This window comes from Pristiophorus japonicus, chromosome 3 (assembly GCF_044704955.1).
Source record: "Pristiophorus japonicus isolate sPriJap1 chromosome 3, sPriJap1.hap1, whole genome shotgun sequence".
Lineage (NCBI taxonomy): Eukaryota > Metazoa > Chordata > Chondrichthyes > Pristiophoridae > Pristiophorus > Pristiophorus japonicus.
In genome coordinates this window covers 271564666-272141381 of record NC_091979.1, presented here as the reverse complement: position 1 = coordinate 272141381, position 576716 = coordinate 271564666, and the positions used below count along the sequence as shown (strand labels likewise).

Below are 576716 nucleotides of genomic sequence, written 5' to 3'. Positions count from 1 at the left end.
AATTGCACACCACCCAAAACGAGTCACACCTACTGCTCTTGATGTGTTCCGGCTGCCCCAATGCGGCCAAATCGGAGAAATTCAGCATTTGTTGCTTTTTTTTGAAGTGGGGCAGAAGAGGCCTCATCATCGGGGTAGAAGTGTGGGCAGGGCGGAGAGGCCATCACTAGCGGAGCAGAAGTGGGGTAGGGGCGGAGTGGTCCATCCCTCCTGATTGAAGGGAAGATTGGGAGGGGGGGACAAAGAACATAAGAACATAAGAAATAGGAGCAGGGGTAGACCATAAGGCCCCTCGAGCCTGCTCTGCCATTTAATACGATCATGGCTGATCCGATCCTGGACTCAGGTCCTATTCCCTGCCCACTTCCCATAACCCCTTATTCCCTTATTGGTTAAGAAACTGTCTATCTCTGTCTGAAATGTGTTCAATGACCGAGCTTCCACAGCTCTCTGAGGCAGCGAATTCCACAGATTTACAACCCACAGAGAAGAAATTCCTCCTCATCTCAGTTTTAAATGGGCGGCCCCTTATTCTAAGATCATGCCCCCTAGTTCTAATCTCTCCCATCAGTGGAAACATCCTCTTTGCATCCAACTTGTCAAGCCCCCTCATAATATTATACGTTTCGATAAGATCACCTCTCATTCTTCTGAATTCCAATGAGTAGAGGCCCAACCTACTCAACCATTCCTCATAAGTCAACCCCCTCATCTCCGGAATCAACCTAGTGAACCTTCTCTGAACTGCCTTCAAAGCAATTATATCCATTCTTAAATATGGAAACCAAAACTGTATGCAATATTCCAGGTGTGGCCTTGCCAATACCCTATATAACTGTAGCAAGACTTCCCTGCTTTTATACTCCATCCCCTTTGCAATAAAGACCAAGATTCCATTGGCCTTCCTGATCACTTGCTGTACCTGCATTCTAACCTTTTGTGTTTCATGCACCAGGACCACCAGGTCCCGCTGTACTACAGCACTTGGCAATTTTTCACCCTTTAAATAATAACTTGCTCTTTGATTTAATTCTGCCAAAGTGCATAACCTCACACTTTGCAACATTATACGCCATCTGCCAAATTTTTGCCCACTCACTTAGCGTGTCTATGTCCTTTGCAGATTTTTTGTGTCCTCACACATTGTTTTTCCTCCCATCTTTGCATTGTCAGCAAACTTGGCTACGTTACACTCGGTCCCTTCATCCAAGTCGTGAACACAGATTGTAAATAATTGGGGTCCCAGCACTGATCTCTGCGGCACACCACTAGTTACTGATTGCCAACCCAAGAATGAATCATTTATCTCGACTCTCTGTTTTACACAATAACAGAAGAACACAAGAATTAGGAACAGGAGGAGGCCATCTAGCCTATCGAGCCTGCTCCGCCATTCAATAAGATCATGGCTGATCTGGCCGTGGACTCAGCTCCACTTACCGACCCACTCCCCATAATCCGTAATTCCCTTATTGGTTAAAAATCTATCTATCTGTGATTTGAATACATTCAATGAGCTAGCCTCAACTGCTTCCTTGGGCAGAGAATTCCACAGATTCACAACCCTCTGGGAGAAGAAATTCCTTCTCAACTCGGTTTTAAATTGGCTCCCCCATATTTTGAGGTTGTGCCCCATAGTTCTAGTCTCTCCAACCACTGGAAACAACCTCTCTGCCTCTATCTTGTCTATCCCTTTCATTATTTTAAATGTTTCTATAAGGTCACCCCTCATCCTTCTGAACTCCAACAAGTAAAGACCCAGTCTACTCAATCTATCATCATAAGTTAACCCCCTCATCTCCGGAATCAGCCTAGTGAAGCGTCTCTGTACCCCCTCCAAAGCTAGTATATCCTTCCTTAAGTAAGGTGACCAAAACTGCACTCAGTACTCCAGGTGCGGGCTCACCAATACCCTGTACAGTTTCAGCAGGACCTCCCTGCTTTTGTACTCCATCCCTCGCGCCATGAGGACCAACATTCCATTCGCCTTCCTGATTACCTGCTGCACCTGCAAACTAACTTTTTTTTGGGATTCATGCACAAGGGCATGATCCACCCCGACCAGTCCTACACGGTCCCGGGCCGGACAATCCACGATAACATCCATCTGGTCCGGGACCTCATCCATTGTTCCCAGGAGGCTGGTCTGTCGGTCGCCTTCCTATCCCTCGACCAAGAGAAGGCGTTCGACAGGGTGGATCACGACTATCTGCTCGGAACTCTGCGCGCTTTCGGGTTCGGGACGCATTTCGTCGCCCGGATCCGACTTTTGTACGCCGCCGCGGAGTGTCTGATTAAGGTTAACGGGTCCTTGACGGCGCCCCTTCGCTTTAGGAGAGGGGTGCGCCAGGGATGCCCCATGTCCGGCCAGTTATACGCCGTTTGTGTGGAGCCTTTCCTGCGCCTCTTGCGGACGAGGTTGACGGGACTGGCTCTGCAAGGGCCGGGCGTGGAGGTCGTCCTCTCGGCTTACGCCGATGACGTGCTCCTCGCGGTAGAGGATCCCGCTGACCTGCGGAGGATGCGTGAGTGCCAGGAGATTTACTCGGCCGCGTCCTCCGCCAGGATCAACTGGGAGAAATGTTCCGGACTCCTGGTGGGTCAGTGGCGGGTGGACTCCCTGCCAGAGGAGCTCAGGCCTTTTGCCTGGAGCACGACCCATCTCCTCTATCTGGGAGTCTACCTTAGCCCTGACGAGGGAGCCTGGCCGGCGAACTGGCAGGAGCTGGAGGCCAAGGTCGCCGCTCGCCTAGGGCGCTGGACAGGACTGCTCCGAGTGCTGTCCTACAGGGGTTGAGCGCTAGTCATAAACCAGCTGGTGGCCGCAATGTTGTGGTACCGGCTGGTCACTTTGACCCCTCCCCCTGCGTTTGTCGCCAAGATACAGAAGAAGCTGGTGGACTTCTTCTGGAACAACAGGAAGCACTGGGTCTCTGCTGCGGTCTTGAATCTCCCGCTTGAGGAGGGCGGTCAGTCGTTGGTGTGCATCAGCGCCCAGCTCGCGACTTTCCGTCTTCAGACCCTGCAGAGATACCTTTACGTCGAGCCTCCTCCTAGGTGGTGTGCTCTGGCGACGTATTTCTGCCGCCAGCAGCGCGACCTCAATTACGACACGCAGCTCCTGTTTGTGAACTCGGGAGCTGCCTGTCTTTTACAAGGAACTCATCAGGGTCTGGAACAAAGTCTCCACCAAGCGCAGCTCTCCGCCGGCTGGAGTGGCGGCCGTCCTGCAGGAGCCACTGCTCGGGAATCCGTACCTCCACGACCGAGGTTTTATGTGGCGGTCGGAAGAGAGGGCTGTGGCTGGTGAGGTGACCAGGGTCAGGGACCTGCTCGATGGCGGAGGAGCGGGCTGGATGGCGCCAGACACGCTGGCGCGGCGCCTAAATTCTGCCAACGTCCGCCACGCGGCCGATGCCATCGAGTCGCTAAAAACAGCTCTGGGCCCTGACTCCGTTAGGTGCATCGAGGAGGCTCAAGCACGTGGGGAGATCCCGTCCGAACTGACCCCCGTCCGGACGGAATTCCTCATCGGCGCCAAACCCCGGAACCTCCCTCGGGGGCCGGCGCCTCACAACTTGAGCCGCCTCGGGGAAATCCCCTCCGTGCCTTTCAGTTCCGCGCGGAGGGGTTTCCTGTACGGGCTGCTCCTGCACACTCTCAACTTTGCCATCCTCGCCGGCCGTCCGGACACGCCATGGCGTACCATCTTGCCGTCCGGAGGAGGCGGGGGTCCCCGATGGATGGCACTCTACGCAGGGGTCCTCCCACTATTCATCGGGGACTTGGCCTGGAGGGTGGTGCACGGAGCAGTGCCGTGCAACAAATTGTTAAGCCGGTTCACGGACTCCCAGGCCACGTGCAATTTCTGCGGTCTGGAAGAGTCCGTGTTCCATGTTTTTATGGAATGCACAAGGTTGCAGCCCCTGTTTTATTATTTGAAGGGGCTGCTCCTGAAATTCTGGCTGCACTTCAGTCCCACTCTCCTGATATTTGGGCACTCTGTGCGGAGGGGAGCGGGTAGGTCCGAAGGCCTCCTCGTAGGACTGCTCCTGGGCACGGCCAAGGGTGCCATCAGCCGGTCCAGGCAGCGGGCGGGCGAGGGGGTCGTTCAACCTGACTGCCTGCCTCTCTTCCGCTCTTACATCCGGTCCAGGGTGTCCTTGGAGATGGAGCACACGGTGTCCACCGGTACGCTCGCGGCCTTCCGCGAGAGGTGGGCACCGGAGGGACTGGAGTGCATCATCACGCCCGGCAACCAAATTTTAATTTGATGTTACGTTTTAAAGTTTAATTTGTTTTAATTGCCGGTGCTTTTAGTGTCCCCCTTCCCTTTATAGGGGGCACTGGGGAAAAATTGTGATTTTAGTGCCCAAAAAAAAACCAAAAAAAAGAAAAACACAAAATAAAACAAAAAAAGGAAAAAAAGGGCCTTGTAAATGTCTGGTGTGTCACCCAGTTCGGGTGGCACGGTTTAATGTTTTGTTTTACAGATAAACTCTAAAAGAGTTTCATGCACAAGGGCCAATTGTGGAGCAGTGGAGGCGTGTCCTGCTCAGTTGGAGCTGAGCTGCAGTGAGGAGAGCAGCTATCAACTTTTGCTCTTGCCTGGAAGGAGCCCTGAGACCAGCCCAGGAAGAGGAGGAAAGGGCTAGCTTGCTACCCATTCAACATCCGGAGGGAGAGGAGCAGCACAGAAACAATTTTAACATTTATTACAACTACAGAGAGTTGGAGAGAGGGGGAAAAAACAACAACCTGTGTGGAAGGAGGGAGAGTCTACAACATTCTACAGGTGGGTGTTGGTGCATTTCCCCGTAAAGACTTTGCTGTATCGGTGGGGGGAGGAAAGAAGACCACTGAGGGCCGGAACATCACGGGGGGTGTGTGTGTGTGGAAGTGTGTGTGGGGGCCTTGCTTACAACTAGGCCCCACACACAATTGAACCCCCCCCCCCAATTGCCTAGCCTGGGATAGCTGGAGCTACCAGGCCGAAGATTTTATTTACCACCTCTTTAAACATCGTTAGGAGTGTGTGCCTGGTGGCTCTAGCTGCCCCAGGTGAAGACATCTTCTCCCCTCACCCGAAGACCACCCCAAAGACTATTGTGTGTTTTGCCATCTGGGGATTGCACCCACCCACAGCTGCGAGGGGAGACCTGCCCTCGCAGTTCCCACCCCCCTCCCCACCCCCTCCCCACTTCCCACCCCCCTCCCCCCTTCCCACCCCCCTCTCTCTTTCTCTGTTACTCTCTGTTTCTCCCCTCTCTCTCTGAGAGCCCTTTTTCTCCCAAATTAATTGAGAAAAAACAATTGAGACAACTGAGCAGAGGGAGCAAGGCCCCTCCCCAATTGCCAACTAGGGGAGAGGTGTGCCTCGTTAAGAGCTCCTCTGCTCAGTCTTACTATAAGAGGCCAATTAACACCATTAAGGCCTGTGACTTTGGGGTGGGTGTAGCCCTTAAAGGGACCCCGTGATGGCGACCCCATCCACGCCGGTGGCAGGACCAGCGAAGACATATGCGCAGGTGGCAACCGCTTCCACGGCACCTCCTGCGCCACCCGCTGCCCTGCCACCTTTCAGACTTATTACAAAAAAACACGGGGTCAAGAGCTACACTCACCCCACAATGAGCATCGAGGAGTGCGTGCGGGCGATGGCTGGGGTAGTCGGCCCCTCGGCCATTGTCGCAGCCTCCAAGATGTCTGGGAAGGCCGTGTTCTTCCTGGGGTCGGAGCGGGCGGTGTCCCTGGCCCTTGAAAAGGGGCTCACGGTGGGCGGGACGTTCCTGCCGGTGGACCCTCTCGAGGCCACTGCGCAGAGGGTCATCATTTCAAACGTCCCGCCCTTTGTTCCCGCTGAGCTCCTCCTCCCTCACCTACACCAACTGGGGGAGGTAAGGTCGGGGATCAACCCCATACCGCTCGGCCTCAGGGAGAACAGCCTGCGCCACGTGTTCTCCTTCCGCCGCCAGCTCTTTGTCCGGCTGGCGCGGGAGGAGACGACGGAGGGAAGTTTCAATGTGGTGCACGAGGGGACTGCCTACCGCATCTTCTGGACGTCGGACGGCGTGCGGTGCCATGCCTGTAGGGAGGTGGGGCATGTTCGTAAGAACTGCCCCGCCTCCAAGGCCGCCAAACCACCGAGGGCGGCCAAGGCTGGCGCCGCCGCCACCCCTCCCCCTAGTTGCGTCCGCGTGCCAGGAGCCGTAGGTGCGCGGGCACCGTCGGGGGCCTTTGTTTTCACGGCCTCCGGCGGGGGGGAGGGAGAGCGTCCGATCGAAAAGAAGGCGCAGAAGAAGACGAGACATCTAGAGGCGGGTCCCCTCAGTGCGCCGGAAAGTTTGACCACCGCGCTCAGCCCAACCCAGTCACCGGCGAGCGCGGGGTGCCCTGAGCCCGTGCCTGAGCCCTTGACCAATACCGCATAGGGGCTCGGGCGAGGGCAAGATAAGGAAAAGGGGGGCGGCGGAGCGGGAGGCCTCGGCAGACATGGAGGTCTCCCTGCCTCAGCGCACCTCCAGCAACAAAAGGAGGCGCCGCTCCGTTGAGGCGGAGGGGGAACAACATCCCTCCGCGGAGGAGTCGGTGCCCACCGCGTGTCCCGCGTCCCCCACCAGCGCCCCCAAGCAGCGCCGTAGGCGGGAGGAGTCTGTCCCCGGGGAGGGTGAGACAGTCGAGGCTGCCCAGCCTCTGCCTCCCGGGGAGGGCGTGGAGGATCTGCCTGTCGTGGGGGGCGTGGGGATCGCGGAGGAAAGCATTGCTGCCGGGCCGGGCGTCCCGGGGACTGAGGCGGGCGGGGCCGAAAAGGCCGAACCTGAGCCCGCCCAGCCAATACCCAACTTCCCCCGGGAGTCGCTCGACCCGGCAGAAAATGAAATGAATGATTTTTATGACACTGTAGATGCTGGGCCGGGGGGTGGCAGCGGGGAGGGGGAGGAACACCCACCCTCGCCCCCTACTTTGGAGCTGGAGCACTTGGGGAGCCTGGGGATTTCCTATGGCCGGGTCTCTCCTTGTTCCCCGGTTCCTGGGGCGGAGGGGGAACCCCTTCCGCTGTCATTTCCCGACCCAGCACCATTTTTAAAAGAGCCCAGTGGGGACTCCTCTGCCGACGATCCTGGGGGTGGGATCGGGGCAGAGCCAGGGCCGGTTGGAGCGGCCGGTTCATTTGCCGTACCTTGTGCGGTCGATGGGCCGGCTGCTGGCGGCCACCTCCCGGAGGAGGACGGGGACTCGGTGGGGGACGCGGGTGAAAATCTAGAGACCACCGCCAGCGAGGCGGTGGATCTGCTCGCGGCCGCCGCCGAGACCATCCTCATTCCTGCAAAGGAACTCCGGGACTTTTTGGCCCAGAGCCGGGGTCGCTGCAACCAAGCCCGACTGGCCCTGGAAAAATGGTCCGAGCCAGAGCTGATCAAGGGGTCCGTCCGCGCCGCCGTTAAAACCTTGGCCGCGGGCGGGCCCTTGACAAAGGCGCAACACCTTGAGCTGCGCGAGCTCGAGGGACTCCTCGCTGGGCTGCGGAGGGAGTGGAGTTCAACAAAAGACTCCGCTTCCCCCCCCCACAATAGGTTAAGGTAGAGGTTGCACTATGCTTTTGCCATGAAGATAACCATAGCCAGCCTCAACATCAACGGCGGCAGAGGGGCACGCCGTAGATTTGACAATTTTTCGCTCCTGCGGGAGGGGAAATATGCGGTGTGCTTCCTGCAAGAAACCCACACCGTTCCGGGAGACGAAGCCACGTGGCTCCTGGAATGGCAAGGAGAGGTCCGCATGAGCCACCTCACCGCCATTTCTAGTGGGGTGGCCATCTTGCTGGGCCCGCATTTTCAGCCGGAGATCTTGGGGGTTGAGGAGCCCGTGCCAGGCCGCTTGCTGCACGTAACGGTTCGCCTGGGGGACGTGCCGCTCCATCTCGTGAACGTGTACGCCCCTCAGCCCGGCCCGCAGCAAACGCGCTTCTTTGAAGAGGTGTCCGCTCTTCTTGGCTCCGTCGACGTCGGCGACTGCATTGTCCTCGGGGGGGATTTTAACTGCACCCTCGAGGCGAGGGACCGCTCCGGTGCCCCGCAGTGCATGACGGCGATGGAGAAGTTGAGGGACCTGGTCGGGTCCTTCGACTTGGTGGACGTCTGGCGAAATCTCCACCCCGACTCCAGCGCCTTTACTTGGGTGAGGCCTGGAGTAGGATGGTCCAGAGTCGACCGCCTTTACGTGTCTCGGGCGTACATTTCCTGCGTCCCGGCGGCCTCCATGCGGCCGGTGCTGTGTTCGGACCACCACCTGGTGTGGGCGGAGCTCGCTTCGCTCCGCGCGAGGACGGGGTCCGCGTACTGGCACTTTAACAACCGGCTGCTGGAGGACGTGCGGTTCCAGGACTCGTTCCGTCGATTCTGGTCCGACTGGAGAAGGAAGCAGGGGGGCTTCCCCTCCTTGAGGCTATGGTGGGACGTGGGCAAGGCTCACGTCCGCGTCTTCTGTCAAGAGTACGCGAGGGGGTCGACCAAGAGGCGGGCGGCCAGAGTCGGGCGCCTAGAAAAAGAGGTGCTCGACCTGGAAGCCCGTCTCGGTCAAGTCGTCCAGGACCCGGCCCTGCAGACGGTCTACGAAGCGAAGAAGGCCGCGCTGAAGGACCTGCAGCTCGTCGGGTCCCGAGGCGCGTTCGTGAGGTCGCGGATCCGGTTCCTGCGGGATCTGGACCGCGGCTCCCCCTTCTTCTACTCGCTGGAAAAAAGGCAGAGTGTCCGTAAGCAGCTCTTGACGCTGCTGGCCGACGACGGCTCTCTCGTCTCGGATCCGGAGGGCGTCAACAACAGGGCCCGTGAATATTACGGGGCTCTGTTCTCTCCGGATCCGTCCAGCGAGGAAGCGCGTAGAGTTTTGTGGGAGGACTTGCCGAAGGTCAGCCCGGAGGGCGCCGAAAATCTGGAAGCTCCACTAAGCCTGGCGGAGCTGACCGGTGCCCTCGACCGGCTCTCGAGGGGAAAATCCCCGAGGCTGGACGGGCTGACCGTGGAGTTCCACAGGGCGTTCTGGGACGTCCTGGGGAGCGACTACGCGCGGGTCCTGGGGGAAAGTCTGGCGACCGGGGAGATGCCCCTCTCTTGGCGCAGGGCAGACATCGTCCTGCTGCCTAAGAAGGGCGATCTCCGCCTCCTTAAGAACTGGCGCCCGGTCTCCCTCCTCAGCACGAACTACAAAATCTTCGCCAGGGCGATGTCTGCTCGCCTTGGTGCCGTGCTGGACCACATGATCCACCCCGACCAGTCCTACACGGTCCCGGGCCGGACAATCCACGATAACATCCATCTGGTCCGGGACCTCATCCATTGTTCCCAGGAGGCCTTCCTATCCCTCGACCAAGAGAAGGCGTTCGACAGGGTGGATCACGACTATCTGCTCGGAACTCTGCGCGCTTTCGGGTTCGGGACGCATTTCGTCGCCCGGATCCGACTTTTGTACGCCGCCGCGGAGTGTCTGATTAAGGTTAACGGGTCCTTGACGGCGCCCCTTCGCTTTAGGAGAGGGGTGCGCCAGGGATGCCCCATGTCCGGCCAGTTATACGCCGTTTGCGTGGAGCCTTTCCTGCGTCTCTTGCGGACGAGGTTGACGGGACTGGCTCTGCAAGGGCCGGGCGTGGGGGTCGTCCTCTTGGCTTACGCCGATGACATGCTCCTTGCGGTAGAGGATCCCGCTGACCTGCGGAGGATGCGTAAGTGCCAGGAGATTTACTCGGCCGCGTCCTCCGCCAGGATCAACTGGGAGAAATGTTCCGGACTCCTGGTGGGTCAGTGGCGGGTGGAATCCCTGCCGGAGGAGCTCAGGCCTTTTGCCTGGAGCACGACCCATCTCCTCTATCTGGGAGTCTACCTTAGCCCCGACGAGGGAGCCTGGCCGGCGAACTGGAAGGAGCTGGAGGCCAAGGTCGCTGCTCGCCTAGGGCGCTGGACAGGACTGCTCCGAGTGCTGTCCTACAGGGGTCGAGCGCTAGTCATAAACCAGCTGGTGGCCGCAATGTTGTGGTACCGGCTGGTCACTTTGACCCCTCCCCCTGCGTTTGTCGCCAAGATACAGAAGAAGCTGGTGGACTTCTTCTGGAACAACAGGAAGCACTGGGTCTCTGCTGCGGTCTTGAGTCTCCCGCTTGAGGAGGGCAGTCAGTCGTTGGTGTGCGTCAGCGCCCAGCTCGCGACTTTCCGTCTTCAGACCCTGCAGAGATACCTTTACGTCGAGCCCCCTCCTAGGTGGTGTGCTCTGGCGACGTATTTCTTCCGCCAGCAGCGCGACCTCAATTACGACACGCAGCTCCTGTTTGTGAACTCGGGAGCTGCCTGTCTTTTACAAGGAACTCATCAGGGTCTGGAACAAAGTCTCCACCAAGCGCAGCTCTCCGCCGGCTGGAGTGGCGGCCGTCCTGCAAGAGCCGCTGCTCGGGAATCCGTACCTCCACGACCGAGGTTTTATGTGGTGGTCGGAAGAGAGGGCTGTGGCTGGTGAGGTGACCAGGGTCAGGGACCTGCTCGATGGCGGAGGAGCGGGCTGGATGGCGCCAGATACGCTGGCGCGGCGCCTAAATTCTGCCAACGTCCGCCACGCGGCCGATGCCAGCGAGTCGCTAAAAACAGCTCTGGGCCCTGACTCCGTTAGGTGCATCGAGGAGGCTCAAGCACGTGGGGAGATCCCGTCCGAACTGACCCCCGTCCGGACGGAATTCCTCATCGGCGCCAAACCCCGGAACCTCCCTCGGGGGCCGGCGCCTCACAACTTGAGCCGCCTCGGGGAAATCCCCTCCGTGCCTTTCAGTTCCGCGCGGAGGGGTTTCCTGTACAGGCTGCTCCTGCACACTCTCAACTTTGCCATCCTCGCCGGCCGTCCGGACACGCCATGGCGTACCATCTTGCCGTCCGGAGGAGGCGGGGGTCCCCGATGGAGGGCACTCTACGCAGGGGTCCTCCCACTATTCATCGGGGACTTGGCCTGGAGGGTGGTGCACGGAGCAGTGCCGTGCAACAAATTGTTAAGCCGGTTCACGGACTCCCAGGCCGCCTGCAATTTCTGCGGTCTGGAAGAGTCCGTGTTCCATGTTTTTATGGAATGCACAAGGTTGCAGCCCCTGTTTTATTATTTGAAGGGGCTGCTCCTGAAATTCTGGCTGCACTTCAGTCCCACTCTCCTGATCTTTGGGCACTCTGTGCGGAGGGGAGCGGGTAGGTCCGAAGGCCTCCTCGTAGGACTGCTCCTGGGCACGGCCAAGGGTGCCATCAGCCGGTCCAGGCAGCGGGCGGGCGAGGGGGTCGTTCAACCTGACTGCCTGCCTCTCTTCCGCTCTTACATCCGGTCCAGGGTGTCCTTGGAGATGGAGCACTCGGTGTCCACCGGTACGCTCGCGGCCTTCCGCGAGAGGTGGGCACCGGAGGGACTGGAGTGCATCATCACGCCCGGCAACCAAATTTTAATTTGATTTTACGTTTTAAAGTTTAATTTGTTTTAATTGCCGGTGCTTTTAGTGTCCCCCTTCCCTTTTATAGGGGGCACTGGGGAAAAATTGTGATTTTAGTGCCCAAAAAAAAACCAAAAAAAAGAAAAACACAAAAAAAAAAGAAAAACACAAAAAAAAAAGGAAAAAAAAGGGCCTTGTAAATGTCTGGTGTGTCACCCAGTTCGGGTGGCACGGTTTAATGTTTTGTTTTGCAGATAAACTCTAAAAGAGTTTCATGCACAAGGACCCCCAGGTCCCTCTGCACCGCAGCATGTTGTAATTTCTCCCCATTCAAATAATATTCCCTTTTACTGTTTTTTTTTCCAAGTTGGATGACCTCACATTTTCCGACATTGTATTTCATCTGCCAAACCTTAGCCCATTCGCTTAACCTATCTAAATCTCTTTGCAGCCTCTCTGTGTCCTCTACACAACCCGCTTTCCCACTAATCTTTGTGTCATCTGCAAATTTTGTTACACTACACTCTGTCCCCTCTTTTAGGTCATCTATGTATATTGTAAACAGTTGTGGTTCCAGCACCGATCCCTGTGGCACACCACTAACCACCGATTGCCAACCTGAAAAGGACCCATTTATCCCGACTCTCTGCTTTCTGTTAGTTAGCTAATTCTCTATCCATGCTAATATATTACCCCCAACCCCGTGAACTTTTATCTTGTGCAGTAACCTTTAACATGGCACCTTGTCAAATGCCTTCTGGAAGTCCAAATACACCACATCCACTGGTTCCCCTTTATCCATCCTGTTCGTTAAATCCTCAAAGAATTCCAGCAAATTTGTCAAACATGACTTCCCCTTCATAAACCCATGCTGACTCTGCCTGACCGAATTTTGCTTTTCCAAATATCCTGCTACTGCTTCTTTAACAATGGACTCCAACATTTTCCCAACCACAGATGTTAGGCTAACTGGCCTATTGTTTCCTGATTTTTGTTTGCCTACTTTTTGAAATAGGTGCATTACATTTGCAGTTTTCCAATCTGCTGGGACCTCCCCAGAATCCAAGGAATTTTGGTAAATTACATTCAATGCATCCACAATCCCTGCTGTTACTTCTCTTAAGACCCTAGGATGTAAGCCATCAGGTCCAGGGGATTTATCTGCCTTTAGTCCCATTATCTTACTGAGTACCGCCTCCTTAGTGATTGTGATTGTGGTAAGTTCCTCCCCGCCTATAGCCCCTTGACTATCCACTGTTGGAATACTTTTAGTGTCCTCTACCATAAAGACTGATACAAAATATTTGTTCAGATTTTCTGCCATCTCCATGTTCCCCATCACTAATTCCCCAGTTTCGTCCTCCAAGGCACCAACAATTACTTTAGCCACTCTTTTCCTTTTTATATACCTGTAGAAACTCTTGCTATAGAAACATAGAAACATAGAAAATAGGTGCAGGAGTAGGCCATTCAATAAGTTCATGGCTGAACATGCAACTTCAGTACCCCATTCCTGCTTTCTCGCCATACCCCTTGATCCCCCTAGTAGTAAGAACTTCATCTATAGAAACATCTTTTTATATTTCGTGCTAGTTTACTTTCATAGTCTATCTTCCCTTTCTTAATCATTTTTTTAGTCATTCTTTGCCACCATCTGATCACCTTCCCTTTTAAAGAACTTACCTGAGGGTCACTGCTGAAATTCGAAGCTTCTTCACCAGTATGATGCCTGGGGGCACCCGGCAGGTGTCCATAAATCGCCTGACTCTTTTAAATGAGGCCCAAGGCCCAATATTAGGTGCACCTTGCGCCTACCCATTCAGGTGCAGTGATGAGGCAAAAACATTTCTTGACCATTATTTGGTACCCAAAATTTGGAGAGATAGACAGATTTTTGATCGATAAGGGAATAAAGGGTTATGGGGAGCGGGCAGGGAAGTGGAGCTGAGTCCATGATCAGGTCAGCCACGATTGTATTAAATGACGGAGCAGACTCAAGGGTCCAAGTGGCCTGCTCCTGCTCCTTATGTTCTTATCAATGTAGAAGAGCCAAACAGATTAGTTGTGTGATTAGGTTACAAGATAATGCAAGCACCAAAACTGATTACCTATAGTCTGAAATGCCTTTAATGAACATCGTTCAGCTGCAACAGGGCGTATTCTCAAGAGTGTGCAATTCATGTGCTATGTATTACATGCACACCTATATATATAAAAAGCTTATGAACAAACGGAATTTGTTTGAATTGAAGCCAGGTGGGGGTTATACTCTACCCACAGATAGTGTTAATGCCACAATGCCATGAAGCTAATGTCTATCTATGCGTAAAAGTGCATTCATGTCATAATAATGTTGGTGCACATTTTATGGCAATGGTTTAACTGGACAGTAAAATTTTAGCACCAATAGTTTAACAAATTAATTGGACCAATTATTAGAGGGGTGGATCCAATTAATTTTAGCCAAGCAGCAAATTTTCAATTGTGACATGAGGAACTACCTTCATCTTTGTTTAATCACACACAATCCAGGTGTTAATCTAAAACTAGTCACTATGATGGACAACAATTTTTGTTATCATGCACAATTCCAGCAAGAAAACAGCTAACCCTGATGTATTGGTGCAGTAGGAGGTATCATGCACAAATCATCATCATCATAGGCAGTCCCTCGGAATCGAGGAAGACTTGCTTCCACTTTAAAAATGAGTCCTTAGGTAGCTGAACAGTCCAATATGAGTCCCTGTTACAGGTGGGACAGATAGTCGTTGAGGGAAAGGGTGGGTGGGACAGGTTTGCCGTACGTTCTTTCCACTGCCTACGCTTGGTTTCTGCATGCTCTCGGCGATGAGACTCGAGGTGCTCAGCGCCCTCCCGAATGCGCTTCCTCCACTTAGGGCGGTCTTTGGCCAGGGACTCACAGGTGTTAGTGGGAATGTTGCACTTTATCAGGGAGGCTTTGAGGGTGTCCTTGTAACATTTCCTCTGTCCACCTTTGGCTCGTTTGCTGTGAAGGAGTTCCGAGTGCTTGCTTTGGGACTCTCTTGTCTGGCATGCGAACAATGCCCAGCGGAGCTGATCAAGTGTGATCAGTGCTTCAATGCTGGGGATGTTGGCCTGTTCGAGGACGCTAACGTTGGTGCATCTGTCCTACCAGGGGATTTGTCGGATCTTGCGGAGACATCATTGGTGGTATTTCTCCAGCGACTTGAGGTGTCTACTGTGCATTGTCCATGTCTCTGAGCCATACAGGAGGGCGGGTATTACTACAGCCCCGTAGACCATGAGCTTGGTGGCAGATTTGAGGGCGGGTCTTCAAACATTCTTTTCCTCAGGTGGCCGAAGGCTGCACCGGCGCACTGGAGGTGGCGAAGGTTGAACAGGTTCTCACTGGTTCTGTAATTTAGTTCCACTCCAGCAGGGAGCTTGTTGACTGTGAGGTGGAGCATGGTAGCGAGAAAGATTGAGAAGAGGGATGGGGCAATGACACAGCCCTGTTTGACCACGGTCCGGATGGAAAAATGCAAGGAACAGCACCAGCCCTTACACATGGCCTTCTTTGACCTTACATAGGCCTTTGACACTGTCAACCATGGGGGTCTTTGTAGCATCCTCCTCCGTTTCGGATGCCCCAGAAGTTCGTCACCATCCTCCGCCTGCTCCACGACGACATGCAGGCCTTGATCCTTACCAACGGATCCATTACAGACCCATGCACAAATGCAGAAGAATAGCAAACACATTATGGAACAGTAGTCTGTATACTACAAACCTATGCTACATAGTATTACAACTCATTTGTGGAGAGTGAGAGGGAAAATATAAAAACTACTGGTTACGGAATTGAAGACAGCTGTAGATGCCATTTTGGATGAGACTTATAAATGCAGGTATAATATGATTATTGACTATTGAATAAGCATTTTTGCATTTATATTAGAGATCTTCAGACTTATTGAAATGATGTTTAATTTACATGGATAGTGCTTTTGCAGGTACTTTTTAGTGTACTCAATGCTTGCATGGAAAGAGGGACTGTAATGTAAACCTAACGGACATTTGGAACTCCAGGGTAAATATTTCAACTTCAAGTGCAACCTTGAAAATCTTTATGAATTTGTTATCCTCTGGCTATGCTAGACTTTTCTTCAAAGGCAGATCACTATAGCAATGTTCCTTTGATCTTCAAACATTTTGCTCAACTTTTTTCAAGCCATTGATTCTTTGCTGACAATCTTATATGGTGTCACAAGCTTGGATGCTTTGTTCACATTTTTTTGTTATCATAGTCCCGACATATGCCCTTTGTTGTTTCATTGACAGTGATATGGCTGTTCCTAGGAAACTATCCTGATGTTTGGCAAATTGACAAAAAGTAAAAGCTGGGAGAAGCTTAGGTATCATTGACACCTCACAACTCCATTTTGTGGCTCTAACTCCAGCAACAATTGGTGTCATATTCATCTGTATTCATTAACATTCATTACCAGCTATGTATTTATATAAAACTATTGAAAGCATCCTTCACGCTCCAGTTGTCACTTTCCAGATGTTACACTTCGTGTGAAACAAATCACAACTGAACAATAAGAAAGAAAGAACTTGTCATTCATGAATTCTGCACATCCCAAAGCATTACACAGCCAATGTATTTTGGAAGTATCATCACTGTTGTAATGTAGGAAAACATGACAGTTAATCTGTGCATAGCAAGGTCCCGCAACAAGCAATGGGATAAATACCAGTGAATGGGGCCAAAATTGGTCGACATACCACGCCCTACCGCCCGCGTACTGCCAACAACCGCCCAAAAATGCGATTTTGGTCAAAAATCTACATACCGCTAACATACCGCTCGGTGGAATATTCATCATTGACATACCGCCGAGTGGAATGCACACCGTTCGCCATGCGGGACCACCTGCATACTGTCCAAAAAGTCTGATTTTCATCACATACCAGCGACATACCACCAGAACTGCATACTGTCCTGGAAAAGGTGGTTTTACATGATGGTAAGTGGGCAGAAATGGGCGGACTGCACGGATCCGCCATTTTGGAAATCGGGAACTGTCAGCTAAAGCAGCATCTCTGTATCTCTGAGGCGAACAGTGATTTTACAGTGCGATTTTGATTGGAAAAGGTATATTTACTATTACTGAGTAATGTATTAAGATAGAAAGGCATTTTAGTTATTTTTTGTCATTGAAAAATATTGTGGAGATTTAAAAAGAATGGGGCCTGTATTATCTCAGCCTGTATTGCTGACAACCTGTCTAATGGAGGAACCAGAAGTGAGGAAGTTTATTGAGCAGAGTTTTAAGGGTAAATGAAACATAGAAACATAGAAAATAGGTGTAGGAGTAGGCCATTCGACCCTTCGAGCCTGCACCACCATTCAATAAGATCATGGCTGATCATTCCCTCAGTACCCCTTTCCTGCTTTCTCTCCATACCCCTTGATCCCCTTAGCCATAAGGGCCATATCTAACTCCCTCCTGAATATATCCAATGAACTGGTATCAACAACTCTCTGCGGCAGGGAATTCCATAGGTTAACAACTCTCTGAGTGAAGAAGTTTCTTCTCATCTCAGTCCTAAATGGCCTACCCCTTATCCTAAAACTATGTCCCCTGGTTCTGGACTTCCCCAACATCGGGAACATTCTTCCCGCATCTAACCTGTCCAGTCCCGTCAGAAGCTTATAGGTTTCTATGAGATCGCCTCTCATCCTTGTAAACTCCAGTCTCTCCTCATATGACAGCCCAGCCACCTCTGGAATCAGTCTGCTGAACCTTCGCTGAACTCCCTCAATCGCAAGAACGTCCTTCCTCAGATTAGGAGAGCAAAACAGAACACAATATTCCAGGTGAGGCCTCTCTAAGACCCTGTACAACTGCAGTAAGACCTCCCTGCTCCTATACTCAAATCCCCTAGCTATGAAGGCCAACATACCATTTGCCTTCTTCACCGCCTGCTGTGCCTGTATGCCAACTTTCAATGACTGTTGAACCATGACACCCAGGTCTCATTGCACCTCCCCTTTTCCTAATCTGCCGCCATCCAGATAATATTCTGCCTTCGTGTTTTTACCCCCAAAATAGATAACCTCACATTTATCCACATTATACAGCATCTGCCATGCATTTGCCCACTCACTTAACCTGTCCAAGTCACCCTGCAGCCTCTTAGCATCCTCCTCACAACTCACACCACCAACTAGTTTAGTGTCATCCGCAAACTTGGAGATATTACACTCAATTCCTTCATCTAAATCGTTAATGTATATTGTAAAGAGCTGAGATCCCAGCACTGAGCCCTGCAGCACTCCACTAGTCACTGCCTGACATTCTGAAAAGGACCCGTTTATCCCGACTCTCTGCTTCCTGTCTGCCAACCAGTTCTCTATCCACGTCACTACATTACCTCCAATACCATGTGCTTTGATTTTGCACTCCAATCTCTTGTGCGGGACCTTGTCAAAAGCCTTTTGAAAGTCCAAATACACCACATCCACTTGTTCTCCCTTGTCCACTCTGCTAGTTACATCCTCAAAAAATTCCAGAAGATTCGTCAAGCATGATTTCCCTTTCATAAATCCATGCTGACTTAGTCCAATCCTGTCACTGCTTTCCAAATGCGCTGCTATTTCATCCTTAATGATTGATTCAAACATTTTCCCCACTACTGATGTCAGGCTAACCGGTCTATAATTAGCCGTTTTCTCTCTCCCTCTTTTTTTATAAAGTGGTGTTACATTAGCTACCCTCCAGTCCATAGGAACTGATCCAGACTGATAGACTGTTGGAATGGAACAAACTGTTGAGTTTGTTTGTCATTGTCTTCCTTTCTATATTGGGCATACTTGACCTCAGCATGCATCTCCCATATATGTCACATCCCCATATCAATCCATACACCAAACTACCTATCCGCTGTGAGGTTCTTGACTGTTATAAGGATTCTATGATGAGTCGGAATTGCATGAACCTTCTCACAGTGTCATAATGGAGTCCAAAGCTCGATCTCCACGTTATATCGCTACTCGATTGATTCATAGGGCTCAGTGACAACATGGTGATAAAGATGTGTGACAGTTTGTATTTTTTTTAACGCTCTACTTAATTTCCTGAATCCCATCAGTCTGACCAAACTCACCCATATGACCAGAGAACATTCTGGCCGCATAAGCCTCCAGAAGCTGAGCAAAACTGCCTTCAGGTTCTGAGAATGGTTCAGGAAAGGACTAGAGATAGCATATTTCAGGCTAGGGTGGATTGTAGCCTGATAAGATGCAATGGCACGCAAATGAGCTTATCTGTGTTCAGCTGAGATTTAGCTTTGCCTTGGCTCCTATTTGCTCCTACTTGATTGCCCAACTATTTGCTACGGTCCCAATTTGAATTTTAAAGCAACGTGCATATTGTTGTTTATTAGCAAATATACAATCTCTCCTCTTCACTTCAGAAAACAATGTTGAAGCGATTATGGGAATCAGGGTGTCATCATACTGTGTCATGTGAAATATGAGTCTGCGATGCTAAGCTTATAAAGAAGACAGATCACACGGTCATAACTGAATGTTATTATTTACATAGAAGAGGTCCAGAATGATGAGGAGAAGAGGAACCAGTGGAAGTGGTGTATTTGGACTTCCGCAAGGCATTTGACAAGGTACCACATAAAAGGTTACTGCACAAGATAAAAGTTCATGGGGTTGGGGGTAATATATTGGCATGGATAGAGGATTGGCTAACTAACAGGAAACAGAGAGTCGGGATAAATGGTTCATTCTCGGGTTGGCAATCAGTAACTAGTGGTGTGCCGCAGGGATCAGTGCTGGGACCCCAACTATTTACAATCTATATTAACGACTTGGAAGAAGGGACCGAGTGTAATGTAGCCAAGTTTGCTGACGATACAAAGATGGGAGAAAAAGTAATATGTGAGGAGGACACAAAAAATCTGCAAAAGGACATAGACAGGCTAAGTGAGTGGGCAAAAATTGGGCAGATGGCGTATAATGTTGGAAAATGTGAGGTCACGCACTTTGGCAGAAAAAAAATCAAAGAGCAAGTTATTATTTAAATGGAGAGAGATTGCAAAATGCTGCAGTATGGCGGGACCTGGGGGTACTTGTGCAAGAAACACAAAAGGTTAGTGTGCAGCTACAGCAAGTGATCAGGAAGGCCAATGGTATCTTGGCCTTTATTACAAAGGGGATGGAGTATAAAAGCAGGGAAGTCTTGCTGCAGTTGTACAGGGTATTGGTGAGGCCACACCTGGAATACTGCGTGCAGTTTTGGTTTCCATATTTATGAAAGGATATACATGCTTTGGAGGCAGTTCAGAGAAGGCTCACAAGGTTGATTCCGGAGATGAGGGGGTTGTCTTATGAGGAAAGGTTGAGAAGGTTGAGCCTCTACTCATTGGAATTCAGAAGAATGAGAAGTGATCTTATCAAAACGTATAAGATTATGAGGGGGTTTGACAAGGTGGATGCAGAGAGGATGTTTCCACTGATAGGAGACTAGAACTAGAGGGCAAAATCTTAGAATAAGGGGCTGCCCATTTAAATCTGAGATGAGGAGAAATTTCTTCTCTCAGAGGGTTGTGGATCTGTGGAACTCACTGCTTCAGAGAGCTGTGGAAGCTGGGACATTGAATAAATTTAAGACAGAAATAAACAGTTTCTTAAACGATAAGGGGTTATGGGGAGCGGGCAGGGAGGTGGACCTGAGTCCATGATCGGATCAGCCATGATCGTGTTGAATGACGGAGCAGGCTCGAGGGGCTGTATGGCCTACTCCTGTTCCTATTTCTTATGTTCTTATGTTACCCACAAAGGATCTTCAGGGAAAAGTTTGCACTGTACAAGAGTGCTGAAATTCAATTCAAACATTTATGTAAAAATGTTAAAAATGTACAACAATTTTAAAACTTGGTAAAACTTATAACTATAAAACAACTGTAACAACTTTAATAACTTTAACAAAACTTTTACAACTTAAATAAACTTTTACAAATAAAACTTCAATTACAACAAAAAGACCTTTTACTTTCCCCACCCATGCCCTCTGCCCCTTCCACACCCGCCCCCAGCCCCCCACCCCCGCAATGACAGCAACGACACTGCACCCCAAGTGCTGTTGCTGTCATTTGGGGGGGGTGTGGGGGGGCGGTCAGGCAGTGCAGGCGCAATAATTGGGGCCTCGAGAGAAGCTCGCAATGTGGAAGACGAGGCTTCAGGGCTGGGAAATAATGTCAGCTTCCCACCCTCAGGTACTGTCGACCTGACTACTACAGCACAAGGATTTCCGCGCCATGTCCCGATCCCGTCGATTGCTGCATGGCTTCAACGGCATCGGTGGTTCGCTCCATCGCGGTGATCATACGCAACCTTTCCTCCGACTGCCGCTCTGATAGAGCCACGATATTTGTGGCTATTGTAGTCATGGCCTTGAGCAGCTCTCGACGTATGTCGACGCTGGCCTGTGACAGACAGTCCTGGTACAAGCCGACAGCAACCGACCTTTCCTGCACCAACCTCCGTCGCTGCAGCAAAGGCGCTGCAACATTGGGGGTGCCTTGCTGTGCATGGCTTGGTCCAGCAGAATCAGAGGAGCCATGGGAGAATTCCTTGAATACAGACTCCGTGGTGAAGGATGTTCCAGCTGTCAACATTACAGTGCAATAAACTTACATTACACTACATCAGGCCAACATTACAGTTACAGTTACATTACATGACATGAGAGGACCGCAACACAGACTGCATTCTATTCAACTTACCATCTTCTTGTGTGAGTGGGTCAGCTCCAATGCCAGTGGTGGCACAGTTGCTATCCCCAACCAGGGACAGGGCATGGATCCCACTATCAGTAAGAGGCTCCTGGGTTGTGGGTCCTCCCCCATGCGATGCTGATCGGCTGCTATTGCAGATGTCTTCTTCTGCAGAAAGTAAAGTAAATCAAAGTAAAAATCTTCAATCCATTTAACATCGCACACACACACACACACACACACACACATAAAAAAAGTACTGCGTCGATTCTCTTGTCATTGCTTGAAAAGCACGAATACATCTTAAGATAAATAACATCACCCGTGTGATACTGAACCTACATTTACAGAGCACATGGGCGGGATGGGGGGTGCATAACTAAAATAATTGCTTACTCTTGCTACCCTCACCAGGTCGTTCCACCTCTTACGGCACCTTTCCCTGGTGCGTACCCTCGTACTTTTAGAGGACACAGCCTCCCCGATCTCGTTCCATATTCGGTTGTATTCCTTTGAGGGGGTGGGGGCTTTCCATGACCACCCTTGGTTAGCTCGGAGCACCTCTCTGTTATGTGCCCCAGAAAGAGAGGTAACTCCGTCTCATCGAAGACAGGTGTCCTCAACCTCCCCTCGTTATCGATGTTCCTGTGCGTTGATGTCTTTTTTAACATTGCCATAATCTTTTTACTGGTATGAATTTTGGTTTGTTAAATATCTCTTTTTGTCTTCAAAGTGAAGAATTATTAGTTGTTAGCAATATATTTCCACTGCACTATATATTTTTAAACTTACTGCCCATCAACTACCTTGTTGCTCCTTCTCACTCTCTCACCTCTTCAACTCACTGTGCATGTGCGGGTGACCCCTGACTCCCGAAATCACGGGTAAAACACGTGTGTAAAAAAAACGGGGAAAAAAAACATTTGTGCATGCACAGTTCCGTGCCACACTGTCCATCAAATAAAAAGTCGATCTGGATCGACTACTAGGATACATACCATCCGATGCAGACTGCTGACATACCGCCGAAAAAATGTTGACCAATTTTGTCCTCTTCGGTCTCCGGCGGTATGCCGGCAGTGTGAAACAACATACCACCGAGAAATGGGCGGACCTTACATATCGATCAATTTTGGGCCCAATCTGTTTTTTGGTGGTGTTGATTGAATGATAAATGTTGTTTAGGGCACTAGGGGAACTCCCCTGTTCTTCTTCGAATAGCTCCATAGATCTTTTACATACACCTGAAAGGGCAGACGGGTCCCTCAGTTTAACATCTCGTTCAAAGACAACACCTCCAACAGCGCAGCACTAGAGTGTCAATGACATTTGCTCAAGTCTCTGGAGTCAGGCTTGAAACCATGACCTTCTGAGTCAGATGCAAGAATGCTATATCTGGGCCAAGATTGACAAGTGTAAAGTGTACAAAAAGAGAAAGGAATACAGTAAATTCCTGTTGTATTTGTCTGACCTTGAGATAATCTGGCGAGCTTGTTGAGATAATGATACGAGCCAAGCAGCTGCCAGTCTAGAGAAATTTCTAACAAAAATAATAAGCTTCTAATTGACCTCAGAACTTACTAAAACTACTTCCCCACAAGAATTACCTTAGCAGGCTAGCAGGTAAACATTGCAGCCATGCTGCAGATCTCAGACTCTCTCTGAGCCACAAGAGCCTAGTTAGTCTAAATATTGTGTACATTAAGTTTTGAGTGCATCATTTGGGGGAATGGAGCAGGAGGGCGTATTCTCCTCTTTAGGGTGGAGTTTTCAGGCAGGATTCCGGCCATACAGAGGGAGCCTGTCAGTGAAAAGGCAGAGAATCCTTGCAGTGCTGCAGTGGGAATGCCAAAGTTGAGAGCTGTCCCATTATGGCCGAGACCAAGGCGTTCAACAGGGAAGTATTGGTAACGAATGGAGAGAGAGGAGACCGTGGCAAGGACTCTTCCCTCCTTTGGGGCCACCTCACAACCATTAAAGCTGCTTCCCAGGGCCTACCATCATCTTCCCCATGTTAGCCCTAGAGGAAACCCATGACAGACAGATGAAAGGAAAATTACCTGGGGCCTGAGCCTTGCTCCCGGCCACCACTTGCAGGATGAAGTGTCCAGCAACAGTTCCGATGGGAGCATGGAGTGGGGGGGCCCAATCAGGGTGGTGAGATAGCATTAGGCCTCACTTCCTACTTTTCCCCTTTTTCTGCCATGATCCCACCTGGGCTTTGTGCAGCATCGTGGAGGAATAACCCATCCCAGCAGCCATTTTGTTACACATGCAAATTTCTGTATCATACTTCAAAAAGTACAAACAAATGAAAGAAAACATTTCCTGGAAAGAAAATACGAGTTTCAGACAAATGTCTTTGTCAACAGAATATACCTCCTAGTTAACCTCAGGATATATCTAAGAGTAATTGACTTTCAATTAGCCTCACAAAATGCTTATTTACAGTGCTAAGACTTTGAGACCCCCCTCCTTAGGAGGGGAATAATGCATTGTGCATAACAGTATAATGCAATCCTTATAAAACAATGTATCTTCTGACTTACAGTGATCAATGTCATATAAAATCTACTAGAACATTGGGCCGTGTAAATTGACTCTTTAGGACGTTTGAACTGAATAGTAACAGTTAGCTTCTGATTAAGTCAATTTTGGTTTTACTCTATTTTTAAGGGAATCTTTGAACAGCTCTCTCTTCCCTTTGTTTATCACCTTTATTTGCCTGGATTGATACCTGCAGCTATAAGGACAAATGCACAGCCTCCAGACTTTCACAGATGTTCCTCGTAGCTGGCTGCCAGGAAGCACTTCTCAAGGAGACAGAGTGACGCTGAATAGCTCTTTTAAGCAATGGAGTGGATAAGGAGCTCAGAAATTGTTAAAGAAAAAAATCCAAAGGATTTGTATTGGAGCAAAGCAGACAGAAGAAATACTTCTGGGAATGTAATGTTCAATTTATATATTACTGTTAAATGCTCCTTATTGAAAAAAAAAACTGGGACAAACTTTCTTTCAGTAATCATCAGTGAAAGAATTAACCCTATAGCAAAATGTTTTCAGAAATAAGCCATATTTTCAATCAAATTTGGCATGAAGAATAAAAATTGCATTAAGGATGGAAGTTTTCACAACACATTTACGACTGAACAAAAGCTATGACAGATGCATTGAATTCTCTGAAGGGTATTTTAGAAGTCAAATTCAATGAGATAATTATTATTGCTTCTCTTGAATAAACCATGTCTTCTGATTTAAAGCTCTTAACCAATAGAGGCAAATTATAAAATAGCTCATACAAGTGACATTCTGTATCCTGTCTACCAGTAAACCAGCATAAAATGCATTGTAATCCACACAGTCTTTATTAATTAAAATTACATATATAAAACTGACAGTTTACCTTGGCAGATACCACAATTTGTAATAAAATTCAGGTCATGATACCAAGCACTTTTACTGTGCAAAGTAACTATGAGGATAATGCATTTTTTTCAGATGGCAGACTTCCCCAAATTCCAGGAACTAATTGATGGAACCCGTACAGCTATCCCGGTCTCTAGACACAATGCTATGATGTTCATGAATCCCAAGGGCTTCTCTCCATTAATGTCCAGGTTGTCAGTGACCAGCAGTAACCATGCAGGTTCATGCCAGCTTCTCAGCCAGCAGTCACATTTATTTTATTTTGAGGCAACCCTCTCAATCTGGCTCATTGGAAGGGGAAACTAGATTTCAACAATGGCTCACAGGAGATCACAGCAACCTTCTGCAGCCCTTGTTATTGACACCCTTGCGAGAGCATGGACAGAGTAGATACAATTAAGCTCCATACATCTATGAGAGTGTTAACAGAACAAACCATTGACATCTGGAGCTGGAAAATTCAAATTGGAGTTGGGTTAAGTCACATTAGCTTGGATTTTCTGATCATGTCTTCCCAATTTATTGATGTAAAGTAGGTGTCCCAATCTAAGAATTGGGCAGTATTCCATTGTGTCAGATTTCCATCCATGTTTTTCATTCGCCACAGTATTCAATATTATTTCTAGCGTTTGTCCATTTTTGGGTTTTCGTGTGCCTGAAGTGCAAAATGATATCGTGTCAGACATATTATGCATCATTTCTGATTCATTTACGCTGGTTCCTCTTCTCATCCACATGAAACAGGCATCTTTTTGGGAGTGGTGTTTTTCTCTTCCCAACTACTTTCCCATTTGCGTTTATACAATTTATTGTGGGTCTGCCTTTTCCACCCTATCATTTCAGACAGGATATAATGGGTTTTGCATTGGGGATCCCCCTTGCCTTTGCTTTTTGGAAGAAGAGAAGCAATAGAGGGATGCCAGGCTGGTCAGGCAGTACATGAGATGCACGATGCCCTCCCATCAGCACCCCACATCAGAATATACAGGCAGACGGTCACTGACCTGCATTTTTCAGAGTAACATTCCCTGCAGAGACTCTCCTTTAAAAAGGAATCCATCACTCAGTTACACCCTGATATATCCTTACTATACAGTATAAATGCACACGAGGCCCAATACTTGAGAGAAGGTCACTCTGTGACCAGTTACCTTTATTACCAAGACCTCAAGTGATGAAGGTGGGTGAAGCTTCCCCTTTTATACCTGAAAGTCCAGGTTAGGAGTGTCTCCCACAAGTTCACCCTCTTGTGCTCAATGTTCTCAAGGCGTATAACTTAGGTCAGCTTATACATGGGTTACAATGACAGTTGAATACATGACATCACCTCCCCCCCAAAGTTTTATTGGGATCACAGGTTAAGTCTCTCTGGTGGTTTACGCTCCCTTGTAGAGCGCCTGAGTTGGGGCTCCGGTTGTTGGGCGCTGCCCTGAGTGTCTGCTGTTTGCGGTGCCTCAGGCCTGTCCAGACTGCCTACAGTGACTGGGCTCTCCTCCACTTGCTTCCGGTGTTCGGTCACCTGTGGTGGAGTAAACTCTACATCGTGTTCTTCCTCAGCTTCTTCTATGGGGTTGCTGAACCTCCTTTTAGTTTGATCCACGTGTTTGCAGCAGATTTGCCCATTGGTAAATTTAACGACCAAAACCCTATTCCCCTCTTTGGCAATCACAGTGCCTGGAAGCCATTTGGGCCCTGCAGCGTAATTAAGGACAAAAACAGGGTCATTGACATCAATACATCACGCCCTCGCATTCCTGTCATGGTAGTCACATTGTGACTGACGCCTGCTCTCAAAAATTTCTTTCATAGTGGGGTGTATAAGGGAAAACCTGGTTTTGAGTGTCCTTTTCATTAGCAGCTCTGCGGGTGGAACCCCTGTGAGCAAGTGTGGTTGGGATCTATTGGCCAACAGGAGGCGTGATAAGCGGCTTTGTAGGGAACCCCCTTGGATTCTGAGCATCCCCTGTTTGATTATCTGCACTGCTCGTTCCGCCTGGCCGTTTGAGGCCGGCTTGAACGGTGCCGTTCTGATGGTTGATTCTATTGCCTGCCATGAATTCCTAGAATTCAGTGCTTGTGAAGCACGGGCCATTATCGCTGACCAAGACATCCGGTAGACCATGGGCGGCAAACATTGCCCGTAGACTTTCTACCGTGGCAGAGGATGTGCTTGAATTTAAAATGTCACACTCAATCCATTTGGAGTAGGCGTCTACTACAACCAACAACATTTTTCCCATCAAAGGATGCGTGACCATGGCTTGGCGGGCCAGGACCAGGGGCTAAAGGGGGCTTCCCTGGGTGCGTTGCCCACATGTGTTGCACCTGCGAACACAAAGTTCCAGGTCTGCATCTATCCCTGGCCACCAAACGTGTGACCTGGCAATTGCCTTCATCATGACAATGCCTGGTGCTCATTTTGAAGTTCTCTCTACACCTCTCTGCCCATCTGGGGCATTGCTACTCGGTTTCCCCACAGTAGGCAATCGGCCTGAATCGAGAGTTCATCCTTGCGCCTATGAAACAGTTTAAATTCCTCAGGGCATGCCCCGTACGTGGCTGCCCAGTCCCCTATCAGGACACATTTCTTAACTAAAGACAGTAGCGGGTCTTTATTTGTCCAGACTTTACTCTGACAGGCTGTCACATGTGAGCCTTCGCTTTCGAAAGCTTCAACAGCCATGACCATCTCAGCATCATGCTCAGTTGCCCCCTCAGTGGTGGCTAGTGGGAGCCTGCTGAGTGCATCAGCGCAGTTTTCAGTGCCCGGTCTGTGCCGAATTGTGTAGTCATAGACGGCTAACTTAAGTGCCCACCTCTGTATGCGGGCCGATGAATTCACATTTATGGTCTTGTTGTCGGCCAAAAGGGACGTTAGGGGTTTGTGATCTGTCTCCAGCTCAAATTTCCTGCCAAACAGGTACTGGTGCATTTTTTTTTACTGCATATACACATGCTAGCACTTCCTTTTCTACCATCCCGTAGCCCCTTTCAGCCTGGGACAGACTTCTGAAGACATAAGCTACCGGCTGTAACTGACCATTGGCATTCACAGGCAGCAACGCACACCTGACCCCATAGGACGACGCATCGCACGTTAAAACTAGTTTCTTCCACGGGTCATATAAACGTTAACAGTTTGTTGGAGCATAACAAATTGCGTGCTCTATCAAAAGCCCTTTCCTGGCTGTCCCCCCATTGACTGCGACCTTTGCGTAGGAGCACGTGTAGCGGGTCTAACAGCGTGCTCAATTTGGGAAGAAAGTTACCAAAATAGTTCAGGAGCCCTAGGAACGAACGCAATTCCGTCATGTTACGGGGTCTGGGTGCTTTCTGGATCACTTCCGTTTTGGACGCAGTAGATCTGATCCCGTCTGCTGCTACCCTCCTCCCCAGGAATTCTGCCTCTGGAGCTAAGAAGACGTACTTCGCCTTTTTCAGTCGCAGCCCTACCGGTCCAGTCTGCATAGCACCTCCTCCAGGTTGTGGAGGTGTTCCTAAGTATTGCGACCCGTGATGAGGATGTTGTCTTGAAAAACCATCGTCCTTGGAATCGACTTGAGGAGGCTTTCCATATTTCGCTGAAAGATAGCGGCGGCCGAACGAATCCCGAATGCACATCTATTATACTCAAACAACCCCTTGTGTGTCGTGATGGTGGTCAGCTTCTTTGACTCACTTGCCAGCTCCTGGGTCATGTAAGCTGAGGTCAGGTCTAATTTTGAAAAAAGTTTGCCACCGGATAGCGTCGCAAAGAGATCCTCCGCTCTCGGTAGCGGGTATTGGTCTTAGAGTGACACTCGATTGATGGTGGCCTTGTAATCGCCACATATCCTGACTGACCTTGAGCACCGGCACAATCGGGCTTGCCCAGTCACTGAATTCAACTGGCGAGATGATGCCTTCCCTCAGCAGGCAGTCCAATTCGCATTCTATCTTTTCTGCATCACGTACGGCACCGCTCTGTCCTTGTGGTGTACTGGCCTGGCGTCCGGGTTTATGTGAATCACTACCTTGGCCCCCATGAAAGTGCCGATGCTGGGATGAAATAATGAGTCAAATTTGTCCAGGACCTGTGAGCATGATACTCGCTCCACAGAAGAAATTGCATTGACATCGCCCCATTTCCAGTTCATGACAGCAAGCCAACTCCTCCCCAGTAGTGCGGGACCATCCCCCAGGACAATCCAGAGTGGCAGCCTGTTCTCCGAATCTTTGTGCGTCACGACTACCGTGGCGCTGCCTAGCACCAGAATGATCTCCTTTGTATATGTCCGTAGCTGTGCGTCAATCGGCAATAATTTTGGCCTCCTGGCCTTGGACACCCACAACCTTTCGAACTGTTTGATACTCATCAGGGACTGGCTGGCCCCTGTGTCTAGCTCCATTAGTATTGGGATGCCATTGAGAAGCACTTTCATTATTATCGGTGGCGTCCTGGTATATGAACTGTATATGTGCTCCACATGAACTCGCTGAACTTCAGCTTCCAGCGATTTCCCCCAGCATTCATTTGGCCTTGTAGGGCTTACATCAGGCCCGTCCTCCTCGTACATCAACCTAGCTGCAGGCTTCCTGCACATACGCGCCAAGTGACCACTGACGTTGCAGTTTCTGCAAGTATATTGTTGATACCTGCAAGCTCTGGCTGGGTGTTTGCCTCCACACCTCCAGCATGAGCTGGAGGCCCCGTTGTTGGAAACAAAAGGTCCCTTACCAATCGATCGTCTCTGACTGTCTCTGTAACTGTCCTTAATCGCACCATTAACAGATGTTGATGGCCCCATTACTGGCTGCATTGTCCATTGGCATGAATTGCCATTCAGCTAGTCCTTGTCTCTGTTGAATTCCTCCTTTGGGTTCGACGACATGCTGGGCCTTGTCTGATTGCCCTTGTCTGCCTAGAGAACTGTGTGCCGTGTTAACAATGTTGACTGCCTGGTCGTTTGCCGCATTTGAGCCAAGATTTTTGTCATACATCATTCTGGTCTCTTCCTCCCCTGAAATAAATGTCTGAGCTATCAGAGCCGCCGCTTCCAAGGTCAAGTCTTTGTTTCCTGAAAACCCCCTCATGCCCGATGCCCTCAATAAAAAAGTCTCGCAGCATCTCCGTTCTGCATGCATCTGGGAACTTACATAGGCTCGGCAGACGCCGGAAATCTGCCACGAAGTCTGGAATGCTTTGCCCTTCTCACCGCCGGTGCGTGTAAAACCTGTGTCTCGCCATGTGCATGCTGCTCGCCGGTTTAAGGTGTTCCCCGATCAACTTACTGAGCTCTTCGAACGTCTTGTCTGCCGGCTTCTCTGGCACTAGAAGGTACCTTCATCAGGGAGTACGTTCTGGATCCACAAACTGTCAGGAGATGAGCCCTGCGTTTGTCGGCCGAATCCTGTCCCAACCATTCCTTAGTGACAAAACTTTGCTGTAGTCTCTCAATAAAGTCGTCCCAATCATCACTAACACAGTACCTCTCTTCTGTGCTGCTAATGGCCATGCTCGCGTGGTTTAAATCCCAATTTCTCGTCGCCAATGATATGTCCTTACTGTACAGTATAAATGCACACAAGGCCCATACTTGAGAGAAGGTCACTCTGTAACCAGTTACCTTTATTACCAAGACCTCAAGCGATGAAGGCGGGCGGAGCTTCCCCTTTTATACCTGAAAGTCAAGGTTAGGAGTGTCTCCCACAAGTTCACCCCCTTGTGGTCAATATTCTCAAGGTGTACAACTTAGGTCAGCTTATACATGGGTTACAATGATAGTTGAATACATGACACACCCCATACTGCAAGTAGACCTATAACCCACCTGCACCACAGGTACTGCACTGCCAGTTACTGTTAAGCAGATAACTGTCTTTAACTTTTCTGCTATGGTGTCGCTCCAGGAAACCACTGGGGAATCACTAACATTTGCCAATCAGCAGTGCACAAATGTATAAAGAATGTCACAGATGTACTGTTTGTTAATTTTATCTCCTCCTTTGTGTAATCAACATGGGCTCAATTTTCCCCGGTCATTTGCGGCGTTTTTTGGCGCGTGCCATTTTTTTTGCCGTATTTATTTTTCTCAAAGTTTCCCCCCTGCGATCTGCGCCGGCGTAACTGACTTAGTTATGAAATTTCTAGGCCAGTTTTTTTTTTACTTCATAGGTGGCGTTCCCTCATGTCTGCGCCGGTTTTTTCAATTGTTCAGAGTTTGGCCAACATTTTTTTCTCTTAGATTGGCGTATCTGGCCACTCCCGAAAAACCTTCTGGTGAGTTAAAAAAAAACAGCACACATTCACAAATCAGCGCTGAAAGACGCCATTGTTTTTAACTCGAAGATTTTGGAGAGAGTCAAGAACACTGTCAAAATCAATAATAAATTTCAACTTTTTTTTACCTGTCAACGTAGAAGTGTAAATTTGTTGGATTTCAGAGGTTCTCTCATTTTTTAACGCACTCACATGCCACCAGCGAATGACTTGAAGCAGTGCTGGAGGGTCATAGGTTTGGCCGGCAGAATTGGCCCCGTGCCCGGACACAGGGACTTGGGGCTCGGCTACAAAACAAGCCGTGGGGGGGGGAGGGGAACGAGGAAAGAGAGTGAGGTGCCGATCAGAAGACTTAGAGCCTGGGGAGGGGGAGGGAGAGAGAGAAGTCACAAGACCTTTGGCTGTGGTCCATCCATACAGACCTGGAGAGATACAACTGCGAACCTGTGCTACCTGCTTTCCTGCTATTTTGAGCTTCTTTCAAAGGTTAAATTTAAGTATTGGGCCATATCTTGTGCGAGCCTTCTGCATCATGGTGCTACATAGGAGACAATTGATTTGACTTCATCATATCAGGAACATCAGAGCCCATAGGGTGCTGGGCAGGAGGCCTTACCCATCTCGGGTATATTGAGACAGACATTCGTACCTCCACCTGAGTGATGCAGACTGTGTCAGAGGCTGTGTTTCCGCAAAGAAGTTGTAACTGAGATCTGTGAGTTGGTCAAAGCAGACCTGCAACCTAGAAGCATCAGGATGACTGCTTTGTCAGTGGAAATGAAGGATATAGCTGCACTTCTCTATGCCTCTGGATCGTTTCAAGCTACAACTGGGGATGTGTATGCCATCTTTCAACATGCAATACATGTCTCCATTCGCCTGGTCATGGCTGCACTGTATGCGAGGAGGAATGACTTCATAAAGTTCCCCATGACCGCCCAAGCAATCCATGACAGGGCTGTGGGCTTCTCCAGGATTGCTGGCTTCCCAAAGGTACAGGGCTGCATTGGTTGTACATACATCACCTTGCGAGCACCTTTGAAGGATTCCGAGATGTACAGGAACAGAAAAGGCTTCCACTCCATTAACGTGCAGCTCGTGTGTGATGACATATATCGTAACATGTCAGTTGATGCAAGATACCCTGACAGCACCCATGATGTGTTCATCCTACGCGACAGCGTCAAATCTGCCATTTTTCAGCAGCAGCAGCCAGAAGGACTACTGGGAGACAAAGGATAAGGCCACGCCACTTGGCTCATGACGTCCCTACGCGTAACCTGGATGGAAGCTGACCGTCAATACAATATGTGGCACATTGCGACGCGTAGCATCATTGAGAGGACCATTGGCATATTGAAACAGCATTTCCAATGCCTGGACCATTCCGGAGGCTACTCGCTGTACTCCCCTGAGACTGTCGGTCAGTTCACTGTTGTGTGCTGCATGCTGCATAACTTAGCCATCATGAGGCAGCAGCACCTGGTAGTAGAAGACCCACCTGCGGTGAGAGTGGCTGATGATAATGATGTGGAAGATACAGACGACGAGCGGGGGGAGGTGGAGGAGGAGGAGGACGACGAGGATGAGGAAGCCATGCAAGCGCCTGAGGCCGGAGCACGACGGAGGAGGAGGGCGGGTCATCGTGCCCCTTTAACAATTGCTCGAGCCTTGCACCAGCAGCTCATCCATGAACACTTTACTGATGCCCAAGGGCTCAGTGACAACTATTCCACATGGACATGTTTACTATTTGGAGCTGTTCCGTAATGTTGTGTTGTGTTAATGGAACATGATTCAGTTTTAATGTAAAATATATTTTATTCAAATGTTTACAATGTACTTAACTTAACTTTAATAAAATTATTCTTGTATCAAACTTTACTTTAAGATCACTTAAAAATTTTAAGATCCCTTATAAACTTGTAAATTTACATAACTTACAAAAAACTTTTAATTTTGAGAACACTTCCAACAGTAACAATAGTAATAACAACTACAACAACAGCAGCAAAGAAATGCTGCACCCACCCATCTCTCTTCTCCCGTATTCTAAGACCGCCCGCTACGCTTTGTCTTGAACACGCCACCACCCCTGCCTGCAGGCGGTGACGCAGTGTTTCTGGGCTTGGTACCAAGCTTATTCTTTCTAACATCTCGGGTACTGCACACCTCTTGAGGGTGGGGGGCATCGGCATAAAGTGGCAAGTTGGAGGGCCCAGGCAGCAAGTTGGAGGGCCCGGCTTTGGGCTCTTCAAAGGCTGGTGTGGGGATTGGAGTGGGAGTGACAGTTGATTCTGTCAATGGGTGCGGGGTCTGGGCCTGTTCCGTTATTGCAGCAGCTAACTCCAACATGCCATCCCTCATGCGCCCTGAGAGTGTCTCAACAACCTGCAACATTCCCTCCCTCATGTTGAGCAAAACTGTCTGAACTACCTGCAACATTCCCTCCCCCGTGGTCAGTGACGTGGTTTGCACTACATCTGACATTCTCTCCCTCATGCCACTATTCCCTCACTGATGGTCCCGGATATCATTCCCATTTCTCGTGTCATTGCTGTTACTTCTCCCGACAGTCCCGATACCTCATCACTCACCCCACTGATGGTGCCCAGGAGTGATCGGGTAAGGTCAAAGCTCTCCGTACTCAATGACATCATCTGAACCACATCTGTTAGATCCAGCACCTCAGGAGAGCGCAGTTGAGCTCTCCTTCCCCTCCTCCCCACGGGTGTGGCTCACACCCCACCACTGGGACCCGCAGCCTGGGACGAAGGGCCCTTGTTGTGCCTCGCTGCATCACACCACTGGGACCCGCAACCTCGGAAGGTGGGGCCCTGGATGTGCCTCACTGCACCCCACTACTGGGCCCCGCAACCTCAGAAAATGTGAAACCATGGACTGTCCCACCAACACTCAAACCTCTAGTCACAGAAGGGGCTGTCACCTCCATAAGCAGCACCTCCTCCAAAGTCAGTACAACAGTGGGAGCTTCATCCAGTTCCATCCCCTCCCCCTCAAGCCCATGTTCTTGGTCTGGAGGTTTGGATTGGAAGATGTTCTCCTCTTCAGGCTCATCCTCTTCGGAATTTTCTTTTGCATTGTCAGGGCTGGCCTCAGGTTCTGCAAAAGATAACAGAACAGTCAAATGGTTAGCAGCAGAGGAGGGGGCAGGATGGGTGGCATGAGTAGGCTCACACATCGCAGGCCAGGCAGCAGGCTGATTTGAAGGATTATGATGAATTTGCAGGATTTACCCTCTCCCTTGTGTGTGGGCCCAGCTTGTGCAGTACTGATTGCTTTTCTCCAGGCAGGACCCATCAAAGCAGCGACCCTCTCTTCCAAGGGTGTCAGTGGGTGCAGATTTGCTGGGCCTCCTCCTGTTCGAGTTCTTTCCCTTTTATTATGTGCCATCTTCTTCTGCAAAGATGAAAATGTAACTTTTTAGAGTGTGTGTCTTTCTACTGAGTGGGACATACAGCTGGTCACATTTCCATTGAATAAATAAAAATATTACTTACACTAATTACTTGACCAAGGTCCTGCCATTTCTTCTTACACTGGCCTCCAGATCTTGTGGTGGTCACCATTGCGCAGTAATCTTCTACAACTTGGAACCAATATTTCTTCATTTTTTTGGGTGGAACTTTTATGTGACCTCTGCTGGTGTCCAACTCCTGCCATCTGTTCTCAATCACAGTAACTAGTCCTGTAAGAAATTCTTAGTCCTTGCACTGCGTTGCATCGTATATTGCGCCAGCTGCGATTTTCCCAATGCTCTCACACAGCACTCCTTCTCACACACACAACTGCCTCTATAAAGATGGGCGATTGCCAAATCCAAGCTGTACTGAGCATGCGCGTCCATTGGATGTACAGAAGGTGCGACTTCGTTTTTTGGAACAGATAGCAGACTCCACCCCCCGAGGTGACTGGACACGCTGCACGGCGCCAAATTCGAATGATACATCGGGGAAACTTTGGCAAAATATTTCTGCCGCATTTCTGGCCTAGAAAAACAGACGTAAGTCTGGCAATACGCCAGAAAACGGGCTTGGGGAAAATTGAGCCCCAATAAGGGCATTCTTGAAAGATGTGGCTGGTTCCTTTTAGCTTGCCCATCCTGGTGATGTCTTTGAACTTTTTCTTGTGTAGGCTAGTTGAGTTCACATTTGCTGCCCTGGCCACCTCCTTCCATTGTCCTGGAACAGTTCTTCTTGAAGGCCTGCATTACTTACTGCCAAACAAGGCCTCGCTCCTCTGCCTGACTTGCTCCAGCAGAAGTTCCATACCTACACCACAGAACCTGAGGAGTCTTCTCTGCAGCAAACCCGACAGACACTTTGAAACAAGAATTATTTTTGTTGTGTATGGAGAAAGAGTCAGACTGAATACTGTGAGCTCAAAGTAATGTGTGACTTTAGTCTTTTACTGCAGGTCTCCAGAGTGCCTCTCCAACCTGTGAACTCTTCTTAAATACCTGTGCTCCCAAGGGATTATGGGGTCTCTTGGGACTCCGGGGAATGAGCCCCCTGGTGGCTGTACAGAGTAAATACATGTCCACATATATAACATCCCCCCCAAAGTCAATAGTGTAACTATTTACAATGTGAGTCGACCCTTCTTGCCCTGGTTGATTGTCTCCGTGTGAAAGCTGGTGTGTTGAATCATTTGTTGGGCCCTCGCTGGGCTGCTGTGCAGCTGGCCTTGCTGGTCTGCCTGGTGTGTTTGGCCCTGCAGAGCTGCTGTGGATGATGGGTTCTGCTTCATAGTCAACTGTGGTGTCGGTTGCCACTGGTGTGTGTGTTGGGGGATCAAAAAAGACAGGGTCCAAGGTGGGTTGCTCAGGGTAGTCCGTGAATCTGAGTTTGATTTGGTCCAACTGTTTTCCGTGAATGAGTCTATTTGAAAGTTTGACCCGAAACACCCTGCTCCCCTGTTTGGCCACGACAATGCCGGGAAGCCGCTTGGGACCTTGTCCATAATTTAAAACAAATACAGGATCATTGATTTCAATCTCACATGACACTTTTGAGCTATCATGGTATGCACGTTGTTGAAGCCACCTGCTCTCTACCTCTTCATGTAGATCAGGGTGAACTAACAAGAGCCTTGTCTTAAGTGCTCTTTTTGTGAGCAGTTCAGCAGGTGGAATCCCAGTGAGTGAGTGTGGTCTCGTGCGGTAGCTAAGCAGGACTCGGGATAGGCGAGTCTGCAGTGAGCCTTCAGTTACCCTCTTCAAACCTTGCTTGATGGTTTGCACGGCTCTCTCTGCCTGACCATTGGACGCTGGTTTAAACGGGGCAGATGTGACATGTTTGATCCCATTACGGGTCATGAATTCTTTGAACTCAGCACTGGTAAGACATGGCCGTTGTCACTCACCGGGACATCGGGTAAGCCGTGTATGGCAAACATGGCCCGCAGGCTTTCAGTAGTGGCAGCGGACGTGCTAGCTGACATTATCTCACATTCAATCCACTTGGAGTACGCGTCTACAACCACAAGGAACATTTTACCCAAGAACAGGCCTGCATAGTCGACGTGTACCATAGACCACGGTTTGGAGGGCCAAGACCATAAACTTAGCGGCGCCTCCCTGGGTTGGCAGACAGGAAGCATGGTTGGCAGACAGGAAGCAAAGAGTAGGAGTAAATGGGTACTTTTCAGAATGGCAGGCAGTGACTAGTGGGGTACCGCAAGGTTCTGTGCTGGGGCCCCAGCTGTTTACATTGTACATCAATGATTTAGACGAGGGGATTAAATGTAGTATCTCCAAATTTGCGGAAGACACTAAGTTGGGTGGCAGTGTGAGCTGCGAGGAGGATGCTATGAGGCTACAGAGTGAATTGGATAGGTTAGGTGAGTGGGCATATGCATGGCAGATGAAGTATAATGTGGATAAATGTGAGGTTATCCACTTTGGTGGTAAAAACAGAGACACAGACTATTATCTGAATGGTGACAGATTAGGAAAAGGGGAGGTGCAATGAGACCTGGGTGTCATGGTACAATCATTGAAGGTTGGCATGCAGGTACAGCAGGCGATTAAGAAGCAAATGGCATGTTGGCCTTCATAGCGAGGGGATTTGAGTACAGGGGCAGGGAGATGTTACTACAGTTGTACAGGGCCTTGGTGAGGCCACACCTGGAGTATTGTGTACAGTTTTGGTCTCCTAACTTGAGGAAGGACATTCTTGCTATTGAGGGAGTGCAGCGAAGGTTCACCAGACTGATTCCCGGGATGGTGGGACTGACATATCAAGAAAGACTGGATCAACTGGGCTTGTATTCACTGGAGTTCAGAAGAATGAGAGGGGATCTCATAGAAATGCTTAAAATTCTGACGGGTTTAGACAGGTTAGATGCAGGAAGAATGTTTCCAATGTTGGGGATGTCCAGAACCAGGGGTCACAGTCTAAGGATAAGGGGTAAGCCATTTAGGACCGAGATGAGGAGAAACTTCTTCACCCAGAGCGTGGTGAACCTGTGGAATTCTCTACCACAGAAAGTTGTTGAGGCTAATTCACTAAATATACTGAAAAAGGAGTTAGATGTAATCCTTACTACTAGAGGGATCAAGAGGTATGGCGAGAAAGCAGGAATGGGGTACTGAAGTTGCATGTTCAGCCATGAACTTATTGAATGGTGGTGCAGGCTTGAAGGGCCGAATGGCCTACTCCTGCAACTATTTTCTATGTCTCTATGTTTCTACATTGCTTAACTGCAAGCATGTATTACATCTGTGAACGCAGGACTCTAAGTCCGCATCGATACCGGGCCACCACACATGGGATCTGGCTAAGGCTTTCATCATTACGATGCCTGGGTGGGTACTGTGGAGGTCATTGATGAAGGTATCTCTGCCCTTCTTGGGGACCACTACTCGATTTCCCCACAGAAGGCAGTCTGCCTGTGTAGACATTTCATCTTTGCGCCGTTGGAACGATTTTATCTCTTCCAGCATTTCCACTGGGACACTGGACCAGCTCCCGTGAAGCACACAGCTCTTGACTAGAGATAATAAAGGGTCCTGGCTTGTCCAGGTTTTAATCTGCCGGGCAGTGACGGGTGATTGCTCACTCTCAAATGCTTCCATAACCATGGCTAGATCTGCAGTCTGCGCCATTTTCACCCCCGTGGTGGGCAATGGCAGCCTACTGAGAGCATCGGCACAGTTTTCTGTGCCTGGCCTGTGGCGTAGTTGTATGCGGACAACGTGAGCGCACATCTCTGGATGTGGGCCGATGCGTTGGTATTTATCCCTTTACTCTCGGAAAACAGGGATATAAGTGGCTTATGGTCAATTTCCAATTCGAATTTTAGCCCAAACAGGTATTGATGCATTTTCTTTACCCCATCGACACACGCTAACGTTTCTTTTTCAATCATGCTGTAGGCTCTCTCAGCCTTAGAGAGACTCCTGAATGCATAAGCAACTGGTTGCAGTTTCCCGAAATCATTAGCTTGTTGCAATACACAATCGACGCCATATGACGACGCATCACATGCTAGTACCAAACGCTTACATGGATCATACAACAAAAGCAATTTGTTTGAGCATAACAATATTTTCACTTTTACAAAGGCATTTTCTTGGCTTTTGCCCTAAACCCATTCGCCCCCTTTTTGTAGTAAGACATGTATTTGTTCTAGCAGGGTGCTGAGACCAGGTAAGAAGTTACCAAAGTAATTCAAGAGTCCCAGAAATGACCACAGCTCCATTACGTTCTGTGGCTTTGGTGCATTCTCGATTGCCTCCGTCTTCGCATTGGTGGGCCTGATGTCGTCCGCTCAATCCTCCTTCCCAGGAACTCCACTTCAGGCGAAAAGAAAATGCATTTCGAGCGTTTTAACCTGAGCCCCACATGGTTGAGTCGACTGAGAACCTCCTCCAGGTTCTGCAGATGCTCGACTGTGTTCCGGCCTGTGACCAAAATGTCGTCCTGGAAGACCACGGTGTGCGGGACCGACTTCAGTAAACTCTCCATGTTTCTCTGGAATATCGCCACCGCTGATCGGATTCCAAGCGGGCACCTGTTATAAACAAAAAGACCTTTGTGCGTGTTGATACAGGTGAGGGCCTTCGATGATTCCTCCAGTTCCTGCGTCATGTAGGCTGAAGTCAGATCCAGCTTCGTGAATGTCTTTCCTCCCACCAGCGTTGCAAAAAGGTCATCGGCTTTTGGTAGTGGGTATTGGTCCTGCAGGGAGAAACTATTGATAGTTACTTTGTAATCGCCACAGATTCTGACGGTGCCGTCTCCCTTGAGGACTGGGACAATAGGACTGGTCCACTCGCTGAACTCGATCGGTAAAATGATGCCCTCTCGTTGCAGCCGGTCTAGCTCGATCTCTACTCTTTCTCTCATCATCTATGATACTGCTCTCGCCTTGCGGTGGATGGGTCGCGCCCCCGGAATTAGGTGGATCTGCACTTTTGCTCCTTGGAATTTCCCGATGCCTGGTTCAAACAACGAAGGAAATTTGTTTAAGACCTGGGACACGAAGTGTTATCAGTGGGCGATAGCACTCGAACGTCGTCCCAGTCCCAGCGTATCTTTCCCAGCAAGCTCCTGCCAAGCAGCGTGGGATCATCGCCTGGTACCACCCAGAGTGGTAGCTTGGGCACCGCTCCATCATAGGAGACTTTTACAGTAGCATTGCCGAACACAGGAATCAGTTCTTTAGTGTAAGTTCTTAGTTTCGTGTGAATTAGAGTTAAGACTGGCCTTGAGGCCTTGTTGCACCACAACCTGTTAAAAGTCTTTTTGCCCATGATGGACTGGCTTGCACCCGTGTCCAGCTCCATTGACATCAGGAGTCCATTTATTTCAACATTCAGCAATAGCGGGGGATAATTCGTGGTGAATGTGTGTACCCCATGTCCCTCTGCCTCCTCTATCTGAGGCTCTGTTTCATCGTGATCCTCCTCTGCAACATGGTGGTTTGCAGGTTTAACAGGCTTTGCAGCTCGCCTGCACACTTATTGGAGGTGTCCCACTGTTCCACAGCCCTTGCAAATGTATCCTTTGAATCGGCATGAATAGAAATTATGATCACCCCCACAGCGCCAACAAGGTGTTAATGGCCTTGCATTCATCACCGTTGATGGTGGACTTAGACATCTGCAGATGTGTAACTGCAGGTATGCGTGACCTGCCCTGTACGTTACGATTCGAAATAACATCACTTTGTTCACAGTATTTGTAGCAGCACTTGTGTGCTGAGAGATTTGCTTCATATTGCCACTGGTGGCAATGAACGCCTGGGCTATCGCTATGGCCTTACTTAAGATTGGGGTCTCTACAGTCAAAAGTTTGCGAAGTATGGTTTTGTGGCCAATGCCAAGTACGAAAAAGTTTCTGAGCATGTGCTCCAAATGTCCTTCAAATTCGCAATGTCCTGCGAGGCGTCTTAGCTCGGCGACATAACTCGCCACTTCCTGGCGTTCAGACCTTTTGTAGGTGTAGAACCGGTACCTCGCCATCAGAACGGTTTTCTTCGGGTTCAAATGCTCTCAGACCAGTGTGCACAAATCGTCGTACGATTTCTCTGTGGGTTTCACTGGAGAGAGCAGATTCATCATGAGGCCATACGTTGGTGCCCCACAGACGGTGAGGAGGATCGCCCTTCGTTTGGCAGCACTCTCTTCCCCATCTAGCTCGTTGGCCACAAAGTATTGGTCGAGTTGCTCTACAAAGGTTTCCCAATCATCTCCCTCTGAAAATTTCTCCAGGATGCGTACTGTTCTCTGCATCTTTGGGTTCGCTATCCGTATCTCATTGCCAGTTGTTGTGTATGGAAAAAGAGTCAGACTGAATACTGTGAGTTCAAAGTAAGGTGTGACCTTAGTCTTTTATTGCAGGTATTTAAGAGTGCCTCTCCAACCTGTGAAGCCTTCTTAAATACCTGTGCTCCCAAGGGATTATGGGATCCCTTGGAACTCCAGGGAATGAGCCCTCTGGTGACTGTACAGAGTAAATACAAGTCTACATATATAACACTTTTATGTGCACCAAAACTAATTGTGCTGATGCCAGCACCTTCGAGCTACTGCAAACCTTTAATTCCAGCAGCACATTATTTCCTTTCTCCCAAGTAAGCTGGCTATCAAAAATATTTTAATAAGGTTGACCTCAGAAATTTTGGCGGGGTCAACATTCATGAGGCTGGGCTTTAATATACATTGCAAACTGAATTTGAATTAGATTACCCTGCAATACTACCCATTAGCCATTGTTGCTTCAATACTAATTTATTTAAAGAAGTCCATCGTACAGATAAATTTGAAAAAGTCTAGCCATTGCAGTCAGTTATGGACCAGTTCAGATGTTTACAACCGAAGCTTCATGATTTTCTTTTGTAATCATTTAGACATCAGTAAACATAGAAACATAGAAACATAGAAAATAGGTGCAGGTGCAGAAAATAGGCCCTTCGAGCCTGCACCACCATTCAATATGATCATGGCTGATCATGTAACTTTAATACCCCATTCCTGCTTTCTCTCCATACCCCTTGATCCCTTTAGCCGTAAGGGCCACATCTAACTCCCTTTTGAATATATCTAATGAACTGGCCTCAACAATTTTCTGTGGTAGAGAATTCCACAGGTGCACTATACTCTGAGTGAAGAAGTTTCTCCTCATCTCAGTCCTAAATGGCATACCCCTTATTCTTAGACTGTGACACCTGGTTCTGGACTTCCCCAATATCGGGAACATTCTTCCTGCATCTAACCTGTCCAATCCTGTCAGAATTTTATATGTTTCTATGAGATCCCCTCTCATTCTTCTAAATTCCAGTGAATATAAGCCGAGTCGACCCAGTCTTTCTTCATATGTCAGTCCTGCCATCCTGGGAATCAGTCTGGTGAACCTCCACTGCACTCCATCAATAGCAAGAATGTCCTTCCTCAGATTAGGAGACCAAAACTGTACACAATATTCAAGATGTGGCCTCACCAAAGTCCTGTACAACTGCATTAAGATCTCCCTGCTCCTATACTCAAATCCTCTCACTATGAAGGCCAACATGACATTTGCCTTCTTCACCACCTGCTGTACCTGTATGCCAACTTTCAATGTCTGATGCACCATGACACCCAGGTCTCGTTGCACCTCCCCCTTTCCTAATCTGGCACCATTCAGATAATATTCTGCCTTCCTGTTTTTGTCACCAAAGTGGATAACCTCACATTTATCTACATTATCCTACATCTGCCATGCATTTACCCACTCACCTAACCTGTCCAAGTCAGTCTGCAACCTCTTAGCATCTTCCTCACAGCTCACACTGCCACCGAGCTTAGTGTCATCTGCAAATTTGGGGATATTACATTCAATTCCTTTGTCTAAATCATTAATGTATATTGTAAAGAGCTGAGGTCCCAGCACAGAACCTTGCGGTACCCACTGGGCACTGCCTGCCATTCTGAAAAGGACCCGTTTATTCCTATTCCTTGCTTCCTGCCTGCCAACCAGTTCTCTATCCACGTCAGTACATTACCTCCAATACCATGTGCTTTAATTTTGCACACTAATTTCTAGTGTGGGACCTTGTCAAAAGCCTTTTGAAAGTCCAAATACACCACATCCACTGGTTCTCCCTTGTCCACTCTACTTGTTACATCCTCAAAAAATTCTAGATTTGTCAAGCATGCTTCATAAATCCATGCTGACTTGGATCGATCCTGTCAATGAAAAAGTAGGACCTCAAAAGTAGTAATCTCGGGATTGCTACCAGTGCCACGTGATAGTCAGAGTAGGAATCGCAGGATAGCGCAGATAAATACGTGGCTTGAGCAGTGGTGCAGCAGGGAGGGATTCAAATTCCTGGGGCATTGGAACCGGTTCTGGGGGAGGTGGGACCAGTACAAACCGGACGGTCTGCACCTGGGCAGGACTGGAACCAATGTCCTAGGGGGAGTGTTTGCTAGTGCTGTTGGGGAGGATTTAAACTAATATGGCAGGGAGATGGGAACCAATGCAGGGAGACCGAGGGAAACAAAAAGGAGGCAAAAGCAAAAGACAGAAAGGAGATGAGGAAAAGTGGAGGGCAGAGAAACCCAAGGCAAAGAACAAAAAGGGCCACTGTACAGCAAAATTCTAAAAGGACAAAGGGTGTTAAAAAACACAAGCCTGAAGGCTTTGTGTCTTAATGCAAGGAGTATCCGCAATAAGGTGGATGAATTAACTGTGCAAATAGATGTTAACAAATATGATGTGATTGGGATTATGGAGACGTGGCTCCAGGATGATCAGGGCTGGGAACTCAACATCCAGGGGTATTCAACATTCAGGAAAGATAGAATGAAAGGAAAAGGAGGTGGGGTAGCATTGCTGGTTAAGGAGCAAATTAAGGCAATAGTTCGGAAGGACATTAGCTTGGATGATGTGGAATCTATATGGGTAGAGCTGCAGAACACCAAAGGGCAAAAAACGTTAGTGGGAGTTGTGTACAGACCTCCAAACAGTAGTAGTGATGTTGGGGAGGTCATCAAACATGAAATTAGGGGTGCGTGCAATAAAGGTGCAGCAGTTATAATGGGTGACTTTAATATGCACATAGATTGGGTTAACCAAACTGGAAGCAATACGGTAGAGGAGGATTTCCTGGAGTGCATAAGGGATGGTTTTTTAGACCAATATGTCAAGGAACCAACTAGGGGGGAGGCCATCTTAGACTGGGTGTTGTGTAATGAGAGAGGATTAATTAGCAATCTCATTGTGCGAGGCCCCTTGGGGAAGAGTGACCATAATATGGTGGAATTCTGCATTAGGATGGAGAAAGAAACAGTTAATTCAGAGACCATGGTCCAGAACTTAAAGAAGGGTAACTTTGAAGGTATGAGGCGTGAATTGACTAGGATAGATTGGCGAATGATACTGAAGGGGTTGACTGTGGATGGGCAATGGCAGACATTTAGAGACCGCATGGATGAACTACAACAATTGTACATTCCTGTCTGTCGTAAAAATAAAAAAGGGAAGGTGGCTCAACCGTGGCTATCAAGGGAAATCAGGGATAGCATTAAAGCCAAGGAAGTGGCATACAAATTGGCCAGAAATAGCAGCGAACCCGGGGACTGGGAGAAATTTAGAACTCAGCAGAGGAGGACAAAGGGTTTGATTAGGGCAGGGAAAATGGAGTACGAGAAGAAACTTGCAGGGAACATTAAGACGGATTGCAAAAGTTTCTATAGATATGTAAAGAGAAAAAGGTTAGTAAAGACAAATGTAGGTCCCCTGCAGTCAGAATCAGGGGAAGTCATAACGGGGAACAAAGAAATGGCGGACCAATTGAACAAGTACTTTGGTTCGGTATTCACTGAGGAGGACACAAACAACCTTCCGGATATAAAAGGGGTCGGAGGGTCTAGTAAGGAGGAGGAACTGAGGGAAATCCTTATTAGTCGGGATATTGTGTTGGGGAAATTGATGGGATTGAAGGCCGATAGATCCCCAGGGCCTGATAGACTGCATTCCAGAGTACTTAAGGAGGTGGCCTTGGAAATAGTGGATGCATTGACAGTCATTTTCCAACATTCCATTGACTCTGGATCAGTTCCTATGGAGTGGAGGGTAGCCAATGTAACCCCACTTTTTAAAAAAGGAGGGAGAGAGAAAACAGGGAATTATAGATCGGTCAGCCTGACATCGGTAGTGGGTAAAATGATGGAATCAATTATTAAGGATGTCATAGCAGTGCATTTGGAAAGAGGTAATATGATAGGTCCAAGTCAGCATGGATTTGTGAAAGGGAAATCATGCTTGACAAATCTTCTGGAATTTTTTGAGGATGTTTCCAGTAGAGTGGACAAGGGAGAACCAGTTGATGTGGTATATTTGGACTTTCAGAAGGCTTTCGACAAGGTCCCACACAAGAGATTAATGTGCAAAGTTAAAGCACATGGGATTGGGGGTAGTGTGCTGACATGGATTGAGAACTGGTTGTCAGACAGGAAGCAAAGAGTAGGAGTAAATGGGGACTTTTCAGAATGGCAGGCAGTGACTAGTGGGGTACCGCAAGGTTCTGTGCTGGGGCCCCAGCTGTTTACACTGTACATTAATGATTTAGACGAGGGGATTAAATGTAGTATCTCCAAATTTGCGGATGACACTAAGTTGGGTGGCAGTGTGAGCTGCACGGAGGATTCTATGAGGCTGCAGAGCGACTTGGATAGGTTAGGTGAGTGGGCAAATGCATGGCAGATGAAGTATAATGTGGATAAATGTAAGGTTATCCACTTTGGTGGTAAAAACAGAGAGACAGACTATTATCTGAATGGTGACAGATTAGGAAAAGGGGAGGTGCAAAGAGACCTGGGTGTCATGGTACATCAGTCATTGAAGGTTGGCATGCAGGTACAGCAGGCGGTTAAGAAAGCAAATGGCATGTTGGCCTTCGTAGCGAGGGGATTTGAGTACAGGGGCAGGGAGGTGTTGCTACAATTGTACAGGGCCTTGGTGAGGCCACACCTGGAGTATTGTGTACAGTTTTGGTCTCCTAACCTGAGGAAGGACATTCTTGCTATTGAGGGAGTGCAGCGAAGGTTCACCAGACTGATTCCCGGGATGGCGGGACTGACCTATCAAGAAAGACTGGATCAACTGGGCTTGTATTCACTGGAGTTCAGAAGAATGAGAGGGGACCTCATAGAAACGTTTAAAATTCTGACGGGGTTAGACAGGTTAGATGCAGGAAGAATGTTCCCAATGTTGGGGAAGTCCAGAACCAGGGGACACAGTCTAAGGATAAGGGGGAAACCATTTATGACCGAGATTAGGAGGAATTTCTTCACGCAGAGAGTGGTGAACCTGTGGAATTCTCTACCACAGAAAGTTGTTGAGGCCAATTCACTAAATATATTCAAAAGGGAGTTAGATGAAGTCCTTACTACTCGGGGGATCAAGGGGTATGGTGAGAAAGCAGGAATGGGGTACTGAAGTTGTATGTTCAGCCATGAACTCATTGAATGGCGGTGCAGGCTAGAAGGGCCGAATGGCCTACTCCTGCACCTATTTTCTATGTTTCTATGTTTCTATGTCACTGCTTTCCAAATGCGCTGCTATTATATCTTTAATAATTGATTCCAGCATTTTCCCCACTCCCGATGTCAAGCTAACCGGTCTATAATTCCGTTTTCTCTCCCTCCTTTTTTAAAAAGTGGGGTTACATTAGCTACCCTCCAATCCATAGGAACTGATCCAGAGTCAATGGAATATTGGAAAACGACCACCAATGCATCCACTATTTCTAGGGCCACTTCCTTAAGTACTCTGGGATGCAGACTATCAGGCCCTGGACAATGAAGATATGTGTTTAATTTCATTTTTAGAAGAACAGTTATTCTTGTCTGGTTGATGAAAAGCAATTGAGCATATGACAGTGGTGGACCAGTGAATTCTATTTCCAAATGCAGAATTGAACATGCTATCTAAGTTCTCCTAATCTATTTGTAAGAACAAGCTCATATATAATTATTCAATCATTCATTCACAGTCAAGTTGTTCACTATCAGAATTGATCCAGACTAAGTCATGCAATCACATTGCAATCAATGGTGGCTAAAGTGGATCTCAGTGTAGCTTAGAGCAATCTTGGATCAGAACTTTCATATTTATTATGAAGAATATTTTTCTGAAATCAATAAATTCATATTGTTATATGAATCTTTATTCTTGTCTCAGTCTGTTTGAGGAAAAGAAAAACTGCCGGTCTGTCTGATTACTACTTCTGGAACATTCATTCTACACACCCTGTGAGATCTATTTTGTTCAGCAATCTTACAGAGATTTGAGAAATAAGATCATAAGAAAAATAATGGAAACATATTGCTCCTGTTTTAGAAAGTGAATTACAGAGACAGCATTATTTTACTTGTTCAACATGAGCCTGAATTTGGATTCCAATTCACAAAGAATGCTGAAATAGCTCAAGTCATGATTTTTGGCTTTTAAAATTATTTACTCTGAAATGCTTTTATCAGGGTTTGCTTTTTTCACTGAATAAAGTAGGTGTATTTCAGACAATGACATTTAAACATAGAATTGTGTTCAAAGAAAAATTCCTCGTATGAATTCTCTAGAAAAGAGAAGACTGAGGGGTGACCTGATAGAGGTCTTTAAGATTATGAAAGGGTTTGATAGGATAGACATAAAGAGATTTTTCCTCTTGATGGGGAGGCTAGAACTAGAAGCCATGAATATAAGATAGTCACTAATAAATCCCATAGGGAATTCAAGGGAAATTTCTTTATATAGGGAGTGGTTAGAATGTGGAACTCATTACCACAACGAGTAATTGAGGAAACTAGCATAGATACATTTAAGGAGATGCTAGATAAACACATGAGGGAGAAAGGAATAGAAAGATATGTTAATGAGGTTAGATGAAGAAGGTTGGGAGGAGGCTTGCGTGCAGTATAAACACCGGTGTGGACCTGTTGTTCAGAATGGCCTATTTCTGTGCTGTAAATACTATGAATTACCACAACTTGGTGCGGTTTGTTGAAATGTTTGGTCCAGTACTACCATTGTGAAGAGATGATCCAGAGCACTACTAATCAGACCTGAACTCATTTTTACTATATGTCCTTTAGAAAGAAAAGCTTTCTTCATCAAAATAATGTAATTGTGCGTGGAACTACATCATACATACATAATTGAAACACTGAACTACATCATATATATTCAACTATATTACTGAACTACATCACACATAGTCAACATCACTGAACTATATATTACACATCAACTGAATTGCTGAACACATAGCCCTTAGACAGCAACTGAAGCTGGCTAGAAATTGAACATCAGGTCTCACCTAAATAATCTGGGTGAGCTGCTGGCACCTGTCGCTCATCCACAGGCAGCTCGCCATTTTGCTGGGTTGAATTTTGTGAACCTGCTTCGCCAGCAACGGCTCCAGATAAATGCCGGGGCGGGGGGGAGGGATGGGGGGTGCGGGTTGGGGTGGGTGGGGGTGGTGGGCAGGAGAACGAGAGGGGAGCCAATCACAGAATGGCAGAGGCCCTGCTCCTCCTGGCCCCACAAGAACATATTATTTTTATTAAAGTCACCTTTCGTTGGTTGCCACTGCTTAGTTCGCAGCGGCCGCTGAAGAATCCTGAGTGGGCCAGGTCCACCTCCTGCCCCACTCATTGCAGACCAATTTCGGTAAGGGGGCCTAAAACAGGCGTTGGACCCTCATTTACATTTAATAAGGGATTTAAACCCTGTTTCAGGTGACCATCAGGGACGTCTGAAAAATGGCCTGATCCAATTTGTGGTCGAACGGTTTTTAGGGTGCAGGGCATTCGTCCCCAAAATTTTACCTCACTGCACTCATAAATAGGGCCCAACAAGATTAAATCTCTATTCCAATTCCATCACTGAAGTATATCATATATAGACATCACTGAAATGGCAGATTGTGAGCAGGTCTAAAATTCCATCTACGTTAACATAAGAATCACTGCACATTTAGATTATTCAATAGGCTGATAATACAGAAATCCAGTGATTCCTATGAAAGGAGCAATAATGTTAGCTTGACTCAGTTGATAGCACCCTCATTTTTGAGTCATAGGTTATGGGTTCAAACCTTGATCCAGGATTTGAGAACCTAAAGGGTATTTCCACCAGTCTGCCTTCTTTTCCAAAGTGCAAGTGGCACACTTGTAGTTATCTGGGCTTCGAGTTATGATGCAATGGTTTACATGAACAGAATGGGATTCCACCCAATCAAAGTGCATCTGGTCAGTGACCAGCAGCAACGTATCATCCCAGGTAATACAAGTCCTTGACTCTCGTGGGGAGAGTAACAGCAGAGGACTCTCAAAATATAGGATTAGTACTATCGTGTTCTTAGTATCTCTTTCCTCCGATTCAGTCACTGACACAGAGGTATACACTGAGCCTGAAAAACTACAATGCAAAAACTGCTTAAAGGTGTTTCTTTGAATCGGCATATTGACATATGATCTTCTATTTTGTAGGCCTGGAAGAACAGGCTAACACCATAGCTGGTGGGTAGTGAGCTTGAGGAGATAACCATGGGAGACTTACAGCGCATGCATAAGGGGGAAGAAGTAATGAGGCTGAAGAGCAGACACCTGGGGCCAATGGGCCACCATATTCTGTTCCTCCACGGTGCGCAATAGCGTTTTCGCGCAGGACAGGCGCCTCCCGGGAAATTGCCCTGGAGGTTTGGGGACGCTGTCCCGGCAGCACCACACCCCAGGCTGACACGCAACCAGCGATGACATCATTGCCATGCATGCCGACCCCTCAACGCCCCGCGTGGATTCCTTTGTGCCCTGCGGGGGAATTTGCCCCACCGACCGAGAGGCTGGCACGGGCGGATCGCGAAGCTGGCGGACATCCACTGCCAGGGCACCCCTTAAAAGGAAGGCCTTTAGCATGCCAGGTCGCTATCTTTATTTGTCGGCCGACTCTTGCGCCGGCCCAACAATAGCCGCCCTTGTGTTGACCGGGCCACCATTGTGCAGCCCTGCACTCTGTTTTGGATGCCAGGCTGCTGGTCCGGTCGATCGCCCAGTGGCAGCCACCAAAGGGCCTGCAGAATGTGCAGCGACCCTCCCCTTTAATTGAAGGGGTGGGGCATTATAGCGCTACGCAGACTATCTGCGTAGCGCTGGACTGCTCTGCACGCCGCTTGACGTAGCGCTGCACTGCCATCCCAGGAGAGCCCTTCAAAGGAAGCAGAGCGCCGGAGACAGCGTTCCGCTTCCTTTGAGGGTCGCACGGCCCAATTCTGCGTCGGGGCGGGACTTCCGGGCCAGGCGCAGGAAGTCCCGGCCCCAGAAGGTTGCCGTCCTCAATTGGGGCGAAGGGCAATTTCGGGGCCTATGATTTCTAAAGACTGCTGATAAAAGGAGATTGCTATCTTACCAGAATCATCTACATCTGCATGGATTTGTTAATGGAAGGTCGCGTCTGACTAGCTTGATTGAATTTTTTGAGGAGGTGACAAGGAGGCTTAATGAGGGTAGCATGGTTCATGTTGTCCATATGTATGTATAATATAAGTATACTCCCTGTACACTGAATGTACAGTTACATGAGACTACTGAATGTACCTTCACACTGTATACACGATGCTTGTACCACTAGAGGATGCAACTGGTGGAGACCTAGGGGATCATCTGTACACTACAGGTAACCAGGTATAAAAGGGGAATCACCATGCTGTACTGTCACTCAGGAGCTGTAATAAATGGACTAAGGTCACTACAGTTCAAGTATAATACCTTGCCTCATGGAGTCATTACTAGAGCGCTTACAGACACAATAACTGACAACGAGATTACGAATTTCCACGCGAAAATGACTAACCTTGGCAAGTTTCAACAATTCGCTGATGGAAAAGATGGGAGGCCTTCGTGGAAAGGTTCGAACACTTTTTCATTGCGAATGACCTGGCAGGAGACACATCGACCTTGCTGGCTGATAAGCGCAGAGCTATCCTGCTCAGCAATTGTGGGCCCACCGTCTATGGCCTTGTCAGGGCCTTGCTAGCCCCAGAGAAGATAACAAGCAAAACATATGCGGAGCTCATATCAATGATACAGGAACAGCTCAAACCTAAAGTGAGCATCCTCACAGCCAGACACCGGTTTTACACCCACCGGCAGCCCGAAGGCCAAGAAATCACAAAATATGCTGCAGACCTCAGATGGCTGGCTGCACCGTGTGATTTTGGGGAACACCTCACCGAAGCGCTATGGGACATTTTCGTTATTGGAATCGGCCCGAGGGCCTTCTCCACAGGCTGCTCTCTGCGGACACCACAGTTACCCTGCAGAAGGCAATTAATATGAGCCAGGCATTCATGGTCTCGGCCTGTGATTCCAAGCAGATAACTCACCCCCAGGACTCTAACCCGGCAAGTTACATGAGCTGTCTGGCGCCTTTCAGAGGGAAGGCTGCTGCTAGCAGCCTCTCTCAGGGTGGAGAGAACAGAACCCCAAGTCCCGCAACCCTGAGTCCGCCACATGGGGCCAACCGGCCAACCCCATGCTGGAGCTGTGAAGGAAATCACAGGGCCCACCAGTGTTCCTACAAAGACTATACTTGCAAAGGCTGTAACACGAAGGGCCACCTTCCGCGAATGTGCAAGAGAAATTGTACTCACCGAGTCGATGAAGAGTTGGCTGATCATCTGGACTCCAGCGACGATGAAAAGAGAATCCATAAGGCAGCTCAGCCCCACGATGAGGTGTACGGAGTGTTTACCTGCAACACCAAGAGCTCTCCGTTGAAAATGGAAGTCGAAATCAATGATGTTCCAGTCACGATGGAAGTGGACACAGGGGCAAGCCAATCGCTAATGAATCAGGCGGTCTTTGAGAAACTCTGGGACAATCCAATCGAACGACCTAAAATGATCCCGATCCAAGTAAAGCTGCTCACCTACACAAACGACACCATCCCAGTCGTTGGTGGCGTGGATGTCCAGGTGTCCCATGACGGCGCGATGCACAAGTTATCTTTGTGAATCGTTGCTGGTGATGGGCCGACGCTGCCTGGAAGAAGATGGATGAAACAAATCTGTTGGAGCTGGGAAAACCTCCAGCCTCCAGCGATCGACGTCCTACGCGGCCCCGAATTTGGATCCAGCACAACACCTGAGAAACCAACCGCCCAACTCGACTGCGTGGATACGACACAGACCGCTCAACCCAACCGCGAGGTGATCCAACCCAAACGACCCAACCTCACCTTCCAGGCTCCAGTGGCAGGACTCCGGAGGAAGAAAATCGGCGCAGAAGGGAACTTCCCTGCTTCCGTGGTAGAATCTGGGGAAAAAAGGATCACCGGAACCTACCTCATGCAGAGAAAGAAGATGGCGCCCGCACCACGAGGTGAAGCACCTGAAGTAAAGATGGCGGCGGCCAGACCACGAGGGACAGCGTTGAGGGAGCAACACATGATGCCGAGCAGCGAACCGGATTGGGGTAAAGATTGCAAGGCCCTGTTAAAGGAGATCAGCAACCCATCACAATTAAAGAGACAGTTCCACTCTTTATACAGTGATGCCGGTGATACACATGTAAATGATGTAATTGATAAATGTAAGTATGAAAATGTAATTAACCATGTTAAGTTGGGCGATTGCGGTCGGGACCAATGTAACATAACTAAATGAAGTAACGATGTACGCTGACAAAACAAGGGCAACCTCCCGTCGGAAGCACCCAGGTCCAGCAGGCTACCAGATCATGTAGCCTACGCCTCCGGGACCAATGTGATGCCCCAGGCAACGTGATGCCCACCACTAGGCAATGGCAAAGGCCCTAAGACTCAGCCAGGTGAGCGATCCGAGCTCACCCAGCTGGCAGGGGGTAGAGCGCTGCCATCAGACAACCTGGACACAGTCCGGGCACTCTGGAACTAACGTCTTCACCCACCTGCACCTACACAACCCAGGGGCAAGACTGTGATATCACGTATGTACCTTACCTGTGAAATGTACTTGTTCCACTACTGCAGAACCCAAACAGTGATGTAATTAATCCTATGTTTTTTTTGTTCTTTCTTTCTGTACATGTATGCATATGCAGGTATTGAGCCACACACATGGTCTATGTATGGGGCAGGGAAATGGAAGTATGTAGCCATAGACACACATGGATCACACCCAGAATCCACTCAACCCCCACTGCAACCTCAAATCGTCCACTGCTGACCATTTCCCAATGTTGTGGCAATAAGGACTTGGGGGTCAACAGGGAGAGAGCCAGGCCAAAGCATAGACAAAGTGCAAGGGTTTTGGGCACTCAAGTCTAGGGCCAGAGCACACAATGCAAAGGCCAGTGGCACAAGACTTAGAGGAGAGTGATGTTGTGTATCTATAATATAAATATACTCCCTGTACACTCAATGTACATTTACATGAGACTATTAGATGTACCTTCACACTGTATACACTATGCTTGTATCACCAGAGGGTGCAATTGGTGGAGACCTGGGGTCACCTGTACACGACAGGTAACCAGTTATATAAGGGAGCTCACCATGCTGTACCCTCACTCAGGAGCTGTAATAAATGAACTAAGGTCACCACAGTTCAAGCACAATACATTGCCTTGTGGAGTCATTACCAGAGTGCTTACAGGCACAATAGATTTTAGCAAGGCTTTTAACAAGGTCCCACATAGCAGACTGGTCAGAAAAGTAAAAGTAGATAGCTCTTTTTCAGCCAGCACAGACACTTTGGACCAAATGGCCTCCATCTGTGCCATAATTTTCTATGATTCTATACGTCCCACTGGTCCAAGCAAAATACTCTGCAAGATCCAGTAGAAACATAGAAGCAAAGAAACATAGAAAATAGCTGCAGGAGTAGGACATTCAGCCCTTCGAGCCTGCACCACCATTCAATAAGATCTTGGCTAATCAATCACCTCGGTACCCCTTTCCAGCTTTCTCTTCATACCCCTTGATCCCTTTAGCCATAAGGACTATATCTAACTCAATCTTGAATATATCCAACGAACTGGCATCAACAACTCTCTGCAGTAGAGAATTCCACAGATTAACAACTCTCTGAGTGAAGAAGTTTCTCCTCATCTTAGTCGTAAATGGCCTCCCCCTTATCCTTAGATTGTGTCCCCTGGTTCTGGACTTCCCCAACATCGGGAACATTCTTCCTGCATCTAACCTGTCCAGTCCCGTCTGAATTTTATATGTTTCTATGAGATCCCCTCTCACCCTTCTAAACTCCAGTGAATACAGGCCCAGTCGATCCAGCCTCTCCTCATATGTCAGTCCTGCCATCCCGGGAATCAGTCTGGTAAACCTTTGCTGCACTCCCTCAATAGCAAGAACGTCCTTCCTCAGATTAGGAGACCAAAACTGAACACAATATTCCAGTTGAGGCCTCACCAAGGCCCTGTACAACTGCAGTAAGACCTCCCTGTTCATATAGTCAAATCCCCTAGCTATGAAGGCCAACATGCCATTTGCCTTCTTCACCGCCTGCTGTACCTGCATGCCAACTTTCAATGACTGATGTACCATGACACCCAGGTCTCGTTGCACCTCCCCCTTTCCTAATCTGCCGCCATTCAGATAATATTTTGCCTTCGGGTTTTTGCCCCCAAAGTGGATAACCTCACATTTATCCACATTATACTGCATCTGCCATACATTTGCCCACTCACCTAACCTGTCCACGTCACCCTGCAGCCTCTTAGCATCCTCCTCACAGCTCACACCGCCACCCAGCTTAGTGTCATCTGCAAACTTGGAGATATTACACTCAATTCCTTCATCTAAATCATTGATGTATATTGTAAATAGCTGGGGTCCCAGCACTGAGCCCTGCGGCACCCCACTAGTCACTGCCTGCCATTCTGAAAAGGACCTGTTTATCCCGAATCACTGCTTCCTGTCTGCCAACCAGTTCTCTATCCACGTCAGTACATTACCCCAATACCATGTGCTTTAATTTTGCACACCAATCTCTTGTGTGGGACCTTGTCAAAAGCCTTTTGAAAGTCCAAATACACCACATCCACTGGTTCTCCATTGTCCACTCTACTAGTTACATCCTCAAAAAATTCTAGAAGATTTGTCAAGCATGATTTCCCTTTCATAAATCCATGCTGACTTGGACTGATCCTGTCACTGCTTTCCAAATGTGCTGCTATTTCATCTTTAATAATTGATTCCAACATTTTCCCCACTACTGATGTCAGGCTAACCAGTCTATAATTACCCGTTTTCTCTCTCCTTGCTTTCTTAAAAAGTGGTGTTACATTAGCTACCCTCCACTCCATAGGAACTGATCCAGAGTCGATAGACTGTTGGAAAATGACTGTCAATGCATCCACTATTTCCAAGGCCGCCTCCTTAATTACTCTGGGATGCAGTCCATCAGGCCCTGGGGATTTATCGGCCTTCAATCCCATCAATTTCCCCAACACAATTTCCCGATTAATAAGGATTTCCCTCAGTTCCTCCTTCTTACTCGACCCTCTGACCCCTTTTACATCCGGAAGGTTGTTTGTGTCCTCCTTAGTGAATATCGAACCAAAGTACTTGTTCAATTGGTCTGCCATTTCTTTGTTCCCCGTTATGACTTCCCCTGATTCTGACTGCAGGGGACCTACATTTGTCTTTACTAACCTTTTTCTCCTTACATATCTATAGAAGCTTTTGCAGTCCATCTTAATGTTCCCTGCAAGCTTCCTCTCGTAATCTATTTTCCCTCCGCTAATCAAACCCTTTGTCCTCCTCTGCTGAGTTCTAAATTTCTCCCAGTCCCCGGGTTCACTGCTATTTCTGGCCAATTTGTATGCCACTTCCTTGGCTTTAATACTATCCCTGATTTCCCTTGATAGCCACGGTTGAGCCACCTTCCTTTTTTTATTTTTACACCAGACAGGGATGTACAATTGTTGTAGTTCATCCATGCGGTCTCTAAATGTCTGCCATTGCCCATCCACTGTCAACCCCTTAAGTATCATTCGCCAATCTAGCCTAGCCAATTCACGCCTCATACCTTCAAAGTTACCCTTCTTTAAGGTCTGGACCATGGTCTCTGAATTAACTGTTTCATTCTCCATCCTAATGTAGAATTCTACCATATTATGGTCACTCTTCCCCAAGGGGCCTCGCACAACGAGATTGCTAATGAATCCTCTCTCATTACACAACACCCAGTCTAAGATGGCCTCCCCCCTAGTTGGTTCCTCGACATATTGGTCTAAAAAACCATCCCTTATGCACTCCAGGAAATCCTCCTCCACTGTATTGCTTCCAGTTTGGTTAGCCCAATCTATATGCATATTAAAGTCACCCATGATAACTGCTGCACTTTATTGCATGCATCCCTAATTTCCTGTTTGATGCCCTCCCCAACATCACTACTACTGTTTGGAGGTCTGTACACAACTCCCACTAACATTTTTTGCCCTTTGGTGCTCTGCAGCTCTACCCATATAGATTCCACATCATCCAAGCTAATATCCTTCCTAACTATTGCATTAATCTCCTCTTTAACCAGCAATGCAACCCCACCTCCTTTTCCTTTTATTCTATCCTTCCTGAATGTTGAATACCCTTGGATGTTGAGTTCCCAGCCCTGATCATCCTGGAGCCACGTCTCTGTAGTCCTAATCACATCACATCTGTTAACATCTATTTGCACAGTTAATTCATCCACCTTATTACGGATACTCCTTGCATTAAGACACAAAGCCTTCAGGCTTGTTTTTTTAACACCCTTTGTCCTTTTAGAATTATAATGTAGTGTGGCCCTTTTTGTTTTTTGCCTTTGTTTACTCGGCCTTCCACTATTGCTTTTTACCTTTCTACCATCTGTTTCTGACTTCATATTACTTCGTCCTGTCTCGCTGCATAGGTTCCCATCCCCCTGCCATATTAGTTTAAACACTCCCGAACTGCATTAGCAAATGTTATCCCCAGGATATCAGTTCCAGTCCTGCCCAAGTGCAGACCGTCCCTTTTGTACAGGTCCCACTTCCCCCAGAACTGGTTCCAATGCCCAAGAATTTGAATCCCTCCCTCTTGCACCACTGCTCAAGCCATGTATTTATTCTAACTATCCTGCTCCCTCTACTCTGATTAGCACGTGGCACTGGTAGCAATCCAGAGATTACTACCTTTGAGGTCCTACTTTTTAATTTAACTCCTAGCTCCCTAAATTCAGCTTGTAGGACCTCTTCTCGCTTCTGACCTATTCCGTTGGTACCTGCATGTACCACGACAACTGGCTGTTCACCTTCCCTCTCCAGAATGCTCTGCAGCCGCTCCGAGACATCCTTGACCCTTGCACCAGGGAGGCAACATACCATCCTGGAGTCTCGCTTGCGGCCGCAGAAACTCCAATCTATTCCCCTTATAATAGAGTCCCCTATCACTATAGCTCTCCCACTCTTTTTCCTGTCTTTCTGTGCAGCAGAGCCACCGATGGTGCCATGAACCTGGCTGTTGCTGCCTTCCCCTGGTAAGTCATCTCCCCCAACAGTATCCAAAACGGTATATCTGTTTTGGAGGGAGATGACCGCAGGGGACTCCTGCACTACCTTCCTGCTCTTGCCTTGTCTCTTGGTTACCCATTCACTATCTGTCCTGCGGTGTGACCAACTCACTAAATGTGCTATCCACAACATTCTCAGCATCGCGCATGCTCCAGAGTGAGTCCCTTAAATTAATTTAATTTGGCAACAATGCCAAAGGTTTCTTACTGATAAAGGAAAAGAAAAAGAAGACAAAAAAGAAAAACTACTCAGCAAACACCAGCCAATCACTTACTCCCTTGGCTGTGACGTCACCCTTCAATTTCTTTTTACTTCTTTTTTGCCTTCTCTCCCTGCTGCAGCTGCACAAGCTGGCTCCTCCTCCAACACTACCACTTCCTCCGACGCTGCTGGGCCTTTTATGGGCCTCCCCCTGCACTCACTGCTCCTCGACGAATCTGAGTCCGCCCATCCGGGCCCCAATGAGTAATATGGAGGATCTGTGCAGTCATGGATGAGTTTTTGTCTGCACTGGACATGGCAACTCCAGGAGCATCTGCAATGAAGCCCTGAGTGGCACAAATCCTAAGCACAGTTGGAGTATCTGTCATGAATGCTTACATGACTCTGTAGAGGTCTTGGGCTCATCTACCAGAGGTTTTCTTGTCCAACTTCACTATCCTGAGAGATTGCATTGAGAGAATATTTATTGCTACCCAGCGATCTGCTTCCATGCAGATCAGTGGTCATGCCAAGAGAGTTCCCAGCAGTAGTACTATAGCTGGTGTAGGCACAGATGAGGCTGCTGTTTCTTATGAGTGACATCAATATCTCTCTGCGAGTGACAGTAGATGTTCTACAAATGGGAAGTACCAACCAGACCCTGCAGCAATGGATGTCATTGAATTAACTGCAGGGCCATTGCATGAAACAGCCAAAGAGGTTCAAGGCTATCTGAATTCCTACTGGCTCTTGTTGAAATCCTGTATGTTGTGTACGTAAATAACAGACTAACTGAAACAGGAGTCATATAACTTAACTGTCCTTTATAGCAACACCCAAAATGCTGACCCAAAATCAGCATGAACAAGCATGTTTACAGCAGTGTGTGAATAGCACCCGCAGGGTCCTAATGCCTGCCTTGTGTCCTATAACAAACAAATAGGGCTAGATTTTACACTTTTGTGCATATCGCCCAAAAATGGTCATTATTTCCGGCGTGGGCGGTAAAACTGGGTTTTCAGATCGCCGGCTTCTCGCCCATTCTCAAAGCACCTAGTCTCAATTTTTGAAATTGGGTGTTATCACGAGCGATATGAAATGGGCGGTAGCATTAAATCTCGCTGACCTTCTGCCGTAAAATGTCGCCGTCCTTAGCAACGGCATGGCACCGCTCAATTCCCGTGATTCAGGAGGTCAAGGATCATCATGACATGTGCAGAAGAGGAGACAGAGACAGAGGGGGCTGAGAGGGACTGAAGGCCTGTCTGGGTGTGGTGTGGCTCCTTTGGGAGGAAGAAGGGAGAGTTTAGAGCTTTACAGCAAATAGGGAAACAAAAATTAGCTGTTACCAGCCACATATTTGCCCAAATTTGGCCTATAATGGAGGGAGAGGAGGAGGCATCACAGCACGCTTTGGCGACTGATGCTGGACAGAGCAGTGAGGTGGGAGAGGAGCACATTGAAGGGCACAAAACACCCAGGAGGTTCTCAGACGAGGCAAATGCCTCCCTCCTGCAGGAGGTCGAGTTATGCTGGGGTGATTTGACACAGGGAGGGCATGGGAAGCCCACCCCAAAGGCCTACCAGAAGATATGGACCGAGATAGCAGAGGTGGTCTCGTCAGCGACCAACGAGGTACGTGAGGGCAACCAATGCCGCAAACGATGGAATGACCTAGTGGGATCCTCAAGAGTAAGTATTACATTTATTTACGTGATGGGCACCATTGATGTCTGAGCTGCCCACACACAGCAGTGTGTCAGCGTTGTTACTCACAGCAACGTACTTTCAGGCAAATCGTTCAGATATCAGCTCCTCACATAAGAGTCTTGCAGCTATGTAGCCACCACGGGCCCTTTCCTGCAGTCTGGAGGGGGTCGTGGGCATGGTTGCATATCCAGCCTGATTGTCTGGCCCTAGGTCAGCATCCAGCCCCTCGTGGTCCTTTTCCTCTCTCTCCTGAGGTGGAGCATCAGTCCCTTCTGGCAATTCTTGGCCTCTCTTGATAGCCAGTTTGTACAGCATGGAGCACACGACCACAAATTTACCTACTTGTTCAGGGTTGTATTGTAGCTTCCCTCCCTGAGTGGTCCAGACATCTGAAGCGCTGCTTAAGCACAGTTATTGTTTTCTGGACCACATTGCGTGTGTCTCTGTGGCTCTGGTTGTATCGCTTCTCGGCCTCGGTGTGGGTGTCACGCAGGGAGGTCATCAGCCAGGTGGCTAGGCCATATCGATTAATCACCAAGCATCCAGCATTGTCCTTGTGGCTGACTCTTAAAGATGTCAGAGACAGGGCTCTCATCGAAGGTGCCCGGACATTTGGCATTCACTGCCATGATGATCTGGTTGTGGTCGACAACTAGTTGGACCTTCAGGGAGTGAAATCCTTTTCTGTTACGAAAAAGCTCCAGGTCCTGAAAAGGTAGCATGGCGATGTGAATGCACTGTATAGCTCCCTACACCCTGGGGAACTTAGCAATGTGGTAGAATGCTCAAGCCTTGTCATTCTGAGCCTCCGTGGTCATAGGGAAGCTGATAAAGTCCATCCTTCTCGCGTACAGGGCCTCCGTGACCTGTCTAATGCAGCAATGGGTGGCATGGTGAGACAGAGGGCAAATCTCGACCACGGAGGCCCGAAAGGAACTGGACGCGTAGAAAGACAGTGACCTTGACCTCGACCGACACTGATGTCCTGATGACAGGCTGCATATGTGGCCTGATGAGCTCACATATTTCATTGATCACCACCTTGTGGAAGCGTAGTCTCCGAAGGCAGGTGTGGTCAGACACGTCGAAGTAAGACCTTTTTTCCTTGTACGTGCGGGGTGTGTATGGTCTGGCCCTCCTCCTCATTCTTGCACATCTTAAATTGGGGACATAATGATGTGCATCACACATTGAGCCATCTGCACTCTGCAGCATCAATGCAAGCTGAGAAATGGCTGGCCCCATTGCAATGAAAGTATAATAGTGATTGATCAGAAGCAATAATTTCCTCACTAAAGTACACCTAGAGTAAACCCACAATAGTCCAGAGTCTGAAAATATATCTGTTGAGATGGTCACTTCACCTGAGAAAAACTCCAGAGTCAATGCAAACTCCCCCGAAGTTGAAGCAGCCTTTTGAATGAAGCGACCTGCGATTTTAAAAAATGGCAGCCACACCACTGGCTTTAGTTCAGAACAGTTCCACTTTTTCCGGGCGTTTTTTTGGGCGAGTGATATTGTGGGCGAGGTGGTCAAGGTGACAGTGGGCGATCTCCTGGGCGTTAGTTTCGGCAAATGTGCTTTTTATGACAAAAAAAAATGGGCGGGCAGTATTATTGAATCTCGGCGTTAATTCCGTGTGGAAAGTAACACTGGGTGATATTATGGGCATTGATTTCACCCATTCTGATGATTCCACCCAAAAAAAGTGGGCGGGCAGTATTATTTTTTCCCGGTGTTACGCACATGGGGAAAGTAACACTCGGCAATAAGTTTCCGAAAAATGCCCGTCAGTTTCCATTTTGTGGCTAAATGGCTGATATATGGGCGTTATACGGCATTTCAGCTGTAAAATGGACATGAAGTGGGCATTAAGCATGCAAAAACGAGGAAAGTTTAGCTCATAGAGTATGAACACAACACACATTTCCCCTCTTTTAAAATTAAAGTCTATGAACAAACAAAGTCCTTGAGATAGCCAGGCCATGTTCTGATACGCTGAGACGGACGTGGAGCTTGCGGTGTTTGATCGAGGTTTTCGGTTGGGAAACAGAACGGTACCTCTGTTCCATCCTGCTGGTCTGTTATCCTGTGAGTTGGGATCAGTCTACGAGTGTTCCATCAAGTTCCATCATTGAGCTCGTAGGTGTGAGGACTGAACTTTCGTCCAATCTGTTTTGGAGGCGCAAGTGAAGATGCGAGCTTATGACTCCGATTTGGGTGCTTAACTCTGACCCAATCTCCATTCTTCAGTTGGGGCTTTTGAGCATGTCGTTTTGTGTCAGTGTACGACTTCGTTTTTTGTTGGCGTTCCGAAATCTGGGATGCGAGTGTGGTTATCTTCACGCTAAGTTTGGCTGGGGCGTTTGAGAATGTCCAGTGGCCAGCGAAGATTCCGCCCAATCATAAGCTCAGCAGGTGTCTCGAACGGTATGTGTGGAGAATGGTTTGAACCACTTCATCGAAAGTTTGGCCTACATGCGAGGTTGGCTTTCAAACCCTCTTTGATGACACGGTTAAATCGCTCAACACCTCCGTTGCTTTGAGGATTGCATCGAGCACTAAGGCGATGCTCGATAGCATGACGAGTGAGGAAATCCGCGAACTGGTCGAACACAAACTGTGGTCCATTGTCAGTGATTATGACCTCTGGGAGGCCCCACTTCGTGAACATAGTGACAATCGTTGATGAGGTCACTGAACTTGTAGCGATTTCTGGCCATTTGGAATGCAGGTCATGTACTACAGCAAGGAAATGCTGGTGCTGTGGAGCTGTTTCAACAGGACCGAAGATATCCAACAGAAGTTGTTGCCATGGTCTTTGTGGCCATGGAATGGGCTTCATTGGTGCTGATCGGATGTTTGTGGCCTTTTCGCTCAGACTTCATGCTTCGCAGTGTGAGACAAACTCCTCAATGCGAGTGTCAATCCCAGGCCATCATACTGAATCGTGACATCTCTGCTTCATGCGGACAATGCCAGGCTGTCCGTCGTGTGCCAATGAGAGAACATGCTGTTGAAGCGACTTGGGAATTACTGCTCTATCACCACGAGCTAGGCAGCCATTGTTGCAATCGGAAAATTCATCGCGAAGTCTGTGGAAGGTTTTCATCTCTTCTGGAATTTGTTTAGGCCACTCAGTCTGGAGGAAGTGGCACATGTGCTGGAGCGTAGCATCACTCTGTGATTCAGTTTTGAGTTTGTCGCAGGAGACAAAGTTCCTGATGATCGACGTGACATATGTGTCATCATCTGTGAACAAGTCAGCACCAGAGTCCGAAGCAGGTGTTGAGCGTTTGAGCATGTCAGCTACGTGTTTGTGACTGCCAGCGATGTACTGTACATCAAAGTTATACTGATGAAGGCGATCTGACCATCGGCTGATTCGTAGTGGTCTGTGCCCAGATCCAGTTGTAGCAAGTAGCGTAGTTAGCGCTTGGTGATCCATACGGAGGGTAAATTTCCTGACATAGAGGTAGATGTGCCAGCGTTCGCATGCATAGATGCAACCAACTGTTTTGCGTTCTCCCGTAGAGTATTTACGTTCTGCAGACAAGAGCATGTGAGAGGCGAAGGCTACTGCGCGTTCCAGGCCGTCAATCCATTGCGAGAGCACAGCACCCATGATCATCATCATCATAGGCAGTTCCTCAAAATCGAGGAAGACTTGCTTGCACTCTAAAAGTGAGTTCTTAGGTGACTCTACAGTCCAATACCGGAATTACAGTCTCTGTCACAGGTGGGACAGATAGTCGTTGAAGGAAAGGGCGGTTGGGGAGTCTGGTTTGCCGCACGCTCCTTTCGCTGCCTGCGCTTGTCTTTGAATGCTCTCGTCGATGAGACTCGAGGTGCTCAGCGCCCTCCCGGATGCATCCGTGGTGACGTACGTAGTGACATTTGCATTGAAGTGCGCGAGGATAGGAGAGGATGTGATTTTCTCCTTAAGCGTGGTGATTACCTGAGCCTGGGAATCTGTCCATTCCCAAAGGAAGTCCTTGTGCAGCAACTTGCGAAGTGGTTCGGCAATGTGCGCATAGTGCGGGGCAAACTTCAGATAGAAGTTGCTAGTGCCGAGGAATGATGAAAGTTCTTCGACATTGGTAGCCTCCTGCATTTACTGGATTACGTCAATGTTGTCAAGCGACAGCTTGACACCATGTGCAGCATGTTTACAGCAGTGTGTGAATAGCTCCCGCAGGGTCCTAATGCCTGCCTAGTGTCCTGTAACAAACAAATAGGGGCCGAAATTGGTCAAACACGTTGGTACGTCTGCCCTCCCAGGGGATTTGTAGGATCTTGCGGAGACATCGTTGATGGTATTTCTCCAGCGACTTGAGGTGTCTGCTGTACACGGTCCATGTTTCTGAGCCATTCAGGAGGGTGGGTATTACTACAGCCCTGAGACCATGAGCTTGGTGACAGTTTTGAGGGCCTGGTCTTCAAATACTCTTTTCCTCAGGTGGCTGAAGGCTGCACTGGTGCACTGGAGGCGGTGTTAGATCTCGTCGTCAAAGCCTGCTCTTGTTGATAGGAGGCTCCCGAGATAAGGGAAGTGGTCCACGTTGTCTAGAGCCGCACCGAGGATCTTGACGACTGGGGGACAGTGCTGTGCGGTGACGACAGGCTGGTGGAGGACCTTTGTCTTAATGATGTTTAACGTAAGGCCCATGCTTTCTTACGCCTCAGTAAATACGTCGACTATGTCCTGGAGTTCAGCCTCTTTATGTGCACAGACGCAGGCGTCATCCGCGTACTGTAGCTCGACGACAGAGGTTGGGGTGGTCTTGGACCTGGCCTGGAGACGGCGACGGTTGAACAGGTTCTCACTGGTTCTGTAGTTTAGTTCCACTCCAGCGGGAAGCTTGTCGACTGCAAGGTGGAGCATGGCAGCGAGGAAGATTGAGAAGAGGGTTGGGGCGATGACGCAGCCCTGTTTGACCCCAGTCTAGACGTGGATTGGGTCTGTGATGGATCCGTTGGTAAGGATCACGGCCTGCATGTCGTCGTGGAGCAGGCGGAGGATGGTGACGAACTTTTGGTGGCATCCGAAACGGAGGCGGACGCTCCATAGACCCATGCGATTGACAGTGTCAAAGGCCTTTGTAAGGTTGAAGAAGGCCATGTATAAGGGCTGGCGCTGTTAGCCTACATTTTTCCTGCAACTGTCGCGCTGCAAAAATCATGTCCGTTGTGCCCTGTAGGGGACGAAATCCGCACTGCGAATCTGGGAGGAGCTCCTCGGCCACGAGGAGAAGACGGTTGAGGAGAACTCTAGCGATGACTTTCCCAGTGGCTGATAGCAGGGAGATTCCTCTGTAGTTGTCACAGTTGGACTTTTCCCCTTTTTTAAAGGTGGTCATGATCACTGTATCTCTGAGATCTCCCGGCATGCTCTCCTCCCTCCTGATGAGAGAGATGAGGTCATATATTCGCGCCAGCATTGCCTCTCCACCATACTTGAGTGCCTCAACAGGGATTTCATCCATTCCTGTAGCCTTGTTGTTTTTTTAGCTGTCTTATGGCTTTTTCTACCTCATGCAGTGTTGGGGTCTCAATGAGGTGGTGGCGGGTAGCATGCTGCGGAATGGAGTCGAGAACACTCGAGTCAAAGGCAGAGTCTCGATTGAGGAGATCTTCGAAGTGCTCCTTCCAGCGGGCCCTGACTGCCTCGGTGTCCTTGATGAGTATTTCCCCAGTCTTGGCCAGCAGTGGGGTGGGGCCTTGGGTGTTTGGGCCGTAGGTGGCCTTGACTGCGTTGAAGGATTCTCGCACATCATGTCTGTTGGCCAGCTGCTGTATCTCCTGTGCTTTCTCCATCCATCACCTGTTCTTTAGGTCCCGGGTTTTTGTTGGACCTCAGCCTTGAGCCATCTATGGTCATTATAAGGTGGACGAATTAACTGCACAGGCAGCAATTAATGAATATGTTATAATTGGCATCACGGAGACATGGCTCCAGGGTGACCAAGGCTGGGCACTCAACATCCAGGGGTATTCAACATTCAGGAAGGATAGACAGAAAGGAAAAGGAGGTGGGATAGCATTGCTGGTTAAAGAGGAAATTAATGCAATAGTAAGGAAGGACATTAGCTTAGATGATGTGGAATCTGTATGGGTGGAGCTGTGGAATACCAAAGGACAGAAAACGCTAGTGGGAGTTGTGTACAGACCACCAAACAGTAGTAGTGAGGTTGGGGATAGCATCAAACAAGAAATTAGGGATGTGTGCAATAAAGATAGCAGTTATCATGGATGACTTTAATCTTCATATAGATTGGGCTAACCAAACTGGTAGCAATACGGTGGAGGAGGATTTCCTGGAGTGTATTAGGGATGGTTTTCCAGACCAATATGTCGAGGAACCAACTAGAGGGCTGGCCATCCTAGACTGGGTGATGTGTAATGAGAAAGGACTAATTAGCAATCTTGTTGTGCGAGGCCCCTTGGGGAAGAGTGACCATAATATGGTAGAATTCTTTATTAAGGTGGAGAGTGATGTGGTTAATTCAGAGACTAGAGTCCTGAACTTAAGGAAAGGTAACTTCGATGGTATGTGACATGAACTGGCTAGAATAGACTGGCAAATGATACTTAAAAGGTTGACGGTGGATAGGCAATGGCAAACATTTAAAGATCACATAGATGAACTTCAACAATTGTACATCCCTGTCTGGAGTTAAAATATAATGGGGAAGGTGGCTCAACTGTGGCTAACAAGGGAAATTAAGGATAGTGTTAAATCCAAGGAAGAGGCATATAAATTGGCCAGAAAAAGCAGCAAACCTGAGTACTGGGAGAAATTTAGAATTCAGCAGAGGTGGACAAAGGGTTTAATTATGAGAGGAAGTTTGCCAGGAACATAAAAACTGACTGCAAAAGCTTCTATAGATATGTGAAGAGAAAAAGATTAGTGAAGACAAACGTAGGTCCCTTGCATTCAGATTCAGGTGAATTTATAATGGGGAACAAAGAAATGGCAGACAAGTTGAAAAAGTACTTTGATTCTGTCTTCACGAAGGAAGATACAAATAACCTTCCAGAAGTACTAGGGGACTGAGGGGCTAGTGAGAAGGAGGAACTGAAGAATATTCTTATTAGGCAGGAAATTGTGTTAGGGAAATTGATGGGATTGAAGGCCGATAAATTCCCGGGGCCTGATTGTCTGTATCCCAGAGTACTTAAGGAAGTGGCCCTAGAAATAGTGGATGCATTGGTGATCATTTTCCAACAGTCGATCGACTCTGGATCAGTTCCTATGGACTGGAGGGTAGCTAATGTAACACCAATTTTTAAAAAAGGAGGGAGAGAGAAAATGGATACTTATAGACTGGTTAACCTGACATCAGTAGTGGGGAAAATGTTGGAATCAATTATTAAAGATGAAATAGCAGCGCATTTGGAAAGCAGTGACAGGATCGGTCCAAGTCAGCATGGATTTATGAAGGGGAAATCATGCTTGACAAATCTTCTGGAATTTTTTGAGGATGTAACTAGTAGAGTGAACAAGGGAGAACCAGTGGATGTGGTATATTTGGACGTTCAAAAGGCTTTTAACAAGGTCCCTCACAAGAGATTGTTGTGCAAAATTAAAGCACATGGTATTTGGGGGTAATGTACTGACATGGATAGAGAACTGGTTGGCAGACAGGAAGCACAGAGTCGGGAGAAATGGGTCCTTTTCAGAATGATAGGCAGTGACTAGTTGTGTGCCGCAGGGCTCAGTGCTGGGACCCCAGCTGTTTACAATATACATTAATGATTTGGATGAAGGAATTGAGTGTAATATCTCCAAGTTTGCAGATGACACTAAATTGAGGAGGACACTACGAGGCTGCAGGGTGACTTGGACAGGTTAGGTGAGTGGGCCAATGCATGGCAGATGCAGTATAATATGGATAAATGTGAGGTTATCCACTTTGGGAGCAGAAACACAAAGGCAGAATATTATCTGAATGGCGGCAGACTAGGAAAAGGGGAGGTGCAACGAGACCTGGGTGTCATGGTACATCATTGAAAGTTGGCATGCAGGTACAGCAGGCGGTGAAGAAGGCAAGTGGTATGTTGGCCTTCATAGCTAGGGGATTTGAGTATAGGAGCAGGGAGGTCTTACTGCAGTTGTACAGGGCCTTGGTGAGGCCTCACCTGGAATATTGTGTTCAGTTTTGGTCTCCTAATCTGAGGAAGGACGTTCTTGCTATTGAGGGAGTGCAGCGAAGGTTCACCAGACTGATTCCCGGGATGGCTGGACTGACATATGAGGAGAGGCTGGATCGACTGGGCCTTTATTTATTGGAGTTTAGAAGGATGAGAGGGGATCTCATAGAAACATATAAAATTCTGACGGGACTAGGTTAGATGCAGGAAGAATGTTCCCGATGTTGGGGAAGTCCAGAACCAGGGGACACAGTCTAAGGATAAGGGGTAAGCCATTTAGGACCGAGATGAGGAGAAACTTCTTCACTCAGAGAGTTGTTAACCTGTGGAATTCCCTGCCGCAGAGAGTTGTTAATCCCAGTTCATTGTATATATTCAAGAGGGAGTTAGATGTGGCCCTTACGGCTAAAGGGATCAAGGTGTATGGAGAGAAAGCGGGAAAGGGGTACTGAGGTGAATGATCAGTCATGATCTTATTGAATGGTGGTGCAGACTCGAAGGGCAGAATGGCCTACTCCTGCACTTATTTTCTATGTTTCTATGTCTGTAATGCTGCTTTGCTGCTCCCGAGTTGGGTTGTTGTTTAAGGCTCAGAAATGCCCTGCGCTTGCGATCTGTTGGCTCTTAAATCTCCTGATCATTCTCATCAAACTATTCCTGGTGTTTCCTGATCAAGTGACTAAGCGTCTCTTTGCAGGCACTGGTTATGGAGGCCTGGAAGGCAGACCAAGCGCTGTGGGCATTCTGTGTCTCGGGGTCATCAAGGCACGCCAGGTTAGCTGTGAGGCGCTGACTGTATACAACTTCTAATAGCAAGCATGCTCACTGACCTACAGTGCATCTCGGTTAAGCAATGCCACGATTTTAAAATGTCATTCTTGTTTTCAAATCCCTCCATGGTCTCGCCCTTATCTCTGTAATTTCCACCAGCTCTACAACACTGCGAGATATCTGCGCTCCTCCAATTCTTGCCAGTTGAGCACCCCGATTTCAATCGCTCCACCATTGGTGGCCCTGCCTTCGGCTGCTGAGGCCCGAAGCTCTGGAATTCCCTCCCTAAACCTCTCTGCCTCTCTACCTCTCTTTTCTCCTTTCAGACACAACTTTAAATTTTCCTCTTTGACCAAGCTTTTGGTCATCTGCCCTAATATCTCCTCATGTGGCTTGGTGTCAAATTCTGTTTTATTGTGCTCCTGTGAAGTGCCTTGGGACATTTTACTAAGTTAAGAATATAAGAACATAAGAATTAGGAGCAGGAGTAGGCCATTTTGGCCCCTCGAGCCCGCTCCGCCATTTAATAAGATCATAGCTGATCTGATCTCGGGCTCAGCTCCACTTCCCTGACACTCCCCATATCCTTTCACTCCCCTATCGTTCAAAAATATGTCTATCTCCACCTTAAATATATTCAATGACCTAGCCTCCACAACTCTCTGGGGCAGAGAATTCCACAGACTTATGAGACTGAGAGAAGAAATTCCTCCTCATCTCAGTTCTAAATGGGCGACCCCTTATTCTGAAATTATGCCCCCTGGTTCTAGATTCCCCCACAAGTGGAAACATCCTCTCTGCATCAGTAAGATCACCTCTCATTGACTCCAATGAGTATAGGCCCAACCTGCTCAACCTTTCTTCATAAGCCAACTCCTTCATCTCAGGAATCAACCTAGTGAACTTTCTCTGATCAGCCATGATCTTATTGAATGGTGGTGCAGGCTGCAAGGGCCGAATGGCCTTCTCCTGCACCTATTTTCTATGTTTTTATTGTTCTACCTTGTCGAGCACCCTCAGTATCTTATATGTTTCAATAACATCACCTCTCATTCTTCTAAACTCCAATGAGTGTAGGCCCAATCTGCTCAACCTTTCTTCATTAGTCAATCTTTCATCTCAGGAATCAACCTAGTGAACTTTCTCTGAATTGCCTCCAATGCAAGTATAACCCTCCTTAAATAAGGAGACCAAAACTGTACACAGTACTCTAGGTGTGCTCTCATCAATACCCTGTACAGTTGTAGCAGGACTTCCCAGCTTTTATACTCCATCCCCTTTGCCATAAAGGCCACCATTCCATTTGCCTTCCTGATTACTTGCTGTACCTACATACTAACTTTTTGTGTTTCATGCACACAAGGACCCCCACGTCCTTCTGCACTGCAGCATTTTGTAATCTCTCTCCATTTAAATAATAATTCGCTTTTTTATTTTTCCTGCCAAAGTGGACACTTTCCCACATTATACTCCATCTGCCAAATGTTTGCCTACTCACTTTGCCTGTCTATATCCCTTTGTATCATCAGCAAACTCAACTACATTATACTTGATCCCTTCATCCAAGTCATTAATATAGATTGTAAATAGTTGAGGCCCCAGCACTGATCCCTGTGGCACCCCACTAGTTACCGTTTGCCAAACGGAAAATGACTTATTTATCCCGACTCTCTGTTTTTCGTTAATTAGCCAATCCTCTATCCATGCTAATATATTACCCCCAACCCCGTGAACTCTTATCTTGTGCAGTAACCCTTTATGTGACACCTTATAAAATGCCTTCTGGAAATCCAAATACACCACATCCACTGGTTCCCCCTTATCCACCCTGCTTGTTACATCCTCAAAAAAACTCCAGCAAATTTGTCAAACATGATTTTCCTTTCATAAAACCATGCTGACTCTGCTTGACTGCATTATGATTATCCAAATGTCCTGCTACTGCATCCTTAATAATGGACTCCAACATTTTCCCAATGACAGATGTTAGGCTAACTGGTCTATAGTTTCCTGCTTTCTGTCTCTCCCCTTTTTTAAATAGGGGCAATGCATTTGCAGTTTTCCAATCCGCTGGGACCTCTCCAGACTGCAGGGAATTTTGATAGATTACAACCAATGCATCCACTATCTCTACAAGCATTTCTTTTAAGACCCGAGGATGCAGGCCATCAGGTCAAGGGGACTTGTCCACCTTTAGCCCCATTATTTTACCAAGTACTTTTTCTTTAGTGATAGTGATTGTTTTAAGTTCCCCCCTCCCTACAACCCCTTGATTATCTATTATTGGGATGTTTTTTGTGTCTTCTACTGTGAAGACCAATACAAAATATTTCTTCATAGTCTCTGTCATTTCCCTGTTTTCCATTATTAATTCCCCAGTCTCATCCTCTAAGGGACCAATGTTTATGTTAGCTTCTCTCTTCCTTTTTATATACCTGTAGAAGCTCTTACTATGTGTTTTTATATTTCTTGGTAGTTTACTCTCAGAATCCATCTTCTCTCTTTGTATTTTTTTTTACTCATCCTTTACTGGTTTTTAAAAATTTCCCAATATTCTGGCCTACCACTAATCTTAGCAAAATTGTATGCCATTGTTTCCAATTTGATATCATCCTTTTCTTCCTTAGTTAGCCAAGGATGGTTTTTGCTTCTCTTAAAGTCTTTCCTTCTCATTGGAATATATTTTTGTTGAGAGTTATGAAATATCTCCTTAAATGTCTGCCACTGCTCATCAACCATCTTATACTTTAATCTATTTTCCCAATCCACTTTAGCCAACTCTGCCTTCATACCTTTATAATCACCTTTATTTAAGATCAGGACACTGGTTGAGACCCAATTTTCTCACCCTCCAACTGAATTTGAAATTCAACCATGCTATGATCACTCTTTCCTAGAGGATCCTTTACTATGAGATCATTTATTAATCCTGTCTCATTACACAGTACCAGATCTAAGATAGCCTGCTCCCTGGTTGGTTCCACAATGATTTGTTCAAGAAACCATCCCGGATACATACTATGAACTCTTCCTCAAGGCTACCTTGGTCAATTTGATTTGTCCAATCAATATGAAGATTAAAATTGCCCATGATTATTGCCGTACCTTTCTAACAAGCCTCAATTATATCTTGATTTATACTCTGTCCAATCGTGTGGCTACTGTTAGGGGGCCTATAGACAACGCCCACTAGTGACTTCTTTCCCTTATTATTTCTTACATGCATCCAAACTGATTCTACATCTTGATCATCTGAGCCAATATCATTTCTCACTACTGCACTGATCTCATCCTTTATTAACAGAGATTTTCCACCTCCTTTTCCTTTCTGTCTATCCTTCCAAATTGTCAAATACCCCTGAATGTTCAGTTTCCAGCCTTGGTCACCTTGCAACCACGTCTCTGTAATGGCTATCAGATCATACCCATTTATATCTATTTGTGCTGTCAACTCATTTATCTTGTTCCCAATGCTGTATGTATTCAGATAAAGAGTTTTTACATAAGAACATAAAAATAGGAACAGGAGTAGGCCATACAACCCATCGAGCCTGCTCCGCCATTCAATAAGATCAGGGCTGATCTGATCATGGACTCAGCTCCACTTCCCCACCCACTTCCCATAACCCCTTATCCCCTTATCATTTAAGAAACTATTTTTGTCTTAAATGTATTCAATGTCCCAGCTTCTGCGGCTCTGAGGCAGCGAATTCCACAGATTTACAACCCTCTGAGAGAAGAAATTTCTCCTCATCTCTGTTTTAAATGGGCGGCCCCTTATTCTAAGATCATGCCCTCTAGTTCTCGTCTCCCCCATCAGTGGAAACATACTCTCTGCATCCACCTTGTCAAGCCCCCTCATAATCTTCTACGTTTCGATAAGATCACTTCTCATTCTTCTGAATTCCAATGAGTTGAGGCCCAACCTACTTAACCTTTCCTCATAAGTCAACCTCTTCATCCACGGAATCAACCTAGTGAACCTTCTCTGAACTGCCTCCAAAGCAAGTATATCCTTTTGTAAATATGGAAACTAAAACTGCACGCAGTATTCCAGGTGGGGCCTCACCAATACATTGTATGGCTGTAGCAAGTCTTCCCTGCTTTTATACTCCATCCCCTTTGCAATAAAGGCCAAGATACCATTGGCCTTCCTGATCACTTGCTGTACCTGCATACTATTCTTTTGTGTTTCATGCACAAGTACCTCCAGGTCCCGCTGTACTGCGGCACTTTGCAATCTTTCTCCATTTAAATAATAACTTGTTCTTTGATTTTTTTCTGCCAAAGTGCATGACCTCACACTTTCCAACATTATACGCCATCTGCCAAATTTTTGCCCACTCACTTAGCCTGTCTATGTCCTTTTGCATATTTTTTGTGTCCTCCTCACACATTGCTTTTCCTCCCATGTTTGTATCGTCAGCAATCTTGGCTACAGTACACTCAGTCCCTTCTTCTCTTTTTGTCTTTTTACCATTTTTGCTTGCTTTGACCCCACTTTCTGATACACTCTTATTTTTATACATTCTGTCCCTTCCTGTCACACTCTGGTTATCATTTCCCCCATCGCTACCCTGCTCTATTGCCTTCTCCTAAAGGCGCTATTTAAATATATGTTGTTATTGATGTTGCTCAGTGATCTTTTAGCTTCTAAATCTAGCCAAGATTCACATTACATTGTATCAGCTTTAGTTCAGTTGGTAGCACCCTCATCTCTGAGTCAGAAGATTGTAGGTTCCAAGTCCCACTCCAGAGACTTAAGCGCTCAAATCTATGCTGACACTCTAGTGCAGTACTGGAGGAGTGCTGCACTGTTGTACGTGCCGCACTGCGGAAATGCCGTCTTACGGATGAGATGTTAAACCGATGCCCCTGTCTGCCTCCTCAGGTGGACGTAAAAGATCCTATGACACTATTTTCGAAGAAGAGCAGGGGAGTTATCCCCGGTGTCCTCGCCAATATTTATCCCTCAATCAACATCACTAAAACAGAACTAAAGATTACACCACTGGCATCTGAACGGAATATGCACTTACCTGCTGGGAACCCTCCTTCCAGACGTTGTTGTCAGATGCTGCGGAATTGAGGGCAGCATAGTGGTCCACGGATCCTAGGGGCTCACCATATGAATAAGCATACCTGGGATCACGTGGGCCGGTGCTTCAATCAGCAAATAGTAGGTCTCTCCTTCACACCCAGTCTCACACTCATGAGCCAAGAGGGTATAATCTTTATCATGGGAAATTCTTGAGATTTTTCTCCACAATCGACTTCTGTACATTTCCGTGAGAATGAACGATTAATCGTGTTGTACTGTTGTACTGTGTAGTAACGTATTTTTTTTTAATCTCTGATTTCCACTTTTTGTTTTGTAACAAAGAATTGCAGATCCAATACGTAGTTCGTGATACTGATTTATTAGTACAGTATTCCTTCCAAAGTGATAGGAATGTAGGGGGCTAGGCAGTGAAATTATTGAGCTGTACCTTTGGTGCTGCAGTGTATAACATTGTCAAAATAAAAGTATGAAAAGCCTGAAACATGGAGGTACTTGGTTTTAGGTTGAGCCCAGGCCCGGAAATTCTGTCTAGTAAATTGCCAGTCCAACACATTTACTTGGATTTATCAGAAGTAATTGTGGTGAGCAAATATACCAAAAAGTATCCCCTTACACTGTTACTGTTTGCACCAGCCATTGGAATTGATGGAAAGTTAGTGGGCAATTAGCCCAACTCTGCGCCAACCATTAGGATTTCAATGTCGAAATGGATCATCTGTCAAGTCGGAACTTGACAGATCGCAAGTTCAGGATTGGAAATCTCGAACTTGCAATCAATTTCAAAGCAGTATGATGGCATACTCTCAGAGCATGCTGTCATACCCATCGCAAATTCTGCCTCATTATCTGGTCATTGTCACATTGCTGTTCATGGGAGCTTGCTGTGCGTAAATTGGCTGCCACGTTTCCTACATTACAAGAGTGCCTACACTTCAAAAAGTACTTCATTGGCTGTAAACCGTTTTGGGATGTCCAGTAATCATGAAATGTGCTGTAAATGGAAGTCTTTCTAAAACCTGACTGCTCCTGACTATCCACTTTCCTTCTTTTCTATTATTTCTGACCCCAGTAAATAGTAGAATGATGCCTCTGACACATTCACATTTTAGGATTCACCAGTAGCCCTGTCAACCAAACCACTTCTCCCAGGACTATATTCACCACTGACACCTCCTACTGTGCCCATATCACTAGAATCATCCTTACACCCAATGGTTGTAAATATTTGTTGGCCATCTTAAATGAACTGACAAATTGCATAACCTCCCTAGTTGTCCTGGCTAATGGAACTGGGATGAAACAATAAATTCTCACTGTATTAGATTGAAATAGACTCTAAATTGTGTAATTAACCAAAATGGCTTGTCTGGATTTAAAGCACATTTGTTAATGCCTATAACCTATAGCCTTTCTTTTTAAACCTGTGCAATGTCACTTGGCTTTAAAGCACAATGCAAAAGCATAACTCAATCCCTAAATACCATTCCGTTAAGGGGAAAAGGATCAAAAATCCCAAAACAGGACAACCATCATTGTGATATTTTCATGGTATTGTGAATCTTGCTTAAATGTCATGAATTGAGATTTTGAGATTGAAGAATAACCAATTTAAAACGTAAAATTTTTTTTTGTAAATGTCTTTTTCACTATGCTGCAAACATCATGGTTTTTGTGCTGAACCAAGAATGTGGAAATAATATCGGCAATAAAAGGTTATATTTATCAAAGATTGGCCTAGAAACTCCATGTACCGTAGCAGGGCAGGACTTCCACCCACCACTTTGGCCTCACTATGACCCTGTCCTCGATCACAGTGACAGAGTCATTAGAAAAGTCAGATTGGGCAATCCGCCCTACTCTACCACTGGAATCTCAAAGCGGCACTCAGCCACTCCAAGAGGGGAGACCATAGGCCTACATCAGCCTGAGGACTGATCTATGGTTTGTTTTCATTCCTCACATGGAATATTTGCCAGTCATCAGAAAGTAACTGATCCCTGTACTTGCTTTCATTAATCGTGGGAACCACTGAACAGAAGAGGGTGTAAAGGGCAGAATTCCTAGGGATCCTGCAAATGCTCCAGACATATCCCCAAACTGCTGTCAGATGTAGGTAAGGTGGGCAGACATTCAGAAAAAGCTAGTAAAATGCAGTCTGAAAGGGTAAAATATAGAATTGTGAAAAGCAAGTGTTCATCATAATTTTCTCTGACAGAATTATAAAATTATAGAACCCCAGGTTGGAATTTAAATCATGTTAGATGGTGCAGAATCTGGCAGATCCAGGTTCCACCCCAAATTACAACAGTCCTGTCATATTTCTGACAGGATTCAGCCCACCCTCTGTAGGGGTGGAATGTCTGGGCTATTCGCACCCATGACAGAGAATAGCCGTAAAAATACTAAATTAAATTTTCATTTTGCTCAAATCTGCAGTCCTTAAGATGCATCTAAACTGACAATGGCAGCACAGCTCAGAGGCAGCGATCAACATTAACAGGCCTGGAACATCATGTGCAAATAACCTTTTGCAAATACTGTACCTAATTCAGTAGAGGCAGATTTAAGAGGCCTGAGTTACCAATAGAGAAACCTTTCTGGAGGCCAGATGGAGTTAATCAGGTATTGGAATTTGATGAGTATTGGAAAGACAATAACCATAATTAATTGTTGCCGTGAATATTTTTCAAAAAAATTGTGCGTTTGCTTTTTTTGTGCATATTAATTAATTGTATGTAATTTAGAACATAATTTGCTGCTGTGTCCTGTGCTATGTTAATGATATTATTTATGTATTGACAGATTAAAGAGGACAGTATTACTAAAATTCCTTGTTATTTTAGATTCAATCCATTCTATAATTCTGTCAGAGAAAATTATGATGAACACTTGCTTTTCACAATTCTATATTTTACCCTTTCAGGCTGCATTTTCCTAGCTTTTTCTGAATGTCTGCAATAAAACTTACATTAAACCTATTTTAATAAAATGCCAGGTCTTCGATATAGTATGGACAATTAAGTGCAAACTCCTTAATAGAAACACAAAAATCTCTTCCTATGAAATATTGAATTCAGTTTTTATAGCTCATTTAGTAGAACCTTCTTCAATGGGTTTTTACAGATACAGAAAACTAATTTCATATTGAAGTTTGACTTAATTAGTTTGTATGATGTATGCTACCACTAATTCTAAGTTCCTGTTTATGAGCCTTCCACCTTTTGCCAGCAAACAATCTGTCAGCCTCATTTTTAACAGTATTGAAAAATTCAAGCTTTATTATTGCCCACTCACTCTTTCTCTCCCATCAGGAGGAAAGTAATGAGCTTTTCTTCTTATGAGTGCAAGCAGAGAGTGCAGTGGCCTATATGCTGCAGGCATTACGCAGTATTAACAGTCTGATTCATGAGTTAAGTTTCTCACCGCCCGCAGCTATTAGCACTCAGTCCTCTAGCTGTCATTTGGTTAAAAAGACTCCATGGTTAATTCACTCTTTTAATGAGACCGTGCTGTTCAACTAATGTATTTTACTGTATGAAAGGTCACTCCAGGAAGCAAAACAGATTGGAGGGAATGTAGTGGGAAGCTGGGCTGTCAAGAAATGGTTCCAGCCTTGCAGGCATAGAGCAGTCATGGCAGCAGTAATAGGCTGTGGAACTGATGGGCTTGTGTTCACCTCAACAGTTGAGTACCATAAATCAAGGCTAAATAGAAAGGAGATTAATCAGCTGCACAGACAAAAAGGCACGTGTTTCATTACCCATATAATCACTAACATGATTGCCATACAAGCAATGGAACTGTACACAATGCTGACAAAATACAGTTCAATAGAGCGTTGGAACTCGATTCAGTAGCTGCCAGCACTAAATCTATTAAATCTATCTCTGCTGTCGAGATTTTTTGTTAAAAAAGTATATAGCACAGAGACCCAATTTATTTAAAATTGTAGTTTTCATACAGTATAAATACTGATCTTTAGTGCAAATGAGAACATCACACAGAGTGAGATAAAATATTGCCTCTACCATCACTCCCAAGACTTTCTTGGGAGCAAAATATTGGAAATATTTAATCTGTATTGATCTTTTTCACTCTGATTCTTAAGCATAAAAGTGATGCAGAAATATAATAAATAAATCTTTTGAGCATTTATCATTAAATCAGTTCGGGAATGCAATGGAGTATTGGGAGGAAATACCACAATTATAGGTAGCATATTCGTTATTACTTCATTTGAGAAATTTCTGGATTGTCTGACTGTGATTAACAATAATTTTCAATCTGATATAAAGGCTACAAAGATTATTTAATGCCAAGGATTTAGATAAAGTTAAATATTACCTGTTATAGAGTTTGGAAGAGGCACACCTACTCCATTCCAGTTTTGCTACCTGGCAACTTTGACAGCTTCCATACATGTGCAAACTGTACCAGGTATGCTAGTAACACCCAGGGCCAGATGTATTAGGTATAATGCTGAGATTTTTATGCTGTTGCGATTGTACTCATTTGATTCATCTATTCTTATGTATCTCCAGCAGCTGCCTTGAGAAAGTTTTCACTGATTTATAAATGCCAGCTTTTCAGCAAGGAAATACTAGGCACTCTGTCATCAAGAGAATGGGTTGATTAAAATGCCGAGGATCCTTTGGTCTTTCAGCCTGTCAAGCCTTGTTGCACTTGGAGAACCATTTTTCATGGCTGTAATACGGATTTACAACATCTACCATAACAGGAAGAAAAGGTAACTAGAGAAAAAAGCCAGACAATACCAAACAGACCCTCCCTTTTGATGTAAGCACTAACAACTTAGTCCCAGTCCTTTGCCCTTTCCCCATCCTCTTCTAAATTTTTATTTTACAAATATTTAACTATTTCCTCTTTAATAGGTTATAATATGAATTCTGCTTCAACAAATGTTTATGGTAAGCCTTCTATATCCCAACAACTCTTTAAGTAAAAATGACCTGAAACTTATGTCCTCTAGTTACTGACACACCAACAAGTGGAGACAGTTATTCCCAATTTACTTTATCAAAACCCTTCATAACTCTGAACACCTCTCTCCGATTTATACTGAACCTTCTCTGCTTTAATAAAAAAAGAGCCTGAGTTTCTCTAGTCTCTCCTCATAACCTAAAGATTCTCATCGCTAGTATCACCCAGTAAATGTCTTAACTACCATCTACATGATCTTAATCTCATTCCTTAGGTCCAAAACTGGATACAAGGGGTAAAAATACCAAAGCACCGGTCTTTGGTACATGCCAGGAGTACATATCACAAAACTGTACACATACAGCCTGTCATTTTCTATCCATTAACTTCAATTGGACAGAAAATCGCAGGCTCGGAGTACACAATTTTGCACTATATCTGCTGCCATACACCTAGGAGCAGCACTTATCCCAATTATATAACTGCAGAGGGTGCTGAAAAGTAATGTGGATTTAAAATAAAATTCTTTCTGCATTTATCGCTACCCAGATGGAAAAAAAAATAATTAAATATTCTAGATTTTTTTCCCACTGTAAGCTAAGGTTAAAATGCAGCTATTCTGATTTGGCTAATAAAACTTACCAAGCTGTACAAGTCCTCGAGACCGATTCTCCTCTGCTTTGTGCCCTGAGAATACTTATTTCCTGGGCGCAAAGAGTCAGAAAAAGAGTCAGAGAGCAGTTACCTTTGAACTTCACACAATGTCGGGGGCGGCGGAGGGGTGGGGGGACGGACGGCAGGAAAGGAGTGCTGTAGCCTGGAATAGGTGGAAGCGTTCAGTAGAACGCTAATGAGATGGAAGCGACATCAACGAGCCTCCTACCTATGTCTCCACCTGGCAGATGTCCTGATGGTAGAACGCCCACTTAAAGTTGCACCAAGACCCCTCAGATTGGAGGATCTTCGAATAGGATTGCCAACCCTCCAGGATTATCCCGGAATATCCAGGAATTAAGAATGAATCTCTTGGATATTACTGCAAGCAACCCGGGAGAAAAATTATTGAGGCATTAAAAAATTGTATGTTTTTTCATTTTCTTTGAACATTTTTGTTTTATTAGTTCTAAAAGTACTGAAGATGAGGAAAAAGGCTGTTTACTTGGGCAAGGCAGTTGGAGGCTGGAGGTCAGGTGATGAAACCTCCAGGAATACATCCAACCAGAGTTGGCAATCCTATCTTCAAACAGTTAAGTATTTTTTTAATAGAGCCAGCAGGAGGATCAGCAGAGCTAGAGACTTGTAGCTGGTGTTTTTTAACAACAACCAAAAGGCTCTGAAGCCAGCCTCTCAGGTCAGCATCACTTTCCTCCCCACTCTTGGACACAGGCCTCTTCCAAAGGGCATTACTCTGCCGAGGGAAGATCGGGCCATGGTATTGAACTAAACCCGCAAATATGTGGTTTCAGGTGGAATGTACTCTGCGTGTATTCTGCCTGACTTGCACGCAAGTTGAAACGCTCCTGCTCCTGGGCCCACAAAAATAAAAAGGGAAAATTTCATGAGCGGTCTCCAACGGTCTCATTAAGGATCACCAATTAGGCTGCTCAACGCCTAGTATAACTAGGTAGAGTGTAGTGTCCTTACACCTTACTATGGAATCACACGAGGCATGCACCGTAGACAAGGTCACTGCGTGACCTGAACCTTTATTCCCAGGACCAAGAAGTACTGACCCTGCGTGGGACCTCCCTTTATATACCTGGATGACCAGGTGAGGAGTGTCTCCCACAAGTTCACCCCCTGTGGTCAAGGTGTGCATTACTCAGGTGTATGCAGTGTACAGTGTTGTTACATAAGAGTTGCAGTTATGTGAAGGTTACAAACATGACATCACCTCCCCCCCAACGTCTTTGGGTCAAAGATTGAGTCTTTCAGGCAGTCGACGCTCTCTCGTGGAGCGCCGCAGTTGGGGCTCTGGTGGTTGGGCCTTGGCATTTGTCTCTGTCGCCTGAGGTGATTCCGGCCTGTCTGGGCTGGCCGCAGGGACTGTACATGCTGTTGAATGTCCTTGTTGCTCGTTCACTGGCAGTGGTGTGGGTGACATCTCATGATCTTCCTCAGGTTCCTCAGTGTCCATGCTGAACCTTTTCTTTACTTGGTCCAGATGTTTGCGGCATATCTGCCCATTGTTAAGTCTGACCACTATGACCCTATTCCCCTCTTTGCCAATTACAGTACCCTCAAGCCACTTGGGTCCCAAAGCATGATTGAGAACAAATACAGGGTCATCAATTTCTATGCATCTCCCCACTGAGTTGCGATCATGGCACTCAATTTGGGACTGGCGCTTGCCCTCAACAATGTCTGACAGGTCTGGGTGAATGAGGGACAGCCGCGTTTTAAGCGTGCCCAGGACGCCCATGAGTGAATGCAGGCGGGACCTATAGGCCAGCAGGAGGCGCGAATGGAGGGTCCTTGAATCCGGAGCATGCCCTGTTTTATGATTTGAACCGCATGTTCCGCCTGGCCATTGGAAGCCAGCTTGAACGGTGCTGTCCTGACATGTTTGATACCATTACCCGACATAAGCTCCTGGAATTAATAGCTAGTGAAACACGGGCCATTATCGCTAATCAGAATGTCCGGCAAGCCGTGGGTCGCAAAGACCGTACGCAGACTTTCCACAGTGGTGGATGTCGTGCACAAATTCAATATGATGCACTCGATCCATTTCAAGTATGCATCGACAATAATCAGGACACATTTTTCCCATGAACGGGCCCGCGAAGTCTACGTGAATACATGACCATGGCCTGGTGGGCCAGGGCCATGGGCTGAGTGGGGCCTCCCTGGGGGCATTTCCCAGCTGAGAACACGTCGTGCACCTGCGAACTCAGTGTTCCAGATCTGAGTCAATTCCCGGCCACCATACATGTGGCTGGGCAATGGCCTTCATTAGCACGATGCCTGGGTGCTTGCTGTGGAGTTCCCTGATAAATGCTTCCCTTCCTTTCTGGGGCATGACTACCCAGCTGCCCCATAGCAGGCAGTCAGCTTGGATGGAAAGCTCGTCCATCCGTCTGTGAAATAGCCTGACCTCCTCGGGGCGCCCAATCCCCAGTCAGGACACATTTCTTTATCAGGGATAGGAGGGGATCTCTGTTGGTCCAGATTTTGATCTGGCGGGCTGTGATGGGGGAGCCTGTGGTGTCGAAACCCTCAACAGCCATGACCATCTCCGCGCTTTGTTCCGACACCCCCTCAGTGGTGGCCAGTGGAAGCCTGCTGAGCGCGTCAGCACAATTTTCGGTGTCTGAACGGTGCCATATGGTGTAGTCATACGCAGCCAGCGTGAGGGCCCACCGCTGTATGCGAGCTGACGCATTGGCATTGACAGCTTTGCTGTCGGACAACAGGGATGTTAATGGTTTGTGGTCCGTTTCTAACTCGAACCTTCTGCCGAAAGGTACTGGTGCATCTTTTTCACCCCATAGACACATGCGAGTGCTTCCTTTTCAACCATCCCATATCCCTGTTCTGCCTGGGAGAGCGACCTGGAGGCATAAGCCACAGGTTGGAGTTGGCCCTCATCATTACTCTGCTGCAACACGCACCCAACCCCATAGGATGATGCATCACACGTTAAAACCAGTTTCTTACAGGGGTTGTACAAGGTCAACAGCTTGTTAGAACAAAGCAGATTCCGTGCCCGATTGAAAGCCCGTTCTTGACAATCCCCCAAAAACCATTCACAACCCTTATGCAGGAGCACTTGCAGCGGCTCCAACAATGTGCTTAAGTTCGGCAGAAAGTTCCCGAAGTAGTTCAACAGTCCCAGAAATGACCGCAACTCCAATGTGTTGCCGGGCCTGGGCGCACGACAAATCGCCTCCGTTTTGGATTCGGTAGGCCGGATCCTGTCTGCGGCAACCTTCCTGCCCAAAAACTCGATCTCTGGGGCCAAAAACACACACTCGGACTTCTTTAGTTGCAAACCTACCCGGTCCAGTCGGCGTAGCACCTCCTCCAGGTTGTGGAGGTGTTCCTTGGTGTCTTGACCCGTGATAAGGATGTCATCTTGGAATACGATTGCTCCAGGGATGGATTTAAGCAAGCTTTCCATGTTCCTCTGGAAGATAGCGGCTGCTGAACGAATGCCAAATGGACACCTGTTGTAAACAAATAGCCCCTTGTGCGTAGTGATGGTGGTCAGAAGCTTGGATTCTTCAGCCAGTTCCTGAGTCATGTAGGCTGAAGTGAGGTCCAACTTGGTGAACAGCTTGCCACCTGCCAGTGTGGCAAACAGATCCTCCGCTCTCGGAAGTGGGTATTGGTCCTGTAGTGACACTCGGTTGATGGTGGCCTTGTAGTCGCCACAAATCTTGACCGAGCCATCCGCTTTAAGGACAGGAACGATGGGGCTTGCCCAGTCACTGAATTCAACAAGCGAAATTATGCCCTCTCTCAGCAGCCTGTCCAACTCACTCTCAATTCTCTCCCGCATCACATACAGCACGGCTCTGGCTTTGTGGTTCACTGGTCTGGCGTCCGGGGTGATGCGTATCACTACTTTGGTGCCCTTAAAGGTCCCGACACCTGGTTGAAAAAGTGGCTCGAATTTCTGTAGGACCTGTGAGCATGAACTTCGCTCCACAGATGAAATGCCGTGCACATCCCCCCATTTCCAGTTCATCTCGGCTAGCCAGCTCCTCCCCAAGAGCGCGGGACCATTCCCCGGGACAATCCAGAGTGGCAGCCGGTTCTCCGATCCATTGTGTGTGACCACCAAGTTTGCACTGCCTAGTACTGGGATGATCTCTCTGGTGTACGTCCGTAGCTACGTGTCAATGCGTTCCAGTTTGGGCCTGTTAGCTTTGAGTGGCCATGGTTTTTCAAATTGTTGGGCACTCATAAGTGACTGGCTGGCTCCTGTGTCTAGCTCCATGCGTACCGGGATGCCATTTAATAGAACTTTCATCATCATAGGTGGCGTTTTGGTGTACGAGCTGTGGACATCTGCCACATGAACCCGTTAGACTTCAGCGTCCATAGCTTTGCCCCAAGCATCACCCTGCCTTGCAGACCCCTCGCCTGATTCCTCTTCGGGCTTTCTGCACATTCTGGTCAGATGTCCACTGAAGTTACAGTTTCTACAGATAAATTGTTGAAACCTACAGGTTTTCGCAGCATGTCTGCCACTGCACCTCCAGCATGAGCTGAGATTGTTGTGAACAAAGGAACTATTAACAGGCATTCCTCTCTGATTGTTTCTTTGATTACTTCTGAGCACACTGTTGCTGAGTGTCAATGGTCCCATCCCGGGACACATTGTTCCTTGTGATGGCGTGAATTGCTGATCCCCCTGCCATTGTCTCTATTGCTGGCCCACCCTATTGCCTGTTGTTGCCTGGGCGGTGTCAAATTGCCCTTGCCTGCCTGTGGGGTTCTGTGTCTCGTTTACAATGTTAACTCCCTGGTCCATCGCCACATTGGAACCAGGACTGCGTGCGTAAATTATCTTGGTCTCTTCTTCCCCTGCTATGAAGGTCTGAGCTATCAGCATTGCTCTTTCCAAAGTCAAGTCCTTGGTCTCAATAAGCTTCCTGAAAATCCTGGCATGACCAATGCCCTCAATGAAGAAATCCCTTAACATCTCCCCCCTGCAGGCGTCTGTGAACTTACAGAGGCTGGCCAAATGGAGAAGGTCTGCAACGAAGTCCGATATGCTTTGTCCCTCCCGACGCCAGTGTGTATAGAACCGGTGCCAGGCCATGTGTATACTGCTCGCCGGTTTGAGGTGCTCACCGAACAGAAAGCTGAGCTCTTCAAAGGACTTGTCCGCCGGCTTTTCGGGTGTGAGCAGGTCTTTCATCAGTGCATACGTCTTGGTTCCACAGCTGGTCAGTAGATGCGCCCTCCATTTGCCAGCCGCTTCCTCTCCCAGCCAGTCCTTTGTGACAAAGCTCTGCTGGAGCCTCTCAACGAAATCGTCCCAGTCCTCACCAACACGGTACCGTTCCTCTGTGCTACTGGTGGCCATCCTCGTTGGTCATTGATTCCCGTTTCTCATCGCCAAATGTAGTGTCCTTACACCTTACTATGGAATCACACGCGGCATGCACTGCAGACAAGGTCACTAAGTGACCTGAACCTTTATTCCCAGGACCAAGAAGTGCTGACCCTGCGTGGGACCTCTCTTTATATACCTGGATGACCAGGTGAGCAGTGTCTCCCACAAGTTCACACCCTGTGGTCAAGGTGTGCATTAGTCAGGTGTATGCAGTGTACAGTGTACAGTTACATAAAGGTTGCAGTTATGTGAAGGTTACAAACATGACATAGAGCATGCGCGGAAAAAGCCCCACCCATTTGCACCTGAATTTTGCATTCAGGGTCCTCCAAACAGCACAAGGTCCCGATTTGCATAGTTAAGAAGCCTGTTTTAAGTGAGCGCCCTGGATAACTAAAAATTGCCAGAACAACATGTCATCCGGTACACTTCCAGATTGGTTCGGGTGCGAGAGATCATGGCCCAAAATTCGAAGGTCTGGGATAGCGGTGACTTGAATTTCTCCCCCTTGATCTTCAGTAAGTTAAGAAACTTTAATTATGGTCCACAAGTTTTCAATTAAAATGAAAACAGAAAATCCACAGCATCCCAGAGATTGCAAGTTTCGGGTTTAGACGCATGCACAGTGCATGGCTAAACCCAGAACTTACGGGGTCCCTATGGGCGCTTGCACACCTCATACGCGCCCATAGGTATCACAAATTCAGGGCCAATAATTCTACTTTTCACTTTAGATTAAGTAGTGTGTGGATTAGTAGAAAATGCCACCGTTTGTTCCTAGATAAATAGTGATGTGAAAAGAAGAAAGAAAGACTTGTATTTATATCACGCCTTTAACAACCTCAAAATGCTTTACAGCCAATTAAGTACTTTTGAAGTCACTGTTGTAATGTGGACAACATGGACCATTTTCCATACCTTGGGAGCCCACTGTCATCAAGGGCAGACATCGACGACGAGGTCCAATACCGCCTTCAGTGTGCCAGTGCAGCCTGAGGAAGAGAGTGTTTGATAACCAGGACCTCAAACCCGGCACCAAGCTCATAGTCTGAGCCATAGAAGAGCAATGGTGATACTCACCCTCTTATATGGCTCAGAGACTTGTACTATGTACAGCAGGCATCTCAACACAGTGGAGAAGTACCACAAATGCTGCTTCCGCAAGATCCTGCAAATCCATTGGCAGGATAGGCGCACCAACGTCAGTGTCCTTGCTCAGGCTAATATCCCCAGCATTGAAGCACTGACCATGCACAATCAGCTCTGCTGGACGGGCTACATTGTCCACATGCCTGACACGAGACTCCCAAAACAAGCGTTCTACTCGGAGCTCTGACACGGCAAGCGAGCCCCAGGTGGGCAGAGGAAACGCTTCAAGGGCACCCTCAAAGCCTCCTTGAAAAAATGTAACACCCCCACCAACACCTAGGACCGCCCAACGTGGAGGAAAAGTATCTGGGAAGGCGCTGAACACCTCTTCGCTGAGAGCAAGCTGAAGCCAAGCGTTGACAGCGGAAGGAGACCGTGGCAACCCAGGCACCCCACCCACCTGTTCCTTCAACCACCATTTGCCCCACCTGTGACAGAGACTGTCGGTCCCGCATTGGACTCTTCAGTCACCTAAGGACTCATTTCTAGTGTGGAAGCAAGTCATTCTTGACTCCGAGGGACTGCCTATGGTGATGTAATATAGGAAACGTGGCAACCAATTTGCGCATAGCAAAGTTCCACGAACAGCAATGTGATAATGACCAAACAATCTGTTTTAGAAGTGATAAATATTAGCCAGTAAATTGGAGAGAACCCCCCCTTTATCTATCTGAAACCATTAAAAGTGTTGCATCGTGGAGTGGCAGGATGTGGCTTTCAACTCCTTCCTTTAATTGCCTGAAGCAGATGGCTCAGCATCTCAGTGAGAGTAGTCTGAGAAACTGTGGCCTTGAAATTGGATTTGGCTCGTTTTCAGGCGCAAAATGGTTGGCATGCTCCCAGTGTATGCCAGAAGCTAGAGGCTCAAGGCTCTCCTGAAATTGGGCCTCTCGCCTCATCTTAATAATTGCAGTGAGCTGTGGGTGTATGTTGCACCTCCAGAGGCAGCTCATCAGTTTGATACTCTCCAAACTGGGCTGGCTGCCTCACTGGCAGCGGCCTTCAGATAAGTCCTGGAAGGGGCAGGAGGGGAGGAGGAGGCAGCCTAGCTCGGCCTGGCAGCAGCTCGCAGTAGTGCTGTGGAGCAAGGAGAAACATTCCTGCTCCTCCTCGCTCCACGTTAAGGTACATCTTACTTGGCGCGCCTCCAGTGGTCTCTTTATGTATCACCAGTAAGGCTGTTGAAACACCTGAAAAACTGAGAGGCAGCCCTGTCTCATACTTTGCTCAGTGCTAACCAATTTTTGGGATGGGTCCTGAAACAGGCATAGGTTCCTCATTAACATATGCAAAGGGGCTAACGTCTGTATCTGGCAGCTGCCAGCGATGCCTCAATATTGACTGACCCAGAACTGTAAAATTAGTGCTTTTTGCCCCTGTTTTATGCCCAAAAAAGTGGCACATTGGGGTCTAATTTCAATGCCTATATCTCTTGAAGGATAGGAGAGAAAGTCAAAACATTGAATACTAATTTTGTTTTGGCAAAACTCTTAGCAGCCAAATCATGATAGTATTGATTGAGGAATCAGAACAGGTCCCCATCTGAAAATAAACTTACCTAATTTAAGGTAAAAACTTACCGTAAGAATTTTTTTTAAAAAGTCAAAGTATACATTTCTTTAACTCTACCTTCTTACATTCAACACTAGGAATGAACAGAAAATTCTCAGTGTTATTGAATGTCATAAGATGGTGTCTGAAAATTGTGCAAAGATTGTGCATATGGTTTGTGAACACTGATATTGCCAATGCACCAGATTTTAAAGTATGTGCAAATTTTAGATAAGTATAGACACTATGTATTAAATTTAAGTTCTTATGTAGTAAACCTTTAGCTACACTTACTTAACTAGCTCAATCAAGTAGATTTTGCCCCCAAAATTCAAATGTGTGGACCTGCTATCTTGGGCATGGTGTCATGTTCATGCTGCAGTAAACTCATCCTGCATCTGGGAGCAGTGTATCATCTGGGCACAGATGAACATCATTGGGGAGGATTGCAGACCTTTCGGGGAGACCGCCTGTTTTTCTGTCTATCGATTGAAATGGGTGAAAAGTTGGGCAGGTTCCCTCATGGGTGTACAATCTTTCCTGTCCTATTTCCCTCTATGTGCTTTGCCCATGCTATCTAATATCTCCAGATGCAGGAGAAGGAAGATCAGCTACTTTCCAAGTATGATCTTCTACAGTGTTTGCATGGTTCATCTTAGTTTTTTTAATGAAAATAAATCACTTACAGGACAATACGAGATCAGTGAGATGATACCATCTTCACATTGCCGATCACATCACGACACTTTCAAGCATGTATAACCATACGAACACATCACCATCCTTCTCCATTTATAACTAGACTAACCCATCACTGTATCCTCGTCTATTTATAACTAGACAAACAGATCACTGTACTATCCTCACCATAGTAATCACCATACTTAAATGTTATTGCACACTCATCTTGTATAACCCTCTTCACTGCCGTTACTCTCCTGCTCCAGCACGTGCTGCTCCCTGGAGTGGTATGCCGCCACACTATTCCTTCCGCTCCTCCGCCTGCTCCGATAGTGCTCGCAGGCCGGGGGCCACTCAGCCTGCTGGGCCAGGCCACCACTCTGCTCCTTCCCCTCCCCGCCTGCTCCGATGGTGCTCACAGGCCGAGGGCCGTTCAGCCTGCTGGGCTAGGCCGCCACACTGTTCCTTCCACTCCCCGGCCTGCTCCGATGGTGCTCGCAGGCCGAGGGCCACTCAGCCTGCTGGGCCAGGCCACCAAGCTACTCCTTGATCCAGGATCCAGGTCAGTGATTGGAGTGTGAGCAGGTACTGCAGGAGCGGCGAGGCCGGGGCGAAAGAGCGGCGAGAGATTGTAGAGGGACGTGATCGAGGCTCAGGAGAGGCGTGCGTTCGGGGCCCGGAAGAGGCGTGGGCCCAGGGGCAGCACGGCCAGCCCACACTACGATATGTGTGAGCACTAGGTCCGTGCAGCAGAGCTGTCTCCAGTCGTCTTGGTTAATCCTTGCCACTGGACCAAGACCTAGCTCTGTCAAGCCCGTGTGGTGGCTGGTGTGCAATGGCCACCACATGTTAAAAAAATCCACGTACAGGCATCTTCCACCCTTCAAGGTTTAGTTTGGGACCTGGAATATTAGGTCCTTCATTGAAACACCTGTGAACTTTTTTGACCTGGAAGCAAGTCATCCTCGATTTGAGGGACTGCCTATGGTGAGGATGATAGATAACCATACGCAGACATATTACTTCCTCTGCTCCATTTATAACCATGTTAACCCTTCACTGTGCCACCCTCCATGTAAAAGCACCTGAATACATCAGCCCTTTTTTCATGTATAATAATGCTAACTTATCTTAAATGGTATCATAAAACAGCAAAGGCATGCCCCTAAAAAATAAACAAAATGCAAAAATTCTTCTCCGCAGTCCTGACTGAAACCGGGCGGGACAGCAGCAAATAATGAAGGACAATGTGAGTAGTTGGGCCTATGGTCACCTCATATATTTTCCTCAACCCTACCATGGCCTGGAGCACAGCTGGCCTCTCCGTCCCTGCCCACCACATGTAAATGCTGGTGTGGGGCTTGGCCCAGGTCCCCAACAGACTTGTCTCCTGTGTTACCATTGCTCCCTGGAAGAAGCTGGTATTAACTTATCTGAAGGACTTATCTGAAAGCCGCTGCCAGTGAGGCAGCCAGCCCAGTTAAAATAACAATAATGGCCATGTGAGGCCTTCTCTTCCTCTATTCCATCCCCAGAATCTAGTGAGACGTTGCCTCCAATTGGACACAACTGCCTTTTTAAACTCCCCTGCTGACTCACTTGGTTCTGCAGCCGTGTCCTCAATACAGCATCATCAAGATCCTTCCTTTGATACTGGCAGGCACCCTCCTGGTGGCAGGAACCTGCCAGGAGCCTGTATAATTCAGCACTATAAATAATTGAATGAACAATATTAGGAACAGGCTGCAGGGGCTGAATGGCCTACTTCTCTTCCTAAGTTCTTATTCTTTGCTTTACTTTGTTATGTTTCGGCAAACCAAGAAAGTAAAATGGCTCTATTGCATTCCTAGCATTGTACAGTACCATTCTGCAATGCTCATACAGGGGTACATCATCCAGCAGAAGAATTCTTCCATTTGCATGGGTGCTGCTAGCTGGAAAATATTCAAATGTTTGCTCGTACAGTAACCTAATGTTTCACATTACTATGGACATGGAATGATGGATTTGCCCTTTAGATCAAATCCTTCTAAATGGGAGGAGAGTTTTGAATGTTACACAGGGATGGTTATTATGGTTACTTTACCAATTTAATTTAGTGTGCACCTCCAGTATATTGGTTTCTTCATTCAAATACAGTGCACTGTAGTCTATATTGAAGGATGTCACAAGGGGGATTATGAAAGCTCTGGGAGCAAGGCTATGCTCACTTTAACCCCTGAACTGGATAAGCTATCAGTAATCCATTCAAAACTAATCAAACATTTACACACTGTGCCAAATGGTGGCACGCAGAGCAGAAAACAATTCATCATCTTCATACACTCATTACACTTATACCATCTCAATATAACTATGCAAATTAGACAGGGGACTTGACATCAGGTCCGTGTACACAAATTATAAACAAATATTCATCCATTACACTGCAAAAATTAAACAGCTGAAGCACTAACACTAGCTGAACTCCAAGCCCTGTTTGTCAATTATTTATGAACCCAAACTGACAGGACTGTCTACGTGAATTAGCAGCATATGCCAAGGTTTGTTATAAATCCCAGCCTACTGTAAAACTCATTTTCATAAAATGTATGTACATGGCTGACAATATATCAACAGTTCTGGATTAATAATTTATTAGAATGATGCCATGAGAGAGCACAGATACTTTGCATTAGAGTAGATGTGCCAAGTGGTGATTAAACAAAAACTATTTTTTCCTTAATTTTCCAACTTCCTTCACAGTTAGATCTTAAATCAGTACCAAAATGCTCAATAAGGACTGAGATATGGTTATTGCAAGAAACATTACAGCATATAAAATGAGCTTAACTTTTGCAGGATGTCTAGAATTTAACTGAGCTTTGAAATATGTCCTCTACATAATGTACTAATTAACAGTTATGTGTCTAATACATGGCTGCAAATAAAAATCATAGATTAAATATGATCAAGATTTTTAAGACAATGTAAGAAAGTACTGTAGAATTTTATGATTATATATACATCCATATAAACTACCTTGTGTAAGATACATTGTACATTACTTTTGTTTACAAAATCATGAAGTACTTTTCTTTCTGGTGTTTTGTATAATTAATGTAACTTGGTCCATATGTATCATTCCTTGATTATTGCTCAATATAAACAAAAAAATGTAGACTTATCTGTAGTAGACAATGCATATTACGACATTGCATATTAGATCGTGATTTTCCTGTCGGACAGTGGGCACAAATGAGCATTTGAGATTTGGCCTGAGTGAAATTTAACAAGTTCGGAATACAGGTTTCCTCAGATGCCTTTAAAGGGTTGAGCCAAAATTTGTAACATCAGAAAACTAAAAAGATTCATTTTGACGAATTGATAATACCCATTCCTAATTGTGAAATGATCTGGAAATTTTATCTGGTACTCATGGCACTTTTGGAGGGAGGCTCCCTTTAGAACAGATGAATTGAGGGCCTCAAGGAGAGCTACTCAGAAGGTTAATAGAGGGAGATGGCCAGGGCAGTTAGTACCAACATAAGTAGGCCAAGCACATGAATGTAGTACCAGGAAAAACCAAAAGACTTCCTTCTTCTTCTTAGTCCCCCGGAGTAGAGGATGACTTGCTTCCACACTAATATGAGCCTTCTTGGACAGATTTGTGTGTATCTTTGGAAAATGCTTAGTGAGTTGCAGTGAATGGTGAGACATAAGGGTACCCCCACAATGGTGATGAGTGTGAAAGGAATGGCTTGGGTATTGCAGTGATGCTTTATGGTGCTGGTGTGGGGTGGTACCAACCTAGTGGATCGTGTTGCAGCCAGGGTGCACAGCATCAAGTGGAGTAAATCTGGCCATGGTGAGGTCATCCTTGGCCTCCCGGGCAGCAATGTGGTTGGGTGCTATGCCCTGTGTCCTGTGCAGCATCAGGTGATTATGGAGAAGTTTTGTGTTGTTGGTGCTGATGCTGGGGTGTTTAGTGATGTTGGTGTTGGGGCTGATCGTGGTGGGATTCTGAGGACCAAGGTGAGATTTTTCTCTCAAGGGCACTGATGCTGATGGAATAGATGGCAGGTAAGGTTGAGATGACAGAAGCAATCGATCATTGGTGAAAGAGGCTGCTCCAAGGAGGTGACAGTGGATAGAGGGTTCACTGCAAACACTTCCAAACTGCATACAACTTAAAAGTGTGTTCCAAATCCTGAGGGCTTCAGCTTCTAAGACTGGAAAGTGAACAGCTGTGAAATGGTAGCTTTTATATCACTACTGCAGCTGTCAAGTAGCCAAAGCAATGGAGAATCACTGAGAACCCGATGCACTTACTGGACATGAAGCCCGCGTGATGGGAATCTCTTGAAAAAGTTGGAAAAATGTTAAATACCTGAAAATTATTTTAAAATACCTTTAAAGTGTTAATTGGCTGGCCCGCTGCTTGGCGTCGGGTCTGTGAACCGCAGCCAGACCCGGCACTTTGGAAACTGACAAGGAGGCGGGTTCAGAGGCGGATCCCGCCCAGCTGTCAATCAGGGCCATTTTGACAGCGGGCCTGCCTCCAAACCTGCACTCGCAGGGCTGGTAAGATTCCGGCCATTATGTCTGCTTGCTGACACCTGGATTTTACTGCATATCAAAGGAAAAAAGCGTCATTCTCAGCTGTTGCATTATTTTTCAATGAGAAAACAACACATAACAGTCAAGAGAGATTGGTGACAAATAGTGGCCTCCTAAATCTGAGACTTCTCAATCCCTAAGAGACAGAAGCCTTTCAGATCCTGGAAAAGGAAAACAACGAGAGTGTTAGTGCTGGAGATGTAGGATGGCATGTACCTAGTGAAGCGTGTCGGAGGAGTTCGGGCAGTCCGGGTAGCGTCGACAGGCCTATAAAGGCCCAGCGTGTCTGTGAGGCGGCAGTCGGAGGAGTTTGGGCAGTCCGGGGAGCGTCGACAGGCCTATAAAGGCCCAACGCGTCGGTGAAGTGGCAGTCGGAGGAGTTCGGGCAGTCCGGGGAGCGTCAACAGGCCTATAAAGGCCCAACGCGTCGGTGAGGTGGCAGTCGGAGGAGTTCAGTCAGTCCAGGGAGCATCGACAGGCCTATAAAGGCCCAGCGCGTCGGAGAGGCGGCAGTCGGAGGAGTTCGGGCAGTCCGGGGAGCAGCGAGAGGCCTATAAAGGCCCAGCTGGTGCAGCTGCAGCAGAGTGAGAAGACAAAAAAGAAGTGGAAAGAAATCAAAAGGTGACGTCACAGCCAAGGGGGTAAGTGATTGGCTGGTGATTGGTAAGTAGTTTTTCTTTTTCTTTTCTATATCAGTAAGTAACCTTCAGCATTGTTGTTGCCGATTTATGTGTATCTAAGGGTTAAGTCATGGCAGGAGAGCTTGGACACGTGTTATGCTCCTCCTGTACTATGTCGGAAGTCAGGGACGGTTCCTGTGTCCCTGACGACTACGTGTGTGGGAAGTGCATCCGCCTCCAGCTACTGACGGACCACGTTGCAGCACTGGAGCTGCAGGTGGATTCACTCTGGAGCATGCACAGTGCTGAGAATGACATGAATAGCACATTGAGCAAGTTGGTCTCACCGCAGGTAAAGGGTACACAGCCAGATAGTAAATGCATGACCAACAGGAAGAGCAGTGCAAGGAAGGTAGTGCAGGGGTCCCCTGCGGTCATCCCCCTGCAAAGCAGATACACCGCTTTGTGTACTGTTGAGGGGGATGACTCATCAGGGTAGGGCAGCAGCAGCCAAGTTCATGGCACCGTGGGTGGCTCTGCTGCACAGGAGGGCAGGAAAAAGAGTGGGAGAGCTATAGTGATAGGGGATTCAATTGTAAGGGGAATAGATAGGCGTTTCTGCGGCTGCAACCGAGACTCCAGGATGGTATGTTGCCTCCCTGGTGCAAGGGTCAAGAATGCCTCGAAGCGGGTGCAGGACATTCTGAAAAGGGAGGGTGAACAGCCAGTTGTCGTGGTGCGCATAGGTACCAATGATATAGGTAAAAAATGGGATGAGGTCCTACGAGACGAATTAAGGGAGCTAGGAGCCAAATTAAAAAGTAGGACCTCAAAAGTAGTAATCTCAGGATTGATACCAGTGCCACGTGCTAGTCAGAGTAGGAATCGCAGGATAGCTCAGATGAATACATGGTTTGAGGAGTGGTGCAAAAGGAAGGGATTCAAATTCCTGGGACATTGGAACCGGTTCTGGGGGAGGTGGGACCAGTACAAACTGGACGGTCTGTACCTGGGCAGGACCAGAACCAATGTCCTAGGGGGAGTGTTTGCTAGTGCTGTTGGGGAGGAGTTAAACTAACATGGCAGGGGGATGGGAACCTATGCAGGGAGACAGAGGGAAATAAAATGGAGGCAGAAGCAAAAGATACAAAGAAGAATAGTAAAAGTGGAGGGCAGAGAAACCCAAGGCAAAAAACAAAAAGGGCCACATTACAGCAAAATTTTAAAGGGACAAAGTGTGTTAAAAAGACAAGCCTGAAGGCTCTATGCCTCAATGCGCGGAGTATTCGGAATAAGGTGGACGAATTAACTGCTCAGACAGGGAGTTAACGGATATGATGCAATTGGCATCACGGAGACATGGCTCCAGGGGGACCAAGGCTGGGAACTCAACATCCAGGGGTATTTAACATTTAGGAAGGATAGGCGGAGAGGAAAAGGAGGCAGGGTGGTGTTGCTGGTTAAAGAGGAAATTAATGCAATAGTAAGGAGGGACATTAGCCTGGATGATGTGGAATCGGTATGGGTGGAGCTGCGGAATACCAAAGGTCAGAAAACACTAGTGGGAGTTGTGTACAGACCACCAAACTGTCGTAGTGAGGTTGGGGACAGCATCAAACAAGATATAAGGGATGTGTGCAATAAAGGTACAGCAGTTATCATGGGCGACTTTAATCTACATATTGATTGGGCTAACCAAACTGGTAGCAATGCGGTGGAGGAGGACTTCCTGGGGTGTATTAGGGATGGTTATCTCGACCAATATGTCAAGGAACCAACCAGAGAGCTGGCCATCCTAGACTGGGTGATGTGTAATAATAAGAACGTAAGAATTAGGAACAGGAGTAGACCATCTAGCCCCTCGAGCCTGCTCCGCCATTCAACAAGATCGAGGCTGATCTGGCCGTGGACTCAGCTCCACTTACCCACCCGCTCCCCATAACCCTTAATTCCCTTATTGGTTAAAAATCTATCCATCTGTGATTTGAATATATTCAATGAGCTAGCCTCAACTGCTTCCCTGGGCAGAGAATTCCACAGATTCACAACCCTCTGGGAGAAGAAATTCCTTCTCAACTCGGTTTCAAATTGGCTCTCCCGTATTTTGAGGCTGTGCCCCCTAGTTCTAGTCTCCGCGACCAGTGGAAACATCCTCTCTGCCTCTATCTTGTCTATCCCTTTCATGAATTTAAATGTTTCTATAAGATCACCCCTCATCTTTCTGAACACCAACGAGTAAAGACCCAGTCTACTCAATCTATCATCATAAGGTAACCCCCTCATCTCTGGAATCAGCCTAATGAATCGTCTCTGTACCCCCTCCAAAGCTAGTATATCCTTCCTTAAGTAAGGTGACCAAAACTGCATGCAGTACTCCAGGTGCAGCCTCACCAATACCCTGTACAGTTGCAGCAGGACCTCCCTGCTTTTGTACTCCATCCTTCTCACAATGAAGGCCAACATTCCATTCGCCTTCCTGATTACCTGCTGCACCTGCAAACTAACTTTTTGGAATTTATGCACAAGGAGCCCAGTAGTCGTGGCTGAGCGGTTAAGGCAATGGATGAAAAGTCCATTAGGGTTTCCTGGTGCAAGTTCGAATCCTGTCGACTGCATTTTACATAAGAAATAGCAGCAGAAATAGACTATTTAAACACTTGATCCTGCTCCGCCATTCAGTATGATTAAGAAGGAATGGTGTGTATTACAGTTTCTTACACTATGCAAAATGTTCATGCACAAGGACCCCCAGGTCCCTCTGCACCGCAGCATGTTGTAATTTCTCCCCATTCAAATAATATTCCCTTTTACTGTTTTTTTTCCAAGGTGGATGACCTCACATTTTCCGACATTGTGTTCCATCTGCCTAACCTTAGCCCATTCGCTTAACCTATCTAAATCTCCTTGCAGCCTCTCCTCTACACAACCCGCTTTCCCAGTAATCTTTGTGTCATCTGCAAATTTTGTTACACTACACTCTGTCCCCTCTTCCAGGTCATCTTTGTATATTGTAAACAGTTGTGGTCCCAGCACCGATCCCTGTGGCACACCACTAACCACCGATTTCCAACCCGAAAAGGACCCATTTATCCCGACTCTCTGCTTTCTGTTAGCCAGCCAATTCTCTATTCATGCTAACACATTTCCTCTGACTCTGCGTACCCTTATCTTCTGCAGTAACCTTTTGTGTGGCACCTTATCGAATGCCTTTTGGAAATCTAAATACACCACAACCATCGGTACACCTCTATCCACCTTCAGAAGGGACTAATTAGCAATCTTGTTGTGCGAGGCCCTTTGGGGAAGAGTGACCATAATATGGTGGAATTCTTTATTAAGATGGAGAGTGACAAAGTTAATTCGGAAACGAGGGTCCTGAACTTAAGGAAAGGTAACTTCGACGGTATGAGGCGTGAATTGGCTAGAATAAACTTGCAAAGTATACTTAAAGGGTTGACGGTGGATAAGCAATGGCAAACATTTAAAGATCACGTGGATGAACTTCAGCAATTGTACATCCCTGTCTGGAGTAAAAATAAAATGGGGAAGGTGGCTCAACTGTGGCTAACAAGGGAAATTAAGGATAGTGTTAAAACCAAGGAAGAGGCATATAAATTGGCTCAAAAAAGTAACAAACCTGAGGACTGGGAGAAATTTTGAATTCAACAGAGGACAACTAAGCGTTTAATTAAGAGGGGGAAAATAGAGTACGAGAGGAAGCTGGCAGGGGACATAAAAACTGACTGCAAAGCTTCTATAAATATGTGAAGAGAAAACGATTAGTGAAGACAAATATAGGTCCCTTGCAGTCGGATTCAGGTGAATTTATAATGGGGAACAAAGAAATGGCAGACCAATTGAACAAATACCTCGGTTCTGTCTTCACGAAGGAAGACACAAATAATCTTCCGAATGTACTAAGGAACAGTGGGTCTAGTGAAAAGGTGGAACAGAAGGATATCCTTATTCGGCGGGAAATTGTGTTTGGGAAATTGATTGGATTGAAGGCCGATAAATCCCCGGGGCCTGATAGTCTGCATTGCAGAGTACTTAAGGAATTGGCTCTAGAAATAGTGGATGCATTGGTGATCATTTTCCAACAGTCTATCGACTCTGGATCAGTTCCTATGGACTGGAGGGTAGCTAATGTAACGGCATTTTTTTAAAAAGGAGGGAGAGAGAAAATGGGTAATTATATTATGTTAGCCCGACATCAGTAGTGGGGAAAATGTTGGATCAATCATTAAGGATGAAATAGCAGCGCATTTGGAAAGTAGTGACAGGATCGGTCCAAGTCAGCATGGATTTATGAAAAGGAAATCATGCTTGACGAATCTTCTGGAATTTTTTGAGGATGTAACTAGCAGAGTGGACAAGGGAGAACCAGTGGATGTGGTGTATTTGGACTTTCAAAAGGCTTTTGATAAGGTCACGCACAAGAGATTGGTGTGCAAAATCAAAGCGCATGGTATTGGGGGTAATGTACTGACGTGGATAGAGAACTGGTTGGCAGACAGGAAGCAGAGAGTCGGGATAAATGGGTCCTTTTCAGAATGGCAGGCAGTGACTAGTGGAGTGCCGCAGGGCTCAGTGTTGGGACCCCAACTCTTTACAATATACATTAATGATTTGGATGAAGGAATTCCGTATAATATCTCAAACTTTGCAGATGAAACTAAACTGGGTGGTGGTGTGAGCTGTGAAGGGGACGCTAAGAGGCTGCAGGGTGACTTGAACAGGTTAGGTGAGTGGAAAAATGCATGGCAGATGCAGTATAATGTGGATAAATGTGAGGTTATCCATTTTGGGGGCAAAAACACGAAAGCAGAATATTATCTGAATGGCGGCAGATTAGGAAAAGGGGAGGTGCAATGAGACCTGGGTGTCATGGTTCATCTGTCATTGAAGGTTGGCATGCAGGTACAGTAGGTGGTGAAGAAGGCAAATGGTATGTTGGCCTTCATAGCTAAGGGATTTGAGTATAGGAGCAGGGAGGGCTTACTGCAGTAGTACAGGGCCTTGGTGAGGCCTCACCTGGAATATTGTGTTCAGTTTTGGTCTCCTAATCTGAGGAAGGACATTCTTGCTATTGAGGGAGTGCAGCAAAGGTTCACCAGACTAGTTCCAGGGATGGCTGGACTATCATATGAGGAGAGACTGGATCAACTGGGCCTTTATTCACTGGAGTTTAGAAGGATGAGAGGGGATCTCATAGAAACGTATAAGATTCTGACGGGACGGGGCAGGTTACATGCGGGAGGAATGTTCCCGACGTAGGGAAAGTCCAGAACCAGGGGACATAGTTTTAGGATAAGGGGTAGTCCATTTAGGACTGAGATGAGGAGAAACTTCTTCACTCAGAGAGTTGTTAATCTGTGGAATTCCCTGCCGCAGAGAGTTGTTGATGCCAGTTCATTGGATATATTCAAGAGGGAGTTAGATATGTCCCTTACGGCTAAGGGGAGCAAGGGGTATGGAGAGAAAGCAGGAAAGGGGTACTGAGGGAATGATCAGCCATGATGTTATTAAATGGCGGTGCAGGCTCAAAGGGCCGAATGGCCTACTCCTGCACCTATTTTCTATGTTTCTATGTTTCTATCAAGGCGTTCTGCTTTTCTTCCTACTTGTACTCAGGATTAAATATCAGTGAGCCAAATCATAAACTCCCATGTCACACCTTCTACTGTAAGTGACAAGTGCTCCGCTATTCAGGATCTCTCTTCCTGTTTTCCTCCTCTAGGTATGGTATCGCAAAATAAAATAGCCACCTAGTAACCTCATTCACCCTATCCCTTGCAACCACCAGCTTAGAGATCATCCTGTAAAGCATTAGAGAGTGCACTGAGTGACACACAGAGTATGAGCAACAGGAGCAGCTATTGGTCGCAGATAATGAGAAAGATATTGTTGGCGGGAAGGTCAAATGGCATCACCTCTCAGCTGAATAACCTGATTAAAAGAACAATGCTGACAGAGCATCATGCATTGGTCCAGGGGGTGCTGTAGATGGCAGATCTGGTGGAGGAGTAAAATACACATTGAAAAACAGTTTAAAAGCACTGCAGTATGACATTGGAACATGGAACAGCTACCAAGGGCACCAGTAGGAGATCTCCATGACAGATGCTCTAAGGATGATTTATGCTCCTTCTATGGATGCTCAGTCTCCTGATATAGAGACCTGCGGTGCCAGATTAGAAAGGGCCATCTCTTCTAGCTTCAACAAGCATAGTGACCATTTGCAGACAACCATGAGGTAGGACTTCACTGATCTAATTGGAGCCATTTGATTTTTTTTTCACAAACCAGTGCTGCCTCTCAGGATAACAGCGCAAGCACATCCTCGTCTAACCCTCTCTGATGATGCACATCTGGCAGAAAGAAGGCAGGTCCCAGTTGCCCATGCAGTGGCACAAGAAGTTCAGCTTGCAGCAGGTCTGTCTCTGGACTTAGCTATGAGCCAAGGCCTCCCTAGTCCAAGGACACGCATATTGAACTGCAGCAGTCAGCCACCTCATACTCTCATGCCACTCAGGTAGCATCCAGAAGAAGCATGAGATTGGATTAAGAATTCATACCTCACAGATTGGCACCAAGAGAAATCATAGTGGTGAGAAGCACAAGGCAGATACACACAGCATGGGTTGACAATAAACTTATTATGTGTGTGTGGATACAGACAGAGTTGCATGTACAGTCTTAGGCCTAGAAATTCGGGTAATGTTTGTCTCCCGTTAGCAGCCCGGGGGGCGATAACGCTGCGTAAACGACTTTGCGAATGGGCATGGTACCGCTAATGACTCCTGCTAAATAACCCGTAGTGCCCCATTCCGCTGCACCAGTGAAGCTGAAGCCATCACCCGTGCGCAGCATCCCAACCCTAAATTGGGTTATCATGCCCTGAAGCTGCACGGGGCAATGACAGCAACAGCTTCAGGGGTTGTGCTCGCGGGTTGAAAGTTAAAGAGAAAGTGGAGCAAAGTCTTGTGCTTCGCGAGCGCTACCAAATTTTTCCCTACTAGTTTCTGAACTATTTGGTTACATTAGGTGCCATCAACAGGGAGGATGAGTTGTTGAGCACAGAGAAGGAGCTGCAAATGATGACATCTTTGTGGAGGGAAGAGTTAATGCAGTGGTCAAATGGCAAAGTTAAGAGATCTCCTACAGGAGAGTGACACAAATGTCTCTTGGAGCTGACAATGGATTCTTCTACACATCCACTTTAGGCTGCCGCTGCTCTTCTGACTGATCCTCCTGCAGTCCTTAGGGCCTCCATGATAAGGCATTTTCATAAAGCAAAATGTGTAGCATTTTTTTATTCATTCATGGGATGTGGGTGTTTCTGGCAAGGCCAGTGTCATGTATCTCACACCACTGTATATAACTGTATCTTACCATGCTATACATGACTGTAACTAGATATGACCTGTAACCACAAGCATACCTTACCACCAGGGGTGCACTTGCAGGAGACACTGCACACCTGTCCCACACAGGTATATAAAGGCAGGTCTCAGGCAAGTGCGGCATTCCAGAGCTGTGAAATAAAGGTGCATGTCCTGAGTGACCTTGACTTCAGCATGTGCCTCGTGTAAGTCTGTGCTGCAGGGTCAGGACTTTACAGCCAGCATTTATTACTCATCTCTAATTGCCCTTGAGAAGGTTGTGGTGAGCTGCCTTCTTGAACTGCTGCAGTCCATGAGGTGAAGCTACTCCCACAGTGCTGTGAGGGAGGGAGTTTCAGGATTTGACCCAGCGACGATGAAAGAACAGCCATATATTTCCAAGTCAGGACGGTGTGTGACTTGGAGGAGAACTTGCAGGTGGTGGTGTTGCCATGCACCTGCTGCCCTTGTCCTGCTAGGTGGTAGAGTTTGTGGGTTTGGGAGGTGCTGTCAAAGAAGCTTTGATGAGTGGCTGCAGTGTATCTTGTAAATGGTACACACTGCAGACACGGTGCGCCGGTGATGGTGGGAATGAATGAATGTGGGAGAGCAAATTGTGAGGACACAAAAAATCTGAAAAGGGATATAGACAGGCTAAGTGAGTGGGCAAAAATTTGGCAGATGGAGTATAATGTGGGAAAATGTGAGGTTATCCACTTTGGCAGAAATAATAGAAAAGCAAATTATAATTTAAATGGAGAAAAATTGCTAAGTGCTACTACAGAGAGACCTGGGGTTCCTTGTGCATGAAACACAAAAAGTGAGTATGCAGGTACAGCAAGTAATCAGGAAGGCAAATGGAATGTGTGCCTTTATTGCAAGAGGGATAGAGAAGTCCTGCTACAACTGTACAGAATATTGGTGAGGCTATACCTAGAGTACTGTGTACAGTTTTGTCTACGTATTTAAGGAAGGATATACTTGCATTGGAGGCTGTTCAGAGAAGATTCACTAGGTTGGTTCTGGGGATGAGGGGGTTGACTTATGAAGATAGGTTGAGTAGGTTGGTCCTATACACATTGGAGTTCAGAAGAATGAGAGGTGATCTTATTGAAACTTGTAAGATAATGAGGGGGCTCAACAAGGTGGATGCAGAGAGGATATTTCCACTCATAGGGGAAACTAAAACTAGGGGACATAGTCTCAGAATAAGGGACCGCCCATTTAAAACTGAGATGAGGAAAAATGTCTTCTCTCAGAGAGTTGTAAATCTATGGAATTCTCTGTTCCAGAGAGCTGTGGAGGCTGGGTCATTGAATATATTTAAGGCACAGATATTGAGATTTTTGAGCGATAAGGGAGTAAAGGGTTATGGGGAGCGGGCAGGGAAGTGGACCTGAGTCCATGATCAGATCAGCCATGACTTTACTGAATGGCGGAGCAAGCTCGAGGGGCCAAATGACCTACTCCTGCTCCTATTTCTTATGTTCTTATGTTCTTAAGGTGGTGGATGGGGTGCCAATCAAGCAAGCTGCTTTGTCCTGGACGGTGTAGAGCTTCTTGAGTGTTGTTGGAGCTGCACTCATTCAGACAGGTGGAGAGTATTCCATCACACACCTGACTTGTGCCTTGTAGATGGTGGAAAGGCTTTTGGGAGTCAGGAGGTGAGTAACTCACTACAGAATACACAACTTCTGCCCTGTTCTTGTAACCACAATATTTATGTGGCTGGTCCAGGTAAGTTTCTGGTCAATGGTGATCCCCAGGCAATATTCCCGTTAAGCTGTACTTTCGTGCAACTGCTCAGCCGCACGGTAGTCTGGAGGTCTCGCACAGGCTGCTTGCTAGCTTTTAAATGGTAAAAAACGCACATTGGTACATCATATGTTCCTCTTCACACACACACAATTTCTGTATTTGCCCCTGAATATTTAAAGTTTGGTATAGGTGCTTTTTAGTGTTCATTCAGATCAATTATTCCAATTAGTTGCTCGATATGTTCAGCATACCTGTTTCTGCTGTTTGAAAAATTGTGCAGATAATATAGGGATTTCTTGACTACAAATTTATTTAGTTGTTACTATCTCAGGGAAAAAAATACCTAAAGTAGCATGTTTAATAGGTATTGAGAAACCAAGTTGAAAGGCCTAAACCAATAGTGCAGGACACCACCAGAAATAATTCAAAAGAGTCAAAAAGACGAGTTGAATCAGGAAGTCATGTGTAGATAACTCTAAGCTTGGGCATTAAAGGTCTGAAGATTTTCAAAGAAAAGAACAACTGAGGGCAAGGCATAAATTAATAATGTTTTTAAGTTTTGAAGTCCTGCGAAGGAATTAACTAGATGTGGAGACAGTGTGATCAGTCTTGATTAAAGTTAATGGATCGAAAATTGCCGACTGACAAGAGGAAAAGCCTAAAAATTGGGAAAGTTCAGCAAGTATTTTCCTTTTTATTGCTTTGAGTGTAAAGGATTGACTGGATGTAGCACATAGAAAAAAATCAGGTGAGGGGAATCTCACATCTAGAATGGAGCCCGCCCCATTTATTGTCCATTAATTTAAATGGATGAAAAATTGAGTGGCCCCCATTCCCCATCCAATTTTCTTCTTTGAAGATCCTAGTCGATCCTTTGCATCCAAGTGCAATAAGAGGAAAATGTGCCCTCACAAATAGAGTGAGGCTATTCTATAAATTCATAGGACTGCATCCATTGTGAAATCGTGAGCAAAATAGAACTAATTCAGATATACATACTGCGCAAGGAGCTTGTTCACATACATTGGCACCTTTAAACTATTTGTCAAAAATTTTAATTCGATCTTCAAATCTGATATAATTTGGATTCTGGAAAAAAAACATCTTTGCGAGGATTGTAAGAAATAGCAGAATTTCTGTTTGTGTTTATATGTATTTTTTAAATACCTAAGATAAAAATGGAGACAACTCTGTTATATTTGAAATGGTGGAAAGGAGACAGGCTGTGTGATTAGGAAAAAGCCCAAACCATAACAACTAAAGTGAGTTCAATATTACTTGTAGTCCAAACAGGTAGTTTAAAATTTAAATTGAAGTAAATGATCAGAAACAACCAGCAGAGACTCTGAGCACTAGACCTCCGGAAGAAATGGATACAATGCTTGCACTGGATGAGATGCTGATACTGTGAAGTGAGCATCAGCATTACAATAGAAAAGGTACCCGCACAAGCATGAGGTTAGAGAGACAGTGGCAGAGTCAAGGAAGAACAAACACACTGATCTTCCCTAGAATTGGCGGACCTGGACTTTTTTTTCATTCATTCTGGGCATATTGGTGTCACTGTCAAGGCCAGCATTTATTGCCCAACCCTTGAGAAGGTGGCGGTGGGCCTGCTTCTTGAACCCCTGCAGTCCATGCGGTGAAGGTTCTACCATGAGTTCCAGGATTTTGAGCCAGCAACTTAATGCTGCTAACCAGGGAAGGGAAGGTACTGCATATCCAGTCCATGTTCTGGTAATTAATATTTTTTTTAATATTCATTCGTGGGATGTGGGCATTGCTGGCAAGGCCAGCATTTATTGCCCATCACTAATTGCTCTTGAGAAGGTGGTGGTGAGCCGCCTTCTTGAACTGCTACAGTCCGTGTGGTGAAAGTACTCCCACAGTGCTGTTCGGAAGGGAGTTCCAGGATTTTGACCCAGCCACGATGAAGGAATTGATAAAATAATTCAAGATCAGGATGATGTGTGACTCTTGGAGGGGAACTTGGAGGTAGTGGTGTTCCCATGCGCCTGCTGCCCTTGTCCTTCTAGGGGGTAGATGTCATGGGTTTAGGAGATGCTGCCGTATAAGCCTTTGCGAGTTGCTGCAGTGTACTTAGTAAATCCAATTTTATTCCAGATGTAATGAAGGGGATTCATAAAAGCATTTGAATTGCAGAAAAGCAAAGCCAGGTCAAGGCGCCTTCAATGCAGCTGACAACAGCAGATACTAACTGCATCATGACGAAGCAAAGTTTTCTACACCATAATCTGGATGAGCAGCAAGACTGGAGTGGGAGAAGGCTTCTGCTGCAATGGCCTAGAATCTTATGAGCCGATGTGAAGGACCAATGGGTTCCCAGCACAGAACCTTCTAAAGTACAACTGAGAAGTGAATTCGACAGATATTAAACAGAACAGAACAGAACTAGAGGCCACATGAGCTCAGGCAGCATATGTTATCATTGGGATACACCCTGAGCCAGCAGACTAGTATGGTTAGATGGAATGGTTTTTTGATTGAACAAAGTAGATTGAAATGAGCTGAGGGACAGGAACTGGGATGTTCAAGCAGATAGTGGCTCCTTGGGAGTACCACTGAGATTTATTAAATGTGTCCATGACATTCCATTTGCTGATCACCAGAGGATAAAGAGGATAATATCTCTTTTAAAGGAAGTTGTACTTCAATGGAAATGTTTCAAACGTCTAGGTTGAAAAGTCTGCCTTAACACAGCCAACTTGACTTTTGGGAGAAGTGGAAGTATTTTAAAATCTGTTGCCACCTACAATGCGCTTATTATGTGTAACATTTAATTAATGCATATGTAATGGGTGCTTTCCATTAATTTGAAGGAAATTCGACGGATTCTGTAAGGGGTGTAGGATCCACTCCCCCAGGTTTTCCATTCTGTGTTTCGCCTAGTCGTTGTCAAATGCCCAGGTGTTAAAGACAAACATCTACCCTATATTTTCTTAATTTTTTATGGCAAACACCTCACCAATTAGGTCATTGCGCCCTCCTCCCTTTACTAATCTGGTAAAATATTGGAAAACAATTTCAGGAAAAATTGCCTATTAACTCATGGATTTTTCGAGAGTCACATGGATTTGATGTCCATCTCCTAATCTCATTATAATGTGCTCTAAACTCGTGGAGATTTTTATCATAAATCTTTTACACCCTAACATCCGTACCCAGCTGCAGGGTGCCAATGATCGAAAATATTACACTGAGTGACTGAAGTGTGGGTTGTCAGGGCAATGTGGTATGATTGATAAACAGCAGTCACGTTAAGATGCGGAACCGACAGATGTAGTGGCAGAAGGGGAGAAGTCGGCCTGAGGCTCGGGGCAAGTCTGAGAGCTGGCATCAGTTAGGGTTGCCAACTCTGGTTTGATGTATTCCTGGAGATTTTTATCATGTGACATTTAATCAAATGGCATTCAATCACGTGACACGGCTCGTCTGATCCTTAATTACATTACATGACATTTGATCACTGTTTGAAAATGTTACTGCATTTACCATAGTTGAGTGTATCAGTATCACCAAGCCCCGAATAAAATATTTGACTTTTTGTTTTATATTGAGATGAATAACATAACTTATAAATCAAACAAAGTCAAAAGAATTTAAGGGATAAGTAATGTTTAAATAAAAACTACTTCTGTGATGTTTCTACAGTATCAACCGAAATGAAAAATACCAATTCTACTGATTCAACAAAAACATATAATCAAAGTTTTCGTACAATTTTATGACTTTTTACAATACACAGCAAGTTACAAAATAAAAAATAAAACCAAAACCAAACCTAATTTAATATATTGACTCCCACCCGCCAGTGCTGAAGCCTATAGACCGTGGGCCGAGTTTCAAAAAAATGCTTTTCTGTAGTCCCCTCTGTGGAAGTACTTCATATTCACACCAATATTAGTTTAGGGACCACTTATCACACAAATCAATGTTCCCATCTTCAAAAAGTGAGCATTTTGCAGAAATTTTCTTTAGAAAATAGGCAGAAATCTTGTCAAAACCCAGAATGATGACATAATTGCAAGTTACTTAAATGACCAATCACAACGGCTGTATTTGTCAGTATGATGAAATCAGCCAATCACAATCTCTGTACTAGGTCGATTAGAGTCAGTGACTGCATGCACCAAAATAATGGCATGCTGCATGCAAGTAGTTGCAGGAGCCAAAGGCAACATAATTTATTTTTCAAACTCTGGCTGGATAAAATTTTTTACGACTGTTCATCAGTGGAAATTTACTGGAACTAGAGAAGCTAAAATTGCAGAGAATGTATGAAGTGCTACATGCGTTTCACTGATAAATCCAAAAGCCACTCCAAGACAAAGGGAGATTTGACAGGATTTACTCTCAACAAGGGAGCTGTACACAGATGGACCTTGTCACAGCATGAGGGCTGCTATAAGCAGAGAATGTCAAGAGATGGCTGGTCATAGAAGGTCAACAAGATCTCGCGTTGACTTGGACTAGACAAGAAGGGAGTGTGATGAAACGGATGTGAGGAATGTCATGGACACCATTCAGAATATGGTTAATCCTTTTGACACTTCCTTGGAGACAAATCAGTTGTATCACATTACATCAAGCCAAGTTGGATTTGCACCTGTAGTCAAAGACCTTACAGAGGCCGAGGAAAAGGGAGAGCAAGCATTCATGACTTTGTCAGAAGTGACTACAAAACCAAGATGTCAGCTTTCATGATCCTGTCATGAAGATGAAACTGAAGACTTTCAAGGACTCAGGAAAATCTACCATAACGAAAGTAAAGGGTAGAGAGATTGCTCTGAAAGCAGATCGGAACTTATTTGCCAGCCTAATAGTTGTTGGAACAGTGAAAAAAGTGGACATAGACGAGATGCTGGTTCATACGTTAGGACCATTGCCCTTGCCTAGCTAATCATGATGGATCCCTCATCAAGACAAACAAAGCCAAGCTCTTACACTTTCTCAAGGGGTCAGTCAACCCACTCCCTACCATTGATGGGATATCAAGTGGTTCAACATGGATGTGGGATGCTATGGCATTGGTTCAAATCATAAAACCACAATCAACATTTGGACAGTTTGCTGACCAAGTACTGAAAGTTCTTGTGAGACAGGCAAAGATGGATAATCCAGAGTGATTAATTTTTTCCAGACAGATACGAGACCAACAGCATCAAAAGTGGTGAAAGGGGACGGAGGTCACTTGGAGGAACGCAAATCACCAAATCTTCTCTCCTGACCTGAAATTTCCAAAGCAGTGGACAAAATTTCTGTCTTGCAGTGACAACAAGGAAAATCTTCTCCAGTTCTTCTATGAAAGATGGTGCAAGTCTGCAAAGGAGATTATTGATGATGTAACATTCTTTGTTGGACACGGAAATGAGTGTCATGCTATACATCAGAATGACAGCAAAACAGATCTGAAGGTGGTACCAATGCCAGCACTGTTCTCCAACCAGGAAGAAGCTGACACACATCTACTGCTTCACAGCACATTTGCTGCCAGTTCCAGTGAGCAGGTCATCATAAACAGTCCTGACACTGATGTCTTTGTACTGTGCTTGGTGTTCTGCAAGGACATTGATGCCAAGCTCTACTTTCGCACAGGAAGAGCAAACAACACGCGTACAATAGATGTTCATCACATCTTTGATCACTTTGGGAAAGATGTATCTGCTGCTGTCATCGGGTTTCACTGTTTTTCAGGATGTGGTTCAGTGAGTGTTCTGTATAGAATGGGGAAGGTGAAATCAGCGCAAGTCCTGATCGCCAGCAAAGAGTACTGTTCGACATTTGAGAAGTTAGGGACCTCGGTTGCTGTTTCACAATTCCTTTGTGAAGAACTAGAGGCACACACTTGCAAACTCTATGGGCAGAGTGGATGCAGAGATGTGAACCAGGCCAGATATCAAATGTTCAAGATCGGAAGTTATGCAGAGAAGTGCTTGCCATCAAATAAAGATTCACTGTACAAGCATATACAGCATGCCAATCAGCAGTCTGCAATTCACAAGCGATCTCTTGAGAACCTGCAGGAAATCCCATCTCCAAAGGACCATGGGTGGAAACGTGAAGATGATGTACTTGTCACAGACTGGATGACACTTCCTCCAGCACCAACAAATGTAATGGAGCTTGCACATTGTTCATACAAAAAGACCCAGTGTGCACAAGGATGGTGCTCTTGACTTCTCAACAAGCTACCTTGCACCGACATCTGCTCGTGTGTAGATTGTGAGAATGTTTCATCTTTGCCTGAGACTTCTAGGTCTGAGGAAACAAATACCCTTGATTCTGATGATGATTCATAGATGTGCATTCCTTTTCAGCCTCTAACTTTTTTTCAGATCTATTTTATTTTTTCAGTACTTCTACCTTTTAAAAATAATCAATACTATTACTTTTATTATTATAATTATTATGATAATTATATGGTGACAAATGAGTGCGGATGTCTGTCTAAAATGTCAGTAAGTGTGTATGAAATAAATGGTTGCTATAGTAGATTTCTTTCTTAGCAACGGATATGAAAACAAAACTTAGATTTATGTATAACTGCACCATATGATGCATCCAGACCTCAGATGTCCTCAGTGATACTTCTTTTTAATAATTCTTACACTATCCATGCTTAAAATTTAGCAGCACTGATATGTCACTGTTGCTAGGGAAAAGAAAGTCCATAGCAACCATTTTTATGTTTTTCTTTGTTTTTGCCATTTCTTGGTAACACTCAATTTTCAGACTTGGGAGCATTTGTTTTTTGCTTCAGATACATATGTTTAACATATTTAACATCAGTTAAATGGGATGTTTCCCACACGGAGACTACGGAACTAAAAATCTAGGCAAGAAAACAGGTTTTGGCCCATGGCCTACTAGCTTCAAGGAGGTGAGGCTCAGTCCTCAGAAAGCAGCACCAAAGCTGCCTGACTCTGTAATAAAACACATTATACAACAGCGCACATCATAGGCCAACATGAATTCCCTTTCCCTCCCCCAGTTTGTGTTTCTCTTTCCTTCCCTCCCTGTTTGTTTTTCTCTTTCTCTCCCTCCTTCCCTCCCAGTTTATGTTGCTCTTTCTCCCTCCCAGTTTGTGTTGCTCCCTCTCTCTCCCTCCCACCGCTTGTGTTTCTCTCTCTCCTTCCCTCAATTTGTGTTGGTCTCTCTCGCACTCCCTCCCCCAGTTTGTGTTGCTATCTCTACCTCCCCAGTTGCTCTCTCAGGAGCCACAGAGTTTCCAGGCGATTTTCGTTGGCCCCGATGCTGTCATCCTCACAACCGGTAAGGAAGAGGTGTTTCCGTATAGCGGGGGGGAACCAGCAGAGCCCAGATAAGGCGGTTTGGTTGCAAGCCATGATCGCGGGATACTCCATATATGCGAACCATGTAAACATTTCTGAGTCACCAACAGCAGCGTTCGGGAGAGCAATCGCCCATTCCGGTATGCTCCCACCCAGTTGCCCACCTTGAAGCCGTTGCACACTTGGAGCGGCTCGTGCTGGAAGCTGCAGTGGCATGCTCCAGCTCTTTATACTCCCGACTTCTGGTGGTGTTCTCTCGCAGGTCGGGGCGGCCCACGATGTCCCAGGGCCCAGTCAGGGTGACGTCATCAGGATCGAGGTGGCCGTTTGGAGCGTGGGCAGGAGCATCGGCGGGGCCCTGGTAAAGCAGAGGAGCAGGAAGGCCGTGGCAGACTTGTGACGAGTGATCAGGGTGGAGGAGCGATGAGGGATCGTGGCTGAGATGTGGTGGGTGATCGTGACGGAGGTCTGGTGAGTGTTTTTGTGGCGGTGGAGCGGTGAGGGACCGTGGCGGAGGTGCGGTGAATGTTTGTGGCGGAGGAGCGGCGAGAGATCGTGCGGAGGTGCGGCGAATGAGGTCACAGGGCCCAGAAGAGCCGAGGGCCCAGGGACAGCACGGGCCTGCCCACACTGCGATATGTGTGCGCACTAGGTCTGTGCAGCAGAGCAGGTCTCCAGTCGCCCTGGTTCAACTCTTGCCACTGGATAAAGGCCTAGCTCTGTCGAGTCCATGTGGTGGCTGATGTGTAACGGTCACCACACGTTAAAAAAATCCACGCACAGGCATCTTCCACCCCCTCAATTGGAGTTCAGGACTGAAACATCGGGTCCTTCATTGAAACATCTGTGAATTCTTGTGGAAGCAAGTCATCCTCGTTCGAGGGACCGCCTATGATGATGAGACTCCCACCCAAAGCAGGAGGGTTGGGAACCCGAATGTTGGTTGATGCTTGGCATTCACTGAGCCCAGAGCAAATGGTGGGGTCAGTTTTATTTGCTTCCGGCACTGTCAGATAACAGGATCTACTTTAGGTTTGTAACATCACCTGCACACTAGCGGTCATTTACTTTTTGTAAAATTTCATTGCTGATGTAAAATTGTACTTTAAATCGGTTAAATGATTTCACTTTGGTTTTTAGCTTCATTTTACAGCATTGACCATTTCAAATTGATTTGGAAGTAAATGGCTTGGTGCAACACCAAGAAATCAAGTCCAACAACAACAACTTGTACACAAGGAAGAAATCTGCACAGGTAATCCCAGCAGGTGCATCTTCAAATGTTTGACTGTGGGATGCTTCATTGTACCTAGCAAAACCATTGGGCATCCAAATAAAATGGCTCCATATTCATAGTCACAGCCCCAGAGTTAAAAAATATTTTAAAGGTCATTGAATGATTATTTCTTGCCCAGATTTCTTCCTTATTAAATTCTGCGGACCCCTGACAAGTTTTGCAGAGGCTATCTCACTGATTTCAATACTTATAGGTTGGCTTCACTGTAAATCTAACGTCTAGCAAAATACTACGGATGCTGTAAATCTAAAATAAAAAGAGAAAATGCTGGAAATAATCAGCAGGTCAGGCAGCAGCTGTGGGGAGAGAAACAGAGTTAATGTTTCCGGTCAATGACCTTTCATCGGAACTGGAAAAAGTTAGAGATTTAACAAGTATTCAGCAAATAGAGCCAGGGAAAGGGGGTGGGGAGGGGAAGAAGGAACAAAAGGGATGATCTGTGATAGGGTAGAAGGCAGGAGTGATTAAATAACAAAGGGATGACAGTGCAAGGCCAAAAGGGATAGTAATGGGCCAAGAAAAGAAACAAAAGATGGGTCGAGAGGAGCTGTAAATAAAAGACTTGAAAGAAAGACGTGCACTTATATAGCGCCATTCACGACCACCGGACATCCCAAAGCGCTTTACAGCCAATGAAGTGTACTTTTGAAGTGTAGTCACTGCTGTAATGTGGGAAATGCGGCAGCCACATTTGCGCACAGCAAGCTCCCACCAACAGCAATGTGATAATGACCAGATAATCTGTTCCATTGATGTTGGCTGAGGGATGAAATATTGACCAGGACATACAAATAACGCCAGCAGAATCACTATCAGAACAAAAATAAAAGTTGAATTTGGCAAGGTGCTCGGAAACACAAGAGGTGCGGGTCGAGGCCCCTCTCTCCTCCCTTTTGCTGCACTTTGGTGCCCCCGGGGGCGCGCGGCACAGTGACGCGCGCCGGCCGTTTGTTGGCCAACTGTCGGAGTGCAGCACGTGGAGGGTTGTTTACATTGCGGCGCACGTGGCGGATGGAAGCTGACAGCTGGCCCGACCCGGCCCACCACTGCAAGACAAGGCAGCGTGCTACCCGCGGGCAGCTTCATCCGCGGCAATGATGTGCTGAAAGCCTGGCGTCGTCTGCTGTCAGTCAGCGAGTCGCTGGTCAGGTACTGAAGGGCGCCGGGTTGTAAGTCTCACTCTCTCTCTTCGGATCTGCTTTATTTACCCGTTTTACTTGTTTAATTGCTTTGCAGCCACGTTGTGTGTGCGCGTGCGTGTGTGTGTTTTAACATGTTGTCCAAAACAATTCAGAGTGCTGTAAGATTAACGGCAGCAACAGCAGGAAATGTTATAGAGCGAGTACTCGAGAGGACACTAGTGCCACTCATGCATCCTTGTCCTAAATCATTACAAGGATCTCTGGCTATTCACCAGTGTGTTGATGAACTGTGTATGGGAGAGCACGGGTCATCAGGATTTTAATACTCATGAATATGTATATATATAATATATTAAAACATCAGAGTTTATTGCCGTTTGATGACTCCACTTGAACTGATAAATAGGGATGGGCATATAACTAATAATCCCAAATGATGCGAGTTCTGGCATTTCAGGCTCCTTTGCTAGTACTAGACGCTGTTAACTTTGGGTCTGGAATAAATATGTCTTCTTTTTTTGAAAACAGCTGTCATACTTTCATGTGCGGATAAAGTGACCTTTTGAATTATGCAACACTGTTGTTTGTTTCATGTTTCCTTACACTGTTGTGAATGGAACCTTGTGCAATATCTGCCATTTGGAGTAATGGCAACAAAATGTTTTCTTTAAATAACTAAGTAACTTTATTTTAAAATAATCCTGCCATAGGAGGAACATCCAGTGACTGCCTAGTAACTTTCTAAAAAGACTTGTCTTTCAAAAACATCCCATACAGAAAGCAGGAAACTATAAGTCAGTTAGCCTAACATCTGTTAGTGAAGAAAATGCTGGAATCCATTATTAAGGAAGTAGTAGCAAGACATTTAGAAAATCATAATACAATCAAGCAGAGTCAGCATGGTTTTATGAAAGGGAAATCATATTTGACACATTTATTAGAAATCTTTGAGGATGTAACGAGCAGGGTGGATAAAGGGGAACGAGTAAATGTAGTGTATTTGGATTTCTAAAAGACATTAGATAAGATCCTACATAAAAGGTTACTACACAAGATAAGAGCTCATGGTGTTGGAGGTAATATAACGGCCCGAAAATTGTGGCCTCTCCGGGTGCGTACGATGTGCGTGCGCACCCAAAGAGGCCTCGCAAATGCCAGTTCTTGGTCCGCAATGCATATGCGCAGAGAACCGGCTTTTGCGATCTGTCAAATCTACAGATCGCACACATCCCCGGGAGAAGGACATTCGCGGGGCAGAGATTTGGGCTATTTTCTCAACTCTTGCCCAGCAAATGTCCTTCAAACTCTTACGCCTGATAAAAGCAGACGTATAGACTACTTTTACCAGCGTAAGAGTTTTAAAACAGGAAAATTAAATTTTATCACTCATTTTTATATTAAAAACCCTGTCCATTAAGGTAAGTTTATTTTTAACGCTATTAAAACATAAAAAAATAAAAACATTTCTAATACATTTAATTAAATTCAATTTTAATTCATTTTAAATATGTGAGGTGTTTTTTTAATTTATTGTGTTTTGTGGGGTATTCTCATTGATAGTAATAGCAGCTCGTAGAAACGGAGCACCCATTATTATCAATGGGAATATTACATTGTGATTGGTGATTCAGGCCCACGTGATCCCAGGTTGTGCTTACATTCCTAAAATGCGTGGGCCCATACACTGGGCTGCGCATCTTGGCCTCGGACCACAAGTCTGTGTTCCTCTGGGACCACCAGGTACTTTCGGAAATAATATTTTGGACGGAGGTGTCCGCCCGCAGGAAGCCTCCGACCGCAATTTTCGAGCCAGAGCATGGATAGAGGATTGGCTAACTAACAGAAAACAGAGCAACGGGATAAATGGGTCATTTTCAGGTTGGCAAACTGTAACTAGTGGGGTGCCACAAGGATCAGTGCTGGGGCCTCAACTATTTGCAATCTATATTAATGACTTGGATGAAGGGACCAAGTGTATTGTAGCCAAATTTGCTGACGATACAAAGATAGGTGGGAAAGCAAGTTGTGAGGAGGACACAAAGAGTCTACAAAGGGATATAGATAGGTTAAGTGAGTGGGCAAACATTTAGCAGATGGAGTACAATGTGGGAAAATGTGAGATTATCCACTTTGGTAGGAAGAATAGAAAAGCAAAATATTATTTACATGTGGAGAGACTACAGAATGCTGCTGTACAGAGGGATCTGGGTGTCCTCGTACATGAAACACAAAAAGTTAGCAGGCACAGCAAGTAATTAGGAAGGCAAATGAAATGTTGGCCTTTATTGCAAGGGGGATGGAGTATAAAAATAGGGAAGCCTTGCTACAACTGTACAGGGCATTGGTGAGACCACACCTAGAGTACTGCGTACAGTTTTGGTCTCCTTATTTAAGGAGGGATATACTTGCATTAGAGGCAATTCAGAGAAGGTTCAGTAGGTTGATTCCTCGGATGAAGGGGTTCTCTTATGAGGAAAGGTTGAGTAGGTTGGGCCTGTACTCATTAAAGTTTAGAAGAATGAGAGGTGGTCTTATTGAAACATAAGATTCTGAGGGGGCTTGATAGGGTAGATGCTGAGAGGATGTTTCCCCTCGTGGGGGAATCTGGAACCAGAGGGCATAGTTTCAGAAGGATCGTAAATCCTTGGAATTCTCTACCCAAGAGAGCTGTGGAAGCTGAGTCATTGAATATATTCAAGACTAAGATAAACATATTTTTGAACTATAATGGAGTCAAGGGTAATGGGGAACAGGCAAGAAGGCGGAGTTGAGGCCAAGATCAGATCAGCCATGATCTTACTGAATGGCGGAGCAGGCTTGAGGGGCGGTATGGCCTATTCCTGCTCCTATTTCTTATATTCTTATGGCCTTATGTAGCGATACACAACAGTAATTTTGTGCACTGCAACTCTTCACAAACACCAATTAATCTGTTTTGGTGGAGTTGATTGAAGCAACAATGTTAGCCAGGAAAAATCACTGCTACTCTCCAAAAACTGGCAAGCCATCTTTAAAATCTACCAGGAACAGGCAGACAGGGCCTCACTTTGCCCAGGAGAGGTGCAAGTTTGGGGCCCAGAAGAGGCGAGGGTCCAGGGGCAGCACGGGCCAGCCCACACTGCAATGTGTGTGCACACTAGGTCCGTGCAGCAGGGCTGGTCTCCAGTCATCTTGGTTAATCATTGCCAATGGTCCAAAACCTGGCTGTCAAGCCCGTGCGGTGGCTGGTGTGCAACGGCCACTACACGTTAAAAAAAAATCCATGCACAGGTATCTTCCACCCTTCAAGATTTAGTTCGGGACCTGGAATTTTAGGTCCTTCATTGAAACACCTCTGAACCTTTGACGTGGAAGCAAATCATCCACGATTCGAGGGACTGCCTATGATGATCTTAATATCTCATCCAAAGGACAGCACTTCTGACCATGCAGCACTGTACTGAAGTGTCAACCTAGTTTGTGTGCTCAAATTCTTGAGCTTGATGTAAACCCACAACTTTCTGATATACAGATGAGGTTGCTCCCAACTGAACCAAGCTGGCATCTGATAGGTGGCCAATCTCTTTTTAGCCCATATAAAAAAGAATTACAGTATTGTTTTCAAAATTATCGACTGATGGGATAAGTACTTGCACATTAAATGATGTCCAAAGATTAACATTTCAAAATAAGATTAAGTTTAGATGCCTGTTATCTTAGAATCATAACAACAAGATGCATTTACACAACACATTAATGTAGTAAAACATGCCAAAGTGCTTCACAGAAACGTTACTATGACAGATTGATCAAAGGATAGGTTTTAAGGAACGTCTTAAAGGAGGAGACAGGTAGAGAGACAGAAAGGTTTAGGGAGGGCATTTCACAGCTTAGTGCCTAGACAGATGAAAGCACGGTCGCCAATGGTGGAATGATTAAAAACTAGGATTGGAGGAGTGCAGAGATCTCAGAGGGCTGGAGGAGGTTACAGAGAGATGGAGGGGTGAGGCAATCGAGGGATTTGAAAATAAGGGTGAGAGTTTTAAAATTGAGGCATTGCCGGACTAGGTCATTGAGCACAGGGGTGATGGGTGAACGGGACTTGGTGTGAGTTAGGATACAGACAGCAGAGTTTTGGGTGAGCTCAAGTTTACGGAGGGTGAAAGATGGGAGACTGGCCAGGGGAGGGTTGGAATAGTCAAGTCTAGGCATGGATGAGGGTTTCAGCAGCAGATATGCTGAGACAGGGATGGAGTCGGGCAATGTTCTGGAGGTAAATGATCTTGCTGGTGGTTTAGATATGTGGTCGGAATCTCATCTTGGGATAGAATAGCATAGAAGGAGGCCATTTGGCTCTTTGATGAGCTATCCAATTAGTACCACTCCTCTATATCCTCATCGTCCTGCAAATTTCTCCCTTTCTAATATGTAAAAATTTGCTTAAATAGATTCAAAAAGATGAAATGTCAGAGTTCCTGCTGGTGGAAGTGTGGTGGAGTGGGACAGATGAAGCTGTAGACACTGTCCCAAAACCCAGGGACAGGATTATTTAAATAGTTGGGCCAAGCGGCTCGCATCTTTACAGGTGCAACAAACACACCAATTGACTAGAGAAAACTAAGCATAGCACCATCCTATCCAATGGTGCAGTCAGTGCCCCTAATGGGCCAAAGAAAAATAGCAATTTTAAGGGAAAAACGGTAATTGATTCCTTATGAAATTGTTTATCCAAGCTGTCAAACCTTTTCAAGGCCTTAATAAGGAGTGTATATAACCAGCATTAGTTTTCAGCTGACCAGTTGGGCCAATGGTGGAATTCGCAGGGTAGTGCAGGAATGGCCCCAGACACACCTCCAAAGCAGTGGGTTGGGTGGAAGAGTCATCTGCTTCATCCCTCCGGAATCTCTCATGTTGGTTACACGGGATGGAAGCCCAAATCTGCCTCAAATTGTACCTCCCACGCGAGCAATTCACTTGACATCTGCCCTCAGGTCCTGTGGGAATTTCGGGGCTAAGTTTTGGTAATCTATCTAATGGTGGAGAAGGAGTGCTCCTCCAGGCCCCACAAGGAATGCTTAGGCTTTGCCTGCCCCGGGCTGCCTCTCTCCTTTCCTGAATGTGAGATCCTCGCAAGAAGCCCCTGGAACCTGATCCTGCCATCTATCTGTGTCAGTGGGCAGCATGCAAAACGTACAATTTTCCAATGCTTCCTGTCGACTTCAGCTGTTGGGATTTAAGTGAAGGCCAGGAGTTAAAATAGCTCGGGCCTTGTTTCTGCAGTAGCAGGTGAGTTTTGCCCACAGCTTTCCCTAAGGAAGTGAACCTTGAATTGAGAAACATATTGACGAGAGTGACAGTAGTGATTAAGATGGAGACACAATTATGCGATCGCTTCTCCAAGAAGAAGAGACAGAGAGCCAGACCCATCATCATCGTCATCATAGGCAGTCCCTCGGAATCAAGGAAGACTTGCTTCCACTCCTGAAGTGAGTTCTTTGGTGGCTGAACAGTCCAATACGAGAGCCACAGACTCTGTTACAGGTGGGACAGACAGTCGTCGAGGGAAGGGGTAGGTGGTACTGGTTTGCCGCACGCTCCTTCCGCTGCCTGTGCTTGAACTCTTCACGCTCTTGGCGTTGAGACTCGAAGTGCTCAACGCCCTCCCGGATGCACTTTCTCCACTTAGGGTGGTCTTTGGCCAGGGACTCCCAGATGCCAGTGGTGATGTCGCACTTTATCAGGGAGGCTTTGAGGGTGTCCTTGTAATGTTTCCGCTGCCCACCTTTGGCTCATTTGCCGTGAAAGAGCTCTGCATAGAGCATTTGCTTTGGGAGTCTCGTGTCTAGCATGCGAATTATGTGACCTGCCCAGCGAAGCTGATCAAGTATGGTCAGTGCTTCAATGCTGGGGATGTTAACCTGGTCGAGGGCACTGATGTTGGTGCGCCTTATCTTCCAAGGGATTTGCAGGATCTTGCGGAGACATCGTTGGTGATATATCTCCAACTTGAGGTGTCTTCTGTACATCGCCCATGCCTCAGAGCCATACAGGAGGGCGGGTATTACTACAGCCCTGTAGACCATGAGCTTGATGGTAGAGCAGCCACGATATGTAAGGATTCTTCATCGCAGTCAAGGCTACCTACGGTCAAAACTCCCAGGGCCCCACCCCATTGCTGGCCAAGAATGGGGAAACGCTCATCAAGGACACCGAGGCTGTCAGGGCCCGCTGGAAGGAGCACTTTGAAGATCTCCTCAATCGAGACTCTGCCAGACCCAGAACTAGGTTCATGTATGCAAATTCTGAACCACTTACCAAGTTCCTGATTTACTGAGGCACTAATACAGAGCAGAAGGACAGCCCAACGGATTGGAATGAAACATAACATAACACAACACATCAAATGTCATCCAGTCACATGAGATAAATTCACGAGGTGTGAAAAGATATGATTACTAGAGAGTTGATGAGGTTCCAACTTAACATAAACAGGAAGTTGGAAAGATTAAATAATGCAGCAGTGAATGGCCATAAATATAGTGGGGAATTATTACAACCTCATGATAAGCCAGAGAGGGTTGGGCGGAGGTGTGGTTAAAAATGTAAAAAACACATAACACAACCCCAACCCACCACGTATGCGCTTGCCGCTATCTTTACGGCCGTGGGTTGCATGCCATATCTGTGCCCGCTCTCACGAGGTGGGACAGCTCATTATAATATTTAAATCAGGCTCCCACAGTGAAGTTGGGTTTCCCAGGGCTTAGGAAACCTGCCAGCTAAATGGAGACAGGAACATCTGGATCAAGCAGTTAAGTGCATTTCCAGCACTGCTTGTGAGCCAAGAAGAGCAAGTGTTCTCCACCCCCCCCACCCCCCACCCCCACCGGCTCCTCAAGCAAATCTTCTGCAGCGATCGTTCACCTCAAAGCCTGATGCTTGTGTTCGTTCCCTCTTTCCGATTGCCGTCTGACACTCGGTCCTTGAGGCCTTGCGATCTTTGCTGAACCCATCCTCCACCCCACATGGCCCGCAATCTTTGCCGATTTCCAGAGTCTGCCTCCAACGTTTCCCGGTTGCGGCCTTCTACCGCAGGCCTTCCCACCTGGCAGTCTGCCAGCTTGTCAATCTGGCTAGCAACCAGACAGGAAACGGAATTAAAAAATAATAACGAAGTGGTGCCAGTAAATTTGGCAGGGCCTCCGCCTTTCCGGGTTCCCCTGCTCCCTCCCCATTAAAATATCGGTGCCATATATTGTAAACTTGATTAGCTACACTCAGGGTTATGTAACCTACAGATTATCTGTGTACCGATCCTGTAAAAGTTAAAAATTTTAACTCTGCCAGTGCTAGCAATAATGATTCTTCATAGGTCATAAGCTTTACAAAATACAATGAAAGAAATGACAAATGTGTCTCACAGTATTGGAATATGGGCAACATCCTTTAAAGTCCATGGATGTGGTTATGAGGGAGCTATAATAGTCCGAGGATGCAACTTGGAAAGAATCTAATTCAGATGCAATTTAAAAGAAACAACTCTCCACTTGTCATAATAAGCTGAAGGATAAGTCACAATAGCAATGGGTAATCTTTGAAGAGCAAGATAATCTGTTGAATGGTGAGGGTTTAAAGGCATGTAGCAGAATTGCTTCCATTGTGCCTTACAGTCTTTGTGTAGTCAGAGCCCTGTTAGAGTAAACATAGAAACATAGAAAATAGGTGCAGGAGTAGGCATTCGGCCCTTCGAGCCTGCACCACCGTTCAATAAGATCATGGCTGATCATTCCCTCAGTATCCATTTCCTGCTTTCTCTCCATACCCATTGATCGCCTTAGCCGTAAGGGCCATACCTAACTTCCTCTTGAATATATCCAATGAACTGGCATCAACAACTCTCTGCGGCAGGGAATTCCACAGGTTAACAACTCTCGAGTGAAAAAGTTTCTCCTCATCTCAGTCCTAAATGGCCTACCCCTTATCCTAAGACTGTGTCCCCTGGTTCTGGACTTCCCCAACATCTGGAACATTCTACCCGCATCTAACCTGTCCCGTCAGAATCTTATATGTTTCTATGAGATCCCCTCTCATCCTTCTAAACTCCAATGTATAAAGGCCCAGTTGATCCAGTCTCTCCTCATATGTCAGTCCTGCCATCCCAGCAATCAGTCTGGTGAACCTTCGCTGCACTCCCTCAATAGCAAGAATGTCCTTCCTCAGATTAGGAGACCAAAACTGAAAACAATATTCCAGGTGAGGCCTCACCAAGGCCCTGTACAACTGCAGTAAGACCTCCCTGCTCCGATATTCAAATCCCCTAGCTATGAAGGCCAACATACCATTTGCCTTCTTCACTGCCTGCTGCAGCTGTATGCCAACTTTCAAAGACTGATGAACCATGACACCCAGGTCTCATTGCACCTCCCTTTTTCCTAATCTGCCGCCATTCAGATAATATTCTGTCTTCGCGTTTTTGCCCACAAAGTGGATAGCCGATAGCCTCACATTTATCCACATTATACTGCATCTGCCATGCATTTTCCCACTCACCTAACCTGTCCAAGTCACCCTGCAGCCTCCTAGCGTCCCCCTCACAGCTCACACCGCCACCCAGTTTAGTGTCAGCTGCAAACTTGGAGATATTACACTCAATTCCTTCATCCAAATCATTGATGTATATTGTAAAGAGCTGGAGTCCCAGCACTGAGCCCTGTGGCACTTCACTTGTCACTGCCTGCCATTCTGAAAAGGACCCGTTTACTCGACTCTCTGCTTCCTGTCTGCCAACCAGTTCTCTATCCACGTCAGTATATTACCCCCAATACCATGTGCTTTCATTTTGCACACCAATCTCTTGTGAGGGACCTTGTCAAAAGCCTTTTGAAAGTCCAAATACACCACATACACTGGTTCTCCTTTGTCCACTCTACTCGTTACATCTTCAAAAAATTCCAGAAGATTTGTCAAGCATGATTTCCCCTTCATAAATCCATGCTGACTTGGACTGATCCTGTCACTGCTTTCCAAATGCGCTGCTATTTCATCCTTAATAATTGATTCCAACATTTTCCCCACTACTGATGTCAGGCTAACCGGTCTCTCCCTCCCTTTTTTAAAAGTGGTGTTACATTAGCTACCCTCCAGTCCATAGGAACTGATCTAGAGTCGATAGACTGTTGGAAAATGATCACCAATGCATCCACTATTTCTAGGGCCACTTCCTTAAGTACTCTGGGATGCAGACTATTAGGCCCCGGGGATTTATCGGCCTTCAATCCCATCAATTTCTCTAACACAATTTCCCGCCTAATAAGGATATCCTTCAGTTCCTTCTTCTCACTAGCCCCTCAGTCCCCTAGTATTTCTGGAAGGTTATTTGTGTCTTCCTTCGTGAAGACAGAACCAAAGTATTTGTTCAATTGGTCTGCCATTTTATTGTTCCACATTATAAATTCACCTAAATCCGACTGCAAGGGACCTACGTTTGTCTTCACTAATCTTTTTCTCTTCATATATCTATAGAAGCATTTGCAGTCAGTTTTTATGTTCCCGGCAAGCTTCTTCTCATACTCTATTTCCCCCCATTTAATTAAATCCTTTGTCCTCCTCTGCTGAATTCTAAATTTCTCCCAGTCCTCAGGTTTGTTGCTTTTTCTGGCCAATTTATATGCCTCTTCCTTGGATTTAACACCATCCTTAATTTCCCTTGTTAGCCACGGTTGAGCCACCTTCCCCATTTTATTTTTACTCCAGACCGGGATGTACAATTGCTGAAGTTCATCCATGTGATCTTTAAATGTTTGCCATTGCCTATCCACCGTCAACCCTTTAAGTATCCTTTGCCAGTCTATTCTAACCAATTCCCAAACCATCGAAGTTACCTTTCCTTAAGTTCTGGACCCTAGTTTCTGAATTAACTGTGTCACTCTCCATCTTAATAAAGAATTCTACATTGCAGTTTCAGAAAGTCTAGGATTAATTTTGCAATTAAAACACTGGAAAATGGAGAGTGCTGTGAATTGGCTGCACTGAATTCTGCATATGATTCTCCAATTGAACTGCTGTCTAGCAAGGCTGTGTCTCGCAAAATTTACCTTTATATTCCAGTTACTCTGATTCAGCCTGAGATTTCCAAAGCAAATATTATCAAGTATCTGCAACCTTTGAAAAATAAAGAAAATTACTATCTTTCCGCTAAACTTATGGAGCCATAAATTGCTGGGTTTCTACTCTGCCGCTGGAATTGTGACAAGGTGGGACTTACGGCCCCTGACTATTGAGGCAGTAACCCTGTTCCAAATTGCAGGGATGGAGGCATTTCAGTAGATAAAGGCAGGGGAGTCTGGGAATCCCCAAACATGCCCTCAAACTGCTGCTGGGATGTGGGGAGAGGAGGGGGGTTAGGGCAGGCGGACAGAAGAAGCTCTCCTTCCGATCAGGACTTCTGGGGGCTGAAATTGCCCTTTTCCTTAAAGCTGTTACCACCGCAAATTGGCGGCCACGCTGTGGAGTGGAGTGGCCACCGATTTTTGGTGGAATGGCTGCTACTAGCCCAATTGTCCTCCCGACTTTTCCCGGCGGTGCCCCGATCTTCCCCTTACTGCTCCGCTGCTGCCGATCCGCGGTATGTGAGTCATCACTGTGCGCACCACTGATCTAAACCCTTGACGGCGACATTCCCCTCCGTAACTCTTCAGCCCGCCCAGCGATGCCAAAACAAGCTTTCACCCGGTGGTCCAGTGAGCCTGTGGCCTTCCACAGCGGCGCTATGGCTTCCCTTAAAAGTAAGGGCTTACTGCTGCTGCCGCCATGTTTTTTTTTGTCGGCAGACTGCCATGTTGGCCCGACAATTATGCCCCCGGGTTCGGCCGGGCCACCAACAGGCAGCGTGGCACCCCCTCTTGGGTGCCAAGCTACTGGCCCGGCCGAAACCGTTCCTGGTGGCCCAATGGCCCGAAGTTTTAAAAGCGCGAAGGCTCTCCGCTTTAAGTGAAGAAGAAAGCCGTGGTGACGCAGCGAGTGATGACATCATCGTGATGATGACTCTGCACCCGTCATCAACTTCCGCCCCTTAGTTGCTGTCACCACCGCGTTTTTGCCCCTCAGGTGTAGTTACTGCCCACATTAAGCCCATGATTTTTTGTCCATTTAGGTGGAAAATCGCAAAAATGCACCGGTGATTTTCCAATAAGCTGCCCACTAAGTTTGAGGCCCTGCCCGTGGTGCAGCCTTGGAAAATTTCATCTTTAAGGTAAGCGCAGGCTGAGAATCCAGAGTAACAGAGGCAGCCGCCTCACTCATTTTACTTTGGAATCATTTCAGGGGCTAGAACCTCCACTTTTTTGCCTGCTTAACGCCACATACCGCCCATTTTACCGCTGAAATGACATATAACTCCCAGATATCGCCCATTTTGGCACAAAATGAAAACTGACGGACTTTTTTAGGAAACTTATTGGCGAGCGTTATTTTCCCAATGGGCTTAATGCTGAGAAAAAATATTACCGCCCGTCCACTTTTTTGGGGCGGTATAGGCAGAATGGCCGAATTCAACGCCCATATTATCGCCCAGCATTACTTTCCTCATGGAATTAATGCCGAGATTCAATATTAACGCCCAGTGACTGTTTTTTGTCGTAAAGAGCATATTTACCCAAACTAGCGGCCATGGAGATCAGCCACCGTCAATTTCACCACCTCGCGCACATATCACCCACAATATCGCTCGCTCAAAAAAACGCCCACAAAAAGTGGAACTATCCGGAACAAATCACAGCGTTATGTACACCATGTTGTAGATCACATGTCGCGTCCTTTAAAAGGCTGTTGTGCTTCAACCTCGGCGGAGTTAGGATGTACTCTGCAGGTCGTTGGAGTTGATGTGAACATCTCTGAAAATATCTTGACCACACTGTGACCGATTGGAATTGAAGTGGTGTGCTCATCGGGACATTCCTTGTTTGTGTGCAATTGGTGGCAGACAGAGAGCTACTGCACTGGGGCCTGTCCTTTCTCACCCTCTCTTGGTGACCAAATACATGCAGCAGATGCGACATCGCCGAAGGAACGCACTGCATTATGTGCCCAATGTACGAAGTGACAGACAGATGAGGAGGACCAGAAGCATTCTTACCTTGACTTGCCTGACACCACCTGCCTTCGGAGACTGCGCTTCCAAAAGAGGTTATCACTGAGGTATGCTAGCTGATAAGGGCAGACCTGCAGCCTGCCAGCACTATCAGAACGGCACTGTCCGTCGAGATCAAAGTCACTGCGGCACTGTCGTTCTATGCCTCGGGTTCTTTTCAGGCCACAGCTGGCGACATTTGTGAACTTTCTCAGCATGCCACACATTGATGCATTAGACAGGTCACTGAAGCCCTGTACACGCGCAGGAGGGACTTGATCAGCTTCCCTATGACCAGAGTGAGAGGGCTCTCGGTTTTTCCAGAATTGCAAACTTCCCCAAGATGCAGGGAGCAATAGACTGTAGGCACATCGCGATGCGGGCACCTTTTCGGGATGCTGAGGTTTTCAGCAACTACAAAGTGGTCGACAACCAGCTGGACATTCAGGAAGTGGCAGTGAATGCTCAATTTTCGGGCAGCACTCATGGTGCGTACATCCTGCGTGAGAGCACTGTATCTGACTTTGTAATGTCCTTACACACTGCTATAAATTCACACGAGGCACATTCTGCAGTCAAGGTCACTCTGTGACCCGAACTTTTATTCACAGGACCAAGAAATGATGACCCTGCGTGGGACCTCCCTTTATATACCTGGATGATCGGGTGAGGAGTGTCTCCCACAAGTTCACCCCCTATGGTCAAGGTGTGCATTTCTTAGGTGTATACAGTATGCAGTGTTGCTACATGAAGGTTACAGTTACATGAAGGTTACATACATGACATCACCTCCCCCCCGCCCCCCCCCCCAGCGTCTTATGCAGTCAAAGATTAAGTCTTTCAGGTGGTCAATGCTCTCTCGTGGAGCGCCGCAGTTGGGGCTCTGGTTGTTGAATCTTGACATGCGTCTCTGTCACCTGTGGTGATTCCGGCTTGTCCGGGCTGGCCGCAGGGACTGTGCATGCTGCTGAAAGTTCTTGTTGCTCGTTCACTGGCGGTGGTGTGGGCAACTTCTCATGATCTTCCTAGGGTTCCTCAGTGTCCATGCGGAACCTTTTTATTACTTGGTCCAGACGCTTGCGGCATACCTGTCTATTGTTAAGTCTGACCACTATAACCCTATTCCCCTCTTTGCCAATTACAGTATCCTCAAGCCACATGGGCCCGAAAGCGTGATTAAGAACAAATACAGGGACATTGATTTCGATACGTCTCCCCTTTGAGTTACGGTCACATTTTGGGACTGGCGCTTGCCCTCAACAATGTCTGACAGGACTGGATGAATGAGGGACAGCCGTTTCATGAGTAGTTCCACGGGCGGGACTCCCGTGAGCGAATGCGGTCGGGACCTATAGGCCAGCAGGAGGCGCGATAGGCGGCATTGAAGGGAGGGTCCTTGAATCCAGAGCATTCCCTGTTTTATGATTTGGACCGCACGTTCCGCCTGGTCATTGGAAGCCGGCTTGAACAGTGCTGTCCTGACATGTTTGATGCCATTACCCGACATGAACTCCCAGAATTCATAGCTAGTGAAACACGGGCCGTTGTCGCTAACCAGGATGTCCGGCAAGCCGTGCGTCGCAAAGACCGCACGCAGGCTCTCCACAGTGGTGGATGTCATGCCGAATTCAATATGATGCACTCGATCCATTTCGAGTACGCATCAACAACAATAAGGAACATTTTTCCCATGAACGGGCCCGCGTAGTTTACGTGAATACGTGACCATGGCCTGGTGGGCCAGGGCGACGGGCTGAGTGGGGCCTCCCTGGGGGCATTGCCCAGCTGGGCACACGTCGTGCACCTGCGAACACGGTGTTCCAGGTCTGAGTCAATTCCCGGCCACCATACATGTGACCGGGCAATGGCCTTCATTAGCACGATGCCTGGGTGCTCGCTGTGGAGTTCCCTGATGAATGCTTTCCTTCCCTTCTGGGGCATGACTACCCGGCTGCCCCATAGTAGGCAGTTGGCTTGGATGGAGAGCTCATCCATCCGTCTGTGAAACGGTCTGACCTTCTCGGGGTATGCTCCGTGTGCGGGTGCCCAATCCCAGTCAGGACACATTTCTTAATCAAGGATAGGAGGGGATCTCTGTTGGTCCAGATTTTGATCTGGCGGGCTGTGATGGGGGAGCCTGTGCTGTCAAAGGCATCAACGGACATGACCATCTCAGCGCTTTGCTCCGCTGCCCCCTCAGTGGTGGCCAGTGGAAGCCTGCTGAGCGCGTCAGCGCAATTTTCGGTGCCTGGCCGGTGCTGTATCGTGTAGTCATACGCAGCCAGCGTGAGAGCCCATCGCTGTATGCGAGCTGACGCATTGGCATTGACAGCTTTGCTGTCTGACAACAGGGATGTTAACGGCTTGTGGTCTGTTTCTAACTCGAACCTTCTGCCAAAAAGGTACTGGTGCATCTTTTTCACCCCGTAGACACATGCTAGTGCTTCCTTTTCAACCATCCCATATCCCCGTTCTGCTTGGGAGAGCGACCTGGAGGCATAAGCCACAGGTTGTAGTTGGCCCTCATCATTACTCTGCTGCAACACGCACCCAACCCCACAGGATGATGCATCACATGTCAAAACCAATTTCTTACAGGGGTTGTTCAGGGTCAACAGCTTATTAGAATAAAGTAGGTTCCTCGCCCGATTGAAAGCCCGTTCCTGACAGTCCCCTCAGAAGCAATCGCAACCCTTACGCAGGAGCACGTGTAGCGGCTCCAACAATGTGCTTAAGTTCAGTAGAAAGTTCCCGTAATAGTTTAAGAGTCCCAGAAATGAATGCAACTCCGATGTGTTGCCGGGCCTGGGCGCACGATGGATTGGCTCCGTTTTGGATTCGGTAGGCAGGATCCCGTCTGCGGCAACCCTCCTGCCCAAAAACTTGACCTCTGGGGCCAAAAACACACGCTTGGACTTCTTTAGTTGCAGGCCTACCCCGTCCAGTCGGCGTAGCACGTCCTCCAGGTTGTGGAGGTGTTCCTCGGTGTCTGGACCTGTGATAAGGATGTCGTCCTGAAATATGATTGTTCCAGGGATGGATTTGAGCAGGCTTTCCATGTTCTTTTGAAAGATAGCGGCCGCTGATCGAATGCCATATGGACACCTGTTGTAGACAAACAGTCCCTTGTGCGTGGTGATGGTGGTCAGTAGCTTGGATTCTTCGGCCAGTTCCTGGGTCATGTAGGCTGAAGTGAGGTCCAACTTGGTGAACAGCTTGCCGCCTGCCAGCGTGGCAAAAAGATCCTCTGCTCTCGGAAGCGGGTATTGGTCTTGTAGTGACACTCGGTTGATAGTAGCCTTGTAGTCGCCACAGATCCTGACCGAGCCATCCGTTTTTAGGACAGGGACGATGGGGCTTGCCCAGTCGCTGAATTCAACGGGCAAAATTATGCCCTATCTTAGCAACCTCTCCAACTCACTCTCAATTTTCTCTCGCATCACATACGGCACAGCTCTGGCTTTGTGGTTCACTGGTCTGGCATCTGGGGTGATGCGTATCACTACTTTGGTACCTTTGAAAGTCCCGACATCAGGTTGAAATAGTGACTCAAATTTCTGTAGGACCTGTGAGCATGAACTTAGCTCCACAGATGAAATGTCGTGCAAATCCCCCCATTTCCAGTTCATCTCGGCGAACCAGTTCCTCCCAAAAAGCGCGGGACCATTTCCCGGGTCAATCCAGAGTGGCAGCCGGTTCTCTGATCCATTATGTGTGACCACCAACATTGTACTGCCTAGCACTGGGATGATCTCTTTGATGTACATCCGTAATTGCGTGTCAATGCTTTCTAGTTTGGGTCTGCTAGCTCTGAGTGGCCATTGTTGGACACTCATAAGTCACTGGCTGGCCCCTGTGTCCAGCTCCATGCGTACCGGGATGCCGTTTAATAGGACTTTCAGCATCATAGGTGGCGTTTTGGTTTATGAGCTGTGGATGTTTGCCACATGAACCTGCTGAACTTCAGCGTCCATTGCTTTGTCCCAAGCATCAACCTGTCTTGCAGACCCCTCTTCTGGTTCATCTGCCTCGTAAATTAGCCTCGCTGCGGGCTTCCTGCACATTCTGGCTCAATGTCCACTGAAGTTACAATTTCTACAGATAAATTGTTGAAACCTACAGGTTTATGCAGCATGTCTGCCCCCGCACCTCCAGCATGAGCTGAGATTGTTGTGAACAAAAGAGCTGTTACCAGGCATTCCTCTCTGATTGTCTCTTTAATTACTCTTGAGCACTCCGTTAGTGGGTGCCAATGGCCCTATGCCGGGACGCATTGTCCACTGTGATGGCATAAATGTCCGTTCAACCTGCCATTGTCTCTGTTGAGGACCCACTCTTGAGTCTGTTGCTGCCTGGGTGGTGTCGAATTGCCCTTGCCTGCCTGCGGGCTTCTGAGTCATGTTTACAATGTTAACTCCCTGATCCATCGCCACGTTGGAAGCAGAGTTGCGCTCGTATATTATCTTGGTTTCCTCCTCCCCCGCCATGAAGGTCTGAGCCATCAACGCCGTCGCTTCCAAAGTCAAGTCCTTGGTCTCAATTAGCTTTCTGAAAATCCCGGCCTGACCAATGCCCTCAATAAAGAAATCCCTTAACATCGCCCCCCTGCAGGCGTTTGTGAACTTACAGAGGCTGGCCAATCACCGAAGGTCCGCAACGAAGTCCGGTATGCTCTGTCCTTCCCGACGTCAGTGTGTATAGAATCGGTGTCGGGCCATGTGTATACTGCTCGCCGGTTTGAGGTGCTCACCGATCAGTTTGCTGAGCTCTTCAAAGGTTTTGTTCGCCGGCTTCTCGGGTGTGAGCAGGTCTTTCATCAGCGCATACGTCTTAGGTCCACAGCTGGTCAGTAGATGCGCCCTTCACTTGTCAGCCGCTGCATCTCCCAGCCAGTCCTTCGTGACAAAGCTTTGCTGGGGCCTCTCAACGAAATCGTCCCAGTCCTCACCAACACAGCACCGTTCCTCTGTGCCACTGGTGGCCATTCTCGTGAGTTGTTGATTCCTGTTTCTCCTCGCCAAATGTAATGTCCTTACACACTACTATAAATTCACACGAGGCACTTTCTGCAGACAAGGTCACTCTGTGACCCGAACTTTTATTCACAGGACCAAGAAGTGATGACCCTGCGTGGGATCTCCCTTTATATACCTGGATGACCAGGTGAGGAGTGTCTCCCACAAGTTCACCCCCTGTGGTCAAGGTGTGCATTTCTTAGGTGTATACAGTATGCAGTATGCAGTGTTGTTACATGAAGGTTACAGTTACATGAAGGTTACATACATGACAGACTTGTTTAGCAATGAGCCACCAGGTCAATGCTGGATGCTTGGGGACAAAGGATATGGCCTTGTCGCCTGGCTGTGACCCCCCTGCGTGACACCCACACCGAGGCCGAGAGGCGATACAATGAGAGCCACAGAGCAACTCGCAATATCGTGGAGAAAACCATTGGCGTATTGAAGCAGCACTTCAGATGCCTGGACCACTCAGGAGGCGAACTCCAATACCACCCTGAGCAGGTAGCTCAATTCGTGGTGGTGTGCTCCATGCTGCACAACTTGGCTATCAGGAGGGGATAAGAGTTGCCTGATGAGTCTGACAGTCCACCTCACCAGAGAGAGGAAGAGGAGGACGAGGAGACAGATGTTGACATCGGGCCAGACAATCAGGCTGATGCTGAAGCCATGCCCCCGCCCCCTGTCGACCGCATGAATGGGCCCATGGTGGCATGATAGCTGCAAGAGCCTTACGTCAGGAGCTCATCAATGATTGCTTTGCCTGAAAGAACGTTGGTGTTATTTCCATGGCTGATACACTGCTGGGTGTGCAGGAGATACATCAATGGTGGGCATCACCTTGGTGACCGTTAAAGTTCACGTTGATTGAAGTTAAGTGTGATTATACCCTTTGATGGTAAGGAATCACCAGCATGTAATGGTACAGCTATCTGAGCCAATGTGCTGCAAGGTTTTGTGAAATAAAAAACATTTAAACCAAACAGTAGTCTGAAATCATCAGTATTTCTGTACAAACCAACCCTTCCCCCCGTCGCTTCTCCTCCCCACCTCTACCCCTTCCCCTCCTGACTCCAAGCTGCCTGGCCGATGCTTCATTGGGGGGGTTACGGCCGAAGCGCTGCTTGGATGGCTATGGGAGAGGACAGTCCCGAGGTGGGAACGTGCTTCGAGCCAGAAGCAAGATGTTGCTGCTGGCTCTCATGTGTGGTTGGCAATGGGAATGCGGCACCTTGGGGTGCAGTGTGACGATCCGGGATCACTGGGAGCCCTCTGCCACCAGTGTTCCTGGCTACCAGCTCCAGGGCCTCCTCCATTCCTTCCATGTTATATGTTATTTGTTGGACAAAAACTCGGTGCCAACTATGTTCTTGGTGCTGTTGGTGAATCTCCCTCGTGCCTCCTACAACAGCCAAACAAGCCACACACGCTTTCAGTGCCTCTGAGCTCCCTCTCTCTCTGTCTCCTCTTCTGCGCATGTCATGGTGACCTTTGACCTCCAGAATTGTGGGAATTGAACGTTGCCATGCCGTTAATAAGGACGATCACACTTTACGGCAGAAGGTCAGAAAAATTTAACGCTACCGCTCATTTGATACCGATCGCGGTAACGCCCATTTTCAAAAATGTAAACTAGGTGTTTTGAGAATGGACGAGAAGCTGCCGATCTGAAAACCCTTTTTTAATGCCCACGCCAAAAATAATGCCTATTTTTGGGCGTTAAGCTCAAAAGTGGAGGTTCTAGCTCCAGGTCTTGACATCCAATCTAGACATCACAAGTTTAACATTGGTGTGAAGCCAAAAAGGCTTTTCACTAATACTGAACTTTTACAGTGAATGCACCATTAGTGAAAGTCTCCTGTGCACGGGGAGGTGAGGTGAGTTATAGTTGCTGGGACAGTCATTTCATGGTCTGGAAGTAATTGACTGGATCAGGAAAGTTTAAGGAGCATTTGTTAGTTTGAGTCAGTCACGAACTATTAAACCCGACTGAGGAAATATGAATATGAAATATAAATGTGCCAAAATAAAAGAGAAATGAAAAATGGTTTAAAAGTATTTTTTCTTGTTAAGCAGTGAAGTACCAGTACCCTGGCCTTGCAAGGGAGAGTACCAAAGAATAATGATCATTACTTATGCAAAAGCCATTTGCTATTACACTGTAGGAGAAACAAAACCTCAATCTTAATGATACGTCCTTACTATACAGTATAAATGCATACGAGGCCCATGCTTGAGAGAAGGTCAGTCTGTGACCTGTCCTTTATTTCATAGTACTCAAGTGCTGGAAGTGGCTGGAGCTTCCCCTTTTATATCTGAAGGTCTAGGTTCGGAGTGTCTCCCACAAGTTCACCATCTAGTGGTCATTGTTCTCACAGTGTACAACTTAGGTCAGATTATACATGGGTTACAATGCTGGTTGAATACATGACATCACCTCCCCCCCCCCCCCCCCCCCAAAGTCTTATTGGGATCACAGGTTGAGTCTCTCTGGTGGTTTACGCTCCTTGTAGAGCGCCTGAGTTGGGGCTCCGGTTGTTGGGCGCTGGCCTGAGTGTCTGCTGTTTGCGGTGTCTCAGGCCTGTCCGGACTGCCCACAGTGACTGGGCTCTCCTCCCTTTGGTTCCTGTGTTCAGTCACCTGTGGTGGAGTGAACTCTACATCGTGTTCTTCCTCTGCTTCTTCTATGGGGTTGCTGAACCTCCTTTTTGTTTGATCCACATGTTTGCGGCAGATTTGTCCATTGGTAAGTTTAACTACCAGAATCCTATTTCCCTCTTTGGCAACCACAGTGCCTGCGAGCCATTTGGGCCCTGCAGCGTAGTTGAGGACAAAAACAGGGTCATTTACATCAATACATCGCGCCCTCGCATTCCTGTCATTGTAGTCATATTGTGACTGGCGCCTGCTCTCGACAATTTCTTTCATGGTAGGGTGTATAAGGGATAACTGGGTTTTGAGCGTCCTTTTCATTAGCAGCTCTGCGGGTGGAACCCCTGTGAGCGAGTGTGGTCGGGATCTGTCGGCCAACAGAAGGCGTGATAAGCGGCATTGTAGGGAACCCCCTTGGATTCTGAGCATCCCCTGTTTGATTATCTGTACTGCTCGTTCTGCCTGGCCGTTTGAGGCCGGCTTGAACGGTGCCGTTCTGACATGGTTAATTCCATTGCCTGCCATGAAGTCCTGGAATTCAGTGCTTGTGAAGCACGGGCCATTGTCGCTGACCAAGATATCCGGTAGACCGTGGGCGGCGAACATTGCCCGTAGACTTTCTACCGTGGCAGAGGATGTGCTTGAATTTAAAATGTCACACTCGATCCATTTGGAGTAGGCGTCTACTACAACCAAAAACATTTTCCCCATGAAAGGACCTGCGTAGTCCACATGGATGCGTGACTAAGACTTGGCGGGCCATGGCCAGGGGCTAAGGGAGGCTTCCCTGGGCGCATTGCCCAGCTGGGCACACGTGTTGCACCTGCGAACACAAAGTTCCAGATCTGCATCTATCCCTGGCCACCAAACGTGTGACCTGGCAATTGCCTTCATCGTGACAATGCCCGGGTGCCCATTGTGGAGTTCTCTGATGAACACCTCTCTGCCCATCTGGGGCATGACTACTCAGTTTCCCCACAGTAGGCAATCGGCCTGAATCGAGAGTTCATCCTTGCGCCTGTGAAATGGTTTAAATTTCTCAGAGCATGCCCTGTACGTGGCTGCCCAGTCCCCATTCAGGACACATTTCTTGACGAGAGACAATAGCGGGTCTCTATTTGTTCAGACTTTAATCTGACGGGCTGTCACGGGTGACATCATGGTACATCAGTCATTGAAGGTTGGCATGCAGGTACAGCAGGCGGTTAAGAAAGCAAATGGCATGTTGGCCTTCATAGCGAGGGGATTTGAGTACAGGGGCAGGGAGGTGTTGCTACAATTGTACAGGGCCTTGGTGAGGCCACACCTGGAGTATTGTGTACAGTTTTGGTCTCCTAACATGAGGAAGGACATTCTTGCTATTGAGGGAGTGCAGCGAAGATTCACCAGACTGATTCCCGGGATGGTGGGACTGGCCTATCAAGAAAGACTGGATCAACTGGGCTTGTATTCACTGGAGTTCAGAAGAATGAGAGAGGACCTCATGGAAACGTTTAAAATTCTGACGGGTTTAGACAGGTTAGATGCAGGAAGAATGTTCCCAATGTTGGGAAAGTCCAGAACCAGGGGTCACAGTCTGAGGATAAGGGGTAAGCCATTTAGGACCGAGATGAGGAGAAACTTCTTCACCCAGAGAGTGGTGAACCTGTGGAATTCTCTACCACAGAAAGTAGTTGAGGCCAATTCACTAAATATATTCAAAAGGGAGTTAGATGAAGTCCTTACTACTCGGGGGATCAAGGGTTATGGCGAGAAAGCAGGAAGGGGGTACTGAAGTTTCATGTTCAGCCATGAACTCATTGAATGGCGGTGCAGGCTAGAAGGGCTGAATGGCCTGCTCCTGCACCTATTTTCTATGTTTCTATGAGCCTTCGCTTTCGAAAGCATCAACAGCCATGACCATCTCAGCAGCATGCTCGGTAGCCCCCTCAGTGGTGGCCAGTGGGAGCCTGCTGAGTGCATCGGCGCAGTTTTCGGTGCCCAATCTGTGCCGAATTGTGTAGTCATAGGCGGCTAATGTGAGCGCCCACCTCTGTATGCGGGCCGATGCGTTTGCATTTATGGCCTTGCTGTCGGCCTAAAGGGACGTTAGGGGTTTGTGATCTGTCTCCAGCTCAAATTTCCTGCCAAACAGGTACTGGTGCATTTTCTTTACTGCATATACACATGCGAGCGCCTCCTTTTCTACCATCCCGTAGCCCCTTTCTGCCTGGGACAGACTTCTGGAGGCATAAGCTACCGGCTGTAACTGACCCTTGGCATTGACATGCTGCAACACACACCCGACACCATAGGACGACGCATCGCACGTTAACACAAGTTTCTTACATGGGTCATATAGCGTTAACAGATTGTTGGAACATAACAATTTGCGTGCTCTATTAAAAGCCCTTTCCCGGCTGTCCCCCCAGACCCATTTGCGACCTTTGCGTAGGAGCACGTGTAGCGGCTCTAGCAGCGTGCTCAATTTGGGAAGAAAGTTACCAAAATAGTTCAGGAGCCCCAGGAATGAACACAGCTCCGTTGTGTTACGGGGTCTGGGTGCTCTCTGGATCGCTTCCGTCTTGGACGCAGCAGGGCTGATCCCGTCTGCTACTACCCTCATCCCCAGGAATTCTACCTCTGGAGCTAGGAAGACGCACTTCGCCTTTTTCAGTTGCAGCCCTACCCGGTCCAGTCTGCGTAGCACCTCCTCCAGGTTGTGGAGGTGTTCTTCAGTATCGTAACCCGTAATGAGGATGTCGTCCTGAAAAACCACCATCCCTGGAATCGACTTGAGGAGGCTTTCCATATTTCGTTGGAAGATCGTGGTGGCTGAGCGAATCCCGAACGGACATCTGTTGTACTCAAACAACCCCTTGTGTGTCGTGATGGTGGTCAGCTTCTTCGATTCACTCGCCAGCTCCTGGGTCATGTAAGCTGAGGTCAGGTCCAATTTTGAAAAAGATTTGCCACCGGATAGCGTCGCAAAGAGGTCCTCCACTCTCGGTAGCGGGTACTGGCCTTGGAGTGACACCCGATTGATGGTGGCCTTGTAATCACCACATATCCTGACCGACCCATCCGCCTTGAGCACCGGCACAATCGGGCTCGCCCAGTCACTGAATTCGACTGGCGAGATGATGCCTTCCCTCAGCAGGCGGTCCAATTCGCCTTCTATCTTTTCCCGCATCACGTACGGCACCGCTCTGGCCTTGTGGTGTACTGGCCTGGCATCGGGTTTATGTGAATCACTGCCGTGACCCCCATGAAAGTGCCAATGCCGGGTTGAAATAATGAGTCAAATTTGTCCAGGATCTGTGAGCATGATACTCGCTCCACAGAGGAAATTGCATTGACATCGCTCCATTTCCAGTTCATGACGGCAAGCCAACTCCTCCCCAGTAGCGCGGGACCGTCCCCTGGGACAATCCAGAGTGGCAGTCTGTTCTCCGAATCTTTGTGGGTCACGACTACCGTGGCGCTGCCTAGCACCGGAATGATCTGCTTTGTGTAAGTCCGTAGCTGTGCGTCAATCGGCGATAATTTTGGCCTCCTGGCCTTGGATGCCCACATCTTTTCGAACTGTTTGATACCCATCAGGGACTGCCTGGCCCCCGTGTCTAGCTCCATTGATACTGGGATGCCATTGAGGAGCACTTTCATCATTATCGGTGGCGTCCTGGTGTATGAACTGTATACGTGCTCCACATGAACTCGCTGAACTTCAGCTTCCAGCGATTTCCCCCAGCGTTCATTTCTACAATTTCTGCAGGTATTTTGCTCACCTCTGCAAACTCCGGCAGAGTGTGTGCCTCCACGCCTCCAGCATGAGCTGCTGTTTGAAACAAAAGGTTCCTTGCCAGTCGATCATCCCTGACTGCCCCTGTTATTGCTAGTGGCCATGCTCGCGTGGTTTAAATCCCAGTTTCTTGTCGCCATTGATACGTCCTTACTATACAGTATAAATGCACACGAGGCCCATGCTTGAGAGAAGGTCAGTCTGTGACCTGTCCTTTATTTCATAGTACTCAAGTGCTGGAAGTGGGTGGAGCTTCCCCTTTTATATCTGAAGGTCTAGGTTAGGAGTGTCTCCTACAAGTTCACCACCTAGTGGTCATTGTTCTCACAGTGTACAACTTAGGTCAGATTTTACATGGGTTACAATGCTGGTTGAATACATGACATCTAATAGCCCAAGAACTAGAGCTGATAATCAGTTAGCAGTATATTTTTCATGAATCACTACTCATAATTGGGCATCCTCAGTCTTATTCTTTTTGTCTATTAGGTCCTGTATCTCTGTTTATATAAATTTTAGATGCTGTAACTCATTGGAGTCAAAATTCTGTTACTAACGCCACCCGTTAACGCCAGAGAGAGGTGGCTAACGGGCAGCTAAGTGCTTACCATTGGTGGGGATCGGGTTCCTCAGCACCCGGGAAATTTAGTTGGGCGGTGGGGGCAGCGCCAAGCTGAACGCTCTGCTGCCACCCACATGGTGACGTCAACGGAGCGTGCAACGCCCCCTTGTTGCCGTAGCTGTGAAATTAGGTACGTATGGTGGCCTTACCGGCAGGTGTTTGTGCAGCCTGGAAAAGCTGGCGGGACATCGAGAATCCCGAGGCGGTAGCGTCCGGAGAGCAAGGTAAGTGGTTATGTTTATTTTTTTTAAGCACTTATGTATTAATGGGACCAGTGGGGAAGTGTGGGTGTGGGCGAGGGAAATTGTCGGAAACTTTTTTTTTCATCTCGCATGCCGGCAGCCCACCGTTGGTAAATTCAGTAGGCCTCCTGAGATACCGCTCTGTTGGCGCCCGAGGATGCTCTCTCATCTATGGGCGGGAAAACTGAATTTTGCAGTTTGAGACGGCACCTACAGCCTGGCGTAAAATCAGCACTCAGCCAGTGTCACTGCCTCAAAAATGGCGATACCGAATTTTGACCCCATTGTGTTGTATCAAATGTTTACCACATGGAAAATATCAATAGCTGTTTTAGTAAAAGTTGTTTAATTACTTACTTTAAATATAACATTTTACAACAATGTTAGACCACTAGAGGCTTCTGGAAGAAATTGGAGAATGTTGTGGAAATATAAATAAAAGTATTGTGATGTAATGCTGTACCATGTGAGTGTACTCTTTCCTTAAATATCAGTGACTCAGATGAATGGACTGTATGATCAAGTGTTTTAGATGTACTTCAATAGAGATTTTTATGTCTAGGCAGAATAGAAGTGGAGATTTACAGTGTTGCAGTCGATTCATACTATTTTATGGACATTGTTATTTTGATGCACGTAGTTTAGCAAGTGACTTATGCAATTGTAAGTGTAACGAAAGACAGTATATCTACATTTGTAAATCATTCAACAATATTGGGTGGGAAATTGTGCAGCATGTTGTCAAATTATTTTCAAGGAAAGGGATATGTCAGGCAGAGTTGAGAGTGATTATATTACTATACTCATAAATAGAATGCTGAATGGGAAGTTATACAGTCGTTCCACTGAGATTTATTTGCTCGTTTTTCGTTTGTTGTATAACAGAACATATTATGCATTTTCTCTTGCAGTATTCTATGTGCATATAAAGTCACTTTTATATTGATCTTCAGCAATTGGCTTCTGAAAAATCTCATCTCTTGCTGCTGATGGCCAGTTAAAGGTCAAAATGACGTATCTTGTTAGATTGCTGGCTGGAAAGACCTGTTTTTCCCTCATATTACCGCCTATCAGAGGTCTAACTCTGATAGCACTGTGCACGGCTGCAGCTTGATCTTCAAGGATTTTTAGAACAGCTGCTGATGTCTTGATGTGACATTATATGATTTATTGATGGCATTATGATGCAATTACATTGCACATGCACAGTGGCCCATTTACCACAGCCGCTCTTTGCACATGCAATTCCTGGAACACACTTTGCTACAGGTTCAGAGGAAGATCGGCATCACTTTTAAAGAACTTTCCCAAGACCCAGCAGATAATATAAAAGAGCTTTTAGTTTTGACATTCCAAAAAAAGGCCTCACTACAATCAGTGTCTTGTTTAAAAGCTCTCAATAGTAATCTTGTGATCAGTGATTTAAAATAATTTATATTCGTTGCTTTTCAGAACAATAAAACCAAATTGTTAAAAAGGCTCTAGGCCAAGGATATTTGGTTTAATGAGAAATGGCTTTACATTTCTCATTGATACTCTTTATTTACTGGAGTATCTCAGTGAACACCTAATTGTTTCTAATAAATTGTTAACTCAATTATGTGGAAGATGCGTCATAGCCAGCTATGAAATGTCATTTGGCTATAATTCGCAAGAGACAAAATTGTGAATGAGTTCTAGTCAGTTTTATGAGTGGAATACAAATTACATTTTACAGTTGGCATTTTTATATACTGTACAGTTACCATTATCTCTAATGTAATTAAACACAAATTTTATGTGGTAGGTGCTATTGTTAGAACGTTTTAAGAGCACCTTTAACAAAAAAAAAATTCAAAAGTGCTTCACAGACGTATGAAAATGGATGCCAACCCAGGAAAAAAGCAATTTGAAGAGGTGATTAAAAACTTGGTTGAAGAATTGAGTTTTGGAGGCGGCTTCCAAAGGAGGAGAGAGAGGGTTTAGGAAGGGAATTCTGGAGAGTGAGACATAGCTGGCTGGAGGCTGTGGCACTAATGGTGGGACAAATGGAGATTGGAGTCAGACAAGGATTTTTTAATAGATATATTCTTTCTTGGGATGTTGACATTGCTGATAAGGCCGTCATTTGTTACTCATCCCTCGTTACCCAGAGAATGTGGTGTTGGGTCTTTTTCTTTGAAAGATTTGGAGCAGCGGAGGGACTGATATAGGAATGGAGGCTGGCAAAGTTGTGGGCATGGAAGTATGTGGTCTTTATGACAGAAATTTGGGGATCTGATTCTCAGCTCAGAGTCAAACAGGACATTGAGGCTGTGAATAGTCTGGTTCACCCTGAGAGACTGGCCGGGGAGGGGCATGGAATCAGTGGCAAGCACTTGTGAAAGTACTTAGTTAGGTGTGACGCACTTTGAGACGTCCTGAGGTTGTGAAAGGCACTATATAAAAGCAAGTCTTTCTTTCTTTGATCTACTTTAATCCCATTTCTCTGCTTTTTTTCCAATATGTCATTACCGTCTTTCTTTTTCAATACTTATCCAATTCAATTTTAAATATGTCAGAAACTCAATAGCCAATTGTGATAAAGTATTCTATGTTCCAATCTTTTTTGTTCAAAAAAATTTCTAAATTATCCCTTTGTTCTTTATGCCTTCTTGTTATTGGTTTGCCAACCAGTCTTTATTTACTCCTTCTTTATCCTTCAAAACCTTTCATAATTTTAAAAGCCTTTATCAAATCTCCCCTAAATCTCTGTTCTGGTGAAAATCCCCACTTTTTCAAGTGTTTCGTCATAACCATAACTTTTTCCATGGCTCTAATATCTTCTATATAACGGGGTGTCCAGGACTGCACACGATATTCACCTGAGGCCTCATCGATGTTCTTTACAAAAACCCAGAAAAATGTTTTTTTAATTGGCAATAAAAACTGACTTTAAAGATCCTTATTATTAATTGTCTGGTTCCCACTACTCTATTAATTCATTGATTTTTTTGGAGTGTCCACAGTTCCATTAATTGATTAATTCACAGATACCCTGCGGTTGCATTCATTTATTTGCCAATGTGCCTGCTGCTCGATGAAATTATGACTAATGGGTACTGTAGCCTAGTGGTTACAGTACTGGATTAGCTAGAAATCTCATGGCCTGACACATCTCTTAGTTCTCCATTTCCACCAAGCCAGGAGAACAACTTTGGTTCAATGTGAAATGTGGAAGGATGTGCCACAAGTAGCACCAAGCACACCTTAAAATGCTACACCAAACTACAGAAGCTACAACACATCGCTACCTGTATGCTAAACACCAAAAGCAGCAGGTATAGGCAGAGCAGAGAAGCCCCATAACTAAAGTTCTTTGGCCCTAACGCATCCAGTTGAGAATGGTGGTGGATAGTCAGGCAACTGACAGGAGGAGGAGCTTCCATAAATGTCGTCGTCCTCAATCCGTGGAGTTAAAAAAAAAAAAATTCTCGGTATGGGTGTCGCTAGCAAGGCCTGCATTTATTGCTCATCTCCAGTTGCTCCTGAGAAGGTGGTGGTGAGCCTTCTTCTTGAACCACTTATGGTGAAGTCACTCCCACAGTATTGTTAGGGAGGGAGTTTCAGGGTTTTGACTCAGCAGCAAAGAAGGAATGGCGATATATGTCCAAGTCAGGATGGCATGTTACTTGGAGGACAACTTGAAGATGGTGGTGTTCCCATGCTGCTCTTGTCCTTCTAGTTGGTGGAGGTTGTGGATTGTGAGATGCTGTCAAATAAACCTTGGGCAATGCACCCTATGGATAGTACACACTGCAACAATGGTGCATCAGTGGTGGAGGGATTCGATGTTTAGGTTGGTGAATGGGCTGCCGATCAAGTGGACTGCAGGATCCAGCAATAGTGAATTAATAAATTCATAGAGCAGCAGGCAAACCAAGACATAAAACGAATAGACCAGCAGACACAGCAACAAATCAGTAAACTAGTGGTACAGTGGGAACGAGTGAATTAATTAATTAAGGTAGCAGTAGTCATGACAAAAAGTGAATGCAGCAGTGGGCATCAGTGAATTAATGAAGCAGTGGGCATGGCAAAAAAAAATCGATAAATTAATGGAGTAGTATCACATTAATTTTTCAACAATTAAGAAGATTCACGAAGCAGCAGCCACACTAATTGAGCAGCATCAAATGAATAAATTAATGGTGAAACCAGTGAATTAATGAATTAATGTCAATGGAGTGTAAAATTGTGAGGGGTGTAAAATGGGAGGCCGACCTGATCCCACTGGGTGGGTTAGGTTAAAATTACCCATGAACGTCAATACGTTACCATGCATTATGTAGCTAGTGTTACAATGACTTGATGTGTCAAGCATTTCGACACATGTCATTGTATTAATTTTACTTCCAATATGTGTTCTACTGAAGTATGGGTACCGATGAAATGCCATGAAAGAACTGTAAGGCTGTGTGAGGGCTTGGCATGGGTGAACATTAAATGTGGAATAGATTGGAAGGCAAATAAGGTATGCAATCTTCATTCAGATCTTACCTTGCCAGGTTTGTTAAAATGTGCTCTCTTTCTCCATATCTATGCTCAGATCCTGTACATACTGTACACAGTGTTAAACCTGGCTACCACCTCTTGCCAGACATGGTGCACTACTATCTTCGGTGTAGGGTACTCTGAGGTAAATGGAGCAACTCTCCTCGCACTCACTTTATGTAGCAGCACCTCCACTTTGCCATGTAACAAACAGGGTGCTGTGCCACTCGCAAGAGACTCTTACCTCCACGTTGCACATACTGTCCCTTGCTAATCACCTGCCATCTATTTCCTCCAAGTAACTGTAGTGTCTCTGCACCTTGTTACAAACTCACACGAGGTATGGATATATCAGACACAGTCACTCTGTGACCTTCACTTTATTTCCAGGACTGAAGAGTGGTGATCCTGGGGGGGACCTCCCCTTTTATACCTGGAAGCCCAGGTGAGGAGCTCACTCCCTGTTGTCAGGGTGTGCATTACAAGGGTACAGGTACAGTATGCATGAGTTACAGTTACATACTTATAGTCATTGCAAGATGGTGAAATACATGACATCACCTCTCCCCTTAGGTCTTTTAGTTTCAGAGGTTAAGTCTGTCGGGTGGGAGCGCCACAGTTGTGGCTCTGGTGGCTGAGCCTCAGCACGCGTCTCTGTCACTTGAGGTAATTCCGGCCTGTCCGGGCTGGCCGCAGGGACTGTGCATTCTGAGGGCTGTCTTTGTTGCTCGTGCGCTGGCAGTGGTGTGGGTGCCATCCCATCATGCTCTTCTTCCGGTTCCTCTGTATCTGCACTGAACCTTGTCTTTACTTGGTCCAAGTGTTTGTGGCATATCTGCCCATTGTTTAGTCTGACCATCATGATCCTGTTTACTTCTTTGCCAATTACGGTGCCCTCAAGCCATTTGGGTCCCAAAGCATGGTTAAGAACAAATACCGGGTCATTTATTTCTATACACCTCCTCCTTGAGCCTCGATCATGGAGCTCGGTTTGGGACTGGCGCTTGCCCTCAACAATGTCTGCCAGGGCTGGGTGAATGAGGGACAGCCGCGTCTTGAGCGTGCGTTTCAAGAGGAGTTCCGCTGGCGGGACTCCCGTGAGCGAGTGCAACCGGGACCTGTAGGCCAGTAGGAGGCGCGATAGGCGGTAATGAAGGAAGGGTCCTTGGATGCGTAGCATGCCCTGCTTTATGACTTGGACCGCCCGTTCCGCCTGGCCATTGGAGGCCGGCTTGAACGGCATAAACTCCTGGAATTCATGGCTGGTAAAACATGGGCCATTATTGCTGACCAGGATGCCCGGCAAGCCATGGGTCACGAAAACCGTATGCAGACTCTCCACAGTGATGGATGTCGTGCACGAGTTCAATATGATGCACTCGATCCACTTTGAGTATGCATCGACAACAATCAGGAACATTTTTCCCATGAACGGGCCCGCATAGTCCACGTGAATACGAATACGTGACCATGGCCTGGTGGGCCAGGGCCACGGGGTGAGTGGGGCCTCCCTGGGGGCATTGCCCAGCTGGGCACACGTCGTGCACCTGCGAACCCAGTGTTCCAGGTCTGAATCAATCCCCGGCCACCACACGTATGACCGGGCAATGGCCTTCATTAACACGATGCCAGGGTGCTCGCTGTGGAGTTCCCTGATGAACGCTTCCCTTCATTTCTGGGGCATGACTACCCGGCTGCCCCATAACAGGCAGTCAGCTTGGACGGAGAGTTCATCCATCCGTCTCTGAAACAGTCTGACTTCCTCGGGGCACGCCCTGTGTGCAGGCGCCCAGTCCCCAGTCAGGACACATTTCTTTATCATGGATAGGAGGGGGTCCCTGTTGGTCCAGAGTTTGATCTGGCGGGCTGTGATGGGGGAGCCCGCAGTGTCAAAAGCCTCAACGGCCATGACCATCTCGGCGCTCTGCTCCGACGCCCCCTCGGTGGTGGCCAGTGGGAGCCTGCTGAGCGCATCAGCGCAATTTTCGGCGCCTGGCCGGTACCGTATGGTGTAGTCATACGCAGCCAGCATGAGGGCCCATCGCTGTACGTGAGCTGACGCATTAGCATTGAGAGCCTTGCTGTCAGACAACAGGGATGTTAACGGCTTGTGGTCTGTCTCTAGCTCGAACCGTCTACCGAAAAGGTACTGGTGCATCTTTTTCACACCGTACACACACACGAGTGCCTCCTTCTCGACCATGCTGTATCCACGCTCTGCCTGGGAGAGCGACCTGGAGGCGTAAGCCACCGGTTGGAGTCGGCTGTCATCGTTACCCTGCTGCAAAACACACCCAACCCCGTAGGAAGACGCATCGCATGTTAAAACCAGTTTTTTACAGGGATCATACAAAGTCAACAGTTTGTTGGAACACAGCAGGTTCCTCGCCTTATTGAAAGCCCGTTCTTGACAATCCCCCCAAGACCATTCACAACCTTTACAGAGGAGCATGTGTAACGGCTCCAACAATGTGCTTAAGTTCGGCAGGAAGTTCCCAAAATAGTTCAAGAGTCCCAGGAATGATCGCAACTCCTGGGCGCCCGGCAAGTCGCCTCAGTTTTTGATTCAGTGGGCCGGATCCCATCTGCGGCAACCCTCCTGCCCAGGAACTCGACCTCTGGGGCCAAAAACACGCACTTGGCCTTTTTCAGTCACAGGCCTACCCGTTCCAATCGGCGTAGCACCTCCTCCAGTTTGCGGAGGCGTTCCTCAGTGTCTCGACCCGTTATAAGGATGTCGTCTTGGAATACGATCATTCCAAGGATGGACTTGAGCAAACTTTCCATGTTTCGCTGAAAGATAGCCGCTGCCGAACGAATGCCACACGGGCACCTATTGTAAACAAATAATCCTTTGTGTGTTGTGATGGTGGTCAGAAACTGGATTCTTCAGCCAGTTCCAGAGTCATGTAGGCCGAAGTGAGGTCCACCTGCCAGCGTGGCAAAAAGGGTCCTCCGCTCTCTGGAGCGGATATTGGTCTTGCAGCGACACTCGGTTGATGGTGGCTTTGTAGTCGCCACAAATCCTAACCGAGCCATCTGCTTTGAGGACGGGAACAATGGGACTTGCCCAGTCACTGAATTCAATGGGCAAAATTCTGCCCTCTCTGAGCAGCCTGTCCAGTTCACTTTCAATTTTTTCATGCATCACGTACGGCACCGCTCTGGCTTTGTGGTGCACTGGTCTGGCGTCTGGAATGATGTGTATCACTACTTTGGTGCCCTTGAACGTTCCGACACCGGGTTGAAAGAGTGACTCGAATTTTTGCAATACCTGCGAGCTTGAACTTTGCTCCACGGATGAAATGGCGTGCACATCCCCCCATTTCCAATTCATCTCAGCTAGCCAATTCCTCCCCAAGAGCAGGGGGCCATTTCCCGGAAAAATCCAGAGTGGCAGCCGGTTCTGTGATCCATTATGCGTTACCATCAAGTTTGCACTGCCCAGCACTGGGATGATCTCTTTGGTGTACGTACGTAGCTGCGTCTCAATGCGTTCCAATTTGGGTCTGCTAGCTCTGTGTGGCCATAGTCTCTCAAATTGTTGGCCGCTTATGAGGGACTGGCTAGCTCCGGTATCCAGCTCCATGTGCACCGGGATGCCATTCAGTAAGACTTTCATCATCATGGGTGGCGTTTTGGTGTATGAGCTGTGGACGTCGGCCACATGAACTCTCTGAACTTCAGCATCCATGGTTGTTCGCCAGGCCTCATCCTGCATTTCAGACCCCTCGTCTGGTTCGTCTGTCTCACAGACTAGCCTCGCTACTGCCTTTTTGCACATCCTGGCCAGGTGTCCCTTGACATTATAAATCCTACAGGTGTAAAGTTGGAACCTGCAGATTTTTGCAGTGTGTCTGCCCCCACATCTCCAACATGAGCTGAGATTGCTGTTAACAAAAGGGCTATTCCCAGGCATTCCTCTCTGATCGCTCGTTCGGCTGTTTCTAAGCACTCTGATGGAGGGTCCACCCTGGAGCTAGTTGCTGCCTGGACAGTGTCAAATTGCCCTTGCCTGCCTGCCTGGATGGTGTCGAATTGCCCTTGCCTGCCTATGGGGTTCTGTGTCCTTTTTACAACATTAACTCCCTGGTTCATCGCAACATTGAAACCAGGCTGTGTGCGTAAATTAGCTTGGTCTCCTCTTCCCCTGCCATGAAGGTCTGAGCTATCAACACTGCCCCTTCTAAAGTCAAATCCTTAGTCTTTATGAGCTTCCTGAAAATGCCGGCATGATTAATGCCCTCAATGAAAAAGTCCCTTAACATCTCCCCCCTGCAGGCATCGGAGAACTTACAGATACTGGCCAAACCCTGCAGTTCTGCCACGAAGTCCGAGACGTTTCGACCCTCCCCACGCCGGTGAGAGTAGAACCGGTGCCGGGCCATGTGTACGCTACTTGCCGGCTTGAGATGCTCAGCTGGCTGAGCTCTTTGAAGGACTTGTCCGCTGGCTTTTGGGGTGCGAACAGGTCTTTCATCAGCGCAAATGTCTGTGGACCACAGCTGGTCAGTAGATGCGCCCTCCGCTTGTCAGCCACTGTGTCTTCCAGCCAGTCCTTTGTGACAAAGCTCTGCTGGAGTCTTTCCACAAAGTCGTCCCAGTCCTCACCCACACAGAGCGTTCCTCTGTGCCACCGGTGGCCATCCTCGTGGTTCGGTGATTCCCGATTCTCGTCGCCAGATGTAGTGTCTCTGCACCTTGTTACAAACTCACACGAGGCATGGATATATCAGACATGGTCACTCTGTGACCTTCACTTTATTTCCAGGACTGAAGAGTGCTGATCCTGGGTGGGACCTCCCCTTTTATACCTGGAAGCCCAGGTGAGGAGCTCACTCCCTGTGGTCAGGGTGTGCATTACAAGGGTACAGGTACAGTATGCATGAGTTACAGTTACATACTTATAGTCATTGCAAGATGGTGAAATACATGACAGTAACCTTCAGAAATGTTGACATATTTAAGCACTATTTTGAGCTCTTTTAAAGGCTCTAAGAATTTTTGCTCTGTGCTGCCACTAATCTTTCCATGGCTAATCCTTTTAAAAATTGCATTTGATATCCTGCCCATACTTCAGTTGCAATCCCTCTGCTTGTACCAATGTACGCAGAGAGCGTGTTCAATTAACGAGCTGTCCTTTCAACTCAGGCAAGGTCAGAACTCCTTACTCAGTGCAGTGTGGTCCCGTTGCAATGCGGTCCTGTCACAATCCTGGCTGGAGCGCATAATTGGCCCCATAGTCACCATTTCTAGTGCAGAGTTGTCAAAACCATAAAATTTGAAAAAGTATTGCAATTAAATTACATTCTACCTTGTGATATAATAATAGCTTATTGACCAAGATGAAATTGAAGGTAGATTGCAGACAAAATGACAGAGTCCACATCTTTGCAGGGTGTGTAAAACTACGTCGTGATCAATAATGTTTTTCTACACATCTAGATCAATGTTTTATTCCAGTAAGTGACCTATGATTGGGTTTTAATTTTCAGTTTTGTTGTTCAAAATGCTTTTATTTAGGAGATTTTACTTTAGTCTTGTTTTTTTGGGAGAATGTCATCAAATCAATCCTTGTGTTACTGTTGCTCATTTATATGGCGTGCTGTGTGGTATCCTGTAGTCTATTGGAGGCCAATCCAGAAAACAGAGAGCTCTGATTTAAACTAGGCTCTAGTTTTCGGCAGGTGAGTTTCCATGTCAGTTTTAATCACACCCACTTCAGCAAAAGTGAGGCCAGGGGTATTTTTAAATTCTCAGGCCTCATCCAAATGTCGTTGTCCAAATTCACATCTGTTCGAGGGGAAAATTGTCAGGAAGCAGTGCAAATTCATGCAGCCACGAGCAGGAAAGTCTGTGGGATCTGTTGCCGAGCAGTCCTGTGAGGGTCCCCGCAATCAGGAGGGGATGCTAACACGGCTGGGGAGATCTCAGATTTCCCTGTGCGGCTCAGAGGAACACTTCTGCTCCCCTGGCCCGACAAGGAAATCAAATAAAATTATGAAACTTACCCTTTGGGGCCTCATCCGGCCTTGATATGGGTTCCTTGCTGAGTTGGTCTGCGAGAAACTGACTGCCACTTCCCACTCATGCCTACCAGTAAAAATTGCAGACGGATCCTGATGACGTAATTAGGACCAGACATACAAATGCTAAAGAGGACTCCGCTGGCTTTGGGCGGGTGTCCTTGCCTCATGCGGTGAAAATCCCGGCAGGTCAGTTTCCGCCGGCACCAGGGCGGGTAACTGATCTGGGAGTTTTTAATTGTCGACCTGCCTGTTTTCCGTTGGGTGCGTAGGACGACGACGATCGACGACGAGGTCCAACACTGCCTCCAGTGTGCCAGCGCAGCCTTCGGAAGAGAGTGTTCGAAGACCAGGACCTCAAATCTGACATCAAGCTTGTTGTGTAGGCATGCCTGTTCATCATTGAATGTACCCTTGTACTGTACACACCTTACCGGTACACCAGAGGGTGCTGTTGCTGGAGACCCAGGAGTTGCCTGCACATGGCAGGTAACCCAGTATAAAAGGGAACTCACAGCTTGTTGTGGGCACTCAGGAGCTGCAAATAAAGGACTGCAGGTCTGCACAGTTTAAGTACCATACCCTGCCTCATGGAGTCATTACTAAAGGTGCCTACATACACTACAACTGGCGACGGGAATACGAGATCACGAACTACACGCTCAACATGTCTAACCTCAGCAACTTTCAGCAATTTACAGAGGGGGAAGATTGGAACGCTTTTGTGGAAAGATTGGAACACTTCTTTATAGCCAACGACCTGGACGGGGACACACCGGCCACACTACCGAACAAACGCAGGGCCATCCTGCTTAGCAGTTGTGGGCCCACCATCTACGGTCTCGTCGGGGACTTACTAGCCCCGGAGAAGACAACCACCAATAGCTATGAGGAACTCGTAACAATCATACAGGAACAACTAAAACCGAAAGAAAGCATCCTCACTGCCAGGCGACCTGAGGGCCAAGAAATTGCCAAGTATGCTGCACACTTAAGAAGATTAGCTGCACCTTGTGAGTTTGGCAACCACCTTAATGAAGCACTATGGGACATATTTGTCATCAGAATCGGCCACGAAGGCCTCCTACACAAATTGCTCTCAGCTGACATCATGGTCACCCTGCAGAAAGCAATTCAAGTGAGCCTGGCCTACATAGTTTAGGACAGCGACTCCAGGCGAATACCAACCCAGGACTCTAAACCGGCGAGTACAGTGCATCGCATGGACACTTCTAAAGGCAGAAATGCTGCCCCGAGTCCCACAACCCTGAGTCCGTCACATGGGGCAAACCGGATGGCCCCATGCTGGCGCTGTGGAGGAAACCACAGGGCCCACCAGTGCCACTACAAAGACTATGCATGCAAGGGCTACAAAGAAAAAGGGCACCTTCAGAGAATGTGCAGAAAAGGCTGTACTCACTGTGTCTCTGATGAGTTGGCTAATCGCCGGGGCTCCGACACAGATGAAGATGAAGCTGCTCAAACCCTGGGAGAAGAGTATGGAATCTTTACCTGCTCCACCGGAAGTTCTCCGTGGATGATGGAAGTGGACATCGATGGGGTCCCAGTCTCCATGGAGATTGACACCGGGGCGAGCCAGTCTGTGATGAGCCAAAAGACCTTTGAAAAAATTTGGAGGAATCCTGTCACTCGACCAAAACTGTCTCCTGTCCAGGCAAAGCTGCTCACCTATACCAAAGGTAAAATCAAAATTGTTGGCAGTGTAGACATCCAGGTCTCCCAGGGCGGCGTGTTGCACAAACTTCCCCTGTGGATTGTAGCCGGCAACGGTCCCACATTGCTGGGCAGGAATTGGATGAACCGGGTCCACATCAGGTGAAGTGGCGCTGTGGAAGAAAAGAGCACCACAGCCTACCTGCTGCAAGACCACAAAATGGCTGCAGAACCACAAGCATGTGGAAGAAAAGAGCACCACAGCCTACCTGCAGCAAGACCACAAAATGGCTGCAACACCAGCACTCCCATGCCACGAGTCAACATGGAGGAGCATCATGTGACATCGAGCAGCCAATCGGATTTGAAGGCTGCCTTAAAGGAGACCGGTAACCAAAAAAATTTAAAGGGGAAGTTCCAACTATTTGAGTACACAGATTTTAAAGCTAAAGATGCACTTAAAGGGTACAAGTATGAAAATGTATGCAATGTAACAATGAATTGTGATGCTGGTTTAACTAATGTGACTAATGAGATGAATGCAGGTGTCAGTAAGGTTAAGAACAAGTTTGTTACGCTTAACAATAATGATAGAGAATGCAAAATGCCTAATGTAACAATGTCTGTTGAAACCAGGACACCCAAAAGTGATGCAAATGCTAGAATGTATAATGCAGGCTCGACTATGTGTGATCAGAGCAAAGGTGTTATGTATACCGGTAGGACACTGCCAAAGGACATTGGGTCCGACAGGGACCATGCTGATGCCAATGATAGAGAATGCAAAATGCCTAATGTAACAATGTCTGTTGAAACCAGGACACCCAAAAGTGATGCAAATGCTAGAATGTATAATGCAGGCTCGACTATGTGTGATCAGAGCAAAGGTGTTATGTATACCGGTAGGACACTGCCAAAGGACATTGGGTCCGACAGGGACCATGCTGATGCCAATGGAATCCCCCAGTGGGAGACCCCCAGGTCCAGCAGGCTACCTGTACATGTAGCCTGGACATTTGGAACGAATGTGATGCTCCTTGCAGGACACACATACAGGCAGTGGGAGCAGACCTACTACAGGGACAGTGGTCAATGGATAGCCCAGCCACCACCAATGGCAACCTGCACCAGACAAGCCCTATAACCCCTGGCCATCAGTGCCAACACCGGGAATATGAGGCCAATACCCTCCAGCTTCCCTGGCAAACCCTAGGATGACCTGACCCTCATCCCCATTGATGGACAAGGCGCCCACCCAGTCTTGTGGCCCTGCCCACCACCCCACAACTACCCACATCACAGACTATACACACCACCCACTGCTGCCGTGGCTACCTCCCCGAGGGATCCCACAACAGTGACACCCACTTGGTTTGTGTGTGAGGGAGGGGAAATGTACGAGGCCAGCCTCAAGCACAGGGGTCACAGCTGGCAACTACACAACCCTCACCACAACCTCCCATAGCCCACCACTGATCACCTCCCCCGGTCATGACAACAAGGATATGAAAAATGCTCAGGGGGGTGTATTGTTGTGTAGGCATGCCTGTTCACTGTGTGATGTCTGTAACACTGTTATGCCACATTGAATGTACCCTTGTACTGTACACACCTTATCGGTACACTAGAGGGTGCTGTTGCTGGAGACCCAGGGGTTGCCTGCACACGGCAGGTAACCCAGTATAAAAGAGAACTCACAGCTTGTTGTGGGCACTCAGGAGCTGCAAATAAAGAACTGCAGGTCTGCACATTTAAGTTCCATACCCTGCTTCGTGGAGTCATTACTAAAGGTGCCTACATACACTATAAAGCTTATGGTCTACAGGGCTGTAGAGATACCCACCCTCCTATATGGCTCAGAGACGTGGACCATATATAGTAGACACCTCAAATCGCTGGAGAAATACCACCCATGCTGTCTCCACAAGATCCTGCAAATCCCCTGGGAGGATAGACGCACCAGCATCAGTGTTCTCGATCAGGCTAACATCCCCAGCATCGAACTGACCGCACTCGACCAGCTCTGTTGGGCAAGCCACATCGTCCACATGCCTGACAGAAGACTCCCAAAGTAAGCACTCTACTCGGAGCTCCTACACGGCAAGCGATCCCCAGGTGGGCAAAGGAAACGTTTCAAGGATACCCTCAAAGCCTCCTCAATAAAGTGCAACATCCCCACCAACATCTGGGAATCCCTGGCCAAAGACCGCCCTAAGTGGAGGAAGAGCAGCCCGGAGGGCGCTGAGCACATCGAGTCTCGTCGCCGAGAGCATGCAGAAAACAGGCGCAAGCAGCGGAAGGAGTGAGCGGCAAACCAGATTCCCTACCCACCCTTTCCTTCAACGACTGTCTGTCCCACCTGTAACAGAGACTGTAATTCCCATATTGGACTGTACAGCTGAGAACTCACTTTTAGAGTGGAAGCAAGTCTTCCTCGATTTCGAGGGACTGCCTTTGATGATGAGGGTTAAAATCACCTCACTGCTCTTACGTACATTTCCATTTTCCAAATTGGCCTCCATTGTGTTACTAGGAGAGCAGTGGCACAGCACAATACGGAATTTTTCAGCATTAAAAACAATGAACTTCTATTTTTTCTCTGCAATCACCTGATGGTGCACAGGACAGAGGGCATCAGCACTCGAGCACATTGCTGCCTGGGAGTCCAGAGATGGCCTCATCATGGCCAGATTTAGTTAATTTGACCACATGATGCACCAGATTGGCACCACCCCATACTAACACCATAAAGGATCCCTACAATGACCAAGCCATTCCTTTCACACTCATCACCATTGCGGGGGGTACCGGTATGTCTCACCATTCCCTGCAACTCACTAAGCCACTTCCAAAGGTGTGCACCAATTTGTCCAAGACCGGAAAGTGTTGAAAATAAAGATTTTAATGTTTCACACATTAACAGAAACTTTACATAAACATTGGATAAAACACTCAAGTGGCTACTCTTGTGTGTTGTTAGTTGGTATGATTACACTAGGATGAGGTGAGTGTGAGGAGTGGATAGTGAGAGGGGATGTGATGATGTAGATAGAGAGAGGGATAGGTGGAGGTGCAAGGTATGTTGGTGTGAGTAAGGATGTGCAGGAGCAGTAGTAGGGTAGGGAAGGCAGAGTGATGGGGATGTGATGAGAGGCACTGTCTCCCTCTATAAGCATATGGAGGGAGTAATGGGAGAACCTGGGTGCAGCCCTCTGCCTTTGCAGTCATTGTCAATGTTTGTAGCACTGCAGTGCTGTAGTGCACTGACAACATTGTTAGATTAAACTTCAAAAGTAATGTGGCCATGGCCCCTTTAAAGATCCCGGCTGAAAATGCGTCATGAATGATGTCACCAGACCTGTTCCATCTAATTAACACGCTGGGTGGGCTTAGTTGGGCCCATTAAGGTAAGTCCATTTTGAATAGTGGGATGGAGCCAGCAGCGGGGTTGCGACCCACCATGGACACTGCCCACACCAGACCCGCCGAGGTAGCCAAAATTCCGGCCATAGTCTCAGGATAAGAGGTCGGCCATTTAGGACTGGGATGAGGAGAAATTTCTTCACTTAGAGGGTTGTGAATCTTTGGAATTCTCTACCCCAGAGGGCTATGGATGCGATAGATTTTTGGACTCTAGAGGAATCAAGTGATACGGAGATCGGGCAGGAAAGTGGAGTTGAGTTCGAAGATCAGTCGTTATCTTATTAAATGGCAGAGCAGGTTCAAGGGGCCTTATGACCTACTCCTGTCCCTAATTCTTATGTTCTCATGTTCTTATTTATGACACTATTTGCATTATGTTAGAATTCTGACAGCATTTACACAAGCCTGACAAGAGATCTCAGCGTACCAGAAGAAAACCGGGTCTCCTGTGCTGTTATGCAGCCAATAGATTTACATTTGACAGTATAGGGAGCCAAATGTTGAGAGTTCATGGCACTATTGTAATGTAAAGTGCTTGTGTTTAGATAACTAGGCATTGATCATTTTTTCCCTCTTATGTTGTTTCTCCTGGTATTCTTGCTAGCCTCCCGAGCTGCACCCTACACAGAATTCAACTCACACCGAAATCTACTCTTGCCTCCTATGCCAGCTCACATATATCCTCTGTCCTTCCCGACATCCATTGGCTCTTCCCCAAGCATGTTGAAGTCAATGGGCTGGATTTTAATGTGCAGATGCACTGGGAGTGTGGGGGAAGGGGGGCGGGGGAATGGGGTGCGATAGCGCTTGGGAAACCTGGAAATATGTTAAGCGTGACTGTCAGTGGCTTTGTAATGCAGCCACGTCATTAGCTTTTTATTTCTGAGTTTCATGTCCAATCAGCATCAGTGGGCATGATAGCAACCCATATGACGTGATCTCAGCTCTAGTATTTAAAGGGACAATCCAAGTATGTAAGTTAAAGCAGCTCGAGTTGGGAAAAAGAGAGGAAGAAGGTTAGAAATCAAAGTGAGGCAGTCAAAGGCTGCACCCCACTTCACGGACACCTCCTTGGGTGTGCTCCTGGGCACTGTGAGGACTCTGAAGGAGATGCTCTTCCCTACCAGGAAGAAACCTGCTGGGGAAACTAGAAGGCGTGGTTGGAGATGGCAGAGGAAGTGTAGTGCCACGCTCCTGGATCCAATGCAGGAAGCAGTGTAATGATCTAACCAGGGCAGGAAAAACGAGAGCAGTGGCACATTCTCCAACAACCCCCTCACTCTTCCTTCTCAAGTCTACTGCAGCAAATCACTTGTCACACCCACTTACCTTGCAGGTGTACCCATCCCTCTCTGTATGTGCACTTCCTCACATCACCATCTATCCATCCACCACTCCCAATCACCCTCATCCTTATGCAATGTTATGCCTCTCCCTCATGGTTACCCTCAACAAATGCTCTCCATCCATCGAGTGAACACATGCCATCACTCTCACTCTTAGGTCTCTTCTTTCCATCCTTGCAGGAGAAGAGTGCAGGGCCTTCATGTGTCCAACAGGAGTTGGTTAAGGTCACCGACATTAACTCCTCAGAGGAGCTCAATCTCTCTGAGGGTGCACCGTCACAAGACTTATGCAGACCATGCACCAGCTCAGATACTCACACTTTGGTGGGACCTATTATAGAGATAGTTGGGTTTTCACCTGGTGACTCACACTTCACAAGTGAGCAAGAGCAGATGGTGGAGTTAGGGACAGCAGTGGAGAGTCCACTTCGGAGGGCACAGCCCTCTCCAAGCTCTGCTCAGCTGGATGCAGATGCTGTATCCCGGAAGCTGTCGATGAAGAGGATAAAATCATTGAGCAGCAGAAGAGATTGTGCAATGTACTGACTGGCTTTCCAAGCACACTGTCTACGATAGCAGAGACATGATAGCAAAAAGATTGGAGGAGTCCGTCTTAAGCATGAGTGGGAATCTGTCACAGGTCATTGCGATGATGTCTTCTTCTATGGATAGAGTGGCTAACTGTACGGAGCATCAAACGTGGCAATTGAACAAGTGCATGCAGGCCTTCAACAAGGGCTTGTAGATTCTGGATGACACCTTAAATAGGACAAACGATAACCTTTTCAACAGTGCCTTCAGCCACTTTCTCTAGTCCACCTCCTGCTCCTGCATAGATAGGACCTGCCCTCCAACTGGGAAATGCTTTAGTACCTTTTCCTATGTTAAATATGTTATTACTGAGAGAATATAAGGATATGTTATACTAAATTCTTGCTGATAACAAACAGTAAAAAGAGTAAAGTTAATAGAACCATTGTTTATATTATGTTTTTTACAGTATATTTATAGATTTTTTGTTGCCAGGTTCACATAGAAAGATGTTGAAGTTTGAAAGTCGATTTGTCCAGGTTCAACAAGCATGTGGCCCTTCTGAATTTCCTGAAAATGAAGAAGACATTTTTGAACTGCAAGCTTTTCAGAAATTTCTTTTGAAGCTAAGGTAAAATGTGTTGTTAGTAACATTAATAATTAGTTACATTCTTTTTTAATCTCCAATATTAGCCCAATATTGGTCTAAAATAATGGTGTAATTATTTTGTGAATAGGTTTAAAGCAGCTGTTCTATAAAATTTTAATTGTTAATAGTACATTTGTTTACTGAAAGGGCACTGTTTTACAGGTTGAATATCAAAGTAACAAAACAAAAGAACCAAGTCATTGTGGGGTGGAGGCAAGAAAGGGGTGGTTAAACCGTACTGTTCTTCTTTCCCCACCTTCCCTGTCAACAGTAGTAAGACATTAGGCCAGAATTTTCTGGCAAAATAACAGTGAGTTTAATGCAAATGCTTTTATTAATGTGTAAATTATCCTTATTTCTATAAAAGATGTTGTCTAGAAACATAGAAAATAGGTGCAGGAGCAGGCCATTCAGCCCTTCTAGCCTGCACCGCCATTCAATGAGTTCATGGCTGAACATGAAACTTCAGTACCCCCTTCCTGCTTTCTCGCCATAACCCTTGATCCCCCGAGTAGTAAGGACTTCATCTAACTCCCTTTTGAATATATTTAGTGAATTGGCCTCAACTACTTTCTGTGGTAGAGAATTCCACAGGTTCACCACTCTCTGGGTGAAGAAGTTTCTCCTCATCTCGGTCCTAAATGGCTTACCCCTTATCCTCAGACTGTGACCCCTGGTTCTGGACTTCCCCAACATTGGGAACATTCTTCCTGCATCTAACCTGTCTAAACCCGTCAGAATTTTAAACGTTTCCATGAGGTCCCCTCTCATTCTTCTGAACTCCAGTGAATACAAGCCCAGTTGATCCAGTCTTTCTTGATAGGTCAGTCCCGCCATCCCGGGAATCAGTCTGGTGAATCTTCGCTGCACTCCCTCAATAGCATCATAAAAAAAATGTAATAGCTCATTTGCCCAACCTTGCTGTCAGAAGAATACAGAATATAATTGGACTGACTATTCTACATGTTATAAAGGTGCTTATAAGGGAAAGGAGAGGCCTAAGACAAACAACGACAGACACAAAATATAATTGCAACAAGTCAGTAAAAGCAATTTGGTCAGCACCCCTAAGATATGCTAACTTTCTTGAAATTGAGGGTGACCATGTGGTGGTGACTACACTAAATATTCATTAGTGAAGATGTGAACAGCATGCCTTCCTTAATTAGTGATAATCCAAGTAGAATTAATGACAGAAATGAAATTGAAGTTTCAGGTTGCTCCTGGTCATGGCCAAGGTGGGCATTAACCGGTTCAGGCAGCGGGCAGTCATGGGAGTCGTTCAGCCTGACCGCCTGCCTCTCTTCCGTGGTTATGTTCGAGCCAGGGTGTCCCTGGAGATGGAGCGCGCAGTGGCCATCAATACGCTTGTGGCCTTCCGCGAGAGTTGGGCGCCTGAGGGACTGGAGTGCATCATCACCCCCAGCAACCAAATTTTAATTTGATCTAAGTTTCCATTAAAAGTTTTATTTCGAAATTTGTGGGTTCTAGTGCCAAAAGTGGGTGCTTGATTTAACATTTGTACCTAAAATAGTTGAAGCTTTAGGCTGGCTAAAAAAAAGAAATGGATAGTATTTATCCCAAAGTACTAAGGCAGTTAAGGGGTGAATTTTGTGAGCCAATGATATTAATTATGAGGATGTTGCTGAATAATAGGCTAATGTGGTAACTGTTTATCAGTCCTAACCAATTTCAGAAATTAGTGCCTTCAATTCTAGGTTAAAGAATAGACTTGATTATCTGGAGGAAACATACCTCCCTATATGATAATAATTTAGTCATCATCATAGGCAATCCCTCAGAATCGAGGAAGACTTGCTTCCACTCTTAACATGAGTTCTTAGGTGGCTGTACAGTCCAATACGAGAACCACCGTCTCTGTCACAGGGGTTGGGTGGGACAAATAATCGTTGAGGGAAGGGGTGGTTGGGACTGGTTTGCCGCATGCTCTTTCCGCTGCCTGCGCTGGATTTCTGCATGCTGTCGGCGACGAGACTCGAGGTGCTCAGTGCCTTCCTAGATGCAATTCCTCCACTTAGGGCAGTCTTTGGCCAGGGACTCCCAGGTGTCAGTGGGGATGTTGCACTTTATCAGGGAGACTTTGAGGGTATCCTTGTAACGTTTCTGCTGCCCACCTTTGGCTCGTTTGCCGTGAAGGAGTTCCGAGTAGAGCGCTTGCTTTGGGAGTCTCGTGTCTGGCATGCGAGCAATGTGGCCTGCCCGGCGGAGGTGATCAAATGTGGTCAGTGTTTCAATGCTGGGGATGTTGGCATGAACGAGGACGCTACCGTTGGTACGTCTGTCCTCCCAGGGGATTTTTAGGATCTTGCGGAGACATCGTTGGTGGTATTTCTCCAGCGACTTGAGGTATCTACTGTACATGTCATTTAGTAAACAGCAGCTGGAAGAGCTTCAGGTGCCTTCTGGCCAACTTCCTTCACTTTTTGAGTAAGGACGGTTGGCTCAATTTTCCCCAGTGATTTGTGCCGTTTTTTTGGAGCAGGCTGCTCTTTTTGGCCTAAGTTGAAAAACCACAGTTTCCCCAATCAATTTGCACCAGTGTAACTCAGTAACGATTTTTTTTATGTCAGTTTTTTTTTCAGCCAAAGGGGGCGTAACCAGCCATCTACACCAATTCTGGCCATTTAGGGAAGTTTGGCCAGCTGAGAGTTACTCCAGTTCTGCTAAGGCCAGTGTATGTAGCCTCTCCAGAAAAACCTTCCGGAGAGTTAAGGAAATCGGCGCACCAGATGCCCGGACATACTAAAAGAATTGAAAAATACATAACAGCAACTTACCTCCACCTGCCCGACGGGCTTGCAGGTCCGGTCTCATTTTCGGTCCCCGGTTCATTCGAGAGAGAGAGAGAGAGAGAGAGAGCTGTACCATGGCAGCCCGATCTTTTTGGCACAGATCAAGGCTCCACCCCAAAACTAAAGGCCGGGTTACGCCACGCCAAAATGAAGAAATCCAACGGGGAAACTTAGAATATTTTTTTTGGCATACTTAGGCCCCAAGAAATTGGGCAAATACGCAAAAAAAATGCTTTAGGGAAAATTGAGCCCACGGAAGCACGAAGGTGACTTGAAAAAGAACACTTGATAAAGTTCTGCATGAAAGGCTGTTAGTTGAGCTTAAAGTGATGGGAATTCAGGGTAAAGCTCAGGAATCAAACATAGAAACATAGAAAATAGGTGCAAGAGTAGGCCATTCGGCCCTTCGAGCCTGCACCACCATTCAATAAGATCATGGCTGATCATTCACCTCAGTACCCCTTTTCTGCTTTAACTCCATACCCCTTGATCCCTTTAGCCGTAAGGCTCATATCCAACTCCCTCTTGAATATATCTACCGAACTGGCATCAACAACTCTTTGCGATAGAGGATTTCACAGGTTAACAACTCTCTGAATGAAGAAGTTTCTCCTCATCTCGGTCCTAAATGGCTTACCCCTTATCCTTAGACTGTGACCCCTAGTTCTGGACTTCCCCAACATCGGGAACATTCTTCCTGCATCTAACCTGTCCAGTTCCATCAGAATGTTATATGTTTCTATGAGATCCCTTCTCATTCTTCTAAACTCCAGTGAATACAGGCCCAGTCGATTCAGTCTCTCCTCATATGTCAGTCCTGCCATCCCGGGAATCAGTCAGGTGAACCTTCGCTGCACTCCCTCAATAACAAGAACGTCCTTCCTCAGATTAGGAGACCAAAACTGAACACAGTATTCCAGGTGAGGCCTCACCAAGGCTCTGTACAGCTGCAGCAAGACCTCCCTGCTCCTATACTCAAATCCCCAAGCTATGAAGGCCAACATGCCATTTGCCATCTTCACCGCCTGCTGCACCTGCATGCCAACCTTCAATGACTGATGTACCATGACACCCAGGTCTCGTTGCACCTTCCCTTTTCCTAATCTGCCGCTATTCAGATAATATTCTGCCTTCGTGTTTTTTGTCACCAAAATGGATAACCTCACATTTATCCACATTATACTGCATTTGCCATGCAATTGCCCACTCACCTAACCTGTCCAAGTCACCCTGCAGCCTTTTAGCATCCTCCTCACAGCTCACACCGCCACCCTGCTTAGTGTCATCTGCAAACTTGTAGATATTACTCTCAATTTCTTCATCTAAATCACTGATGTATATGGTAAATAGTTGGGGTCCCAGCACTGAGGCCCTGTGGCACCCCACTAGTCACTGCCTACCATTCTGAAAAGGACCCATTTATCCCGACTCTCTGCTTCCTGTTTGCCAACCAGTTCTCTATCCACGTCAATACATTACCCCCAATACCATGTGCTTTAATTTTGCACACCAATCTCTTGTGTGGGACCTTGTCAAAAGCCTTTTGAAAGTCCAAATACACCACATCCACAGGTTCTCCCTTATCCACTCTACTAGTTACATCCTCAAAAAATTCTAGATTTGTCAAGCATGATTTCCCTTTCATAAATCCATGCTGATTTGGATCGAGCCTGTCACTGCTTTCCAAATACGCTGCTATTTCATCTTTAATAATTGATTCCAACATTTTCCCCACTACTGATGTCAGGCTAACCGGTCTATAATTCCTCGTTTTCTCTCTCCCTCCGTTTTTAAAAAGTGGGTTTACATTAGCTACCCTCCAGTCCATAGGAACTGATCTAGAGTCGATAGACTGTTGGAAAATGATCACCAATGCAGCTACTACTTCCTTAAGCACTCTGGGTTGCAGACTATCAGGCCCTGGAGATTTATCGGCCTTCAATCCCATCACTTTCCCTAACACAATTTCCTGACTAATAAGGATTTCCTTCAGTTCCTCCTTCTTGCTAGACCCTCGGCCCCCTAGTATTTCCGGAACGTTAGTTGTGAATGGATCAGAAATTGGCGGGAGGATGAGAAGCAGTCGGTATTTGTCTTATTGTATATGTATACTGAGGAGAATTGGTCAGCAGGTGCAGTAGGGGCAGTAGGGATTGATATTGGGAGCCCTCTGTTTTAATTGATGTTAATGATATGGATTCAGAAGCTTAATGCAAACATATAACAAATTAATAGGAGCAGTTGAATCTGATTAGGCATCTTGTAAACTACAAAATAAAATTATACAAAATGTGTAAGTGGTCAGAACATGGCAGATGTAATTTAACATGGAAAAGTACTGCATATAGGAAAAATTGGACAATATTTAACTTTTGTTCTGTACATGCCAAAGCTGTAAAGCACACAATCAGTGTAGAAATGTTGCAAGCTCATTATAAGTGCTTAGATAGTTAACTGAACAACCCTACTAGTTTTAGTCGGAGTTACTACAACTATTTTTGTAGAAAAATAATAAATCGGATGCCCCCTGATTAAAGAGGGTGGACACACCAAAGACTTTCAAACAAGTGCCCCTTTGGGTTTTTTTTGGGTTTTTTTTAGGGTAGTAAAAACACAAATTATACAAGTGCCCGCTGGCTAAAAGGGGGGTGACACTAAACCGGCACAATAAACAAATTACACTTTAGACAAACATCAAATTAAAATTTAGTTGCCGGAGCTGATGATGGACTCCAGTCCCTCCGGCGTCCACCTCTCGCAGAAGGCCGCGAGCGTACCGGTGGATAGCGTGTGCTCCATCTCCAAGGACACTCTGACTCGGATGTAACCATGGAAGAGAGGCAGGCAGTTGGGCTGAACGACCCACTCGACCGCCCGCTGCCTGGACCGGCTGATGGCCCCCTTGGCCGTGCCCAGGAGCAGTCCTACGAGGAGGCCTTCTGACCTGCCCGCTCCCCTCCGCACAGGGTGCCCAAAGATCAGGAGTGTGGGACTGAATCGCAACCAGAATTTGAGGAGCAGCCCCTTCAAATAATGGAATAGGGGCTGCAACCTCGCGCATTCCATAAAAACATGGAACACGGACTCTTCCAGACGCAGAAATTGCAGGCGGGCTGGGAGCCCGTGAACCGACTTAAAAACTTATTGCACGGGACTGCTCCGTGCACCACCCTCTAGGCCAAGTCCCCAATAAATAGGGGGAGGACTCCCGTGTAGAGTGCACTCCATTGGGGACCCCCGCCTCCTCCGGACGACAAGATGGTGCGCCATGGCGTGTCCGGACGGCAGACGAGGATGGCAAGCTGGAGAGTGTGTAAGAGCAGCCCTTCCAGGAAACCCCTCCGCACAGAACTGAAAGGCACAGAGGGGATTTCCCTGAGGAGGTTCAAGTTGTGAGGCGCTGGCTCCCGAGGGAGGTTTTGGGGCTTGGCACCGATGAGAAATTCCGTCCAGGTGGCGGTCAGTTCGGACGGGATCTCCCACATGCTTGAGCCTCCTCGACACACCTAATGGAGTCAGGGTCCAGCGCTGTTTTTAGTGACTCGATGGCATTGGCTGCACGCTGAACGTCGGCCCAGTTTAGGCGCCGTGTGCAAGCACATCTGGCGCCATCCAGCCCGCTCCTCCGCCATCGAGCAGGTCCCTGACCCTGGTCATCTCGCCAGCCACAGCCCTCTCGTCCACCTGCCACCTAAAACCGCGGTTGTGGAGGTACGGATTCCTGAGCAGCGGCTCCTGCAGGACAGCCGCCACTCCAGATGGGGGAGAGCTGCGCTTGGTGGCGACTCTGTTCCAGATCCTGATGAGTTCCTGGTAAAAGACAGGCAGCCCCCGCATAGCCGTCCTGACGCCCCCCAGGCTCACAAACAGGAGCTGCGTGTCGTAATTGAGGCTGCACTGCTGGCAGAAGAAATACGGCGCCAGCGCACGCCACCTAGGAGGGGGCTCGACGTAGAGGTATCTCTGCAGGGTCTGAAGACGGAAAGTCGCTAGCTGGGTGCTGACGCACAGCAACGCCTGACCGCCCTCCCTAAGCGGGAGACTCAAAACCGCAGCAGAGACCCAGTGCTTCCTGTTGTTCCAGAAGCTGTCCATCAGCTTCTTCTGTATCTTGGCGACAAACGCAGGGGGAGGGGTCAAAGTGACCAGCCGGTACCACAGCATAGCGGCCACCAGCTGGTTTATGACTAGCGCTCGACCCCTGTAGGACAGCACTCGGAGCAGTCCTGTCCAGCGCCCTAGGCAAGCGGCAACTTTGGCCTCCAGCTCCTGTCAGTTCGCCGGCCAGGCTTCCTCGTCGGGACTAAGGTAGACTCCCAGATAGAGGAGATGGGTCGTGCTCCAGGCAAAAGGCCTGAGCTCCTCCGGCAGGGAGTCCACCTGTCACTGACCCACCAGGAGTCCGGAACATTTCTCCCAGTTGATCCTGGCAGAGGATGCGGCCAAGTAAATCTCCTGGCGCTCACGCATCCTCCGCAGGTCAATGGGATCCTCAACCATGAGGAGCATATCATCGGCGTAAACCGAGAGGACGACCTCCACACCCGGCCCTTGCAGAGCCAGTCCCATCAACCTCTTCCGCAAGAGGCGCAGGAAAGGCTCCACGCAGATGGCATATAACTGGCCGGACATGAGGCATCCCTGGTGCACCCCTCTCCCAAAGTGAAGGGGCGCCGTCAAAGACCGGTTAACCTTATTCAGACACTCCGCGGCGGCGTACAAAATTCGAATCCGGGTGACGAAATGCGCCCCGAACCTGAAAGCGCGCAGAGTTCCGGACAGATACTCGTGATCCACCCTGTCGAACGCCTTCTCCTAGACCAGAGGTTAGGAAGGCGACCGACAGACCAGTCTTCTGGGAATGGTGGACCAGGTCCCGGACCAGATGGATGTTGTCGTGGATTGTCCGGCCCAGGACCGTGTAGCACTGGTCGGGGTGGATCATGTGGTCCAAGGTGAGCAGACATCACCCTGGCAAAGATTTTGTAATCCGTGCTGAGGAGGGAGACCAGGCGCCAGTTCTTTAGTAGGCGGAGATCGCCCTTCTTAGGCAGCAGGACGATGATTGCCCTGCGCCAAGAGAGGGGCATCTCCCCGGTCGCCAGACTTTCCCCCAGGACCCGCGCGTAGTTGCCCCTGTGGAACTCCACGGTCAGCCCATCCAGCCCCGTGGCCTTTCCCCTTGAGAGCTGGTCGAGGGCAACGGTCAGCTCCGCTATGCTTAGAGGAGTGTCCAGATTTTCGGCGCCCTCCAGGCTGACCTTCAGCAGGTCCTCCCACAAAACTCTACACGCTTCCTCGCTGGACGGATCTCCGGATCCGAGACCAGAGATCTATCGTCGGCCAGCAGCATCAAGAGCTGCTTGCGGACCCCATGTCTTCTTTCCAGCGAGTAGAAGAAGGGGGAGCCACGGTCCAGGTCCCGCAGGAACCGGATCCGCGACCTCACGAACGCGCCTCGGGACCCGACGAGCTGCAGGTCCTTCAGCACAGTCTTCTTCGCTTCGTACACCATCTGCAGGGCCGGGTCCTCGACGACTTGAATGAGACGGGATGCCAGGTCGAGCACCTCCTTTTCCAGGTGCCCCAGCCTGACCGCCCGCCTCTTGGTCGACCCCCTCACATACTCTTGATAGAAGAGACGGACGTGAGCCTTGTCCACGTCCCACCATAACCTCAAGGAGGGGAAGTCTCCCTGCTTCCTTCTCCAGTCGACCCAGAAGCAACGGAATGAATCCCGGAACCGCTCATCCTCCAGCAGCAGGTTGTTAAAGTGCCAGTACACGGACCCCGCCCGCGCGCAGATCGGAGTTACTACATCCAGTTATTCCAATAGCAAGCTGGGAAGAACATACAAAATTCTAAATCAAAATGAATTTCCAGTATTGATTTTCAAATGATATTCCAATACTTGAACAAAAGAAGTATTTTAACTTTTAAAATCAGTACTATTTCTGGCATTGAATAATGTCCAACCAATACAGTTGCTAATTAAGCAGATGCAGTATCTACTCCTAGGTCTCCAAGGGATGTGTAAAAGGAATAATTAGTTTCCTCCTTATCTGTGAAGAAATGTATGGCGTCCATTCAGGATTCCCTTGAGGCACATCCAGGGTTGAAAATTTATTCTGTGGGGATACCTGTGTCATATTGCTCCATGCAGTTACTATTCAATGTGATCTGCTACACACTGCCTATATTGTGATAATTAATAATAGTTAAGATCTTAAGAAAATAGAAAGCACCCCATTCAGCTCATTCTATCACTGAGGTCCTGTTTCACAAGTCAGTCCAACTAATTGTTTTATCCCATGTGCATTTGCTGAATCAGGAAGTGATCAAGATCCCTTCTGAATACTTCAACTGAGCCAGCATCCACTGCATTCTATTCTACACTTCAATAACTCCACAGTGAAGACATAATTCCTTAAGTTAAGCTTAGGGAAATGAATGGAAATACATTTTCACTAAACTGATACTTTATATATTTTCTTAAAGATTGCTAGGTGGATTGGCAAAAGAAGCAATTTTCTGTCATCTGCGAGTCCCAGACCAGTTTCAGAAATCGAAAGAGGAGATCAACGTTGTTGTTCTCACAGGTACATATCTTGTTTTCAAACTGTAAGACAAAGTTTATTGATGATGCCTGTAAAGGACACACTACTACAATGACTGGCTTGTATGCACATGAAAGCAGTAAGAGATGCTGATGTCAGTTGTAACAGCTCACTGTGCAAACTGATATAAGTCATAACTGGAAAAATAACTATTAAATATCAGATTATTTTAGAATCAGGAACATCACATTATTATTATTGAATTAGACATTTATCATGCTGTGAGTGAAGTTTAAGCATGGATATAGTGCTTCAGGACATTGGAAGAATAAATTGTAGGTATTTGCTCCACTTAAAGTTTATAAAATTACAAAAGTATCACAGAGACCTCAGGCATGATTATTGTTTATTTTTCTTCAATACAATGTTACTGTCATTGTGTTCAGAACACATTCTTTAGCCGGATGCTTTAAAAACTGATGGTGTGTTACAAGTATTTTAGAAAAGGTGACGGCGATGGTGAACGTGACTGTAGCACTCAACTTCTACGCTACCGGGTCCTTCCAGGCTCCGGTAGGTGATATATGCAAATTGCACTACATTGCTGCATTCGCCAGGTGACCGACTCTCTACAGCCGACGAATGGACTACATAAAGTTCAGCATGTTGAGGCAGATCCAGGATTAGCGCTCCTGTGGCTTCGCCAGGATAGCAGGCTTCCCCATGGTTCAGGGAGCCATTGATTGTATGCATGTGGCATTGCGGGCCCCGCCCCAAAATGGAGAGGTGATTTGCAATTGCAAGGGCTACCACTCCTTCAATGTCCAGTTGGTGTGCGACCACAGCCTCTAATGCATGTACCTAAGTGTAAATATGCAGAAGAATTAACAATTAACAATGAAGCTTGAAGCACATTCTCTTCAAACTATACTGAACTAATTTTTTACAATAGTCATTAGATATATTTACCTCTATTTTGAGACAGTACCTTTAAGTACTAAAGCCCTGTGAGGCATGAACCAAACAGTTTTACTGTCGATTTCTCCTGCTGACCTCAAATGAAAACGGCCAGCACAAAGGGGGCAGAAGCCAGTGTATAACTTGTATAGCTTATACAATAGGCTGATTAGTTACCCGACTTTAAAATGGGAATAGACGCTGAAGGGGAGGCTGTCTTTGAATGCTATGTATCTCTGTTCGATGCCTGGTAATCCCCATGCCTCTTGTTAGAAATAGCCAAGTTAAGACTGTCTCTGGTCACTTTTTAATAATCGGGTTCAAGTGCAAACCAATATTGTTTTTAATCAGAGTTTAAAACAGAATATAATGCATTAGTTATACAGCAAAAACATACAACCATGACAAGTGGTTGATACCGATCCGATCAGACAGACAGTTGAGTCATGTAAGCAATTCTGTTTGTTTCTCTCTCTCTCATTGGATTTTTTTCTCTCTCTCTCTCGCTCTCTCTCGCTCTGTGTCTCTATCTCTCTCTCTTTCTCTGTTTGTCTTTCTGTCTGTCTCTCTGTGTCTCTCTCAATACCCAATGGCCTATCGCGTTCTTTGTCTCAATTCTTGTGTCTTATCTCTTTCATCCGTATCCTATCTTTAATCCCTGTTTGCTTCAGAGTGTTGCCTCGTTTATGAAGTAGCAAACGTTTATGTTAACTTCCCCAAACTTTCTTCCATTATCTTCACAAGCAGTTCTGTTAAGCTAACTTCAAATCCTACCTTAGCATTATACATAAGACTTAAACCTTGTTTATGTATTTTAACTTAAAAACCACAGATAATTGCTGAGCAACAGGGAGATTGTATATAGTACATATTATATCCTTACCTAGGAAACCAAAACAGCACTTCAAAGGATGTGTCTGGTCCGAGGAGACTTTCTGTCTGCAATTCGAACATAACCATTTAAATGCAGCATTCTTTGCGTCACATTTTTAGGCATCTTTAGTTTCTAACGCTCTGCCCTGTGCTCAATACCCCTCCCCAGCCCATGATGGGAAACTGCTAGGTGCATCACAGGCAGCCAGAAGTTGGCTGGCTGTTGACTTCCAATAATGTGGCCCTGACGCACCCGGTGCATCATGACAGATGTGTCCAAAATGTTAGTAAATTAAGTAAATGAGATGGCCTTCTGTTATTGTGTGAGGCCAGCTCTTTGATGCATAGGCGCATGGAACTCCTAAACAACACTGGCATTGGTGGCACTGCATGACAGCCAAATTATTGGCCTGCAGTGCAATGTCGCTGCAATGAACTTCATAATATCACTGAAGGAAAGATTCTGCGCAAAATATCTATCTCTGAGTAAAACTGGCTGGAAGAATTAACAGCAATAAAGAATGATTGGCGTGCACCAGTAACTGTGCAGGCAGAAACATTAGAATTGTATGTAGAAATTCAGATGAGTATACTGTCCTTTTAATTATATTCTTGCATTATAATTATTTAAGTGGTTTTGGGGAAGGGTGAACTAGAGAAATAATTTCATTTCTTCACCAGGATTGAATCTGACCTTGTTCCATGGAATGGAAATGGTGCAACTCTGGATTTAATTGGTTGCTTGATACATTTGATAATGAATCTAAACATAGAAACATAGAAAATAGGTGCAGAAGCAGGCCATTCGGCTCTTTGAACCTGCACCACCATTCAATATGATCATGGCTGATCATTCAACTTCAGTACCCCACTCCTGCCTTCTCTCCATACCCGCTGATCCCTTTAGCCGTAAGGGCCACATCTAACTACCTTTTGAATATATCCAACGAACTGGACTCAACAACTTTCTGTGATAGAGAATTCCATAGGTTCACAATTCTCTGTGTGAAAAAGTTTCTCCTCATCTCGGTCCTAGATGGCTTACCCCTTATCCTTAGACTGTGACCCCTGGTTCTGGACTTCCCCAACATCGGGAACATTCTTCCTGCATCTAACCTGTCCAATCCTGTCAGAATTTTATGTGCTTCTATGAGATCCCCTCTCATTCTTCTAAATTCCAAGCCTAGTCGATCCAGTCTTTCTTCATATATCAGTCCTGCCATCCCAGGAATCAGTCTGGTGAACCTTTGCTGCACTCCATCAATAGCAAGAATGTCCTTTCTCAGATTAGGAGACGAAAACTACACACAATACTCAAGGTGTGGTCTCACCAAGGCCCTGTACAACTGCAGCAAGACCTTCCTGTTCCTATATTCAAATCCTCTCACTATGAAGGCCAACATGCCATTTGCTTTCTTTACTGCCTGCCTACTTTCAATGACTGATGTACCATGACACCCAGGTCTCGTTACACCTCCGCTTTTACCAATCTGTCACCATTCAGATAATAATCTGCCTTCCTGTTTTTGCCACCAAAGTGGATAACCTCACACTTAACCACATTATACTGCATCTGCCATGCATTTGCCCAGTCACCTAACCTGTCCAATTCCCCCTGCAGCCTCTTAGCATCCTCCTCGCAGCTCACACTGCCACCCAGCTTAGTGTCATCTGCAAACTTGGAGATATTACATTCAATTCCTTTGTGTAAGTCATTAATATATGTTGTAAATAGCTGGGGTCCCAGAACTGAACCTTGCGGTATCCCACTAGTCACTGCCTGCCATTCTGAAAAGAATCCATTTATTCCCACTCTTTGCTTCCTGTCTGCCAACCAGTTCTCTATCTGTCATGTATTCAACTGTCATAAGGGATGGTTTTTTAGATCAATATGTCGAGGAACCAACTAGGGGGGAGGCCATCTTAGACTGGGTGTTGTGTAATGAGAGAGGATTAATTAGCAATCTCGTTGTGCGAGGCCCCTTGGGGAAGAGTGACCATAATATGGTGGAATTCTGCATTAGGATGGAGAATGAAACAGTTAATTCAGAGACCATGGTCCAGAACTTAAAGAAGGGTAACTTTGAAGGTATGAGGTGTGAATTGGCTAGGATAGATTGGCGAATGATACTGAAGGGGTTGACTGTGGATGGGCAATGGCAGACATTTAGAGACCGCATGGATGAACTACAACAATTGTACATTCCTGTCTGGCGTAAAAATAAAAAAGGGAAGGTGGCTCAACCATGGCTATCAAGGGAAATCAGGGATAGTATTAAAGCCAAGGAAGTTGCATACAAATTGGCCAGAAATAGCAGCGAACCCGGGGACTGGGAGACATTTAGAACTCAGCAGAGGAGGACAAAGGGTTTGATCAGGGCAGGGAAAATGGAGTACGAGAAGAAGCTTGCAGGGAACATTAAGACGGATTGCAAAAGTTTCTATAGATATGTAAAGAGAAAAAGGTTAGTAAAGACAAACGTAGGTCCCCTGCAGTCAGAATCAGGGGAAGTCATAACGGGGAACAAAGAAATGGCGGACCAATTGAACAAATACTTTGGCTCGGTATTCACTAAGGAGGACACAAACAACCTTCCGGATATAAAAGGGGTCGGAGGGTCTAGTAAGGAGGAGGAACTGAGGGAAATCCTTATTAGTCGGGAAATTGTGTTGGGGAAATTGATGGGATTGAAGGCCGATAAATCCCCAGGGCCTGATGGACTGCATCCCAGAGTACTTAAGGAGGTGGCCTTGGAAATAGTGGATGCATTGACAGTCATTTTCCAACATTCCATTGACTCTGGATCAGTTCCTATGGAGTGGAGGGTAGCCAATGTAACCCCACTTTTTAAAAAAGGAGGGAGAGAGATAACAGGGAATTATAGACCGGTCAGCCTGACATCGGTAGTGGGTAAAATGATGGAATCAATTATTAAGGATGGCATAGCAGTGCATTTGGAAAGAGGTGATATGATAGGTCCAAGTCAGCATGGATTTGTGAAAGGGAAATCATGCTTGACAAATCTTCTGGAATTTTTTGAGGATGTTTCCAGTAGAGTGGACAAGGGAGAACCAGTTGATGTGGTATATTTGGACTTTCAGAAGGCTTTCGACAAGGTCCCACACAAGAGATTAATGTGCAAAGTTAAAGCACATGGGATTGGGGGTAGTGTGCTGACATGGATTGAGAACTGGTTGTCAGACAGGAAGCAAAGAGTAGGAGTAAATGGGTACTTTTCAGAATGGCAGTCAGTGACTAGTGGGGTACCGCAAGGTTCTGTGCTGGGGTCCCAGCTGTTTACACTGTACATTAATGATTTAGACGAGGGGATTAAATGTAGTATCTCCAAATTTGCGGATGACACTAAGTTGGGTGGCAGTGTGAGCTGCGAGGAGAATGCTATGAGGCTGCAGAGCGACTTGGATAGGTTAGGTGAGTGGGCAAATGCATGGCAGATGAAGTATAATGTGGATAAATGTGAGGTTATCCACTTTGGTGGTAAAAACAGAGAAACAGACTATTATCTGAATGGTGACAGATTAGGAAAAGGGGAGGTGCAAAGAGACCTGGGTGTCATGGTACATCAGTCAATGAAGGTTGGCATGCAGGTACAGCAGGCGGTTAAGAAAGCAAATGGCATGTTGGCCTTCATAGCGAGGGGATTTGAGTACAGGGGCAGGGAGGTGTTACTACAGTTGTACAGGGCCTTGGTGAGGCCACACCTGGATTATTGTGTACAGTTTTGGTCTCCTAACCTGAGGAAGGACATTCTTGCTATTGAGGGAGTGCAGCGAAGGTTCACCAGACTGATTCCCGATGGCGGGACTGACCTATCAAGAAAGACTGGATCAACTGGGCTTGTATTCACTGGAGTTCAGAAGAATGAGAGGGGACCTCATAGAAACGTTTAAAATTCTGACGGGGTTAGACAGGTTAGATGCAGGAAGAATGTTCCCAATGTTGGGGAAGTCCAGAATCAAGGGACATAGTCTAAGGATAAGGGGTAAGCCATTTAGGACCGAGATGAGGAGGAATTTCTTCACCCAGAGAGTGGTGAACCTGTGGAATTCTCTACCACAGAAAGTTGTTGAGGCCAATTCACTAAATATATTCAAAAAGGAGTTAGATGAAGTCCTTACTACTAGGGGGATCAAGGGGTATGGTGAGAAAGCAGGAATGGGGTATTGAAGTTGCATGTTCAGCCATGAACTCATTGAATGGCGGTGCAGGCTAGAAGGGCTGAATGGCCTACTCCTGCACCTATTTTCTATGTTTCTATGTTTCTATGTTTCTCTGTCATTGTAACCCATGTATAAGCTGACCTAAGTTGTACACCTTGAGAACACTGACCATAGGGGGCGAACTTGTGAGAGACACACCAAACCTGGACTTTCCGGTATAAAAGGGGAAGCTCCACCCACCTCTTGATGTCTTAGTAATAAAGGTAACAGGTCACTGAGTGACCTTCTCTCAAGTATGGGCCTCGTGTGCATTTATACTGTATAGTAAGGACATATTATTGGCGATGAGAAACTGGGATTTAAACCACGCGAGCTTGGCCACTAGCAGCACAGAAGAGAGGTACTGTGTTGGTGATGATTGGGACGACTTTATTGAGAGACTACAGCAAAGTTTTGTCACTAAGGAATGTTTGGGACAGGATTCGGCCGACAAACGCAGGGCTCATCTCCTGATGGTTTGTGGATCCAGAATGTACTCCCTGATGAATGACCTTCTAGCGCCGGAGAAGCGGCGGACAAGATGTTCGAAGAGCTCAGTAAGTTGATCGGGGAACACTTTAAACCGGCGAGCAGCATGCACATGGCGAGACACCGGTTTTACACGCACCGGTGGCGAGAAGGGCAAAACGTTCCAGACTTCGTGGCAGATCTCCGGCGACTGCCGAGCCTATGTAAGTTCCCAGATACATGCAGAGCGGAGATACTGCGAGACTTTTTTATTGAGGGCATCGGGGATGTTGGGGTTTTCAGGAAACTGATTGAGACCAAAGACTTGACCTTGGAAGCGGCGGCTATGATAGCCCAGACAATTATCTCAGGGGAGGAAGAGACCAGAATGATTTATGGCAACCAGGGAGTCAACATTGTTAACGCAGCACACAGTTCTCTAGGCAGACAAGGGCAATCAGACATGCCCTAGCATGCAGTCGAACCCAAAGGGGGAATTCAACAGAGACAATGGCTAACTGAACGGCGATTCATGCCATCACAATGGACAATGCGGCCAGTAATGGGGCCATCAACACCTATTAATGGTGCGCTTAAGGACAGTTACAGAGACAGTCAGAGACGATCGATTGGTAATGGACCTTTTCTTTCTGACAATGGGGCCTCTAGCTCATGCTGGAGGTGTGGAGGCTAACACCCAGCCAGAGTTTGCAGGTATCAGCAATATACCTGCAGAAACTGTAACGTCAGCGGTCACTTGGTGCGTATGTGCAGGAAGCCTGCAGCCAGGTTGATGTACGAGGAGGACAGGCCCGATGTAAGCCCCACGAGACCAGATGAATACTGGGGGAAATCGCTGGAAGATGAAGTTCAGCGAGTTCATATGGAGCACATATACAGTTCATATACCAGGACGCCACCGATAATGATGAAAGTGCTCCTCAATGGCATCCCAATACTAATGGAGCTAGACACGGGGACCAGCCAGTCCCTGATGAGTATCAAACAGTTCAAAAGGTTGTGGGTGTCCAAGGCCAGGAGGTCAAAATTATTGCCGATTGACGCACTGCTGCAGACATATACAAAGGAGATCATTCCGGTGGTAGGCAGCGCCATGGTAGTCGTGACCCACAAATATTCGGAGAACAGGTTGCCTCTCTGGATTGTCCCGGGGGATGGTCCCGCACTACTGGGGAGGAGTTGACTTGCTGTCATGAACTGGAAATGGGGCAATGTCAATACAATTTCTTCTGTGGAGCGAGTATCATGCTCACAGGTCCTGGACAAATTTGACTCATTATTTCAACCCGGCATCGGCACTTTCATGGGGACCAAGATAGTGATTCACATAAACCCGGACGCCAGACCAGTACACCACAAGGCCAGAGTGGTGCCGTACGTGATGCGGGAAAAGATAGAATGTGAATTAGACCGTCTGCTGAGGGAAGGCATCATCTCGCCAGTCGAATTCAGTGACTGGGCGAGCCTGATCGTGCCGGTGCTCAAGGCGGATGGGTCGGTCAGGATATGTGGCGATTACAAGGCCATCAATCGGGTGTCACTCCAAGACCAGTACCCGTTACTGAGAGCGGAGGATCTCTTTGCGACGCTATCCGGAGGCAAACTTTTTTCAAAATTGGACCTGACCTTAGCTTACATGATCCAGGAGCTGGCGAGTGAGTCGAAGAAACTGACGACCATCACGACACACAAGGGGTTGTTTAAGTATAACAGATGTCCGTTCGGGATTCATTCGGCCGTCGCGATCTTTCCGCGAAATATGGAAAGCCTCCTCAAGTCGATTCCAAGGATGGTGGTTTTTCAAGACGTCATCCGCATCACGGGTCGCGATACTGAGGAACACCTCCACAACCTGGAGGAGGTGCTACGCAGACTGGACCGGTAGGGCTGCGATTGAAAAAGGCGAAGTGCGTCTTCTTAGCTCCAGAGGTAGAATTCCTGGGGCGGAGGGTAGCTGCAGACGGGATCAGACCTACTGCGTCCAAAATGGAAGCAATCCAGAGAGCACCCAGACCGCGTAACACGACGGAGCTGCGTTCGTTCCTGGGATTCCTGAACTATTTTGGCAACTTTCTTCCCAAATTGAGCACAGTGTTAGAGTCGCTACATGTGCTCCTACACAAAGGTCGCGATTGGGTCTGGGGGGACAGCCAGGAAAGGACTTTTGATTGAGCACGCAATTTGTTATGCTCCCAACAAACTGTTAACGTTATATGACCCGTTAAGAAACTAGTTTTAACATGTGATGCGTCGTCCTATGGGGTCGGCTGTGTGTTGCAGCATGTGAATGCCAATGGTCAGTTACAGCCAGTAGCTTATGTCTTCAGAAGTCTGTCCCGTGCAGAAAGGGGCTACGGGATGGTAGAAAAGGAAGTGCTAGCATGTGTATATGCAGTAAAAAAAAAAATGCACTAGTTCCTATTTGGCAGGAAATTTGAGCTGGAGATAGATCACAAACCCCTAACGTCCCTTTTGGCCGATAACAAGGCCATAAATGCAAATGCATCGGCCCACATACAGAGGTGGGCACTTACGTTAGCCGCCTCTGACTACACAATTCGGCACAGACCCGGCACTGAAAACTGTGCCGATGCATTCAGCAGGCTACCACTAGCCACTACTGAGGGGGCAGCTGAGCATGATACTGAGATGGTCATGGCTGTTGAAGCTTTTGAAAGCGAAGGCTCACCTGTGACAGCCCGTCAGATTAAAGTCTGGACATATAAAGACCCGCTACTGTCTTTAGTTAAGAAATGTGTCCTGAATGGGGACTGGGCAGCCACGTACGGGGCATGCCGAGGAGATTAAACCGTTTCATAGGCGCAAGGATAAACTCTCGATTCAGGCCGATTGCCTACTGTGGGGAAACCGAGTAGTCATGCCCCAGAAGGGCAGAGAGGTGTTTGTCAGAGAACTTCACATTGAGCACCCGGGCATTGTCATGATGAAGGCAATTGCCAAGTCACACATTTGGTGGCCAGGGATAGATGCAGACCTGGAACTTTGTGTTTGCAGGTGCAACACGTGTGCTCAACGCGGCAACGCACCCAGGGAAGCCCCCCTTAGCCCCTGGTCCTGGCCCGCCAAGCCATGGTAACGCATCCATGTGGACTACGCAGGTCCTTTCATGGGAAAAATGTTTTTGGTTGTAGTAGACGCGTACTCCAAATGGATTGAGTGTGCCATTTTAAATTCAAGCACATCCTCTGCCACGGTAGAAAGTCTACGGGCAATGTTCGCCACCCATGGTCTACCGGACGTCTTGGTCAGCGACAATGGCCCGTGCTTCACAAGCACTGAATTCCAGGACTTCATGGCAGGCAATGGAATCAACCATGTCAGAACGGCACCATTCAAGCCGGCCTCAAACGGCCAGGCGGAACGAGCAGTGCAGATAATCAAACAGGGGATGCTCAGAATCCAAGGTGGTTCCTTACAAAGCCGCTTATCACGCCCCCTGTTGGCCAATAGATCCCGACCACACTCGCTCACAGGGGTTCCACCTGCAGAGCTGCTAATGAAAAGGACGTTCAAAACCAGGTTTTCCCTTATACACCCTACTATGAAAGAAATTGTTGAGAGCAGGCATCAGTCACAATGTGACTACCATTTTTTTGTCCTTAATTACGCTGCAGGGCCCAAATGGCTCGCAGGCACCGTGATTGCCAAAGAGGGGAATAGGATTCTGGTAGTTAAACTTACCAATGGACAAATCTGCCGCAAACACGTGGATCAAACTAAAAGGAGGTTCAGCAACCCCATAGAAGAAGCAGAGGAAGAACACGACGTAGAGTTTACTCCACCACAGGTGACCGAACACCAGAAGCAAGTGGAGGAGAGCCCAGTCACTGTGGGCAGTCCGGACATGCCTGAAGCACCGCAAACAACAGAAACTCAGGCCAGCGCCCAACAACCGGAGCCCCAACTCAGGCGCTCTGCAAGGGAGCGTAAACCACCAGAGGGACTTAACCTGTGATCCCAATAAGACTTTGGCGGGGGAGGTGATGTCATGTATTCAACTGTCATTGTAATCCATGTATAAGCTGACCTAAGTTGTACACCTTGAGAACACTGACCACAGGGGGTGAACTTGTGGGAGACACTCCTAACCTGGACTTTCCGGTATAAAAGAGGAAGCTCCACCCACCGTCTGTGTCTTGAGGTCTTGGTAATAAAGGTAACAGGTCACAGAGTGATCTTCTCTCAAGTATGGGCCTCGTGTGCATTTATACTGTATCGTAAGGACATATTACTATCCACGTCAATACATTACCCCCAATCCCATGTGCCTTAATTTTGCACACTAATCTCTTGTGTGAGACCTTTTCAAAAGCCTTTTGAAAGTCCAAATACACCACATCCACTGGTTCTCCCTTATCCATTCTACTAGTTCCAGCCTCAAAAAATTCTCGAAGATTTGTCAAGCATGATTTCCCTTTGGTTGATCTCATAGTTATTTTGAGGGTTTGTTAGACTGAGACAAATTTTTTTTTTTAAAGTATCTTGATTCTTCAGAGTTTGAGTAAAAATGAATTAAATGTTTATATTGATTAAAGTATTTGACCATGATTTTGCTGACCTTCGTGGATCCGTGGTGCATGACATTGGTGGTTGGTCCCGACCCAGCTGCTGCCTCCATCCCGGCCTGTGAAATTAATTTTCCTTGATTGGGCTTGTTAAGCCCGCCGAGCGCATTTGCTGGCCAATTAGACGAAGCAGGCCTGGTGACGATTTGATGACACGTCATCAGCTGGTTTCCTTAAAGGGACCGTGGCCAACTTTAGTTTTACATTTGTGCTGTCAATGTTCTACAGCATTGAAGTGCTGAAAACACTGATCAGCACTGCACAGTGGTGCAGGGTTGCATCCAGGTTCTCCATGACTCCCTCCATATGCTTACGGAGCGAGTCACAGCATGCAGCGAGGTCCTCTTCCCTTCCCATGGACGAAAGAGTCCTCTCCAGGAGATCAACACAGCCTGGTTGTACATTGCAGAGGTTGGCACAAATGGAGATGTGGTTGGGAGGACCTCAGTGTAGTACCGCAAGCCTTTCAATTATCTCAGTAGATCATGAAACGTTCGTACAAAGCCACAATCAATCTCATCCTGCTGTGCCGATCCTCACATCCCCATCACTATGCCTTTTCTGCCCTACTCCTGCACATATTTACTCACACCAACATACCTTGCACTTCCACCCATCCCTCTCTATCTACATTATCACATCCCCATCTCACTAGCCACCCCTCACACTCACCCTCATCCCAAAGTTTCTGTTAATGTGGTGTCAAACATTGAAATCTTTATTTTCAATACTTTCTGTTCTTTGACAGATTTGTGTGCACCTTTGGAAGTGGCTTAGTGAGATGCAGTGAATGGTGAGACATAATGATACCCTCCGCAATGGTGATGAGTGTGAAAGTAATGGCCTGAGCATTGTAGGGCTTCTTTATGGTGTTGGTGTGGGGTGATGCCAACCTGGCACATCATGTGACAGCCAAGGTGTATAGCGTCAAGTGAAGTAAATCAGGCCGGTGAGGCCATCTCTGGCCTCCTGGGCAAAAATGTAGTCGGGAGCTGATGCCCTCTGTCCTGTGCAGCATCAGGTGATTGTGGAGAAGGTTGGTGGTTGTGTTGGTGTTGCTGGTATGCCTGGTGCTGCTGGTGTTGGGGCTGATTGCAGTGGGATTCTGAGGACCAAGGTGAGAGAGTATAAAGGGCACCCATGCTGATGGAATAGATGGCAGGTGAAGTAGAGATGACAGAAGCAATCTGTCAATGATGAGAGAGTTAATGAGGCCAGACTGGATGGAGACTTGTCTAAAGACTTGCAGCATGGTGAATCTGTTGTGGAAATGCAGTGAGGAAGAGTTGTGGCTAAGGGAAGATATCTCTGTAAGGTGGGAGCTTTTACATTTGAAGCTGTCTACTCAACAGCTGATTCAATGGCCACTGAACTCCCGCCTCAGCTTGACAGACATTGTCCATGATCAGCATTGACTTCGTGGGTGATCTGTCAAATGTGGAAGGAGAGCTCAAATTAATTCATAAGTGGCTCTAAACAAGCCACTAATTACCTGAATTTGGTCCCCCCGCTGTGAACCCACCGCTGCGTGTTGGGTCTGCTCAACGCTGACAGACCCGACATTGGGGAAAGGCGCATGGCATCAGATTCGCAGTGGGGTCCCGATCCGCTGAGGGAAAAAGAACACATTCCCACCCGACCCGCCACCGATCGCATCCGCTGACCCCCGCAAATTCCAGCCCTTAGTCTCTGATTTGGTTCAAATCTTTGCTACATTGATGTTTATTCCTGTAAAACATCACAGTTCAGTGAATACCCCAATATTCAGTCTGCTTGTAATCAAATTTGTTGACATGGCTGATTATATTTTAGGACAAGGAGTATTCTGTTTGGATCTGAGGAATTGGAAGGGCAGAGTATCCTCCCAGGACAACTGCTGGCTGCTACAGGTACCAGAGAGTACAGAATTGATCAAAAACACCTCTATCAAACAATTTGCTGATCCAGTTCAGAAAATTAAGGTAAGCTTTAAGTAATATCAGCATGTAAAAGCTGCTATATGTTTATCATGTCATATTTTGTTTTGCTCTTACGTCAAACACAATTAAGCCATTTTTACACTGTCCCTGATGCCAGTGCCTGTTATGCACTGTGCCAATGGCACCATCAAAGGTAAACCTACTAGACTTGTTAAGGCCAGCTGCAATAATGACCTGGGTACTGAAATACTGTATTCAGAGAGGATGGATCTCTTACCAGAGGAGCCTGAAATTGGGATAGAGCCCAGATCCTCCAGGTTTCTCCCTGTGCAAAAAGCACTGTAAATTACAGTGTGTGGTGGGGGAGGGGTGTGGGGGGTTTGGGCTGGTGTGGAAATGGAAGAGAAAGGTGGGAAGCAGAGCGTTTTAGGGAGGGCGATCCAGAGAATAGTATTGAAGTGACTGAAGTCTCTAAATGCAGTGGTGGGATAAAAGAAGGGAGGATGATCAAAAGGCTGGATTCGGACGACTGGAGTGCTCAAGAAGAATTATAAGGCTAGAGGAGCTTTCAGAGATAGAATGAGGCCGAGAAAAGATTTATAGACAGGGACAAAAATTTTAAATTTAGTACCTTGGAGAATGATGGCGATAAACGTGTGGGATATGAGCGGTAGAGTTATCAGAATCATCCACATGGATACGTTTTCTAAAAGGTCCCATTAAAATTACAATGTTTGAAAAAACTTGACCTATGATGAATAATAGACAACATTGTCCGCAGTTCCATTTTTGCACCTTTGTGCCTATTTGCAAGCTATAGTTCTTCTTTCTAACTTATTTCTGAGTTTTCTGGATTACAGTGTCAGCTTGGCTCAGTACTAGCCCTTTTGCCTTTGTGTCAGAAAATTGTGGGGTCAAAGCCCCTCTCCAAGACTTGAGCACATTCAGTGCAATCTTAGGGAGTGCTATTGATACCCTCATAATAAAGGGTGAAACTGAGTACTGTGTGTAATGAGCAAGTGTGACCTTCGCTCCTTTAATAAGATTCCAGAGTGCAGATACCTCATGGGTGGCCTGCTTATATACTGTGCTCCCAAGGGATGCTGGGATCCCTTGGGACTCCAACAGGTGAGCCCTCTGGTGGTCAGGTGTCATGCAAGTTACAACGGGTTAAATACATAACATCACTCCCCCATGAACTCAACAGTACACTTATTTACAAGGTGAGACGATCTGGGGCTTTATGTTCCCTTGTCGCTCGACTCAGTATAAATGCGAGAGTGGGTGGGTTGGTCAGTTCTTCACTGGGCTGTTGGGCAGCCAGCCTTGCCGGGCTGCTGAGGATGATGAGTTCGGTTACGTGGTCAACCATGATGTCAGTTGCCACTTGTGTGTGTGTTGGAGGGTCACAGTTGGTGGTGTCCTCTTCGAGTTGTTCGTAGCTGTTGGTGAACCGCAATTTGATTTGGTCCAAATGTTTTCTGTACATTTGTCCATTGGCCAATTTGACCTGAAACACCCTACTCTCCTCTTTGGCTGTGACCATGCCAGTGAGCCATTTGGGACCATGTACATAATTGAGCACAAACACAGGATCATTGATCTCAATATCGTGTGACAAATTTGCGCGGTCATGGTACACACTTTGTTGATGTCGCTTGCCCTCCACGTGATCGTGGAGATCAGGGTTGACAAGTGAGAGTCTTATTTTAAGCGCCATTTTCATGAGCAGTTCAGCTGGGGGAACCCCGGTGAGTGAGTGAGGTCTGGTGCGGTAGCTGAGCAGCACTCGGGACAACCGGGTCTGCAGGGAGCCTTCCGACACACATTTCAAGCTTTGCTTGATGGTCTAAACTGCCCGTTCTGCTGGCCATTGGATGAGGGCTTGAACGGGGCAGATGTGACGTGTTTGATCCCATTGCGGGTCATGAATTCCTTGAATTTAGCACTGGTGAAGCACTGCCCATTGTCGCTGACTAGGACATCGGGCAAGCCGTGCGTGACAAACATGGCTCGTAGGCTTTCAGTGGTGGCCGTGGATATGCTTACAGACATTATTACACATTCAATCCATTTTGAGTAAGCGTCCACAACAACCAAAAACATTTTGCCTAGGAATGGGCCCGCATAGTCTACATGGATCCTCGACCACGGTTTGGATGACCACGACCACAAACTTAGCGGTGCCTCTCTAGGTGCATTGCTCAGCTGAGAGCAAGTGTTGCACTGGCACACGCATGACTCTTAAATCTGAGTCGATGCCGGGCCACCACACATGAGATCTGGCTGTGGCTTTCATCATTACGATGCCTGGGTGGGTGCTGTGCAGTTCACATATGAATGTGTCTCTGCCTTTCTTGGGCAAGACCACGCGATTGTCCCCACAATAGCCAGTGCGCCTGCAGGGACAACCTGTCTTTGTGTCTGTGGAACGGCTTAATCGCCTCATCGGACACCGGAGCAGCTCCCATGCAGGACACAGTTTTTTTACCAAGGACAGTAAAGGATCCTGGCTGGTCCAGGTCCTGATCTGGCGGGCCGTAATGGGGGACTTCTCGTTGTCGAATGCCTCCATGACCATGAGCAAGTGGAAATGGCACAGCCAGCGGACTAAGTTTGTGGTCAGATAAGTACTGGTGCATTTTTTTTACCCCGTAAATGCACGCCAAAGCCTCTTTTTCAACCGTGTTGTCGGCCCTTTCGGCCTTCGACAAACTCCTGGACGCATAAGCGACCGGTTGCAAAATCCCCGATTCGTTAGCCTGTTGTTGCACAACCCGACCCCGTATGACGACGCATCGCAAGCTAGCACTAATCGTTTACAAGGGTTATACAGGACAAGCAGTTTGTTAGAACGCAACAGATTTCTGGCTTTCTTAAAGGCAGCCTCTTGTGAATTCCCCCATACCCAGTCGTCTCCCTTGTGCAGTGGCGCATGTAGGGGTTCTAGCAGGGTGCTTAACCCAGGTAGGAAATTACCGAAATAGTTAAGGAGTCCCGGAACGACCGCAGCTCTGTCACGTTCTGTGTTCACGGCGCATTCTTGATGGCCTCCGTTTTGGCCTGATGCCGTCTGCTGCGATTCTCCTTCCCAAGAATTTGATGTCCTGTGCCAGGAAAACACACTTGGAGCATTTCAACCTGAGCCCCTGTAGAATTTACCAATACTTCGCAAAGATTCCTTGTACCTTTCTCCTGCAAAGGAGAAGAATCCCTTTTTGGACTTTTAAAATGAGTTTAAGGGGCAGTCGAGGCCTGCAGGGGATAAAAGGGGATGCATTCATGGAGGGCCCCCCCCCCCCCGCCAGTGTTTGGACTCATAGGAAAGGGAATTTAATTTGGAACTCGATGAACATTTTGGTATCCTAGGAAAAACTCTGAGGAAGATACCTAAGAGCTTTGCAAGTTTAAGATCTCTAAAGGAACATTTTGGAAGAGACTGTCAGAACAGAGGGTGGGACTTCACTCAGGAATTGGGTATTGGAGCTAATTTAATTTGTCTGGGAGAATGAGTCGATCGATAACTAACAAGAACTGTGAGACATAAAAATTCGCTCCCTAGTGACAATAAGTGCATCAAGAGCTATCAGGCTAATCACCGGAGACCATTAGTGGTACGCATGTGCAAATAGACCTATAGAAATCACGAGCCCAGCCCAACAGCCGAAGAGTTTAAACACTGCCAACAATGCCAACATTAACACATCATAATCAAATTACTGCTGAACGAGCCCGACAAATTCTGACAAAGAAGAGAGCTCAAAACTCATGAGCAGCTCCCTTGAAACAAAGAGCTGGGCCAGATTTGGTGGGAGATAAGGAAGCCTTTTTGGGGTATATCTATTCCCAGTTTTACAAGGAAAAACTCAAGCAGCCGGAGGTGGGGAGTGAAGAAATGGACTAGTGGAGAAAACTACAAAACTACAACTACAAAACTACAAAACTACAAGGTTGTGGGCCACCACAACCAGCGAAACGACCAACCGAAACCAACTCAACAAAAAACGAAGAATCGACATTTATTTCCACTCTACAATCTACTTCTGAATGACCAATGGGTGAGAAATTACCAAAAAGGACTAACTAAAACTATTCCTAACCAAAGAAAGTGGGTATTTACCCCATACATCCAAAACACAACTTACCACATCAACGGACTCACCCCAACTGAAGACTACACAGTCCGAAATCCTCTCCTCTGTCCGGGTTACGGCTCGCCTAGAAGGCCAAGTGCAGCGAACCCCGAAACCGTGATTCACCGGCAACTGTCAAAAGGGATTGGTGAGCATAGCCCCTGAACCCCCAGAGCTATAACTTAGTTGGTTCAGGGAATTGGGAGGGGGAGGCTGGGATAACTTGTGTAAATGTATCTGCATTCTCCTCTTTACCCCATTTAGAGTTTAAGCTGCATTCTTTTCCCCACAGGCTGTATTTTGACATTTTATTCAACGTGTTGTACCCCTCAGTGTGTATTGGTATCACTATTCTATGTGTGTTATTAAAGGTGTGCCTATTACTTCCTTTTAAACACAATAAAGCCACACCTGCTTCCTACCTTGAAACCGATTGTCTGTCCAAGTCTGTCACAGTCCCTTCATAATTCCAGAGTCGAGAACCAAGGGTGTGGAAGCGATTCGAAACCGCTCATATAAGGTCAGAAGGGAAAGCTGACCCCCCCCCCCCCCCCCCCGAAAACCACCCCTTACATAATGGCAACCACGAAGGGACTCTGGGGCAAGGGACGTGATAAGAGAGAAACTGGTTTCAGGAACAGAAGCAAAATGGAAGAGGGGATTTCCTCATATGTGTTTAAGAGGGTAAATGTGGCTAAGGAGTGGGTATTCGATCTATTATATGCTGAGCGTCCAGAAGATGCTGCAGCTCAATGGACCGAGAGCTAGGACCATAAAAGGTCGATAGAGAAGGTCATTTGGCTAATTTGCCTTCAGCGACAGATCCGGCTTCTAGATGAGGAGAATGAGAAATTAAAGGGAGTATTGAGGCAGGCAGAAGAGAGGTCCAGCGCAAGGGCCACCGTCGGGGAAAGGCTGTGGACTGAGGTGGGACAGTTAAAGGAAAGTAGAGAGCTCACGAAATAAAGGCACAAAGCCCAACTGGACCTTTTACAGTGTCAGATTATTGAAGCCAAGAATAGCGAACGGGTGTTGCGGGAAGAGAATTCCTGCCTCGCCAAGCAAGTTAAAGAGTACGGGGAGAGGGTGAGAGACATTCAGGTAGCCTATAAGGTAGCCAGTACCAGGGACTTTGAGGCAGGAGACCACGGCCCCTGCCAGCAGCAGATCCAAAGCTTGAACCTTGCTCTATCTCGGGCTAAAGGCATGGTGTGCCTGATAAACCCGGGTTTAGCCCAGGAACACCTGGTAGAGCAAGGAGAAACCCCTCAGTCACCGCCTGCAGCTCCCAGGAACAGCCCGGAGCAGCAGGGGTGTCAGCCAGAGTGCGGGGCAGGCAAAGATTGTGAACTACCAACACCGGCGGCCCCGAGTTTTAACTCGGCTTGGCAGCAGGGGGAAGCGGGCAAGCCAATACAAGGAGGGCCGGAAGCAAGGCCAATGCACCCGGTCTGGCAGCAGAAGTTTGGCCTGCCTGACGCCAATGGGGCAGCAGGACCCCTAGAAAGCAACTTCGTAGTCCCGCACGACACCCAAAAACTGAGGGCTATGAGAGGCCACCTAAATAAGCTCACCCAACAGGGGGATCCCTCGGTACAATTCCTGGAAGTGGAACACGCAGGGGATATTAACGGGTGCGATGATTCGGAGCAGGCTAAGCTGTTGCTCTTCTCGCTAGACACCAAGCTGTGCCATTCCCTTTCTGCAGACAGCAGAAAGGGGCGAAACACGTACGCTGCAGTTAAGGAGGAGGTTCTAGAGGCCATGGGTATGAATGACGGGAGTCCTTTCTCCCAAGTGGACAGAAGAACATAAGAACATAAGAATTAGGAACAGGAGTAGGCCATCTAGCCCCTCCAGCCTGCTCCACCATTCAACAAGATCATGGCTGATCTGGCCGTGGACTCAGATCCACTTACCCGCCTTCTCCGCGTAACCCTTAATTCCCTTATTGGTTAAAAATCTATCGATCTGTGATTTGAATACATTCAATGAGCTAGCCTCAACTGCTTCCTTGGGCAGAGAATTCCACAGATTCACAACCCTCTGGGGGAAGAAATTCATTCTCAACTCGGTTTTAAATTGACTCCCCCATATTTTGAGGCTGTGCCCCCTAGTTCTAGTCTCCCCGGCCAGTGGAAACAACCTCTCCGCCACTATCTTGTCTATCCCTTTCATTATTTTAAATGTTTCTATAAGATCGCCCCTCATCCTTCTGAACTCCAACGAGTAAAGACCCAGTCTACTCAATCTATCATCATAAGGTAACCCCCTCATCTCCGGAATCAGCCTAGTGAATCGTCTCTGTACCCCCTCCAAATCTAGTATATCCTTCCTTAAGAAAGGTGACCAAAACTGCATGCAGTACTCCAGGTGTGGCCTCACCAATACCCTATACAGTTGCAGCAGGACCTCCCTGCTTTTGTTCTCCATCCCTCTCGCAATGAAGCCCAACATTCCATTCGCCTTCCTGATTACCTGCTGTACCTGCAAACTAACTTTTTGGGATTCATGCACAAGGACCCCCAGGTCCCTCTGCACCGCAACATGTTGTAATTTCTCTCCATTCAAATAATATTCCCTTTTACTTTTTTTTTTCCAAGGTGGATGACCTCACATTTTCCGACATTGTATTCCATCTGCCAAACCTTAGCCCATTCGCTTAACCTATCTAAATCTCTTTGCAGCCTCTCTGTGTCCTCTACACAACCCGCTTTCCCACTAATCTTTGTGTCATCTGCAAATTTTGTTAAACTACACTCTGTCCCCTCTTCCAGGTCATCTATATATTATAAACAGTTGTGGTCCCAGCACCGATCCCTGTGGCACACCACTAACCACCGATTTCCAACCCGAAAAGTACCCATTTATCCCGACTCTCTGCTTTCTGTTAGCTAGCCAATTCTCTATCCATGCTAATAGATTTCCTCTGACTCCGCGTACCTTTATCTTCTTCAGTAACCTTTTGTGTGGCACCTTATCGAATGCCTTTTGGAAATCTAAATACACCACAACCATCGGCACACCTCTATCCACCATGTTCGTTATATCCTCAAAGAATTCCAGTAAATTAGTTAAACATGATTTCCCTTTCATGAATCCATGTTGTGTCTGCTTGATTGCACTATTCCTATCTAGAAGTCCCGCTATTTCTTCCTTAATGATAGCTTCAAGCATTTTCCCCACTACAGATGTTAAACTAACCGGCCTATAGCTACCTGCCTTTTGTCTGCCCCATTTTTTTAAACAGAGGCATTACATTAGCTGCTTTCCAATCCGCCGGTACCTCCCCAGACTCCAGAGAATTTTTGTAGATTATAACGAATGCATCTGCTATAACTTCCGCCATCTCTTTTAATACCCAAGGATGCATTTCATCAGGACCAGGGGACTTGTCTACCTTAAGTCCCATTAGCCTGTCCAGCACTACCTCCCTAGTGATAGTGATTATCTCAAGGTACTCCCTTCCCATATTCCCGTGACCAGCAACTTTTGGCATGGTTTTTGTGTCTTCCACTGTGAAGACCGAAGCAAATTAATTGTTTAAGGTCTCAGCCATTTCCACATTTCCCATTATTAAATCCCCCTTCTCATCTTCTAAGGGACCAACATTTACTTTCGTCACTCTTTGCCTTTTTATAAAAGCTTTTACTATCTGTTTTTATGTTTTGCGCAAGTTTACTTTCGTAATCTATCTTTCCTTTCTTTATTGCTTTCTTAGTCATTCTTTGCTGTCGTTTAAAATGTTCCCAATCTGCTAGTTTCCCACTAACCTTGGCCACCTTATATGCATTGGTTTTTAATTTGATACTCTCCTTTATTTCCTTGGTTATCCACGGCTGGTTATCCCTTCTCTTACCGCCCTTCTTTTTCACTGGAATATATTTTTGTTGACTTGTGCACTATGAAAGAGCTCCTTAAAAGTCCTCCACTGTTCCTCAATTGTGCCACCGTTTAGTCTGTGTTTCCAGTCTACTTTAGCCAACTCTGCCCACATCCCACTGTAGTCCCCTTTGTTTAAGCATAGTACGCTCGTTTGAGGCACTACTTCCTCACCCTCAATCTGTATTACAAATTCAACCATACTGTGATCACTCATTCCTAGAGGATCTTTTACAAGGAGATCGTTTATTATTCCAGAGGTCTCATTACACAGGACCAGATCTAAGATAGCTTGCTCCCTTGTATGTTCTGTAACATACTGTTCTAAGAAACAATCCCGTATGCATTCTATGAATTCCTCCTCAAGGCTACCCCATGCGATTTGATTTGACCAATCGATATGTAGGTTAAAATCCCCCATAATTACTGCCGTTCCTTTTTCACATGCCTCCATTATTCCCTTGATTATTGCCCGCCCCACCGTGAAGTTATTATTTGGAGGCCTATAAACTACGCACACCAGTGACTTTTTCCCCTTACTATCTCTAATCTCCACCCACAATGATTCAACATTTTGTTAATTAGAGCCAATATCGTCTCTCACAACTCCCCTGATATCATCCTTTATTAACAGAGCTACCCCACCTCCTTTCCCTTCTTGTCTATCTTTCCGAATTGTCAGATACCCCTGTATGTTTAATTCCCAGTCTTGACCACCCTGCAACCACATTTCTGTAATGGCCACCAAATCATACCCATTTGTAATGATTTGTGCCGTCAACTCATTTACTTTATGTCGAATGCTGCGTGCATTTAGGTAGAGTGTTTTAATACTAGTTTTTAAATCATGATTTTTATTTTTGACCCCTCCTGCAGCCCCTTTATATTCATACATATTGTCCCTTCCTATCACCTTTTTAGCTTACACATACCCCAGTGCTACTCTGCTCTGTTGCCTCCTGCCTTTTGCATTATTTCTTGGGGTCCTGTTCATCTGAGCTCTCACCCACTCTAACTAGCTCAGAGCCCTCTCCTGGGTTCCGAATACTCCTTGCATTGAGACACCGAGCTTTCATGCTTGCCTTTTTATTACACTTTGACCCTTTAGAATTTTGCTGTACAGTGGCCCTTTTTGTTTTTTGTCTTGGGTTTCTCTGCCCTCCACTTTTACTCATCTCCTTTCTGTCTTTTGCTTTTGTCTCCGTTTTGTTTTCCTCTGTCTCCCTGCATTGGTTCCCATCCCCCTGCCATATTAGTTTAACTCCTCCCCAACAGCACTAGCAAACACTCCCCCTAGGACATTGGTTCCGGTCCTGCCCAGGTGCAGGCCGTTCGGTTTGTACTGGTCCCACCTCCCCCAGTACCGGTTTCAATGCCCCAGGAATTTGAATCCCTCCCTGCTGCACCACTGCTCAAGCCAAGTATTCATCTGAGCTATCCTGCGATTTCTACTCTGACTAGCACGTGGCACTGGTAGCAATCCCGAGATTACTATTTTTGAGGTCCTACGTTTTAATTTAGCTCCTAGCTCCTTATATTCGTCTCGTAGGACCTCATCCCTTTTTTTACCTATATCGTTGGTACCAATGTGCACCACGACAACTGGCTGTTCACCCTCCCTTTTCAGAATGTCCTGCATCCGCTCCGAGACATCCTTGACCCTTGCACCAGGGAGGCAACATACTATCCTGGAGTCTCGGTTGCGGCCGCAGAAACGCCTATCTATTCCCCTTACAATCGAATCCCCTATCACTATCGCTCTCCCACTCTTTTTCCTGCCCTCCTGTGCAGCAGAGCGAGCCACGGTGCCATGAACTTGGCTGCTGCTGCCCTCCCCTGATGAGTCATCCCCCTCAACAGTACTCAAAGCGGTGTATCTGTTTTGCAGGGGGATGACCGCAGGGGCCCCCTGCACTACCTTCCTTGCACTGCTCTTCCTGATGGTCTTCCATTCCCTAACTGGCTGTGGACCCTTCACCTGCGATAAGACCAACTCGCTACACGTGCTACTCACGTCATTCTCAGCATCGTGGATGCTCCAGTGTAAATCCACCCTCAGCTCCAATTCCGCAACGTGGACCATCAGAAGCTGGAGGCGGATACACTTCCCGCACACGTCGTCGTCAGGGATATCGGAGGCGTCCCTGATTTCCCACATAGTACAGGAGGAGCATGACACTTGTCCGAGCTCGCCTGCCATGACTTAACCCTTAGATTAACTTAAATTGGCAACAACAGTGCTAAAAGTTGCTCACTGATATAGAAAAGAGAAAAGAAAAACTAGTTACCAATCACCAGCCAATCACTTACCTCCTTTGCTGTGACGTCACCTTTCTATCTCTTTCTACTTTTTGCCTTCTCCCGGTAGCTGCACAAGCTCCGCCTTTTGTAGGCCTCTCTGACTCACGGACTCCCGACTCAGCGACGCACCTCCCGACCTCGCGGCCTTTTGTAGGCCTCTCTGACTCACGGACTCCCAACTCAGCGATGCACCTCCTGACCTCGCAGCCTTTTGTAGGCCTCACTGACTCGGAGAAGACAGTACAGCTCTATGGGGAGACTCCACAGGCTTTTGACGACAGATTGTAGCAGGTCTACAAAAGGGCCTGTAATGGGGTTCTTGACGGGGCCCACCTGGCCCCTAAGTAGCTGACTCACTGGTTCCGCAGCCTGGGCAAACAGCTTACCTGGAGTAATGGCAAAAGCCGAGGTCTGGTTCGATCCAAGAGATCTCAGAACCACTGAGGAGACAGTGGTCAGACATTTGACTCTGGCTTCCCGGAATGGTGGAGAGACAGATGAGCCCTCCTCTAAAGGGAAGGTCCATAAGATTAAACCCAGCCAAGGCAAGAGAGAGTGGCATCAGGAAGGTGGTAACCCTCCCCACAAAGGGGGCGAGTGTTTTGGTTGTGGGAAAAGTGGGCACTGGAGGAAGGACTGTGGGAGCCCCTGGAAAGAGACTAAGAGAAAGGCTGCTTCAGCCCCAGCCCATAAGGCCAGGGCAGGAACACCCGACTCATATGAGACACTCGTAGCCGCCTTGCAGACACTCATAAACGGACAGGGAGCAGTAGCTATCGCAACCGGTGCAGTAGCCGGTACGGTAAAACCCACTGCACCAACCCACCTAGATGCATGACTAAAGCCAGCGCAGCCTGTGTACCTGTGTTCCCTCGAGTACGATGCCTGGAAGAGACCATGCATTACGATGGAGGTGGAGAAAGTGAAAGGGACCTACCTGCTAGATACTGGTGCTTCCAGCACCCTTGTACATGCAGATAACCCAGCTACCTCACCTCTATCGAACGGGGTCCTGTACAGTCTAGTGGGGTTCACAGGCAATGAGCAAACTGGTTCGTTTTCCATCCCGCTCACCATTCAGTTAGGGACACTCAAAACCAAATGCAAGTGTGTCCTGATGAAATGGGAGCAGGAGGGAAAAGGGATCCTGGGGGCTGATTTTATCATTGGCCACCAGATCCTAGTGGATCTCAGGAACCACTGTCTATGGGGAGCCATAGGGATAGACAGGGAAAGTGAGGTGGCGGTGATCCCAGGAAAAGGGGCCAAGGGAACGTTGTGTACTGTGAAGCCAAAGGAGGGTTACGACTTGGAATTACTGGTCAGTAACACCCCAGTGGAGTACCAGGCATATGTACGGGCACACCTTGCAGCATTCGCCACCTACAAACATGACTGGTAGGGTAACGGGGTGGAAGTTAGTATAAAAGGGGACCCCATGACCCGACCACAAAAGCAATATAACTTCCCCAGGGAGGCAGAGGCAGACCTGACAACGGCGCTGGGATCACTGGTAGAGCAAGGGGTGTTAAGACCGATAGCTATCCACATAACTCTCCACTGTGGCTGGTTAAGAAACCGGACAACTCATGGAGGGCCACCGTGGACTATCAAGTACTAAATAAGAATATTCCTGCCTGTGCACCCACTGTAGCAGCCGTAGCGGACCTCATAGGGAGTATTCCAGCATCCGCGACCACTTTCACGGTGCTGGACATTTCAAATGGATTCTGGTCCATTCCTTTAAAACGGGAGGACCAGTACAAGTTCGTCTTTACCTTTAAGGGCCAACAATACATGTGGAACTGTCTTCCCCAAGGCTTCCACAACAGCCACAGCATTTTTCACCAATGCATGGCGAACTGTTTACAGGGCTTTAGCAGACCCAGCAGTTGGTGCAGTATGTGGATGAGCTGCTCCTGTTTACCGATCAGTGGGAGGAGCATGGCCCACTGCTGGCCGAGCTGCTGGAACTGCTGAAAGAAGAAGGGTTTAAAGTAAACCCCAAGAAGGCACAGATCGGCCAGAAGGAAGTCAAATTCCTGGGGCCGACTGTGCGTGCTGGGGAAAGGGCCATAGACAAGGCTAGAAGGGAGGCAGTACAGGAGTTACCAGCCCCCAACACAGTGACAGGGGTAAGATCCTTTCTCGGACTCTCCGGGTACTGCAGAGATTTTATTGAGGATTATGCAGCCACCGCAGCCCCTCTGCTCAGGCTCCTACACAAGGGTGTAGAGTGAGACTGGGATGAGGGTTGCGAGGCAGCATTTAATTAGCTCAAGAAGGACTTGCAGACTGCACCAGCCTTAGGAGCGATAGATGTAGGAAAGGAGTTCTTCCTGGAGGTGGCAGCCAGCGGGGACAGTTTGAGCTCAGTGCTGCTTCAAGAGCAGCACGGCCAGCTGAGACCGGTGGCTTACTCCTCCAGGATCCTCACAGATGTGGAGAAGGGGTACTCCAACTATGAGAGACACCTCCTAGCCACACATTGGGCAGTGAAAAGATCCTTGATCTTCACGGGAGGGTCTCCTCTAACACTCCTAACCCACCACACCTAGATGGGAGGATTAAGGACAGGACGGTGAGCAGTGCCCGCATTGCTCGCTGGACCCTGCTCCTCTCCCAGATGGACCTCAGAGTAGAAGGCCCCCGCGAGCCAAGGCTCGCAGCCAACCTAGTCTACCTAGGGAAAGCCCACAGGTGCTCCATAGAAGGGGTATGGGAGGTGAACATTGGCCTTCGGCTGGGTTACACCCTACAGGCCGGGACATGGGTCCAGCACGGTATCTGCTGGCAAGCGACTCACTGGGTGTGGAGTCCATGACTCATGGGCAGGTATTGCCCTGGCAATCAAGCTCCCCAGCACCATGAGCGCCCAGCATGCTGAACTGTCCACCATAATGTACGTGGTGACCCACCGCTCATATAAGGTCAGAAGGGAAAGCCGACCCACCCGAAAACCACCCCTTACACCCCACACGATCCAATCGACTAAGAACCTCCTCCAGATTCTTCAGGTGCTCCATGGTGTCCTGACCTGTAACTAATATGTCGTCTTGGAAGACCACTGTGCAAGGAACCGACTTTAGCAGGCTCTCCATGTTACGCTGGAAGATCGCCGCGGCCGACCGAATCCCGGACGGGCACCGGTTGTAGATAAATAGACCTTTGTGCGTGTTGATGCAGGTGAGGTCTTTCGAAGACTCCTCCAGCTCCTGCATCATGTAGGCCGAGGTCAGGTCCAGCTTGGTGAATGTCTTCCCTCCAGCCAAGGCCGCAAATAGGTCGTCTTGGTTAATCCTTGCCACTGAACCAAGACCTAGCTCTGTCAAGCCCGTGTGGTGGCTGATATGCAACGGCCACCACACGTTAAAAAATCCACGCACAGGCATCTTCCACCCTTCAAGATTTAATTCGGGACCTGGAATTTTAGGTCCTTCATTGAAACACCTGTGAACTTTTTGATGTGGAAGCAAGCCATCCTCGATTCGAGGGACTGCCTATGATGAATCACCACAGATTCTGACGGTGCCATCTCCTTTGAGGACTGGAACAGTCGGACTGGCCCACTCTTTGAATTCGATCGGCAAAATGATGCCCTCTCGTTGCAGCCAGTCCAGCTTGATCTCCACCCTCTCTCATGTACGGTACTGCTCACGCCCCCGGAATTATGTGGATCTGCACTTTTGCTCCTTGGACTTTCCGATGCCTGGTTCGAACAGTGAGGAGGACTTGTTTAAGACCTGGGCACACGAAGTGTCGTCAACGGATGTGAGTGCTCGGACGTCGTCCCAGTTCCAGTGTATCTTTCCCAGCCAGCTCCTGCCGAGCAGCATGGGACCATCGCCCGGTACCACCCAGAGTGGTAGCTTGTGCACCGCTCCATCGTAGGAGATCTTTACAGTAGCACTGCCGATTACGGGAATCAGTTCCTTTATGTAAGTTCTCAGTTTAGTGCAAATGGGAGTCAGGACTGGCCTTGAGGCCTTGCTGCACCACAATTTATCAACAGCTTTTTTTGCTCATAATGGACTGGATCGTGCCCGTGTCCAGCTCCAGTGACACCGGGAGTTCCTTTAATTCAACCTTCAGCATTATCGGGGCACACCATATACCTCTGCATCCTCGGTCTGAGGCTCTGGTTCATCATGATCCGCCGTGGATCTGTCCTCCTCTGCAACATGGTGGTTTGCATGATTATCAGGGTTTGCAGCTTGCCTGCACATACGTTGGAGGTATCCCATTGTTCCACAGCCCTTGTAAACGTATCCTTTGAAGCGGCATGAATGGAAACAATGATCACCCCTGCAGCGCCAACAAAGTGTTAATGGCCTTGCATTCATCACCCTTGATGGTGGACTCTTGAGACATCTGCGGACGTCCAGCTGCAGACATGTGAGGCCTGCCCTGTACGTTGCGATTTGAGCGTCGGCGGCAGTCGGGAGCAGCGTCGAGGAGGTGCGTGGAGAGGCCTATAAAAGGCACAGCAGGGAGTCCGGGGCCCAGCTTCGGCGGCAGTCGGGAGCAGCATCGAGGAGGTGCGTGGAGAGGCCTATAAAAAGGCACAGCAGGGAGTCCGGGGCCCAGCGTCGGCGGCAGTCGGGAGCAGCATCAAGGAGGTGCGTGGAGAGGCCTATAAAAAGGCACAGCAGAGAGTCCGGGGCCCAGCGTCAGCGGCAGTCGGGAGCAGCGTCGAGGAGGTGCGTGGAGAGGCCTATAAAAGGCACAGCAGGGAGTCCGGGGCCCAGCGTCGGCGGCAGTCGGGAGCAGCGTCGAGGAGATGCGTGGAGAGGCCTATAAAAGGCACAGCAGGGAGTCCGGGGCCCAGCGTCGGCGGCAGTTGGGAGCAGCGTCGAGGAGGTGCGTGGAGAGGCCTATAAAAGGCACAGCAGGGAGTCCGGGGCCCAGCGTCGTCGGCAGTCGGGAGCAGCGTCGAGGAGGTGCGTGGAGAGGCCTATAAAAGGCCCAGCTTGTGCAGCTACAGGAAGAAGGCAAAAAAGAAGTAGAAAGAAACAGAAAGGTGACGTCACAGCCAAGGGGGTAAGTGATTGGCTGGATTGGTGAGTAGTTTTTCTTTTTTCTCTTCTATCACAGTGAGTAAACTTTAACATTGTTGTTGCTAATTTAAGTGTATCTAAGGGTTAAGTCATGGCAGGAGAGCTCGGTCACGTGATATGCTCCTCCTGTACCATGTGGGAACTCAGGGACACTTCCGGTATCCCTGACGACTACGTGTGTGGGAAGTGTGTCCGCCTCCGGCTCCTGACGATCCGCGTTGCGGAATTGGAGCTGAGGGTGGATTCACTCTGGAGCATCTACGATGCTGAGAATAACGTGAGTAGCACATCTTACCACAGGTGAAGGGTCCACAGCCAGCTAGGAATGGAAGACCAGCAGGAAGAGCAGTGCAAGGAAGGTAGTGCAGGGGTCCCCTGCGGTCATCCCCCTGCAAAACAGATACACCGTTTTGAGTACTGTTGAAGGGGATGACTCATCAGGGGAGGGCAGCAGCAGCCAAGTTCATGGCACCGTGGCTTGCTCTGCTGCACAGGAGGGCAGGAAAAAGAGTGGGAGAGCGATAGTGATAGGGGATTCGATTGTAAGGGGAATAGATAGGCGTTTCTGCGGCCGCAACCGAGACTCCAGGATAGTATGTTGCCTCCCTGGTGCAAGGGTCAAGGATGTCTCGGAGCGGGTGCAGGACATTCTGAAAAGGGAGGGCGAACAGCCAGTTGTCGTGGTGCACATTGGTACCAACGATATAGTAAAAAAAGGGATGAGGTCCTACGAGACGAATATAAGGAGCTAGGAGCTAAATTAAAATGTAGGACCTCAAAAATAGTAATCTCGGGATTGCTACCAGTGCCACGTGCTAGTCAGAGTAGGAATCGCAGGATAGCTCAGATGAATACGTGGCTTGAGCAGTGGTGCAGCAGGGAGGGATTCAAATTCCTGGGGCATTGGAACCGGTACTGGGGGATGTGGGACCAGTACAAACCGAACGGCCTGCACCTGGGCAGGACCGGAACCAATGTCCTAGGGGGAGTGTTTGCTAGTGCTGTTGGGGAGGAGTTAAACTAACATGGCAGGGGGATGGGAACCAATGCAGGGAGACAGAGGAAAACAAAATGGAGACAAAAGCAAAAGACAGAAAGGAGATGAGTAAAAGTGGAGGGCAGAGAAACCAAAGGCAAAAAACAAAAAGGGCCACTGAATATAAAGGGGCTGCAGGAGGGGTCAAAACTAAAAATCATGGTTTAAAAACTAGTATTAAAACACTACCAAAACGCACGCAGCATTCGAAATAAAGTAAATGAGTTGACGGCACAAATCATTACAAATGGGTATGATTTGGTGGCCATTACAGAAACATGGTTGCAGGGTGGCCAAGACTGAGAATTAAACATACAGGGGTTTCTGCCGATTCGGAAAGATAGACAAGAAGGGAAAGGAGGTGGGGTAGCTCTGTTAATAAAGGATGATATCAGGGGAGTTGTGAGAGACGATATTGGCTCGAATGAACAAAATGTTGAATCATTGTGGGTGGAGATTAGAGATAGTAAGGGGAAAAAATCACTGGTGGGCGTAGTTTATAGGCCCCCAAATAATAACTTCACGGTGGGGAGGGCTCTAATCAAGGGAATAATGGAGGCATGTGAAAAAGGAACGGCAGTAATCATGGGAGATTTTAACCTACATATCGATTGGTCAAATCAAATCGCACGGGGTAGCCTGGAGGAGGAATTCATAGAATGCATACGGGATTGTTTCTTCGAATAATATGTTACAGAACCTACAAGGGATCAAGCTATCTTAGATCTGGTCCTGTGTAATGAGGCAGGAATAATAAATGATCTCCTTGTAAAAGATCCTCGGAATGAGTGATCACAGTATGGTTTGTAATACAGATTGAGGATGAGGAAATAGTGTCTCAAACGAGCGTACTATGCTTAAACAAAGGGGACTACAGTGGGATGAGGGCAGAGTTGGCTAAAGTAGACTGGAAACACAGACTAAACGGTGGCACAATTGAGGAACAGTGGAGGACTTTTAAGGAGCTCGTTCATCGTGCTCAACAAAAATATATTCCAGTGAAAAAGAAGGACGGTAAGAGAAGGGATAACCAGCCGTGGATAACCAAGGAAATAAAGGAGAGTATCAAATTAAAAACCAATGCATATATGGTGGTCAAGGTTAGTGGGAAAATAGAAGATTGGGAACATTTTAAACGACAGCAAAGAATGACTAAGAAAGTAATAAAGAAAGGAAAGATAGATTACGAAGGTAAACTTGCGCAAAACATAAAAACAGATAGTAAAAGCTTTTACCGATATATAAAACGGAAAAGAGTGACTAAAGTAAATGTTGGTCCCTTAGAAGATGAGAAGAGGGATTTAATAATGGGAAATGTGAAAATGGCTGAGACCTTAAACAATTATTTTGCTTCGGTCTTCACAGTGGAAGACACAAAAACCATGCCAAAAATTGCTGGTCACAGGAATGTGGGAAAGGAGGAACTTGAGATAATTACTATCACTAGTGGGGTAGTGCTGGACAGGCTAATGGGACTCAAGCTAGACAAGTCTCCTGGTCCTGATGAAATGCATCCCAGGGTATTAAAAGAGATGGCGGAAGTTACAGCAGATGCATTCGTTATAATCTACCAAAAGTCTCTGGACTCTGGAGAGGTACTAGCAGATTGGAAAACAGCTAATGTAACCCCTCTGTTTAAAAAAGGGGGCAGACAAAAGGCAGGTAACTATAGGCCGGTTAGTTTAACATCTGTAGTGGGGAAAATGCTTGAAACTATCATTAAGGAAGAAATAGCGGGACATCGAGATTGGAATAGTGCAATCAAGCAGACGCAGCATGGATTCATGAAGGGGAAATCATGTTTAACTAATTTACTGGAATTCTTTGAGGATATAACGAGCATGGTGGATAGAGGTGTACCGATGGATGTGGTGTATTTAGATTTTCAAAAGGCACTCGATAAGGTGCCACACAAAGGTTACTGCAGAAGATAAGGGTACGTGGAATCAGAGTAAATGTATTTGCATGGATAGAGAATTGGCTGGCGAACAGAAAGCAGAGAGACGGGATAAATGGGTACTTTTCGGGTTGGAAATCGGTGGTTAGTGGTGTGCCACAGGGATCGATGCTGGGACCACAACTGTTTACAATATACATAGATGACCTGGAAGAGGGGACAGAGTGTAGTGTAACAAAATTTGCAGACGACATAAAGATTAGTGGGAAAGCGGGTTGTGTAGAGGACACAGAAAGGCTGCAAAGAGATTTAGATAGGTTAAGCGAATGGGCTCAGGTTTGGCAGATGGAATACAATGTCGGAAAGTGTGAGGTCATCCACCTTGGGAAAAAAACAGTAAAAGGGAATATTATTTGAATGGGGAGAAATTACAACATGCTGCGGTGCAGAGGGACCTGGGGGTCCTTGTGCATGAAACTCTTTTTGGAGTTCACCTGCAAAACATAAAACATTAAACGGTGCCACCCGACCTGGGTGACACTCCAGACATTTACAAGGCCCTTTTTTTTTTTCCCCCCTTTTTTTTTTGTGTTTTTCTTTTTTTGGTTTTTTTTTGGGCACTAAAATCACAATTTTCCCCAGTGCCCCCTATAAAAGGGAAGGGGGACACTAAAAGCACCGGCAATTAAAACAAATTAAACTTAAAAACGTAAAATCAAATTAAAATTTGGTTGCCGGGCGTGATGATGCACTCCAGTCCCTCCGGTGCCCACCTCTCGCGGAAGGCCGCGAGCGTACCGGTGGACACCGCGTGCTCCATCTCCAAGGACACCCTGGACCGGATGTAAGAGCGGAAGAGAGGCAGGCAGTCAGGTTGAATGACCCCCTCGACCGCCCGCTGCCTGGATCGGCTGATGGCACCCTTGGCCGTGCCCAGGAGCAGTCCTACGAGGAGGCCTTCAGACCTACCCGCTCCCCTCCGCACAGGGTGCCCAAAGATCAGGAGAGTGGGACTGAAGTGCAGCCAGAATTTCAGGAGCAGCCCCTTCAAATAATGGAACAGGGGCTGCAACCTCGTGCACTCAATAAAAACATGGAACACGGACTCCTCCAGACCGCAGAAATTGCAGGCGGCCTGGGAGTCCGTGAACCGGCTTAAAAATTTGTTGCACGGCACTGCTCCGTGCACCACCCTCCAGGCCAAGTCCCCGATGAATAGTGGGAGGACCCCTGCGTAGAGTGCCCTCCATCGGGGACCCCCGCCTCCTCCGGATGGCAAGATGGTACGCCATGGCGTGTCCGGACGGCCGGCGAGGATGGCAAAGTTGAGGGTGTGCAGGAGCGGCCCGTACAGGAAACCCCTCCGCGTGGAACTGAAAGGCACGGAGGGGATTTCCCCGAGGCGGCTCAAGTTGTGAGGCGCCGGCCCCCGAGGGAGGTTCCGGGGTTTGGCGCCGATGAGGAATTCCGTCCGGACGGGGGTCAGTTCGGACGGGATCTCCCCACGTGCTTGAGCCTCCTCGATGCACCTAACGGAGTCAGGGCCCAGAGCTGTTTTTAGCGACTCGATGGCATCGGCCGCGTGGCGGACGTTGGCAGAGTTTAGGCGCCGCGCCAGCGTGTCTGGCGCCATCCAGCCCACTCCTCCGCCATCGAGCAGGTCCCTGACCCTGGTCACCTCACCAGCCACAGCCCTCTCTTCCGACCACCACATGAAACCTCGGCCGTGGAGGTACGGATTCCTGAGCAGCGGCTCCTGCAGGACGGCCGCCACTCCAGCTGGCGGAGAGCTGCGCTTGGTGGAGACTTTGTTCCAGACCCTGATGAGTTCCCTGTAAAAGACAGGCAGCTCCCGGAGGGCGGTCCTGGCACCCCCCAAGTTCACAAACAGGAGCTGCGTGTCATAATTGAGGTCGCGCTGATGGCGGAAGAAATACCTCGCCAGAGCACACCACCTAGGAGGGGGCTCGACGTAAAGGTATCTCTGCAGGGTCTGAAGACGGAAAGTCGCGAGCTGGGCGCTGACGCACACCAACGACTGACCGCCCTCCTCAAGCGGGAGACTCAGGACCGCGGCAGAGACCCAGTGCTTCCTGTTGTTCCAGAAGAAGTCCACCAGCTTCTTCTGTATCTTGGCGACAAACGCAGGGGGAGGGGTCAAAGTGACCAGCCGGTACCACAACATTGCGGCCACCAGCTGGTTTATGACTAGCGCTCGACCCCTGTAGGACAGCACTCGGAGCAGTCCTGTCCAGCGCCCTAGGCGAGCGCCGACCTTGGCCTCCAGCTCCTGCCAGTTCGCCGGCCAGGCTCCCTTGTCGGGGCTAAGGTAGACTCCCAGATAGAGGAGATGGGTCGTGCTCCAGGCAAAAGGCCTGAGCTCCTCCGGCAGGGAGTCCACCCGCCACTGACCCACCAGGAGTCCGGAACATTTCTCCCAGTTGATCCTGGCGGAGGACGCGGCCGAGTAAATCTCCTGGCACTCACGCATCCTGCGCAGGTCAGCGGGATCCTCTACCGCGAGGAGCACGTCATCGGCGTAAGCCGAGAGGACGAACTCCACGCCTCCTTGTGCATGAAACTCTTTTTGGAGTTCACCTGCAAAACATAAAACATTAAACAGTGCCACCCGACCTGGGTGACACTCCAGACATTTACAAGGCCCTTTTTTTTTTCCCCCCTTTTATTTTTGTGTTTTTCTTTTTTTGGTTTTTTTTTGGGCACTAAAATCACAATTTTCCCCAGTGCCCCCTATAAAAGGGAAGGGGGACACTAAAAGCACCGGCAATTAAAACAAATTAAACTTAAAAACGTAAAATCAAATTAAAATTTGGTTGCCGGGCGTGATGATGCACTCCAGTCCCTCCGGTGCCCACCTCTCGCGGAAGGCCGCGAGCGTACCGGTGGACACCGCGTGCTCCATCTCCAAGGACACCCTGGACCGGATGTAAGAGCGGAAGAGAGGCAGGCAGTCAGGTTGAATGACCCCCTCGACCGCCCGCTGCCTGGACCGGCTGATGGCACCCTTGGCCGTGCCCAGGAGCAGTCCTACGAGGAGGCCTTCGGACCTACCCGCTCCCCTCCTCACAGGGTGCCCAAAGATCAGGAGAGTGGGACTGAAGTGCAGCCAGAATTTCAGGAGCAGCCCCTTCAAATAATGGAACAGGGGCTGCAACCTCGTGCACTCAATAAAAACATGGAACACGGACTCCTCCAGACCGCAGAAATTGCAGGCGGCCTGGGAGTCCGTGAACCGGCTTAAAAATTTGTTGCACGGCACTGCTCCGTGCACCACCCTCCAGGCCAAGTCCCCGATGAATAGTGGGAGGACCCCTGCGTAGAGTGCCCTCCATCGGGGACCCCCGCCTCCTCCGGATGGCAAGATGGTACGCCATGGCGTGTCCGGACGGCCGGCGAGGATGGCAAAGTTGAGGGTGTGCAGGAGCGGCCCGTACAGGAAACCCCTCCGCGCGGAACTGAAAGGCACGGAGGGGATTTCCCCGAGGCGGCTCAAGTTGTGAGGCGCCGGCCCCCGAGGGAGGTTCCGGGGTTTGGCGCCGATGAGGAATTCCGTCCGGACGGGGGTCAGTTCGGACGGGATCTCCCCACGTGCTTGAGCCCCCTCGATGCACCTAACGGAGTCAGGGCCCAGAGCTGTTTTTAGCGACTCGATGGCATCAGCCGCGTGGCGGACGTTGGCAGAGTTTAGGCGCCGCGCCAGCGTGTCTGGCGCCATCCAGCCCACTCCTCCGCCATCGAGCAGGTCCCTGACCCTGGTCACCTCACCAGCTACAGCCCTCTCTTCCGACCGCCACATGAAACCTCGGCCGTGGAGGTACGGATTCCCGAGCAGCGGCTCCTGCAGGACGGCCGCCACTGCAGCCGGCGGAGAGCTGCGCTTGGTGGAGACTTTGTTCCAGACCCTGATGAGTTCCCTGTAAAAGACAGGCAGCTCCCGGAGGGCGGTCCTGGCACCCCCCCAAGTTCACAAACAGGAGCTGCGTGTCATAATTGAGGTCGCGCTGCTGGCGGAAGAAATACGTCGCCAGAGCACACCACCTAGGAGGGGGCTCGACGTAAAGGTATCTCTGCAGGGTCTGAAGACGGAAAGTCGCGAGCTGGGCGCTGACGCACACCAACGACTGACCGCCCTCCTCAAGCGGGAGACTCAGGACCGCGGCAGAGACCCAGTGCTTCCTGTTGTTCCAGAAGAAGTCCACCAGCTTCTTCTGTATCTTGGCGACAAACGCAGGGGGAGGGGTCAAAGTGACCAGCCGGTACCACAACATTGCGGCCACCAGCTGGTTTATGACTAGCGCTCGACCCCTGTAGGACAGCACTCGGAGCAGTCCTGTCCAGCGCCCTAGGCGAGCGGCGACCTTGGCCTCCAGCTCCTGCCAGTTCGCCGGCCAGGCTCCCTCGTCGGGGCTAAGGTAGACTCCCAGATAGAGGAGATGGGTCGTGCTCCAGGCAAAAGGCCTGAGCTCCTCCGGCAGGGAGTCCACCCGCCACTGACCCACCAGGAGTCCGGAACATTTCTCCCAGTTGATCCTGGCGGAGGACGCGGCCGAGTAAATCTCCTGGCACTCACGCATCCTCCGCAGGTCAGCGGGATCCTCTACCGCGAGGAGCACGTCATCGGCGTAAGCCGAGAGGACGACCTCCACGCCTCCTTGTGCATGAAACTCTTTTAAGTTTACCTGCAAAACATAAAAACATTAAACGGTGCCACCCGACCTGGGTGACACTCCAGACATTTACAAGGCCCTTTTTTTTTTCCCCCCTTTTTTTTTTTGTTTTTTTTTGTGTTTTTCTTTTTTTTTTTTTTTTTTTTGGGCACTAAATTCACAATTTTCCCCAGTGCCCCCTATAAAAGGGAAGGGGGACACTAAAAGCACCGGCAATTAAAACAAATTAAACTTAAAAAACGTAAAATCAAATTAAAATTTGGTTGCCGGGCGTGATGATGCACTCCAGTCCCTCCGGTGCCCACCTCTCGCGGAAGGCCGCGAGCGTACCGGTGGACACCGCGTGCTCCATCTCCAAGGACACCCTGGACCGGATGTAAGAGCGGAAGAGAGGCAGGCAGTCAGGTTGAACGACCCCCTCGACCGCCCGCTGCCTGGACCGGCTGATGGCACCCTTGGCCGTGCCCAGGAGCAGTCCTACGAGGAGGCCTTCGGACCTACCCGCTCCCCTCCGCACAGGGTGCCCAAAGATCAGGAGAGTGGGACTGAAGTGCAGCCAGAATTTCAGGAGCAGCCCCTTCAAATAATGGAACAGGGGCTGCAACCTCGTGCACTCCATAAAAACATGGAACACGGACTCCTCCAGACCGCAGAAATTGCAGGCGGCCTGGGAGTCCGTGAACCGGCTTAAAAATTTGTTGCACGGCACTGCTCCGTGCACCACCCTCCAGGCCAAGTCCCCGATGAATAGTGGGAGGACCCCTGCGTAGAGTGCCCTCCATCGGGGACCCCCGCCTCCTCCGGACGGCAAGATGGTACGCCATGGCGTGTCCGGACGGCCGGCGAGGATGGCAAAGTTGAGGGTGTGCAGGAGCAGCCCGTACAGGAAACCCCTCCGCGCGGAACTGAAAGGCACGGAGGGGATTTCCCCGAGGCGGCTCAAGTTGTGAGGCGCCGGCCCCCGAGGGAGGTTCCGGGGTTTGGCGCCGATGAGGAATTCCGTCCGGACGGGGGTCAGTTCGGACGGGATCTCCCCACGTGCTTGAGCCTCCTCGATACACCTAACGGAGTCAGGGCCCAGAGCTGTTTTTAGCGACTCGATGGCATCGGCCGCGCGGCGGACGTTGGCAGAATTTAGGCGCCGCGCCAGCGTGACTGGCGCCATCCAGCCCGCTCCTCCGCCATCGAGCAGGTCCCTGACCCTGGTCACCTCACCAGCCACAGCCCTCTCTTCCGACCGCCACATAAAACCTCGGCCGTGGAGGTACGGATTCCCGAGCAGCGGCTCCTGCAGGACGGCCGCCACTCCAGCCGGTGGAGAGCTGCGCTTGGTGGAGACTTTGTTCCAGACCCTGATGAGTTCCCTGTAAAAGACAGGCAGCTCCCGGAGGGCGGTCCTGGCACCCCCCAAGTTCACAAACAGGAGCTGCGTGTCATAATTGAGGTCGAGCTGCTGGCGGAAGAAATACCTCGCCAGAGCACACCACCTAGGAGGGGGCTCGACGTAAAGGTATCTCTGCAGGGTCTGAAGACGGAAAGTCGCGAGCTGGGCGCTGACGCACACCAACGACTGACCGCCCTCCTCAAGCGGGAGACTCAAGACCGCGGCAGAGACCCAGTGCTTCCTGTTGTTCCAGAAGAAGTCCACCAGCTTCTTCTGTATCTTGGCGACAAACGCAGGGGGAGGGGTCAAAGTGACCAGCCGGTACCACAGCATTGCGGCCACCAGCTGGTTTATGACTAGCGCTCGACCCCTGTAGGACAGCACTCGGAGCAGTCCTGTCCAGCGCCCTAGGCGAGCGGCGACCTTGGCCTCCAGCTCCTGCCAGTTCGCCGGCCAGGCTCCCTCGTCGGGGCTAAGGTAGACTCCCAGATAGAGGAGATGGGTCGTGCTCCAGGCAAAAGGCCTGAGCTCCTCCGGCAGGGAGTCCACCCGCCACTGACCCACCAGGAGTCCGGAACATTTCTCCCAGTTGATCCTGGCGGAGGACGCGGCCGAGTAAATCTCCTGGCACTCACGCATCCTCCGCAGGTCAGCGGGATCCTCTATCGCGAGGAGCACGTCATCGGCGTAAGCCGAGAGGACGACCTCCACGCCCGGCCCTTGCAGAGCCAGTCCCGTCAACCTCGTCCGCAAGAGGCGCAGGAAAGGCTCCACGCAAACGGCATATAACTGGCCGGACATGGGGCATCCCTGGCGCACCCCTCTCCTAAAGCGAAGGGGCGCCGTCAAGGACCCGTTAACCTTAATCAGACACTCCGCGGCGGCGTACAAAAGTCGGATCCGGGCGACGAAATGCGTCCCGAACCCGAAAGCGCGCAGAGTTCCGAGCAGATAGTCGTGATCCACCCTGTCGAACGCCTTCTCTTGGTCGAGGGATAGGAAGGCGACCGACAGACCAGCCTCCTGGGAACAATGGATGAGGTCCCGGACCAGATGGATGTTGTCGTGGATTGTCCGGCCCGGGACCGTGTATGACTGGTCGGGGTGGATCATGTGGTCCAGCACGGCACCAAGGCGAGCAGACATCGCCCTGGCGAAGATTTTGTAGTCCGTGCTGAGGAGGGAGACCGGGCGCCAGTTCTTAAGGAGGCGGAGATCGCCCTTCTTAGGCAGCAGGACGATGACTGCCCTGCGCCAAGAGAGGGGCATCTCCCCGGTCGCCAGACTTTCCCCCAGGACCCGCGCGTAGTCGCTCCCCAGGACGTCCCAGAACGCCCTGTGGAACTCCACGGTCAGCCCGTCCAGCCCCGGGGATTTTCCCCTCGAGAGCCGGGCGAGGGCACCGGTCAGCTCCGCCAGGCTTAGCGGAGCTTCCAGATTTTCGGCGCCCTCCGGGCCGACCTTCGGCAGGTCCTCCCACAAAACTCTACGCGCTTCCTCGCTGGACGGATCCGGAGAGAACAGAGCCCCGTAATATTCACGGACCCTGTTGTTGACGCCCTCCGGATCCGAGACGAGAGAGCCGTCGTCGGCCAGCAGCGTCAAGAGCTGCTTACGGACACTCTGCCTTTTTTCCAGCGAGTAGAAGAAGGGGGAGCCGCGGTCCAGATCCCGCAGGAACCGGATCCGCGACCTCACGAACGCGCCTCGGGACCCGACGAGCTGCAGGTCCTTCAGCGCGGCCTTCTTCGCTTCGTACACCGTCCGCAGGGCCGGGTCCTGGACGACTTGACCGAGACGGGCTTCCAGGTCGAGCACCTCTTTTTCTAGGCGCCCGACTCTGGCCGCCCGCCTCTTGGTCGACCCCCTCGCGTACTCTTGACAGAAGACGCGGACGTGAGCCTTGCCCACGTCCCACCATAGCCTCAAGGAGGGGAAGCCCCCCTGCTTCCTTCTCCAGTCGGACCAGAATCGACGGAACGAGTCCTGGAACCGCACGTCCTCCAGCAGCCGGTTGTTAAAGTGCCAGTACGCGGACCCCGTCCTCGCGCGGAGCGAAGCGAGCTCCGCCCACACCAGGTGGTGGTCCGAACACGGCACCGGCCGCATGGAGGCCGCCGGGACGCAGGAAACGTACGCCCGAGACACGTAAAGGCGGTCGACTCTAGACCATCCAACTCCAGGCCTCACCCAAGTAAAGGCGCTGGAGTCGGGGTGGAGATTTCGCCAGACGTCCACCAAGTCGAAGGACCCGACCAGGTCCCTCAACTTCTCCATCGCCGTCATGCACTGCGGGGCACCGGAGCGGTCCCTCGCCTCGAGGGTGCAGTTAAAATCCCCCCCGAGGACAATGCAGTCGCCGACGTCGACGGAGCCAAGAAGAGCGGACACCTCTTCAAAGAAGCGCGTTTGCTGCGGGCCGGGATGAGGGGCGTACACGTTCACGAGATGGAGCGGCACGTCCCCCAGGCGAACCGTTACGTGCAGCAAGCGGCCTGGCACGGGCTCCTCGACCCCCAAGATCTCCGGCTGAAAATGCGGGCCCAGCAAGATGGCCACCCCACTAGAAATGGCGGTGAGGTGGCTCATGCGGACCTCTCCTTGCCATTCCAGGAGCCACGTGGCTTCGTCTCCCGGAACGGTGTGGGTTTCTTGCAGGAAGCACACCGCATATTTCCCCTCCCGCAGGAGCGAAAAATTGTCAAATCTACGGCGTGCCCCTCTGCCGCCGTTGATGTTGAGGCTGGCTATGGTTATCTTCATGGCAAAAGCATAGTGCAACCTCTACCTTAACCTATTGTGGGGGAGGGAGCGGAGTCTTTTGTTGAACTCCGCTCCCTCCGCAGCCCAGCGAGGAGTCCCTCGAGCTCGCGCAGCTCAAGGTGCTGCTCCTTTGTCAAGGGCCCGCCCGCGGCCAAGGTTTTAACGGCGGCGCGGACAGACCCCTTGATCAGCTCTGGCTCGGACCATTTTTCCAGGGCCAGTCGGGCTTGGTCGCGGCGACCCCGGCTCTGGGCCAAAAAGTCCCGGAGTTCCTTTGCAGGAATGAGGAGGGCCTCAGCGGCGGCCGCGAGCAGATCCACCGCCTCACTGGCGGTGGTCTCTAGGTCTTCACCCGCGTCCCCCACCGAGTCCCCGTCCTCCTCCGGGAGGTGGCCGCCAGCAGCCAGCCCATCGACCGCACAAGGTACGGCAAATGAACCGGCCGCTCCAACCGGCCCTGGCACTGCCCCGATCCCACCCCCAGGATCGTCGGCAGAGGAGTCCCCACTGGGCTCTTTTAAAAATGGTGCTGGGTCGGGAAATGACAGCGGAAGGGGTTCCCCCTCCGCCCCAGGAACTGGAGAACAAGGAGAGACCCGGCCATAGGAAATCCCCAGGCCCTCCAAGTGCTCCAGCTCCAAAGTAAGGGGCGAGGGTGGGTGTTCCTCCCCCTCCCCGCTGCCACCCCCCGGCCCAGCATCTACAGTTTCATTAAAATCAATATATTTTGTTTCTGCCGGGTCGAGCAACTCCCGGGGGAAGTTGGGTAATAGCTGGGCGGGCTCAGGTTCGGCCTTTTCGGCCTCGCCCGCCTCAGTCCCCGGGACGCCCGGCCCGGCGGCTACGCATTCCTCCGCGGTCCCCACGCCCCCCACGACAGGCAGATCTTCCACTCCATCCCCGGGAGGCAGAGGCTGGGCAGCCTCAACTGTCTCACCCTCCCCGGGGAAAGACTCCTCGCGCCTGCAGCGCAATTTGGGGGCGCTGGTGGGGGACGCGGGACACGCGGCGGGCACCGACTCCTCCGCGGAGGGATATTGTTCCCCCTCCGCGTCATTGGGGCGGTGCCTCTTTTTGTTCCTGGGGGCGCGCGGAGTCAGGGAGACCTCCATGTCTGCCGAGGCCTCCCGCTCCGCCCCCCCCTTTTCCTTTTCTTGCCCGCGCCCGGGCCCCTCTGTGGTGTTGTTCAAGGGCTCGGGCACGGGCTCGGGGCACCCCGCGCTCGCCGGTGACGGGGTTGGGCTGAGCGCGGTGGTCAAATTATCCGGCGCACCGAGGGGACCCGCCTCTTGATGTTTTGTCTTCTTCCGCGCCTTCTTTCCGGTCGGACGCTCTCCCTCCCCCCCGCCGGAGGCCCTGAAAACAAAGGCCTCCGACGATGCCCGCGCACCCATGGCTCCCGGCACGCGGACGCAACTAGGGGGAGGGGTGGCGGCAGCGCCAGCCTTGGCCGCCTTCGGTGGTTTGGCGGCCTTGGAGGCGGGGCAGTTCTTGCGAACATGCCCCACCTCCCTGCAGGCATGGCACCGCACGCCGTCCGACGTCCAGAAGACGCGGTAGGCAGTCCCCTCGTGCACCACATTAAAGTGCCCTTCTGTCATGTCCTCCCGCGCCAGCCGGACAAAGAGCTGGCGGCGGAAGGAGAACACGTGGCGCAGGCTGTTCTCCCTGAGGCCGAGCGGTATGGGGTTGATCCCTGACCTTACCTCCCCCAGTTGTTGTAGGTGAGGGAGGAGGAGCCCAGCGGGAACAAAGGGCGGGACGTTCGACACGATGACCCTCTGCGCGGTGGCTTCGAGAGGATCCACCGGCAGGAACGTCCCGCCCACCGTGAGCCCCTTTTCGAGGGCCAGGGACACCGCCCGCTCCGACCCCAGGAAGAAAACAGCCTTCCCAGACATCTTGGAGGCTGCGACAATGGCCGAGGGGCCGACTACCCCAGCCATCGCCCGCACGCACTCCTCGATGCTCATTGTGGGGTGAGTGTAGCTCTTGACCCCGTGTTTTTTTGTTATAAGTGTAAATGGTGGCAGGGCAGCGGGTGGCGCAGGAGGTGCTGTGGAAGCGGTTGCCACCTGCGCATACGTCCTTGCTGGCCCTGCCACCGGCGTGGATGGGGTCGCCATCACGGGGTCCCTTTAAGGGCTACACCCACCCCAAAGTCACAGGCCTTAATGGTCTTAATTGGCCTCGTAAATTAACTGAGCAGAGGAGCCCTTAACGAGGCACCTCTCCCCTCGTTGACAATTGGGGAGAGGCCTTGCTCCCTCTGCTCAGTTGTCTTAATTGGTTTTGTTTTTTGTAAATTTGGAAGGAAGAGGCCTCAGAGAGAGAGGGGAGAAACAGAGTAGCAGAGAAAAGAGAGAGGGGGGTGGGAAGTGGGGGGGCTGCGAGGGCAGGTCTCTCCTCGCAGCTGTGGGTGGGTGCACTCCCCAGATGGCAAAAACACAAAAAGTCCTTGGGGTGGTCTTCAGGTGGGGGGAGAAGATGTCTTCACCTGGGGTAGCTGGAGCCACCAGGCACTCCTAACGATCTTTAATTGGGTGATTGAGAAAAACAACAATCTTCAGCCTGGTAGCTCCAGCTATCCCAGGCTAGGCAAATGTGGGGGGTGGGGGGGGTTCCAATTGTGGGGGGGGCCTAGTTGTAAGCAAGGCCCCCACACACACTACCACACACACACACACCCCCCGCGATGTTCCGGCCCTCAGTGGTCTTCTTTCCTCCCCCCACCGATACAACAAAGTCTGTTTGGGGAAATGCACCCACACCCACCTGTAGAAATGTTGGGTCTCCCTCCTTCCACACTGGATGTTGTTGGTCTTTTCCCCCTCTCTCCAACTCTTTGCAGAATGATAAAGATGTTGCAAAGTTTTCTGCTTTCTCCTCCTCTCCCTCTGGGTAAAGTTGGTGGTGAAGCCCCTTCCTTCCTTCTGTTCCTGGGCTGGTCTCAGGGCTCTCCAGGCAGGAGCTCAAGTTGCTAGCTGCTTCCCTCACTGCTCACAGCTCCAACTGAGCAGGACACGCCTCCACTGCTCTACCATTGGTCCTTGTGCATGAAACTCTTTTGAGTTCACCTGTGAAAACATAAAAACAATAAACGGTGCCACCCGACCTGGGTGACACTCCAGACATTTACAAGGCCCTTTTTTTTTTCCCCCCTTTTTTGTGTTTTTTTTTTTTTTTTTTTTTTTTTTGGCACTAAAATCACAATTTTTCCCCAGTGCCCCCTATAAAAGGGAAGGGGACACTAAAAGCACCGGCAATTAAAACAAATTAACTTTAAAACGTAAAATCAAATTAAAATTTGGTTGCCGGGCGTGATGATGCACTCCAGTCCCTCCGGTGCCCACCTCTCGCGGAAGGCCGCGAGCGTACCGGTGGACACCGCGTGCTCCATCTCCAAGGACACCCTGGACCGGATGTAAGAGCGGAAGAGAGGCAGGCAGTCAGGTTGAACGACCCCCTCGACCGCCCGCTGCCTGGACCGGCTGATGGCACCCTTGGCCGTGCCCAGGAGCAGTCCTACGAGGAGGCCTTCGGACCTACCCGCTCCCCTCCGCACAGGGTGCCCAAAGATCAGGAGAGTGGGACTGAAGTGCAGCCAGAATTTCAGGAGCAGCCCCTTCAAATAGTGGAACAGGGGCTGCAACCTCGTGCATTCAATAAAAACATGGAACACGGACTCCTCCAGACCGCAGAAATTGCAGGCGGCCTGGGAGTCCGTGAACCGGCTTAAAAATTTATTGCACGGCACTGCTCCGTGCACCACCCTCCAGGCCAAGTCCCCGATGAATAGTGGGAGGACCCCTGCGTAGAGTGCCCTCCATCGGGGACCCCCGCCTCCTCCGGACGGCAAGATGGTACGCCATGGCGTGTCCGGACGGCCGGCGAGGATGGCAAAGTTGAGGGTGTGCAGGAGCAGCCCGTACAGGAAACCCCTCCGCGCGGAACTGAAAGGCACGGAGGGGATTTCCCCGAGGCGGCTCAAGTTGTGAGGCGCCGGCCCCCGAGGGAGGTTCCGGGGTTTGGCGCCGATGAGGAATTCCGTCCGGACGGGGGTCAGTTCGGACGGGATCTCCCCACGTGCTTGAGCCTCCTCGATACACCTAACGGAGTCAGGGCCCAGAGCTGTTTTTAGCGACTCGATGGCATCGGCCGCGCGGCGGACGTTGGCAGAATTTAGGCGCCGCGCCAGCGTGACTGGCGCCATCCAGCCCGCTCCTCCGCCATCGAGCAGGTCCCTGACCCTGGTCACCTCACCAGCCACAGCCCTCTCTTCCGACCGCCACATAAAACCTCGGCCGTGGAGGTACGGATTCCCGAGCAGCGGCTCCTGCAGGACGGCCGCCACTCCAGCCGGTGGAGAGCTGCGCTTGGTGGAGACTTTGTTCCAGACCCTGATGAGTTCCCTGTAAAAGACAGGCAGCTCCCGGAGGGCGGTCCTGGCACCCCCCAAGTTCACAAACAGGAGCTGCGTGTCATAATTGAGGTCGAGCTGCTGGCGGAAGAAATACCTCGCCAGAGCACACCACCTAGGAGGGGGCTCGACGTAAAGGTATCTCTGCAGGGTCTGAAGACGGAAAGTCGCGAGCTGGGCGCTGACGCACACCAACGACTGACCGCCCTCCTCAAGCGGGAGACTCAAGACCGCGACAGAGACCCAGTGCTTCCTGTTGTTCCAGAAGAAGTCCACCAGCTTCTTCTGTATCTTGGCGACAAACGCAGGGGGAGGGGTCAAAGTGACCAGCCGGTACCACAGCATTGCGGCCACCAGCTGGTTTATGACTAGCGCTCGACCCCTGTAGGACAGCACTCGGAGCAGTCCTGTCCAGCGCCCTAGGCGAGCGGCGACCTTGGCCTCCAGCTCCTGCCAGTTCGCCGGCCAGGCTTCCTCGTCGGGGCTAAGGTAGACTCCCAGATAGAGGAGATGGGTCGTGCTCCAGGCAAAAGGCCTGAGCTCCTCCGGCAGGGAGTCCACCCGCCACTGACCCACCAGGAGTCCGGAACATTTCTCCCAGTTGATCCTGGCGGAGGACGCGGCCGAGTAAATCTCCTGGCACTCACGCATCCTCCGCAGGTCAGCGGGATCCTCTACCGTGAGGAGCACGTCATCGGCGTAAGCCGAGAGGACGACCTCCACGCCCGGCCCTTGCAGAGCCAGTCCCGTCAACCTCGTCCGCAAGAGGCGCAGGAAAGGCTCCACGCAAACGGCGTATAACTGGCCGGACATGGGGCATCCCTGGCGCACCCCTCTCCTAAAGCGAAGGGGCGCCGTCAAGGACCCGTTAACCTTAATCAGACACTCCGCGGCGGCGTACAAAAGTCGGATCCGGGCGACGAAATGCGTCCCGAACCCGAAAGCGCGCAGAGTTCCGAGCAGATAGTCGTGATCCACCCTGTCGAACGCCTTCTCTTGGTCGAGGGATAGGAAGGCGACCGACAGACCAGCCTCCTGGGAACTCCTTGTGCATGAAACTCTTTTGAGTTAAACTGCAAAAACATAAAACATGTATCCGTGCCACCCGACCTGGATGACACACACAAGACATTTACAAGGCCCCTTTTTTATTTATTTTTTTTTGTGGTTTTTTTTTTTGGGGCACTAAAATCAAATTTTTCCTTTTTCCAGTGCCCCCTATAAAAGGAGAGGGGGACACTAAAAGCACAGGCAATTAAAACAAATTAAACTTTAAAACGTAAAATCAAATTAAAATTTGGTTGCCGGGCGTGATGATGCACTCCAGTCCCTCCGGTGCCCACCTCTCGCGGAAGGCCGCGAGCGTACCGGTGGACACCGCGTGCTCCATCTCCAAGGACACCCTGGACCGGATGTAAGAGCGGAAGAGAGGCAGGCAGTCAGGTTGAACGACCCCCTCGACCGCCCGCTGCCTGGACCGGCTGATGGCACCCTTGGCCGTGCCCAGGAGCAGTCCTACGAGGAGGCCCTCGGACCTACCCGCTCCCCTCCGCTCAGGGTGCCCAAAGATCAGGAGTGTGGGACTGAAGTGCAGCCAGAATTTCAGGAGCAGCCCCTTCAAATAATGGAACAGGGGCTGCAACCTCGTACACTCAATAAAAACATGGAACACGGACTCCTCCAGACCGCAGAAATTGCAGGCGGCCTGGGAGTCCGTGAACCGGCTTAAAAATTTATTGCACGGCACTGCTCCGTGCACCACCCTCCAGGCCAAGTCCCCGATGAATAGTGGGAGGACCCCTGCGTAGAGTGCCCTCCATCGGGGACCCCCGCCTCCTCCGGACGGCAAGATGGTACGCCATGGCGTGTCCGGACGGCCGGCGAGGATGGCAAAGTTGAGGGTGTGCAGGAGCAGCCCGTACAGGAAACCCCTCCGCGCGGAACTGAAAGGCACGGAGGGGATTTCCCCGAGGCGGCTCAAGTTGTGAGGCGCCGGCCCCCGAGGGAGGTTCCGGGGTTTGGCGCCGATGAGGAATTCCGTCCGGACGGGGGTCAGTTCGGACGGGATCTCCCCACGTGCTTGAGCCTCCTCGATACACCTAACCGAGTCAGGGCCCAGAGCTGTTTTTAGCGACTCGATGGCATCGGCCGCGTGGCGGACGTTGGCAGAATTTAGGCGCCGCGCCAGCGTGACTGGCGCCATCCAGCCCGCTCCTCCGCCATCGAGCAGGTCCCTGACCCTGGTCACCTCACCAGCCACAGCCCTCTCTTCCGACCGCCACATGAAGCCTCGGCCGTGGAGGTACGGATTCCCGAGCAGCGGCTCCTGCAGGACGGCCGCCACTCCAGCCGGTGGAGAGCTGCGCTTGGTGGAGACTTTGTTCCAGACCCTGATGAGTTCCCTGTAAAAGACAGGCAGCTCCCGGAGGGCGGTCCTGGCACCCCCCAAGTTCACAAACAGGAGCTGCGTGTCATAATTGAGGTCGAGCTGCTGGCGGAAGAAATACCTCGCCAGAGCACACCACCTAGGAGGGGGCTCGACGTAAAGGTATCTCTGCAGGGTCTGAAGACGGAAAGTCGCGAGCTGGGCGCTGACGCACACCAACGACTGACCGCCCTCCTCAAGCGGGAGACTCAAAACCGCGGCAGAGACCCAGTGCTTCCTGTTGTTCCAGAAGAAGTCCACCAGCTTCTTCTGTATCTTGGCGACAAACGCAGGGGGAGGGGTCAAAGTGACCAGCCGGTACCACAGCATTGCGGCCACCAGCTGGTTTATGACTAGCGCTCGACCCCTGTAGGACAGCACTCGGAGCAGTCCTGTCCAGCGCCCTAGGCGAGCGGCGACCTTGGCCTCCAGCTCCTGCCAGTTCGCCGGCCAGGTTCCCTCGTCGGGGCTAAGGTAGACTCCCAGATAGAGGAGATGGGTCGTGCTCCAGGCAAAAGGCCTGAGCTCCTCCGGCAGGGAGTCCACCCGCCACTGACCCACCAGGAGTCCGGAACATTTCTCCCAGTTGATCCTGGCGGAGGACGCGGCCGAGTAAATCTCCTGGCACTCACGCATCCTCCGCAGGTCAGCGGGATCCTCTACCGCGAGGAGCACGTCATCGGCGTAAGCCGAGAGGACGACCTCCACGCCCGGCCCTTGCAGAGCCAGTCCCGTCAACCTCGTCCGCAAGAGGCGCAGGAAAGGCTCCACGCAAACGGCGTATAACTGGCCGGACATGGGGCATCCCTGGCGCACCCCTCTCCTAAAGCGAAGGGGCGCCGTCAAGGACCCGTTAACCTTAATCAGACACTCCGCGGCGGCGTACAAAAGTCGGATCCGGGCGACGAAATGCGTCCCGAACCCGAAAGCGCGCAGAGTTCCGAGCAGATAGTCGTGATCCACCCTGTCGAACGCCTTCTCTTGGTCGAGGGATAGGAAGGCGACCGACAGACCAGCCTCCTGGGAACTCCTTGTGCATGAATCCCAAAAAGTTAGTTTGCAGGTGCAGCAGGTAATCAGGAAGGCGAATAGAATGTTGGCCTTCATTTCGAGAGGGATGGAGTACAAAAGCAGGGAGGTCCTTCTGCAACTGTATAGGGTATTGGTGAGGCCGCACCTAGAGTACTGCGTGCAGTTTTGGTCACCTTACTTAAGGAAGGATATACTAGCTTTGGAGGGGGTACAGAGACAATTCACTAGGCTGATTCCGGAGATGAGGGGGTTACCTTATGATGATAGATTGAGTAGACTGGGTCTTTACTCGTTGGAGTTCAGAAGGATGAAGGGGGATCTTGTAGAAACATTTAAAATAATGAAAGGGATAGACAAGCTAGAGGCAGAGAGATTGTTTCCACTGGTCGGGGAGACTAAAACTAGGGGGCACAACCTCAAAATACGGGGGAGCCAATTTAAAACCGAGTTGAGAATGAATTTCTTCTCCCAGAGGGTTGTGAATCTGTGGAATTCTCTGCCCAAGGAAGCAGTTGAGGCTAGCTCATTGAATGTATTCAAGTCACAGATAGATAGATTTTTAACCAATAAGGGAATTAAGGGTTATGGGGAGCGGGCGGATAAGTGGAGCTGAGTCCTCGGCCAGATCAGCCATGATCTTGTTGAATGGCGGAGCAGGCTCGAGGGGCTAGATGGCCTACTCCTGTTCCCAATTCTTATGTTCTTTTGTTAAAACAATATCACTTTGTTCACAGTACTAGTAGCAGCACTCGTGTGCTGAGAGATTTGCTTGGTATTGTCACTGGTGGCAATGAACGCCTGGGCTATCGCTATGGCTTTACTCAAGGTTGGGCTCTCTACAGTCAAAAGTTTGCGAAGTATCACTTCATGGCCAATGCCAAGTACAAAGAAGTCCCTGAGCATGTACTCCAAATGTCCTTCCAATTCGCAATGTCCTGCAAGGCGTCTTAGCTCATCGACATAGCTCGCCACTTCCTGGCCATCAGACCTTTTGTCGGTGTAGAACCGGTACCTCGCAATTAGAAGGCTTTCCTTCGGGTTCAGATGCTCTCGGACCAGTGTGCACAAATCATCGCACGATTTCGCTGGGGCAAGCAGATTTTTCATGAGGCCTTACATTGGTGCCCCGCAAATGGTGAGGAGAATCGCCCTTCATTTGGCAGCGTTCGCTTCTCCTTCCAGCTCGTTGGCCACGAAGTATTGGTCGAGTCGCTCCATGAAGGTTTCCCAATCATCTCCCTCCGAAAATTTCTCCAGGCTGCCCACTGTTCTCTGCATCGTTGGGTTCATCATCTGTATCTCGTCGCCAGTTGTTGTGTATGAATAAAGTGTCTGACTAGATACTGTGAGCTCAAAGTAAAGTGTGACCTTAGTCTTTTATTGCAGGTGTCCAGAGTGCCTCTCCAGCCAGTGAGGCCTCCTTAAGTACAGGTGTTCCCAAGGGATTGTGGGATCCTTGGGACTCCAGGGGACGAGCCCTCTGGTGGCTACACAATGTTTTTACAGGTTTACATATATAACCCTTATATTATACATACACAATATCACTCTCCCCTAAGTCTTGTGCCACTGGCCTTTGCACTGTTTGCTCTGGCCCTCGACTTGAGTGCCCAAAGCCCTTGTACCTTGTCTGTGCTTTGGCCTGGCTCTCTCCCTCTAGACCCCCAAGTTCTTATTGCCACAACATTGGGAAATGGTCAGCAGTGGACGGTTGGAGGTTGCAGTGGGGTTTGAATGGGTTTTGGGTGTGATCTATGTGTGTCCATGGCTACATACATCCATTTCCCCGCCCCCCCCCCATACATAGACCGTGTGTGGCTCAACACTTGCATGTGCATACATGTACAGAAAAAAAAAGGATTAGTTACATCACTGGGTTTAGTAGTAGTGGAACAAGTACATTTTACAGATAAGGTACATACATGGTATCACAATCTTGCCCCTGGGGTGTAGGTGCAGGTGGATGAGGACACTCATTCCAGAGTAACTGGACTGAATCCAGGTTGTCTGATGGCGGCGCTGCGCCCCCTGCCAGATGTGTGGGCTCGAATCGCTCACCTGGCTGAGTCTCAGGGCCTTTGCCGTTGCCTGGTGGTGGGCAGAGCCACAGGAATGTGTGGCCTCCCTGTCCTCCTTTGAGGGCTGCAGTGTCTCCCTGCTGCCCTTAAGCGGTGGTGGGAGCCTGGTCAACACAGGTCCCATTGGGAGGGCTGGCGGGTGCTAGCCTGTTGCTCCCAGTACTGGCCCTAGTGGCCCGAGAGGTAGAGAGGGTGGCAGGAGTGGTGCCTTTGCCGTCTGCTGATTGTTGGCCCTGCAGTTGGTATGCTCCCTCTGTGTGTGGCCATGCTTCCTGGGGCATCACATTGGTCCAAGAGGCGCAGTTTTCATGATCGGGTAACCTGCTAGACCTGGGTGCTTCAGACAGGAGGTTGCCCTTGATTTTGTCGGCGTACATGTAGAACCCGGCATCGCACATCATTTCTTCATTTACAGTCATAATACATTGGCTCCGACCACAATCACCCGACTCGACATTGTTAGTTGCCTTTACATATTTGCATAACGAGTAGAGTGGACAAGGGAGAACCAGTGGATGTAGTGCATTTGGACTTTCAAAAGGCTTTTGACAAGGTCCCACACAAGAGATTAGTGTGCAAAATTAAAGCACGTGATATTGGGGGTAATGTACTGACGTGGATAGAGAACTGGTTGGCAGACAGGAAGCAGAGAGTCGAAATAAACGGGTCCTTTTCAGAATGGCAGGCAGTGACCAGTGGGGTGCCGCAGGGTTCAGTGCTGGGACCCCAGCTATTTACAATATACATCAATGATTTAGATGAAGGAATTTAATGTAATATCTCCAAGTTTGCAGATGACACTAAGCTGGGTGGCGGTGTAAGCTGTGTGGAGGCTGCTAAGAGGCTGCAGGGTGACTTGGACAGGTTAGGTGAGTGGGCAAATGCATGGCAGATGCAGTATAATGTGGATAAATGTGAGGTTATCCACTTTGGTGGCAAAAACAGGAAGACAGAATATTATCTGAAAGGTGACGGATTAGGAAAAGGGAAGGTGCAATGAGACGTGGGTGTCATGGTACATCAGTCATTGAAGTTTGGCATGCAGGTAAAGCAGGCGGTGAAGAAGGCAAATGGCATGTTGACCTTCATAGTTAGGGGATTTGAGTATAGAATCAGGGAGATCTTACTGCAGTTGTACAGAGCCTTGGTGAGGCCACACCTGGAATATTGTGTACAGTTTTGATCTCCTAATCTGAGGAAGGACGTTCTTGATATTGAGGGAGTACAGCGAAGGTTCACCAGATTGATTCCCGGGATGGCAGGACTGATATATGAGGAGAGACTGGGCTTGTATCCACTGGAGTTTAGAAGGATGAGAGGGGATCTCATAGAAACATATAAAATTCTGACAGGATTCGACAGGTTAGAGGCAGGAAGAATGTTCCCGTTGCTGGGGAGTTCCAGAACCAAGGGTCACAGTCTAAGAATAAGGGGTAAGCCATTTAGGACCAAGATGAGGAGAAACTTCTTCACTCAGAGAGTGGTTAACCTGTGGAATTCTCTACCACAGAAAGTTGTTGAGGCCAGTTTGTTAGATATATTCAAAAGGGAGTTAGATATGGCCCTTACGGCTAAAGGAATCAAGGGGAATGGAGAGAAAGCAGGAAAGGAGTACTGAGCTTGAATGATTAGCCATGATCTTATTGAATGGCGGTGCAGGCTCGAAGGGCCGAATAGCCTGCTCCTGCACCTAATTTCTATGTTTCTATGTTTCATACTTGAATTTGTCAATTACATCTTTTACATGTGTATTACCGGCATTGCTGTACAAAGAGTGGAATTGTCCCTTTAATTGTGATGGGTTGCCGGTCTCCTTTAACAGGGCCTTGCAATCTTTACCCCAATCCGGTTCGCTGCTCGGCATCACGTTTTGCTCCATAAACGCTGCCCCTTGTGGTCTGGCCGCCGCCATCTTTACTTCAGGTGCTTCACCACGTGGTGTGGCCGCTATCTTCTTTCTCTCCACGAGGTAGGCTGCGGTGATCCTTTTCTATCCCAGGTTCTGCCACGGAAACAGGGAAGTTGCCTTCTGCGCTGATCTTCTTCCTCCGGAGTCCTGCCACTGCAGCCTGGAAGATGAGGTCAAGTCGTTTGGGCTGGATCATTTCGCAGTTGGGTTGAGCGGTCTGTGTCGCGGCACGCAGTCGAGTTGGACGGTTGGATTTTTAGGTGTTGTGCTGGATCCAAATTTGGGGCCGCAGAGGTCGTCGATCGCTGGGCCTTGGAGGTTTTCCCGGCTCCAACAGATTTGGATTTGTTTCATCCATCTTCTTCCTAGCAGCGATGGACCATCACCAGCAACAATCCACAAAGGTAACTTGTGCATCGCGCTGCCATGGGACACCTGGACATCCACGCTGCCAACGACTGGGATGGTGTCGTTTGTGTAAGTGAGTAGCTTTACTTGGATCGGAATCATTTTCGGTCGTTCACTTGGACTGTCCCAGAGTTTCTCAAAGGCCGCCTGATTCATCAGCGATTGGCTCGCCCCTGTGTCGACCTCCATCGAGACTGGAACACCGTTGATTTCAACTTCCATTTTCAATGGAGAACTCTCAGTGGAGCAGGTAAACACTCTGTACACCTCTTCCTGGGGCTGAGCTGCCTCCTGGACTCTCTCTTCCTCTTCATCAGTGCTGGAGCCCGGGTGATCGGCCAACTCTTCAGCGACTCGGTGAGTAAAATTTCTCTTGCACATTCGCTGGAGGTACCTGTTTGCGTTACAGCCTTTGCAAGTATAGTCTTTGTAGCGGCACTGGTGGGCCCTGTGATTCTCTCCACAGTGCCAGTATGGGGCTGGCCGATTGGCCCCAAGTGGCGGACTCAGGATTGTGGGACTCGGGGTACCAGCCTTGCCTCTAAAAAGCGGCAAGTTGGTTTACAGTACTTGCCGGGTTAGAGTCCTGGGGGTGACTCATCATCCGCTTGGAATCACAGGACGAGGCCATGAACGCCTGGCTGACGTTAACTGCCTTCTGCAGCGTGACCGTGGTGTCACAGAAACATAGAAACAGAAAATAGGTGCAGGAGTAGGCCATTTGGCCCTTCGAACCTGCACCACCATTCAATAAGGTCATGTCTTATCATTCACCTCAGTACCCCTTTCCTGCTTTCTCTCCATATCCCTTGATCCCTTTAGCCATAAGGACCATATCTAACTCCCTCTTGAATAGATCCAATGAACTGGCATCAACAACTCTCTGCGGCAGGGAATTCCACAGATTAACAACTCTGAGTGAAGAAGTTTCTCCTCATCTCAGTCCTAAATGGCTTACCCCTTATCCTTAGACTGTGTCCCCTGGTTCTGGACTTCCCCAACATCGGGAACATTCTTCCTGCATCTAACCTGTCCAGTCCCATCAGAATTTTATATGTTTCTATGAGATTCCCTTTCATCCTTCTAAACTCCAGTGAATACAGGCCCAGTCGATCCAGTCTCTCCTCATATGTCAGTCCAACCATCCCGGGAATCAGTCTGGTGAACCGTCGCTGCACTCCCTCAATAGCAAGAACGTCCTTCCTCAGATTAGGAGATCAAAACTGAACACAATGGGCCCAAGTTTCCACGTGATTTGCGCCTGATTTTTAGGAGCAACTGGTGGAGAACGGACTATCTTAGAAATCGCAATTCTCCACATTTTTTTTTCTGCAGTTCCAGTCAGATAGAACAGTTCTACTTTGGAACAGAATTTTTTCTTCAAAAGGGGGCGTGTCCAGCCACTGACGCCTGATTTCAAAGTTTCCACAGTGAAAACGTACTCCAAACTAAAGTAGAATGGAGCAAGTGAAGATTTTTGTAGAACTGAAAAAACCTGTTCTACACATTAAAAAATCAGGCGCAGGTTACAAATTAGGCGTCCAGAACGAGGTGGGGGGGAAGGGAAGTCATTAAATTCTATAATAAATCCTTATTTACACTTCTACAAATATTATACAAATAAATCCAACCTGAATAAACATTTATAAGCAAAGAAAAGATTAAATAAACCATCTTCCTATCTGTGTGAAAGTGCTTCAGGCAGGCCTTTCGGGACCGAAGGCTGAACGGGCCGGCCCGAGACTTCGGGCAGGGCCCGTCCCCAGCACCAGATTTACAGGTACGTGGCGTTGGGTTGGGTCGGGTTGGGGGCGAGAGAGAGAGGGAGAGGGGGAGAGGGGCGGAGGGAGAGAGAGAGGGAGGGAGAGAGAGAGGGAGGGGGGGGGGAGAGAGCGAGAGAGAGAGGGGGGGAGGGAGAGAGAGAGAGAGAGGGGGGGGAGGGAGGGAGAGAGAGAGGGAGAGAGGGAGGGAGGGAGGGAGGGAGGGAAGGAGAGAGAGAGAGAGAGGGGGGAGAGAGAGAGAGAGGGAGAGGGGGGGAGGGAGAGAGAGAGAGAGACAGGGAGGGGGAGAGAGAGAGAGAGAGGGAGAGAGAGAGAGTGGGGGGGGAAGGTCAGGTTGGATCCAGTCCGGGAGCGGGAGTCGGGTCGGGTCCAGTGGGGGGGGGGGGTCGGGTCGGGGGGCGGGAGCGCGGGTCGGGTCGGGTCCAGTCGGGGAGTCGGGGAGCGGGAACAGGAGCGCGGGTCGAGTCGGGTCAGTCGGGGGGGGGGGCGCGGGTGTCGGGTCTGGTCCGGAGGCGGGGGGGGGCGGGGAGCGAGTGTCGGGACTGGTCGGGGGGGTGGGGGGGAGCAGGAGCTGGCCGTGGGAAGAGCCTTATTCACGCAGCCCCAGTGAGGCCATTCAGCCAGGGCTAGGGGCTGCGTGCTTCGGGCCCCTCCCACACAGTTCGGCGCCTGGAGCTACTGCACTTGCGTGCCCACTGTAGCGCGCATGTGCAGAGGTCTCGGCACTGTTTTCAGTGCAGGGACCTGGCTCCGCCCCCCCCCACAGCTCGTGCTGGCTGCGCCGAGGGCCAGAGGACCTGCAAGTAGGTGGAGAATACTGAGGATTTTTTTAGGTGCACTTTGTGGCGCGAGAAACAGGCGTCCAGGTCGGGACTGCGCCGTTCTAGGCGCGTGTGGAAACTTGGGCCCAATATTCCAGGTGAGGCCTCACCAAGGCCCTGTACAACTGCAGTGAGACCTCCCTACTCCTATACTCAAATCCCCTAGCTATGAAGGCCAACATACCATTTGCCTTCTTCACCGCCTGCTGTAGCTGCATGCCAACTTTCAATGATTGATGTACCATGACACCCAGGTCTCGTTGCACCTCCTTTTCCTAGTCTGCCGCCATTCAGATAATATTCTGCCTTCGTGTTTTTGCCCCCAAAGTGGATAACCTCACATTTATCCACATTATACTGCATCTGCAATGCATTTGCCCACTCACCTTACCTGTCCAATTCACCTGCAGCCTCTTAGCGTCCGCCTCACAGCTCACACCGCCACCCAGTTTAGTGTCATCTGCAAACTTGGAGATATTACACTCAACTCCTTCATCTAAATCATTAATGTATATTGTAAATAGCTAGGATCCGAGCACTGAACCCTGCGGCACCCCACTGGTCACTGCCTGCCATTCTGAAAAGGACCCGTTTATCCCGACTCTCTGCATCCTGTCTGCCAACCAGTTCTCTATCCACATCAGTATATTACCCCCAATACCATGTGCTTTAATTTTGCACACCAATCTCTTGTGTGGCACCTTGTCAAAAGCCTTTTGAAAGTCCAAATACACCACATCCACTGGTTCTCCCTTGTCCACTCTACTAGTTACATCGTCAAAAAATTCTAGAAAATTTGTCAAGCACAATTTCCCTTTCATAAATCCATGCTGACTTTGACCGATCCTGTCACTGCTTTCCAAATGCGCTATTTCATCTTTAATAATTGATTCCAACATTTTCCCCACTACTCAGGCTAACCGGTCTATAATTACCCGCTTTCTCTCTCTCCCTTTTTAAAAAGTGGTGTTACATTAGCCACCCTCCAGTCCATAGGAACTGATCCAGAGTCGATAGACTGTTGGAAAATGATCACCAATGCACCCATTATTTCTAGGGCCATTTCCTTAACTACTCTGGGATGCAGAGTATTAGGCCCCGGGGATTAATCGGTCAATCCCATCAATTTCCCCAACACAGTTTCATGCCTAATAAGGATTTCCTTCAGTTCCTCCTTCTCACTAAACCCTCGGTCCCCTAGTATTTCCAGAAGGTTATTTGTGTCTTCCTTCGTGAAGACAGAACCAAAGTATTTGTTCAACTGGTCTGCCATTTCTTTGTTCCCCATTATAAATTCACCTGAATCTGACTGCAAGGGACCTACGTTTGTCTTCACTAATCTTTTTCTCTTCGCATATCTATAGAAGCTTTTGCAGAAAGCAGCCTGTGGAGAAGGCCCTCGTGGCCAATTCTAATAACGAAGATGTCCCAAAGAGCTTCGGTGAGGTGGTCACCTAAATCACACGGTGCAGCCAATCGTCTGAGGTCTGCAGCATATTTTGCAATTTCTTGGCCTTTGGGCCGCCAGTGTGTGTAGAACCGGTGTCTGACTGTGAGGATGCTCTCTTTAGGTTTGAGCTGTTCCTGTATCATCGTTATGAGCTCCACATATGTTTTGGTTGTTGTCTTCTCTGGGGCTAGCAAGTCCCTGACAAGGCCATAGATGGTGGGTCCACAACTGCTGAGCAGGATAGCTCTGCACTTATCAGCCAGCGAGGTTGGTGTGTCTCCCGCCAGGTCGCTCGCAATGAAAAATTGTTCGAGGCTTTCCACAAAGGCATCCCAATCTTCCCCATTGGCGAATTATTGAAAGTTGCCAAGATTAGCCATTTTTCACGTGGAAATTCGTAATCTCGTCGCCAGTTATTGTATCTGTAAGCACTCTAGTAATGACTCCCATGATGCAAGATATTGTACTTGAACTGTGGTGACCTTAGTCCATTTATTGCAGCTCCTGAGTGAGGGTACAGTATGGTGAGCTCCCTTTTGTACTTGGTTACCTGTAGTGTATAGGTGACCCCTAGGTCTCCACCAGTTGCACCCTCTGGTGGTACAAGCATAGTGTATACAGTGTGAAGATACATCCAGTGGTCTTATGCATATGTACATTGAGTGTACAGGGTATATACTTATATTATACATACAGAACAATCCCAATTAGAGCTAGCTGCATGGCTCTTGCTGCTGTAAAAATTGGTTCAGTAGGAACCTCTTCTGGTTTCTTTCCTTCATCTTGCTCTGGATGGGTTTCTTTTGTGACCATCTTTTTCATGCTTATGCCCTTTTTGTATGGGAGAATTGTGGAACATTCTGCAGATTATGATCATCTTGAAGATCCTGATAGAGCTATATTGTAAGATGCCCTCGAATCTGCAAATTATCTGAAGTGCCTCTTCAAGATGCCTGTAGTTTGTTTGATAAAGCCTTGCTGTACCTACTCTTTACTCCTGTTTGTGGCTGTATGAGAGGTATCAGGAGCCAGACTGACGAGGAAAGCCTAGTTCTCTTAGAAGTTATCCTTGCATTCTTCTTTCCCCCTTCCTGTTATCCTCCGAGGACTTACGTCAGGGCTGCCTGTGCCCAAATTGGTTGTGCAGCTCCTGGTGCGCCTGCTGACCATTCTTCACACGAAAATGGATCTAAACCAATTTTTAGTCCATCTTTTAATCCCCATCTTTTGTTTTGTACGGGTGAACTTTGTACGGGCGAACTCAGCTCTCAGTGAATTTCCTGACCCCCGAGTGTCAATTCTACTCTGACAGCACCAATGATAGCAACTAGAAAATATACCTTTATATAGGTTAAATGTGGCCTCACTAAATAATTTTAACTGAATAAATAAAGGAACTGCTTAATGCTCTACACATTCCTCATGAGTAATCTTTAACAGGATCTTAACTAGTAAAAATTACCTTTTACTCATGCACATGTCTGTTAATCTGTGGTGCAAAAATCTAAAGGCAGACAAATGGTCCATTAATACTTTCTACTGGCATTCCATTTTTTTTATTCATCTACTTTTTCAATAAAATCCTCAAACAGGAATATGTGGCCCTGGAATTTTTAATTATGGCAGGTGAATGAAGGCAGTTCTGGATTGCAAAGAGTTAATTAATTTGATAATATAGCTGTCAGTGCTTCACCATGTCTTGTATCTTGATTCTTTTGCATGTTGTTATTGCTACCTTGGTTCCAATGAATGCAAAGTGGTTTCCAAGTAATGTAGTTTAGATACTAAAATTAGACTGAAATCCAATATATGCAGTAGTGCTCAGGACTCTGTGTTACAGCTTCAAAACAAACATAATGAAAATTGTCTCTTGAAAGAATCTTGGAAATCTTACTTGTACACATGCCTCTCTCCGTATGTCAGTCATGTGCTATGACCTGATCCCTGATCTTGTCACATGAAAGTTATTTTTATGGTTGCTTATTCCCTTTTAACGTCACCAAGACAATTGAAATATTCTGCCATAATCACTGACTCAGGGAGAGCAGGGGAGGAAAGTACTTTCCCAGTGTTGGTACTGGGGGTGCACAAATGTCTTCTTTGCTTCACTGTGGGCAGGTACAGACTGACTTGTTGCCAGCTGTCAAGCTTATGGGTAGGGAAAGTTCTGAGGGTCACAAGAGTTAGGGTGGGACTCCAGTTGAGTCTATCACACTCTGTTCACAGATATTTTTTTAGTTTACGCGATGGCTATCTTGAATTCTTGAATTAAGAAATCATAATTTAAAGCATACTTCGATTTTTCTTATATAATAATTATGAATTTACAGAGAATTAATTTTTAGGAAGTGTATTTTATTATGTTACAAAAAGGTTCAAGCCAATTATGCCCTCGTGATATATTCAGCCTGAGTTCTAATAAGGCTCTAATCATAAAAGCACATTCTGATAAATAACACTTGTAAGAATGCCACTGGTCCTATATATAGCGACATCACCAATGTCTTTATGAAGATTTTCTCTGGGGTTCTTTGACTGGTGTAATAGAGTGTATATGTGAATATAGGGCATATCTCCACTTTATAATTCTTGCTGGTAAATATATACTCACTTTTTAGCTGCTATAAATGCTATCATGTGTTTGCCTCGATCACCGAGCTGATCGAATTCATTCCTTGCTGCAGTAGCAGGACAGCAATGCAGCTAAAGAGCCAGCAGCAGCAGGATGGCAGTGCATGTAAAGTGCCAGTGGCAGCGAGAGACACACAAGAATTCGGAGCACGAAAGGTGCACGAATTACAGTCAGCTTTTATAATCAAGTTCCTGCGTAATACAGAAGTTCTACAAGATTTAACCAGGCATTTTTCAGTAAAAACCTACTATGCCTTGCATTCTTGTGCTATCTCCCGCTACTGCTAGCCCTCTAGCTGCACTGTCATCCTAAACCCTTCTATCTCGTTGCTACAACATCTCTAGCTCTTGTCTACTGGCTTTAAATCACTCCCGGCCTGCTGGCTTTCCTGAGCTCCTGATCTGTCTCTCCCATCCTGCTGGTTATACAGCTTTTGCAGGTTCTGTCATTAGCTCTCCCACTCCTGCCAGTTTCTGCTAACAATTCCTCATGTTCCTGTTTGCTGTGCTGCATCAGATTTCTCCCCTGCTTCTGCTGTTTATGGTGACAATTCTCCTGCTCCTGGTAGTTCTTCTACGAGCACATCATCTAATGTTGTGTTTCGTATAACTGCTTCTGGTGGCTCTTGCGCTGCCAATTCCATTCCAGTTCCTGGTGACTCTTGTGTTGCCATTCCTATTCCTATTCTTGGTGGCTTGTGCGCTGCCATTTCCTCCCCTCCTGGTGGCTCTCCTGCTTTCAATTATTCTGCGTCTCCTGTTCCTGGTTGCTCTCTCATTACAAACTGTGATTCTGGCTATCCTGCTTCTCTCCTGCTCTTGTAGGCATTCCTGATTATTCCACTGCATCTGCTCCCATAATCTGGGGAACCTGATCACAATCCCCACTTACACTGGTACTGATTGGCTGGCTGGGGATGAATGTAGGCTAGTGGTTTAGCTGCTCTGTAATGCTCAGCTATTCATCAGATGAACTCAAGAAGCCATCGGGAAGTATAATTTGTGTCCTTTAATTGAATGGTGTGTTTTGGCACATCATGAAGTAGTATACACAGAATAACACATTCATGTATATATTGTGCTGCTGCTGCGTGCAAAATGAAAACATCCACTGCTCATAACATTCCCCACCAAAAAATAGATAACCGCATGTAATTAATATTTATGATATTATTCTGCAAAAATAAAAAAGATATTTATAGCCTTCAGCATCCTATCCAAACAGCTAGGTTCATTATTTATTCAGGAATTCCGATGCCAGAACTGATTCTGTGAACTTCAATGATTCATATAGTCATGACATGTTTTTACTGTGATGTGAGCCACTGAGGCTTTTGGCAGTTCTGCTCTCATTTAGTGTTGCCTTTACTACATTACATAGTCTATTTTGAACTTGATCTCTTAAAACTCAGGTTCATGCTTTGCTGACTATCCACTAATGCTGAATGAGATACCCTTTTATAAAGCATAAATGGTTTATTTTTTTTAAATCAGTAACATCTCTATTGTTATCTTCTTATTGCTGGTCAAAATGAGAGATGTTAATGCTGGAAATTGAACACCTTCCCCATTTCATGTGGCCAATGCCACCTTCAGGCAGTTCCAGATCAGGTATAGCATCGAAACGTGGTTGCAAGGTAACCAAGGCTGGGAACTGAATATTCAAGGGTATTTGACAATTCAGAAGGATAGACAGAAAGGAAAAGGAGGTGGGATAGCTCTGTTAATAAAGAATGGGATCAGTGCAGTAATGAGAAATTATATTGGCTCAGAAGATCATGATGTAGAATTAGTTTGGGTGGAGATAAGAAATAATGCGGGGATGAATTCATTGGTGAGCATAGTCTATAGCCCCCCTAACAGTAGCTACACTGTTGGAGGGAGTATAAATCAAGAAATAATGGAGGCTTGTAAGAAAGGTACAGCAATAATCATGGGCGATTTTAATCTTCATATTAATTGGACAAATGAAATTGGCCAAGACAGCCTTGGAGAAGAGTTCATCCGAGATGGTTTCCTTAAACAGTACTCTGCGGAACCAACCAGGGATCAGGCTATATTGGATCTGGTACTGTGTAATGAGAGGATTAATAAATTATCTCATAATAAAGGATCCTCTAGGAAAGAGTGATCATAGCATGGTTGAATTTCAAATTCAGTTGGAGGGTGAGAAAGTTGGATCTCAAACCAGTGTCCTGATCTTAAATAAAAGCAATTACAAAGGTATGAAGGCAGAGTCGGCTAAAGTGGACTGTGAAAATAGATTAAAGTGTGGGATGGTTGATAAACAGTGGCAGACATTTAAGGAGATAGTTCATAACTCTCAACAAAAATATATTCCAGTGAGAAGGAAAGATTTTAAAAGAAGGGAGAACATAGAACATAAGAATTAGCAACAGGAGTAGGCCATCTAGCATCTCGAGCCTGCTCCGTCACTCAACAAAGTCATGGCTGATCTGGCCATGGACTCAGCTCCACTTACCCGCCCGCTCCCCATAACCCTTAATTCCCTTATTAGGAGAACCATCTGTGGCTAACTAAGGAAGTAAAGGATGGTATCAAATTGAAAACAATGGCATACAAAGTTGTTAAGATTAGTGGAAGACCAGAGGATTGGGAAGTTTTTAAAAACCAGACAAGGACAACTAAAAAAATAATTAAGAGAGGGAAGATAGAGTATGAGGTAAACGAGCAAGAAATATAAAAACAGAGTTTCTACAGGTACATAAAAAGGAAAAGAGTGGCTAAAGTAACCATTGGTCGCTTAGAGGACAAGACTGGGGAACTAATAATGGGGAACAGAGAAATGGCAGAGACTTTGAACAAATATTTTGTATTGGTCTTCACGGTAGAAGACACTAAAAACATCCCAATAATAGATGGTCAAGGGACTATAGGGAGTGAGGAACTTAAAACAATCACTATCACTAAAGAAACAGTAATCTGTAAAATAATGCGACAAAAGATGGACATGTCCCCTGGACCTGCTGGCCTGCATCCTAGGGTCTTAAAAGAAATGGCTGCAGAGATAGCAGTGCATTTGGAAAGCGGTGACAGGATCGGACCAAGTCAGCATGGATTTACGAAAGGGAAATCATGCTTCACGAATCTTCTGGAATATTTTGAGGATGTAACTAGCAGAATGGACAAGGGAGAACCAGTGGATGTGGTGTATTTGGACTTTCAAAAGGCTTTTGACAAGGTCCCACACTAGAGATTGGTGTGCATAATCAAAGCACATGGTATTGGGGGTAATGTACTGACATGGATAGAGAACTGGTTGGCAGACAGGAAGCAGAGAGTCGGGATAAACGGGACCTTTTCAGAATGGCAGGCAGTGACTAGTGGAGTGCCGCAGGGCCCAGTGCTGGGGCCCCAGCTCTTTACAATATACATTAATGTTTTAGATGAAGGAATTGAGTGTAATATCTCCAAATTTGCAGGTGACACTAAACTGGGTAGCAGTGTGAGCCGTGAGGAGGACGCTAAGAGGCTGCAGGGTGACTTGGACAGGTTAGGGGAGTGGGCAAATGCATGGCAGATGCAGTATAATGTGGATAAATGTGAGGTTATCCACTTTGATGGCAAAAACACGAAGGCAGAATTTATCTGAATGGCGGCAGATTAGGAAAAGGGGAGGTGCAATGAGATCTGGGTGTCATGGTTCATCAGTCATTGAAAGTTGGCATGCAGGCAGGCGATGAAGAAGGCAAATGGTATGTTGGCCTTCATAGCTAGGGGATTTGAGTACAGGAGCAGGGAGGTCTTACTGCAGTTGTACAGGGCTTTGGTGAGACCTCACCTGGAATATTGTGTTCAGTTTTGGTCTCCTAATCTGAGGAAGGACGTTCTTGCTATTGAGGGAGTGCAGCGAAGGTTCACCAGATTGATTCCAGGGATGACTGGACTGACATATGAGGAGAGACTGGATCAACTGGGCCTTTATACACTGGAGTTTAGAAGGATAAGAACATAAGAACATAAGAATTAGGAACAGGAGTAGGCCATCTAGCCCCTCGAGCCTGCTCCGCCATTCAATAAGATCATGGCTGATCTGGTCGTGGACTCAGCTCCACTTACCCGCCCTCTCCCCGTAACCCTTAATTCCCTTATTGCTTAAAAATCTATCTATCTTTGACTTGAAAACATTCAATGAGCCAGCCTCAACTGCTTCCTTGGGCAGAGAATTCCACAGATTCACAACCCTCTGGGAGAAGAAATTCTTTCTCAACTCGATTTTAAATTGGCTCCTCCGTATTTTGAGGCTGTGCCCCCTAGTTCTAGTCTCCCCCACCAATGGAAACAACCTCTCTGCCTCTATCTTGTCTATCCCTTTCATGATTTTAAATGTTTCTATAAGATCACCCCTCATCCTTCTGAACTCCAACAAGTAAAGACCCAGTCTACTCAATCTATCATCATAAGGTAACCCCCTCATTTCTGGAATCAGCCTAGTGAATCGTCTCTGTACCCCTTCCAAAGCTAGTATATCCTTCCTTAAGTAAGGTGACCAAAACTGCACGCAGTACTCCAGGTGCGGCCTCACCAATACCTTATACAGTTGCAGCAACACCTCCCTGCTTTTGTACTCCATCCCTTTCACAATGAAGGCCAACATTCCATTTGCCTTCCTGATTACCTGCTGCACCTGCAAACTAACCTTTTGGGATTCATGCACAAGGACCCCCAGGTCCCTCTGCACCACAGCATGTTGTAATTTCTCCCCATTCAAATAATATTCCCTTTTACTGTTTTTTTTCCCAAGGTGGATGACCTCACACTTTCCGACATTGTATTCCATCTGCCAAACCTGAGCCCATTCGCTTAACCTATCCAAATCTCCTTGCAGTCTCTCTGAGTCCTCTACACAACCCGCTTTCCCACTAATCTTAGTGTCATCTGCAAATTTTGTTGCACTACACTCTGTCCCCTCTTCTAGGTCATCTATGTATATTGTAAACAGTTGTGGTCCCAGTACTGATTCCTGTGGCACACCACTAACCACTGATTTCCAACCGGAAAAGGACCCATTTATCCCGACTCTCTGCTTTCTGTTCGCCAGCCAATTCTCTATCCATGCTAATTCATTTCCTCTGACTCCGTGTACCTTTATCTTCTGCAGTAACCTTTTGTGTGGCACCTTATCGAATGCCTTTTGGAAATCTAAATACACCACATCCATCGGTACACCTCTATCCACCATGCTCGTTGTATCCTCAAAGAATTCCAGTAAATTAGTTAAACATGATTTCCCTTTCATGAATCCATGCTGCGTCTGCTTGATTGCACTATTCCTATCCAGATGTCCCGCTATTTCTTCCTTAATGATAGTTTCAAGCATTTTCCCCACTACAGATGTTAAACTAACCGGCCTATAGTTACCTGCCTTTTGCCTGCCCCCTTTTTTAAACACAGGCGTTACATTAGCTGCTCTCCAATCCGCTGGTACCTCCCCAGAGTCTAGAGAATTTTGGTAGATTATAACAAATGCATCTGCTATAACTTCCGCCATCTCTTTTAATACCCTGGGATGCATTTCATCAGGACCAGGGGACTTGTCTACCTTCAGTCCCATTAGTCTGTCCAGCACTACCTCCCTAGTGATAGTGATCATCTCAAGGTCCTCCCTTCCCACATTCCTATGACCAGCAATTTTTGGCATGGTTTTTGTGTCTTCCACTGTGAAGACGGAAGCAAAATAATTGTTTAAGGTCTCAGCCGTTTCCACATTTCCCATTATTAAATCCCCCTTTTCATCTTCTAAGGAGATCTCATAGAAACGTATAAGATTCTGACGGGACAGGACAGGTTAGATGCGGGAAGAATGTTCCCGATGTTGAGAAAGTCCAGAACCAGCGGACACAATCTTAGGATAAGGGGTAGGCCATTTAGGACTGAGATGAGGAGAAACTTCTTCACTCAGAGAGTTGTTAACCTGTAGAATTCCCTGCCGCAGAGATGCCAGTTCATTGGATATATTCAAGAGGGAGTTAGATATGGCCCTTACGGCTAAAGGGATCAAGGGGTATGGAGAGAAAGCAGGAAAAGGGTACTAAGAGAATGATCAACCATGATCTTATTGAATGGTGGTGCAGGCTCGAAGAGCCGAATGGCCTACTCCTGCACCTATTTTCTATGTATGTTTCTATGTATGGATGCATTGGTTGTAAACAACCAAAATTCCCTGGATTCTGGAGAGGTCCCGGCTGATTCGAAAACCGCAAATATAACGCCCCTATTTTAAAAAGGAGACAGACAGAAAGCAGGAAATTATCGACCAATTAACCTAACATCTATCATTGGGAAAATGCTAGAGTCCATTATTAAGGAAGCAGTAGCAGGACATTTGGAAAAGCATAACTCAGTCAAGCAGAGTCAGCATGGTTTTATGAAAGGGAAATCATGTTTGGCAAATTTGCTGGAGTTCTTTCAGGATGTAATGAGCAAGGTGGATAAGGGGGAACCAGTGGATGTGGTGTATTTGGGCTTCCAGAAGGGTTTCGAGAAGGTGCCACATAAAAGGTTACTGCACAAGATCAGAACTCACGGGGTCAGGGGTAATATATTAGCATGGATAGAGAATTGACTAACTAACAGAAAACAGAGAATCGGGATAAATGGGTCATTTTCAGGTTGGCAAACTGTAACGAGTGGGGCGACACAGGGATCGGTGCTGGGCCCTAACTTCTTACAATCTATATTAATGACATGGATAAAGGGACCGAGTGTAATGTAGCCAAGTTTGCTGATGATACAAAGATGAGTAGGAAAGCAAGTTGTGAGGAGGATACAAGAAATCTGCAAACAGATATAGACAGGCTAAGTGAGTGGGCAAACATTTGGCAGATGGGATATAATGTGGGAAAGTGTGAAGTTATCCATTTTGGCAGGAAAAATAAAAAAGCAAATTATTATTTAAATGGAGAGAAATTACAAAATGCTGCAGTACAGAGGGACCTGGGGATCCTTGTGCATGAAACACAAAAAGTTAGTATGCAAGTACAGGAAGTAATGAGGAAGGCAAATGGAATGTTGGCCTTTATTGCAAGGGGGAGGAAGTATAAAAGCAGAGAAGTCCTGCTACAGCTGTACAGGGTATTGGTGAGACCATACCTAGACTACTGCGTACAGTTTTGGTCTCCTTATTTAAGGATTGGAGGCAGTTCAGAGAAGGTTCACTATGTTGATTCCGGAGATGAAGATAGGTTGAGTAGGTTGGGCCTATACTCATTGGAGTTTAGAAGAATGAGAAGTGATCTTATTGAAACATATAAGATACTGAGGGGTCACGACAAGGTGGATGCAGAAAGGATGTTTCCACTCGTGGGGGAATCTAGAACTTGGGGGCATAGTTTCAGAATAAGGGGTCGCCCATTTAGAACTGAGAGGAGGAGGAATTTCTTCTCTGAGGGTCATAAAGCTGTCAAATTCTCTGCCCCAAAGAGCCGTGGAGGTGGATCATTGAATATATTTAAGATGGCGGTAGACTGGTTTTTGAGCGATAAGGGAATGAAGAGTTATGGGGAGCAGGCAAGGAAGTGGAGCTAGGCCCAAGATCAGATCAGCCATGATCTTATTAAAGGGCGGAGCAGGCTCGAGGGGCCAAATTGCCTACTCCTGCTCCTAATTCTTATGTTCTTAAATGCAAAATTATGCTCCCTCTATTATACTTCAAGAATATGCTGTCGCACTAATTTCAGGAGCAACAACATGACATTTCCATTTACTATATATGCTACTATTTCTGAATTAAATTGCTATTTTAGTGCCAAACAGGGGCAATTTTGTGCTTTGGACCCACATGCATTAGGAACTGAATTGAGCATGCCCAAATTCATTTTTCATGTAGAAATATTGAAACCAACAGAAGATTTTCTTGCCATTAATCTGGATTGGAATCAAACTTGGTTCTGAGTGCACTCACCCATTGTGCTACCTATTCTTGTTTCTACTTCATATCTTAGTGGTTTTAATCTTAACTTTGCCTGTAATTCTGTATTGCATGTATGGTTGATTTCTCACCTTTTTAAATAGCTCATTGCCCTATTTTTTTGTGTTCCTTTACATTCAATACCACCTCCCTACCCACATTGCTCACTTACCTCCTCCTACTATCTTCTATAGACCAAAACGTTAAATTTGTGGAATCACTTGATGAAAAATGGTGTGTGTCTTCGCCAGAGTGCCTTCTTCCCACGAGTAGTCTTTCTGAATCCAATCTGTGAACTGGACCCAGAAGTGCCACAGATAAATGAGGTCATAGCTCCATGCAACGTTGAATCCTTTATTTGTTCTTTTAAGGAAGGGTATACGTCATGGATCACCAATATTCTTACACCACATTGGCTGTCTGGTGAGTACTGAAGCAGATTTAAGTGTACTTCTATAGAATAAGTTAGAGACCTACAATTGTATACATAATGAAGCAGAGACTAGTGTGGTTGGTATTTTATAAAGGCTAGCAATTGTTTTTTGGTGTCTCATAAATTTGGATTCCACCATCATCATTTTCCACATAGCCTAAAACAGCTGAAAATGTATTCTGAAAATAATTAGAAATCCAAGCCAAATCCAGTATCCTCATTCATGGATGCGTGTGTTACAGTAGGGACCTACTGTATTAGCGATCGAGAGTAGGAACCCTGGATGATTTTTCCCCATATGGCAACTAATGCTAATTGTGCCAATCCTGCAGTTGCCTGGCTGAGATCAGCGAGCTTACCCCACGGAGGGATCAAACCCGAGACTTCAATATTCCGTATGGATCTGTAGCACACCACTGAAACATCACATTAGGTTTTTAATTAAGTTTGGGATTCGAACCTACATGGAATAAGTTGAAGTTATTTGCAGAATCAGTAAACGCAGCTAGCTGTGACGAGCAGGTTATACTGAAAGTGATAAACATCTACTTTTTGAAATCCAATACGACAAGTACTGTGAGCAAATTGATCTGTAAACATCAAGTTGGTTTCCACCATTTTTGTATTTCCTGCTGACCAGTACAACAATCTTACATATATTTGCAGGTCAATCTCTATAGCAACTTCATTGTTAGAATACTGCAGCAATGAAGGAGATTTCCAAGATATGCTGCATAAAATATTTCCTTTCTGAATTTTTGTTTAGCTACTCTGCACACTCAGCCAGTTCTAGCTTTTCCTGGCTCGGGCACCAGGCTGATTCGAAGCATCAATTACAGTACTGCTGAATTGAGCCACTCAGGACTATTCCAATAAGATACATCATTGATCAGATCCAAGTACAAGTGGAAGCCTCAAGTGACTAACAAAACTGAAACGGTCTCCTTGCTATGTGACTTTTTTATTTTTTTATTAAAAAGAGTGGAGAGTACTTTAAGCTGGAAGTTTATTCTGTCTAGACTTTTCTTTAAAATTGTGCCTTTTACAACGAACGTGTTGTCGCAAGAATGAAGGAGCTGAAGAAGGATTACCAGTGATAAATTTGTGACATTACAGCATTACATTTCATGTAGTGTACTTTTTCCAGCCACTATCCAAAATAGCTGTTCACATTTATTTTTGATAAATGAGGCAAATACTCCTGCTCTAAATTCCAATGTCTTGTCTAATGGAGAAGTCAGATGAATATCCACCACACGTATAGTAGATTAACTGGTCTGAATTGATCTCTTCTGTTTTTTTTTTTAAAAAAAGGAATTAGTTCTCTTTCCCCTCCCTCAAGTTTTTTTCCCCCTCTGCTGAAGATAGTGGACTCATGCATGCATGCATGATTCCATAGGTGCTAGCTACCCTCTGCCACTTTGGTTACAATCACTGGTTCTTTTAGCAGAAATGTAAAAGATTTGTTTTAAAATAATGGTGTATGTGCTGTTAGAAAATAAGTCAAAAGCATCCTATTAATGGTTTACTATATAGGAAATACAGGCATGGCAGTGTTGTATCAACTTTCTTAACATGAGTTGGTAGTGTATATAAATCTATAAGTAAGACATATACTTTATTCAATTCACCACATAGTCTTTCAAAAAACAGACGATATGCTAGATTTCATTACACAAAACACTACAATCTGAGTAGAAATGCTTGGAGACAGCTGCTATATTAAAGTAAATGAACTCTTAGTTTCAGCACAATCCTCTTATAATATGTATTTTCTTGGCTCCTAAGCAGCAAGGGTGTACTGTACTAGATAATGTGGGAAGACTGCTACGTGTTAAAGGAAATTATGCACGTTTAAAATTGTCTTGAAAAACAGCAATTCGGTTCCAAATGGGGATTATGTGATTTTGTTTTTTAATAAAGGAATTTCGGGTGATGTTTATTTTTCATAATATTAAAGAACAAAATAAAGACTTTTTTTTCAATACATGTTCAGGTCACTTATCATTCCGCCACATTAGTGATTTAACAAGAGCGCTTGGTAAAATCGGCACGTGGGACATTTTGGACCTGCATGGTGGACAACGGTTGATAGGCGACTACCACGGCTGTTTACACATAGCTCTGAATCGAGAAGAGGCAGATGAACTCGAATTTTCACATCACAGGAATTTGACTGCTGGATACCTTTGGGCTCTTATAGGCTATTCACCACAGGTAGGCTTTCAAATTGCTTATTTGGTATAAGTTTTAAATGTTTCTCTCCTGAACATGAACTCTAGGTTGAAGTAGGAAACAAATAAACAACAGATGGTGTTAACTTTATCATATTGGAGGTGATTCAGGCGTTCTTCCAGAAGGAGGAAAAGAGGAGGCTGAATCAAATAGTGACATAGTTTGCACAGCTCAGAATTGGCATTTATAACTGCGAGCAGGGCACAATCATAATCTTAATTGGTATGTGGGTCCCAAAAGGGGCATAAATAAATAACTGAAGCACGAAGTTAAACAAGACAATATTATGGATAATTTTCTGAAATCTTGCTCCTGATGCGCAGTCTCATCCACTGGAGTGCATATCAGGAAACTGAGCATCCTAATCCCTGATTTTCCATGCACTGGTATAGAAACTCATGGGGACGCACACAGAAATTTCCAAAATGCATTCCCAGTGGGCAAGGTTCTAAGCCCATCTTGCAATTTCAGAAAATGACCCCTTTTATTTAATCACATTCATCACATCATATTAAACATCTGTTAAGCTTTTTTTCACCTTGCACAGATTGGGGTACACCGCATAGCAAACCATTCCAAACCAAACCATTCCATTGTTCAATCATTCCAATATAAAAGTTCGTCTCAGGGACTGCAGCCATAATAGCGTGTGTTTTGTCAGTCATAAATTATTATTAACAAATGTTATGTTTTTTTGGAAATAAGGGTATCAGTAAAGTAACAGACTCATAATAGCCTTTCTCTATCATCAATTCATGTGGAACTGAATACATTTTTGAATTAATTTAATTTACACTCTCTCCTTGTCAGCCCAGTTTAGAGCTGAATAACATGTATTTGTGTACTTTCTTTATTTCATTGATGTGGCTTCCTTCGACATGCCACTGGTAACTTCTTAAAAGTATACTGCCAAAGTGCAAAGCTTAGGAGGTTGTGCTATAAATCCCTTATAGCACTGTATAGGGATTTATGAGCAGGATGTATCGCTTGAGAACTGTCGTTCCAGTGCAGTTGTAAATCTCCATACAACATAATGACCTATATTAAACCCAGCTTTTACCAAGAGTGTGCTCTTGATAAAACAAAATGATATCTCATATGCAGAATACATTGTTGTAATGGGTTTAGCAACAGGATGACTTGTAATTTCTCATAATGCACCATTGAAGTGTGACAGTGTAATGTCATTCTGACATTTAATTCATTTATATGTGCAAGATACGTTGAGATTGACATATCTTTCTGTGCAGCAAACTTGTTTACAAAATAATCCACTTTAGACTGCCATTAATAGTTCAGTTTTGTTGGCTTCTGGTTATAAGCTGGAAATGTTCGAGTCTTGTTTCATATGTACCAAAAGCAGAATTCATATTTTGAGCTGGTTTTATTAGGGCTGCTAAAAGAAAACACATTTTTGGGTTAAATGTGGGAATCACTGGAGAAGCTTTCAGTTGTCTACTTATTCCCTCTTCTAAGGTTGACCCTGTGTTGCCTAATTATAGAGTGTGTGGCAATCTCGTATTATCAAAGTTAAATTCATGTATTTTATTTAAATGTCTTAAGAAACACATAAATAATACAATTCTGAAAAAAAACCTCAAAACATACTTCTTCACATCTTTCTTTCAATGCTTTCAACAACTTTACCCCACACCATTGCCTGAGACACACTGGGGTAGAAACTTGTCTTCGGCAGCAGCACAAAACGAATGGTATTGCATCTGCCACCTGTTATACAGTTCCTTCAAGTATTTATCCAATTCCCTTTTGAAGACTACTATTGAATTTGTATCCACCACACTATCCAAATCCTAACCACTCGTTACGTAAAAAGGTTTTCCTCATGTCGCCTCTGATGCTTTTGCCAGTCATGTTAAATCTATATCCTCTCTTTATCGACTCTTCTGTCATTGGAAACAGTTTCTCTTTATTTACTCTATCTAAATCCTTCATGATCAAATATCCTCTTAGCCTTCTCTGCTCCAAGGAGATTAACAATACCCTTCTAAGAAACTTTTCAAGTAAACTTAGCTGACACTTGCAAGTTCCTTTGTTAGAAATAACTAACAATATAAAATGGTTGGCACTTGTATTAGAACATAATAAATAGGAGCAGGAATATGCCATTTGGCCCTTTGAGCCTGCTCCGCCATTCAATAAGATCATGGCTGATCTTCTCCCTCGACTCCACTTTCCTGCACTATTCCCATAGCCCTTGATTACCTTAATATCCAAAAACCTAGCGATTTCTGTCTTGAATATACTTAACGACTGAGCCTCCACAGCCCTCTGGAGAAGAGACTTCCAAAGATTCACACCCTCTGAGTGAAGAAATTTCTCCTCATCTCAGTCCTAAATGGCCAAACCCTTATTCTGAGACTGTGACCTCTGGTTCTGGAGGGAAACATCCTCCCTGCATCTAGCCTGTCAAGCCCTGTAAGAATTTTGTATATTTCAATGAGATCACCTCTCATTCTCCTAAACTCTAGAGAATGTAGGCCTAATCTACTCAATCTCTCCGAATAGGACATTCCCCTCTTCCCAGGAATCAGTCTGGTGAACCTTCGAAGCACTCCCTCTATGGCAAGTATATTCTTTCTTGGGTAAGGAGACTAAAACTGTACATAATACTCCAGGTGTGGTCTCACCGGGGCCCTATATAATTGCAGTAAGACATATTAAACTCACATCCTCTTGTAATAAAGGCCAACATACCATTTGCTTTTTTAATTGTTTGCTGTACCTGCATGTTAACGTTGTGATTCGTGTACAAGGACACCCAGTCCCTCTGAACACCAACATTTGCCACATCTCTCACCATTTAAAAAATACTCTGCTTTTCTATTTTTCCTACCAAAGTGGATAACTTCACATTTCTCCACATTATATTCCATTTGCCATGTTCTTGCCCACTCACTTCACCTGTCTATATCCCCTTGAAACCTCTTTGCATCCTCCTCTCAACTTACATTCTCACCTAGCTTTGTATCATCAGCAAACTTGAATATATTGCATTTGGTCCCCTCATCCAAATCTTTGATATAGGTTGTGAATAACTGAGGCTCAAGCACTGATCCTTGCGGTACCCCACTAGTTACAGCCTGCCCACCCGACTATGACCCATTTATTCCTACTCTCTGTTTTCTGTCCGTTAACCTATCCTCAATCCATCTAGTATATTACCCCCAATTCCATGAGCCCTAATTTTGATTAATAACCTCTTGTGTGGCACCTTATCGAATGCCTTCTGAAAATCCAAATACACTACATCCACTGGTTCCCCCTTATCCTGCTAATTACAACCTCAAAAAATTTGTCAAACATGGTTTCACTTTTGTAAATCCGTGTTGACTCTGTCCAATCCTATTGTTATTTTTCTAAGTGCCCTGTTACCACGTTTTTAATAATAAATTCTAGCATTTACCCTACTACTCATGTCAGGCTAACTGATCTGTAGATCCTTGTTTTGTCTCTCCCTTCTTTCTTAAATAGTGGGATTACATATCTACTTATAGCAGTGCAAAACAATTTATAGCTAAAGCCATACACAGTTGTCACTGCTTACATAGAAAAACATAGAAAACATAGAAAATTAGGAGCAGTAGTAGGTCTTTCAGCCCTTCGAGTCTGCACCGCCATTCAATATGATAATGGCTGATCCTCTATCGAAACACCATATTCCCACTTTTTTTCCATACCCCTTGATGTCTTTTGTTTCTAGAAATCTATCTATCTGCCTCTTAAATATATTCAGTGACTCGGCCTCCACAGCCTTCTGTGATAGAGAATTCCACAGGTTCACCACCCTCTGAGTGAAAAAAATTGTCATCTCGGTCCTAAATTTCCTACCCTGTATCCTGAGACTGTGACCCCTTGATTTAGACTTCCCAACCAGGGGAAACATCCTCCCTGCATCCAGTCTATCCAACCCAGTCAGAATTTTATATGTTTCAATGAGATCACCTCTCATTCTTCTAAATTCTTACCATAACATTTTTTTTCAAATCAGACACGTTCTAGGCATCATTCTAAGTGTGGCAGGCAGTTGACACGGGGTTGACCTCTCCTTCCATGTGATTGCTTCTTGCACCTACTGGACCCTCCACCTTGTTATGGGTTGTCCTTTCAACACAGTGAAGCTATTTTTCCATTCCTTCATAAGCCTGTTTTTTCTGATTTAACACAATGCTGACTGGAAGCAAAGTGGACCGTAATTTCCGCCCACCCGATGTCATGATGACTGACCCCACGTAACCTCTGTGATTGTTATTATAAATTTTTGGGTTAGCTTCAAATGTCATGAACACCTGTTTTGGAGCTTGCTTGTTAGAGGGTGCGATGTATGAAGCTGTTGCATGATTTAAAACCTTAAACAGCTTAAAGGGGCAGACATTATCCAGCACTTTAAGCTACCAAAGGTCTTTAAATTGTGTTTACTCAAGAAAAGAAAGTTCAGAGAAAAATGTGTGCAGGTGAGCTCCGGGGTCCTTTGAGCTCCCAGGTCCTCTGATCGAGCAATGGATGTGCTGCTGGAGGAAGGCATACCCTCTATAGCAGGACCGAAGGAGCGTTGCTTGGGGACAATGGAAGGAGATCTCCTAGGCAGTGGATGCCAATTCCGCTACCCACGCATAGCTAGGCATGAGTTAAGAGAACATGGGGCTGAAATTGCCCCTTTGCGGAGTGTCAGTTAGCACCTCCGCCTGTCGCTAACTGAGCGGTAATGAGTTAGCGCGCTGGCCCAACGGTCATATTGACCCGTGCAAAATAGCCCACCGCTTTGCCGATAGTGTTACAGCTTTGCACCACACTTCGGTGTTGCTCGTGACGCTCCTCAGTGCACAGTGCTGAGGTCATCACCATATGCGTCTCCTCGTGACCGCCCCGGAAGATTAAATTACCTCGCATCCCTCTACCTAACGCTTGCCAATGCAAACAACAGCTTTTGCTGTCGGTTTCAAGTCGTCAGGCTGCAGCACCAGTGATATTTAAAGGCGCGCTGTTGAAGATGTATTTTGGTCGGCCAAATTTTTCCCAAGATTGCAGTTATTTTTTTTTTCGCATGTGCCACTGCTGTCATGTATTCAACTATCATTGTAACCCATGTATAAGCTGACCTAAGTTGTACACCTTGAGAACATTGACCATAAGAGGGTGAACTTGTGGGAGACACTCCTAACCTGGACTTTCAGGTATAAAAGGGGAAGCTCCACCCACCTTCATGACCTGAGGTCTTGGTAATAAAGGCAACTGGTCACAGAGTGACCTTCTCTCAAGTATGGGCCTCGTGTGCATTTATACTATATAGTAAGGACATATCAACTGCCATCATTGATTGCTGGCCCTCCGTTTACTTTGGCTTCCATCGCTCCTCCTGCTTTAGTCAGGTCCAGTTGGAGACAACAACATTCTTTGCCAATCTTGGGCTCAGTGCTGGCAGTGGACTGCCTCCTCCAACTTCGCCATCGGAGCATGGTTCGCATAAGACAATGGCGCCGTCATTTAGCCAGGCAGAGGCATCGGATGAGGAAAAGAGAAAGGCTCCCACTGGGAGAGGAACCTGCACTGGGAGAGACCCATGGAGAGGTCCATGCACTGAGGATGAGAGAGAGGGAGAGGGACCGACACAGGCAGATGGAAAGGGGCAGGGAGAGGCAAGGGGAACAAGAGCAGCAGGCAGAGGCACAGCAGCAGGAGGAAGCAGAGGGACAGCAACAGCTGGACCAACATGAAGAGGTCCATGAGGATGTGGGGAGAGGAACTCATTTACACAGACGTGTCAACAGAAGGCCGTACGCACCCAGGGTGTTTCGGCAACAGTTTTCCTACATTCACTTTATTGAGGAGCAGTGTGTCCAAAGGCTGTGATTTACAAAAGACGTGGTAACGGAGCTGTGCCATCTGCTGCAGCCAGACGTTGAGCCTCAAACAAGGGTGAGAACGGCTCTCTCAGTGGCAGGGACGGTCACCATTGGTCTTAATTTCTATGCCAATGGATCTTTCCAGGGAGCCACAGAAGACATCTCAAACATCTCCCAGTTTGCTGCCCATTGCACAATTTGTAACGTCACAGATGCTCTATACAGAAGGAGGTTGGAATACATCTCATTTCCCATGATGAGGCACACGCAGCTGGAGTGGTCAACTGGCTTTGTCAGGATGGCGCGCTTCCCCATGGTGCAGGGTGCCATAGACTGCACACATCGCCTTAAGGATTCTGCACCGCAATCCTGAGATCTTTTGAAACCGAGAAGGATACCACTCACTCAATGTGCAGTTGGTGTGCAACCACACATGCACAATAATGGTTGTAAATGCCCACTATCATGTAAGCAGCCATGCTGCCTTCATCCTGCGCCAGACCAGTGTGCCAGCTCTGTTCCAGCCACCTAATGCAGCTCCCGGCTGGCTCCTCAGAGACGAGGGCTACCCCCTATGCACCTGGATCATGAGTCCCCTCCGTAACCCCACCACTCCTGCCCAGCACTCTTACAATGACAGTCCTGCTGCCACCAGGAGCATCATTGAGCAGACCATCGGAGTGCTGAAGCAACGGTTCCGCTGCCTTGGCCGCTTCCGGAGGAGTCCTGCAGTACTCGCCTGACCAGGTGTCCCTATTCGTCGTCATCAGCTGAATGCTTCACAACCTGGCAATCATGAGGAAACAGCCCTTACCCAAAGACATAGCCATTGCACCTCTGGAGGAGGAGGAGCAGGGGAACCAGAAGGAGGCGAAGGAGCTACAGGAAGAGAATGAGGAGCTGCAGGAGGAGCCACAGCTGGCAGACAGGATGCACAAATAGTGTCCTGATACTGCAAGGGAGGTCCGAGACCATCTCATATGATCTCGGTTCTAATAAGGTCCTCACTGTTATATATGTCAACTTGTATTTATTCTGTACAACCACCAGAGGGCTCATCCCCTGGAGTCCCAAGGGATCCCATAATCCCTTGGGAGCACAGGTATTTAAGGAGGCCTCACAGATTGGAGAGGCACCCTGGAGACCTGCAATAAAAGACTACGGTCACACTTTACTTTGAGCTCACAGTGTTCAGTCTGACTCTTTCTCCATACATAACAACTGGCAACTAGATACAGATAGCAAACCCAAAGATGCAGAGAACAGTGGGCATACTGGAGAAATTCTCGGAGGGAGATGATTGGGAAACTTTTGTGGAGCGACTCGACCAATACTTCATAGCCAACGAGCTAGATGGGGAAGAGAACGCTGCCAAATGAAGGGCGATCCTCCCCACCATCTGTGGGGCACCAACCTATGGCCTCATGAAGAATTTGCTCACTCCAGCGAAACCCACGGAGAAATCGTACGACGATTTGTGCACACCGGGAAGGAAAGCGTTCTACACCTACAAAAGGTCTGATGGCCAGGAAGTGGCGAGTTATGTCGCCGAGCTATGACGCCTTGCAGGACATTGCGAATTTGAAGGACATTTGGAGCACACGCTCAGAGACTTTTTCGTGCTTGGCACTGGCCACAAAACCATACTTCGCAAACCTTTGACTGTAGAGATCCCAATCATGAGTAAGGCCATAGCGATAGCCCAGACGTTCATTGCCACCAGTGACAATACGAAGCAAATCTCTCAGCACACAAGTGCTGCTACAAGTACTGTGAACAAAGTGATGTTGTTTTCGAATTGTAACATACAGGGCACATATACCTGCAGCTGCACATCCGCAGATGTCTCAGAATGCAAGGCCATTAACACCTTGTTGGTGCTGCGGGGGTGATCATCGTTTCCATTCATGCCGATTCAAAGGGTGAGTTTGCAAGGGCTGTGGAACAATGGGACACCTCCAACGAGTGAGCAGACAAGCTGCAAATCCTGTTAAACCTGCAAACCACCATGTTGCAGAGGAGGACAGATCCACGGAGGATCACGACAAACCAGCGCCTCAGACCGAGGAGGCAGTGGTACATGGGATGCACACATTCACCACGAATTGTCATCAGATAATGCTGAATGTTGAACTAAAGAGACTCCCGGTGTCAATGGAGCTGGACAAGGGCGCGATCCAGTCCATCATGGGCAAAAAGACTTGAAAGATTGTGGTGCAACAAGGCCTCAAGGCCAGTCTTAACTCCAGTTCGCACGAAACTAAGAACTTACACAAAAGAACTGATTTCTGTAATCGGCAGTGCTACCGTAAAGGTCTCCTACAATGGAGCGGTGCACAAACTACCACTCTGGGTGGTACCGGGCGATGGTCCCACGCTGCTCGGCAGGAGCTGGCTGGGAAAGATACGCTGGAACTGGGATGACGTCCGAGCGCCATCACCCGCTGACGACACTTTGTGTGCCCAGATCTTAAACAAAGTTCCTTCGCTGTTCAAACCAGGCATCGGGAAATTCAAAGGAGCAAAAGTGCAGATCCACATAATTCCAGGGGCGCGACCCATCCATCACAAGACGAGAGCAGTACCGTACATGATGAGAGAAAGGGTAGAGATCAAGCTAGACCGGCTGCAAAGAGAAGGCATCATTTCACCGATTGAGTTCAACGAGTGGGTCAGTCCAATCGTTCCTGTCCTCAAGGGAGACAGCACCGTCAGAATCTGTGGCTATTACAAAGTAACTATCAATTGTTTCTCCCTGCAGTACCAATACCCACTACCAAAGGCCGACGACTTCTTTGCAACGCTGGCGGTAGGAAAGACGTTCACGAAGCTGGATCTGACTTCAGCCTACATGACGCAGGAACTGGAGGAATCATCGAAGGCCCTCACCTGCATCAACACGCACAAAGGTCTTTTTGTTTATAACAGATGCCCATTTGGAATCCGATCAGCGGCAGCGATATTCCAGAGAGACATGGAAAGCTTACTGAAGTCGGTCCCGCACACTGTGGTCTTCCAGGACGACATCTTGGTCACAGGTCGGAACACAGTCGAGCATCTGCAGCACATGGAAGAGGTTCTTAGTCGACTCAACCACGTGGAGCTCAAGTTAAAACGCTCGAAGTGCGTTTTTCTGGTGCCTGAAGTGGAGTTCTTAGGAAGGAGGATTGTGTCGGACGGCATCAGGTCCACCAACACGAAGACGGAGGCAATCGAGAACGCACCGAGGCCACAGAACGTGACGAAGCTGCGGTCGTTTTATGGACTCCTGAACTACTTTGGTAACTTCTTACCGGGTTTTAGCACACTGTTCGAACCACTGCATGTTTTACTATGAAAAGGGGATGAATGGGTTTGGGGCAAAAGCCAAGAAAGTGCCTTTGTAAAAGCGAGAAAATTGTTATGCTCAAACAAATTGCTTGTGTTGTATGATCCATGTAAGCGTTTGGTACTAGCATGTGATGCATCGTCATATGACGTTGGGTATGTTCTGGGAAACTGCAACCGGTTGCTTATGCATCCAAGAGTCTGTCTAAGGCTGAGAGAGCCGACAGCATGATTGAAAAAGAAGCGTTAGCGTGTATCTATGGGGTAAAGAAAATGCATCAATACCTGTTTGGGCTAAAATTTGAATTGGAAACTGACCATAAGCCACTTATATCCCTGTTTTCCGAGAGTAAAGGGATAAATACCAACGCATCGGCCCGCATCCAGAGATGGGCGCTCACATTCTCCGCATACAACTACGCCATCCACCACAGGCCAGGCACAGAAAACTGCGCCGATGCTCTCAGTAGGCTGCTATTGCCCACCACGTGGGTGGAAATGGCGCAGCCCGCAGATCTAGCCATGGTTATGGAAGCATTTGAGAGTGAGCAATCACCCGTCACTGCCCGGCAGATAAAAAACCTGGACAAGCCAGGACCTCCAATTCTCTCTAGTCAAAAGCTGTGTGCTTCACGGGAGCTGGTCTAGTGTCCCAGTGGAAATGCAGGAAGAGATTAAGCCGTTCCAGCGGCGCAAAGGTGAAATGTCTATACAAGCAGACTGCCTTCTGTGGGGCAATCGAGTAGTGGTCCTCAAGAAGGGCAGAGACACCTTCATCAATGACCTCCACAGTAGTCGCCCAGGCATCGGAATGATGAAAGCGATATCCAGATCCCACGTGTGGTGGCCCGGTATCGATGCGGACTTAGAGTCCTGCATTCACAGATGTAATACATGCTCCCAGTTAAGCAATGTACCCAGGGAGGCGCCACTAAGTTTATGGTCTTGGTCCTCCAAACCGTGGTCTATGGTACACGTCGACTATGCTGGCCCGTTCTTGGGTAAAATGTGGTTGTAGATGCGTATTCCAAGTGGATTGAATGTGAGATAATGTCGTTTAGCACGTCCGCTGCCACTACTGAAAGCCTGTGGGCCAAGTTTGCCACTCACGGCTTACCCGATGTCCTGGTGAGCGACAATGGGGCCATGATTTACCAGTGCTAAGTTCAAAGAATTCATGACCCGTAACGGGATCAAACATGTCACATCTGCCCTGTTTAAACCAGCATCCAATGGTCAGGCAGAGAGAGCAGTGCAAATCATTAAGCAAGGCTTGAAGAGGGTAACTGAAGGCTCGCTGCAGACTCGCCTATCCCGAGTCCTGCTTAGCTACCGCACGAGTCCCCACTTGCTCATGGGATCCCACCTGCTGAACTGCTTCTGAAAAGAGCACTTAAGACAAGGCTTTCATTAGTTCACCCTGATCTACATGAACAGGTAGAGAGCAGGTGGCTTCAACAAAGTACATACCATGAAAGCGCAAATGTGACATGCGAGATTGAAATCAATAATCCTGTATTGTATTGAATTATGGACAAGGTCCCAAGTGGCTTCCCGGCACTGTCGTGGCCAAAGAGGGGAGCAGGATGTTTCAGGTCAAACTTTCAAATGGACTCATTCACCAGAAACACTTGGACCAAATCAAACTCAGATTTACGGACTATCCTGAGCAACCCACCTTGGACCCTACCTTTTTTGATCCCCCAACACACACACCAATGGCAACCGGCACCGTGGTTGACCACGAAGCAGAACCCATCATCCACAGCAGCCCTGCAGGACCCAACACACCAGGCAGCCCAGCAAGGCCAGCTGCACAGCAGCCCAGCGAGGGCCCAGCAAATGATTCAACAATACCAGGTTTCATACCAAGATGATCAAACAGGGCAAGAAAGGCCCCAGATCGAATCACATTGTAAATAGTTACACTATTGACTTTGTGGGGGAGTGTTGTTATATATGTGAACTTGTATTTACTCTGTACAGCCACTAGAGGACTCATCCCCTGGCATCCAAAGGGATCCCATAATCCCTTGGGAGCACAGGTATTTAAGGAAGCCACACAGGTTGGAGAGGCACTCTGAAGACTTGCAATAAAAGACTAAGGTCACACTTTACTTTGAGCTCACAATGTTCAGTCTGACTCTTTCTCCATACATAACACTCACCACTTACTGTTTCCTTTGTGCCTCTCCATAAACACATCAACGAGCCCTTCCTTCCATACCACATGGCCAAAAATAAAATGAGGTACAGCACCAAACAGTAAAGATGAGAATCAACATTTGTGTAAAAAGTGCAACATCACCATAACATATAATTCCCCCTTGTGCATCTTTTTATATCCCCTTTTAAGTAAAGCTACTCTACTACCACGCCGCAGTGTCTTCCCTGTAGCTGTAGCATGGCTGGTGGAAGGCTACTGTGTTTCTGGGCCAGAGACTACAGATGGCCTTCTAGGATGCCCTCAACCAGCTCTGAACCTGGAAGGTCCGACTGCAGACTGAAGCACCTCAGGCTGGGCTGGCTAGTTGCAATGATGGAGTGGCAGTTGTGGGATATGAAATACTGTTGCCCTGAGACAGGACAGCAGGTTCCTGCTCCACTGCTGTTCTTCGAAATAGTGCCTTGAGATCTTTTACATCCACCTAAGAGAGCAGACGGGGCCTCAGTTTAACGTTTCATCCGAAAGATGGCACCTCCGACAGTGCTGCAGTCCCTCAGCACTTCACTAGAGTGTCATCCTAGATTTATGTGGCAGGTCCCTAGAGTGGAACTTGAACTCACAGCCTTCTAACTAAGAGGCAAATGTGTCACCCACTGAACCACAGCTGACACAGCTGTTAAGGTGAGGGAAGGGGTGCAGGAATGCAGGAAGAAAGGTGGTAAGGTAGTCAGAATGTGGAGCGGCTAAATGATAAGGCCTTCTGATTTAAATGGCAGGTGGGATGAGAGGAAGGCTTTCACTTACCAATGTTGGCCCCAGTGGGCTCGGCAGCCCCCACTGCCATGGGAATAGTGACCTGCGGGCCCATAAGATAAAGTACTCGCTCCTCCAGGTCTGTGAGCTGGTGCAGTTCAGGCTCTTCCCCCCCCCCCCCCCGCCCCCTCCCACCTTCCTGTTTGTTGCTGCAGCAGCCTGTTGTGTGCCATCTTGGCTTCCAAAAGAAAGGAAGCTTAGTAATAGCGCAGTTATCTATGTGGAAGAAATGCACAGGCAGCTTAAGCAGCTGTGATTCTAAGCACAGCATCAAATGAGGCAATAACTGTGAGTAGGCACACATCCTGAGTTAAATGCTGCTTTGTTGAGTCTGCACAGAGGCTGTCTTGTAAGAGTTGTGGCAACAGACAGAGGCTCACAGGTAAGAGTTAGGGGAACATGTACTCACTTTGACCAGACAAGTGAGATCGCAGAACTTCTTATGACACTGTGCATGTGTGCAGTTAACGACGGAAGTGCCCGACACCTCGGCAGCCACCTCTGCCCAGAGAGCTCTGAGAAGCTGTGGAGCCGACCTCCCTGCTGGAGTGAAAAGGATGCGCCTCCTGTCCTCCACTGCCCCCACCAGTGTCTCCAATTTGGCGTCTGAGAAACACGTGGTTCTTGTGCTGCCTCTCCCAGCTGCCACGACAGCCCTCACTCAGCAGCTACTCAACTGTGAAGAGCAAGAGAATCAGCAGAACAAACCTGCAAGACATCCTCTTTAAGAAGCCCAATGATCAGGTAACTCGTTATGACTGAATGAGACTCACCTGAAATTGGGTGAACATTTCCAACATCGCCCCTGTAGCACCCCTCCAGCGCCACGCGGAGGCCATTTAGCACTCTAACAATGCAGCTCTCTGATTTGGGAAACAAAATGCCGAAATTACAAACTTCCTCCCGCCCATCTCGGCCGACACTAACTTTTCACTTAATTCTAATTATGCGCCCCAAACCCAGCATGGAGCAATTTCAGCCCCCATATGTCATACCTTGACACCGATGGGAAGTACCATGGTAATAAGCTCTCGGTACTAGAAATCTAGACGGAGCAAGATAGACAAAGGGAGAGAGACAGAGCAAGAGAGTATGGTTTCTAATTAAAATGATGATTGCACTAAACTTGTTATCCATCTAGACATTGTAATTAGACAGGTTGGAAATTGCTTTCATGTGGTGTGCATGGGTGTTTTTTTGTTTTGCATAGGGAAGGTGTTTCTGGAGAGTTGGGGGGAGATCTGACACAATTCTTAATGCAGTGACCAGGTGTCAAAGTTAAGTGACGTTTCCCTGCAGGAGAGTGGCGCAAATGTCTCTTCCAGCTGGCAACAACTTATCCTCTGCAGCCTCTTTAGGTTGCCGCTGCTCCTCTTGTTGTTAGTGGGGACCTTCCTCCTCTGGGATTTCTATGACGAGGCCTTTCTGCAAGGCAATGTATTGCTTCATGCAATCACAATCTAGAAGACCTTAGCCAGACTACATTGCAGGACTCCCCCGGATTGAACCAGGAATCTGAAGCACTACTCCATACAGCTTGTTGATGTGCTTTGTCATTACTCTGGTTGATGAATGCACCTTATTACATGTCCAGATTGTGTGTTGAAATATGACAAGGTGTCATCGGCCATGGCTGCAGAAATTAACCTTCATCTCCCAAAAGCCATCCCAAGACTTGGCTTTTTAAGTCACAGTGGCAGTAGACCATCATGACAGCTGCCAGGGAACAGCACACTGACTTGCATAATGTGTTGCTACTCGTTGAGGGACTGAAATCCTTTGCTGTTAGTGTTGGCATTCAGAAATAAACCATACACGAGATCATGTGGGTGTAGTCTATGGAACAGTATTTTCTGCTCCTGCGCCCGGGGCTATTGGATTGCTTGGGCTCTGAATATAGGCAGGGAGGAGTACACGCTCTAAAGGAGCCCACTCGTATATTCCGTCTGTTAATTTAAATAGATGAAAAATTGATGAGGGGCAGACTACATCCCTAATGGAGCCCACTCGATTTTCTGTCCGTTAATTTAATTTAAATAGATTGAAAGTCGGGCAGGCTCGCTTATGGGTGTGTGCTCCTCTTTGCCTGAGTTTCCTGTATTTTCTGTGCGCAGGCGATCCAATAGCCCCAGATGCAGGAACAGGAAAATCTGCTCCATGCCTCCCTACGCTCACAAATCAGGTGATCCCAATTGGAAAATTTAGGCTGTGGTGCTCATAGTGATTTATATTGCCTCATCTGCGATGAGAGACTTTCTACACCTTATTGCCTCCATAAGCTCCACAGCTGGATTGACGCACTAAGTGTTATTTATAGTGTTTACGTGTCTATTAAGGGAGTTAATAGGTGGTTCTGCATGGTTATTACAGTTTTTTCCCTGATTGGCTGCTCAGTTGTTCATTAATTGCAATGTGCCAGCTCGGAGAATGCACAGTCAGTAAACCTGTGCATTCCTGCAAGTGCATAAAGCAATAGTGAAAGAAATGAACTCTTGATTTGATGCAGTTAGTATGCTTAGAGTAAACTAAACCGCTAACTCGTCACCTCAGTAAGTAAAACATGCCTCATGTCATCTCTTATAGTTCCTTTCAGTCTTTCCCATGACTGTTTAAAATAAATCCCAAAATTTCACAAAGATATTAAAAGGGATTCTAAAATGTAATTTTATGTAACCTCAGACAAAATGCCAGATTTGAATGGATGAACTGTGGCTAGCAAGTTGACAGTGTGGTAGTTGTTACAAATTATCAAAGATGAATTGAATTATTGGAGTAGATTTGATGAATTACCACTCCCGATGCAAAGCTAATGATTGGAAAATCATGAGGTACGTATTGACTTTGGCCCCCAAATACCCAATATTCTCCTGCCACGCAAATTTCTGCCCTGAAAGTGCTCATTTGTAAAATCTACCCCCATTGTCTCTTCCCTGGCAACATCCCAACCACTGACTTTTGAGTACTTGAATACTTCTCAAGTTAGATAAAACAGTTAACCCTGTAAGTAACTAAATTTAGCTCAACAGTACAGTAAAACTGAAAGTGACTTCAACTTCTGAATGAGAACTGATAAACTATTGCCCCAGGGTTCAGAAGTAATCGCAGCCATCAGCTTTGGAACTTTTATCAAACAATTAGCTATTTGTAAAGCTTTTAGTCACTTGTTTATTGTTAACTGCAATTAAAATTCTTTATTCCTGTCAAATGTGCAAGAAATCTAAATTTTACATATCTTTAAGTTACCAAAAAAACTGCAAAACATACACTGAATGATTTTTGTGTATCAGTGAATTGAAAACTTGAATCATAGTAGAGAAAGAAAGAACTAACTTGTATTTATACAGTGCCTTCTCTTGTAGTCAGAATGTCCCAAAACACTTTCAAACAAATCGATTACTTTTGAGGTATAGTTACTTTGTTACGCAAGCAAACATGACAGCTAATTTGTGCAGAGCATTGTCGCTTAAATAACTGTGAATGAATGGCCAGATAATCTGTTTTGGTATTATTGACTAAGGGAGAAATGTTAGCCATGACAATATGAGAACTACTTTAAATTATGCCATGAGATGTTTTATGCCCACCTGAGCAGCCAAACTGGATTTCAACTTAACTTATCCAAAAGACAGCACCTCTGACAATGCAGCACTCCCTCAGTATTGCATTGAAGTCTCAGCTTAGGTGTGCTCAGGCCTGAACCCATGACCCTCTGTCAGATGTAAGAACTACCAACTGAGTGAAGCTAACTGGAAGGAGACAATACGTGTCCTGCAAATTTGTAATTTAAATTGTACTGTTATATATCATTGTATTATTTTTAATTTGTTCATGTCATTTGAAAACAGTGAGACTATGGAATGAAAGGACTTCATAGTCTTTTCTCACACAGCTACAGCACACCCAATTTGCTTGTTTCCATAACATACCTAATTTGCATTTACTGGTTGAAAATAGTGGAGCTATAAATCTGCCTAGTTGATATGTTGCCTAGGAGATTTCTTTTTACAACTTTTATCACCTTAAAAGCAAACAATATTAACCAAAAATGTACATGACATTGTTTAGTAGTTAATGATACTACACATAGTTGTTTGCAGATAAAAAATAAAGGGTTCTCTACCGAGGAAAACACCTTCTCACACGCTGGCCTTTAACCTCTCTACTCCCCTCCCCCCATCCTGGTCACACTGAATCCTGGACCTCTTTTTCAGTTCCAAGTCATATAAGTTTGATGTTGGGCTTGAAGTCTTTGCCCAGGCTTATAGATTTCAGATTCAGCTCCAGCCCAAAGGCCATATCACCAGTCTAATCCTGTATGAAGCAACATAAATAGCTCTGTGCTTCTCTCATTGACTTACCCAGTGATTCTAGGAGACAAAGTAATTTCATTCAAACATGTTAAGGATTCATACGCTAATATTTGCAGTGCATTTTCAAGGCCTATTTGTATATGTCAAGTATATTATTTTGTGATCTTACTATTCATTTTTAATTGATAAAGTATGGAATTGAAATGTTAGACAGTAAATGACAATAACAGAATTAAATTGTTAACTGTAATTTATGTTGTACACAACAATAATTTAGATTGGTGCTTAACAAAAGCAAAGTGTTACCTGTGACTGCACCAGAACAAAGCTGATGCTTTACACTGTGCACTGAGAGCTGGCATTGGTAGCAGCAGTAATAAATTACATACAAGTACTGCAGAACAATAACAAAAAACTGCTGGCCATCCATTTAGTACATTTACAAGAAATCAATATCAATACTTAATGCAGCGCTGATGAAAAATGAGGAAAGACACAGAAAGCATAATAAACGTGAAATGAAGGACCTTACAGTCCTCCACTTTTAAGGAAAAAACTAGCTGTCTATATTTTCATGTTCATAGATATTTCACAGATGGTAGGCTTTGAAAGAAGGTTTTCTGATCATAAAATTTTTATAGGATACAGTTTATCTGTTACATTTTATTCTACATTCGTACCTACTACATTTATAGAGGTTTTAAAAATTCTTCTTGAAGAATATGAATTATAGATAATCTGTATGTATATATTTGTTCATCTTTATAATAAACTTTGAGTCCCATTCCACTCCTCCAATATAGATGATACTTTTATTTTTCTGTGTTAATGATCTGATTTATAATATGTTTGAGTTATGTAGTAACTTTCTTAATGTATAGAACACCAAGGTGTCTGCTGAGTTACATAATAAGCAAATAAAACAAACTCCCCAAAAATCACAAGTTTACACATAACCATGGCTTAAATTGCTCTCTTCCTTCCACAAACAGCAAAATGCCCTTTCTTCCAGATCTCTGAATATCCTGAACTCTGGTTACACCTGTTCCCCAACACCAATAATTTATGATTGCCACTCAGCCAGCTAACTGATTTGGAAGTCTAATGTAAGGGTCCTGAAGGAAATGAACAAAATTCACAGGAGTTGTATAATCATAGGAAAGAGAGAAAATAAGGGAGCACAGGGAGGAAAAGGGAATTGAGGGAGAGAGAAACAAACCAAAAGTGAAACAGGAGTGAAAGGAAAGCTGAAGTAAAAAAAAAAGCAAAAGAGAAATGGAAGTGAATGAGGAGCCGATGTGCAAGAAAGAAACAGAAGTCAAGGGGAAGAGAGGCAGACTTTTTTGAAAACTTACTGGTGGTATATCTTTAGCTGGAGGGGCATGAGAGGTTGTGAAAACATTTTGGTCCACCTGACTGAAAAATGTTTGAGAATCACTAATAAAACCAGTGGCCTCCTTGACATGTGCAAGAATCCATTTTCTAATGAACAAATGCCTGATTTTATTTATTTTGAACAGACTGGGAGGAGGCTTAGAGAAGAGAGTGTTTGACTGAAAATGTCTGCATTTGGTGGATGAGAAAAATGACAAGTGGGTGCTAGATCCACCAGGAGATATTTTTTTATTTAATTGCACTCCAGTGGCAGTGTCATTGGATGAGATGCTGAAAGGGATGGTTAGCACAGTGAAGAAAGCTTAGAGTCAATACTGGAAGATAGGAACTCGATTGACAAAACCTGTTGGGAAAATAAATACTTGCATTTGAATAGTGTATTACAGGTATTACATCTCCCAGAAACTTCTTGTTATGTAGGCAAATGCAGCTGGCATTTTGCCCACAGAGAGCTCCGACAAATGGCAATAGGATGTTTTTGATGGTGCTGATTGAGAGAGCCTTGTAACTCTCCTTATTGCTTATTATTGTGTAATCTTTGATGTCCACTCAAACCACTGAACGATATGCAACATGCCCTCAGAATTGGATTGTCAGTTCAGATTCAATGGTCAAGTCCTGCATTGGGGCTTTAACCTATAACCTTCTGACTTGGAGGAGCCAAGTTGATACTGTTTGCTTGGAAACAGTAAAATAATTCTTGTGGATGTATATATCCTATAAACATTAAAATATGTCTGAGTGTTTTTAAAACCACAACACACACTAGGGGGAAGGTTTTGTGACAGTTTTGCGTCAGGAACATGTGCCCGAGGCTCATATCAAATTGGGCCTTGGCCCTCGTTTCCATAATACCAGTGAGTTGTGGACGCCAATCGGTCGTCCCGATGCCGGTGTGGCACCTTCCCAAAATTGGCCAGTTTGGACGCCGTGCTAGCCCATATGCAAGTCCTGGATGGGGAGGTGAACAGGAAAGTGTCTATCACCTCTTTTTGGAAGTAATTATGCATGTTTTGTTAGGACTGATACAGTACAATGAGAATCTGATGTGGGAAATACAAAGTGATGATAAAGTAATGTATGCTTATAGGCATAAAAATATGCATAGAGTGATGAACATACATGCAATGAAATGTTTTTGCACAGCGGTGATTTCAAAGAATTCTGCCTTAAGTATTGTTGAAGAGTGAATGTAGTGGGTGATCATTTGTTGCTTTAAACCTTCATTAGCATTTGGACAATACCAAATTGTTAGTAACTTTTATGCATCTTATTTAATAATTGAATTCCTTAACATTATGAATGAATACCTCTAAAGATGAGCTGAAGAGCTGGTCTGGTGTTTTTTATTGTCATATACATTACACGTAATTGCAAAGATGGGGAAGCTTTTCCAATGTCGTACAGACTATAATTTATACATTGGAGTGTCACAGGACCACATCTCTTTGCTGTCTCCAACATCAATCTTTGAATACTGTTGCCTGTTGATAAGGAGATTGTGAACATTTTTCTATTTCATCCCGTCAGTGTTGCAGGGGGCGAAATTGTGTACCGCCCCAGTAACAGCTCAGAGCTAAATTGGCCTTAACGCCCCCGAGAGTGAGTGGAATGCAAAATCTCGCACTCTACTTCCCCTCGAGGGCAGGACCAGGGCGCTAACCATCGCAAATTTTCCAGTGCTACACAGAGAGGTGCATAGCGCTGGCGGGAACACAAGGCCCTCTCCTTCCATTAAAGGGGAGCTCACACTGCAGACTCTGCATTAGGGAGACAGGGCCACCACTGGACTACTAGGGAATGGGGTGTGTGGCAACAGCCTGGCACAGAAGTGGAGTGCCAGGCTGCAACATCATGGCAGGGACCCTGCGATATAAAAATGAGAAGGCCGCCATTTAAAAAAATATGTCGGACATTTTTAACATTTTCAGCACTGCACCTCCCCTTAATTTTCGTCTGCGGGCAGCCTAAAGCCTTGTACATCCCCGCGAAGCTGCTCGCGGCAACCTCACAGGGCGCTACCAAATCCGGTGTGAAAACGGGTCGCTGCGCACGGTGATGACGTCGTCATTGCCGTGCAGCAGCCCTGACCACTACTGGCAGAAGCAGGCGCTACTGGTTAGCGCCGCCGCTAAAATCCCTCGGAATTTTGCGGGAGTTAGCAATGCCACGTCCAGACAAAAAGTCATTCATGTCCAGTTAGTGTCCCCGGAGACGCTAATGGGAGGGGCAAACGGCCCGATTTCTCCCCCTTAGTCTTTCTATCTCTATCTCCATTTCTGCCTTCCACCTTGGGTGCTCTATCAGCAGCACTATATCCTGAAGGCTGCAGAAATGCTGGGCACATACACTTTCAATGAGAGTGTGCTCTGTTTCTATAGCAACTCTGACTAAAATGCTCAGCTTTGGATTTCAGTCCACATATCAGAAATCCCGATGTTGGCCATGATTTTCCAACCATCTGTAGTTGGAAAATTATGCCTTATTTTTGCAAATGGCAAAACTATGCTGCAAAACACTTAATTGATGATTTGCAATCCCAGCAGGGAGGTATTCTAAAAGAGAATGTGAGTGAGAGAAAGAGTTACAAAATTGCAGTCCTGATTCTCTGACTACTGCTTTCTGGAGCTGTCCTCTGGAAGTGTGGGATTGTTGAATCACTTCTTATTTAACAAAAGTAACTTTTTTAATGAATTTCAAATGACTTCAGTAGATAGAATTTATGGCCTGGAATTTCCAGCATAATTTCAGTACAGGTTGAACTTCCCTTATCCAGAACTCCCTTATCCAGAACCACCCCTCGTCCAGAACCATTCCTGGCCATTGGGTGGCGCATGTGCAGAACTCCGACCTGAACAAATTGAAGTCCTTCCTCGCTGCTGACTCCCGCAATCGCTGGCCTGACCCTGCGATCCACCGCCCTCCCCCACGATCTCTCTGCCGCACTCCCAGCCCCAAGCCAGCCAGCCCCGATATCCCCTTGCTCAGTACCTGTACCATCCAATTTAACGTGACCACCCCTCGTCCAGAAAAATCCCTTATCCAGAACAGGCCAGTTCCAAAGAATTCTGGATAAGCGAGGTTCAACCTGTATATGATTAGGGCAAGTAACTTTTTTTGGCAGCAAAATGGGGCAGAAGCTGTTTATGCCAGTTTTCCACTTCAAAATCGACGACTCCACAAATCCTCTCATTTTTCAGCCTTACTCGCGATCTGCCTGCCGAATCAAGAGTGGCTTCTTTTGAATAAGTTATAATGAGGTCCAGTGACACTGCATCTCTGAGATTCCTATTACACTTGCAATGCAATTGGAATAAGTTAGACTGACAATTATAAGGCACAACTGTTGCCACGATGTGGAAGTGAGAAGTTCGTGAGCCTGAGGAGTGTGGAGTATAATGAGCGATTTCTGCAGCTGGGAATGACTTTTTGTAGCAATTATTTTAACATTCTGCCTACAGAGACAGGGAGTAAGTTCTCACTGTTTCTAAAGAGAACACCAGGAGATTTTCTCCACCTCTGCTCACCCTCACTCATCTACAGTGTGAGCTTCTCAGGAGCAGGTATGGCATTCCCTATTAGAACACCCTTGTATCCTAATATCATGGAGGAGGGGAGAGGGAGCAGCACAGGATGGAGCAAAGGAGAGTCAGGCACTTATAAGGAGGATGGACCCAACATATATCCCCCCCACCTCTCCCAACTAAAACAAGATAATATGGCAACTTTACTCTGTCACCTACTGCAGGATGTCTGACAGCCACTGTCATTTGCCTGCACTGATCTATCCAGGGCTATGAAGGTGATCACCATACTCAACTTTTATGGCGCAGGCTCATAGAGAATGCCATACCCATTACTGGGAGCTCTCACTGCAGAGGTTTAAGTCTAGTAGTGGTCTGACACCATCAGAAGCAGTGAGAAACAAGTCCAGAATAGGCAGAAATGGGAAAAGAAAATCATTGTAAATGTGTTTCTCAACTGTAGAAATTGCTAGGCAAACTCTCGAGAAATTTCAAGCTCAGAAACTCCTCAGTTCATGGGAAGGGGTGAAAAGCAAGAGGAAACTGGTGGGAAGCAATTTAATGATAGAAAATAGACAGGACAGCTTCTGCACGATTTCCTTGCCAGAAAAAAAAATTCTACTGCAAAAACGCTGAAAACAACAAGGAAATTCACCCAAGAAAATTAGTTTTGGTAGGCTATTCAACCTTCAAAGGTATCACAATCAAACCCAATCCAGGTTTCACTCATTATCCACACACACAATTTGTAGGGCATCACTGGATGGCAATAAGAAATGTGAGCTCTGTTAGACTTTTCTCCTCCATTGTTCAAGGCATTGAGATCAATTGGAGTATACCAGAATTTGGCTTAGTACTGCACCCACTGGGCTGATGGCGAGCTTCTGTGTTTTTGTTTCATCTCGCATTTGATGCTTTCCCTTTAGAAGTTTAACATCATTGTTAAGTGGTGTGGTTTCACGCTGATACTAATCTTACGAAGTGAATGAGTAGTGTAAATTGGTCGTCAAGGCTGTACTAACTGAAGCAATGTGGAGTGAAAGTACTTTATTCAGGGAGTATGATTTCTCTTCTATCCTGTGTCAAGTCAGATCCTGACACTGGATTCAAGCTGCATTTGCACTATACCTGCAATGCTGGTGTGAAGCAAAACTGAATTGCTCAGATACTACAGTTATAGTGTGAAGGCATCCAAAATATCTGCGTAAAATTTAAGCTACCAATCTAAAATCCACACCTTTCACAAATTGTGTTGAGTGCCTTCAGGGGTCGTAGAGGAATTTCTCAGAGATTTTTCCCTAAAGTTGCCTCAGTTTTTTCTCCGTTCTTTTCTGCCTTTTCTCAGAGGGTGCATTACTGGGGAGGGTGGGGGTTGGTGGTGATGGTAAGTGAAGGTTGCATCATGTCACAAAAGGATAGGTATGATATATCAATTGGGCCAGGATTTTCCTTATCACGGCAGGCGATGTTGGTGGCGGGTTGCGGCCCCAATGCTGGCTCCAATGCTGGCTCCATTCCGCTCTGGAAAATTAATTTACGTTGATGGGGCTTGTTAAGCCCGCCCAGCACATTTCCCGGCCCAATTAGAGGAAGCGGGTCTGGTGACATCATTCATGACGCGTCATCAGCTGGTTTCCTTAAAGGGACCATGGCCAACTTTCTTTTGACATTTGTGCTGTCAGTGTTCCACAGCATTGAAGTGCTGAAAATACTGACAATCACTGCACAGAGGTGCAGGGCTGCACCCAGGGTCTCCATGACTCCCTCCATATGCTTAGTTTTGGATTGCACGGGAGAGCATAAACAGGGATGTGGTCTGGAGGACCTGGGTCCAGTGACACAACTCTTTCAGTGATCTCATTAGATCACGAAACATTAGTACAAAGCCACACTCAACCGCATCCTGCTGTGCCTCTCATCACATCTCCATTACTCTGCCTTCCCTACCTTACTCCTGCACATCCTGACTCACACCAACTTACCTTGCACCTCCACCCATCCCTCTCTATCTACATTATCACATTCCCATCTCACTAGCCACCCCTCATACTCACCCTAAACCTAGTGTAATCATACCAACTAACAACACACAAGGGTAGCCACTTGGGTATTTTATCCAATGTTCATGTAAAGTTTCTGTTGATACTGTGTCAAACATTGAAACCTTTATTTTCAACATTTTGTGTTCTTGGACAGATTTGTGTGCATCTTTCAAGTGGCTTCGTGAGTTGCAATGAATGGTGAGACATAATGGTACCCCCGCAATGGTGGTGAGTGTGAAAGGAATGGCTTGAACGTTGTAAGGATGCTTTATGGTGTTGGTGTGGGGTGGTGCCAATCTGACGCATCATGTGACAGCCAGGGTGTACAGTGTAAAGGGAAGTAAATCTGGCCATGGTGAGACCATCCCTGGCCTCCCGGGCAGCAAAATTCGGGTGCATCAGGTGATTGTGGATGAAGGTTGGTGGTGTTGTTGGTTCTGCTGGTGTGCCTGGTGCAGCTGGTGTTGGGGCTGATCGTGGTTGGATTCTGAAGACCAAGGTGAGATAGCGCCCATATTGATGGAATAGATGGCAGGTGAAGTAGAGATGAAAGAAGCATTCTGTCAATGGTGAGAGAGTTCTTCCAATGAGGTAAGAGTGGAAAGTGGAAAGCCAGCAGAATCTGTGCTGGAAATGGACTGAAAAACAGCTTATGACTAAGGAAAGTGATGATCTGTCAGGTGGGAGCTTTTACTGTACATTTGAAGCTGTCACAAGTAAGCAGCTGGAGCAATTGCTGTTCAACTCCCGCCTCAGGTTCACAGACGTGGTCCCCGAGCAGCGTGGACCCGTGGGCAAGCAGTTAAAGTTGAAAGGTAAGGTTAAAAGCATTATTAAGGATCTGTCAACAACCCAATAATTGGTTTAATTGGGTCACCTGCCTCTGCAGGTTGGGTTGGAGATCAAACACGCGCCTGTGGGATTGTCCGCGGGGTCCCGACCTGCTATTAAAAAAAAATCACATTTCTGACCCAACCCACTACCGATCACAAACGCTGGACCCCCAAAAAAATTCCGGCCCCAGTCTTTTCTTGTCTGCGTTTGTATGTTCATAGAATAGCTTCAGGTAAGAGTGAATTGGTTAATTGGCTCATGTCCTGGGCTTTATGTGATGAGGGAGAAGGAGACCATGTGCAGCATCAACTACCTGCAACATCATGGTGATATTTTCATATACATGCTCAGCATATGGTTTTCCCAGAACCTGTCACTCCAGGCTGTACTTCTACAGTGCATATATATATATATATATAATATATATATATAATTCAAACAATAAACAAGACCTAGGTAAACTATTTATCTCTATCATCCCAAAATCAATTGCACTAATCTCAGTAAAGCTAGTAAAATGGAATGGTAATATGATTCCTATTAATTTTCTTGATCCTTGACACACTTCTTCTTATAACTCATCTGTTCATAATCTATACTGATGAAAGTCATACTGTCATATCATTGCATGGGCTCATTCTCCCTGGAGCATGCTGGTCACAAAAGTAACATTTAATATATGCACAAAAATATGTTTGTACTGTGATTATTTTTAAACACCTTCAATTTGCAAAAAATCTGCCTACCAAAACAAATCTCACAGAGGCTATCATTCCCCATAATGCCAACTGAACTCTGGAAATGTATTTGTTTTGAAATTGCTAGTATGAATGGACAGATATCTATCACAACTGATAGCTGTTGCATAATCCAGAATGATCAGTTTATATGGAATCATAGCCTTGAAGCCATTGGGAAACTGATATTGTAATATGTAAAGCGCCAATTGGTTAATTTATGTGCACAGGATTAGATAATCTTAATTTATGTATCCTGTTGCCCAGTTTTAGCCTAGATTTTCAATATATTTATATTGTTTTGACTGATTTCGAGGAATTATTATAATCCAGGCTCTGCCACTGCATCAAAACATTCTATTAGTCATGGAAAAATAGACCAGACAGGTTCAAAGCTAGTTAGTTATCTTAGAATCATTCAGGTAAATAAGTACAGGATTATCAAAATATGACTGATTATTAATTAGAAGTCAGTCAGATATCAGACTGCTTTATATTTGAAGTGTGAGACTTTAAAAAATAATAATTTATCAAATAACAATACTTAGAAATAAAAAGCAAGGTATTCAGTATTGATTCAATATTAATAAAGGAGAGTAAAAAAAACTGCGGTATCACACTGTATTTATGTCATCAATTTTATAGATACATTTAATTTGATTCTCAATTTTTGATTTGAAATGACTTCTCCTTATTTTCTACTCTAGGTAGATGATTTTATCTGGCCATGGGATCTGCGTAAAAATAGCACTATGTCTCTCCATCTGTCTTTTATTTTGTTTTGTTTCTCCTTTCTTTGCCATCAGTTTGAGTTAGTTGATAGCATTCTCACCTCTAACTCAGAAGTTTGTGAGTCAATGCCATAATCCAGGATTTGACATGTAATTTAGGCTGATACTTCACTGCAGTGTTGAGGAAATGCTGTATTGTCACAGGTGGTGTATTTTGGACATGACGTTAAACTGATGTCTTGTCGACCTGTTCAGTTGGGTATCCATGGCACTTATTCAACGAAGAGCAGGGAGCTTTCCTGATGTCCTGGTCAGTATTCATCCCTCAACCAACATCAACAAAACAGATTATCTAATCATTGTTGCATTTGTTGTTTAAAGGACCTGGCTCTGCACAAATTAGTTGCTGAGTTTATGTACACAAAGTGATTATACTTAAAAAGTACTTTATTGGCTGTGAAACTTTTGGGACATCTTGAGAATGTGAAAGACGCTATATAAATGCAAGTCTTATCTTTCCGATGAGGAATTTCTCTCTTCTTCAGTTGAGCCTTACCATAACAACATCAGACTGATTCCCGGGATGGCGGGACTGACCTATCAAGAAAGACTGGATCAACTGGGCTTGTATTCACTGGAGTTCAGAAGAATGAGAGGGGACCTCATAGAAACGTTTAAAATACTGACGGGGTTAGACAGGTTAGATGCAGGAAGAATGTTCCCAATGTTGGGGAAGTCCAGAACCAGGGGACACAGTCTAAGGATAAGGGGGAAGCCATTTAGGACCGAGATGAGGAGGAATTTCTTCACCCAGAGAGTGGTGAACCTGTGGAATTCTCTACCACAAAAAGTTGTTGAGGCCAATTCACTAAATATATTCAAAAAGGAGTTAGATGAAGTCCTTACTACTAGGGGAATCAAGGGGTATGGTGAGAAAGCAGGAATGGGGTACTGAAGTTGCATGTTCAGCCATGAACTCATTGAATGGCGGTGCAGGCTAGAAGGGCCGAATGGCCTACTCCACCTATTTTCTATGTTTCTATGTTTCTAACATAACTGAAATCAAGAACTCATGTTGTGGGAAATCACAAATGCATGCACTGGATACACTACTATTTACATGTTTTGGCCAGGTTGATGCAGACACTCATCAAAGTTACTCTTATTTAGTGAAGTGGCTGCACCAAAGTCTTAATAAATTATTGCACGCCATATATACCTGGGGAGCTGCAGAATATCATCAATACTATCAATTAAATCCAAGTTTCCACACGATAAAAAACGGGCGCCCCTCCGAGCTGGGCGCCCGTTTTTCGCACCAGAAAGTGCGCCTAAAAAAACCCTCCGTATTCTCCACCTCCTTGCAGGTCTTCTGGCCCGTGGCATGGCGCAGCAGGAGCTGTAGGGGCCGGAGCTAGGACCCTGCGCCGAAAACAGTGCCGGGAGCTCTGCACATGCGCGCTACAGTGGGCACGCAAGTGCAGTAGCTCCAGGCGCCCGAAACTGTGTGGAAGGGGCCCGAAGCACGCAGCCCCTAGCCCTGGCCGAATGGCCTCACTGGGGCTGCGTGAATAAGGCTCCTCCCATGGCCAGCTCCTGCTTCCTGCCGACTCCCGCTTTTCCCCCCCGCCGACCGGACCGGACCCGACTCGACCCGCCTGTTGCTGCCGCTCCTGCTTCTGCCCCCCCACCCGACCGGACCGGACCCGACTCGACCCGCCTGTTGCTGCCGCTCCTGCTTCTGCCCCCCCACCCGACCGGACCGGACCCGACTCGACCCGCCTGTTGCTGCCGCTCCTGCTTCCCCGCCGCTCCTGCTTCCGCCCCCGCCCCCCACCGACCGGACTGGACCCGACTCGACCCGCCTGTTGCTGCCGCTCCTGCTTCCCCGCCGCTCCTGCTTCCGCCCCCGCCCCCCACCGACCGGACTGGACCCGACTCGACCCGCCTGTTGCTGCCGCTCCTGCTTCCCCGCCGCTCCTGCTTCTGCCCCCCGCCCCCCCCGACCGGACCGGACCCGACTCGACCCGTCTGCGTCTGCCGCTCCCGCTCCCACCCGACTCGACCCGACTCTACTCTCGCCCCCGGCCTGGATCTGAACTGACCTCCCCCTCCCCGACCTGACCTCACTCTCCCCGACCTGACCTCCCTCTCTCCCCCTCCCTCTCTCACTCTCTCCCCTCCCTCTCTCCCTCCCTCTCTCCCTCCCTCCCTCCCTCCCCCTCTCTCCCTCCCTCGCCCGCTGACCCGAACCGAACCTCTCTCCCCGACCCGACCCAACGCCACCTACCTCTGGTGCTGCAGACGGGCCCTGCCCGAAATCTTGGGCCCGGCCCGTTCAGCCTTCGGTCCAGACGGCAAACCGCTTCCTAAAGGCCTGCCTGAAGAACTTTCACACAGCTAGGAACATGGTTTATTTAATCTTTTCTTTGCTTATAAATGTTTATTCAGGTTGGATTTATTTGTATAATATTTGTATAAGTATAACTAAGGATTTATTGTAGAATTTAATGACTTCCCTTCCCTCCCCCCCTCGTTCCCTACGCCTAATATGGAACCTGCGCCTGATTTTTTAATGTGTAGAACAGGTTTTTTCAGTTCTACAAAAATCTTCACTTGCTCTATTGTAAGTTAGTTTGGAGTATGTTTTCACTGTGGAAACTTTGAAATCAGGCGTCAGTGGCCGGACACGCCCCCTTTTGAAGAAAAAATTCTGTTCCAAAGTGGAACTGTTCTACCTGACTAGAACTGCAGGAAAAAAAATGTGGAGAATTGCGATTTCTAAGATAGTCCGTTCTCCACCAGTTGCTCCTAAAAATCAGGCGCAAATCATGTGGAAACTTGGGCCCAATATTTCACAGTTAATAACCATTCTCTTGTGAACAAGACTCTCCATAGTCATGACCTCATAATGCATAAGTGGTCTGACACCTTGGGGCCAAATTTCCCTTTCCTTTAAAGCCTGTAACCACCGGAAATCAGCGGCCACGCTGCTGAGTGCAACGGCCGCCGATTTTTCGTCGAATAAGAACATAAGACATAGGAACAGGAGTCGGCCATACGGCTCCCTGAGTCTGCTCCACCATTCAATAAGAGCACGGCTGATCTGATCATGGACTCAGCTCCACTTCCCCGCCCATTCCCCATAACCCCTTATTCTCTTATCGTTTAAGAAACTGTCTACTTCTGTCTTAAATTTATTCAATGTCCCAGCCTCCACAGCTCTCTGAGGCAGCGAATTCCACAGATTTACAACCCTCAGAGAAGAAATTTCTCCTCATCTTTGTTTTAAATGGGTGGCCCCTTATTCTAAGATCGTGCCCTCTAGTTCCCGTCTCCCCCATCAGTGGAAACATCCTTTCTGCATCCACCTTGTCAAGCCCCCTCATAATCTTATACATTTCGATAAGACCACCTATCATTCTTCTGAATTCCAATGAATAGAGGCCCAACCTACTCAACCCTTCCTCATAAGTAAATCCCCTCATCCCCGGAATCAACCTAGTGAAGCTTCTCTAAACTGCCTCCAAACAAGTATATACTTTCGTAAATATGGAAACCAAAATTGCAAGCAGTATTCCAGGTGTGGCCTCACCAATACCTTATATAGCTGTAGCAAGACTTCCCTGTTTTTATACTCCATCCCCTTTGCAATAAAGGCCAAGATACCATTGGCCTTCCTGATCACTTGCTGTACCTGCATACTATCCTTTTGTGTTTCATGCACAAGTACCTCCAGTTCCCGCTGTACTGCGGCACTTTGCAATCTCTCTCCATTTAAATAATAACTTGCTCTTTGATTTTTTTCTGCTAAAGTGCATGACCTCACATGGTCGGCATTTTGAAAGTTCCACTCCTGCGGTATTCCGGTGGTGACCCGCTCCCCCCCACTACCACTCCGCTGCTGCCAATCCGTCCTAAGTGCATCATTGGAGCACGCACCGCTGATGTTCCCCATCCCCGATGGTGAAATTCCGCTGAAAAAATCTTGCTCCCACCGCGCGGTGCCAAGGGCAGCTTTTTCTGACGGTGCACTGAGCTTGGAGTCTTTCTAAAATGGCGGTGCGGCTCCCATTAAATGGTCTACTGCCACTGCAACAGTGCGTTTTTTTGTCGGCCGACTGCTATGTCGGGCCAACAAGTATACCCTCGGGTTCGGCCGGGGGCAGCCTGGCAACCCCTCTTGGGTGCCAGGCCACTGGCTCAGCCGAAACTCTCCCTCGTAGCCCAGTGGACCAAACTTAAAGAATCGCGCAGGCTATCCCCTTAAAGTGAAGGGGAAAGCCGTGGTGACGTGGCACCATTATGACGTCATCAGCGCTATGCTGATGACTGACTGCGGCGGCCACTACACCCGCCCCCCTAGACTGCAAACTTACGCTCACCGGGCACATCCTCCCCCATTATGACCGACTTCCGGTCCGCTGAAAAAAAAGCCAAAGAGCGGAATTTCACTTAAGAGGCCACCGCAAAACAACAGAAGCAGGATAGGTGCGCCCCATTTCCAGCGGTGGGCAATTTCAGCCCCCTTGGGTCTGACTGAAACGAGGCATACCAATGTGGTACCTCTGTTAGTGACATCTCCCATCAAGCTACATGATCTATGAATTCTGCTGCTTGAATTATCTGGAGGTGATCGTGCCCTATTGCTTTATTCCAGTGCTCCTTTCTACAAGTTTGATCATCTTACATAACTTTTCCTGCCTCCACTTCAAGCTCTATTCTGTTTTCAACCCATTGGCATTCTTCACTGAAATCTCCTCCCTTCTGTTGTTAGTCAGTCTCTATAGTAAGCATTTACACATTCTTGTTGACTTTAACCTGCAATTAAACTTATCTAAACTCCGCTTTCCCCGCCCTCTCATAAATTACAATGTTCAAGGCCATTGATTTGATCTTGATATCACTTGAGGCCTCACTACTATGGAAGTTTTGATGACCAACAAGATTATCTCCAACTATGTACTTGTCTCTTTTCTCCTACACATTTAACTGACTGCCCCAAACCTTTCCAACCGCTCGTTCGACCTTAAAAAATACTACCCCAGTATTCATAGAACTCTCCTGTACCCAAAGTTGCATCTGCAAAGCTATCTCGGTTCTTTCACCTGCATTTATCCCTTTCCCAGCCCTCTCCCAAACTTGAATTTCTACTATTCTATGCTTCTTCTCCAGCTCCCAATAAATGTATCTCCTCTATGAAAATGACTACCTACTCCCTTGATCCCCTCTTGACCCAATGTCTGAATGCCCAATTTTCTCTTCAATATCACCTGACACTTATCAACTTTTCCTTAAAAAGCCCATGCTTGACACCTCGATTCCTCGTTATACCTATCTGTAACCTATCCTTTCTCTCCAAAATTCTTGAATATCTCAATGCCATCCACTCATTTTGACTCTTCATTCTGGGTTCTGCCATATCCACAACACTGAGACCATCTTAGTTAAAGTCACAAATGACATCCTGCACCACTATGATCACAGCTGGTTGTTCTTTCTTGCCCTCTTCAACTTTGTTGTCACCTTAGATACTTGACCACCCTATTCTCCCACACTGCCTATATCTGTGCATTCTTATACATATCCCAATGTGGGCTATCATCTCCTGTGCCCACATAGTCATCTCTGATGTGTCCCAGGGCTCCATTTTCCTTCCCTCCTTTTCATTGATTACATTCTACTCCTTGGCAGCATTATCTACAAGCGTCAGATCAGCTTTCACACACATGCCAATGACATCCAACTCTTATTTTTCTGCTTCCACACAATTCCATTCTTCAGATATTTGTCCAACAACAAGAAAAAATTGCCTTCAACTCAATATCAGCAGAACAACAGCTACCCGTTGATGCTGCTACTGCACCTACATACCTCAACTCCATTAACTTCTCCTCGTTGCCCCTCTGGCTAAATCCACAGGCAAACACCTTCAATGTTCTGTTCAACTCTGACCTGACCACTCAACATCACATACGGTTTGTTGCCAAGGCTACTTTCTTGCATCTCTGGACCATTGCCTGTTTACACCCCTATTTCTGTTGTGTATCTGTAAAGCATGCACTCCCATATTCCGCCACCAGGGAGCTCATCCCCTGAAGTCCCAAGGGATTCTAGCATCCCTTGGGAGCACTGTATATAAGCCGTCCCCCAAGGCCTGTTCTTTTCTCTGGAGTGTCTTATTAAAGATTGAGGTCACTGTTACTTTAACCTCCCTGTGTGCAGCCTCATCTGTGTTAGAAACACAATAACTGGCGATGAGAATACGAATCCAACGCAAAGATGCAGCAAACTGTGGGCATCCTGGAGAAGTTCTCAGAGGGTGAGGACTGGGAAGCCTATGTCGAATGGCTAGACCAGTACTTTGTAGCCAACGAGCTGGACGGAGAAGGAAGCGCTGTAAAAAGGAGAGCGGTCCTCCTCACAGTCTGTGGGGCACCGACCTACAGCCTCATGAAGAATCTTCTGGCTCCGGTGAAACCCACAGATAAGTCATATGAGGAACTGTGTACACTGATTCGGGAGCATCTTAACTCGAGGGAGAGCGTGTTGATGGCGAGGTATCGGTTCTACACGTGCCAGCGATCTGAAGGTCAGGAAGTGGCGAGCCACGTCGCCGAGCTAAGGCGACTTGCAGGACAATGTGAGTTTGATAGCTACCTGGAGCAAATGCTTAGAGACTGTTTTTGTACTGGGCATTGGCCACGAGACCATCCTACGAAAACGTTTGACTGTAGAGACACCGACCCTCAGTAAGGCCAGTGCGATAGCACAGGCGTTAATGTCCACCAGTGATAACACCAAACAAATCTCTCAGCACACAAGTGCTAGCAATGTTCATAAATTAACTGGAACTGTGTTTGCGAGCAGAAATGTACAAGGCAGAACCCACGAGTCTGCAACTGCCAGCAGGCCTCAGGTGACCCAGATGACTCAGAGTCCCCAACAAAGGATGAATGCAAGGCAATTCACACCTTCTTGGCATTGTGGAGGCTTCCATTCAGCCTATTCATGCCACTTCAAAGGGCATGTTTGCAAGAGCTGTAGAACAATGGGGCACCTCCAACGAGCTTGCAAATGAGCTGCAAGCTCTGCAAAACCTGCTAACCACCACGTGGCAGAGGAAGATCGGTCCATGGTGGATCAAAGCAATTTCGAGCCTCAGAGAGAGGAGGCAGATGCTGAAGTACATGGGGTGCACACATTTTCGACGAAATATCCACCTATAATACTAAACGTAAAATTGAATGGCTTACCCGTAGCCATGGAACTGGACACTGGTGCTAGCCAATCCATCATGAGTAAAAAGATGTTTGAGAGACTGTGGTGCAACAAGGCATTCAGACCAGCCCTGAGCCCCATCCACACGAAACTGAGAACGTACACCAAAGAGCTTATCACTGTCCTGGACAGCGCCATGGTCAAGGTCACCTGCGAGGGCATGGTGCACGAACTGCCACTGTGGATTGTCCCAGGTGATGGCCCCACACTGCTTGGAAGGAGCTGGCTGGGCAAAATCCGTTAGAACTGGGATGACATCCGAGCGCTATCACATGTCGATGATGCCTCATGTACCCAGGTTCTTAACAAATTTCCTTCCCTTTTTGAGCCAGGCATTGGAAACTTTTCTGGGGCGAAGGTGCAGATCCACTTGGTCCCAGAGGCACGACCCATTCACCACAAGGCGCGAGCAGTACCTCATGATGAGGGAGAGAGTGGAAATCGAGCTGGACAGGCTGCAACGTGAGGGCATCATCTCCCCAGTGGAATTCAGCGAGTGGGCCAGCCCGATTGTTTTAGTACTCAAAAGTGATGGCACGGTCAGGATTTGCGGTGATTATAAAGTAACTATTAATAGTTTCTTGCTACAGGACCAATACCCGCTACCTAAGGCAGACGACCTATTTGCGACGCTGGCAGGAGGCAAGACGTTCACCAAGCTCGACCTGACTTCGGCCTGCATAATGCAGGAGCTGGTGGAGTCTTCGAAGGGTCTTAGCTGCATCAACATGCACAAGGGACTGTTCATCTACAACAGATGCCCATTTGGAATTTGGTCGGCTGCAGCGATCTTCCAGAGAAACATGGAAAGCCTACTCAAGTCGGTACCACACATGGTGGTCTTTCAGGCCGACATATTGGTCAAGGGTCGGGACACTGCCGAGCACCTACAAAACCTGGAGAAGGTCCTCCAGCGACTGGATCGTGTTGGGCTGCGGCTGAAGAGGTCAAAATGCGTCTTCATGGCAACAGAAGTGGAGTTTTTGGGGAGAAAGATTGCAGCGGATGGCATTCGGCCCACAGATGCCAAGACAGGCTATCAGGAACGCTCCCAGGCCACAGAATGTCACGGAGCTGCGGTCGTTCCTGGGACTCAACTATTTTGGTAACTTCCTACCGGAGTTAAGCACCCTTTTAGAGCCCCTACATGTGTTATTGCGCAAAGGTGAGAACTGGGTATGGAGAAAAAAACCAAGTAATTGCTTTTGAGAAAGCCAGAAACATTTTATGCTCCAACAAGCTGCTTGTTTTGTATAACCCGTGTAAAAGACGTGCTAGCATGTGACGTGTCGTCGTACGGAGTTGGGTGTGTATTACAACAAGCTAACGTTGCGGGGAAGTTGCAACCTGTCGCCTATGCTTCCAGGAGCTTGTCGAAGGCCGAGAGGGCCTACAGCATGATTGAGAAAGAGGCATTAGCGTGTGTGCCCGGGATAAAGAAAATGCATCAGTACCTGTTTGGCCTCAAATTTGAGCTGGAAACCGATCACAAGCCCCTCACATCCCTGTTCGCTGAAAACAAGGGGATAAATACTAATGCCTCAGCCCGCATACAAAGGTGGGCACTCGCGCTATCAGCGTATAACTATACCATCTGCCACAGGCCAGGCACCGAGAGCTGTGCTGATGCTCTCAGTCGGCTACCATTGCCCACCACGGGGGTGGAAATGGCGCAGCCTGCAAACTTGTTGATGGTGGTGCAGCCCGCAGACTTGTTGATGGTCATGGAAGCATTTGAAAATGATAAATCACTTGTCATGGCCCGCCAGATTAGGACTTGTACCAGCCAAGATCCTCTGCTGTCCCTAGTAAAAAACTGTGTACTGCATGGGAGCTGGGCCAGCATCCCCGTTGAAATGCAAGAGCCAATCAAGCCGTTCCAGTGGCGAAAGGACGAGCTGTCCATTCAGGCAGACTGCCTGTTGTGGGGTAACCGCGTAGTGCTATCAAAAAAGGGCAGGGAGACGTTCATCTTGGATCTCCACAGCACACACCTGGGTATAGTAATGATGAAAGCGATAGCCAGATCCCACGTGTGGTGGCCCGGTATCAACTCTGACTTCGAGTGCTGTGTACGGCAATGCACCGTATGTGCTCAGTTGAACAACGCGCCCAGAAAGGCACCACTAAGTTTGGCCCTCCAGACCATGGTCAAGGATCCATGTCGACTATGCGGGCCCGTTTCTCGGTAAAATGTTCATGGTGATGGTGGATGCTTTTTCAAAATGGATTGAATGTGAAATAATGTCTGGAAGCACCGCCACCGCCACCATTGAAAGCCTGAGGACCATGTTTGCCACCCACGGCCTGCCTGACATACTGGTCAGTGACAATGGGCCATGTTTCACCAGTGCCGAATTTAAAGAATTCATGGCCTGAAATGGGATCAAACATGTCACCTCGGCCCCGTTTAAACCAGCCTCCAATGGGCAGACAGAGTGGGCAGTACAAACCATCAAACAGAGCCTTAAACAAGTCACAGAAGGTTCACTCCAAACCCGCCTGTCCCGAGTACTGCTCAGCTACCGCACGAGACCCCACTCGCTCACAGGGGTGCCCCCGGCTGAGCTACTCATGAAAAGGACACTTAAAACCAGACTCTCGCTGGTTCACCCCAACCTGCATGATCAGGTAGAGAGCAGGCGGCAGCAACAAAATGTAAACGATGGTCGCGCCACTGTGTCACGGGAAATTGATCTGAATGACCCTGTGAATGTGCTAAACTATGGACATGGTCCCAAGTGGATCGCAGGCACGGTGATAGCTAAAGAAGGGAATAGGGTGATGGTAGTCAAACTAGACAATGGACAAATTTGCAGAAAGCACCTAGACCAAACGAGGCTGCGGTTCACAGACTGCCCTGAACAACCCACAGCAGACACCATCCTTTTCGAGCCCACAACTCACACCCAAAGGATCAACGACACTACACCGGACCAGGAAATCGAACCCATCACGCCCAACAGCCCAGCAAGGCCAGGCTCACCTAGCAGCCCTGCAGGGCCAACAACACGCCAGCCCAGCAAGGGCACAGCCAACACACCAGAACAAACATTTGCACCGAGGCTGTCCACCAGGGAAAGAAAGGCTCCCGACCACCTCACCTTGTAAATAGTTTTCACTTTGACTTTGGCGGGGGAGTGATGTTGTGTTTCTGTAAAACATGCACTCCCATGTTCTGCCACTAGGGAGCTCATCCCCTGAAGTCCCAAGGGATGCTGGGAGCACTGTACATAAGCCAGCCCCTGAGGCCTGTTCCTCACTCTGGAGTGTCTTATTAAAGACTGAGGTCACTGTTACTTTAACCTCCCTGTGTGCAGCCTCATCTGTGTTCGGAACACAATAATTTCTCCCCCATTGAAAGCCCATGCCATCCTTTTATCACCTGAAACTTCAATTTTCCTAAGTTCTCTGGGGCCACCCACCTCCACTCTTCATAAACTCCATCCCTCTCCCTGGCAACTATCTGAGGCTCAACCATTGGTGGCCGTGCTTTCAGCTGCCTAGGCCCTGTGCTCTTGAATTCCCTTCCTAAACCTCTCCACCTCTCTACCTCTCTTTCCTCCTTTAAGATGCTCCTTAAAACCTACCTCTTTGACCTTTTGGTCATCTGCCGTTTTATATCCTTATGTAGCTCAGTGTCAAATTTTGTTTGACAATGCTTTCTGTGAAGCACCTTGGTACATTTTACAATGGTAAAGGCGCTATATAAATACAAGTTGATGTTGTAAATTCCCAACCTATTACGAACCATACAGACTGAATTAGCTCCTGCATATAGTTCCAGACACCAATCATCTCTCCTTCCCAAGCTTTATAGGCTCCTTGTGTCCCAGCAAATTGACTTCAAGATCCAAATTGCCCTCAAGTCCCTCCTCGGCCTCCCTCTACCTTGTTTTTTGCCATATGTTGTTGCACACATCTTGGCTCCTCTATCGCTAGGCTTTTTTTCTGTTCCATTATCAGACCATTCCTTCAGTTATTATGCTTCTGCTCTCTGAAATTGTCTCCTTAAACCATGTGGTCTTGCCAACTCTCAACCTATATTCAGAAAACTCGTCAAAGCCCCTTTCTTTAATTTTCTCTCTATATTTTTCCCTCTTGTGTCTAGCTTTTCCACATTGTTAACATTCTGAGATGTTTTATTTTAAATAATAAATGTAAATTGTAATGCAATGCTTTAAACCATAAATCTGCAGACCTCACTGGAAGACTGTTGTCCAACTCTCACTATAGGCTATAACTTTGCTGCCCTACAGCAACATCTTGATCTCATTCCATTACTTGACCTGACCATGCTCTAGTAAAGTCTTGACCTTGCTCTGTCATACACACTAACTATACTCAATGACAGGCCTTGTGGCATTTTGTTAAAACTTGATCCTCTTCCCACAATACAGTCTTATCAGTGATGTCCTCCAACACATTTACACACCTAGATCCCACTGTAATATGATGTGCATCCAACAATGCACATTACCTGATTGACAACCTTTTTAAAGTTTTCCTATTTACGACATGCCACATCACGACTCAAATCTTTCCGTCTTGAAAAATAATCCCTTTGAAAAATAAAACAAAAATATTTTAGCACAATATATTTACGCTTGAAAAAGGTAATATGTGGCATAATTAATCTAACAGAGGGTTTGTAAAATAATGGATCCAGCCCAATTTTGCCTCCAGTTATAAGAGTTGAATGTATTCATGGGAAAAATTTGTTAAATTATGTGATGCAACAGCTTTTAAAAAAGGTCTTCCTTTTCAGTTTCTGCCTGTACCATATTCCATTCCACCAGTTGAAAGAATAAGTGCTTGCCTATCTTACTCCAATAAAATGAGTCAATTTTTCCTCCCTTCTCTGCAGGTATGAAGTGAAGCTTAATTTCATATCCTTTCTTTCATGACCATTAATACATATCCTTACACACAATCTGCAACACACTGGCATACATTAAAATGCTGCTGTGCCAGGCCACAAACAGAGCGAAGTTATAAAAACAAATATAAACTGACTAGACATCAAGAACTAGAGTTTTCTGGTACATTCATAAAATGATTTGTTATTACGCAGCCTTGTGTTGTTCAGCTTGTTCTCAACTGCAGCACTTAACTGAGGTTTACTACTCTTTAACTAAACAGCAAATCCGTAGTTAATGAAGATAATCTGTGTTGTGCTAATATTAAGTTTGAAATTCAGAAAAAATGGAGAGTTGAATGGACCACAATGAATCAAAGAAGTAACAAGTTCAGAGTAGAGCCAGGAGTCACAGAGTGTTTGTAATTCAGAGCAGAGCTAGGCAACAGAAGGCTTAGCACTGAAGGAATTGTGAATCTGAAAACTGTAAATGTTGCTATACTTACAATCCCAGAAATATAGGCAGAATGGAGTATTGCCCAAGGGCAGCCATGGAGTGATCACAGTTCCAATTACAAGTAAGAGAAAGCATGTAGTAAAATACTCACAGTAACAGCATCTAGATTTAGAAGTTATCAAAGCACTGTATTATATGAAAGATTTCAGTATATGCAACAGAGCAAGGGGGAGATTGTATTATTCATGGATATAAACGTTATAGCTTTTAATTGTTCAAACAAGAAATGTCTTAACTGTGGATCATTAATAATATTCTAAATATTATTGCTTCTCTTCAAAGAACGTTGAACTGTGATATTTACTAGTGTTGCTATTCAATTCTGTTCTTTTTCTTTCTCTTACTCTACTGCAAAAGAAAGTGAGATAACCCATTTAGTTTTAATAGAGTATGTTCTGTGATATCCGTGTCTCCATAGCTTTTTCTGTCTAGAAAGTGAAAGAAACTGAACAGCATACAGTTGTGAAGCTCAAAGTTATCACCACAGCCCATGCTGTCCCAGTCAATCTGTGGCACTGAACAGGTGTGCCTCATTTTAGTGGAATAGGGTGGGCAGGCAATAAATCTGACTTCCAATAGGTGAAATGAAACGCGGAGCAGGTAGAACCTAAAAAAGAACATTTTAAAAAATACTGCTGCATCACCTAATTTAAACTTTAACTTTGCCCCATTTTCTTTTTATATACTACATTAAAGTTAAGAACCCACTATCTGAGTGAGTTTATTGTGCTACCTAACAATTCTCATTATACACAAAGGCCTAGAAATTCGGGTGTGCCCCATTTGGGGGCGGTACCACTGGCGAAGCGCGAGACTTGCCTCTCGCGATAAAGTGGGGTTACTGTCCCCGAAAGGAATCGGAGCAATCAAGCATGGTTCCGGAGCAGGGCGCACAGCTCAGAAGCAGGGCGGACGGCTCAACGGCGCTACGCACTGGGCTGCATAGTGTTGCCGTGTAGGAGGTGCTCATCTCTGAATTAAAGGGAAGGGCCCAAGCTGCATACTCTGCAGATTGTGAACACACCTACCTGGACCACCGGGCAGCGGGGGGTGCCGTACGATCAGCTCGGCACTCAAGCAGAGTGTCGGGCTGAGCGATCGCGGCACGGATCCCGCCTCTAAAATCAGCAATGGTGCGGACAAGAAAAACTGACTTTTTTTAAGGAGTAGCCGGCCACCGCCCCTTTAAATTTTGCTCCACTAGTGGCCGGCCATCCGGTACAGGTCCCCTGAAGCTGTCGCTGTCATCAACCACCGTAGCTTCAGGGGGCGATACCCAATTTAGTATCCGGGGCACGAACGGGGCGCTCAACACGGCGATGAAGTCACGATCTCCGGGCGCAGGAGATTTGGGCACAATGCTGTAGCACCGTTGCTATACTCCCACCTGTTATGTATGTATGAAAACCTTACCAAAATGTAAGACTTGCCACTAGGGGGCAGATCTGTGGGAGACCTAAGGGTCACCTGTGCACCCTGGGGCAAGCAGGTATAAACGGTGATTCACCATGCTGCTTCCTCACTCTGGAGTCTGAATAAAGAGACCAAGGTCACAACAGTTTGAGCTTGTGATATAGTCCTGTGACTTTAAACTGAACATAACAAATTGGCGAGGAGTAACGGATCACAAACTTTCACGCAGTAATGGCTGCCGTTGGTATTCTTGAGAGATTTGTTGAGGGTGATGATTGGGAAGCCTTCGTTGAGCGCCTCGACCAATACTTTGAGGCCAACAAATTGGACATGGCTGAAACAGAGATCAAGCGCAGGGCGATTTTTCTCACCGTATGTGGGTCATCGGTATATGGCCTCCTTAAAAATTTGCTGGCACTGGTCAAACTAACGGACAAATCTTACGCAGAGCTGTGTACGCTGGCTAGGGAACACCTCAAGCCAAAGGAGAGCATCCTGATGGCCAGGTACTGCTTTTACACGCACTGTCACTCCGAGGGCCAGAACGTGGCGAGTTTTGTCGCCGACCTAAGACGCCTTGTGGGGCAAGGAGAATTTGCAGGATCCTTGGGGGAAACGTTGCAGGACTTTTTCATGCATGGAATTGGCCATGAGGTCATTCTTCGCAAACTGCTGTCTACCAAATCCCTAGATCTGAGCAAGGCCATCACGATAGCCCAAGCCTTCATATCCATGAGCGATAACATGAAACAGATATATTCACAGAATCAAAGCTCACCGGCAAGCACCGTGCACAAAATAATGTCTTCAGCAGGCAGAACGGCACAGGGCAGGGCGCACACGATTGCAGAGGCCAGACCTAGGCCTAGAGTGACTCAGAGTCCGCCGTGTGATGTGAATCTGTTTCCATTAGCACCATGTTGGTGCTGCGGGGGCAGCCATAGAGCTCATCAATGTCGATTCAAGCCCTATGTGTGCAAAGGTTGTAGAACAATGGGGCACCTGCAGCGAATGTGCAAATGACCTCTGACTCACCACGTGGCAGAGTCAGGAGAGGACGACCGATCAAGTGAGGATCACGATGAACGAGCAGGAGAGGCAACTGAACCTGAGGATGAAGAGGAAGTATATGGGATACAAACCTTCACCACCAAAAGCCCTCCGATAATGTTAAAAGTTGAACTTAACGGCACTCCAGTCTCCATGGAACTAGACATGGGGGGCGAGCCAGTTATGAGCCAGAAGACATTCGAGAGGCTGTGGAGCGATGAAGCACAGCGACCCAAGCTGATCCTGATTCAGGCAAAGCTGCGCACCTACACCAAGGAACTGATACCAGTTATTGGCAGTGCGGACATAAGAGTATTCCATGAGGGAGCAGTGCACGATTTACCACTGTGGATTGTTTTAGTTGATAGGCCAACGCTGCTTGGCAGGAGGTGGATCGGGAAGATTCGATGGAACTGGGAAGACCTCTGTGTACCTTCTCCGGTGAACGAGGCCTACCCTTCTCAAAAGCTGAGCAAACCCCCACCTTCAGCTGAACTAGGCATCGAAGTGTAGCTCCATTCGCAGATCCCCGAGGCACAGGCCGCTCATCACAACCACGAGGAGGTAAAATTCAACCGAGCAGCGGTGCAGGCGCGGTACCCACCACCTGAAGCCGACGATCTCTTCACGACGATGGAAGAAGCTCCAGGCCCACCATGCGGAGTGGGACTCCGGCCGAAACGATCCGAATGCGCAACCCAACGCCAGAGGCAAAATACCTAGGGAGGAAGATCACGGCAGTTGGCATCACGGACACGGACGAGAGGGCGTCCAGACCACGGGACGAGAGTGCGTCCAGACCACGGGACGAAGGTGCATACAGACCACGGGACGAGAGAGCGTCCAGACCACGGGAGATCGCTGCAACGGAACGGAGGAATGTGTCGCCCAGCAAGGAAGATGATTGGGTTTGGAGCAAAGTGTCATGTATCCAAATATGTCTACTGCTTGTGATATATATGATGTGCCACCAGAGGGCACTACTATGAGAAACTTGTACACCAGCTGTATGGTAACGAAGGTGTGCCAGCAGGGCACTGCAGTGGGAGACTTGTAGATTACCTGTACAGGTGTGCCAGGCCTAGTATAACAGGCAGGCCACCATGTGTGATCCTCACTCTGGAGTTACATTAAATGAACTAAGGTCACTACAGTTCAAGTACAATACATTGCCTCGTGGAGTCATTATCAGAGCATCTAAAGACATAACAATTGGCGACAAGATTACGGACTTTCACGCGAAAATGGTTAACCTTGGTACATTACAGCAGTTCGCCGATGGTGATGATTGGGACGCCTTTGTGGAGAGGCTCGACCATTTCCCCACAGCAAACGACCTGGCAGGCGATAATCCGGCCACACTGGCTGATAAGCGCAGAACTATCCTGCTAACCAGTTGTGGGCCCACCGTCTATGGCCTTGTCAGAGACTTGCAGGCACCAGCGAAGACAACAACCAAGACGTACGAGGAGCTTGTAACGCTGATCCAAGAACAACTCAAGCCCAAAGAGAGCATCCTCACAGTCAGACACCGGTTTTATACCCACCGACGGCCCGAAAGCCAGGAAATCGCGAAATCTGCTGTGTAACTCAGAAGGCTGGCGGCACCATGTGAATTCGGCAACCACCTCACCGAAGTGCTGCGGGATAGCTTTGTCATCGGAATCGGCCACGAGGGCCTTCTTCACAGGCTACTACCTGCAGATACCACAGTCACACTGCAGAAGGCCATCACCATGAGCCAGGTGTTCATGACTTCGACTTGCGGCTCTAGGCGGATGACTCATCCTCAGGACTCAAACCCGGCGAGTACTGTACACAGAATGGCGCCTTTTAGAGGCTGGACGTAAAACGTGAATATCTTCGGGAGAGAGAACAGGCCCGAGTCCCTTTAACTCAGAGTCCGCCGAGGGGGGCTAATCGAGTAGCACCATGCTGGCGTTGCAGAGGGAATCACAGGGCTCACCAGTGCCGCTTTAAGGACTATGTACGTAAAGGCTGCAGCACAAAGGGCCACCTCCAGTGAATGTGTAAAAGAAATCTGACTCTGTGTTGCTGAAGAGTCTGCAGATGACCATGAATCCAGCGCGGATTATGAAATGATCGTCAGAGAGGCAGCTCAGCCCCACGATGAGGTGTATGGCACGTTTACCTGCACCACAGAATGTTCCCCGTTGAGGATGGAAGTCGAAATAAACGGCATTCCAGTCTTCATGGAAGTGTACACGCGGGTGAGCCAGTCAGTAATGAATCAAGAAGTCTTTGAGAGGCAATGGGACAATCAAGCTGAACGACCCAAGTTGGTCCCGCTTCAGGCAAAGCTGCGCATCTACACCAATGAACTTATCCCAGTCGTTGGTAGTGCGGATGTAAAAGTACTCCATGATGGCGCGGTGCACAAGTTACCACTGTGGATTGTTGCAGGTGATGGACCAACGCTACTCGGAAGAAGGTGGATGGTGAAGATCCATTGGAGCTGGGATGATTTCATCCCTCCAGCGATCGACATCCCCCACGCTCAGAGGCAAAGCAAGCGCTCAACTGAGTTTGGATCCGGCACCAGAGAGCAGACCAGCACAGCACCCGAGACACAGACCGCTCAGCACGACTGCATGGAGATGATCCAGCTGAGATGACCCGAACGCATCTTCCAGGCTCCAGAGGCAGGACTCCGGAGGAAGAAAATCGGATCCAAAGGTGATTTTCCAGCCTCGGTGGCAGAACCCGGGGAGAAGAGGATCATAGCAATCGACATCGTGGATGGAAGAAAGATGGCGCTCAAATCACGAGGTGAAGCGCTGAAGAAAAAGATGGCGGCGGCCAGACCACGAGGTGCAGCGCTGAAGGAGCAACATGTGGTACCAAGCGAAGAAGAGGATTGGGGTAAAGATAGCAAGGCTCTCAAAGGAGACCAGCAACCCACCACACTTAAAGGGACGGGTCCACATTCTCAATCAATGTAATAGCAACTGTGAGTTAAATGTAAAGCTTATAATTAATGATCAAAGTTTTATACATGTAATAAACAAAGAAAAGTCGTGCGATTGCGATCGGAGCTACAGTTTATCGACAATGAGTAATAAAATGTTGTGCGATGTAGGATTTCAACTGCATTCAGTTAATGTAGTGGGCAAACACCCATTGAGAGCACACAGGTCCAGCGGGCTACCCAATGCTGTAGCTTACGTCCCTGGGACCAGAGTGATGCACCACGGAGTGTGGCCACAAGCAGCTAATATAGACAAGCTGCAGAGCAAACGATCTCAGGAGGGCAATGGCACTGGTATCGATACCCTGCCCGATTGGCTCCACCTCTCAGGCACCAACCGCCACGAGCCTGAAAGAGCAAACCGCGCTAAGGCGCAGCCCCCAGACCCTATCGCCACCAAGGCTACACCAGGAAACGAAGGGTCACCCGCAACGGTTCTCCCAAATGGGACCGGGACTAACTAGGATCCCAAACCAAATAACGCCCAGGCAAGCGAGTCAGCAGTTCTCTGCGCACTGCCAAATGACTGCTCCTCAGAGAGCAGCAGCGACCCGGGGCGCAAGGAAAGGACAGGGAAGTCAAAGGCATCTGTGAACCTGCCCGATGCTAGGAACAACAGCAAAGGCTCCAAGAGAAGGCAACTTGAGCCAACTGGGTTCCCACTGCCAGCACTGGGCACCGCGCCGCCACCAGACTATCTGGAAACCATCCAGCAGTTCTGGTACTAGATTGTCCTCACGCACCAATGCTGACACCAGTACTGAGTCCAAGTATGTATCAAGTATGTACCTCACCAGTCAAATGTACTTGCCTCACAACTGTACCACAAATGTAATGATGTAAATGCAAATTTTTTTTTCTGGATTTGAATGTATATGAATGTAATGAGCCACCGGCATAATCTATATGTTGGGGGGAGAGAATGGAGTGGTCATGGATGCACAAACAGAAACCACCAGCACCTCACTGTCAACAAAATGACACCCACTCACCCAAGATGGAAACGACCCGCCAAGGGTCAACCAGATAGAGCTATGCCCAGAGTACAGTCAATGCATGAAGGTGATTTGCACTAAGGACTTGGGGGGAGAGTGATGTCATGTATCCAAGCATGTCTACTGCTTGTACTATTACATATGATGTGCCACCAGAGGGTACTACTATGGGAAACTTGTACACCAGCTGTATGGTCACTAAGGTGTGCCACCAGAGGGCACTGTAGTGGGAGACTTGTGGGTTACCTGTACAGGTGTGCCAGGCCTAGTATAAAAGGCAGGCCACCATGTGTGATCCTCATTCTGGAGTTACATTAAATGGACTAAGGTCACTACAGTTCAAGTACAATACATTGCCTCGTGGAGTCATTATCAGAGCATCTAAAGACATAACACAAAGGTAAAGGGGCGGCCGCTGTGAAGGCTAGGAACCCACTATGCTCCAATAAATTGTGTGCACTATGTAACCCTTGTGAGCGGTCTTTCACGGCCAATGATGTACTATTATCTGGGGTTGGGGGTACCTTACAACAAGCCAAAGTAGCGGGCGAACACCAACCGGTCATATATGTATCTGACAAAGTACAGCGGACGAACCCCAACCAGTTGTACATGTATCTTAACAAAGTATTCGTAGCAAGTGAGATGTTACCACACGGGGTCGGGAGTGTTGTGCAGCAAGCAAAAGTAGCGGGCGAGCCCTAAACGATTGAACATGTATCCAATAGGTTAAACAAAGCAGCAGCCTGTGTTCATGGGATTAAAGAGACGGACCAAAGAGTGTCCTAATATGTGCTCGAGTCAGACAAGCTGTTCATCCACAAGCTTGGGAGAACAGAGGCACCATTATCAATGCGTTGTTTCGAGAATGTCTAACATTGTCTGTGCACTGTAACATGATCCGCCACGGGCCAGGCACTCGGCACCAATGCCCTCAGTTGGCTACCGTTGCCCACCACCAGGGTGGAAATGGCGCAGCCTGCAGACCCACTCACGGTCGTGGAAGTACTAGAAGTGAGGGATCAACCGTAACGGCCCCCAGCTTAGGACCTGGACCAGCCCGGATCCCACGTTACCGCCTGCCAAAGGTGAACTGTTAGACAGGATGTGGCAACCTATCCGTCGCAGAGACGAAAAAGCCATCCCAACATTGCAAAGTAAGGCAGGGCGGCTGTACAATCGGTGGTCCGGGGCCCCCAAATTACGGCCCAAACTCCCTTTTGAATATATCTAACGAACCGGCCTCAACAACTTTTTGTGGTAGAGAATTCCACAGGTTCACAATTCTCTGAGTGAAGAAGTTTCTCCTCATCTCTGTCCTAAATGGCTTACCCCTTATCCTTAGACTGTGACCCCTGGTTCTGGACTTCCCCAACATCAGGAACATTCTTCCTGCATCTAACCTGTCCAATCCTGTCAGAATTTTATATGTTTCTATGAGATCCCCTCTCATTCTTCTAAATTCCAGTGAATATAAGCCTTACTGAAGGCGAAATGGAGTACTAGATGTCACTAGCTAAAACTAATAGATGAAAAAACATAGGAAACGGAGTCTGTGAGTAAGTGATGGAGTGGTACAGCATCTGGACCCCTTATTTAATCGTTGATGAGTGGAGCTGCTGTTGTGTGAGTTGTTGAGTAGGAATGTCTTATTTAGTACAACAATGTCCGCAGGATTTGAGAAAAGCTACAGAGAAGGAAGGCACACCTTAAGGAACCTATCAAGTTAACGTAACCCAACAATACCGTTTACCAGGTAGATGGCCAGAATAGGCATGCCATAAAGTGTTGCCAATCAACCTGTTGCAAATTTACTGCTGGCCTATGCTAAACGTTCACAATCCTACAGCTCTTTCATTGCCTACTAGGTATACCCATTTTACTGGCAACTTACAATTGAAAGACTTATCACATTGACAACAGAGGACTCACTCATTAAATCATTGTAATGTAACTTTGTTGCATGATACATGGTCACTTACTGATACTTAGGATGGGATGCAGATTGGGCATTTATCTATTATTGTATATATGCAATTCTAGTATATGAAGACTATTTCTCTGTTACCACTAGATAGCACATCATACAAGTGATCAAAATCAAACTGGACGGGCTTAATTACAAGCCATTTGCTTCCTTGGAGGAAACTATCTTGTCTATCCTCGCACATAAGATTACGGCAGGAGTAAGGGAAGGTGTCTTATATCTCGTCTCCCTTCTCACTCATTCCCACACAAACATCACACACAATATATTGCAATACAAGATCTGTTTGGAGGTGCCAGAATTTGTCATTTTGCATTGTTGTAGAGCTGGAACAGTAACCTACCAACACTGCCTTTGGCCCAGAACAAGACAGCACCTCAGAACACCCTGGGACTAAAATTCAGCTCCCGAATAAGGCCCGTTACCGCCCGTTTGCGGCGGCCATGTGGTGGAGTCGAGCGGTCGCTGATTTCTGGTCGAAAGGCCGCTGCAAGCTAAGTTCAGCAGAGGTGGTCCGCACTTCCGCCCCGCCACTGCCGAGCGGCCGTGAGTGCGTCATCAATGCGCGTACCACCGGTACCCCATCCTCCCACGAAATTTAGCCATAAAAATCTTATTACCACCAAGTGGTGCCCCGACAGCTTTTTCTGTTGGTCCACTTTTGATTCCCTCCTCAAGTCCTGACTGCGCGGCGGCCATTAAAGGCAAGGGCCCAATGCCACAGCCACCATTTTATTTTTTTTGGCAGCTGACTTCCATGTCGGCAGGACTATTGTGCACCCTGGTTCGGCCGGGCCGCCAACAGGAAGCCTGACATCCCCTCTTGGGTGCCAGGCTGCTGGCCCAGCCGAAACCCTCCCTGGTGGTCCAGTGTCCAATTCTCGTGACTGATGGCCGATTCTCTTCCCTTTAATGGAGGTGAGTTACCTGGTGACACAAATGCACAATGACATCACCACCGTTCTGTTGCTGAGTGACAGCAGCGGAAAATCCGTCCCACCTCCACTTCTGCCACTCTCCAGCACTTACCGCCGCATTTCCGCCCCCATTCTGACCGACTTCCTGGCCGATTCAAAAAAAAAGACAAAAGAGCTGAATTTCACGAAATCTTCCGAAACGGCGATAAAAACTCTTAAAAAGCAGTAGGTGTGCCAGCTTTACAGCGGGACTGAATTTCGGCCCCCCTGAGTCTGTCTCATCAATGTTTTAAGTACCAGCACAGCAACATATACCCCAATAGATGCAGTTAGTGAGCTTGAGGAGGTAGCACTGGTTGAGTCACAATGCACAAGTGAGGAGGAGTAATTAGTAGCGGCAGAGAGAGTTAGAAACCTGCTGAGCGGATAGCCACACAGTGACCATCAGTGATCTGCTGCATTATAGGAAGTACAGCAATGCCGTGAAACTCAAGTTAGAAACGAGGTAAAACTGCTGGCTACTTTTATCAATGCTTTTTAAAATTCTCATCCTGGTTTTCAAATCCCTCCATGTCCTTGCCCCTCCTTATCTCAGTAATCTCCTCCGGCTCTACTATCCTCCAAGATCTTTGCCCTCCTCTAATTCTGGTCTCTTGTGCATCCTCGATTTTAATCACTCCACCATTGGCAGCCATGGGTGCAGCTGCCTAGGCCCTTAGCTCTGGAATTCCCTCCCTAAATCTCTCCGCAACTCTACCTCTCTTTCTTTAAGACACTCCTTAAAACCTACCTCTTTGACCAAGCTTTTGGTAACCTGTCCTAATATTTCCTTATGTGGCTTGGTGTCAAATTCTGTTTGATAATGCTCCTGATGAAGCACCTTGGAACATTTTACTACGTTAAAGGCGCTATATAAATACAAGTTGTTGTTTAGTCATCTGTTTGATACATCACATTAGCTGATACAGCAAATGATCCCAATTCACACCTGGAAGGTGATAGAGGCAAAAAAGATGAGGGTGATGAGGGGCAAGCCATTTAGGACTGAGATGAGGAGAAACTTCTTCACTTAGAGAATTGTGAACCTGTGGAATGCTCTATCACAGAAAGTTATTGAGGGCAATTCGTTAGATATATTGAAAAGAGAGTTAGATGTGGCCCTTACAGCTAAAGGGATCAAGGGATATGGAGAGAAAGCAGGAATGGGGTACTGAAGTTGCATGATCAGCCATGATCATATTGAATGGTGGTGCAGGCTCGAAGGGCCAAATGGCCTACTCCTGCACCTATTTTCTATGTTTCTATGTTTCTCTGCCAATCACAGTACATCCTTATGAGATAGGTAGGCTATATCTCAACTTGTCTGCAGAGCCATTTCCTCTCAGTTATTACCAAGTAGATGTGCCTTGTGATGACCAGAGTCACTGTAAAAGTTTGTATTGTATGGGAGCCTAGATATGCCCACTTTTTTTAAAGTTCTTCCTGTTCTGCTGAAGTCTTGCAAATGTTTGAATTGCAAAAATCAGCTTTCTGATGATTTTGCTTACATTTGGGTGTTATTTCAACATTAACATCTCTACATGTTCCGGAATGAATGAATGAATGAATGAATATATAACAAAAAAAATCTGAAAAAATAGTAAAAAGAGCAGACACCAGCACTGAAAATGTACTGGAAAAATGTAAATCAAAAAGCTAGTGCCCCTTATAGAGCATCATCTCAAATAGAGCTTCTCTTTCTTGTTAATTTCTTGTAAGAGCACTTTAAGCCAATGGAAAGTGCTCCACTGCACAAACAGGTAGGGATCTTCCAAAATGGATCTCCGTCTATTATCCCAGCCCATGATTGCATGTTCTATAATCAGTGCCACCAACAATCTGAAACAGAAAATTTGATATTGTTTCTTAGTGCTGGTAAGCAGCTTTAATGGACAACCAGCTGTGAATTGCTGCTCAGACTCTTATCTTCAAGGTGCTGCCTCAGAGTGTGCATTTTTGTTCCATTAGTTTTCAGTCCAAGACTAGCACACTGAGTGCTAATAGTCACCAGCTCCTCAGCCCTCGTCATATGGCGCTGCTGTTTAGAATGCTCCAAATGTATGGAGAAAAATAGTATTAACATTAAAAGCACTAACATTCTGAGCAGACCATTGGGCAGGACACTGTGAGCTGTCTATCAAGAAGGCAAATCTGAATAAAGCTTTCGGAAGGGAGTTACTTAGCAGCTGATTAATCAGCTGTTAACTGTTTAGCTTTTAAGTGCTATTAAGCAATATAGTGCACATTTAGGATTGCCTGTTGGTTAGTTGGTTGTAATGATTATTTAAGCTACTGCTACATCAATTACTATAAACAGATTCCACTGTAACTGACATTTTTATCATCGGCATGATCCCAGTCCCTAACTTCTGAATTTTTCTTCAATATATCACAATAATTTTTGGGCTGTACTCAACTGCTCTTGGCCCAGTCTTCTGCCCTGGATTCTTCACCTCATATTCCACTCTTGTAAACTGATACATTTACCTCTACTTTGCTTATCATCATCATCATAGGCAGTCCCTCGGAATCGAGGAAGACCTGCTTCCACTCTTAACATGAGTTCTTAGGTGGCTGTACAGTCCAATACGAGAACCACAGTCTCTGTCACAGGTGGGACAAATAGTCGCTGGGGGAAGGGATGGGTGGGCCTGGTTTGCTGCACGCTCTTTCTGCTGCCTGCGCTTGATTTCTACATACTCTCGGCGACGAGACTCAAGACTCCACTTAGGGCGGTCTTTGGCCAGGGACTCCCAGGTGTCAGTGGGGATGTTGCACTTTATCAGGGCGGCTTTGAGGGTGTCCATGTAACGTTTCCGCTGCCCACCATGCTTCTAACCATGGCTCAACTCACACATTGGACATCCACACGTTGTTTTCCAGCACTGGTCCGCTATTCTCCTGCCTTCCAACTCTTGTTCCGAGCATTGGAACACATGACATGAGACTGGGAGTTGGAACCGTTAGCATATTCCTATCTATGTTGCTAGATCATCTGTATGAATTTGACCTGGCAACATAGGAAACAGTGCATTTCCCCCATTGAGGATAGGCTTATCCTATAAACAAATGCCATGGAAGCAGCTTTAATTTCAAAGATGTAGCTGTTTGAAATGTGCAAGTTTTTATCAGTTGTGAATCAACTTCTTTTAAAGGAAGTTTTGTACAGTTCCAAATGTAACAAAAAATATTTGATTCCCTTGGCAAATATTGTATCTCCAGTAGGTGGCGCTGTGATCAAATTTAAAGCTGTTCAGTCCTTTGCTGTGTGCTTTGTCTCACCAAATTCAGAACTAACATTTAATGGATCAGATTTGGAGTTTGCCCCACAGGATTAAACTAATAGCATTTAATAAAACAAAAAAGACAATGTAATTAAATGCTAACATAATTTCCAAATAGCTGATGCGAGAGGACCATTATCAATCTAATTTAACCTGAAATTAATGTTCTATGCTGTGACTTTACAGATCCTGGAACCTTCATTCAAACTGAGCAACAGCAATGTGAAACATGTTATGGCTTTCTATGGAGATAAGAATACAGATTAAGGAATATCTGTCAGGAAATCAGAACTAAGCCATATCATCAGTTTAAAAGCAATCCTTCCATGTCTTATGCTGAGCTCAGTTTGAATGAAGAGTCTTTTTATCCATAAGACTTCAGTATGTGTAAATGCAGTGCATGCAGAATTAGTTTCAGAATCTGATGTGGATAATGGTAGAAATCATGGCTTAGAGTTTCAGGTGTGTCCATTTTTGAATGAGAGGAGCGAAGCATGGACCAATCCCTGTGCCTGAATGGCGAGGCGCGAGGTGTACCTGGTATTGGGCCTGGGGCCTCAATACGATCAAGCCGGCAAGCTGCGGACAGTAACAGGCAGCTCGCCGTAGAAGTGGGGGTGGGGTGATCGCCCAATAATTCTTGGCAGTAAAGACCGGAATTGACAATTAAGAGTTTGATTTAAAGAGGAAAACACCTGCAGATAAAAATTGAGAGTACTTTTGCTGAAGTCCTTCGTTGAGTGGTGAACCTTCTACAACTGCAGTACTGAGCATAACAGAGAAGTTAGCTAAAACTTCTTGCCAAAATTTATGCTTTGCCTTCAGGGAGGGTGAGAAAGTAAAGGAGGTATCAGAGTGATTCTTGCAATCAAATTGTGGGCACAGGAGGAAGAGGAGCAAGAGGGGCAGCAGTGCCAGAGGCAGCACCAAGGAGGGCATGCTGGAGCTGCAGCAGATGCGATCAGAGCACCACTTAGGTGGGGGATTTGCTGTAAGTGACCCTACTCGCCAGGATATATAGACCTAAAATCAGTTACCAGGAACTCACCGATGAGAAACATATATGGTGGCTCAGGCTCTCCTGGCAAACAATAGCAGACCTGTGCAGCCTCCGACAGGAGAACCTGCACCCTTCAATGTCATCTGGTCACTCTCTGCCAGTGGTAGTCAAAGTGGTGGTTGCTACAATTTTTTCCCCTGGTAATTTATTCCACAAAGCTATTAACCTTTGTCCTAATTTTTAACTATTTTGACCCCAGGTATTTGAGCCCTTTGCTGTGAAAAACAATTTGCTCAGCTCATATGAAACATAGAAACATAGAAAATAGGTGCGGGAGTAGGCCATTCAGTTCAATGAGTTCATGGCTGAACATGCAACTTCAGTACCCCATTCCTGCTTTCTCGCCATACCCCTTGATTCCCCCTAGTAGTAAGGACTACATCTAACTCCTTTTTGAATATATTTAGTGAATTGGCCTCAACAACTTTCTGTGGTAGAGAATTCCACAGGTTCACCACTCTCTGGGTGAAGAAGTTTCTCCTTATCTCGGTCCTAAATGGCTTACCCCTTATCCTTAGACTGTGACCCCTGGTTCTGGACTTCCCCAACATTGGGAACATTCTTCCTGCATCTAACCTGTCTAAACCCGTCAGAATTTTAAACGTTTCTATTAGATCCCCTCTCATTCTTCTGAACTCCAGTAAATATAAGCCCAGTTGATCCAGTCTTTCTTGATATGTCAGTCCCGCCATCCCGGGAATCAGTCTGGTGAACCTTCGCTGCACTCCCTCAATAGCAAGAATGTCCTTCCTCAAGTTAGGAGACCAAAACTGTACACAATACTCCAGGTGTGGCCTCACCAAGGTCCTGTACAACTGTAGTAACACCTCCCTGCCCCTGTACTCAAATCCCCTCGCTATGAAGGCCAACATGCCATTTGCTTTCTTAACCACCTGCTGCACCTGCATGCCAACCTTCAATGACTGATGTACCATGACACCCAGGTCGCGTTGCACTTCCCCTTTTCCTCATCTGTCACCATTCAGATAATAGTCTGTCCCTCTGTTTTTATCACCAAAGTGGATAACCTCACATTTATCCACATTATACTTCATCTGCCATGCATTTGCCCACTCAGCTAACCTATCCAAGTCACTCTGCAGCCTCATAGCATCCTTCTCACAGCTCACACTGCCACCCAACTTAGTGTCATCCGCAAATTTGGAGATACTACATTTAATCCCCTCGTCTAAATCATTAATGTACAATGTAAACAGCTGGGGCCCCAGCACAGAACCTTGAAGTACCCCACTAGTCACTGCCTGCCATTCTGAAAAGTACCCATTTACTCCTACTCTTTGCTTCCTGTCTGCCAACCAGTTCTCGATGCACGTCAGCACACTACCCCCAATCCCATGTGCTTTAACTTTGCACATTAATCTCTTGTGTGGGACCTTGTCGAAAGCCTTCTGAAAGTCCAAATACACCACATCAACTGGTTCTCCCTTGTCCAATCTACTGGAAACATCCTCAAAAAATTCCAGAAGATTTCTCACAAATCCATGCTGATTTGGACCTATCATGTCACCTCTTTCCAAATGATTCCATCATTTTACCCACTACTGATGTCAGGCTGACCGGTCTATAATTCCCTGTTTTCTCTCTCCCTCCTTTTTTAAAAAGTGGGGTTACATTGGCTACCCTCCACTCCATAAGAACGGATCCAGAGTCTATGGAATGTTGGAAAATGACTGTCAATGCATCCACTATTTCCAAGGCCACCTCCTTAAGTACTCTGGGATGCAGTCCATCAGGCCCTGGGGATTTATCGGCCTTCAATCCCATCAATTTCTCCAACACAATTTTCCGACTAATAAGGAAGAAACACTTTATGGGATACCTTTTAGTAATCCACTTATTCTCTTAATTTAACTTTTTAATAGAAAATTGACAATGTCTGATTTATTAAATTATCTCAAGAATATATAATTTCTATATATTGAGAGAGAGGGGTTACCTAGAAAGGAAAATACAGTATTTCTTATTTTATTAACCTCAAAAATTCACGAAAAATTTAAATTTAAGAAATAGAGGGAACCTAGCTGCAGTGCTAATAGGTTGTAAAATCAAATTGTTGCAAACAGCCCTGCACTCAGTTGGCCCAGAGAGGAAAATCACGCCCATTGTACCTAAATCACACTTCAGAAGGATGCCCATAACTCTACCTGTGTTACGTTTTTATTCCTTGTCCTTAGGGTCTGAATAAATGAGATTGAAACAAGTGTGGAGTTTCATGCTTTTGTCCATTGTGAACTAGATTGGGACTGTCAAACCTGTTTCAGTCAAGAGCCATTACTGCCAGAGAGGAGACTTTCTTCCCTTGGTTAGATTTGAACTCAGATCCCAAAGGTGAAAAGACACCCAATACCCACCCCCTTGAGATACGCTTTTAATTCAAAAGGTATTGTGAACTGACTTAAGCTTCCCTTTCCTGCCCAATCTTTTATAGTAAAGAAATAATTTGTAATCAAAGTACTTTGCCATTATTAGCACATTAAAACACTTAGCAGATCATTTATTAAAAAGTACTTAATTTTTCAAAAGGAACAACAGTTGGGTATATTTTTTTTAATGATTTTCTAATTTGCTTTAAACGTGCATCTGCCCTTTGAGTCACCTTTCATGTTTTTCTATGTACTTTCCACATATCATCAACAACAACTTGCATTCATGTAGCACCTTTAAAGTAGTAAAACATACAAAGAAACCTAATTTATTCTTCTTGAAAAATATTCAACTCTCCAAATACTTATTATTTTTCTATTAGTGCTTATACAGCATGACGGGGATGGTGTGAGCCTCATGAAAAAGCATTACTAAATTATTTTTGTGCTTTCATTATAGACAAAGATTTCTTGTTGACTTTAGAAATACATGCATCTATAGCATGTCATTTGGTATTGTACCTCCTGAGGATCTAGAGTGTTTTTTTATTAGTGCTCTATAATAGCAAACAAAAATAACTGGAAGCTTATTGACAAAATGTTACTGTAAAAGTTTGTTTCAATTAATTCATCTTGATCAGTATATGACAAGAATAGATGAGTCAGGACAGCTATTATAACTGTTCAGATGATGTAGTTACTCAAATATGTGTGTAGTCTCCATAGCAACAATCTGCATAAAGAAGAAAACCTTCTGACTTTATGACAAAGAATGCATTTCAAAAGCATCAGAAAAAAATAAAACCACATGACATACTCCCTTTTTTCTGTTTCAGCCGTAGTTTTTGAATAGAGTTGCCAGTTAATTTTTTAATTTAAGAAACATATTCAGTTGTACTATCTTCAAAAGCAGCAGAATTATTTTATAAACAGAAATTACTTTGAAAAAAAGCCTCTTATTAACCATTGCCTGTGGTAAATTACAGGATAAATAATGATGTTTTTGTATTTGATTTTTAAATAACCTTTTATCAAAGTAACATATGTTTATGGGATAAATTGACTTCATTTTATTTGATCTAAGCATGCAACTGCGCAGCAGTGTTTCCAAACACTCTTATTGTTTCCCCTCAATACTCATGATTTTAGATCACTGCCATTAATGCACATATACTGAATGGTAATTATTCACTCAGTGTTCTGAGCAATTGAGCATTAATTTATAAAGCAAGGCTGTCATTTGCAAGATGCTTATTAACTGAGTGCAGTTAATTATATAAGAAGATAATTACATGTAAATGTTGGATCTAAAAGCAGCTATGCAGCCTGCTCCCTGTTTAACAGCCGTGCAGTTGGAATTTCTGCTTTGTTTGTGCTAAAGTGAAGCAATTAATTGATTCATTGAATTAAGTGTGAAAATGCAGTGTAATTCTTTCTAAGCAATATGGCATCTATCAGAATAGCCTCCCAATCAACTGAAGCGTGACAGGCTATGGGTGAACATACTGCAAGCCATCACTTGTTCTAACTGTTGAATGTAATTCTAATATTGCAAATAGCATCGTAATTTATATGTATAAATTTAAAAAACACAAAAAGACATGAATTTTCAAAAACTTCAAAGTACTCCTAGCTTTTTTTGTGAATGATGTGTTTATTACAGTGAGGGTTGTACAATGCTGGAGGTTAGAAGACTTTCCATTCTGGCACCCAGCTCAGCACCAAGCACTCCCAGACCAGGTATATCAAAAGCAAAATACTATGGATACTGGAAATCTGAAATAAAAACAGAAAATTCTGGAAATACTCAGCAGGTCAGGCAGCATCTGTAGAGAGAGAAACAGAGTTAACGTTTCAGGTCGAGATGAAAGGTCATCAACCTGAAATGTTATCCCAGGTATATCAAAGTTAGTTGCAGAGTAAATTCTGCCCTAACCACGTAGCCCAGCCCAAACTTAAGAGGAACGTCACTACAGTGACTACACTTCAAAGAATTGTCAATGTGACATTTTTTCATTTTCTACAACAGATTGACCTCTCCAAATGAGATAGTCAATCTAGTGCGAATTAGTACTGAATTAGAGGCAGTTGTGTGCGGTGGACCCATATCTTAATAAAGTACTTACATTCCCGAGGACCCAGAGCTGCAGAACCTCCGCAGAGAAAATCTCTGCAATATAGTCTCAGTTAAACAAACCTCTTGCAAATACATTGTCCATGTTTCTCAACATTTTAACATTCAGAATCATGTTTAACAGCAGCAACAATGGTATTACGGTTTCAGACAAAATTTGGATGAGAAAGTAGTTAATCCAGTTTATGATGAAAGATGTTTTTCTTGATTCATTGATTTGAGCTCAAAATAATTCATTGAAATTTGAAATTTCATTCAACAATCATTCTCACCTGGTTCTTAATTGGAATGGAACAGAGTATTATGTAGGTTCTAGGAAAGCTAATGCTAAATAGTGTTTGCAGCAGGAGCCTGAGTACTGATGAGAAAAGCACTAACCAAGAATGTTAGAATAATTTTCCTACTCCTTTCCTGTTGGTGGCAGCAGAGGGTTTTTACATCATACCACTGAGGAGGTGTAGGATAACAAATGTTTTGAATGTTTTAACCAGATGGTAGATCTGTACCAGCACTACTGAATAGAGTATCAGAAGCAACACAGTGCCAGTACTATAGGAGAATTTTCTAGTGCTAGCAGTAAAGCAGAAGGAAAGAATAATTCCATTTATTTAGTGCCTTTCATGACCACAGTGTACCACAAAGAGCTTTACAGCCAATGAAGTACTTTTTGAAGCGCAGTCACTGTTGAAAGGTCAGAAACGTGGCAATGAATTTGAACATACCAAGTCCTACAAAACAACAATGAGATAATGATCAGAATATTTTTAGTAATGTTAGTTGAGGGATAAATATTGGCCAGGACACAGAGGAGAACTCGCCTGCTATTCTTCGAAATACTACCTTGGGATCTTTTACATTCAATGAGAGGGCAGACGAGGCCTCAGTTGAACGTCTCATCCAAAAGACGGCAGCTTCAACAGTGCAGCACTCCCTCAGTGGAACATTTCCCTGGTATGTCCTGTCCACAAAAAGCAGGACAAATCTAATCCGGCAATTACCGCCCCATCAGTCTATTCTCAATCATTAGCAAAGTAATGGAAGGTGTCGCTGACAGTGCTATCAAGCGACACTTACTCACCAATAACCTGTTCACCGATGCTCAGTTTGGGTTCTTCCAGGACCACTCAGCTTCAGACTTCATTACATGGACAAAAGAGCTGAATTCCAGAGGTGAGGTGAGGTGAGAGTGACTGCCCTTGACATCAAGGCAGCATTTGACCTTTGAGTGTGGCATCAAGGAGCCCTAGTAAAACTGATGTCAGTGGGTTTAAGAGTCACACCTAGCACAAAGGAAGATGGTTATCATTGTTGGAGGCCAATCATCTCAGTCCTAGGACATCACTGCAGGAGTTCCTCAGGGCAGTGTCAATAGGCACAACCATCTTCAGCTGCTTCATCAATGACCTTCCTTCCATCATAAGGTTAGAAGTGAGGATGTTCGCTGATGATTGCACAGTGTTCAGTTCCATTTGCAACTCCTCAGATAGTGAAGCAGTCTGTACCTGCATGCAGCAAGACCTGGACAACATTCAGGTTTGGGCTGATAAGTGGTAAGTAATGTATCCTCTATACTGCGCGGCTGCGCAACCCAGGACCGGCTTTTCCAATGTGAAATTTGGCACATGCAGGAAACTTTGAATGGGCTGCGCAGCATATTAAAGGAACCATGCACCCCCAAAAAATTAGGGGGAACATTGGTGGCAAGTAACATGCGCCACACAAGTGCCAGTCAATGACCATTTACAACAAGAGAAGCTCCTAACCACTGTCCCCTGACATTCAATGCATTGCCATTGTCAAATCCGCCACCATCAACATCCTTGGGGTCACCATTGACCAGAATCTTAATTAGACTAGGCACATAGGGCCCAAGTTTCGGCCTCAGTTGCTCCTGATTTTTTGGAGCAACTGGTGTAGAATGGAGTATCTTAGAAATTCAAATTCTCGACATTTAGTTTGCTCCAGTTCTAGTCAGTTAGAACAGTTTCACTTTGGAACAGAATTTTATTTTCAAAAGGGGCGTGTCCGGCCACTTGCGCCTGTTTTCAAAGTTTCGGCAGTGAAAACTTACTCCAAACTAACTTAGAATGGAGTAAGTGAAGATTTTTGTACATTCGAAAAAACCTTGTCTACACTTTAGAAAATCAGGCGTAGGTTACAAATCAGATGGGGGGGGGTTTAAAGGGAAGTTTACAAACATTAAGCACTTCAGTTTTACAAATAAAGAGCAATCATCAATAATAAATGATAAAAACATCAATAAATCAACCAATAAATCAATCCAAAAAATTAATAAGAAATAATTTTTTTTTAAATCAATAAATAAAACATTTTCTACTTACCGACTGCAGCACCGGGAGCCCTCCAACAGCGTGCTGGGATGCCCCCCCACCCCCAGTGTGTCTCTGTCAGTGTCTCTATCTCTCTGTCTGTCTGTCTGTGTGTGTCTCTCACTCTCTGTCTGTCTGTCAGTGTCTGTGTTTCTGACAGCGAGGGGAGGGGGAGGAGGGAGGGAGAGAGGGGGAGGCAGAGGGGGAGGGAGGGAAGGGGAGGGATGGGGAGAAGGGGGAGGGATAGGGGGGAGGAGAAGGGGAAGGGGGAAGGGGGGGAGGAGAAGGGGAAAGGGGGGGAGAAGAGAAGTGGGGAAGGAGAAGGGGGGGAAAGGAGAAAGGGGGGGTGAAGGAGAAGGGGGAGGGAGGCTGAATGGGCCGGGCCCAGCCGGACCCAAGACTTCGGGCAGGGCCCGTCCCCAGCACCAGATTTACAGGTAGGTGGCGTTGGGTCGGGTCGGGTCCGGTGTCGGGAGCGCGGGTCGGGTCGGGGGGAGCGCGGGTCGGGGTCGGGAGCGCGGGTCGGGTCGGGGGGGCGGAGGGAGGTCGGTTCGGTTCGGGTCGGGGGGGGGGATGGAGGGAGGGAGAGGAAGGTCAGGTCAGGTGGTGTGGGGAGCACGGGTCGGGTCCAGTCCGGGGGGTCGGGACCGGTCCGGGTGCGGGGGGAGCGGGAGCCGGGTCGGTGTCGGGATCGGGGTCGGGTCCGGTCCGGGGGCGGGTGGGGGGGGGGAGAGGGGAAGCGGAAGAGGACCTGCAGGGAGCCAGAGAATCTGTAAGTTTTTTTTAGGCGCACTTTGTGGCGCGAAAAACGGCACGGCCCGAAACTTAGGCCCATAGATACTGTGGTTACAAGAACAGGTCAGAGGCTGGGTAATCTGCAGTGAGTGACTCACCTCCTTACTCCCCAAAGCCTTCCTACCATCTACAAGGCACAAGTCAGGAGTGTGATGGAACAATCTCCACTTACCTGGATGAGTGTAGCTCCAACAACACTCAAAAAGCTTGACACCATCCAGGATAAAGCAGCCGCTTGATTAGCACTCCATCCACCACCTTAAACATTCACTCCTCTACCACCAGCGCACCGTGGCTGCAGTGCAATAACTCACCAAGGCTTCTTTGACAGCACCTCCCAAACCTGCCACCTGGAAGGACAAAGGCAGCAGGTGCATGGAACAACACCACCACCTCCAAGTTCCCCCCCAAGTCACATGTAATCCTGACTTGGAAATATATTACCATTCCTTCATCATCGCTGGGTCGAAATCTTGGAACTCCCTTCCTAACAGCACTGGGAGTACCTTCACCTCACTGACTACAGCAATTCAAGAAGGCTGTTCACCACCACCTTCTCAAGGGCAACTAGGGGTGGGCAATAAAATGCTGGATTTGCGAGCGATGCCCACATCCGTGGATGAATAAAAAAAAGTACGGTACAAAAGTTTCAGCCTTGATATGTGCTTAAGTCTGTGGAGTGGGACTTGAACCCACAACCTTCTGACTCAGAGGCAAGAGTGTTACCAACTGAACTACAACTGGCACCACTGCACAGGACCTCAACACTGACAATTGCGCTGGACCTTATGTCATCTCCCAAGAAAAGTCTATTATATATTTGTAGTGAACTCCCAGCCAGGATGGGACCTGAAGCAGGAGCTTACAAACATCGAGGGATAGGAAGTAGCACGCAGCTCCTGCTTCAGGCCAGGGGCAATGCAAATTTCTTCACAGAAGAGATCCCTGGTATAGGAAGAGGAAAACCCTCCATTGCCGCAATTCGTGAGGAGGAATTTCTTCTCTGAGGGTGTGAATCTGGAATTCTCTACCTCAGAGAACTTTGGAGGCTGGGTCATTGAATATATTTAAAGTGGAGATAGATAGGTTTTTGAATGATAAGGGAGTCAAGGGTTTGGGGAGCGTGCAGGGAAATGGAGTTGAGGTCAAGATCAGATCAGCCATGATCTTATAGAATGGCACAGCGGGCTCGAAGGGCCACATGGCCTACTCTTGCTTCTATTTATGTTCTTATGTTCTCTTAAAGGCTGCAAATGCTATTTAAAGAGGCTAATTAACTTTCACTGGCCATAGAAGAAATGCCTCAGCAAGGAGCAGGCCAGCACCATTTTCTAATAGAAATTGGAGGTTCTTTTACACAAATTGTGGCAATGGAGGGTTTTCCTCTTCCTATTCCAGGGATCGCTTCTGCAAAGAAATTTGCATGCTACGTGGCAGGAGGTGGCTGATGGAATAAATACTATCCCTGAAATTGTGGTCGGTGGCGTAGCTAAAGAGTACGCCACCAACCTCTGAAAGAAATTCGCATTGCCTGGCATGAGGCCCACTTCGAAAACTTGCGTTGTTTCATTGCGGAATTCTGTGCAGCGTAGTGGCCCACGGATCCCAGGGGCGCTCCCTGTGCGTAAGCATACCTGGGATCATGTGGGGCTGTGCGCCAATCAGGAAACAGTAATCTCTGATCCTCATTCATGATTTTTTAAAGCTTAATTTTAGCAGAGGCAATGTAAATATCCTGCTTGTGTGTCTAGGTTTCTTGTGTACAAAAGTTTCACTGCAATGAAGTAGCATTTCATTAATAGTTTATTAAATTGGTTCAAATCATGAAAGCTTCAGGGAATAGTCAGCTATGTCATTGGCATTTCAAACAGTTAACTGTAGACATTAGACACGTTCTTTTCGTTTGTGTTCTGTGGGTGAGCCAGTTTTGTGAAATACATCGCAGCTACTGCACAAGGGGCATCTTTTTCTAATGAAAATATCCTTGTAATCTTGCACTGACATGAATAGGACATCGGTGCTTTGGTAGTTTGTTTTCACCCTTTGCCTATTTGTCTCCGCGAGTATCAGGTGTAATAAAGATTGAACCTCTCTTATCCGAGACTCCCTTATCCGACAGCACCTCTCGTCCGGGACCATTCCCGGCTGCCGGGTGGCGCATGCGCAGAACACAACTCGTCAAAATCTTACTCGCCAATATAATCTTTCTCTTCAATCGGCTGCTTCATCCTCGCCGCCCTGCTGGAACTCCTGCAACCACAGTCCTTAGGCCGGCCGCTCCTCCACACAGCGCTCCCTCGGGGGGTTGGGCTGACTCTTCTGGGCCCACTGGCTCTTCTGGGCCCGTCAGCCTGCTGACTGTTCCAAGACCTGCCGGCTCTTCGGGGCCCGCCTGCCCGCCAACTCTTTGGGGCCTACTGGGGCCGGCCGACTCTTCGGGGCCCCCCCATTCTTCCGAGGCCCGCTAACTCTTGGGGGCCGGCTGGGGCACGACAACTGTTCTGAGGCCCACTGGCTGATCGAAGCCTGCTGGCTCTTCGGGCCCGCCTGCCTGCCAACTCTTCGGGGCCCGCCAACTATTCCAAGACCTGCCAGGGCCCACCGACTTGCTGGGGCCTGCCGACTATTCCGAGGGCTGCCGGCTCCTCTGGGCCTGCCGGGCTGTTGGCTCTTCGGGGCCTGCTGGCCTGCCAACTTTTCGGGGCTCGCCGGCTCTTCTGGGCCCCCTGCACACTGATTGGCTGACTGACTAACTGACAGTCGGTCCAACTGTAAAGTCCTGTCCCCTCAGTACAGATTCACACAAGGCATGTAGTGAAGTCAAGGTCACTCTGGACCTGCACCTTTATTTCACCGCTCTGGAATGCTGCACTTGCCTGAGACCTGTCCTTATATACCTGTCTCTTGCAAGTGCACCCCTGGTGGTAAGGTATGCTGGTGGTTACAGGTCATATCTTATGACAGTCATGTATAGCATGTTAGGATGCAGTTATATATAATAATGTAAGATACATGACATCACCCTCCCCCAAGGTCTTATTGTTTTTATAGGTTCAGTCTCTCAGGTGGTCTACGTTCTCACGTGGAGCGTCTTAGTTGTGGTTTAGTTGTTTGCCTTGGTGTCTGTTTTTCTTTGGGTGTGGTTGCTGGTATCTCGCCTGGGCTGTCTGTTGGGATTGCCCTTTCCTCAGGTTGTTCCCTCTGTCTGTCCACCAGGTGTGGTGCGAGTTCCACATTGTAGTCTGCCTCTGGTTCCGCAGTGTTGTTGGTAAATCTGCTTTTGACTTGGTCTAATTGCCTCCGGCAGGTTTTGCCATTGTCCATTTGTACTACCCTGTTTCCTTCCTTGCCCATTACTGTCCCTGCAAGCCATTTGGGACCCCTGCCATAGTTTAGTACAAACACTTTGTCCCCTATCTCATTCCAGCTCCCCCTCGAATTTCTGTCATGGTACTCAGTCAGCTTACGGCGCTTTGCCTCAATGATTTCGTGCATGTCTGGGAGGATTAATGAGAGCCTTGTTTTTAAAATCCTTTTCATCAACAGTTGCGTGGGGGGGGGGGATTCCAGTCAGTGAGTGCGGACAAGATCTGTATGCCAGCAGCAGTCACGACAGGCGACCCTGCAGCGTGGGACCTTGGATTTTAAGCATGCCTTGTTTAATGATTTGCACTGCTCTCTCCGCCTGGCCGTTGGAGGCCAGCTTGAACGGTGCCGTCTTGACGTGATTTATGCCGTGGTCAATTATAAAGTCTTGGAATTCTGCGCTGGTGAAGCACGGACCATTGTCACTGACTAATATGTCAGGGATTCCGTGCATTGCAAACATGGTTGCGAGGCTCTCCACAGTGGTGGAGGTTGTGCTCGAGTTTAAAAGGCATGACTACTCGGCTGCCCCACATCAGGCAGTCTGCTTGTAGTGATAACTCATGCATGCGCCTGTGAAAGGGTTTTAATTCCTCGGTCAATTCTTGCGTCATATTCGCAGATGTGAGGTCTAATTTTGAGAAAAGTTTACCTCCAGCCAATGTGGCAAATAAGTCCTCCGCTCTGGGCAGCGGGTATTGGTCCTGTAGGGAGACTCTGTTTATGGTAGATGTGTAGTCCCCACAGATTCGTACGGATCCATCAGGCTTCATGACTGGGACGATGGGACTTGCCCAGTCGCTAAATTCCACAGGTGATATAATGCCTTCCCGTAGAAGCCTGTCTAGTTCATGTTCAATCTTTTCCCTCATCACATAGGGTACAGCTCTGGCCTTGTGATGGACCGGTCTAGCATCCTGTGTGATGTAGATTTTGACTTTAGCCCCTTTGAAAGTGCCCACACCTGGCTGAAAGAGATGTTCAAATTGCTTTATAACTGTTGAGCAGGAGGTCCGTTCCTCTAATGACATGGCATGGACATCATCCCATTTCCAGTTTAGTTTTGCCAGCCAGCTTCTCCCCAGCAGTGCTGGGGGGTCTCCGGGGACAATCCACAGGGGAAGTCGGTTCACTGTCCCTTTGTGTGTGACAGAGAGCATGGCGCTGCCGAGGACTGGTACGATTTCTTTGGTATAGGTCCTTAGTTTGGTGTCGACCCTTGTGAGTTTTGGTCTGTCTCTTTTATGCGGCCACAGTTGTTCAAATTGTTGAGCGCCCCTGAGAGATTGACTCGCTCCCGTATCCAGCTCCATGTTGACAGATATCCCGTTGAGTAGGACCCTCATCATTATAGGAGGCGTCCTGTTGTAGGAGCAATGGCCTTTGATCGTGTTGACCCGCTGTACATCGGTGTCCCGGATACTATCCCCACCATCTTCTGGTCCGCTTTCCGACCCATCCGATTCGTATACCAGCCGAGCTGCCGTTTTTTTGCACATGCGGGCCAAATGCCCTGTATATTCACAATTTCTGCAAACAGCCTGCTGAAATCGACATCCCCTTGACGAGTGCCCACCCCCACACCTCCAGCACAGACCTGTTCCATTGTTCAAAGTGTTCCCAAAGAATGAGCTGCGTCTGGCTGATCTCTCTTGAGCTTCTCTCAGTTTATAGTTGATTGCTCGCATTGTGGGTTGATGAGGTGTGAACAGCCGTTCCTGTGGCCCTTGATGGCTTCTGCCTGCTATCGAGAGCCTGTTTTCCCAGTTTTGTCTGTGTGTGGGGGTAGCAGCTTGTTTAGTGCTGTGAACTTCTTGTTCCAATATTTCGTTAGTTGTCGTACCTGCATTGTAAATCAACCTCGTTTCTTCTTCCCCTACCAAGAATGTCTGTGCAACCAGTGCTGCTGCCTCTAAGGTCAGGTTCTTGGTCTCTATGAGCTTTCTGAATATGCCTGTGTGGCCTATTCCTTCAATGAAAAAGTCTCTCAGCATTTCTCTCCTCAGTTCATTGGAGAACTCACATAAACTAGCCAACCTCCGAAGTTCCGCCACGAAGTCGGGTATGCTCTGACCCACACAGCGTCTGTAGTTGTAGAAGCTGTGTCTGGCCATGTGTAGGCTGCTCGCTGGCTTCAGGTGGTCTCTTGCCAGTGTGCTCAATTCTTCAAATGACTTGCTTGCTGGTTTCTCGGGTGCCAACAGATCCTTCATTAAAGCGTATGTTTTCGAGCCACAGCTGGTCAAGAGATGGGCTCTTCTCTTGTCTGCCTTATCATCGCCTAACCAGTCTTTGGTTACAAAGCTTTGCTGGAGCCTTTCTATAAAGTCCTCCCAATTGTCTCCCGCATTGTACTTTTCATCTGATCCGTTGTTCGCCATTCTGTGGATTCTGTAATCCCGTAACTCGTCGCCACTGTAAAGTCCTGTCCCCTCAGTACAGATTCACACGAGGCATGTAGTGAAGTCAAGGTCACTCTGGACCTGCAGCTCTGGAATGCTGCACTTGCCTGAGACCTGCCCTTATATACCTGTCTCTTGCAAGTGCACCCCTGGTGGTAAGGTATGCTGGTGGTTACAAGTCATATCTTATTACAGTCATCTATAGCATGTTAGGATACAGTTATATATAATAATGTAAGATACATGACACCAACCAATCGGCGCACACACATACTTACCCCAGCAACAGCACTTAAAGGCGCAATCCACCCAAACATATGACCTCCCCTCATCCGGCAAAATCCCTCGATCGGGACAGGCCAGGTCGCGAGGGTGCCGGATAAGGGAGGTTCAACCTGTAATTAGAAAGAGGAGATATTAGGTGGATATCGACATTTATTTTGTAGATAATTTTTAATTACATTTTTGTCATTGTGAAAATAACTGGTGTATATTTCAAGCTGGCAAACAGGCTCCAGTGCCTGTTTGCATCAACCGTTTGCTGCATAATTGCTGGGCAGTTGATAGGCAACTCTGTGCCAGCAATGAAGATTTGACAGTTGCAGTGAATGATCTGTCAAGTCGGAACTTGACAGATCGCAAGTTCTGGATGTAGCGCATGCGCTTGGAAATCCCGAACTTGTGGTCAATTTCAAAGGCGCTACGATGGCGAATTTTAAGAGAACGCCTTCATACCAACCATAAATTCTGCCCCATTGTCTCCAACTTTCAGAGGATCCATAGGAAAATTAGGATAAAGGTTAATAGCCTCAGGGAATTTGCTGAAGTAAAGCCAACCAATATTGCATTTTGTCTATTAGATGAGAAAAATACACAGCACATTATTTACAGACACTAACAATTTCTACTCACCAAGATTTTGACGAATCTGTTAGAGTTTTGTGTGGTTGTAACTAGCAGAATAGATAAGGGGGAACCAGTGGATTTGGTGTATTTGGATTTTCAGAAGGCATTCGATAAAGTGCCACACAAGAGGTTATTAAACCAAATTAGGGCTCATGGGATTGGGGGTAATATACTAGCATGGATTGAGAATTGGTTAACAGCCAAAAAACAGAGAGTAGGAATAAACGGGTCATTTTCGGGTTGGCAAGCTATAACTAGTAGGGTATCACAAGGATCGGTGCTTGGGCCTCAGCTATTTACAATGTAAATAATTTGGATGAGAGGACCAAATTTAACAAAGCTAGGTGGGAATGTAAGTTCTGAGGAGAATGCAAAGGGGCTTCAAGGGAGACAGGCTAAGTGAGTGGGCAAGAACATGGCAAATAGAATATAATGTGGAGAAATGTGAAGTTATCCACATTGGTAGGAAAAATAGAAAAGCAGAGTATTTTCAAATGGTGAAAGATGTTTCTTAAATAATAGGGGGATAAGGGGTTATGGGGAGCGGGTGGGAAAGTGGAGCTGAGTCCATGATCAGATCAGCCATGATTTATTGAATGGCAGGGCAGGCTCGAGGGGCCGTAAGGCCTATTCCTGTTCCTATTTCTTATGTTCTTATGTGGCAAATGTTGGTGTTAAAAGGGACCTGGGTTCCTTGTACACGAATCACTGAAAGTGAACATGCAGGTATAGCAAGCAATTAAGAGAGCAAATGGTATGTTAAACTTTATTACAAGAGGATTTGAGTATAAGTGTAAAGACGTCTTACTGCAATTATTTTGAGTCCAGGTGAGACCACACCTGGAGTATTGTGTCCAGTTTTTGTCTCCTTACCTAAGGAAGGATATATTTGCCATAGAGGGTGTGCACCAGACTGATTCCTGGGATGGGGGGGCGTGTTGTGTATGCAGACTATGGATGTACTCTATGTGTAGTCATTGTGTGATTGCATAAGATGGAGACTTGTTTACTTGATGTACTAACAATAAGGTTTACATTGTGTACATACATGCTGGCACCACTAGAGGGTGCAACTGGTGGAGACCGGGGGTTTCCTATCCTGGTGGCAGGGCCCTGTATAAAAGGCTGTACACCATGCTTGTACAGCACTCTGGAGTTTGGAATAAAGAACCAAGGTCACTACAGTTTGAGTACAACACATTGCCTCGTGGAGTCATTCATAAGTACATTATAGACATAACAACTGGCGACGAGAATAAGGACTTTCACGCGATCATGGCTACCTTTGCCACACTAAAAGTCTTTGCAGAGGGTGATGATTGGGATGCCTTCATGGAAAGGCTCGAGCAATATTTCGTGGCAAACAACCTGGCAGGGGAGACGGACACATTGGTGGAGAAGCGCAAGGCTATACCGCTGACCAGTTGTGGGCCCGAGGTCTATCACCTCGTCAGAGATTTGCTGACACCCACGAAGGCCAAGAATAAGACATATGATGAGCTGACTTAACTAATTCGCAACCAAAAGAGAGCATCCTCACGGCCAGGCACAGATTCTACATTCAACACAGACCCGAGGGCCAGGAAATTGCAAAATATGCTGACGACCTCAGGAGACTTGCGACACCGTGTGATTTTGGCACGCACCTCAACGAAGCATTGCAAGACAACTTTGTTAGAGGAATTGGCCACGAGGGCCTCCTTCACAAGCTATTATCTGCCAACACCACAGTCAACCTGCAGAAAGCCTTCGGCATCAGTCAGGCGTTCATGACCTTGACCTGCAGCACCAAGCAAATCATTCATCCTGTGGACTCAAACCCGGCAATTACTGTACACATAATGGTGCCTTTCACAGGCAGGACTGTAGAACGTGGCTCTGCCCAGGGCAGAGAGCACGGACCTCAGTGTTCCAGAATTCAGAGTCCGCCGAGGGGTGCTAATCGAGTAGCACCATGCTGGCGTTGCGGAGGAAACCATAGGGCTCACCAGTGTCAGTTTGCTGAGTACGAATGCAAAGCCTGTAACACGAAGGGCCACCTCCAGCGCATGTGTAAAAGAAATACGACTTACCATCTAGCAGAGGAGTCTGTAGATGACTTTGAATCCAGCGGGGAGTATGATGATTTGGCCAGAGAGGCAGCTCAGCCACAAGAAGAAGTGTATGGAGTGTATACCTGCACCACCGATTGTCCTCCAGTGAAGATGGAAGTTGAGATAAATGGCTTTCCAGTCTTCTTGGAAGTGGACACGGGAGTGAGCCAGTCAGTGATGAGCCAGGATACCTTTGAGAGGCTATGGAATGAAAAATGACCCGAACAGGTTCCAGTACAGGAAAAGTTGAGCACCTACACGAAGGAGCCGATTCCAGTCCTTGGTAGTGCGGATGTAAGTGTATTCCAGAATGGCGTGGTGCACAAGTTACCTCTGTGGATTGTTGCAGGTGATGGTCCAATGCTACTCGGAAGAAGGTGAATGGGGAAGATCCAGTGGAAATGGGACGACCTCTTCACTCCAGCAATCGATGTCCCCCATGCTCAGAGGCAGAGCAAAACCTCATCTTTGCTTGGGCCAGGCACCAGAGAACAGACCAGCGCAGCACCTGAGGTACAGACCGACCATCACGACTGTGTGTAGCAATGATCCGACCGGAACGATCTAAAAATACCTTCCCGGCTCCAGTGGCAGGACTCCTGGGGAAGAAGATCGAATTCACAGGTACCCTTCCAGCGTTTCTGGCAGAATTGCGGGAGAGAAGGATCAAGGCAGTCGACCTCAAGGACCGAGGCAAGGTAGCATTCCTGCTGCAGCGAGGGGCAACGTGACTGAAAAAAAAGATGGCCGCGGCAATATCATGAGGTGCAACGCTGAGAGACCAGCACGTGGTGTCCAACAAAGGATTTGATTGGAGTAAAGCCAGCAGGGTTCGGTTAAAGGAGACCTGCAACCAACTGAACTTAAAGAGACATTGTATGCATGGCAATCAATGTAACGAACCGATTAAGATTGTGAACAAGATGTTGTTGCGAGATGTCGGTACTGTAAAGAACAAAATGCTGTTGCGAGATGGCAGTACCAGTCCTAATGTAAAGAACAAGATGTTGCGAGATGTCGGGAATAGAGTGTCACCAAGAGTAGCAAGCGAGCGAATTTGGGAGGCTAAGGGCGCTGATCCTGATGCCCTGCCCCAGGTGTCCCTACAAGTTATAGGCCAGCGACCTCAGGAGGGTAAAGGCACGGATCCTGATACCCTGCCCCAAGTCTATCCCACGCTACAGGCACCCGATGGCACCATTCGCCACGGACCTGGAAACGAATACGGCGCCTATATGTGCAGTCGGCCGCCGTTGCCCACCACCCGGGTGGAGACGGCGCAGCCCCCAGACCCAGTCGCTACCTCGGCCATGTCCAGGAGCGAAAGGTCAGAACCAACAAGTTCCCCAAACGAGACCTGGAACAGCCAGGTTCCCAGCACTGTTAGAGAGCAGGCAGAAGACTCTGCAGTCCTCAAAGGAGGACAGGGAGGCCACACAAACCTGTGGCTCTGCCCACCACTAGGCAACGGCAAAGGCCCTGAGTCCTGGCAAAGTGAGCGAACCAAGCCCACCCCGCTAGCAGGGGGTGCAGCACCGCCATCAGACTACTAGGACCCCGTCCGGTTGCTCTGGATCTAGCGTCCTCGCATACCTGTACTGCTACCTCAGTACTGACCATGACTAAACCATGAATGCAATCTACCCAATCCTGGCGCACGACCGTAAAACATAACAAATATAAGTCACTGAACCTAGGTGTCACGATACAAACAAAAAAAAATAGTTTTTTCTTCCTTTCTTTGTACTTGCACTGTGTCTGGTCCTGTATGTTAATGTAACGGACCAGCTGCATGATCTCGCTGTGGGGGTTGGGGGGAAATGGATGTATGTAGCCATGGACACAAACATGGATCACACCCAAAACCCACTGGAACCTTCACGGCATCATCGAACCATCCAATCTGATAACCACTACCCAACGTTGTGGCGAAAGAACTTGGGATTAATAGGGAGAGAGCCAAGCCAAAACACAGCCAAGGTGTAAGGGCTATTAGTACTTAAGTCTGGGGAGAGCTAAGCCAGAGCACATATTGCAAAGGTAATTGGCACAAAGGACTTGGGGGAGAGTGATGTTGTGTATGCAGACTATGGATGTACTCTATGTGTAGTCATTGTGTGATTGCATAAGATGGAGACTTGTTTACCTGATGTATTATCAATAAAGTTTATATTATGTACATACATGCTGGCACCACAAGAGGGTGCAACTGGTGGAGACCGGGGGTTTCGTGCCCCGGAGGCAGGGCTTTGTATAAAAGGCTGCACACCATGCTTGTACAGCACTCTGGAGTTTGGAATAAAGGACCAAGGTCACTACAGTTTGAGTACAACACATTGCCTCATGGAGTCGTTCATAAGTACATTACAGACATAACGGGGGAATGTTCTATGAGGAGAGATTCAGTAGACTAGTGGGCCAAAATTCACTTCTGCAAGAAAGCTGGCGCACCTACCCTTTTTTGAAAGTTTTCTGCCAAGATCGTTGAGGTGGCCTCTGATGATTTTCAGCATTCAGGGTTTTTTTTGACATTGGACCGGAAGCCGGTCATAATAGGGGCGGAAGATCGACTAAAAGGCAGGCTGAGGAGCTGAATTTGGATCAGGACCAGGACTCCGTCGCTGTCAGTCAGCGGTGGAGTAATGGTGACGTTACAGCGCGTGTGCGTTACCACGTTCTCTCCCCTCCATTAAAGGGGAGAGAATCAGTCATTTTAAATCTTCAGCCACTGGACCACCAGGGAGGGTTTGGCCTGGCCAGTGCTGCCCGTTGGCACTATCTTGCCGGCCGATCAGGAAGTTGGCCGGCAAAAGTAAAGACATGGCGGCCTTGAAGGGCCGCCCCGTAGCTGGGCCACACACAATCTGGATAAGGAGCACCAACAGAAAAAGCTGTCAGGGGCACCGCGCGGTGGGGCACTGATTTTTTGAGCTAAATTTAGCTCTGTGTCTTTATTCAGGTGAGGGAGAGCGGCGGTGCGCATTCTGATGATGTGCTTGCGGCAGTCATCAGCATCGGGACGGAATTGGGTCCAGGCCAAAAAATTCCCAACCTGAATTTGGGTCGGGTCGGCCAGTTGACCACAAAGTGGCCACATGGCCGCTGCAAACGGGCAGTAACGGATCTTTCTGAGACTCTAAATTTCAGCCCCTAGGCCTATATTCTCTAGAGTTTAGAAGAATGAGAGATGATCTCATTGAAACATACAACATTCTTACAATGCTTGACAGGGTAGATGCAGGGAGGATGTTTCCCTTGGCTGGGAAGTTTAGAACCAGTGGTCATAGTCTCAGAATAAGGGGTCGTCCATTTTGGACTGAGTTGAGGAGTATTCTCTTCATTCAGAGGGTTGTGATGCTTTGGAATCTCTACCCCAGAGGGCTGTGAAAGTTTAGTCGTTGAGCATATTCAAGACATTGATCGATAGATTTTTGGATATTAAGGGATTCAAGGGATATGGGGATCATACAGGCAAATGGAGTTGAGGTAGAAGATCAGCCATGATCTCATTGAATGGCAGAACAGGCTCGAGGGCCAAATGGCCTACACCTGCTCCTATTTCTTATGATCTTATGTTAAGATACCCACTGACTGAGGCTACAGGCTAAGCTCTTAGAAAACAGCTTTCCAGAGTTCACTTGTATGCCCATACTATAGCAAGACAAATGTTGTTATTGTCACTTAAATCTGGAACTGGTGTTGAAAATCTCAACAGGTCGGACAGCATCTGTGGAGAGAAACAGAGTCAACGTTTCAGGTCTGTAACCCTTCATTGAACTGACGAAGGGTCACAGACCTGAAACTGCTGAGATTTCCAGCATTTTCTGTTTTTATTTCAGATTCCAGCATCTGCAGTATTTTGCTTTTGTGGAACTGTTGTTGTTTGACTATTTGAAAAAGGTGGCCCACAAAGCAAGTTTATCATACAGCTAATCTGCATGATATTTGACCATTTACTCACACACTAGCTGTACTGCAGGGTATTCATTTAATTCTCACTTATCTATGCGCTATTTAAACTTCCAGTATATCAGTGCCACTTCTCTGTTTGCTGGACAAAGCTGCACACAACAGGCAGAAACAGATCTGAGCTGGAACAAAGCTTTCTCCACATGAATAACCCATTCTGGACATGGTTGTGTCAAAGAACATCGAGGGAGTGGATGAGGATAAAGTTGGAGGGTTCACCAAAAAACAGAACTAGCACCATTTATTTCATTTTATTTTCTCCTTCATTTACGAACTCATTCACTTATACGGAGGGTAATTTAAAATTACTCCCTACATTATAGGAAATCACAATGACACACAATATTAGCTACATGAGCTCTGTTTCAGGAGATGCTTTTCAGTCACCCTTCTAATATGTTTTGTGTCCCCAAAGAAGAAGTCACAGGCCTAAGTAGCAGTTGCAAAGCAGCTACCTCAAAGCACTCAGTGTCATTCACTCCATCTGTAGCAAGTACCATCGCAGATACATCCACCGCAGGGAATTTAGGTATTCAGTTTGAGCTGGGATCACTGGGTGAAGCAGAGAGCACATGAGCAGGTGGTAGAGGAAGAGCAGGAATCTTCTGGATGGAGGACCAGCTGTCTCCCAACATCAGCTGCAGAGCACTGAGATCTGGACTTGCATTTAAAAGAGGAATGCTATCTGAACACCATCATTTTTAGTCATTGAAGAATGTGGGATGCATCCTGCAAAGTCTAATGGCAAGTGTGGATGAGTCCACTAGCCGCAACTATGCAGTCATACACTAAGGCTTCTCAACACTCCACCATGGAGTGAGTGTGGAGAATCATGGGCTATGTGCAGCAAATGCCCTAGTGACATAGCCCTAAGCTCAAATGAAGTATTATAAATGTTCAGGCAGCAGCTACATCCTTGGACTCCAGGCTTCAAGTTTGGTTTGAACATGTTGGGGGATCACATAGACAGAGCCCTTTGTGTAAATTTTACGAGTTAGCACTCCAAATGTGGAGCCTTGTTCTACAGGAGTGCAGGTTGGATATGGAAGTCAGTGCACCTGATTGTGGTGCTCCCAGTTTTTAGTGACTGGAAAATTGGGAGGCTACAAATCAGGCACAATGATATCTGTTCCCATTTTTATGAACTGCCCTCTTAGCGAGCGAGCTAATGCATTGCATTGCCTGCCCAGGTCAAGTAATTGAACTTGCAGCACATGAGCCATCCAGTGGAGCTACCTGACAGTGAACTGAGTGATCAATTTTGCATCTTACATGCTGCTACATTGGTATAGGTGCTATTTAGCTTATACTCTCATTTCAATATCATCTGACATTTCTTTTATAGCTGCATTTATTTTGTTTCCTTTAACTTTATTTTTAATGTATTCCTCATAGACTGATTAAGGAAAAAGAATGCATAGCTTTCTGTTGCATACAATGCTAATTAAGTAACTAAATTTATATAACAAAAATAAATTCATATCTCAATTAACTTTGGTCTGCTCCCTTTCCTTTAAAATTCAGACCATCATAAATAAGTATTCAAATGTTTAACATAAGAACATAAGAACATAAGAATTAGGAACAGGAGTAGGCCATCTAACCCCTCGAGCCTGCTCCGCCATTCAAAAAGATCATGGCTGATCTGGCTGTGAACTCAGCTCCATTTACCTGCCCGCTCCCCATAACCCTTAATTCCCTTATTGGTTAAAAATCTATCTATCTGTGATTTGAATACATTCAATGAGCTAGCCTCAACTGCTTCCTTGGGCAGAGAATTCCACAGAGTCACAACCCTCTGGGAGAAGAAATTCCTTCTCAACTCGGTTTTAAATTGTCTCCCCCATATTTTAAGGCTGTGCCCCCTAGTTCTAGTCTCCCCGACCAGTGGAAACAACCTCTCTGCCTCTATCTTGTCTATCCCTTTAATTATTTTAAATGTTTCTATAAGATCACCCCGCATCCTTCTGAACTCCAACGAGTAAAGACCCAGTCTACTCAATCTATCATCATAAGGTAACCCCCTCATCTAGTGAATCGTCTCTGTACCCCCTCCAAAGCTAGTATATCCTTCTTTAAGTAAGGTGACCAAAACTGCACGCAGTACTCCAGCTGCGGCCTCACCAATACCCTGTACAGTTGCAGCAGGACCTCCCTGCTTTTGTACTCCATCCCTCTCGCAATGAAGACCAACATTCCATTCGCCTTCCTGATTACCTGCTGCACCTGCAAACTAACTTTTTGGGATTCATGCACAAGGACCCCCAGGTCCCTCTGCACAGCAGCATGTTGTAATTTCTCCCCATTCAAATAATATTCCCTTTTACTGTTTTTTTTTCCAAGGTGGATGACCTCACACTTTCCGACATTGTATTCCATCTGCCAAACCTTAGCCCATTCGCTTAACCTATCTAAATCTCTTTGCAGCCTCTCTGTGTCCTCCACATAACCCGCTTTTCCACTAATCTTTGTGTCATCTGCAAATTTTGTTACACTACACTCTGTCCCCTCTTCCAGGACATGTATGTATATTGTAAACAGTTGTGGTCCCAGCACCGATCCCTGTGGCACACCACTAACCACCGATTTCCAACCCAAAAAGGACCCATTTATCCCGACTCTCTGCTTTTTAATTGTACAAGATACACATTAATAACAACTCAAAATGAGGGAGGATGGAGTTTGAAGGATTAACACATGTTGCTGTGCAAAGAATTATTGGGATGAAGTTAGCATGTGAATGTGTTAACACTTCTGTGATACTCATCTATCCACTATTTTTACGGTGTTAACAGGTTTGTTTCAAATGGATTAAAGCCTCCATTAAAATTGCAGACAAAGATTTCACAACATTTGGATACTAGTATCACACAGCGTGATTTCACCTAATGTCATTACAAAAAAGGGCCAATTTTTCAAATGCATGCTCACCCATCAGGCGTGATTATTGGGAAATTGTAGGCACGTTCCCCACGATTTTCCATCTATTCGGATTAAGGCACCTGGAGCGTACATTCAGAAAATCAGTCCTACAATTTTTAACCAGTTTCTTTTTAAAGTATACCTCACAAAGGTTAAATGAACATAATTTGATCAGTCTGTTTGTTCAGGACACATGAAGAGAGGCAAGACAAGTGAACATACTAAGGAAAATCCAACAGGTAATGGGTGGGAGGGAGCAGTGACATGTCCCTATTTCAAAAGATGTTTAATGTGCTAGGTGATTCAGATGCTCAGGAACCCAGATGCAGGGAAACACAAGACTTATTCATAATAATGTTAAAATAAAATCAGAACTTGTTTTATTGTGTGTTTGCATGTGTGAGTGAGTGAACAAAAGAAAAGTTGTTCTCAAAAGCTTGTCTATTGGACTACAAAGGAGTAATATTGCTATTGGGGTGTAAAGAGATAGGTCATATGTTGAAAAACCTTCAGTGGCTAGTCTGATAAGCATCAAACTAAAAAATACTCTGGTGGAATCCCTTAACAGGCACCAGATAGAAACTAGTTCCAGATGCGCCGATGTCACTGAAACATGTGCTCCGAAGTCTCCTATGAATATATTAGTCCCAGTAGGTTTTTGATGTAATCTTAAATACTATTTATAAATTATCTCTTTATATTTTGGATATTTTTGTTATTGAAATTAAGCTTTTTTTAAATTAACAAGATGTGAGATATTTACAGACCTGTCAGCGAATAATCAGCATGTCTTCATAGAATTCTCTATCATTCTACTTCTAAAAATGTGTACAAGGTTTTGAAGAATTGACAGAAAGTAATTGCTTTTTAATTTAAGAATATGAAAGTGTGCATTTATTTGATAAGCTGTTTCTTTTCATTAGGAAATGCCTTTAATTGTACAGGGGAAAATCAATAGCATTGTGACATTAAGTGGAACTGCCAATGCATTTTGCCCACCTGACCTGCAAGTTTGTAAGAAAACTGGTTGTTAACGAGGTAATCAAGTAATAAAATTTAATGCTGACGATGCAATGTACCCATTGCATTTTTTGTATTGGAATACCCAGGAATACATTATTACAGATCATGCCAGCCCTAGCTGGGTCTGTCAGAGGAGACTACTTTATTGCCTTCACTCCAGTGCAGATGAAGTGACTGAGCTGTGCCATCTGTTACGGGCTGACTTACAACAACTTCAAGGACTGGGGCTACTCTTTCTAAACCTATGAAGATCATAGTGGCATTAAGCTTCCAAACAGCAGATCACCACAGGGGACATCTGTCAAATAGGCCTTCTGCAATTCATTCCTGTATAAAGTAAGTGACAGACAGGGGAAACACTTTCATCACTTTCCCAGTAGAAACGAGACATCACTGGAGAGGGCACAGAACTTGTATCGCCTGGCAGACTTCCCAAGAGTCCAGAGCATTATGGATGGAACCCATATGGCTCACACGCTAGCCCAAATGCATACATAAACAGAAAGAAATGCCAATCCATAAATGTGCAGGTGGCTTCAGACCGCAGAAATGTGATCCTGAACATAAATGCCTGTTATCCGGGGAGCACCCATGATGCTTTTATTATGCAGTACTCCACAATGCCTGCATTACTTGTATTTCCTGAGAGAATTAATGGATGGCTGTTAGGGGACCAGAGCTACCCTTTGCAGTCATGCTTGATGACCCCAATTAATAACCCCACACAGCAGCAATGTGCAGATACGTAGAGACCCGTGCTACCGCCTGAATTACTGTGCAGCTCACCAGGAGGATGCTGGGGCAACAATTTTGTTGTTTGGGCCACTTAGGCAAGTTGCTGCTCTACAAAATCTCTCAAATCATCACTGGCTGCTACAATGCCATCATTTTGCTATCCCAAGAGGTGTGAGCATGCAACAAGATGAGGATGAGGCCCCTGGGGTTGCAGGTACAAAGGAAGAAAACAAGGAAGAGGAGGCAGCTGACATGGAGGGCAGCTGACATGGCGTCCTCATCCAGGCTAACATCCCCAGCATTGAAGCATTGACCACACTCGATCAGCTTCGCTGGGCAGGCCCCACATAGTTTGTGTCATGTTTGTAACTACAATGTAACACCACTGTATTACTGTATACACTCAACACAGATGCACACCTTGGCCACAGGGGGTGAACTTGTGGGAGACACTCCTTACCTGATCACTCAGGTATATAAAGGGAGGTCCCACGCAGGGTCATCACTTCTGGAGTGCTGAATAAAGAGTTAAGGTCACTGAGTGGCCTTTTCCCTGGAATGTGCTTTGTGTGGGTTCATGCTGTAGAGTAAGGACTTTACATTGGCGACGAGAAACGGGAATTCACGACCCACGAGAATGGCCACCGGTAGCACAGATGAAGGATACTGTGTTGGGGAAGACTGGAACGATTTTGTTGAGAGACTTCAGCAGAGATTTGTCAAGAAAGACTGGCTGGGGGATGCAGCGGCCGACAAGCGTCGGGCTCACCTTTTGACCAGCTGCGGGCCAAAGACTTATGCGCTCATGAAGGACATACTGGCATCCGAAAAGCCGTCGGACAAAACCTTTGAAGAGCTTAGCAAGTTGATTGGGGAGTACCTCAAGCCGGCGAGCAGCATACACATGGCTCGACACAGATTCTACACCCACCGACGTCGTGAAGGACAGAGCATACCGGACTTTGTAGCGGACCTCAGGCACTTGGCCAGCCTCTGTAAGTTCACAGATGCCTGCATGGGAGAGATGCTAAGGGACTTCTTTATCGAGGGTATCGGTCATGCGGAAATTTTTCGCAAGTTAATTGAGAGACCAAGGACTTGACTTTGGAAGCAGCGGCGTTGTTGGCTCAGACTTTCATGGCGGGGTAGGAAGAGACGAAAATGATTTACGCGCGCAATTCTGCCTCCAATGCGGCGATGGATCAGGGAGTCAACGTCCTCAATGCTACTCAGAGCCCCGCGGGCAGGCAGGGGCAGACCGACATTCATCAGGCAGTAATAGACCCCAGAGTAGGACCTCAACAGAGACAATGGCAGGCTGAACGGATGTTCACGCCATCACAGTGGACAATGCGGCCCGGGATGGGGCCATTGACACCTATTAATAGGGTACTTAAGAGCAGTCAGAGGGACAGTCAGCGCAGAATTCCTGGCCACAGCCCTTTTGTCCCCAACAATGGAAATTTTAACTCGTGCTGGAACTGTGGGGGAAAACACTCAGCCAGATCTTGCAGATTCCAACAGTTTGTCTGCAGAAACTGCAACTTCAGTGGCCATTTAGCTCCTATATGCAGAAAGCCTACAACCAGACTGATATTTGAGGCAGATGGACCAGAAGAGGGTTCTTTGATGCAGGATGACTTTTGGGACCAATCGATAGACGCCGAGGTTCAGTGGGTCCATGTGGAGAATAGTCACAGTTCATACACCAAAACGCCACCAATGATGATGAGGGTTTTATTGAACGGTATCCCAGTACGTATGGAGCTGGACAGGGGAGCCAGCCAGTCACTCATGGGTGTTCAACAATTCGAGAAGCAATGGCCACTCAAAGCCGGTAGACCCAAATTAGAACGTATCGAGACACAATTAAGGACTTACACCAAATAAATCATTCCGGTGCTAGGCAGTGCAATGTTGGCTGTCACGCACGATGGCTTAGTGAACCGGCTGCCGCTCTGGATTATCCCGGGCAATGGTCCTGCACTGTTAAGGAGGAGCTGGTTAGCCGAGATGAACTGGAAATGGGGGGATGTTCACGCAATGTCCTCGGTGGAGCGAAGTTCGTGCTCACAAGTCCTACAACAATTCGAGTCACTTTTCCAACCGGGCATCGGGACTTTCAAAGGCACTAAAGTAGTGATACACATCACCCCGGACGCCAGGCCAGTGCACCACAAAGCTAGAGTGGTGCCGTATGTGATGCAGGAGAAAATTGAGAGAGAATTGGACTGGCTATTGCGAGAGGGCATCATCTCGCCTGTTGAATTCAGCGACTGAGCGAGCCCCATCGTCCCCGTTCTTAAAGCGGATGGCTCTGTCAGGATCTGTGGCCACCATCAATGGGGTGTCCTTACAAGACCAATACCCGCTCCCAAGAGCGGAGGACCTCTTCGCCACGCTGGCAGGCGGCAAGCTGTTCACCAAGTTGGACCTCACTTCAGCCTATATGACCCAGGAACTGGCCAACGAATCTAAACTGCTGACCACCATCACCACGCACAAGGGACTGTTTGCATATAACAGGTGCCCGTTTGGCATTCGATCAGCAGCCGCGATTTTTCAACGCAACATGGAAGGCTTGCTTAAATCCATCCCTGGAATGATCGTAGTCCAGGACGACATCCTCATCACGGGTCGAGATACCGAGGAACATCTCCACAACCTGGAGGAGGTGCTGCACTGACTGGACTGGGTAGGCCTGCGACTCAAGAAGTCTAATTGCATGTTCTTAGCTCCCGAGGTTGAGTTTCTGGGCAGGAGGGTTGCTGCAGATGGGACTGGGCCCACCGAATCCAAAACGGAGGCGATTCGACAAGCACCCAGGCCCTGCAACACATCGGAGCTGCGATCATTCCTGGGACTGTTGAACTATTTCATAAGAACATAAGAATTAGGAACAGGAGCAGGCCATCTAGCCCCTCGAGCCTGCTCCGCCATTCAACAAGATCATGGCTGATCTGGCCGTGGACTCAGCTCCACTTACCCGCCCGCTCCCCGTAACCCTTAATTCTCTTATTGGTTAAAAATCTATCTATCTGTGACTTGAATACATTCAATGAGCTAGCCTCAACTGCTTCCTTGGGCAGAGAATTCCACAGATTCACAACCCTTTTGGAGAAGAAATTCCTTCTCAACTCGGTTTTAAATTGGCTGCCCCCGTATTTTGAGGCTGTGCCCCCTAGTTCTAGTCTCCCCTACCAGTGGAAACAACCTCTCTGCCTCTATCTTGTCTATCCCTTTCATTATTTTAAATGTTTCTATAAGATCACCCCTCATCCTTCTGAACTCCAACAAGTAAAGACCCAGTCTACTCAATCTATCATCATAAGGTAACCCCCTCATCTCCGGAATCAGCCTAGTGAATCGTCTCTGTACCCCCTCCAAAGCTAGTATATCCTTCCTTAAGTAAGGTGACCAAAACTGCATGCAGTACTCCAGGTGCGGCCTCACCAATACACTATACAATTGCAGCAGGACCTCATTGCTTTTGTACTCCATCCCTCTCGCAATGAAGGCCAACATTCCATTTGCCTTCCTGATTACCTGCTGCATCTGCAAACTAACTTTTTGGGATTCATGCACAAGGAGGAGGAGGCGGGGGGTCCCCGATGGAGGGCACTCTACGCAGGGGTCCTCCCACTATTCGTCGGGGACTTGGCCTGGAGGGTGGTGCACGGAGCAGTGCCGTGCAACAAATTTTTAAGCCGGTTCACGGACTCCCAGGCCGCCTGCAATTTCTGCGGTCTGGAGGAGTCCGTGTTCCATGTTTTTATTGAGTGCACAAGGTTGCAGCCCCTGTTCCATTATTTGAAGGGGCTGCTCCTGAAATTCTGGCTGCACTTCAGTCCCACTCTCCTGATCTTTGGGCACCCTGTGCAGAGGGGAGCGGGTAGGTCCGAAGGCCTCCTCGTAGGACTGCTCCTGGGCACGGCCAAGGGTGCCATCAGCCGGTCCAGGCAGCGGGCGGTCGAGGGGGTCGTTCAACCTGACTGCCTGCCTCTCTTCCGCTCTTACATCCGGTCCAGGGTGTCCTTGGAGATGGAGCACGCGGTGTCCACCGGTACGCTCGCGGCCTTCCGCGAGAGGTGGGCACCGGAGGGACTGGAGTGCATCATCACGCCCGGCAACCAAATTTTAATTTGATTTTACGTTTTAAAGTTTAATTTGTTTTAATTGCCGGTGCTTTTAGTGTCCCCTTCCCTTTTATAGGGGGCACTGGGGAAATTGTGATTTTAGTGCCCAAAAAAAAAACCCCAAAAAAAAGAAAAACACAAAAAAAAAACCAAAAAAAAGGAAAAAAAGGGCCTTGTATATGTCTGGTGTGTCACCCAGGTCGGGTGGCACGGTTTAATGTTTTATGTTTTTCCAGATAAACTCAAAAGAGTTTCATGCACAAGGACCCCCAGGTCCCTCTGCACCTCAGCATATTGTAATTTCTCCCCATTCAAATAATATTCCCTTTTACTGTTTTTTTTCCCAAGGTGGATGACCTCACACTTTCCGACATTGTATTCCATCTGCCAAACCTTAGCCCATTCGCTTAACCTATCCAAATCTCTTTGCGCCTCTCTGTGTCCTCTACACAACCCGCTTTCCCACTAATCTTTGTGTCATCTGCAAATTTTGTTACACTACACTCTGTCCCCTCTTCCAGGTCATCTATGTATATTGTAAACAGTTGTGGTCCCAGCACCGATCCCTGTGGCACACCACCAACCACCAATTTCTAATCCGAAAAGGATCCATTTATCCCGACTCTCTGCTTTCTCGGGAACTTTCTGCCAAACTTGAGCACGTTGTTGGAGCCGCTACACATGCTCCTGCGTAAGGGTTGCGATTGGTTTTGGGGGGACTGTCAGGAACGGGCTTTTGATTGGGCACGAAACCTACTGTGTTCAAACAAGCTGTTGACCCTGTACGACCCTTGCAAAAGTTTAATTCTGACATGTGATGCATCGTCCTATGGGGTTGGGTGCGTGTTGCAGCAGGGTAATGCTGAGGGTCAGCTACAACCTGTGGCTTATGCCTCCATGTCGCTCTCTCAAGCAGAACGGGGCTATGGGATGGTTGAGAAGGAAGTGCTCGCATGTGTATATGGTGTAAAGAAAATGCATCAGTACCTCTTTGGTAGGAAGTTTGAATTAGAGATGAACCATAAGCCACTCACATCCCTGTTGTCAGACAGCAAGGCTATCAATGCCAACGCATCAGTTCACATACAGCGATGGGCTCTCACGCTAGCGGCCTATGACTACTCCATCCGGCACCGGTCCGGCACTGAAAATTGCGCTGACGCGCTCAGCAGGCTCCCACTGGCCACTACCGAGGGGGCAGCTGAGCAAAGCGCTGAGATAGTCATGGCTGTCGATGCCTTCGACAGTGCAGGCTCCCCATCACAGCCCGCCAGATCAAAATCTGGGCAAACAGGGATCCCCTCCTATCCCTGATTAAGAAATATGCCCTGACTGGGGATTGGGCATCCACACACGGAGCATGCCCTGAGGAGGTCAGACCATTCCACAGACGGATGGATGAGCTCTCCATCCAAGCCGACTGCCTACTATGGGGCAGCCGGGTAGTCATGCCCCAGAAGGGCAGGGAGGCCTTCATCAGGGAACTCCACAGCGAGTACCCAGGCATTGTGATGATGAAGGCCATTGCCCGGTCACACGTTTGGTGGCCCAGAATTGACTCAGACCTGGAACACTGTGTTCGCAGGTGCACGACATGTGCCCAGCTGGGCAATGCCCCCAGGGAGGCCCCGCTCCGCCCGTGGCCCTGTCCCACCAAGCCATGGTCACACATTCACGTTGACTACGTGGGCCCGTTCATGAGGAAGATGTTCCTTATCGTTGTAGATGCGTACTCGAAATGGATCGAGTGCATCATCCTGAATTCATGCACGTCATCCACCACCGTGGAAAGCCTACGTGCGAACTTTGCAACCCACGGCTTGCCGGACATCCTGGTTAGTGATAATGGCCCATGTTTCATGAGCTATGAATTCCAGGAGTTTATGTCGGGCAATGGCATCAACCACGTCAGGACTGCGCCGTTCAAGCCGCCTCCAATGGCCAGGCGGAACGTGCAGTCCAAATCGTTAAGCAAGGGATGCTCAGGATTCAAGGACCCTCCCTACAATGCCGCCTATTGCGCCTCCTGCTGGCCAATAGGTCCTGCCCGCGCTCGCTCACGGGGGTCCCACCCGCAGAGCTACTTATGAAACGGGCACTCAAAACTCGGTTGTCCCTCATCCACCCAGTCCTGACCGACATAGTTGAGGGCAAGCGTAAGGCACATAACGAGTACCATGACCGTAATTCGAGGGAGAGATGTATAGAAATAAATGATCCTGTATTCATCCTCAATCACGCCATGGGACCCAAATGGCTCGAAGGTACCGTAATTGACAAAGAAGGAAATAGGGTCATTGTGGTAAAACTCAACAATGGCCAGATATGCCGTAAGCATCTGGACCAAGTAAAAAAAAGGTTCAGCAATGACACAGAGGAACCTGAAGAAGACTACGAGATGGAGCTCACACTACCACCAGTGAACGTGCAACAAAAGCAATCAGAGGAATGCACAGTTCCTGAGGTCAGCCCGGACAGGGCGGAATCACCACGGGTGATAGACACTCACGTCAGTGTCCAACAACAAGAGCCCTAACTGCGGCGCTCCACGAGGGAGCATAGACCACCTGAAAGACTAAACCTATGATCCCAATAAGACTTTGGGCGGCGGGGGGGATGGTGATGTCATGTTTGTAACTACAATGTAACACCACTGTATTACTGTATACACTCAACACAGATGCACACCTTGACCACAGGGGGTGAACTTGTGGGAGACATTCCTTACCTGATCACTCAGGTATATAAAGGGAGGTCCCACGCAGGGTCATCACTTCTGGAGTGCTGAATAAAGAGTTAAGGTCACTGAGTGGCCTTGTCCCTGGAATGTGCTTCATATGGGTTCATGCTGTAGAATAAGGACTTTACAGTTCACATGCCAGAGACGAGACTCCCAAAGCAAGTGCTCTACGCGGAGCTCCTTCACAGCAAACGAGCCAAAAGTAGGCAGCGGAAACGTTACAAGGACATCCTCAAAGCCTCTCTGATAAAGTACGACATCCCCACTGACACCTGAGAGTCCCTGGCCAAAGACCGCCCTAGGTGGAGAAAGTGCATCCGGGAGGGCGCTGAGCACCTCGAGTCTCAACGCAGAGAGCATGCAGAAATCCAGCGCAGGCAGCGGAAAGAGCGTGCGGCAAACCAGTTCCACCCACCCTTTCCCTCAACGACTATCTGTCCCACCTGTGACAGATTCTGTGGCTCTCGTATTGGACTGTTCAGCCACCAAAGAACTCACTTCAGGAGTGGAAGCAAGTCTTCCTCGATTCCGAGGGACTGCCTATGATGATGATGATGATGATGATATACAGGCAGGGAGATTAGAGCAGAACTCTGTGATTGGGAATTACTTCAATTAGTTGACACATCCTGCCACTGAACGATTTTGTTTGACCTTTTAAAACCAACATGTTGTAGTCCCCAGGAACATGCTGTACATTCACTCTACTGAACCTGAAGTGCTATTTGTATGCCTCCTCTTAGTACCTAACACCTTAATACAACCTAACCAACTAACACTATCTACACTAAGGAAAAATAAACATTTATTGCTGTGAAGATGAGAGATATAGTCTAAGCCCTCCAAACCCATGCTTCCCCTTGGTGATCTTCCAAGGTGTGCTTGCCCTGCTCCTTAACCTAAGATTGTATCTAAATGCTCCCTGAATGTGAAGAGCAACTGTGCTAGCAGGTTGTAATGTGCTGTGTTAAGATCCATGGTACCACTTCCTCTTGCTTCAGCTTTGCTGATGCTGACGTAGAGAGGGAAGAGGTGCTAGGGAAGAGTAATCTAGACAGGTGATGGGAATGGTGCAGCCCCCAACTTCGTTTTTGATGGGTGGCAAAATGGACATGCACTTTAGCGCACCCTTCCCAGAGCAATGCATCATTCCTTGAAGCGGGTAACTATGCTTTGTATGCTATCTGTAGGACTTGGGAAAAGATGCATAAGAAGATGGAAGATTTTAAGAAATTTGGCACGGTAAGCCTACTTGATAGGCCTAAGATTCCATGCCATAAAGCATTGTCTGACAACATTTACTGCTTCCCTATGCCAAGCCTTCACACAAACATTCTATGACATTTCATACACACCCATAATTAGTTTTGCACAACTATAACAGCAGCCTTCTCCTCAACGACCTGGTGCTCCACAAGAGAGAAGGGTTGGCACCACAGGACTGCAGCGCGCCGGAGGCGATAACCCCAACACAGGGTATTCAGGCAGAGGATGAGCTTTCTCAACATAACTGAGCAACAGTGCTTCAGAAAGTTCAGGCGCGTCGCAGACATTTGTAGCTTACTGGAACAAAACCTGCTGCCCAGAGGTCCTGGTGGACACTCCTTACCAATGGTTACCACTGCCCTCAACTTCTTCGCCTCAGGCTCCTTCAAGGGATCTGCAGTAGATATTTGCAGGATCTCGCAGTTGACAAGGACTATCCACTGAAGACATGGCTCATGACACCCTTGAGGATGCCAAGTACTGAGGCCGAGGAGCATTATAATGAGAGCCACATGTTCACCAGATGTGTCAGAGCAAGCAATAGGCATGCTTAAGATGCGCTTCAGATGCCTTGAGAGATCTAAGCCCCTCAATACGCACCAGCCAGGATCTCCAGAATCATCGTCGTTTACTGCGCTGCATAACACAGCGCAGCAGCGAGGATTGGAGCTGCAGGAGGAGCAAGGCGTGGAGCTCACATCATCTTCAGAGGAGGAGAAGAAAGAGGAGGAACTTGAGGCGTTGATGGTACCAGCAGCAGCACACATTGCTGCCCAGCAGGCCTAGGATGGCCTTACCATGGCCAGATTTACTTAGCTTGCTCCAATGCAGCCATATGGCTGCCACATGCTGTACTAAGTTTCCCCCCACAACCCAACAACACCATAAAGCATCCCTGCAATGCCCAAGCCATTCCTCTCACCCAATCCCCCAGTGCTTGAGGTTAAGTAATGTCTCACCGTTCACTCCAAGTGGCAAAGCCACTTCCAAGGTAGCAGGCAACAATGGACAAGATCAGAAAGTGGTGCAAAGAAATAAATGTATCTGTGTCGTCAAAATATCTGAAACTTAACACTAACATTTTTTCATAAACCCATGTGTCCTTGCACATCTACTTTTGTGTCTATTTTCTTTTCCGAGTGCTTCTATGAGGTGCAACTGCTGTGGCTTTAGCCGAGGTAGTTGCAGGCTGCTCACTTCCCTGTGACTGGTTAGACACTTTTGGTGGATGTCCTCTGGGTTTTGGAACCTGTCTGCTGCTCCTGCAACCGTGCAGGGGCAGATTCAGCCATCGGGATCCGAGGAAGCATGTAGGGCTCTGACTGAGGGGGAGGCAATGGGGGAGAAGTGTGAGCGCTTTGACAAGAGCCCCCACTTCCGTTTCCCCTCTCAGCATCATCCCTCTCTGGAGAGCACCTTGCTGCACAGCAGTGGGGCAATGAAGGCTCAAGTCTACAATTATATCCCTCCTCAAGATCAAGTCTATGAGCACCTGCCATCTATTATCCACAACAAACATGTGCTCATATGAGTGGCGCATTTTCTATTCCATGCAGGTGGCCATCCTTTCCATGGAACAGCACATCGTCGTCATCCATTCTCTGCACTTTGCAGACATCGCGGCTGCAAAAGCTGCCAGAGCCTCATGCAATTGTTGCTGCCCCTCAAAGATCACACTCTTTCTCGATGGCCCCCGTGGCTCAGCATTTGCATGCAGCTCAGCAGAGCTTGGTGCGTCCCTTGCCCTCTGGTGAGATCTATCTACTGCTGTCCCTGTCAATACCATCTGCTCTTGCTCACTTGTGAAGTGTGAAACACCAGGTGACAACACCAAGCTATTTCGCACATATCTGTGCGTATCTGCGCTTGTGCTGGCTCAGGTTCCTCTAAGGTGTTGTCTTGCTCCTCCGGCTGAACAGTGGAGGAGGGGCACTTGATGGACCTGTGGAAGAGTAAAGAGACGATTTAGAAGTGTTATGTTAAGAATGGGTAATGTTACCATTATGCACAGGATGAAAATTCACTGGCTGCTGACATCAATCACCATATGAGTGACTGCTGTGTGCCATGTGGCTGTACGAGATGTAATTCTGTCACCAGGTTGCTGGGATGTACCCCTCTTTCCGTCTTACAGTCAGCAGCTCTGCAACTCCCAATATCTCCAGGAGTCAGTTGCATGAATACTGGAGGGCCACCTCTGGTTCTCTGCCTCTCACAAGTGTTCTGGGCTCTTTTCTCCTGCAAGGAGAGAAAGAGGAGAACTTTGAGTGAGAGGGATGGAATGGATGGGTTACTCTGTAGAGGGTGACTATGAGGGAGTGAGGTGACATTGCCAAATGGCCTCCTTCTGTGGTGTTACTTGCTATTATTGCATTAGGATGAGAGTGAGTGTCAGTGGTGGTTAGTCAGATGGGGATCTGAGTATGTACATAAAGAAAGAGGGATGGGTGGACCTGGAAGGTATGTTGGTGTGAGGAATAATGTGCAGGAGTAGACTTGGGAAGGCAAAGTGATGGAGATGTGGTGACAGGCACATCAGGATGAAGGTGAGTGTGGCATTGCACTCATCTGTCCTGACTTCATGAGATAATTGAATTGTTTCCTGTGCTGAATCCACGTCCTCCTGACCACATCCCTGCTGCTGACCTCCTCTGCTCTCTCATCAGGCATCTTTGGGAGGTCTCTTGCGCCTATCTGCAAGGAAAAGGACCTCCCTGTGTGCCCTCACTGCCTCCACAAGAATATGCAGCCCTCTGCGTTTGAGTATCCATCATTTAAAGTTTGGCACAATACAGAGATGTTTTATTTCACCTTCCACACTCCTCTAGCAACCTTCAACTGAGTTGTGTGCAAGGCTGCTTTAAATATCGGCACTGGAAACAAAACATCAAAGACATCATGGCAGCCTAAGTGAGTGGGCAAAAATTTGGCAGATGGAGTATAATGTGGGAAAATGTGATGTATCCACTTTGGCAGAAAGAAAAGAAAAGCAAATTATAATTTAAATGGGGAAAAATTGCAAAGTGATGCAGTACAGAGGGACCTGGGGGTCCTTGTGCATGAAACACAAAGAGCCTGAACTTGGTAAAAGCCAAGTGCCACCCAAAGAACCGCCGAGAGACCAGGCGGTACTTTGGCAGGATGATTCCTCGAAAAGATCTGCCAATATCGCCTGGCGGCAAAATACCGACTTACACCCTAAATCTGGGTGGCAGTGGGCAGGAACTCCCAATCTCGGCGGCAAATGCGATTCTCGCCAAAGTGCCGCCGAGGATTGAGTCAGGCCCAGGGAGGGAGAAACACATTAAAATAAAAATGAACACAAAAAAAAACACTTTTAACACCTTCAGAGAACCCTATCCCCCTGATTCGCTGAAAACAAATAACAGAAGTTTACTAACCTTTTTTTGCAGGTCTTCATACTTACCGTTGGGGTTTGACCTGCCTTCATGCAGCGGTCCTTCCCCCTGCTGGCGCAGACTCCCGCCCACACCAATATGGCAGATCGGTGGGCGGAAGGTCACTTATGCGACTTGCTCGCCAGCGGCTGTCAGCGGGCGGTTCCCAGCAGTACTCCCCTCCCACCGGCGGGAGACCTCCACGAAAATGGCACTGAAGGGAGACAACCCAGAAAACTCGGAGACAGCCGGTGGCAGTGGGCGGTAAGGCCACCAAGTTCAGGCCCGAAAAGTTAGTATGCAGGTACAGCAAGTAATCAGGAAGGCAAATAGAATGTTGGCCTTTATTGCAAGGGGGATGGAGTATAAAAGCAGAGAAGTCCTGCTACAACTGTACAGGGTATTGGTGAGACCACACCTAGAGTACTGCATACAGTTTTGGTCTCTGTATTTAAGGAAGGATATATTTGCATTGGAGGCTGTTCAGAGACGGTTCACTATGTTGAATCCGGAGATGAGGGGGTTGACTTATGAAGATAGTTTGAGTAGGTTAAGCCTATATTCATTGGAGTTCAGAAGAATGAGAGGTGATCTTATCGAAACATATAAGATAATGAGGGGGCTCGACAAGGTGGATGCAGAGAGGATATTTCCACTCATAGGGGAAACTAAAACCACGGTGCATAGTCTCAGAATAAGGGACCGCCCATTTGAAACTGAGATGAGGAGGGTTGTAAATCTGTGGAATTCTCTGCCCCAGAGAGCTGTGGAGGCTGGGTCATTGAATATATTTAAGGTGGAGATAGATTTTTGAGCGAAAAGGGAATAAAGGGTTATGGAGAGCGGGCAGGGAAGTGGAGTTGAGTCCATGATAAGATCAGCCATGATCTTATTAAATGGTGGAGCAGGCTCGAGGGGCCAAATGGCCTACTCCTGCTCCTATTTCTTATGTTCTTATGTCATCAGACCCGCTCCATTTAATTGGGCCAGGAAACGTGCATGACTGTTTTAAGTGAGGCCATTAAGTTAAAGTCGCACTGAAGAATGTGCTCAGCAAAACATTGCGTTCCCGATCCACTATGCGGCCTGCAAGTACCTGACCTGACTTCAAAGTAAAAATTACACCAGAGTGTGTGACATGGTAGGTGACAGTGTGATATAGATAATATTCTGTGATGCCTCAGTTGCATATCTGATTATTGATGAAGTTACAAATGATTATGTGTCAGAACTACATGTCTGACAGATGTGTCAGCTGTGGCTCAGTTGGTAGCACACTTGCCTCTGAGTCAGAAGGTTGTGGGTTCAAGTTCCACTCCAGGAACTTGAACACATAAAAGAATTAAGGCTTACACTCAAATGCATTGCTGAGGGAGTGCTGCACTGTCAGACGTGCCGTCTTTCGGATGAGACATTAAACCGAGGCCCCGTCTGCTCTCTGGTCATTATCACACTGCTGTTTGTGGGAGTTTGCTGTGTGCAAGTTGGCGGCTGTGTTTCCCACATTACAACAGTGATTACACTCCAAATGTACTTCATTGGCTGTAAAGCACTTTGAGATGTCCGGTGGTTGTGAAAGGTGCTATATAAATGCAAGTCTTTTATATATTTTAATTTAATAAAGGCATTGTAGAACCAGTTCACATTTTGACATTTTAAAACCATTCTTATTTTTTGGTATTGTACTTGTTCCTTCACAGTAAGATTGATACTTGACAGGACAGTGCTGGATGATCAATCAGAAATACATTGTTGATATTGTGGAGCACAATGGCCGAAATAACCCTTAATCATAGTTAATAGATTGCTTAGTTATCTCTATAGTAACTTTATGGTAGACATTTTTCAGTCAATTCTATCCCATATATATAGAAATAACATTTTTGAACATTATTTATCATTATTATTGGCAAATTAGGTTTGTCACGATATTTGAATATCTTAAAATATCTGCAAAATGAAAATTGTTTTTAAAGAGGATTATTTTTTACAATTAAAAAAAGTTTGGCTTGTTAATTTTAGTACATTCTTACTACGCTAGTGGAAATATGTTTCAAGTTAAAAATGGTGTTCCATGCACAATTTAGTGGTTTAAGTTGTATTTGTAAAAGACTTATGTACAAATGCAGAGTTTCCAGTGGTTTTACTCGGAGTCCTAAGGCCATTTAATTATGCAGCATGTTTATGGTGTTCATTTTGTGATTACACGGCTAAGAGGCTGTAAGCAGCAGCTGCTCTGGGAGTCTTGAATGTATCAAGGTTATCCGATAGCTCCCTAGACTCGCTTTTCAACCCCAGAAATAAGATGCATCTTTGATTTGCTCCTTGTAAACAGACAGAGCCAAACCCCCAAGGACTGCTGTACAGCCGACCTGAATCATCATACACGGTGACATTCAAAACATAGTAACCCCTGAGTGTATAATAGAACATGCATATGAAGAACCATATAAAAACACATGTATTGTGACACATGACAACATCAGACATATGAAAGTAGCCCACACTAACTTTGAAGCATATTCCAAAATAACCCTTGTTGTAAAATGATGAAAAGGAATTACATAATGATACGTGTCTAAAGTAAAGGTTTTGAACAACTTAAAGAATGTTAATAAAATTTCAATTTAAATGATACGAGTTAGTCGGTCACCTGATGAAACTAGTATATTTATAACAAACCCATATGAATAACAGTGAACATTTAAAAGGGTTTGGTTTAGATTGCAATTTAGTATATAGGGAAGTGCAAAAATGTGCATGTCTTCATTCATAATGCTACCTTTTCATTACAGTCAGGGTCTTATTCATACATATGTTCAAATTGTGAAAATGTTAGTTTCCTTTAGCCAGGTAATTTCTTATTGCCAATTTCTCATGTTTCACATGGAGGTCCTGGCTATCTGCTTATACATTAAGCACATAAAACTCAATTCTAAAAAAGAAAAGGCCATGTATCCCATTGAGCAGGCTCTATCTAATCAACTTCGTAAATGTTATTGTTATGGACTTTAGCTAATTTATTAAATCGACTGAGGGAAGTGAATAAATTTAGGTAATCGTTGAATGAACAGAAAGCTCAAAAATCCTTCTTGAATGAATCGGGATCATTAAAGGAACATTCCATTATACCAGTTTAACTTTGACTCCCATCCATTGGATTCCTCAGATTACTTCCCTATGTCAGATTAGGACTAGAGCCATAGGTTATTAGAAACTTATAAATATTCCTCTAATCATTCTCTTTCTTAACAAGATATTCATCCAGCTTCTTTCTAAAAGAATTAATTATTATAACATTAGAGATTTGAGCATGTAATTGAGGCTGCGACTTCAGTGCAGTACTGAGGGAGTGTTGTACTGTTGGAGGTGTAATCTTTTGGCTGAGATGTTAAACCAAGACTCCGTCTGCCCTCTCAGGTGGAAACACAGAAACATAGAAATAGGTGCAGGAGTAGGTCATTCGGCCCCTCGAGCCTGCACCGCCATTCAATAAGATCATGGCTGATCATTCCTTCAGTACCCCTTTCCTGCTTTCTCTCTATACCCCTTGATCCCCTTAGCCGTAAAGGCCATATCTAACTCCCTCTTGAATATATCCAATGAACTGGCATCAACAACTCTCTGCGGCAGGGAATTCCATAGATTAACAACTCTCTGTGTGAAGAAGTTTCTCCTCGTCTCGGTCCTAAATGGCCTACCCTTTATCCAAAGACTATGTCCCCTGGTTCTGGACATCCCCAACATCGGGAACATTCTTCCCGCATCTAACCTGTCCAGTCCCGTCAGAATCTTATAACTTTCGATGAGATCCCCTCTCATCCTTCTAAACTCCAGTGAATAGAGGCCCAATTGATCCAGTCTCTCCTCATATAACAGTCCAGCCATCCCTGGAATCAGTCTGGTGAACCTTCACTGCATTCCCTCAATAGCAAGAACGTCCTTCCTCAGATTAGGAGACCAAAACTGAACACAATATTCCAGGTGAGACCTTACTAAGGCCCTGTACAACTGCAGCAAGACCTCCCTGCCCCTATACTCAAATCCCCAAGCTATGAAGGCCAACATACCATTTGCCTTCTTTACCGCCTGCTGTACCTGCATGCCCACTTTCAGTGACTGATGAACCATGACACCCAGGTCTCGTTGCACCTCCCCTTTTCCTAATCTGCCGCCATTCAGATAATATTCTGCCTTCGTGTTTTTGCCCTCAAAATGGATAACCTCATATTTATCCACATTATACTGCATCTGCCATGCATTTGCCCACTCACCTAACCTGTTCAAGTCACCCTGCAGCCTCTTAGCGTCCTCCTCACAGCACACACCGCCACCCAGTTTAGTGTCATCCGCAAACCTGGAGATATTACATTCAATTCCTTCATCTAAATCATTTATATATATTGTAAAGAGCTGGGGTCCCAGCACTGAGCCCTGCGGCACTCCACTAGTCACTGCCTGCCATTCTGAAAAGGACCCGTTTATCCCGACTCTCTGCTTCTTGTCTGCCAACCAGTTCTCTATCCACGTCAGTGCATTACCCCCAATACCATGCACTTTGATTTTGCACACCAATCTCTTGTGCGGGACCTTGTCAAAAGCCTTTTGAAAGTCTAAATACACCACATCCACTGGTTCTCTCTTGTCCACTCTGCTAGTTACATCCTCAAAAAATTCCAGAAGATTCGTCAAGCATGATTTCCCTTTCATAAAACCATGCCGACTTGGTCCGATCCTGTCACTACTTTCCAAATGCGCTGCTATTTCATCCTTAATGATTGATTCCAACATTTTCCCCACTACTGATGTCAGTCTAACCGGTCTATAATTACCCGTTTTCTCTCTCCCTCCTTTTTTAAAAAGTGGTGTTACGTTAGCTACCCTCCAGTCCATAGGAACTGATCCAGAGTCGATAGACTGTTGGAAAATGATCACCAATGCATCCACTATTTCTAGGGCCATTTCCTTAAGTACTCTGGGATGCAGACAATCAGGCCCCGGGGATTTATTGGCCTTCAATCCCATCAATTTCCCTAACACAATTTCCCGCCTAATAAGGATATCCATCAGTTCCTCCTTCTCACTAGACCCACTGTCCCCTAGTACATTCGGAAGGTTATTTGTGTCTTCCTTCGTGAAAACAGAACCGAAGTATTTGTTCAATTGGTCTGCCATTTCTTTGTTCCCCATTATAAATTCACCTGAATCCGACTGCAAGGGACCTATGTTTGTCTTCACTAATCTTTTTCTCTTCACATATTTATAGAAGCGGTCATCCACCTCCAAAAAAGATACACCGCTTTGGGTACTGTTGAAGGGGATGACTCATCAGGGGGGAGCAGCAGCAGCCAAGTTCATGGCACCATGGGTGACTCTGCTGCACAGGAGGGCAGGAAAAAGAGTGGGAGAGCTATAGTGATAGGGGATTCGATTATAAGGAGAATAGATAGGCGTTTCTGCGGCCGCAACCAAGACTCCAGGATGGTATGTTGCCTCCCTGGTGCAAGGGTCAAGGATGTCTCGGAGCGTGTGCAGGACATTCTGAAAAGGGAGGATGAACAGCCAGTTGTCGTGGTGCATATAGGTACCAATGATATGTAGGTAAAAAAAGAGATGTGGTCCTACGAGACGAATTAAGGGAGCTAGGAGCTAAATTAAAAAGTAGGACCTCAAAAGTAGTAATCTCAGGATTGCTACCAGTGCCACGTGCTAGTCAGAGTAGGAATCGCAGGATAGCTCAGATGAATACGTGGTTTGAGGAGTGGTGCAGAAGGGAGGGATTCAAATTGCTGGGACATTGGAACCGGTTCTGGGGGAGGTGGGACCAGTACAAAGTGGACGGTCTGCACCTGGGCAGGACCGGAACCAATGTCCTAGGGGGAGTGTTTGCTAGTGCTGTTGGGGAGGAGTTAAACTAACATGGCAGGGGGATGGGAACCTATGCAGGGAGACAGAGGGAAATAAAATGGAGACAGAAGCAAAAGATAGAAAGAAGAATAGTAAAAGTGGACGGCAGAGAAACCCAAGGCAAAAAACAAAAAGGGCCACATTACAGCAAAGTTCTAAAGGGACAAAGTGTGTTAAAAAGACAAGTCTGTAGGCTCTGTGCCTCAATGCGAGGAGTATTCGGAATAAGGTGGACAAATTAACTGCGCAGATGGCAGTTAACGGATATGATGTAATTGGCATCACGGAGACATGGCTTCAGGGTGACCAAGGCTGGGAACTCAACATCCAGGGGTATTCAATATTTAGGAAGGATAGGCAGAGAGGAAAAGGAGGCAGGGTGGCATTGCTGGTTAAAGAGGAAATTAATGCAATAGTAAGGAGGGACATTAGCCTGGATGATGTGGAATCGGTATGGGTGGAGCTACGATAATTCCAAAGGGCAGAAAACGCAAGTGGGAGTTGTGTACAGACCACCAAACAGTAGTAGTGAGGTTGGGGACAGCATCAAACAAGAAATAAGGGATGTGTGCAATAAAGGGACAGCAGCTATCATGGCCAACTTTAATCTACATATTGATTGGGCTAACCAAACTGGTAGCAATGCGGTGGAGGAGGATTTTCTGGAGTGTATTAGAGATGGTTTTCTCGACCAATATGTCGAGGATCCAACTAGAGGCCAGGCCATCCTCGACTGGGTGATGTATAATGAGAAGGGACTAATTAGCAATCTTGTTGTGCGAGGCCCCTTGGGGAAGAGTGACCATAATATGGTAGAATTCTTTATTAAGATGGAGAGTGAGTTAATTCGGCAACTTGGGTCCTGAACTTAAGGAAAGGTAACTTCGATGGTATGAGACATGAATTGGCTAGAATAGACTGACAAAGGATACTTAAAGGGTTGACGGTGGATAAGCAGTGGCAAACATTTAAAGATCACATGGATGAACTTCAGCAATTGTACATCCCTGTCTGGAGTAAAAATAAAATGGGGATGGTGGCTCAACCTTCCCCGTCAAGGATCCCATGGCACTCTTCAAAGAAGAGCTAGGGAATTCTCCCCAATGTCCTGGTCAATATTTATCCCTCAACAAACATCACTAAAAAGCAGATTATCTGATCATGTATCTCATTGCTGTTTGTGGGACCTTGCGCAAATTGATTGTCATGTATCCCAACAGTGTCTACACTTCAAAAAGTACTTAATTGGCTGTAAAGTGCTTTGGGATGTCCTGAAGTTGTGAAAGACACAATATAAGTGCAAGACTTTTCCTGTTCCTTTCTTTTCTCATCTGTTCTCCATCGAAGCCAGCCCTGGTTTTGTCATTCTAGCCTCGTAACTTTTCTTCACAGTGAAGTGCAGAATTATTATCCAGACCTAAACATGCCAGAAAATTCAACAGAGCTGTTGTCAAAGCACCCTATGATTTGCTAACAGGAAGGACACATCTGAGCTGGTCCTGTAAGCATTTCCATCCTTAAAACTGCCCACGAATTAACAGATATGTTTTGTTGAGCCAGATTTTGCTCAAGTGGGACATTTTGCGGTGTGCCCTGTCAGTTAGACTTGTTCGTGCAAGTTTAAGTTTTTTTTTAAATTGCCCACAAAATTGCTGGAAGTATGAGCTGAGAATGGCACAATGAGGGCAACAGGGCAACTGGGACCTTGGTGAACAATAGGACAGTGTATCTCCTTAGCCAACGAGATTTAAAGGATTGAGAAATAAACAGAGGAAGGACTGAGAAGGAGGATGAATTAGAATGGATGAATTCAATGTCAAGTCAGGTCCAGAAGAGAGGGAATGAACGATTGAATTAAGAGTGAGAGAGAGAAAAGAGACAGAAAGGAAAAGTAAAAAAAAATGTAAACATTTAAAATTTGACATTTTTAAAATCTAAGGGCTAGAAATTTGGGGCACTAACTTTTGAAAAGTAGGAAAAGTAGCACCAAGCGCTAATGATTCTCTCCTGCCAGGAAATTCAGCTTTAGCACTCCAAGAGGGAAGTAGAGCGTTAAGTCAAGCGCTAATCATTTTTTTAAGGCGCTAAAGTCCAAGAGCGGGACGGTAGCGGCAGACGCTGAACAATTTGGAGCGCATTGCTAATGGCATCAGAGGCTGTTTCTCTCGCTTAAAGTGAAGGGCTAATGATGGTGCACAACCTATTTGTCGGCAATTCTGCGTTGCAAGGCGACCTGCCGACTGCCATTACAGGCCCAAACACTTACAAAATGGAGGGCTTGGACATCTTGCAGCAATCAAACATCAGAAACTTTGAGCAGGCACCAGACTGGTGAAAATAATAAAGCTTGGCCTTCCTGAAAACCATTCCCTTTAATTCGTGCTCCCTAAGCGGCCAGCCGAGTTGACATCGTCTCCTCTTCCTGCCGTTGTTCACACCTGGCAATACAGCAAGGGGCGGAAGGCAATTTCACATCCGGGACGATAATGGGGTCCTGTGCACTTTATGACGTCACGATCTGCGAGGCGCTAGAGGCCCAGGCGCTAATGGAAGGCGCTACACAGCCAAATTTCTCCCCCTAAAACAATTCACAACCTGAAGGAATGAGACTCCACACTTATAAATGTTCACTTTCTGGACAAGAGATAATGATTAGTAGTCATTAACAATTATCATGTTGTTAAATGGGAACTGAAGCTGATAATTAGTAGACTTAATTTTCTGTGGCGAGTTTAATGGGCTGTGAATGTGGAAATACAGCAATGTCCTGAAAATCACAGGGAAGTTAAGCGTGAGATGCCGTTTTCGCGAAGCTAACAACGGAGCGGTGCAAATCAGCTCGCAACCTGTGACGATTCGCAATTCATGGGGTATCTCTTCCTAGCTGCAAGTTGCCGGCCGCTTTGTGCATTCATAGTGCGTGTAACGTTCAGATGCTGTTATTTTATCAGCAAAATCTGGCCCGTTATATCTCGCAGCCTAGTTGAAAATTAAACTTACTGGATGAGGGGAAACCATTTTAATGCATGAGATTGAGGTTCAAATTCAAAACCTACCAAATGGGAGTTTAGTTCAGGAGTATCAAGAGCTGTCAGTATTCATGAGAAAATAGACCTTGGGTAGTCAACAGCGTAGGCTTGGTTATGTGAGGAGGGAAGGAAAAAACATATGTATACTGTTTTATGTCAAGAGAGGCTGGGTTAGTGAAGGTATTAGCACAAATGCACAGATCTGCAAATGGAACATATATCACATTTTCCCTGAGTTCCTTCATAGTCGAGTTGTTTGCTGCAAATATGAAAGCATCCAATATATTTCATGTGTTCACATTGTATAAGCGACTCAGGCTACTTGGAAAAGGAAACTCGTCATAGCCATAAATGTATAGCTAACATCCATTTGTACATAAGAATCATACTGTAGATGAGATGGATAATGGGAATATTTAATTTTTCTTAAAGGTTCAAAATAAACAGACATTTCCTGTGCTTGATGTAGTTCTGCCAATATGTTTAGAGACTTTGAGAGTCCATTCTGCACAACGTTCATCTCTAAAAGAAGCAAATACTGGATACTTATGACACTCCTGATAGCTAAATGGTCATTGCAAATTGCAGAGCACGTGCTATTTAGTGGGGTTAACATGGAAAGTGTAATATATAGTGGGCGAGAAAAGGTTGAGAGCTATCTATGAATCTGTATGGAATCTCAGTAGTGGCTATTGCTTAAATGTCTCCCGGACTTGTGGTAACCAAAAATGATGGGCTGGATTTTTGGCTTTGATGATTTCGGGGCGGTAATGGCGGTGGAGCGGTAATGTTTGCGCCCGGGAATAGTTTGTGCATCAGTCATCAAAATTAGGCATCTGGGGTGCAGCGCTAACGGAGGCATTGTACACCTCTCTTGGGGGTTAGCATGGGAAAATCTCAAGCTAAAGAGCTGGGCTGGGAGCGCTCCGTGAGACGCTGCGGAGGAGGGTGGATTGAAAACCCACAAAAACATTCCCAATACATAGCCCACATCACCACAACATAAATCACAAAAAAATTAAAAGAAAAAACAATCACACTCACCTTAGGACTGCATTACTTACCTCTCTGCGGTCGGTATAGTTGGACCGCTCGATTTCCCAGGCATTCACTGCGGGGCGCGCTTTGGGATGTACAGGACAACGGGAGTCAAAAAGCACGCTGGTGTCACAACCAGGGGTGTTGCACACTGGCCCAGCTCTTCCGGGCGGTGCTACTCCGTGCCGTTGCAAATCCAGCCCCGAAAACCCCCGCGGGGTGCTAGAAGCTGACCGCCCACCCGGGAGACCACACCACCACCATTGAACATAAGAACATAAGAAATAGGAGCAGGAGTAGGCCATAAGGCCCCTCGAGCTTGCTCCGCCATGTAATACGATCATGGACTCAGGTCCACTTCCCTGCCTGTTCTCCATAACCCCTTATTCCCTTATCGTTTAAGAAACTGTCTATTTCTGTCTTAAATTTATTCAATGTCCCAGCTTCCACAGCTCTCTGAGGCAGCGAATTCCACAGATCCACAACCCTCTGATTGAAGAAATCTCAGTTTTAAATGGGCAACCCCTTATTCTAAGATCATGCCCTCTAGTTTTAGTCTCCCCCATCAGTGGAAACAGCCTCTCTGCATCCACCTTGTCAAGCCCCCTCATAATCTTATACGTTTCGATAAGATCACCTCTCATTCTTCTGAATTCCAATGAGTAGAGGCCCAACCTACTCACCCTTTCCTCATAAGTCAACACCCTCATCTCCGGAATCAACCCAGTGAACCTTCTCTTTGCTGCCGCTCCGCTGCGAAAAACAGAACGCAAAGGACCGGAAAATCTGTCCTGATGTCTTTAAGTACAAGTTCATTTAGATTTTTGCATTAAATATATTTTTTAATGAAGGTTTTCAAAAGGGAATCGGATATATACTGAAAAGGAAAAATTTGCAGAGCAATGGGGAAAGAACATGGGAATGGGACAAATTGGGTAGTCCATTCAAAATTCTGCTCATGCGCGGTTTTTCCTGTTAAAAGCCTGTGAGCTGGCTGCGCGGCATCTCCAGAGGGCCCGTGTCCATGCAGCTTAAAGGGAACATTGTACATGAGTACCTTCACTTCTATGCATATTCTGATACAATCGCCATTATGCTTTTATTTTGTTGTACTTAAGTGGATTTCAAAAAATTGAGAATTTATTTTATATTTCAACCTAGATAAACTATCATTGAATGTTAAGACGAATGCATAACTGAGGGTAATCAGAATGTAGTTGAAATAATGCTGCTGAGTTATTTTTAAGCTGCTACCCATGCACTGAATAAGTTCAAGTCAGCTAATTCTTTGTGTAATGCACATGTCTCCAGTGCAAATTTATCCTGATTGGTTCAGATAAAAGTATGGGAAGCCTGATCTGTTCTGAGGCCCCCACATTAGCTCATGTCTTCAAAGGCAATAATTGGACTTTTCGCCGAAAAAACAAATGAGAAGTTTCTGTTAAAATAATAATTTACGGGAGCGCTACTTGCTTCCTTTTTATATGAGTTTCACCAGGTAAAAATACATAATGAGTCATGATTTTCATCCCTGGAATACATTGAGTGGGTGGTGGATAGAGCATTCACAACACTCACCCAATGTCACAAGGGGGAGGCCCAAATAATTTTGATATTTGAATTCAATAGGCGAGTAACCTCCCCATTCCAATGGCCTGCCACAAGTGATTAAAGGGAAGAGCTGGGCCGATTAAGAGAGGCAATGGAAAGCCTTTTTGAAGGAGGAAGGCTTAGTGCAGGAAAAGCAACTGCGCTCATCCTGCTATCATAAGAACATAACATAAGAACATAAGAACATAAAAATTAGGAACAGGAGTAGGCCATCTAGCCCCTCGAGCCTGCTCCGCCATTCAACAAGATCATGGCTGATCTGGCCGTGGACTCAGCTCCACTTACCCGCCCGCTCCCTGTAACCCTTAATTCCCTTATTGGTTAAAAATCTATCTATCTGTGATTTGAATACATTCAATGAGCTAGCCTCAACTGCTTCCTTGGGCAGAGAATTCCACAGATTCACAACCCTCTGGGAGAAGAAATTCCTTCTCAACTCGGTTTTAAATTGGCTCCCCCATATTTTGAGGCTGTGCCCCCTAGTTCTAGTCTCTCCGACCAGTGGAAACAACCTCTCTGCCTCTATCTTGTCTATCCCTTTCATTATTTTAAATGTTTCTATAAGATCACCCCTCATCCTTCTGAACTCACCGAGTAAAGACCCAGTCTACTCAATCTATCATCATAAGGTAACCCTCTCATCTCCGGAATAAGCCAAGTGAATCGTCTCTGTACCCCCTCCAAAGCTAGTATATCCTTCCTTAAGTAAGGTGACCAAAACGGCACGCAGTACTCCAGGTGCGGCCTCACCAATACCCTATACAGTTGCAGCAGGATCTCCCTGCTTTTGTACTCCATCCCTCTCGCAATGAAGGCCAACATTCCATTCGCCTTCCTGATTACCTGCTGCACCTGCAAACTAACTTTTTGGGATTCATGCACAAGGACCCCCAGGTCCCTCTGCACCGCAGCATGTTGTAATTTCTCCCCATTCAAATAATATTCCCTTTTACTGTTTTTTTTTTCCAAGGTGGATGATCTCACATTTTCCGACATTGTATTCCATCTGCCAAACCTTAGCCCATTCGCTTAACCTACCTAAATCTCTTTGCAGCGTCTCTGTGTCCTCTACACAACCCGCTTTCCCACTAATCTTGGTGTCATCTGCAAATTTTGTTACATACACTCTGTCCCCTCTTCCAGGTCATCTATGTATAATGTAAACAGTTGTGGTCCCAGCACCGATCCCTGTGGCACACCACTAACCACCGATTTCCAACCCGAAAAGGACCCATTTATCCCGACTCTCTGCTTTCTGTTCGCCAGCCAATTCTCGATCCAGGCTAATACATTTCTTCTGACCCCGCGTACCTTTATCTTCTGCAATAACCTTTTGTGTGACACTTTATCGAATGCCTTTTGGAAATCTAAATACACTACATCCATCGGTACACCTCTATCCACCATGCTCGTTATATCCTCAAAGAATTTCAGTAAATTAGTTAAACATGATTTCCCCTTCATGAATCCATGTTGCGTCTGCTTGATTGCACTATTCCTATCTAGATGTCCCGCTATTTCTTCCTTAATGATAGCTTCAAGCATTTTCCCCACTACAGATGTTAAACTAACCAGCCTATAGTTACCTGCCTTTTGTCTGCCCCCTTTTTTAAACAGAGGCGTTACATTAGCTGCTTTCCAATCTGCTGGTACCTCCTCCCCAGAGTCCAGAGAATTTTGGTAGATTATAACGAATGCATCTGCTATAACTTCCGCCATCTCTTTTAATACCCTGGGATGCATTTCATCAGGACCAGGGGACTTGTCTACCTTGAGTCCCATTAGCCTGTGCAGCACTACCCCCCCTAGTGATAGTGATTGTCTCAAGGTCCTCGCTTCCCACATTCCCGTGACCAGCAATTTTTGGCATGGTTTTTGTGTCTTCCACTGTGAAGACCGAAGCAAATTAATTGTTTAAGGTCTCAGCCATTTCCACATTTCTCATTATTAAATCCCCCTTTTCATCTTCTAAGGGACCAACATTTACTTTAGTCACTCTTTTCCGTTTTATATATCTGTAAAAGCTTTTACTATCTTTTTATGTTTTGCACAAGTTTGCTTTTGTCATCTATCTTTCCTTTCTTTATCCCTTTCTTAGTCATTCTTTGCTGTCGTTTAAAATTTTCCAAATCTTCTAGTTTCCCACTAACCTTGGCCACCTTATACGCATTGGTTTTTAATTTGATACTCTCCTTTATTTCCTTGGTTATCCACGGCTGGTCATCCCTTCCCTTACCGCACTTTTTCACTGGAATATATTTTTGTTGCGTACTATGAAAGAGCTCCTTAAAAGTCTTCCACTGTTCCTCAATTGTACCACTGTTTAGTCTGTATTGCCAGTCTACATTAGCCAACTCTGCCCTCATCCCACTGTGGTCCCCTTTGTTTAAGCATAGTATGCTCGTTTGAAACACTACTTCCTCATCCTCAATCTGTATTACAAATTCAACCATACTGTGATCACTCATTCTGAGAGGATCTTTTACTAGGAGATCGTTTATTATTCCTGTCTCATTACACAGGACCAGATCTAAGATAGCTTGCTCCCTTGTAGGTTCTGTAACATACTATTTGAAGAAACATTCTATGAATTCCTCCTCCAGGCTACCCCGTGCGACTTGATTTGACCAATCGATATGTAGGTTAAAATCCCCCATGATTACTGCCGTTCCTTTTTCACATGCCTCCATTATTCCCTTGATTATTGCCCGCCCCACCGTGAAGTTATTATTTGGGGGCCTATAAACTACGTCCACCAGTGACTTTTTCCCCTTACTATCTCTAATCTCCACCCACAATGATTCAACATTTTGTTCATTAGAGCCAATATCGTCTCTCACAACTGCCCTGATATCATCCTTTATTAACAGAGCTACCCCACCTCCTTTCCCTTCTTGTCTATTTTCCGAATCGTCAGATACCCCTGTATGTTTAATTGCCAGTCTTAGCCCCCCTGCAACCACGTTTCTGTAATGGCCACTAAATCATAGCCATTTGTAATGATTTGTGCCGTCAACTCATTTACTTTATTTCAAATGCTGCGTGCGTTTAGGTAGAGTGTTTTAATACTAGTTTTTAAACCATGATTTTTAGTTTTGACTCCTCCTGCAGCTCCTTTATATTCATACATAATGGCCCCAAGTTTCCACACGCTACAAAACGGGCGTCCCTCCAAGCTGGGCGCCCCTTTTTCGCGCCGAAAACGGCGCCGGAAAAAAAAGCGCGATTCTGGAGTGCTCTGCAGCTCCATGGCAGCTTGGCGCGGCACCCAGGGGGGCGGAGCCTACTACTCGCGCCGATTTTGTAAGTGGGAGGGGGCGGGTACCATTTAAATTAGTTTTTTTCCTGCCGGAAACCCTGCGCGTGCGCGTTGGAGCGTTCGCGCATGCGCAGTGTGAAGGAAACATTGGCACTCGGCCATTTTTGTAGTTCTTTGTAGCTGTTTAATTTTTGAACATTTTTTAATGAAAGCACATTGCCCTTCCATGATCAGCACTGAGGCTTCCTGCAGCAGAGAGAAGGCTGCAGGAAGCCTCAAAGTTGAGGCAGCCGTTTCCCGACGGCCTCCCTTCCCTGCCGTTGGGAATGGCTGCTCAACTTGTGAGGCTTCCTGCAGCCTTCTCACTGTCTCCTTCCCCCCCCGCCCGCCGTCGGGAACGGCTTCCTCCCCCTCCCCGCTGCGTTCGGTCGGTCGGTCGGGCCCGCACTCCCTCCCTCCCTCCCCCCCGCCCGCCGTCCGGAACGGCTTCCTCCCCCCCCCCGCTGCGGTTGGTCGGTCGGGCCCGTACTCCCTCCCTCCCGCCCGCCCGCCGTCTGGAATGGCTTCCTCCCCCCCCCACTGCGTTCGGTCGGTCGGTCGGGCCTGCACTCCCTCCCTCGCCCCCCCTCCCCCCGCCCGCCGTCGGGAACGGCTTCCTCCTCCCCCCCTGCCGTCGGGAACGAACGGCTGCCTCAGCTTGTGAGGCTTCCTGCAGCATTCTCCCTGGCTGAAGCACTTTCACACAGGTAGGAAGATGCTTTATTTAATCTTTTCTTTGCTTATAAATGTTTATTCAGGTTGGATTTATTTGTATAATATTTGTATAAGTATAACTAAGGATTTATTGTAAAATTTAATGACTTTCCTTCCCCCCACTTCCCCCCCCACCTCGTTCTGGACGCCTAATTTGTAACCTGCGCCTGATTTTTTAATGTGTAGACAAGGTTTTTTCAGTTCTACAAAAATCTTCACTGGCTCCATTCGAAGTTAGTTTGGAGTACGTTTTCACTGTGGAAACTTTGAAATCAGGCGTCAGTGGCCGGACACGCCCCCTTTTGAAGAAAAAATTCTGTTCCAAAGTGAAACTGTTCTAACTGACTAGAACTGCAGAAAAAAAAATTTGGAGAATTGTGATTTCTAATATAGTCCGTTCTCCACCAGTTGCTCCTAAAAATCAGGCGCAAATCATGTGGAAACTTGGGGCCATTGTCCCTTCCTATCACCTTGTGGTTTACACTTACCCCAGTGCTACTCTGCTCTGTTGCCTCCTGCCTTTTGCATTCTTTCTTGGGGTCCTGTTCATCTGAGCTCTCACCCACTCTAACTAGCTCAGAGCCCTCTCCTGGGTTCCGAATACTCCTTGCATTGAGGCACCGAGCTTTCATGCTTGCCTTTTTATTACACTTTGACCCTTTAGAATTTTGCTGCACAGCGGCCCTTTTTGTTTTTTGCCTTGGGTTTCTCTGCCCTCCACTTTTACTCATCTCCTTTCTGTCTTTTGCTTTTGTCTCCATTTTGTTTTCCTCTGCCTCCCTGCATTGGTTCCCATCCACCTGCCATATTAGTTTAACTCCCCCACCAACAGCACTAGTAAACACTCCCCCTAGGACATTGGTTCCGGTCCTGCCCAGGTGCAGACCGTCCGGTTTGTACTGGTCCCACCTCCCCCAGAACCGGTTCCAATGCCCCAGGAATTTGAATCCCTCCCTGCTGCACCACTGCGCAAGCCACGTAATCATCTAAGCTAGCCTGCGATTCCTACTCTGACTAGCTCATGGCACTGGTAGAAATCCCGAGATTACTACTTTTGAGGTCCTATGTTTTAATTTAGCTCCTAGCTCCTTAAATTCGTCTCGTAGGACCTCATCCCTTTTTTTACCTATATCGTTGGTAGCAATGTGCACCACGACAACTGGCTGTTCACCCTCCCTTTTCAGAATGTCCTGCACCCGCTCCGAGACATCCTTGACCCTTGCACCAGGGAGGCAACATACCATCCTGGAGTCTCGGTTGCGGCCGCAGAAATGCCTATCTATTCCCCTTACCATTGAATCCCCTATCACTATTGCTCTCCCACTCTTTTTCCTGCCCTCCTGTGCAGCAGAGTGAGCCACAGTGCCATGAACTTGGCTGCTGCTGCCCTCTCCTGATGAGTCATCCCCCTCAACGGTACTCAAAGCGGTGTATCTGTTTTGCAGGGGGATTACCGCAGGGGACCCCTGCACTACCTTCCTTGCACTGCTCTTCCTGCTGGTCTTCCACTCCCTATCTGGCTGTGGACACTTCACCTGCGGTAAGACCAACTCGCTACATGTGCTACCCACATCATTCTCAGCATCGTGGATGCTCCAGAGTAAATCCACCCTCAGCTCCAATTCCGCAACGCGGACCGTCAGAAGCTGGAGGCGGATACACTTCCCGCACACGTAGTCATCAGGGACACCGGAAGTGTCCCTGAGTTTCCACATGGTACAGGAGGAGCATATCACGTGACCGAACTCTCCTGCCATGACTTAACCCTTAGATACACTTAAATTGTCAACAACAATGCTAAAGTTTACTCACTGTTATAGAAGAGAAAAAAGAAAAACTACTCACCAATCACCAGCCAATCACTTACTCCCTTGGCTGTGACGTCACCTTTCTGTTTCTTGCGACTTCTTTTTTGCCTTCTCTCTGTAGCTGCACAAGCCACGCCTCTCCAACGGACTCACGCTGCTCCCGAATCAACGACGGAACCCCCTACCTCGCGACCTTTTATAGGCCTCACCAACGGACTCACGCTGCTCCCGACTCAGCGACGCACCTCCCTACCTTGCAATCTTTTATAGGCCTCACCAATTGACTTACGCTGCTCCCGACTCAGCGACGCACCTCCTGACCTCGCGGCCATTTATAGGCCTCACCAACGGACTCACGCTGCTCCCGACCTCGCGCCCTTTTATAGGCCTCACCAACGGACTCACGCTGCTCCCGACTCAGTGACGTACCTCCCGACCTCGCGCCCTTTTATAGGCCTCACCAACGGACTCACGCTGCTCCCGACTCAGCGACGCACCTCCCGAAAATGTGCCAAATTATTGGGGCTGAATTTGCGGTCGGAGGCTTGCCACGGGCAGATGCCACCCACCTGCAAAAAATCTACGAACTTACCTGCTAGTCCCAGAAGTGCAGACACTTGTGTTCTTGGACCTCTACACATAGGCCTGTGTAGAGGCCCAGGTATCCCAGGGGCGCATGTGGTTCGCAAGCGACCCTGTGATCATGTAGGTTTGCCCAACCATTCAAAGGGCTCAAAATTGCCCAGGAGTGACTCTGTTTTTTTTGGAGCAACTTGATTTTTCTGGAATATCTTAAAAATCCCCATTTTGCACATTCAATTTGCGCCAGTGTAAGTGAGTTAGTTAGGATTTTTTTTGTTTAGTTTAGTTTTGTTCAAAAGGGGGCGTTATCAGCCACCTACGCCCGTTTTGGCCATTTAAGCCACTTTGCACAGCTAATAGTTGCTCCAAACTAACTTAGGCCAGCGTATGTGACCACTTATGGTTGCATAGAAAACCCTTGTGGAGAGTTAAGAAATCAGCGCAGGTAGGTACTTAATGACTTGACTAAAAAATGTGAATAGGATCAAAAAGCTATACAGGTCATATGACAAACTTCGCAAAGTTAATTTACAACAGAAGCATTCATGGAAGCTTAAACTACAAAAATAAAAGTAGAGACAAAACATATTTACATAATTTTTTCAAAATATCGAAATAAAACATAGAAGTACCTCCTGCTCGTAATTCTTATGTTCTTATGTAGGAAATTATTTTCATCAACAGGGTTAAGGAAAGTAATGAATAAGCTCATTAAAATTACTGGCTACACAGTTATCACCCCCACCCCACCCCACCCCCTCGGATCAAACCCCCCGGGATCAAAACTTCCCCACCCTCCCCGATCAAAACTCTTCCGCCCCCCCCCCCTTCAATCAAAACTCTCTCCCCCCCCCCCCGGATCAAAAATCTCCTCTACCACCTCCCCTCCCCCTGCCGATCAAAACTCTTCTTTCCCCCGGCCCCCACCCCCCCCCGGATCAAAACTCTCCTCCTCCACCCCCCCCCACCCCCCCCCACCCCCGATCAAAACTCTCTCCGCACCAACCTGTTTGTTGTAGCCTTAGCCCTGAAAGGCAGTGGACTGGCCTGTGCGGCAGGCCACTCGGCCCGGGATAGGGACGGGATGCATCGGGTCCCACGCTGCAAGCATTATCATCATTGGCAGGAGCTACTGTGCATGCGGGAATGTTGCATGCTGCTGGCACTATTTTTTGCGCAGGGCCCTAGCTCCGCCCCCTAATCGACAGACCACGCTGCGCCAAGCCATGGGAGAGACCACAGAGCGGCCAGAATCCAGAGACATCTTTTTGGCACCGTTTTCAGCCCACAAAGTCGGCGCATCTCTGGTGAGTGCGCCAAAAAAACGGGTGGGCCAATTTTGAGCCCAATGAAGGGAATCCCATTCATGCTTATGGGGATTCCGTATGTACGGAACACCCATAAGTATGAATACCCCTAAACTCCAAATAAATAATAAACATTACATAGTTAAAGTGAATTAAAATGGCATTTAATTAAATATTTAAAATAATAATGTAATTTAAAAAAAATTACATGGTTAAATGGGGCGAAAAATAAACTTACCTTATTGCACAGGGTTTGCAATGTATAAATAATTGATAACATTTTATTTTTCTGTTTATTCAAAACTTTTACGCTGCTGCTTTTAACAGGCATAAGAATTTCACAGGCATTCGCTGGGCAGAGGACAAGCAAATAGTCCACATCTCCGCCCGCAGAGACCCTTCTCCCGGTAATACAGAGAACATCGCATGTTCCTGGTTTTAGTGCATGCGCAGTGCGTGCCTAAACCCATAACTTGCACAGTCCCTACAGGCTCGTGCGCACCTCTGTACCCAATCCTACTTCCAGCAATACCTTTAAGGGATGCTGCTCCTGGCCATTTCCCACCCTGTGCAATGGGTAGTTACATCACTCGGTAGGCACTGTGCATAACTGCACCTAAATGGCATTTGGGTGTTAATGACACCACAGGATCCAGATTTGCGCTGAATATTGAGGCTCCTTCCTGTTTCCAACAAAAGTGCTAGCCGCCTCAATAGAGGACCGCTCAAAATTAGCAGGTGGCGAGAAGTCGGCGGTAAATTTATTTTTGTCATTTTGGTCTCACTTCTTCCCGGTTTCTGCTGAAAAATGGATGGAAGAGAGACCAAAATTAAGGCCAGAGACTTAACCAATGAGAAAAAAGAAAGTTGACAAACGGCGATGATGTACAGGTTAAACCTCCCTTATCTGGCACTCCCTTATCCGGCACTACCCTTTGCCCGGCACCATTCCCGCTCTAACATGAACAAATTGAAGTCCTTCCTCGCTGCCGACTCCCGCAATCGCAGGCCTAACCCCGCGATCCACTGCCCCCTCCCACGATATCTCTGCTCCACTTCCAGCCCCAAGCCAGCCAGCCCCGATATCCCCTTGCTCAGTACCTGTACCATCCAATTTAACATGACCTCCCCTCGTCCGGCAAAATCCCTTATCTGGCACAGGCCAGGTCCCGAGGGTGCCGAATAAGAGAGGTTCATTGATACATAGAAAATAGGTGCAGGAGTAAGCCATTCGGCCCCTCCAGCCTGCACCGCCATTCAATGAGTTCATGGCTGAACATGCAACTTCAGTACCGCATTCCTGCTTTCTCGCCATACCCCTTGATCCCCCTAGTAGTAAGGACTTCATCTAACTCCTTTTTGAATATATTTAGTGAATAGGCCTCAACAACTTTCTGTGGTAGAGAATTCCACAGGTTCACCACTCTCTGGGTGAAGAAGTTTCTCCTCATCTCGGTCCTAAATGGCTTACCCCTTATCCTTAGACTGTGTCCTCTGGTTCTGGACTTCCCCAACATTGGGAACATTCTTCCTGCATCGAACCTGTCTAACCCCGTCAGAATTTTAAACGTTTCTATGAGGTCCCCTCTCATTCTTCTGAACTCCAGTGAATACAAGCCCAGTTGATCCAGTCTTTCTTGATAGGTCAGTCCCGCCATCCCGGGAATCAATCTGGTGAACCTTCGCTGCACTCCCTCAATAGCAAGAATGTCCTTCCTCAGGTTAGGAGACCAAAACTGTACACAATACTCCAGGTGTGGCCTCACCAAGGTCCTGTACAACTGTAGCAACACCTCCCTGCCCCTGTACTCAAATCCCCTCGCTATGAAGGCCAACATACCATTTGCTTTCTTAACCGCCTGCTGTACCTGCATGCCAACCTTCAATGACTGATGTACCATGACACCCAGGTCTCGTTGCACCTCCCCTTTTCCTAATCTGTCACCATTCAGATAATAGTCTGTCTCTCTGTTTTTACCACCAAAGTGGATAACCTCACATTTATCCATATTATACTTCATCTGCCATGCATTTGCCCACTCACCTAACCTATCCAAGTCGCTCTGCAGCCTCATAGCATCCTCCTCGCAGCTCACACTGCCACCCAACTTAGTGCCATCCGCAAATTTGGAGATACTACATTTAATCCCCTCGTCTAAATCATTAATGTACAGTGTAAACAGCTGGGGCCCCAGCACAGATCCTTGTGGTACCCCACTAGTCACTGCCTGCCATTCTGAAAAGTACCCATTTACTCCTACTCTTTGCTTCCTGTCTGACAACCAGTTCTCAATCCATGTCAGCACACTACCCCCAATCCCATGTGCTTTAACTTTGCACATTAATCTCTTGTGTGGGACCTTGTCGAGAGCCTTCTGAAAGTTCAAATATACCACATCAACTGGTTCTCCCTTGTCCACTCTACTGGAAACATCCTCAAAAAATTCCAGAAGATTTGTCAAGCATGATTTCCCTTTCACAAATCCATGCTGACTTGGACCTATCATGTCACCTCTTTCCAAATGCACTGCTATGACATCCTTAATAATTGATTCCATCATTTTACCCACTACCGATGTCAGGCTGACCGGTCTATAATTCCCTGTTTCCTCTCTCCCTCCTTTTTTAAAAAGTGGGGTTACATTGGCTACCCTCCACTCCATAGGAACTGATCCAGAGTCAATGGAATGTTGGAAAATGACTGTCAATGCATCCGCTATTTCCAAGGCCACCTCCTTAAGTACTCTGGGATGCAGTCCATCAGGCCCTGGGGATTTATCGGCCTTCAATCCCATCAATTTCCCCAACATAATTTCCCGACTAATAAAGATTTCCCTCAGTTTCTCCTCCTTACTAGACCCTCTGACCCCTTTTATATCCGGAAGGTTGTTTGTGTCCTCCTTAGTGAATACCGAACCAAAGTACTTGTTCAATTGGTCCGCCATTTCTTTGTTCCCCGTTATGACTTCACCTGATTCTGACTGCAGAGGACCTACGTTTGTCTTTACTAACCTTTTTCTCTTTACATATCTATAGAAACTTTTGCAATCCGTCTTAATGTTCCCTGCAAGCTTCTTCTCGTACTCCATTTTCCCTGCCCTAATCAAACCCTTTGTCCTCCTCTGCTGAGTTCTAAATTTCTCCCAGTCCCCGGGTTCGCTGCTATTTCTGGCCAATTTGCATGCCACTTCCTTGGCTTTAATACTATCCCTGATTTCCCTTGATAGCCACGGTTGAGCCACCTTCCCTTTTTTTTTTTACGACAGACAGGAATGTACAATTGTTGTAGTTCATCCATGCGGTCTCTAAATGTCTGCCATTGCCCATCCACAGTCAACCCCTTAAGTATCATTCGCCAATCTATCCTAGCCAATTCACGCCTCATACCTTCAAAGTTAGCCTTCTTTAAGTTCTGGACCATGGTCTCTCAATTAACTGTTTCATTCTCCATCCTAATGCAGAATTCCACCATATTATGGTCACTCTTCCCCAAGGGGCTTCGCACAATGAGATTGCTAATTAATCCTCGCTCATTACACAACACCCAGTCTAAGATGGCCTCCCCCCTAGTTGGTTCCTCGACATATTGGTCTAGAAAACCATCCCTTATGCACTCCAGGAAATCCTCCTCCACCATATTGCCTCCAGTTTGGTTAGCCCAATCTATGTGCATATTAAAGTCACCCATTATAACTGCTGCACCTTTATTGCATGCACCCCTAATTTCCTGTTTGATGCCCTCCCCAACATCACTACTACTGTTTGGAGGTCTGTACACAACTCCCACTAACGTTTTTTGCCCTTTGGTGTTCTGCAGCTCTACCCATATAGATTCCACATCATCCAAGCTAATGTCCTTCCTAATTATTGCATTAATCTCCTCCTTAACCAGCAATGCTACCCCACCTCCTTTTCCTTTTATTCTATCCTTCCTGAATGTTGAATACCCCTGGATGTTGAGTTCCCAGCCCTGATCATCCTGGAGCCACTTCTCTGTCATCCCAATCACATTATATTTGTTAACATCTATTTGCACAGTTAATTTATCCATCTTATTACGGATACTCCTTGCATTAAGACACAAAGCCTTCAACCTGTAAATGATGGTAACAACAAAACCAGGAAACTTTATTATAAAGACATGTATTGTTAGAGTAACATTTATAATTTAGCAACTCTTGGCAGAGTTTCACCTAATGGGGGCACATATCAGGAATTCCCGACTTTTCCACATTTATGTAACCACGGAGCAGGTGTGCTGAGCTCGATCTCCAAATTCTCAATGTGTGCTCCCATCATATGATGCTTTGTGCTGGGAATGCTAAATCGTAAAATTTACCCAACAGTTTCATTTGAAGTTCTTAGCAGTAAACTTGATTGCTTTATTATCGATTCCAATGCCAATAAGTAACGACTTGGCAAGATAGTAACATTGACCGGAATTGACAAAACCTGGATGTCTCAAACCAGTTCACAGATCTGGTTGTACCATTTACTGATGTATTCAGAAATGCCACTGGAGCCCTTAAGGGGGTTAATCTACTGCATAATTCTGTTAGGACAGCTGTGTGTATTTTTAAATAGAACATGTTATGTGGTCAGATGAATCATGCTTTAATTAGCTTTAATGAATTCAATTGTTTGCAATAATCTCCTTGCCATGGTAGAATATTGTCATATTTGATATATGGAGCACTTCTTAATTTTTAAATGGAAGTTTACTATAGCCAATCATGCGAAGCAAATAATATAGTACAAAAATTAAAGCCTTGTACAATTTCTGCTTGACCTTTTATTTGCCTTTCACTGGGAAAACAAGGACACTGATGAGTCAGTAAAGCTAGCAGTGCTGTTTTGAGAGAATCACTAGCTGTTAATGCAGGCAGTGGTGGTAGACAGTCTGCCTCCAGTCTGTAATTTCAAATCAGTGCGGTGGACTAATGTGCCAGGATAGTCAGCATTGTGGGGAGCAACAAGAGAGGTAAGATGACATGTCAGTCTGTTAGCTAACAATTAAATGTGGCACCTCAAGCAGATCAATTTGAGTTAAGGATTTTTATCTACAGCACCATGGAGCTGTGCATTCCCCACTAATATAAAACTCAGTTAATTTTCTAAGGGCCTGTGCTGCTGCCTCCCCATCTCCCTTTTGCCAAGATACTCAGAAGAAACGAAACACTATAATAAAACAGCACTTGAAATATCAACATCCTTGCCTAATTAGAGTCAGCCTAATGGTTTATAATTGCATATCTGAAATGCACCAGTTGAGTTCCTTCTTGTGTAACTTGACTACATGTCTCTTTGTGGTGATTAATGGAGCCTGCAAACTAAAATACAGTTAATTTATTGTATGTTCTAGTAACCGTGTAAAAAGGGGAGACCACGAATTATTACCCTCTCGTTGCTAGAGATACATTTCATCTGTGATTCACAGCAGATTCCTCACAGATTAAGCTTGTTAATTTTACTTACTGCCAACATTCTTCACCGCATTGCTAAAGCAGGAGGCATACACTCCTTGCTGAAATGTACAAAATTAAAAGCGTGAGGTCCTGCACAACAGTTACATTAACTACTTTGTCCTTTTAATTCATCTAATTACTAGGGCAAAAGAAAAAGACCATTTGTAGACTCCGTGTAGCTGCTTTTGCAGCAGAGATGCCAGGGCCAATGCTTTGTGGGTTTTGTTCTACAATTCAGTGCTTTTGTTCAGAGAAAAGGTTAAAGCCATTTTCAGCAGCTAGCAAGATGAAACATTTTCAATAAGGACACAGCGTACTTGTTTAAATTACCTAGCACAAAGAGGAAGGCATTAATGGAGAAAAGTAGGGCTGCTTTTTATAAAAGTTGGTACTTGGAAGATGTTTTGCCTTAATAACAGACTTCTATCAATTTTATTACAAAGCCATTAGTTGCAACACCCATTGTGTGTGGGTTAGATAGCAATTTGGTTAAAATTTGATAGTTTTGCATTTCAGGTATTGGATTGTTACATAATTTCCTTCCTACTCCTAAAAAATGGCCCTGAAATTGCGGCCTCTTCGGGTGTGTACGAGGTGCGCACATGCCCAAAGAGGGCCCTGCAAGTTCTGGGTTTAGGTGCACGAAGCAGATGAGCCTCAACCCAGCACATGAGATCTGTCAAAATGTCTTTTGACAGATTGCCGCATCCCCGGGAGAAGGACATTCGAGGGCGGAGATTTGGGCTATTTGCCCAACTCTTGCCCAGTGAATGTCCTTCAAACTCTTACGCCTTACTCTTACTTAAGAGTTTTAATTGATAGAAAAAATAAATGTTATTGCTTATTTTTATATTAAAAACCCTGTCTATGGGCCCAAATTTGGCCCACCCATTTTTTCAGCGCACTCACGTGAGATGCACCGAATTCCTAGGATAAAAACGACGCCAAAAAGTTGTCCCCAGATTCTGGCCGCTCTGTGGCCTCTCCCATGGCTTGGCGTGGCAATTCAATTAGGGGGCGGAGTTAGAACCCTGCGCTTAAAAAAGTGCCAGCAGCTCAACACATGTGCACTGGAGGTTTTGCGCATGCGCAGTAGCTCCTCTGCAGCGTGGGACCCGATGTCCAGCCCCTATCCCAGGCCAAGTGGTCTCACGATGCGCGCTGGGCTGCTGCATGTCATAGAGAGAGTCACGCACCTATCATCGGCCGAGTGGCCTCCTGCACCGGCCGACTCATTGGCTTCCCGGGCCGAGATAGGACTTAAGTTTTATTTTTTATTTATTATTGATGGTTGTGCTTTGTTTAGTGAGAAGAGTTTTGATGGGGGCAGGGGTGGGGGGGAGGAGGAGAATTTTGATGGGGGGAGGGGGGAAGAGTTTTTATCCGGGGGGGGGGGGAGGGGAGGAATTTTGATGGGGGTGGGGCGGGGGGTTGATAACTGTGTAGCCAGTAATTTTAATGAGCTTACTCAAGACTTTCCTTAACCCTGTTGATGAAAATACTTTCCTACATAAGAACATAAGAATTACGAGCAGGAGAAACTTCTATTTTTTATTTGGATATTTTGAAAAAATTATGTAAATGTGTTTTGTCTCTTTACTTCTTTCATTTTTGTAATTTAAGCATCCATGAATGCTTCTGTTGTATAGTAAATTAACTTTGCAAAGTTTGTCAGTCCTGTATAGCTGTTTGAACCTATTCACATTCTTTAGTCAAGTCATTAAGTACCTACCTGCGCTGATTTCTTAACTCTCCGCAACGGTTTTCTGCGTGGCCATAAGTGGCCACAAGTGGCCACATACGCTGGCCTAAGTTAGTTTGGAGCAACTATTAGCTGTGCAAAGTGGCTTAAATGGCCAAAACGGGCATAGGTGGCTGGTAACGCTCTCTTTTGAACAAAACTAAACTAAACTAAAAAATTCCTACCTAACTCACTTACACTGGTGCAAATTGAGTGTGCAAAATGGGGATTTTTAAGATACTCCAGAAAAATCAAGTTGCTCCAAAAAAACGGAGCAACTCCTGGTCAAATTTGGGCCCAATGAAGGCAAGTTTATTGTTAATGCTATTAAAACATTTTTTAATTCAAAAAACAATTTTTTTTCTCTAAAACATTTAATTTAATGCAATTTCTATTAATTTTTAAAAAGTGAAGTTTTTAAAAACATTTATGTTTGTGTTTTATTTGATTTTAGGGGTATTCTCATTGATAATCATGGGAGCTCGGGGATGCAATTACTATGAATGAGAATACTACATTGTGATTGGAGGTCCAGGCCCACGTGATCCCAGGATACGCATACATTCCTGGAATACATGGGCCCCTGCTCTGGGCTCCACATCTAGGCCTCGGAACGCAAGTGTTCATTGCTCAGGGACCACCAGGTACTTCCGTAAAAACATTTTTGGTTGGAGGCATCTGCCCATGGGTAGCCTCCAACCAAAATTTTTGACCCTATAAGTTTAAAATATATATGAAATGAACATTTTTCCAATGTAAAAAATATTCAGCACGAATGTCCCAATGGCACTTGTTTTTGTTATCGGACTAAAATGGATGTTAAAGAGCCACATTGGCTTCATACATACTCTTGCCTTATATTACTGCCAGTGTAATGAAAATGATTCATCACCTTTGAATGTAGCCTGGATGTTCCAATAGTAATGCTTCCTTTCCTCAACCAGCTGATCAGATGACACAGAGCCTTTCATTCATCAGGATTTGTTTAGACTAAGTAATGAACAAGTGATTGGAGTATGTTTTTTGCATGCAACATCAGTAGTTGAATTCACAAATGAGTTCACCGATTTGGGAACTAATGCCAATATTAAGACTTTCTGTTCTTACCCACCCCACACCCATCTGTTTCCCCCCCCCCCACACCCATCTGTTTTTTTCCTCTATTTGGCATCTTATATGTTGATGTCCACCTCACGTCTTGATTCAGGTCAGTAGACTTTTCTACAGCTTTCCATCTTTTCTGTTTCAATTCTGTGTGGATTGGCTTACATAGAATTTACAGCACAGAAATATGTCATACGACTCAACTGCTCTGTGCCGGTGTTTATGCTCTATACGAGCCTCCTCCCACCATATTTCATCTAACTGTTTCTGCATATCCTTCTATTCCTTTCTCGTTCATGTACTCATCTAGCTTCCCCTTAAAGGCATCTATGTTATTCATCTCAACTACTCCATGTAGCGAGTTCCACATTCTAATCACTCTCTGGGTGAAGAAGTTTCTCCTGAATTATTTATTGGATTTATTAGTGACTATCTTATATTTGTGGCCCCTGGTTTTGGACTCCCCACAAGTGGAAACATCGGCTCTGAAATTCACGGTCCCAGGAAGGACCATTACTGCCCGTTTGCAGCGGCCATTTGTTAGAATCGAATGGCCGGCGCTTTGGGCTCAACTGGCCGTCCCGAAATAGATTCAGCCCGGGAAGTTTTGCAGGGTTGCGGGCCACCGCCACGATCAACTGACTCTCATGGCAGTGTGGGGCTTGCGGCTGTAGTGATGCGCTAAAAGTGCGCACCACTTCCACTCCGCCCCCGGACCCATTTTCACCGTTTTTAGGGCCGTGCATAGTGGCAGAGATTTCGGAGCTGGTTTAGCTCGACGACAGCAGCTGAGTCAGCAACAGAGAAGTCCAGTAAGAGATCATCTGAGGGAGATCAGCAAGCTCCGGACAGGGTGGGATCCCGGGGCCAGCTCCGTATCGCTCAGCAACAAGTCTAGGAGCCTCTTCAATGGACTGGAGGAGTTCAGCACAGAATCCGCATCAAGGGAATGAGAGAGAGGAAGAAGGAATGAGAGAGAGGGAGAAAGAGAGAGAGAGAGGGGGGAAGAGAGAGAGGGGTAAGGGAGTAAAAGAGAAAGAGATAGAAGTGAGGAAAGGGAATAAGAAACAAAGAGAAAATTTGATTGGGAGATAGAGAAATAGGAATAGAGAAAGAGAAAAGGGGAAAAAAAACTAGAGAGAGAGAAATAGAGGTCACGAGATTCACAGAGAGAAAACTGAAATCTCAATCCAGGGGCTCAGACTGGAAACGTCGTCCAGCTCAGTATTCCGCACATAACAAATGGGAATCAGTTGAACCTCCGCCACCTCCTGGCTAGATCTAAGGTCATCCCATCCTCTGTCATCGAACTACAGTACGCTGACAACGCTTGGGTCTGCTCACACTCGGAGGCCAAACTCCAAGCCATCGTCAACACCTTCACCGAGGTGTACGAAAGCATGGGCCTTACACTAACCATCCGAAAGACAAAGGTCCTCTACCACCCTGACCCTGCCACACAGCACGGCCTCCCGGGTATCAAAAGCCATTGTAAGGCCTTGGACAACGTGGACCATTTTCCATTCCTCGGGAGCCTACTGTCAACAAGGGCAGACATCGATGACGCGGTCCAACACCGCCTTCAGTGTGCCAGCGCAGGCTTCGGTCGCCTGAGGAAGAGAGTGTTTGAAGACCAGGACTTCAAATCTGGCACCAAGCTTATGGTCTACAGGGTAGTAGTGATACCTGCCCTTCTATATGGCTCAGAGACGTGGACGCAGACACATCAAAGTACTGGAAAAGTACCACCAACGCTTCCTCTGCAAGATCCTGAAAATACATTGGGAGGACAGACGCACCAACATCAGTGTTCTCGCCCAGGCCAACATCCTCAACATTGAAGCACTGACCACGCTCGATCAGCTCCGTTGGGCAGGCCACATTGTCCGCATGCCCGACACGAGACTCTCAAAGCAAGCGCTCTTCTCAGAGCCTCGACATGGCAAGCGAGCCCCAGGTGGGCAGAGGAAACACTTCAAGGACACCCTTAAAGCCTCCTTGATAAAAGTGCAACATCCCCACCAGCACCTGGAAATCCCTAGCCTAAGACCGCCCAAAGTGGAGGAAGAGCATCCAGGAGGGCGCTTAGCACCTCGAGTCTCATCGCCGAGTGCAACCAGAAACCAAGCGCAGACAGATAAAGGAGCATGCGGCAACCCAGGCTCCCCACCCACCCTTTTCTTCAAACACTGTTTGCCCCACCTGTGACAGAGACTGTAGGTCCCGCATTAGATGCTTCAGTCTCCTGAGAACTCACTTTTAGATTGGAAGCAAGTCATCCTCGACTATGAGGGACTGCCTATGATGATGATGATGCTCACCTCACATTATACAGTAGCCCAGATATAGGTGCGAAAAATAAAGATTAATACATAATCAATATAACTCCAAACAACTAACAACAATAAACAGTGCAGAAAAATAACATATAAACATCATTTACCACCCTTGTGCTTTTCCTTATAACCCCTCTTGTGCGTTCCTAACCTGCGACCGCCTCAGTGTCTCCTCTGTGGCTGACTCCCTGTGTGCGAAGGCTGCTGTCTTCCCTGTGTGGAAACTGCAGATGTCCTTCTAGGATGCCCTTGAGCAGCTTTAGACCTGGAAGGGCCGGCTGGAGAATGGTCAACACCCTCCTGGGAGGGTTCAGTCTGGCTTGGCTCGGGTGACGCTATGTGTGGAAGCACTGGCGGAGTGATAAGTCTGGGGCCAGGAATGCTATGAGCCGGAGGGAGCACATCATCCGTATCCTGGCCCGAGGAGCCTGAGTAACTCACCAGGGCGGCACAATACCACCACCACCAATCTGAGGTAGCTCAGGTGTTGTGACGCCACACCGGAAGGCCCCCCGTGGCCCGTGGTGAACCAGCTGCGAAAGCAACACTGAGGTCTCGTGGGGGCATCCAGCTGAGACTGCATGTGAACAGCTGCAGTCTGAAAGCCACCTGACATGACAGCACTTAGACACTCTGTCGACTCTTGCAGAGAAGCGGTCATCCTCTCCAAAGCAGCACCGATACGCTCGTTCCCTCGCGCCTGTGCTGCAATTGCAGCTGCCACATCACACTAAGGGTGAATTTCCCTTGGGAATAATGCCCCAATTAAGACTGCAAATTTTCAGGTTTGAAGAACTAATAAGACTGGAACACTTTTTTGTGATCAAAAAGCTGAATTTGGATCCAATGGCTGCCGCAAACATTGCGGCACTAATTGGGGGAAAAAGGACTCAACACCACCAGCTTTCTGGCGACACTGAATTTCGGCCCCATCATCTCTATGCCTATCCCTATCAACCCCCTTCATAATTTTAAAGACCACTATCAAGTCATCACTCAGACTTTGCTTTTCTGGAGGAAAGAGCCCCAGCTTGTTCAATCTTTCCTGATAGTTATAATCTCTCAGTTCTGCTCACATCCGTGTCAATCTTTTTTGCACCTTCTCTAGTGCCTCTATATCCTTTTTGTAATAAGGAGACCAGAACTGTACGCAATACTCTAAGTGTAGTTTAACCAAGGTTCTATACTTCTATACATAACTTCCCTGCTTTGCAATTCTATTCCTCTAGAAATGAACCCGAGTGCTTTGTTTACATTTATTATGGCCTTCTTAACTTAAGTTACTTCTTTTAATGATTTGTGAATGTGTATCCCTTGATCCCTTTGCGGCCTCTTTATTCTTCATATCAAAATGCACCACCTCACATTTATCTATATTGAAATTCATTTGCCATTTACATGGCTTAGATGTGGATATATTTATGGGGAGAGGTAGAAAGTCTACATTATAAATACACAGAGTCTGTGGGAAGGGCAGGTGGACTTACATTTTGGAAATTCAGGTAGAAAAAATGTTCATGTAATTTTCTTTAATTGTTTTATATTTATGTATTGCTTTCATGGCAGCAACAGTTCATCTATTGAATTTTTACAACAAACTGGCCATGCAGTCCTTTTTCTTGAAGTACTGCAATAATATTTCCCTGTAGAAATATGTTGTTACAAAAAATCTGAACATAGATCACTTGGTCCTAAAAGAGAGCCGATTGCCATATCGAAAGGACTGATGAATGCTTCAGTTTCCATCAGCTGATCAGAAGTGAGTTGGAGTGACACCTGCAAATCTGAGTGACAGAGATGAGTACTGCATGGCATCCAGTAGCACAAGTGATCCCAGAGAGGGTAGCAGAAGCTCCCCAAAAATTTATTTTACTTATAAAGGGAAGGGCACCCTGAGAAAAGGACTAGAATAATGGCCCTGAATTCATGGCCCCGACGGGCACATACAAGGTCCACACCCACCGTACATACGGAACTCATCACAAGTATGAATGGGAATGCCTCTACTTTGATTGGTTGGGCCGGCCCACATGATCCTAGACCTTCACATAGAGGCCCAGGACCACAAGCCTCTGAACCTCCCGGACCACCAGAAATTTTTCAGGTCAGAGGCATCCGCTTCCGCCCACAATTTCTGGGCCATTATTGCAGTTCCAGCATTGTTTGTTAAATTCTCCCTTGTCCTTATAAATCTGGTGCAGATGTTATAAGTTTTCCCATCCTCATACCTGCAACACATTTCCAAGATGGAAGAAAAATAATAGGATGCTCTACATTGAGGGATTGATCAGTTTATTGTGGGATTTGTTCAACAAGTGAAGAATACTACTACCAGGCAGTCCCTCGTAACGAGGATGACGCTCCTCATACCAAAAAAAGATAGGCTCACATGTGTTACAATGAGTTACATCTTAAAGGGTGGAAGATGCCTGTGCGTGGATTTTTTTAACACGTGGTGACCGTTGCACACGGGCTTGACAGAGCTAGGTCTTGGTCCAGTGGCGAGGATTGACCAAGACGACTGGATACCAAGCTCTGTTGCACCTCCCCTGGGCCCCAACCCCGCTACTGTTAAATGCTGCACTGCTCCTGGGCCATGGCCTGGGCCACGGCCCTACCGCTGTTAAATTCTGCACCGCCACCCACTGGGCTTGACCTCCGCCCCCCCTCCCGCCCGCTGGGCTCGACCTCCGCCCCCCCCCTCCCGCCCGCTGGGCTCGACCCCCCCCCCGCCCCCCGCTGGGCTCGACCTCCCCCCGCCCCCCCCGCTGGGCTCGACCTCCGCCCCCCCTCCCGCCCGCTGGGCTCGACCTCCGCCCCCCCCCCTCCCGCCCGCTGGGCTCGACCCCCCCCGCCCCCCGCTGGGCTCGACCTCCCCCCGCCCCCCCCGCTGGGCTCGACCTCCGCCCCCCCTCCCGCCCGCTGGACTCGACCTCCTCCCCCCGCTGAGCTCGACCTCTGCCCCCCCGCTGGGCTTGACCTCTGCCACCCCCACCCCCTTGCTGGGCTCGACCTCCGCCCCCCCCTCCCGCCCGCTGGACTCGACCTCCTCCCCCCGCTGGGCTCGACCTCCGCCCCCCCCCTCCCGCCCGCTGGGCTCGACCCCCCCCCCCCCGCCCCCCGCTGGGCTCGACCTCCCCCCGCCCCCCCCGCTGGGCTCGACCTCCGCCCCCCCTCCCGCCCGCTGGACTCGACCTCCTCCCCCCGCTGGGCTCGACCTCTGCCCCCCCGCTGGGCTTGACCTCTGCCACCCCCACCCCCTTGCTGGGCTCGACCTCCGCACTCCCCCCCCCCCTCCCCCCGCCCTCGCTGGGCTCGAACGCCGGCCCTCGCTGGGCTCGACCGCCGCCCTTCCACTGGGTTCAAACGCCGGCCCTCACTGGGCTCGACCGCCGCTCCTCGCTGGGCTCGAACACCGGCCCTCGCTGGGCTCGACCGCCACCCCTCGCTGGGCTCGAACGCCGGCCCTCGCTGGGCTCGAACACCGACCCTCGCTGGGCTCGACCGCCGCCCTTCCACTGGATTCGATCGCCGCTCCTCGCTGGGCTCGAACACCGGCCCTCGCTGGGCTCGACCGCCGCTCCTCGCTGGGCTCGAACACCGGCCCTCGCTGGGCTCGAACGCCGCCCTCCACTGGGCTCGAACGCCGGCCCTCGCTGGGCTCGAACGCCGCCCTCCGCTGGGCTGAACGCCGCCCCTCGCTGGGCTCGAACGCCGCCCTCTGCTGGGCTCGAACGCCGCCCCTCGCTGGGCTCGAACGCCGCCCTCCACTGGGCTCGAACGCCGGCCCTCGCTGGGCTCGAACGCCGGCCCTCGCTGGGCTCAAACGCCGCCCTCCACTGGGCTCGACCGCCACCCCTCGCTGGGCTCGAACGCCGCCCTCCACTGGGCTCGAACGCCGGCCCTCACTGGGCTCGAACGCCGGCCCTCGCTGGGCTCGAACGCCGCCCTCCACTGGGCTCGAACGCCGCCCTCCACTGGGCTCGAACGCCGCCCTCCACTGGGCTCGAACGCCGCCCCTCGCTGGGCTCGAACGCCGCCCCTCACTGGGCTTGAACACCGCCCCTCGCTGGGCTCGAACGCCGCCCCTCGCTGGGCTCGAACGCCAGCCCTCGCTGGGCTCGAACGCCGCCCTCCACTGGGCTCGAACGCCGCCCTCCACTGGGCTCGAACGCCGGCCCTCGCTGGGCTCGAACGCCGCCCTCCACTGGGCTCGAATGCCGCCCCTCGCTGGGTTCAAACGCCAGCCCTCGCTGGGCTCGAACGCCGGCCCTCGCTGGGCTCGAACACCGCCCTCCACTGGGCTCGAATGCCGCCCCTCGCTGGGCTCGAATGCCGCCCCTCGCTGGGCTCAAATGCCGCCCCTCGCTGGGTTCAAACGCCGCCCCTCGCTGGGTTCAAACGCCGGCCCTCGCTGGGCTCGATCCTCAGGCCCCGCTGGGCTCGAACGTCGCTCCATTGAGCCCGACTCTCAGCCCCCTGCTGGACCCAGACGCTGCTCCAATGGGCCGCTTGGACTCCAGTGACGTCAGTCCGGTCGCGCTTCTAGAAGTGGGCACACTCCTGGGTCAGCTTGCGCCGCTCCCTGCAGTGGCTAGCTCTCTTACTTATACCCCCGCCTGCCGATGCTGTTCTCTCGCAGGTCGGGGGAGTGCCGCACTGGATTCTGGGGCTGATCTCTTACTTATATGAAGAATAGGAAATAACTCACAAATATTGCTGGAGCAAGTGAGTTATTTGGTCCTTATTATAAATAAAATCAATTCTATCTTAAATGGCTTACCATTGAGTATTTTATGTGATGTAAAATGTATATGAGAAAATAAATCTAATTTATTTTATTATCATATCAATTACATTTTAGTTGTGAACTATTAAAAATGTGGAGATTAGTTTAATATAGCCCATGTTTTTTGTAAGTGCCTTTCGCCTTTCTCCAAGAATTTTATCCATCATTTTGAAAATCCCTTTACTGCTCATGTAGTTTAGAAACTTTGGGCATAGACAGCTGCAGATGATATATTTTTTGATGAATAGCCGTTGTTGTGAAATGGAATACTGTCCCATTGTGGGAACTGGGTGTGAACATTAGCAATGACCAGGTGTAAAGTTTCTTCCACTCTGACCCAGCGATGTGCTCCAAATCTCAGAAGAGTATTAACTAATTAATCCACATGAATTTTTCAATTTCCCACAACAACCATCTTTGCAGGCTCTCAACATTGTCAATTTGGGTACTTTACCCACTCAAGCCCTAACCAACTACTACTCTTCTGCCTTCAAACTCTCCTGTCGTTATAGGCTTGAGTCTTCCTTGAAGACGTCCACAGCTTCCCTCTGTGTAACTCTAGGCATTCTGCAAAGGGCCCATCAAGCCACTCTCCTTCTGAGTGGCAACCCAAATTGTCTCATCCACTCTCACCAATCTTTCCACCAAGCCGTCCCACTAAACCTAACCACCAGTGTCACCTTGGACTTTTGACAGCAGATTGATAATCACTGCCTAACTCCACACTTCCCTCCACACTGTCCTTTCACTCTGGCACAAGGCCCTTGTCACCCATGACCTTATTGTGTAGAATCACATTGACACCTTAACCCTAACTGAAACTTGGATCATGGGTGGCAGTACCTTGCCCCTTACTGAAGCCTCCCTGCCTGGTTATATATTTTATCACCGGCCCCGTTCAAACCACCAAGGTAGTGATGTTCCTCTATCACCAAATCACACCTTAGTTTTGCCCCATATGTTTTTTGGTACCTTCTCATCCATCGAGCACCTCACTCTCTTCCAATGCTCTCAACTCTCCTTTAATATCCTTGTTTACTGCGCCCAAACCCCACCCTGAGTTGTTTGTGAGTCCTAATCTGGGCCGCTTCTGCCCTTCGTGATTGCATTCACCCCCACCCCTATAATTTGCCCTGGTCCGATTTTGAAATCTTAATCCAGCGAGCTGTTGTTTGACGTCTCACAGCTCACCAGCCAAATTTAAATGAGGCTGGGGTCTATAATCACGAGGGCCTCTTCGTCATCGGAATGGGCGGCCAACCGTCACGCTCTGCTGATCGGTTGTCCAAAAGCCAAAATAGACTCCAGTGTGTAATCTACTGGAGTGCATAGAAATTAGAGCGCAGTCTTTTAAACAGACAGCTCTGGCTGAACATTACAGCAACAGACTGGAGGACAAGCAGGTATGCAAGGGGTGGTGCTTGACTCAGTCACTTGACTTTCAGCTAATTTTATTGCATGTCTGATCAATCTTTTTCTGATTCTTTGCAATAATGTCTACTACAGGAGCAGCTGACACACACAACCAAACAAGGCAGCATTTATCAGAACAGAAATTTTGTCAGTTTGACCCTCTCAGGCAATATTGAAATCTCATTGCAAAAGCCACCTCCTCCTCAATTGCATTATTTTGGTATTGTTCTGAAATGTGTGGAGTATGCCAAATGAAGAAGAAAAATAGAGTCAGCTTGGTTTTACTCCTTCCTTGAGTGAATGCTTTTTCTGCACACCATGCTCCTTCGCACCTGATAGGGGTTTCCATACGCGAGTCAGATGTGGTACTTTTTTTTAAATTCATTCATGGGATGTGGGTGTCCAGCATTTATTGCCCATCCCTAATTGCCCTTCAGAAGGTGGTGGTGAGTCACCTTCTTGAATTGCCGCAGCCCATGTGGTGATATTTCTTTGTATGGTTTGGTACAATTGAGTGGCTTGCGAGCAAGATACTGTAAACTCGAGGTCCAAATGAATTCATGCTTATGCTGCCTTTCAGAGAGGGTGACAACAAGACAATCACATGTCAATAATTAGGTGTATGACATCACTTTCTGCATGGTCGAGCAGATGGTATCCCAAAACCAATAAGGCGAAGGACATACTCCTTCAGTGTTTGAGAAGTGTATCCATTCAATGAATGAAGACTCTACCAAAGTAGATCATTTATCTTTACATCATAAGCAGATTTAGAAGTTTTTTTTATAACTGAGGAACTTACTTCACATATTTATTACCAAGCACAGTTCCTGGTATTTCTTGAAATGAAAGCAGTACCTCTTTATATTTCAGAAGGTCAGCATATTAATCATAGTAAATAATTTTTACTATACATGCACCTTCCCTCGGCTCAATATTACTGAAGTTATTGAAAATTTTTAGCCTTTTTGAAAAATATGAAGTGATATATTTTCCATACTTGACCATTATTCTTTTTTGTGCTTTTGATACCCAAAACAATGTTGTGGTAGAAAGCCTTTAAACTCATATAGTTCAATAATCAAATGGCTAACATTTGTTTTTATTTTGCTTCACTGAAAGGCATTTTAACTGATTTTATTTTAAATGAGAATAATTTGAGACAATGAAACAGTTAATATTGACCTTCATATTATTAAAAAAAATTTCAGATTTCTTCGTTTCCAAACTGCTTTTTGTTTGGAAATGGGTTCTAATTTTCATTTGTAAATTTGATAAAACTTAATTCATAACACAAACACATCATTTCTAAGTCCACCTATGTTTGTAAATATATAGGCCCGGATTTTGTGGTCAGTGGCAAAGGCTCGCCGTTCACCTCGCTGACAGCTGCCCACAGGATTTTTGCGGACCTTTGAGCAGACACTTGCTGTCATTGGGCATCTGATTCAGAGGATCTGTGGCATGTGTGAGCAAGTCAAGTAACAGCAAGGTTCTTCAACCAATCAGATTTAAGAATCCTCAATAAGACTTGCAGAGTTTAAACCAGGAAGTGTAAACCAGGAATGATAAATTAGATTTAAATCATGCACAGAGAGTGAAATAAAGATTGGGTAAGAATAATGGAATAAAAGAGACAGACAAAAAAAGTTAAAAAAAATGTATTTACATTTATTTTCAAATCTCCAACATTAATTACATTCAGAAGGAATGAAACTCCACACTTGTAAAATTAAATTTTCAGGGCCAGAAATGTTATTTGCCAGTAATTATAACTGATCACCAATGTTCCCGCTAAGGTGCGCAGGCACACAGTAATCTGCAAGGCCCTGCACAGGGCACACACCAGCTTTTAGATTGTAAATACCATGCATGCGCAGAAATTTAAAGGGACTGTGCATGAAAAAACAAGCCGCACAGAAAAAAGCGCAGCTTACAAGGAACATTGCTGATCACGCCATTAAAATTCACTTCCATCTGAATGCACCAGCTGTAAATTTTCCTGCAATGTTTAGTGGATAAGTAGTTGGTAAGTACCGCAACTTCACGCCCTTAACATAGATTTCAATGTCATGTCTATCAGCGAGGTACTATTCTAGGGCAGCCTGTGGAGTTGCAGAGTAACTCGGACCGCAACTTCCAGATTTCCGCATTTAACCTCGTACAGGCATACTCCGGAAGTTGCTGTCCAAGTTACTCCATAATAACGATGAGCACTGTTAGCCTCACCATTATTCTCAATGCAAAATCTGGGCTAAAGTTGCTCATACGGCCATTTCTGTTTTTATAATGTCTGGCAAATGGGGAATCCTACACATATAATGGATATAATTGATATTGTATAGTAAATGTTTTTGTTCACTTTTTTGGGGATAGGCAACTTCAGCACAACTTGTTTCCAACTTAAGATTCTGATCCTGCGTGTGTGATTGTGGTTGAGAATTTCATTGTGTAATCTGCAGCACTGCTCATGTTGTCATGTTGGGGCAGTAGCCATTATTTTAAATAGTATTACTTCACTGAATCATATGGGCATTATATGGAAAGCAATATGTTACTGAACATCTTGACCTTGAATTGTAAACTGTATCTCTTCCCACCCCCACCGCTAAGGAAAGACTTGCATTTCTATAGCGCCTTTCACAATTACTGGAGGTCCCAAAGCACTTTACAGTCAATGAAGTACTTTTGTAATGTAGGAGATGAGGCAGCCAATTTGCACACAGCAAGCTCCCACAAACAGCTATGTGATAATGATCAGATAAATCCGTTTTAGTGATGTTGATTGAGGGATAAATATTGACTAGGACACAAGGGATAACTCCCCTACTCTTCTTCGAAATAGTGGCATAGGATCTTTTATGTCCACCTGAGCGAGCAGATGGGTCCTCGGTTTAATGTCTCATCTGAAATACGGCACCTCCAACAGTACTGCACTGGAGTATCAACCTAGATTTTTGTGCCCAAGGCTCTGGAGTTTGACTCTGAGGACAATGTGAGAAGTCAATGTAGTTAAGTTTATTACAAATAAACAACAACAAAAATAATGAAGGTCAGTATTTCCTCATTGAACAATAAAGATAATTTGATTTTGGAATAGCAACATGGCCCATATTTTCCTAATTTTACGTCCATGTTAGGGTAGTTTTTGGGTGGACGGTATGATATCTTCACAGAGCACAGTACACACAGTTCCTGACATGGCAGGCAGCTCTCTCGGAAGCCTCTGGAATCTGCCTGGTTCTGTTTATTATTATTAATTGTCTGGAACTTCGATTATGTTATTTGCAGTGAAATACATTTCTAGCCGATCCACATACGCTTTAAAACGTTCCTGGTCATGTCTATATTCCCCCAAATGTCCGATTATACCTGCCATTTTAATCTCTAGCTGTTCGCACCATGTGCTGTATTTTACCTCGGATTTTGTAGCTTTGTTCCAAAGACAGAAACTTCCAAAGTCTCTCTGTCGGCTGGCTGAATCCTTCCCCAACAAAATTTAAGCTTTAAATCATCCGAAAAATCCCGTCTCATCGCCAGATGTGATATCTTCACAGAGCACAGCACACACAGCTCCTAACATGGCAGGCAGCTCTCTCAGAAGCCTCCGGAATCTGCCTGGTTCTGTTTATTATTAACTCTGCAGTTGCAGTACACAATACGTCCACATCCACAATGTGGAGCTACAAACATTACAAGCTTACAGATATTACAGACGGGGCCAAGAACCATGGCAGGAATCACCAGGATTTTCTGCTGGCTGTAATATTGAATGAAGAATACAGTCGGCTAGTGATGGGAAAGTGTCATCCAACATATTTTGCATTGCTAACACTTTAAGAATGCCATTGTGTTCCTGGTATTCAGGATTGCTATGGAAACGGGAAGGGATATCTAAAATAAAAAGGCTGCCTTGCCGAGTGAAACAGTTTGCTTGAATGGACTATGTAGCACAAGTTATTTTCTTTAGCTGGCTCTTCACTATGACCGGAGCCAAGCTAGGTGGCCAGTGACCCTGGAAATACCGCTTTAAGCCCACCATCGTCATTCAGAGCAGAAACACCAGCAGACAGAATTCCACTTGATGCACTACCGTCAGAAACCTTGCAACAGAACATACACTAAATCCATAATTCAAATTTGACCTATTCAGCTCTTAAAAAGTATTTCATCCAAATCTTTGTCTCATCCAAATCTTACTGTCCACTTCCAATTGTTCCCAAACTTTGAACAAATCATTTCCAGTGTTCACAGACATTGCACTCAGTGGGCTGGATTTTTAGCTTGTTTGTGCCTCTGTTAGCGCCCTGGAGGGGCGGTAAACGGTGTTTCTAGGCATTACGGCGGACGTCCAGCTTTTACCGCCCAGCCAGAAAATTCGGCTCATGGTTAGCGGCGGCACAAAAGCTTACCGCCCCACCTAGTTTCACTGAGATCATGACGTCAGTCGTCGTACAATGCTCTGCTACCGCCCCGGATGCAAAATTCGGCCCTAACACCTCATTTGACGCCACCCCAGGAAACGTCTGAAAAACCAGGTGTTCCCAGGATGCAGCAGGCAGTATTAGCAGCGTATTTCAATAGCTTGGATGAGTCTCCTACATCGCAGGTCATATTGACTGCAACGGTTGTGCACATCACACTGCATGAAGCTCCGGATTGCAAAGGGCACTTTTATCTGCCAGGATAACAGTGCCCTTACAAGGTGATTGAGAAAATTAAATGGTGGCATTACTAGTTCATCAGCGTATCCTGCTCTATGCTATTGCCAGGCGGCGTCAAGCTAGAAGAAGGGTTCTTGGCCACGCCGGCCCACGGATGAGGAGAGGCTGAAGATATCTAGGGAAGAGGGCTTCCCCCTCATGGGTTTACAGGCACCAACGCTCATACCTCCAGTTCTCTGATGAGCAGTGTATGAGAAGGCTGCGATCGAAAGGAAGTGCTGACAGAGATACGCCATCTCCTAGGCAGGCCGATGCCTGGACCGCTCTGGAGGCAGCTTTCAATACTCCCCTCAACAGGTATCTGAATTCATTGTGGTGTGCTGCATGCTGCACAACTTAACCATCATGAGGGGCCAGGCATTGCCAGTGGGGATTGCATGCCCACCTCAGGAGGTTATTTCCTTATGTAACGCCTGATTTTGGAACCTCATTTTTTGCCGAATTTTGCCGACGAGGACACAAACTTCTTCCAGGCGGTATCAGGGCCGCCATTACCGCACCGAAATCTCAAAAGCTGAAAATACAGCCCAGTATTCCTTCCCACTCCTCCATATCCACGTTGCTCCACGTCCCACTATAATATATTTGCTTCATGGGTTCTTTGCCTGACTTGTCCCCCATTGGATAGCCACACCATCCACGGGAGAGGCAGCATGGAGATGCTACAACAAGTAACAAAAACTAACCCCCTCCCCCCCACAAAAATAGAACCGTACAATATATAACATTATGTTGCAGGGCACTGAGCAACAATGAAGTTCCTTAAATCAACAAAACTTTTAACGCTGGGGCTCAAAAACTTCCTTATGTAATGCCTGATTTTGCGTCTCGATCATGGAACTTCATTTTTTGCCGAATTTTGCCGACGAGGACACAAACTTCTTCCAGGCGGTATCAGGGCTGCTATTACCGCACCAAAATCTCAAAAGCTGAAAATACAGCCCAGTATTCCTTCCCACTACCCCATATCCACGTTGCTCCACATCCCACTGTAATGTATTTGCTTCATGGGTTCTTTGCTGAAGAATTCATAGCAACACATTGCTATTAAGAACGAGTTGGTTTATTAACAAAGGTTTAACAATCACACTACACATTACCAGTTGATCCACTAGGCTCACAACTCTATACCTCTTTGTGGATGACCTAGACCCAACTGACTGGGGTTTTATTGAGTCTTGTGAACATCACATGACTGGCTAAGCCACTCACAATGCAACAGCTCTAAAAATCTGTGAGCATATTCACAGGTGCATACATTACGCCCACAACTTCCAGTCCCTGGAATTCTTCTCCCCATTAGTCTCCACACTCTACAACACCTCTCCTAAAGTCCCGGACCACTCTCCCAGTACTATCAACCTGCATCACCACCACCGACTCCCATACATTTACATGCTACTTACATGCACCTTGGAACATATTCCTTACCATCTTCCAGTGGATCATGGGCTTTTAAGAAAAAATAAGCAATAAAATTGAGTACATAACTAAACAAGCATATAATAGCAGGCCTTAAGAACATAAGAAATAGAAGCAGGAGTAGGCCATACGGCCCCTCGAGCCTGCTCCACCATTTAATACGATCATGGCTGATCCGATCATGGACTCAGGTCCACTGCCCTGTGCACTCCCCATAACCCCTTAATCCCTTATCGGTTAAGAAACTGTCTATCTCTATCTTAAATTTATTCAATGTCCCGGCTTCCACAGTTCTCTAAGGCAGTGAATTCCACAGATTTACAACCTTCTGAGAGAAGAAATTCCTCCTCATCTCAGTTTTAAATGGGCAGCCCCTTATTCTAAGATTATGCCCCCTAGTTCTAGTTTCCCCTATCAGTGGAAACATCTTCTCTGCATCCACCTTGTCAATCCCCCTCATAATCGTATACGTTTCGATAAGATCACACCTCATTCTTCAGAATTCCAATGAGGAGAGGCCCAATCTCCTCAACCTTTCCTCATAAGTCAACCCCCTTATCTCCAGAATCAACCTAGTGAACCTTTTCTGAACTGCCTCCAAAGCAAGTATATCCTTTTGTAAATATGAAAACCAAAACTGTATGCAGTATTCCAGGTGTGGCCTCACCAATATCCTGTATAACTGTAGCAAGACTTCCCTGCTTTTATACTCCACTCGTTGTCAAAAAAATGGTGAAGCTAATGGCGCTTGGTGTTATTTATGCGTAAATGGTACAGTAACTTCAGGCAAGGAGCTGATGCGCAGTTACATGCGAATATCCAAAAGTTGCTATCCAAGTTACGGGAACGGTAGCATAGTGGTAATATTACTAGACTAATAATTAAGGGGCCTGGACTAATAATCCAGAGAAGAGTTCAAATCGCACCACAACAGCTGGGGAATTTAAATTTAGTTAAATAAATCTGGAATAAAAAGCTAGTGTCAGTAATGGTGGCCATGAAACTACCAAATTGTCATTAAAAACCCACCTGGTTCACTCATAATCTTTAGGGAAGTAAATCTGCCATCCTTACCCGGTCTGGCCTATATGTGACTCCAGACCACAGCAATCTGGTTGACTCTTAACCACTTTCTGAAATGGCGTAGTAAGCCACTCAGTTGTCAAAAAGGTGGCTCAAGGGAAATTTGGGATGGGCAATAAATGCTGGGTTTCCCAGCGGCACCCAAAATGAATAAATAAACCTCTCCACATTAGCTTTGCAAAAACAGCATTTCGCTGTCTGCCTCACCATTGACCTGCATTGAATGTTATGAAGTAGTTGTATTTGCGTGGTATATACGAACTAAACAAATATTTATGGCTAGATAATTGTTAATTACTGCCAATCAACCTCTCTGAAAATTAACTAGTATGCGTGGAGTCTCATTCCTTCAGGTTTTGAATTTTTCAAGATTTTAAAAGTGTCACATTTTACATTTTACATTTTTATTCTTACTTTTCTGTTCTGTCTCTTTTTCTCTCTTACTCAAATCTTTTTTTCCCTCTCTTTATTTCTCTTTCTAAACATGATTTGGCATTTAATCACCCTTCTCAGTCCTTCCTGTGTTCATTTTCCAATCTTTAAATTTAATTGGTTATGGAGGTACCCTGCTGGTTGCCCTGTTAACTCTGGCCCCAATGCTGTTTCCCTTGCTGCACCATTATCAATTTGCACTTTCAGCAACTTTGTGAACAAAATTATTTTGAGCAGAAGGGTGCAGGGGCAAGTCTAATAGATGGCAGATGCCATTAGATGCCCTATTGCTGCAAATACTGGCCCAATAATAAAGGTCATTGATTACAATTTGAACATAAATGTGACATAATTACTTAATTTGAACCAGAAAATACCACAAATACTCCCATAATACTTTGTATTAAAAATTCAATTTCACATCACTAATCAGTGCATCTGATACCATAAAACATCACATCCCGCGTCTCATCAAAAACCCACCTGGTTCACTCATAATCTTTAGGGAAGTAAATCTGCCATCCTTACCCGGTCTGGCCTATATGTGACTCCAAACCACAGCAATGTGGTTGACTCTTAACCACTTTCTGAAATCCACAGGACATCCACTCATACCCTGCTATTTATGTACAAAACATACACATCGCTATATGCAGATGTCACACTTTGTTATATAAAACAATCTTAAAATAAGCAGTTACTAAATGCTGGCCACTCCTGACCTGGAGCCAAAACTGACAATCATTTAAGAATTTGCAAAGTTTCCTCACCATGCAAAACCATGGTCATGTTTAACTTAACAGCCTACTCTTTATGGCCTTAGGTTTAAGAGACACAGGAGTGGACTTTAATTCACAGTTTGTTTCCATTAGAAAGCCAGCTTGCCATGAGGCCAGGGCAATGTTAACCACCAGGCCTCATTAACATGATGCCGACCAACTTTCTGCCACAATGGGCAGGAAGCGGCTGCCAGCCTGTGGAAACTCAAGTAAGTGTTTGGACAGGGGTTCCTGCAGCATTTTGTAGTAGCTGCCAATGGTCAATAAATGCAGCCTTGTCAGTGTCACTCATGTCCATTTTATATAATTAATGTATTTGGGGAGTGCATAGCGGCCCTCAAGCTGCAGTGCCTATCCTCATCTCCCTTTGACCAGCCTGGCTACAGCTCTCTGTTCAAGCCTTGTGCCTCTGGTCACTTGCTCTACTTGATGTCATCCTTGACCTCTCACCACTGTCTTCCTTCTTCACCAGTTTCCCAGCATTAAACTGGTTTCTTAAAGTGCTTTTAGAGTTTAAAAAACAAATTCCCGATTTCTCATATGTCAGGCTAGTGGGGCATATGGAGTGACGTTGCGTTAGGTTGATGGAGGTGGGTGATAGAGGAATGCGGATTTGGCAGCAGGTTGGCATAGGTGGGGCATAGGATCAGGCTGGATAAAGCATGGGGAGTAGGGGGTTGGCATTAGACTGGTGGGAGGATAGGGGAGAACACACAAATTCCATGACCCCCACTTCAAAATACCTGTACCATTAGATGTTGAAGCCGCATCTCAAAACTACCAAATCCTTGCCAGGCCATTTTCAATGCTGATGAGTCAGTACGCATTGACATAACATCCCTGTTCTTATAAAATCTCTGAATCACTGAACAATTCTATAGGACATTAGCAAGTGTACATACATAAAAACTCTGGGAAAATTCACTATACACATCAACATCAAATTATCTGGGCAAATGGAAAATGGATAAAGATCCCATTTTTTAAAAATAGCTGCAAGTTAGTATTAATGCTGATGAATGTAACATTATTCGAACATTAAAACTCTAGAAACACCTGCCAGTAATTTCTACAGGAGTTCTCCCGATCATCAGCTGTAACTTTGGAAACCCCTTAGAAATGGCGTAAACAGGAAACCCCTTAGAAATGGTGTAGATAGAAAATCTGTTTGAAACGTTGTAGGCAGCTGTTTACACCATTTCTCTCGGGTTTCCAACGAACCACTAAATTTTACAGTGGGAAATCGAGGAACCCAACAATATTACACAGGGCGCATAATTTAGTAATATTGCCTCAATTCAACACGTGATTTAAATTCTATGGGGGTGAAATTGCCCTTTTTTATAGCCCCATTAGTGCCTCCAGGGGGCGCAAATGGAACACAATGAGTTACCGCCCGGGGGAGGGGGTCAATAGTGCCTCTAGGGAGAACCTGGCGCACGCATGGTGATGACATAATCGGCGTGCGCACCGGCCCTCCCACTGAACCCTTTGCGCTCCATGGGGAAAATTACACCATGGGCAGCGAGGATGGCGGGTCGTGAAGCTGGCAGACATCCGTCACCGGGGCATCCCTTAAAGGGGATGCCGTTTTCACCGTGGCCCGCCATATTTTTCTGTCGACCCGACAATGACGAATTTCGTCTTGACCTGGCTGCCACCCTGCAGCCTGAAACTCTGTTATGGGTGCTGGGCTGTTGGCCCGGTCGAGGGCGCCCTGGTGGCCTAGTGGCAGCTAGGACTGTAGAGCGCGCAGCAGCCCGCCCCTTTAATTGAAGGGGAGGGGCATTCTGCTGCGTCAGTGCTAGACAGGGCATCTGCGTAGCGCTGACGTTGCTGGTGGGGTGCTCGGCTCCGGAGTGCAGGGTTGGACTCAGTACCACTGTACCCCTCCACAGACGCGGAGCGCCTCCGATAGCGCTCCGTCTCCATTGAGGGTTGGAAGGGCCGAATTCCGCGCTGGGGGTGGAATTTCACAGCCGGGCGATAAATGTCCCGGCCCCGGAAGGTTATCGCCTCCAAACGGGGATTGGGGTAATTTCACCCCCTATGTCTTTTTGAAATTAAGGAGAAAATATTTCACACAAAGTTTTATAAGAAAATAATCACTCATTAAAGTTATGTAGTGGCTAAAATATGATCTAAGTATTACAATTTTTCAAGTCTCTTATTTTCTTTTTTGTTTCTCTGTCAATTTTCATTTTTTCACTGTTTTATGCTGTTATTCTTTATTCTATTTATTATTTCCTGCAGTAGCATTAGATCATATTCTCTAGTACTGTGTTGTTTACCAGATAATCTGTAAATGACAGAAGTGCAGTGAAGCTGGAAGAGGATGGAATACATATAAAAATGGCAAAAATAAGTGTAACACTAAAAACCTCCACACTGCAGACGGGAGATTGATTCCATTTGCTTGTTAAATGAGAATGAGCCATAAAATGTCATCCTACACATTTTGGGGAAATATATGGTCCATATCAGTCACTTTTTCCATTGCACTGTAGAACCATTCAAATATCCAGTGGATCAGTTAATATTATTAACCTTTATCACACTGTGGTTGATCTTACAATGTTGTCTACCTAAAATATTGCCATATGACAGATTTATATTTTAATATAAATTTAATTTATGCTTTTTTCAGTAGTTTAATATTTTAATGGCAAATTGGATACCACTTATGGAGAATTCAGGGTATATTATTTAAGTTTGCAAGGCTGAATTTTGCTTTTATTCTTGCTCTGGTTGATGAACTACAGCTTTGTATTCTGAATTCAAGGGATTGGTTAGGTTAGCATATTATTTCAGTTTCTAAATGCAGTTCAGCCTAGTGTAGTGTATCATCAATTTGTTTTGTCCACAGAATATTGTGCACAGCAGATAGAAATAAAAGAAAAATCAATGAGGCTTCATTAGGCCAGCAGGCAGTTAGGGCCAGAGCACTGGCTTAATTACAGTTTCAGTAGCATTTGCTTTAATTGGAAAGAATAAAGAGACTGAAGTGGAGTGAATGAAGAAATTAGCATATCTATCACTGTTGTCAGTCTTTATCATGGCTTTAATACAGTGTTTGTACTGAGAAACCGAAAGGCAGTTTTAGAGCCTCTGAAAAAGGCTGAACTACTCTGAGGAAATTTGCAGTAATCAGATTAGGATCCATTTTAAACTAAATGATAAAAGGTCTAATATTCTATCCACGTTTTTCTTTTTGTCAGTTTCTACTGGATTTTTCTAAGGATAGCATTTGATTAATGATAGTATAATATTATAGAGCTGTAATGGAAAGAACATTTTGGGCATCTTGTCATTACTGCAATATCCCTTTGGAATTATGCTAATTACAGTTTAAACTCTCTATTTGTCACTTCTTTAGTTTGCAAGCAAGAAAATATGTGATATCGGACAATTGCATTAATTGTTATTCATTTTCATTACATCTTTTTCCACACATGTCCAGTAGTGAACTTAGTAACATCTAAAAGTCATGTCTAAAATGTGACGGTAACATCTATTGCTGTTAGTTTTAATAGCTCACATCATAACACTGCTACTTAATCCTCCCACTACCAGTGGCATGATTGTCCAGGTCTGCCTGCTATTTTGTTTTTCACCCTAGTTTGACACTTAAGTTTTCTTTTCATTTTATCTCTTCATTTATTTAAAGTTTTATGTTCATTCATTGGAATCTCCAGCGACCCACTCCTGTGTCCTCCAGTGCTCCATTGGTCTCCGCAGCCTCTGTCAACCCGTATCAGGTACTCCTGGCTCTCAGAGTTTTTCCCAGTGTTATCCTGCTGCTCCCGGTCCCACTTTCTTGACCCACTAGAGTTCAGTGTATCTCCCAGCTTTTCTTGCTAAACTCTCAGTACTTTCTTCTCTACTGCACTTTCAATACTTCTCTAGTGGCCTTTCATGAAAACTTCTTCAAAATTGGTGCCTGCTTCTCTGAATTATTAATCCAGGCCCCTATTTTACAATTGGGGATAAGATTGCCTAGACCTTCTTTCCCAGTATTCCTACCTCTCAGGATCCCTTCTCACTACATATCCTCAGTGCTCCCACACCCATGCAACTGCCATACAAGTGGTTCCATGTCCCATAATCAACCTCACCCCACTGCCAGCACCTCCCATCACTCCCAATACCTCTAGTCCCTGGAATCTCTAGCCCTACTAGTTTCAGAGCCAGATATTCATATTCATATATCCCTCCACTTTTTCACACTCTCACACCCTTCTTAAACACCTGGACCATTCTCCCAGTACCATCAAACCACATCACCAAGGCCAACATCAGAACCTTCTCCCATTCCTCTACATGCTTCCTATTTACTTGCACATTGTAACATCTTCCTTACTATCTTCCAATAAACTTTTAAGAAACGGTGTCATAAAATCGAGTACATAACGAAACAAACATATAGTAATGACCATTGATTACAATTTGATTGTAAATGTGGTCATAATCACTTAATTTGAACAAGAACACTCCCATAATACATTGTAGTAAAAATGCAATTTCACTTAATTCATCACCACAAATTAGTGGATCTGATATCATAAAACAGCACATCCTGAGACTCACAATGAACAATATGCAGGAGATCTGCTAGTATATTTATGTACAAAACACACACGATTGGGGTAAGATTATCTAAAGCTTCTTTCCCAATATTCCTACCCCCTCAGGATCCCTTCTCACTATATACCTTCAGTGCTCCCACACCCACCTGGGGCATTAGGACCGGATCTGGGGAAGATAGGACCAGTACAGACCGGACGGGTTCCACTTCAACAGGGCCGAAACCAATATCCTCATGGGGAGGTTTTAATCTAATTTGGCAGGGGGGGTGGGCACCAGGATGTAACATTAGAAAGGGGAAATAAAGTGCTCAAAGGATTGGGAGAGGCAGCTAAAGTAAGAAATAGTAAGGTATTAAGTGGGATCCAACTAAGAGAGAATAGAGAATGGTCTAAGATGGGTTTACAGTGTATGTATGTGAACACATGAAGCGTAGTAAACAAAGTAAGTGAGCGGCAGGGACAAATAGCCACTTGGGAATGTGACGTTTTACCATTAACTGAGATCTGGCTCAAAAAAGGGCAGGATTGGGTATTAAATATTCCTGGTTATAAAGTGTTCAGGAAAGATAGAGAAGAAAAGATAGGTGGTGTTGCAGTATTGGTTAAGGAGAATGTTACCGTGCTGGAGAGGGAGGATGTCCTGGAGGGGTCAAGGACAGAATCTATATGGCTAGAATTAAGAAATAATAGAGGTGCTATTACACTGCTCGGTGCATTCTATAAACCACCCAATAGTGGGAAAAATGTGGGGAAGCAAATTTGCAGGGAAATTACAGAGAAGTACAAGAACTATAGAGTAGTAATAATGGGGGACTTCAACTATCCTCATATAGACCCCTATTTTCCCCAAGATTGGGCGCTGATTTTGTGGCGCCCAGCAATTTTTCTGCCGTAGAAAGACTTTTTAAACTTTACCCAATGTTTAGGCACCAGCGCCGACTAACAATGCCATAAATTCTGCCGCTGATGTATTGTAAAAAGCTGGTTATGTACCATTTCTAGCCATTAAGGCCACTTTCCCCAACAACGTTTTTTTTAAACTGCACACAGACACATTGAGTACCGTTTTAGGAAACCATACCTACACTTAAAGAAATCAGCGCTGGCCCACCCCTATTCCTGGCTGAAGGGCCACCCTGCCATTTTCAATCAAATAACTGCAGTTTAAAATTAATATAAATGAAATCAAACGTACTTTTAAGGCTTCTCCTTGGTGTAGAAAACTGCAACCAAAATCTTCCCCACTCGCCTTTTCCAGCGAAGCTCCAACTGAATAATAAATGCAAAATAAACTCCAAGGAATGAAAAGTAGCCTTCTTCTAAAAAATGGCAGGCAAAATAACCAGAGCAATCGCAGCAAACACCCAGGGCAGCCTTTTCTAAGTCTTCTACACAGCTGACTCGACCCGCTGCTATCCCTGGCCGATGGTCCTCCACGCACGTGGCCCACTACTATCCCAAGCCAAAGGTCCTTCACACAAGACAGCGCAACACACTGCAGGCACATAGGAAAGCATCAGTGATTTATAATAAAGACTGGACATTTTATTTTATTTTTCTTTTCTAAATAATCCCCCTTAAATTTTAAATGTTTTAATGCAATGTTGCAATGCTTAGGTGGACCTGAACAAACAATAATATATTTGAAGGGATATTTAATTAGCATAAAAAATGTCTTTATACACTAGAATCTGATCAACCTCATATGTTTAGTACCTTGTATTGAAGCCTACCTCCATGCTTGCCTTAGCCCGTCAGCTGAAACCCTAATGTGTGCCTTTTTCATGTCCCGACTCAACTATTGCAGTGTTCTTCTAGCTGAGCTTACATCCTCCACCTTCCGTAAACTATAGCTCATTCAAATCTCTGCTGCATATAGTCCTGCTGACCTATCACCCCTGTACTCGCTGCCCTACATTGGCTCCTGGTCCATCAACGCCTCCAATTTAAAATTCTCAACCCTATGTTTAAATTCTTTCATGACCTCTGCCATCCTAACACTCTGACCTCCTCCAGCCCTAAAATTCTCATCAGAACTCTACATTCTTTTCTCCCCTTGCCCCACCATTGACAGCCGTGCCTTCAACCGTCTAGGCTCCACATTCTGGAATTTACTGAACCTCTCCGCCTCCCTCTCCTTCTTTAAGACCCTCCCAAACCAATCCCTTTGACCCTGATTTTGGTCACCCCTCTTAATAGCTCCCTTTTGGTCTGAGTACACTTGTGTGAAGCACCTTGAGACATTTTTCAATGTTAAAGGCGTAATATAAAAGTTGGTTGCTGTTGTTCCTCCAGTGACTCAATAGGCAAAAGTACTGTATGATATGCTCCTTAACAATAGGAGGTGCCTAATGACAACTTGATTCTCAATCAGATGTTCTTACCGATTTCAACATGTCAGCTGATTCAACATGTCAAATGGCCTCATTCCTTGTAACCTACAAGTTTAAATGAAACAGGGGCAGGTTCCAGTACTAAGGTGTTCGTGGATCTCGACTTGTTCATTGTCACTGATACATGCACCATGGTCCTGCGTTGCATGTATCAGTGACCCAGAACAAGTCAGGATCCATGAACACCCATGCCGCTGTATCATTTAAACTTATAGGTTACAATGAATGAGGCCATTTGACATGTTGAGTCCATTCCATTATCCAAAAATATTTAATAGGGCAGCATTAAAAAAAATGTGCAGGTTAAACATCCAAAATAAATGTGTTTATTAAAAATTTGTATAGCACAGTTGTACTTAGCTTAACATAACTTATCTTTTCACTTTAATAACTTTTGTGTAAAACTTTTAAATGAACAACCAACCAAACAAACCAACAAACAAACAAGCTATCCTCCTCCTTAGCACTGTGCGCCACCCCTGCCCCATTAGATGCCGCTACCCCTCCTCAGCCATGCTCCTTAGGCACTCTGGAGTTGCATTAAAGAGACTAAGGTCACATCAGTTTTGGCTCACAGTACTCAGTCTTGTGGAGTTCTTCCATTCTTAACAATTGGTGACGAGTAACAGATTATGAACTTTCACGCGGTCATGGCTGTCGTTGGTATTTTAGAGAGATTTGTAGCGGGTGATGATTGGGAAGCCTTCGTTGAGCATCTCGACCAGTACCTCCTGGCCAACGAGCTGGATGGGGACAATAAAGCGATCAAGTGCAGGGCGATTCTCCTCACCGTGTGTGGGTCCACAATATTCGGCCTCATCAAGAATCTGCTAGCACTGGAGAAACCAGCGGAGAAGACATATACAGAGTTGTGTACACTGGTTCGGAACCACCTCAAGCCGAAGGAGAGCGTCTTAATGGCCAGGTATCGCTTCTACACACACCACCGCTCCGAGGGCCAGGATGTGGCGAGTTATGTCACCGACTTGAGACGCCTTGCGAGAACTTGTGAATTTGCTGGATTTTGGGGGGAAATACTGCGGGACATTTTTGTGCTTGGTATCGGCCACAAGGTCATTCTTCGCAAGCTGCTGTCCGCCGAATCCCTAGACCTGAGCAAGGCCATCACGATAGCCCAGGCATTCATATCCATGAGCGATAATACTAGACAGATATCTTCCCAGCATTGAAGCTCACTGGCAAGTGCATAAAATAACATCGCTAGCAGGCAGAACTGCATATGGCAGGGCCTACACGTCTGCAGCTACAAGACCTAGGATGACTCAGCGTCCGCCATAGGGTGTGAATGCAAATCCATTAGCACCATTTTGGCGCTGCGGGAATAATCATCGAGCCCATCAATGTAAATTCAAGCACTACGTGTGCAAAGGCTGCGAAACAATGGGGCACCTCCAGCAAATGTGCAAGAGTGCTGCGACTCACCACGTGGCAGAGTCGGCAGAGGATGATCGATCCGGCGCAGATCACGCAGAACAAACAAGAGAGGCAACTCAACCCGAGGAAGAAGTGTATGGGGTACACACCTTCACCACCAAGAGCCCTCCTATCATGCTGAAAGTCAAATTGAACGGTATTCCAGTATCAATGGAGTTTGACACAGGGGCGAGTCAGTCAATTATGAGCCAGAAGGCTTTTGAGAAACTGTGGGGCAACAAGGCACAAAGGCCCAAACTGAGCCCGATTCGGACAAAGCTGCGCACCTACAACAAAGAGCTCATACCAGTCAAGGTATTGTATGATGGAGCTGTGCATGATTTATCACTGTGGATTGTACCAGGCGATGGCCCAACGCTATTCAGCAGAAGCTGGCTGGGAAAGATTCGATGGAACTGAGACGACATCAAAGCACTATCTTCAGTGGATGCTGCCTCGTTCGCCCAAGTGCTGTGCAGGTTTCTGTCGCTATTTGAACCAGGCATCGGCAACTTCACAGGCGCCAAGGTGCAGATCCATCTAGTCACCGATGCAAGGCCCGTTCATTACAAGGCTCGAACAGTTCCATATATGATGAGGGAGAAAGTCGAGATCGAACTGGACAGTCTTCAACGAGAGGGCCAGTCCGATTGTTCCGCTGTTGAAAAGCGATGGCACGGTCAGAATCTGCGGAGACTACAAGGTAACGATCAACCGAGTCTCGTTACAAGACCAGTACCAGCTACCCAAGGCGGATGACCTGTTTGCAACGTTAGCAAGGGGGAAGTCATTCACCAATTTGGACCTAACCTCCGCCTACATGACATCGGAGCTGGCTGAATCTTCAAAAAGAGTGACGTGCATCAACACGCACAAAGGACTGTTTATATACCACAGGTGCCCTTTTGGGATTTGCTCGGCTGCTACCATCTTCCAGAGGAACATGGAGAATCTGCTGAAATCGGTTTTGCGCACCGTTGTGTTTCAAGACGACATCCTGATCATCGGTCGTGACATCAGCGAACACCTGCACAACCTGGAAGAGGTTCTAGGTCGACTAGACAGAGTGGGACTCGAATTTAGAGTCATGCGTCAACACGTGCTCACAATTGAGCAATGCACCAAGGGAGGCTCCATTGAGTCTGTGGTCATGGTCCTCCAAAACCGTGGTCCAGGGTCCACGTAGATTTTGCTGGCCCCTTTCTCGGAAAGATGTTTTTAGTTGTAGTGGACGCTTACTCTAAATAGATTGAATGCGTAATCATATCATCCAGCACATTCACTGCCACCATTGAAAGCCTCCGGGCTATGTTCGCCACCCATGGCTTGCCCAATGACCAAACTGTGGTTCACCGACCACCAGGAACAATCTGAAGAGTACATAACCATCAATGATCCACCAACACACACCCAACCAGCAATCGACCTCGCGGTCAACCACGAGGATGAACCCACCATGCTCGACAGTCCAATCAGACCAGCTGCACTGCAGTGCAGCAATGATCCGACCAACTCACCCATGCCAGGACTTCAACTCAGGCGATCAACCCTGGAACGTAGAGCCCCGAATCGCCTCAACTTGTAAATAACTTGCATCCAAGACTTGAGGGGAGTGATGTTATGTATGTAAACTTTACTAGGGTGTAAGACTTGCCACCAGGGGGCGCACCTGTGGGAGACCCAAGGGTCACCTGCACACCCTGGGTAAGCAGGTATAAAAGGCAGTCTACCATGCTGCTTCCTCACTCTGGAATTACATTAAAGAGACCAAGAGCACAGCAGTTTGAGATTACAGTATACAGTCTTGTGGAGTTATTCTGAACATAACAATTGGCGACGAGTAACAGATCATGAATTTTCACACGGTTATGGCTGCCATTGGTATTCTTGAGAGATTTGTTGAGGGTGATGATTGGGAAGCCTTCATTGAGCATCTTGACCGGTACTTCGTGGCCAAAGAGCTGGATGTGGAAGAGACCGCAGTCAAGCGCAGGGCGATTCTCCTCACTGTTTGTGGGTCCACGATATATGGCCTCATCAAAAATCTGCTAGCACCGATGAAACCAACAGAGAAGACAAATGCAGAGTTGTGCACGAAGGTTCGGGAACACCTCAAGCCGAAGGAGAGCATCTTAATGGCAGGTATTGCTTTTACACGCTCCATCGCTCCAAGGGCCAGAACGTAGCGAGCTATGTCGCCGACCTAAGATGCCTTGCGGGACCGTGCGTATTTGCTGGATTTTTGGGGGAAATATTGCGGGACTTTTTCGTACTGGGAATCAGCCACGGGGCCATTCTTCACAAACTGCTATCTGCCGAATCCCTAGATCTGAGCACGGTCATCACGATAGCCCAGGCTTTCATGTCCACGAACGATAACACTAAACAAATACCTTTGCAGCATCGAAGCTCACTGGCAAGTACTGTGCATAAAATAACGCCTTCAGCAGGCAGAAGTGTACATGGCAGGCTCTACACGCCCGCAGAGGCCAGACCTAGGATGACTCGGCGTCCGCCGTGGTGCGTGAATGCGAATCCATTAACACCATGTTGGTGCTGCGGGGATAATCATCGGGCCCATCAATGTCGATTCAAGCACTACGTGTGCCAAGGCTGCGAAACAATGGGGCACTTCCAGCGAATGTGCAAACGTGCTGCGACTCACCATATGGCAGAGTCGGCAGAAGATGATCGATCCGGCGCAGATCATGCTGAACGAGTAAGAGAGGCAACTCAACCCGAGGCTGAAGAGGAAGTGTATGGAGTACACACCTTCACCACCAAAAGTTCTCCGATAATGTTAAAAGTCAAATTAAATGGCATTCCAATTTCTATGGAATTCGATACGGATGCGAGTCACTCAATTATGAGCCAGAAGGCTTTTGAGAAACTGTGGGGCAACAAGGCACAAAGGCCGAAACTAGGCCCGATTCACACCAAGCTGCGCACTTACACCAAAGAACTCATACCAGTCATTGGCAGTGCAGCAGTGAAGATATCGTACAATGGAACTGTGCATGATTTATCACTATGGATTGTACCAGGTGATGGCCCAGCGCTGTTCGGCAGAAGGTGGCTAGGAAAGATCCAATGGAACTAGGACGACATCAAAGCACTGTCTTCGGTAGATGACGCCTCATGCGCCCAAGTGCTAAACAAATTCCTGTCCTTATTTGAGCCAGGCATCGGCAACTTCACAGGTGCCAAAGTGCAGATCCAACTACTCCCTGATGCACGACCCGTTCATCACAAGGCCCGAGCGGTTCCATATATGATGCGAGAGAAAGTCGAGATCGAGATGGACAGACTTCAACGAGAGAGGATCATATCGCCAGTCGAGTTCAATGAGTGGGCCAGTCCAATTGTTTTGGTGTTGAAAAGCAATGAGTCGGTCAGAATCTGCGGGGACTACAAGATAATGATCAACCGAGTCTCATTACAGGACCGGTACCCATTACCCAAAGCGGATGACCTGTTCGCAATGCTAGCAGGGGGAAAGTTGTTCACCAAGTTGGATCTAACCTCTGCTTACATGACACAGGAGCTGGCTGAACCTTCGAAAAATTTGATGTGCATCAACACACACAAAGGACTGTTCTTATACCACAGATACTCTTTTGGGATTCGCTCGGCCGCGGCCATCTTCCAGAGAAACATGGAGAGTCTGCTGAAATTGGATCCGCGCACCGTGGTGTTTCAAGACGACACCTTGATCACTGGTCGAAACACCACCGACCACTTGCACAACCTGGAAGAGGTTCTAAAGCGACTGGACAGAGTGAGACTCAGGCTGAAACGCTCCAAGTGTGTTTTCCTGGTGCCAGAGGTCGAATTTCTGGAGAGAAAGATTGCGGTGGACGGCATCAGACACACGGACTCCAAGACGGAGGTCATCAAGAATGCACCCAGACCACAGAATGTGACGGAGCTGCGTTCGTTCCTGGGACTCCTCAACTATTTTGGTAGATGTCATGTATCCTACATGGTTACTGCTTGTACTATTACAAGGTGTGCCACCAGAGGGCACTGCAGTGGGAGACTTGTAGGTTACCTGTACAGGTGTGCCAGGCCTAGTATAAAAGGCAGGCCACCATGTGTGATCCTCAATCTGGAGTTACATTAAATGGACTAAGGTCACTACAGTTCAAACACAACACATTGTCTCGTGGAGTCATTATTAGAGCATCTGAAGACATAACAGTAACTTTCTACTAGGATTGAACACTTTGCTGGAACCTTTGCATTTATTGCTACACAAGGGTGACTGGGTTTGGGGTAAATCTCAAGAGACAGCCTTTAATAAGGCCAGAAACCTATGTTCTAACAAGTTACTTGTATTGTATGACCCATGTAAACATTTAGTACTAGTTTGTGATGCATCTTCGTACGGGGTCGGTTGTGTGTTACAGCAAGCCAATGTGTCGGGCAAACTGCAACCGGTTGCATATGTGTCCAGAAGTTTATCTAAGACTGAAAGAGCCTACAGTATGGTTGAAAAAGAAGCGTTAGCATGCATATACGGGGTTAAGAAAATGCACCAATACTTATTTGGACTCCGGTTCGAACTCGAAACCGACCACAAACCGCTCATTTCGCTGTTCTCAGAAAGCAAAGGCATTAACACCAATACTTCGTCACGCATCCAAAGATGGGCACTAACGTTATCTGCGTATGACTATGTAATCCGCCACAGACCAGGCACTGAGAATTGTGCTGATGCTCTCAGTCGGCTACCATTGCCCACCACCGGAGTGGAAATGGCGCAACCCGCAGACTTGCTTCTTGTAATGGATGCTTTTGAGAGCGAGGAGTCACCAGTCACAGCTCGCCAGATAAGGACCTGGACTAGCCAGGATCCTGTGCTATCACTAGTAAAAAGCTGCGTCCTTAATGGGAGCTGGTCGACGGTTCCCGGGGAAATGCAAGACGAAATTAAGCCGTTTTACCGACACAAGGATGAAATGACCATCCATTCGGATTGTCTCCTATGGGGGAATCGCGTAGTTTTGCCAAAAAAAGGCAGGGAAACGTTTATACGCGACCTACATAGTACCCACCCAGTCATAGTCATGATGAAGGTAATCACCAGGTCGCACATTTGGTGGCCCAGCATTGACTCGGAATTAGAGTCATGCGTACACCAATGTAACACTTGCTCACAGTTGAGCAATGCACCAAGGGAGGCCCCACTGAATCTGTGGTCATGGCCCTCCAAACCGTGGTCCAGGGTCCACGTAGATTTCGCTGGCCTCTTTCTAGGAAAGATGTTCCTAGTAGCTCTGGACGCTTACTCTAAATGGATTGAATGTATAATAATATCATGTACGTTCACTGCCACCATTGAAAACCTCTGGGCCATGTTCGCCACCCATGGTTTGCCCGACGTCCTTGTTAGTGACAATGGACCATGTTTCACCAGCTCAGAATTCAACGAGTTCATGACCCGCAATGGCATCAAGCATGTCAGGTCTGCCCATTTTAAGCCCGCATCCAATGGTCAAGCAGAATGGGCAGTCCAAACTATCAAGCAGAGCTTGAAACGTGGGACGGACGGTTCCCTGCAGACCTGGTTATCTCGGATTCTGCTCAGCTACCAGACACGAACCCACTCGCTTACTGGTGTTCCCCCTGCAGAATTGTTAATGAAGAGAGCACTCAAAACCAGGCTCTCCTTAGTCCACCCGGATCTCAATGATCATGTAGAAACCCGGCGTCACCGGCATAACATGTACCACGATCACGCGGCTCTATCGCGTGACGTTGATGTTAATGACCCTGTGTATGTTCTTAATTACAGTCATGATCCCAAATGGGTTGCTGGCACTGTTTTAGCCAAGGAGGGGAATAGAGTGTTTGTTGTCAAACTTTTGAATGGGCAAAGGTGCAGAAAGCACTTGGATCAGACCAAACTGCGATTCACTGACAACCAAGATGGAAGAGGACATTACCATAATTGATCCACCTACACACACCCAACCAGCAATCAACCTCGCGGTCAACCACGAGGATGAACCCACCATGCCCAACAGTTCGATCAGACCAGCTGCGCTGTAGTGCAGCAATGATCCGACCAATTCACCCATGCCAGGACTTCAACTCAGGCGGTCAACCTGGGAACGTAGAGCTCTGGATCGCCTCAACTTTAAATAACTTGTATCTAAGACTTTGGAGGGGAGTAATGTTAAGTATGTAAACTTTACTAGTGTGTAAGACTTGCCACTAGGAGCACACCTGTGGGAGACCCAAGGGTCACCTGCACTCCCCGGGTAAGCAGGTATAAAAGTCAGTCTACCATGCTGCTTCCTCACTCTGGAGTTACATTAAAGAGACCAAGGTCACAATAGTTTGAGTTTACAGCATACAGTCTTGTGGAGTTATTCGGAATAAGGTGGACAAATTAACTGCGCAGATAGCAGTTAACGGATATGATGTAATTGACATCACGGATACATGGCCCCAGGGTGACCAAGGCTGGGAACTCAACATTCAGGGGTATTCAACATTTAGGAAGGATAGACAGAGAGGAAAAGGAGGCGGGGTGGCGTTGCTAGTTAAAGAGGAAATTAATGCAATAGTAAGGAGGGTCATTAGCCTGGATGATGTGGAATCGGTATGGGTGGAGCTGCGGATACCAAAGGGCAGAAAACGCTAGTGGGAGTTGTGTACAGACCACCAAACATTAGTAGTGAGGTTGGGGACAGCATCAAACAAGAAATAAGGGATGTGTGCAATAAAGGTACAGCAGTTATCATGGGCGACTTTAATCTACATATTGATTGGGCTAACCAAACTGGTAGCAATGCGGTGGGGGAGGATTTCCTGGAGTGTATTAGGGATGGATTTCTAGACCAATATGTCGAGGAACCAACTAGAGAGTTGGCCATCCTAGACTGGGTGATGTGTAATGAGAAGGGACTAATTAGCAATCTTGTTGTGCGAGGCCCTTTGGGGAAGAGTGACCATAATATGGTAGAATTTTTTATTAAGATGGAGAGTGACACAGTTAATTTGGAAACCAGGGTCCTGAACTTAAGGAAAGGTAACTTCGACGGTATGAGGCATGAATTGGCTAGAATAGACTGGCAAAGGATACTTAAAGGGTTGATGGTGGATAAGCAATGGCAAACATTTAAAGATCACATGGATGAACTTCAGCAATTGTACATCCCTGTCTGGAGTAAAAATAAAATGGGGAAAGTGGCTCAACCGTGGCTAACAAGGGAAGTTAGGGATAGTGTTAAAACCAAGGAAGAGGCATATAAATTGGCAAGAAAAAGCAACAAACCTGAGGACTGGGAGAAATTTATAATTCAACAGAGGCGGACTAAGGGTTTAATTAAGAGGGGGAAAATAGAGTACGAGAGGAAGCTTGCAGGGAACATAAAAACTGACTGCAAAACTTTCATAAATATGTGAAGAAAAAAAGATTAATGAAGACAAACATAGATCCCTTGCAGTCGGATTCAGGTGAATTTATAATGGGGAACAAAGAAATGGCAGACCAACTGAACAAATACTTTGTTTCTGTCTTCACGAAGGGAGACACAAAGAACCTTCTGAATGTACTAGGGGACAGAGGGTCTAGTGAGAAGGAGGAACTGAAGGATATCCTTATTAGGCGGGAAATTATGTTAGGGAAATTGATGGGATTGAAGGCCGATAAATCCCCAGGGCCTGATAGTTTGCATCCCAGAGTATTTAAGGAAGTGACCCTAGAAATAGTGGATGCATTGGTGATCATTTTCCAATGGACTATCGACTCTGGATCAGTTCCTATGGACTGAAGGGTAGCTAATGTAACACCACTTTTTTAAAAAGGAGGGAGAGAAAACGGGTAATTATAGACCGGTTAGCTTGACATCAGTAATTGAAAATGTTGGAATCAATCATTAAGGATGAAATAGTAGTGCATTTGGAAAGCAGTGACAGGATCGGTCCAAGTCAGCATGGATTTATGGAATTTTTTGAGGATGTAACTAGCAGAGTGGACGAGGGATAACCAGTGGATGTGGTGTATTTGGACTTTCAAAAGGCTTTTGACAAGGTGCCTCACAAGAAATCAAAGCACATGGTATTGGGGGTAATGTACTGACGTGGATAGAGAACTGGTTGGCAGGAAGCAGAGAGTCGGGATAAAGGTCCTTTTCAGAATGGCAGGCAGTGACTAGTGGAGTGCCGCAGGACTCAGTGCTGGGACCCCAGCTCTTTATAATATACATTAACGATTTATATGAAGGAATTGAGTGTAATACCTTCAAGTTTGCAGCTGACACTAAACTGGGTCGCGGTGTGAGCTGTGAGGAGGATGCTAAGAGGCTGCAGGGTGACTTGGACAGGTTAGGTGAGTGGGCAAACATAAGAACATAAGAATTAGGAACAGGAGTAGGCCATCTAGCCCATCGAGCCTGCTCCGCCATTCAATAAGATCATGGCTGATCTGGTCGTGGACTCAGCTCCACTTACCCGCCCTCTCCCCGTAACCCTTAATTACCTTATTGGTTAAAAATCTATCTATCTTTGACTTGAAAACATTCAATGAGCTAGCCTCAACTGCTTCCTTGGGCAGAGAATTCCACAGATTCACAACCCTCTAGGAGAAGAAATTCTTTCTCAACTCGGTTTTAAATTGGCTCCTCCGTATTTTGAGGCTGTGCCCCCTAGTTCTAGTCTCCCCCACCAATGGAAACAACCTCTCTGCCTCTATCTTGTCTATACCTTTCATGATTTTAAATGTTTCTATAAGATCACCCCTCATCCTTCTGAACTCCAAGGAGTAAACACCCAGTCTACTCAATCTATCACCATAAGGTAACCCCCTCATTTCTGGAATCAGCCTAGTGAATCGTCTCTGTACCCCTTCCAAAGCTAGTATATCCTTCCTTAAGTAAGGTGACCAAAACTGCACGCAGTACTCCAGGTGCGGCCTTACCAATACCTTATACAGTTGCAGCAAGACCTCCCTGCTTTTGTACTCCATTCCATTCGCCTTCCTGATTACCTGCTGCACCTGCAAACTAACCTTTTGGGATTCATGCACAAGGACCCCAAGGGCCCTCTGCACCACAGCATGTTGTAGTTTCTCCCCATTCAAATAATATTCCCTTTTACTGTTTTTTTTCCCAAGGTGGATGACCTCACACTTTCCGACATTGTATTCCATCTGCCAAACCTGAGCCCATTCGCTTAACCTATCCAAATCTCCTTGCAGCCTCTCTGAGTCCTCTACACAACCCGCTTTCCCACTAATCTTAATGTCATCTGCAAATTTTGTAAACAGTTGTGGTCCCAGCACTGATCCCTGTGGCACACCACTAACCACTGATTTCCAACCAGAAAAGGACCCATTTATCCTGACTCTCTGCTTTCTGTTCGCCAGCCAATTCTCTATCCATGCAAATACATTTCCTCTGACTCCGCGTACCCTTATCTTCTGCAGTAACCTTTTGTGTGGCACCTTATCGAATGCCTTTTGGAAATCTAAATACACCACATCCATCGGTACACCTCTATCCACCATGCTCGTTATATCCTCAAAGAATTCCAGTAAGTTAGTTAAACATGATTTCCCTTTCATGAATCCATGCTGCGTCTGCTTGATTGCACTATTCCTATCCAGATGTCCCGCTATTTCTTCCTTAATGATAGTTTCAAGCATTTTCCCCACTACAGATGTTAAACTAACCGGCCTATAGTTACCTGCCTTTTGCCTGCCCCCTTTTTTAAACAGAGGCGTTACATTAGCTGCTTTCCAATCCGCTGGCAACTCCCCAGAGTCCAGAGAATTTTGGTAGATTATAACGAATGCATCTGCGATAACTTCCGCCATCTCTTTTAATACCCTGGGATGCATTTCATCAGGACCAGGGGACTTGTCTACCTTCAGTCCCATTAGCCTGTCCAGCACTACCCCGCTAGTGATAGTGATTGTCTCAAGGTCCTCCCTTCCCACATTCCTGTGGCCTGCAAATTTTGGCATGGTTTTTGTGTCTTCCACTGTGAAGACGGAAGCAAAATAATTGTTTAAGGTCTCAGCCATTTCCACATTTCCCATTATTAAATCCTGCTTTTCATCTTCTAAGGGACCAACATTTACTTTAGTCACTCTTTTCCGTTTTATATATCTGTAAAAGCTTTTACTATCTGTTTTTATGTTTTGCGCAAGTTTACCTTCGTAATCTATCTTCCCTTTCTTTATTGCTTTTTTAGTCATTCTTTGCTGTTGTTTAAAATTTTCCCAATCCTCTAGTTTCCCACTAACCTTGGCCACCTTATACACATTGGTCTTTGATTTGATACTTTCCTTTATTTCCTTGGTTATCCACGGCTGGTTATCCCTTCTCTTGCCGCCCTTCTTTTTCACTGGAATATATTTTTGTTGCGCATTATGAAAGAGCTCCTTAAAAGTCCTCCACTGTTCCTCAATTGTGCCACCGTTTAGTCCTTGTTTCCAGTCTACTTTAGCCAACTCTGCCCTCATCTCACTGTAGTCCCCTTTGATTAAGCATAGTACGCTCGTTTCTGACACAATTTCCTCATCCTCAATCTGTATTCCAAATTCAACCATATTGTGATCACTCATTCCGAGAGGATCTTTTACAAGGAGATCGTTTATTTTTCCTGTCTCGTTACACAGGACCAGATCCAAGATGGCTTGCTCCCTTGTAGGCTCTGTTACATACTGTTCTAAGAAACAATTCCTTATGCATTCTATGAATTCCTCCTCCAGGCCAGCCCCTGCGATTTGATTTGATCAATCGATATGTAGGTTAAAATCCCCCATGACTATTGCCATTCCTTTTTCACATGCCTCCATTATTCCCTTGATTATTGCCCGCCCCACCGTGAAGTTATTATTTGGGGGATGGCAGATGCAGTATAATGTGGATAAATGTGAGGTTATCCATTTTGGGGGCAAAAACACAAAGGCAGAATATTATCTGAATGGCGGCAGATTAGGAAAAGAGGAGGTGCAACGAGACCTGGGTATCATGGTTCATCAGTCATTGAAAGTTGGCATGCAGGTACAGCAGGCGGTGAAGAAGGCAAATGGCATGTTGTCCTTCATAGTTAGATGATTTGAGTATATGAGCAGGGAGGTCTTCCTGCAGTTGTACAGGGCCTTGGTGAGGCCTCACCTGGAATATTGTGTTCAGTTTTGGTCTCCTAATCTGAGGAAGGACATTCTTGCTATTGCGGGAGTGCAGCGAAGATTCACCAGACTGATTCCCGGGATGGCTGGACTAACATATGAGGAGAGACTGGATCACCTGGGCCTTTATTCACTGGAGTGTAGAAGGATGAGAGGAGATCTCATAGAAACATATAAGATTCTGACGGGACTGGACAGGTTAGATGCGGGAAGAATGTTCCCGATGTTGGGGAAGTCCAGAACCAGGGATCATAGTCTTCGGATAAGAGGTAAGCCATTTAGGTCTGAGATGAGGAGAAACTTCTTCACTCACAGAGTTGTTAACCTGTGGAATTCCCTGCTGCAGAGAGTTGTTGATGCCAGTTCATTGGATATATTCAAGAGGGAGTTAGATATGGCCCTTATGGCTAAAGAGATCAAGCGGTATGGAGAGAAAGCACGAAAGGGGTACTGAGGGAATGATCAGCCATGATCTTATTGAATGGCGGTGCAGGCTCAAAGGGCCGAATGGCCTACTCCTGCACCTATTTTCTGTGTTTCTATAATAACAAGTACTAAAGTGTTCATGGATCTCGACTTGTTCATGGTCACTGATACATGCACCATGGTCCTGCGTTGCATGTATCAGTGACCCAGAACAAGTCAGGATCCATGAACACCCATGCTCCTGTATCATTTTAACTTATCGGTTACAATGAATTTGACATGTTGAGTCCATTCCATTATCCAAAAATATTTAATAGTGCAGCATTAAAAAAAATAATGTGCAGCAGTCAGGTTAAACGTCTAAAATAAATATGTTTGTTAAACATTTGTATAGCACAGTTATACTTAGGCTTAACATAAGTGATCTTTTCTTGTCAAACTTTCGTGTCAAACTTTTAAATGAACAACCAACCAACCAAACAAACCAACAAACAAACAAGCTATCTATCCTCCTCCTTCGCATTGTGAACCATTCCTGCCTCATTTGATGCCACTAGCTCTGTGCTTGCCCGTTGTTGCAGACTTCTGCTTCCTCACCCCTCCTACCCCAAGATTTATTCTGTATTTTTTCCGACGCGACATTTCTTGTTGTTGAGTTACGACAGGGACAGAGCTAGCATGTGTCAATGTGGAAGGCCCGGGTTCCTCTTCGTAATCATCCTCAGCCTGTGGATCAACCTCTGATTTTGGTGTGGAGTTTATAATGTTCCTGGCAGCAATGCCAGCCTGGGTGAACCCCCCTGTTGCTGCTACTACCTCTGTCATCTGTCCTGAAAGTCTTACCACCGCTAATGACAGTCCCACAATTTCTCCCCTCACCTCACCCATTCTTCCAGCCAGTGTTGCTACTTCATCTCTCAGTCCCGCTAATTCTACCCTCACCCCACCAAAGATTTCCAGGAGCAATCGCGATTGTTGGATGTTCTCCCCACATCCCCATGAGATGTTCTATGTTCTCTGCATCCTGTGTTTCTGCATCAGCTCTCCCTTCCACCCTCCTTTGACGTCTTGCAGGTGTGGCTTGCTGCGACACACTGGGACCCACAGCCTCAGACGGCACACCTAGAAATGTCCTGTTGGTTCATTCGCTCAGGAAGAGGCTTGGAATCCTCGAGGGATTCACCATCTTCAAATCCAGCGTAACCATCTCATTGTCGAAATCTGCATTCTGCCCTTCATTCTCCTGATGTAGAATATCTGGAATGGCGGTTTCCTGAACATGCTCTTCTTCTACTTCAAGTGCACCTTCTGTCTCCTCCTGGTGCATAACATCTGCAAAACATGGCAGAGATGCTTGGTTAGCAGCAGGGAGAAAGGAGAAGCGTAGGCAGCACAGGCAGTACGTAACATTTAGCCAACCCAGACTGCAATTTGCAGGGCTTACACTCTCTTGTAAAACTGGGCCCAGCTTCCGCATTGATGGTTGGTCTTCTCATGTAAGATTTAATCATATATGCTATCCTCTGCTCCACAGCTGTTAGTTGCAGCCTACTTGCCAGACCTCCTCCAGTTTGTGACCATTCTCGGTTAATCTGTGATCTTCTGCAAAGATGAAAATGGAATTTTTAAAGAGAGGGTCCTTCTGAACACACACACACACACACACACACACACAAATCATATTTACAGATGTTATTGCAGTGCATAAATATAAATATAATTAAAAATGTAAATAAATTTAAATTAAAATTATTACTTACAGTCACTGCTTGTCCGAAGTCCTGCCACTTCTTTTTGAGCTGTGCACTGCTTCTCGAGGTAATGGTTATTACATTAAACTCTACTATGACCTGGTCCCAAACTTTTGTGAGTACAGAGGGTTTAAGTTTCTTTTTACTGAAGCTCCCCTTGTTTTCAAGAACTTCCCATCTACTCTCAATTAAGTCTACCAGGGGCTCAATTTCTTCCGCAAGAAATCTCTTGGCCCTTATAACTTCCCCTTTTCCGTCTCTGTCTCTTCCCCTTTCGCTTTCTCTGCACCTTTTCCTTGCATCCATCTCTTGATTGAAGCTGTATTGCCTACCTGCAAATCCACCTCTGCCACCAATGGCTTCTCACTGGTGATCCAGGCATCTGATTTTTTTTTTTTTACAGTGCATACGCAGAGTTTTTTTTTAAGCACATGCGCAGTGCATTTTAGGCGCACACTGTTAGCTCCGCCCCCCAAAATGGACTCGGGTAGCTACATTCACGTTTTGTCTACCGGAAAGTAATGGGGAGTTTTTTCGCCGCTGACGGTGTTGAAAGAAACGTGCATACAGGTAAGTGGACGCCATAATTTTTGATTGGGGTAAATTAGGACCATAGACTGGAATCATAATAGCATAAAGGACAGAGAAGGGGAAGAATTTTTGAATTGTGTTCAGGAGAACTTTTTTGATCAGTATGTTTCCGGCCCGACGAGGGAGGAGGCATTGCTGGATCTGGTTCTGGGGAATAAAGTAGGTCAAGTAGAACATGTGTCAGTAGGTGAACATTTAGGGAACAGTGATCATAGTGTCATAAGGTTTAGATTAGCTATGGAAAAGGACTGGGAGTAATCTAGAGTAAAAATGTTTAACTGGGGAAAGGCCAATTTCAGTGGGATGAGAACGGATCTGGCCCGGGTAAACTGGAATCAAACATTGGCAGACAAAACTGCAGTGGAACAATGGGCTGTCTTTAAAGAGGAAATAGTTTGGGTACAGTCGAGGTACATTTCCCATGAGGGGGAAAGGTAGGGCAACTAAAGTCAGAGGTCCTGGATGATGAAACAGATAGAGAATATGATGAAGCAGAAAAAGAGTGCATATGACAGATGTCAGGTTACAAATACATCTGAGAATCAGGCTAGATAGAAAAAGGTCAGAGGAGAAGTGAAAAAGAAAATGAGGAGCAAGAGAGGGTATAAGAATAGAATGGCAGTCAACATAAAAGGTAATCCAAAAGTACTCTACAGGCATATAAATAGTAAAAGGGTAGTGAGAGGAGGGGTAGGGGTAGGGTAGAAAACAGTAAAAGGGAATAACAACAGTAAAAGGGAATAAAAAACAGTAAAAGGGAATATTATCTGAATGGGGAGAAATTACAATATGCTGCGATGCAGAGGGACCTGGGGGTCCTTGTGCATGAATCCCAAAAAGTTAGTTTGCAGGTGCAACAGGTAATCAGGAAGGCGAATAGAATGTTGGCCTTCATTGCGAGAGGGATGGAATACAAAAGCAGGGAGGTCCTTCTGCAATTGTATAGGGTATTGGTGAGGCCGCGCCTGGAGTACTGCGTGCAGTTTTGGTCACCTTACTTAAGGAAGGATATACTAGCTTTGGAGGGGGTACAGAGACGGTTCACGAGGCTGATTCCGGAGATGAGGGGGTTACCTTATGATGATAGATTGAGTAGACTGGGTCTTTACTCATTGGAGTTCAGAAGGATGAGGGGTGATCTTATAGAAACATTTAAAATAATGAAAGGGATAGACAAGATAGAGGCAGAGAGGTTGTTTCCACTGGTCGAGGAGACTAGAACTAGGGGGCACAGCCTCAAAATACGGGGGAGCCAATTTAAAACCGAGTTGAGAAGGAATTTCTTCTCCCAGAGGGTTGTGAATCTCTGGAATTCTCTGCCCAAGGAAGCAGTTGAGGCTAGCTCATTGAATGTATTCAAATCACAGATAGATAGATTTTTAACCAATAAGGGAATTAAGGGTTACGGGGAGCGGGCGGGTAAGTGGAGCTGAGTCCACGGCCAGATCAGCCATGATCTTGTTGAATGGCGGAGCAGGCTCGAGGGGCGAGATGGCCGACTCCTGTTCCTATTTCTTATGTTCTTATGTAGGGCCGATAGGGACCAAAAAGACCAATGCATGGAGGAAGAGGGCATGGCTGAGGTATTAAATGAGTACTTTGCATCTGTCTTCACCAAGGAAGAGGATGCTGCCATAGACATGGTGGAGACACTTGATAGGATAACAATTAATAAAGAGGAGGTATTAAAAAGACTGGCTGTACTTAAAGTAGATAAATCACCAGGAGCGGATGGGATGCATCCGAGGATGAGGGCAGAAACCGTGGAGGTACTTTCCATAATATTCCAATCCTCCATAAATACGGGGATGGTGCCAGAGGACTGGAGAACTGCATGTAAGAACATAAGAAACAGGAGCAGGAGTAGGCCATACGGCCCGTCGAGCCTGCTCCGCCATTTAATAAGATCATGGCTGATCTGATTATCGACTCAGCTCCACTTCCCCGCCCGTTCCCCATAATCCCTTATCCCCTTACCGTTGAAGAAACTGTCTATTTCTGTCTTAAATTTATTCAATGTCCCAGCTTCCACAGCTCTCTGAGGCAGCGAATTCCACGGATTAACAACCCTCTGAAAGAAGAAATTTCTCCTCATCTCTGTTTTAAATGGGCGGCCCCTTATTCTAAGATCATGCCCTCTAGTTCTAGTCTCCCCCATCAGTGGAAACATCCTCTCTGCATCCACCTTGTCAAGCCCCCTCATAATCTTATACGTTTCGATAAGATCACCTCTCATTCTTCTGAATTCCAATGAGTAGAGACCCAACCTACTCAACCTTTCATCATAAGTCAACCCCTTCATCTCCGGAATCAACCTAGTGAACCTTTTCTGAACTGCCTCCAAAGCAAGTATATCCTTCCGTAAATATGGAAACCAAAACTGCATGCAGTATTCCAGGTGTGGCCTCACCAATACCTTATATAGCTGTAGCAAGACTTCCCTGCTTTTATACTCCATCCCCTTTGCAATAAAGGCCAAGATACCATTGGCCTTCCTGATCACTTGCTCTACCTGCATACTATCCTTTTGTGTTTCATGCACAAGTACCCCCAGGTCCCGCTGCACTGCAGCACTTTGCAATCTTTCTCCATTTAAATAATAACTTGCTCTTTGATTTTTTTTCTGCTAAAGTGCATGACCTCACACTTTCCACATTATACTCCATCTGCCACATTTTTGCCTACTCACTTAGCCTGTCTATGTCCTTTTGCAGATTTTTTGTGTCTTCCTCATACATTGCTTTTCCTTCCATCTCTGTATCGTCAGCAAACATGTCCTTCTTCCAAGTCTTTTATATAGATTATAAATGTTGTGTTCCTAACACAAATGAGACTGCACGCAGGGAGGTTAAAGTAACAGTGACCTCAGTCTTTATTGAGACATTCCAGAATGAGTAACAAGCCTTAGGGGTCGGCTTATATACAGTGCTCCCAAGGGATGCTAGGATCCCTTGGGACTTCAGGGGATGCGCTCCCTGGTGGCGGAACATGGAGTGCATGCTTTACAGATACACAACATCAGTACCCCCCCAAAGTCAAAGTGAAAACTATTTACAAGGTGAGGCGGTCGGGAGCCTTTCTTTCCCTGGTGGACCGCCTCGGTACAAATGTTTGTTCTGGTGTGTTGGCTGTGCCCTCGCTGGGCTGGCGTGTTGTTGGCCCTGCAGGGCTACTGGGTGAGCCTGGCCTTGCTGGGCTGTTGGGCGTAATGGGTTCGATTTCCTGGTCCGGGGTGATGTTGTTGATCTTTTGGGTGTGTGTTGTGGGCTCGAAAAAGGTGGTGTCTGCTGTGGGTTGTTCAGGGCAGTCTGTGAACCGCAGCCTCATTTGGTCCAGGTGCTTTCTGCAAATTTGTCCATTGTCTAGTTTGACTACAAACGCCCTACTCCCTTCTTTAGTTATCACCATGCCCGCGATCCAATTAGGACCATGTCCATAGTTTAGCACATACACGGTCATTCAGATCAATTTCCCGTGACACAGTGACGCGACCATTGTTTACATTTTGATGCTGCTGCCTGCTCTCTACCTGATCATGCATGTTGAGGTGAACCAGCGAGAATCTGGTTTTAAGTGTCCTTTTCATGAGTAGCTCAGCCAGGGGCACCCCTGTGAGCGAGTGTGGTCTCGTGCGGTAGCTGAGCAGTATTCGGGACAGGCAGGTTTGGAGTGAGCCTTCTGTGACTCGTTTAAGGCTCTGTTTGATTGTTTGTACTGTCCGCTCTGCCTGTCCATTGGAGGCTGGTTTAAACGGGGGCGAGGTGACATGTTTGATCCCATTGCGGGTCATGAATTCTTTAAATTCGGCACTGGTGAAACATGGCCCGTTGTCACTGACCAGTATGTCAGGCAGGCTGTGGGTGGCAAACATGGCCCTCAGGCTTTCAATGGTGGCGGTGGTGGTGGCGGTGTTTCCCGACATTATTTCACATTCAATCCATTTTGAAAAAGCATCCACCACTACCAGGAACATTTTACCGAGAAACGGGCCCGCATAGTCGACATGGATCCTCGACCATGGTCTGGATGGCCAGGACCACAAACTTAGTGGTGCCTCTCTGGGCGCATTGCTCAACTGAGCACACATGCTGCATTGCCGTACACAGGACTCGAAGTCAGAGTCGATACCGGGCCACCACTCGTGGGATCTGGCTATCGCTTTCATCATTACTATACCCGGGTGTGTGCTGTGGAGATCCGAGATCAACATCTCGCTGCCCTTTTTGGTTAGCATTGCGCGGTTACCCCACAACAGGCAGTCTGCCTGAATGGACAGCTCATCCTTTCGCCACTGGAATGGCTTGATTAGCTCTTGCATTTCAACAGGGATTCTGGTCCAGCTCCCATGCAGTACACAGTTTGTTACTAGGGACAGCAGAGGATCTTGGCTGGTCGAAGTCCTAATCTGGCGGGGCATGACTGGTGATTTATCATTTTCAAACGCTTCCATGACCATCAACAAGTCTGCGGGCTGCGCCACCATCAACAATTTGCAGGCTGCGCCATTTCCACCCCCGTGGTGCGCAATGGTAGCCGACTGAGAGCATCTGCACAGTTCTCGGTGCCTGGCCTGTGGCGGATGGTATAGTTATAAGAACATAAGAATTAGGAACAGGAGTAGGCCATCTAGCCCCTTGAGCCTGCTCCGCCATTCAACAGGATCATGGCTGATCTGGCTGTGGACTCAGCTCCACTTACCCGCCCTCTCCCCGTAACCCTTAATTCCCTTATTGATTAAAAATCTATCTATCTGTGACTTGAATACATTCAATGAGCTAGCCTCAACTGCTTCCTTGGGCGGAGAATTCCACAGATTCACAACCCTCTGGGAGAAGAAATTCCTTCTCAACTCGGTTTTAAATTGGCTCCCCCGTATTTTGAGGTTGTGCCCCCTAGTTCTAGTCTCCCCTACCAGTGGAAACAACCTCTCTGCCTCTATCTTGTCTATCCCTTTTATGATTTTAAATGTTTCTATAAGATCACCCCTCATCCTTCTGAACTCCAACGAGTAAAGACCCAGTCTACTCAATCTATCATCATAAGGTAACCCCCTCATCTCCGGAATCAGCCTAGTGAATCGTCTCTGTACCCCCTCCAAAGCCAGTATATCCTTCCTTAAGTAAGGTGACCAAAACTGCACGCAGTACTCCAGGTGCGGCCTTACCAATACCCTATACAGTTGCAGTAGGACCTCCCTGCTTTTGTACTCCATCCCTCTCACAATGAAGGCCAACATTCCATTCGCCTTCCTGATTACCTGCTGCACCTGCAAACTAACTTTTTGGGATTTTCATGCACAAGGACCCCCAGGTCCCTCTGCACCGCAGCATGTTTTAATTTCTCCCCATTCAAATAATATTCCCTTTTACTGTTTTTTTTTCCCAAGGTGGATGACCTCACACTTTCCGACATTGTATTCCATCTGCCAAACCTTAGCCCATTCGCTTAACCTGTCCAAATCTCTTTGCAGCCTCTCTGTGTCCTCTACACAACCCAATTTCCCACTAATCTCAGTGTCATCTGCAAATTTTGTGACACTACACTCTGTCCCCGCTTCCAGGTCATCTATGTATATTGTAAACAGTTGTGGTCCCAGCACCGGTCCCTGTGGCACACCACTAACCACCGATTTCCAACCTGAAAAGGACCCATTTATCCCGACTCTCTGCTTTCTGTTCACCAGCCAATTCTCTATCCATGCAAATACATTTCCTCTGACTCCACGGACTTCTATCTTCTGCAGTAACCTTTTGTGTGGCACCTTATCGAATGCCTTTTGGAAATCTAAATACACCACATCCATCGGTACACCTCTATCCACCATGCTCGTTATATCTTCAAAGAATTCCAGTAAATTAGTTAAACATGATTTCCCCTTCATGAATCCATGCTGCGTCTGCTTGATTGCACTGTTCCTATCTAGATGTCCCCGCTATTTCTTCCTTAATGATAGTTTCAAGCATTTTCCCCACTACAGATGTTAAACTAACCGGCCTATAGTTACCTGCCTTTTGTATGCCCCCTTTTTTAAACAGAGGCGTTACATTATCTGCTTTCCAATCCGCTGGTACCTCCCCAGAGTCCAGAGAATTTTGGTAGATTATAACGAATGCATCTGCTATAACTTCCGCCATCTCTTTTACTACCCTGGGATGCATTTCATCAGGACCAGGAGACTTGTCTACCTTGAGTCCCATTAGCCTGTCTAGCACTACCCCCCTAGTGATAGTGATTGTCTCAAGGTCCTCCCTTCCCACATTCCTGTGACCAGCAATTTTTGGCATGGTTTTTGTGTCTTCCACTGTGAAGACCGAAGCAAAATAATTGTTTAAGGTCCCAGCCATTTCCACATTTCCCATTATTAAATCCCCCTTCTCATCTTCTAAGGGACCAACATTTACTTTAGTCACTCTTTTCCGTTTTATATATCTGTAAAAGCTTTTACTATCCGTTTTTATGTTTTGCGCAATTTACCTTCGTAATCTATCTTTCCTTTCTTTATTGCTTTTTTAGTCATTCTTTGCTGTTGTTTAAAATTTTCCCAATCCTTGGCCACCTTATACGCATTGGTCTTTGATTTGATACTCTCCTTTATTTCCTTGGTTATCCACGGCTGGTTATCCCTTCTCTTAGCGCCCTTCTTTTTCACTGGAATACATTTTTGTTGCGCACTATGAAAGAGCTCCTTAAAAGTCCTCCACTGTTCCTCAATTGTGCCACCGTTTAGTCTGTGTTCCCAGTCTACTTTAGCCAACTCTGCCCTCATCCCACTGTAGTCCACTTTGTTTAAGCATAGTCCGCTCGTTTCTGACACAACTTCCTCACCCTCAATCTGTATTACAAATTCAACCATACTGTGATCACTCATTCCGAGAGGATCTTTTACTAGGAGATCGTTTATTTTTCCTGTCTCATTACACAGGACCAGATCTAAGATAGCTTGCTCCCTTGTAGGTTCTGTTACATACTGTTCTAAGAAACAATCCCGTATGCATTCTATGAATTCCTCCTCCAGGCTACCCCGTGCGATTTGAGTTGACCAATCGATATGTAGGTTAAAATCCCCCATGACTACTGTCGTTCCTTTTTCACATGCCTCCATTATTCCCTTGATTATTGCCCGCCCCACCGTGAAGTTATTATTTGGGGGCCTATAAACTACGCCCACCTGTGACTTTTTCCCCTTACTATTTTGAATCTCCATCCACAATGATTCAACATTTTGTTCATTAGAGCCAATATCGTCTCTCACAACTGCCCTGATATCATCCTTTATTAACAGAGCTACCCCACCTCCTTTCCCTTCTTGTCTATCTTTCCGAATCGTCAGATACCCCTGTATGTTTAATTCCCAGTCTTGGCCACCCTGCAACCATATTTCTGTAATGGCCACCAAATCATACCCATTTGTAATGATTTGTGCCGACGACTCATTTAATTTATTTTGAATGCTGCGTGCATTTAGGTAGAGTGTTTTAATCCTAGTTTTTAAACCATGATTTTTAGTTTTGACCCCTCCTGCACTTTTACTCATCTCCTTTCTGTCTTTTGCTTTTGTCTCCTTTTTGTTTCCCTCTGTCTCCCTGCATTGGTTCCCATCCCCCTGCCATATTAGTTTAACTCCTCCCCAACAGCACTAGCAAACACTCCCCCTAGGACATTGGTTCTGGTCCTGCCCAGGTGCAGACCGTCCGGTTTGTACTGGTCCCACCTCCCCCAGAACCGGTTCCAATGCCCCAGGAATTTGAATCCCTCCCTGCTGCACCACAGCTCAAGCCACATATTCATCTGCGCTATCCTGCGATTCCTACTCTGACTAGCACGTGGCACTGGTAGCAATCCCGAGATTACTATTTTTGAGGTCCTACTTTTTAATTTAGCTCCTAGCTCCTTAAATTCGTCTCGTAGGACCTCATCCCTTTTTTTACATTGATAGTGCAAGTGCCGCCTTCGTATGCAGACTGAGGCATTCGTATTTATCCCCTTGTTTTCAGCGAACAGAGATATGAGGGGCTTGTGTTCAGTTTCCAGCTCAAATTTGAGGCCAAACAGGTACTGATGCATTTTCTTTACCCTGAACACACACGCTAATGCCTCTTTCTCAATCATGCTGCAGGCCCTCTCGGCCTTAGACAAGCTCCTGGAAGCATAGGCGACAGGTTGCAACTTCCCCGCACGTTAGCTTGTTGTAATACACACCCGACTCCGTACAACGACACATCACGTGCTAGCACGAGTCTTTTACACGGGTTATACAATACAAGCAGCTTGTTGGAGCATAAAATGTTTTTGGCTTTCTCAACAGCAATTACTTGTTTTTTTTCCCCATACCCAGTTCTCACCTTTATGCAATAATACATGTAGGGGCTCTAAGAGGGTGCTTAACCCCGGTAGGAAGTTACCAAAATAGTTGAGGAGTCCCAGGGGTGACCGCAACTCCGTGACGCTCTGTGGCCTGGGCGCATTCCTGATTGCCTCTGTATTGGTGTCTGTGGGCCAAATGCTGTCCGCCGCAATCTTTCTCCCCAAAAACTCCACTTCTGTTGCCATGAAGACGCATTTCGACCTCTTCAGTCGCAGCCCTACGCGATCCTCCTCCAGGTTTTGTAGGTGCTCGACGATGTCCTGACCCGTGACCAATATGTCGTCCTGAAAAACCACCGTGCATGGTACCGACTTGAGTAGGCTCTCCATGTTTCTCTGGAAGATCGCTGCAGCCGACCGAATTCTAAACGGGCATCTGTTGTAGATGAACAGTCCTTTGTGCGTTTTGATGCAGGTGAGGCCCTTCGAAGACTCCTCCAGCTCCTGCATCATGTAGGCCGAAGTTAGGTCGAGCTTGGTGAACGTCTTGCCTCCTGCCAGCGTCGCAAATACATCATCTGCCTTAGGTAGCGGGTATTGGTCCTGTAGCGAGAAACGATTAATAGTTATTTTATAATCGCCACAAATCCTGACCGTGCCATCAATTTTGAGTACTGGAACAATCGGGCTGGCCCACTCGCTGAATTCCACTGGGGAGATGATGCCCTCGCATTGCAGCCTGTCCAGCTCGATTTCCACTCTCTCCCTCATTGTGTAAGGTACCGCTCGCGCCTTGTGGTGAATGGGTCGTGCCTCTGGGACCAAGTGGATCCACACCTTTGCCCCGGAAAAGTTTCCAATGCCTGGCTCAAAAAGGGAAGGAAATTTGTTAAGAACATGGGTACATGAGGCCTCATCGACATGTGATCGCGCTCGGATGTCACCCCAGTTCCAGCGGATTTTGCCCAGCCAGCTCCTTCCAAGCAGTGTGGGGCCATCGTCTGGGACAATCCAGAGTGACAGTTCGTGCACCGTGCCCTCGTAGGTGACCTTGACCATGGCACTGCCCAGGACAGTGATAAGCTCTTTGGTGTACATTCTCAGTTTCATGTGGATGGGGCTCAGGCTGGTCTGAGTGCCTTGTTGCACCACAGTCTCTCAAACATCTTTTTATTCATGATGGATTGGCTAGCGCCAGTGTCCGGTTCCATGGCTATGGGTAAGCCATTCAATTTTACGTTTAGCATTATAGGTGGACATTTCGTCGAAAATGTGTGCACCCCCATGTACTTCAGCATCTGCCTCCTCTCTGAGGCTCGAAATTGCTTTGGTCCACCATGGACCGATCTTCCTCTGCCATGTGGTGGTTAGCAGGTTTTGCAGAGCTTGCAACTCGTCTGCAAGCTCGTTGGAGGTGCCCCACTGTTCCACAGCTCTTGCAAATATACCCTTTGAAGCGGCATGAATAGGCTGAATGGAAGCCTCTACAACGCCCACAAGGTGTGAATTGCCTTGCATTCATCCTTTGTTGCGGACTCTGAGTCATCTGGGTCACCTGAGGCCTGCTGGACTGTTGCAGACTCGTGGTTTCGGCCCTGTACATTTCTGCTCGCAAACAGTTACAGTTAATTTATGAACACTTGTGTGCTGAGAGATTTGTTTGGTGTTATCACTGGTGGACATAAACGCCTGTGCTATCGCAATGGCCTTACTTAGGGTCGGCCTCTCTACAGTCAAAAGTTTTCGTAGGATGGTCTCGTGGCCAATGCTCAGTACAAAAAAGTCTCTGAGCATTTGCTCCAGGTAGCCATCAAACTCACATTGTCCTGCAAGTCGCCTTGGCTCGGCAACGTAGCTCGCCACTTCCTGACCTTCAGATCACTGGTACGTATAGAACTGATACCTCGCCATTAGCACACTCTCCCTAGGGTTAAGATGCTCCCAAACCAGTGTACACAGCTCCTCATGCGACTTATCTGTGGGTTTCACCGGAGCCAGAAGATTCTTCATGAGGCTGTAGGTTGGTGCACCGCAGACCGTGAGGAGGACCGCTCTCCTTTTTGCAGGGCTTCCTTCTCTGCCCAGCTCATTGGCTACAAAGTACTGGTCTAGCCATTCAACATAGGCTTCCCAGTCCTCACCCTCCGAGAACTTGTCCAGGATGCTCACAGTTTGCTGCATCTTTGCGTTGGATTTGTGTACTCATCGCTAATTGTTGTGTTCCTAACACAGATGAGACTGCACACAGGGAGGTTAAAGTAACAGTGACCTCAGTCTTTATTGAGACACTCCAGAGTGAGTAACAGGCCTTTGGGACAGGCTTTTATGCAGTGCTCCCAAGGGATGCTGGGATCCCTTGGGACTTCAGGGGATGCGCTCCCTGGTGGCGGAACATGGGAGTGCATGCTTTACAGATACACAACAGTAAATAGTTGGGGTCCCAGCACTGATCCCTGCGGCACCCCACTAGTTACTGGTTGCCAACCAGAGAATGAACCATTTATCCCGACTCTCTGTTTTCTGTTAGTTAGCCAATCCTCTATCCATGCTAATATTTTACCCCCAACCCCTTGAACTTTTATTTTGTGCAGTAACCTTTTATGTGGCACCTTGTTAAATGCCTTCTGGAAGTCCAAATACACCATATCCACTGATTCCCCTTTATCCACCCTGTTCGTTCCATCTTCAAAGAACTCCATCAAATTTGTCAAACATGACTTTCCCTTCATAAATCCATGCTGACTTTGCCTGATCGAATTTTGTTTTTCCAAATGTCCTGCTACTGCTTCTTTGATAATGGACTCCAACATTTTCCCAACCACAATCTATAGTTTCATGCGTTTTGTCTGCCTCCTTTTTTTTAAATAGGGGCGTTACATTTCCATTTTTCTAATCTGCTGGGACCTCCCCAGAATCCAGGGAATTTTGGTAAATTACAACCAATGCATCCACAATCCCTGCCGTTACTTCTCTTGAGACCCTAGGATGCAAGCCATCAGGTCCAGGGGATTTATCTGCCTTTCGTCCCATTATCTTACTGAGTACCACCTCCTTAGTGATTGTGATTGTGTTAAGTTCCTCCCCCGCATAGCCCCTTGACTATCCACTGTTGGAATATTGTTAGTGTCCTCTATCGTAAAGACTGATACAAAATATTTGTTCAGAGTTTCTGCTATCTCCATGTTCCCCATTACTAATTCCCCGGTCTCGTCCTCTCAAGGGACCAACATTTACTTTAGCCACCCTTTTCCTTTTTATATACCTATAGAAAATCTTGCTATCTGTTTTTATATTTTGTGCTAGTTTACTTTCATAGTCTATCTTCCCTTTCTTAATCATTTTTTTAGTCGTTCTTTGCTGACTTTTAAAAGCTTCCCAGTCTTCTGTCCTCCCATTAGTTTTGGCCACTTTGTATGCCCTTGGTTTTAATTGGATACCGTCCTTTATTTCTTTAGTTAGCCGTGGATGGCTGTCTTTTCTCTTACACCCTTTCCTCCTCACTGGAATATATTTTTCTTGAGAGTTGTGAAATATCTCCTTAAATGTACACCACTGTTCATCAACCATCCTACACTTTAATCTATTTTCCCAATCCACTTTACCCAACTCTGCCTTCATACCTTCATAGTCTCCTTTATTTAAGCTTAGTACGCTGGTTAGAGATCCAACTTTCTCACCCTCCATATGTTACACCATACTTCAAAAAAGGGAATAAAGATACTACAGGCCAGTCAGTTTAACCTAGGTAGTGGTGAAGCTTTTCGAAACAGTAATCAGGGACAAAATTAACAGTCACTTGGATAGAGGTGGATTAATTAAGGAAAGCCGGTATGGATTTGTTAAAGGCAAATCGTGTTTAACCAAATTGATCGAGTTTTTGATGAGGTAACAGAGAGGGTTGAGGAGGATAATGCAGTTGACGTAGTGTACATGGATTTCCAAAAGGCATTCAACAAAGTGCCACATAATAGGCTTGCTAGCAAAATTGAAGTCCATGCAATAAAAGGGAAAGTGGCAGCCTGGATACGTAATTGGCTAAGTGACAGGAAACAGAGAGTAGTGGTGAACGGTTGTTTTTCGGACTGGAGGCATGTATACTGTGGTGTTCCCCAGGGGTCGGTTCGAGGATCACTGCTTTTCTTGATATCTTGTTGTCTTGATATATTGATGTCTTGAACGTGGGTGTACAGGGCACAATTTCAAAATTTGCAGATGACACAAAACTTGGAAGTATAGTGAACAGTGAGGAGGAGAGTGATAGACTTCAGAAAGACATAGACAGGCTGGTGAAATGGGCGAACACGTAGCAGATGAAGTTTAACGCAGAAAATTGTGAAGTGATGCATTTTGGTAGAAAGAATGAGGAGAGGACATATGCAGTCGAAATTCAGGTACACCAGAAAGCTGGCGCACCTATGAGTTTTGGAGTAGTACTTACTGCTGGAACTCCTGGTATGGTAAGTAAATCCACTTTGAGGACTTTGACATTTTTTCAAAGTTCTACAGGAGATGGATCATAATGGGGACAGGCCTTAGATTCAGAGCTAGGCTGACAGGCTGAAAATGAGTCGGTCGGGGCCTCTACCGCTGTCAATCAGCAGTGGAGTCGTGGTGATGTCACAGGGATCGACGAGTTCAGCTGAAAATCGCTGGTAAGTATTTTTTTATTGCTCAGCATTAGCGGTGCAACTACTTGGGTGGGATGGGGTCCAGGCTGAAAAATCGCCGACCCGAATTTAGGTCGGGTCAGCCTGTTGACCCCAAAGCGGCGGCCATTTGATTTTTAGAAATGGCCACCGCAAACGGGCATTAACGAGTCTCTTTGAGACCCTGAATTTCGGCCCCATAAACTAAATGGTACAATTCTAAAGGGGGTGCACAAACAGAGAGCCCTGTGGGTATGTGTGTATAAATCATTGAAGGAGGCAGAGCAGGTTAAGAAAGCAATTAAAAAAGCTTACGGGATCCTGGGCTTTATAGAGGTATAGAGTATAATAGTGTGGAAATTATATGAACCTGTATAAAACACTGGTTCAGCCCCAACTGGAGTTTGTGTCATTCTGGGCACCACAAGTTAAGAAGGATGTGAAGTCCTTAGAGAAGGTGCAAAAAAGATTTACGAGAATGATTCCAGGATGAGGGACTTCAGTTACATTGAAAGACTGGAGAAACTGGGGTTGTTCTCCTTGGAACAGAGAAGATTGAGAGGAGATTTGATAGAGATGTTCAAAATCATGAGGGGTCTGGTTGGGGTAGATAGTGAGAAACTTCCCATTGGCAGAAGGGTCGAGAACCAGAGGACACAGATTTAAGGTGATTGGCAAAAGAACCAAAGGCGCCGTAAAAAAAAACTTTTTTACTCAGTGAGTGGTTAAGATCCAGAATGCATGGCCTGAAAGGATGGTGAAGACAGACTCAATTTTATCTTTCAAAAGGGAGTTGGATAAGAATCTGAAGGAAAAAAAATTGCAAGGCTACGGGAAAAAGACAGGGGAGTGGGACTAGCCTCGAGTCGCCACGGGTTCGATAGGCCGAATGGCCATCTTCTGTGCTGTTATCAATCTATGATTCTATGTCCAGATATCACACTTCATTGCAGATGCAAAACAATCTTTTAAAAAGCACTTCTTAAATGCTGGTTGTTTCTGACTTGGAGCCAAAACTGCCAAACGTTTAACAATTTGCAAAGTTTCCTCACCACAAAACTGTGACCTGATCACATATACTCTTTGTGGCCTTAAGTTTAAAAAGGCACAGTGATTAGAGTTGTGCTTAAATGTATGCAGATCCACCTTGGCGAAAAAATACATTGTACATTGCATAGTATAAAACTCTGGTGATTAAAATACAGCATGTCATCTGGCTTATTGTAAGCAGTGCCACAGGAGATCTGCTCGTCATACACTTAGAAACCCTGCATCTGCCTGCTCAGAAATTACACACCAGAATCATGACTTTGTTACAGATTGATCTTAAAACAATGGCAACCTCTTAGCTGCAACCTGAAACCTACAAGCACACTCCTATCTGCAAATTTCCTTCGCCAACAACAACCTGCCGTTATCTCAGAATTTTTACATAGAATTTGCAGTTCAAGAACAAACCATACGGCCCAACTGGTCAATGCTGTGCTTCTACAGAAACCCTCACCACATTTAAAAAGAACTTGGATGTGCACTTGAAGTGCCTTAACCTACAGGGCTATGGACCAAGAGCTGGAAAGTGGGATTAGGCTAGATAGCTCTTTGCCGGCCGGCGTGGACACAATGGGCCGAAATGGCCTCCTTCCATGGTGTAAATTTCTATGATTCTATGCACCACATAAGCTACCTCCCACCCTACTTCATCCAACCCTATCAGCATACCCTTCTATTCCTTTCTCCCTCATGTACTTATCTACCATCCCCTTAAATGCATCTACGCTAGTCGCCTCAACTACTCCATTTGGTAGCAAGTTCCACATTCTAACCACGCTCTGCAGTAGGTTGTAAAAATGGCTTTGAGGTCCTATCTATGTAATAGGATCCCGACTAGCATAAATTCATGGGGCTGCTGCTTGAGTCATGCAGGCATCTCAGCTGCGTGGCTTTAAGATAGCCACAGGGTGGAAGAAGAGAGGTAAATGGACCACTTTTATTTTAACTCCCGTACTGACTGTGTGTTACATTGTATGGTATTCCTGTTGTCATAACGCGCCATATCATTTAACTTATAAGCAATGTCACAGGAGTTGTGATAGTATTATTACATTTGCAAGACTGAATTTTGCTATTCTGTCCTAGTTGATAAGGCCACAGTATTTGAGATTGGTACAGTTAAAATATTGTTTCAGTTGTAAGCCTGTTATAGTATGTCGTCAATGCGTTTTGACCACTGAGTATTGAGCGTGTAGGTAAAAATGACAGAAAAATACATGACAACGTATAATTTCACTCGTATTATCTTTGAACCTATAGATATATAGTAGACCAGCAAGTACGTAAAATTATTGAAAGCAACAATAGCTACATTGCTATGTTGAAGCCTGCAGATACTGTATAATCTGGTACTGAAATGGTTGATTTATAATTTGTACCATTACCATCTGTTGTAGTTATGTGAAATTGCAGTTAAACCAGTTAGTAAACACTTTGCTCTGTTGTCTGTTGTTTTGATAATCACTGATAATAACATCCAGCATCAATAAGGTCTTTAAATCTGATTTGGGAGTTAATGGAATAAGAGGAGGCAGTCAGTATATGCACCAGGGTAATATCATTAGGAATGTTTGTGAGGAACAAATTAAATCAGTCATAAATTGTGCTCTCAAGTCAGGCAAAAAAACAGCCTCATTTAGAAGAGGGGCTTAATATTTTTAACCTCTTGCAGAAAATGCACTTAAACAGATTAAAATAAAATAAGGAGCATGTCGACGGATATAAATGGTAATGACTGGAGCCCCGCTGATTTCCTGTTCACGTCAGGCAGTGACTTCACTCCCACCTGTGATTAAGGTCGCTGCACTGATAAATTATTGTTCACTGAGGGAATAAATTGAACTTTCTATCAAAATCAGTCAAACAGTTTATGTTTAGAAAACATCATCATCGCAGTCCTGTGGCTTAGCATATTAGCATGTCATACTGTTCGCAACTTCAGTGTCCTATTTGTCCCGGAGCTGAGCTCGCAACCCCATATCCATCACAAATACCGCCGCCTTCTACTTCCGTAATATCATCTGTCTCCACCTCTGCCTCAACCCATCTGCTGCTGAAACCCATCATTCCACTATTCCAATGCTCTCCAGGCTAGCCTCCCATCTTGCACCCTCCACAAACCTAAGTTCATCTAAGACTCTGCTGCTTGTATCCTAACTCACACTAATTTACACAAATTAATTTACGGAAATTCTTTGAGGATATAACGAGCATGGTGGATAGAGGTGTACCGATGGATGTGGTGTATTTAGATTTCCAAAAGGCATTCGATAAGGTGCCACACAAAAGGTTACTGCAGAAGATAAAGGTTCGCGGAGTCAGAGGAAATGTGTTAGCATGGATAGAGAATTGGCTGGCTAACAGAAAGCAGAGAGTCAGGATAAATGGGTCCTTTTCGGGTTGGAAATCGGTAGTTAGTAGTGTGCCACAGGGATCACAACTGTTTACAATATACATAGATGACCTGGAAGAGGGGACAGAGTGTAGTGGAACAAAATTTGCAGATGACACAAAGATTAGTGGGAAAGCGGGTTGTGTAGAGGACACAGAGAGGCTGCAAAGAGATTTAGATAGGTTAAGCGAATGGGCTAAGGTTTGGCAGATGGAATACAATGTCGGAAAGTGTGAGGTCATCCACCTTGGAAAAAAAAACAGTAAAAGGGAATATTATTTGAATGGAGAGAAATTACAACATGCTGCAGTGCAGAGGGACCTGGGGGTCCTTGTGCATGAATCCCAAAAAGTTAGTTTGTAGGTGCAGCAGGTAATCAGGAAGGCGAATGGAATGTTGGCCTTCATTGCGAGAGGGATGGAGTACAAAAGCAGGGAGGTCCTGCTGCAACTGTATAGGGTATTGGTGAGGCCGCATCTGGAGTACTGCGTGCAGTTTTGGTCACCTTACTTAAGGAAGGATATACTAGTTTTGGAGGGTGTACAGAGACGATTCACTAGGCTTATTCCGGAGATGAGAGGGTTACCTTATGATGATAGATTGAGTAGACTGGGTCTTTACTCGTTGGAGTTCAGAAGGATGAGGGGTGATCTTATAGAAACATTTAAAATCATGAAAGGGATAGACAAGATAGAGGCAGAGAGGTTGTTTCCACTGGTCGGGGAGACTAGAACTAGGGGGCACAGCCTCAAAATACAGGAGAGCCAATTTAAAACCGAGTTGAGAAGGAATTTCTTCTCCCAGAGGGTTGTGAATCTGTGGAATTCTCTACCCAGGGAAGCAGTTGAGGCTAGCTCATTGAATATATTCAAATCACAGATAGATAGATTTTTAACCAATAAGGGAATTAAGGGTTATGGGGAGCGGGCGGGTAAGTGGAGCTGAGTCCACAGCCAGATCAGCCATGATCTTGTTGAATGACGGAGCAGGCTCGAGGGGCTAGATGGCCTACTCCTGTTCCTAATTCTTATGTTCTTATGTTCTTATGTTCTAAGTCACGTTCACCCATCACCCCTGTGCTCGCTAACCTATATTGGCTCTCAATCCATCAATGCCTCAAATTTAAAATTCTCATCCTCGTGTTTAAATCCCTCCATGCCCTCGCCACTCCCTATCTCTGTAACATCATCCAGCCATACAACCCTCCAAGAACTATGCATTTCTCCAACTCTGGTCTCTTGTGGATTCCCCACTTCCTTTGTCCCACCATTGCTGGCCGTGCCTCCAGCCAGCTAGGCGCTAAGCTCTGAAATTCCCTCCCCAAACCTCTTTGCCTCTCATTTCTCCTGCTTTAAGACACTGCTTAAACGTACCTCTTTGACCAAGCATTTCGTCACCTGTCCTAAAGTCTCCTTCTTTGGCACCTTAGGAGGTTTTACTATGTTAAATGCACTATATAAATGCAATTTGTTGTTGTTGGTGCTCTGTGACATGGCTTTGGGCCTGCAGTTTCCTATGTATCCAATCTTAACCAGGTCTCTAGATGCGACACAAAGCAGAGGTTACTTTATACAGTCCCATTAACTCCAACGAAGATGACAGTGTCAAAATCAAACCCAATATTAACACTGTAAATGGTCAAATACTTTGTGCTACACTGGCAAAATGTTGTCAAACATGGCAAGTTTTCCATGTGCTGTTTTCTTAAAGCAACGGGTACAACTGAATCTATTTGGGGAAACTATGGGCTTAATTTTCCCCAAGCCCGTTTTCTGGCGTATTGCCAGAGTTACGCCAGGTTTTCTAGGCCAGAAATGCGGCAGAAATATTTTACCAAAGTTTCCCCGATCTATAATTCGAATTTGGCGCCGCGCAGCGTGTCCAGTCGGCTCGGGGGGTGGAGTCTGCTGTCTGCACCAAAAAACAATGCCGTACCTTCTGCACATGTGCAGGAAAAAAAGTTACATTTTTGACGTCGTTCTAATGGACGCGCATGCTCAGTACAGCTCGAATTTGGCAATCGACCATTTTTCAAGAGCCAGTTGTGTGTGTGTGAGAAGGAGTGCTGTGAGCAATCCAAGATGCAACGCGGAGCACGGACCAAAAGTTTCTTACAGGAAGAAGTGGAGGCACTAGTTACTGTGATTGAGATCAGATGGCAGGAGCTGGATACCAGCAGAGGTCACATAAAAGTTCCACCAAAAGAAATGAAGAAACGCTGGAACCAATTGTAGAAGATTACTGCAATGGTGAACACCATGAGATCTGGAGGCCAGTGTAAAAAGAAATGGCAGGACCTTGGTCAAGTAATTAGTGTAAGTAATATTTTCATTTATTCAATGCAATTGTAAATGTGACCAGCTGTATATGTCCCACCCAGCAGAAAGACACCCTCTCTAAAAAGTTGAATTTTAATTTTTGCAGAGGAAAGTGGCACACAACAAAAGGTAAAGAACTCGAACAGGAGGAGGCCCGGCAAATCTGCACCCACTGACACCCTTGGAAGAGAGGGTTGCTGCTTTGATGGGTCCTGCCTGGAAAAAAGTAATCAGTACTGCACAAGCTGGGCCCACACTTGAGGGAGAGGGTAAGTCCTGCAAATTCATCGTGGCCCTTCAAATCACCTGCTGCCTGGCCTGCGATGTGTGAGCCTACTCATGCCACCTATCCTGCCCGTTCTCTGCTGCTAACTATTTGACTGTTCTGTTATATTTTGCAGAACTTGAGGCCAATCCTGACAATGCAGAAGAAGATTCCGATGAGGATGAGCCTGAAGAGGAGAACATCTCCCAATCCCACCCTCCAGACCAAGGACATGGGGGAGGGGGCGGATGGAGCTGGATGAAGCTCCCATTGTTGTACTGAATATGGAGGAGGTGCCGCTCATGGAGGTGCCAGCGACTTCCATGACTAGTGGTTTGAGTGTTGGTGGGACATTCCATGGTTTCCCACCTTCCGAGGTCGCGGGTCCCAATGGTGTGGGTGCAGCAAGGCACACCCAGCACATCCCACGCTCTCCTGAGATGCAGGATGTAGGATGTAACAGATGTGATTCAGATGATGTCACTGAGTGCGGAGAGCATTGACCTTACCCGATCACTCCTGGACACCATCAGTGGGGTGAATGATGAGGTAGCGGGATTGTTGGGAGAAGTAACAACATTCTCACGAGAAATGGGAACGATGTCCAGGACCATCAGTGAGGGAATAGTGGCCATGAGGGAGGGTATGTCAGAGGTAGTGCAAACCACGTCACTGGCCATAAGGGAGGGAATGTTGCAGGCCGCTGAGACACTGTCAGGGTGCATGAGGGATGGCATGTTGGAATTAGCTGCTGCAATAAGGGAACACGCCCAGACCCCGCGCCCATTGACAGAATCAACTGCCACTCCCACTGCAATCCCCACACCAGCCTCTGAAGAGCCCAAAGCCGGGCCCTCCAACTTGCCGCCTGACGCTGACACCCCCCACCCTCAAGAGGTGCGCAGTACCCGAGATGTTAGAAGGAATAAGCTTGGTACCAAGCCCAGAAACACTGCACCACCGCCTGCGGGCAGGGGTGGTGGAGAGTCCAAGACAAAGCACAGTGGGCGGTCTTAGAATACGGGGGATGAGAGATGGGTGCAGCCTTTCTTTGCTGCTGTTGTTATTATTATTGTTACTGTTGTAATTATTCTCAAATTAAAAGTTTTGTAAGTTATGTAAATTTACAAGTTTATAAGTGATCTTAAAGTGAAGTTTGATACAAGAATAATTTTATTAAAGTTGTTATTGTAAACTTTTGAATAAAATATATTTTACATTAAAACTGAACTATGTTCCATTAACACAAGACAACATTATGGAACAGCTCCAAACAGTAAACATGTTCATGTGGAATCGTTGTCATTAAGTCCTCAAGGTCTCATCTCCCCACCGCCCCGCCGCCTTGAGTCTTGTGACTTCCCTCCCCCTCCATGGGCTACAAGTCATAAGATCAGCTCTCCCTCACTCCCTCCCCCTCCCCCTCCCCGGGCTACAAGCCACAAGATCGGCTATCTCTCCCTCCTCTCCTTCCTCTCCCCTCTCCCCTCTCTCCCCCCCACTACCGCCCCCCCACCCCACGGCTTGTTTTGTAGCCGAACCCCGAGCCAGTGTGTCCGGTAGCAAGGCCGATTCTGCCGGCCAAACCTACAACCCTCCAGGCCTTCAAGACGTTCGCTGGTGGTGTGTGAGTGCGTAACAAAATGAGAAAACTTGTGAAATCCAACAAATTTACACTTCTACGTTGACAGGTAAAAAAAAGTTGAACTTTATTATTGATTTTGACAGTGTTCTTGACTCCCTTCAAAATCTTCGATTTAAAAACAATGGCGTCTTTCAGCGCAGATTTATGAATGTGTGCTGGTTTTCTTAACTCACCAGAAGGTTTTCCGTGAGTGGTCAGCGTAATAGAAAAATTGTTGGCCAAACACCGAACAATTGAAAAAACCGGAGCAGACATGAGGAAACTATGACGTCAAAAAAAAACTGGCTAGAAAAATCGTAACTAAGTCAGTTACGCCAGTGCAGATTGCAGGGGGAAAGTTTGAAAAAAATAAATACGCCAAAAATTTGACTCAATAAGCCAAAAAAAGCTGCCTACTCCAAAAAGTCCAGCCCTATGTACTGTATGCATTACTTCACAAGAGCGATCTGCAACCATTAGAAATGCAGAAAAGTTCAAGGTTAATAGAGTCTACATCCAACTGGCTAACCCTTGATTGCCCACACCCTCAAATATCTGTCCAATTCTCCCTCAACATTTTCCGCACTATCTACCTCCCTGGGCAGTCTGTTTCACACAATCACCACCCTCTGCTTAAAGTAGCTAATCCAAATTGTGTGTGCATATTACCTACTCTAAGGTTGAGCAAAGTCCCCTGCTTCAATCATCCACTGATCTACCTCTACAAAATCATTGAATTTAGATCATTAATGTCAGCAGAAGAAATATAATGCTGCCGTGGTTTTGATGCATTACTGGGTTTATTTTACTTATGAAAAAGACCTCATTATTCACACGAGTGCAGTTTTTAACATTTATATTTTTCCCTCCTTCACAGTTTACCCTTGCTTATTTTACACTGCTAGCTGAAACTTCAAGATAGTTCTTGAGCATGAGGCAATTTGTGTCAGTTTGTCATTGTGCAGATAATTTTTCACTCTCCAAACTAAGCAAATTAATTTTCTGCAACTAGTTCCCAAAAGTAAAAGTACTGTGATGCCACATAATATTTCATAATATTCTCCTAATCCTCCTTACTCTTTTAATTCCTTTCTGTAACAAACATTTAAGTTGACAAATGATCTAAAAATTGCCATCAATACAATATCTATATTCAGAAGGTTTGATCGAAGTAATATGATTTATACTCCCATTTAATCAGTATGTTTTATTTATTCAGTACAACTAGGTTAGAGATTGTATGCACTGAATTGCAGGTGCTATAATCACTGTTGATGCAGTGTATCAAAGCAAAAAAAAGGTATTGTGTGAGAAAGTGTGACATGTTATTGAAAGAGCCATGGTGTACACATGTAAACATTAATTTATCCAGAGCCTTGCCCCCATTCATCTCCCCCTCCCCCACCCCTTATCTGTGCATTCATCCATAGTGCTTAAAGTAATATGTATTAATTGATTATGATGCTGTTCATGAGATGTTGCTGTAAACTTTAGTGGCACATATTGTGGCTCAGTAAAATGTAAAAGTTCACTCTGTTGCAGAAGGTATGGAATTCATTTTCTATAACTGTGCAATGCTAAACTGAAAGAAGAAAAAATAAAGACAGGCAGTCATAAGCTTTCCCAATAATTTATTAGTTATGAGGAGAGTCACAGGGCTGCCTGATATAAGGCTTCACTGGTTAAAGTTTTGATGAGTTTCATCAGTTTGCAGTCAAGCCAGAAAATGGATTGACCCCAATGCCCTAGGCTATGGAGGGCATAAATCAGCCATGTTTCCCACTCCTTGTCACTATCCAGTAACACCTGCTGGAGAGTTAATACACGTGAATGACCATCCAACACCATTGTCTGGGTTCAGATGTGCAGATAGCCACTGGAGTGAAATACTGGTAAGTTGATATCACCTGTATAATCATATTCCAGCATTAGCTGGCGCCTTCAGAAGGTGAGAATAAGGTGGGACACAGGGGTTAGGCAAAGAAAAGTGGAGCACCCTTGAGACAGAAAAATTTTAGAGGAAGGGAAAAACTGAATGGTGCCTATTTACTCGTGAGATGTGCCATCGGCATGCAATGGTATTGGTGTGAAGGTTTTGGAGCAGTCTGTGATTTGTTTTCCAGGGCTCCCAAATGCTGGATACTGTATAGTAGCACAATTTTGTTTTTATAAACTTGTGTTCATGGCATAAATTCAGAATAATATTTTAAGTTGTATAATGTGTACAGGAAGAAGGTAGATTAAATTATTATTCATTTGATGAGCTCTTAGAAATAGTGGATTGGATCTTTATGTTCTACATGGATGAAATAAAAATATATATTGTACCAACTTAAGGATATCAATGTTTAAATGTGCTGACAACTGACCATCTTATGCCTTTACCCTCCATTTGTCTTAATGTATCCCCAACAGGCACATCTAAGTTATCTGGCTGGGTGTAACCATCAGTCAATGAGCTGTGAGTTAGACTGATCTCAGTGGGACCTTTTAATCACTAAAGCCATTTGTATGGTTAAGTAAAAGAGCTTTCCGATCGAGACTGCTTGCAGCTAAATTTCTGAGACAGATTGCAAAGCAGTAAAAACACCTGGAGCTTATGTGAGCACAGGAAGAAGGGGAAAGATCTAAAATAGATCCTGTTTTCAACCTACTTCTTTCTTCTTGGGTGTGACCACTTTATAAAATGGCAGCAGGACAATAGAGGTGAATTGTTAGTGTCAGAAGTGCAGGGAATTGACACTAGTTTGCTTAGTTCTCTCTCCGTCAACTGATCCAGTCCATAGCATAAAAACAGGCCAGAGCCTGTGCTTACAAAGTGCACCATGCAGTTTGGGGTGGAGCAGTCATCAAACTGACACCAGTGGTCACAGAAGCCATAAAAAGTTTGACATACTGAGCTCAAGGCTATTGAGTGCAGTAAAGCCTACACAATGTGACTTTTGTTAATGTAGCAATTAGTGGTAATTATAGAACAGGAGGGCGTAATTGAGAGGAGATTTCTACTGAGCCAGAGTCGGACTCTTCTCAGACCAGTAGAACTACTAAAAGAGGGGTCATGCGTTTGCACCATTTTCATGTCATAAATTTGTCAGCTTCTGGCACCTTTGTTACATTGCTACCTCATCTCTGGTGCTGACTGACAACCTGTCGCACTGAAAAATCATTGGGCTGCTTTTAGATGCTCCACTGACAGGCCCTATTGTTGTTAGAGTCTACTAGTAGAGAGGCAGTCTAGAGAAATAAAGCTTCCCTCTGAGGCTGATAGAATGCATGCTGTTAAAGCAAAAACAGGGAAGCTTTTGACCCAACTTTAATCAGTACATCAGGAAAATGAAAAGAACTCCCTATAATATTGACAGAACCTATTATATTACAGACCAAGGTGTAAGATCAGAATTCTGCATCAATTGAAAGAGAATTGGCACCATATGACCATAGAAGACAGTAAGGAAAAAGTCTTTGATTCTACAAGTTATGGCGTATTGTCTTCAATTCGGAGGAGACACTGCCCAGAATTTTCCTGGATGGTAGCGTGCGCGATCGGTGGTGGGTCGGGTCTGAAAGTCGTTATTTTTGTTACCTCGCTCCCACACGCCTTCCCCAAGGCACGTCTGTCACCGTGGAGCCGACCTGACCGGCAGCAATTGAAATAATTATCAGGTAGTTTACAGGCACTTGAGAGCCTTTTTTCACTTCCTTTTTAAACTTCCCTGCATGGCCACGGGATTCACGCAGCTCAGGAACCAGGTCTGTCAACCTGAGGCGGGAGTTCAATGGCCATTGCTCCAGCTGATTACTTGACAGATTCAAATGTACAGTAAAAGCTCCCACCTGACAGATTATCCCTTTCCTCAGGCAGATGCTGTTGCTCAGTCCATTTCCAACTCAGATTGTACAGGCTGCAAGTGTTTCCAGCAAAGTCTCCATCCAGTGTCACCTCATTGGAAGAACTCTCTCACGATTGACAGAATATTTCTGTCATCCGTACTTCACCTGCCATCTATTCTATCAACATGGGTGCCGTTAATACTGTCTCACCTTGGTCCTCAGAATTGGACCACGATGAGCCCCAACACCAGCAGCACCAGGCACACCATCAGCACCAACAACAACACCGACCTTCTTTGCAATCACCTGATGCTGCACAGGACAGAGGGAACCAGCACCCAAGCATATTGTTGTCCGGGAGACCAGGGATGGCCTCATCGAGGTCAGATTTAGTTAGCCTTACGCTGTACACCCATATGGCTACCACATGATGCACCAGGTTGCCACCGCCCCACATCAACACCACAAAGCATCCTTACAATGACCAAGCCATTCCTTTCACACTTATCAACATTGTGGGAGGTACCGTTATGTCTAACCATTCACTGCAACTCACTAAGCCACTTCCAAAGGTGCACACAAATCTGTCCAAGACCGGAAAGTGTTGAAAATCAAGATTTTTATGTTTGACACTACATTAACAGAAACTTTACATAAACATTGGATAAAACAACCAAGTGGCTACCCTTGTGTGTTGTAGTTGGTATGATTGCACTTGGATGAGTAGGAATAAATGGGTTCTTTTCAGAATGGCAGGCAGTGACTAGTGGGGTACCGCAAGGTTCAGTGCTGGGACCCCAGCTATTTACAATATACATTAATGATTTAGACGAAGGAATTGAATGTAATATCTCCAAGTTTGCAGATGATACTAAGCTGGGTGGCAGTGTGAGCTGGAGGAAGATGCTAAGAGGCTGCAGGGTGACTTGGACAGGTTAGGTGCGTGGATAAATACATGGCAGATGCGGTATAATGTAGATAAATGTGAGGTTATCCACTGTGGTGGTTTAAAAACAGGAAGGCAGATTATTATCTGAATGGTGACAGATTAGTAAAAGAGGAGGTGCAACGAGACCTGGGTGTCATGGTACATCAGTCATTGAAAGTTGGCATACAGGTACAGCAGGTAGTGAAGGCAGCAATAGGCATGTTGGCCTTCATAGCGAGAGGATTTGAGTATAAGAGCAGGGAGGTCTTACTACAGTTGTACAGGGTCTTGGTGAGGCCACACCTTGAATATTGTGTACAGTTTTGGTCCCCTGATCTGAGGGAGACATTCTTGCTGTTGAGGGAGTGCAGCGAAGGTTCGCCAGACTGATGCCCGGGATGACAGGTCTGACATATGAAGAAAGACTGGATCGACTAGGCTTATATTCAATGGAATTTAGAAGAATGAGCGGGGATCTCATTGAAACATATGAAATTCTGACAGTATTGGACAGGTTAGATGCAGGAAGAATGTTCCCGATGTTGGGGAAGTCCAGAACCAGGGGTCACAGTCTAAGGATAAGGGGTAAGCCATTTAGGACCAAGATGAGGAGAAACGTCTTCACTCAGGGAGTTGTGAGCATGTGGAATTCTCTACCACAGTAAGTTGTTGATGCCAGTTCATTAGATATATTCAAAAGGGAGTTAGATTGGCCCTTACGGGTAAATGGAGAGAAAGCAGGAATGGGGTACTGAAATGCATGATCAGCCATGATCATATTGAATGGTGGTGCAGGCTCGAAGGGCCGAATGGCCTACTCCTGCACCTATTTTCTATGTTTCTATGAGGGTGAGTGTGAGGTGTGGCTATTGAGATGGGGATGTGATAATGTAGATGGAGAGAGAAGAATGGGCGGAGGTGCAAGGTATGTTGGTGTGAGTAAGGATGTGAAGGTGTAGGGTAGAGAAGGCAGAGTGATGGGGATGTGATGAGAGATACAGCAGGATGCAGTTGAGTGAAGCTTTGCATTCACCTTTCCTGATCAAATGAGATCATTGCAATGTTTGCGGCACTGCACCCAGGTCCTCCTGACCATATCCCTGCTTGTGACCTCCTCTGCATTCTGCAACTAGACTGTCTTGGTTTCCTGGGGAGATTTCTTCCACCCAAGGGAAGGTAAGAGGACCTCCCTGCAAACTCTGCCTCCATCCATAAGCATATGGAGGGAGTCATCGGAGAACCTGGGTGTAACCCTTTGCCTCTGTCCAGTCATTATCAATGTTTGCCCACACCAGTGCTGTAGTTAGATTAAACTTCAAATGTAATGTGACCATGCTCCCTTTAAAGATCCCAGCTGAAAACGCGTCATGAATTCCATTTCACTGGGCCGGGTAACGCACTGGGCGGGCTTTATAGGCCCCATTAAGGAAAGTTCATTTTGAACAGCGGGATGGAGCCAACAGCGGGGTCACTCACAACCCGCTACGGACATCGTCCACACCGGACCCGCCTAGGTAGGCAAAATTCCAGCCACTGCTCTTTTCTTTAATGTTAACTTCAAAGGTTAACTTGAGTCTTTGTAATATTTTTGTATGAACACATGGTTATATGATTATAAAATGCCTATGCAAGCCCACATGCTGTTCTTGTCATGGTACAAAGTGACACAATATCCTTAATAATCTGCAACAATTTTTAGTTTTGTGTAATTAATTATTTACTTGGTATTTATACTGTTTGTATCTTATGGGTCAAATCTTCCAATATAATTTGCTTTCATTAATACAAATTCCATTTCCTCAAGTAAGCAATTTTGCGGGAAAAAAATTGACTGTTTACCAGTGTGTCTTGTTACACTTTGAGCATCTTCAGTAATACAGAAAACAAATGGATCTGCATCATGAGAAACTGATACATGAACAGTGGAGGTTTTAAGAAATATGGATGGATTTATCTCCCTTAAAATCCGGTTGCTCCAATTAGAGAGTTCCTAAAAATGAAAAGCACTAATTGTAAACTACCAGCTTAACAAGAAAGCCCACCTATGCCCTAATCAAATCACTTAGTTTACTCAATTAATTTTTTATGTGGTATTATTCTGTCAGTTGTGGCTCAGTGGGTAGCACACTCGCCTCTGAGTCAGAAGGTTGTGGGTTCAAGTCCCACTCCAGGGTCTTCAGCACATACATCTAGTCTGACACTCCAGTACAGTACTGAGGGAGTGCTGCACAGTTCGAGGTGCCGTCTTTCGGATGAGATGTTAAACTGAGGCCCCATCTGCTTTCTCAGGTGGACATAAAAGATCCCATGGCACTATTGCAAAGAAGAGCAGGGGAGTTATCCCTGGTGTCCTGGCCAAAATTTATCCATCAGTCAACATAACAAAAAACAGATTATCTGGTCATCACATTGCTGTTTGTGGAAGGTTGCTATGTGCAATTTGGCTGCCGCGTTTCCTATATTACAACAGTGACTACACTCCAAAAGTACTTCATTGGCTGTAAAGCGCTTTGAGATGTCCGGTGGCCGTGAAAGGCACTATAGGAATACAAGTCCTTCTTTTTCTGTCGATTTCACAGAAGAAAACCAAAAGAATATTAATTAATATAGTTGCCTCCAACAGTACTTCCTTTGCAAGTACATTTAAAAATTTTGTACTTGACATATTTATTCCTATTTACATCTCTCTCCATATCACCAAATAAGATGGTTATTCAGCAATGTCAGTTGGCAAATGTCACAAAAACATTTTCTGAATAAATTATGTTATCTTGAAGCTGTAGTACACTGGATTTAAATTCAGAGTATAATTTGTGTAGTTATCAGAGAATCTTACAGTATAGAAGGAGGCCATTCGGACCTTCATGCCTGCACGGCTCTTTGAAAGAGCTATCCAATTAATCCCACTCTCCTGCTCTTTCACCATAGCTCTGCAAATTTCTCCTCTTCAAGTATTTATCCAACTTTCTTTTGAAAGTTACTATTGAATCTGCTTCCTTGCTTCCAGTACCCTTTTAGGCAGTGCATGCCAGATCATAATAACTTGCTGCATAAAAGAAAATTCTACTCGTCTCACCTTTGTCTCTTTTTTGAGAGGATGGCCATTAATCAGTATATTGGTGTCAGGCACTTTGGCGAATGCAAGTGGCTACTTAGCAGCATTCTGTGTTATGATAATAACGTTGCCTATAATGGAACTGGTATTCCACCATTTTAAAATCAAATAGTGTGTGCTAAAATGAAGGAACATTCACAATATAGAAACTTATAAAAAAGTAAAATAAAGTGAGCTACTCACAATGCATGATGCATCAAATCAAGTAATGGTACATTGGAGAAGGAGGAACAGCAATAGTAGGAAACTATAACCAAGGAGTTGAAGGACATAGGAGACGTATTTTCTGGACATAATCCAGTGTAGCTTGAGTACCACCAACACATTATCTAGCTGACTCAGTGAGGAACAGCAGGTAAGGTGGGTACGCCTTTAAAGGATTCGATCACAAACCTGCAGCCGTGAAGCAATATCTGAATAGGAAGTGAAAGTGACCACCACACTCAAATTCTGTGCTCCTGGGTGCTTCCAAGCACCAACAGGAAACTTTACTTATGGATGCAGTTCATGGCTGCATCACTGAAGTAAACAGATACCTATTTCCAATGGCTGATGGGTCAATAATCAGAGAGCACAGATTTAAGGTGATTGAGAAAAGAACCAGAGGCGACATGAGGAAAAACATTTTTACACAATGGATTTGGTATGCATTGGCTGATTTGGATGGTGGATACAGATTCAATAGTAGCCTTCAAAAGAGAATTGGATAAATATTGAAGGAGAAAGAATTGCAGGGATATGGAGAAAGAGCAAGGACTAACTGGATTGCTCTTCGAAAGAGAGGGTAGCAAGTCGATGGGCTGTGCTGTACTATTCTATGATTCTGCCATATGTTTACATACATCAAATTCAACTACAACATGTACAACAGCAAAAGAGGCAGTCAAATAGAATTCAAGTATCAGCAGGCATTGCCCTCCTTTTTAACAACAGAGGATTATTGCTATCTTAAATTTTAGATAGTATTGCAACTACCAGCAAAATAATTACAAGCTAATGTATGTTTTCTGGGGAGTGTTCATGACACAAATTGAAAGGTACAGCACCCACTTGCAGCGTCACACACGGATTTTCCTAGGGTGTGGTTAACTGCCAGGCTCCTATTTGCTAGTGGGAATTTTGCTGGGAGATCACCATGCATTCATAATAATCCCCACCCCAACAAACTTGGGGTCATGGCAGGGTCAGGGCGGTGGGTGAAAGACCCACCCAACCCTTTAGGGCTGATTCATGAAAATCCATTGCTATATATTGCTACTTTAATAAATGAAATTAAAAATAACTAGCTAGCTGAATATGACAAAGTAAAGTACATACATTTGTACTGTTGGTTCTGTTTATGTGCAAGAATAGTTGTAAAGAATCTTTCTCAGCTAAATATCAATAGTTCTGCTTTTCTAGTTTATTGTAGTAATTCAGAAATTTTTTGAATTCACTTTTAACCAATCAAATTTAAAGGTTATGATCCCTTGTTCAGGATTCTTCTTCTAAAGATAAGTAATTTCCTATTTGTCCTGTCAATTCCCATCATTAGTTTAAACACCTCAATCAGATCACTGCTTAATCTCTTATTTCCATGGAATATAATCCAAATATGCCCAGTTTCTCATGACTCAACCTCTACATCCCAGGTATCACCATGGTGAATTGGCACTGGACTTTCTCCTAAGCTGTATAGCCAATCTGAGGTGGAGCACAGCAACATGGCTAGGATAGATTGGCGAATGATACTGAAGGGGTTGACTGTGGATGGGCAATGACAGACATTTAGAGACCGCATGGATGAAATACAACAATTGTACATTCCTGTCTGGTGTAAAAATAAAAAAGGGAAGGTGGCTCAACCGTGGCTATCAAGGGAAATCAGGGATAGTATTAAAGCCAAGGAAGTGGCATACAAATTGGCCAGAAATAGCAGCGAACCTGGGGACTGGGAGAAATTTAGAACTCAGCAGAGGAGGACAAAGGGTTTGATTAGGGCAGGGAAAATGGAGTACGAGAAGAAGCTTGCAGGGAACATTAAGACGGATTGCAAAAGTTTCTATAGATATGTAAAGAGAAAAAGGTTAGTAAAGACAAACGTAGGTCCCCTGCAGTCAGAATCAGGGGAAGTCATAACGGGGAACAAAGAAATGGCAGACCAATTGAACAAGTACTTTGGTTCGGTATTCACTAAGGAGGACACAAACAACCTTCCGGATATAAAAGGGGTCAGAGGGTCTAGTAAGGAGGAGGAACTGAGGGAAATCCTTATTAGTCGGGAAATTGTGTTGGGGAAATTGATGGGATTGAAGGCCGATAAATCCCCAGGGCATGATTGACTGCATCCCAGAGTACTTAAGGAGGTGGCCTTGGAAATAGCGGATGCATTGACAGTCATTTTCCAACATTCCATTGACTCTGGATCAGTTCCTATGGAGTGGAGGGTAGCCAATGTAACCCCACTTTTTAAAAAAGGAGGGAGAGAGAAAACAGGGAATTATAGACCGGTCAGCCTGACCTCAGTAGTGGGAAAAATGATGGAATCAATTATTAAGGATGTCATAGCAGCGCATTTGGAAAGAGGTGACATGATAGGTCCAAGTCAGCATGGATTTGTGAAAGGGAAATCATGCTTGACAAATCTTCTGGAATTTTTTGAGGATGTTTCCAGTAGAGTGGACAAGGGAGAACCAGTTGATGTGGTATATTTGGACTTTCAGAAGGCTTTCGACAAGGTCCCACACAAGAGATTAATGTGCAAAGTTAAAGCACATGGGATTGGGGGTAGTGTGCTGACATGGATTGAGAACTGGTTGTCAGACAGGAAGCAAAGAGTAGGAGTAAATGGGTACTTTTCAGAATGGCAGGCAGTGACTAGTGGGGTACCGTAAGGTTCTGTGCTGGGGCATCAGCTGTTTACACTGTACATTAATGATTTAGACGAGGGGATTAAATGTAGTATCTCCAAATTTGCGGATGACACTAAGTTGGGTGGCAGTGTGAGCTGCGAGGAGGATGCTATGAGGCTGCAGAGTGAATTGGATAGGTTAGGTGAGTGGGCAAATGCATGGCAGATGAAGTATAATGTGGATAAATGTGAGGTTATCCACTTTGGTGATAAAAACAGAGAGACAGACTATTATCTGAATGGTGACAGATTAGGAAAAGGGGAGGTGCAACGAGACCTGGGTGTCATGGTACATCAGTCATTGAAGGTTGGCATGCAGGTACAGCAGGCGGTTAAGAAAGCAAATGGCATGTTGGCCTTCATAGCGAGGGGATTTGAGTACAGGGGCAGGGAGGTGTTGCTACAGTTGTACAGGGCCTTGGTGAGGCCACACCTGGAGTATTGTGTACAGTTTTGGTCTCCTAACTTGAGGAAGGACATTCTTGCTATTGAGGGAGTGCAGCGAAGGTTCACCAGACTGATTCCCGGGATGGTGGGACTGACCTATCAAGACTGGATCAACTGGGCTTGTATTCACTGGAGTTCAGAAGAATGAGAGGGGACCTCATAGAAACGTTTAAAATTCTGACTGGTTTAGACAGGTTAGATGCAGGAAGAATGTTCCCAATGTTGGGGAAGTCCAGAACCAGGGGTCACAGTCTAAGGATAAGGGGTAAGCCATTTAGGACCGAGATGAGGAGAAACTTCTTCGCCCAGAGAGTGGTGAACCTGTGGAATTCTCTACCACAGAAAGTAGTTGAGGCCAATTCACTAAATATATTCAAAAGGGAGTTAGATGAAGTCCTTACTACTAGGGGGATCAAGGGGTGTGGCGAGAAAGCAGGAAGGGGGTACTGAAGTTGCATGTTTAGCCATGAACTCATTGAATGGCGGTGCAGGCTAGAAGGGCCAAATGGCTTACTCCTGCACCTATTTTTCTATGTTTCTATGTTTCTATGTAACATTGGACCTGAATTCCCGCAAACCGCTGGTTCCAGCTGACGTGTTGAGATCTGCCTTCCAGGAATGTCCACCACTGAACATGCCAGCATATGTAGAGTCAGCGAGAGATTCCATCATCCTGTTGGGCACTAGCGACACATCTCAGGCACCTGCCATAGAGGGGGAGGAAAAGCAGCAGAGGCTTGAGAGGCCCCTCCCCAGGTTCACCCTCCTTTCAGTGGGTGACCTTGTTTGGGTCAGGTGGAGGTTACATCTTGAATGAGGCTCTGTAAAAACTGACAGCGTCCATACCGCAGACTAATTCCCAGGCCTTTCACTGTACTTCCACCTGACAGAAATTTGTGGCCAATATTCTAAGTAAAATATGACCTGCATTTTGTGTAAATGTAGTATTATATCCTTGTTTCTATATGCTACAGGGGAGAAATTCGCATGGTTTGTGACTCCCATTAGTGCTAACGGAACGCAAACGATTTCTCGCCCGGTAGGGGTGGGGGAGGGCGCTACCGGCTCCCACAAAATTGTGGGAATTAGTGGAGGTGCAAAACCGGTAGTGCTCCGCACCCACTGGTAGCCCCCCGGCCCACTGCGCCTCTGGCGATGGCATCATCGCCGTGCACAGTGCCCCGTTTTCGCCCTGCTGCGGAAATTGGGCAGCACCCCATGAGGCTGCCGCGGGCGATGTCAGCGCCAGCCTCGAGGATCACGAACGGGGCCGCGGTCCACTCGCGGGGTGAAATTTAAAGGGGTGGTGCCACGCACTATTTTGTCCTGTCAGCTTTCCGTTATTTTTTTTCGAGGGGTCCGTGCCGCGGTGGTGCAGCTGGGCACTTCGCTTTTGTGCTGGGCTGCGGCCATGACACCTCACATCCCCAGTGGAGGCCCCTTGCCCCACCGCAGAGCTCGCAGCGTGCCCTCCCCTTTAACAGAAGGCAAGAGCCCTGTGCTCGCGTCGGCGCTACGACGTGTAGCGCTGCAACATTCGCACGCTTACCACCCCGGTCCCGCCCCTGAGAGGAAGTGTAGCGTCCAACATTGTGCTCCACTTCCTCTCAAGGGCGATATCCCCAATTTCACTGCCGCGGCGGGACTTCTGCGCCAGACAAAGGAAGTCCCACCTCGCAAAGGTTACTGCCCCCAACCGGGCGATGTGCAATTTCGGCCCTGGACTTTTAAAGAGTCCACACTGCTGTACTCATCAGTACTAACTGATACTGCTGCACTCAAGGTACATTAAACAGATGATCATTAAACTTATTAAAATACAATGCACTGCTCAGCTAAATATTTCATTCTCCCTCATGGGGAATCAAAAATCTCAATTTCAATACAAACTACACAAGCAGATGATGCATTTAATTTAAAAAACTTAAAGTGTACTTTATTCTTTGTTTCTGATTGCAAAACTCAGGTTTATAGGTTTATTACACACATAAAAGCAAATGCTTCGGTCGGACCTAATCTTTCTATATCTATAAATCAGTCTTTCAAAGTAGCTGTTAAGCTAGATCAGTGACACGAACTGGACATTATTGCAGGTGATTTCTGTTAGTAAGGCTGAGGAAATCCAATAGAACAAATGGAAGATGGTGGTAAACAGCATTTCTGTTCATTGCTGTTAATATAAACAAAAAGTTAAAGATTGACATGCTAGTTCCTAAAAGTGAAAACATCTCTCATTATCACTTAGGTAGAACCAGTGTGTAATACTGAACTGCATTCTGGTGGTAATCTTCTTGCCCAAGAAATTTCTAGTTCATTGACATAACATAGGTTGCAAGTCTTTCTTTTCATCGGTAGTTAGATGTAAGCTAAATACCTTTCTGTTTTTACTCCACTTCTTGTCAAGCCATAGTGGTGGCAGATAGTTTAATTCTCTGCAGGAGGTGAAGTTTAATTATTGCACTGGTTCTCCGAAAGTCAAGAAGGAAACGTGTTAATCCATTAAGCTAGTAAGATGTTAATTAGTGGCAAATTCTCATGAAGCCTAGAACCAGAGAACCTGTACTTTAGCACACTCGCCAACTTCCATATTCTAAACTATGGTAACAATGTCTTAGAGTATGAGAGGAAAATAATTCCCTCCAGTGTAGCTGATAGATATTGTCATTTGTCAAGTAAAACTGGAAGAAATAAGTGCCTACATTAAAGGGACTATATAAATGAAGCTGTTGTTATTGAAATATGATGGGAAATCTTCTGGTGACTATCATTGGCAGTGTGGTACCAAACAGGTGATGAAAGCATCAGAAAATTGCACTGTACACAAACTTCCAGTCAGCCTCAAGGCAGGTTTTACAAGCTCGCACTGAAAACATGACAGAGCTTTATTTTAATGTTATGTATTGTAATGATAGGCTTATAACCACATCCAAAATTCTTCTGTGTTTCTTGCCTTGGAAGCAGGCACATTCAGAGCTGACAGGAGGTAGCATTTAAAGCAGAACCTGTAGTTCTTCCACTATTGATTTTTTAATAATTTTATGATTATGATTTTTCTATACGACAACTAAGCCATTAAACAGCCTTCTTTTAATAACACTTTTTTCAATTTTTCTCCCCTCTTCTGAAGCTGGAGTACATTTTCACAAGCTCCAGCTCTCAAATAGCATTTGACCATTTTTCATATCAAAAGACTGAGGGGGTAAATTTCCTCCAGGCTTTGCCCGCTCATCCGCCATAAATTTGGCAGAATCTCTGTTTACACATGTCAATTCGTCCCGAGTGTTCGCAGGCTACTTGACTATGGGAGACATTAGAGCCAACCCTGACCCTCTATTCACCCAATGTCCACACAAGCACACTTTCCAGCAGGAGCCATTGGATGCCAATCAAAAGTGAGAACTGATGTTTCCCCTCCCACTGTCTGAGTTCAGCTAAATCATCACTGAGCAGGAGTCAAACTTGGGACCCATCTGATCTATATGGCTCAGTGCCATACCTTGTGATGCATTTACCCACAAAGCCATTGAAACACAGGAATAAGTTTATGCACTACAATGTGCGTCGTTAAATGCTACATGTTGTTAATTTTTTTACTTCAACCATTTTCTATCTGCATGTAAAATTAATAAATTTGTTTTTTCTTTCTGTGGGCACATTATTACATTGAAACCAAAGTATGAAACATGTTGGCAAAAAGGGTGAACATTTGGATGAGCACAAGAGCATCTGGAATGTACCTATAAATCCAAGTCTTTCTTTATGTATTAACATGTATCCAGAGGAAAGGTTGGCCCCATAACTGGAATCTTGCCTTTATTTCCAAATTTCTGGCATCATTTAAGTGTTAGAATCCTCCCTAGATACAGGAGTGGTGCCAGAGGTCCGGAGAATTGCAAATGTTACACCCTTGTTACTTAAAGGGTGTAAGGATAAACCCAGCAACAACACGCCAATCAGCTTAACCTCAGTAGTGGGGAAGCTTTTAGAAATGGTAATCAGTCATTTGGGCAAGTGTGGATTAATTAAGGAAAGCAGGCACGGATTTGTTAAAGGCAAATTGTGTTTAACTAACTTGATCGAGTTTTTTGAAGAGGTAAAAGAGAGGGTTGATGAGAGCAGTTGACGTGGTGTACATGGACTTCCATAAGGCGTTCGATAAAGTGCCACATAATAGGCTTGCCAGCAAAGTTGAAGCCCATGGAATAAAAGGGACAGTGGCAGCATGGATACAAAATTGGCTAAGTGACAGGAAACAGAGTCGCAGTGAATGGCTGTTTTTCGGACTGGAGGAAGGTATACAGTGGTGTTCCCCAGGGGTCGGTACAAAGATCATTGCTTTTCTTGATATATATTAATGACTTGGATTTGGGTGTACAGGGCACAATTTCAAAATTTGCAGGCAACACAAAACTTGGAAGTATAGTGAACAGTGAGGAAGATAATGATAGACTTCAAGAAGACATAAGACAGGCTGGTGAAATGGGCAGACATATGGCAAATGAAATTTAATGCAGACAACTATGAAGTGATTCATTTTTGTAGGAAGAAAAAGGAGAGACAATATAAACTAAAGGGTACAATCCTAAAGTGGGTGCATATGCACAAATCATTGAAGGTGGCAGGGCAGGTTGAGAAAGCGGTTTAAAAGACATACAGGATACTGGGCTTCATAAATGGAGGCACAGAGTACAAAAGAAAGGAAGTTATTATAAAACACTGGTTCGGCCTCAACTAGAGTATTATATCCAATTCTAGGCACCACACTTTAGGAAGGATGTGAAGGCCTTAGAGAAGGTGCAGAAAAGATTTACAAGAATGATTCCAGGGATGAGTGACTTCACTTATGTGGATAGACTAGAGAAGCTGGGGTTGTTCTTCTTAGAGCAGAGAAGGTTGAGAGGAGATTTGATAGAGGTGTTAGAGAGAAACTATTCCTATTGACAGAAGGGTCGAGAACCAGAAAACACAGATATAAGGTGATGGGCAAAAGAACCAAAGGCGACATGAGGTAAAACTTTTTTACGCAGTGAGTGATTAGGATCTGGAATGCACTACCTGAAAGGGTGATGGAGGCAGACTCAATCGTGGCTTTCAAAAGGGAATTGGATAAGTATCTGAAGGAAAAAGATTTGCAGGGCTATGGGGAAAGGGCGGGGGTGTGGGACTAGCTGAAGTGCTCCTGCAGAGAGCCGGCATGGGCTCGATGGGCTGAATGGCCTCCTCCTATGCTGTAACCATTCTATGATTCTATAACTCAGAATTACATTGGTTAGTTGATTTTTCTATCAAGGCATTGAAGAAAGAATATATTATGTGATAGGTGGAAGGTTTATTTTCACTATGTGCTGTCCTCCACATCAGTAACAAATTATGGACATACTTCCATGCTATTGACTTATTTATCTCCAGTGGGAGCTAGATTAATCAGTTTTAAATAAATTAGCTGTAATTGTCTCTAGCCCCGAACAAACCCACTGAATATCAAGATTTAAGCAAATGCAACAAAAATTAGGTTATACTCTTACCTTAAAGTGGCATATTGTGCTTACTCCACAACATTTTACTGTGTCTGCTCCAGCCACTCATTAAAAATTATATTTTTATTAGACAGAAATACAAAAATGAAGGAAAAACTATTTTTACTAGGTGATATTGAGCACTATCGGCCTTACCTCTTCACTTTGGTTTCGCAATAAAAAAAATTACTTTGTTTTGTGTTTGGCTTCAGAATTGACATTTGCACTAAGGGAGGAGAAATTGCATTCTACCCAGCACTTGAGCCAGTCCTGTGAGTGCCATAAGTACCACTTTGAGTTAAACTACACCGATACACATAATTTGAATAGTAAAGTTAAATTTGAGGTTACATTTTTGGCTGAAAGGAAATGGTTGTAATGCATTAAATTTGAATTTATATAATTATGAAGACTTTGAATAGATCATTTTGACGATCTTTATTGAGATTTGGGTGAGTATTTTTGCCTGTGTCATAAAATTTATATCAAAAAATGAGTTTGGATCCAGGAAAAAGCAGCACTAGTTATGAATTATTTCCATATATACCACGTAAAAATGTGGTTTTGTAGATAGTGATGTTCTTGACTTATCATAGCTTTTGATTTGAAGATTTCACTTTCATGCTGCACTAAAATGACCAGTACCATGTAAATGATTCTCTGGGGGTTATTTGGATGAAAGGTTGAAAACAGCTGCTAAGTGGGTGCTGTGCGAATAAGACATGCCTGTTTGAAAGACTGGTTTTAGCCTGCAATTTTGGGGCTAATTGATTAATATGATTTAAACATGCCTGGAGACACTAAAACAAGACACCTGCAGGTTTAGCACTCAAGCGCTGATTAGAAGCAATTTTCCTGGAGCAGTATATGTAGCCTCCATGCACCCACTTCCACTGAAGAAGTGCTTTGCGCTGGCTGAGACACAACAGAAGTTTTCAGGATGGCTCAGGAACTGAGGGACAGGGTGCAGGTTCTCAATTCCAGCACTGGAGGTCCTGGTGGAGGAGATCCAGAGGCAGAGGGATGTCCTGTACCCAGTGGGTGGGGAGGAGCCCACCTCGCCCTCCTGTCCCTCTCTCCTGAAGCAGCTGGTGCTGCTCTGCCTGGCCACATCTCCTCCCATTCCTCCTCCAGACATCTAGCAAGATGCTCATGACTAAGCACACCCTTTCTCCTGGTGAATTCTATAAGGTGGAGTAGCACAACCCCACTCACTCTCTTTAGGTGAAGGCCTCAGAGAATTTCCAGAATAAATGTTGATAGTATTGGTGGTCTCAACAGTGTCCCAGAAAGTTTCTCAATGTGTCTCAAAAATCCTCTTCAAACCTCCAGCAACACGTGAACAGTGAAAGCTGAGCATAGCTTTAAATAGCGTTCGAAATCCTCAGCAACAACTTCTTTACTGTTCAGCTGGTCACTGTTAGGAGAAGTCGTTAATTGAAGTACTAGCCACCAAATACTGTGTAGACTCCTTATGAGCACGAGCAGGCAATTTAATTATCAATCAGACCCTTAACGATCTTTATGGCGACTGTTGCTAGCACACACTTCAATTCCTTTACCAAGATGGTATCTTGCATTAAAGGCGGTCTAAACCAGCATTGCAGCTCAAGACCTAATCTTGGCCACATCGGAGGCTCTTTTCCAACTAAAATCGTAGGGGTAGAAATTGGACCCCGTGCCTGTAAACTGCCGTAATGGAGGACAATTTTGGGGACCACGGTCCCGCACTTGAAAGACATCCAGCCTGATATTGGGTCAGACCATCTTTTAGGCATTCCAGGCAGCTGCCTGAAACTGGTGTTAAGCCTCTTACATATATAAATGAGGGTGTTAACCCTTGTTTAACGCCTCCTCTGCTATAATCAATATCGCTGAGCAGGATTCTTAAGCGGTTGCTGGGCAACTGTCACTAATAAATAAGATTTTTTATTAATTTGTTGCTAGGGAGCCAGGAGAAGTAGAAGTGCACCTCAGCTCCACAATATCCCAATCACTGTAAAGAAATGAGTGCTGAGACAGGAAAGGAGAGATTGGGCGACATGACCGAATCTTGGTCAAAGCGATGAGTTTTGAAAGGTGGAGAAGTTCAGGGAGGAGGTACAGAGAGTAAGACTGCAGATTGCTCAGCTGCCTCAATCAGTAATGGAGTAAAATAAATTTGTGGAGATTGGAACATGAAAGACCAACAAAGAGAACATCAGAATAATTGATGTGACAAAAACACATATAAGGGTTGCAGCGATGGAGAGACTGAGAAAGTAATGGAACTGGACAGTGTTGCAGAGGTGGAAGTAAGTTGTCTTGGTATTGGATTTGGCAATTAAAGCTCAGTTCTAGACACCATGGTCGCAATTTTAATCTGGAGGTGGGTAAGGAGCAGGGGCGCGAGAAAATGGTTGGGAAATCTGGGAGAACAGGTTTCCCACAGGCCCTGCCGAATTTAACAGCAGGGCCTGATATGCATTCCAAAGCTCTGATTCCAGTTCCCAGCTAGCCAGATGGAGAGGCTGGCTGGCTGCAGACAGGTAGGCCTGTGGTACTAGGCCACAGAGAAGAGGGAGGGAGGGATCCGGGGGTGGTCAGGAGCCGAAAAGCATCAGGTGGGGTGTTCGGGTCACGGGAGCAGGAGGAGCATCGGAGGCCGGAGGAGTATCAGGGATGGGGAGGATTGGGACTCGGGAGCAGGAGGTGCATGGGGGCCAGAGGAGCATCGGGGATGGGAGGGGTTGGGAATTGAATGCTGGAGGATCTGGAGGGGGGAGGCCAGGAAGTCGATCGGAGGGGGAGGGGGTGATCGTTCACCTCGTGGTGGAGATCGGAGGCCTAGAGAGGGGGATCTGAGGTCTTTTGCAGGAGATCTGAGACCTGGTGGTGGGGGGTTGGGATCGGAGGCCTGGGGGTGGGAGCGGATCGGAGATATGGCGGGAGATCGGAGGCCTTTGGGGGGCTGGGGGGAGGATTCCGAACGCGAGGGTTGGGTGAAGCAGGGACGCTGGATCTGGGAGGTAAATGGAAAGACACTTAGGGCTGGATTTTCTTCATTTTTTCGATCATTTACCACCGAAAATACCACCAGTGGTAAATTCATCGCAGATTATCACCAAAATATCAGCGATTTCATCATTTAGCATCGAAATACCACTGGTGTTAAATTCATCAGTGATTTACTACCTGTGGTAAAAAATACCACCGATCTTTTTGTTGCAGTTTTTATGACATCATTAAGTATGCAACACCGAAATACCACCGAAAATTACCACCAGAGGAAAATCTATCAATACCACCATTTTTACCACTGGCCTAAATTACCACCGAGAAAAGTGCAGTCTTATCTGAACTTATCTGATTGAATCCAGTGCAACGGACACCATTTTAAAAAACGGAGCTGCAGTCCATTCCACATGAGAGAAGGCGGAGGTTTACACAGACATCTTTATGTGAGTTCAGATTTAGATTTTAAGGTTATTTGAGGCTATTAGTGGATTATTTGAGAAAACTGAAGGACATTTTAAGGATATTTAAGAAAATTGGAGGACATTTGTGGACAATTTAAGAACATTTTGAGAACATTTGAGGACATCAGCAGCTCATAAATCAACGCTTTGCTTGAACAGTGAGAATTACGTTTCACCTTTACCGCCCACTCTATCGTTGAGTTTTACCCTTCATTTTCTAAAAGTTAGACACAGTACAAGAATGGTTAGGTTCAACAAAATTTTATAAAATGTTGTAAACTTTGAAAAATGTAAAAGTCAATAAATAAATATTTTTTTTACTTCAACAACTTAAACATTTTTGCAACAATATAACAACAATAAGAACAACTACAAGAACTAAAACATCAACAGCAAGAACAAAAACAGCAATAAACCATCAGCTCCCACCCTGCACTTTTACCTGCGGCTAAGACTCTACAACACCGAAATACCACCGAAAATTACCACCAGAGGTAACTTCATCAATACCACCATTTTTACCACCTGCAAAAATACCACCCATTTTACTTTGAGTGTTGCACGATCAAAAATAATGCAATACAGTTAGCCCTACCACCGGTCATATTTGATGAAAATAGCAGCCTTGAGTGAAAGTGGTATTTCGGTGGTAAAAAAAAAGACAAGATTTTTAAAGAGCACGGAAATACCACCGGAAAACCAGTGGCAGGGCTAAATGATGAAAACCAGCCCTAGCTCCTAGATCCAGCAGACCTCACCTTCCTTTACCTGGCCAGTTCCCCAACCTTCGAGAAACCCAACCAGCCAGAGTTAAATTTGTATGGGTGGATCACAATGAGGCACGCCTGCCTCTTTATGATATATAAATGACTAACTCTTGGGAGTGGGTTAGCTGTCCGCCACGTCTTGCCCCCATTAAAGCTGGAAGTGGGCGGGTTGGGGTCGGGATTCATTTTTTTTAACTCTGTAACCTCCCCCTAACCCTCTCCCCCCACCCGACTCCAACCTACCTATGTTTTAGTGCTAAAACTCCCCCCAAGGTTCAACCCAAAACAGTGGGTGGGCAGGAGGATGGAGTCAGTGGCGAGAGCAAAGTATTTGGCTGGGGCCAAAGGTGACTACTTAGGTCTTAGAATCATAGAAATTTACAGCAGGGAAGGAGGCCATTTCGGCTCATTGTGTCCGCGCCAACCGACAAAGAAATAGCCAGCCTTATCCCACTTTCCAGCTCTTGGTCCGCAGCCCTGTAGGTTATGGCACTTCAAGTGCACATCCAAGTACTTTTTTAAATGTGAGGGTTTCTGCCTCTACACTCCTTCAGGCAGTGAGTTCCAGAAATCCACTACCCTCTAGGTGATGAAATTTCCCCTCATATCTCCGCTAAACCTCCCCCCAATTACTTTAAATCTATGCCCCCAGTTGTTGACTCCTTTGCCAAGGGAAATAGGTCCTTCCTATCCACTCTGTCTAGGCCCCTCATAATTTTATACACCTCAATAAGGTCTCCCCTCAGCTTCCTCTTTTCCAAAGTAAACAAACACAGCCTATCCAATCTTTCCTCATAGCTAACATTCTCCAGTCCAGACAACATCCTCGTAAATCTCTTCTTTCTGATTTTGAGCTCGAGGAAGTTTGACTCTTTTAAGACCTGAGTCCAGGGATAGAAAAAGGTGATGGAGATATAACCTACAATAACATTTTTATACCTTTTTTTGTATCATCTTAAAAGGAATTAAATTCTCTTTTTTTTTGCAGTATTTTTATTTATTTACTAACCAGTACTGGATTCAATCATATGACAAATGAACATCCCATATGTTTCACTTTGGCTTTAGGGCAGAAAATAATTCTAATGTGGATGTAAAACTTGTGATGGATCCAGGAAATGAAACTGAACGCCCCAAAGGTCTTTTCATATAAGAAATGTCTCCATCCTCAGAAAGAAATTCATCATCATCTGTTGAAATGTTTGCGTAATTTTGTTGATGGAGGTTTTTTTCTGATTTCTTTGTTTCTGATTCAATACATTGGCACAGATGTTTGTAAAAGAGGAATAAATATACAGTATCACTTTATTCTTCTGCCAAGGATGAACTGCTGGGAAGAGATCATTAATTGCATATCGGGTATATGTATACTCCTTTGTAGCACTTGCTACTATGGTAGCTTTTTGAGTTTTTTGATGCTTAAATTGCCTTATAGTCTGAAAACCACATTACTGCTTTCTCCTATCATTTCTAAAATGCCACCACAAATGAGACATGTTTGCTGCTATTCTGTTGGTTGCTGACTTCACTAATTATATTATTTATCTGGACTTTAAAACACGTTCCTTACTAAATATTGGTTCTCAGATGAAAAAATTGTTCTGTATTTCCACAGTGAATTTTTCTCCAGGAGAAATTGCAGGTGACCTACAATGCCAGTTATTAGCTTGTAGAAGGATTGATGACTGAGGTTAAACTAAGCAGATGCACTGAGTCCCTCCTGTGTTGCAAATCCTAGGAATGACATTTTAGCATCCCATAACCTTTCTTAAAGAAGGGAAAGCATTAATAGAATTTAAATTCTCTCTTTTATTCCCCCACACAAACATTTTCATCATGTTTGGCTGTGCACTTCATCCAACTCCAGCCATCTCTCCTTTCGATCAGCTTCAATGCGATAACCTCAATCATCAGTGATGTTCCATGACTTATTACGTAGACCGAGAATTTCCTCTGAACTGCTCCTGCTCCACTATTGTAACTTTGCCAGAAGTGCAGCAGAAACCCCATTTATGCATGCAAACAGAGTTTCTCCGCTCTTCCAGCAACAGCGACGGAACAGGAGCAGCTCCGAGGAAATTCTGGACCCTAGAACTGGTCCTACCTATTTTTTCTTCCCTCTAGATAGCATTCCATATGGCGCCGAAGCTAGTTACAAGTAAATATTTAACATTTTTGTAGAACCTTTAAAAAAGAACTGGATGAATAGGGATTGAGGATAAATGTAGTTCAGTTAGAGGTAACTGAATGGAATGTGATAGTTTCTGAGCTGCTAAGACCATAGAGATGGAAGACAGCTGGTCTAGAATGTATAAGTATTCTGGAATTTCACTGGATATACCTTGTGAAAAGCAGGGGGAAATTTTGCAGAATATTTCTGCAGGAGATTAAGCATGGCTCTGTAAAAGAAATAGGCTAGAACATAAGAGCTTTACCAACAGGTAATGGTCATTCAGCTCAAACATGCCCATCACTTTTTCATTGAACAACCCATTGACCTATCTTCTCATCGTGCCTATCAATGCTTTTCTCTCCAGAAACACATCCAGTTATGTCGAAGCCTATTTATACTATCCACGTCAATGGTTTTTCCTTGTAATTTATTCAGCAACTATATTATTACTTTACAAATAAAAAAGTATCTCCATATTTTTTACCTGTTCGCCCTGGTATTTGAATCCCTCACCATAGTGAACAATTTACCTAGATCAGTTTTGTCAATTGCCTTTGTAAACTTCCATGAGATCACCGCAAAGTCTTCCTTTTCAAAGATACAAGCCCTAGTTCCTTAATCTTTCTTCATAACTAGAATACTGGAATAATTTTTGTTGTTCCCTTGTATATCCCTAGGACAATGACATGAGTATGATATGACTATAATAGGTTCATTGCATTTATGATCCATACAGCTGGTAGAGTGAGAAATTGTCATCTCTTCTGTCTAGGGTGGATTTGAACTCAGGTTCTACAGGAGAAAGGACACAGCACTAAGCACAATGGCATGTTGCTTTTAGTTCCTTATAAACTGGGTAATCAGTCTTTGTGCTTTTCTTTAATTATTTAAAGTTTTGTTGCATTCATAACCTACTATTTATTTATATTTCTCTTACTGACAATCAAGAATTGTTTTTTTTTAAATCAATGCTGATAAGGTCTGGAATTTTTCTTGGTCATAAATCAAAAATGTTATATATTTATGACATCAAAAGCAGAGAACTAAAAAATACATATATATCTATCAAACAGTTTTATATTTTAGGCCGCAGTGACAGGCCCCTAAGGCTGGCCGGCTTTTTACTAATAAATGTTTACTTTTTTTGTAGACTCCTAAAGGGAATTAAAAGCTCTTGGAATATGGTACTTGGGGCTACAGAGAAAAAAATATTAGGTTTCTAAGTGAGTGTTATAGAATTCCAAAATGGATCCAAGTTTAAACTTTGAAAGATCACCAAGCTTCACTTGGTGTACTTGCTTCAGTAAAAAGCGTTTACATTGGCCATGTTTAAACTCAAATCTTTGTCTGTTTTGATCAACATGGCAGCTACAGTCAGCGAAAGTGAGGTTGTTGTGGCTGTAGGAAGTGAATGCATAATTCGCATGAACATGATTGTAATATGATGATAGGCAGTCCCTCGAAATCGAGGAAGACTTGCTTCCATTCTAAGGGGTCAAATTTCCCCAGGAGTTGCCCCGCTTTTTTTGGAGCAAGTAGCTTTTTTTGGAGTAACTTAAAAATTGCAATTTCCCCATTTAACTTGTTCCAGTGTAAGTCAGTTAGTTAGGTTTTTTTTTTAGTTTAGTTTTTTTTCTCCAAAAGGGAGTGTGACCAGCCACTTACACCTGTTTTGGCCACAGAAGCAAATTTGGCCAACTAAAAGTTACTCCAAACTAACTTAGGCCAGTGTATGTGGCCACTTTTGTAGGCACAGAAAAACCTTACCTACATTTAAGAAATCAGCGCAGGTAGCCAGAGATTGGGGGGGGGGGGGCGGGGAGGTGCAGGGAAGGTGAGTTAGAGGATTCTAAAGCACTAAACACCTTTACAGCATCAGCACAACATCTTCGCAACATCATCAAAAATAAAGGAATGATAAATCAGCTACTGAAAATAGAGCAGTCCTGTCTTGCCGACTGCAGAATGTACCAGTTAACCCTTCGGCTAAGGCTAGGGGCAGCAGGCACGCATGACTGCAGGGGTCAGGGATGGATTTTTTTTACAGTTGTTCCTAAAGGTTATATGGTGATAATGGAACATGATTCAGTCTTAATGCAAAATATCCAATGCACTTCAACAACAACAACAACAGTAAAGAAAGGCTGCATCCATCCCTCACCCACATCTCGGGAAAAGTGCACTTCCTCATAGCGTCGATGATGGTGGTGGGGGTGGGGGGGGCGGGGGTTGGGGCCCGGCTTGGGTCTCACCAGTGGCTGGTGCGTGGATTGAATGGGGAGTGGCATTTGAGTATCCGGCCTTTGTACCCTTATTGCAACAGCTAACTCCCTCATGGCATCTGCCATCGTTTGCACACCCTCGAAAATGCCCACCTTCAGTTCTCGTCTCAGTGTTGATATTTCTCCCGACAGTGTCGCTACCACATCATGCATCCCACTGACGATCGTCACAAGTGATCTTGTAAGGGCATTGGTCTCCTCACCCAATGAAATAACCTGATTAACATCTGATGAAGACTGCATCTCAGGAGAGACTGGTCGGCTTCTCCTTCCCCTCACCATGGGTCTGCCTAGTGGCACCCCTCCAGTGCGAAGCGCAGGCTGGGACGGTGGGGCACTGGGTGTTCCAACATGCATTTCACCACCGCCACTGGGACCCGCAACCTTGGAAGGTGTGAAACCATGGAATGTCGCCGCGGAGGTTTCTGGCAGTGTGATGCCTTGTACTATGGACTGATCCATATCATGATCAGCATTCTTCCATGAACACATTTCTATGAACCCCACCCCCGCCCCCCGCACCCGCCTTGGTCTGGAGCGCACGCATCTGGATCTTCTGGTGGATCTTCAGGATGTTCAGGATTGTCTTCTTCTGCAAAATACAACAGAACAGTTAAATAGTTAGCAGCGCAGGAAGGGGCAGGATGGGTGGCATGAGTAGTCTCATGCATAGCAGGCCAGTCAGCAGGTTGATTTGAAGGGCAACGATGCATTTTAATGACTCACCCTCACCCACGCATTTGGGTCCAGCTTGTGCAGAGCTGATTCTTTTTCTGCAGGTGCGACTCAGCAAGGCAGCAACCCTCTGTTCCAGGGGTGATAGTTGGTACAGATTTGGCGACCCTCCTGTTCTAAGTCTTTCCCTTTTGTTGTGGGCCAATTTCTTCTGCAAAGATGAAAATATAATTTTTCACACATGGTGCGCTTTTGATGGGTGGGACATATACAGATGGTCACATTTACAATTGCAATTCCATTTAAAGATGAAGATATTACTTACACTCACTACTTGACCAACATCCTGCCATTTCTTTTTGCATTGGCTTCCAGATCCTGCAATTTCCAACCCTGCATAGTATTCTTCTGAAACTAGGTTCCATCGTCTTCTTATTTCTTTGGGTGGAATTTTTGTGGGACCACTCTTACTGATATCCAGCTCCAGCCATTTGTCCTCAATGACAGTGATTAGTTTCTCCACTTCCTCATGGAGGAAATTCTTTGTTCTTGTTGCACGCTCTTGTGTCATTGGTGTATTGGACGTAGAGAAATTACAGTTCTCACCTTTCTTCCACCTATGCAGCACTCCATTCCACTCCCTCAGCCACCCAAAAATCATTATTCACACTTTATCTTTATATATGGTCCATTGCCAATGCTGCTGAGGCACTGAGGACACTCTCCCTTTAATTGGCCGATTGCCAAGCTTCCTGCTCCATTCTGAAACGCGCATTGCGCGCGCGCTGAAACGGACATGCATCCCCCTGCCGGCACTCGAGGAGACGCTGGGCCCAAGCCCCGCCCCCTGCCGGCTGCGCTGAGCAAGAGCAGCTGAAGCTCCGCCCCCGGCAGGCTCTGCACCGCCACGCCATGAGACCAGAACGATGAAGGAGCGGCCAAATTAAGAGGTAAATTTTCGGCGCGTTTTTTGCCCCATAAAGTCGGCGTACCACAGCTAACTGTGCTGCACTAGGCGGCTGGGGAAATTTGGGCCCTAAAAGTGAGTTCTTAGGTGACTGAACAGTCCAATACGGGAACCACAGTCTCTGTCACAGGTGGGGCAGACAGTCATTGAAGGAAAGGATGGGTGGGGCTGGTTTGCTGCATGCACCTTCCGATGCCTGAGCCTGTTTTCTGCATGCTCTCGGCGACGAGACTCGAAGTGCTCAGTGCCCTCCCGGATGCAACTCCTACGCCTTGGGCAGTCTTTGGCCAGGGACTCCCAGGTGTCGGTGGGGATGTTGCATTTTATCAAGGAGACTGAGGGTGTCCTTGAAACGTTTCCTCTGCCCACCTTGGGTTCATTTGCCGTGGAGGAGTTCTGAATAGAGTGCTTGCTTTGGGAGTCTTGTGTCAGGCATGCGAACAACGTGGCCCGTCGAACGGAGCTGGTCGAGTGTGGTCAGTGCTTCGATGCTGGGGATGTTGGCCTGATCGAGGATGCTAACGTGGATGCTACTGTCCTCCCAGGGGATTTGCAGGATCTTGCGGAGACATCGTTGGTGGTAATTCTCCAGCAATTTGAGGTGTCTACTGTACATGGTCCACGTCTCTGAGCCATATAGGAGGGCGGGTATTACTACAGCCCTGTAGACCACGAGCTTGGTGGCAGATTTGAGGGCCTGATCTTCGAACACTCTTTTCCTCAAGCGGCCGAAGGCTGCGCTGGCGCACTGGAGGCAGTGTTGAACCTCGTCGTCAATGTCTGCCCTTGCTGATAATAGACTCCCGAGGTATGGAAAGTGGTTTACGTTGTCCAGGGCTGCGCCGTGGATCTTGATGACTTCGAAAATGATCTTCGAAAATCTCCTTAACTGAGTGTCTTTGACTAGAGTGTCCTCGACTCCATCCCGCAGCATGCTACCCACCACCATCTCAGCAAAATCCCGGCTGTGCACGAGGTAGAAAAGGCCATCGCCAGCTCAAGATTGTGATAGGGGAAGTAAAGACAGGGCAGAGGGGCAGTGGAAGTGAACTGAAGCACAGACATATATAAAAAAAAGTAAAAGCTTTCTTTCAACTTGTCCATATGGACTTCTTTATCAAAAACTGTTTGAATTACAATTAAAGTCATCCTAAAAAGGGATGCAGTAGATGTGTGCATAGATTTTCGGAACACAGGAAGTTTGTTACAAAGATGTAGCGATCTGGTAGAGGAAATGGAACAGCATAGGTAGAAAGTTGGTTGACGAACAGGAAAGAGAAGTTGAGCAAAACTAAAAGCAGTTAGATAAGCTAATGAAATGTATACTGGGACAAATGCCTTTATATCATATTAGGACAGCAGCACCTGTTGACTACAGAACAGCTACTTAAATTTTGATTACTTCAAACAACTGATGAGGTGTAGCTAATTTATAGAAGAAATTAATTGCATCAAGAATTGCATTTAGATGCAAAAGGTGACTTGCAACAGGAACTTCCTTTTCACAATTATGTTTCCCATTTTGGCATGGTTGGACCTTGGCTTTGAGAATTTTCAATATGATTGATATTACAGAGCTGTACATAATCAAAAATGGATCATAACGATAAAAAGCTTTACTGCTTGGATTTGCAACTTAAATTGAAGAACTACTAACCATTAATATTGTCCTAACAGTTTTGTCAAACATGATCTTTCTGCTCTAAAGCCATGCTGACTAACGCTGATGACTTCATTTTTCTCGAAATGTTTCACAATGCTATTCTTAACAACTTACATTTATATAGCGCCTTTAACGTAGTAAAACGTCCCAAGGCGCTTAACATGGGTGTTATCAAGCAAATTTGACACCAAGCCACATAAAGAGATATTAGGGCAGATGAAAAAGGGCAGGCTTTAAGGAGTATCTTAAAGGAGGAAAGAGAGGTAGAGCGGCAGAGAAGTTTAGGGAGGGAATTCCAGAACTTAGGGCCTCATCAGCTGAAGGCACGGCCGCCAATGGTGGAGCGATTAAAATCGGGGATGCACAAGAAGCCAGAATTAGAGGAGTGCTGATATCTCGGAGAGTTGTAGAACTGGAGGAGGCTAGTGCTAGGGAGGGCCGAGGCAATGGCAGGATTTGAAAACAAGGATTAAAATTTTTTAATCGAGATGTTGCTCAACCAGGAGCCAGTATAGGTCAGCGAGCACAGTGGGGATGGGTAAACGGGACTTGGTGCAAGTTAGGCTATGGGCAGCAGAATTTTGGATGAGTCTAAGCTTATGGGGAGTGGAAGATGGGAGGCCAGACAGGAGTGTATTGGAAAAGTCAAGTCTAGAGGTAACAAAGGCATGGATGGGGGTTTCGGCAGCAGATGAGCTGAAGCAGGGGCAGAGTCGGGCAATATTACGGAGGTGGAAATAGGCGAACTTACTGATGGCGGGGCTATGTGGTCGGAAGCTCATCTCGGGATCAAATATGACACCAAAGTTGTGAACAGTCTGGTTCAGCCTCAGACGGTTGCCTGGGAGAGGGATGGAGTCGGTGGCTAGGGAATGGAGTTGGTGGCGGGGTTTTCCAAATATTTTGTTGGAGGAAATTTCTGCTCATCCAGTGTGGCAGTCTGATAATTCAGAGACAGTGGAGGGGACAAACGAGATGGTGATGAGGTAGATCTGGTGTCATCAGCCTACATGTGGAACCTGACTTTTTGTTTTCAGATGATGTCACCAAGGGGCAGCATGTAGATGAGAAATAGCCTTAAAGATAACCTCTAAAACTTTATCCACAACAGATGTCAGGCTCATTGTCCTGTAGTTTCCAGGACACTCCTTTTGCTCTTTTTGAAATATAGCTGTTCCATTTCCTTCTTTACTATATTTATGTGCAACTCCCAATTGTAATGATTCCCTACATATCCTTGTCAAACCGTGCCAAATTTTTTGAGCCATTTTCTAAAGTGCTAACGTGTGCAGATCACCTAGCCCAAGGGTTTTATTATGTTTCAGTGCCTTCAGCCTTTTCCATTACTTCCTTATCAGTAATTATATTTTCCTTAGAATTTCATCCTCATTTCCCAGAAAATCAAGACACTAATACTAAAAATTATTCCGGGTACCCACCATTTACTAGTTGCCTAGTACCATATCCTATCTGCACCTTTCAAGCACCTTACTATTTTCTTGACTCTGTACTTACAAAAATAATTAAAGATTTCTATAAGTTTCCTGTAATCCTAAAGAATATTACAAATATATTGAGTCACATGAAACTGAATTAACATATTGCCTATGAGACTAGGGGAGGGCTCTTCGAACTCTAGTGAATGAAACTGATCATCAGTGAAGGAACTGTAAAACATGGAAGTTGTTAGTCTGCTTGATTACATTATTTGAAGTCATTGTCGGTTACTTTTGAATTTCAAATATCCATTGGCTCGAAAGTAACTAACACCAGGATAGTCTAGGTAATAACATGTCTGACAATACCAATTGACTACTTTGTGCATTGAACCACATTTGCCATGTATCTGCTATTAAAATGATCACTGGTGATTACCAAGGGGGGAAAATGTCTACTCTGAGTAATTCGTTCCCACCTCTCACATGCTTATTTGCTCTTTTGATGTTTTGAACAACACCATTTCTAGTGACTGAAAGAGGCCGAAACAATGCATTAGACTTACAATATAGAGCTCAATCTGTAAAAACTATCAATAGAAAGCACTGAACAATTTATTGAAGATGAGATGAAAGCAGAAAAATATAATATAAAAATTGACCAGCTCTAAAATGAAGAAAATAGAGCAGTAAAGGGTATTGTATTATGCTCGAATCTTATCAAATGCAGAAAAATATGAAATGCCATTAAATCTTCCTTTGAAATTGATATAGTCACATTACTAAACAGCAGAATCTGGTTAATTAATCTATTGTTTGGGAAAATAAACAAGAAAGGGACCAAAGCAAGAAAAATGCATATGTAGTCTCATTCAGGAGATGAAAGAAGGTGGGGAAAAAGTTAAGTTCACACAAAAGATCGATTCAAATTGGTAAATCTGGAAGCAGAGAGATGAATGTAATCTGCTTTACATAGGCAACAGGTTAACAGCTCTTTACTGAACATCCACAAAGTCAGGAAGGAACAAATAGAGAAACATCATTATTGAGATGCTGCATGCAATTAATAAAGGAAAATCAAACTGCAAACTGCAACAAACTGTCCAATGGGAATCAAGTACAACCAAAGTTTTTTTAACATAATTATTGAGGATTATTTCATTAGAGGGTTCATGCTCCATCCCAACAAATGATCTTTTTAAAAATATTTTAACAATGCAGCATTTTTACATTGAATGTTTTATTTTCCTCGCCATTCTGGTAACCAATGTGCTTCAGTCCTCTGGAGGTAAAAGTTGTGTTTCCATCGTCCAGTTTATATGGTGTGTTAGGTGTGTGATTGTGCCTTGTGTTACTGATTTGTCATCGAACCAGCAGACTCCATTAATAGTAATGAAACATTTTGAAGTAATTAAATATTGATTTTTCTTCTTCTAGAAATTGAAAAGAACACAACGATATCATTTAAAGGGTGGGCAGCCTGGTGGGGTTTTAGTGGTTAAGCACTTGACTCTCAATCCTTCTTAAGATCCAGGAAAACCCTCTTTAAAATGGTCACTAAAGATTTCGAGCATTTTTTAGCTATGCATATCTTAAAATGTGTCTGCAGAAACTGTGAAGTGTAACTTTGGTAGTCTCATTTGCTGTATATTAAAACCATCAGGTAACCAGGTATTTTCATATTATATATTTCTGCCATCATTGACCCTCCCCCCCTCTCCCCTTCACACTTGCTCTTCTGAAGGCTGTAAATCCCGTTGGGATGTATCTCCACAAGTGGTGGTCGCACACTGGTATCTCACCCGAGTGGTTATTCTTCAGGTGGTGGCAGATTGTGTGACCATTAGAGGGGCCACCATAACTGAGTCCAATCCTTCTCTTGCCTGGTATCCATCGTACACACTTTGCAGCAGGAGGCTTTGGATAACAATCAAGAGCAGCGCATATCCTTAGCTAAGGAACACTGAAGCCAGTTGCAGCTCTATTAAAACTCCAATTGAGAGTAGTTTGCGCAATGCACACCTGGGACTGGGGCCATCAGTGCCATGCCATGCCTTTACTTGTTGAGCTGTTGGGTGAGAGGAACCGAGCTAACCAACAAACTTTTTCTCATGTTTTTTCTTTTCCTCCGTTTTCCCCCAGGCTAGGAAAGCAGGTGAGTGAGCTGCTCCAAAGCACCTGCAACTGTTAATTTAAAACAGTTGTTAAGGGAGGTGTGCAAAAATAGAGCAGAAGTATTGTCTACTACCTTATTTTTTAAAATTAATCTCAGCACATCCCCTAATCACATAGCCGACATTGTTGAATTCAGGGTGTGAATCTATGTTCTTCATGACAACCATGTCAACCTGTCAAGTAACCTAACTTCAAGATGAAAATTGCTTCATGAGAGCTAAAAGTTCACTAACAGTTTTTAGAATAAGGCCTCGATAGAAAAAAATATTGTTAACAATAACTTTTTCATCGTTCTTATTCATTGTTGTAGATGCATGTAAAACCTCTAATGTAGCACCAATTACCAAGACTGCTGGAACCTGTTGCTACGGAAACTGGGAGATTCAGAAATAGTGATCCAAAGTTCAAGACTAAAAAATGAATGCCAAGTATCAAACGCAGAAATGAAAAATTGGTGTCAATTAAACACATGAACGCATTAAGAATTTGTCTACTAATATCACCAACAGTTATTTCTCGGCTTATATGATTTACGACTCTTATTTGGAATCTTAATAAGTGGAGAAAATCCTTTAAAGATCCCATTCATACTATACTTTTAAAAATAGTCCATAGGATTTGGATTTTTGAATTGGAAGATTGTTGTGCTTTAATATATTAAAGTTAGTTTGGTTAAAAATCTTGAAGGCCTATTCACATCCATTGATTTCCACGCATGTAAAATCACTGGTGTAATTCCTCCACTTCAGTGCTAACTCTGGAAATACTCCATGGATGTTATTGTGGCAACACATTGAAGCTGTAACAATATCATGTTAGCCTGTTCAATATTTGCATGGTTGACTATGGAATATGCTGTGGTTTTGCTATGTTCACTTATGCATTGTTTTATATATTCAGCTTCAAAATACCAGGACTGCCATATTGTGTATTCCAACTAAAAACAAAAAGCTCTGCAGAGTTTACTAACATCAATATGTGTGCTTGCCAACATATGTTGTTCCTTTGTCTCTAGAGAGGCCTTTCTTGTGTAAGTTACATCTACATTGCAATTAGCATGGGCCAAAGTTATCAATATTGACCTAGTGCTGCAGATGGATTTGTACATTGTGTGCAATTTTATATCTGTGTATCCCCAAAAGTAATGTGTCACTCAAATACGATCAGCTGGACGCGTATGTTGCCAAAATATAAATCCCTTTCAAGATAAACTTTAGGACAGAAACATATTTCTTCTTTATTAGGGTATATCTTGACAGGGTGAAGCTTATGATTTAAATTCCACACAAAATCTTTCAACCTCAAAACAATATCAATTTAAGGTTGAATGAAGAGAGGAGGGATTGCTCAGTTACTGATTCATGGATCAACAGTGGACCACATAGACATTTGTTGGCAAATGAATTAGTTAAAAATAAGTCCAAATTAAAAGTTTGTAGTCAGTTCAAATTATTTGTAGAAACCAATAGAAATGCAGCTCAAAAATTTCATTTTTAACCAGTAACAACATCTTGCATTTATATCGGACCTTTAACGTAGAAAAACACCCAAAAGCGCTTCACAAAGGAGCAGTCAGACAAAAATGGTTGCCGAGGGAGATATTAAAAGGGGTGACTAAAAGCGTCGTCAAAGAGGTAGATTTTATGGAGGGTCTTAATGCAGGAGAGAGAGGTGGAGGTTTAAGGAGGGTATTCCAGAGCATTGGGCCTAGACAACAGAAGGCATATCTGCCAATTATAGGGCAAAGCTAGGGGAGGTGCACAGAAGGCCAGAATCAGAGGAATGGAAAGTTTGACTTGTAGGGTTCGAGGAGGTAGGAAGGATCCAGACCATGAAGCGATTTAAACATGAAGATGAGAATTCTAAATTGGAGCCGTTGGGGGACCATCGTGGTGATGAATGAGCGGGTGTGAGATAGGATATGGGTAGCAAAGTATTGGATGACCTGAAGTTTACAGAAGGTGGAGGATAGAAGGCCATCCTGGTGAGCACTGAGTTAGTGGAGTCTGGAAATGACAAAGGCATAAATGAGGGTTTCAGCAGCAGATAGGAGCAGATGCAGAAGTTGTTACAGAGATAGAAGTAGGTACCCTACTTCTGACAAAATGTCTAGAACATGAACTTTTCATCACCAACATCTTGTTCCGCCAGGGGGACAAATACAAGGTATTGTGGCAACACCCTCGCTCCAAACGCTGGCACCTGCTCGACTATGTCATCGTCCGAGCTAGGGATCGCAAGGATGTGCGCATTACCCGCGCCATGACAGGAGCTGATGACTGCTGGACGGACCACTGCCTAATCCGATCCATTGTTGACATCAACATAGCCCCAAAGCAGAGGGGGCAGCAGAAGCAGTGCCGCAAAAAAGTCAATGCCGGAGCACTTAAAGACCCAGCTAAAAGAGCCCTATACAGTCAGCGCCTCAGAGCTAACCTGGCATGCCTTGATGACCCTGAGACACAAAATGCCCACAGCACTTGGTCTGCCCTCCAGGCCTCCATAACCAGTGCCTGCGAAGAGACGCTCCGTCACTCAACCAGGAAACACCAGAACTGGTTTGATGAGAATGATCAGGAGATCCAAGAGCTAATAGATCGCAAGCGCATAGCATTTCTGTGCCTTAAGCAACAACCCAACTCGGGAGCAGCAAAGCAGCATTACAGATGGCTCAGGGCTGAGGTCCAGTAAAAAACTCGGGACCTAAAGAACAGGTGGTGGATGGAGAAAACACAGGAGATGCAGCAGCTGGCCAACAGTGAGGAATCTTCATCACAGTCAAGGCCACCTACGGTCCAAATTCCCAAGGCCCCACCCCGCTGCTGGCCAAGAACGGGGAAATCAAGGACACCGAGGCAGTCAGGGCCCGGTTGAAGGAGCACTTCGAAGATCTCCTCATTTGGGACTCTGCCTTTGATTCGACTGTTCTCGACTCCATCCTGCAGCATGCGACCCGCCACCACCTCAGTAAAACCCCAACACTGCACGAGGTAGAAAAATCCATAAGACAGCTTAAGAACAACAAGGCTACGGGAGTGGATGGAATCCCTGCTGAGGCACTAAAGTATGGCGAAGAGGCACTGTTGGCACAAATACATGACCTCATCTGCCTCATCTGGAGGGAGGCGAGCATGCCGGGACATCTCAGGGATGCAGTGATCGTGACCATCTTTAAAAAAGTGGACAGGTCCGACTGCGGCAACTACAGAGGAATCTCCCTGCTTTCAGCCACTGAGAAAGTTATCCTTAGAGCCCTCCTCAATGATCTTCTCCCTGTGGCCGAGGAGCTCCTCCCAGAGTCACAGTGCAGATTTCGTTCCCTATGGGGCACAAAGGACGTGATTTTTGCAGCGCGACAGCTGCAGGAAAAATGCAGAGAACCGTGCCAGCCCTTATACATGGCCTTCTTCAACCGCGAGGGCCTATGGAGCGTCCTCCTCCACTTCGGATGCCCCCAAAAGTTCATCAACATCCTCCGCCTGCACCACGACGACATGCAGGCCGTAATCCTTACCAACGGATCCATTACAGACCCAATCAACATCCGGACCGGGGTCAAACAGGGCTGCATCATCGCCCCAATCCTCTTCTCAATCTTCCTCGCTGCCATGTTCCACCTCATAGTCAACAAGCTTTGCGCTGGAGTGGAACTAAACTACAGAACCAGTGGGAACCTGTTCAAACTTCGCCGTTTCCAGGCCAGGTCCAAGACCACCTCAACCTCTGTCGTCGAGCTACAGTACGCAGACGACGCCTGCGTCGGCACACATACAGAGGCTGAACTCCAGACATAGTCGACGTATTTACTGCGGCGTACGAAAGCATGGGCCTTACGCTAAACATCCGTAAGACCAAGGTCCTCCACCAGCCCATCCTCGCCGCACAGCACTGCCCCCCAGTCATCAAGATCCACGGCGCAGCCCTGGACAACGTGGACCATTTCCATACCTCGGGAGCCTCTTATCAACAAGAGCAGACATTGTTGACGAGATTCAACACTGCCTCCAGTGCTCCAATGCAGCCTTCGGCCGCTTGAGGAAAAGAGTGTTCGAAGACCAGTCCCTCAAATCTACCACCAAGCTCATGGTCGACAGGGCTGTAGTAATACCCACCCTCCCGTATGGCTCAGAGACATGGACCATATACAGTAGACACCTCAAGTCGTTGGAGAAATACCACCAACGATGTCTCTGCAAGATCCTACAAATCCCCTGGGAGGACAGATATACCAACATTAGCGTCCTCGACCAGGCCAACATCCCCAGCATTGAAACACTAACCACACTTGATCAGCTCCGCTGGGCAGGCCACACTGTCCGCATGCCAGACACAAGACTCCCAAAGCAAGTGCTCTATTCGGAACTCCTTCACGGTAAACGAGCCAAAAGTGGGCAGAGGAAACGTTACAAGGACACCCTCAAAGCCCCCCTGATAAAGTGCAGCATCCCCACCGACATCTGAGAGTCCCTGGCAAAGACCGCCCGAAGTGGAGGAAGTGCATCTGGGAGGGCGCTGAGCACCTCGAGTCTCATCGCCGAGAGCGTGCAGAAATCAAATGCAGGCAGTGGAAAGAGCGAGCGGCAAATCTGTCCCACCCTCCCTTACCCTCAACGACTATCTGTCTCACCTGTGACAGGGACTGTGGCTCTCGTATTGGACTATTCAGCCACCTAGGGGCTCATTTTAAGAGTGGAAGCAAGTCTTCCTCGATTCTGAGGGACCGCGTATGATGATGATGATGAGGTGGTCTTTATGATTCAGAGTTTATAGGGTCGGAAGCTTAGCTTAGGGTTTAATAGCATGTTGATATTGCAAACAATCTGATTGATAATTGAGAAACCAAGGTAGAGGTTATCTTTGTCCTCCAGTGTGAACATGGCATATTGGGTGGTTTTAGCAGAGCACAAAGAGGTCCAAATACACCCTATATGGACCAGCCACAACTGGTGATGGTTGGCCAAACCAGTTGTGTGCCAGATATGTTGAAGTCTGTATTCCCTGGTTTTGAAGCAGCAAAGATGAAGGCCATATGACAGGGATTTACTGGGATGGGAGAAAGTAAAGGTTTTGTTCGGGACAAGAGCATCAAAGATGGAGGTGATGGAGTGATTAGGCAGATCAATGGTTGCAGAAATATTGCGGCGAAAGGAGAGCCAAAGTCTTGGCAGTTGTGATTTAGGAAGTGCAGTTGTAGTTTTTTCCAGGGATGGCCACAGAAGAATATGCGTTTAGAAAGGGGTTGGGGGATGTGGGTAGTGAGGGATACAAGGAAGTAATTGGAGTTAGCCTTGTCTATGGTAGAGATTATAGGAGTAGAGAGACCACAGGAGATAGCAAGGTTGATTGTGAGTGTGGGTAACGATTGATAATATTTGGCTACAAAAATAAAACATTTGCAACTTTTTTGCTTAAGTTTATTCAGAGAATATTGTGAACAGAAAATGTCTGGTTGAATTTATTTGATTCATGATATACACTTTCAAAGTTTACAAATTATCTAATTTCCAGATAATGTATAGTGGACATTAGAGAGATGTTTTGAAAATTTCTCAAGAAACTACTGAAACTTACAAATTTAGGCTGTAGCCAATCTTTAATCCAAACATTTGCCGTCCTATTTGACCCTAAGCTGAGCTCTTGACCCCATATGCTCTCTATCACCAAGACAAACTACCTCCACCTGCGTAATATCTCCCGTCTCCATCCCTGCCTCACCTCGTCTGTGGCTGAAAACCTTATCCATGTCTTTGTTACCTCTAGACTCGACTATTCCGGTGCTCTCCTGGCCTGCCTCCCATCTTCCATAAACTTAAGCTCATCCATAGCTCAACCATATTCTAAATCGCACCAAGTCTTGTTCACCCATTACCTCTGTACTCGCTGACCTACTTTGGTTCCCAGTCCGGCAAAGCCTCAATTTGAAAATTCTCATTCTCGTTTTCAAATCGCTCCATGCCTCCGCTTTTCCTATCTTTGTAACCTCCTCCAGCCCGACAACCATCCCAAGATATCTGCGCTTCTCCAATTCTGGCCCCTTGCTCATCGCCGATTTTTATCGCTCCACTATTGGCAGCCATGCCTTCAGCTGCTTAGGCTCTAAGCTCTGAAATTCCCACCCTAAAATTCTCCTACCCTGTACTTCTCTCTCCTCCTTTAAGGCGCTTAAACTACCTCTTTAACCAAGCTTTTGGTCACCTAACATATTTCCTTAGGTGACTCGGTGTCAAATTTTGTTTGATAACATTCCTGTAAAGCACCTTGGGACATTTTACTATGTTAAAGCTGCTAGCTAAATGCAAGTTGTTGTTGTTTTTCACAGCAAAAAAAATTCCAAGCTTGCAAAATCATCTAATTTACCAATTTTACAGGGGACTGTTCTCCCAACTCAAGCACTCCACCCTTTCAACTTATTGCAGGCTGAGTAGCATGGTGGAGGATGGGATTTGGATGAAACCACCAAGATTATTCGATTAATGTTAAGATGTTAGAAACATAGAAACATAGAAAATAGGTGCAGGAGTAGGCCATTCGGCCCTTCGAGCCTGCACGGCCATTTAATGAGTTCATGGCTGAACATGCAACTTCAGTACCCCATTCCTGCTTTCTCACCATACCCCTTGATCCCTCTAGTAGTAAGGACTACATCTAACTCCTTTTTGAATATATTTAGTGAATTGGCCTCAACAACTTTCTGTGGTAGAGAATTCCACAGGTTCACAACTCTCTGGGTGAAGAAGTTTATCCTCATCTCGGTCCTAAATGGCTTACCCCTTATCCTTAGACTGTGACCCCTGGTTCTGGACTTCCCCAACATTGGGAACATTCTTCCTGCATCTAACCTGTCTAAACCCGTCAGAATTTTAAACGTTTCTATGAGATCCCCTCTCATTCTTCTGAACTCCAGTGAATACAAGCCCAGTTGATCCAGTCTTTCTTGATAGGTCAGTCCCGCCATCCCGGGAATCAGTCTGGTGAACCTTCGCTGCACTCCCTCAATAGCAAGAATGTCATTCCTCAAGTTAGGAGACCAAAACTGTACACAATACTCCAGGTGTGGCCTCACCAAGGCCCTGTACAACTGCAGTAACAGCTCCTGCCCCTGTACTCAAATCCCCTTGCTATGAAGGCCAACGTGCCATTTGCTTTCTTAACCGCCTGCTGTACCTGCATGCCAACCTTCAACCTACCATGACACCTAGGTCTCGTGCACCGCCCCTTTTCCTAATCTGTCACCATTCAGATAATAGTCTTTCTCTCTGTTTTTACCACCAAAATGGATAACCTCACATTTATCCACATTATACTTCATCTGCCATGCATTTGCCCACAGACCTAACCTGTCCAAGTCACTCTGCAGCCTCATAGCATCATAGAAACATAGAAACATAGAAAATAGGTGCAGGAGTAGGCCATTCGGCCCTTCTAGCCTGCACCGCCATTCAATGAGTTCATGGCTGAACATTCAACTTCAGTACCCCATTCCTGCTTTCTCGCCATACCCCTTGATCCCCCTAGCAGTAAGGACCTCATCTAACTCCTTTTTGAATATATTTAGTGAATTGGCCTCAACAACTTTCTGTGGTAGAGAATTCCACAGGTTCACCACTCTCTGGGTGAAGAAGTTCCTCCGCATCTCGGTCCTAAATGGCTTACCCCTTATCCTTAGACTGTGACCCCTGGTTCTGGACTTCCCCAACATTGGGAACATTCTTCCTGCATCTAACCTGTCTAACCCCGTCAGAATTTTATATGTTTCTATGAGGTCCCCTCTCATTCTTCTGAACTCCAGTGAATACAAGCCCAGTTGATCCAGTCTTTCTTGATAGGTCAGTCCCGCCATCCCGGGAATCAGTCTGGTGAACCTTCGCTGCACTCCCTCAATTGCAAGAATGTCCTTCCTCAGGTTAGGAGACCAAAACTGTACACAATACTCCAGGTGTGGCCTCACCAATGCCCTGTACAACTGTAGCAACACCTCCCTGCCCCTGTACTCAAATCCCCTTGCTATGAAGGCCAACATGCCATTTGCTTTCTTAACCGCCTGCTGCACCTGCATGCCAACCTTCAATGACTGATGTACCATGACACCCAGGTCTCTTTGCACCTCCCCTTTTCCTAATCTGTCACCATTCAGATAATAGTCTGTCTCTCTGTTTTTACCACCAAAGTGGATAACCTCACATTTATCCACATTATACTTCATCTGCCATGCATTTGCCCACTCACCTAACCTATCCAAGTCGCTCTGCAGCCTCACAGCATCCTCCTCGCAGCTCACACTGCCACCCAACTTAGTGTCATCCGCAAATTTGGAGATACTACATTTAATCCCCTCATCTAAATCATTAATGTACAGTGTAAACAGCTGGGGCCCCAGCACAGAACCTTGCGGTACCCCACTAGTCACTGCCTGCCATTCTGAAAAGTACCCATTTACTCCTACTCTTTGCTTCCTGTCTGACAACCAGTTCTCTATCCACATCAGCACACTACCCCCAATCCCATGTGCTTCAACTTTGCACATTAATCTCTTGTGTAGGACCTTGTCGAAAGCCTTCTGAAAGTCTAAATACACCACATCAACTGGTTCCCCCTTGTCCACTCTACTGGAAACATCCTCAAAAAATTCCAGAAGATTTGTCAAGCATGATTTCCCTTTCACAAATCCATGCTGATTTGGACCTATCATGTCACCTCTTTCCAAATGCGCTGCTATGACATCCTTAATAATTGATTCCATCATTTTACCCACTACCGATGTCAGGCTGACCGGTCTATAATTCCCTGTTTTCTCTCTCCCTCCTTTTTTAAAAAGTGGGGTTACATTGGCTACCCTCTACTCCATAGGAACTGACCCAGAGTCTATGGAATGTTGGAAAATGACTGTCAATGCATCCGCTATTTCCAAGGCAACCTCCTTAAGTACTCTGCGATGCAGTCCATCAAGCCCTGGGGATTTATCGGCCTTCAATCCCATCAATTTCCCCAACACAATTTCCCAACTAATAAGGATTTCCCTCAGTTCCTCCTTCTTACTAGACCCTCTGAGCCCTTTTATATCCGGAAGGTTGTTTGTGTACTCCTTAGTGAATACCGAACCAAAGTACTTGTTCAATTGGTCTGCCATTTTTTTGTTCCCCGTTATGACTTCCCCTGATTCTGACTGCAGGGGACCTACGTTTGTCTTTACTAACCTTTTTCTCTTTACTTATCTATAGAAACTTTTACAGTCCATCTTAATGTTCCCTGCAAGCTTCCTCTCGTAATCTATTTTCCCTGCCCTAATCAAACCCTTTGTCCTCCTCTGCTGAGTTCTAAATTTCTCCCAGTCTCCGGGTTTACTGCTATTTCTGGCCACTTTGTATGCCACTTCCTTGGCTTTAATACTATTCCCTGATTTCCCTTGATAGCCACGGTTGAGCCACCTTCCCTTTTTTATTTTTACGCCAGACAGGGATGTACAATTGTTGTAGTTCATCCATGCGGTCTCTAAATGTCTGCCATTGCCCATCCACAGTCAACCCCTTAAGTATCATTCGCCAATCTATCCTAGCCAATTCACGCCTCATACCTTCAAAGTTACCCTTTTTAAAGTTCTGGACCATGGTCTCTGAATTAACTGTTTCATTCTCCATCCTAATGCAGAATTCCACCATATTATGGTCACTCTTCCCCAAGGGGTCTCGCACAACTAATTAATCCTCTCTCATTACACAACACCCAGTCTAAGATGGCCTCCCCCCTAGTTGGTTCCTCGACATATTGGTCTAGAAAACCATCCCTTATGCACTCCAGGAAATCCTCCTCCACTGTATTGCTTCCAGTTTGGTTAGCCCAATCTATATGCATATTAAAGTCACCCATGATAACTACTGCACCTTTATTGCATGTACCCCTAATTTCCTGTTTGATGCCCTCCCCAACATCACTACTACTGTTTGGAGGTCTGTACACAACTCCCACTAACGTTTTTTGCCCTTTGGTGTTCTGCAGCTCTACCCATATAGATTCCACATCATCCAAGCTAATGTCCTTCCTAACTATTGCATTAATCTTCTCTTTAGCCAGAAATGCTACCCACCTCCTTTTCCTTTTATTCTATCCTTCCTGAATGTTGAATACCCTTGGATGTTGAGTTCCCAGCCCTGATCATCCTGGAGCCACGTCTCTGTAATCCCAATCACATCATATCTGTTAACATCTATTTGCACAGTTAATTCATCCACCTTATTACGGATACTCCTTGCATTAAGACACAAAGCCTTCAGGCTTGTTTTTTTAACACCCTTTGTCCTTTTAGAATTATGATGTAGTGTGGCCCTTTTTGTTTCTTGCCTTTGTTTACTCGGCCTTCCACTATTGCTTTTTACCTTTCTACCATCTGTTTCTGACTCCATATTACTTCGCCCTATCTCACTGCATAGGTTCCCATCCCCCTGCCATATTAGTTTAAACACTCCCGAACTGCATTCGCAAATGTTGCCCCTAGGACATCAGTTCCAGTCCTGCCCAAGTGCAGACCGTCCCTTTTGTACAGGTCCCACTTCCCCCAGAACTGGTTCCAATGTCCCAGGAATTTGAATCCCTCCCTCTTGCACCACTGCTCAAGCCACGTATTTATTCTAACTATCCTGCTCCCTCTACTCTGATTAGCACGTGGCACTGGTAGCAATCCAGAGATTACTACCTTTGAGGTCCTACTTTTTCATTTAACTCCTAGCTCCCTAAATTCAGCTTGTAGGACCTCTTCCCGCTTCTTACCTATATCGTTGGTACCTACATGTACCACAACAACTGGCTGTTCACCCTCCCTCTCCAGAATGCTCTGCAGCCGCTCGGAGACATCCTTGACCCTTGCACCAGGAAGGCAACATACCAACCTGGAGTCTCGCTTGCAGCTGCAGAAACACCTGTCTATTCCCCTTACAATAGAGTCCCCTATCACTATAGCTCTCCCACTCTTTTTCCTGTCCTTCTGTGCAGCAGAGCAACCAACGGTGCCATGAACCTGGCTGTTGGTGCCTTCCCCTGGTAAGTCATCTCCCCCAACAGTATCCAAAACGGTATATCTGTTTTGGAGGGAGATGACCGCAGGGGACTGCTGCACTACCTTCCTGCTCTTGCTTTGCCTCTTGGTCACCCATTCACTATCAGTCCTAACCCTTACCTGCGGTGTGACCAACTCACTAAATGTGCTATCCACAACATTCTCAGCGTCGTGCATGCTCCAGAGTGAGTCCATCGCAGCTCCAGTGCCGTCATGCGATCTGTCAGGAGCTGCAGCTGGACACACTTCCCGCACACATAGTAGTCAGAGACACTGGAAGCGTCCCTGACTTCCCACATAGCACAGGAGGAGCATGACACGGGTCCGAGCTCTCCTGCCATGACTTAACCCTTAAATTAATTTACTTACTAAAATTTACTTAAGCACCAAACAGCTACTTAGTAGTTCGCTGCCAATTAAACCAATCTAAAAGTCAGTCTAAAAGAGAGTTATACTTACCAGTCGAACAGCCAACCACTTACCAGCTTGGCTGTGATGTCACCTCTCGATCTCGAACCCCTCTATCTTTGTCTGCAACTGGTTGGGCTGGTCTCTGGGCCTCCGTCTCCTACTCTCGCACTCCTTATCAGCTGCTCTAGTGTCAGCACTGGTAGGAAAAACAAGACAAAACAGCACCTGCCACCCCCACTTGCCTAAACTCACCCACTTACCAAACTCACACATGCCAGTCTATGCTGCTGCACTCCGTGCTCTGCACGAGCTGCCTCTTTTTAAAGTGTATTCAGGTCAGATGACTCACTACTGGTCAGTTGTTTACAGAACTGGTTTTAACTAGCTGCTAATTGCCTCCTACTGGAGAGTTACCTTGTTTTTCTCTGCCTAAACCTGAAAGATTCCCAACTATTTAACTTTTTCCCTTTAAATTAAACTGCTACTTACTTAGAAGCTACTGACAATTGCCACTAACAATTTACTCCAGCCTCCAAATGGTTTAAAGAGAATAACCCATAAAACTCACCCATTTACCAAACTCACAAATGCCACTCTATGCTGCTGCACTCTATGTTGGCAGGCAGTGACTAGTGAGGTGCCGTAGGGCTCAGTGTTGGGACCCCAGCTATTTACAATATACATCAATGATTTCGATGAAGGAATTGAGTGTAATATCTCCAAGTTTGCAGATGACGCTAAACTGGGTGGCGGTGTGAGCTGTGAGGAGGAGTCTAAGAGGCTGCAGGGTGACTTGGACAGGTTAGGTGAGTGGGTAAATGAAGGGCAGATGCAGTATAATGTGGATAAATGTGAGGTTATCCACTTTAGTGGCAAAACCCGAAGGCAGAATATTATCTGAATGGCGGCAGATTAGAAAAAGGGAAGGTGCAACGAGACCTAGGTGTCATGGTATATCAGTCATTGAAGGTTGGCATGCAGGTACAGCAGGCGGTGAAGAAGGCAAATGATATGTTGGCCTTCATAGCTGTGGGATTTGAGTATCGGAGCAGGGAGGTCTTACTGCAGTTGTACAGGACCTTGGTGAGGCCTCATCTGGAATATTGTGTTCAGTTTTGGTCTCCTAATCTGAGGAAGGACATTCGGGAGTGCAGCAAAGGTTCACCAGACTGATTCACGGGATGGGAGGACTGATATATGAGGAGAGACTGGATCACCTGGGCCTGTATTCTCTGGAGTTTAGAAAGATGAGAGGGGATCACGTAGAAACATATAAAATTCTGATGGGGCTGGATAGGTTAGATGCAGGAAGAATGTTCCCGATGTTGGGGAAGTCCAGAATCAGGGGACACAGTCTAAGGATAAGGTGTAAGCCATTTAGCTCTGCGATGAGGAGAAGCTTCTTCACTCAGAGAGTTGTTAACCTGTGGAATTCCCTACTGCAGAGAGTTGTTGATGCCAGTTCATTGGATATATTCAAGAGGGAGTTAGATATGGCCCTTACGGCTAAAGGGATCAAGGGATATGGAGTGAAAGCAGGAAAGGGGTACTGAGGTGCATGATCAGCCATTATCTTATTAAATGGTGCTGCAGGCTCAAAGGGCCGAATGGCCTATTCCTGCACCTATTTTCTATGTTTCTATGTGCACTGAAAGTTTTTTTAATTGGGTCTCATTTTTAACGAGGGCCAACACATGACTCGATGTAGACCACCAGTATTAATGTTTAAATATTTTTGCAGTATTGTAGCTAGATTTTGTACATTTTGTGCAACTCCTAAGTAGTGTGAGAGTCATTGTCATTAATATGATGGGCCACAGATTCCCAGAGGTGTTAATGCCGTTTTTCAACTTTTTCTATTGAAAGAAAACTCCCCTTGTGACAGGAGAGGAAGTGACACCTTTAAGGCCGTTTCTTTCACAATAGGCAGCTTAAATTTCTCAGTACGCACCAGTGGCGAAACACTTTGCTACGTCTTTCAGATGAGACTTTAAACCGAGAACCCATCTGCCCTCTCAGGTGGACATAAAAGATCTGGGAAGTTCTCCCTGGCCAATATTTATTCCTCAACCAATAACACTTAAAAAACTGACTATTATTACATTGCTGTTTGTGGGAGTTTGCTGTGTGCAAATTGGCTGCCGTATTACCAACAGTAACTACACTTCAAAAGTACTTAATTGGCAATAAAATGCTTTGGGATATCCTGAGTTCATAAAGGCACTATGTAAATGCAAGTTCTTTTTTAAGTACCGATGATTTTCTGAAATGCACTGGAGAACTGGGAAAATTTCCACATAATTCCAGCAATGTTACATGATGATGTGAAAAAAATACAACAAAGCAGCAAATGGATTTCAAGACTATAAAACTAAACATATTTCCCCTTAGAAGAATGTTTTTTGTTTAGTTTCTCTTGTTTTGTTTTATTGCACCTTGGCACACAAAAGTCTTCATTACATTAATGTTAGTTTCAGTGCAAAGCAAAATTATCCCAACATGCCTCAAGTATTGTATAGGCAAAGTAGAGAACTTCTTTAAAACTGGAAGTAATGTAGTATGTTCAACATTGCCAGTATTCACAATGATAAATTGTGATAAACTGATTTTACGCTATTGTTTTAATGCAAGCAATTCATTGGGGCAGTAGGCTGGAGAAAGCCAATTTTTTTTCTCTCTCTCCCTATGAATTATGGTGTTAAAATAGTAGTGCAAAATGAATAAATTATTGACAAAATTGCTAGAGTTGCTGATACTGGATGATTTCTCTTTCATGCACCTATTTACAGGACAGTTTAGATTTCTACACTTTTCACATGTATAATTCAGAACAAAAATGTTAAAATAGAGTATATGCCACTGCAGTTTATGGTGTAAATTAGTTTAGATTATAAATACAGTTGTACCTCTCCAGTCCGGCACCCTCGAGATGTGACTGGTGCCGGAACAGAGAATTTCCCGAACCACAGGAGGTCTCGCTTACTGGTACCGGTGAACAGCGCCCGGGCTTCTGTGTCTGTGTGAGTGCGTGCTGGCACCCTGTGGGCGGCTCCCTTTGCACCCACGCATGCACTGACTGACTGACAGCTGCTCTCAGTCAATCACCGAACACACTAATGGCAGCCATTGCAGTCGATGAAAACTTAAAAAAAAATAAACCAGCCATTCCCTCAGGCCCAACTAATGCCAAACCACGGATGTTTCCGGATGAGAGAGTCCCGAACTGGAGAGGTACAACCTGTACTTGTTTCTTTTCAAAATATATAAAATACAGTCAAAATAATTTCTGAGAAAAATTATTTGAAGAAATATCAAATTAAGTAGGCTGGGTGACACAATGGGTGAGAGGACTTTTGTAAAATCTGGGTTTGAATCTAGCCCAGACAGATGGGGTGACATTCTCCTTTATCTGAAGACTGTAAGGCTCATGTCAGTAGTGCTTAAGCAGACTCAGTACAGCTTCAATGAAATGTAGGCCCACAGCACAAAATGATCTGTAATTAAATTTGCAAGTATGGATAATGTGGGAACCGGAAATGCGACTGTCACAGTACAGGGTTCTACTTTGAACAGGGTTGCCATTTGGCTTTTTTTGGCTGGAGGATCCTTTTAATGGGCAGTCTTTTTTTATTTAATCATAGAGAAAACGTTTGCTTTTTGAGTACATTTCCTGTTTGTCTGGTTTTCTAAAGCACATGCAATTTCTGATACTTTGAAATCTCTCCGCCCCACAATCACAGACGTTAATCTGTAGCAGTCAACTTCCTGACAGATCCTGCGATCGATCTGTTCAGTTCTGCCCGGCTCTCTAGTTAGCCCCTGCTGCCACCTGGCTCTGTAGCTCTCAACATCTACTGTTACCCAACTCTGCAGAAGGCTTCGCTCTAGTTATCCCATTTACAGCCTTTTAAGATGACACGTCAAAGGGAAAATCTGAAAATTAAACTACATTATATTTTACTGTTAATTCAAGTAAAATTTTAATGGAGAGGAGGACAGGGATCATCTCAGAAGAGAAACATTTGTATCAATCTTAAAGAAGTAATGATAGCCAACTAATTGGAGAGACAGCTGTAACTTTAATTAACATTATCACATAATGCTCTGCATCTATTTAATCTATTGCACCTGATTATGGCATTACTGATGATAACCTAACATGTTTTACTGCTTTTAGAAATATTAATAAGTTGTCAGGCTGTGAGGTCATGGTGTTACTTTTCTACCAAGAATAGACTCGAAAATGTACACGGGCCCTGGGCTCAGGACAGCACAGGAAAAAAAGCTTGCTTTATCTCTGGAGTAACTCTCCTATCAATTAGGTCTCTGTAATGCATAAAATATGAACAAGGAAGTGTTGTGGTAACAGAAACACGTTTAAATAGTTGAATTGTAAAACCTTACAGTAAAAGTAAATATTAAAAAAGTGAAGACAACTCTGTTACTCCAATCTGTGCATGTGGAGGGAATGCAGCACGCTCCAGCAAAGTGCCTGTCAGGAGTGCAATTTCATAAAACCTCATCTGATTTCCTTAGACACAATCCTTACCACAGACTGCATTATTTTTAAAGCACAGGCTGGGAATGATGGTCTTTATTAGGGTCAGTGGAAGATCAGGAATTGCTTGAAGATCATGAGGGAACTATAGAAATCTTTGCATTTATATAGTGCCTTAACATGTCATCGAGATCTCTCAAAGTACTTTGCAGAGTGAATTCCTTTTGCTCCACATTAATTGTTATGTAGGCAAACATAGCAACCATTCTGCACTGGCAATGTCCCACAAACAACAATGCGATGATGCATGAGTTAGTCTGTTTCTTGCTGGTATCTATTTAGAGGGAAATGATGGCCATGAACTCCCTGCTCTTCTTTGAGTAATATCAAGGGACTTTTAATGTCCAGATGGGACCTGAATTTAAAGGATGGCACTTTCAAAAATGCAGGCCTTCTCTGTAGCACACTAGAATGGCAGCCTGGTTTATGCCCTCAAGTAATGGAGGATACAAATGGTCTGCTTCGGTCCTGTCATCAGGTTTATGGCTTGCAGTCTATTATGCATACAGCAGTTGGTAGGTACTGTTATTACTACAGTCATTACCATACTGGCAATATCTGTCTGCAGTGTGTGTTATGCACCTACATTGTTGGCATCAATTGGGTTCCCCTGAAACCACTTCCCAACTCTGATCTACTGCCTCACCACTGCGTAGAATAGGGGTTATACTGTTGTACAAGAAGCTTATCCCTGTATTTAGGTTCCAAAAAGGGGAACTTTCTATCTCCTGCCAGTGATTTTATAGAAATAACAAGACTTGAGCCTGCTAATTTTTCTTCTTTCCGTACATCGCTTGCTAACCCAGTTGAATTTTGTCATTGTTTAAACTGTTAATGTTCTCTTCCTATACTGCAAGATCAAAATTAATATTAAATGGGCATGCTAATGACCATTTGGTGAATTTTAACAACTCTAGTCATTTTCTACTGCTGCACATGGTTGGAGCCAATGGAGAAAGCAAGTCTTAAAATGCAGTATACATTTTTTTATATTTTGTTCTGTTTGTGTAGGTAAGTACATCTTGCAACATTAGCCTGGATTTTGCAGTCAGCGGCGAAGGAACGGCCGCTCGCCATTAACCTCGAAAAAAGCTGCCAACAAAGTTTTAACGGGCGCTAGAGAATAGACTTCCTCTATTCCAACATTACTTTGAATTTGGCGCCTTCTACAGGGGATCTGTGAAGTCCAGCAACAGGGCAGGCATAATTCAGGCTGATCAGCCAATCAGATTTAAGAATTCTCACAGACGGCAAAGCAGACAGTTAAAAGCAGGGAATATAAAATCACGTTGAACTCATTGTACAGAAAGCAATATAAAGATTGTGACATACACATGGGATTAAGGGAGAAAGTTAAACATCAGAACACAAACTTTAAAAACAAATGTTCTTCTGATGAAATGAGACCCCACACTTGTAAAATTAGTTTTTCAGGGCCAGAGAGGCTATTCAGTAATTATGACTTACTACTCTGTTCAAAACTCAGTTACTGCTGATTGAACAATGCTTAACTCCTTACAGCGAGAATCGTGGGAAAATACTTTTAAGTTCACAACAAATCGTGATTTCTATTTTGATTCCGCCTATGAAGACTAAAACAGCGCACCCTGTGGAGGAGCATGATATCACTGACAGCAACTTCCATATTTCCACATTTAACTGTGCATGTGCGGATGCCAGAAGTTGCTGTCAGTTTTAACCAGTAATAATGGAGAGCAATGACAGCCTCGCTGTTTTTAGTACCACAAATTCTGAGCTGATATTTTACACTTTTTTTCCCCCAGGGCTTCTATAGGTATCTAATTTTTGATATTTTACAATATGCCTACAAATTGGCTAAAATTCCAAATGGAGCTAAAATGAGTACAATTATTGTGGTATCTAAATTTTGTTCTCACCAAATAGAGAAAAATTTGGATGCTCATTTTGTCAACTTGCCTTAAAGTGCTCTGGCATACCTTTGCCACAGAGCCAGGTGGCTCTTCCTCCTTTCTATGGCAGGTGAATTCCATATTTAATCCAGCCAGAAATATTTTATGTTTGTCAACACCAGACATCAGAACAGATAGGAGCCAAGAATCAAATTGCTATAGCATGCCCAAGGTGTCCAGTGTTCTACAGTGTGTCTGGCCAGCACGAAGGTTGCTAGGAACCTATGTGCAAGGCTCATTGGTACCCCAACTTCTCTTCAAGTATGATGCTGCCCCATAATCCATCTAGAGTGGCTGAGTAGCAGCCAGCCTCACAGCTCCCATTTGGAATGAGCACTGAAGGGGAGGCCAGACTTTATAGAACTCTAACCCCACTCCCCTCCATGCGCAATTCCCCTCCTTCCTTTTCCCCATCTCCACATATGTTAGAAAACTTCAAGGGCAATGAATAGGTAGCCATTCACTGCCTATTGTGACTTGACATTCCAGTATTGGCACTCATGAATGAAGTACCATAAAAGTATGTAAATGAGCTGACTTTTATTCGTATTTCCATGCACAGATCTCCAAGCACCTAAACTGGACATATTGTCATGATCTAGTGTTGGCATGATGGCCTAGAAATTCGATGATGCTACACCTGTTTTGCAGGTGTAAAATGGTCGTAAATGTCCCCAATATGGTGGGCAGCGTGGCTGTACATTCTGAGCCGGAAATGCAGCACCTGTCATTGGTATAGGTATCGAAAGAGGCATCCAGGGCACGCGCCTGAGACAGTCGTTAGGCTCCTTGCATATGCAAATAAGAGACCTAAAGCCTGTTTGATGTCCAGTTTATCAACTTGGTTTTCCTGAACGCAGCCAGCCTGAATCTAACTGTTATAAAATATCTAGGCTTATTACCAAGTCAGTTGGAGTTCTTTCCATGCTTCCGTACTAAAAAGTAAGAGGTATACAACCAGTGAAGAACAGTGACTGCTTATTTATTCTTCAACATCAATACCATCTTATTCTACCTAATTTACTAAATCTGTATTTACTTGGTATTTTCATAAAGTGGTAGGTTTATTGCAATTTTGCTCTAACCAAGCAGTAGGAACTGTGCAAGAGTGACTATGGAAAACTTGCCTTCTTATTTTCTCCTCTCTGTAAGGGACAAGCAGCCTCCACCAAATCTCCCCACTATCAAAATCAGGAAGTTACCATTTGAAAGGATAGGTGCAAATCTCTGTGCCACAATTCTGTGGTACAGTGCATTACTATAACCAGTCTGCTGTACCACCAGATCTGCTTACATACCTTTAAATATTGACTAGTATGAGGCTAATTTATTTTCCTCATAAAAATAAATGAAGGACAACTAAAAAAATGATCAATGTTGCAAATTTTTAAATTTAATAAATAGCAAAAAAGGACACAATTCTGTTGTTGTGGGCTGTGATATATTAAGATTTTTTTAAAATAAAAAGCAGCTCTATTTTGTTCCCTGGTGACAGTTTGAATACTTTCGATAACATTTTGAGCAGCTAGTCTACTGTACTATTCATTTCCTCATCATCATACCACAAATAAATGATTAAAATTTATTATAATTGCAGTCCCTTAAAAGAACCCTCAAAGCTATGAGATGAGGTTTTGATGTAATTTGAATTTTAGTGTTCCATTTACTCTGTCTTTTAATGTTCCTTGTAATGAAGTCATTAGTAAAAAACACATCTGGAAGTTCTTTGGGGAACATTTAATTTTCTGCTGGTTTGTCAATAACATAACTCATGGCACAAAGGGCCCAGCTGCCGACGGGGCCATGCTGTAGAAATGTCTATTTCTTCTGTGTGCGGTACTGACTACCTACAGCTGCAAAAAATTCAGCCGCACAAAGATAAAGTTTCCCCAGTAAACTCAGCTTGAGAGCTCTTTGACCCAGGAGCATTGATATTTGCTAAGTTTTCACATAGAAAACAAGCATCACTTTCACAGCTTGCCGACCTCTGCTTTGGCCCGTTGCCCTTTCAGGTGAAAGGGGAGGCTAGAGAAAAGTCTAATGATGTCTATGGTCAATCCCTAGTTGCCCCCTGCCCCCAAGCTGTTGCCTAAACTAAGTAACCATGAATCTTTTTCTCTCCTCTAAAGGTGACTGTCAAGATGTACAAGCGAGGGGGTCGCGGCTGGTTATGGAGGCCCGTCTCGAGCACAGTGGTTATTCCCTACAACTCCCACATCACATTCAGAGTCTGTGGAGAGGACACAGATGCAAAGATCCCAGCCAACAACATCAACAAAATCATCCTGAGCATATGAAATTGATTTCAGTATTAAACCGGCTATGGCAGCTGTGCCACATTATTACAATAATCTGCAGCCATTTTTCATTGATCAGTTAATTTGTGTTCTTCAAATAATCGAAACGCAAATCTCATTAGCCATAGGTCAGTGGGCATGAAAAAAGGGAAAATTCATTTTGATAGCTAAGTTGGCTGAAAAAATGCAAAACATTAAAGTATGTGAGTTCGAGTGCACTGTGTGCTCCAGTTTAAGAATGTGCAGACACCCTGATAATTAATAACTAGAGGACAACTTTTCATTGTTAGTACGTGAGGTCATGCAGGAAAGATGCGAGTTGATGCTCTGAATTATAAATAGATCTGCATGTCAGGTACTTAAATTAAAAAAGCTTTAATTAACACTACAGTTAGTTAAGGTGTTGAAAGAGATCATTTCTGTTCTGTTTATTTGCCTCTTTACTCTTGGGACAACATACTATTGATCCTTATTAAACATGAGAAGTATGTTAAGTGTGAAAGTAATGTCTTTTTTTTAAAGAGGTAATGAATCGTATCCTTTTAAAATGTAAAATGTGACTAAACTTTTTCTATTAATGTATTTAAAAATTGAATGGTTTCATTTTGGGACTTTAAATGAAAATTAAGCTTAATGAATTTTAAAAGTTAATAGGACTGATTTTCTTCAATGTTGCAAAACTTCAATTCCCATGTGTAGTGAAGAGGAAAGGGGACAGAGACTGTTATGTCAGGTCTCAGTCCCCACTATGCTGCCCCAGGATTTCCAGGGGTTTTCTGAATGGGTGGTAATGGATCTACATCTGCAACAGGCTCTGGTATTGAAATACAGTTGTGGAAGGGGGCGCACCTGACCCTTCCACCTCACTTTGCAGTGTGTCCAGCCATAGGCTGCCCAAATGCTGGGGAACCCCAAAGAGCTAGCGGTGGGGCTTAATGCCACAACCCTTCTTAGGCCACAGGTTGTGAGAGGGGCTCAAGAACACCCTAAAGAGGAAATTGGCAACAAGTAGGTTAATCTTGTTCTTCCAGCAAATCTTTGGGCTTCAGGACCTTCTGTTTGCTGCGGGAGAACAGCAGCCCAGAGGCTAGTGGTCAAAACATAGCTGTAGGCCTCTCAGAACCTAATGCTGCACTCCTGGTATACACACCCGTTGTGAGCACAAAGCCCTGCCAGAGGTCAAGTCTGCACTGGGGTAAGAAATCCAAGCAACTTGTGGCCTTTGCAGACAGCACATTTCAAGGATGCTGCGCCTATTTGGTGCCCGGCTGAGGTTAGAGAAAAATTGTCCCTAATACGGTTTTACATGTATATGGAAAAATGCATGTGTTTTGGCCAGGGCGGACAGTGGAGGATTTACCGTAAGCCAGAAATACTACTCCCACCCAAAAATTAAAATGCTTCCATATTGGCGGAATTTGAAAGCTTTCTCCCCTGAGCAAACATCATGTGCCTTGGTGACTATTTTCTTCTTATTAGCAGCAAAACACAGAGAAAATTTTTGTGGTGATTCTACCAAGACAGTAAGTCTGTATTTTATAATGTTTATTTCTGAAATTCTGTCTAATTAAAGATAATTTATGCTGTGCACATTTGGAGTCCTATCTTTCCATTAATAGTATTTGGCCCTCCAATCATCACAACACATCAGTAGTCCTTGATCTGTTGAAATCCCTTACCCCACTTTGGATGCCCTTATCACCAATAAATCCTTTACTCTGTCCCATCCCTGTCGATCCCTCTGGTATGGTCCTCATTTTCTCTCCCTCACATGCAAGGGGCACAGATATGTATCTGGTGCACAACTGGTTTAGCTATCCAGTTCTGGCATGACCACATAAAACGCTATTGGGCTTTACTCTCCTCTGACAAAACAGCCAACTGCTCCAGAATCATCCTGGGAGAAAAGATAACCCTGGCTTCTTTTCTCCACTGTCAACTAGTTTCCAATCTAGCCATCCTATTCAATTCTGAGCTGAGCTTCCAACTCCATATACTCTCCATCACAAAGACCACCTCCATAACATTACCGGCTTCAGCCCAACTGCCATGGAAACCCTCATCCATGCCTTTTTCACCTCAAGACTTAACTATTCCAATGCTGTCCTAGCCGGCCTCCCATTCTCCACTCTGCATAAAGTCCAGCTCATCCAAAACTCTGCTGCCTGTATCCTATCCTGCACCAGGTTCTGCTTTCTATCATCCCTCTCCTTACTGACCTACATTGGCTGTTCCTAACACATCCAATCAAAAATTCTCATCCTTGTGTTTAAATTTTTCTTCATCTCACCCTTCCCTATTTCTGTAATCTCCTCCAGCCCTATAAACCCCCACCCCCCAAACTCTCCAGTCCTCTGACTCTGGCCTTTTTGTGCATCGCTCCTCCTTTTGCTCCACCATTGGCAGTCTAGGCCCCACACTCTGGTATTCCTTTCCTAAATCCTTCCATCCCATTCCTCCTTTAACACCCGCCTTAAAACCCACCTCTTTGACCAAGCTCCCGGTCATTTCTTTTAATATCTTCTTCTTTGGATCCATTTTTGACTTATTATATTCTTGTGAAGCGCCTTGAGATGTTTTAATACATTAAAGACATTATATAAAAGCACGTTGCCGTTGCCTTTGCCTACGAAAACAGTGGCTACATTTCAAAACTAAATTCTTTGGCTGTGAACCACTTTGGGACATCTTGATGGAATGAAAGATGCTGAGTAAATCCAAGTCTTTCTTACTCCTTGTATTAACAGGAAAGAATTTACTACTACAGGTTGAGCATCCAAAATCCGGGCTTCCAAAATTCGGAATGCTCCGGAATCCAGACACGGGCCCATCCGTGGCGGGATCGTCCGGAAACCCAGAAAATGTTCCGAAATCCGGACTCCCCGCGCCTCGGCCGCCCGACCTCCCCCTGCCTCGGCCGCCCAACCTCCGGCCACCCACCTTCCCAACCTCCCTCGCTTACCTCGGCCACCCAACCTCCCCAGGCCTCGGCCGCCCCCGACCTCCGGCCACCCGACACCCCCCTCCCTGACCCCCCTACCTACCTTGGCCTGGGCATTTCCAGATTCCGAAATCTGGAAATACCCAAAATCCGGAACGGCCTCAGTCCCAAGTTTTCCGGATTTCGGATGCTGCATCTGTACCATCAGATAGAAAATTCAAATACTGCTGTCAGGCAGTGGCCATCCGAAACAAGAGAAACTCCATAAGAACATAAAACTTAGGAGCAGGAGTAGGCCATATGGCCCTTCGAGCCTGCTCCACCATTCAATCAGATCATGGCTGATCTTTGACCTCAACTCCACTTTCCCGCCTGATCTCCATATCCCTTGATTTCCCTAGAGTCCAAAAATCTATCTATCTCAGCCTCAAATATATCTATATACTTAATGACTCAGCTTCCACAGCCCTTTGGGGTCGAGAATTCCAAAGATTCACAACCCTCTGAGTAAAGAAAGTCCTCCTCAGCTCAATCTTAAATGGCCGACCCCTTATCCTGAGACTATGCCCCCCTAGTTCTAAACGCTCCAGCCAGGGGAATCAACCGCTCAGCATCTCCCTTGTCAATCTCCCTCAGAATCTTACATGTTTCAATTAGATCACCTCTCATTCTTCTAAACTCCAGAGATGAATAGGCCGAATCTACTTCATCTATCCTCTCATAGAAACATAGAAAATAGGTGCAGGACTAGGCCATTCGGCCCTTCGAGCCTGCACCACTGCAGATGGCTGATCTTTCACCTCAGTACCCCTTTCCTGCTTTCTCTCTATACCCCTTGATCCCTTTAGCCATAAGGGCCACATCTAACTCCCTCTTGAATATATCCAACGAATTGGCATCAACAACTCTCTGCGGTAGGGAATTTCACAGGTTAACAACTCTCTGAGTGAAGAAGTTTCTCCTCATCTCAGTCCTAAATGGCTTACCCCTTATCCTTAGACTATGTCCCCTGATTCTGGACTTCCCCAACATTGGGAACATTCTTCCTGCATCTAACCTGTCCAGTCCCGTCAGAATTTTATATGTTTCTATGAGATCCCGTCTCATTCTTCTAAACTCCAGTGAATAAAGGCCCAGTCGATCCAGTCTCTCCTCATATGTCAGACCAGCCATCCCAGGAGTCAGTCTGGTGAACCTTCGCTGCAACCCTTCAATAGCAAGAACGTCCTTCCTCAGATTAGGAGACTAAAACTGAACACAATATTCCAGGTGAGGCCTCACCAAGGCCCTGTACAACTGCAGTAAGACCTCCCTGCTTCTATAGTCAAACCCCCTAGCTATGACGGCCAACATATCATTTGCCTTCTTCACCGCCTGCTGTACCTGCATGCCAACTTTCAATGACTGATGTACCATGACACCCAGGTCTCGTTGCACCTCCCCTTTTCCTAATCTGCCGCCATTCAGATACTATTCTGCCTTTGTGTTTTTGCCCCCAAAGTGGATAACCTCACATTTATCCACATTATACTGCATCTGCCATGCATTTGCCCACTCACCTAACCTGTCAAAGTCACCCTGCAGCCTCTTAGCATCCTCCTTGCAGCTCACAGCGCCACCCAGTTTAGTGTCATCTGCAACCTTGGAGATATTACACTCAATTCCTTCATCTAAATCATTAATGTATATTGTAAAGAGCTGGGGTCCCAGCACTGAGCCCTGCCGCATCCCACTAGTCACTGCCTGTCATTCTGAAAAGGACCCATTTATCCCGACTCTCTGCTTCCTGTCTGCCAACCAGTTCTCTATCCGCGTCAGTACATTACCCCCAATACCATGTGCTTTAATTTTGCACACCAAGCTCTTGTGTGCGACCTTGTCAAAAGCCTTTTGAAAGTCCAAATACACCACATCCACTGGTTCTCTCTTGTCCACTCTATTAGTTACATCCTCAAAAATTTCCAGAAGATTTGTCAAGCCTGATTTCCCTTTCATAAATCCATGTTGACTTGTCACTGTCACTGCTTTCCAAATGTATTTCATCTTTAATAATTGATTCCAACATTTTCCCCACTACTGATGTCCCAGAGATCAATCTAGTGAACCTTCATTGTGCCACCTCGAAGGCATGTATGTCCTTTCTCAGATAAGGAGACCAAAACTGTGCACAGTACTCCAGGTGTGGTCTCACCAAAGCCCTGTACAATTATAGTTAGACTTCCTTACTCTTGTACTCCAAACCCCTTGCAGTCAAGGCCAACATGCCAATTGCCTTCCTAATTAGTTACTGTACCTGCATAATAACTTCCTGTGTTTTCTGTACAAGGACACCTAAATCTCTCTGAACAACAACATTTAATAGTTTCTCACCATTTAAAAAATAATGGGCTTAAAATTCCAGCCTCGCAGGGTCTGTATGAACTGCACACGGACCCGGCGAGGCCTCACAAAAGCCGGTTTTCGGGGCACGATGCACATGTGCCAGAAAACAGTTTTTCCGATCTATCAAGATTTTTCCAAACAGATCCTCTGCAAATCCGGTAGAAGGACATCCATGCGGGAGAGATTGGGCTATTTGCGCAACTCATGCCCAGCGAATGTCCTTCAAACTTTTATGCCTGGTAAAAGCAGGCAGATAAGTTACTTTTACCAGCATAACACTTTTAAAACATATAAACATTTTATTTAAACACTCATTTTTATATTAAAAACCCTGTCCATTAAGGTAAGTTTATTTTTAACCTTATTAAAACACATTAAAAAAAATACCAGAAAATATATTTTTTTTCTGAAACATTTAATTACATTTAATTTCAATTAATCTTAAATATGAGGTGTTTTATTTATTTATTATGCTGTGTTTCGGTGTTTTAGGGGGTTATTCTCATTGATAATAATGGGAACGCGTACAAACAGAGTTCCCATTTTTATCAATGAGAATACTGCATAGTGATTGGTGGTCCAGACCCACGTGAATCCAGCATGTACGTACGTACCTGAAAGATATCTTCCCATGCGCTGCGCAGCGAATCGAGGCCTCCGACCGGAATCCTATGTTCCTCCGGGACCACCAGGTACTTTCGTAGATTTTGAGTTCAAATCCCACTATGGCAGCTGGGGAATTTAGATTCAGTAAATAAATCTGTAATAAAAAGTTGGTATCAGTAATGGTGACCATGGGCTCAAGTTTCGGCCTGAGTTGCTCCTATTTTTTTGGAGCAACTAGTTTAGAATGGAGCATCTTAGAAATTGCAGTTCTCAGCATTTAGTTTGCTCCAGTTCTAGTGAGTTAGAACAGTTTCATTTTAGAACAGTTTTTTTTTCAAAAGGGGGCGTGTCCAGCCGCTCATGCCTGTTTTGCAAGTTTAGGCAGCGAAAACTTACTCCAAACTAACTTAGAATGGAGTAAGTGTAAATTTTTGTACGCTCAGAAAAACCTTGCCTACACTTAGAAATCAGGCGTAGGGATCGAGAGATGGGGGAGGGGGGTTTACAAACATTTAACTTTTACAAATAAAAAGCCATCATCAATAATAAATGCTCAATAAATCAACCAATAAATCAATCAAAAAAAATTTAAAAATTGAAAAAATAATTAAAAATCACTCAATAAATAAAAAATTGTTTCTACTCACCTACTGCAGTACCGGGGAGAAGAGCGGGGGGGGAAAGTGAGGGGGGGGAAAGAGAGGAGGGGGGGGAGAAGAGGGGTGGGAAGATAAACGGGGGCGGAAGAGGGAAGATGAACAGTGGGGGGGGGGGGAGAGATGAATGGTGGGGGAGGGGGGGAAGATAAATGGAGGGGGAGGGGGAAAATGAACGGAGGCGGGGAAGAGGAACGGGGAGGAGGGGGGAAGATAAAGGGGGGGAAGGTGAACGGGGAGGGGGGAAAGATGAACGGGGGGAAGGCGAACGGGGAGGGAGGGGGGAAAGATGAACGGGGAGGGGAAGCTGAATGGGGGGGGAGGGGGGGGAAGATGAATGGGGGGAGGGGGGGAGATGAATGGGCCCCGCCGAGGACTTCGGGCGAGGCCCGCACACAGCCGATGTCGGGCTGCCGCCCCCAGCGAGAGGCCGAGCAGGCGGGCCCCGCTGACGTGGCAAGATGTGTCAGACCACTCGGCCCGGGATAGGGGCGACGTCCCTTCGGCCTGGGAGATGGGACGTGCTGGGAGGGCCAGGAGCTACTGTTTTTGGTGCAGGGCTGTAGCTCTGCCCCCAGCAGCTCCTGCTGCACAGTGCCGAGCTAGAAATGGGCCTACAGATATCGGAGAATCACGAGGTAAGTATTCGGCGCAATTTTTATTCTACAAATTAGGCGGGCCTCTCCGATGTGCGCTGTTCTAGCGGGAGTCCGAAACTTGAGCCCCATGTAAGATTGTTGTAAAAACCCATTTAGTTCACTAATGTCCTTTAGGGAATAAATCTGCTGTCCTATATGTGGTTGTCTCTTAACAGCTCTATGAAATGGGCTAGCAAACCACTCAGATTAGGGATGGGCAATAAATGCTGGCCTTGCCAGAAACACCATCCAATTAATAAAAAATTATACTCCATCTGCCACCTTACTGCCCACTCACTTAACCTGTCTATATCCGTTTGTGTCCTCCTAACAGCTTACTTTCCCACCTAGTTTTGTATCATCAGCAAAGTTGGATACATTGCACTTGGTTCCTTCTTCTAAGTCATTAATATAGATTGTAACTACCTGAGGCCCAAGCACCGATTCTTGCTTGTTACAGTCTGTCAACTGGAAAATGACCCATTTATCCCTACTGTCTGTTGTCTGTCCGTTAACTAATCTTGCGTAGCAACCTTTTATGTGGCACCTTATCGAATGTCTTTTGGAAGTCCAAAATCCACCATCCACTGCTTCCCCTTTAATCACCATGCTAGTTACATCCTCAAGAAACTCTAATAAATTTGTTAAACTCGATTTCCCTTTCATAAACCAACATCCTCCTCCTGACCTTCAATGTTACCACTATTAATGAGTTCCCCACCATCAGTATTTTGGGGCTCTACATTACCAGAAACTTAACTGGACCAACCATATGAACAACATGGCTTACATTATTAAGAGCACATCTGCCTATCGTAGCTGGAGCTGACTTCTCGTATTAGCTGTGTCTCGGTTGGTAGCACTCTTCTGTGATCAGAAGGTTGTGTGATCAAGTCCCATTTCAGAAACTTGAGCACAAAAATCTATGCTAATACTCCAGTGCAATAATGAGGGAGTGCTGCACTGTCAGGTGTGCTGTCTTTTGGATGAGAAGTTAAACCGAGACTCTGCCTGCTCTCTCAGGAGGACATAAAATATTCCATTGCAATAATTTGAAAAAGAGCAGCGGCATTATCCCCTATGTCCTAGCCAACATCACTAAAAAATAGAGATTATCTGATCAATCCCACATTGCTGTTCATGGAAGCTTGCTGTGCGCACATTGGCTGCTGCATTTCCTACATTGACTACACATCAAAAGTATTTTCATTGGCTGTAAAGTGCTTTGGGACATCGTAGGGGTGTGAAATTACTAGAAATTGGGGCAATAACTTTTGAAGGAACGCAAAATTATCGGCAGGTGAAAACGATTTGCTGTTCCCGGAACTTCAGCTTTAGCACTCCAAGAGAGAAATGGAGCATTAAATCAAGCCTACAACTTCCCTTAGAGTGCTAAAGTGTGTGAGAAGGGCAGTAGCGGCAGAGCACTGAACAATGTTCAGTGCAGCCACTGCCATCTTTAGAGGGTCCTTCCCTCGCTTAAAGGGAAGGACCAATGATAGTTTAGTCATTCTTCATGCTCTGTCTGTTGTGTCATGGGACTTGCGCTATGTGCATAGCAGCCCCAAGCACTCAGAGAGTGCGTGGCTGAGGAATCGCGGGGTCAAAAGAAATCAGAAGGCACCAGACTCGGGAGAGTAATAAAGTTTGCCCTACCTGACTGCCATCGCCTTTAAATATCTCTACCCAAGGGGCCAGCCAAGATGACAATGCCTCCTGCAGCTGCCTTTGTTGATGCCTAGCGATGCTGCAGGGGGCGGGGGTGAATATCACATCTGGGGCGCAAGAGAACACAATGTTAGCGCCACCGCGAGAGAGCGCAGTGTTAGCTCTACCGCAAAACCGCCAGAGAAATTTGCGACGTCAGTGAATTTGCCATGCTTGGCTGATAACCCCTTAATGCCCCATTACCGCCCCCTGCAGGCGCTAACATGAGGCACAAACCAAGTGAATTTCTCTCCCTAAGTCTTTTTTCTCACACAATTAGACACAGGAATCCGCCAGATGTGATTATAACAACTACTTAAAATCAGCTTTGTGGCTGAATACATCAATGTCACAATAACCCAATAACCATTTGTCATTGTAGCGATATAGCCTTTCAGGCTGCATTTTGATAACAAGAGATCTTTCACAATTAGCATGTGGTTCTAATTACTGACTAGAGCTATATACATTCAAGGTTGAATAGAGAGTTATGTTCTTATTTGATCATGATGACAGTACCTGGGTATTTGGGAGGAAAAGCATCCCAAATCTTGTCCTGTTCCCCTGTTGTTATTTAAAGCCAGAGGAAGTGAAATGAGTTTTCGGAATTAATGGCTTGAAGTCAATAGAAAGGAGAATCAGGTGGAGAGTATAATGGATGGCTGAACCACTACCGCCCATTTTGTGCTCTGCCAAAGTTGAATTTTACCCCCTGTGAGTTCTTTATATGTCTGTCTAATGGAGTAACACTAAGAGGAATCATTACAATAAAGGGAACCACCCGATTGGTCAGGTGAAGAAATAAAGACTTGCATTTATATAGTGCCTTTCACCACCACCAGACGTCCCTAGGCGCTTTAAAAGCCAATGAAGTACTTTTGAAGTGTAGTCGCAATTGTAATGTAGGAAATATAGTTATTTGATTAGTGTAAAGAAGGGGTTTACCTTGTAGAGTTCAATGTATAAAAGATGGTGTTTTGACACAAAACATTTAGCTGGGCAGAAGGTTTATAAAGCGAGGTGTTCAGAGGTGTTCAGAGGAAAACTTCAAGTTTTAAATCTAACCACATATAGGGAAATATATCACTTGCAAGAGTTAGGTTTCTGAGAAGGGAAGGGAAGGTTGCTTCTACCCAAAAGAGACCAGGTGGCCGAAATTCACGGTCCCGGGAAGGACTGTTGCCATGGGTTTTCGGCGGCCGTTCAGCAAAATCAACTGCCCACCATGTTCCGGTCGATTGGCCCTGCGACACATTTTCAGCGCGGGAGTTTCTTCGGCGGTGTGGAGTTTCGGTATGGGGCTTGCGGCTGTGGTGACGTCATCAGGGTGCCCACCGCCACTACGCGGCCAGGCCACCCGCGTTCAGGTATAAAAAGTGAGATTTTTGTTGGACAGTGCCCCCGCCAGCTTTTTGGTCGGTACACTTTGCCATGCTACTCAACACCGCTGGAGGAGAAGAAAGGATTTCCGTGATTGGGGGTATTTTTGGTGAAACCTTTAGCAGTTCATTTTGTGCATTTGGTTAAGCTGCTTAAGTCCTGTTCATCACTTTTGGGAGAGTTTTGAGGACTTTTAGCTCTTGCTGATTAGTGGAGGCCTGTAAGCCTCATTCTGTGCCCCACAGAGGCCTGCTTGTAAAGGTCCAGCTTTCACATAGAAAGGGCTCCATGTTGGCAGCGGAACACCTTGTCCACCTTGTCAGATGCAAGGCGGCATGCAGGAGAAGGCGGCGCTGTCAGCAAGTGTAGAGAGACAGCGGGCAAGGGAGGCAGCAGCCATGGCTGCCTAACATCCAGAAGAACCAAGGTGGATGGGCGCAGACCTCCACGTAGGGAGGGTGGCCAAGAGTGAGATGACATGAGGAGGAGGGTCAGGTACGCTGACCCCCGCACCACAAACTGTGCCAGGAGCCTTGCCAGCAAAGCCTGCAGCGGCTCCCGACCATGAAGAGGAACAGGGAGAAGGCGATCCGCCAGCTGCCATGGGAGGTGGCCAGCACAGACCTGGGGCAAGGAGGTCCTACCATCAAAGGGTCTATCGACGTCAGTTCTCCTTCCTGGAGCTCAGTGATGAGCAATGCTTGCGAAGGCTCAGATTTAGAAAGGACTTACTGAGGGAGCTGTGCAATGTCCTTTACCAAGATCTGGAGCCTCACACTAGGCTCAGGACAGCATTGACCATTCAGACTAAGGTCACCATAGCTCTGAACTTTTATGCTACAGGGTCTTTCCAGTCTGTGACTACAGACATCACCAACATCTCCCAATTCTCTGCCCATGCTCCAACTGGCAGATCACCTATAGGAGAAGAGTGGACTATATCTCCTTCCCGATGACCAGGGACAAGCAGGTTTAGTGGCAGGTCAGATTTGTCCAGATTGCAGGGTTCTCCAGGGTGCAGGGTGCCATCGACTGCACACACATTGGCCTGAAGGTGCCATAACACCATCCTGAACTCTTCATCAATGGCAAGGGATTCCTGTCCCTCAATGTGCAGCTTGTGTGTGACCACTAGCGTAGGATCCTGACAGTTGATGCCAGGTATCCAGGCAGCAGCCAGGATTCATTCATTCTGTGCCAGACCAGTGTGCCCGCCCTCTTCACCGGACAAATCAGGATTGTGGATGGCTGCTTGGTGACAAGGGATATCCCCTGTCCACTTGGCTGCTGACTCCACTATGGAACCCCAGGTCAGTGGTCGAGCATGTCTACAATGATGCTCATTCTGGCACCAGGTGCATCATCGAGCACTGCATTGGGATCCTCAAGCAGAGATTCCATTGCCTGGACCTGTCAGGTGGCGCCTTGCAGTACTCTCCTCAACGGGTCTCCATATTTGTGATGGTCTGCTGCATGCTGCACAACCTGGCCCTCATGAGGGGCCAGCCGCTGGAGGTCGAGCCAGCAGTACCACCTGATGAGGAGCAGGCGCAGGAGGAGGAGGAGGATCCCCATCACCAACCAGCCAAGAGGCGGCGTCGCTTTCGCAGTCCTGCAAGGGAGGTGCAGACACGTCTCATTGCTGCTCGATTCACATAATCTCATCCCCACATAACCCTTCGGCTCCTATTTTCCATGGCCATCCCAATGAGTGCCTTCACACAAAATTGCCCACTCTCATGAAACACCTGCCCAGATATATGTGCAAAAAATAAAGATTTATGCCATGATGCAAGTCAGTGCAAAAAGACAACACAACAAAAAACAGTACCAGAAACTAACACAAAGACATCATTTTATACGTTGTGCATCTTCTTATAACACCTCTTACATGTGCCTATCCTACCACTACACTAAGTGTCACCTGTGTGGTTGCCTCATGGGTCTGGGAAGGCTGCTGTGGTTCTTGTGTGGAAGCTGCAGATGTCCTTCTCGGACACCCTCGAACACCTTTGGGCCTGGAAGGGCTGGGTGCCGACAGGTCAGCACCTTCCTGGGAGGGTTCAGTCTGGATTGGCTCGGGCGAGGCCATGCGTGGAGACACTGGCAGAGTCTGGGGCCAGGAATGTTGTGATCCTGAGAGAGCACTTCATCAGGATCCTGGTCCGAGGAGCCTGAGTCACTCACCGGGGGCGGCACATTACCACCACCACCAAGCTGAGGGAGGTCAGGCCGGTGCTGTGGTGTGACACCAGAAGCTCCCCCGTGTTGGACCCAGCCACGAACGCAACATTGAGGTGTCGGGTGGCATTGAGCTGAGACTGCAAGAGAGCAGCCAGAGTCTCAAAGCCAGCAGACATGCACCTTGACGCTGCATGGCAGCAGTAAGACGCTCTGTGGCCTGTTGCCCAGAGGGCATAAGAGAATTCTGAGCTTCCAGGGACGCGACCATCCTGTCCAATCCAGCACCAATGCGCTTGTTCCCTCGTGCCTGTAGTGAACTAGCAGCTGCCACATCACCTGCAGGTTGTGGCATCACAGCTGGATCCCCACGGTCTCTCTGGGAGTCCACCATCGCCTGCACACTGGCAATGATGGGCTCCATGGTGTGCGCAGAGCTGTCAATTATGTGGGAGGCGGACTCCTCCACACCCCTCACCACTTCTGACAGTCTCTCCAGCACCCTTGTCGGTGCCCCCAACATCTGCGAATGCATGGCCTCCGCCCTTCTTTCGTAAGCTGCAACATTGATGGCATCATCTGAGTCCTCCTCAGCAGAGCTCCGGTGCGGACTCGCCCGCTGGAGAGATGGCACCTGAGGCTGCCTAGCCCCGTCACCATGCTGAAGCCCGCTAGGCCCCAGTGCAACACCCAGTGCAGACCCCTGTACTACCTCAACTATATCACACCGCGCACTCCCAGTATCTGAGCTGGCGCATGTGGGTGAAAGCAGTGACGTGTTGGTGCCATCAATGTCCTCTTCCTCTTCCTTTTCCTCTCCAGTTGCATCCCCAAACAATGGAGTACTCTCGATACTGTCAGCAGGGCTTGACCCCTCAGTGTCCTCACAGCTGTAACTTGAGATGTCTGCTGTGATGTGGAGAAGGGTCTCATCCAGGTCTCCAGCTGGTCTGGGCGGTCTCTCCTCACTCCCCACTGTGCTGGGTGTGCTGCCACTCGGTCTGTCATCTGCAAGCATGAATAGGAGAAGGGCTGCTGTGAGAGGGAGGTGTGGGATTGACGCATGGAGCCTGCAAATATCCGACTTTCAGAAGGAAAGGCACAATAGGCACTGGCGCCTTCAGTTAGAGAGCGCATTAAAGGACGGCCTCACTTACCCATGCTGCCTACATCGGCATCGCCAGTACCGCAGGCCACAGGGGATGTCTCATCTGCAAGCATAAATGGGAGAAGGGCGATTAATCCATGGAGGCTGCAACTAGCAGACTTCCAGAAGGAAAGGAACAGGAGGCGCTGGCGCATTGAAAGAGAGAGCGCATTAAAGGAGGATCCTCACTTACCCACATTGGCGTCAGCAGTACCGTGGCCCACAAGGAAGGCACCATGTCCACTCGCGAGCAGCTCAAGCCTCTCCTCCAAAGGTGTGAGGAGCAGTCCTTCGTTGCTCCATTCTATTGTGAGCCAGTTTGGCCTGCAAAACAAAGAATGGTTGGTGAGTACCACTGTGATGGCACATCAGAAATGAGTGCACAAGTGTTTTTTGTCCTGACATGCAGCTGTAAGTGTGAGATGAAAGGGAGCCTCCATTGCAAGAACACACACACATATTATATATATATGGGAGTTGTCAACAATGAAATGCTGCTTCAGTGACTAAACAGTGAGGATGGGAATTCAGAGAAAGTTGAAGGAGAGGCTCGCAAATGAATCAGCAGTTGGTGGAACAGATACTCACTTTCATCAGACAGATGATATCATTGAAGCATTTTCTGCACTGCACGGGAGTCCTGTCATGAATGGAGGTTCCTGAAACCTCCTCTGCAATCTCCCTCCATGCATTGCATAACACCTCACGACTTGGTCTCCCTACATCGGGATAACTCAGTCTCCTCCTGCCCTCGACACCCTACATGAGGGTCTCCAGCTCGGCGTCAGTAACGTGGCTTGCCCTCCTTGGTCCACTAGCACCAGCCATCCTGCAGCTCAACTCCTTCCCTCCTCGGGGTCTAGCTGCAAACCCTGGCCTTTAAGAAGGCCCGGGAGCAGCTCGCTCGTTATAATCCACATTAGCACAATGCTGACTTTCTCTGTGGTTATCCCGCTTCAATCAAAACACACACACCGCTGCAAACTGGAGTTTCCAGCCACTCGTTAGCGCAAGACCCCATTTTTATTGAATTTTGATTGGGGGCCCACCGAAAAAATTTCAGCGATGGTGGCTCCAAAAAGTCGGGAGGTGCGCCAACTTTATTGCGGACCTGAATTTCGGCCCTAGATATCTGAAGAAGGAAGAACTACTGGGGCTAAAAATATGGAGTCCTCTCACTGATCTTCCCAGGGAGAACTCGAGTGAAAAGGGGGAGGTGAATTAACGAACTCTATTACACTGGCTCAAAAGGACGAGGTTGTCGAAGTTCAAGCAATTATTGCTAAAGCTACGAGATGATCATCAATAAGCTGAATTAGCTAAACATTAAACATATCCGTTAGACTTGGTATTCTAAGCTGTTAACTTGTCAGCTGTAGAAAGAGTTAAATCGGAAATTAATCTTGCTGACATTATGTCAATCTCGAATGTCGAGCTTAGTGTCAGCTTCTAATAAGTTGAGCCCAGCTACTAATTGGGTTGGCGTAAATTTTAAAGATTTGGGGGTTCTTATTTCCTCAGAAGAAAATCAAGATAGTGGCAAAAGGATTTTCAAAAAATATTTGGAGAAATCTCAATGACTCCCCCTTTCTTTTATTTATAGATTTTTTTCACTGCATATGCTTGATTCAATTACTTCTTAGTAGACCCTCATTGTAATTTTTCAGCTCTGTTCCTCACTTTTCATTTGTATGTTCATTACCTCTTCAGTTGTGATTGGTTCTTTTATGGATATGCAGCTACAGGCAGTGACAGGAATTTACACACTGAATGATGCTGAATTTTGATATCAGGATATGGGCGCACTGCAGAGAGTGCTGGAGTCAGAAGCACCAATGCGGGGCCTTAAGATCTCTCAGGACAGAGGGAGGGTCCTGGGCTATGCTGGCTTTGGGACTTGGCTGCACTAGGGAGGAGATCTTGAGGTCTGGTAATACAGTGGTGGGGGTGGGGTCCTTGGGTCTAGGAACATTTATTTGGTCCAATCTTCTGGGAATAGGTGGGAGAGGGCTACAGACGGGGAACACTAGGGAGGGAGACGCAAGAAATGGGAGCATTGGGAAGGGGAATACCAGTATTTGGAATTACAAAGAGGAGGGACTTGGGTACAGGTGCAGTATTCGGTCGGAGTACTGGGGTCTGCTTAAGTGTATCAAAAATTGGAGAGATTTTTAAGATGTGTAACACTCCATGCCCTGAAGAGATATTCCCTCCCTTCTAGGACCATATCTACAAGTTCGGATGGTTGTTAATCAACTTTTCCTGATGTACAGCTGAAAATTTGCACAATCTGCAACTGGGTTAACATACTATCACAATATACGACGCACTATAACAACTATAATATAGTGAGAGTATTGCACAATCTGGCCTCCAGGTTTCCACAAATCGCTCAAAGTGCTTTCTGAATTATTTTTGATCCACCTTTTCCACAGTAACTCAAATTTCTAATGTCCAATACAGTTGTACCTCTCCAGTCCGGCACTCTAGGGAACTGACCAAAGAATTTTCTGGACCACGGGAGGTCACGCTGGCCCTAGCCTCGTCAGCAGTACCCTAGACTTACCGGGTACTGCTGACAATGACCCAGCCATGTTCTGCGCATGCGCTGCACAGAAGCTTGCTGCGCAGCATTTCTCAGGCCCAGCTTCGGCACCTCAGTCAGCCGCCATGCTCCTCGCTCCCTCTCCGCACTGACCCGACCAAGGAGGGAACACTGGAGGCAGTGGGGAGAAGAGGAGCAGCCAGTCACAGGACATAGCGCGGTTCGCAACCCCCTGCCGGGTATGATGCCGGACCAGGTATATCACCGGACCAAAGAGTCCGGACTGAAGAGGTACAACCTGTATAACTGTTTTACCAACATAGAACATTCAAAAAATTACCTATTTCACAATAGCATGATATTTAAGATGATCTAATGACTTGAGGATGAAAGTGCTACATCTGAGTCAGGAGGTCATGGGTTCAAGCCCCACTCCAGAGACTTGAGAACTTAATCTAGGCTGACGCTTCAGTGCAGTACATTGTGGGAGGTGTGTCTGTTGGAGCTACCAGAGAGGAAAGGCCCTCTCCCCCTCACTTCCCTTGATCCTCTTCTCCCTGTCCCACTTTCCCCTTGCCTTCTTTCCCCTTCTCCCCTCCAACACCTCTCCTCTCTCCCTCTCCACCATTCCTTCCCTGTCCCCTGCCTTCCTTCTTTCCCTGCCTCTTTTTCCCAGTCCTTTTCCACTTCCCCATTCCCTCAATTTTCTCCTCCCCTCCTCCTATCCCCTTCTTCCCCTATCTTCCTCCTCCTTCATCTCCCTCTTCTCCCATTTCCCTATTTTCCATCCCCTGTCCCCAAGACATTTCCTCATTCAGCCTTTATCCACTCCTCCCCATGCCCTCTTCCCTACCTTCCCTTCCTTTCCCATCCTCCCAATTTATCTGCTGCCTCTCCATCTCCCCTCTTCTCTATCTCTCGTCTCTATTCCCTCCCTTTGTCCTCCATCTTTTTCTCCTCCCCTTCCGCTTCATTATCTTCCTCCTTTCCTTCCCCTCTCCCTCCACACACTAACCCTTCTTCATCTGAAGACTGCTTAATCTTGATTCCCATGTGCAACGCTACAGGAGATTGACTAATGATATATTAAATCTGCATGCATTTCCTGTTTACAATACCTTCCTGATATCACACTTTTGTATCAATTTGTCTTATTATAAATCCCTATATCCAAATTTAATGGAGATTGTGTATGTAAACTTGTCACACTGTAATTACAGCTCTCCCTGCACCCCCAATGGTGGCACTGTAGCACTTCAGTTTTCCTTCTCCCATCTGCTCAACCTTTATTGCAGAGAAACTGCTAGGCTCCAACCAGCTCTACATCTCTACTTTGAAAATTGCCCTAAGTTTTGCCATTTAACTATAAATAATATCAAATCAAAATAGTACATAAAAATCAGGACAGAAAATACAACTTCAAAATGGCTTCCACCCCGGAAAAAACTCTCTCCAAACTCTTACAACTCCACTTATCAACTCCAAACTGTCCAGCCTTTGGCCCTCCTTTCACCATGATATTTCTGCAGCCACCGATCTGTTCAACCACACCCTCACCACCAGCTTTGATGCCCTAGTCTCTATTAAAACCATTACTCTCTCTCACCCTGGCCATTCCCCCTGGTACAGCCCTCATCTTTGCTCCCTCAAGTCCAAGGGGCGCAGACTTGAACGGATATGGCAGAGAACTGGTTTAGCCATTCACCGCCAGGTCTGGCTGGATCACATAAAGCATTATCAAGTCCTGCTCTTGGCTGCCAAAACTGCTCACTATTCCAGGATAATTCTGGAATGCAAAGAAAACCCCTGGCGTCTATTCTCTACTGCTAACCATCTTCTTAAACCCCTCTCCATTGTCTCCACCACACTCACCTCCAACAACAAGTGTGAGGCGCTCATGGACTTCTTTGTCTCAGAGATTGAGACCATCCGATTAGCTGCCTTTGTCAGTTCCCTTCAATTCCCTAGCCACTAGGCCAAACTTCCTCTGAGGCTCCCCCCTGCCCTAGCCCTAAATTTGTTTCTTTCTCCAGTTTCTCTCTGATCTCCCCTCTTGACCTCTCCACGCTCATCTTGTCCATGAGACCTACTTCCTGCTCCCTTGACCCTATTCCCACTAAACTGCTGACCACCAAACTTCCTTTTCTGGAGCCCATGTTAGCTGACATTGTTAACGGTTCTCTCTTCTCAGGTACTGTCCTGCTCTCCTTCAACTCTGTGGTCATCACCCCTCTCCTCAAAAAAATAACCCTTGACCCTATTGTGCTTGCTAGCTACCGCCCCATCTCCAACCTCCCTTTCCTCTCCAAAGTCCTTGAACGTGTTGTCACCTCCCAAATCCGTGCCCCTCTTTCCCGGAATTCCATGTTTGAATTCCTTCAATCTGGTTTCCGCCACTGCCACAGTGCCGACATGGCTCTCATCAAAGCCACAAATGACATCCTTTGTGACTGTGACAAAGGTAAACTATCCCTCCTCGACCTGTCTATAGCCTTGGACACAGTTGACCATGCCATCCTCCTTCAACGCCTCTCCACCATCGTCCAGCTGGGTGGGAATGCATTCGACTGGTTCCATTCTTATCGATCGAATTGTAGCCAGAAAATCTCTTGCAATGGCTTCTCTTCCCACTCCATTACCTCTGGTGTCCCCTAAGGATCTACCCTTGGCCCTCTCCTATTTCTTATCTATATGCTGCCCTTGGCAATATCATCTGAAAACATGGAGTCAGTTTCCACATATAAGCTGACGATACCCAGCTCTACCTCTCCACCGCTTCTCTCGACCCTTCCATGGTCTCTAACTTGTAGGCTGCTTGTCCGACATCCAGTACTGGATAGGCAGAAATTTTCTCCAATTAAATATTGGGAAAACCGAAGCCATTGTCTTTGGTTCCCGCCACAAACTGCGTTCCCCAACCACTGACTCCATCTCTCTCCCTAGCATCTATCTGAGGCTAAAACAGACTGTTTGCAACCTAGGCATCATATTTGACCCTGAAGTGAGGATTCTGCCACATAACTAATACCGCCTATTTCCACCTCCGTAACATTGCCTGCTTCTGCCCCTGTCTCAGCTCATCTGCTGTTAAAACCCTCATCCATGCCTTTGTTACCTCTAGATTTGACTACTCCAACGCACTTCTGGCTGGTCTCCCACATTCTACCCTACATAAACTTGAGGTCATCCAAAACTTGGCAGCTCTTGTGCTAACTCGCACCAAGTCCTGATCACCCATCACCCGTGTGCTCGCTGACCTACATTGGCTCCCGGTTAAGCAATGCCTCGATTTCAAAATTCTTATCCTTGTTTACAAATCACTTAATGGCCTCGCCCCTCCCTATCTCTGCAATTTCTTTCAGCCTCACAACCACATGAGATGTCTACGCTCCTCAAATTCTGCCCTCTTGAGCATCCCTGATGATAACTGCTCAACCATCGGTGGCCATGCCTTCAGCTGACTGGGCTCTAAGCTCGAGAACTCCCTCCCTCAACTTCTCTGCCTCTCTACCTCTCTTTCCTCCTTTAAGATACTCCTTAAAACCTATCTCTTTGACTGCGATAATTTCTTCTTATGTGGCTCGGTGTCAAATTTATTTGTTTTGTCTTATAACACTGCTGTGAAGTGCCTTGGGATGTTTTACTACGTTAAAGGCACTATATAAATAAAAGTTGTTGTTGTTATTGTTGTGAACCCTAATCCAATTATCCCCTGCACTGCCTCAGTACATCTGCTGCTGAAACCCTTATTTATGCTTTTGTTACCTCTAGACTTGACTATTCCAATGCTCTCCTGGCATGCCTCCCATCTTCCAACCTACATAAACTTGAGCTCATCCAAAACTCTGCTGATTGTATCCTAACTCGCACCAAGTCCCGTACAGCCATAGCTCCTGTGCTCACTGACCTACATTGGATTCTGGTTTGGCAACGCCTCAATTTTAAAATTCTCATCCTTGTTTTCAAATCCTTCCATGGCCTCATCCCTCTCTATGTCTGTAACCTCCTACAACCCTCCAAGATCTCTGCACTCATCCAATTCTGGCCTCTTACACATCTCTGATTTTAATCGCTCCACCATTGGTGACCATGCCTTCAGTTGCCAAGGCCCTAAGCTTTTGAATTCCCTCTCCAAACCTCTCCACCTCTCTACCTCTCTACCTCTCTCGCTTCCTTTAAGATGCTCCTTAAAATCTACCTCTTTGACCAAGTCTGTCCCAATATCTCCTATGTGGCCCAGTGTCAAATTTTGTTTGATAACGCTTATGTGACTAGCCCTGGGATAGATGCTATATAAAGGAAAGTTGTTGTTGTCCTCCAAACCTGCCTCACCTGAAGACTACACTTGGTATTAATCCCAGATGTCACAAGACATAGACTAGTTAACATTAAATCCAAATGTAAATTGTTTTGTAAGTAATGTAACTTTACAAGACTAAAGTGACCTTAAAGTTTTTAAGTGATCTTACAGTGTAAGTTTTTCTAATGGAAATTGTTTTGTAAGTTTTGTAACTTTACAACTTATAAGTGATCTTAGGGTTTTTAAGTGATCTTAGAGTGTAAATGTTCTTTGTAACTTATTTAATTTCACACCTTAAAAAGTGATCTTGAAGTTTAAGTGATTTTAGAGTGTAAGATTTTTCACATTGAAATTGTATTTTAACTTTACAAGTTTATAAGTGATCTTAAAGAGTCATATTAAAGTACAATTTGATAAAAAAAATTATTTTATGACGCTAAAGTATACATTCTAAAATTTTCAATAAAATATTTTTTATATTGAAAATGAATCATGTTCCATTCACACAACACACAGCCCAGCTCTTCTCACCCCCCAAAACAAGGTAAGAAACCCAAAGGTCTTTTGTTCTCTCCCCCTCCTGTCATGTGACTTCTCTATTCCTCCTCGTCAGCATTCCCCCCTCCCCCCCCAAGCCTGCAGAGTTCTGCCTTCTCCCTCCCTCTCCCCTCCCCTCCCCCCCAAGCCTGCAGAGTTCTGCCTTCTCCCTCCCCTCCCCCCCCCAAGCCTGCAGAGTTTTGCCTTCTCCTTCCCTCCCACCCACCACTACCAGCCACCCCCCCCACCCCCCCCCCACAGCCTGCTGCATTCTTTCTCACTCTCCCCCCTCCCCCCCCCCCCACAGTCTGCTGCATTCTTTCTCACTCTCCCCCCTTCCCCCCCCACAACCTGCCGCGTTCTTTCTCACTCTCCCCCCTTCCCCCCCCCACAGCCTGCCGCGTTCTTTCTCACTCTCCCCCCTTCTCCCCCCACAGCCTTCCGCGTTCTTTCTCACTCTGCCCCCTTCTCCACCACCCTCCACCCCTGCCGAGAGCCTGCTGCGTTCTCCCGCATCTTGCCCTGGCCGAACGGACACTAGCATGGTCAGCCTTCAGTTTAAGGTCGGATTTGATGCAGTACTTTTATTTGTTACTTTAATGATTTACTTCACTTCTTTATTTTTTATTGAATTGTTATTACTGCTTGTGCTTTTTTTGGTGCTTGGTGGTGCTTGAAATGTTGTTTAGGTGCAGGGTTCCTTCTATTTTTTTATTTTTTATTTATTGATTGCTTATTACTTTGGTCTTGGTGCCTTCAGTGCAGAGTTGCATCTATTTTATTTGTTAATTAATTGCTTATTACATTTTGTGCTTTGTTTGGTAGTGCTTGAAATGTAGTTACTTGCACCGATTCCTTAATTGTAAATAAGGTCTTTCTGTGAGGACAAAAGTGGACACATACGCTGCCCTAAGTTAGTTTAGTGCAACTTTTTTCTGGACAAATTGGCATAAATGATGTAAGTGGCTGGGAGTACCCACTTTTGGAAAAAAAAACTGACCTAACAAAAAACCTAACTAACTCACTTACACTGGCACAAATTAAATGGCCATATTTGTAACTTAAAAGACACACCAGAAAAATCAAGTTACACCAAAAAAAACAGTGCAACTCATGGGGAAATTTGGGCCCCATGGAGTCTACCCAAACAAGTCGAACTGACTCCGCACAGATCAATTAAATTTGGAACCTTGCTGGCTGTGTAGCTATTGCTACACCACATTGTGCAATGTCCACTGAGTCACTGGAAAACTTCTCACATTTTTAAATTACACTTTGCAAATATAATTGTGTACCAGCCATAATAAAGAACTGGGTCACATAGTGATTCTGCACACATGCCACCCATGTGCTCCAGAGTGATTTGATGCACCCAGCAAGATATTCACTCAGAAGTAAAATTAATGATTTGGCGACCTCAGTCAAAAATATCCATGATTGTTATCAGCCTTTTAAAATGTGAATATTTTATTTTACAATGCTAATCTGTCATTATAAATATAATCACTGAGGAACAGTGGAATAATTAAACCCTGCTGCAAATGAAAGAAGGCAGCAATGTCACAAAAGATGTAAGTTTTGCAATTAGATTTTAAGCTTTCCCACTTGTTGGTTGACATTTATAACCTGTCCAGTAGATGTATCTGTTGAAATGATCAACTGTATTGTTTTGAGCTAGCTATATTTATAGAGCATTCTATAAAAAACATCACTGTTTATATGTATCTGGGGAGTTTGTAGGCGATGCTGGGGAACAGATTTTAGGTAAGGCTCCAAAGAAAACACAGAAAGCTGGCTAAACAAAATTAGTCAAACCTGCACAATGGCAGGAGGACTTTTGTATTCTGTTGAAGGTTAGTTTGTTAAATTATACAGCATCATTGAAATTATCTTTTTTTTTGCTCTCAGTTTAATCAATCTATTTCACATAGCCAATAGAGTCCTCAGAAGCAAGATAATGCTAGGAGCTTCTGTTCTCCGTTTATAGATCAGGTGGCTTGTAAAATATATGGGCCGGAATTTCCGAGGTCCGATTTTCAGCAAAATTTCCTGAGAATCTAATCCGCTAATAAAAAACAGCGTAAAACAAGCAGAAATCAGCTTAAACAATCAAGGCCAGAAGGAAGTGTAGAACATATGCCATCTATCTTCTTCAAGTCTCTCTTTATTTTATTGATGTTTTGAATATTAAAGTTTGAAGACATGATTTATGCACATTAAGCACAATGGTTAAAGAAAATGTAATTGTAGAAGCTTTTCTCTTTTTAATGTAACAGATTCTGATGCTATAAATAAGCATTTAAATATATAGAAAATGCAGTGCCGGTCTCGGGTAGGAGATTTTTTTTTTTAAATAGTCCATTCCACATGTGTCTATCACGGAGGAGCATGCAGATAAGGTTGTGAAGGAAGTTTAAAGCTGGCTGTAGACACAGGTACACACTATAGTTCTCTGTTGAAATCCTAGAACACAGTGAGAGCAAGTGGTGAGGAAATGACACACCTGGTACATTCGGGGGGTGACTTATCTTACCTTGTCTACTCTTGCAAGCCCATTAAACTATTTCATGCATGGCAGAGCTGTCTGCAGAGGTGGTGGATGCCACCTCCCTCCACTGGGCTGCAGCCACTGTTCTGGACACCCAACTGCCCCTCCATGCCAAACAGGCCTCATCTCCAATTCACTGTTGATAAAATGAACTGCCAATGTCTACAGCCACCTCACATTCTCCATCTGTAAATGGATCTTCCTTCACAACCTTACCTGAATGCTCCTCTTTCCTTGTGCTGCCTGGCCCTTGGAAACCGTTGCATGACTTTAAATGACTGCAACAACACAAGGTTTTCCATGCTGGCACAAACCGCCAATTGCTATCAGCGCTCTCAGCAGTATTAAAGCCAAGGAAGTGGCATACAAATTGGCCAGAAATAGCAGCGAACCTGGGGACTGGGAGAAATTTAGAACTCAGCAGAGGAGGACAAAGAGTTTGATTAGGGCAGGGAAAATGGAGTACGAGAAGAAGCTTGCAGGGAACATTAAGGCGGATTGCAAAAGTTTCGATAGATATGTAAAGAGAAAAAGGTTAGTAAAGACAAACGTAGGTCCCCTGCAGTCAGAATCAGGGGAAGTCATAATGGGGAACAAAGAAATGGCAGACCAATTGAACAAGTACTTCGGTTCGGTATTCACTAAGGAGGACACAAACAACCTTCCGGATATAAAAGGGGTCAGAGGGTTTAGTAAGGAGGAGGAACTGAGGGAAATCTTTATTAGTCGGGAAATTGTGTTGGGGAAATTGATGGGATTGAAGGCCGATAAATCCCCAGGGCCTGATGGACTGCATCCCAGAGTACTTAAGGAGGTGGCCTTGGAAATAGCGGATGCATTGACAGTCATTTTCGAACATTCCATTGACTCTGGATCAGTTCCTATCGAGTGGAGGGTAGCCAATGTAACCCCACTTTTTAAAAAAGGAGGGAGACAGAAAACAGGGAATTATAGACCGGTCAGCCTGACCTCAGTAGTGGGTAAAATGATGGAATCAATTATTAAGGATGTCATAGCAGTACATTTGGAAAAAGGTGACATGATAGGTCCATGTCAGCATGGGTTTGTGAAAGGGAAATCATGCTTGACAAATCTTCTGGAATTTTTTGAGGATGTTTCCAGTAAAGTGGACAAGGGAGAACCAGTTGATGTGGTATATTTGGACTTTCAGAAGGCTTTCGACAAGGTCCCACACAAGAGATTAATGTGCAAAGTTAAAGCACATGGGATTGGGGGTAGTGTGCTGACATGAATTGAGAACTGGTTGTCAGGAAGCAAAGAGTAGGAGTAAATGGGTACTTTTCAGAATGGCAGGCAGTGACTAGTGGAGTACCGCAAGGTTCTGTGCTGGGGCCCCAGCTGTTTACATTGTACATTAATGATTTAGATGAGGGGATTAATGTAGTATCTCCAAATTTGCGGATGACACAAAGTTGGGTGGCAGTGTGAGCTGCGAGGAGGATGCTATGAGGCTGCAGAGTGACTCGGATAGGTTAGGTGAGTGGACAAATGCATGGCAGATGAAGTATAATGTGGATAAATGTGAGGTTATCTACTTTGGTGGTAAAAACAGAGAGACAGACTATTATCTGAATGGTGACAGATTAGGAAAAGGGGAGGTGCAATGAGACCTGGGTGTCATGGTACATCAGTCATTGAAGGTTGGCATGCAGGTACAGCAGGCGGTTAAGAAAGCAAATGGCATGTTGGCCTTCATAGCGAGGGGATTGGAGTACAGGGGCAGGGAGGTGTTGCTACAGTTGTACAGGGCCTTGGTGAGGCCACACCTGGAGTATTGTGTACAGTTTTGGTCTCCTAACTTGAGGAAGGACATTCTTGCTATTGAGGGAGTGCAGCGAAGATTCACCAGACTGATTCCCGGGATGGTGGGACTGACCTATCAAGAAAGACTGGATCAACTGGGCTTGTATTCACTGGAGTTCAGAAGAATGAGAGGGGACCTCATAGAAACGTTTAAAATTCTGACAGGTTTAGACAGGTTAGATGCAGGAAGAATGTTCCCAATGTTGGGGAAGTCCAGAACCAGGGGTCACAGTCTAAGGATAAGGGGTAAGCCATTTAGGACCGAGATGAGGAGAAACTTCTTCACCCAGAGAGTGGTGAACCTGTGGAATTCTCTACCACAGAAAGTAGTTGAGGCCAATTCACTAAATATATTCAAAAGGGAGTTAGATGAAGTCCTTACTACTAGGGGGATCAAGGGGTATGGCGAGAAAGCAGGAAGGGGGTACTGAAGTTGCATGTTCAGCCATGAACTCATTGAATGGCGGTGCAGGCTAGAAGGTACTGAATGGCCTACTCCTGCACCTATTTTCTATGTTTCTATGTCTATGTCTCTATGTCTATGTTTCTATGCTGGAAAACAGAACCCAGAACAATGGACAATGTCACCAATGTACACATGGTGCTGACGGGAGTCCCATCTTTCATTAGAGCTGAGTTATTGCCCATTTGCAGTGGCCATTCCTAAATCGCTGCCGTTCTGGCATCAACAGGCAGACCCAATCTAAATTCAGGTCAGGGATTTTTCGGCCTGCACCCCATCCCGCCCAAGTAGATGCATCGCCAAATTAAAATAAAATAAATACTTACCTATCCATTTTCAGCTCAATCCTTCGATCCCCTGCCGCACGGTGCCCTCAACAGGTTTTTGTGCCGGTGCATCCTCTGAAGACTGTGTGAGGCCGGCATTGCGGCCGCCCTTAAAGGGGAGGGGCCACTGCCACGGTCGCAAAGCAAACATTTTTGCCAGCCGACTTTCCGATCGGTCAGCAAAATACCATCCCGGGTTCAGCTGGGCTGCCAATGGGCAGCCTGGCACTCCCCTTTAACGGAGGGGAGAGAGCGTGGTGACGCACACGTCCTGTGACGTCACCACGTTGATTGGCAGCGGTGGACAGCCCCACCAACCCATTTTCAGCCAGCCAGCCTGGCCTTGAGTCTAAGGCCCACCCCCATTATGATCCATTTCCTGTAGGACTTTGAAAAAAATTCAAAGTCCTGAAAATGGATCTACTCACCACACCAAGAGTTCCAGCGGTGAGTATCAGTTAAAAACTCATAGGTGCGCCAGCTTTCTGACGCACCTGAATTTCAGCCCCATCATCTCAAAACTCTGGCGTTGTGGAAATGTGAAGTGTTAGCATTGATATTCATAATGTTCATAATCAAATCACAATGCACAAATTGTATAATGTGGCATCATGATTGGCAAACGTCAAACTTTTAACATTTTGAATTTGCCCTACCTTTCAAATATGACATTAAATATTTAATTGCTGCAATGTAATATAATAGTGGTAACCTTTTAGCCGGGAGTGTCTTTGCAATAAACCACTCCTGCACTTTCATTAAATGCTTTAGTGTTCAATCAGCACAGAAACAATTTATTGCCTCATACATTCATGAGAAACAAAAGTTAGCATTTTTAGGAGCCAGTGCAATACCTATGCATACTGTTAGACAAAAACTGGCATTTATTTGACTAAAAATTAAGTCAAATAATGTTTTACATATGGCTTGCTATCTCCGAACACAGTTTTCAGGTGCTTTAAGAAAGTATCGAATGAGAAAGAGTAATTTGATTCATCAGCTCTTCTCTCCCCCATACACAATGAACAATATTCCATACCATCCACTTTACCCAAACAGCTCTTGAAGGTGGTAGCTACACTGAAAGCAAAACTTACAAGATAAAAATCATTGAATTGTCTTTGTGACCACGGGAGCAAAACATCAGGGCATTAACACAACCTGGATACCCACACTATTTAATTCAGTCGGAGAGGCGGGAGTTCGGGGCGTTGGTGAGGCCTATAAAGGCCCAGCTGGTGCAGCTGCAACGGGGAGAGAAGGCAAAAAAGTAGAAAGAAATCAAAAGGTGACGTCACAGCCAAGGGGGTAAGTGATTGGTAAGTAGCTTTTCTTTTTTCTTTTCTTTATCAGTAAGTAACCTTTAGCATTGTTGTTACCAAATTAAGTTTATCTAAGGGTTAAGTCATGGCAGGACAGCTCGGACACATGTTATGCTCCTCCTGTACTATGTGGGAAGTCAGGGACACCTCGGTGTTCCTGACGACTACGTGTGCGGGATGTGCATCCGCCTCCAGCTCCTGACGGACCGAATTGCGGCACTGGAGCTGCGGGTGGATTCACTCTGGAGCATCCACGATGCTGAGAATGACGTGAATAGCACGTTTAGCGAGTTGGTCTTACCGCAGGTAAAGGGTACACAGCCAGATAGTAAATGGGTCACCAACAGGAAGAGCAGTGCAAGGAAGGTAGTGCAGGGATCCCCTGCGGTCATCCCCCTGCAAAACAGATACACCGCTTTGAGTACTGTTGAGGGGGATGACTCATCAGGGGGGAGCAACAGCAGCCAAGTTCATGGCACCATGGGTGGTTCTGCTGCACAGGAGGGCAGGAAAAAGAGTGGGAGAGCGATAGTGGTAGGGGATTCTATTGTAAGAGGAATAGATAGGCGTTTCTACGGCCGCAACCGAGACTCCAGAACGGTATGTTGCCTCCCTGGTGCAAGCGTCAAGGATGTCTCGGAGCGGGTGCAGGGCATTCTGAAAAGGGAGGGTGAACAGCCAGTTGTCATGGTGCATATAGGTACCAACGATATAGGTAAAAAACGGGATGAGGTACTAAAAGATGAATTTAGGGAGCTAGGAGCTAAATTAAAAAGTAGGACCTCAAAAGTAGTAATCTCAGGATTGCTACCAGTGCCACGTGCTAGTCAGAGTAGGAATCGCAGGATAGCTCACATGAATACGTGACTTGAAGAGTGGTGCAAAAGGGAGGGATTCAAATTCCAGGGACATTGGAACCGGTTCTGGGGGAGATGGGACCAGTACAAACCGGATGGTCTGTACCTGGGCAGGACCGGAACCAATGTCCTAGGGGGAGTGTTTGCTAGTGCTGTTGGGGAGGAGTTAAACTAACATGGCAGGGGAATGGGAACCCATGCAGGGAGACAGAGGGAAATGAAACGGAGGCAGAAGCAAAAGATAGAAAGGAGAATAGTAAAAGTGGAGGGCAGAGAAACCCAAAGCAAAAAATAAAAAGGGCCACATTACAACAAAATTCTAAGGGGGCAAAGTGTGCTAAAAAGACAAGCCTGAAGACTCCGTGCCTCAATGCGAGGAGTATTCAGAATAAGGTGGACGAATTAACTGCGCAGACAGCAGTGAACGGATATGATGTAATTGGCATCACGCAGACATGGCTCCAGGGTGACCAAGGCTGGGAACTCAACATCCAGGGGTATTCAACATTTAGGAAGGATATGCAGAGAGGAAAAGGAGGCGGGGTGGCGTTGCTGGTTAAAGAGGAAATTAATGCAATCGTAAGGAGGGACATTAGCCTGGATGATGTGGAATCGGTATGGGTGGAGCTGCGGAATACCAAAGGGCAGAAAACTCTAGTGGGAGTTGTGTACAGACCACCAAACAGTAGTGGTGAAGTTGGGGACAGCATCAAACAAGAAATAAGGGATGTGTGCAATAAAGGTACAGCAGTTATCATGGGCGACTTTAATCTACATATTGATTGGGCTAACCAAACTGGTAGCAATGCAATGGAGGAGGATATCCTAGAGTGTATTAAGGATGGTTTTCTAGACCAATATGTCGAGGAACCAACTAGAGAGCTGGCTATCCTAGACTGGGTGATGTGTAATGAGAAGGGACTAATTAGCAATCTTGTTTTGCGAGGCCCTTTGGGGAAGAGTGACCATAATATGGTAGAATTTTTTATTAAGATGGAGAGTGACACAGTTAATTCGGAAACGAGGGTCCTGAACTTAAAGAAAGGTAACTTCGACGGTATGAGGCGTGAATTGGCTAGAATAGACTGGCAAATGATACTTAAAGGTTGACGGTGGATAAGCAATGGCAAACATTTAAAGATCACATGGATGAACTTCAGCAATTGTACATCCCTGTCTGGAGTAAAAATAAAACGGGGAAGGTGGCTCAACCGTGGCCAACAAGGGAAGCTAAGGATAGTGTTAAAACCAAGGAAGAGTCATATAAATTGGCTAGAAAAAGCAACAAACCTGAGGACTGGGAGAAATTTAGAATTCAACAGAGGAGGACTACTGGTTTAATTAAGAGAGGGAAAATAGAGTACGAGAGGAAGCTTGCAGAGAACTTAAAAACTGACTGCAAAAAGCTTCTATAAATATGTGAAGAGAAAAAGATTAGTGAAGACAAACGTAGGTCCCTTGCAGTCGGATTCAGGTGAATTTATAATGGGGAACAAAGAAATGGCAGACCAATTGAACAAATACTTTGGTTCTGTCTTCACGAAGGAAGACACAAATAACCTTCCGAAGGTACTAGGGGACAGTGGGTCTAGTGAGAAGGAGGAACTGAAGGATATCCTTATTAGGCAGGAAATTGTGTTAGGGAAATTGATGGGATTGAAGGCCGAAAAATCCCAAGGGCCTGATATTCTGCATCCCAGTGGACTTAAGGAAGTGGCCCTAGAAATAGTGGATGCATTGGTGATCATTTTCCAACAGTCTATCAACTCTGGATCAGTTCCTATGGACTGGAGGGTAGCTAACGTAACACCACTTTTTAAAAAAGGAGGGAGAGAGAAAACGGGTAATTATAGACCGGTTAGCCTGACATCAGTGGTGGGGAAAATGTTGGAATCAATCATTAAGGATGAAATAGCAGTGCAATTAAAAAGCAGTGACAGGATCTGTCCAAGTCAGCATGGATTTATGAAAGGGAAATCATGCTTGACGAATCTTCTGGAATTTTTTGAGGATGTAACTAGCAGAGTGGACAAGAGAACCAGTGGATGTGGTGTATTTGGACTTTCAAAAGGCTTTTGACAAGGTCCCGCACAAGAGATTGGTGTGCAAAATCAAAGCGCATGGTATTGAGAGTAATGTACTGACGTGGATAGAGAACTGGTTGGCAGACAGGAAGCAGAGAATCGGGATAAACGGTTCCTTTTCAGAATGGCAGGCAGTGCCTAGTGGAGTGTCGCAGGGCTCAGTGCTGGGACCCCAGCTCTTTACAATATACATTAACGATTTAGATGAAGGAATTGAGTGTAATATCTCCAAGTCTGCAGCTGACACTAAACTGGGTCGCGTGTGAGCTATGAGGGGGATGCTAAGACGCTGCAGGGTGGCTTGGACAGGTTAGGTGAGTGGGCAAATGCATGGCAGGTGCAGTATAATGTGGATAAATGTGAGGTTATCCACTTTGGGGGCAAAAACACGAAGGCAGAATATTATCTGAATGGCGGCAGATTAGGAAAAGGGGAGGTGCAACGAGACCTGGGTGTCATGGTTCATCAGTCATTGAAAGTTGGCATGCAGGTACAGCAGGCGGTGAAGAAGGCAAATGGTATGTTAGCCTTCATAGCTAGAGGATTTGAGTATAGGAGCAGTGAGGTCTTACTGCAGTTGTACAGGGCCTTAGTGAGGCCTCACCTGGAATATTGTGTTCAGTTTTGGTCTCCTAATCTGAGGAAGGACGTTCTTGCTATTGAGGGAGTGCAGCAAAGGTTCACCAGACTGATTCCAGGGATGGCTGGACTGACATATGAGGGGAGACTGGATCAACTGGGCCTTTATTCACTGGAGTTTAGAAGGATGAGAGGGGTTCTCATAGAAACATATAAGATTCTGACGGGACTGGACAGGTTAGATGCAGGAAGAATGTTCCCGATGTTGGGGAAGTCCAGAACCAGGGGACATAGTCTTAGGATAAGGGTTGGCCATTTAGGACTGAGATGAGGAGAAACTTCTTCACTCAGAGAGTTGTTAACCTGTGGAATTCCCTGCCGCAGAGAGTTGTTGATGCCAGTTCATTGGATATATTCAAGGAGGAGTTAGATATGGCCCTTACAGCTAAGAGGATCAAGGGTTATGGAGAGATAGCAGGAAAGGGGTACTGAGGGAATGATCAACCATGATCTTATTGAATGGCAGTGCAGACTCGAAGGGCCAAATGGCCTACTCCTGTAACTATTTTCTATGTTTCTATGTTTCCAACCACTTGGAAATTGCAATATAGTCAATTACAGCCACTATGTCTTTTTCAATGAATATGATCACCATGAGGGTAATGTTCCTCCAGTCAATAACTTTAGCAAATAAGTTAGTATGAGTACATACCATGATTTGTTATAGGTATGCAGAGTTGAGATAACCTGTTTCAATTTATAATAAAATGCTCTTCAAATACATGATTACTCTTGATAATAGCTGAACAGTGACTGGATACTTTTAATGAATAATCATAGCCTCATCCTTTTCCGTCTTTGCCAATGGACATTTGTTTATGGTGTACCATGTTTCACACTTATTTATTCACATTCAAATCCATTTGGTCTTGTTTTTCAAGGAGTTAATTTACATGTCATTGTGATGGGGGTGGGTGGACATAGCACACAAAAGACAAGGGAATGCAGACTCAATTTGGAGACTCAAAATGGAGCCTATCAGCAAGAGGGTGCAGCGGCACAGCATCGAATCCTGTTTGTTGACTATCAAAGTGACTGTGCTGTGGCATGCGATGGGTGTAAAGGAGGGTTGCCCTGTTCAGCACGCCAGGGAACCTTTCCCACAATAAAGTAGCCCACCTTATCTTTATGGCAGGAGGTGTCAGCTTGGCTCAATGCTGTGTACATAATCAGAAGAACCCGGGAACAATTGCAGAAGAAAACTACGTTCATAAAGAAACCAGTCAACACTCAACAGTTTCATATACAAGGTAGATCATCATCATCATCATAGGCAGTCACTCGGAATCGAGGAAGACTTGCTTCCACTTAGCACGAGTTCTTAGATCCAATACAAGAACCATAGTTTCTGTCACAGGTGGGACAGATAGTCATTGAAGGAAAGGGTGGGCAGGGAGCCTGGTTTGCCATATGCTCCTTCCGCTCCCTGCGCTTGATTTCTGCATGCTCTCGGCGATGATACTCGAGGAGCTCAGTGCCCTCCCGAATGCACTTCCTCCACTTAGGGTGGTCTATGGCCAAGGACTTCCAGGTGTCAGTGGGGATGTCGCACTTTATCAGGGAGGCTTTAAGGGTGTCCTTGTAACGTTTCCTCTGCCTGCCTTTGGCTCGTTTGCCGTGGACGAGTTCCGAATAGAGCGCTTGCTTTGGGAGTCTCGTGTCTGGCATGCAAACTATGTGGCCTGCCCAGTGGAGCTGGTCAAGTGTGGTCAGTGCTTCAATGCTGGAGATGTCGGCCTGGTCGAGGATGCTAATGTTTGTGCGTCTGTCCTCCCAAGGGATTTGCAGGATCTTACGGAGACATCGCTGGTGGTGTCTGCTGTACATGGTCCACGTCTCTGAGCCATACAGGAGGGCGAGTATTAGAAATATAGAAACATAGAAAATAGGTGCAGGAGTAGGCCATTCGGCCCTTCGAGCCTGCACCACCATTCAATAAGATCATGGCTGATCACTCCCTCAGTCCCTCTTTCCTGCTTTCTCTCCATACCCCTTGATCCCCTTAGCCGTAAGGGCCATATCTAATGCCTGCTTGAATATATCCATTGAACTGGCATCAACAACTCTCTGTGGCAGGGAATTCCACAGGTTAACAACTCTTTGAGTGAAGAAGTTTCTCCTCAACTCAGTCCTAAATGGCCTATCCCTTATCCTAAGACTATGTCCCCTGGTTCTGGACTTCCTCAACATCGGGAACATTCTTCCCGCATCTAACCTGTCCAGTCCCGTCAGAATCTTATACGTTTCTGTGAGATCCCCTCTCATCCTTCTAAACTCCAGTGAATAAAGGCCCAGTTGATCCAGTCTCTCCTCATATGACAGTCCAGCCATCCCTGGAATCAGTCTGGTGAACCTTCGCTGCACTCCCTCAATAGCAAGAACATCCTTCCTCAGATTAAGAGACCAAAACTGAACACAATATTCCAGGTGTGGCCTCACTAAGGCCCTGTACAACTGCAGTAAGACCTCCCTGCTCCTGTACTCAAATTCCCTAGCTATGAAGGCCAATATACCATTTGCCTTCTTCACCACCTGCTGTACCTGTATGCCAACTTTCAATGACTGATGAACCACGACACCCAGGTCTCATTGCACCTCCACTTTTCCTAATCTGCCACCATTCAGATAATATTCTGCCTTCGTGTTTTTGCCCCCAAAATGGATAACCTCATATTTATCCACATTATATTGCATCTGCCATGCATTTGCCCACTCACCAAACCTGTCCAAGTCACCCTGCAGCCTCTTAGCGTCCTCCTCACAGCTCACACCGCCACCCAGTTTAGTGTCAGCTGCAAACTTGGAGATATTACACTCAATTCCTTCATCTAAATCGTTAATGTATATTGTAAAGAGCCGGGGTCCCAGCACTGAGCCCTGCAGCACTCCACTAGTCTGCCAACCAGTTCTCTATCCACATCAGTACATTACCCCCAATACCATGTGCTTTGATTTTCTCACTACTGATGTCAGGCTAACCGGTTTATAATTACCTGGTTTCTCTCTCCCTCCTTTTTTAAAAAGTGTTGTTACATTAGCTATCCTCCAGTCCATAGGAACTGATCCAGTGTCGATAGACTGTTGGAAAATGATCACCAATGCATCCACTATTTCTAGGGCCACTTGTGTGATGTTGTATTACAATTGTGTGTATTTTTCTGTTTCTTTTTCTATATGTTGTGATTTGATTTTTTGACCATGTTTTATTTATTTGAAAAATGTTTTTTAATGGTATTGAAAGATGAACGAGTAACCGAGTCTTTAGCAGTAGTCTGTTTTGAAGGAAATGATGCCACTATAGTGTTTCTGATTTAAATTATTGGAAAATTATTGGATTTTTAATAATGTGGTTGAAAGGCAGATGTAGGGATTCTTAAGCGTGTGATTTGAGAAGGCGCCAGTGTTGAGTTGTTCTTGGGAGGGGTGGGAGAGGGAGAAAGAATATGCTGCAGTGGGGGAGTGGGGGGGGGGGAGGTGAAGAAATCAGCGGTGAAATGGGATTAAAGTTGGGACAGGGAAGATTGAGGAGGGCCAACATTTTTGACTTTGAAAAGTGGCAGAGAGAAAGAACCTTAACAGGTGACAGCGATGATACGACTGAAGGGAGCAGCAGGTTATGGACAAATCAGCAAACGCTGAAAACTGGAGCTACTGGAGAGGAAAGAAGATGCAAGGGTGGCGGGGGCGAGTAGGATGACAGCAAAGCTGAGGTGCAGTATTTCAGTGCACATATGGAGAGTCTTTGTACTTTCAAAAAAAAATTCATTCACGGGATGTGGACGTCACCGGCAAGGCAAGCATTTATTGCCCATTCCTAATTGCCCTTGAGAAGGTGAGCCGCCTAAACTTTGCTGAATCACCAAAATTAATCCACACTCATTTACCTGTTTCAATTGGTCATGTCAGCCCAGATTTTGGGGCAGGGAAAAGCTGCCAGATTTGGCACTCAATTGCAGCTGGAAAATGCACATGTATGAACACTGAGCAAGGGCAGAATTGGAGCTCAGTGGTGATGCCACCAAATGTATCACCAATTTCATAAAAGGATGGGCCAGAGGGGAAAAAAAAGCAAGAGGAAAAAACATTTGCCTACTAGACGAGGTTTGGTTGAAATTGCTGGTGGTATTTCTTTCTTCGCCACAATCAATTTCTTCCTATAAGTTGCTGAAGTATTTACCCAATTGGAATTACAAGCTGCACTGGCGCACTGGAGGCGGTGTTGGATCTCATCATCAATGTCTGCTCTTGTTGATAGGAGGCTCCCGAGCTAGGGAAAGAGGTCTACGTTGTCCAGGGCCACATCGTGGATCTTGATGTTTGGGGGGCAGTGCTGTGCGGCGAGGACAGGCTGGTGTAGGACCTTTGTCTTACTAATGTTTAGAGTAAGGCCCATGCTTTCATATGCCTTGGTAACAAGGATGTGCGAATCACCCGTGCCACGACAGGAGCTGACGACTGCTGGATGGACAACCGCCTAATCAGATCCATCATTGACATCAACATAGCCCCAAAGTGAAGGGGGCAGCAGAAGCAGTGTCACAAAAAAGCCAATGCCGGGGCACTTAAGGACCCAGATAAGAGAGCCCTTTACAGTCAGCGCCTCACAGCTAACCTGGGGTGCCTTGATGACCCAGATAAGCAGAATGCCCAAAGCGCTTGGTCTGCCCTCCAGGCCTCCATAACCAGTGTCTGCAAGGAGATGCTTGGTCACTCAACCAGAAAACACCAGGACTGGTTCGATGAGAATGATCAGGAGATTCAAGAACTAATAGACTGCAAGCGCAGGGCATTTCTGAGCCTTAAACAGCAACCCAACTCGGGAGCAGCAAAGCAGCATTACAGGCGGCTAAAGGCTAAGGTCCAACAAAGAACAGGTGGTGGATGGAGAAAGTACAGGAGTTACAGCAGCTGGCCGACAGCCATGATGTGCGAGGATTCTTCACAGTCAAGGCCACATACGGACCAAACTCCCAAGGCCCCACCCCACTCCTGGCCAAGAACAGGGAAACACTCATCAAGGACACCGAGGCAGTCAGGGTCCACTGGAAGGAACACTTCGAAGATCTCCTCAACCGAGACTCTGCCTTTAACTCGAGTGTTCTCGACTCCATTCCGCAGCATGCTACCCGCCACCACCTCAGCGAGACCCCAACACTGCATGAGGTAGAAAAGGCCATAAAACAGCTAAAAAACAACAAAGATGGAATCCCTGCTGAGGCACTGAAGTATGGTGGAGAGGCGCTACTGACGTGAATACATCTCTCTCATCTGGAGGGAGGAGAGCATGCCGGGAGATCTTAGAGATGCAGTGATCGTGGCCATCTTTAAAAAAGGGGACAAGTCCGACTGCGGCAACTACAAAGGGATCTCCCTGCTATCAACGTTGTCACTAGAGTCCTCCTCAATCGCCTTTTCCCAGGGGCTGAGGAGCTCCTCCCGGAGTCACAGTGCGGATTTTGTCCCCTCCGGGGCACAACGGACATGATTTTTGCAGCGCAGGAAAAATGCAGGGAACAGTGCCAACCCTTATACGTGGCCTTCTTCAACCTTACAAAGGCCTTTGACACTGTCAACCATGAGGGTCTATGGAGTGTCCGCCTCCGTTTTGGATGCCCCCAAAAGTACGTCACCATACTCCGCCTGCTCCACGACATGCAAGCCGTGATCCTTACCAACGGATCCATCACAGACCCAATTCATGTCCGGACTGGGGTCAACCAGGGCTGCATCATCGCCCCAACCCTCTTCTCAATCTTCCTCGCTGCCATGCTCCACCTCACAGTTGATAAGCTCCCCGCTGGGGTGGAGCTAAACTAGATAGCCCAAGATTGTATGCCACAAAGTGCTGTCCATCAATCAGTTCCACATTTGATGCTTGCCCACCTAAGGCATCACACTCTAATAGCTTATTCATAGGTTTTCATGCATATCTATACTTGAATAGGACATGCATTCAATCTGCAACTTACAATTGAAAGCCTTAAAACACTAATATACATATTTTACATATCAAATCATTGTAACACAACCTCCGTAACATTGCCTGTCTCCATCCCTGCCTCAGCTCATCCACTGCTGAAGCCCTCATCCACTCCTTTGTTCCCTCTAGACTTGACTATTCCAACGCACTCCTGGTTGGCCTCCCACATTCTACCCTACGTAAACTAGAGGTGATCCAAAACTCGGCTGCCCATGTTCAAGTCCCACTCACCCATCACTCCTGTGCTCGCTGGCCTACATTGGCTTCCGGTTAAGCATCGCCTCGGTTTCAAATTTCTCATCCTTATTTTCAATTCCCTCCATAACCTCACCCCACCCTATCTCTGTAATCTTCTCCAGCCCCACAACCACCCGCCCGCCCCCCCCCCCCCCCGCCAAGATGTCTGCGCTCCTCTAGTTCTGTCCTCCTGAGCATCCCTGATTATAATCGCTCAACCTTTTGTGGCCATACCTTTTATTGCCTAGACCCCAAACTCTGGAACTCCCAGCCTAAACCTCTCCACCTCTCTACCTTTCTTTCCTCCTTCGACGCTCCTTAAAACATACCTCTTTGACTAAGCTTTTAGTCACCTGCACTAATTTCTACTTATGCGGCTCGGTATGAAATTTTTAGTGCATAATACTCCTGTGAAGCGCCTTGGGACATTTCACTATGTTAAAGGAAACTATAGACCAGTTAGCCTAACATCTGTCATTGGGAAAATGCTGGAGTCCTTTATTAAGGAAGCAGTAGCAGGAATTTGGAAAAGCATAATTCAATCAAGCAGAGTCAGCATGGTTTTATGAAAGGGAAATCATGTTGAACAAATTTGCTGGAGTTCTTTGAGAAGGTAACGAGCAGGGTGGATAAGGGGGAACCAGTGGATATGGTGTATATGAATTTCCAGAAGGCATTCAATAAGGTGCCACATAAGAGGTTACTGCATAAGATAAAAGCTCACGGGGTTGGGGGTAATATATTAGCATGAATTGAGGATTGGCTAACTAACAGAAAAGTTTGCTGATGATACAAAGATGGGTGGGAATGCAAATTGTGAAGAGGACACGAAAAATCTGCAAAGTGATATAGACAGGCTAAGTGAGTGGGCAAAAATTTGGCAGATGGAGTATAGGGCTAGATTTTATACTTTTGTTCAGATCGCCCAAAAATAGGCGTTATTTCCAGCGTGGGCGGTAAAATGGGTTCTCAGATCGGCAGCTTGTCACCCATTATCAAAGCCCCTAGTCTCCATTCTTGAAATTGGGCGTTACTGCGAGCGATATGAAATGGGCGTTAGCGTTAAATCTCTCTGACCTTCTGCCGTAAAGTGTTGCCGTCCTTAGCAACGGTGTGGCAACGCTCGATTCCTGTGATTCAGGAGGTCAAGGGTCATCATGACATGCACATAAGAGGAGACAGAGAGAGAGGGAGCTGAGAGGGAGTAAAGGCATGTGTGGGTGTGATGTGGCTGCTTTGGGAGGAAGGAGGGAGAATTGGGAAAAAAAATTAGCTGTTACCAGCCAGATATTTGCCCGAACTTGGTGCCTATAATGGAGGGAGAGGAGGAGGTGACACAGCACGCTGTGGAGACTGATGCTGGCGAGAGCAGTGAGCTGGGAGAGGAGCACATTGGAGGGCGCAAAAAAGTGAGGAGGTTCTCGGATGAGGCAAATGCCTCCCTCCTGCAGGAGGTCGAGTTACGCTGGGGTGATTTGACCCAGGGAGGGCGTGGGAAGCCCACCCCAAAGGCCTACCAGAAGATATGAACCGAGATAGCAGAGGTGGTCTCGTCGGCAATCAACGAGGTGCGAGAGGGCAACCAATGCCGCAAGCGATGGAACGACCTTGTCGGATCCGCAAGATTAAGTATTACATTGATTTACATATACTTATATATTTATATAATTTGATTTGTAAGAGTCATGAGTGACTATAATCAGATGTGAGGTCTTTCACTTTTACCGGGAATGTTGTACTCAAAGCCTGCGTTCATGGTGTACGTCTTTAGGTAAAGAATGATAATTATCATAATAATCATGATCACGTCTGTCGGTTATGTGTTGTATCAGTCTCTGTGACAGTACCTAGCAATGATATCACGCAATGATCTCATGCCATGTCGTCCTGTCACCTTTTACAGAAGAAGCTTTCGCCGATTAGGTCTGCGCAGAGGTGAACGGGTGGGGGGGCCACCAGTCACCAGCGACATCACTGACATCGAGGAGCGGGTGCTCACACTCACGGGGAAGCACACCCAAATAGCCACGCAGGCAGCCGCAGACCCTGAAGTGATGCCACGTGAGTAAAGTATACACCATTGTGTGATGTAAAGTCAATTGATACCACACTCACTCATATCCGAACAATAATATATGATAGATGGGTTCCAAAATTGTCCTATAAATAATGCTGGCCTAATGAAAATCATTGCAATGCACAATGTGTTGATGCTCATGAAATATGATGTCTGCGATGATTTTGATAGCGGTGGTGCTTTTGTCGTGCATATGCTGTGTGTAGCGCTGGACTCACCTTGTGACCCTAGCACCTCCTTCTCCTCGAATAACCTCATTTGTGTTTTGCAGCTCAGCCAGCAGCATGTCCCAAGGCAAGACCACAGAGGCCAGAAGGTGGGGGCGCAGGACCGGACTCGGCGAATGATCCTACATCTGCTGCTGAGGAGCTTCGATTCTCACCCGTCAATCCGCTGGGTCTGTTCTCTACGGATGAGAGCGCCGACTTTGAGGAACCTGCATCGCCAGGCTCTAGAAGGCATTCCACTCCAAGGCCATCTAGTGTTCCTCCGGCCATTCCCACCTCCACTCTGGAGGTATCGGGCCCAAGCACCTCGCCACAGGGCACCCCATTTGTCCCCAGGACGGCGTCGACCCCGCAGAGGTTTCGTGGATGAGGTCTGGTCCACGAGCACCAGATGAGAGCAGAGAGATGGGTAAGTTGTCCAGGAGAACTGTAGACATTGGTGACCATATCCTCAATGCATTGGGGGGCATATCCCGACAGCTGGCCACCATGATTGCATGTGTTCCGCGGATGGCGGAGGGCCTGGAGGCGATAGCCAAGAACACTGCTGGCACAGGCCTCCCAGTGGTCCTGGAGCATGGCACTCCACCCCTAGGTTCCGCACCACCAGTGCCAGCGACACATGAGAGGCAGGATCAAGATCCTGCTTCTGGATCTGAGAATGTTCCCACCTCGGCACCCCCCCGCTCCCGTACCCGTGCAACCACCGACTCTGCCTTCATCGCCCCCAATGAGGTACCGCCTGAGGAGCTCTTCAGCCAGGTGGCATGGAGCGAGGAAGGGAAAGGGTAGAGGTGGAGAGAAGAAGGGGAGGAGGGAAGGAAAGTAAGGTGCATGTACGGAGGTGATGGCTGTGTTATATCTCCATCTGGGTGTATGCAATTTGTTGTAATGTATGAAACATAGAAACATAGAAAATAGGTGCAGGAGTAGGCCATTCGGCCCTTCGAGCCTGCACCACCATTCAATAAGATCATGGCTGATCATTCACCTCAGTACCCCTTTCCTGCTTTCTCTCCATACCCCTTGATCCCCTTAGCCGTAAGGGCCATATCTAACCCCCTCTTGAATATATCCAAAGAACTGACATCAACAACTCTCTGCGGTGGGGAATTCCACAGGTTAACAACTCTCTGAGTGAAGCAGTTTCTCCTCATCTCAATCCTAAATGGCTTATCCCTTATCCTAAGACTGTGTCCCCTGGTTCTGGACTTCCCCAACATCGGGAACAATCTACCATCTTCTAACCTGTCCCGTCCCATCAGAATCTTGTATGATTCTATGCGATCCCCTCTCATCCTTCTAAACTCCAGTACATAAAGGCCCAGTTGATCCAGTCTCTCCTCATATGTCAGTCCTGCCATCCCGGGAATCAGTCTGGTGAACCTTCGCTGCACTCCCCCAATAGCAAGAACGTCCTTCCTCAGATTAGGAGACCAAAACTGAACACAATATTCCAGCTGAGGCCTCACCAAGGCCCTGTACAACTGCAGTAAGATCTCCCTGCTTCGATACTCAAATCCCCTAGCTATGAAGGCCAACATACCATTTGCCTTTTTTACCGCCTGAACATAAGAACATAAGAATTAGGAACAGGAGTAGGCCATCTAGCCCCTCGAGCCTGCTCCGCCATTCAACAAGATCATGGCTGATCTGACCGTGGACTCAGCTCCACTTACCCGCCCGCTCCCCGTAACCCTTAATTCCCTTATTGGTTAAAAATCTATCTATCTGTGACTTGAATACATTCAATGAGCTAGCCTCAACTGCTTCCTTGGGTAGAGAATTCCACAGATTCACAACCCTCTGGGAGAAGAAATTCCTTCTCAACTCAGTTTTAAATTGGCTCCCCCGTATTTTGAGGCTGTGCCCCCTAGTTCTAGTCTCCCCGACCAGTGGCAACAACCTCTCTGCCTCTATCTTGTCTATCCCTTTCATTATTTTAAATGTTTCGATAAGATCACCCCTCATCCTTCTGAACTCCAACGAGTAAAGACCCAGTCTACTCAATCTATCATCATAAGGTAACCCCCTCATCTCCGGAATCAGCCTCGTGAATCGTCTCTGTACCCCCTCCAAAGCTAGTATATCCTTCCTTAAGTAAGGTGACCAAAACTGCACGCAGTACTCCAGGTGCGGTCTCACCAATATCCCAATACAGTTGCAGAAGGACCTTCCTGCTTTTGTACCCCATCCCTCTCGCAATGAAGGCCAACATTCCATTTGCCTTCCTGATTACCTGCAGCACCAGCAAACTAACTTTTTGGGATTCATGCACAAGGAGGCACCGGAGGGACTGGAGTGCATCATCACGCCCGGCAACCAAATTTTAATTTGATTTTACGTTTTAAAGTTTAATTTGTTTTAATTGCCGGTGCTTTTAGTGTCCCCTTCCCTTTTATAGGGGGCACTGGAAAATTGTGATTTTAGTGCCCAAAAAAAAAAAGAAAAACACAAAAAAAAACCAAAAAAAGGAAAAAAAGGGCCTTGTAAATGTCTGGTGTGTCACCCAGGTCGGGTGGCATGGTTTAATGTTTTATGTTTTGTAGGTAGACTCTAAAAGAGTTTCATGCACAAGGACCAATTGTGGAGCAGTGGAGGCGTGTCCTGCACAGTTGGAGCTGAGCTGCTGAGAGGAGAGGAGCTACCAACCTTAGCTCCTGCCTGGAGAGCCCTGAGAACAGCCCAGGAAGAGAAGGAAGGAAGGGGCTTCACCACCAACTTTCACCCAGAGGGAGAGGAGGAAAAGCAGAAAACTTTGCACAACTTAACATTCTACAAAGAGTTGGAGAGAGGGGGAAAGACCAACAACAACATCCAGTGTGGAAGGAGGGAGACTCTACCATTTCTACAGGTGGGTGTGTTTTGGTGCAGTCCCCAATAGACTTTGTTTTATCGGTGGGGGGAGGAAAGAAGACCACTGAGGGCCGGAACATCGCGGGGGGTGTGTGTGTGTGGATAGTGTGTGTGGGGGTCTTGCCCGTGATGGCGACCCCATCCATGCCGGTGGCAGGGCCAGCGAAGACATATGCGCAGGTGGCAACCGCTTCCACGGCACCTCCTGTGCCACCCGCTGCCCTGCCACCATTCAGACTTATTACGAAAAAACACGGGGTCAAGAGCTACACTCACCTCACAATGAGCATCGAGGAGTGCGTGCGGGCGATGGCTGGGGTAGTCGGCCCCTCAGCCATTGTCGCAGCCTCCAAGATGTCTGGGAAGGCCGTGTTCTTCCTGGGGTCGGAGCGGGCGGTGTCCCTGGCCCTCGAAAAGGGGCTCACGGTGGGCGGGACGTTCCTGCCGGTGGACCCTCTCGAGGCCACCGCGCAGAGGGTCATCGTGTCAAACGTCCCGCCCTTTGTTCCCGCTGAGCTCCTCCTCCCTCACCTACACCAACTGGGGGAGGTAAGGTCGGGGATCAACTCCATACCGCTCGGCCTCAGGGAGAACAGCCTGCGCCACGTGTTCTCCTTCCGCCGCCAGCTCTTTGTCCGGCTGGCGCGGGAGGACACGACGGAAGGGCACTTTAATGTGGTGCACGAGGGGACTGCCTACCGCGTCTTCTGGACGTCGGACGGCGTGCGGTGCCATGCCTGTAGGGAGGTGGGGCATGTTCGTAAGAACTGCCCTGCCTCCAAGGCCGCCAAACCACCGAAGGCGGCCAAGGCTGGCGCCGCCGCCACCCCTCCTCCTAGTTGCGTCCGCGTGCCGGGAGCCATGGGTGCGCGGGCATCGTCGGGGGCCTTTGTTTTCACGGCCTCCGGCGGGGGGGAGGGAAAGCGTCCGACCGGAAAGAAGGCGCGGAACAAGGTGAAACATCCAGAGGCGGGTCCCCTCAGTGCGCCGGAAAGATTGACCACCGCGCTCAGCCCAACCCAGTCATCGGCGAGCGCGGGGTGCCCTGAGCCCGTGCCCGAGCCCTTGACCAATACCGCAGAGGGGCTCGTGCGAGGGCAAGAAAAGGAAAAGGGGGGGGCGGAGCGGGAGCCCTCGGCAGACATGGAGGTCTCCCTGCCTCAGCGCACCCCCGGCAACAAAAGGAGGCGCCGCTCCGATGAGGCGGAGGGGGAACAACATCCCTCCGCGGAGGAGTCGGTGCCCGCCGCATGTCCCGCGTCCCCCACCAGCGCCCCCAAGCAGCGCCGTAGGCGGGAGGAGTCTGTCCCCGGGGAGGGTGAGACAGTCGAGGCTGCCCAGCCTCTGCCTCCCGGGGAAGGCGTGAAGGATCTGCCTGTCGTGGGGGGTGTGGGGATCGCGGAGGAAAGCAATGCCGCTGGGCCGGGCGTCCCGGGGACTGAGGCGGGCGGGGCCGAAAAGGCCGAACCTGAGCCCGCCCAGCCAATACCCAACTTCCCCCGGGAGTCGCTCGACCCGGCAGAAAATGAAATGAATGGTTTGTATGACACTATAGATGCTGGGCCGGGGGGTGGCAGCGGGGAGGGGGAGGAACACCCACCCTCGCCCCCTACTTTGGAGCTGGAGCACTTGGGGAGCCTGGGGATTTCCTATGGCTGGGTCTCTCCTTGTTCCCCGGTTCCTGGGGCGGAGGGGGAACCCCTTCCGCTGTCATTTCCCGACCCAGCACCATTTTTAAAAGAGCCCAGTGGGGACTCCTCTGCCGACGATCCTGGGGGTGGGATCGGGGCAGAGCCAGGGCCGGTTGGAGCGGCCGGGTCATTTGCCGTACCTTGTGCGGTCGATGGGCCGGCTGCTGGCGGCCACCTCCCGGAGGAGGACGGGGACTCGGTGGGGGACGCGGGAGAAAATCTAGAGACCACCGCCAGCGAGGCGGTGGATCTGCTCGCGGCCGCTGCTGAGGCCCTCCTCATTCCTGCAAAGGAACTCCGGGACTTTTTGGCCCAGAGCCGGGGTCGCTGCGACCAAGCCCGACTGGCCCTGGAAAAATGGTCCGAGCCAGAGCTGATCAAGGGGTCCGTCCGCGCCGCCGTTAAAACCTTGGCCGCGGGCGGGCCCTTGACAAAGGAGCAACACCTTGAGCTGCGCGAGCTCGAGGGACTCCTCGCTGGGCTGCGGAGGGAGCGGAGTTCAACAAAAGACTCCGCTCCCTCCCCCCACAATAGGTTAAGGTAGAGGTTGCACTATGCTTTTGCCATGAAGATAACCATAGCCAGCCTCAACATCAACGGCGGCAGAGAGGCACGCCGTAGATTTGACAATTTTTCGCTCCTGCGGGAGGGGAAATATGCGGTGTGCTTCCTGCAAGAAACCCACACCGTTCCGGGAGACGAAGCCACGTGGCTCCTGGAATGGCAAGGAGAGGTCCGCATGAGCCACCTCACCGCCATTTCTAGTGGGGTGGCCATCTTGCTGGGCCCGCATTTTCAGCCGGAGATCTTGGGGGTCGAGGAGCCCGTGCCAGGCCGCTTGCTGCACGTAACGGTTCGCCTGGGGGACGTGCCGCTCCATCTCGTGAACGTGTACGCCCCTCAGCCCAGCCCGCAGCAAACGCGCTTCTTTGAAGAGGTGTCCGCTCTTCTTGGCTCTGTCGACGTCGGCGACTGCATTGTCCTCGGGGGGGATTTTAACTGCACCCTCGAGGCGAGGGACCGCTCCGGTGCCCCGCAGTGCATGACGGCGATGGAGAAGTTGAGGGACCTGGTCGGGTCCTTCGACTTGGTGGACGTCTGCCGAAATCTCCACCCCGACTCCAGCGCCTTTACTTGGGTGAGGCCTGGAGTAGGATGGTCTAGAGTCGACCGCCTTTACGTGTCTCGGGCGTACGTTTCCTGCGTCCCGGCGGCCTCCATGCGGCCGGTGCCGTGTTCGGACCACCACCTGGTGTGGGCGGAGCTCGCTTCGCTCCGCGCGAGGACGGGGTCCGCGTACTGGCACTTTAACAACCGGCTGCTGGAGGACGTGCGGTTCCAGGACTCGTTCCGTCGATTCTGGTCCGACTGGAGAAGGAAGCAGGGGGGCTTCCCCTCCTTGAGGCTATGGTGGGACGTGGGCAAGGCTCACGTCCGCGTCTTCTGTCAAGAGTACGCGAGGGGGTCGACCAAGAGGCGGGCGGCCCAGAGTCGGGCGCCTAGAAAAAGAGGTGCTCGACCTGGAAGCCCGTCTCGGTCAAGTCGTCCAGGACCCGGCCCTGCGGACGGTGTACGAAGCGAAGAAGGCCGCGCTGAAGGACCTGCAGCTCGTCAGGTCCCGAGGCGCGTTCGTGAGGTCGCGGATCCGGTTCCTGCGGGATCTGGACCGCGGCTCCCCCTTCTTCTACTCGCTGGAAAAAAGGCAGAGAGTCCGTAAGCAGCTCTTGACGCTGCTGGCCGACGACGGCTCTCTCGTCTCGGATCCGGAGGGCGTCAACAACAGGGCCCGTGAATATTACGGGGCTCTGTTCTCTCCGGATCCGTCCAGCGAGGAAGCGCGTAGAGTTTTGTGGGAGGACCTGCCGAAGGTCAGCCCGGAGCAGCCGAAAATCTGGAAGCTCTGCTAAGCCTGGCGGAGCTGACCGGTTCCCTCGGCCGGCTCTCGAGGGGAAAATCCCCGGGGCTGGACGGGCTGAACGTGGAGTTCCACAGGGCGTTCTGGGACGTCCTGGAGAGCGACTACGCGCGGGTCCTGGGGGAAAGTCTGGCGACCGGGGAGATGCCCCTCTCTTGGCGCAGGGCAGTCATCGTCCTGCTGCCTAAGAAGGGCGATCTCCGCCTCCTTAAGAACTGGCGCCCGGTCTCCCTCCTCAGCACGGACTACAAAATCTTCGCCAGGGCGATGTCTGCTCGCCTTGGTGCCGTGCTGGACCACATGATCCACCCCGACCAGTCCTACACGGTCCCGGGCCGCACAATCCACGATAACATCCATCTGGTCCGGGACCTCATCCATTGTTCCCAGGAGGCTGGTCTGTCGGTCGCCTTCCTATCCCTCGACCAAGAGAAGGCGTTCGACAGGGTGGATCACGACTATCTGCTCGGAACTCTGCGCGCTTTCGGGTTCGGGACGCATTTCGTCGCCCGGATCCGACTTTTGTACGCCGCCGCGGAGTGTCTGATTAAGGTTAACGGGTCCTTGACGGCGCCCCTTCGCTTTAGGAGAGGGGTGCGCCAGGGATGCCCCATGTCCGGCCAGTTATACGCCGTTTGCGTGGAGCCTTTCCTGCGCCTCTTGCGGACGAGGTTGACGGGACTGGCTCTGCAAGGGCCGGGCGTGGAGGTCGTCCTCTCGGCTTACGCCGATGACGTGCTCCTCGCGGTAGAGGATCCCGCTGACCTGCGGAGGATGCGTGAGTGCCAGGAGATTTACTCGGCCGCGTCCTCCGCCAGGATCAACTGGGAGAAATGTTCCGGACTCCTGGTGGGTCAGTGGCGGGTGGACTCCCTGCCGGAGGAGCTCAGGCCTTTTGCCTGGAGCACGACCCATCTCCTCTATCTGGGAGTCTACCTTAGCCCCGACGAGGGAGCCTGGCCGGCGAACTGGCAGGAGCTGGAGGCCAAGGTCGCCGCTTGCCTAGGGCGCTGGACAGGACTGCTCCGAGTGCTGTCCTACAGGGGTCGAGCGTTAGTCATAAACCAGCTGGTGGCCGCAATGTTGTGGTACCGGCTGGTCACTTTGACCCCTCCCCCTGCGTTTGTCGCCAAGATACAGAAGAAGCTGGTGGACTTCTTCTGGAACAACAGGAAGCACTGGGTCTCTGCTGCGGTCTTGAGTCTCCCGCTTGAGGAGGGCGGTCAGTCGTTGGTGTGCGTCAGCGCCCAGCTCGCGACTTTCCGTCTTCAGACCCTGCAGAGATACCTTTACGTCGAGCCCCCTCCTAGGTGGTGTGCTCTGGCGACGTATTTCTTCCGCCAGCAGCGCGACCTCAATTATGACACGCAGCTCCTGTTTGTGAACTTGGGTGGTGTCAGGACCGCCCTCCGGGAGCTGCCTGTCTTTTACAAGGAACTCATCAGGGTCTGGAACAAAGTCTCCACCAGGCGCAGCTCTCCGCCGGCTGGAGTGGCGGCCGTCCTGCAGGAGCCGCTGCTCAGGAATCCGTACCTCCACGACCGAGGTTTTATGTGGCGGTCGGAAGAGAGGGCTGTGGCTGGTGAGGTGACCAGGGTCAGGGACCTGCTCGATGGCGGAGGAGCGGGCTGGATGGCGCCAGACACGCTGGCGCGGCGCCTAAATTCTGCCAACGTCCGCCACGCAGCCGATGCCATCGAGCCGCTAAAAACAGCTCTGGGCCCTGACTCGGTTAGGTGCATCAAGGAGGCTCAAGCACGTGGGGAGATCCCGTCCGAACTGACCCCCGTCCGGATGGAATTCCTCATCGGCGCCAAACCCCGGAACCTCCCTCGGGGGCCGGCGCCTCACAACTTGAGCCGCCTCGGGGAAATCCCTTCCGTGCCTTTCAGTTCCGCGCGGAGGGGTTTCCTGTACGGGCTGCTCCTGCACACTCTCAACTTTGCCATCCTCGCCGGCCGTCCGGACACGCCATGGCGTACCATCCTGCCATCCGGAGGAGGCGGGGGTCCCCGATGGAGGGCACTCTACGCAGGGGTCCTCCCACTATTCATCGGGGACTTGGCCTGGAGGGTGGTGCACGGAGCAGTGCCGTGCAACAAATTTTTAAGCCGGTTCACGGACTCCCAGGCCGCCTGCAATTTCTGCGGTCTGGAAGAGTCCGTGTTCCATGTTTTTATGGAATGCACAAGGTTGCAGCCCCTGTTTTATTATTTGAAGGGGCTGCTCCTGAAATTCTGGCTGCACTTCAGTCCCACTCTCCTGATCTTTGGGCACCCTGTGCGGAGGGGAGCGGGTAGGTCCGAAGGCCTCCTCGTAGGACTGCTCCTGGGCACGGCCAAGGGTGCCATCAGCCGGTCCAGGCAGCGGGCGGTCGAGGGGGTCGGTCAACCTGACTGCCTGCCTCTCTTCCGCTCTTACATCCGGTCCAGGGTGTCCTTGGAGATGGAGCACGCGGTGTCCACCGGTACGCTCGCGGCCTTCCGCGAGAGGTGGGCACCGGAGGGACTGGAGTGCATCATCACGCCCGGCAACCAAATTTTAATTTGATTTTACATTTTAAAGTTTAATTTGTTTTAATTGCCGGTGCTTTTAGTGTCCCCTTCCCTTTTATAGGGGGCACTGGAAAATTGTGATTTTAGTGCCCAAAAAGAAAACCAAAAAAAAAGAAAAACACAAAAAAAAAAAGGAAAAAAAGAGCCTTGTAAATGTCTGGTGTGTCACCCAGGTCGGGTGGCACAGTTTAATGTTTTATGTTTTGTATGTAGACTCTAAAAGAGTTTCATGCACAAGGAGGCACCGGAGGGACTGGAGTGCATCATCACGCCCGGCAACCAAATTTTAATTTGATTTTACGTTTTAAAGTTTAATTTGTTTTAATTGCCGGTGCTTTTAGTGTCCCCTTCCCTTTTATAGGGGGCACTGGGAAAATTGTGATTTTAGTGCCCAAAAAAAAAAAAAGAAAAACTCAAAAAAAAAACAAAAAAAGGAAAAAAGGGCCTTGTAAATGTCTGGTGTGTCACCCAGGTCGGGTGGCACGGTTTAATGTTTTATGTTTTGCAGGTAGACTCTAAAAGAGTTTCATGCACAAGGACCCCCAGGTCCCTCTGCACCGCAGCATGTTGTAATTTCTCCCCATTCAAATAATATTCCCTTTTACTGTTTTTTTTCCCAAGGTGGATGACCTCACACTTTCCGACATTGTATTCCATCTGTCAAACCTTAGCCCATTCACTTAACCTACCTAAATCTCTGCAGCCTCTCTGTGTCCTCTACGCAACCCGCTTTCCCACTAATCTTTGTGTCATCTCCAAATTTTGTTACACTACACTCTATCCCCTCTTCCAGGTCATCTATGTATATTGTAAACAGTTGTGGTCCCAGCACCGATCCCTGTGGCACACCACTAACCACCGATTTCCAACCCGAAAAGGACCCATTTATCCCGATTCTCTGCTTTCTGTTCGCCAGCCAATTCTCTATCCATGCTAATACGTTTCCACTGACTCCGTGTACCTTTATCTTCTGCAGTAACCTTTTGTGTGGCACCTTATCGAATGCCTTTTGGAAATCTAAATACACCACATCCATCGGTACACCTCTATCCACCATGCTCGTTATATCCTCAAAGAATTCCAGTAAATTAGTTAAACATGATTTCCCCTTCATGAATCCATGCTGCGTCTTCTTGATTGCACTATTCCTATCTAGATGTCCCGCTATTTCTTCCTTAATGATAGTTTCAAGCATTTTCCCCACTACAGATGTTAAACTAACCGGCCTATAGTTACCTGCCTTTTGTCTGCCCTCTTTTTTAAACAGAGGCGTTACATTAGCTGCTTTCCAATCCGCTGGTACCTTCCCAGAGTCCAGAGTCCAGAGAATGTTGTTAGATTATAACGAATGCATCTGCTATAACTTCCGCCATCTCTTTTAATACCCTGGGATGCATTTCATCCGGACCAGGGGACTTGTCTACCTTGCGTCCCATTAGCCTGTCCAGCACTACCCCCCTAGTGATAGTGATTGTCTCAAAGTCCTCCCTTCCCACATTCCTGTGACCAGCAATTTTTGGCATGGTTTTTGTGTCTTCCACTGTGAAGAGCGAAGCAAAATAATTGTTTAAGGTCTCCGCCATTTCCACATTTCCCATTCTTAAATCCCCCTTCTCATCTTCTAAGGGACCAACATTTACTTTAGTCACTCTTTTCCGTTTTATATATTTGTAAAAGCGTTTACTATCCGTTTTTATGTTTTGCGCAAGTTTACCTTCGTAATCTATCTTTCCTTACTTTATTGCTTTCTTAGTCATTGTTTGCTGTCGTTTAAAATTTTCCCAATCTTCTAGTTTCCCACTAACTTTGGCCATCTTATACGCATTGGTTTTTAATTTGATACTCTCCTTTATTTCCTTGGTTATCCACAGCTGGTTATCCCTTCTCTTACCACCCTTCTTTTTCACTGGAATATATTTTTGTTGAGCACTACAAAAGAGCTCCTTAAAAGTCCTCCACTGTTCCTCAATTGTGCCACCGTTTAGTCTGTGTTTCCAGTCTACTTTAGCCAACTCTGCCCTCATCCCACTGCAGTCCACTTTGTTTAAGCATCGGGGGAGGAGGGGGGAGGGGGCCACCTTCCTGCTTTGCATTTGTGTTCTGTGTTGCTGGACATGTTGACCATTTGATTGATGTCAATGGTCGAAAAAATGGGGTGGGAATGGGGTGTTTTTGCCCATGATACTTATGATTTCAGACCAATGGTCGTATTAAATGTTTTTTATTCAACATAACCTTGTTGCGCATTGTCTCAGATAGCTGGACCGTTACACACTCGTGATTCCTTAACATGAAAGGGTTAAATAAAACTTAACTTTAATCAACTTAAACTTTAACTGGCACCAAGGTGATGCCCACTATTGATGTCTGAGTTTCACATACACAGCAACGTTCTTTCAGGCAAATCGCTCATTTATGAGCTGCTGACGTAAGAGTCTTGCAGCTATGTAGCCACCACGGGCCCTTTCCTGCGGTCTGGAGGGGGCAGTGGGCATGGTTGCATAGTCAGCCTGATTGTCTGGCCCGAGGTCAGGATCCAGCCCCTCGTCCTCCTCTTCCTCTCTCTCCTGAGGTGAACTATCAGTCCTTTCTGGCAATTCTGGTCCCCTCCTAATAGCCAGGTTGTGCAGCATGGAGCACACGGCCACGAATTTAGCTACTTGCTCAGGGTTGTATTGTAGCTCACCTCCTGAGTGCTCCAGGTATCTAAAGTGCTGCTTAAGCACAGTAATTGTTGTCTGGACAACATTGCATGCGTCTCTTGGCTCACATTGTATCAGCCTCGGTGTGGGTGTCACGCAGGGGGAAGTCATCAGCCAGGTGGCTAGTATCGGTTGTCACCAAGCATCCAGCATTGTCCTTGTGGCTGACTCTTAAACATGTCAGAGACAGCGCTCTCATGCAGGATGTGAGCCACAATGAAGCTGCCCGGAAATTTGACATTCACTGCCATTATTATCTGGTTGTGGTCGACAACTAGTTGGAAATTCAGGGAGTGAAATCCTTTTCTGTTACGAAAAAGCTCTGGGTCCTGAGAAGGTGCCCGCATGGTGATGTGAGGACACTGTATTGCTCCCTGCACCTTGGGGAACTTAGCAATGTGGTACAATGCTCCAGCCCTGTCAGTCTGAGTCTCCATGGTCATGGGGAAGCTGGTAAAGTCCATCCTACACGTGTACAGGGCCTTCATGACCTGTCTAATGCAGCGATGTGTGGCATGGTGAGACAGAGGGGAAGTGTCGAGCGCGGAGGCCTGAAAGAAACCGGACGTATAGAACGACAGTGCCACGGTGACCTTGACCTCGACGGACAGTGATGTCCTGATGGCAGGCTGCATATCTGCCCTGATGATCTTGCATATTTCAGTGATCACCACTTTGTGGAAGCACAGTCTTCAAAGGCAGGTGTTCCCTGACACGTCGAGGTAAGACCTCTTCTCCCTGTAAGTGCGGGGTGTGTATGGTCTGGACCTCCTCCTCATTCTGGCATGTCTTAGATTGGGCACATAATGATGTACATTAGACGTTGTGCCATTTGCACTCTGCAGCATCTGCGTATTAATCGATGCAAGCTGAGAAATGGCTGGCCCCATTCCAATGAAAGTATAATAGCGATTGATCAGAAGCAATAATTTCCACACTAGAAGACACCTACAGTGAAACCCAATCGTCCACAGTCTGAAAAGATACCTGTTGAGATGGTCATTTCGCCTGAGAAGAACTGCAGAGTCAATCCAAATTCCCCCGAAGTTGAAGCAGCCTTTTCAATGAAGCGACCTGCGAGTTGAAAAATGGCGTCCACACCACTGTGATTAGTTCAGAACTGTTCCACTTTTTCACAGCGGTGTTTTGGGCGAGCGATATGTGTGCGAGGTGATGAAAGTGACGCTGGGCGATCTCTTGGGCGTTAGTTTCGGCAAATTTGATCTTTACAATAAAAAAAAGTGGGCGGTCGGTATTATTGAATCTCGGCGTTAATTACCTGCTGAAAGTAACGCTGGGCGATATTATGGACGTTCGTTTCGCCCAGTGTGATGATTCCGCCCAAAAAAAGTGGGCGGGCGATATTATTTTTTCCCGGCATTAAGCATATGTCAAAAGTAACGCTCGGCGATAAAAATGGGCATCAGTTTCCATTTTGAGGCTAAATGGGCGATATCTGGGCATTACACCTCATTTCAGCGGTAAAATGGACGTTAAGTAGGTGTTATGCATGCAAAAATAATGGAAAATCTAGCCCATAATGTGGGAAAATGTGAGATGATGCACTTTGGCAGAAATAATAGAAAAGCAAATTATAATTTAAATGTAGAAAAATTGCAAACTGCTGCAGTACAGAGGGACCTGGGGGTCCTTGTGTATGAAACACAAAAAGTTAGTATGTAGGTACAGCAAGTAATCAGGAAGACAAATGGAATGTTGGCCTTTATTGCAAGGGGGATAGAGTATAAAAGCAGAGACGTCCTGCCACAACTTTATGGGGCATTGGTGTGGCCACACCTGGAGTATTGCATACAGTTTTGGTCTCCGTATTTAAGGAAGGATTTACTTGCATTGGAGGCTGTTCAGAGAAGGTTCACTAGGTTGATTCCGAAGATGAGGGAGTTGACTTATGAAGATAGGTTGAGTAGGTTGGGCCTATACTCATTGGAGTTCAGAAGACTGAGAGGTGATCTTATTGAAACTTATAAGTTAATGAGGGGGCTTGACAAGGTGGTTGCAGAGAGGATATTTCCACTCATAGGGGAAACAAAAACTAGGGGACACAGTCTTAGAATAAGGGGCCACCCATTTAAAACTGAGATAAGGAGAAATTTCTTCTCTCAGAGGGTTGTAAATCTATGCAATTCTCTGCCCCAGAGAGCTATGGAGGCTGGGTCATTGAATATATTTAAGGCGGAGATACAGATTTTTGAGCGATAAGGGAATATAGGGTTATGGGGAGCGGGCGGGGAAGTGGAGCCGAGTCCATGATCAGATAAACCATGATCTTATTAAATGGCGGAACAGGCTCAAGGGGCCAAATGGCCTACTCCTGCTCGTATTTCTTATGTTCTTATATAAATTCAAGTTGTTGTTGTTGTTGTATGATGGATGGTTACTTACTGACACCGAGGATGGGCACATGCCTGTAACTGTGTGCGCTTCTCAACTTACAAGATCTCAAGAATACTTCTCTGCTTGATCTACAGATGGCACATAATACAAGGGAAGAGACCTGAATTACAGAAGGGGTCACAGATGACAAGATCTTTACTTCCTTGGAAGAGGCCATCTTGGGTATCCTTGCATCCAAGAGCACCAAAGAAATAGGGGAAGGAAAAGCTAACGGCCTTCCCAAAGCTCAAGGCTAGTACTATTTCACTCAAGTTGTTTCTCTTCACACTCACTACCACACTACCACCATCACTTCCTGCTCCATTCCCGCCGATCTGCGATTTTATCGCAATTGGGTTGATATTCCCTCTCCTGGACTTACCTAACTGCTGACAAGCTCAAAGCCTCCTGACAACTAAATGGAAACAGGAAAGAAAAAGGGTACAAGAAAAAGATTCAGAAACAGCATCAAATTGTGTGGACTTAAGTGTACTGCATATTCACAAAAGTGAACATATTCAACTATTAAGCTGGAATCTTAATGCGAATGACTAAAATATAGTCACTGCCTATACAGGATCCTTCAATAACGTGCAAGTATATCTCAGTAGTGTGCGTATGGGTAATGTCATTCTGCTGGTAACATTGGAAGGGTATTAATTATTTTTAGTTTTTTTTTAATTCCCCAAATATGTTTTCTTGAAGTTTTGGGGCTGGATTTTCACGAGATTTGCGACCGGGTTTTCGCCGCGATTTGACCTTCCGCGGCAAAAACTCGGTCGCAAATCCCAGGCGGGATCCTCGGGTACCTGTTTGTGGCAGAGCTTTCAAGTACCGCTGGGGAGAGGTGCCAACATGCAATGACACGGATTGCGTTTGCCACTGACTTTCGGCACTCTCCTGGCCCGTATGCCGCGCCCAGAATAGCGACAAGTCAAACCTGTTGGTGCAGCCATGTTAGCAGCGGTAAGTATGAAAGTCTGCAAAAAAGGTAAGTTAAAGTTTTTATTTTGTAATATGTTTGCAGCGATTCGATAGATAAGGGTCTTGTAAATGTTTTTGGAATTTTCTTTTCCCCCTCTCTCAAGTCCTCTCTCGCAGCGCTCCCAGTCCCAGTCTAAAGTTGCTGAAACTCGCGTTTTTGCACCACAAATAGGTGTGCAACACCTCCCTTACCGATGACACATGTGTAAAGGCCGAAAGTTTGGGCTAAAAATGGTTGCGCAGCAAAAACGGGTGAGTTTCACATATTGCTGCCATTTTTGCCGACAAACCCCAAAAGCCGAAAATCAGTCCCCAAAATTGTTACCAAACTTTTCACAGATTACATTTCTTCTTCCAAATAATTTATAGAAATATATTTCTTATTTAATTTTATAATTTTATCTGAGATTATAAATAATTATCAACTGAATCCAATAGTGTTGATCAACTAGCTCTAGATAATTTCTAAAGCCATAGGATTCAGCATGAAGTCAATAAACCCCACTAAACAATGGATTTGGCATTCCACAAAACTAGATTCTTGAATGCAAGGTGAGGCTTGGGAAGTTCTTGCTTCTTTCAGTTAAAATGGATCCTTACTGCGGAGCTGTGTAAAGCTTCACTGTATTTTTTTACCACTGTTGGCTTCAGGAGATCATTGTTCACCACTCATGAAAAAAAGTGTGGTAATTGGTAATTCCTGGTGATCACTTTCACTTTCTTTATATTTCTGTTCAGGGAACTGCCCTGAGTTGACAGTTTAGAGAATATATCACGATCACCAGCGTGACGTGACAAACACCTCGTCAAAATCAGGCTGACCAGGTACTTCATAAGTGACAGATTTATTGTGGGTTAAGGTCAGGCTCACAAGTGCAGATACTGATAACATCACACTCCTTGTCATCACCAATATTATTAACAGATATAACATTTGTATGTTTTCAACTGGAAACAATTTGTTTAAATGAGTATTTATTTTGCCCCAAATATTTGTGTTACAAATTTACTTCCTCATTGTGGTGTGATTTTATTAATGTTGACATTTTTTCCACAGATAGTAAAATAGGTGAATGTTATGGGCAGCAGTTTGATCTTACACCCATGTCCACATGATGTGTTATAAAATAAAATACAAATTGACTGTGTCTTGCTGACAATACTGCTAAATTAGTTGTCAATTGATTGTTGCAAACATATAAATCCTTGCTGCGCTTTCTGAAACCCAAAAGATACATAAAAATTAATAAGACATTAAGAATACAGAAAATCAAAACAAAAAGTGCTAGAAGTGCGCGGAAGGCTGATCATTTAATTGAGCTTTGCTGTATCCAAAATGTTAATATATCTTTCTTTTCTCAGAATCCAATTGGGCTGCTGTGCATGTGCAGCATTGCTGTTTTTATTTCAGTACACTTACAATTACATTGGCTCAACAGTCATCACATGCATATTTTTTTAAATTGTCAATATCTTTTAATTAAACATCAGAAGTAGATTTAATTTTAAATCACCATTAAAAATATAATTAGAAACACATAGGTTATGTTATGTAGGCTCCGAGTTAATTAAAACTGGAATATGTTCATTGGTCAGTAAGTTCTAAATTATATATAATATGCTAAGCTTTTAATACCACTATAATTTTGCTTTAGGATTGGAAAATAATTCTGCCATAATAATATATCGAACAGTATATTTCTCAGTAAACCACTGCAGAAGAATTTATCGTAACCTTAAATTAATTGCATCACAAAGTTTATCTTTCAGTTAAGGTGATGTTATCCTTCAACTGAAGAGAACTTCCTGAATGTCAGTGTGTGGACTATAACATCAGTTGCCACCAAAAAAAAAGATCAGGGTGGAAAATCCAACTTCTTGCGCAGTGTATAACTAATAGCTAATCCACTACCGCCTGTTCTGCTTCCCTGCAGAAGTTGAATGTTATGCCCCAAAGTTGATTCCGGAGATGAGGGGGTTGACTTATGAGGAAAGGTTGAGTAGGTTGAGCCTCTACTCATTGGAATTCAGAAGAATGAGAGGTGATCTTATCGAAATGTATAAGATTATGAGGGGGCTTGACAATGTGGATGCAGAGAGGATGTTTCCACTGATGGGGGAGACTAGAACTAGAGGGCATAGTCTTAGAATAAGGGGCCACCCATTTAAAACTGAGATGAGGAGGAATTTCTTTTCTCAGAGGGTTGTAAATCTGTGGAATTCGCTGCCTCAGAGAGCTGTGGAAGCTGGGACATTGAATAAATTTAAGACAGAGATAGACAATTTCTTAACCGATAAGGGAATAAGGGGTTATGGGGAGCGGGTAGGGAAGTGGAGCTGAGTCTATGATCGGATCAACCATGATCTTATTGAATGGCGGAGCAGGCTCGAGGGGCCGTATGGCCTACTCCTGCTCCTATTTCTTATGTTCTTATGTTCTTATGTCTTCCACATGGCAACAGTGGTTACGGTTTTCTTGTACTTAGTACAACAGCAAGACAAAGCCAGAAATAACCACAACAACTGTAAAAAGGATATATATCTTACAATTTTCACCATGATAATGCTGAGACCACAGAAAGAGAAATTGAACTAGGGAAATCCATTTCCCACTGATTATGCAAACTCCAGCAACCTCGTTGTCATGGAAACAGAGCTCCATCATGCCTCAAATAGTAACATTTATACATTCTGTTTTATAATGACCATAGAGTTATAGAGCAATTGTGTACTTTATAGCTAACTAAAATCAGAAGAAAGCTGGTGATAAAAGGATAGATTTTAACCATCATGTGGCAGATGGACAGAGTGCACTGGCCGATTGCCTGATAATGCAGGCGGGAGGCCCGGTCCGTTTCGAGAGCTGGCCCTCATTAATATATATGTGGCAAGCTGCACACCCTCATCAGCTTCCCGATGCAGATTAGCGAATCTAATCCAATGTGGCCAGAAGAAAATAGGTCTGGGGCCGAGGGGGGGAGGGGGCGCGTTGGTGGCGCGATTGTAATGTGGGCGAAGGCCCGGGGTGGCAGAAGCCCACATTATCCTTGTTGAGTTTGGAGATGCATCCTGCTCCTCCTGGCCCCACAAAAATAATTTAAGCTCTTACCTTTCCTGACCTCCAGGTTTTACTGAGTGGATTATCCACAGCGGATTGCTCTGCCCAATACGCAGTTATAATGACATTGGGATTCTATGTATGTCATATACACCACATGAACTGCACTCAGCCGCCCAGTGGAAGACCCTGGTTGAGAATGGCCACTATCACCCTCTTTCTGCCAGGTGAAGGGTATAAAAATCTTAGCCAAGGTGACCACAAGATGTAGACAAAGGCCTTTGGTCTCCACTTAAGCCACAATGCTGGAGCTTTGCAATTGCACTACTTGCATTAAACATGACCAAATCATCAGCTAGCTATGTGAGGACTACACAGCTGTGAATGGCAATTTGTCAGGTTACTCAATGCACTAAATATACTATTGTATCTTTGACTTGGTTTGATTGACAGTTCTCCATACAGAGACCTATTGATGGGGAAGGTATATGGCAGCATGTATTATTAATTTCTGTTCAGCAGTATATAAGGTGATAGCATTCAGGGCAGTGGGAAGGAATGTCCCCCGGCCAGTTTTTGTCCCCTCCCATGGTGGCATATATACAAGCCCTGGAAGAAGTTTAGAAGTCGTTCACTATAATGATATCTAGTTTAAGAGCCTTGAATTATCAGGATGGGCTAAGAGAGCATTTTACCTTAGAACAGGGTGGACATCAAGGAGGTCCTTAAAATAATGAAAGGACTAGACTTGATTCAGGTAGGCTATTTGAATTAAATAAGTTTGGGAAAACTGGGGCTGGGAGGGTTGGGGTATGATGGTGTAGAGAATTCACACCTTGTCGATTTAGGATGTGCTTGATGGCAGTTTGCGCTATTTCTCCAGAGTATCGGCTGATCTTCCACCAATATTACAGCATGAGATTCTGTTGAAATTCTCCCCTATACTACAATAGATAAGAGATCTTTTTCTGGAAGTTCCTTTGAGTTAATTTAAAGGTATCATTCCTGACCAGGAGCAGAGGACCCCGAGTCGTTTTGCAGTGTCTCGAACACTGAGATGTCCCTGAGTGGTTGGGGAGACAGACATCCCACACCCATCGACTACCAAGCGATTCACCAAACTTACTGATCAGCCAGCACCCAATCAACCTGTGATTCTCAAGCCCAGCAAATCAAATCTGGATGATTCAAAATGTTGGCCCTTCTGGTTTTGGAGGACTGCTTAGACAACCTAGTTCAAAAAAGGGAAGAAGGATAAATCTGGCAATTACAAACCAGTCAGTTTAACGTCGATGGTGGGGAAGCCTTTAGAAACAGTAATCTGGGTGAAAATTAACAGCCACTTGGACAAACATAGATTAATAAAGGAAAGTCAGCATGGATTTATTAAGCACAAATCGAGTTTGACTAACTTGATTGAGTTTTTTGATGAGGTAACAGAGAGGGTGGATGAGGGCAGTGCAGTTGATGTGATGTATATGGACTTTCAAAAGGCACCACGTTAGGCTTGTTAGCAAAATTGAAGCCTATGGGATAAAAGGGGCAGTAGCAGCATGGAAACAAAATTGGCTAAGGGATAGAAAACGGAGAGTTGTGGTGAATGTTTTTTTTCAGACTGGAGCGAGTTATACAATGGAGTGCACAAGGTTTAGTACTAGGACCACTGCTGTTTTTGATATACATTAATGCTTTGGATTTGGGGGTACAAGGCACAATTTGGAAATTTAAAGATGACACAAAACTTGGAAGTGTGGTAAACACTGAGGAGGATAGTAATAGACTTCAAGAGGACATAGATAAGATGGTGGAATGGGCAGACACATGGCAGATGAAATTCAACGGAAGAAAACGTGAGGTGATACATTTTGGTAGGAAGAATGAGGAGACACAATACAAGCTAAATGGTACAATGTTAAAAAGAATGCAAAAAGAGAGAGACCTAGAGATGCTTGTGCATAAATCTTTGAAGATGGTAGGACAGGTTAATAAAGCAGTTAATAAAGCATATGGGATCTTGGGCTTTATAAATAGAGGCATAGCGTACAAAAGCCAGGAAGTTACGCTGAACCTATATAAATCACTAGTTTGGCCCCAGCTGGAGTATTGTGTCCAATTCTGGGCACCACATTCTAGGAAGGATGTGAAGGCTTTGAAGAGGATACAGAAGAGATTTACTGGAATGGTTCCAGGGATGAGGGATTACAGTTACGTGTACAGACTGGAGAAGTTAACCTTATCTGCTTTAAGGAGAAGAGGAGATTTGATAGAAGTGTTTAAAATCATGAAGGGTTCAGATAGAGAAAATAAAGAGAAATTGTTTCCAACGGCTGAAGGGTCGATAACCAGAGGGAACAGATTAAAGGTGATTGGCAAAAGAAGCAGAGGTGACGTGAGGAAAAACATTTTTACGCAACAAGTGGCTAGGATTTGAAATGCACTGCCTAATAGGGCGGTGGATACAGATTCAATAGTAGCTTTTAAAAGGGAATTGGATAAATTCTTGAACGAGAAAAAATTGCAAGGATATGAGGAAAGAGCGGGGCAGTGGGATTAACTGGATTGCTCAGACTCAGTAGGCCAAATGGCCATCTTCTGTGCTGTACCATTCTATGATTCTATGATATGTTGAATATTGATCCTATTTTCTGTCACGAGCATGTTAATTCATATCAATCTGTCCATAGATATAGATAAGGGCAAATTTTTGTGAGTAAAGGTTCCTACTGCAGGCCTGACTAATAACCGAAACATTGGCAGCACCACAAATCAATTGCACTAACTTAATACCTGATTGTCCAATCAAAGCTTCCATCCAGCGAGGCTCCATGCCAGTAGTGGAGCCTTATAAAATGCATCCCTATCCTGTCTAACCACATAGTAGAACAGTTAAGTCACATCTGCTCTCTTTATGATAAAGGAGAGCCACACAGGTTCTGCAAAGGCCACTACTGACCATAGCAGCACCCACCATCACTATCGCTGGCACAGAGACTGGCAGTGTGTCAATGGATGTTACAGCCACGCTTTCTGGCAGAAAACCCCTCTATATTATTCACCTTTTAACTTCTGCCTTGATACTTCTAAACCATTAGTACTAGGCCTGAAATATTCACTTTTCAGCTGTGGAATGCTGTATGCTACATTGCCCCTGCCTCAGCACTTCTGCTGCTGATACCCTCATCCATGCCTTTGTTACCTCTAGATTTCAGCTACCAAGGCTTGAAGCTCCGAAATTCCCTCTCTACCTCTCTTTCCTCCTTTAAGACGCTCCTTAAAACATACCTCTCTGACTAATCTTTTGGTCATCTGCCCTAATATCCCCTTATGTGGCTCAGTGTCACTTTTTGTTTGATAACGCTCCTCTGAAGCGCCTTAGAACATTTTATTACATTAAAGGTGCTATATAGATACAAGTTGTTGTTGTTCATTCGTCATTCATATCCTAACCAAAAAAGAACCTTTGGAAGGAGCACTTTGAAGATCTCCTCAACGAGACTCTGCCTTTGACTCGAGTGTTCTCAACTCCATTCCGCAGCATGCTACCCGCCACCACCTCAGTGAGACGGCAACACTGCATGAGGTAGAAAAGGCCATGAGACAGCTAAAAAACAACAAGGCTACGGGAGCGGATGGAATCCCTGCTGAGGCACTGAAGTATGGCGGAGAGGCACTACTGGCGCGAATACACAGCCTCATCTCTCTCATCTGGAGGGAGGAGAGCATGCCAGGGGATCTTAGAGATGCAGTGATTGTGACCATCTTTTAAAAAGTGGACAAGTCTGGCTGTGGCAACTACAGAGGAATCTCCCTGCTATCAACCACTGGGAAAGTCGTCACTAGAGTCCTCCTCAATCGTCTTCTCCCCATGGGCGAGGAGCTCCTCCCAGAGTCGCAGTGCGGATTTCGTCCCCTCCAGGGCACAACGGACATGAATTTTGCAGCACATGAATTTTGCAGCACGACAGCTGCAGGAAAAATGTAGGGAACACCGCCAGCTCTTATACATGGCCTTCTTCAACCGTACAAAGGTCTTTGACACTGTCAACCACGAGAGTCTATGGAGCATCCTCCTCCGTTTCGGATGCCCCCAAAAGTACGTCACCATACTCCGCCTGCTCCACGACATGCAAGCCGTGATCCTTACCAACGGATCCATCACAGACTCAATTCATGTCCGGACCGGGGTCAAGCAGGGCTGCGTCATTGCCCCAACCCTCTTCTCAATCTTCATTGCTGCCATGCTCCACCTCACAGTTGATAAGCTCCCCGCTGGAGTGGAGCTAAACTACAGAACCAGTGGGAAGCTGTTCAACCTGCACCGTCTCCAGGCCAGATCCAAGACCACTCCAATCTCTGTTGTCGAGCTACAGTACGCGGATGACGCCTGCGTCTGTGCACACACAAAGGCTGAACTCCAGGACATAGTTGACGTATTTACCGAGGCATATGAAAGCATGGACCTTACGCTAAACATTAGTAAGACAAAGGTCCTACACCAGCCTGTCCTCGCCGCACAGCACTGCCCCCCAGACATCAAGATCCACGGCGTGGCCCTGGATAACGTGGACCACTTCCCCTATCTCGGGAGCCTCCTATCAACAAGAGCAGGCATCGATGAGATCCAACACCGCCTCCAGCGCGCCAGTGCAGCCTTTGGCTGCCTGAGGAAAAGAGTGTTTGAAGATCAGTCCCTCAAAACTGTCACCAAGCTCATGGTCTACAGGGCCGTAGTAATACCCGCCCTCCTGTATAGCTCAGAGACGTGGACCATGTACAGTAGACACCTCAAGTCGCTGGAGAAATACCACCAGCGATGTCTCCGCAAGATCCTGCAAATCCCCTGGGAGGACAGACGCACAAACATTAGTGTGCTCGTCCAGGCCAACATCCCCAGCATTGAAGCACTAACCACACTTGATCAGCTCCGCTGGGCAGGCCGCATAGTCCGCATGCCAGACACGAGACTCCCAAAGCAAGCGCTCTACTCGGAACGCATTCACGGCAAACAAGCCAAAGGCGGGCAAAGGAAACATTACAAGGACACCCTCAAAGCCTCCCTGATAAAGTGCGACATCCCCATTGACACCTGGGAGTCCTTGGCCATAGACCGCCCTAAGTGGAGGAAGTGCATTTGGGAGGGCGCTGAGCTCCTCGAGTATCATCGCCGAGAGCATGCAGAAATCAAGCGCAGGCAGCGGAAGGAGCGTGCGGCAAACCAGGCTCCCTGCCCACCCTTCCCTTCAACCACTGTCTGTCCCACCTCTGACAGAAACTGTGGTTCTCGTATTGGACTGTACAGCCGCCTAAGAACTCATGCTAAGAGTGGAAGCAAGTCTTTCTCGATCCAGAGGGGCTGCCTATGATAATGATGAAAAAAGAGCCTTTACTCACTTATGTTTGTTATTCCATTTATGAGGGTTAATAAATCCTCAAAACATTGCTAAAGATAGACTATAGATTGCCAATGCTTTCCACCAATATTACATCACTTTTTAAACTTTTCTGATATTAGAGAAGACAAAAACATCAGCCTCTCGACCCGCTCTTAGTTTATTATGGTAATTTGTGGTTTGCATGAGTAGCTACATTTGGAATACAATATTTTAGCAAATCATTACAGTTGTGATCTCATTTTATACAATCTCAGTAATAAAACATTTTGTGGACTGTCATTTTTGGAACGGGCATTTTACAACTTAATTGGAGAGATTGGCTTAAACATAGCTTTTCACGCCTTCATGTTATAAGTATCGTGCAACACCTGTTCCATATTCTGTTTCTTATCACTCTACCCCAGTCCACTGTTCAAATTTAACTCTTCACTCAACTTAGGTTCCACTAGTAACAAACTCTACAGGGGAGATTTTAACCCATGCGGGAGAGAGGGGTTTAAATTCTGAAAAATCTGAGACTTGACCCCCAACCCGCCGTAAACACACCTACTTCCAGTTTAACCAGAGCGGATTGCCACTGGACAGGTAACTTCTCTCGAGAGGCGGGTCAGTAATTTAAATATATTAATGAGGCTGCAGGCTCAAGAAACCGAGCAATTGAAGGGAGGCGAGAATGGTTGGATCCAGCAGGAAATGCCTTTCCAGCGCTGCTTTAAGCCAGGAAGAGCATGAGTGCTTCCAAGCTAACCTGCTGCGGCAAACCCCCACCTGGTGGACTGCTGACCAACCTCCACCGCCCTCCCAATCTGAAGCTTCCCCCATCTCCTCAACCCGCGATCTCCCCCGATCTGAAAACCCCATCCGTTATCTCCCCTCATTCCGTAGTCCCCCTCCACTAGGCTCCCCGATTCAAACCCTCGCTCACCCTCCCTTCCACAGTGTCTCCCTCCCCTCCCCTCTCTACTCTACTCTTCCCAGTCTCTGTCTGGCTGGCTGCCGGCCAGGAAATGGAGAAAAAGAGGTCAAATGAGGTCCTGCCATTAAATGCAGCAGAACCTCCACGTTACCCGCATTTCCAGGTTCCCCCGCCCCACCCCGTTCCTTCCCCATATATATTGGGACCTACATTTCAGTCTATAATAAAATAATACTTCTCCCAGTAATGCAAGCCCATTATTTAATTACTTTTACACAGTTTCAATGTGCACACATCATCAAGCCATCCTTTGTCACATATCTGCTGGTCTTCATCCATTATGCAAGTTGGACACTCTGATCTAATCAGAATAATTGCACAATATTGATAACAGTTAGAACATTATGAAAATATATTAGTCTCTTTAGCCATGGGTTACAAAAACTCTACACTAATACTGATCTGAGATGGCTGAACAATAGTTAGTTCCAGGCTGGTATGCTGACTCCTACGGAGCGATTTTAACTTGTCGAAATCGAAATTAGGAGGGCGGTAACATCCTCAAAATGAGATTGGTAGAATTACCGCACCGTTAACGGCAACACCGTGGCCATCACCATCTTTCCAGAGGCCTATGGCAGGGTGGCCAAAGCACCCGCCTGTTTCAGGTGCTAGGCCCCTTTCAATAAACAAGTGAAGGTCCTGCAACAAGCATAGGGTCTCTATTGTCATTTTAGGACAGAACTAATGGGAGCGTGCGGTGTGCGCGCTACAATCAGTTTTAATCGCGACACAGCTGAAGAGACCCCGGACCAATACGTTTGCAATGATTTTTGTGGGATGAGGAAAGGGAGGAGTGCTTATCATGCTGCCGGCCTGCGGCACTTGGGCTCCCCAGTATTATGCTGGCCTGAGCAAGATTCATTGAGATGCTTGTTTGAGTTGTTTAGGCTTCTTTGCGACTGGAGCAGGTGGGTGATGGGCTGCTGACCAGCAGAGTGCACCAAACGGTTAAAATCTACCCCCTCGACTTTTAGAATGACATTCCCCATATACCTTCATGACTGCCTTCCCCTTCCAAATGTCTCTACTGAACTGAATCTCCTCCCCCCTAAATCCATTCTTTGTGATCTATTTTAGGATATCAGCATCTTTTACAACCTTTCATGGATTTTTATTAATTTGTTTCTAAGGAAGCTTATCATTGAATATCGTCTGACCGCTAAACCCCAGTCATAAGCTTCTTAGCAAATATTCATTCTTAATCTACACAGCTTCCTTTATTAATTTTCTGACTGCTTTGAAATATCTTGCAAGCTATTAGCTTCTTGTTTGCAATGTAAAATGACTTCCTTTGAATTCAGCAGGTAAAATCTGATGCTACAAGATTTATTAAATCATTATTCATTTATATTATTTTATATTGATTCCCAATTTAGTTTAAATTTCTGTAATGCATTTAGTATTTTAGTTTACAATTTTCAATTGCAATAAAACACCTTGGGCACATTCACAGTCTGCTCATGTACATCCAGATGTTTGTCTAATTTGTTTCTCATATTTTGCATAGATGTATGCAACAATTTTTTATTGATCTTCCTCAAAAGAAGAAAAACTTGTCTGTACATTGCACCTCAGCACATCTCGCAGAAACATCCCAAAGCACTTACAATACAATAAATTACATTGAAGTGAAGTGATGTTATTGTGTTGGCAAACACTGCAGCCATTTGCACAGCAAGATCCCACAAACACCTGATTTTTGAAGTTGGTTAAGGGATGAATGTTGGCAGGAAGATTCGCTGCTCTTCAAATAGTGCCATGAAATCTTTAATTTCTACCTGAACCATAGGGATAGGCAACTGAAGCAACAATTTAACATCTCATCCAAAGCACCTCCTACAATGCAGCAGTCCCTCGATTCCTCACTGGAGTGTCATTTGTAGTTTGTGTCCTGAACCTGTAACCTTCTGACTCAAAGAGGAGAGTGTTCCTAACTTGGCCAAGCTGACACTGCACAATGTCCATTTCAACTGGTAAACCAAATGCACATTTGTGTGCGTAAAGTGAGGTGGTTTACCCTATTATAACAGTGACTACACTCCAAAAATACTTAATTGGTTGTAAAGCGCTTTGAGACATCCGGTGTTCTGAAAGACACTATATAAATCCAAGTCTTTCTTTTATGTTACTAAATTTAAAACAATTATATAAATCATATATGTAATACGTATTATTCTTCCCTCTTTTGGAATTAGCCATGGGACTTTTGTGTGTAGATTAGACCTTGGGTCTATGTTGCAAATTTTCACCTGTGTTTTCTTACAAACCAGCCAATCAGAGCTTACATGCACTGATAGTTTCACATTTGTCAAGCAGTTAACAAGTTGATTAATCACCAGCACTTGTGAAGAGGCTGTAAATACAGCTGTGCAATGAGGAAATCACAATGCACAGGGAATTGGAGCTGGCATATTTACATATCTGACCAAAATCTCTGCAGCCTTCTTGACAGTAAGCATGACAAACAAGATAACCTTTTCGGAATTAGAGATCAACCCACTAAGTTTGGGCCAAGGCAGCCACGATGTGAATTAGTGAGTATAGCAATGCTGGCTCAGAACACAATGGACATGGTATAATGTGAAGAAGAACCACAACTTAAGGATAGCCACCAAGACATTGAAGAAATTGAACTGCACAAGCTGCAGTCTTAACTATGCACAAATCTGATTGCAATACCATAACCTATTAGATTGCACAAACAGTGCCCCTGAATTTGCGGTCGGAGGGGTACCAGAACAATACACTCCGAATCAAAAACAAAATCCAAACATACCTGATGTCTCTGGAGCTTTGGAGTCTTCGGGTCCTGAGCCCGCCCGCGTACCCCTGTGTAAAGGCCCACGGATCCCAAGGGAGCACGCGGTTCGCAAGCAATCCTGGGATCACATGGGCCCGGTCAACCAATCAAAAAGGGGGATTCCTATGATGCTCATGGGAATTCCATTTACGTCCGAATCCCCATAAGCATATTTGAAATCCCCAAATAAATAAGAATTCATATCATTTAAATAAAAATAAATGTCCTCATGTTCTAAATTAATTAAAAGACCCTTTAATTAAGCATTTAAAATAAAATATTAATTTTTTGAAAAATAAATTAAAACATTTTAAAACAGGTCAAAATCTACTAATTTTAAATGTATGTGTCTGTTTTAATCATTTTAAAACTTTTATTTCAACATTGATTTTAACCCTTATGCTGGTAAAAGGCCTTATGCCTGCTTTTACCAGGCATAAGAGTTTTGTGGGCAATCACTGGGCAGTAGTTGAGCAAATAGTCCAACTCTGCGCCAGCGAAAGTGTTTTTGCACCGGATGCAAAGGATCTGTCAATGTGAAACTTGACAGATTGCAAGTTCTGGGTTTTCGCTCGTGCGCAGCTCATGCAGAAACCCAGAACTTGCGGGGAAGAACTGTATAAGCATTAGACTTGCATAAGTGAACTAAGCACTCTGAAAACTTGTCTCATGAGCATGCTCGTTCTGCGTGGCACATATATGTTGGCAATGATTGAGAATAAAGTTCACCAGAGAAGTCATCGGCATGTCTTTTGTCTTCCAGGACCCAACCTTCCATGTGACTTTTGCCTTCAAACAATTCAATCAAATTAGACTGCCTCACAAGGAACAAATCATACAAATTCTGGGGAGGGGCTTCACCCAAAACATCTCTCCACAGATGACCTGCTATGTATTTCCAGAATTTCCCATTATTGTTTTAGAATCAATGATGCAAATTTCCTGAATTGGCATACATGATTCTGAGCTGCGCGTTGCAAACATCGAGCAGAAACTTACAGCCCCAGATTCTGAAGAGCTGCATGAATGGCAGAATGGAGACAGCCAAAAATGGCCTGCATGTTGGGGAAGTGGATTAGCTGGCCAAACTACCTTTCTTCCTGTTTCTTGTGGTCCATACTGAACTCAGTAAACTGGAGGCAGCTTCGGTCATACAACAAGTGCAGCAATTTGCTGTATAGTGGTTGGCTGTTGATGAATCTCCTTTCAGTGCAGTGTTTACTTCGACTTCCACCATCCGTACTGTTGCTCTTGTGGACCTGAGCTGCAAATCTCCCCATACCAAGCGGTGCAACTCAGTCACAGCTTCTTTGCACAGACGCTGCTCCTCAGTAAATTACAGGTAGCTATGTCTTGTGTAAACCATCTTAGCTCGGGTCAGCTGCAGTTATGAGCTTTCTTTGCCTTTGAAACTCCCTTTTTGCAATCTATTCACATTCCCAACACTGATCCCGCGTTATGCTAACTAACATTTTCTTTGATGCCTCAATGAGGGGACACCTGACCATGTGCATCTGCTATCAGCTTATCTAATTAAACAGGCTCGAGAGGTGCCATCTCCTACATAAGAACATAAGAAATAGGAACAGGAGTAGGCCATTTGGCCCCGCAAGCCTTCTCCGCCATTCAATAAGATCATGGCTGATCTGATCATAGACTCAGCTCCACTTCCCTGCCACTTCCCATAACCCTTTACTCCCTTATCACTCAAAAATCTGTCTTATCTCCGCCTTAAATATATTCAATGACCCAGCCTCCACGGCTCTCTGGGGAAGAGAATTCCATAGATTTACAACCCTCTGAGAGAAGAAATTTCTCCTCATCTCAATTTTAAATGGGCGGCCCCTTATTCTGAGACTATGGGCCCAAGTTTCCACATGATTTGCGCCTGATTTTTAGGAGCAACTGGTGGAGAACGGACTATCTTAGAAATCGCAATTCTCCACATTTTCTTTCTGCAGTTCTAGTCAGGTAGAACAGTTCTACTTTGGAACAGAATTTTTTCTTCAAAAGGGGGCGTGTCCGGCCACTGACGCCTGATTTCAAAGTTTCCACAGTGAAAACGTACTCCAAACTAAGTTAGAATGGAGCAAGTGAAGATTTTTGTAGAACTGAAAAAACCTGTTCTACACATTAAAAAATCAGGCGCAGGTTATAAATTAGGCGTCCGGAACGAGGTGGGGGGAGGGGGGGAAGGGAAGTCATTAAATTCTATAATAAATCCTTATTTATACTTCTACAAATATTATACAAATAAATCCAACCTGAATAAACATTTATAAGCAAAGAAAAGATTAGATAAACCATCTTCCTGTGAAAGTGCTTCAGGCACGGAGAATGCTGCAGTCAGCCTGAGGTGCCCGTTCTTCCCGCGGGTGGGGGAGGAGGCGCCCGTTCTTCCCGCGGGGGGGGGGAGGAGGAGGCGCCCGTTCTTCCCGCGGGGGGGGGGAGGGGGAGGGAGGCACCCGTTCTTCCCGCGGGGGGGAGGAGGAGGAGGCGCCCGTTCTTCCCGCGGGGGGGGGAGGAGGCGCCCGTTCTTCCCGCGGGGGGGGGGAGGAGGCGCCCGTTCTACCCGCGGGGGGGGGGGGGAGGAGGCGCCCGTTCTACCCGCGGGGGGGGGGGGGGAGGAGGCGCCCGTTCTACCCGCGGGGGGGGGGAGGAGGAGGCGCCCGTTCTACCCGCGGGGGGGGAGGAGGCGCCCATTCTACCCGCGGGGGGGGAGGAGGCGCCCGTTCTACCCGCGGGGGGGGGGGGGGGAGGAGGCGCCCGTTCTACCCGCGGGGGGGGGGGGGGAGGAGGCGCCCGTTCTACCCGCGGGGGGGGGGAGGAGGAGGCGCCCGTTCTACCCGCGGGGGGGGAGGAGGCGCCCATTCTACCCGCGGGGGGGGAGGAGGCGCCCGTTCTACCCGCGGGGGGGGGAGGAGGCGCCCGTTCTACCCGCGGGGGGGAGGAGGCGCCCATTCTACCCGCGGGGGGGGAGGAGGCGCCCGTTCTTCCCGCGGGGGGGGGGGAGGAGGCGCCCGTTCTTCCCGCGGGGGGGGGAGGAGGCGCCCGTTCTTCCCGCGGGGGGGGGAGGAGGCGCCCGTTCTACCCGCGGGGGGAGGAGGGGGAGGCGCCCGTTCTTTCCCGCGGAGGGGGGAGGAGGCGCCCGTTCTACCCGCGGAGGGGGGGAGGAGGCGCCCGTTATTTCCCGCGGAGGGGGGGAGGAGGAGGCGCCCGTTCTACCCGCGGGGGGGGAGGAGGCGCCCGTTCTTCCCGCGGGGGGGGAGGAGGCGCCCGTTCTACCCGCGGGGGGGGAGGAGGCGCCCGTTCTTCTCGCGGTGGGGGGAGGAGGAGGCGCCCGTTCTTTCCCGCGGAGGGGGGAGGAGGCGCCCGTTCTTCCCGCGTGGGGGGGGTGGAGGCGCCGTTCTTCCCGTGGTGGGGGGAGGAGGCGCCCGTTCTTCCCGCGGTGGGGGGAGGAGGCGCCCGTTCTTCCCGCGGGGGGGGGGAGGAGGCGCCCATTCTTCCCGCGGGGGGGGGAAGGAGGCGCCCGTTCTTCCTGCGGGGGGGGAGGAGGCGCCCGTTCTTCCCGCGGGGGGAGAGGAGGCGCCCGTTCTTCCCGCGGGGGGGGGAAGGAGGCGCCCGTTCTTCCTGCGGGGGGGGAGGAGGCGCCCGTTCTTCCTGCGGGGGGGGGAGGAGGCGCCCGTTCTTCCTGCGGGGGGGGGAGGAGGCGCCCGTTCTTCCTGCGGGGGGGGAGGAGGCGCCCGTTCTTCCTGCGGGGGGGGAGGAGGCGCCCGTTCTTCCCGTAGGTGGGGAGAGGAGGCGCCCATTCTACCAGCGGGGGGAGAGGAGGCGCCCGTTCTTTCCCGCAGGTGGGGGGGAGGAGACAGTGAGAAGGCTGCAAGTGCTGATGTGCTGATGTGCTGATGGCAATGTGCTTTTATTAAAAAAATGTTCAAAAATTAAACAGCTACAAAGAACTACAAAAATGGCCGCGTGCCAATGTTTTTTTCACACTGAGCATGCGCGAACGCTCCAATGCGCACGCGCAGCGTTGCCGGCAGGAAAAAAACTAATTTAAATAGTACCCCTCCCACTTACAAAATCGGCGCGAGTGTAGGCTCCGCCCCCCTGGGTGCGCGCCAGGCTGACAAGGAGCTGCAGAACGCTCCAGAATCGCGATTTCTTTTTTAGACGCCGTTTTAGGCGCGAAAAACGGGCGCCCAGCTCGGAGGGGCGCCCGTTTTTTATCGTGTGGAAACTTGGGCTCTATGTCCCCTAGTTTTAGTTTCCGCTATGAGTGGAAATATGCTCTCTGCATTCACCTTGTTGAGCCCCCTTATTATCTTATATGTTTCAATAAAATCACCACCCATTGTTCTGAACTCCAATGTGTATAGACCCAACCTACTCAACCTATCTTCATAAGTCAACCCCCTCATCTCCGGAATCAACCTAGTGAACCTTCTCTGAACAGCCTCTAATGCAAGTGTATCCTTCCTTAAATACGGAGACCAAAACTGTACGCAGGTGTGGCCTCACCAATACCCTGTACAGTTGTAGCAGGACTTCTCTGCTTTTATACTCTAAAACCCTTGCAATAAAGGCCAACATTTCATCTCCTCTTCCAATGTTCCTCTCATTTCACTGTTTGGCGATATAATGGCACCCTCAACATTTCCAATGGACAACAGGTTTGTATGCCCAGTGACTCAAGCCCCACTCATTGCTGCTGGCACTGTGCACCATCAGCCAGTGAGGACATGCTCCCACATAACTTCAACGTCAATGTAATAGTGTTGACTGCTGGGGGAATCATGTGGCTGCTTGCACGGAAGTTGGCAAATAACGACACACGGTGAGTCAGCCAGAACAATTGCCAGTGTGAGGATCTCCTTGAGGAGAAATGGCAACACAGAAATGTCATCGGCAACAACATTTTTGGCCCCAGGTGGGCAGTTTGTGCCTGTGAAATGTGCAGCAAAAGCTTTCCTCTCTTGTTTTGGCGAGTATATTCATCAAGAAATAAATTCTCTCCAACAAGGGACACCATCATTGAGCACAAAGGACTATGGCTACACGTGATTTTTATTGCCAAACCAGTGAAGAACTGTAAGAGTAAATCAGAACAAGAAAACGACCACAGCCCAACAAACAGGAAAATAAAAAGGTGAACAATATCATTGAAAAAACAGACAAAGTTTAAAATACCTGATAATAATTACATAGGAAAACCTGTGTGCAAAATGTTAGAAGATAGTGAATGTTTTTGAATGCATTTAAAGTAACTCATTTGCTTTGCAATGACCAGGGACCACAATTCATTCAGACAGCTTAAAGAGTGTTGTGTGAATGATTGAAATGATGGACCTGGCTCTTATTATACGGGTGGTTAGTTAAAGATACATTTCTTGGTTGCATTACACTATCTATTCAGGCAGAGCGTAGAAAGGTCAAGATTGCAAATAATATACAATAGAGTTATAAATCAGAGAATTAATACATAAAAGGAATTGTCTGCTTTTATAAAATGATTGAAGAGCCATTTGCCATTTCCCCCGAAACTTAAATCTTGCCAACATTACAAAGCAGTTGGTCCCAGAGTATACTGTAAACATTGGATCTTTGTTTTTAGAATGAATTTTTTAACTGTTTTTATAACTTTTATATCTTTGTGCTCTTTTGTAGCCTGAACATAAGAACATAAGAAATAGGAGCAGGAGTAGGCCATATGGACCCTCGACCTGCTCCACCATTCAATAAGATCATGGCTGATCTGATCATGGACTCAGCTCCACTTCCCCACCCGCTCCCCATAACCATTATCCCCTTATCGTTTAAGAAACTGTCTATTTCTGTCTTAAATTTATTCAATGTCCCAGTTTCCACAGCTCTCTGATGCAGCGAATTCCACAGATTTACAACCCTCTGAGAGAAGAAATTTCTCCTCATCTTTATTTTAAATGGAGGGCCCCTTATTCTAAGATCATGCCCCCTAGTTCTAGTCTCCCCCATCAGTGGAAACATCCTCTCTGCATCCACCTTGTCAAGCCCCCTCATAAGCTTATACGTTTCGATAAGATCACCTCTCATTCTTCTGAATTCCAATGAGTAGAGGCCCAACCTACTCAACCTTTCCTTATAAGTCAACCCCCTCATCCCCGGAATCAACCTAGTGAACCTTCTCTGAACTGCCTCCAAAGCAAGTATATATTTTCGTAAATATGGAAACCAAAACTGCACACAGTATTCCAGGTGTGGCCTCACCAATACCTCATATAGCTGTAGCAAGACTTCCCTGCTTTTATACTCCATCCCCTTTGCAATAAAGGCCAAGATACCATTGGCCTTCCTGATCACTTGCTGTACCTGCATACTATCCTTTTGTGTTTCATGCACAAGTACCCCCAGATCTCGCTGTACTGCGGCACTTTGCAATTTTTCTCCATTTAAATAATAACTTGCTCTTTGATTTTTTTTCTGGATAAGTGCATGACCTCACACTTTCCAACATTATACTCCATCTGCCAAATTTTTGCCCACTCACTTAGCCTGTCTATGTCCTTTTGCAGATTTTTGGTGTCCTCCTCACACATTGCTTTTCCTTCCATCTTTGTATCATCAGCAAACTTGGCTACATTACACTCAGTCCCTTCTCCCAAGTCGTTAATATAGATTGTAAATAGTTGGGGTTCCAGCACTGATCCCTGCGGTACCCCACTAGTTACTGGTTGCCAACCAGTGTTAGCCAATCCTCTATCCATGCTAATATATTACCTCCAACCCTATGAACTTTTATCTTGTGCAGTAAATTGTCTGTTTTATGTTATATAACAAATCAAAATGCAGGCTGGTGAGAATCTCCTCCCAACAGCGGTGCTCCAATGGGGAGGGACTTCCACTTCACAAGGAAGTCTCTGGTGCACAATGGGTAGCCAGCAGTCCTTCAATGGCTGCTGGTACCTGCCAATATGACCCTCACAATCCCTGCGCATCAGGGGAGATGCGCCTGTACCACCACAAATTATGTAAAAGAGCCGATCTCGTACTCCCGCACATGGCCAGCCCTGTGAAGGCAGCACTAATGGTGCCGCATGGGTCTTGGTGTGTAACATTCGAACTCTGAGACAGAAATAAAATATGGAGAGATTGTTATATTAGATAGTTGCCAATCATAGTTCTAACGTAAAAATAAAACAGTAAATGCTAGAAACACTCAGCAGGTCAGGTAGCATCTGTGGAGAAAGGAAGGTGGGGTTAACATATCAGGTCTTCATAGATCCATATTGCCGAACTTGTGTCATGTTAACACTGAGTGCAATCTTCTAGCAGGCCTAAAGTGGGCTTGCAAAAAAGTCGTAGCTTCATTTATGATGCATTCACATCACAATTACTTTGTACGAATACCAAACTTGCTTATTGTGAATAATGTGTGGAGGCCTGAACTAGCTCCAAAGGGAAACAGAGTAAAAATCCTCTTACAGGGAGAGTCCTTCCACTTTGCTTCAGTATTAGGTCAAGTCCTGACACTCAATTCAGGCTGCATTTACACTATGCCATCAACTGTATATTCAACTCCTAGAAGATTGACCTAGTAATAACCAGGGAGGACTGGCTCTGGATCAGCTCAGGGCCATTCAAAGATCTGTGGGGTCAACGGCAAAGATCCTGCAGCCAATCTGCACCATAGGGATGGAACTACCTATGGTTCAAAGTCACCAGTCTGTTCAACTCTTTTGCCGCTGCCTCCTAGGCTAGCATAGGGAGTGCCTGCAGTACCAGCCAATGTGCTGCCTACTTGTGTCATCATCATCATCATCATGACTCGTGTATCACACAGGTGACTGATGTATATATCAACATAACCAGAAATGCTACCTTCTTTTACATGGAATAGCAACAGAAACATAATCGAGCTGTCTATTATCACTGCACTGTGCATTTCTGAAAGCACAGACCATTTATAGCCACTATGTGGCCATCCTGCAGGTCTCATGACTGCTGTGTGTCATCAAGTGACCATGCATCATCCAAGTAGGCTGTGTTACCATGATTTTATAGAAAGAAAGAAAAGCAAGAAAGAAGGAAAGAAAGAAAGAAGGAAAGAAGGAAAGAAAGAAAGAAATAACTTTTATATTGCACCTGCCATGACCTCAGGACATCCTAAAGTGCTTTACAACCCATGAATTACTTTTTGAAGTGTAATCACTGTGATATATAGGAAGGCAATTTGTACACAACAAGGTCCCACAAACAGTAATGAGATACATGCTCAGATAATATGTATTTTTGTGATGTTGGTTGAGGGATGAATATTACCCAAGACACCAGCAGAATGCCCCTGCTCTGCTTCAAATAGTGCCATGTGATATTTTACATCCACCTGAGAAAGCCTCAATTTAACGTCTCATCCAAAAGATGGCATCTCCAACAGTGTAGTACTTTCTCAGTGCTGCACTGAAGTGTCAGCCTAGATTGTATGCTCAAATCTCTGAAATGGGCCTCAAACTAATGACCTTATAACTCAGAAATGAGAGTGATACCACTGAGCCAGGGTGGATACCTTATGTATTTATTTTATTCGTTCATGGGATGTGGGCATCGCTAGCAAGGCCAGCATTTATTGCTCATCCCTAATTGCCCTTGAGAAGATGGTGGTGTCCGCCTTTTTAATGTTTAAACATCAGCGTCTCCATAACAAAGGAGGCAGCTCGAGCCTGGAGCTATTACAGGTCCTATCAAGAGGAAAAACTGAGAAATAAAAAGTAAAAAAATTATGACATCACAAAGATGGAGGACAGTGATTGGTTCTTCCAGATTAATTGAATCACTGGACAGGGAATGAATCTTAAAGACAGCTAATAACTGATTTAATTTGCTTCAATTGCTGATTTTCTAATTTTAACTTAATTTATAATTATGGTATATATCATTTAATGTTGTTTAATTATAATTAATCTTTATTATACTGATTTTACTATTGTATACTCCTTATTGTATTATTTACAATGTAATTTGAATTAAAAAAAAAAAATTCTCACCTGCGCATTTTGGCTGCCGCTTCGGACCTGAGCCTTTGACCTCTTTTACACTTCCTTCTCACACTTTTTCTCTCTTTCCCTCAATGGTCAATATCTAAATTGTTGCGAAGCGCCGTGGGATTTTTTACTACGTTAAAGGTCCTATATAAATAAAGGTTATTATTATTCTTGAACCGCTGCAGTCCGTGTGGTGAATGTACTCCCAAAGTGATGTTAGGGAGGGAGTTCCAGGAATTTGACCCAGCAATGATGAAGGTATGGCGATATACTTCCAAGTCAGGATGGTGTGCAACTTGGAGGGGATCGTGGAGGTGATGGTGTTCCCATGCGCGAGCTGCCCATGTCTTTCTAGGTGGTAGAGGTTGCGGGTTTGGGAGGTGCTGCCGAAGAAGCCTTGGCAAGTTGTTGCAGTACATCTTGCAGATGGTACACACTGCAGCCACAGTACATGGATGATGGAGGGAGTGAATGTTTAAGATGGTGGATGGGGTGCTAATCAAGTGGGCTGCTTTGTTCTGGATGGTGTCGAGCTTCTTGAGTGTTGTTGGAGCTGCACTCATCCAAGCAAGTGGAGAGTATTCCATCATACTCCTGACTTGTGCCTTGTAGATGGTGGAAAGGCATTGGGGAGTCGAGAGCTGAGACACTCGCCGCAAAATACCCAGCCTCTGACCTGCTCTTACTGCCACAGTGTGACTGGTCCAATTAAGTTTCTGGTCAATGGTAACCCCCAGGATGTTGATGGTGGGGGATTCAGCGATGGCAATGATATTTAATGTCAAGGGGCGGTGGTTAGACTCTCACTTGTTGGAGATAGTCATTGCCTGGCACTTGTGTGGCACAAATGTGACTTGCCACTTATCAGCCCAAGCCTGAATGTCATCTAGGTCTTGCTGCATGTGGGCATGGACTGCTCCATTATCTTGTGGAGTTGCAAATGGCACTGAACACTGTGCAGTCATCAGCAAACATTCCCACTTCTGACCTTATGATGGAGGGAAGGTAATTGATGAAGCAGCTGAAGATGATTGGGCCTGGGACACTGCCCAGAGGAACTCCTGCAGCAATGTCCTGGGGCTGTGATGATTGACCTACAACCACCACAAACGTCTTCCTTTGTGTTAAGTATGACTCCAGCCAGTGGTGAGTTTTCCCCTTGATTCCCATTGACTTCAGTTTTACTAGGGCTCCTTGATGCCGCACTCGGTCAAATGTTGCCTTGATATCAAGGGCAGTCACTCTCGCCTCACCTCTGGAATTCAGCTCTTTTGTACATGTTTGGACCAAGGTTGTAATGAGGTCTGGAGCCGAATGGTCCTGGCGGAACCCAAACTGGGCAACGGTGAGCAAGTTATGGTGAGCAAGTGCCGCTTGATAGCACTGTTGATGACACCTTCCATCACTTTGCTGAGAGAGTAGACTAATGGAGCGGTATTTGGCCGGATTGGATTTGTCCTGCTTTTTGTGGACAGGACATACTTGGGAAGTTTTCCACATTGTCAGTGTTATAGCTGTACTGGAACAGCTTGGCTAAAGGCATGGTTAGTTCTGGAGCACAAGTCTTCAGCACGACAACCAGGATGTTGTCAGGGCCCATAGCCTTTGCTGTATCCAATGCGCTCAGACGTTTCTTGATATCGCGTGGAGTGAATCAAATTGGCTGAAGACTGACTTCTGTGATGGTGGGGACCTCAGCAGGAGGCCGATATGGATCTTCCACTTGGCACTTCTGGCTGAAGATAGTTGTAAACACTTCAGCCTTGTCTGTTGCACTCATGTGCTGGGCTCCGCCATCATTGAGGATAGGGATATTCATGGAGCCTCCTCCACCCGTTAGTTGTTTAATGGTCCACCACCATTCATGACTGAATGTGGCAGAACTACAAAGCTTTAATTTGATCCATTGGTTGTGGGATCACTTAGCTTTGTTTATAGCATGCTGCTTCCGCTTTTTAGCATGCATGTAATCCTGTGTTGCAGCTTCCCTAGGTTGGCACCTCATTTTTAAGTACGCCCGGTGCTGCTCCTGGCATGCTCTTCTACACTTTTCATTGAACCAGGGTTGGTCCCCTGGCTTGATGGTAATGGCAGAGTGAGGGATATGCCGGGCCATGAGGTTACACATTGTGGTGGAATACAATTCTGTTGCTGCTGATGGTCCACAGCGCCTCATGGATGCCTAGTTTTGAGCAGCTAGATCTGTTCTGAATCTATCCCATTTAACACGGTGGTAGTGCCACACAACACGATGGATGGTGTCCTCAGTGTGAAGACGAGACTTTGTCTGTGAAGGTCTTTGAAAATGTGAGCTTCCAAAGGTTGTCCATTGTAGGTTGCAGCATGAATGTGTGCCCTGCTGGAGCATGTAAATGTGTGATTACTGGTAAATTTGTGTAAAGTGCCAGCAGTAAATGTGGAATGGTTTGGCAGGTAACACTTTGTCACATGCATATTTGTGCCATGTAAATGGGACAGGAGTAGTGTTATCTTGGCAGTTTCCTTAAGATGTATCATCTTTTTCTGCATCCATGCTCACCATTGCCCTTACATTACAAGATATTACTGCCAGGTATGCTGCACTGCTATCTCCTGGGAAGGGTGCCCTAGACTGCCCAACAAGACTACCCTCTTCATGCACCAGCACCCCTACTTTACCAAGCATCAGATGGGATTCAGGTTCGACACCACCTCCACTTCTTCCTCCACATTTACTGTGATAACCATTGGGTTTGCACATTAGAACTGCAATTTAAGAACATAAGAACATAAGAAATAGGAGCAGGATTTAGACCACCTGGTCCCTCGAGCCTATTCCGCCATTTAATAAGATGATGGTTGCTCTGATCATGGACTCAGCTCCACTTCCCTGCCCGCTCCCCGTAACACTTTACTCCCTTATTGCTCAAAAATCTGTCTATCTCCGCCTTAAATATATTCAATGACCCATTCTCCACAGCTGTCTGGGGCAGAGAATTCCATAGATTTACAACCCTCTGAGAGAAAAAATTCCTCCTCATCTCAGTTTTAAATGGGCAGCCCTTTATTCTGAGACTATGTCCCCTAGTTTTAGTTTCTCCTATGTGGAAATATCCTCTCTGCATCCACCTTGTCGAGCCCACTCATTATCTTATATGTTTCAATAAGATCACCTCTCATTTTTCTGAACTCCAATGTGTATAGGCCCAACCTACTCAACCTATCTTCATAGATCAAACCCCTCATTTCCGGAATCAACCGAGTGAACCTTCTCTGAACAGCCTCCAATGCAAGTATATCCTTCCTTAAATACGGAGACCAAAACTGTACGCAGTACTCTAGGTGTGTCCTCACCAATACCCTGTACAGTTGTAGCAGGACTTCTCTGCTTTTATACTCCATCCCCCTTGCAATAAAGGCCAACATTCCATTTGCCTTCCTGATTACTTGCTGTACCTGCATACTCACTTTTTGTGTTTCATGCACAAGGACCCCTAGGTCCCTCTGTACTGCAGCACTTGGCAATTTTTCTCCATTTAAATTATAATTTGCTTTTCTATTTTTCCTGCCAAAGTGGATAACCTCACATTTTCCCACATTATACTCCATCTGCCAAATTTTTGCCCACTCACTTAGCCTGTCTATATCCCTTTGCAGATTTTTTGTGTCCTCTTCACAATTTGCTTTTCCACCCATCTTTGTATCATCAGCAAACTTGGCTACATTACACTCGGTCCCTTCATCCAATTCATTAATATAGATTATAAATATTTGAGGCCCCAGCACTGATCCCTGTGGCAAACCACTAGTCATTGTTTGCCAATGACCCATTTATCCCGACTGTTAAATCCTTGGGTGACTCACATCACACATGAAAACACTGTGACACAACTGAGCTGCATGTTGCCTGTTCATTCAGTAACACCCAAGGTGCATGTACTCTTTCAACTTACAAATGTCAAGATTACTTTTCTACTTTCTCAATAATCTAATACAAGGGAACAGACTTGAACAGAAGAAGGGCTTAGAAATTACTATCCCTTGACTCCCTGCAGGAAGCTATCCTGGACAACCTTGCCGATAAGAGCAAAGAGAGGGGCCTTCCCCAAGCTTTGGGCTGATATCATCCAGCTCTTGTGTCTTTCCCCTTCACATACATATATCTGCGAACACACACACACAACCAATTGAGAGTTGGTATGTTATAATGCAATATCTGTTACAGGTTTCTCTTGGATTCAGTATTGTAACATTATTCATTTTCCTGGAACAGCATGACAACACAGCCAGTGGGCCAAAACAAGGCAGCATTGTGTCCCGATCACCACTTTCAAGCACTGGCACAGCTGCACACTTTCTATCAGGTGCCTTGAGCTTGAGGAGATAATCCCAGGTAACTGGGCAGGACCGGAACCAATGTCCCAGGGGAAGTATTTGTTAGTGATGTTGGGGAGGGGTTAAACTAATATGGCAGGGGATGGGAACCTATGCAGGGAGACAGAGGGAAGTAGAATGGGGGCAGAAGCAAAAGATAGAAAGAAGAAAGGCAAAAGGCAAAAAGCAAAAAGGGCCACATTACAGCAAAATTCTAAAGGGGCAAAGTGTGTTAAAAAGACAAGCCTGAAGGCTCTGTGCCTCAATGCGAAGAGTATTCGTAATAGGGTGGACGAATTAATTGCGCAGATAGCAGTTAACGGATATGATGTAATTGGCATCACGGAGAAATGGCTCCAGGGTGACCAAAGCTGGGAACTCAACATTCAGGGATATTCAACATTCAGGAAGGACAGACAGAAAGGAAAAGGAGGTGGAGTGGCGTTGCTGGTTAAAGAGGAAATTAATGCAATTGTAAGGAAGGACATTAGCTTGGATGATGTGGAATCGGTATGGGTGGAGCTACGGAATACCAAAGGGCAGAAAACGCTAGTGGGAGTTGTGTACTGACCACCAAACAGTAGTAGTGAGGTTAGGGACAGCATCAAACAAGAAATTAGGGATGCATGCAATAAAGGTACAGCAGTTATCATGGGTGACTTTAATCTACATATTGATTGGGCTAACCAAACTGGTGGCAATGCAGTGGAGGAGGATTTCTTGGAGTGTATTAGGGATAGTTTCCTCGACAAATATATCGAGCAACCAACTAGCGAGCTGGCCATCCTAGACTGGGTGATGTGTAATGAGAAAGGACAAATGAGCAATCTTGTTGTGCGAGGCCCCTTGGGGAAGAGTGAGCATAATATGGTAGAATTCTTTATTAAGATGGAGAGTGACACAGTTAATTCAGAGACTAGGATCCTCTTAAGGAAAGATAACTTCGATGGTATGAGACGTGAATTGGCTAGAATAGACTGGCAAGTGATACTTAAAGGGTTGACAGTGGATAGGCAATCGCAAACATTTAAAGATCACATGGATGAACTTCAACAATTGTACATCCCTGTCTGGAGTAAAAATAAAACAGGGAAGGTGGCTCAACTGTGGCTAACAAGGGAAATTAAGGATAGTGTTAAATCCAAGAAAGAGGCATATAAATTGGCCAGAAAAAGCAGCAAACCTGAGGACTGGGAGAATTTTGTAATACAGCAGAGGAGGACAAAGGGTTTAATTAGGAGGGGGAAAATAGAATATCAGAGGAAACAGCTTCTATAGAAATGTGAAGAAAAAAAGATTAGTGAAAACAAACATAGGTCCCTTGCAGTCAGATTCAGGTGAATTTATAATGGGGAACAAAGGAATGGCAGACCAGTTAAACAAATACTTTGGTTTTGTCTTCACGAAGTAAGAGACGAATAACCTTCTGGCAATACTAGGGGACCGAGGGTCTCGTGAGAAGGAGGAACTGAAGGAAATCCTTATTAGGTGGGAAATTGTGTTAGGGAAATTGATGGTATTGAAGGCCGATAAATCCCCAGGGCCTGATAGTCTGCATCCCAGAGTACTTAAGGAAGTAGCCCTAGAAATAGTGGATGCATTGGTGATCATTTTCCAACAGTCCATCGACTCTGGATTGGTTCCTGTGGACTGGAGGGTAGCTAATGTAACACCACTTTTTAAGAAAGGGGGGAGAGAGAAAACGGGTAATTATAGACCGGTTAGCCTGACATCAGTAATGGGGAAAATGTTGAAATCAATTATTAAAGATGAAATAGCAGCACATTTGGAAAGCAGCGACAGGATCGGTCCAAGTCAGCATGGATTTATGAAAGAGAAATCATGCTTGACAAATCTTCTGGAATTTTTTGAGGATGTAACTAGTAGAGTGGACAAGGGAGAACCTGTGGTGTATTTCGACTTTCAAAAGACTTTTGACAAGGTCCCACACAAGAGATTGGTGTGCAAAATTAAAGCACATGGTATTGGGGGTAATGCACTGACATGGATAGAGAACTGGTTGGCAGACAGGAAGCAGAGAGTCGGGATAAACGGGTCCTTTTCAGAATGGCAGGCAGTGACTAGTGGGGTGCCGCAGGGCTCAGTGCTGGGACCCTAGCTATTTACAATATACATTAATGATTTGGATGAGGGAATAGAGTGTAATTTCTCCAAGTTTGCAGATGACACTAAACTGGGTGGCGGTGTGAGCTGTGAGGAGGATGCTAAAAGGCTGCAGGGTGACTTGGACAAGTTAGTTGAGTGGGCAAACGCATGGCAGATAAATGTGGATAAATGTGGATAAATGTGAGGTTATCCACTTTGGTGGCAAAAACACAAAGGCAGAATATTATCTGAATGGCAGCAGATTAGGAAAAGGGGAGGTGCAACAAGACCTGGGTGTCATGGTACATCAGTCATTGAAAGTTGTCATGCAGATATAGCAGGCGGTGAAGAAGGCAAATGGTATGTTGGCCTTCATAGCTAGGGGATTTGAGTGTATGAGTACGGAGGTCTTAATACAGTTGTACAGGGCCTTGGTGAGGCCACACCTTGAATATTGTGTTCAGTTTTGGTCTCCTAATCTGAGGAAGGATGATCTTGCTATTGAGAGAGTGCAGTGAAGGTTCACCAGACTGATTCCCGCGATGGCAGGACTGACATATGAGGAGAGACTGGATCGACTGGGCCTGTATTCATTGGAGTTTAGAAGGATGAGAGGGGATCTCATAGAAACATGTCAAATTCTGACGGGACTGGACAGGTTAGATGCAGGAAGAATGTTCCCGATGTTGGGGAAGTCCAGAACCAGGGGACACAGTCTTTGGATAAAGGGTAAGCCACTTAGGACTGAGATGAGGGGAAACTTCTTCACTCAGAGAGTTGTTAACCTGTGGAATTCCCTGCCGCAGAGAGTTATTGATGCCAGCTCATTGGATATATTCAAGAGGGAGTTAGATATGGCCCTTACGGCTAAGGGAATCAAGGAGCATGGAGAGAAAGCAGAAAGGAGTACTGAGGGAATGATCAGCCATGATCTTATTGAATGGTGGTGCAGGCTCGAAGGGCCGAATGGCCTACTCCTGCACCTATTTTCTATGTTTCTATGTTTCACAGAGCATTGACGAAGAGAATCAAGTGATGATGTCTGAAGAGGAGGGAGAGCCTGCTGGTTATCAAGGCTCCACAATATTGTGTGAAATGTGATGATATAGAGCAGCCATGTTGTGCTTTTGTTGCTAGCCGGTAGGAAAGGAAACAAAATAATTGGCTATGTTGAATGATGTAACAGTCAGTAGTTTTGTACATCCATGGGCAGCACATTCACTGATAGTATAGATGATAATTATCTTAGACTGGAAGGAGGCAGTGCTGCTGCTAGTGTCCTAGGAGCATCTGGCTCCCTGCTGACAAGTAGTCCATTCGGCTAGTTTCCCACATTCACGGCCAGGCATGTGTGCCAAGGCCTGTCGATTTGGTTGATGACATCATTGTGGATCCAACCAATCTGTTTGTGGTAATTTCTGGTCTCCCTGCCATGCCTTATTTCTTCATCTACTACTCAAAGCATGAAATACTGCACCCCACACTAACAGAGGTACCAACAGACACTGCACTTGGTATAGCTTCCAGCAACACCACACCCTTAGGTGGTATGAGTGTCGATATTGTGGAAGGTGTTTTACAGATCTTACAGAATTAGTAATGGGGAATATGGAGATGGCAGAAACTCTGAACAAATATATTGTATCAGTCATTACAGTAGAGGACACTAAAAATATCCTATCAGTCAAGGGGCTATGGGGGGGCAGGGGGGAGGAACTTAACACAATCACAATCACTAAGGAGGTGGTACTCAGTAAGATAATGGGACTAAAGGCAGATAAATCCCTTGGAACCTGATGGCTTGCATCCTATGGTCTTAAGAGAAGTAGCGGCAGGGATAGTGGATGCATTGGTTGTAATTTAACAAAATTCCCTGGATTCTAGGGAGGTCCCAGCAGATTGGAAAACTGCAAATGTAATGCCCCTATTTAAAAAAGGAGGCAGACCCCAAAAAGCAGGAACTATAGACCAATTAGCCTAACATCTGTGGTTGGGAAAATGTTGGAGTCCATTATCAAAGAAGCAGTAGCAGGACATTTGGAAAAACATAATTCAGTCAGGCAGAGTCAGCATGGATTTATGAAGGGGAAGTCATGTTTGACAAATTTGCTGAAATTCTTTGAGGATGCAACGAACAAGGTGGATAAAGAGGAACCAGTCGATGTGGTGTATTTGGACTTCCAGAAGGCATTTGACAAGGTGCCACATAAAAGGTTACTGCACAAGATAAAAGTTCACGGGGTTGGGGGTAATATATTGGCATGGATAGAGGATTTGGTAACTAACAGAAAACAGAGAGTCGGGATAAATGGTTCATTCTCGGGTTGGCAATCGGTAACTAGTGGGGTGCCACAGGGATCAGTGCTGGGACCCCAACTATTTACAATCTATATTAATGACTTGGAAGAAGGGACCGAGTGTAACGTAGCCACGTTTGCTGACGATACAAAGGTGGGAGGAAAAGCAATATGTGAGGACACAAAAAATCTGCAAAAGGACATAGGGTAAGTGAGTGGACAAAAATTTGGCAGATGGAGTATAATGTTGGAAAGTGTGAGGTTATGCACTTTGGCAGAAAAAAATCAAAGAGCAAGTTATTATTTAAATAGAGAAAAATTGCAAAGTGCTGCAGTACAGCGGGACCTGGGGGTACTTGTGCATGAGACACAAACGGTTAGTATGCAGGTACAGCAAGTGATCAGGAAGGCCAATGGTATCTTGGCCTTTATTGCAAAAGGGATGGAGTATAAAAGCAGTTTTGCTACAATTATACAGGGTATTGGTGACACACCTGGAATACTGCGTACCATTTTGGTTTCCATATTTAAGAAAGGATATACTTGCTTTGGAGCCAGTTCAGAGAAGGTTCACAAGGTTGATTCTGGAGATGAGGGGGTTGGCTTATGAGGAAAGTTTGTGTAGGTTGGGCCTCTACTCATTGGAATTCAGGAGAATGAGAGGTGAAACATATAAGATAATGAGGGGGCTTGACAAGGTGGATTCAGAGAAGATGTTTCCACTGATGGGAGAGACTAGAACGAGAGGGCATAGTCTTAGAATAAGGGGCCGCCCATTTAAAACTGAGATGAGGAGGAATTTCTTTTTTCAGAGAGTTGTAAATCTGTGGAATTCACTGCCTCAGAGCACTGTGGAAGCTGGGTCATTGAATAACTTTAAGACCGAGATAGACAGTTTCTTAACCGATAAGGGAACAAGGGGTTATGGGGAGCGGGCAGGGAAATGGACCTGAGTCCATGATCAGATCAGACATGATTGGATTAAATGGCGGAGCAGGCTCGAGGGGCCATATGGCCTACTCCTGCTTCTATTTCTTATGTTCTTAAGATCCCATCTTCTTTAAGGGTCTTCTTCTACAGAACCCATGGAAGGAGTTTCTTTATCATTTTGTCTGTGATATTGATAACAATTATATAATTGCTTCTCTCATTACATAACCATTTTCTCCCTAAAGTGATCTAAAAATCAGACAAAAAATATATTAACCAATAGCTGAGAATTAAAAAAAAATCAGATTGTAAATCATAAATTCCAAAGTCTTCAAAAATATTTTTCAATTGACTTTTTAAATTGGGACTTAGCATAATTATAATAAAGGCTTCGTAAAGTGAACTGGGCCTATTGCAGAAAAAGTTTACATTTATATAGCACCTCATCACTTTTTCAGGGTGTCCCAAAGTACTTCACATCTCTTGAAATGTAATGTGTTCTGTTGTTATGGAGGCAAATGTGGCAGCCAACTTTGTACATAAGATCCCACAAACAGTAAATGAAATGAATGATTTTGGTAGTTCACTAAAACAGGTTATCTGTTGTGGGAGCTTGCTGTGTGCAACTTGGCTGCCACGTTTCCTATAACAGTGACTACACCTCAAAAGTACTTCATTGGCTGCAAAGAGCTTTGGGACGTACCGAGGTCGTGAAAGGTACTACATATATGCAAGTCTTCCTTCTTGAGAGAGGAATATTATCCAGGACTCCCTGCTCCTGTTCAAAAAGTGCCGTGGGATCTTTTACCTCAACAGGCAGGCGGGCCTCACTTTAAAGTCTCATCCAAAAGACTGCACCACCAACAATTCCACGGTCCTTCAGTTCTGCATCTAACGTGTCAGCCAGATTATGTGCTCAAGTCCTGGAGTAGAGCTCGAACCCAAAATCTTCTGATTTAGAGGTGAACATGCTACCAACTGAGCTAAGCTGAAGTTATGATGTTTTCAATGGACTGAAGTTCAGTGAGCCCCTGATTTTCCAGTATCACTAGCAACAGGCAAGGATCCTTGCCACCAGTAAGACTCAGAAATGTTAGGTTTAAACATCATTAGTATGCTACATGTGTGCTTAATAAGCTCATACTCAAAAGGACAAATGCATACTGCCTCAATGGAAATATGTGCAGGGAGAGCTAGTAATCACACAATCTTTTTGGTTTCCACAAGCTTCAGTCCCTCCAGTGGTAGTAAAAATGGCTGGTGGAAAATTCTTCCTTTTATTTGTAATACAGGTACATGCTAGTTAAATGTGATTTTTCTTTCTTTCTATAAATGTTGTTCCAGCAATTCTGACAGGTTTTCAAATCGAGAGAATTAAACTTGCTGCTTTGTTCACTGAACTATTGTATTTATCACAATGTAATTATTAAGCAATCAGAGTATCATCACCCCTAGTTAACAAAAAATAATTAAAATGCTCAAAAGTTTGATATGGTTTTTATTCCACACGAGGCATATTTTATTTAACTTTTCATTGCTCTTAAGCTATGCTGTCAGCTCTCCTCATATTAAAAAAACACACCAAATGCATGACTCCGTGTTATCCTCTATTTATTTACACTGCACAATTACACTAGTATACTGGCTAAATCAAGTTTTTTTTGTTTCGCCCCTATGAATTGATAGAATTTGAATAAATGGGAAAGACATAAGTTTTTCATTAGATGCTGGTCATTGATTTTGAAATAGTAGATTTCATGGTCAGCAGTCATTAACAGGCCATTATCATTCGTTGTTCTTTTGTAATGTATTCTTCAAGTACTTGCACTTTATAGATTTTTAGAGTAGGATCCTATTTTTGTACATAGGATATCATGCAAATTACGTCATGTTAAGTGCACTTTCACTAATGTATTGTGTAAGGAAGTGTGTGCTACTTGTCTCTAATTTTGCAATTATTTTTGTATCACTTGGTAAATAATTAATGAGTACAATTTTTGTTTAACTGAGTCCTTTATTCTCATACAGTGTGGTTCATTATTAAACCGCAAAGCTTATTTTTCTCTACTTTTCCTATTGATCATCCCTTGCAGAATTTATATCCCAAATAATTTAAGGTGCTGTGCGCAAACTGTTCAAATACTAATAATAAAAAGGACTTCAGGATTATTAATGTTTTAACAGCACTTTAATACAGATTTGTTTTTGTTCTGTGTAAATAGCAACAACGCCAGGAGTTAGTGTACGTTACATATTTCTTTTGAAGAGTTTTTAGTTTTACTTATTAGCTTAATGATCACAAAAAATAAATAAATAGTTTGTGACACTTCGGAATTTTTTTCAGAACCTCAATTAATAGTTTTTTCTCACCAACAGTTATGATAGTTCCTGCTGTTCAAGCAGTGATTAATATGTGGCACCATTATTGTTCTTAGATCAATTGAACAGTTAGAAATAACAGAAACACCAATTTGATGTATTGGAAAATAAGATGCAAGAACCCCAGTATCCTCATTATCAAGTAATACTGTACATCATCTCGTTTGCATTTGTCACATTGCAGTACTGTAAAACCTAGCTAATGAATTGAAAATCCACTATTAATCCAGCAGCACAAAAGGCACAGCACACAATTCACATTGCACACACACAGCAAGATTCATTTTGATTTTTTAAACTTCTCAAAGATCCCAATTGTGTGCATTACAAAAGAAAGCATATGTGTTACATATTGAATAATATTTGGAGAATTTTAAGACTGAATGTTATTTAAGGGACTCGGGTGACACCATAAAGCTCAGCAATGTAGCTTGATTGATTAATAAATATTATCTGAACCTGAGATTATGTTATAGAAATTAAGTCACTCGCAGAAATATGCTAAACTGTATTTGGATTTGTTATGCATTTTTGTAAAGTTTCTAAGCATTTGTGGCCTTTTTCAGGCAAATTTCATAAATTTCTTGAGGAGCTGAATGTTGGTCATATAAGTTTCAGATACTGGACGTTCTATACAAGGGAAATGGAGTGAATTAGCCATGTATACTGGTCCACACATACAATTCTGGAAACAACACAGAAGGACATTGCCCTGATCTGTAATCTATCTACTATTTCTATTCTACATTGAAATTGCTTTTCTCCTACACTTCTTTTAGTAAAAATGACTGTGGGTGTGTCAGGGTGAGGAGACTGCACAGGAAAGGAGGTTATTGGTAATTAAGAACAACAGGTGTGGGATATAGTAGGTGCAGGTGAACAATGGCTGCTGGAAGTCAGATGCAGAAAAAAGAAAATGAATCAGCACGACATAGCATCTGATAATACACTTTACAGAGGTATCATTTTGTATTGTTTTTTAAATCTTTTGCAAGCTTAAAATTGCAGATGAATTCATCCTTTCCACAATGATGACGTTTTTACTAACAGAAGTGTAGGAAAAAAGCACTTTGCATGTTTTTTTTCTTGAGCTATTAGCACTCAGCAGAAAATTACCTTTTGGATGTAGAATGTAGTTTAGCTGTTGTAATCGCAAATGCTAAATTGCATTTTGCACTGAATTAATTGCAGGTGTTTGGCATTACCTTTTTCCACATCAATTAATGCATCATGCGGGCACTGTCACAGAGAGTCTATTCTTAGTTTTAGTTCACTGTAAACCTATATTGTGTAAAGGGTAATTCCAAATGAAAACCAGTGCACTATGTTTTCTGGAAGGCTGAAGATACAGCTGCACAAACATAATGTGTGCATTATACAAAATTTCTTAGTTTGTTTCAGCTCCCATTTATTGCTCCGGTCTTGGTACGGCAATTATGTATCGGAAAAGATACTAAGCATTTATCAAAACTGCATAAGAGCAAGAAGTAAACTTTAAAGCCCACTATTTTCCTGAAGGAGATTGCAATAAATGGAAGTCATAAGAGAAGGTTTGTGAAAGCAGAACTAATATCTGCTGTATATAGAAACATAGAAACATAGAAAATAGGTGCAGGAGTAAGCCATTCGGCCCTTCGAGTCTGCACCGCCATTCAATAAGATCATGGCTGATCATTCCCTCAGTACCCCTTTCCTGCTTTCTCTCCATACCCCTTGATCTCTTTAGCCGTAAGAGCCATATCTAACTCCCTCTTGAATATATCCAATGAATTGGCATCAACAACTCTCTGCGGCAGGGAATTCCACAGGTTAACAACTCTCTGAGTGAAGAAGTTTCTCTCATCTCAGTCCTAAATGGCCTACCCCTTATCCTAAGACTATGTCCCCTGGTTCTGGACTTCCCCAATATCGGGAACATTCTTCCCGCGTCTAACCTGTCCAGTCCCATCAAAATCTTATACATTTCTATGTGATCCCCTCTCATCCTTCTAAACTACAGTGAATAAAGGCCCAGTTGATCCAGTCTCTCCTCATATGACAGTCCAGCCATCCCTGGAATTAGTCTGGTGAACCTTCGCTGCACTCACTCAATAGCAAGAACGTCCTTCCTCAGATTAGGAGACTAAAACCGAACACAATATTCCAGGTGAGGCCTCACTAAGGCCCTGTACAACTGCAGTAAGACCTCCCTGCTCCTATACTCAAATCCCCTAGCTATGAAGGCCAACATACCATTTGCCTTCTTCATCGCCTGCTGTACCTGCATGCCAACCTTCAATGACTGATGAACCATGACACCCAGGTCTCATTGCACCTCCCCTTTTCCTAATCTGCCGCCATTCAGATAATATTCTGCCTTCGTGTTTTTGCCCCCAAAATGGATAACCTCACATTTATCCACATTATACTGCATCTGCCATGCATTTGCCCACTTACCTAACCTGTCCAAGTCAACCTGCAGCCTCTTAGCGTCCCCCTCACAGCTCACACCACCACCCAGTTTAGTGTCATCCGCAAACTTGGAGATATTACACTCAATTCCTTCATCCAAATCGTTAATGTATATTGTAAAGACCTGGGGTCCCAGCACTGAGCCCTGCGGCACTCCACTAGTCACTGCCTGCCATTCTGAAAAGGACCCGTTTATCCCGACTCTCTGCTTCCTGTCTGCCAACCAAGAATATCCAACTGTAGATGAAAATGCAGCACCACAGGTTTTATATCCACTAGAATGGAAAAGACTTGACCCCACTGAATTTTCTGGAGTCAAATCTATTTACATATGAAGGTAAAGGAATTGTGTACAGGAGCTGGCTGGGCCACATGGATAGTGTCGGCGAAGTCCTGGACTTTGGGAAATCCTGCCATGCAAAGGAATGCAGTGCTTTCTCCTTCTGCTGTGGGCTGTCCATAGGCAAAGTAACAAAACTGTTTGCCTTGACAAAGAACCCATCAGTCACTTGATTGATACATTTGTAAACTATAGATTGACTGATTTGCCAATGTTTCTGCAGCAGATTGGAATGAACTAGAAGCAAAAGTGTTAAGGGCTGTGATGACCTTGATGACAATTGTCTGTTCTGCTCCTTTGGTGGAGATTGGTTGGAGGTCAATTTTTAGCAGATGACACACCCCTGTCACTGCCTCTCGAATGAAGCATAGCCTGAAAAGATTTCCTGTGACATGCCAAGGTAGATGGGCTTCAACCTGTATGGGTCTGTGGTAACAGTGGGTGCAGGCAGTGCATCTCAAATGTAATCTCAGCTGTCCGACATTTCTCCTTTCCTCCTTCCTCCAAATAATAGAGAGACAATGGGATAGCCTATACTGTAAATTATAATTACAGCAACTAAATTATCACAGCCAAAGCTTTTGGCCCACAACTCAAAAATAACCTGGCACAAAAGAGTAGGCAAAATACCCTATAACAAAAATCTTCACGTCCCATTGCAGATTCAATTTACAACATTCCAAAATCAGATTTGTCCATTTAAATGCTGACTTCCTTTAAATGCAAAGTGACTCACCTATATTGGCTACTTTATATAGTTGACAATAATGCACAACACATTCCTGGTGAGAATCACGGGAAATTTCATGTGTGCAGATTTGTATAATATTAAACTTCAACTTAATATTGTAATAAAGCTTGCCTGTTTCTAATGAGATTCCCCCACCAGTGTTATCATTTTCACCCACCTTCCCCACCATCACCGCTCCCCCCGCCCCGCCCCCCGCCCCCCCCCTACCCCATTGCTCCCTAGAAGTGCCCGGGCAGCTGGATTCTCCATCCAATTTCAAAACTACCCACCTCCTGTTGTTTCACGAGAAGTTGCAATCATAAAATATTTAATTCTGACAAAACACAACTTATCTATAAAGTCATCAATTCTATACATATACCTTCAAGAAGGTTCTCCCCACACAGGCCTGCCCCATTTTCTGATGTTTGAGTTAGCATTGTATACCCAGCCTTTCACAAGTAAAGATGATTAATCAAATAAAAGACATGCAGAGGGCACAAGTGTTACTCTGTCTCATGTGATATGGTTGGACTAGAACGACGATAATGTAAGTTATGGCTGTCACACTTTACTGACATTTTGCTGTGACTGATGTAATGCAGGCTGATATTTTAGTGGGAAAAAACAGCCAGTGATGATGCACATTTCACACTTCTCAAGTAGCTAATGTGTATATTTAATCAGTATAAATAATGAGCATTTTATTATTGGTTTATGGTATTCGAGTGGTTATAGCAGAAGCCTAAAACCCAAAGGTTGTGAATTCAAATCCCACCATTTAAAATTTATTGGAATTTGTGGGCTGCCATCAGAAAATAACTATGAAGCTACCAGATTGTAAAAACCCAACTAGTTCACGAATGTCCTTCAGGGAAGGCAATCTGCCACATGGTCTGGCCGATTTGTAACTCCAGTTCCACACTGAATGGTTGACTCCTAATGCTCTCAGGGCAATTAGGGTAATAAATACTGGCTTGGTACCCACATCACAAGAACAAAATAAATCCAGCCATAGAAGTGAACTGTGGGGTAGAGACAATGTCAGTGGAAAGGTCAGGGAGGATGAGGAGGAACAGTGGGTAGTCGCATAAAATGCCATTGACCAGTATAGTATTGATACTGTCAGTGAAGCAAAAGCCTAATTGGTGGGCTTCAAACATAGAGTGGTTAGAGAGGTGGGAATAGTTAGAGAGGTGGGAATAGTTAGAGAGGTGGGAATAGTTAGAGAGGTGGGAATGGTTAGAGAAACGGGATGGTTAGAGAGGTGGGAATGGTTAGAGAAATGGGATGGTTAGAGAGGTGGGAATAGTTAGAGAGGTGGGAATGGTTAGAGAAACGGGATGGTTAGAGAGGTGGGAATAGTTAGAGAGGTAGGAATGGTTAGAGAAACAGGATGGTTAGAGAGGTGGGAATGGTTAGAGAGGTGGGAATGGTTAGAGAGGTGGGAATGGTTAGAGAGGTGGGAATGGTTAGAGAGTGTAGCTGAGAAGCAACATCAAATTCTGAGATTTTAGAAAGAAACTGGAAATTGGAGATAAGACGTATTTGGAGAAGACTGAGGAATTTAGAATAAGTATTTTTGTGGAGGTAGTGATGACAGTGATTTTGAAAGATATAGGAATAAAGACAAAAGATAGGGATTGTTTGATATCAGTGATCATGAGACTGAGACTGAATGGTCAGCATTGAGATGGCAGGGGATCAGGGGAGCAGATGGTGAGCCTCATTGTAAGAAAAATGGGATTAATGATGGTAGGGGAAGACTATGGAGTAAAAGGGGTAAGGTGCCCCGGTAAGAGTAGAAAGGCTGGAAGTGAGAGGGGCAGCAGAGGCAAAGGCAACAGAATCAATGCCCTTGCTTTTGAATATAGTGAAAGTTCATGAGCCCCTCACGTTTGATGCCCAAGATGAGGCTGTGAGATGCAGTAGAGGTGGCTTGATGAGTTGGGTTGTTCCTGTGGCCCAGGATGATTCAAATTGGTAAAAGGACTTAGCTGAAAGGGAGCACCGGTAGACCTTGAGGAGATGGAGCCAAATTTAGTAATCAATAGCCAGGCGAGTTTCTCACTGGGTACCCAGCACCTATTGTACCAGGGGAGTAGTGAGGATGGAAGACTACCTGGAATATGGTTATCATTAGAACATCAGAGTTGCTGAGGAGATTGTCCCAAATGGAGCATCAAAGCTGGGGAAAGATGAATCATGACAGTGCTTGCTTGCGAGAGTCTGGTGAGTAGCTTTCTCCAGAGTTGATGCTGGAGGAGTTGTACCAAGCAGAGGGATATGTAGGAGAAAGGAAATAAAGAAGTGAACAGGACGAACCCTGACCTCGAAGACCTCTATCACCATCGGCATTCTCTCTGATCGCTCCTTGTCTCCTTTCTGACTTACTGTTTTGTTCAACTTAACACAGCAAAATACACTCTACGGGGTAGTTATTGGTTTGGACCAGTTTTTGGGGGCCCAGATTCGACACTGGGCAATCAACGTGCGCCCAAACTGAGAGGCTCAAGGATCGATGAAAGTTAGCTGCCAGTGCTGCTCGCGCCTGGGCAGGCGCTTTGCCCGAGCAAAGACATCAATGTCGGGCCTCGGGTAAGTCCCTGAAGTGGGGGTGTTGGAGCAAGCCGTGAGGAGGCAGGGAGGGGCAATTGCGACTCCTGTTGGGTTGGAGGAGCACTCCAATTCCTAGCTGCACAGGAACCGTTTTCGAACGAGAATTCCTTTTTTAAACTTGTCTTTTGTTGACGGTCACGGGAGCCGTTAAAAAATCCTGAAGGGGGCGGGGCACGCCCGACACCTTCCCGCTCTTCACCAACTCATTTCTCGATGGGGTCCTTCAACAAGCATTGGGCCCCTAATTTACATATTTAAGGGGCTGTTTTAGGTGTCAACCCAGGTTGGCCCAGAAAAAGAGCATGCCAATTTAGCAATGGAAGGCGTCGCACTCATTTTACAGCAGAAGAACAGATGGCACATATTCCAATATCTGTTATTATGTGTACTGTTTTAGACAAGTTAATTTAGTGAACTGTTATAGTGCTAAATGATTTGAAAATGTTTGCAATGTTTTTCTCATTGGTAATTCACCAATTTCATAATTTTATTTTGTGGCATTTTTTAACATTGCAGAGGGGTTAAGGTAAAAGAGCACCTGAGACTTTTCAGCTCATTTATAAACAAGAGTGTACAATGCCATAATTAGTGACAAAATTATGCCTCATTTATTAGAAATTAAGATTAAACAAGTATTGAAAAAAATTGCACTGTACCAAATATACTACCTGCTTTGATATGAACTTGCAACTGCAGTTAACATTGTGGTTCAGCAGTAGAGGTTTTGGAGTGGGCATATTTTGGAATGAGAATGCAGTGCTATATCCATTGCAACTGTGCATTTTCAGTAACTGCCTTCAATTCGCACTAATGCTTATGATGCAAAACGATAGTCGCACTTCTCCAATATATAAAATTTTCAAAAGGCCTTCGATAAGGTACCACATAATAGACTAATGAATAAGGTCAGAGCATGTGGAGTCAGAGGACAAGTTGCAGAATGAATAGCGAGCTGGCTGAAAGATAGAAAGCAGAGAGTAGGGGTAAAGGGTAGCTATTCAGAGTGGCAGAAGGTGGGAAGTGCTGTTCCACGAGGATCAGAGCTGGGAACGCTGTTGTTTATATTAACAATATATACTTTGGAATCAAAAATACAATTTCTAAATTTGTGTATGACACCAAATTGGGGGGGATAGTCAGTATTAAGGAGGTCTGCAAAAAATTACAAGACATTAATAAACTTTATGAATTTCAACACAGATAAATGTGAGGTATTACATTTAAGTAAGAAAAATAGGGAGGTCACATATTACTTTGAAAATACAAAAATTAGCAAAGGGAGTACAAATACACAAATGACTGAAAGTAGCGACACAGGTTAACAAGACCATAAAAAAGCAAACCAAGCACTAGGTTTTACTTCTCGAAGGATAGAATTGAAAAGTAATGCAGTTATGCTAAACGTATATCGAACCTTGGTTAGACCACACTTGGAGTACTGCGTACAATTGTGGTTGCCATATTGTAAAAAGCATATAGAGGCACTGGAGAGAGTGCAAAAAAGATTTACAAGGATGATACCAGAAATGTTAGGGTATGCCTATCAAGAAATGATGAACAGGTTGGGTCTCTTTTCTCTTGAAAAGAGAAGGTTGAGGGGTTTTGATAGAGTAGATGCAGAGAGAGTGTTTCCATTTGTGGGGAAGTGCAAAACTAGAGGCCATCAATATAAGATAGTCACCAAGAAATCAAATAAGGAATTCAGAAGAAACTTCTTTACCCAGAGAGTGGTGAGAATGTGGAACTCGGTACCACTAGAAATGGTTGAAGTGAATTTAAGGGGATGTTAGGTAAGCATATGAGGGAGAAGGGAATAGAGGGTTATGCTGATAGTTAGATCAGGAAAGACTGGAGGAGGCTCGAGTGGAACATAAACGCCGGCATGTACTGGTTAGGCTGAATGGCCTGTTTCTGTGCTGTATATCCTATGTAATCATATGTAATAAAACTTCATGTTTTTTAAAATATGAATATTTATTATTCTATTTTCCTAAACTTATAATATTGCTCAGTTCTGACCTCAATTTTAAGTATATCTAAAGCTCTACAAGGTGCCTTTAATATAATTAGTTCACTGAGAGCATCAAACCTGTGCAAATGTGAAAGTTAACCTGTAGTATTACTAATAATTATGACTTAAACATAATAGCAATACTTATTCCATGCCCCGAAATTTAATTTTAATTATACAATTACGCATTTGAAAAATGTAAGAAAACTCACATGCAATGTTAAAGCTAACTACTTCTTAAAATAGTGTTAAATTAATCATTCTGAAATCTATTTTATAGCTACACAACTGGAAGCTGGTAGCATACAGAGTTAAGATGTTCATGACCAACCACTCAGCAAATTGCCAGTGCTAACTTGGCCAGACTTTGCCCCAGAGGCCATCAACCCTGATCTCTGACCCTTTGAGTTTGTCTTTCACCTTCTGCCCCTCTGCTGCAATGTCACAAGGATTGGAATCACTCTGCAAGGACCTAGTACTTGAACTGCCCCACCTAATGACCGAGGGCACCACAGTCCGTCTGGACAAGGAGAGCCCTCTGCCATATGGGAAAGACTACGGTTCTTTCAAAATGCTGCAGGCCAACAACCTGTTTAGGCCACTGGCAGGACTGGCTGAATTTCCAAACAACGGACATCACACCACTTTTTAAATATTAAAATGCCATAATTATGAATACACTTAATAAAAATGTCATCATACACCCTTTATGGAATTGAAATAGGTAGATACAGACTGTTTCATGTCAGGACATATTTTGATGGTAAAGATAACTAATTTATTTCTGTAAATAAATTCTTTAAATTCTCCCATCTGGATGGTCTCCTGGAGTATACACTTAAAAGTTGGCTGATAGTATTTACTGAGAAGCTTATGTATATTAAGAATGTTTTGGCAAGTACAGTGAATTAATATAATATTGTACATTGTACTTAATATAACTTAGCAACAAATCAACTATTATGTATGTACATAGAATAATGAGTCAATAGTCCATGGTACACAGATTTATGACACGGGACCTAGTACCCATGTAGTGACGGATGATAATAGAGGTTTCTAAGTGGCACGTAAATGTGTAGCACCAGTCCATTATGTTCATTCTGATTATACCAGTTAATTTAAAACCTTTTCAGAAAAATGGTGGCACATTGGGTGGGATCCTGGCTTGAGTTCTAATTTTGTTTTGCTGCTGATAAGTGTTCATTAAAAACCTTAGCAACATTCAAAACGAGTGTGTTTACGTCATAGCAACAACAACTTGCATTTATATAGATGTTTTATTGCAGTAAAAAAATCCCAAGGTGCTTCACAGGAGCGTTATCAAACAGATTTTGATAAGGAGATATTAAGATAGGTAACCAAAAGTTGGTTAAAGAGCTAGGTTTTAAGGATCAGCTTAAAGGAGAAGAGAGAGCTAGAGAGGCGGAGAGGATTAGGGAGGGAATTCCAGAGTTTCGAGCCTAGACAGCTGTAAGCACAGCCGCCAATGGTGGAGCGATGATAATCGAGATGAGCAGGAAGACAGAGTCATAAAGCACAGAGTAAATCATGCTTTTGGTAGCTGGATTTAATTTTAGAAATCTCTGAACACAATGCTGAAAAAATGGAATGTTTGGTCCAAAACTAGTTGGGTAGCAGCCTTACGCGGTAGTTGTGAACCTTGTAGTAGTCAGATGAGTTTCAAGGTCTGTAGGCCTGGTATAATCCTAAAGTCACAGATATACATGTTTGTCCTACCCACAATGTGTCAACAACTGACAATATGCGAGTGCAGGTGACTTTAGACAGAGGTAAATACAGTTTCTTCTTTTAAAAACTATGCAGTTTAACATGAAGCATAAGCACAGCAACATTACAGATTAGTCAGCATTAAATGGCTCCTCTTTCAGTATGCTATTTTGCTGGGAAACTCTTCCCAATATTCCCATGGAATATTTGTAACTCATAACACTTCTGACAAAATTATATACTGACTATTAATTCGACAGCACCTCCCAAACCACAACCTCCACCACCTACAAGGCCAAGAGCAGCAGGCGCATGGGAACAACACCATCTCCACGTTTCCCTCTATGTCACACACTATCCCAACTGGAAATATATCGCCATTCCTTCATCGTCGCTGGGTCAAAATCCTGGTCAACACTGTGAGAGCATTTTCACCACATGGACTGCAGCGGTTCAAGAAGGCGGCTCACCACCACCACCAGGGCAAGTAGGGATGGCAATGTACAGTGATGCCCACATCCTGTGAATGAACAAATAAAAATAAATTTTTTAAAAATTCAAAACTAGCTGTCAATATGCCTGAAAAATTCAATTTTAACAGCACACTCCTTAAATGTTTAATGGTAGTTTTTCAAACCATAACATTTGTTCCTTTACCATGCACAATTTAGTTCCAATAATCTCTTCTATATATTTCCAGGAAGTTAAACTTATTCTCGGTATATTTTTCTAATGCAAGTGTCCTGCTGATGGTGTAGGGCACAGGGTTGTGTCTATGGCTTTCCAATGGGTAAAATCTCAATCTCAAAAGGACCTACTGGGGGAAGCAGCAAATGGATATTAGCTGCTTTCCCATAAGGACAGAAGAAAAAATAGCAATTCTGATCACTCATGATCAGATCTTACTCATAATCACACCTTACCACCATGTATAAAACAGCATTTGCAGAGAACGTGATGCAATGTACTTGGGGATGATGCGCAATATAGGGGGAATCGAAGGAATGGAGAGAAAAATAACTCAAAAGTGTAAAAGAAAGTAACAATAATTTCCTCCTACATAATCTATTTATCTTACTATAAGAGTAAACTATTTACACACAGATGATTCTTTCTCATCTAATTGGTACAATATTTGTAACTTGTAACTTCACAAAGGAAGACACAAATAACCTTCCGGAAATAATAGGGGACCGAGGGTCAAGCGAGAAGGAGGAACTGAAGGAAATCCTTATTAGTCAGGAAATTGTGTTAGGGAAATTGATGGGAGTGAAGGCTGATAAATCCCCAGGGCCTGATAGTCTGCATTCCAGAGTACTTAAGGAAGTGGTCCTAGAAAATTGGTGATCATTTTCCAACAGTCTATCGACTCTGGATCGGTTCCTATGGACTGGAGAGTAGCTAATGTAACCCCACTTTTTAAAAAAGGGAGGGAGAGAGAAAGCGATTAATTATAGACCGGTTAGCCTGACATCAGTGGTGGGGAAAATGTTGGAATCACTTATTAAGGATGAAATAGCAGCGCATTTGGAAAGCAGTGATATGATCGGTCCAAGTCAGCATGGATTTATGAAGGAGAAATCATGCTTGACAAATCTTCTGGAATTTTTTGTGGATGTAACTAGTAGAGTGGACAAGGGAGAAGCAGTGGATGTGGTATATTTGGACTTTCAAAAGGCATTTGACAAGGTCCCACACAAGAGATTAGTGTGCAAAATTATGGTATTGGGAGTAATGTATTGACGTGGATAGAAAACTGGTTGGCAGACAGGAAGCAAAGAGTAGGAATAAACGGGTCCTTTTCAGAATGGCAGGCAGTTACTAGTGGTATACTGCAAGGTTCAGTGCTGGGCCCCCAGCTATTTACAATATACGTTAATGATTTAGACAAAGGAATTAAAAGTAATATCTCCAAGTTTGCAGATGACACCAAGCTGGGTGGCAGTGTGAGCTGTGAGGAGGATACTAAGAGGCTGCAGGGTGACTTGGACAGGTTAGGTGAGTGGGCAAATGCATGGCAAATGCAGTATAATGTGGATAAATGTGAGGTTATCCACTTTGGTGGCAAAAACAGGGAGGCAGATTATTATCTGAATGGTGACAGATTAGGAAAGGGGGAGGTGCAACAAGACCTGGGTGTCATTGTACATCAGTCATTGAAAGTTGGCATGCAGGTATAACAGGTGGTGAAGAAGGCAAATGGCATGTTGGCCTTCATAGCGAGAGGATTTGAGTATAGGAGCAGGGAGGTCTTGCTGCAGTTGTACAGGGCCTTGGTGAGGCCACACCTTGAATACTGTGTACAGTTTTGGTCTCCTAATCTGAGGAAGGACATTCTTGCTATTGAGGGAGTGCAGTGAAGGTTCACCAGACTGATTCCCGGGATGGCAGGACTGACATATGAAGAAAGACTGGATCGACTCGGCTTATATTCACTGGAATTTAGAAGAATGAGAGGGGATCTCATAGAAAAATTCTGAAGAGATTGGACAGGTTAGATGCAGGAAGAATGTTCCCTATGTTGGGGAAGTCCAGAACCAGGGGTCACAGTCTAAGGATAAGGGATAAACCATTTAGGACCGAGATGAGGAGAAACTTCTTCACTCAGAGTTGTGAACCTGTGGAATTCTCTACCACAGAAAGTTGTTGAAGCCAGTTCATTAGGTATATTTAAAAGGGAGTTAGATGTGGCCCTTAAGGCTAAAGGGATCAAGGGATATGGAGAGAAAGCAGGAATGGGGTACTGAAGTTGCATGATCAGCCATGATCATATTGAATGGTGGTGCAGGCTCGAAGGGCCAAATGGCCTACTCCTGCACCTATTTTCTATATTTCTATAATGGGCTGGAATTTCATCAAGTACCGCCATCACCGATTTCTCAGTGTTATTCCGGCGGTAATCGTGGATCGTGTTTTTTTAACCGCCGGAATACCGCTAAGAACGAAGGCCGTTTGTTTGGTCAAAAGTTGACCGACGGTAGGGGTAATGGTATGTGTCCGGCGGTGGCGATTTTCATAGTCATGGAAGACTGTTTTTGGAGACCAGGAAAAACATGCCTCCTGTGCATGCGCGATTTTTTTTCTCAAAGTCCTTTTTACCTGCGATTTGGGGTCAAGGGTCGCCTGCACATGCACAGAAGGTCCGTTTTTTTCAGTGAGAGAGAAGAGAGGAAAGAATAGTTGATAGGAGAGGAGAATGATAGAGAATGAGGGATTAGAGAAAGAATACTGCACATTATTGAGCGGCACACACACAAACCTAATTATTGTTTTGAATCACACCGATAAAAAGTGCAGAAAGAAGGAGAGCAAGAACGAAAGGTGGGGGTAGGAGGAGGGAAAGGAGATTTACTCTGGATGCCCAAGAGGCACTGGTTAGTGAGGTGGAGGCCAGATGGGGGCAATTGACCAGGGGTGGGCGTGGGAAAACACCCCCAGCCGTGTACCAGACGACCTGGCATGAAATTTCGGAGGCGGTGTCCTCAATGGCAAAAGTGCATCAGGGGGCCAACCAGTGCCGGAAGAGATCGAACAATGTAGTGTCGGCCACGAGAGTAAGTAATATTTTTAATCATGCATCATTACTTAAAATTACTTAATTTATATTTAAATATAAATCTGACACATGTTGATGTAGGTAGGCTTAGTGTCACGTCTTATTTGCCATGAATGATCTTATTACGATGGCTTTCTGAGATCTTGAAAGATATTCGTGCACTTCGATGTGTTCCTCATGGAGCACGTGCAGCTTAATGGGACATTAATGGGACATTGAACAAAAGACTGTATTAAATGCACATAATATGTTACTGGTGCTTAGATGGCTCTCTGATTGTGCCGTAAGTGCAGATGGGCAATTCGGTGAAACATTGTTATTGCAATCTTTGCAGAAAAAACTCTCTAACAATCGTGCAGAGCAGCAGCTCACGGGGAGAGGACCACCAAATATTGTCACTTTAATGGACCTGGAGGAGCGCGCTGCAGCCCTAGTGGGCGCGCACAGCAGGACAGCGGAGGGTAAGTCCTGCATAATCCCCGGCTGTATTGTGGTCATGTAATGTTATGTCAGTATAATGTAATGTAATGTTGGGGTCATGTAATGTAATGTCATGCAGTTTCTGTGCATTGGGTTAAGTTAATTTCATGCAGTGTCTCTCAACGACATATACAGTAGTGGTGGTCCTCTAAATAAGCCTGCGCTATGTACTCATGTCACCCTGACCTCCACCCTCTCCCGCTGCCAACCATTCATATTTTGTTTTCTATTTGCACACGAGGAGTCGCATGAATTCATTGAATGGCGGTGCAGGCTAGAAGGGCTGAATGGCCTACTCCTGCACCTATTTTCTATGTTTCTATGCACCCCAGCCCACCACCTCCACCTCTTTCAGGCACTACTAACTGGATGATGACAAAGTTGGCCGGCGAGGATGGCAAAGTTGAGGGTGTGCAGGAGCAGCCCGTACAGGAAACCCCTCCGCGCGGAACTGAAAGGCACGGTCCTTGTGCATGAATCCCAAAAAGTTAGTTTGCAGGTGCAGCAGGTAATCAGGAAGGCGAATGGAATGTTGGCCTTCATTGTGAGAGGGATGGAGTACAAAAGCAGGGAGGTCCTGCTGCAACTGTACAGGGTATTGGTGAGGCCGCACCTGGAGTACTGTGTGCAGTTTTGGTCAACTTACTTAAGGAAGGATATACTAGCTTTGGAGTGGGTACAGAGACGATTCACTAGGCTGATTCCGGAGATGAGGGGGTTACCTTATGATGATAGATTGAGTAGACTGGGTCTTTACTCATTGGAGTTCAGAAGGATGAGGGGTGATCTTATTGAAACATTTAAAATAATAAAAGGAATAGACAAGATAGAGGCAGAGAGGTTGTTTCCACTGGTCAGGAAGACTCGAACTCGGGGGCACAGCCTCAAAATACGGGGGAGCCAATTTAAAACCGAGTTGAGAAGGAATTTCTTCTCCCAGAGGGTTGTGAATCTGTGGAATTCTCTGCCCAGGGAAGCAGTTGAGGCTAGCTCATTGAATGTATTCAAATCACAGATAGATAGATTTTTAATCAATAAGGGAATTAAGGGTTATGGGGAGCGGGCGGGTAAGTGGAGCTGAGGCAACGGCCAGATCAGCCATGATCTTATTGAATGGCGGAGCAGGCTCGAGGGGTTAGATGGCCTACTCCTGTTCCTAATTCTTATGTTCTTATGTTAAGAGCAAGAGGAAGAAGACGGGCACCCAGAGGACCCTCTCCAAGCAGTTGTGGCAGGGGGCGTGGGGAGGGAGATGTCGCAAGCAGTTGAGGAGGTGGTGGAGGAGATCCTTGTGGGCTCAGATATTTTACCTGAAGCCACGTCTTCGTCATCGGGATCCAACTTTCTTAGGTTCACCGCCTCAGAAGCAGCGGGACCAAGCGGTGTGCAATAGCACACCCAGAGTGTACAAGCCCACATGCCACATCCACGGACATTGATCCGGCAAAGCAGATATGTTCCGAGACTGGCCTACGCCGATCTGGATATGGCGTGACTGTCAAGGGTGAGCGTCGGTGTAGGTCGAGAGCTCCTCCTGGCCATGGGTGGAATAGCTGGGAACTTCGCCGCACAATCCATACGGCACTCGGAGGACATGTCACAGCTGATTGCGGCGGTGTGGCAAAACACCGAGTCTGTCGATGCCATGCGGCAATTGAAGGTCTCAGCATTTGGCACCGCAGCCCACAGTGTCAGACCACTCAGGCAGATAGCACCTGTGGATCGGGAGGTAGATCTACCTTCCGACTCAGAAGCTGGGTCTTCTACACCCAGAGCTTCTTCAGTAGACCCACACATGGCGCTGCCATTGTCGATCCCCCAACAACAGCGGCGCTCTGGATGCCCTGCTGCACAATGTCCTGGTCCCAACATGGGTAGGGGTAGGGGCAAAGGGAAGAAGCAATTGGGGGTAAGGATCGGGGGGGGAAAGGCGGTGGGAGTGGTGACCGAGGGTAAAGTTGGTGCTGGGTGGGGGGTGTTGGGGGCATTAGTTGTTTTGTTACTGTTGCTACTGTTATTGCTTATTCAAAAATTTTATTTTTGTTTACACATTTGACTATAAAAAATTATTTATTAACTTTTTAATTTTTCAAAGGTTTACAAAATTTCAAATTTTATAAGAATCATTTTATTCAACTTAACCATTCTTGTACAGTGTCTCACTCACTTTTAGAAAATGAAGGATAACAGTCATTATAAGGGTTGCATACAGTGGCCAGGCAAAGGTGAAATGTAATTCTCACCGTTCAAGCAAAGCGTTCATTTATGAGCTGCTGACATAACAGTTCTGCAGTCGTGAAAGCTCCATGAGGCTTCCCCTGTGGTGTTGGGGGCGGGGGCATGGGGGGAAGGGGGGGGGGTGGTGGCGTGGTGGCATGGGTTCATCGCCAGGCTCGTCATCCTCCTCGACTTCCTCCCTTCTCTCCTGAGGTGGTCTTACAGTTCCCTGTGGCAATTCATGTCCCCTCATGATGACTAAGTTGTGCAACATGCAGCACACCACAACGAACTCAGCGACCTGCTCAGGGTGGTTTTGCAGACAGCCTCCAGAGTGGTCCAGGCAGTGGAAGCGCTGCTTCAGCACTCCAATTGTCTTTTCGACAAAATTGCTTGGGCTATAGGGCTGTTATTGTAGCGATGCTCAGTTTCTGTCTGAGACTTACGGAGCGGGGTCATGAGACAGGTGGTGAGGCCGTAACCTTTGTCCCTGAGCATCCAGCATTGACCTTGTCGCTGAGTCTTAAACAGGTCAGAGACAGTGCTCTCACACAAGATGTAAGCATCATGGATGCTCCCTGGAAACTGGGCATTTACTGCCATGATGCGCTGCGTAAGGTCTACGACAAGCTGCGCATTCAGGGAGTGGAATCCCTTACGGTTTCGGTACACCTTTGCCTTCTGTAAAGGTGCTCACAGGGCGATGTACATACAGTCAATGGCACCCTGAACCTTGGGGAAGTCAGCAATTCATGCAAAACCCAAAGCCCTCTCACTCTGCGCCTCCGTGGTCATTGGGAAATCTATAAAGTCCATCCTGCATGCGTACAGTGCATCTGTTAGCTGGCGAATGCAGTGATGTGTGGTATGCTGGGAGATGCAGCATATGTCCCCAGCTGATGCTTGAAAGGAGCTGGATGCATAGAAGGCAAGTACCGCAGTCACCTTCACCTCAACGGGCAGTGCAGTCCTGTTGGTGCTAGTAGGCTGCAGGTCTGCCAATATGAGCTGGCATATCTCATTCACCTCTTTTCGGAAGCGCAGCCTTCTAACGCACTGTGTATCAGACAGGTGCAGGTATGAGCGCTTCTCCTTGAAAATTCATTGGGGGTAAGGCCTGCTTCTCATAAGTCTGCGACCTCTTTGATTAGGCTTATAACGCTATTCAATAAATCTTCTTCCAGCTCTATTCCACATCATAAGTAGTCAGCAATATTGGCAGAGAAATTATAGGCCCCATTCCTTTAAATGTCCTCAAATAACCACAAATGTCCTTTAAATTTACTCCAATGTGTTCAGATACTCTCAAATAGCTTCAAATACCCTTTAAATCCTACTCTCAACTAGTTGTTAAGCTCTCACTAACCTCAATCAGCCTTCTTTTATGATCTTCCGATTTTCAAAATGGTGTCCTTACCGTTGGGTTACTATCAGGTGAGATCTGTGTTTTCTGGGAGGTATTTTAGTCCGACGGCAAAAATGGTAGATTTGATGAATTTACTGGTGGCGGTATTTTTCGGCGTTGCACACTGAATTACCTCAAAATAACTTTGAAAAAAATGTGCGGGCGGTATTGTTTACCGTTGACGGTAAATGACTGATAAATTTACTGCCGACGATATTTCGGTGGTAAATGGGCAATATTTCCAGCCCCATGTTACATACATTAGCACAATTAGAATTGAATGTTAATGATAATTAGTAGTTTTTTCTGTTAGTATAAAAGTATGGACAAATATTTTCATCAAAACTTTGCAGTCTTAATAATTTATGAAGTATTCTTTGACCCATATTACTGATCAGTAAAAAAGTCATGATTTCAAATGTTTGCTATCATATAATAATTGACAATTTCTCTGCAACATTCCCTTTAAAGTATTAGATATTTATGTTTAACAAGCTACGGTAGCATCTGAATTATTTGATGTACGATGGATGTCCTGTGAGTAATTTAAATACGGAAGTAAAGCCTGATCTGGAAAAGATTAAAGGTAGGAGTTCTGTAGACATTAGTGGCACAGAGAGAATATGGTTAGTGCTGGTTTAAAGCGAAACCTCAATAAGACTGGTACTCAAACTGCTATTAAAAGCATCATGCTTGTTAAAAGCTCTAAAAAGGCAGGAAATCAGTGAGTGAAATACAGCTTCTTCACCAATTACCACAGAGAGAGTGCACACCTTAAAGCACTCTTTGTATTGTCATACCAGCCTCTCCTTTCTTTTGTACCAGGCCATTCAGTAGGTACATTAGCGATCAGAAATAAGGTTTACAACACTGCACGAAGTTCACTTCTCGCTTGTTGTTTGCGACCCATTTACAGTTTAATAACTGTGCACAGACACGGCACTAAATGACTCTTTCCATCTTTTCATTCAGCCACTTGTTTTTGTAATTTTTTTTTTATCCAGAAGATATCATTAATAAAATGTATTCAGATCTTTACAAAAGCTAATGCGTATCCACCTGGTTAAAACTCTTTTTCTTTCAAATAAACCCACTCACTTCTTTCTCTCTCGCTCTCACTCTCCATTTTCCCCTGCATTGTTCAAACAACACTTCATCAAGTATAGCCCGAGGTTTGAAAAAAAATCACAGAAGAGTAAATAAAAAGTATAAAAATCACAAGCTGGAGGCTGAGTACCTTTGTCTACTTTCCCTGCCTGGGGAATTATTATTCTATTGGTAGTTTTCATAAGGGAGGGGGTGGATAGCAAAGCTTGTTGTTCACAAAATGGATTACTGCTCTCATTGCTTTTCACTCCTTTAGGCTCTCAAGGGTCCACTGATTGCAACAAAGTGTGGCCATCTATTCCGTCTTATTGACAAAGACCCTTAATTACCACAGCAGCAGTAATACCTGCTATTAAATTCTGCTAAATAGGGCTGCAAATTAGCTGTGCATCTTGGTAACCTTTGTGTGTGTAATTATAGAGAATGGGATTGACAGAGGGCCCAGATAACTGACCCGGGTCATAGCAGCAGAAAAACCCTTTGTTTTATTGACAGCAGCAGGGGCCAAAAATGTAAAATTAAAAGTGCTCAGTCGGCTGGAGGCCATCAGAGGGCTCCGTATGCAACAGGCAACACGAAACTTGCCATATTTGTGGCAGTTTATATAATTGCAAATAAAACTAACGGTCACTAACCCGAAAGCCTATGATAGCATTTTCAACATGAGGTTGTTAAAAATGACCAGGCCAGCATTTTGCAGGTAATTCAGACAATTTCAGCAAGCATTTTGTAACTCCAAAATGGTGTTGCATTCTCACAATGTGAATGAGTGCTTGGTGTGTGTTTATATCTGTATTGCAAATGCTGGAATAGTTGTAAGTTGCGAGTGATGGCGATCTTCACTTATTAAAAAGACATAAATGACCTGGAGTTCTTGAGGTAAAATATCATAAAATATATATTTTGGAATCTTTATCTGAATTCTTCTCTACATTTAGATAACACATAATCCAACTGTGGCTTCCTAATGGAGTGACCTCACTAGCTGAGAAACAGTTGGCCAGGATTCAGGACGCTGCCATAACACTGACAACAGTGCTGTTTATGTACTGCCAAGCAGGATAAGTGCTTCTACCTGAATGCAGAGGATGTTTTCTACTGTCTCACTGTTTCTGCTTTGCAAGCATCACACCCCACATAATTCGGCTGAGAACCAAGTTAGTTAGTCCTGGCTTCCACAGATTTGGGTTGGAGCAGCACCAGAGCCAAACTTTTGTTTTTTGTCAGAAACACAATTGCTGTACCTGTAACTCTGCACTGACGAGCAATTCAAAATGTCCATATAAAATGCCAGTGTTTATTCTTAACACCATATGAACCTTTCTCCCAGAAGGATCCACCATACATGACGCATTTGCAACCCTTGTAATTCAGTGATCCTCACTCCCAAGTCAGCAGGTTTCAAGATGTTGAATTCCCATGTTGAGATCACATTTGACTATTGGACCTAATAGGCTGCAATGCATTTGCTTATTTTAAGCTTGCACAGGTAGTTTTGCAGATAGTGGGGACTACCCTCTGACTGTTGCATTAGAATGTAGCATTCCTAAGTGTCATGTCTGTAAGCTTGTAATGTTTGTAGCCCCACCACTGTGGATGTGGACGTATTGTGTACTGCAATTGCAGAGTAAATCATTAAACAGAACCAGGCAGATTTCCAGAGGCTTCCGAGAGAGCTGCCTGCCATGTAGGAAGCTGTGTGTGCGTGTGCTCTAATACATCACATTTGGCGATGAGGATGGGATTTTTTGGATGATTTAAAGCTTAAATTTTGTTGGTGAAGGATTCAGCCAGCCAACAGAGAGACTTTGGAAGTTTCTGTCTTTGGAAAAAACTACAAAAATCTGAGGTAAAATACAGCACATAGCGTGAACAGCTAGAGAGTAAAATGGCAGGTGTATTGGGACATTTGGGGGAATATAGACACGACCGGGAACATTTTAAAGCGTATGTGGATCGACTAGAAATGTATTTCACTGCAAATAACATAATCGAAGTTCCAGACAATGCAGTCCAGAACCGGGCTGTGTTGGAACGTAAGAAAGCGATCTTCTTATCGGAGGTGGGTCCAGCCTTGTAAATCTGCTTGTGCCTGACGAGCCAAAGGACACAACGCTTAAAGAAATTTTAACAAAGTTGGAGCAGCACTATAACCCCAAACCGTTAGAAATTGCTGAAATCTATCGTTTTGGGATTCGAAATCAAAAGACTGATGAAAGTATCAGTGATTACATCGTAGCATTAAAAAAGCTATCGATGCACTGTAATTTTGGAAACTTTCAAAACCGAGCATTACAGGATCGTTTTGCTTGTGGGGTGAAAAATGATGCGATCAGAAGGAAGTTATTGATGACGGATGACTTGACTTTTGAGATTGCTTGTCAGACAACGAGGTCGATGGGCATGGCCGAACAATATTCCCGAGAATTAAATAATAATTACGGTCGTCAATCAACCGAGGTAAATCACCTGCAGGTTCAAAGTAAAAGATGGTAAGGTCTCAGAAACTGGAAATTCTAACAAAGCGTCAAAGTCGTGCTATAGGTGCCTGGGACAACACATTGCTCAAAGTTGTCCATACGCAGAGTGTTTCTTCTGCAGAAAGACTGGGCATCTTGTGAAGGCATGCTGATTGAAGGGTAAACCAGTTTTTAAAGCTATGAGTCCAGCGTTCAAAGCTATGAGTAGAAATCCCAAGGGACTACATAGCATAGAAGAACAACAACAGGACGAGGAGATGTTAGAGTTACACGTCATCAGGAGCACGAGGTTAACGGACCGCGATTCGGAAATCATCAAAATCCACATAGATGTTGCGGGATTCACGATACCAATGGAAATTGACACAGGTGCATCCCTGAGTGCAGTACCGGAGTCATTATACCGCGTCAAATTGCGTGATTTTCAACTGGAGAAATCCAAGATAGAGCTGCAAGGCTACTCGGGAGAGAAAATTCCTGTGGTAGGTCGTATCACCGTACCGGTGAAGTATAAAGATCAATTTCAGAACTTGCCTCTAATAGTAGTGAAAGGAGACAGATTTTGCAAGGTATTGAAGGGATAGTATGTTATTTGGATGACATACTAATTTCAGCACCAAATAGGTAAATTCATAATAACATATTGAATTAAGTCGTCAAACGGCTAGAGAAACACAGAGTACAAGTGTCTGCTCGTGAGTGTGAGTTATTTAAAAACTCAGTGGAGTACTTAGGGTACAGAGTAGACAAAGATGGTTTACATCCGACCATGGGAAAACTAGATGCAATCAGAAATGCACCCACTCCCAGGAATGTCACTGAACTTCGTTCATTCTTGGGTCTTTTGAATTATTATGGGAAGTTCCTACCAAATTTGGCTACAGTATTACATCCACTGAATGAACTTTTGAAAAAACAGGTCCATTGGAAGTGGTCAAAAGAATGCTATACAGCATTCAAGGAGTGTAAAAGCAAATTGGTAGCGAGCACCATGTTAGTTCACTATGACATATCTAAGGAGATTAAGCGAGCATGTGATGCCTCTCCGTATGGAGTTGGGGCAGTGATCTCTCATTTATCACGTAGTGGGGAGGAGAGACCAATTGCTTTTGCTTCACGCACTCTCAGTGCCAGTGAGAGTAATTATGCGCAAATTGAAAGGGAAGCTTTGGCATTAATTTTTGGGGTCAAGAAGTTTCACAAATACTTGTATGGTCGTAAGTTTACCATTGTTACGGACCATAAGCCCCTAACAGCAATCCTCCATCCAAAGTCCCCAGTTCCAACATTAGCTGCAGCCTGAATGCAGAGATGGGCTTTGATTTTGTCAGCATATACATATGATATTGAATACAGACGATCAGCTGATCACAGTAATGCTGATGCAATGTCTAGATTGCCTTCCCCATCACAAGTTACAACCGATAGGGAAGAAGTGTTTTATTTTTCATACATTGATGAACTGCCAGTCACAGCTGAAGAGATTGGTAGAGCAACCAAACGTGACCCAGTGATGTCAAAGGTGTATGAGTATATTGCAAATGGATGGTCAAACCAGGTAACAGATAAAGATACACATCCATTCTTCATTTGTAGTAATGAATTATCAGTCGATAAAGATTGTATCATGTGGGGTGCAAGAGTGGTTATACCAAATAAATTCAGGTTCAAATTATTAGGAGACCTCCATGACCAGCACCTGGGAATGTGTTTGACCAAGAGTTTTGCACGCAGTTATTTATGGTGGCCAGGTCTTGATAAAGATATAGAGTACATCATGAGTCAGTGGACGACATGTCAATCGGTAAGCAAGCAACCACCACCAGTACCATTACAGCCATGGAAATGGCCTCCCAGGGTGTGGCAAAGGTTACATATTGATTTTGCTGAGTTAGAAGGACAACAATTGTTCATTGTGATTGATAGCCATTCGAAGTGGGTTGAGGTGTTTCCAATGTGGAAAATAACAACAAGTAAAACACTGGACATTTTACGAAAATTATTTTCTTCATTTGGCCTCCCTGAAGAGATTGTTTCGGATAATGGACCACAATTTCGTTCAGAAGAATTTGCACAATTCTCGAGCAAAAATGGTGTGAAACATACCAAGATTCCACCATACCATCCTGCTTCGAATGGTACAGCAGAGCGCACTGTACAAATTGTAAAATGTGCCCTCATAAAACAAATGTTAGATCCAAATCCAAGGAAACGACAGTTATCATTGGATCACAAATTGGCTAATTTTTTGATTACATATCGAAATACTCCTCATACAACTACTGGTAGAACACCAGCAGAGTTGTTTCTCAAATGACAGCCTCGAACCAGATTCTCGTTGTTAAAGCCAAAGTTGGCACAGTCCATAGAAGAGACACAATTAAGACAGAAAGAGAATCATGATAGAGGTAGAGTAAAAGAGAGAAGTGTGAAATTAAACCAGAAGGTGAGAGTGAAGAACCATCACCATAAATGGTTAAAGTGGTTACTAGGAAGAGTGGTGAAGATATGTGGTCCTCGCACATATTTGGTAAAGATGTTTGATAATGGACAGGTTAGGTTTGTTCATATTGATCATATTTTACATACAGACATGGAAGGAGTTGAAGGTGGGAATAATGCAATTATTTCTGACTCATCAGATAGTTTTTGATATACCAGTAGCAAATCCTAAATCCAATGTACTGGAAACAAATCCAGGAGAGAATCAGAATGAAAGTCTGAGTTCGAGTCAGGAAAACAAAGAGCCTGAAGTTAGAGTGAGTTCAAATGAAAATCAAGAAAATCAAGAAAATTCCGTGGAGGAAAACGTCCCTCAGGATGAGTGTCGAATCTAAACTCATGTTTAGAAGTTTCTGTTCGATAGCGAAGGTATCCTCTTCGAAACAGAAAACAAGTGGTAAAGTTAACTTTGTAAATATGGAAAAAAATAAGTTTACATCCTGTGTTATGTATAAACATGAAACTTATGTATGATGTTTGTTATAATAACTTCTTCATTCAGGAGGGAGAAGTGCAATGTCTGTAAGCTTGTAATGTTTGTAGCTCCACACTGTGGATGTGTACTGCAATTGCAGAGTTAATCATTAAACAGAACCAGGCAGATTTCCGGAGGCTTCCGAGCGACCTGCCTGCCATGTAGGAAGCTGTGTGTGCTTGTGCTCTGTGAATATATCATACTAAGCTTGGTGCCAGTGATAATAAAGATGATATAACGGTAGCTGTCAATTCTTCTCACAAATTCATTTGCTTCTGTTCATCAGTCTTAAATTGGACACAATCCCACCTCTTTCACTGGAGAGGATTTCCTCCATCTTATTTAGCCATTATTCTGTCATCAACATGAAAAAAGCCATCAAACCAGTTGAAGCCACTAGGTCAATCATTCCTCATATTTAAAATGAATAGAATGAGAGGAGGAAGAACACACACACAGGGAAAGGGCGGGGGTGGGGGAGAACAAAAGGGAAGATCTGTGATAGGGTGGAAGGCAGGAATGATTAAATGACAAAAGGGATGATGGTGCAAGGCAAAAGGGTGTGGTAATGGGCCAATGCCACCTTCCACACTAGTGTTTCTGATATGTCTTCCTTTGTCCTCAACTGCTGATTCCCCTCCACTGTGATTGACATGGTCCGCGATTGTGTCCATCCCACTTCCCGCATTTCTGCTCTCACCCCTTCCTCTCCCTTCAAGAACCACGATAGGGTTCCCCTTGTCCTCACCTTCTACCACACCAGCCTTCACATTCAATGGATCATCCTCCGTCACTTTCGCCACCTGTAACATGATGTCACCACCAAACACATCTTTCTCTCCCTTGCCCTTTCAGCATTCTGAAGGGACCATTCCCTCTGGTTCCTCTAGTCCACTCCTCAATCACCTTCAACACCCCCTACCCATCCCATGTCACCTACCCATGCAAGCACAGGAAATGCAACACTTGCCCTTTTACCTCCTCCCTTCCCACCGTCCAGGGCCTTAAATCCTCCTTCCAAGTGAAACTGCAATTTACTTGTACGTCTTTCAATTTAGTATACTGTATTCGCTGCTCACAATGGGGAGACCAAATGCAGATTGGGTGACCACTTTGTTCAGTCTGCATACGTGACCCTGAGCTTTACATTGCCTGTCACTTTCGTTCCCTGCCCCACTCCCACTCTGACTTCTCTGTCCTCGACCTCTTACACTGTTCTAATGAAGCTAACGGAAACTCGAGGAACAGCACCTCATCTTTCAATTAGGCATTTTCCAGTCTTCTGGACTCAACATCAAGTTCAACAATTTCAGATCAGAACCAGTGCTCCCATTTTTTGGGGGGATAGCAGTTGCTGGTAATTATTCCTCTGTTGCCATTTACAGCTCCTCTAGACACAGCTTTTGTTTCTTTTCTTATCCCATTACCACTCCCTTTTGCCTTGCACCATCATCCCTTTTGTCATTTAATCTCTCCTGCCTTCCACCCTATCACAGACCTTCCCTTTTGTTCTTTCCTCCCCTCCCCCCTTTCCCAAGGTCGGGGCGAAGGAACGGCAAGAGTTCGTAGACGGATGTGATCAGGGCCCAGGAGAGGCGAGAGTTTGGGGCCCAGAAGAGGTGAGGGCCCAGGGGCAGCACACACTACACACTAGGTCCGTGCAGCAGAGCTGGTCTCCAGTCATTTTGGTTAATCCTTGCCACTGGACCAAGACCTAGCTCTGGCAATCATCATCATAGGCAGTCCCTTGGAATCGAGGAAGACTTGCTTCCAATCTAAAAATGAGTCCTTAGGTGGCTGAACAGTCCAATATGAAAACCACAGTCCCTGTCACAGGGGAACAGATAGTCATTGAGGGAAAGGTGGGCCTGGTTTACTGCACGCTCTTTCCGCTGCCTGAGCTTGATTTCTGCATGCTCTCGGCGACGAGACTCGAGGTGCTCAGCGCCCTCCCGGATGCACTTCCTCCACTTAGGGCGGTCTTTGGCCAGGGACTCCCAGGTGTCAGTGGGGATGTTGCACTTTATCAGGGAGGCTTTGAGGGTGTCCTTGTAACATTTCCTCTGACCACCTTGGGCTCATTTGCCATGAAGGAGTTCTGAGTAGAGCGCTTGCTTTGGGAGTCTCGGGTCTGGCATACGAACAATGCAGCCTGCCCAGCGGAGTGATCAAGTGTGGTTAATGCTTCAATGCTGGGGATGTTGGCCTGGTCGAGGACGCTAACGTTGGTGCATCTGTCCTCCCAGGGGATTTACAGGATCTTGCGGAGACATCGTTGGTGGTATTTCTCCAGCGACTTGAGGTGTCTACTGTACATGGTCCATGTCTCTGAGCCATACAGGAGGGCGGGTATTATTACAGCCCTGTAGACCATGAGCTTGGTGGCAGATTTGAGGGCCTGGTCTTCGAACACTCCTTTCCTCAGGTGGCTGGGGTGCAACGGCAACTACACATTAAAAAAATCCACGCACAGGCATCTTCCACCCTTCAAGATATAGTTCAGGATCCAGAATATTAAAGTCCTTCATTGAAACACCTGTGAACTCATCCTTTTTCGGCGTGGAAGCAAGTCATCCTCATTTTGAGGGACTGCCTATGATGACTTGCTTAAAACTTGTCACCTTTCTAACTTTATCCAGTTCTGATGAAAATTCATCCAGCTGAAAGGTTAACTCTGTTTCTCTTCCCATAGATGCTGCCTGACCTGTTGAGTATTTCCAGCATTTTCTGTTCTTATTTCTGAT

At 46.3% G+C, this 576716-nt stretch overlaps 1 protein-coding gene across 4 annotated transcripts; it reads left to right on the top strand.

Moving 5' to 3' along the window:
• Positions 1-111185: 111185 nt before the first annotated feature.
• On the top strand, positions 111186-462268 carry LOC139259522 (uncharacterized). 4 transcript variants are annotated; one of them, XM_070875008.1, is made up of 8 exons: positions 111186-111383; positions 153785-153920; positions 163250-163350; positions 176247-176395; positions 230574-230802; positions 232809-233029; positions 308655-308718; positions 309403-309447. In XM_070875008.1, exons 2-8 carry the CDS (start codon positions 153799-153801, stop codon positions 309435-309437), a joined length of 921 nt encoding a protein of 306 aa, XP_070731109.1. In that variant the 5' UTR covers positions 111186-111383; positions 153785-153798; the 3' UTR covers positions 309438-309447. The 4 variants fall into 4 exon arrangements, with proteins under 4 accessions (XP_070731109.1, XP_070731110.1, XP_070731108.1 ...); XM_070875009.1 differs by lacking the exons at positions 308655-308718; positions 309403-309447 and adding an exon at positions 433186-433269 and having other exon boundaries at positions 111187-111383; XM_070875007.1 differs by lacking the exons at positions 308655-308718; positions 309403-309447 and adding an exon at positions 461688-462268 and having other exon boundaries at positions 111193-111363.
• The last annotated feature ends 114448 nt before the right edge of the window (positions 462269-576716 follow it).

Excerpts from the sequence above, each read along its gene's own strand:
- LOC139259522 (XM_070875007.1), top strand. The coding sequence starts at position 153,799 with ATGTTGAAGTTTGAAAGTCGATTTGTCCAGGTTCAACAAGCATGTGGC. Across the intron at positions 153,921-163,249 it reads AAATTTCTTTTGAAGCTAAG|ATTGCTAGGTGGATTGGCAA; the intron begins GTAAAATGTGTT and ends ATTTTCTTAAAG. Across the intron at positions 163,351-176,246 it reads CAACGTTGTTGTTCTCACAG|GACAAGGAGTATTCTGTTTG; the intron begins GTACATATCTTG and ends ATTATATTTTAG.